This window comes from Rattus rattus, chromosome 8, assembly GCF_011064425.1.
Source record: "Rattus rattus isolate New Zealand chromosome 8, Rrattus_CSIRO_v1, whole genome shotgun sequence".
Classification (NCBI taxonomy): domain Eukaryota; kingdom Metazoa; phylum Chordata; class Mammalia; order Rodentia; family Muridae; genus Rattus; species Rattus rattus.
The window spans coordinates 93223069-93785924 of NC_046161.1; the positions used below are offsets into that span (position 1 = coordinate 93223069).

The following is a 562856-nucleotide window of genomic DNA, read 5'->3' on the forward strand; positions in this document are numbered from 1 at the left end:
GGGATGTTGAGACAAGATCTCATACAGCCCAGGCTGGCCTCAAACTCCTGGAACTGAAGGTGTCCTTGAATTCCCGCTCTTCCCAGACCTTCTTCCCAAGGACTAGGATTATAGACAAGGCCACCACACTTGGACATCTCCATTTTTTAACCTAGCAATTCCCTGTCCGTGGTGGTTTGAATGAAAATGACTCCGTGGGCTCATAGTGAATGGCACCATTAGGAGGTGTGACCTTGTTGGAGTAGATGCAGCCTTGTTGGGGAAAGTGTGTCACTGGGTGTGGGCTTTAGGGTTTTAGAAGATGGAGCCAGGCCCCAGTGTTGCTCTCTCTTCCTGCTTCCTGCTGCTGCAGATGCAGAACTGTCAGCTACGTCTCTAACACCACAGTAGCCTGCGTGTCACCCTGTTTTCTGCCATGATGATATTGAACTAGACCTCAGAAAAGCCAGCCTCGATTAATGCTTTCCTTTTTCAGAGTAGCTGTGGTCACGGCATCTTCTCACAGCAATGTAACCCTAAGACACTGTTCTGTTCGACTGTGAGCTTCGTTAGAGAAAGATGGCTGGGAGGTCCCAGAGATTCTGCAGTCATTTATGGCGGATGAGTGAACAAAGAGAAGAATAAATACTTGGACTCTCTGGAGACTCCCCTCAAGCCTTTAATTGTTGGCACACTCTCCTCAACCTCCCCAGCTCTCACTGGTCCTCCAGACAGGAGATGCGATTTTCAGAGATGGACTTCATGGTACCAGCGGTTTCTTTTCCTGGTGCCCAGTTCAGCGCCACTCGCTGTCCTTTAAGCACCGACAAGAGACCTTCTACTTTTGGAACATTCAGAAAGTGTCCCAGGGGCTTGCTTTATTTCTGCTTCTCTGTGATATCAAGCTATGTTAGAATACAGTGCAAATATCTATAACTCACTTTCAAGTAAGAATTGCCTGACAAGGGTGGTTAGAACTGGGATCCAGATTTAGCCGATGAGATTTTTTTCTAGCAATAGTTTCATTTCCTGTTTTTGCCACCTCTCTGACTCCCAACATGCCCCTTTAGGCCACCATTTATAGATCATGCCCAAGTTGACCTTCTAGATCAAGAGTTCTGACCAATAAGTGAGACCAAAATTCATCAGTGACTACCCATAAAACTTAAATAACCCTCCACCTGCTTTGGTAAATAAAATTTTATTGAAACGTGGCCGTACCCATTAGTCCATTCAAATACTATCTGTGAATATTTTCACAGTACAATGGAGAAAGTTAAATTGTTGCCACAGAGACCACATGGTCTAAAATATTTAGCATCTTCTTTTTTACAGGAAAAAAAATAGTTTGTCATCCCCTGCTGCACTAAATCTATAAGAAATCCTTGGTCTTGTTCTTCTTTTCCACGCTGAGTTTCCCGCTAGCCGTAGAACTCAGGACCACAAACGGTTAACTAACTCTCAGCGCCATCTGACAGTTTGCAAATAAGACCAAAGGAATGATGTTCACTCCTATGAAATCAGCTGTACAGTAATGCCCCCTGGGCCAGCCAAGTTAATGCTTGGCAAACTGCCCCTGTCTCTGAAACATCCCAGCAGGAGCTAAACCTCATGGTGGGGATAAGAACAATAAAAAACAAAACCAAAAAAAACACCACCCCTTGTTAATTGTTAAATTGGATGTCAGAGAGAATATCTTTCAAAGCCGCAGTAGACGTTGCGTTTGAAAAACATCAGATTGTGATTAAGACTGGAGGTCGCCTTGAAGCAGAGAAGCCCGTTCCCACGGGGGAAAGTGAATGCAAAGTTGGTGCCACCTGCTGCACCCTTTGGGGAGACCCCTCACCAGGTGCCGGGCTCAGCCGCAGTCATCATTGCTCTCAGTAGATGGAATCATGTGACTGAGATGGCGGTCCAGGAGGCCTAGAAAGCTGTAGTAAGCGTGACTCAATCTTGACCCTGGGAGGTGTCACACCGAATCATGGTGGACTGGGGACATAGCTCCCTGGTAGAGGGCTTGCCCAGCATGCACAACAAAGAAATAAAAAGAAAAAGGATAATGGTGACCACTGGGTAGGAATGATCCTTTGTTTCTTCAGTAGGTGGTGAATGAAGGCAAAGTTACCTGGATTCAATGATTAAGTCAATTGCAGGATTCGGGGATTCCTTTGGGTGGAGCTGAGAGGCTAAAGATGTCCAAGGAGAAGACAAGACACAGTTTTACTGGAATTCCTTATTTCAAAAGAATTCTTCGAAATTTCTGCTAGAATAGTGCATAGTTTTTACATTAGACATATTTTTCTTAAATACAACTCACAATAAATGCGCAACAATTTTAAAGAGTTTGGACACATACGTCCTAAAAAATATTCTGCCATTTGACAGTTTACTCAACACACCATGGAAACCCATCAAGCAAGTTGACCCCTGAGGATGGCACTTCAGTCAAAGGAAGTCTGTGGACAGTTATTTAGCTAAAGAAAACTCTTCATGTTGACTGACAGGCCCAGAAATTGGACTTTAATCAAAGGATTTCATTTAGTACCAGGAAGAGAGGTCACTGGCCTGTTTGAATGAGCAAGCCACATGTCGGTGCAACATTCTGGAAAAAAAAAAAGTCTCAAATTCAGCCATGGGTCCAATCCTGGACAGGCAGCCTGGGGAGTCACCCAAGGTAAGGTTTAAATGTAGCCTCTGCGCCCATGCAAAGTAGGGTGTAGCAATGGTTCCAATGACACTTACATGCAACAGTGAACTTTGCAAAACCCCCAAGTCTGCAAAGATTAAGGGTTGACCTTTATCAGAAAGTGGGGGAGACTTGTACAACAAACCCCGGGCCTGATTCATTTATTTTTATTTTTAGGTTTTATTCCAAAATTTGTAGACTTGGAAAAAGATAACTCACACTGGCTGTCAACTTTTGAACATGCTCCAAAAACCAAGAGCTGAGTTATGTGACCTTATGTTATTAATATGTAGTTTATATGTGGCCCCTCATTTCACCCTGGCACATAAATCCATCCCCGTTTCCAGACATATCACCTCACAGTGTGCTTAAATCACCGTGTTTCACGGTAGACATGTGAAATGCGTAAAGTACTCTTAGAAGGCATCAAGCTTGGGTAATGGAATTACTCAATGACTCAAAGACCACACACACACTTCAGATAAATAATCAGAATTCAAATCCACCTCTTCAGCATGATCTAGATTTGATCAAGCTGCCTGAGCATCTCCGAGCTGTTTCGCAAATTCCTTCCCAAAATGGGCATCGGAATACCGGAGTAATCAGTTTGCCTAGCTTTGTAGTAAGCATGCTAAAAAAAAAAAAATTACAATTGCTATCATTAAGTCTATTATTGAATTTGTGATTATTATTTTGAAGAACTTCTCAAGTGGTTGTAATTTCAGTACCCACCCCAGGAGCACCTTCTCTAATTAGCTGCTGGAAAGTCTTACTTTAAATTCTAAATGTAGAACACGTGTAGCTGACACTCCCATACCTAAGCCTGCTACCCTAATCAGCCCATCCTTCTCTGAACATCTCTGACTGTGGTCAGAAATCCCTGAGATGTTTGTGATCAAAGAGGACAATTCCTCCTGAGCTTTAGAGACAGGTGCTTGGATGCTCAGCTTCCTGCATCCAGACTTTTCCTAGCCAGGCAGAGAAAGAGGCATGCCATCTTAGGGAGTCAACAGAGAACCACGGTGATTCATCAAAAGGTAAACCCCTTCCTCATGTGCCCAAGAGCCCTGTCTGTCCCTACAGGTAGATCCAGGGCAGTGTCTAAGGCCTTCATTTCCTGTGGAGGCACCTGATGTGGGCAGGTAAGTCCCAAACTGACTTTCATGCCCGCTCCTGCACACTTGAACATTCTGCAAATTCCTCAGTATCTGGTCAGGTAGCTTGTGGTACCCACCTGGGGCTCTTGCAACCCAGCATTCCAATTGCATTTGGCTTAGCATTTTCTTCTGTGAATACGGGGAAGACAGTTTCAAGGAGACCGGTAACCTGTCCAATCATACACCGCGCTTGCTTGGAAAAGCAATTTCTCTCTGTTTTCCTGAGCTATCTGTTAGCGAGCCATGCTGTTTCCTTGTCAGTTTTCACTTTGGCGTACCACAGTCAGAGGCCAAGCTGGCTAACGCTACCCTGGGCTGAAGACTTGACCTCTAAGCAGGCTTAGACTTGCCCTGACGGGCTGTGGCTTTACTTGGAGGGCAACACTGAATTAATGCTATGTCATTTTGATTTTTCCATTAATTTATGCATTCACTTTACAACCAGATCACAGCCCTCCCTCTCCTCCAACCCCCCCCTCTCCTCTCAGCCCTTCCTCAAAAAGTTCCTCTCTGGCGCCCCCTCCTCTTCTCCTCTTATTAAGGGGGAGCTCCCCCCCCCCGTACTAACCCACCTGGGCAGGGATTCTTTGAGGGTGACTCTAGCTGAGACTCCCAGCAGTGGGGAATATGGAGACTAAAGTGGTCACCTCCTGTAGCCAGGCAGGACTCCAAGTGGAGGGCTAAAAATTCCCACACAATCTTCAAGAAGTGCAGGGACAAAGATAGAGCAGAGACTGGAGGAATGACCAACCAATGGCTGGCCATTATGATGTACACCCAGCATGCTACAAACCCCTGGGAGCTCAGAAATAGCCCCATGAATGTCCTTTGAAGCCCTGATTTCCTCTGGTCAGGGTCCATTTTCTATCTCCCAACCCAAGTTCCTGGGATACTAGGGGCTGTGGGGAAGGGAGGGGGGTCCAGTGTGAAGGATAAGACTCTAATCCTGATGAATAGATGGCCCAATCCCACTGACTGCCCCAGTTGATCCTATTGTCAGGCCTTTGCATTATTCAATAGGATGACTCAAAATTTCCCTTTTATTGTCCAGTGTTTACCATTCCACATAGAGATTTAGATCTCTCACTCTTATCTCTATGGGGGCCTCTGAGCACACCTGCCATCATATGTATCTGGGGTTCTCTCCAATCCTAGTCCTAGGAGACTACCAATGTTCCAGGTCACTCTGTCATTTGGGTTTGAGTCTTTCTTGACCTGACTATGCCATCTCTTCTATAAACATCTATGTGTTTGGGTACAAAAGGTTTTTTTTTTAAAGTGAATATGGTCCTATCCCTGCCACCCAGAAGCCAACGGGCTAGGTAAGCCAACTAAGTCGAGTTGTAAAAGAAGAAAGAATGGCCGTGTAGAAGGCAGAGACAAAGATGACTGGCCACAGACAGGGTCACCTTCACAAGACACACTGGAACTGGCACTACGCCCTTTTATGCTGGGGATTGGAAGGAACTCTAGTTCTAGAGAAGTGTCCCGAGAGAGCAGTCACTGGGCTTGAAATGGGCTGGGCCAAACTGCTGGGATTGCCTTATTGGAGATCAGGCTGGGAAGGTGGCATTGGACCTCCAGTGCATGGCGAGGAATTTGGATTTCATCTCACTGGTGACGTGTAGCCAAGTGGGGTTCTGAGCAGGACAGGAGTCTGTGATGACATCTCATTCTTCCTCAGTGGCTTTTCTCCCTGTCTACTTACCTAGTCCATCCTCGGCAGTGTGCCTGCCTTGTCATTTCAGCAGGGCTGCATCGGGGAGGCCTGTGAGTTCAATCATGGTGCTTCCACACAGGAGGCCTCAAGAGCTAAGTGATTAGATTGTGAAGAAATTGGAAGGTGAGCTTGAGTTCTGCTAGGAACGCGAGTCAGTTCTCGTTCCATTCGTCTTCCAGACCAAATTAGAATCGCTTCTGCTTGGAGCAGCGCATCCTTCCCACCTGCCCTCCCAGCTTTCGAGGGGCCTGACCCTCTCAATTAGCTTCCCTCTCTGCTGCTCTCCACACGCATTCTCTTTCATTAGCTTTTAAACATGCCCAAGCCCTTCCCATTAAGAAGTAGCAAAATAGCAACAAGCAAAAGGAGCCTCCTCCGGCTGTCTTTGTGTATTTCTTCTCCACTCTCAGCCAGTGAATTTGAAAGTTTATGGTCTTCCTTCCCCTCTGTTCAGCCTTTATCTTCTGCTACCTGTCTGGTTAACTTGCCCTAAATAAGGTCAGTCCTACCTTCCCAGACATAAACTCACAGGCGGAATCCTTTCCATCTCTCTCTTGGACAAGGCCTCTATGTAGCCCAGGTTGGCATAGGACTCATAGCCACCCTCCTGCCTCTGCTTCCTAATGCTGGGATTATGGGAGCGTGCCACAACAGTTGGTTCCATGTATCCTGGACAATTTGATCTCATATAATCCAAGGTGACCCAAGCTCACCTTGAAGTCTTCATCCTCCTGCCTCTGCCTCCCAAGTCCTGGGATCACAGGTGTTTGACAACATGGCTGCCTCCATTGGCTCCTTTTCAATGCTCACTTTGCATCAGTCCTCTCGGAAACATTGGACCTTGAGATAATGGTTCCTTCTCTAACGTGTGTTCCTCTGTGTGAGCACCGCAAGCTCCTGATGTTCCCTTCCCCCTGTGGAAGCTCTCTTCGCCCTCTTCTGTGAACCTTCATTTGTCCAGATGGCTGATAAATAGGCTGTGTATCAAAGTTGTGTGCAAGCTCACTTCTCTCTCCACCTTCACATACCAGAACTTCTTCACATGCAAGAACTTCTGCTTCTGTGACTTGATTTATATCAGGCGGAGGATGCCTCCTCAGAGTACATTACCAGCCCCAATTTCTTGTCTTGACTTTTGTACCCATGGGCAACTCACATATCATGTCTTCTTTCTCTGTGTTTCTTCCTTCCTTACTATTCCTGATCTCAGCTGATGTATCAGAACACACCCAGGTACTTAAACAAAATATGACTGAGGGGTATCATTTTGGCCTTTTCCTTGCTGACTCCTGACAGACAATCCACTTCCTCCTCTGCTGAGACCTGTCTGCTTCATCCCTCCTGCTCCTTCTACAAATATACCCCCCAAACCACGGCTTTCTGTCTTAATTACCAACCTCTGGATTAGTCTTTCTTTCTTTCTTTTATTTCAGAGCTGGGGACCGAACCCGGGGCCTTGTGCTTGCTAGGCAAGTGCTCTACCGCTGAGCTAAATCCCCAACCCCTGGATTAGTCTTTCAAAGTTGGGTTTAATACCTACCTTTCCAGTCTCTATCTGGTGGCTATCATCTTATATAAAGTGGACATTTCTTGCTTTAATCCATTTTCCAGGCTCATCTTCAGACTAATATCCGGGTCCCTTATGCTGTCATATAAGGTCATTCATGGTACAGGCTCTGCCTACCCCTCCAGCTACCCACAGCTAGTCCTTTATTCTTTGGCCGCAAAGAACAACCTATGATCCCACAGATATGACATTTGACTTCTGAAGCTTGAACAAACACAAGCTGTTCCCTCCACTGCTCATCCAAGACCTCAGCTTGGTAACTCCTTCCACTCTAGTTCCAGCTGAGCAGAGCCTAGGGAATCACGGTCTTTGACTGCTCAGGACAATGGTGGGTCTCCCAAGACACTACTCATTTATCCATCAAGTCACTTACGAAGTCAATGCCTGGAACTCGTCTTTACATTCATGGCCGAAGGTTGTTTTCAGAGCTTGGCCATTGTTCACATACAGTCAACTATGAGCTTCAGTTAGGCCAGAAGAGGCAACCTAAATGTTCTTGAGTACTTGGCGGCTTCTCTTCCAGGAGAACAGAATGGTACGGGCTCAGGAGCTTAGAGGAAGCTTGTTTGCCCATACATTTGCTTTGTTTGAGTGTTTTAAGTTTTATTCCCTCTGGTGAACAGGAGGCAGAATTCTGAGTGAGGGTGTCTTCCGGGAGATTAAATAAATCTTGGAAGCAGAAGAAATTGTTAGTGTAGAAGCGCTGTTAAAATATAGATGTAGGCCTGGTGTTGTGGCTCAGTTGGGAGAGGGCTTGCATGCATGGGATCCCAATCTCAACAAAACATACAATAGGCATGGTGGTACACACCTTAACTCTCAGTTCTGGGAGGTAGAGGCAAGAGGATTACGACAGCTGTCTTAAGTTTATAACCAGTTGGAGGCCAGACTGGGCAACACAGACCTCTGCCTCTAGGTCCCCCCAAAAGAGAAAATATGATGTACCAGTCAAATTTCCCTGTCAGAAGAGGCCCCAGCAGTCCCCACAGCTTGACAAGTCTCCTTGGTGTTATAGAGTCTCCAGGTTCAGGGGGTCAGGATACAGTCTGAGTTCTTCAGATAGGCCTGCTGCCCTCTGCACTTCAGATTTTCCTTTGTTGTACCAGGAACAAGTCAAGTTGCCTCTTGGGGCCTTTGTGTCATGACTAACACACAGTGGGAAATGGCTGTGCCTTGGTTGCAGCTCTACAGAAGACTCTGACATTTTGTTAAAGATTCCGACAGGGTTGAAAGGGAGCGTTTTAAACATCACAAATCTAAAATTAGGGTAGACTAGAACTGATAGCAGTTAAGAGTAATTATTGAAGATCCCAGCGAAATACCTGGGGATTAACTTATTTTAAAGCATGCTGTCTGAGGTCACAGATGTCTAGAGGTGAAACAATAACTCAGTTTAAACTTTTTTCCGGCACCAAAAATCTTAGTACCTTCTACCAGCCAGGCAATGTACTGACGTGAGCGCAGAGGCCAGGAAGACATATTCTGTGTCCTCTTTCACTTGAGAATTACCAGGAATTGTGACGTACTAAGTTGTGACTCTCAACAGCTTAGATCCCCACCCCAGCCCCACTTTCAGGGCCCTTGATAACAAGGCAAGCCCAGAGAGGTGCTGGGGAGTGACTGATCCCTTCCCCAGAAGTGCAGTGGAGGCTCATTCCCCACCATTCATCTGCACTGTCTCTGGGGCCTGTGCTCTGCCAAGGACTGGGTTTGTCCTTGTATCTCTTCCTGGTCTCCCAAGACTTGGTAATAGCGAACACGGTCACCATTTGTCTCAATCTTCCAACCTGACCCACACTCTCTTTCCACCTCTTGACCACCTTTCTGTGACCCTGGGGGTTGTAGCACTTTCTGGAGCACACTGACTTCTGGGAAGACACAAATCTGTTTCTGAAAGTGACCCTGTGACTTCTCTGTGTAGGGTATGGCATGGCGACTGCAGAGGTCAGTCTGCTGAATCTTTGGACCTCTTTGGGTATTGGGACCAATGTGCTGCAGGACACCATTGCAGCCTTCCCTTTTGCAAGGGACTTAATTTATCCTCAGCCAGTTGGTGACAGAACATTATTTTTAAACAATGATGAAATCCCCAGGTTACTTCACAAAGATCCTCAGAGCTATCAGGATTTTGCAATTCTTATTCAACAATGTAGTTTGGCCCTCTTGTTTGCTGCCTCACTGAACTCCACCCCAGTATTCCCAGAATCCTGTCTAAATAGATACTGCTCTCCGTGTCCTCTTCACAAGTCTTCATTCTTCCCTGCGAGTGTTGGAGTGGTAGAGAGAGAATAGGAGGAGAAGGATATCTTTAAGGTTTCCCTACATAAACTGTCTCCATTCTTATAAACCCTGGCCTGCCTGCCAATCAGACCACACCCACTGACTCTTAGTGGTCTCCTTTGTGTGAACCACATCCTGCATGGCACTGCAAGTTTGTGGCCTGCAGCCTGTTAGTTTGGTTTGTTAGCCCACAAGCTACTACATATATTTTAAGTTCTGGATGTGACATGGGATTTTCTTATGTCCCCAGGAGCTGTGGCTACCTTGATAGGACCAAGTCAGTCAACCCCTAGCACAATTGAGGGAGGGCCTTGCAAGCCCCACCCACAGCTGGGGAACTACTGGCAGATGATGGCTGCTAGGAGACTTGTTTTTCTTCAAGGATGTGACCACTGGTAAGTTGCCTAAGGACCAGTGGATGACTCAATATCTCTGTACTTATAAGTGGCACTACCTGACTCAATGGGTTACAAAAATAAAGAAAACAAAATCTGGGAGGGGGATGTGGAAGGTCCCAGGGGGAGTTGGAAAGTGGGGGATAGCTATTCACAAAATACATTACGTACATGTATGAGATCTCAAATAGTAAATTATATTTACAAAGTAAAGCTCTTAACCAAGAATGTGGCTCAGTTGGGAGAGTGCTTGTCCTGAGTTCCACCACCAATAATCCCCCACACACAAATGTCTAAGTTGGAGAATGGTGGAGCAGCACAAGCAACTGAAATCAAGAGGGAAAGGCTGCAGTGTGAGGGAGCATCCTCCCAAGGGAACTCTTAGAAAGTAGAGAAGGAAGTCCCCTCAACCCCAATGAACAGGGTCACCTCTCTGCAGCAGACTCTGCATGCCAGTGTCTCTTATCACTTCATGCACAAAAATGTAAGGGTCCATGCCTCTATATGAGGGAACCCCAGCAATACCACTTTCTGAGCCGGTGTGTTCACACGGAACAGCCTAAGTTCTCAGCAGGGAAAGTTAATGTAGTGCAGAGGTTTCCACAGTGTGGTCCCTGGGCCAGCAGCATCAGCACCATCTGTAAGTTCTAGGTTCCCTCCAGGCCTAGCAAATTAGAAACCCAAAAGTGGGTCCTGTGACCTGTGTTCACAACCTCCCCAGGTGATGTCAAGCCACACTTTGGTATAACATCCCACTAGGGCAATGGTGAGGAGTAAGGGCCAAATGCCCATCTTAAATGCTCAGTCCACTGTGTGACCTAGGAAGGCTCTTTGTTCCTGAGATTCTGAGTCTGAGAGTGGGAACGAGGCAGGAGCTACTGTGTCTTCTCAGGTTTATAGTGAGAAAAAGAACTCAGCTATGTAACATATGCAAAAAACTAAATGCCTGTCTTGTTAGTGATACTCCATAGTCCTCTTCCTATGGCTTGCACTCTGATGATCTATGGGTGAATCTGGGCAGCTTAGACTGGAACACCAGGTCCTGCTGGGCAGGCCTGAGGTCGTTGAGCATTTGTTTATGCCAATGTCACCGAGAACTATGTCTACTTCCTGGGCTTGGCTGCTATCTCCTGTTTTCTTCTGTGTGGTTTGTGTTCTCTGTCCTTTCTGGTACCTCATGGAAACACCAAACTGAAGGAGGTAGCATGAACTACAGCAAGAAGGCAGGGCGTGGGGGTTGATATTGGTAGTGCTACAGAGAAGACTTCAGGTAAGAGACGCTGTCTAAAGAACATGGCGATAAATCAAAACTCATTCCTGGGAAAACTAGCAATAGATTGATCATATGTCTTAGGCTTGGCAGACATTCATGGACTAGGTCTTTGAGTATAATTAGTAAAATGTGCATGTAATTGTTAATCAACTAAATGGAGATTTTGTCTTCCATCCTCCTGGCTGAGCTGGAGTCCTCTGCAGACCGCATGGGAATTTGCTGAAGGGTGCTCTCTCTCTCTCCCCAACCTCTCTCACCCTCCAGGGTCAGTTTTATAGTCATGCTTTGAAGTGTGCTCACCTGGGATATAGCGTCATTTCCACGCTTCCAGCTATGGAAGTCTGGGGCTGGTAACTCAAGGTCAGAACTCCTCTGTAATAGTTATTTTAACTGTGAGCTTGGAACAACCTAGAATCCCCAGGGATGAGAGTCTCAAAAGTGTTTACAAAGATCAGGTTTGCGGGGAGAATTGTCTTGATTACTTTAATTGACATGGGAAGGCTCAGCCCACTGTGGGCAGCACCATTCCCCCCCTTCGCTTTGATTGTAGAGAGCAGAAAGGGTGCTGAGCACAAGTGAGCATACATGCACTCCTTCTCTCTCTGCTCTCAACAGTGGAGGAAATGTGGCTAGATGCTTCGAGTTCCTGATGTGTTGTCTTGTTTGCCATAATGGACTATGACCTGGAACCGTGAGTCAAGGAAACCTCTTCCCTCTTGGGCTGCTTTTGCCACAGTAATTTGATCACAAACCGCAGAGACGAAACTAAGATACTCCCAAATCAGTTACCCAGGCCTAGAGGAAAAGGCTCGCACTGCCTTAAGTTATGTGTCAAGTCTGGAGCCAAGGTTCCTGCTCAGACCTCTTCTCTCTCTCACAGATGTAACAAGAGAGGGCAGTCGAAAGCTTGGGCGTAAACTTCTTAGTGTGTGAGCTAAGACCAGGGTCCAGGGACACACTCTGACAACATCTTACGTAAACCCAGACATGCTTCTTCTCTTTTTAATCAGACAGATAAAATTAGCAAGGAGATTAAGGTCAAAGGAGAAATTAAAAAATATTTAAATGTTAGGTGGAATTTACAAAAGCGAATCAAACAATGAACAATGAGGTACAGGAAGGAATGCGAAGAGAAACGCAGACATGACAGAAACATTCCTCCATGCCACGCGGCTTCAGCCAGTCCACGGGCCGGGCAAGAGAGAGCTCTCCCTCGCCGCCTCTCAAATCGCTGGTTCCGGGGATGTGGAAGAACATTCTCCAGAAATCCTTTCCATCTCCTCTTCTTCAGATCTTATCAAAGAGTAACTCTTCAGTCAGCATCATTCTAGAACGGCCCACACTGCATCCAATTCAAACCACTCACCTGTTTCCTGTCTTAATTTGCAAACTCTTCAGAGACTATCTTTTTTTTTTTTCTTTCCTTTACGTTCCCTCCCCCTTTTCTCTTCCCAGTGGCCCAAGCAGAAAGCCAGGCCAACAGCATATTCCAGCCCCTTGAGACCTCCCAGGGCCAAAACCTTCCCCAATTCTTTTTTCTTGTTTGCATCTGTCACGAACAAGCACGGTCATTTTATAACGCAGACACACATACGTGTGCGTTCGCACACGGAAACAGGTTTTTCTATTTGTGTTTCTTTTTTTTCTCCAATTTGTGGTTTCTTTTTTTTTTTCCTTTTTGCAGAAAATGCAAACAAAAGAAAAACAAGGTTTTCAATTGAAGGTACATCTCTTCTTCAATATGAAGACATTAATTGAATCGGTTGGATCCCCATGCAGTAGTGGTCAGCAAAGTCCTTTGGCAACTGACAGACGACGTCTGGAGACGCAGGAGCTGGGTTTTATTTTGAAGAAACTTCCCTACATGAGTCATGAGCAAGGGAAATGGAGGTGGGGGAGGGAGGAGGGGCTCTGAGGGAGGAGTACGAATGGAGGAAAGAAAAGAATGTCATTGGCGAGGGAGAGCATGGCACAGCCCAGGGCTCCTGTCTCTTCCCTCCACCTCCTTCCTTTCTTCCTGCAGACGGGTAACTCCAGACCCTCTCGGACGGGAACTGAGTTCTCCTTGGTTCCCAACGCATACGGTTTCAGCTTCGCTTCTGTTTAGCGTCACCTTTCTCTGTCTTTATCGTTAATCATTACGCGTTTGGTTTCCCACGGCTTCTACACACTTCCGTGGCCGAGAAATGGCGGTTGCCCATGGGCAGCAGGTCCAGTTCATTCTTCACAGGTGGGAAGCTGTTTCTCAGCCAAGAAGCCGATCTTTCTGGCACATTCCACCGTGGTCAACCTCTGCTTCCCCTTTGACCCTGGTCCTTTTCATTCCTCTCCTCCCCTAGGAACATCGAGTTCTCATGCCATTACCGATGGTGACTGGTTCATCTGGACCCTCATCGAGTGGATGCTGCTGAGAATCTTCTTCTGATGGCCTGCCAAGGTGACCCCTATTCTCAGGAGGTCTCTAGAAGGGAAAACGAAGGCAACGTAAGAGTTAGGGCAGCTTTTCACAGCTCTGACTTATCACCAAAGAGCATGATCCTGGAAAAAGGTAGGGTAGGGAAAAAAACCACACTAAAAATCCCAGAACCTTAAGTTAAATTAGCCCAAGTATGTATGAATAGTGTTGATACATATTGTCATTTAATTTGTATATGTTTGAATGTGTGTCTCTAGTGAGCGTGTCGTGTACACGCATTCATGCTTGTATATGGAGGCCAGTTGCCAGAGGCCAGCTTTGAGTGTTATTACTTAGTTATCATACGCTTTGTATTTTGTATGGTTTTATGATATTGTCTCTCAGTGACCTGGGGCATGCCAATTATGACAGTCTGGCCACTGAGCCCAAGGGGTCAACCTGTCTCTACCTCCCCAGTATTAGGATTATAATTCAATGCCACCTCAATCAGCATCTTTTTTAAAAAAAAAGAATTATTTATATTATGTATATGAATACCCTGTCACTGTCTTCAGACAGCAGAAGAGGGCATCAGATCCCATTGCAGATGGTTGTGAGCTACCATGTGGCTGCTGGGAATTGAACTCAGCACCTCTGGAAGAACAGTCAGTGTTCTTAACCACTGAGCTATCTCTCCAGTCCCTCACCCAGCATCTTTCACAATGATCTGGAGAAAAGCTCGGGTCCTCATGCTTGCACAGCGAGCACGGTTCTATTGCCCCCACACTCGCTTATGATATGACCTTGCTCAAACTCATCTTTCTCTGTGCAGTAGCCCTCACCCCTCCTGCTCACCACCATCTACTTGAGCTATTATTCCTCACCCGTGGATCCAGAAGCAGCCCCTTCCTAGTGGCCACGACCCTTGGGTGGACTGGGATTTTCCTCTCCTCCGTGTCTGACTCTCCAAGTGCACACTCTGTGCTTTGGTTATTCTGCTGAGCTTTCTGCCTAAATTAGTGAACACCCACTGAGGTTGAAAAGCTGTGGGGCTTGCCTGGCCTTCTGATGTTTCCCTCTGAGCTTCCAATCTCTGACTCTGTTTGAATTTTAATGCCATGCATTTTTTAAGAAGGGTGATCTTAAAATAACTTTATCTGCTCAAGTAGGAAGCCCAAGAATGTGGCTGGGATAGAGGTTCGGATCGGATTCATCTGCGAGCTGTGCGAATTAATCTGAACAAGTTCATGGCTTAAATTTGACCTCAAGGGGACCTGTGCATCTTTCCTTAGCTGATAACAGTATAGAGCACTGGGCTATATACTATCCTACAGGGATGTGTTTCTTAATCACCGAGAGAATACTGCAGTCACAAATATTAAGTTTAACAGCAATCAGTTTTCCTATGGATAGGTGATGGGCCAAACACATGCTATAGAGCACACTATTCCTTTTGTCTCTCTACAAACCAAGGACACATGCACTACTTTTGCATGTGCATTCTCAGACAAGTGTCAAAGAAGCAATGCACTGGATATTACAGAGCAGGTGAGCAGAGAGAAGTGGGATTTAAATGCAAGAGCCCCTGGTTCCCAGCCACCCTAATGGGCCTCCTCTCACACTCTTCTACGGTCTCGTTTATCTCTTCCAAGCTCCCTGGTCCTTTGTACACTGCACACCCTCACAGACCCTGGGCTGGGTCTGTATGAACTACGCCTTGGCCCTCACGCCCACTCCCCCACCCCGCTTTAGCTGTAGTCAATCTCTCCAAGGCTGCAGCTGCTTGAGATAGGCAAAGTGCCCGTGTCTTTTATAGCAAATGCTTTGGGAAAGCATGCGTGAATTTTGAATTCACAAATTGCCCCGCCATCTATTTTATCAAGTTGCTCATTTTCTTTCTTGTCCCATCTCTCATCTCTCAAGAAACAAATTGAATTGCTCCAGTCCTGTGTGGCCGTGTTTTACTTTGAACTAAATCCCTTAATTTTCAGTTTAACTTTCCTTTTAATCTTCTCCTGGTTCCTTTTTCTGTGACTTTTCCCAGTCTGGAGGAATGACTTTATTTGACTCAGTTATGGAGGAAAGGGGGAGAAATATGCTAAAAATAAATAAATAAAAAGACTCTGACCGATGAGAGTGAACAGACTAGAGAGGTCCTGACTCCATAAACACATACTTAGGCTCTCTGATCACCCAGAGGCATCCTTCTGGGCTCTGCAGGATGGGGAGGCCAGTTCATTTCAAACTTTATTTCTTTAAGTTCTGTGCTGTACATTTGGCAACCATTCAAAATGTGTAGGGCTGTCGTTTTTACGGATCACCAGCAAATGGGCCTTGATAAAGGCATGTACTGCTATTCAGTGGATTCTAATCTCGATGCACACTCAAGCACCGCCCTGGAGAAAAACCCAGATTCCATCATTTATGATAAGAGTAAATCTCACAGCAATGGAGCATGACTTCAGGCATGGGCTGGAAGCAGTCAGTGTCTGGAATCTGTCTGTCCGCACTGCGGTGAGAAGCTAAGAGTGGGTCTCCAGCCTTTTCTCCTGGATACAGCAACTGACCTGACTGTCAACAAACTCCAAAGTCTAGTACTGTGCCTGAGATATAACAGGTGATCAGCTAACGTTTGTCAGCTGCCTGCTGGGCTGACGGGTCCTCTGTCATAGGCCACCAGAATCCCATTATGATCCTGTCAGCACACACTGTAACTTGTATGCTGTGTGTGTGTGTGTGTGTGTGTGTGTGTGTGTGTGTGTGTGTGTGTGTGTAAAAGGAAGCTTTGATTTCCTGGCTTGGATTATTTGAACTTCTTTGAGTACAGAAGGCAAAAGCGAAATCTGAACCTCGTCTTTCCTGCGTTTCTTCATTTCTGTCACACATCAGAATCGCCTGAGGAATACGGAAATCCCCTAAGGCCTGGTTTTCTGACTCATCGTAATTAACCAGAATCCTGCAGGTGGCATCAGTACTTAGGGATTTTGTAGCCCAGGCTGGCCTTGAACTGGATATGGTAACTGATGATAACCTTGAATTTCCTATCTCCCTACCTCCCAAGTACACACATGCGCCAGCATCTCCAGTTTACACAATGCTGGAAGATGAACCCAGGCTTGACTCGGGTCAGGCAAGCACTCTACTGGCCCCAGGCTAAGGTTTCGTTACTTCTCAAAAGTTCCCAGACTATTCCAGTGACCAGCAAAGGCTGGGCCCCCTTTTGGCCCTGAGGTAGATGTAAATTGAACCAGCAGCCAGAAAAGCAGTTTTGTGTCCCATCTTGCCCCGTGTGTCCTACTATTTTAGAATCCGCTGAATAGAAAGATTGGAACTAGATAAATATTTCCCAAACCACAGTTCCATAAAAACCTGTCCCTCAAAACTATGGTTCTATGGTCTTTAATAATTTGAAATGGGATTCTTTATTTCGGGATTTCTCATGGCCTTTATAATGCTAATATGAACAGTGAATCTCCACAAGGGTGATAGAGTGTGCAGTATTTCCCAAATTTATTTGACCGTGGGACCTTTTTTCCAAGGAGAACCTATTAACATTTCCCACAGCTGATGCTGCTTGGAACATTCTAGGGGAAATAATGGACCACGAGGATCTTTAGGAAACTGCCTAGCTCTCCTCTTATTTGAATAATTTTACTTTGTATATTCCTCAACACTCCTGCGGGGAGGAGCAGACTGGTAAATAATTCAAGGGGGGATGGAAATGTGTGTCTGTTTACAAGGGTTGTCCGAGCGTGAGGACGACGCTCCACATAGCTCTGAGTCAGTGCAGTACCCTGTTTGCAACTCGGTCTCAAGTGCAGGCTTCTGAGTTCTTCCTTCCCATCTGGATGCTCTCTTTGATGCGCTGAGTCTATAACCTTAGGTGGGGGAGAGCCTCCATTATTAGACAAATCACATACGGCTATGACTATTAGGAAGCTCACCTGGGGTCCAGAATAGAGCTCTGCCGGCACCCTCAGTCTGCCTCTATGTCCCAACTTCATCTTACCAAAGTACAGCCCCATAAGGCTGGTTCTACTCAGAGAGGACTCGTTCACCCGCATCATCTTAGGTCGCAGGGAAAGGGCCTTAACCCCTAGCTCTGGGCTGGATGAAGGAGAGTCTCATCACTTACTCTGATGTCATCTGGGTGACCAGCTGGAGGGAGGTGAAGCCAGCGGTGAGGAAGCTGTCCCTGTACTGGACCATTTTGATGGCACTTAGCCAGTCATCCACGGTGGTAAAGGCCGTGAAGTCTGGGATAGAGCGGTCAAGCAGGGGTTGGGAAGGCCTGGTGAGACAGAAGAACAGGTGACTCCACAGCTGCAGAGAGGTGACACTCCAGGCTGACCTTTCCCTCCCCTCCTGGCACCATCTCCAAAGCTGAGGGGCCGGTCATTTATTTCTGGGTATTGTCACAGGTCAGTCAACAACACAAACTGATTAATACTGGTATTCAGTTGAAGGAGATGGGGAAACAAGACTCCTTTATCAACTGAAATCATGGTGACTCCCCGCCCAAAGATGTGGTCCTGTAAAAGATACATACGATTCACCACAACCTTGCCAAATCTACTGGCAACCGTCTTCCTTTCCCTGCTGTTTGAAAAGCATGGAGTGGAATAGCCAGCCAGCAACAACTGTCCTTTTCTGAACAGACTCAAGGTAGATACGTAGATAACTGAGCCAGTCATATTCACACCAGCTATCTCGATGCCACTCCATCTTCACATCCGATTTCCCTCTAGGCCATGAGAGTTTACGGCCTGTATCTCTGCACACCCATGCTTTAAGACACTCTCTTTTCTTTGGTGATTCTTGTGTTCTCCTTCACAAGGCCCACCCTGCAGTCAGGTCCAATTATCATACCCCCAGCTCTCTCTTCAACCCTAACACACGGCAAGCCCTTCCACAGGTGCTCATTGTTTGGAAAAATAAAGATATTGCCGGATGCCCAGAGGATGCTGAGTGGCCTTGCTTTTTCCCGCCTAAGCAGCTTCCACAACTTCATGCTTAGCAACTGGCTGGTCCTAAGCCTCTGACTCTTCACAGGCTCAGGACCTGCTCTTTGCCCCCATCTCCATGGGTGTCTAGTCAACACACTCTGGCCCTTCCTGTCTCCTCTGCAATAGAACCACCAGATACCTCTCTGCTGAAAATGGAGGTATGGACTCTGGGTGTTCTGCACAGGACTCTGCCACATCAGCCATTAACATCTCAATCTTACTTTTTAAAAACTGATCAACCGATCTAATGATGATCATCATCTGTTTCTAAATTATTTTAAACCACAAAATGGCAAGAACTACATCCTACCAGTACCAACACTGGGTATGGAGACCGATCTGGCCTCACCTACTCCATTTTGGTTGAAAAGAGAAGTTAAGAAATGAAATAATGCAAATGTATCTAAGGAAATCACAGCAGATGTACCTGACAGCTATTTTGTGCATCCATTCATATCAAATGAATCTGCATTGTATTTCTTTGTCCCACAGGAATCATAGCCATAGCCTATCTAACTGTTGGCCCAAACTCCAAGCCTAGATAAACTAATGCAGTTAACAAAAAGATGCCTCTTTAGGAACAAGATCACCTAGAAATAGTGCTTCACTGATCATATCAGATACAGTCCACTAATATAGAGCCCAGTGCTGAGTCCGCTGTCTGCCAATAGCTGGTGGAACCCAGACCAGATCTCTGCCTATCTGTCCACAATGGAATGTATTTTACAGATGGGGAAGATATGAAGAAGGGAATCTGGGAATGTCTTCCATTGGTGAACAATCTGTGCTATTCCGACTTGGTCCAGGGCAGAACAAAGGCTGCCAGCCATGCCCCTGGCCGTGAGAACCACCACATCGAGGCATTGCCCTGCTCCACTAGACTCACACAGCGGTGATGGTTGCCACAGTCTTGAGACTAGCTGGGTTCCGGATCATCTTGTCCAGGGTGTTGACGATCTCTGCAAAACGGGGCCGGCTATTGCGATCCTTCTGCCAACAGTCCAGCATGAGCTGGTGCAGGGCAGCTGGGCAGTCCATAGGAGGGGGCAGCCGGTAGTCCTGCTCAATGGCATTGATGACCTGTATCGGTACAAAAGGATCACTGTAACTAGGAACTGTCCTACTAGCTAGTCATTAGAATACTCGCCCCAGAGATGGGGTGTTCACCAGCCAGGCTGACCCAGATGCTCTCACTGCTCACCACATATTTCCTGTCATAGGATCTTCTGAGATCTTGGATTCCCTACCTAGGAAGTAAAGAGCAGATTTTGTCCCTTTGGGTCTCCTGTACTTGGTGCAGGGCCTGATACAACTGGGTCTCTGTAAATATTTATTAAGAATAAGAGGGTCAGCAGGCTGGAGAGATGGCTCATTGGTTAAGAGCACTTGCTGCTCTTGCAGAAGATCCAGGATTGGTTGCCAGTGCCCACATCACAACCTTTTCCAATTCCAGTCCAATGGGATCTGACCCCCTCTTCTAGACTCGTCTGCTACTGCCCGCCCTGTGGTGCACATACAGACAAGCAGACAAGCCGACAAACATACATAAACACAAATAAAAACGTAAATAGGTTTTGAAAATGAGTGGGTAGAGCTAGAGATGGTAAAGAGTGTATACTGCAACCAACTCCAACATTGTGCAGTTCATAGGGGCCTATAGTCCCAGGACTCCAGCTCTAGAGAGATTCAATGTTTCTGGCCTCTGAGGGTAGCAGCACTGCCGGTTGCGTGCACACACACATATATGCACGCACACAACATAGGAGCTAAGCATGGTATGCAGACTAAACCTAGCACTTTAAAGGCCAAGGGAGGAGGATTCTGAGTTCTGGGCTAGCCTGGGCTATTTTAAAAGACTGTCTACAAACCAAAGAAAACAGAGGGCATGGAGATCAAATCACAACAGGGGCAGATGTTAGGTGGAAACCTGGCTATTTATAAAGGATGCTCCAAAAGCCTGAGATGGCCTCTTTCTCTCAGTCCTGAAGGGAAAGGAAGAGAGAAGAGGAATCAGCAAGCCCCAGTTCATGCCTGGACCCCTCAGATGCTTCCAGTGTGAGGCTGACCTAAGCCTCCTGAGATGCACCCTGACAAGGACTGGAGGTCAAGGTCAAGAAACTCCTCAGTGCAGCCACAACAGCCCACAGACCAAGGTGGGCTCACCGAGTGAGTGAACACCTCTAATCCAGTATGGGTGGTTTTCACTACCTCTGCTGAAAAAGAACTTTGTAAATGTTTTGGAACCTTTTGGTGGCTTACTTTTCAGATTTATGTGTACTTTTACATTGCACTTTTAACATTTTTTTATTTATTTAATGTACGAGTGCGCTGCTGCATATACATCCACATGTCAGAAGAGAGCAACAGATCACCTTGTAGATGGTTGTGAGCCACCATGTGGTTGCTGGGAATTGAACTCAGGACCTCTGGCAGAGCAGCCAGTGCTCTTAACCACTGAGCCACCTCTCCAGCCCCCAACACTGCATGATTCTCAAATCATGTAAGTCAATTGTGCCTGCTCTTCACTTTTCATATTAGAGAAAAATCATATATGACCCAAGTTCTAAGCATTTGACTGTATAGGGGCACGCTCAAAGAACAACAGAAAGCTGGACTCTAACCAGCCTGTAAAGTGGTGTAGCATTGAAGTGGAAATGAGCTACGCAGGCAAGCTCAAAGGTGAGATGTGTAACTGTACAAGACAGTCATGCTTTCATAAAAAATGTCATAGCAAAACAGCCCAGCAGACACACACACACACACACACACACACACACACACACACACACACACACACACATACATAGAGGCCGTGGTTGGATATACACTATGGAACAAATTACGGTCACCTCTGAGCGGGGAGGACCATGGACGCTCTTTATGTTTTTTCTTCTTGCTTGTTTGTATTTTATTGTCTGTAATAATTGTGAATTGATTTTATATTAAACAGGTGAAGCACCTCAAACAACAAAGAAAATTATTTGAAGTTGTGTAATTTTCTGGTAATTTTACCTCAACTTAACAAAAAAAAATCAGATTCATTTCAACCGATTATTCTTTTCTTTCTAACCTTGTAAATTGGTCAAAAAGTGAGCATCTTCAATCAGCTTATATTTTTGCAATTTGTGTGGACAGTCCATAGGATATGAGATAATATTAAGTGAGGTTACTGGAGATAATAAGTGTATTATGTTTTCCATTCATATGGTGAAAATGAACATACCCTTCACATCAGTATCACTACTATATAAAATAATGAGTGACTAGAAACGGTCTCTTTTGAAGAGTATATTGCACTGACTAATTTTTTTCTCCTTCAGAGTGCTGTCAGTCAAATTCCCTTCTATCCTCTTTGGAGGACATTGTGGCCATATTTTCCCCATGAGGAAAGTGGAGAGATAATCAATGAAATATTGTGCGTGCAACATATGGTGATAGGCTGCAGCTAAAACACGTAGGATACCCACCTTTAAGGTGTGTGGGGGCAGCGCTGTGGTCTAACCCTGGAGGCCACAGCACTCAGTTAGAGCCCTGGAGGTATCACGGGCTGAAGCAGGGTGGAGCTAAGCTAAGGAATCCATGAGAACCAGCAACTGGGTATTGTCCCCATTAACCTGGCTCATTGACATCTGCCCGTTTCTAACTCCTTCCAAGAAACCAGACTGAGGGGCATGGAGTCTCCAAACATGGTGGAGACAAGCAGGATTGTCCATTGAGGGCTCAGAGGAGCTCTGTTAGGTCACTTAAGGCCAAGCTCAATAAGGCCAGCAGGAGGGGCTAGAGTCCAGGTCCCCAATCTCATGGGGTTTGGGGATTCCAAAGTCCTCTATGCAAGGCAGCAGAAGGCATTAGTGTTCTCCCTAAACTCCTGAAAGTGCTTTACAAACCAATTTTTCCCACAAGCAAATCAACTCCCCTCCCCATCTCAGAGGAACGGTGATGAGCAACACTAGAGCAAGAGCAATGCACTTACACTGGGGACCCAGGCACCCCAGAAAGGGCATCAAGAGGATGGGGGCCACTCACATATGTGCCAACTCTTCTACCCATGAGCTTTACACCTAAGCCATGCCACCTTGCTGATAACTGCCCTCGTGTTTGCTTTGGCATTTCTTCTATTTGCTTGGCATGCAGATCTTCTTTTGAGGAAGATATCAAAATGTCACTAGCTCTTAGAGCTCCTTACAAAAGTCATCCAGGAGCAGAGTGGTGACAGTAGTACATAGGGACTGGAGGTGTTGGCAAGTGGATCTGGGTGCAAGGTCTACTTGTTTTTAATCTATGAACTCTAAGGATGATCAATGGATTGGAACCTGCACAGTGCGTTGTTTGAAAAGCCAGATGACACAGTGAATGGGGTACATGCTAATTCTACACAGATGGCTGACAGAAAAGTCCTCATTGTACGGAGGGAGTTATCACTACACCTTTTCTCTAGTGGATATCTTCTCTGCAAGCAAGAAGAGGCTCCTGCCATTTGAGAAGAGTAGGAAGATAGTGTTTGAGATCATCGAGCACACAGTAAGGACACGTTGTGACCATATCCATGTCTCATCTGTTTCTAAAAAGGACAACCATGGGAACTCTTCCCATATTCATATTTATGAAGTAGCGGTGACTTTACTCCATCAGATATTTCCTGTAGATGATCCTGCTGCTACTATTCAAGCTGATACCCAAGCACTGATACTTCTAAAGACTTTATCCTGTGTACGAGATCCATTTCTTATAGCTAAGAGCAGACAGAAGCTACTTAAGGCAAGGAAGAACTATTTTGACTCACAGGTTCATGGAGTTATGGTCTACTGCTTTGGAAGGCACGGTAGAGGTCAAGGTCAGTTATTACTTGTTATACAGTGCCACCTAGGAAGCAGATAGCTTGGGCCAGAAGGGAGGTTGCCTATAATCCTCAAGGCCTGTTTGCCAGTGAGCTAGGCCTCAGCTCGTAAAGGTTCCACATTCTCCAAAACCAGCATCTCTAGCTGGAAACCAGGTATGAAGACACATGAACCTATGATGGGGATTTCACACTCAAAGTGTAACACTCTTGTGATTTAGATGTCTTCAAAGGCCATGTGTTCAAGGCTTGTTCAGTAGCCTATGGTGCTAGAAGGAGGTTATGTAACTTTCAGGAAGTGTGAGATGGCTTGAGAAAGAGAACATCGCTGAAGCCATGCTCTTGAATGTGGTATTGGCAGCCTGCCTTCTTTTCCTCTTCCGTTTTGTTTCCTGACTCTGCTAGTTGATGAACATCTTCCTCTGCCACAGGCCCTGATGTCCTGTCTCACAGAGTCCTGGAAGCCACGAAGTCAGCCAACTGGGAATGACATCTTTAAAAATATAAAACAAAACAAAACAAAAAACAAAGCCCTTTTTCTCTTTTAAAATAGTTGTCCTCGGGTGTTTTGTTATAGAAAGGGAAAGAAAGCTGATTAATACAACTCTCAACCTCAGAGGAAAAAAAGCCTTGGTCATCCACTGGGGTTTGGGAAGCACTTACCTGCCGGTCCTCATTTTTGACATGATTTCACTTGGGAGATGTTTATTCTCTTTTAAGGATTTAGAGCTGTTCTCAGTTTTGGAGTGCATAATACGCATGGCTATTATTAAAATATCGTTAAATCAAAGACAATGTTACAACTCTATTAAGACTTTGATAACATTCTCTGTCACACCTACCTCACAGATGTGGAGAGTGGGGAGGAGAAGGTATGGAGAAACACTTTTAGTCAACACATCTGACTATAGTAACAGTGACCACATTTGGATTTTATGGGAAGACTTAGCCTAAGGCCAGGGCCCAGGGTATCCTGCCTCACAGGAGTGAATATCAGTTGGGAGAAGTTCTACGTCCCTTCCTGGGTTCACAGCAGGGTGAGGTTTATGAATATTAAGAAGAGTGGCATTTGAGGTCAGCCTGGTCTACAAAGCCAGTTCCAGGATAGCCAGGCCTACACAGAGAAACCCTGCCTCTAAAAAAAGGAAAGAGAGAGAGAGAGAGAGAGAGAGAGAGAGAGAGAGAGAGAGAGAGAGAGAGAGAGAGAGAAAGGAAGGAAAGAACAAATGAATGAACAAACAAACAAACAAGGGAAATGAAGCAAGGTATCAGAAGTAATCCAGGCAACTTAATCTGAGTTTGCTGCATAGGCTGCTATAACTCCTTTGAATACCGCCCCCCAAATCCAGTATAAGTAAACATCCTAGGGCCAAACCAAAATGCTGAGATAGGCGAGTATCTCCTGTGTTCACATGAGCCCCCAGAGATGGTAGTGGGGGTGGTTGGATTGGACCCAGGAGCCTGGAGAAAATTCCGAGTATTTTCAGGTATTTTAGGAAGTAGCTGCAGCATCTCTGGAAAGTAAGCAAAGTCCCTCCCTCAAATTCTGGGCTGAGTTCTTGGCTGTCCCTGAACGCAAGCGCATTTCCCATTAGCGAGCTGGAGGCAGGTGGTACCTACTCGACCCTGGACTGGGGAGAGTGAAGTGGAGGAGCTCAGAGCACTGGAAGAACCAGGGCAGAGTGGGTTAAGTTGAGCTCTGATGTTTCAATGAAGCCGCAGCTCCTCTCCACAGACATTGCCACTCTCATTATCTCTGTCAATCAGATCCAAGCAGCAGAAGTTCCAAGTTGCTCTCTCTGGCTGACAAACTCTCTGTACATGTTCAAAGACCTTCCTGAGCTCCAGAAGCCCAATTACCAGCACTCCGACTTGCCTGTGCAATTCTCTTCCTTAAAGCCTTTTCAATTGTCATCTGTAAAATCCTTCACAGCCACCACCTCTATGCTTTCTGATGAGTGTGACTGCAGCCCGGCTGCTGGGAGCCCCTCCTGTCTCTCTCCCAGGCCAGGTCCCAGGGGATTTCTAAATGAGCATGATGTCACCTCCTGTTCCCATTAGGAAGAGAATTACACTTGGGACAAGGCTTGGGGATTTTGTTTTGGAAAAAATACCACAAAAATGAGAATTTTCGACTATTGTGCAGATGTTCACGTTTCCTCTGAGTCTCCATTCAAACCTCAAACATCCAGGAAGCCTCCTCCCCACCCCTAAATGCTCCCCAAACCCTCAGTATATGCCACTGGACTGTAAACCCCTCAAGAATGAAATCAGCAAGTGCAAGGCTTAGTCACCATTAGCACAAGTTGACTGTGTTGAATGAATGTTTTGGGAATTCTTGAAACCCGGTGTCAGAAATTCTATTTGTTCTCAGCACAAGTGAAAGCCTTGCCCACAAATATCTTAAGTGTCAAATCTCGCCTGTCTGTTTTGTAATCCATTCTATGTGAGCTGAATTGTTCTTTATCGGATTAGGGTCTCTGGGTGGGGACAAGATGGGTCTGCATTGTCTGGCTAGCATTTCTCACTTAGACACTATAGATGGAAGATGTGTGCAGCCAATTTCATAAAGGCAGCCGAGTTACTGTCAGCTCCATTGCTTACTGATTGGACACACTACAGGAGCAGAGGCGAGGTGTGGCTAATCACAGATAATAGAGGACCTGGATGCCACATGGTTACCATCAGGACCTGGTTATGGGTGCAGTCATCTCATCTGCTCTGAACTAGAGCACTGCCACCTTTCTCAGTCTTCAGAGAAAATCCATAAAGACTGGCTGAGGGCAGTTTTCACAAGCTGGGGAATGCCTCCAAGGCCATCCAGGCATGGATTCCCTCACAGTGTGACTGTAGGAGCTGAGTAAATTGAGCTACACTGGGGATAGCCCTGTCCCTTCCAGCTAAGAACCTTGGATAGATAAGGACTGTTCCCGTAAAGGTGGGAAGAGGAAACAAGAGACACATGGATGTGGGTTTTGCAAGTTGCAAGCCTCTGAGCACCAAGGGGGGGACAGTAGGCACTCAAAACACAGAAGAGGAGTGGTCTGGAAGGACAGCCCAGGCCAAAGGTGATATTGAAATCCAGGCATCTTATCAGACCCACATCACCCCAAAGCTTTTGTTACTCTTTACTATGAAGCAAACTTCCCATCCGGAAAAAAACATCTCCAAAAATATGCCTCTACTTGTAGCATCTTTCTTTAATGGCCTCTTCCTTCCCATTCTCACCCTCTTGAGGGAGGGCAGCCTGGAGGGAGATTGATGAACTCCACACCTCCCATAGACAGGGCCCTACTTCTGCAGCCAGCCTGCAGTTGACCTGCTTTGGGAAGCTTTCTTAGTGCCCTCTTTGCTGATATTACCACAGGTTCACCATTGCTCTGTTCTTGGGGAACAACGGCTCCTTATACCTCCTCTCTTTATGCCTATAGCAATGCTTCAGGAACTGGAACTGCTTAGAGCAGTACAACTCTCACAGGTAGCACAGGATGTAGACTCAGTCTAGAACTTTCAGACCAGTGTCCCCCCTCCCTCCCAATCCCTATCATGAGAAAGAAACATTGGCTAGGAATTGCTGTAGAGTTTCTTGCTTAGTTTAGGTAGGGTCTAGTTATGACTCATGGCTAATCAGAAAAGTCCTGCTGCCCTTATAGACTTTGTGGTTGGTGAACCTAGTGTGTTCCACACATGACTCTCTGGTCACTTCAGACTTCAGTCTCTGCGTTCCTGACTGAATTCAAGTTTAGGGTCATGAGGTTGCTATCCCAAGTTAGAACAGAGGAGGCCTTGGCACTCATGGCATGAGGTATACTTGGATGGGTGTTCACATCCATTAGATGTGGCTGATACTTACATCTTGATTGGACATATCCCAGTAAGGTCTCTCTCCAAATGACATTACTTCCCACATGACAATCCCGTAGCTCCAGACATCGCTGGCTGACGTAAACTTGCGGTAGGCGATGGCCTCTGGAGCTGTCCATCTAACAGGTATCTTCCCTCCCTAGAAGAAGATGAAACCAAACCAAGTCAGTTCGTAAAAGTAAAAAGAAACAGACATGCGTCTTATTCTACACCATACCCTGTGCTGCCCCAGCCTGTAAACTAGGACAGCCAAGAAACTCCTTGACCTGGAAGCAATAAATGTTGACAGTAGTCTACTTAGAGGAGCTATAGGGGACCAGCAAGGACTCTACTAGCCTCATGGAGATTTCACACATGAAGGGGATGGCAGTGTTGAGATTTCATCATCCCACCCTGATATCCTGCATTGATTTTGCCATCAGTGCTGGTAAGGTGGTGGGAGGAGAGAGCACAACCATCCTAAACTTACTGGAACCACAACCGATTGGCTACTGGAGATGCAAGCTATGGTTGTCATTGTTTCATGTCTATGCAAACAACACAGGTTTGGTGTTAGATGTGTTTGAGTTAAACAGAAGCCTTGGCATTCATGGCATGATGTATACTTGGATGGGCATTCACATCTATTAGAGGTGATTGCTACCTACATCTTGATTGGACATATCCCACTATGGTCTCTCTCCAAATGACACGATTTCCCATAGAAATGTAATGAGCCCTAAGGATCCACAGGGCATACTCTCTGGGGACGCTGAAAAGTCACACCAGTTGCCCCTCTGCCACTGCTCATGTTGCGCTCCATTTCTGAAGAAAGGTTTTCCCAGCTCCATGTTCTTGCCCTACTTACAGCCATGGGTTGCACTGGGTATGAGGAGCCCTTGGCCTGTTTGTATGGTGGTCACCCCAGCTGCCTTACAGAAGAGGTCAGGATCTAGGAGATTAGAGATCCTGTTTCCAAAGGGCTGATCTGGTTTTATTTGGTTGTTTATTGCTTTGTTTTTGTTTTCTTCTTTTTTGTCTTGAGTGCCATATTGGATGTGTCTAACTTAATTCTCTGGCCTTTACATTGCTTCTAGACCTGGGCAGCATTGTTAGCCTAAGAGCTAAAATCATCTTCACTGTTAGTCAATGAATGAGCAAACCACACCTGCATTTGCTGGGCCTTGTTAGAGGAGGATTTGGGGCCTCAGAGAAGAGCCCACCCAGTGAGGCTACAAACTGCTATCAATGTTTATGGGGCAATGGGGAGGCAGACGAGGAAACAAACTCAAAATGTAGTTAATGCCCTTGAAAAAGGAGGGGGTGTGGACAGAGGTTAGCTGTGGGGGATCTGAAAATCAGGGCACTAGCTTCAACACAAGTGCTGGCCTTTTCTACCTATGTGGTCAGGGAAAGCAGTCAACCCCTCGGGGATCCTGGTCATTAGCTGGACAGCCTGGTTATCCTGTGTAGTAAGGGACTACTGTCCATGGACATCTGATGGTGAACTGCCTGCGTATTAACTACTGTTCTCACTGTGTGCTAACTACTGTTTCTACTGTGCTCAGCTCTAGAGAGCAAGTCATTGGCCCGACAAACTTGCTGCCAAAGGGAAATCCAGGCAGAATGAAGTAAAGGGCTAAAGCAGTCCAGCCTAGTGAGGCCAGTGATTTGTCAGAAGGAAACAGAGACTGGTAAGGGTGAGATAGAAAGTAAGGCAGTATGGGTTATCACACACACACACACACACACACACACACACACACACACACACACACCCCTACACTGACTTTATGTGTTAATGTAATCTGTGTCAAAGCTGTCACTCAAGCACATCACTCCTTAGGACATGTGTGACCTTTTTTTCCTACCCATTATACTAAATAGCATGTCTTACTACATAGAACTGTTCTGTGCCTAGACAGGGATCACTCCATAATCCCTGAAACTAAGGGAACCAGATAATGGAAGCTATACCAAGGGGCAGACCTACAGACCCTACCCCACCTTCTCTTATCCTAGGACTCGTGCTTCAACTGTAGGAGGCTAACTTTTATATTGAACACTCTTAAAATCCATTCAAATCATCTATACTGGAGTTCAGCAAAAGTGCCTGTTAAGTATATAAATGGTTAATCTACAGGATGCGGGAGAAGCAACAGTAAGTGTATTTTTGTCTGGCTTACTCTCCAGGGCTGGGAGAAATAAAGGCCACCTGGCCCAGACCTCCCCCGGCACATGTCCAACTTTCTGCAAGGAAGACAGTCCTGATTTCCCCTGCGGATTCTGGCAGGTTTTTGTGGTGGGAGATGTCCTCAGCTCAAATGCCAAAAACATGACAAATACCTGGAGGCTTAGGCTGCCCTGCAAGGAATGCTCTGTCCTCACTATACCCCAGAACACAGATGCAGTCACTGGCTTTAGCAATATGGTACCCGTGTCAGAGAAGAGAGGTGGAATCATCTGATGGACCAGTAACTGCCAAACACATAAATGTCAGTGGGTGGTAGCTCAGAGAGCCTTGTTCTGTGTTGTCCTTGAAAGAGAGATTGTTGTCACATCTTGAGATAGACCAACTTCTCCACAGGGAAAGGGGCTTTTGCTTTCAAAATACTTGAGTTGGATCAGGGATATAGCTCAGTCGGTAAAGTGCTTGCCTCGAAGCCATGAGGACCCAAGCTTGATTCCCAGAACCAATATAAAGAAGGCCAGATGTGGTGGCCTGCACTTAAAATCTCAATGCTGGACACAGGCATATAATATGCCTGGGGCTCGTGGTGAGCCAGCCTAGTCTACTTGGTAGGCTCCAGGCTAGTAACAGACCCTGCCTCAAAACACAGTGTGGATAACACCTGAGTTGAGACCAGGAGGTGTGAGTGTGTGAGTGTGTGTGTGTGTGTGTGTGTGTGTGTGTGTGTGAAAGAGAGAGAGAGAGAGAGAGAGATGTGTGTGTGTGTGTATGACAGAGAGAGAGATGTGTGTGTGTGTGTGTGACAGAGAGAGAGACAGAGAGAGAGAGAGAGAGAGAGAGAGAGAGAGAGAGAGATTCATGTGAGTGAGAACTTATCAGCAAGACTAAGAGACATAGGAGACTAAGTAGAGAAAGTCCGTAAGTAAAGGGACTTGGGGCTTGCTTATCTTTTGTGTGTGTTTATTGCAAAAAGGAGAGGGATGAAGGTGTAGTTGTGAATTTCAAAGAGATGATTTGGGAGTCTGGAAGTGTCCTCCTCTGCCAAGTCTGGAGCAGACCCCAGGGGCTGTCAGCGACAGCTGTTGAGCTGCTCCCTCTTGCATGTAAAGTGGCAGTGCCAGGCCCACTGGCGGGCAGCCTTGAGCCCTTCTGCCACCTTGTACTGTTGGGCCTCACTGAACATGGAGCTTGGCCTGTCACCACCACTCCCTCCATCTCAGCAGGTGGCTGGGCCTTCCAGAAGAGCCACCCTGGGCAAGGAAGTGACAACTTGTCATGGCTAGCTCTTCTTGGTTGAGAAGACAGGGGCGCACCGACCTCTGGAGCAGAGCAAAGGGAAACACAGAGTCAGGGGGGCAGGGGGTGGGCGCCTTCCCTCCCAAGGATTTTAAATTTCTCTTCCGTTTTGTTGTACCACACAGACGGTGTTGTCTTCTCATGCTCACTGGTAATTACAGTGACGGTCATGATTACTTAACTTGTCTCCAATTTTATGACAGAAAATCTATTAGGTTAGAGGATGCTGACCAGCCTCATAAGGGGACTGAAGAACAGGAAGTGGATAACATTGCAGTAGGCAGGGCTTCCACAAGCCAGGAAGGTCTTGCTGCTTGAAGAGAAAACGTGAACCAGAAGCCAAGGCCAGTCCATCCACATGGCTGGATTACTTTCCAATGTACGCACTAAGAAGAGGGACAGAGAAGCAGTGACTTGCTCTATTGGGTGGTAGGGAACATAAAAGAAAAATTCTTGGTGTGCTGAAGAATGAGGAGGTTCAGTAGGAAGGAATCAACATCCTTGTGGACAGAGAAAGGCTGAGGAGACCTTGCTTCTGGACCAGTCTTCACACAGCACCCTGTATTGCCTTCCCCAGAGATGCTGAGGGCACAGGTCTGTACTCTGCAGGCAGTGATATATTACTCCCGCTCATCCTTGCTGTGATCAAGTGCCTGACAGAAACAAGTTCCCAGAGGAATCCTTTATTTTGGCTTGCAGTTTCAGAGGTGGTAATCCATCTTGGTGGCAAGAGGTGGAGCTGAACAACTCATATCATGACCGGCAGGAAACAGAGAGGAACACAGGAAGGGGCCAGGGTAAGACACTACTTCCAGGGACCAAGTTCTTCCAACTAGGCCCCATAGAAATAGTCCTCGATGCAGGGCCCATTCTGTCCTCAGCAGGGTCTTGGGGACATAGCAGCAATGAGACTCAACTCCTACCTCAAGAAGAAAAGTTTATCTCTGCAGCCACCCGGTCAGTACATTGTCTTGTCATGGTGAGGATGGATACAAGGCACACTCTTCTGCTCTAATCCACCCTATAGGAAGGATGGCTTTCCTAGACCAAGTACTAGCCTCAGGACACAACCCTCTGCTGAATACTCATCTTAGAGGAGCTTTCTCATGACGGGCATGGTCATGATGTCTCTCTCCACCATATTCTATGAGACAATGTCTCTGTGGGATTATGTAGGAATACAGGCACTAACGAATACTGACTTTGGTGACTATAGACTTCTTCAAAAAAAAAAAATACCCAAGTCATGGTGCAGGCATTTCTGAAAGTTTGGAAGTGGTAGGTTTATGACTAAGAGTATCACACAGTGGATCTGAATTTCATAAACCCACTGCTCCAGAAGGTTTATAATATAGAAAATATGTTGGAATTTTCATGGGCCAAGCATATAACTCATCAAGCATGCTATTGTTATCATCAAAGAAAGATCTGCTAAGAGTGATGAGTTGGACTATGTTACCCACAAGAAGATACACCCATTTTCTAACCTGTTATTGTGCCAACTGGATTCTGGAGGATATAATCAAGTGAAGATGAGGTAATCCTGTATTGGAAAATGACCCTAAATATAAGGCTGGCTTCCTTATAAGAAGGTCATGTTCAGCTACGGCATCACAAAGGGATAACCATCCTCCCAAGACCTGAGGCGGAGAACCAAGTGATGAATCTACACTAGGTAGGTGGCTACTAGGAAGGAGAAACCAAAGAGATTCTGCTCTATGGCCTTAAAGTGAAGTGTGGCCTTAACTAAAGAAGAAACTCTGGCTCATAGCCTCCAGAATTGAGAAACTGAATTTCTGTTGTTTAAAGCCAGATTACAGTCCACAAAATCAATGGAGAGGGACTCGTGGGAACTCGCAGAGATTGGGGAGGCCTAGGTCCTCTACATATAGGTTATGAGTGAGTCGTTTGGTATTCTTGAGGGAATCCTCACAGTGGGAGCAGAGGCTATCCCTGACTCTTTGGCCTATTTGTGGAACCCTTTTCCTCCTACTGGGTTCCCTTCTTCAGCCTTGATGTGATGCGCGCCTGGTCTTATTTATTGTAGTGTGTTAGGCCATGTTTGGTGTATGTTCCTGGGTGGCCTGCTCTCTTCTAAGGACAGGTAAAATGGGGTTGGGTCTAGGGGAGAGCGGAAGTGGGAAGGAGAGGCTGGGGTGAGGGGAGGGAGGAAAATCTACTGTTGGGATGTAATATATGAGATGATGATGACAATAACAACAACGACAACAACAATAATAAAGCTGAATTGTTTTACTTATTTTACTTTCTGAACAGCAACTGCAGGAGGCTACTGCATGGACTACACACAGCAGTTTTAAGCAGCTACTTAAAATCATTGCTCCGAGCTCTTAGGTAGCCAACCAACTCTTATGAGACGTTGCTATTAGAGAGTGGTCCGACTTGGGGATGAGTGGTGCTGCCAACATCTTATATCAAAGCCTCTTAATTAATCTTGGGCACCAGTAACATTCATACTGTGCTGTTTATCAGATCTCAGCCACAACCCACGCCACGGAGAGCTCTCTTTCCTATCATGCAGCAGAGTCCTCAGATCTAGGTGGCAACTTCAGCCAAGACAGCCACACTCGATGTACCCAACACAAAAGGCAAGGTGGACTCTGCATACCCGGGTGGCCCAGCCCAATTGTGCTCAAGCTTGTCTGCCCACTGCAATCACTCAGGGGACATCTTTATTGTACCATCTGTCTCACTTACGTAGAGTTTCTGGGAATGATGCTCAAGGTAGGTTTAACAGGAATCTGAGTTGGATTAGAATCACTAGTATGTGGTTCTAATACATCGACATGAGTTGCCCCTGAGACCGCAGAAGGGGGTGTGAGCCCTGGTGAGCAATGTCTGCAGTAGGTGAATCGGCTGTGCACGCATGGCAAGTATCTGCCAATATCCTGCTAAGTCTAACAAGATCTTAAGTTACTCAGAAGGGAACAGAGGGCAAGTTTGCCTTGCATGGCAAGAGTCACTCTGGAGTGGGCAGATTGGACACACCCCTCGAGGCAGTGAGCATTCTGACTGTAGTTGACCAGCCTGGGTGAGGCGGTCACCCATGAAAGCAGCTCTGTTGCAGTGCTGGGTAGACAAGTTGGCATGCAGATGGGCCCTGTCTCCAGAGCTTCCCCCCTTCCACTTCCCGCGCCATGTTCCTCAGTCACTGTCTGCTACTTTGGACCAAAAAAGTCGGAAGTGAGTGAAAGTGCTAAATGGGAAGAGTATTTCAGAATGAGTGGCTGACATCAAGGGTTCTGGCAAGCACACCAGTCCATTTTCCTCAAACTAATAGGTAAAGTGATTTTTTTCCCCCTAGGTAAGACTAGAATCGGTCAAGTTTCTGCTTGCGCCCTCCCGGCTCCTGACAGCCAGTGGAAAAGGCTCCTTCTGGCTGCAGAATTGCAACTGAGCCTATGTAACAAAGAGGTGCTTTCTAGGATGCCAGGAAATTGCAGGAAAATCTTCTTTCCGCCTTTGGAAAGAGTTCATCTGGCCCTGCTGCTGCCTTCCTTCCAGAGGCAAGCTCTTGTTAGAGACACTGCAATTTCTTCCCTTGCTAAGGATTCGGATGCACCAAACAGAGGACTCCGAGCATTTATTGGCTGCTGGGACAGGTGAGCTTCTGAGAGGGTGATCTCATTTGTCTTGCAAATAACACACACAAGCTACCCAGGAGAGGACTAGGAGACCAGACAGCCAGAGAAAAGACACCCAGCCTTGGTGACTGCAGACGAAATTGTTTCTAAACAGAATGTTTTTCCAAGGGTTTTCTTGAAGCATTAGCGGCGCCTACAAAATGAATGACACAATGTATTTCATACAAGTAATAAAATATGTGATTTGAATAACTACAAATGAAAAGATTTACAGTCAGTGGGCTCCTGGTTGCCTCTCCCCTGAGCTTTGTGTATGCCGAAACCCTTCTGCAAGATGCTGCAAAAGGTAATTGCAGCCCAAATATCATTTTCCAGCAGCTAGAGAAAGGCCTATTTGGACATAAATTAACTAAAAATATGCGGGTGATAGTGTGTATTTCATGTGTGAAGAACAGAAAGGCCACTTGGTGACGTTTCCGATGGGGGGGTGGAAAAATCCCAGTTCTGAACCAAACAGATGAAACAGAAGTCGTTTCTCTGTACTACACTGACAGGAAAACAGCTGGCTTTTACTACCCACACCCAAAACAGCCCCCGCTGCTCGATCATTATTATCTGCCGTCGTCGTCGTTCACTTCTGGAGTTTACAATTAGAAAGACAGAACAGCTAGATGGGGTAAATGATTCCAGAGCTGCCTTCATTCATTTGACAAGTACCTGGGAGGTAACCTTCCTGCTGGCCTGGATCAGTACAGCAGAAGGAGCTAACAGGGTTTCTGCCCTGAAGAAGGCACTCTCCAGGGAAGCCAGCAGTGTAGACCCAGTCACTGAGGTGTAGGCAGGTTCTCTCCTGCATGGATCCCCAAAGCTAAACCCTGCTAGCAATGTTCCTGAAGAGCCATCTTGGAAAGGAATGGATAAAATGGAGGAACGGGAGGAACAGAATCTCTGTGCATTTTGCCTTAGCAGACTGACTGACTACTGATAACCCAGGGAGGGGTCCAGTCATCCATCAGGGATCTAGTGAACAGGTCTGCGTTCCTTTGCTATGGAACAAAATTCCCTTATTTATGGCTCAGGGTCCATGAGTCTCTAGGGCCTCTAGATGACAGGTGGGCATGGAGGATTGGGGAGCGGGGAATAGGCAAGGTTGAAAAGAGGTTCAAGGCTTACCCAGATGCCACTCTTCCTTTCTGGGACCACAGACACTGTGTCATCGTCTGCTTCCCAGACCCCTGCATGAACTAAGCTTTCTCTTGGAACTCATTTATCCCCTTTGCTTCCTCACCCTCCTCAGCCCCAGCCCACTCTAAGCAACTACAGCCCATACCCCTGCCCCAGCCCCATCTCTAGACAGTTCAGTTGCTACATCTCAGTGCTTCAACTTGTCCACAATCCTTGGATGCTCTTGCCTTCCTCCTCCTACCTCCATCCCTGTGCTTCCCCTGCCCCGTCACACCTGCCACACCTCCCATTCTATTCTATTTCTACTTGCGTGCATGCAGGGCACTGGGTCTTTCTGCTGCCTATCACAGGAGTGGCCCTCCTACAGCCATGCCCAAGGCAGGGCTCTGACAGTGAGCAGAGGAGGTTTCTCTGCTCTAGATCAGTGTTTCCTAACCTGTGGGTTGCGGTCCCTTGTGAAAGTGGGGGTGGTGGTGGGTGTCTCATATAAAATATCCTGCATATCAGATATTTGCATTATGGTTCACAACAGTAGCAAATTATGGTTATGGAGTAACAGAGAAAATAATTTGGTGGTTTGGGGTCACCACAACATGAGGAACTGTGAATTAAAGGGTCACAGTGTTAGGAAGATTAAGAACCACTGCTCTAGAGAAAACAGGGGATCTCAGAAAGACACTGGCCTCTGCTCTGTCATCCTGGAGATTTTAGTCCAGCCTTGAAAAAAAAACTGTGGCATTTGATCTGACAGCCTCGCCAGGGTCACTATGGTCTCTAGTATTTTTCCTCCTATTAGTGGAATATAAGCATCTGAGGGTCACTGATAATAACTTACAGGTTTATTCTCACTCACCCCGTATTCTCTGATGCTTTACCAATGTCCGCTGACCACACCTCGAATCTCCTTTCTTATCCCCACCTCTAAAAGCTACTCTAAAACAATCGCTCCCGCTCACATTAAATAGCTCAAGCTCCCCTGGCCTCCTGAACAGCACTCCCTTCTTGGCACGGCTTCTCCCTCAAACAAACCCAGCAGTTATAACCAAGTCACTTAACCACTCTGTCTTACTGTCTCCACCTGCCAATGGGGATAATAATGCTTAATTATCTCAGAGGGGTGCATGAGGAGCTGTTAGCTAATGCTGGCGGAGTGTGCAAGTGTGCACCAGTAAGGCTGCTCCACCTGCCACCCAGCAGGACCCCTGTTCTCAGACGCTCCTGTCTTCCTCTAGAGGCAGTGAGCAATGGCTAGGGAGAAAAGGTTGGAGACATGCCCAAAGGCCGCCTAGAGGGGCCAGCTTCTTCCTGGATGTCTTCCACACCAGTAGTGTGAATGGATCCGGTATTTTGAATCTTGATTTATAGACCCTGGGAATGAAGCTACCCAGGGTACATACCTGATGAAAGGTGGTGGGGCTACTAAAAAAACCCCAGCTTACACTATGTTCCCCTCCCATTGGAGAAAGGAAAAGAAGGGAAGATAAATGGAGAAGTGTGTTCCCATGCATGGAAGGCAAGTGGCACCTTTCCCCATACAAGCAAAGAAACAGGGAGGGTTCTGCATTCTATTCTCATATGCTGAGCTCCTCGAATCATCGTGATCTTTCTCTCACACCCTCCCTCCCCACCCCTCCTTCATAAAGCTTTAGCAAGCTCAGTGTGCAGGCTGGGGATAAGTGAAGGGGATCAGTGGTACTCTGTGTGAGGAAGGGGAGTCAGAAATGGGCTTATCCCAACCGCTGCCAACCACTTCCATCCCCAGTACCAGAGGGGAAAAAAGAAGATAAGGATGCATGGGGAAAGAGTGCTTTACAAAACTGGAATGGGAATGTAAATAATAGCATAGAATCATTCAAGACGGATGACATGTTCCCCTCTGGGAGTCTTTGAGGGACATGTTTTACTGCCCGGTTCAAAGGATGGTCAACATGAGGGCAGAAAGGGGACAGGGCAGCCCAGCTTTGGATGGTGCAACTTAAAAAACGGAGAAATTGGAAGTGAGGAACAGCAGTTTGTGGCACAGAGAAGCACGCCTGAGCCCACCTCATTTCTTATTTTCATCCCCAGGTAAGCCACCAATGGTAGACATTTATGCTCAAACCATACTTCAGACCAAGGATCAGCAGCATGAGAACATGTGAGAATCTTTATGTTCCTGACCAAGAGTGTTTTCAAGGCTTCCCAAGCAAAACACAAGACTACGACCTTCAGAATCTCGCTAGGTTGAATTTCCAAAGAGCGAAAGGGAACACTGGTATACTGAACTATCCAAATGTCCTCTTGTAATGACAAATCCTGACTGGTTCTATGGAGAGTGTTTTGTTGTTGTTGTTGTTGTTATTGTTGCTTGTTTTGTTTTGTTTTCTAAATAATGCTCAGTCACAATACTAAAGATTGGTTCTGATGAGACTCATTAATGGATTCTAAAACTGGGGGAGAACTTTTGATGAGAGGCAAGAAACTGGTGTGACCTAATATTTTCTCACAGGGGGAATGTAGTATGAGCAGTATGGAACTGAGCACTAGAGAATTAGAATCTTGAATAGGTGATCAAAATTAATAACATTGATGAAGGTCAGATGGATATCACATGGCTCCAGATACAGCAGTAGAGGAAGGATACAACATTAATGAATAGAATTGTGGCCAAGAACATACAATCTGAATGGAATCATGAGAGATGTCAGAAAACCCCGAAGGACATTGTTTTTTTTTTTAAAAAAAAATGAGTGTGCACTTTAAAAAAAAAAAGTCAATGTCACCAAAGACAAAGAAACACAGAGGAAACATTTCAGATTAGAAAGGCTAAAGAGACATGAAAAGTAAGAGCAACCCCTGTAGACAGCAGGCTTAGGGGCTACTTACTTCTAGTAGAGGGGTTCCATAAAAAATTAAAGACCTGTCCATGACATACACTTCCTAGTCAAAACAAATTGGATCCAAACAAGTTTTCTAAAAATTCCCTTGCTAACTGGTGAGGCATCTTAAGGAATTATTTCACCAAACAGTGACATTTCCTTTCGAGTTGTGTTTGTAAAGAAGCCAAGGAGGATATCCCCAAGACAATTCTATGACTTCAGAAGTAGACGATATATAATATGTTGTATAGGGCGTCTTCTTTGAAGCTCCAAAAGTTAAGGGGGAAAGTGCTCCCAGGACTCAGCTTTAAAAACAAGCTAACACTGAACACTGTCTGTGGAGCCTCTTCTAAGCCCAGTGAAAACGTGACAGGGGACAGAAATGTCAACCTCATAAAGGGACTCACTACAGCAGCAAAAGCCTTGTTTGGAAGACACCTACAGTGAAGACAAGTTAACAACAGCAGGTAGGGGGCTTCTTGGGTTGGGGAGCAGGGAGAGGGGGCACTGTTACTCTCAGGTTAGGTCTTGGCACCACCAGCACTACCCTGACCTATTCTGTAAAATGCTAACACGTGGAGAGAACATTGGCCACAGCCCACAGGGGACAGACTCAAATATAGGGGAGAGCCATGTTTCCTGTGCTTTTCACTCAGATGTTTGAACATAATCATTTAGTTTCAGTCTTACTGAAAGCTAAGTTTTTCCTGCTTCAGATGGCCATGTTGATGGTGCAACTATAATGTCCTGAGACAGACTGCAAGCTTTCTGAAGCTAATTTCCTGCTATAGCCATTTCTGTTAGACTGTCGTGCACACATTTCCCATAAACCCCATTTTCCGCAAAACTGTACGGTGAGAAAATGGAAGCTATGGGGAGGAAGTACATTTGGAAGAGAACACTCAAGGTCTAATGAAGACTCCCAATCTCACTGCAGCAGCACAGGGGAAATTGCCAGTTTCCTGTGCACCCAGCACATCAGTCCTGAGAGTCTTTGTAACCTTCAGCTCCTCAGTTTTGTGCCCCTCCTTGGAAATAGAGGCCTCGTGGATATGAACATCTCATAGGCATTGGTTTGGTCCAAAGTCAAAATCCAACCAAGGTCATGGGCTCTTTAAGTAACACAAATGGATATGTGCTTGGTTTCCTCTGCCTCACCAGAAGAAGCAATGACATGACTGGTACCCAAGAACCTTGCCACTCTTTGCCCTAATAAAGGTCTTTCAGTCTCTAGCTCTATTCTTTTCTTCCTTTTTTAAATTTTTTTTAAATTTATGTATTATATTTAAGTACACTATAGCTGTCTTCACACACACCAGAAGAGGGCATCGGATCCCATTACAGATGGTTATGAGGCACCATGTGGTTGCTGGGATTTGAACTCAGGACCTCTGGAAGAGCAGTCAGTGCTCTTAACCGCTGAGCCATCTCTCCGGCTCCTCTAGCTCTTTTCTTTAGGTTTTAACATTATGCTGGGACATATTCTTTGATGGTAAGAAAGCTTGGGTCTGTGTGCTTCAGGACACAAACACTGGAAAAAGACAACATGAAAACCTGACACTGTCCTGGCAACCTGCCCTCATTTACTCAGCAAATCTACACTGAGGACAGGCATGGAGAACAGGACAAGGCACACCACAGGAGGTGAGTGCTCATGGTCTGAGATCCAGTATCTACCATGCACCAACTTCCCTGGGGGTACTTTACATATTTAATATTCACATTTTACAAATTCATGTGCTCTTCACGGTAATAAGTGGTCTCTATTACCATTTTACAGATTAAGAAGCTGAGGCTCTAGGAGTAGATACCCCACCTGGTTTATGACATAATATGTTAGTAGCAGAGCTGAGGTTTACCGTCTTGCTGCAACACAATTTTGTGAGAATCTGTGTAGGAACCCTCACTACGTGCATGATAAGCTGAAAGGAAAAAAAAATCACGTGTTGATAATTGTATTTTGTGTGTCAGATATTCTCCGAGTTGATTTTGTTTCCAAATCAGGTGGAAGTTTTTAACTGAGACAAGAAGTCCTTTACTAATGATCCTGGTTCACCTGCTTTGATAAACACTTCTTAAAACGTTTTTAGAGAACTTTAGAGGGTCATGAAAGCATCCTGCTTCTCCTCTGGTCTTTACCATGATTGTGTGATACACACCAGGCGTAATATATTCTTTCCTTTTGACAGATAATGGAGAGGAGTCTCAGATGTAGTGGAACCTTCACCCCAGTTACCAGTGAGAGGGCCTGGCACCCAGACCACATTTCCTGGCTCAGTATCCGGTTTTGCTTTTAGAACTTCCGTGGGACCCCTATATCCCTCTCAGAGTTACATATTCTTAGATTCACAGTGGATTGTCTCTTTTTATCAGTGTGGAGATTTGCTACACCACATGACTTGAAATGTTATTAAAAAACAAAATAAAAAAATGAGCTTAGGTCTTCATTATTGAAGGTAATGTTCAGGGTAACAAGTATCAAAAGCTAATACAAAACAAAACAAAACAAATAGCAAAGACAAAGACTGAATGATATGTTTTAAACGACTGAGTCTATTCTTTTACTAAAATAACTTTAGGACTGTGATAATTATTATAGACTAAGGACATCACAAGTAACTATTACTTAAAGTTAATAGAATTGTAGCATGTAAAACAGCCAAACTAGGCTACCAGTTCCAGCTAAGGTGTGGGTCAGAACCCTGTGGTTTATATCCCAGACAGGCAACTTTCCTATTCTTTTTTTTTTCTTTTTCTTTTTTTCGGAGCTGGGGACCGAACCCAGGGCCTTGAGCTTGCTAGGCAAGCGCTCTAGCACTGAGCTAAATCCCCAACCTGACAGGCAACTTTCCTAGATATTCCTAGGAATATCTCTGAGGACTGAGGAAGGTATCATTGTTCCAGCAGGGAACAGCAGTGTGTGGGCTTGGTATTTTATGACAAAACACCCAGATAGTTCATGACTAGGTCACCTGGCCCTTGTCACTTGGGTCCTCTCTCCCTCACTTCCTTCTCTGTACTCCTTGGCTCCTTGCCACAAAAGCATAGAGTGCTTTTACAGAGTACTTTGAAAACCTAGCTGTTGCTAACTGTGTAAAAAGCTGGGGGTAAAGTCTGCCGCTGCCAACAAAGAAGTGAGGCCACTCTGAGCAGCTTGCCCAGGCAACAGTTTTAAACCCAAGCTTCTCTCCATGCCTTCTTTTCCCCGTTTTCATGGAATACCCAGAGGATATGTCTTCTGTAAGTGAGCAGAATTAGTAGAAGTCTATGCGGATGCTTTCGCCTGAGACTCCTTTCTGTTTCATGGTCTCTTCTCACAGGAAAGGCTTTACCCCAGTGCTTTGTGGGAGGATTAAGATGAAGTCTTCACCTCTAAAATCCTTTTGCATATCCCGCTGCAGCTGGAGCACCAGCAATGTTTGCACAGCAGCCTTTGATCAGGTCTCCTGCTTTTTCCGCCCCCCTCCTCGGTCTCCCCTAGCTTTTACCCAGACTCCCTCTTTTTACCTCAGCAGCTGTTAACCCCACCGGTGGAGAATATCTACTCTCTGTCTTCGGGTATTTGAATTCTGCTTTCCCAGAGGAAGGGAATGATGCTCAGCCTGGATACTGCTAGCTTTGAACTACCAAACAGTTAGAAAAAAAAAAAAAAAACAGTCTTGACTGTGAATTCAAAATACTCAGTCTATCCAAGGACCTAGTCTCCTTCTCTTGGATAAACACTGTGCCTAAAGACCCAAGGGACCCACAAGGTTTCCTTGATGAAGGGGCTCTGCTCTGGGAAGGTCTGTAGGCCAAGCTCTGGCTGGTCCTGGAAGCCCTTCCTAGGCTGGATGCTTAAGACAATGAACCTATCTTCTACATTAACACCAGTAATAATGCTCAAACCTGCTCCTGTGCAAGATAGGGTTGTTTCCCCAGTCTCCAGGCTGGGCAGAGCTTTCCAAATATGAGAAGTCCTCTATTTACTATCTATACTGGAACATAGCACTTTAAAGACCATGCTCTGCAAGGATACCTTTAGATACAGATACAAACACACACACACACACACACACACACACACACACCTTTAAATCTGAAGCTATAAAGGGTGCTCAGTGCCCCTGTGATGTTTAGTTTAAATTACCAATTTGACACAACCCAGAATCCCTTGGGAAGAGAATTTCAATGAGGAATTATCTACATTGGGTTGGCCTGTAGGCATGTCTGTAAGCCATTGTTTTAATTGAGTTTGTTGATATGATAAGACCTAGCCCATTGTGGGCAACACCATTCCCTAGGCAAGGAGTGGTCTAAGCTTTTATTTAAGAGTGGAGAAATTGAGCTGAGAACTCAAGCAACTGATCATGAATGTATGCTCTTGACGGTCGGTATGATGTGACCAGCTCTTTGAAGTTCCTGCCTTGACTCCCCTGTAACATGGACTGTAACTCGCAATCATGAGCTGAAATAAACTTTTTCTCCTAAGTTGTTTTTCCCCCAGGGTGTTCTATCACAGCAACAGAAGGGACAGTAACATATTGCTCACTTTCCTGGATAAATTCCAGATGGCATTCCAAGAACCCCCTCATAGAGTACTCCATCCCCCACCCTTTACAGTCTGACCACTCACTGCACACCTGTCTGGGAATAGAGTTCTTCTCTTAGGCCTCTATTGATTTAACCCGGCTGTTCTAACACAGTTCTCCAAACTGGGTGGCTCAAAACAGGAGAATTTATTTTCTCATAGTCTTGAAGCTGGAAGTCTGAAATGAAAGCGTCCGTTGGGTCTTCTCCTGAAATGGTACCTCTTCTAGTTTCCAGTGGAACCGGCAATGCCTGATACTCCTTGGTTTATAGACACGTCATTCCACTCTCTGCTCCTTTGTCACACAGTCATCCTCTCTCCCTGTATGTCTCTAAATATCTCCTTGGCTGCCAGACCCCAACTTGATTTCGCCATCACTTGACTGTATCTATAAAAATCCAATTTCTAAATGAGGATGAAGTCTAGGTATATGTGTAGGTGTTGGGGTAAGGACTCTCCTATTTTTTCTGGAAGGGACACAGTTCTGATAAAGCAGCCCCTAGGCTGAGAGGCTAATTCAGTTTCACTCAGACTCCACGACTTCAGTTGAATTAGCCACTCCCCACCCAGTGAGCACACAGAGGCATTTCTATCTTTTCTGAGCAGACTGTCTTCCCTTTCTGCAAAAACCTTCAGTCCCTCAACCATTATCAGCTTGTCCATATTTCCAGCCATCTGCTGAGACACGTGAAAAATGTCTTTCATGTGCTCATTTCTACTCTAGGATCCACTTTCTGATTCTCTTTTTGCAGCTAAATGTGAGCTCTCTTTTGTATGCTCAGGGCTCCAAACTCCTATTAAACATCCAACTGGGAAAAGAAATGGTAGAGTCATACTATGGTCGATCGACATGCTAAATATAATATTTAAGCATCTTCTTTAATAAAGGTCCTCACTCCTTTTGAGGAATAAATGATTCTTGATTGATTGGTTCATTGACTTATTGACTGACTCTCTGTGGGACAGCCACTGAGAAGATGAAATAAGGTCCCTCCTCTGGGAGTGACACCTCATCCTCCATTTATTTCCCCCAGACCAGTCCCTTTAGATTGGCCTTTGGGGATTTATATCTGGCTGGTCATGGCTTAGCATGACTTCAGAGTCCAGTGGCTCACTTTGGGCTGTCCATACAGTGTTCCCAGATCCATACTGATTCATCTGCATGCATTTCTCCCAGTGTTCTCTTCAGCTCATTCCATGGGGCAGCTGTTTCTTCCCATTGGTACTTGCACACAGGCTCCTTACAGCCTCACTCCCACATATACCAGCTGAACAAGACGAATGCCCACTTCTAGATGGTACCCTACTTTCTCCTACCTTTGGGTTTCAGCCCAGGGATTCCTCTTTTAGGATTGAGTGATACATGCTCGATAGTCTCCCTGATCATAATCTGTCATAATTACAACATAATCAAACAGTCATAATTACAGTATGGATTATATAATTATTTTATATCTGTTTTGTATGCAGATGAGTATGTGTGAATGTGTGTGTGTGTGTGTGTGTGTGTGTGTGTGTGTGTGTGTGCATTTTATGCTGGTTCATATGTACTGACACATGTGCCTGCCTGTGTAGGCCAGGGAACAACTTCGAGTGCCAATTCTCAAGAACACCATCCATCTATTTTGACATAAATTGCACAAGAATGGCAGGAAATTGAGCCCGGGAGATCTTCCTGTTTCTCCCTCCCCAGAAATGGTATTACAGATATGTGTCAGCATGTGTAGCCTCTTTACATGGGTTTGGGAATTGAACACAGGTCCTCACACGTGTGAGGCAAGTGCTCTCTGCCTGAACCATCCGCCAGCCCCTCCTTTGACTTAGAATGGTACTTGAGGGCCTGGGCCAGAACTGTGTCACCTCTTAGGCTTGAATGTGTTAGTGGATGCACCTGCCTTCACTGGAGAGTGATTAGGAAAGGCTGCACTCCCATATGATCACATGCACGTGAGGTCCTAGCTCTGCACTCCAGGTTTTGCATACTATATATGCACTGGCCCAGAGCAGGGGGCTCTGGATGAGAAACCTTACTAGCCCCTGGGCACTGCGTGGCTCAGGCTCTGAAATTCCATACTGATCCTGCCCCGGCTAATAATATACAGGGCCTGCTAAGAATAATTATGCTGAGTATTTCTCAAAAGGGCACTCCAGTCGGGCCCTGCTGTCCCTATCTGAGCATCTGCTGACAGAGTGACCCAGGGAGAGAGCTGAGGAAGGAAGAGGCAAGAACTGCCCAGGGAAGAATGATTTGAGTGACAGAGCATGGGGCAGAATGACATTTGAATTATTCTTCTCTCCGATTAATTAATGCTAGAGGAGAACTTCCAGGGGACCAGGACTCGGGTTGATTCCGCCTGCAATTAAAGGGTCTCCTCATTGTTTCTTTGCTTGTCATCCTTCCTCTCCATTTTCCCACCTACCCAAGAGACGGAGCTTGTTCCCAAGCCAAGTGATTGAAAGGAGAGCTAGAAATTACTCAGAATGGGGCCTCGTGGGGGAAGCCACAGATCAGAAGGGAGGAGGAGTGTGATTTAGATGTAAAACCGTCAGAAACGGAGAGAAAAGGCTGTGACAGGACCACTGGACACAAAGCCACACACATTGCTCTTCCTCAAGGATGCAGGTCACAGCCTGGGTTCCGTAAGCCTCCTCTGTAACCCGGGGTGGCCTTGGACCTGTGCTCTGCTTGCTTCAGTCTCTGCAGTGTCCCCAGTGTTGGGATTAAAGGTATGTGACACTATTCTGGGCCAGAAACAACTTCATTAAGAACTGCAATAAAGTGCAAACAGATGGAGAGCTCTCCTGAAAAGCTTGCAGGAACAATTGTCTTTGAGATGATTTTCTGGTTATTTTCGGTGCCTTTTCAGTATTAAATATATTATGGGGGGGGCACTACTTAAGACCAACTACTAGAGTAAGCAAACTTAGTTCTTGGAAGTAATAAAAAAATATTATGTTTTAGCTTTAACTTGTATTTGTTTGTATATTGTGTGTGTGTGTGTGTGTGTGTGTGTGTGTGTGTTCATGTGTATGTGCACAATAGAAATCAGGGCACAGCTTGTGAAAGCTGGTTCTTTCTGCCACATAGGCTCCAGGGATTCGATTCAGGTCTTAAGATAATCACCCACTCACTGATCCATCTTGCCAGCCCGGGTCTCAGTTACGTTGACACAACAACTAACACAACTACAAAGATGAAGGTGGCAGCTAAGGCAATAATTCATAGGGATCATGGATAATGCAAGGGAAATAGTGAGCTGCACTGCTGCTGCTGCCGCTGCTGCTGCTGCCCACACCGTAACTGGACGACCAGTTCATCACAGAGGAGCAATGGCATCTACAGAGCATGTTTGGGTTGTGCTATGACAGCAAATGTCCTTGGTTCCATGGGGAAGATGGACTCTTGTGCTTCACGCCCATTGAGTTCAGGGCATGAGTCTGATGCAGATGGGACTACTCTGGAGCAGGTATAATGTGTGAGCAGTGTAGGCAGTCAGTCAGTACAGGAAAAGAGGGGCAGCCACAGGGCAAGGGGGTACCGGAGAAAGCACCAAAGAGACACAGGGATCATGGAAGGATAAGAGCAGTGGGAAGACCGTGCAGTAGACAGCTCATGCCTCCTGCCCAGAGGAACAGATGCCCTGGGAACAGCTCCTCTTGACGTTCACAGATGGAGACAGAGACAGGGCAGGCGCCAGCCGACATCAGAAGAGAAGTCAAGGATCAGGAGAAGGAAGGCACAGGCTTGGAAGGAGGCAAGCTTTAGATGTGACAGGAACATAGAGTGTGGGAGGAGCAGCTGCTGGAGACCAGAGGAAGGAGAGCAAAGGCGAAGGGCTGAGGGAGCTCAGAAGCACTTTGAAGACTTTGTGCAATTCACGATGAAACAGGAGAGCCCTGAGGGAGTGGGACCTGCAGAAGGCAGGAGCATGACTGGAGACTTCTGAGAGAGGCAGCCCAGGAGGAGTGCTGTAGGACAGGAACATTGACACTACTTTAGCAGAAGAAACCCGCCTGAATACCAAGGAGGAAGACTGCGGTCATTATGGGATAGGTGGGGCCTTTTCCAACACATCGGAAGAGAAGAAATCATGCCGAATGGGACACAACTTTTGGCTCCCTTGGCATAAAGCCCTACTGAGGAGTCCCTAGGATCCTGTTGGAATTCTACACACCAATGTCAGCTGCTAAAGGGCGGAAATCAGATTTGGGAGAGTATTGAAACTCGAAACTCAAAACACTTGTCACAGGCATGGCACCTTTCCTGCGATGTGTGGGCTGTTTTCTACTGTGGTGACATTAGACAGAACAGGTATCATGAGCCCATAATCTGTGAGGTTAGGCACTGAGAACTGGTCTTCCACAGTGCATAGGGGTATTTGTTGGGACACACATCACAGAACACAGACATAAACCTGCCAAGAAATTGCGTGTGTAGCCCATACAGGCGTTCAGAGCCCAGCCTATCTTGTTTTTCTTTTCGTCATAACAGGCAGAAATATCAGTAGCTGCTCGAAACTCTCTCCTAGGTTAGTGAATTTATTGCAATAAGGAAGCACAAAGGAACAAATTTTATCTGTTCATTATTGTGGGAGCCTGTTGGGAAGAAAATGCTCCTGGGGCTAGAAATAGCAATTTAAAGTGGAGAACAAACACCCAGAGAAAAGGAGTAGGGTGGAGAAGTATGTCAGAGAGCCAGATGAAGGATGAGGGCCTAGGAGGAAAGACTAGAGAACTCTAATAGCTATTAATGAGGTCTTCACTTACAAAGGAACACCAGGTGAATTAGAAGATGATGATGCTAACGGGGGCTTGGAAGGGCAGTGGGGGGGGGGTTAGCTTTGAGAATACTGTCTTGCAAAACCGAAATTAGGGGCACGAAGCTGTAAGCTCCACTTTTGATATGGGGTGGATATGCTTCTAATAAGTAAACCCTCCAAGAAATAATAACGAGTATAACTGAAGACAGACACAAATAGGGAAGATGGAAGAAGGAAGGAAGAAAAGGAGAGAGGGAAGGAGGAGGAAAAGAAGGGAGGGAGGGAGAATGGGAGTAGAGGGGATAAGAGGGAAAGGAGGGGAAGGAAGGAAAGACTCCCCGAACTTTCTGGAAACTGAACTGCATAAAGCTATACGTTTTGCAGTTTTGCCTATGGGTAACCTCAGTCTCTGCAGTCTGCTCAATGCTAAAATTCTAATGGGAAAAAACATTCCCTATTTCTAGTTGGAAGAACCAATAGAGGGCAAGAGGGTAGTGGTCTTCAGAACTGGAGAGGAAGAGGCCTGATTCTCTAGCTGACCCTAAGTGCTACCTGTATAAGACAGACTAAAACTTTCAGGAACTGAGAGCTGAGATGCAGGTACAATTTGCAGTCCAACTATAACCAGTTATTGTTTTCCTACTCAATTAAATCTCTTGACTCTCCAGATTGTGTAATAGGAACTAGTCTCGATGGCATGAAATTCACAATGTTTATCACCCCAAATTTCTAGGTGTACAGAGCGCCAGGGAAATGCGGCTCATTTACAAAGAAAAAGGCAATGAAGAGACAATCTAAAGACAGAGTGTTAGGAAAAGAGAGACTTCAAAGGAACTATTGTAGCCATGCTCAGTGATGTAAAGGAAAATGCCTTTAGTGAATCAAAAGATGAAACACCTTAACCAGTAATTACAAAGCACAGAAACAAATTAATTAGGCGCCATAGCACTAACGTTTACAGAATCTGAAGTCTGGCTTTAGCAGAGGGAAAAGGAAATAGATTTTTTTTTTTGGCAGAAATATGATAAAATTTTCCTGAATATGTGAAAAGCACAGATATACAGATTCAAGAAACTTAGAAAACCTTAATTGGGATAAATTTTGGAGGGATGAAGCTTTCCTAGGTACATCTTAGTGAGGGTTAGGAAACCAAGCATGGGGCGTGCTTGGACACCAGAGAAATACAATACACAATCTCTCTCTCTCTCTCTCTCTCTCTCTCTCTCTCTCTCTCTCTCTCTCTCTCTCTCTCTCCCTCTCCCCTCTCCCTCCCCTTCCCTCTCCCTTTCCTCTTCCTCTTTCTCCCTCCCCCCCTCTCTCTGAATTCAGATTACAGACCAGTCACTTAATTATATGTACCCAGTATCTTCTCATGAGGTAACTCATAGTATACAATCTTGTCACCAAGCATCGGTTACATGCTTCCTAACCTTCTCTACTTAGCTTCTTTGTTGCTTTTCTATTGAGTGAGGACTGGGTTTCCGTGTGTCTGCCTGTATGCACAATCATATGCACAGCATGTGAGGTCAGAGGCTGACTGTAAGCATCTTCCTCAGTCATTCTCTCTGCCTTAGTTTTTTATTCTTACAAGGACCTCTGATTCTGCAGCCTGGCTTCCAGAAGGCTCTGGTTGGTCACTCTTTCCTGGCACTGGGGTTTGAGTGTGCACAGACACACACAGCTTTTACGTGAGTGCTGGTGAGCAGACCCAGGTCTTTCTGCGTGCTCAGTAAGTCCTTTAGCAACACAGCCATCTCCCCAGCCCCTAAACCAGTATTTGGAAAGAGACAATCTGAAGCTAGGTAAAAATTCTACTCCTCTCTCCAGGTTCTCGGATTTTAGTATCCGATGATGCTTTCCATCAGAAATAACCATTAATTGATAGTTGCCAATTAGTAGTTCTTTAATAATACTCCAATAACGCTTTCTTCCCTGGGATAAAGAACCATTCTCTTGTTCTATTAGTGTGAACTCAATAGGCCTATCCTATTTATCTTCTTAGACAGGTTGTAATCTGTTGCTGTCATTTTGTATTGTGTATTTTAAGGTTCAAATCACCTCAGATTTAGACATTAGAAGGTGCTTCAAGCTGAGTATTTTGAATTTTTTTATAGCCTCATCATGACTTGAGTGCTTTCTCTCTTTTTGACACACACGGGGAAAGGTGTGCTGACTCGTCTCATTTTCCCTGCTGAGGCTCTGGAAGGAGCCATGTCTCTAGCGAGTCCTGGTTGCTTGAATTGGGGTAGATAAAAATAATCAAGATCGGAGAGCCAGGTGTCCTCTTGCTACAGGCATGCGGCTGCGTCCATGCAGCCCCACCCTGTTTACTTGTCTGTCTCCCAGTTCACACAGATATGACGGCTCAAGCTCAACACTGCCACAGTGCATCCAGCTCTCATCCTTTCCTCTCCCGATAGCTTTGGAATCACCCACTGGGGCAGTAAAGCCCTCATTTTTGGGTGTTGACCTCCACTAGCTTCTGATAGCTACCTTTGCTGGACCTGTTGAGGGGTGTTCTGGTAAAAGAATGTAAAAAGGAAGTTTGAAATTTGTTTTTTTAATACATGAAAAGAGAGGAATGGAAGAAATCCACAGGAAAAGGCAAGTGGAGGAGGGGAGCCAGGTTAGTTTTCTCAAAGGCAAATCTATCACCTTTGGACCATGGTGATAGAACATGGTGATAGGTTGTGAACACATACATTGGGCATGCATGTGTGCACAAACACAAACACGTGCACACACACACACACACACACACACACACACACACCCTTCTACCCCTTGAATGGTGTTCCATCATCCCAATACTGTGAATTCTATCACAGAGGTCTGAGAGAGCCTACCACTATTTGAGCTCTTAGGCGGTTTCCTCATTTTCCATGACCAGGAATGGAGGTTTCTTCTCTAACATAATTAATTGTCCCTCTTGCCACAGTGCTTTGGAAACACTGCTCCTCTGCTTGTGTGGAGCACAATGAGACATGGTCCTTTGGGAGAGAAGAATGCTAAACTCTGTGTGCTTCCAAAGTAACATGTTGACGTCCTAATCTCCAGTGGGAGGATACTTAGAAGCAGGCTTTTTGAAGATACATATGTTTAGAATGAGACTATGAGGAAGGAGGCAGACCCCAGGGTGGATTAAAACCCTTACGAACTGTGAGACGTCTGATGAGGACTCTCTATTTCCCAAATGCACAAACAATTAATAGGAGGGTCGTTACCAAGAGCGCCAGCAGAATATTATCTTGACCTCAGACAGTCTAGCTTTTTCTAGAACCAGGAGGAATGAGTGTTCGCTGTTTAAGCTATCTGGCTGGGAGCATTTTATCTCAGCAGCCTATGTTGACTAAAGCTGACTGATTTCTTCAGATCTGTTGAGACACCATCTCCTCCTCCCTGGATTAATCCCCCTAGATTATATCAGAGCACATTGTTTTGTTTATTGATTTCTGTTGCAGCAGGTAGCTGTGCCATCATTGAGAATATGTCTGATGAATGCCCATGCTGTCACTAAATTCTGTGCATTGCGAAGCAGTATCATCTATTTTGATCCTGATTATATGCTTATGTGCCACGGTATTGACACATTGAAGATGTTTAATAAATGTTTATCATTTGGATAAATTCTTTGTATTTCCAAGGCATAATCTATTTAATCAGCAAATATGGTCATTTTTTTTCTATTTCTAGGAAAAGGTAAAGAGAAGAAATGGCATGTGAAATTTGAAGGGTCACGTGACTGTACAACCGATGTCCCTGAAGACTCTGAGGTCCACAGTCAACAGGATCATCATGTAGAGGAAGCATTTATAAAATCACAGCAGACAATATAAGCAATATGTACAGCAAAATGATGTGGGACGGGTTCCCTAAGAAACTTACTGTAAGGTACACTGTAAGGTATATGCATTTTTTATATTTGACTCCATCGCTACTTAAGTGACCCTGGACCATTGAAGTGTTAATCCTTCCAAAGGACTAATCTACTCAAAGGACCAGCTGTGAATACAAATGTGTGTGTGTGTGTGTGTGTGTGTGTGTGTGTGTGTGTATGTGTATGTGTGTGTGTTTGGACCTAGACACAAAGGGATTCTAAATTTTACTTAAAAAGGAAAAAGATCTAAGACTAGTCAAGAAAATGTTTTGAAGAAAAGAATGGAAGATAACTTGTTCCTCCTGAATAGTACGACTGTCATTAAAACGTTGTTCTATGATATTTGCTCAAGTCTATATGACTATATCAATATGAAGAGACGCTGCATAAACAAATCAACAGTCAAACAGTTGATAGAAAGAATTCAATGTCAAGGATGTTGTAATATTTTGGAAATAAAGTATATATTGAACGAGTCGGCATAATTGTTTACCTTGATAAAACTAAGTAAGATATGACCTTCCGATCTATATTTAAAAAATATGTTCCAGAATATTCCTAGCACCTGTCAAGATAATGGAAAACTAAACAATTGGCTCAATAGAATAAAGTCCTAGTGCACACAGCAAGAAGAGTGACTCTCTCAAGCACGATACAAGGAAAGACAACCAGTTCTATGAGGACCTAGATTGACTGCAAAATCCCGATAAAAGTATATGCATAAATGCACAAAAATACGAACATTCAAAAACCCAGAGTGGTGATTATACCCGAGTGTGTCTGGTATGTGGGGACTGATTAGAGGAGAGAGTCACTCGGAGAAGCCTCCTGGGGCAATGACTAGATTCTTTATCTTGCCGGAAGTTTGAGTGATACAGCCCTACACATCTGTTGAAATTCCAAATTTGCACTTCATATGAGCACACAACCATGTGCAGAAACAAAAGGAATGTGTAACCAAAAATGACACCCAGAAAGAGGAATAGGCCAGAGTTAGATGGTGATGCACACAAAGCAAGCTACTCCTTCTGGGGTCTGCCGGAAGTATATATGGATATTCTTGGCCAAAGTCTATAAAGTACTAAGTTACATCTGAATTTTTTTTCTGAAATAAACTTGTGGCAAAGTAATTTCAGGTGTATGAAGGATTTACATATTGGGTAAACATCTACATAATGCACTAATAGTTAAGAATCCAAGAAACTTTTCATAACTTTGTGTGAGGAGAACTTTAAAAGCAAATCAGAATCCCAGGAAGATGTAGGTGAAACAATAGACGTTGTTGACTGAATCTCAACGATGTTACAAGCCAAAGAGCTCTGCCATCGGTTAGATCTACAACAGGTGGGCACCCAACTCTATCATAGACCATCAGGGGGTAACATTCCCAACATAAACACCAACCAGCAACCCAATGGGGAAAAATTGGGTAAAGACACAATGGATGAGAGAAAAAATAAGTTCTGGCAACTATATAAAAATGCAAATTTAGATAATGTGAGGTGCCCATATTTTGCTATTGAATTAGCATAATTTCAAAGATTGGTGACCTCCATTGCTGATGCTGATGCTAAGTGTCAGACACACTCCCAGGAGAGTATGAATATTCACTAAGCGTTAGAAAGTCAAACTGGAAAAAAAAATCCCATGGGGAGCACAAGAACTCAGAGAAATGAGTATAGTGTGGTCAAGGAGAAATGTGAAAGGAGACACATCTAATTCAACAAGGATGATTCCAGGCAGAGGCTGGACACTTTGGCCCGAGTGTCAAATCCAGTTGGTCTTGTGTTTGTAGCCTAGGAGATCACAACAATTTCTATCACTTTTCAAAGGGCCATACTGCAGATGGTTACATAATTCTTTACATAATTCTTCATTTTACCTCTTGGCCAACAAAACCTAAACTACTAGCCAGATGACTCTTTAATGAAAAGTTTACAGACTCCTACCCTGGGGGGAGCTGACATTTACCAAATATTTTATGCACTTGCTTCTCTGTATTATTTTAATTTGTACATTTCAATTTATTGAAGTTTAAAGCAGATGGGGAGGCAGTCAAAGATACTGTTGGGCCAAGAATGTAAATGAAAAATGAAGATGTTTGCTAGACAGCCACTATAGCAGTCTAGGACAAAGAGAATGCAGCCTAATAGGATTGAGGGGCAGTGGAGGAAGAGTGGGGATAGGTTTCCTAGGAGTAACCAAGTATCGCCAAGGATGGGATGTTGAGGCACAGGGAGAAATCAATGGTGACTCTCCTATTTCCGTCTCTTGTTAAATGGTGCCAGCTATGGAGATGGTGAGATGGGGCAGCTACCCTGGAGAGGAAAGCCGGAACTCTATTTTGAACATATTATGGTTCCAAGAGGGATTGTGTGAAGGAAGCAGTGGGCTAGAGATTAGATCTGCTCAGGATGTGGAGGGGGAGGCTGACAGAAGATCAGGTTTCAGCACTCAGAATGGAAGTGCTACTTAAAGCCCCCTGGAAGCAAGGTAGGAAACCGCCAAACCAGATTCTGATGATGCAATGCCCAGTTCAACTGGGGACCGGAAGCCCCAGCTTTGCCTGGAGCTCCGTCCTTATGAAAGACATTGCTGCTGTCACTTTCCCCATTTGGATTCTCCCAATTTATCTGTTCCAAACTGTTTGTGCTACTGGCTGAGGAACACAGTGGCTTCCAAGTAGACAGCAGCTCCTTCTGATAAGCTGTGGTCAAATCTTTACCTGGACACTGACCACTGTTACTCCTACTGCACGGATGGGGTGCCCAGTATGACTCCCTAGGTAGGGAAAAAGCTCAGCTACAGGTCCAAAGATATCTTCGGCCATCATGGACTCAAGCCATGATTTTCCTGAGTGGACCAAAGACTCACCAAGGAGCTGGTGTAGGTGGGGTCTGAGGTGTCATCCTGGAGGTAGCGAGAGAGGCCAAAGTCAGATACTTTGCACACCAGGTTGCTGTTGACCAGAATGTTCCTAGCAGCCAGGTCCCGGTGCACATAATTCATCTCAGATAGGTACTTCATGCCAGCAGCGATGCCCCTCAGCATCCCCACAAGCTGGATCACGGTGAACTGTCCGTCATTTTGCTGCGATAAGACAAAAAGGAGATCAGGATCAAGATGGGCTTCAGTGGCTAATCGGGAGCCTAGACAGCATGGCGGACGGCTTGTCAGCCCTCTGTCAGCACCCAGTATTCGGCTCTCCGCTGCCTCTTCCTGCTCCTCCCTCCTCCTCATCTCTTCCCTTGAATGCTCTGCTCTCTCCTTGCCAAGCCCTGTCGATTTCATCTCCAAATTACATCTCAAAGCCGTCCACTCCTTTCCCTTTCCACTGCCACCATTCCAAACAAGTCATCGTCATCCATCACCTGTAACGGCCTCCTGCACCTGCACCCCTCCAATCCATTCTCTCCATGGCAGCCAGGGCCATCTCTTCAAGACATAAATCAGGCCATGTCACTCCCCGGCTTAAACTCTCTAATAGCTTCCCGATGCATTAAGGAAAATCTCCCAACTCCTCAGTACAGCTCAGGAGACCCAAAGGACCAGCCTTGCCTTAGGCTCTGGAGTCACTCACTCATGCTAAACAAAGCCACTGGGACTACAGAGCTCTATGTCCTTTCCACGGCAAGTCCAACATGCCCCAAAGTTTCTTAAGTACCATTTCTTCTGTTCCTTTCTCTCTAAGCCCACACTTATGCATGTGCCCTTTGTTTTCTGCTTAAATTCCCTTCCTCAAAGGTGATGTCCTTATGACCTTCCCTCCCTCTGATGTAATTAGCATTCTCTGAATTCAAATGTATTACCATATGGCTTTATACATCACAACTTTGAACTTTGTGGCTGTGTGTATAGTATAGCCTTCTGACTCTGCTATTTGACTCTGGTTCCAAGCACAAGACACCCCCCCCAATCTCTAGAGGTTCCCCTAATATTTAAGTAATGAAAACTTTAACAGTGGGGAGCATTAACACCTCAAAAATCAGAGCTGAATGACCAGCATATTCTGCTATCTCCCAAACTCTCAGGCGCCTTTGTGTTTTCTGAGCTGTCAAGCTTTGCTCTGTGTGTTACCATGTTCTCCTCATAGGGGTCAGTGGGGGTTAAAGTTCACACACAGTATCTGGCACCAGGAAGCCTGCTAGTGACCCTCACCGTGCCAGGCTACATTATTGCTCTCTCCTGCCACTGTAGACTCAGTTCCAAGCACAGATGTGCTTCCCATTAGATTTTCATCAGATAGAATAAGCCTTCTTTTTACAGCGTACGACCTCAGCATCTTGCCTCTGCAGACAGTTCAATCAGTGGGCCCTGAGCCATGCTGCCAGGAGCTTACTGTCCATACAGTTCTGTCTTAGTGCTTCCCCAAAGGGTATTGAGTTGTATTCTATATGAATTAGAGCACGCCCTAAACACTGAAATGTCGCGACTGGAGGAAAGGTGAAAGGTGGCAGAGTACCTGAGGTCTGGGCTAGTTATTGCCCGAGCATAGGTACTGGCAAGCCACATTCTCTGCCTCAGAAGTCCACATGTGAAATACACAGAGCTTCAGCACTATGAGGAGCTCCCCTTTTAATTGAGCATCTACTGAATAGATTACACAATACACCCACATCTGTTATCTCCTTTCAATATGGATGGGTACGCCATTTTTGCATGTGCTCAGAATCCATCAATAGCCAGTGATGCCAGGGAGGAGCACTGATTGGTGCTGTCAACTTGCTACAAACCTAGGCACAGGAGGGAATCTCAACTGACGGATTGCCTCCATCAGACTGATCTGTGGGCATGACCGGGAGACATTTTCTTGATTAATGATTAATGTGGGAGGGCCCAGCCCTCTGTGGGTTGTGTCACCACTGGAGAGGTGGTCCTGGGTAGGAGAAGAAAAAATGCTGGGGAATCCATGGGGAGAGCAAGCCAAGAAGCATTATTCCTCCATGAGTCCTGCTTCTGCTCCTGCCTCAATTCATGCCTGAGTTCCCTCTATGAAGGACTGTAGGGTTTTGAATGTAACAAGCCCTTCCTCCCCGTGTTGCTTGTGGTCAGTGTGTTAGCACAGCGGCAGAGAAGCAAAGTAGGACACACCCCACGGGCCAGGCTGCTCCTGACTCCATTTCTAACCACCTCCCAACCTGCCAAGAATGTTTTTCCCCCCCTATGGCATTTTCTTCTAAACACCTAAAATAAAAGCACCACATTGGTTTGTGGAGAGACTGACTGATCTGCCCATCTGTGAAGGATGAATGTACTGGGGATGATTCAAATCCTCCTCTGGAGTGAAGTTCCATCAGCACCTTCTACAGAAGCCAGCCTGCCTCTCAGGAGTAACCAGCCCTTTCTCCAAGCATTTCTCTGGGAGACTTGCCTCCTCAGAATGTCCCCATGCAACTTCTGTACAGTCTAAAGCTGCACCCCAGCTTCAAGTCACTTGGGCTGGATTTTTATTCAGATCCTATTTTTTATTTCTTATTCATAAGTGTAGGTAACGTTAAAATGAAAACATGGTGTCTCGCTAAAGATTTCACTCTGGAGAGGGACCGTGTGCTAACCAACAATGAGAAGAAGGGTGTGGGCAGGCATTCACTGCCATATTCATGGTTTTGCCTCGTGTTTAGCATTTAGATCAGGTATTACTACAGTTTCTGGGGTGAACAGAGGCCAGACATGGTTAAACATTTGGTGTCTGGATCCAAAGAGACACAGCTTGGACCCAGCCTCTGCCATTCATTGGCCTGGGCAAGTGATTTAGTCTTTCAGAATGGTGATCCCGCCAGCTAAATCTTAAGAGCCCAGTGTCCTCCCTTCATGGACTCTGCGGGGATTCAATGAGGTCACAGGTCACAAAGTCTTCACTTGGGGTCTTGTGCTATCCTGGTTGCAAGAGTGATCATGGTACCCAAGAGCCAGGATGTCCTTTCTTCCCAGTCACCTCCTCCAAGGACCACAAATGCTCCTGATGAGGGAGTCCGGGGTCCAGTTCTGGGTTCCTCATGTTTTTCTGAGTGTGTGAGAGTCACTCTATGGTCATTGCTGCCAGAAAGCCCAGCCCAATGAGCATTCTGAGTTCAACATAGAATGGGTCAATATGGTAAAGGTACCCAGCTGCCTACCAACCGGTATTAGTGAATGGCGAAGACTAGATGACAGACGCTCGAAATGGGACTCAACCCACAAATACCAGTGCCTGCAATTACTTGACTTTCAAATGGAAAATAATACTTCCCAGAATATGATCAGAGCCTTCAAACTGTCCCTGGGCAGAAGAAAAGGCAGACAATATTGTATTGTTTTCACAGTGAAGATAAAGAGAGTCCAGAGGATCTACGTGATCAGCCTTAAATCACTCTGTGTGGGTTTGAGTTATAACACAAGTCTAAATCCAGAGTGGCAAATTACTTCTCTGCTGACATTCCATCTCTGATCCTCTGGTAATGGCTGCCTTCGGTGGTGTGTGGGGAGACAGCCGCAGAAGCTTCACAGGGAGAAAAGCCACCTGTGACTAATGCTGCTGCTGTTATCTGGTCTTTGAACTCCTGTCCTGTGCCTCTCGTCCCCTGGAATATGCTGACTCTGCAATGGGCAACAGTTTCCTGGGGCGCTCGCTGCAGGGTAAGCACATCTCTTCAGGAAGGGTCCGTAGTGCTGAATTGACTATCTTGGTGGAAACCTAAAGATATAAACATGCTACATGTCCCCTGACGTGTTCAACTGCTTCTTGCTCAATTCTCTAGTACGGTGCCTGTGTGGAGGTCAAAGGACAACTTGATTCTCTCCACTGTGTGGTTTACAGCGCTTGAACTCAAGTGGTCAGGCCGGTGGCAAGCCTCGTTACCCACTGAGCCATCTCCCGGGCCCTAGAAATTGTTTTGAGAGACAAGCATTATCCCTTAAATTATATAGGATGGCTGTCCACAGGCTTTGTAATTGCAGAGTTAAGAACCCCAGCATAGAAAATCAGCAAAACAGAGCAGCCACCACCTGCTTTCTCTCGGCGACTTGGAGAAGCCACTGGGCTCCACGCTGAGCCCGTGGGAGCCCACATGGTCCAGTGAGGAGACGCAGACCTGGATGGAGTGATTTAAAACTTTCTTCTCGTTCTGAAGTGCTTTCTACTGAAATTGCTTTCCAGCAAATACATGGAGGCACTTGGCGGCCCTCACATCAGACAGGGAGGATTTAGGTATTTCCACTTTCATTGACAAATCCACTTCAGGAAATGAAACCCTTATTTGATTTGTTTGAAGAGAATGAATCATAGATTTTTTTTTAACTAAAAGAGAACTTTCCAGCTCATCCAGCTCAATGCCTTTAGTTTATAGATTGGAAAATTGAGTTAACGGGACTCACTCCAGGCCACCGGGTGACTCATAGCCGGAGCCAAGGTAGGGACTTAGTCTCAGGGCTCCCAATTTGATATTCTTTCCCTAGCTGCTTCCTTCTAGTTTAGAGCCATGGGTGAGCTCCACTGATGAAAACTGTCCCACTTGACACCAATCATCAACTTCCAAGAGTCCTACTGAAATGACCATCTATGAATGAACCCACAGTGACCACGAGAAACTTTTGCCCATACATGGATCTGAACTTCAGGAATGGTTTTGAGAACTTCAGGAATGGTAGGGAAGAGCCACCCATGGGTGCCATGAGATCTTGGTACCAAGAAGAAAATATTCAATAATTAACTAGTCGATCCAAAACTCTTCCATGCAAAACAATTAGCAACAAGGAACCACCTCCTGGGTGTTTCCAATCCTTCCAAAGGACAGGAATTCCAAGTCCTGCAAAGACAGGAATGGAGAGTGGATGAGAGGAGATGTGGATCTGTGAGGCCCTGACCCAAGGCCAGAGCGAGCGGAGTGCCCTCTTGATGCTGCTAAGTACAGGTTTGTCAGGACTTAGGGACATGGTTGTACAGTTTAAGAACTAACTCTTTTCCTTTCTTTTTTTCAATGGTGGTCCTAAAATTATCCTCCTTCCCAGAAGATGGACCCTGTAGAACTGAACTGATGACCTATTTTTTCAATTTTATCAAGCAGCAGATACATCAATTAATGTTGCTATGCTCCAGGGTTCAGTAGTAAGGGTGAAATTAGATTTATAGATTACCTGCCTTCATGAGGTGCAAGCAGTCAGAAACGCTTCACTTCCCTGCTGCTCTTGGCTCTGCCCGCTCTTGCCATCCTCTCTAGCTGTGCCCTCAACTCTGTTTTCCTGTGCCCCTCTCTTGCCCCTAGGTTTCTTCCCACTGCACATACCTATAGCCTCATTATCATGAATGAACCCCAAGTCTATGTGTCCTAGGCCCCAGGTGGAAAATGTTCTGTCTGGGAGGAGTAACAGGGTGGGTCTTTAATTCTCATGGTCTCCTGGAGGATGAATCTCCCTGTCCTATAGGTGACCTGGGACAGTCTCTGATTACATTCTTCCAACCATGTAGTGACTTTCTCTGAGGTGGAATCAAGCAACACAAAGGAAATGGGTCCAGAAAGGGTCATGAGGCTGTCCCAGATGATGCTTGCCTTTCAGATGCCTTCATTTCTTTCACAAGATCTCTGATGCTTGCCCCTGGGACTGCACAGTGTTTGCCTTGCTTTCCATTGTCTACAAAGACACTGAATGAGATGTCATGGTCACATAGCATTCCCTGAACTCTCTGCCACTCTCTAGAAATAATTGTGCATGGTTTTCACTCAGCCAACATCTAACATGGGCTCACTGTGGCATGTGCTAGAGTTTCAAAACAGAGCTACAACCATTCCCTCAAGGAGACATGGGTCTGAACCCCCAATCTATAGCAACTTTTCCATCCCCACTTCTTCAAACACCTCCCAAACCACATAGCTTAGGCAACAAGCATGTACTGCTATACAAAGGTGCCTTGGTAGTGTGAAAGTGCAGCTTCCAATCAAATCCCACGGCCAGGCCCTCTCCGCTCCTGGGGCTGGGAGGAACCTTGCAGCTGCTGTAGACTGTGAAATAGCCCGTGCTTACTTTAACTTCTGCACAGACCAAGCTGTCCAACAGCTTACCACTCACCTCCCCACTGTCTGCCAAATTCCCCTCAGACGTGGGAATTCCCACCTCTCTCTCTCTCTCTCTCTCTCTCTCTCTCTCTCTCTCTCTCTCTCTCCTCCCTCCCCTCTCCCTCCCTCCCTCCTCTAGCTTCCCCAGGAAGATTCAAGTATGACTCTGAGATATTTCTCTTCTTCATTCATAGAAACTATACACAGGCAGGTAACTGGCAGATTTGAACATTCAGGCTCAAGGCAGGGATTGTACCTGTCTGTGGTGGGTTGTATTCTGTAAGATGGTTATAGCAGGATCTCCCCATGTGTGTGTGTGTGTGTGTGTGTGTGTGTGTGTGTGTGTGTCCCTCAAGCCCAGTACTGTTGTTACAGATATGTGCCAAGGTATCTGTTTATATGGGTCCTGGGGATCTGAACTCAGGCCCTTATCCTCAGCCATGTCCCTAGCCCCTTGAGACTAGAAGTAAAGTCATTGTCATCCCTAAAACATGGACCCTTCTCTGCGGTTAAAGTGACATTATATGATTACTCAGACACACAAATGGTCCAGATTTCACAATCTCCTTGAAGCATGTTTGTTTTTGGACCCAGCTTGTTCTAAAGATGCTCAAAGAGGCCACTGGAAAAGGTACAGCTGATAGCACATTTAAACTCCATGATAACATGAGAGTGAAGAAGGCCAGACACTTTCAAGCCTTGCCCTGAGCTGTTTCATGTAATTCTGCAAGAAACTGGATGCTCCGTCCCATACATACCCTTGCCTCAGTTGCAGACTCATGAGCATTATAAACCTTGCTGCTATGCTAAGTAAGTAGGGTCTCGGGGTGATTAGTTATAAAGCATTAGAGCTATATTTCTTCTACTGCACAAGCCCAGTGCTCAGTGCATGCTTTGCCAGAGCAGTCAATCAATTAACGTTTCGGAGTGAACGGATGGTCCTTTGATCAGCAACCACAGCTGTTGACTGAGTGTAGGGACATGCATAGTCTGCTCGCCCAATGTCCTAATTCAGAAGGCTAAGGCCATTCTTTGACGCTGTTCTCAGATCCTCTGCTCTCAGAATCACTAGATGTCGTCCCCTGAGACTCTTGGTCAGGTCCAACTCCCAGCGTAGGTTTGGCTGCCATCCATTCTCCATATGCATCTGTGATCTCCTGGAGGGAAGTGGCTCCATTGTGAGTGCAGCCTCATAAGCATGGGTTCTGACATGAATTGTTCATAGTTCTCTCAACTAGAACGAATCGAGGTACATCCACGTCTGAGGCAGGTTGGACTGGGAGCCGTAGCTCTGCACAGATGTCAGGAAAGATTTCTTGGGGCCCGTGGGAGTCTTTCAGATGCCTCTTTAAATGGCAGGGGGATCAGGGATTTTTCTAGAAGATGGCAACCTGTTTTCTTCCTGATTAGCCAACTGAAGAGAACTGGCTTGGAGGTTGGCTCTGCTGGTGAAAGGTGGCAATGGCCACAGTCTCTTCAGTCCCAGTAAGTCATGGGGATATCTGTGACCACTCTTTGCTTCTGCCATCTTACTCAACCTATATGCGTTTACTGAGGCGCTCCCCCGTAGTATCACCCCTACTCTGAGGAGACCTCAGACTATGCTTCGCTCTTCTCTTTCTTTAAAAGTATATTTTAAAATCTTAAATATGCTAAATTACAATATAAGCATATCACCTCTCCACCCCATTTCTTATTCTTCCTCCAGCTCTTGGATCTATGGCTCCAAGAACATCTTGGAAGAACGGATGGACACAAAGAGCGTATGACCCTGAATACCAGGAAATCTGCCATGAGGCTGCCTCTCTTAGAAATGACCGATAAATAAGATACGCGCGCGCGCGCGCGCACACACACACACACACACACACCCCAATATCAAGAGATGTGCTAACAAAGAAGAGGGAACGTTTCATGGTGGCAGGGAGGGAGTTCCATTCCTACACAGAGATCTATAGGCAGCTAATGATAGCTAAGAGAAGGAAGATCGAGGATTGGCCTCTCCCAGGGATGAGGCCTCCTGATTGGTTACCCAGTACAGCTGTTCTCTCCTTTAACAACAAACCCCTGCTAACCTTGCCAAGGTTAAAACCTGCCCACATGTGACCAGCCAGTCCTGACGGCAGATTATCCTCACAGGAGACTTCTACCCAGGCCCTTTCCCCTCCATCCAGTATTAACCCTCCCCAAGCCACCCCCGACCCTGGTGGCTCTTACCCGGAGGAAAGAGTCTAAAGCGCCATTCTCCATGAACTCCGTAATGATCATGACAGGTCGGCTCTTGGTGACGACACCCTCTAGGCGAATGATGTTGGGATGGTCAAACTGGCCCATGATGCTCGCCTCGCTCAGAAAATCCCGACGCTGTTTCTCTGAGTACCCAGCTTTCAGGGTCTTGATGGCCACATAGATTTCCCTCTTGCCTGGCAGCTTCAATCGGCCCTTGTACACTTCTCCAAACTCCCCTGAAACAGTAAGCATGAAATTAGGTTCCTCATCCTTCTCAATCTGTGGAACCACAAGGGGAGGCATCTTACCAAGAGCAATGACACTCAAGGTAGGGTTGCGATTTGAGTGAAGACATGGAAATTGGATTTGTTCTATGCAACTGTGATGTCTAGGCTGTAATCAGTTCATAGAAAACACAGAAGGAATTAACACTCCTCACGTCAGTCCTTGGAAATAGTTTGAGTAGTTGAAGTAGAATTTCAGAACATATCCAAGTTTGGGTTTTGTCCCACACTTAATATTTTGTGGGTGTGCACCACCTGAATAACTGAAATGTCCAGCTTCACTTTGACAGAATTGTGGTTCATTTTTAGCAAAGCCTGGTGCACAAGTATCTGGGGGTGGAGGCTATGTGGGTACTTTAGTTGATGCTCCCACATTAAAGTGAACGTATCAGTGGCTAGCTTGTCCTCCAGAAAGCAGACTCTGAAAAGTTAGGAAAGGAACAGGTTTATCCCTGAAAGATAAAAGGGGAAGGAAGCAGGATCAGAATGGAGAGCCCCAGATCACAGCAAACACATCCCAAACAGACCTGGCAAAGCCTCAGCAAGCCTTGGAGGGAATAAAGAGTTCCTGTCCTCAGAAAAGCTAGCCCTGATATTCCCCACCAGGTTCAGCCACTGGCTGGGGGCTACCTGGAGGAGCTCGGCCTCTGCAGGAAAATGGAGTCAGATTCAGGGACTGCTACCGCTTGAAGCCTGACAGCTGAACTGTAACATATTTCTCCAAGTAGGAGCAGGCTGAACATCTCCACGGGTGTACAGCAGGATTTCAACATCTTTTATTTTTTATTTTTTATTTTTTTGCAGTAAAATCACCAAGAGTAAAAACAATTTTGATGACACCATTTCACAGCTGTCTAAAAGAAAAAGTCTGTTGAGTCCTGCTTAATGTGCTTTCAAAAGTTATTTGATGATTTCTCTTGGCTTTTGTTACTTCTAGTTTTTTTTTTTTCATGGGAGGTAGTTAAGTGTCTCCTTACGAGGGCTTCACTGAAAGGCATGTCAAAGGCCTCTCGGGAGAAACAGGGGCTTCTGATGGGCAAACCTTCGTTTTGTTTTTTTGTTTTTGTTTTTGTTTTTTCTTCACCTTAAGCTTCTAAAAGAAAATGATGGAGCAAAGTGTGAACGATCAAATGAACCACTAGCCCCATTGGAAAGACTTTTCTAGCAGGCTTCCGTGCTCTAGTCTGGACTTCCTTTTGCTTTCTGCTACAGAGGGCACTGGAAGAGAGCTACGCAAAAGGACTTTTATGCAAAACTGCCCTGAATTCTACTGAACAGGACAGAATGTGGAGCTGGAGGAGAGGCTGGCCTTAAGCACCGTTAAGAAGATTTCACCCCAGCCCTAGTACTCAGAGAGGTATCATGTGTAGCATTGGCTTTGGCGTTGAATCACAGGCTGCTTTGATGAATTGCTTGAGGTCAGACTGAGGCTCTCTCAGGTCTGGAGCTTGGACACCTGGCTGGAGTACCTGGCGTGTGGCTGGCATGCGGCTGGCATGCCAATCAACGTCAGTGTGCCATATGTATCATTGTCCATTTGGACTTTGCCTTGCCCATACTTACCTCATAAAGTATCAAGACCCCGTCACCATGCCACCCAAAGGCAGCTAAAGTTCTGACACTTAAAGTTGTAGCTTGTGGGGGCTAACGGGATGGCTCAGCTGGTAAAGAGCCTGCGTCTCAAGCTTGAGAATCTTAGCTCAGATCACTAGCACATACATAGAAAAATGCCATGTTTGGTAGCGCATGCCTACAGGAGTGCTGGGGCACTCCCTGTAGTTCACCAGCCACCTACTCTTTTTGAATAGGTGAACTACAGGTTCACAGGGACCCTGCCTCAAAATGACAACAGTCAATAAAGATATTCAGCCTCAATCTCTGATCTCCAGATACGTACATAAAAGTGAACAACCATGCCAACACATACACATATGTACACATACACATATGTACCCCCACTCACACATAAGAATGCTCGCTATAGATGAAACTGAATGCCTATGTCAAGAGAAGCTTGGCAAACCTCATCTCCATCTCAGGGACTGCCTAGAAATATTGAAAGTCATAGATGAGTGACAGAGGTTGACTGAAAGATGTTCACGTACATTAAGCGAAGGAGAGAAGGGGGGCGAGTCACAGAACACCACTGGCTGTGTGTGCCCATGTGGGATGCGTGTCGATACAAAAGGAAAGTGATGAAAATTACATGTCGAATGTATTTTTAACATCAACTTACTTTTTAAAATGGTTCTAAGAGAAGGATGGAGATGGGACTTGGGAGTAGAGATTAGTAAACCGAGTTAAGTTCATTTTAAATGGAGTTGCTATAATAAGCACAACTTGAGCAATTAAAATGCCAAAAATTTAAAGCCAAGGGCTAAACAGAACCTGCCACATATATGTGACTATCTATCCATATATGTATATGTGTAAATGTATGCATATAGATGCATGCATGTGTGACATACATATATAGTAGAATCCATCCTTCTGATAATCTAATGTTTAATAACTATGAATACAAATGATATCTTTGATAAATATGCTAATTGAATAATATTGGCCAGTGTATCTTCTTGTTGCTATAACGAGGTTTTGTTTTTTTTTTTTTTTAATTTTCCTTTAGGAGAAAGATACAGCTGGGAGTTTAGGGGAAGGGTATACAACTATTTCTTCTGGATGGAGATAGCCCACAAATATGTATCTGTTGGCCATCAACTGTGGAATGCTTCATTCCGTCAAATCACCACGACATTCCTGCAAATAAAATATCCATTCTGCCTATAAGCAAATTAGCAAGGAGACACCAAAAGCTGAATGTCAGTCGTGGCTCTGACCACACCCACTTCACTTCTTACCATTTGCCACTGGACACAAAGTTGCCATTCAGAAAGCACTCTGTCGGGTCTTACAGCCTCAAGCGGTTCTATTCTGGGCAGCGACTAGCCTAGCAAGTCTGTATCCGGGTAAGGACTTAGAAGTGGAGTTTCTTCCTTGTCTTCCTTCCTTTCTTGAACTCCCCTCACTAACTTCCTTTCTGAGACATGGTCATCCTCACGTTGGCAGTAATCCTCCTGCCCTGGCCTCCTGAGTACTAGTATTACAAGCACGTGCCACCACCCGTCTCAGAATAATTCCATAAGTGGATGCCATTCATCCAAGACTCTTGCCTGGGAGACAGAACTGGAATATTTATCAGTCTGTGTGTGTAATTTGGAAAAATGCACTAGATAAACCTAATGTGTCCCCCCACATACACATCAACACCCCAGTTCAGAAATTCTGTTCCGTGTTAGCTGGCCCTGCAATTAGATCACAAAGACTTGGGTTTCATCTCAAGATTCTGAGTAATCAGTCTGGGTGCAGCCTGGGAATTTCTATATTTAATAGCTGCCTACAGGATTGGCTATATAATTCTAGTGCCTGGCAGAAAATGAAAATATAGGATTCCTCGCTCAAAAATTATGAAGGATTTCAAGATGGTGACAGGGGAGCATAAAACTGAAGTGGAAACCTCTCTGAATATGGGTCTCTGCTTAACGGAACTGTCGCAGTCCTGGCTGCCCAGGTGCTCCTATGTGTGTGGCGAGAAAGAAGAAACAGAGGAAGGAAAACGAGAAAGCATGGTATTGAGAAGCTGTCTCCCCTGGGACTTCGTAGATGAGATTACTTCTCTGATTGACAAGCGTCACCTCACTGTTTGATCTTCATGGCTAACTGCTCCACAAATCAGTGACTCTAAGACTGACGTTTCAGATTATATCTTCTGTGGGGTCTCATCTCATTCTCCGAGAGTCAGAAAATAAAAGCGCGTTCTCCTCCGTAAGGAGAGGAGGGTGGTGCTGCTTGGTGACTTCAGTGCTCGGAAATCTGTTCTGCGGTGACATTAAGAATGGGGACTCTGGGAAATCAGTTCCTTTCCTTTCCAGTTTGAGAGAGGGAGGGAGAAAGGGAGAGGAAGGCAGTGAGGGAGAGAGAGAGAGGAAAAATGAAGGTAAGGAGGGAGGGAGAGGGACAGGAAGATATTGAGGGTGGAGAGAGAGAGAGAGAGAGAGAGAGAGAGAGAGAGAGAGAGAGAGAGAGAGAGAGAGAGAGAGAGAGAAGACTTACTAGTCTCTGAGCCAGGAGGTTTTCAAAACACCAACTGCAAAAATAAGTCACTCAGTATCAAGACCCTCCTCAGAGGTGTCCCACAATGAAGTGTGCCCTAAGTACAATGAGGCAGGTGGGGGAGGGAGCTTCAAGTCCACTCAAGGCTGGCCTGAAAGCAGTGAATGCTAGTTTGGTGTCTCCAGTATTCAACATTGTCAGCACTACATAACAGAAAGAAGTAGAAGGCTGCCTTACCTTCCTCCCTGGGAATTGAGAGAGGGGTCTCTAGATGTCAGACAGGTAAGGATACATGTGGGTGGTGGGTGAAAAACAAAGAGATAGGAGTAAGAGAGTGGGGGATGCAAAGGTCAAGAAATGGGGGACACATGGGTCTCTGTAGCTTTGCAAGACCTATAGGTGCCGACAAGGGCCAGAGGCCATGGGAAGTTGCCAGGAACTCCAGCAACTCCTGCCAAGCCTAGGATGGCAAAATCCAGGTCTCTGGCTATTTAGCATCCCCATAGTCTCAGGGAGGTGGAAACCAATGACCTCATAGCCATTACTTATTAATAACAAGAAAAACCTAGGACTTGTTTACAGTCTAAGAAAGCACTGTGTGCACGTATTCTTTAACCTTTGATCCATGTACTAATTTTGAAAACTGCATTTGCCTGGGTGTTGTGGTACGCAGAAGACAGGGAAACATAGGTTATGACCAGACTGGACTGTACAGTGAGACTCGTTCTCAAAAACAACCAAGCCCAAGTGAGTAAACCAAGCGACACATTGCATCCATCCATTTTTTGGCTTTCAGACGCTTTTCCTGCCATTGGAACAGAACTCGATGGCGCCTTGTGTGAAGATCTGAAATCTTCAAGATTTTCCTGTCCCATGTGCTCCACATCAGAATCATACTTTTTTCATTTCTTAATAAAATTATTTCACATCAAGGCGTGAATAGAAACTGGTTCAGCTCCATAGTGTCTGTGGTTGGTTATTTTTTGAGAAGACTTACCTACAGTGAGTGCGGCTAGTCTAATCTTAGTCAGGGTAGACTTCAATCAGCACACATCTCTACTAAAGCCCTGGGTCCTCTCCCAGAGCCTCACATCTATTTACTTGGGGCCCAGCTCCTGCATCAAGTCAGCATGGAGGCCAAGGACAGTCAATGGCTCTCAGTGTCTCTTATCCAGCATCTGTATCTGGAACTTATTAGAAGATACAGATTCCCAGAGACCCAGCAGAACTAATAGATCAGAGACGTGGTGGATGGAACCCTGGAATCTGGAAGTTAGTTCACGTCCAGTGATTTGGATGCCTGACTTCCCTCTGGGAAGTACGTTCCTTAAGGCTGTCAGTGCATGCCTTCTAGCCGGTGCTTCTGACAGTCCTCCCAGACAGCTGGGAAAACTATTCCTTACAAGTTGCAGTCTTGCCAAAGCCTCTTTCCTACCTTCCTTGACAAAATGAGCAAGAGAGAAACAGTGTTTCAGCAGCGTCAAATACCTCAACTATTATATATAAAATCAGAAGGGGAGAATTTTCAATTTTTGAAAATGAAACATTCCAGCCTGCCAGCAGGTATTTCAAGCAGCAGCTATTGGCTGTGTGCAGCAGGAATCTACACCCACAATTGCACCCTCCCCCCTTCCAGCAGCATTTTAAAGTCTCAAATTGCCTTGGGGGAGAAACGGGAAGCAGAAATCCTAGTTACTAATTCAGGCATGCATTCGATACGGAACTTTTAAAGAATAAGTTTAAGCTAGGTTTGAAAGAATGGTTTCAAGCAAGTCTCAACACAATAGCCTGTGCAAGGTAAGTAGGTTATAACTAAACACAAGAGTGATAAGGCTCGAGTCTGACCATCTCCTGACCATGCACAGAGGACAGACATTACTAATTGAGTGCAGCCTCTTTATCCTTTCGGCAGAGTTCCTCTGATGTCCATTACCCTGGCTGCTACATACTGTAAGTGTATGAGACAGCCTGGCTTCATGGTCATAGCATTCACAGAATGTAATAATGATATGGTTTACGTGCACTTCTCTTTCTCCGTAATTCTTTGTGGTTGTTAAACAACATGCTTCTGTGTTTATGCATATTTATGTATGTTTATATGTTTATGCACATATGTATTCATGCATGAGATTACATATACATGCATCTACATAATTTTCATGACATAATTAAGCCTATATAAGTATAAACTAAAAATGTTTGGGCCCCTATTGTCCTTCTTAGGGCATACTTAGAATGAGAACAGAGATAGGAACAGAAAAAGGACATTTTTTTTTCCAGGGACCATTGGACAGTCTTCATTGCACTACCATATGGGATAATGAATTGGAAGGCAGTATTGTAATTCCCAGCAAAAAGGGCCTGGGTACTCCAACCGCTAAGCAGAGTTTACCATCAGAAGCAATGACTATGGATTTAGCTGCCTTTTTTCACAGCATCGGAAGTGGCAGCAAGTGCAGGGGTTTCATTTACCAGCTCCGGATCAGCTGCATCTGAGTTTAAATTGTAGCTGCATCATTAACTCAAGGGCAGCCCAGCCTGCAGCAAGCCACCCTCTGCATGTTGATTTCCTCGCCGGTCTAGAAAACCCATACACACGTAAACATCATCTCTGACTCACGAGCTGTTACCAGGATTAAGTGCACAGCACTTGTGAAGCATGCAGGGTAGTGCCAGGCTCACCGCGCATGCTCGGACTGTGCCGCACACTTTATAGTTCCTGGAGACGTTTCCTTGGGCTCCTCTTCTAGAACCATCCCTGCAACCCCGACATTGCCTTCCTCATGCTCAGTGATGCCGAGAGAGTGTCAGGTTAGCAGGGAGCCTTTCTCTACAGGAATTCATCCAAAGATGACAACCCCACACAGTGAGCACACATTCATCTGAATAGAGCACCCATTCTCTTACCCAGCGCACCCCTCCCTGCAAGAGCTCTATTAGTAGCTGCTAGCAATGGGTGTTCGTTCACTAAAATACAGTCTGTGTGCTTTCCCCTGGATATCACCTCTAATGACAGCCCTACCTACAGTATCACGAACTTGGCAGCCATATGCTCAGCCTGCTGCATAGTTGCACAGGTTGCGAACTGAGCACAGGAGGGTTTTGCACTCTGTTAAGAATGTATATGGTGGCCCTGATTGACTCTCTAGATAAGTCCTACTGATCCAAATTAACCAAAGACCTGAAACTGACCACTGAGGTGACTCCTATTAGTCTCACCTATAGTAACCATAAGCTAATAGTCTCCATGGAGACCAGAGGGGTGCAGTCCCTCCTCCACAGAGATGTCAGCTGACCCCATTGTCCACATGGGGAAGGTAATAGATTGGCTTCCCCTCACACCAGTGAGCCAGCCATCTTCAGGGGGCCTAATATGCACCGACTATATTTCATCTCTCCATATTCTCTCTCTCTCTCTCTCTCTCTCTCTCTCTCTCTCTCTCTCTCTCTCTCTCTCTCTTTTATTCCCTCAAATTGTTTAGCTCTCAAAATTTTTAGCCCTGCCATGTGTTTACCTCCAAAACTGTCACCGGCTGTCATCATCACATATGAGGAACGTTTAGTTGCACAACAAAATGCCACATACTGGGTCAAGTCCCAGGTTAGTGAAAGAACATGTGTTTTGTCCCTTTAATATAACTTTGAGCCCCCGTGAGGAAAGGCTGACATAAAACAACTAAGGATTAATGATGTATTAATCTTCTTGAATGGTGTGATACCTGGCTCTATTATGGTTATTTTTAATTTCTTTGTTCAGCATCCTAAACAGCTTTAGAAGACACTTTGAAGTTACTGTGATGTGTCTATTTCATAGTTTCCAGATTCTACTCCACTGACCTCTTCCCTCAGATAACCAACCCTGCCACATCCTAGGTACCAAGAAGCCTTACTCTGCCTTCATGGTACTTAATGGTCTTCATTTCTGGGCCCAACCTCCAATGCCAACTGTCCCCATCAACTCCAGTCCCTCAACATCCTAGTAGATCCACTTGCCACACTGCTCTAGTTTGAATATCTAGTTGTTTCAATAGCATCTCCCATCCTGCCCTTGATCCCAGCATCAGCCCTCTCAGGGGTTCTTCCCACAGCTAGACAAAGCCCTGTAGCTTGTCTCTACGGTTCAGAAGGCTTCCCCTCCCATCAGACCTACAGCAGTGACCATAGTCCACTCTCAATACCCTCCTATTGCTCGACCTGCCCAGAATCCCACTTGTCCCTTGTGGGGGGAGGTCTCTATTACGGTTGTTTCATCTCTAGGCTACCCTGATGGTCTGGACCAAACTACAGAAGAAGCTTTCCCAGTGCTGCCTCTGTTCTTGTTCCTTTTAAGCTGATTGTCCACCTAGTGGTCACTCAGCTGTCTCTTCCCTGAGTCCTCCCTGACCACAAGCCTCTCTGCATATCTACAAGACTATACCCTCCCTATGCTCCTCGCTTCTCATCACACAACCTCTTCTTTCCTTTCATGGAGAGTGGTACTGTGTTTTGGGCTGGAAAATAATCTTCCATGGCAGGGACCTTTAAGCATTAAGTAAGTCTCCCAGCATCTATTACAGTTGCAGACTTAATTGATAAAGGGTTTTTTTCTCTGAACACTAAAACAGACTCTCTTGTAGGAAGCACAACTCTCTTCTCTGGCTCCCTACTGGGAAAGGCTTCAGAACCCTATGTAAGATAACCTGCATAGGCTATGGGTCAGCATTCCTTATATACTCCAAGATGTAGGGTGGTATGTGTCTAATTACTAGCTCTCTCAAAAACCGAGCAGCAGAGAGAAACAAATGCGCATGGCCAACAGTGTCTGCTAATTCCCAAGGTGTAAATATACCCACAAAGGCCGGCGGCGAGCACCATGATACTGTGTATAGGACTGGGAAGTTGGCTCCTGTGAGCTACTGCAAGCAGACTCCGGCATGGTTGCACTGGAACGTAATGGTCATTTTTCTCCTCGAATCACATGGCATCCTTTTCTGTCACTGTCTCTCTTTAACACAGTTGTTCTCAACCTCCCTAACCCTACATCCCTTTTATACAGTTCCTCATATTTCAGTGACCCACCAACTGAAATTTTTTCTCATTGCTTCTTCATAACTGTAATTCTACCACTGTTTTATGAGTTGTAATATTATTATTTTTGCTTTCCAATGGTGTTAGGTGACCCCTGTGGAAAGGTCATTTTACCCCCAAAGTGGGTGTGACCTGTAGGTTGAGAACTACTGCTCTGATGCGTTTCACAAAACTGTACCCTTTTCCTAATAGTTTCCTAACAGCTTTGAAGGTTACTTCTTTGGTGGAGTTGTTGTGGTTAGAAATGTAAACTGCCCCTCTAGCTTCATTTACTCGAATACTTGGTCTCCAGCTTGTGATGCCACTTTAGGAGTTTGGGGTAAGGGGCTGCTGAGAGGGCTTAGTGGTTAAGAGTTTCTCTTATAGAGGACCCACATTCGATTCCCAGTACCATATGGTACTTCACAGTCATCCACAGCTCAACTTCTAGGAGATCATATGCTGTTCTTCTGACTTCTGTGGACACGAAGCATATCCATTGTGCCCATATGAGTAAGCAAAATACTCACACGGAAAATAAAACGAATACATTTTGAAGGGGGAATAATAGTTGTGGTACCTTTAAGAGGCGGAGCCTTGCTGCAGGAGTGGGTCTCTAGAGGCAAGCCGTGAGGTTTGCTTCCCATCTGCCTTTTGCATTCTAACCAGGTGCTTCAGGCTCCTGCTGCCATCCCTCGTGATGAACTGTATCCCCTTCCTGCCTTTAGATGCTTTTAGTCAAGTATTTGGTCACAGAGAGAAAAATAAGGAATAGAGGAATCCTCCTAATCCCAACAGCCCTAGCCCATGGAATTATCCAGGTCCAAGGAAGGGCCCTGCAGCTTCTCTGTGCCTGCACTATAATGGTATATATAAAGTAGCTGACTGTGAATACTGCTCACTTCCACTATGTCTGTCAGACTTTAGAGCAGAGGAGACATTTATTCTTCTTAGGAAATCCACTTCAGTGTATAGAAAGTTTCCATTAAAAGCTTTTTGATGGAAGGAGACAAAGAAGAGGAGGAAAGAAGAAAGGGAGGGAGTACTGAAAGGAAAGAGAAAGGAAGTGAGGAGGGAGGGAGGGGGAGAGAGGGAGGAAAGAAAGAGATTGAGTATTTTTCCTGCCTGGTTTTCACTCCTGCATCCCCAATATTGCAAACTAGTTGCAAACCAGTTTTTCCCTTCTGCCCTAATTCCTCTGGGTGGCTAAGAGAAACACTGTCAATTACATTGTGTAATTGTTACTTTTCCCCTCCTTTTGTTTGGCTACCAAGCGATCTCTTGATTAGCACAAGGGGGAGCTAGTCTCAGTGAGGCATGGTGTGGGGAAAATGAATGTGTTGGTAGTGTCTTGTATTAAAACCACATCCTGTTGTGAATAGCGAGTTAATACCCACAGGGATCAGCCCTTGGATATTTCTGAATCACAGGGAGATGGGCCTGGGTAGAGGGTGGTCAGCAGGGACCAGACAAAATTCTTAATGCCAAGCTGTGGAACATCATGTAATCTGTTAAGTGCATCCCTCTCAATACGAGGCAAGCCAGATGAAAACCACTGAGCCTCTTCTGAGCAGAATGCACATACACAGCAGCACTGGAAAAATGCTACACACAAATGGAAGGCGAAGGATAGAGTGGGACCATCAATTGTCCCTTTATGGGCATCCGGCAGTTGGTGAGCTCACCCCAAATTGTAGCTCCCTGGCAGGATCATAAAGCGAGAAGGCTCTTTACTCGTCCCTTGACAAAGGCAGGAGGGATGTTGATGTGTACTGTCTTGGATGAAATGCAGTCCAGAACACATCACTCTAAGCACATGACATAAATAACAACATTAAAATCACTAGCACCATTACCGAGAGCCATAACAACAATTAATAATGCGGGCAAACAGAGTGCAGGACAGCAGGCCCGCCTCCTCAACACTCTTAAGTTTCCTGGAGAAATCAAAGCCCGTAAGAGCAGTCCAATTTATCTGGTACCCCACCTTCCAACGCATGATCCTTAAATATGTCAGTGTCTAAAGAGGGAGGGAAAATTATCGACACAGAACTGAGAGTCGTGGTTCAGTAAAATATTTAATGACAGTCAATGTGAAATGTGTAGAGACCCTGATGGGTAAGATTCTAATCAGCCATCTGGAACTCCTGAGGGGTTGGAGGTGGGTGGCAGTGTGTTGGGAAGGGGAGAGTTCCAGGGCCTTCCACAGTGTGGCCAGAGGAGGGGCAAGGAGGCAGGACTTAAGAAGAACCCAAGCGTAGAGATGGTGACCTAATGGGGTGTGCTTCCCCATGTGGCTCCCAATTTCATATGTGGCTCGTTGACCCCCTCAGTGTATAGAGAGAAGCTATGAGTGGAAGGATTGTGACATGTTCTTTCAAGATAACAAATGAAGTGGCTGCCTGCAGGACTCCGCTTAAACATGCTTCACGGAGTTAGAATGTCATTGGGAGGTGCAGCTCCATACCTGTCTGGTGACACGAATCAAGCACTCTGGTGCCAGGAACAGAGATGAAGAGAGCCTGAGCAACGGCTCATAAGAACTGAAGAAGCAAAGACAAAGAGACCGTAGAAGAAAATGAGGTCTGGAAGGAGAGCCAAACCGAAGATGTGAAGAGGTCACTTAAAAACGAATGATGTCCAGGATGTTTTGGGTTTTGTTTTGTTTTGTTTTGTGTTGTGTTGTTTTGTGGTTTTGTTTTTGTTTTTGTTTTGTTTTGTTTTGTTTTGCTTTTTGTTTTGTTTTGTTTTAATCTCACACTGAGACGTCTCACCCACTCTATATTAATTAGGCCAGGTCTACAGACAGATTGACTGCACTCTGTTAAAGAAAGTTGAATTTGCTAGATCAGTCTTTTGTTGTGATTCCCTGGGGGGCCCTCGGGAGTGAGTTCTAATCTACACTGGGATTCTATCCTGATGCCTGGTCTGGGTGCAGGTATATAAATACAGGGAAAGGGAAAGGGACAGTACTGGGGAGAAGTACTGTCCCAAAGTCACTGAGACACCAGCAAGGAAGACACTAGATCGGCTTTGTAAATGGGTTCTCTCTATCTTCATGAGTAAGTATCCTACACTCTCTCCTTATCTGGGTTTTGTGGTCTGTTTCCTGGGCTACTCCAGAATCTTTGAAAACTGGGGCCAATGTGTAGTCTGCTTTCCCAAACAAGCTTAGCCACTGTGCCCAAGGTCCCCAAGGACTGAGCAATGCTCTTGCTCTGACCTAGATGCACATTCTATGTGGTCCATACTCATCTTCTGAGGAGAATAGAAGGCATTGAGAGTGGTCGGAAGGTGGCGTGTGGACAACAAGAAGACAGAGACAAGGGGAGGGAAGAGCCATACCTGCTCCGATGACCTCTTCAATTTTCACAAAAGACACATCAATCTCCTTGGCAAACTCCCGGACAGCTTCATTAGGGTCCTCATAAGTGAAAGGGTCAATGTAGATCTTCATCCCTGGGGAGCCTTATTGGATAAGATAAGCAGGTTAACATCCCAGAGAGGATACTGTCCCTGCTACCACAGATGCCCCCAGCACCAAGGATATTCCTGGGAGGGACCCTTCTCTTTACCGGGTGGCTGCCCCATCTCTCTTCCCCCAGACCACTCCAGTTCTCTGCCCTCTGTGTCTCTTCCATATTTTCCCCTTTTCTCTGCTCTTGATGCAATGCGGAACAGATTACTTATAAGTGACAGATCGGGACCAGTTCCCACACCAGGCACTCAACAGAAGGCAAAGAAGCTGATTGATGCCAACCAAATGCATTAGCGGAAAAGTGGTGGTCAAATGGTAGGGTAGATATCAATATTTATCACCTTGACAACTCTCCTGAGTGGAGGCCACTGTTAAGGTTATAACTGACGGCTGTGGTCCATGGCCACAAGAGGGATGAGGACGGAGTTTGTTTGTCAAATAAGGAAGAAATCGCTATTAGAAAACCCTCAAGACAGAAGTGCCAACACAGTACGCCAGAAGAGAAAATGTAAGGCGAAAGCTTAGGAAATATTAATACAAGAAAGAACAACGTCTACACAGAAAAAATGGGGTGGGATGAAAGAAAAATGGTAATTGAAGCCCCCATGCCTTCAGACACACTGAAGTATGAAAAAAAACGAATGAAATGGTAGATGAGAAATACATAAAAGAATATAGACCTTGTCACTGATGTATACGGTGCAAGATAGATAGGTGTGCTTGGGGACAAAATAGAGAATCGTCACTGCAGAAAAACTACTTTCGAAAAGTAGAGGACAGGGAACTAAAAAAGCAACCAGAACCCAAGAACAAATGGATCCATCTGAGAAGCAATTTTTCAACTTGTTCCATGTGTCATTAAGTGAAGTGTAGGAATTGTTTCCACAGTTCTGGGATGGTGAAAGGTGGGGCCTCCAAGTGACGGGCTATCTGGTCTACCACCATATCCCTGCTGCCGAGTGCCTATGAAGGGGTCAGATCAGCAGGAGCAGGTCATCTGGGAATCCAGGTCCAGGCTGGGCTTCAGGTTTTAAAAACCTCATCCCAGTACCTCATCCATGCTTTATTTCCTACTGCCTCTGAGCCTTCCAGCCATGCTCCAGTTCTGTCATTTTCCATCAGAAAAACATCCAATGCCTCTCTGAATGTCTTGATCACCTTCTTCAGGAGAGGACTGGAAATCCTAGCACACAATCCAAAGAAGTGAGAAAAATGCACTGCAGTACGGGGGTGGAGGAGGGGATAAGCCAAAGAAAGCTAAGTAATGGGAGAAATAGAGTTTCCTAAAAGATAGGCTCTTTTGTCCTTTAGCCATACTGCTCCTGGTATTCCAGGATGCTTGTTTGGAAGTAGGCAAACACACTCTTGAAGGCTTCTATTGGTGGGATTGAGAGGTTAGGGAGATCCCTTAGTAAAGTGCTTATCCTTGAAAGCCTGAGGGCCTGAGATCGATCGCTAATATCCATATAAAATGTTGAATGTGCAGCATAGACTTGTAGCCCCAATTCTAGGGAGGTAGAGACAAACAGATCTCCAGGGCTTGCCACCCAGCCAGCCTAAAAAGGTTCCAATGAAAGACCTTGTCTCAAAATAAATAAATAAATAAAAAAGGTTGGTCAACACGTGAGGAACAACAAATAAGGTTAACCTTGGCCACTGTTCATCCAATAAATGTGCATGCATGCATGTGCTCATACACTTGCCGCCCCCTGACACACACACATGTACATGTACATACATGAAAAACTCCACAAAACCTGATGATGACTTTGGCTTTGGAACCCACGCAATAACTAAAATCTGGACAAAGCAAGTAGAGATTCTCACCCCTGCCTATGCCTAGTCAGCTGACATCATGAATCATTTGCCACAAACTTCGTGCTTGAGAACCATGCAGTCGAGTTAAAGAAAGTAACTGTAAAAACAAAACAATCTCAGAGTGGTTTAAATAAGTGTATGATTTTTGTCTAGGGCCATTTTTAGAGCCACTCTCAGATGGAGGAGGCCTGTTGTACACTGGAAACGTTTCACTTCCCAGGGGATAGCAGTATGTATGCGCATGTGCAAGAGTGAGAGAGCTCCTTTGTAGCGATGGACTCAAGGCAAAGCAGAGATGAGGTATCACCAATTTCCCACCTGCTGTGCAGAACACATGAAGAGAAAATGCAATTGGGCAGACTGTGAGCTTATGAGATGACCAGGGCAGCAACCCCAGGATGTCTCAACTCTGCTTAGGGTTCCCCTAGAACCTGCCCTAAAGGCCACATTATAAAAATAAATGGCTTATCTGGGGTATGCCAAGAAGTACATAAAAGAAAAAAGAAATTAAGTAGGGAACAGAAGGTGGGAGGTATAAGGTACGCCCATAAGTCGTTGACTACTGTGGGTTATTACAACTGGCTTCATCTTCACTCTGTGAGCATAGATGGGTGACCACAGTTTTAGAATGGACCCTCCCCAGAAAAGAGAGCTGAGGTATTTTCATAGTGATTGGCAGAGTCAAAATGTCAGTAACATAGGCATAGGAGAGGCTCTAAGGTCAGAGAAAGCAGTCAGGCAAAAGAACACAGATGCTGCTGACAGAGTTCAGACATCACGCATGGGAGGATGAAGGAGACAGATAAAAGAACACAGAAACACCCGAGACAAGAAAAGAAGAGGGTAAAAGGGCACCAGGGTAGTGTCAATAAGCTGTGACTTCCCCTCCTAATTCTGTACATCCCCTGGTGCTGATATCTTTAGATGACATTAGGAACCCCAAACACTTTATTAATCCTGCCTAATACAACAAGTTCAGACTTATCTCTTATAACAGCTTCTCCACCAATCAGGGAAATGTGACTTTCCCTTCAGCTTGCCTGTGAGAATAAAGTCCCTGTGACAAGTGGCAGGTCCAGCACAGTGGTCCATGTACCGTGAAGCCTCCCAGACTAATAAACTCATTAATGTTATCAACCTCTTTTTTCTCGGACGTGTTCAGGGAGGTAAAAACTGAAGTGAGGTGTGGTGGGTAGTGGGGGGCTATGAGCCATTTAGGGTTATATTAGTTACTTTCAAAATAACTACCTTGTTATTTTAGATCAAGGGCTTTTAAAGATGTATGCTAAGCTGTCCTAAAGGAGTTCTTCCATGGAAACTAATTAAACAATCGAGAATGGGCTGCAATGAATGGTTTGTAAGTAACGACATATATGAGGATGAATGGGGAAGGATTCTGAGATAATGAGCATTACAGATATTGGCCCCAGCCAGTTTGGGGAAGAAGCTATTCCCAGAAGGCAGAAGGCTCGTCACTTGACAGAGCCTCTATTCTTTAGGCCAGTAATGTGTCACAAAGTGCACTCAGATGAGGAAGTGTCTGCCCTGTGATGATACATGCCCTTAACTTCCCAAGAGAGATCTGAGGAATTGAGAATGTGGATTCACATGTGCGTGCGTTTGCACACACGTGAACGTACGAGTAACACCATAGCTGCTGTGCTGTGTCCAAGGGCTTTGGCCATCGCTGGGGCATTTCCCAGGAGCCAAAAACGCTGCCTGAAGTCCGGGACTGTGATCTGTTGAGATGTCTAAGCTAAATGAATGTCCTAAATCCTGCATCTAATGCTTCCATAGGAATCACTCCCCAATTTGTTGATATGGAATGAAAGAATTGTTATATGGAGAAAGGGCTCAGTCAAGGTCTTAGAAATGGCTCAAACTCAGAGACTTTCCTCTAGTCACAGCCTGTTAAGTGTTCAATGGGGCAGGAGGAGAAGATGTCCCTGACCCAGGGCCTCCTGCTGCAGGCAGGGGTCTATGTGTTCTAAATTAACAGAGTGATTTGGCTAAGCACATGAACACGAGGGGTTGCAAACACCTCCTCAGAGATGACAGATCTCCCCAGAGATCTCTCCACGCACCCAAGCTCTAGCCAGCCTTTCTCAAATCCCAGAAGATGAGGAGGGGGAAACATGCCTTTCGCTGGGCGGAACAGGTCATTTGTCTTTCGGCTCATTTTGTGTTTCTGCATAAATCCCGCGTCAGCCTGCTCCTGCTCCCACTTGCCAGTGAGCAGTTTTTAATTATCAGGAAAATGGTATTTAGTGCAATGAATCACCAGACAGTGAACAGGGAATCAAGTCAGCAACAGAGTCAGGCATAGCCAAACACTGGGAGACTGGGCTCAGAAGATGGTCTCTGATGGTGAATGTTGGGAAATATTTTTAGAGGCGATGACGGCAATATTAGATTAATAGACCCACACGAGACATGGCATTTTATAGTGATTGGTGTGGCTTTCACACCGTTGTTATTAATAGGAATACTTTTAACGTGTTGGCCATTTTTGAGTTTCCATTTTTCATAGGCTGCATATCTTTGGCATAAAGGGGGCATGTGCGGACTTAAATGTCTGATTGTTAGTGCTTTATTAGTAAGCATACCCCCAGCTTTCTCATCCCACCAGTTCACAAATCTCCAATAAAGGTCTAATTTGTTAGTGTGGTCTGGTGCCTTTTTGTGTGACACCAAATATTTCCGAAAGCACAAGACATACTTTCCTACTGTCAGAGGCTCTGTACCAGAAGACCAACCGGAAGTGGCTGAAGTGAGCTCGGGGATACTGGAAGTCTTACGTGGGGGTATCTGTAAGGTTATGGAGACGTTTACCAGTGCTAGGAGTGCAGGGCAAAACAGAGGACTCAGAGTTGTAAATAGCAGGTGACATGCCTGGACTAAGAGCTAGAGGAGAAACCCGCTACCCTTATCCAGGCATGGTGAATATTCTGAGTTTAGAACTAACAGTAGTAGCAGGCACATCTGAAGGCCAGTTGTGACAACTGGTCCTAGAGCTTCAGAGGTTCCAGCAGAAGCCAGCTGGCCTGTAGCTGAGAGAGGACTTAGAGTCCCACAGGGTACAGTCAGAGAATGAATGAATTCAGTCCAGCAGGCTTTGATGGTGTCATAAGGAGATGAGGAAGTTTGCCTGCTTGCAGCTCATTCTGGATCCAAGAGAGATTTTGTCACCTCTGTGACTCATCCAACTTCGCCCAGGTATTTGAGCATAAAAGGGGAGCTGCTTAGAAACATGTGCGGTCCTTAAGGGACCATCTCTGATACTGTGCGTTGGAACGCAAAGCGAGCATCCTTTGTTTTCTTCAACACTGCTAGACATCCAACCGACACTGTGGGATCTACAGAAAAGCCAAGCTCTTGGAGTTCTTCACATGGTTGAGGAGTGAACGAGGACACGAAAGAGGTCAAAGCTGGGCAGTGTGGAGTCAGGAGACCACACTTGGGGAATGTGCTGTAAACACGACAGAGACCAGAGTAGGTGAAGGTCATGGATGCTACTCTTCAAGGTCAGACTCCGAGAAGCTCCAGAACTGGAATAAGTGGGAGGGCAACAGGATGCTACTCCAAAGGAGAAGTTTGGAGTATTTAGAGGGAGGCATGGCACTGGGTGTGGAGGAAGTGGGGAGACAGACCAGCTTGAAATGGGCAGCAATGTTGACAGACAAACCCTGATGTGAATGCCACTGGGCACACAAAGCTGACTGCTGTGGAGAGGGACACCGAGAGCAGGGCACTGGGGAGCTTATTTTGCTAAGGAAGGGACTGCAGGCTGGGAAAATGGTCGTGAAGTGGTCTCAGTAATTACTTAAGGTGGAAGATAGCACCATTTGCAGTGGACGGTGAAAAACAGAAGAGGAAATAGCAAATACTCCTGGGAAGTTGCATAACACCTCCATGCCTGGTGGCTATCTATGACCAGGACAGACAAGTTCTCTCGGGCAAGGATCGTTGCTCCTGGATCGCTCAGAAGTCCAACTGGGAACCTAAGGGCAATGGCTAATGATCTTGGAACTACTGCAGTTAACAGGTGTGGAGACTCTGGCTAGGAGCCAACAGCATACACATGGGTGACTCTAGATCGTTCGATTTATTTGACATTTAATAAACGCTGACTGTAAACTCAGCCTCCTTTTGTACCAAGGAGCCTCTCCTTGTATGCCCTCAGGCCTTTACTTATGTCTGAAGCACTCCTAATACCCTAGTAAGTCTCTTTCTTCCAGGGTCCTCCTGTCCTGCGTATTGGGTCTCAGGTGATTCCTCAGGGGCTGGGTTAGGTATCCTTGACATTCTGAATACATCAACCATGCAGAATGCAGTAGCTTAGACATACTGCCAAGTGGAACTTCACCTCATCTCTCACCCAAAGCTGGAATTTTTTTTTTTTCGAAACATTCACTGCTACAAAGTTCTCAAGCCCTAGCCTCAAGATAGAGGAACCTCTTTGATGGACAGCTCCTGTGACTCTGGAAACATTCTATCAGTCAGACACTTGCCACACCCAACCAGGCAGGCTGCTCTCCTCTGCACAGGTGCTTTGCCGAATGTGACCTTGAGACCAGGTCTCTAGGACAGAGTCCATGACTCTGAGTGGGTTCTTACCGGCCGCACAAAGAGTAGAGTTGATGTAAACATTTAATACAGCAAGTGATCAAAATGAGTGTTATTAATATTCTTCATCAGTCGTGCCACTGAGAGTAAGCACGTGATCAGCTATTTTTTTTTCCACACAAATAAATAGTAAGTGGGATGTCTCCCTATTTGTACTGCTTCCGTTCTGTTTTAACCTAAAACACTAGGTTCCAGATTTATCCTGCTAACATTTTGTCTTGCAGATTTCAAATTAGCATTCAAAGCTGTTGGGTAGCTCTGAATTTTGATTCTGTCTTTTATGGTGTTAGTTCTGCTTTCCAACTGTTACCTACAAACTCGATCAGCATCCCCACGCTTGTGTCTGACTCGTGAAGTTTAAAAAGCAATCAAACAGGCATAGACTGAGTAGGACAAGTATTAGAATAACATCAGGGACCTCTCTCCTAAGGGAATGACAGTCACTAACTCACGTTCTCTCTATATGAACACGGTCTGTATCTAGTTAACCATGCCTTCTGTTAGGGGACCATAAGATATTTTTGCCAAAATAAACATTCACCACCCATAATTCTCAAATTTACTAAATGCATGGTCTAATTAAAAAGAGACAAGGTCCCATAATTATTTTCTTAATCACCTCTTGTCTGTTCCTAACGATGACAGAATTCAAGTTTCATATTCCCAAACCCATGTGATTCACAGTGTCTTCGGGCCATCTCTCTGGGGCTGGCTTCTTGCCTACGCCCTCTCTCTGCCCCTTTGCTTTGTCAGAAGATTAGGGTGTTTTCTACTCTGAAGTATTATAGTTAGTTTTAGTGTCTACTTGCAACATATCAGAATCGCCTGACCAAGGAGCCTCACTTGGACAGCATCCTGGTTTCTTTGATTGATATGGGGGATGGGTGTTACATTTTGGTATTTGCGCAGATTTTAAAAAAGGGGGAGGTGTAGCAGAGAAAATGTATCTCACCTGCCTTTTGCTTGCCTGGCTTCCCTCTTGCCATTGAGTTAATCTGCCCCATGGCTGCTACTGCTGATTCCTATGCTAATGGAAGAACCAATGTGCCCAGGTTTTCTTTGGGATGAGGGACCAACAATTCTCCTTCAGAGCTTCTGGTGCCAGATTGAGACTGCTAAGGGTTCCAGCCTCAGGACAGAGTAGTTACCGGGTTCTTGGCTTCCAGGTATGATTCTGTTGTCATCTGTCTGTCTGTCTGTCTGTCTGTGTAAGAGTGTGTGTCTCTGTATGTATGTTTGTATCTCTGTGTGTGCACATTTATGTGTGTGTGCGTGTGTGCGTGTGTGTGTGTGCGTGTGTGTGTGTGCGCATGTGTGCGTGTGTGTGTGTGTGTGTGTGTGCCTATGTGTGATTATTCATCCCACTGGTTCTGTTCCTCTGGAGAACCCTGACAAATACAGGTCCATGCCTCATTTATGCTTTTTCAAAACATGAAATCAGAGACTCCATATCTTCTACTTAGAGGTAGTTTTCTTAGAGCTGACCCCCTAAAGCCCTTAATCCATTCACAAGCCCCAAACCCCCTTTATCTCCATCCTTTTGGCCCTCACCCAGCTCAGAAATTAGGAATGACTCAAGTTCCCGGGAGACCTGTTTGCATTTCCCAAAAATGCAAACTCTTCTCCTCTGTGCATAACTATTCTCTTTTAATCCAACCCCTGACACCTACACTACATCCTGAAGTTAGATTCCTAAGCCTCTGTGCTCTACGTGGATCAAACTGCCCAAGTCATCTGTAATCAGCCAACAATTTATGAGAATTGGACCAAGAACCATGACAATGCTGTCGACCCATTCCTGAGTATGAGAAGCCTGTGCTCCTTTCTACCTACCCTTGAACGTGAATCCCTGGCTCAATAACTCTTCATCAGACTGACTGACAACACACGCAGCACAGTCTCCTGCCAGACTATCCTCCAGCAAGTGTCTTGCCACCAATCCAAATTCCCCTTTCCATCTCTGATCACTAATTTCTCACGCAGTGGTTCTCAACTTGTGTGTTTCAACCCCTTTGTGTGTGGGGGGGTCCCATATCAGGTATCCTGCACATCATATGTTTACATTACAATTCATAACAGCAGCAAATTTACAGCTATGAAGTAGCAACAGAAATAATTTTATGGGTGGGAGGTCGCCACAACACGAGGCACTGTCTGAAAGAGTCACGGCATCCAAGGTTGAGAACCACCGATCTAGGGTCAGAGACGAAATAGACCCAGTGCCCCAATGTAAAAGGATGTTTTGTTTTCAGTAACCAAATCTGCCATCCTTTGACTCCTGAGGGAAGATGAGACTGTTGCAAAAGCTTCCTTTCTGTCTCTTTTTGCCTCTGCATCACTTTAAAAGGGAGAGTCTGGAAGACAAGACCCACCAAAAGACTCTTTTGTAGTATTCCCCTGAGAAGCCAAGGGAGGCACTGTCTCCACTGACGGAAGACACTGTCCTTCCTGGACTAGCAGTTGTCTCCTTGAGTCAAGGCAAGCTACTAGACTAAGGTTTCCTGTATAGACACAAAGGAAACCTTCTGTAGCCATTCCTCCCACCTCTACCTATCTGCCTCTCTTCCCAGCCAGGCTCCTCCTTCACCAGAGTTGTTTCTTCTGCTTTTGGTGAGCTAGGCTTTCCTCTAGCTGCATGGCCCTTTGATCATGATCCTCCAGTAGCAATGGCTTCAAAAATGCACAGATGAAACTCAGTGCATGTGAGTGTGAGCTTAGAGGACTCAGGTGTGTGTGTGTGTGTGTGTGTGTGTGTGTGTGTGTAACTTGGCAGAGCCACCATTCAACAGAAGGACAGCCAAGTGTCAGGCTGATGCTAACAAAAAAAGCATTGCCAGTCTACCCGGGATGCCTGGAGGTCCTGTGCCCTACCCGAGGGTTGGCACACCTTGAGAAAGAGAATTCATGGCTGACTCACCCTGGGTCACTGTCAGAAATCTCTAGACTTCAAAACAGGATTGCATGTTTTGAACCCAAACATATGTACACCTGTGGTCCAAGTCTTCTATTGGTCCAATATGACCACCGATAAATGTTTTATCCTACAGAGTTCAGGCACCGGATCTGAAATGGACATCTAGTGGCTTATCACAGCGAGGATCTGCCTGGAGCAGATGAGGAGACAATGCCAGAAGTCCAAGATGGAGGAGGGAAGCCGAGCATGGGATTTGAGGCAATTCTGAGGCACAAGGGCAGTACACATCATCGAAAAGTCAGATACCAAACTATGGCTTCAAGAGTGGGCCCTGGGAAGTCCTGATGACATCCGGTGGCTGCTTCTTGCAATATCTACGCTGTACACATCCTAGTGCCAAAGGTTTGATTGTATATAACGCTTCAGGTATCTCTTAATCTTGGTTGAAAAGCCAAGTCTGTGGTGTGACCTCTGAGCAGCCCAAGTTCGGACCATCCATGTTAGAACACGGTATTCCTTCACAGCACGATTGCCTCGCTTTCTGTGTCAGGTGACCTCAGAGAAAGAAAGCAGGCTTGTCCGTGTGAATTTTAGTCTTGGAAGCCATTTTTACTTAGAGAACAAACCCAGTAAACACGAGTCCATGCTTCATGGTATGCACGTGTGTGGTGTCTGCTCAGGACAAAAGTGGCTTAGGACACAAGCAGAGGACTGAGGTGTGGTGTGGCTTAAAGGGGACAGCCCAGGAGGCTGGGACAGATTTCTTGGGTCATGCGTGGACTTCAAAAAGAGTCATTTAGAAACAGTATCTTCTGGAAGCAGGGAAGTGAAGCAGGGAAGTGGTCCACCTATCCCTCCAGGGAACTGGTTTTGGACTGCAGTGCTGGAATCATTCAGAGGAAGGAGCCATAATTCTGATATAGAATTATATGTGTTTTGGTAAGGGAAACTTGATATACAAAAATATTTATACATAGGCTTAAGCGAGGCAGAGTTAAGATAATGAATGAGAAAAACTTTTCAAGGTACTGTTTGAAAGAAAACGCTTGGGAGATTCCCCGGCACTTCAGCCTTCTGGGCTCTGTTATCTCCTTAATTCCCTGCATTCGTGTTCTATAGCTTATCTGTGAATTTGGTTAACACATTCCCCAGCCGCTCAATTGGATAAGATAAGGTAGAAGATGTTAATAGAGAACTCTCCATCTTTCCCCACCGAGAGCGATTTCAGGATTCATTGACTTGCTAAACCCTGTCTTCCCCTGTCTCGAATATGGCTTATCAGTACAGAAGGTAATCTCCCACCAGGGGTCCAGTGACGCCCACAAAGGGCATGCAGTGGACAGCCTGTGGTCTCCAGGGACTTGCAGAGAGAGGGACCACTTGGGTACCGAGGGCTTGTCAGACATTTGCTGTTACGTTTGACCCCTCACTATCTGGCTCTAAGGACCCAGGTCACACAGTGGGGTGTGTTTTCTACTCACCTCGGCCTGTGCTGTAATGCTGGAGTTTATCACTGTACACAGCCTCTTTGCTGTAAGCTCGTTTCCTGCAGACACAGAGAAGAGGGACTTCCTTAGCAGGGACATATGGAGGCTTCATGCCCAGACATAGAACTCACCCTGGATGTAACCTGGGACTGAGAACTGGGAGACTCCCACTTGAAGGTTTCATTTCTGCCTTGCCTTACCCTCTGCTTGACCAACACACATTCCCTTGGGCAGGGAGTTTAGCTCTCAAGGCAAAGACTTACAGGTACCAGGAAAGGCTGTGGGCATCTCCCAAGAGGGCAGTGGTGATGAGGACTGACCCCCCCACCCCCGCCCCATCTGCAGAAGTGAACAGCAGGACTGCTCAGTGGGAACCAACAACAGGGCTTTGCCGGCAATATCTGGGCTAACCACCCAAGGCAGCAGCAAACAGTATTAAAAATTCACAAGGCCTTCAGGCCAGTCGGTGTGCAGAGCTAAGTTTCCCCTGCCTCTTCCTCACCCTTCTTCTGCCCGCCCGCCTTTTGCCGGCTGCCCAGGGCCTGAGCTCTCTGAGCAGAAGACTGCCTGTGCACAGCCGTGATGCTCCAATGGGTCAAATGCAATTTTGTAACTGTCACTCTGAAAAGTCCTCGTGCATGAGGGGCTAAAAGTCTTGGCTGAAATGAGGATTGTGGACGGAGGCTGTTTACTTATAGTCTTGCCCAGTTCCCATAGCAAGTTTTTATCCTAGGCACAGAGAAAAATCAATAATCTTGAGATTTCTAGGTTGCTGGTTAAAGGACTTGCCCAGGCTGCCCAGTGTGGGAAGGGCCAGCACGGGATAACGGTACAAAGTGAGGGGCTTCCTGGAGTTGGGGAAAACAGAGTAGAGGACCTACCTGCTGCAGACAATGGAGATGGCCACCAGAGACACAACAAATACAACCCCAGCTGCTGCAGAGCCAGCGATCAGGGGTAGCTGCTCTCTCAGCTCCGACTTGTAATCATCTAGGAGAGAAAGGAAAGCATTAGAATCCTCCCCGTGTGTCCCAGGGGGCCTAGCTGGACTCCATGCATGACACCAAGGACATCAGATACACGCGTACGTGTGGACCGGCTTCCGGTGCTTCAGAGTGGGAAACAGTAATAGAAACAGAACATCAGGGGCAACTCTGGGAACTTGGGGGTGATGACGACTGTCTCCTAAGAGAAGGTGACTCCGAACCCCCACCGACCTGGCTGGCGCTGAAGGTTTTTCTAAGTCCTGTCTGACGTGTTAAGGGTAAGTCCACTGGAGGGGAAATGAAAGCCATTGCTGAAACAGCTTAAGCTGTTGAATTGCGGCTTGTCAACGGATTCATTGAGCAGATTTCTACAGTTTATCTGTAGTCAGCCAGCTCTGCAGCAGGAGCTATGGAGGATGAAGAGGGATCGCCAAGCATCCTGAGCTCCCCCTTGACAAGTAAAGGACTGAGGTGTATGCCAAGTGTTAAAGCCATGCTGCGTTACGGGTCGGGCAGAACACCCAAGGGTCACCGTGGTGGACAGAGGTGCTGCGAACTCTGTGGTTGCCTGTGTACTGTTTGTGACATTGGAGGAATTATTTCACCCCTAGGATTCTCAGCCCTCTTGCCCGTTGATGAAAGGTCAAAGCACGCAAATCATTCATAGCATTTCACCTGCATCACAGATGTACCCAAATGCTACCGCTCTTTTCTTGAACGCACACCAGCCACACAGCTCAGCTTGCTAACCCTTTTGTGGGGGCAGTGCGTTCATCCCTGGAGGGTGCTAAGAAGTCATTCTCTACAGCTCCAGACCCAGATACACAGGTCAAACTGGTTATATTTTATTGTGATTACGGTTCTCAGATATAGCAAACAAAAGCACAACCTGCACTTCAGATAAATCATGAATGATATTTTAGAATTCATGTGCATCGAATATTGCATAAGAGGTATTTATCCTTAAACATGATTTATATCCGGAATTCAAATTAAATGGATCTCCCTGTATTTCACCTGGCAACCCCAATGACAGAGACCACCACAATAAGGTCCCCCCTATAAACCCTGCCAGGATCTCCTGAGCACAGATGTTAAGCACTGCTATCTCCGAACCCCTCCTCAAATCTACTGGTGAAGATTGGGGTGTCTGTGTGTTTCACCAATACTTAACAGCTTTCGTCTATTTGGGCAAAAAGAGCAAAGCAGATTCTAGGAACAAAGCTATTGGCTCTTAGTGTGTAGTGTGTAGGAGCATGAGAGTTGAGACCAGAATACAACTTTGGATATTATTTCCGAGAGAGAGAGAGAGAGAGAGAGAGAGAGAGAGAGAGAGAGAGAGAGAGAGAGAGAGAGAGAGAGAGAGAGAGAGAGAGAGAGAGAGAGTGGTGTGTAAGTTTGTGCTGAACATCAAGTTCTAAGATCTACCCGTTTTTGTCTCCCTAACACTGGGATCACAGACACAAACTGCTCTAACTGGCTTATCGCTAGAAATCTGAACTCAGGCCCCCACATGTGGACAGCAAAGACTTTACTGACTGTAAAGTCTTTGGAGACAAGATCTCTCACTGAGACCTAGGACTCACTAATTCGGCTAAATTGGCTAGCCACCTAGCTTTGGGGATGCACCCATTTCTATCTCCCCAGCACTGGGATTACAAACCTTGCCATTTCTTTTAAACGTAGGCTGTGATACTGGAACTTGGTCCTTCATGCTTGTATGGCAAGCACCTTACAGCTCAGCTATCCACCCAGACTGCTGTCGGCTCTTAAAACCCCATTCTGTAGACTAGACAAGGCAACTAAATAGACTGAAGGTGGAGATTTGGTTTCTGTCAGCTGACGGTTTTGTTTGTTAATCTTCATATGTGTATTGGTGTGTTCCCAAACACGGGTTTGTGCAATGCAAGTGCAGGTGCCCATCCAGAGAGGATGCTGGATCTCCTGGAACTGGAGTTATAGTGATTGCAAGTGAATCCTGGAAACTGAGCTCGGGAAGAACAGTATTCTTAATACAGAGCCAACTCTCTAGCTCCACCAGGGAGTATTTTTTTTTAATATATTTAGAAGGGAACGTTGGCAGGAAATAAAATACAGGAAACCACAATGAAGAGTCTTTGACAAAGTCTTTATAAACCAAGTCTTCACAGAACATAGAATCCAAAAGTAATGATGATGATGGTGGTGGTGGCGGTGATGATGATGATAGAAAGACCCTAAGTCAATGGTTAACACATAGTACCTAAGTGTAGCCAGGGATCCATGCCCAAGATAGCCACTCACCTACAAGGACCCCACAGGTCCTCCTGCCTCGATGGCCCTACCTGTGATCAATCCTCCACCTCACTCTGCTGGAGACCAGCCTGCAGCTTCAGTGAGCATCATCGCCAATAAACAAGCCCCGTCGTTAAGATAAATTCTCTCAAATTTGGCCACTTACCAGAACTCTCGTACATCTCCCCTCTCTTGGGTCTGCAAAACTTAACTGCCAAATGTAAAAAGAATGGCCTTCTTGGGGGAAATTCGTTACTTCTTGATTTGTCTAGCGGAATTGCCAAGAGACTAGTGCTCAGAGCATTTGGAGTTTGGGGCTTTTAATCCTGTGTACCTCCTGATGCCAAAGTGCCTATAAATCTAGATGGTAAGTGAGGTGCAAAACGGGGTAGCAGAGCCCTTAAGGGAGAAGCAGATGGCTTGCGTTCTTCCCATCCCAGCAGTGTTATTAATCTCAATGAACGGCCTCACCTTTCTATCCCCATCTCAACAATCCTGAAACATGAGAGAAAATTCACCTGGCACAAACTCAACACAGGCTCCACTCTAGTCTCCTAGGGACCAGACAGCTCATGCAAAGCATCCAGCTGTGTCGCTTCGAAGTGGGGGATGGGGGGCACCATCTGGGGTGACTGTTACTCCCCTTAATCTCTCTCCTCACATGAGAGAACACCCAGCCCTGGCTTCTCATAATTTTTTTTCCACAAGAAATTTTTAGATAAAATAATTGGAATTTTAAATATTTCTAATTAGTGTAGAAATTGCTTTAAAATATGTGTGTCAAAAGGGAAAAAAAAAGAAAGTTAAGTCTTATCAAGCACCCAGCCTGAGAGCATCAGCCTAAAATAGCACGCTTCATGGGATATATGTTAACTAGCAAAGAAAACATGAAGGGCTTTCAGTTGATGGGTTGTAGACTAGGCTGACACTTGGAAAGGTTTATGGAAACCACTCACGGATGAGCCAATACAGACAGGCAGAAAGACACATGAATGCACAAGCTCTGGTAGATGGCTGGCTAGCGGAAAGAGTGTGAGTAGTGAGACGGTCCTGTTCCTGCACAAGGCCAAGGCTGTAGGGAAGTCAGGCCATCTAAACTAGTGATGGAGGTGTTGCCCAAGGACTAGAACACAAAGTTACAAGAGGGGACAAAGAAGTTCCTGAATAAACTAGCAACCAGGAAAGATCTAGAATATCCCAGGAGACAAGCCTCTGAGCACATCAATGGGGTTGTTTCTATCTTGGGCTAATTGAGAGGGGAAGACACACCCTAAGTAGCACCGGTCCATGGGCTGGAGTCCTGGATTGGATAAAAAGGAGAAAAGGGCTGGGTACCACGGTCTATCTCTGTGCTTCCTGTGGAAACTGAGCAGCTGCCTCAGATTCCTGCCTCTATGACTTCCCACCATGTGCCCCTCAAACTGTGAGCCAAATGAAATCTTCTTTCTTTCTGTTGCTTCTCTCAGATATCTTGTCACAGTTGGAAAAGTTATTCAGAATGATGGGTTTTCTGGTACTGAACCTCCGCTCCCTCTCCCTTCCTCCCCCTCCCCATTCCCTCCCCTTCTCCCTCTCTCTCTTCCTCTCTCCCTCTCTCTCTGAAAATACCTGAGCAGCTCACAGTTGAAGCTACTGCAGTATTCTGAGATCCTGGGTACATGGCCAGAACATTGTCTCCTCTGTTTTTGTTTGGTTGGTTTCCTCCTCTGGTGGGAAGCTCAGATCCAGAGCCCAAGCACAGAGATGTAAGATGGGTGAGGAGGGGATAGCACAGGCCACTGCACTGGACCCTCTTAAAGAGACCAGGAGTCACCTGTGAGACGTATGGGAGTCTCACTATTGTACAAATGCAGATTCACACAGGGTGGATAGCCATGGGGGGTGCCCTTCCAAGGTAAATAATCCAGTCAGATGTTGGGAGAGATAGGTAGACAGGTAGATAGATAGATAGATAGATAGATAGATAGATAGATAGATAGATAGATAGATAGATAGATAGATAAGCAGGAAGGAAGGCAGGCAGACAGACAGACAAGACAAGACTAGACTAGACTAGACTAGACTAGACTAGACTTCAGCGACTTGGCACATGACAAGAGTCCACATGTCCCTACTGGGAGGCAAGTCCTTCTGAAGGAAGACCACTATTCTAGTGAGCCCCCGGTATCACTGACGTTTCTGTAGCATTTCTTTCAGTATTGCCTATTCTATGCCTGTGTCATTTTCACCCAAAACACTCATTATCCCCACCACACACACACACACACACACACACACACACACACACACACACACACACAACACATACCCCTGCCCCCTGCCTTACCATCTGTCAGAGTCTGGAAGCACATCTTGCCACTGAACTTGCCATAGCCAGCCACGGTTCGAGCTCGTACCTGGACCACATACACCATGCCGGGCCGTAGCCCATCGATACGTGCCGTGTTGGTCTGGCTCCTGGCCATGGAAGAGTTGAACTCATTGTGCTCCTACAGAAGAGACAAGAGAAGGGAAAAGGGCCGTCAGCCAGCTCCTGCACACTGTAACCCCAGGCGGCTCTGTGGAGGTACTCAGTCCCATCTGTTCTTGGTCTTACACCCTTGGTGGGAGTCGTCTTTCTCTGAATGAAGACGGTGAGCCTGGACCAAGGGAATGAAGAGCCAACTTGGGGCCACAGGGTGGCGGCACTTTGAAAAGGGAATCTGAGGAAATGATTGAGCTCTCAGCCTGACTGGGAGTTCATAGACATTTTCTGCCTGTGTGCCAGCCCTCCTCAGAGTTCAGAGGTAAAAACCCTAGCTGCCATCATCTGCCATCATCTTTGCAAATCCCATCATATCTCTGACCTCAACATGGCAAGCTCTGCGGCCTCCATGGGCTGCTTCTCTGCCTCTCCTTACTTCTGCTGAGGTGCAGTGCACTCTCTCCCTGCTGAGATCTGCTGGCCACACATGCGGCACAATTGCTATTCTAGAGGACCTTTGACGTTCCTCCCAGTGCTCAGTGAAGGGCTTTGCCTCCATTCCGCTGAAGTGGCTGAGGTCTTTGCAGACTGCCTCTGTCTGCCTTCCCTTGGCTTTATCTGGGTGTCCATGTTCCAACTCCCCACCATCAACTCCTGGGCCAGCATGTCCCTCCTCCCTGGGTCCTTATCCCTTCCACCAACTCCAGGAATCAACCCGTCTTCCTGTGTCTCTCTCTGATACCTGCCACCTTGTCCTCTCCAGTCTCATCTGTCTGCCCCATCTCTGATGTGCAGAGACTTGGCTTGTAGTAATGTTTTTTCATTACTCTTTCGTGGCTCTTCTCCCCATGGTTACTTTTAAAACATCGCTTCATCTTCTTGCTGCTGACCTTGTTTAATATCAGATTGGGGGCTGGACTTTTGTAATCTCCTATCCCTTCATGATGCTTCCCATTCATCCGATGTTTGTCCACTGCCACTGTTCTTGTCTTAAATGGCCCCTGCTTTAAACTGTCATCAGATGGACACTGAACTTCTTAAGTTAGACAACCACACCCTTCACAACAAAATCAGTTCTTATTATTTCTCTTATTTCCTGGGTAGTCTCCCTGTTCCTCTGGGAACTACATCCACCAGTGTTTGTTCAAGGCTAGTCCCGCAGAACTGAAGGGATCCTGCTTCCTTCAGGTTATTTGAGCTCACAGCCCCCAGAGCCTCCTCCCTAGGGAGTCCTATTTCACTTTCCCAACACATAGGCTCTTTATTGCTGTCCTTGCAGTTTACGGCTCACTCCTAGCACCCTATACATCAGCCTGGTCTCTATTTCCATGTGAACATATCTTTTCTCTGCAAGGATTCAGAGCTACCTCCAAGTGTACAGGAACTAAAGCTTAGAGTCTGTGCCTTCCTCTCTATGCACAGTGAATCCTGAAGCAAGAGGACTTCACGGAAAACAAAGAGGCTGGGTCACTAAAAAGAGATTAATCCCCAACCTCCTGTACAGATCTGGGAAACTCTTGAGTTCTAGGCACAGTGGTTCAAGAGGCAAGGAAACAAAGGAGAAAGGGTACTTGAGGAACTTCTACAACTCACAACTCGCATGCTCTGCCAAATCCCAGAGGGAAAACGTGGAAAAGCAAACTGAAACACAGCAGAAGATAGTCCAGCTTTCTGAAACTACGTATAACTCTGCTGGATTCTCTCATCTAGTCGCTCAATCAGTATGTATACGTGTGTGTGTGTGTGTGTGTGTGTGTGTGTGTGTGTGTGTGTGTGTGTTTGTGTGTGTGCTATATATGTGATATTTATATATATGACATATATGTGATATTTATATATATATGACATATATGTGATATTTATATATGATCTGTGTTGTAGGTTGTAGGTCCAAAGTGTGGCTGATCTCTTTCTTCTGGAGAGACAACACCTTGTGTAATGAATTGGAAAACACACAGATGCTTGTGATGTAGCAGAGGGAAGCTAGTGGTGGGAGAGGGGCTGTGGGGATGTATCCCAGGGAAACAAGCCCACATTTGGGAAAACAAGACCCATTCAGAGGGAATCGGGAAGCCTAGCATAAATACAGTCATAAAGATGGAAGAAATTAGCCACACTGCATTGGTAACCAGAGACCAAGAACAGAATAAGGCCCAGAGAGGGTGAGAAGCACACAAAGTGTACAGGATAGTTTTGCATCAACTTGACGTAAGCTAGAGTCATCTGAGAGGAAGGAGCGTCAATGAAGAAAATGCCTCCACAGTTGGGGCTGTAGGCAGGCCAGTAGGATGCTTTCTTGATTAGTGACTGATGGGTGATGCCATCCCTGGGCTGACAGTTGTGGGTTCTATAAGAAAGCAGACTATACAAGCCATAGGGAGCAAGTCAGTGAGCAGCATCCCTCTATGGCCTCTGCATTAGCTCCTGTCTCCAGGTTTCTGCCTTGTCTGTGATCCTGCCCCAACTTCCTTTGATGACAGCCAGGGATATGGAAGTATAAGTCAAATAAACCCTTTCATCCACAACTTGCTCTTTGGTTGTAGTATTTCACTGCAGCAATAGAGACCTCAATAAAGAAACAAGGGACAGAGTAGAGTGCAGGTGGCACATGGATAACAATGAAAAGATTTGGCTCAAGAAGTTGTGGGTTCAAGGCTAACTCCAACTGACAAATTACAAAAAGACCCTCATGGAAGGGTTGTCCATTGAGCCCTGGGGAAGTTGCATGGAAAGGGATTTCTTTTTTTTCTCTGTCTTTATTAAATTGGGTATTTCTTATTTACATTTCAATTGTTATTCCCTTTCCCTGTTTCCAGGTCAACATCCCCCAATCCCTTCCCCTCCTGGAAAGGGATTTCTTACTGTCCACTGCATCTACTTAGACAGTAGGGAGGTTTTCCTTGACACCCTAGTGAGGGACTGGGCAGATGGAACTCTGTTCTCTGTAGAAGGGATGCATGCCTTCTGGAACTTATTAATAACTATTTTGACACACTGGGACCAGAAACTAGGAGCATCACCTCATGTGTTGCAAATAAGAAGTAAACAAAATGCAGGCAGCTGCTGGACTCCCCCAGGTTGTCTGGAATCAGACGGAATCACACACGGCTTGAGGTAAGTGAAACACTGATTGGCAGATCTTACTGGGGTAAAAAAAAAAAAAAAAAGTGTTTTGATATATTGGCATTTGGATGGTGAGGACCAAACGTTAGCCCATAATCACTTTCCAGTCCACACACTCTTGAAGCGGTTCAGTGATTAAAATGGGCATCGGTTCTTGTTCTTTGCCAAGTCATTAATCAACCCCAGACAAATGAGCGGGAGCGATGAGCAAGGCTGCTTACGACTGCTTTGATTATAAGTATGTGAAGACGGAGGGCACGGCTACAGAGGCTGGTGGTTGTGTTTCCGTTATCTCTCCACCCCCAGGATCCCAACCCCCTCACTGCCTGGGCTTGCCACAACTCAGTGCTAAGGAGCTGATCAAGCTGCCCGTTTACCATCAGCTGAGCACGATATTGCTAAGGTCTGGGAGTGTTTCTCTGAGATCTTGAAATCTGAAGAGTAGAAATCCCCCCACCCCAACCTAAACCAACTGGCCCGAGCTTAGACAGTTATTATGAAGTGCTGGAGAGATGTAAACATTTCATCATTGAGACAGCTGAGGGCAGATGTGGCCGCTCCTCCCATGGTTTGCCTACATGTGGGGACACCAGGAGTGAAACGTGCTACAAGACAGTAAACAAGAGAGAATGATGAATGGGGATATATTGAGATGGGGAAGGAGATGAACGTGGCAAAGGCTCTGGGAACGTCCTTAGTTCTCTGGTCTGAGCTCTCTATTAACGAGCTGTTGGGGGAAAGCAGAGTCCCACTGATTCTATCCACAAAAAAATGATGTCGAAAAGTGTCCCCAGCACAAACTGAGAGTCCTGTTGGGCAGGAGACCCACAGGGGAGCTGCCAGAGGTTGCAAGACTACCAAAGGGCCAGCCACTTGCCTTATAAATAAAGTGCTATTACACACAGCCACACCCATCTCCTGTTATACTGCCTATGGCTCTAATGACTCTTGGTTCAGATGAAGGGGTGGTACAGGATGGGGAATGGGAAATTTTGTTTCTTTTGGACTGAATCCAAGACATCTACTAGGCTGGATTCCATTTGTGTTGGTGAAGCAGACAGGAAGACCGTTCATTTTGCTTATGCGTCTTTGGATTTAATATTAAAACCCAGTATCTTATTTCAGGAGTCACTCTGACGCAGGGACCCTGAGCAGAGCTGATGATTTCATACAATCCCAGAAATTTCCAGCATTGAAACATAATAAAAATGTCTGTAATTTGGTTCTGTGACTCCCTGTATGTGACCTGTGTGGTCAGGGCTGTCCTTATCTTAGCCTTTATGTGATTTAGTTCCATCATCTATAACTGATTATAAGTGGCTTATGAGTGTATTTCTTTCAAGGATCAGAACTAATATATCTGTGTGTATTTGGAACGTAATAGGCATTCAATATATGATGAATTACCATTTTGGTTATTATTTCAAAATGCTCTCATGGCTAATGTCTTTTTCTTTAGTCAGATTGGAAATGGTCAAGGCAAGATAATGGATTTCACAGCGGAGCACTTTGAAAGCAACGGAGAGGTCTACTCTCATATGCTCAAGAGTGGCCAGTGACTAGGCAAAGAAATCCTCTGTCTTCCCAAGAAAAGCATCCCATCCTCTCTCGGAAGGACAATAATATGCTCCACTGAGGTGTGCAAGCTGCCTCGGGCACTGAGTGCTATGTGCACGTGCATGTTAATAATTAGTATGAATTAATGAGAAGCAAGGGGACGGCCTGAAAGGGGAGACTAACGTCCTTCACAGCCCAAGAAGCTAAGGTTAATTACAGCACTGCAAGGCAGGAGGTTTGAATGGAAACGCAAAGACAGTGGCAGAGGTTGAGCTGAGCTGGGCTGAGAGCTGGGGAAAGGGAAGCCAAGGCACACAGGCACGAGCCACATGGCTGGGCTGCCAGGTCATGTCAAGCACATGCCCCTCGTCACAGCTGCCCACTGAAGTGACTGCCGTGGCCACCACAGGTGAGGCCGAGGCCGAGCAGATGGCACCAAAACACTCGGCCCCTGGCCAACACTGCAGGGTAAAAGAGCCGAGTTCTCACGTGTGATTGACCTGCGCAAGTGTTTTCGTTTACTTTTTACTATGCTCCTTTGTCCAGAGCAGTTAACTCTGTTGATACTGGAGTATGGAAGGAAGCTTACGTCTTATTAAGTCCAGACTCCAAATTGACACACCTTATGAAAATTGCTCTTCCCACGTGAAATATATAATCTCAACAATGCTGCAAGATCACCAGTGTGGTCAAAGGGGTTGGGTAGACCCTAGTGAATGACTCGGTGCTGCCATGATGCTAAAGGGCGCCTCTCCCCACAGGCAAGACTGGTGACCTGTCTGCACCTCTCCTTTCGGGAATGTAAAACTGCTACCATTTCGCCAGTGTGCACGCTGTGTGCTACAGTGGTTAAGTCCACTGTACAGGTCCACGGCAATTTGTCAGGGTGCTGGAAATTGGAGCTTCCTTTCTAATGCACTACTGCTTGGCCATTTATCTGGCCTCTCTCCAGGGCTGTGATCTTTATCCGTGATTTTCTCCAGCCCACCCACCCAGCAGATGACCTTGCTTAGGCAAAGGATTTTATACTGTGTACATCCCAACGACCCACACATGGGCATCTTCAACCCATCCTCTCTCCTAATTCCAAATTAGGAATTATCTGCTGGCTGAGGTCATGGGATTTTTTATTCCACGCAGAGACCTGGCTTTCCTACAGGCATTTTAGCCAGAGCTACACTGCTTCCCTTCTTCTACTCCAATATCCATTACCCATCAAGACCTCTTCCTCGGTTGATGATGCCCACATCAGTCTAGGGGGTCTCTCTAAAACTCATCCACATCCCATCCAACTTCGACATCCTGTTAGCTTTACCTGTAGTGTGCACTGTAGACATAGGAGCCAGCTAATTTCAACAGCTCATAGTTGATGCTCCAATTCAAATATCTATCTTCCTGACAGATGACTATGGATCTAGCAGGGCTATTTACAGCCTGAATGATGTTCAGAATATAAGTCACATCCTGTCTCTCGTCTGCTCTTAGACCTGTGGTGGCTTCCTGCCTTACTCGTAGTAAAACCTGATTCATTACAACTCAACCTGGGGACTTCCCTGGTTATGAGCTCTCTCACACATGGACTGTTCCCCTGCTGCTCGCTTCAGTCCAGGTGTTCTCGTCTGCTTCCTGCTCCTGTGCAGGAATGGCTGCAGCTGCATGGCTTTGCAGGATCTACCGTTCTCTCCTTGCTGAGATAACGGCTTCATAACTTTACTTTCTTCAGATACTGAAAGAGGTCTCATCTTCGCCAAGAGGCTGACTATGACCATTTTATTTAAGTCTGTGGCTTACCCCTGACTGGCTTTTATGAATCCATTTATCTGTTCTGTTTTTGTTTTTCTTTCAATTTTTAAGAGTTTATTTTGTGTGGGTGTGTGTGCCTCTCTCTGTGTATATATGATGCGGGGGTGTTTGTGTGCCACTAAGCATATGTGGAGATCAGAGAACAAACTTGTGGCAGTTGGTTCTTTCTTCTGACCTTTATTTGGTTTTGAGATATCAAAGGTTATCAGGTTTGCTCACAAAACACCCCTGCCCTCTGAGGATCTTGCCAGCTCCTCTTCTTTTTCTATGCTATTATTTTTAACATTCTAATCATTTCCATAATTTCACTGTTCACTGTTCAATTTTTCTCCCTCTTTGGGGAAGCAAGACTCCCGATGGCAGAACTCTTTTGTTCCCTAATACATCCTAGAATAGAGCCTACCAAGCAGTAGAGTGGTCAAGCTCTTCAACAAATAAATAAATGCATATGGTGCTTTTCCAAACAGCGTGTCGGAAGCACACTGCTCTTTAAAGATTTTTGCTAATGTTGCAGTTCACCTCTGTGGAGGATGTCCTGTTTCCCTGGATGATGAACTGGTCTGGGACCAAACCCCACAGGACACTGTTTCTCTTTTCTTGGCAACACATGCCCTGTATAGCCCTAAGCAGCAGCAGCTGACTCCTCAGGGAATGCGACACTTGGATTTCTATTTCAATTCATTTTTTTATCTCACCCTTAGAAGCATCCAATTACATGTTCCTCAACCTCCACATTGGTGTCATGACACATGCATATATTTATAAATAAATCAGCTTGAGTTGGAGGCATAGGATCAAAAACTTTGAGAACCACTCATTTATAAGACTCTAAAATCCGCTGGAGGCTCACGGGCATCAGGAGGTTTCATTGTGTCCTCCTTGAGACAGCACTTGCATGGCTGTAGGAAGGGGAGTGGTTTGAACAGTCCAGTCCATCGAACTTTCCAGACCATCAGGTGATGAATCTGAAGGCTCTAACCCAAATCATTGCAGAGGGAGCCTAGGACGGGCAGACCTGGCTTTCTCCCCAGAGAGCCCCTGGCCTCCAATATCCAATTCTTTCTCCTTGTTGGCTTCCTCCAGCCCATCTCCTTGTGTCCTCCACTGGCCACACTCATTGAACAGTGTTGGCCTGGCCTCAGAAGCCTGAGGTCACAGTGGGCTCACCTTCTCATAGTACCGGATCTCATAGTCCAGGATGATGCCATTGGGCTGCTCCGGCTGAGGCCATGACAAGGTGATGCTCCTCATGGTGGCACTGACCTGGTGCATGATAGGAACAGTGGAGGGGGCTGTGGAGAGAGGAAGAGACAGACTAGCTGAAGAGATGTTCGATATAAGATTTTCAGAGATAAACCAGGAGAGACTTCTGTGCTTTCTCAATAGCCGAACTGGGTCTGCATAACTCTCACTGGGTTTTGTAGGCTGAATGGAGTTGAGATGACAGAGGAGGCAGAAGGTAATAATTTAGCAGAGGACACACATGTGGGCAGGGCTGAGATAGATGTGGTATATTCGTGGTGCAAGAGAAAAAAATTCATAGAATGGCTGGTAGATGGTTCAGCAGGTAAAGGTGCTTGCTGTGAAAGTCTGGCCACTTGAATCCAAACCCTGAAACTGGCATAAAAATAGAACAAGGGAACTGACTCCCATGGATTTGGACTTTGGCTTTCACCTGTGTACTGTAGCAAACACACACACACACACACACACACACACACACACGCACACACACGCACACACACGCACACACACACACTTACTTTTTTTCTAAAACGCAGTCTAAAATCAGAGAGAACTAGAAGAACAGGAGGGAGAGAGAGATGCTGCACTTATGGGTTATTGGGTTGAGCTGCGACGGGTAAGAGAGTATCAAGAGTAGAACTAATCAGTGCAAAGTAACCGTGCCATAGAGAGGAACATTCCAGCAAATATTCCTTTCTGGTACTGCGTGTACGGTTTTAATGTACTTCCAAAAGCAAGGAGGTAGCATCCCTCATGAAGACAAGAACACAGAGCCATAACGGAGGCCCCGTCAGAAATCTCCAAATGAGAACATTTGCTATGAGGAACTCATAAGCACAAACGAAGAAATGATACACAAAGCAAACGTTTGGGAAGAGGGTAATAATTCCTAGATCAGCAAAGACGATTATGAAATTTCTGTTTGGAAATAATATTTATTTCCCAATTCAACGGGTTTTTTTTCCACACCATGTAAGTAAAATGAAAACAGTCTGGAAATAATAAATGAGGCTGTCTTCCTGAGGGAAGAGGCAGGTAATGGATGAGGCTCCGTCTGTGCCCAGCTCAGGGGCTGCTTTCCTGGTGCTTGTGCAGTGATGAAGGTCGTTTCCTCACTCGAACTCCACTTTACAAGGGTTTCTCTGGGGACCATGGCTGAGTGACATTTACTATCCTCAACTTAAGGTATTAGATTCCTTCCAAGACCCAGAATTACAGAATCATAGCTAACAGGTCACAGGAGGGGGAAGGCATTGACTTGCCCACACTTCATTGGAATATAGCACCTACTAACCTCAGCCTGTGCCAGGCGGCGGTGGTGGGTGGGGCGGGGGGAGCAGAGTATGCATTCTACAGATGCTCCCAGTTTTCTCACAAGAGGGAGAAGGGCGAGAAATTTTACCATACACCTTAGCATCAGTGTCCTCTGGGACTGTGGAGATCAGTATGCACAAAGCCTACTGGAGACCACGTGTTGGCAATGACAGTGCATCTCTCACGGAGGCTTGCCTCCTTCTGGATTCCAGCTGATCACTGAATAGTCAGCCCCTCCCTGCAAAACACGGGTTCCTCCGATAGGAACTTCCAATCAAAGATTCAGCAATGATCTTTCCAAAGTTTCATGGTAATAGTACAGCTGTGTAAAATTCTTCCAACCCGTTATTTTCCTTCCTTCCTTCCTTCCTTCCTTCCTTCCTTCCTTCCTTCCCTCCCACTTTCCTTGGGATGGGATGACCACTGTGGTCTGGCTCCCCCTCCAATGTCCCTACCAAATACTTACTACCAAGTTCCTGTTTCGTATGAGACCCTGTACTGTGCTTCTGTAACTCCCACTACTTATGAATCTTCCTTATCCATATCTCAAATTTGCCTTCTTCTCTTTGGTCTTACCTCTCCCAACTAAAGTAATCTAGAACATTTCTTGTTGCACAGAACAGAGATCTAAAGAAACAAGTCAGATTGTGCTTGAGTTTTCTTTGCTATAAAGAATGGCCAACTGCATACTTTGGGCTTTTTAATGTGAAGGTTAACACTGTGTGTTTATTAAGAATATACTTAGTAGCATGCAGGAGCTAGACCTAGGCCGATAGCAGGCATGCAGCTTGATGTTCATGTAGGTCCCCTGACAATTGGAGCAGGGGGAGGGTGTTGTCTCTGACTCTGTTGCCTGCCATTGGATCCCCTTCCCTTAACTGGACTGACTGGTTTGGCCTCAGTGTGAGGGTGCTCTTGGTTCAGCTGAAACTGGAAGTCTCATGGTAGATTGGTATCCATGGTAGGCTTCTCCTTCTCTCAGAAGGAGAGTGGGTAATGGAGGGAGGGATTTGTAAAGGTGGGACTGGAGGGGGGGCTGTGATCAGGATGGAAAGAAAGAAAGAAAGAAAGAAAGAAAGAAAGAAAGAAAGAAAGAAAGAAAGAAAGAAAGAAAGGAAGAAAGGAAGAAAGGAAGAAAGGAAGAAAGAAAGAAAGAAAGAAAGAAAGAAAGAAAAGAAGAAAGAAAGAAAGAAAGGAAGAAAGAAAGAAAGAAAGGAAGGAAGAAAGGAAGAAAGAAAGAAAGGAAGAAAGGAAGAAAGGAAGAAAGGAAGAAAGGAAGATAGGTCAAATGCTACCTATTTCTGCCCTTAGTAATTTCTTACCCTTAGTAATTGGGCCCATGTTGTTCCAATCTCTGTAGGCATGAGCTAGAAGTACCAGTCCAATTCTCCTCCACTGTTTGTACTATGGGTTAAATTTAAGCCTAGTATCTCCCATGTTTTGCTTAGTCTCCATTCTATTAAGGAGACTGTTAGTCTTTCAATCAAAAGCATGCCTTTGCTGTTTAATCCTTAAGTTAGAGTCACATATACCATCGAGATTTCCCTGAGGTACATTCTGTCTCACCATGTCTGTAGAGTTAGATTTCTCACCATGTCTGTAGAGTTAGATTTCTCACCATGTCTGTAGAGTTAGATTTCTGCTGTGGAGATTCATAATCCCTCTTTGCTTTTATGATGTCAAATTTGATCTACTAAACTAATAAGTTGAAAGAACGTTTCATCTTCATTCAACTGTCTAATGCATTTTTCTCTCTCCTACCTTGGTCTTATAGGCTAGCGTTGTTAACTAATTAAACAGGTATCGCGCATGTGCCATAGAGTTGCTCTTCTAGGTTCCCATGAGTAAAGTAAAGTTTCTTGTCCTCAAGGAACCTACTCCTTACTGGAGGGATTCGGAGTCTAGACACGATAAACAAATAACAGGATATATAAAAGACAGTGAGCCCAATGGGAGAAACTAAGTAGGAAAAGCGGAGGTAGTCGCCAGTGTAGGAGGTGTGGCTGTGGTCAGCAAAGGCTTCCCTGAGTTGCAGGTACAGGAGAATAAGCTGAAGAATAGCTGGGGAAGCATTAGAGAAGAGACAATTGGAGCAAAGGGTCTGACTTGGAAGAATCATAGTCAAGGGGGAGGGCCCTGAGCTTCTACTCCCCAGTGAGCAGGGGAATGAAAGGGCAGATGACAACCAAACAATGACACGCTGACTTGTGTGCTGACCGTGTCACTGCAAATAGAAGGTGTGGGCCAGCAAAAGCACAAGGTCCTATCCTAAAGCCACTCTTGTGAGGTCAGGCTCCAATGACAGAGTGGTCTGAGTCTATACAGAAAACAGTCATTGTTACGATGCTTTGACCTTGCTTCTTCAATTCCACCATGTTCAAAAAGCGATTCGTATCCTGTAGCACCAATGAGCCACATTATAAACATACAGAGACCCCAGCCCATCATCCACAGTTATTATATCACTTGTGTGTGTGTGTGTGTGTGTGTGTGTGTGTGTGCGCGCGCGCGTGCCTGTGGAATCCAGATAAGGGCACTGATTCTCCTACGTGTGTATATGTATGCGTGATGTATGGTTTGGGACAAAGCTGTTTTTAAGTTATATGAGATATTTGATATATTATTATAAACTGGGCCCTACATTAAGTAATTCTTCCCGACTGTAGACTACTTTGTGAGCACATTTAAGTTAGGTTAGCCTAAACTTGTTGTTAGGTGCAGTGAGTGCTGTGGTGTAACTATTTCTTCCCAATAAGATCATTCTCTCCTGGAGAGAAGAGGGAGATTCATAAGGCTCAGGAAGCTCATAAAACTTAAAAGCCCCAGGATGCTCAGAAAATGACAAGATTCACAAGGCCCTTTCCCAAGTTTATACAAGCAATAACAATTTCTGGAGCAATGAGACTCTCTGGTGGAGCTGCCTGTGGACTGTGCATTAGGACATCAGAGATGGTAGCTTGCATCTCAATTGTCACAGATGTTGGGGTTGGCTTCTCAGTGACGCAGCTAGTTTTGAGTCCCCCATGCTCCCATTAGTAACCTCAGCAGAGTCACTGCTGCAGGAAACTAGACTTGAGTGTGATTACTCCTCTGATCTGTTGTGGGTAGCCGATCTAGGGTGATTTGAGAGTTGTCTCTCCTGTAAAAGCCATGCACAATGTAATTTTGATTTCCAACTCGGTGACGGTTTCTAGGGAATGTAGCCCTTTACAAATCAAGGAATGGTGGCATTGGGGATGTCTCCACGGATGTGGAATATAAAAGAAAAAGAATTTAAAATGACTGCAATGCTTTTGTTTGGAACAGCCAAAGGGCAAGGCTGCCATTGAATGAGATGAGAGACGACATCAACAGTAGCCATCTGGAAAGGGAGGCCAAGTGTTCCACTTTGAAGACTACTCTTCAGGTGCCTAAGATGGGATAGGGACACACGTGCGTAAAGTTGGAGCTATTAGCAATTCAATAAATCAGAAAGGCATGGAACTGACAGATCCTGAAGATACCAAATAGAGTGCATGTTTTAAGATGTTGGAAATGAGGAGGAAACAGCAAAGGGACCCAAGAAAGCAAAGTTGATGGAGTAGGAGGAAAGCTTGAAGAGCATGATTGGCCAGAAACCAAGTGGAAGGAAGCACTCAGGGGACCAAATACGTTAAATCCAACTGCTAGGGTGGGGAAAATGAAACTGGGAACTGGGCCCCTGATTTAGCCACAGCCTCTGTGGTTAGCCATTTGGATGGCATATGTTCACTTTGCTCAGGACCCTGCATGGGTGGCACACGTTGGTTTTGCTAAGGACCCTGCATGCTTTGGAGGGAAATCAAGGTAGTTCAAAAGGTGACACAGTCTCTCAGAATTGTCTCATATTTGGGGGTCCCAGTGTAACCCAAGATGGGGATGACAGAAGGGCTCCAGATAACAGTGCTCTCTTACTACCTCTTGTCACTCAGACTACCCTTGTAGGCCATGTGGAAGCACAGTCTACATGATGTTGATTTGCAAATGCCACAGGTTTTCAGGCTCCCTCTGCCTCAAGAAGTAAAACGTCACCTGTTAATACTGGAAAATTCGGAGCTGGGAATGTAGGTCAGCTGCTAGAGTCCTCACTGAGTATGCACTGAGCTCTGGGGCCAATCCCTTGCACCACAGGAAAAATGTAAGCATGATCATGCACATCTCTAACACCAGTTTTGGGAAGGTAGAGATGCAAGGGTCAAAAGTTAAAGGTCATCCTTGGTTATATAGTGAGGTCAGACCAGACTACACTGTATGAGACTGTGTCTCAACAAATTAAACAAGTAAACAAAGAAACGAAAGGGGACCCCACGCTGACAGTTAAAAGCACACAGCAAGAGCCATCATCCCTAGGGAATCAAAGGCAGAAGAGCAGCTACTTCTTGAGGTGGGGGAATCACAAAAAGCACTGAAGTTTATCTATAAGTGGACTTTAAGATAACTCAGTGACTTTGGAGAGCAGAACAGAGGGTGAGAAAGAATGTCCTGGCACCAAGGTTGATAGCTATATGTAGAGGACAGAGGGGAAGAAAGAACTTCCCCCTCACTGAGGCTGGTATCTGTGTGCAGGTGACAGAAACCAAGGTGAAAGAAAGATGAGGAAATTGAGGAGACACAATGTCACAGGCCTGGCACCATTGCAGAGGTCCAGCAGAGCAGGCGGGGCAACCAGGACCCATACAGAAGAAAGGCACATGGGGGAGCTTTCTTGGCTCCACAACGCATAGTTGTTGAAAAGTCATTTTGATAGGTTTTGCCTTGGCTTACAGCTGGGAGAGTCAAAGGTTCCTTCATTTTCCCATGTCTGGGAATGAAGCCATGAGCTGATACAAGTGCTGGCCGCAGAGTCAGTCTGGCAACCATAGAAAAGATTCTGATCCAAACATTCAAAGAGTCAGGCATGATGCCTCACATTTGAAGTACCAACCCTCAAGAAATTGAAACAGGAGGACTGCTGCAAGTTCTAACCTAGCCTGGGTGGGTTTCAAATCAGTCAGATCTTTGCAGTGGAATCTTCAAAAACTAATAGCAATAATTAAATTAAATAAGAGTAACAACAACAACAACAATAGAGAAAAGTAAGAGCTCCTTGAAGTAGAAAGCCATAACAGGCTGAGACCAAAGTGGGGGGAAGGTAAAGGGGGGGAAGGGGGCAGGGAGGGAGCAGGGGGTAGAGGGTAGGACAAAACCAGTTTGGATCATTAATATGAGTGGGATGGTGCAAGCACTGAGGTGATGAGGTGAGGCTGTGCCTATGAAAACTGCCTATAGGAGCTGTTTCAGAACACCAGAGCTAAGGGGGGGGGCACCAGATCTATGTGGCTTAGTTTATGGAAAGACAGTACAAACTAAAATAACTCAGAAAGAGGGACATTCAATTGGGGGATTCTATTGGATTTGCTTCTGAGCATGTCTGTGGGACATTTTATTTATAAATGATTGATGTGGGAGGGCCCAGTCTTCTGCAAGTAGTGACAACCCATGGCAGGTGGTCCTGGGCTCTACAAAAGAGCAAGCTAAGCAAGATACGGAGAGAAAGCCAGGGAGCACACACACACACACACACACACACACACACACACACACACACACACACACGGTAGTCTTTGTTTTAGTTCCTGTCTCTAGGTTCCTGCCTTGAGCTCCTACATTGACTTCTCTCAGTCATGAACAACATGTTGCCTGGAAATGTAGGCTAAAGTGAACCCGTTTTCAAGTTGGTTTCGGTTAGTGCTTTATCACAGTGATGGAAACCAGATTAGGACAGGATCCACAGCTGTCCCTGCTTCAGAGCTGATGGTTGCAACTCCATCCTGCCATCCAAACATGGACCAGAATCTGGATCTGCAACAGCAGCCAGTGACTGGCCAGCCATTAGAATGCATGTAGAACGTGAAACCTGTGTGAATCTGGAGAGCAAGCATCCCTGTCACCAGGAGCTACCAGTGGTTTGGTCCCCAAACCATTCCTTCTTGTTGGTTGAACAGAAGAGAAATAGAGAAAGGCAGACAGGACAGTCTATGCTTTCTCCAAAGCCTGCACAGAACTTTCCCTTCTGCCTCCACAGACACAAAAAGGAAAAGGTTTGTTTGTTTGTTTGCTTTTGATTAAAACTTTGTTGTCATTCCTGCTTAGATTGAAATTTACATGTGCATCACCCTGCCCCCTTTTATAGTTTAATTCTTAAGCTATACTGTATCTCAATTGGTATAGTTCTCACCTACCATATTCTCCAGAATAGCATAAAACTAGATATGATGGTACAACTCTGCAATTCTGACTCAGGAGGAAGAGGCAGAAAGACCAGGAGTCCCAGGCTATCTTGTTTACCTTCCCTTATCTAGTGAATTCAAGGCTAGTCTAAACTACAGACCCTGCTCTGAGAGAGAGAGAGAAGAAAGAAAAGAGAGAGAGAGAGAGAGAGAGAAGAAAAATAGAAAATTAATTCTTAACCCTTTTGCATTTGCTCATCTACTCTTTTAAAGAAAAAATTCACTAGAATATTTTTTCATTTTCCCGTTTTCCATTTTAAAATTTTTGATTTGATTTCCCCTCTCATTTGTTGTTCCTTTTATCATGTTTCATCTTTTCTTTTTCAGCATTCAGAACAGAAGGAGAAATAAAGACATTCAAGCTAAACATGAACTAAAGCAATTCATGACATTATGTCAACACTACAGGAGATATTTAAAAGTCCTCTACACAGAAAAGGAAGATAAACACAGCCAAAATAACATAGGGAAGAATAAATATACTAAGATGTGGGAGGGAATCAAACCTTAGGAAAAAGAACACTATGGCAGGAAGTAGAACATGCTTTTTACTAGTAATCCTTACTGTAAATGGTTATAATTCTCCAGTTAAAAGGCAAAGAAGTCTGGCTTCTTAGATGACAAACAAGATCCAACTACTTGTTGCCTGCAAGAAACTCACCACAGTGGCAAAGAAATACATGATCTGAAAGGGAATGGATAAAAAGTTATATTCCGGGGTTGGGGATTTAGCTCAGTGGCAGAGCACTTGCCTAGGAAGCGCAAGGCCCTGGGTTCGGTCCCCAGCTCCGAAAAAAAGAACCAAAAAAAAAAAAAAAAAGTTATATTCCCAGCAAACAGAATGTGAAAGCAAGTAAAGGGGCTATCCTATATCCAACAAAGCAGACCTCAACCTAAAACTATGAGATAAATGTGATATGAATCGATAAAAGAAACATTGTATTAAGAAGATAAGATGACTGTGAATATATTTACACACTGATATCAGTATGACAATTCATGGTAGAAATACATAAAATGTATTCATAAAGATACATATACTATACATAAACTTATACATATACATATACATAAAGAATCAATACTATATTAATGTGTGCTGTTATTTGTCTTATTAAATTTCCCTTAAAGGCTGGTATATTTGAAGCTTTGTTCCAGGCTAGTGGTGCTACTGAGATGTGGGAAACCATCAAGGCTCTTATGTCATCAACAGGTTAGCCCACTGATGGAGCCATAACCTGATGGCGCTATTGGCATGTGATGGAAACTAGGAGGTGGGGCCTAGTCAGAGGAGAACAGTGGGGGAATATATTGTCTGTGGCTCCTTCCTGTCACTCTACTTCTTGGTCACCTGAAGGTGAACAGCTTTGTTCTACCATGCCTTCCTGTTGCCCTGTATTCTACTTCACCACAGGCTCAGCTAGGAAGGAAATCAAGCATGGATTGAAACCTGTAAAAGTATGTGTAGAAATAAACCTTTCTTCCTTTGATTTTTTTGGAGACATCTTTATGGTGGCTAAAAGACTGGTTAACATAGTAAGTGACTTTACTATTCTATTCTCCCCAGTGGATAGGCTATTGAAATCAAAGATCAACAGTGAAACACCAGAGCTCAACTGCACTGTGAATCAAGTGGAATCAGCACACATCTATAGAATTCTCTATCCAAAGGATGCAGAATGCACTCATCTCAGAAGCTCATGGAACTGCCCCCCCCAAACCTGTCATTTTAAAGATATGCAGCAAGGTGTGGCAAATGTAAAAATAATGAAATGTTTGTTTAGATCTTACCAGTTTACCACAGAGAAAAAACTAGAAATAACTGACAAGAGAAACTACAGATATTTCACAAATACAGAGATAGTGAAAAATATATCATTGAAGAAATCAGGGGAGACATTGGGAGAAAAAAAAAAGAAGTCAAAGTCTCTAAGAGACTCCACAGCAAGATTATAAATTTGATTTAAAAATTTAGGAGAGCGGCAGGAGACAAAATCGGCACTTGAAAATCAGTAGATTCTCTAAACACCAGAAACGAACTCACTAAAAAAGAAATCCGGAAAACAATGGCATTAATAGTAACAACAACAGAATCTATAAATAAGCCTAAGCGAGGAGATGAAAGTCTTTTGTAATGAAAACTCTGAAACCCAAAAGAAACACAGGACACTGGAGGATGGAAAGAGCCTCAGTTCCCTGAGTGAACTGATAACTAGGGAACAGCCATATTGCAGAACGTGATTCATAGATTCAGTACAATCCTTACCACGATTCTAATGATCTTCTTCACAGAACTAGAAGGAAAGAAAATCCCTGAAGTTCATAAGGAAGTATAAGAGACCCCCAAGTAGCCAAGGCAATCCCGAGCAAAACAGAAACACTGGAGGCATCAGACACTCCATTTCATATTACACCACAGAGCCATAGTAATAAAACAGCAAGGAATGGGCACGAAATAGAGCTGAGACAATGAGATGGAAGAAATAACCAGAAATAAACCCAAGGCTACAGAATCAGACTTTTCGACAAAGACGGGAAAATATAAAAGTTAGGGAAAAGGCACCATGCTTAACAAATGCTGTTGGGGAAATGGGACAACCATACATAGATGGCTGATATTAGAGACCAGCCTCTCACTCTGCACAAAAACACCTCAAAATTATATGAATTTAAGACCTAAAATTTGAACCATCTAGAGGAAAACGTAGCAGAAACCTTTATGATGCAGGCATAGGCAATGCTTCCAGAATAAGGACTTCTATAGCTCAGAAGAGAAAGCAAGAGTTGGCAAGTGAGGTTCATCCAATTGTAAAGCTTCTGTACATCAACAGAAACAACAGCAGAATAAAGAGGCAGCTACAGAACGGTAGAAAATCCTTGTCAGCCATCCACCTGATGGGTGATAACCACTAAAAGGAAAAAGTTCCGCACTGAATGAACAAATAATCCAGCCAATAAATGGGCAACTGAACTCAACAAATACTTTTCAAAAGTCAATGCACAGATGACCAATAGATATATGAAAACTGTTTGACTTCCTTGGCTATGAGGGAAATGCTAATCAAATGTACATTGAGATTGCAATTCTCACTCTAGTCAGAATGGCTATGGTGGTCTACAAAACCAACAACAATTCAGAAGTATGAAGGGGAGAAGAAGGTTTGCACACTGTTGGTGGGAATGTGCAGATACTTTACAAATTCCCCAAAAATACTACAATAAAACTATATAACCCATATTATCACTCATGAGTACATGAGTCTATACTTAAAGGCATCAAGCTAATTCTGTGTCTCTGTCTCTGTCTCTCTCTCTTATTAGCGCATGGTGGAGTACTATTCAGCCACAAAGAAGATCAGAATCATATCATTTGCAGGGAAATAGATTGAAATTGAACGGGTGGTTGTCATGCAAAGAAAACAAGGCTTTTCTGGAGAAAACAAGGGGATGGAGAGATGGCTCAGTGGTTAAGAGCACTGGTCGCTCTTCCAAAGGTCCTGAGTTCAAGTCCCAGCAACCACATGGTAGCTCACGGCCATCTGTAAAGTGACCCAATGCCCTCTTCTGACCTGCAGGTGTGCATGCAGATAAAGCGCTCAATACATTAAAAAATAAAATAATTTTTTTAAAGGCCAGATTTGAAAAGACAATTTCACAAATTTGCTTCACATGTGTGGTACTGGGATCAAGGACAGTTGAGAAAATAGAAGAAAGAACTGTAGAAGAAGAACAGGACCAGGGGGGAAAGGAAATAGAATTCATGAGGGATAATTGGGGAATAAATGTGATCAAAGTATCTTATATACATGCATAAATATATAACAATAAGTGCCATTGTTTTTGCAAAATTCTCAGAACTAAACTTTGCAAAGATCAACCCTAGTAGCCTGAGGCTAACCCTGGGCCTGATTTCTCTTTACCTCTAATCTTCAGAAAACTTTCATTCAAAACTCCATCAGTCAAACACTGTGGCATGCCTGCTCTGGTCACTGGGGTTGGAGATAAGAGATCACAACCTTGCCATTGAGGTTCTCAGAGTTCAGTCCCCATTAAACTCAGACCACGAAGACAATCACAAGGCACGACAGAGAGACCCAGAAACAAGCACCATCCCATAGCATAAATGCCCTTGTTTCTGGAGATGGCATAGGCCACCCCAGCAGCCACCTAGCAGCTCACAGATCCAGAAGGACGGGGCTGTGCTGATGATCCCCACCAACATTCCTTAGATTGGTAGTGATGTCCTGAGAGTCGCAAGCCCTTTGGTAAACTGTGTCCCCCACAAGGAACTCCAGATGTGTTATAGTTTAATCATGATGGGCTTAGCACATAGGAGGAAGCAACAGAGTATTTCTTAGGCCCTTGCATGGGAGGCAGGGGCAGCTGACAGCTTTGCTCTGCATCAGCAGCACTTACAATGATGGACTTGGTCTCCCCATTTCAAGGACAAGCATTACCCCTAAATCTGATCTTTTATGTGCTGTGAAACCATCAGACAAGTGGGAAAGAAAAAGAAACCTGGGTGTCCATCCAAACTCAGAATGCTAGAAAATCTAAGGCAGATAGGCAGATTAATTCCACCAGGCAACCCCTGTGACCCTTCCACCCCCAAAACATTGATTTCAGCCGTCAGTCCTGGCTGGTGTTTTCTATGTAATCCTCACAGGAAGAAATGGTTTTGCTGAATGCTTCAAAGAGTCTGTTTTGCAAGGGCGCACAAAGCTTTTAAGTAAATTAAACATTCTGCCGAGAGAAATAATGAAAATGAAGAGTTCACAAGATTATTCAAATTTAGGAGAGAGAGAGAGAGAGAGAGAGAGAGAGAGAGAGAGAGAGAGAGAGAGATTTTAAAGAAGAATTCAGTTTAGGGGTTATTTTGAAAGAAAATACTGAAATGTCAGTAAAGATCTGTGGCCTTAAAAGGAGGTGCTCAGAAAAAATTCTAAACAAGAACAAAACTGCCCCCAAAACACAGATGCTACCCCAACAGGTTCATAAAGAGAGCAAAAAACAGAGGTCCCTCCTGTCCCCAATACAAAATCTAACCATGGTTCAAACAAAGTTAGAGTCAAAAGTATGTGCTAGGGGAGCCTATCATGAGTATCAAGCGTACCTTTAAGGAAAAGAACTTAAAAGCAGTTTCAAGTGACTCCAGGATGGAGGGAAAAACAAGGTCAGGCCAAGGGAGAGGCATCCTTTGTCTCAGTTTGTGCCACAGAAAACTTTTGGGAGACCTTTCTCCCCAGTTGCTTTAGTAGCAGATAAATCCAAGTGAGAATATCGCATGCAAAATAGCAGGTGCACAGAATGTTCTTGTCTGTTCTAATAGGCAGGCTGTGGATACGTTGTAGATAAGATGGCCCTAAGACAAGCTGGAAAGGGTGGCAGTCACAACGTAGGACAAGTGCCAGCCCAACACTGGTCACTGGTCACTGGTCACAGCCAACAGTACGAGAGATGGGCGTCAAACAAGCAATAGCCAGGCTTCTGTTTTTACAAAAGGCTCCAAAGAGGGCAGTAAGGCTTATGACTCCATGGAGGCTGAGATGGTGCTGTGACTCTCTCCCTCTCAAAAGACCGTCCTTCCATATGCAGGCCCTGGAGTACACTGGGATGGCATGTGCCTGGACCTCCTAATTTAGCTACAAATTCGACCACATTCAAGTTTCTTTTCTTACTCATTCTGTTTCCCTTATTCAATAGGGATGTTTCCTCCCCAGTAGATAATCATTTCCAATTCCAAAATATAAGAAAAAAATAATATGCTTTTTTCTATGATAATTATTAAGTTTGAAACATTATCCTTGCTTATTAGAAATTATTTCATAATCTCTTAATTGATTTTTGGGTCAAAATAATTCCTTCAAGAGGTTTATCCATAATCCACTTTGGGATCTTAACAACTGATGCAAGTTTACTATTTTAATATATTTTTTTAAAAGACATCCAAAATACATGTAGTTTTAAAGAAAATTCACAGCAAACTGCAAATGCACTCTGAATTAAGTTGTTCTGTCTAAGGACAATGTTGGAAGAAACTATGAAATTAAGGCATTTGGAATGTTTGGAGGTCATCGAACCTCTTCTAAGAAGAAAACAGCTTTGCTTGAGTAGCTGGGAGTCCTACCAGGGACGATCTGTTTCCCTCTCTCAGCTCTGATTCTGCAGGTCATTGATGAACTCCCTGTAACTTACTCAGCTGAGGAAGAAGGTCTCAAAGTCTCCTGAAGGGTGCATGATCTCTTCAGTCTGAAGGAATTCATATTAGAAAACTCTTAAGGAGAGGATCCTAATCTCACGATAACCCATGGTGGACATAGTAGGTATAGTTTTGTGTCAACTTGACAGAAGCTGGAGTTATCACAGAGAAAGAAGCCTCAGTTGCAGAAATGCCTCCATGACATCCAGTTGTAAGGCGTTTTCTCAATTAATGATGGATAGGCCCCATTGTGGGTGGGGCCATCCCTGGGTTGGTAGTCTTGGGTTCTATAAGAGAGCAAGCTGAGCAAGCCAGAGGAAGCAAGCCAGTAAGTAACATCCATCCATGGCCTCTGCATCGGCTCCTGCTTCCTGACCTGCTTGAGTTCCAGTCCTGACTTCCTTTAGTGATGAACAGCAATGTGGAAGTGTAAGCTGAATAAACCCTTTCCTCCCCAGCTTGCTTCTTGGTCATGATGTTTGTGCAGGAGTAGAAACCCTGACTAAGACAGTAGGGTCATTGTCCTTGGTCCTTACATAGGAGCCGGTCCTCACAGTGATCATTTCCCCCTAGACATATTTCTGTCTCAGCATGAACTATGTAAACTCAAGACCTGCTAATCATGTTTAACATAAGCATTCTTGTTGAATGGCTTCCACACGGGTGGTGTTTAGATAATGCTGGCAATGAGCTGTCAGCATCCTTCCTGCTGGCTGAAGCCCATAGCACCAGAAGGTGCTGAAAGGAGAGAAAGGTCACCAATTGTCTTTCTCAGCTGTGGATCCTTTGTACTATGGTTCTGGACAGACAGGCAAGAAAGGTACAGTGCTGCTGTAACAGGGACAAGAATATTTGGAGGCAGAGGTAGCAAACCACTTTCCAATTGGAATCGAAGGCCATTCTACAGGTGGGACCATACGCCTGCTGCCAAAGCCTATGGACAGGGAGGCCACAGGCCCTGGGGAGAATGTTCTGCTAATATTTTGCTAAATTTGTGTGTAGCCAGAACCGACTTCTAAGTATTTATGTTTATACCCATAGACTAGTGCGGTTCTCAGCCTGGTCAGGGAAGCTTCTTTTTGGCAGGGTGACAGTTAACTCAGAGACTCACAAGTGGTCAAAATACTAAAATGGTGAATGTTGACTGTTCAGCTCTAAGTGGGACTAGAACAACACCACCCAAGGCCCAGGGCAACTATAAAGGAGGTCAGAAAAAATTTGTAAGAGCTAGAAGGAGACTAATGCTATGAAATACTGCCATATTGATGTGGAATGGCCACGTATACAGAATATGCAGAAGGTATAGCTACCTGCAGAAGACCTACACACACACACACACACACACACACACACACACACACACACACACCACACACCACCACCACCACCACCACACCAGGGTCAGGGAAATAGCTCCATCAATAAAGAGCTTGCCTTATTGCTGGTATAGATTTGCAATCCCAATGCTAGGAAGGCAGACACAGGTGACTTGCTAGACAGCCACTTTGGTTATTTCACAAGTTCCAGGCCAGGGAGAGACTCTGTCTCAAAAAAAAAATCAGAGTGGAAAAATCCTGAGGAAGACAGCTAAAGTCATCTTCTGACCTCCACATACTGCTGTACATCACACATGTACACGAACGCATGCATACACACACACACACACACAGACAGAATCATGATTCTGTGGGCATTCATATGCCACTTTCTGTGTGGCTGTGGCATGTGCTTGCATTTCTCTTGAGGGTAAACCTAGGATTGAATTGCTGGAGGATACAGAAATACCAGCCTCCTGTCCTCTGTCTAGAAAAACATCTACCAGCCCAAGGAGGAGAATATTTGGGAGGCGAAGGGACTCCCAGCCCAACGGTCCTCAGACTCATAGCTTGCCTTGTATACCATAGACCACAGCTATGAAGACGGGGGAAATGAGGAATAAGAAGCAGCCGGGGGTGGGGCAGCCCAGTGCAGCTGGAATTAGCAGGAGTGAAGGAGGGCTGTACACAGGGCCCTGTGAGGCTAAGGAGAGACAAGCTCCTAGTCTAACTTGGCCTTCTGCTTATGATGCAATCTTGAATTACCCTGAGGCCTTAGCAACTCTGAAGCTTATATTTCTCAGCCGTACCAACAGGAATGTTAATCCTCACATTATGAATTTCCCAAATGTTCTGAGGCTGTGCCATGTGTGGTCTACCACTCCTGTCAGGCTGGGCATTTGGCATCCACCTACAACTCTCCTCCTGGGACAACTGCTGCTCACACATCCAAATCAATCCCTGGGCATAGCTCCCCGAGATAAATGGGAGTCGCGCAATCCGATGGTGGCCTTGGCATTTATTTCATGAATACCTTTGAGACAATAAATAAACATGTCACCCGTGTCAGGGTGGAGGTGCTAGGCAAGGAGAGACTTGGAGCCAGGGGAGGAAAAAAAAATACTGAGTCTTTCGGAGCTGGAAGAGACGCATTCAGGAAGAGGAATGATTTCCCTGTGAAACCTGGAGTCAGCCTGTCCTCCTCACCCCCAGGAAGTAATTTAGGAAGAGAGACTGCCTGGCTCCCAAGAATAAGACAACCTGTAACTCTGGGAAGAGAGCCACACCCAATTCATCCAGCGACAAGACCCAAGTGTCCCCAAGGCTCTACCATGGCCTTTCCACAGACCTTGCTACTCTCCTTATGCCTTACCACACTGTCCCAGCATTCGTATCTACCTCTGAACCTTTTTACTTCAAGCTGCACTATAGCAAGACGAGCCTTCCTGAAGCTTGACTTTATCTATTACCCCCCAAACCTTCAGTACCTCCCCATTGGAAAAAGTCCTAACTCCCTATCATTCACAGTTGTGGTAGGGACTGATCACTGCAGGCTCAGAAAGCTGCTTCTCGTATCTAATGTGACCTGTCTTCATTATACTACTTGTCTTTAAAGGCACTGCCCTGTGTAGCTTCACCCATTTCAAAGACCTCTCTGTTCATTAAGTTATTGGGAATGAGCTAGGCCTGGGTATAAGCTCATCATTACTTAACTTCCCTGTCCTCCATCACTGAAGTAAGGTCTTTGGGGCAGGACGTGTGGTTTTAGCCACTTTACACTTAACCAGTATCATTAGCCATATTTTAGACACCCAACAAACCTTGCTCTTACTGTAATGGTTAGGGATCTTCTCCAAAGTCCTCAGAGGAAAAGGGTGTGTGTGTGTGTGTGTGTGTGTGTGTGTGTGTGTGTGTGTGTGTACAATGGCTTAGTTCTACGGAACATAAGTATTAGCATTTAGAAGAAGGTAGATGAGGGGAATCAGAGCTGTGAACCCTGGGAAGGGGGACACAGACCAGCTATAAATATGGGGTTCCAAGAAAGTAGGGACAGGACTGCTGCATTGCATAGATGAAGAAACTCAAGGGGCTGAGTCAGGCCTCATCTCAGTCCTCATCTAAGCTGCTGGAAACCACTGAGAGTCTCTTGGGTTTAGGTATGTGAGTTCCTAGACAGATAGGAATGACTGAGTGAGGAGAGGCCCATTGGGAGGGGCTGGCTGCCCTTTCCCTGTGTTTTCCCTCCTGTGAAAAACACATCCACAGGAGGGAAAAAAGCCCAAACTGTATTGAAACGTCAGCTAAGGATCCAGACCCCTTGGTACTGACAACAAAGAATGGTTTGCACCCTGATGGCTTGTGTTTCCGGTGACATTTCCATTCTAGGAAGGAACGCAGCTCAGAAGACCCTGTCTAGAGAGCAGGCTCTCCCTCCGTTGATGAAAACTCATCCCACTGCACAAATATGCTTGAATTTTACATTAGGAAGCCTGACTCATTAAATACTTTTGGTGCAGTAACACTTCTGGTCAAAGTAGATTAAACAAATAAGCAATTAGTTTGGAGCCTGGGTATGCATACAAAAGCAGAATTAATTATTTCTCTCATTGTTTTCTCCTATTGTGAACATTGGCTTCCTGTTTTATTCTGGGAGTTAACCCTGACACTTCTTTTGAATTCCCTCTCTAACCTGGAATTACCTTGTGTCAGAGGATGGCCAGGGTGTGCAGCCTTCTTTCCTTATTGGCCGAGTCAGTGGGTAGGCAGGACTCCATGAGGAAAAGTAAGTGCTTCAAAGTTTAACGAGCTGAGTGAACTTCATACCCACACACAGAGTGAGAGGCTCTTCCTTCCATTACAGGTTTGGTCCTAAGCCAAAATTGTGTGTGTGTGTGTGTGTGTGTGTGTGTGTGTGTGTGTGTGTGTGTGTACTCTCAAGTGCATCTGGGACCTGTGGTTGGAGTCTTTTTGTAAAAGAAGGGTTAACTGCAGGTACCTCATTTCTTCTTCTCTGTCTCATGCATATGACAGATATTTTCACTGAAACCATCCACCTAACTCTCTGAGTTCTCAGACTGCGGTCCCAGGTCAGCATCACCTGGGATCTGGTAATAACTGCAGACATTTGATTCCCACCCTGGCTGAGGCAGGACCCAGTAATCTGGGCTTAAGGACCCGTCCAGACCTTCACACGAATCCGATGCGTGCTCAGGTTTGGAAACTGCTTATCTACAAATCTGGAAATCAGAAATGTTAAGCTCTAGGAGGACATCCAGGTCATTCAATTTTCTGTCAACTCTTAGAATTTACAGATTAGCTGGCTGAAGGCAGGAGAGAGACAGCGACTTCCTTAAGTCCCCAGCAAGTTAATGCAGATCCAGAAATAGCCCGGCCTCCTTTTCAGGAGATGCTAGCTGGCCCTCTCTCTTGTCCCCACACTTAGGAACTCAGCAGTTCCACTATCCCTAGAGGACTCCTTGCCCCGGGGTAGGAGGCAGCTAGGTTCATATTACCCACTGTCTCCAGGAACCCTTATGTTCTCAGAGAGAGCTGGGCTCCCTGCAACCCCTTCCATCCTGGTATGGAGAACATCGCTTCTGAAAGCAGGGATCAATAGCCCAGCCATTCAATCTGCTCCTGGTGCCCCCGGATTAGCATTTCTCCACATCTCTTTCTCTCTACCAAGGGAGCCAGCAGGTACCTCAGAAAATGAGAATTTTCTGTAGAAATGACAGCAAGCCTGAGCTGTGTGACCCTCGAGGTGTGGGAGGCGGTGGAGTTGTGTGTGTCAGGGTCAGAGTGGGGACTTGCTTGTCCTCATCAGGCATCAGGATCACTGCGAAAGCACACGGGGATCATCAGGACCTAAGGTTAGCTGACATGCTCTGTTCAGCTGACTCCTGGGGGCCTGCCTGCCTTTTCTGGTATAGGATGAGTGCTGAAAGTTCCCAGAAAGTTTCACCAGGAAGTCCACCACCCACCCGGTGGGCTTTGCTGGCCCTGAAGGGAGCAAAGGATTCATTATAATGGGTTGTATGTCCTGGTTACTCTCTAGCTCTCACCCAGACACATTCAGCAGAGCCCCCACACAGTGGCTGGGACCCCTCTGCCACCAACACTGCCTTTCCTCATCAGAGCGGCTCACTGCAGCTGGCTGCCCTCCTGCAGCAAACACCATCAGCCCCTCCTTGTGTTCCACCATCCCCATGAAGTCCCAGTCTCTTTTCCCTCAATCCCGGCTTTACCATCCCACCAAGGATCACATTCCCATCGGACCTTCCAAAGGGGCTGCTCAGAAATCAGGAAGGTCTCCAGCCCCCATTACCTCCTCTGACAACATTCTTCCTATACCCATGTTAAGGCAAAGTTCTCAGAGGCACCTCTCCCCCGCAGCTCTCTCAGTCTTAGTACTTGGTGATTTTACCACTTAGGGGCAGGACATGGGCTGCATCCTTCCTGCATCTCTTTTATACTTCTCAGCATCCCCTGCATCCTCCGCAGAAGCGCCACATGTCTGGACCACCACTGTCCAGGTCTTGAGATAATCATGCACTCTATCCCTCCCCTCCATCATGTCCCCATTCACAGCCATTTCTGTCTTCCACTCCACCTTGCTCGCCAATCATCCTAATGCCCTCTTGAGTAACTGGGTCTTCATTCCCTCATCTCCACACCTCTCCCACGCCTGCTCAGTCCACAGTCCGCACTCGGACTTCATTTCACCCGAAGTTATTCCATTTTCAAAATTATATACTAAGTATCGGACTTCCTCAGCACCACCCCTGATGATTCATTGTAACTCTTCCTGGCTTCATCTGCCCTGTCCGTCCCATTTCCACCCACGAAGTCCGTCCCCTTCTGATTCATATAGCTTATTATTCTGCTTGGCTTCTGTCTTTCCAGTAATGAGAGTTGAGGTACTCATGCCCTCTTTCTCTCTTCAGACCAGGCAACTGTCAACACTCAACCAGACATAGATACATGGTCTCCTCGTAGGGTCTGATATCCAGGAAGTGTGCTGCCGGGAAGGCCATTCAAAAGGGCAAGGTGGGCAGGGGTAGGTAGCGGAGCATCTTTGGAAATATGTGATTATCAACTTCAACTGAATTCTCACCACGTTCTGGGAAACCCAGCATTTTCGGGTTGTTTCATCCTCCCATTCTCTGTAATTGTTCATCAGATTGTTCTACTCCCCTCAACCCTTCAACCTCAATGCTATCCCCTGCGCTCTTGGCAGTCAAACTTATTTCCTACTTGAGAGAGAAAACGGAAGCCTGGATATCCAACTGCATAAACAACACTTTGAACAGGTGCTCAAATCCTCTACGATTTGCTATGTGTAGGACTGAACCTATCTTCTCTAGACGCTGTCCCCAAAGGCTTTTGGAAACCCCTGGGATATCTTCTAGGTAGTTTCCAGTCACTGTCTCATTCTCCAGCTTTCCTTTCTTTGTTCTCAGTGTCAGCTGTCTGCGAGACCCCTCACGGAAAGCTGCTCATTAAGTCAGATTATATTCCCCACCCAAGGACCCGCAGCCCTGTGAACACACCGTTTGAGGGGCTTCTGCAGGCAGTGCTGAGCTCGGTGTAACCCCTGAGAGCTCCGATCTCCCCATTACCGGTGGCACTTCATCACAAAGCCTCCAGCCTACCACAGACCTCACAGCATTCCTCACACGCAGACACTGACTTCCCTCGCTTTAGTCTCAGCACTTGTTCCCACCTACCAGATGGGGGAACAGACACCAAGAGAACTTTCCTGTCCCCCTGTCTCCGCCCAGCTCTGTGCATGACTGCTTCCTTACAAGCACTCCTCCCTGTACACTTCCTGTAAAGAACAGTGCCACTGGCTTATGAGGGGCAGTGTCTGCGGATAGGATCGAAGGCCACCTAGGAGACTGAAGCTGAAGACACTGTGCTGAGGTATGGGAGTTGCCTGTGGGGATGAGACATGGTCCCTTTCCTATAGGACCCACCAGGAGAATATTAACATAGTGTGTGTGTGTGTGTGTGTGTGTGTGTGTGTGTGTGTGTGTGTGTGTGAACCACACACACACACACACACACACACACACACACACACACACACACACACACACACACACCACACACACATATATCTTTTATTACTCATCCAAGGACTCACTATGCTATCCATGTGGCTAGCAATGTTTAAGGAAGGACAAAGTCACACTAGGATTTTTCTATGGGGCAGATACATCACAGGGAGTATGACTAGAACCCTTCCTCTGTCCTTATGTCCTGGAAGAAAAGAAAAAAAGAAGAAAAAGGGAGAGAAGGAAACGCATGCTTAAAAATCTTAGAATTCAATGCTATAGCTACCATCCTCCAGTTAAGCAGACACTGATCTCATAGCCTGGGGGGTGCTGACAGATCCCCGATTTCCCTACCAAACATTTGTGGTCCAGCTTTTGCCTTTATTTACCCAGAACACTTGCTGTGCCTTTTCCCCTGTCTTTCACATCCGCTCTGAGAAGATGTTAATTTTCTGAAATTAAACACTTAGCTTGATTACTGTTTTGTTAATTGCTGTATTCAAAAGCCCCTCGTGCTCCTGCCTGTTCAACATGGATGGTGCTGTGAAAATGACAGGCAGGGAGCGGGGGATGCAGGTGGACAGACAGCAGCCCTGGAATGCTAGCCCAGCTAGCTACCAATGTGCCTGCCAGTGGGTCCCTGCTAATGGGGAGCAGGGTAAGCAGGCCAGGTTACTGTAAAGTGGCTCCCACAGGGTCAGTTTGGGGGAGTGCTACAGTACATAAGAAGTCCCACACCTCATCAGAACTTGGAGGACTTATGGGCTTAATTCTAATCTAGCCCAGAATGAAATACTTTAGAAAGAAAACCCTGAAAGAGCTGAAGCTAAGGCATTGGGTGATGCCAGAGAGTGATGTCAGAGGACTAAAATGTTCGTTGTTGTTTATTAACATTTCTGGAATGCTTTCCATGTTTTAAGCATCTAGCTAGACAAGGGTTCAGGAGTCAATATGATAGATGGGGGAGGGTGTGCTCTTCCGGAAAGTTAACTCATGGAGGGGCCTCCCACTGGAATGGTGTGGTGTTTTGGATAAGAATGCTCCGTCCCCCCACCCCCAGAGGTGCATCTATTTGAACTCTTGGTCACTGGTTGGTGAAAATGTTGAGAAGGATTAGGGGGCATAGCCTCGTTGGAGGAGGTGAGGTCACTGGAGGACGGGCTTGGAGGTTTTAACAGTCCATCACATCCCCAGTTAGTTCTGCCTCATACTTGTAGATCAGGATATTATCTCTCAGCCACTACTCCAGTGCCATTCCTGCCTGCTGCCATGTTCCCCGCCATGATGGTCATGAGCACCAACCTTCTGGGATTCTAAGACCTCAATAAACTCTTCTGTAAGTTGCCTCAGTCATGGTATCTCTTCAAGCAATTGGAAAGTTAGGCAGAAGTTAGGTGGACATGTACAAGGACCCCTCTCCAGGATTCTACCCTCCTTTGCCAAGATCCCAGTGCCAATAGTAGCTGTTTTATTAACCATCCTGTATTCCTTCTGTGGCTGAGGATTGTAACAAGCTCATGTGGACTTCGTACTACTACGCTGTCAACAGCACCCCTGTCCCCACCCAAGCTGTGTATTCATAGCACTTGACTCAAAATGAAGAAAGATGAACAAACAAGTCCCCAGGCTCCCCGTGACACTCCAGTCATTGAGCAGTGATCCATGGTGGAACCACTCTCAGCTATCAGCATCACTGGCTACAACACAGTGCCGGAAATGAAGATTTCTGACACCCAGCCTTTGTGGGGTCTACCCAGCATGGAGATCAAACTATTCCAGTAAGCAAACAGTAAAATATCCCATTCAGCATGGTCACTGAAGAGCTACTGTAACCAGAAACTGAAGTGCTCTCTGGAATTTGCATGTTTTTACCTCCTAAGTCTCAAGCACAGAGCAAGAACTCAGTTCAGGGACCAAGAGCCCAGTTGAAGAGCTCAGACCCTCAAGTTACAGCAGAATCACCAATCTACTTGTGGCTGTCCTGGGCCTCTCAGACTGGTCTTAGTTTGTGATGTGGATTCCTTCAAGCTCCATGAAGACATGTATCTTTGCCTGTTTACTTTCTTGCTATGATCCTCGTGGGTGGGCGATGTATGATTGACAGAGGGTATCAGTGTATTTGCTGAGAAACTGAATAATGGGGAATGGGTAAGACTTGGGTGAGCATTGAGCCAACACCAGGTAACTGTCACAAAGACTGTGCTAAGTGATTGTATTTCCAAAGGTCACGTACGTGTTCAAATAGACCAACCAGCCCCCTTGTACAGCATGCTGAATCTCCTGTCCTTCTGTCCGTCTCCCCCAGCAATACCCTAAGCATCAATTCTCTAAATCCTTTTAGGTGCCACAGTAGAGGAAGATACCTGGTCGTTTGGATGATCTGGACTTCCAGGACACACATCCAGTTGCTCCCCTCCCCCACTCCAGCTTATAACACATGTATGAATTGGTATCTGTGGGGACTAAAGCTCTCTAGTGCATATTTGCCAAAGCTCACGGTGCCTGGTACTCTGTGGCTGTTTTCCAAGGAAGCTGGTAGTAGGTGAGACTACCCCAAAGCTGCAGAGGGTGGACGCCCACAACCTGGGTCAACGGCAGTGCTGCCTGCTGACCTCAGCCCCCTCCCCCAAGAATAATGCCAGTGTCTGCAAATGGCCTTTCTGAGGTCACCCTCTTTCTCAGGCCACCTGCAAGTTTTTACTCAACGGCAGGGCTTACGAAACAATCTGAACCTTCCTGGAGTCAGCAACACAAAAAACCTGCAATAAAATGAACTAGGAAATTGAATTAAGAACAGTGAAAATTTCATTTCGGTTAAGTTAAAAAAAAAAACTTTTCCTTTATTTACTTCTTTCCAGGTTTTCTTTAAAGTCATTCCAGTGTTTTTAAAGCCCTGACTCAATCTTTTCTCTACTCTAGAGCAATTCTCATCCGCTCTTTTCCAATGAGGCCAGCCTTTAAAAATGAACCGGTTCCAGCATATGGGATCTTAGCACTCTACATTTTCACAGGCAGCGTGTAATATTGTTTTAATATTTAATTTTGAGATTTACATAATATCTTTCCTCCAAAGAGCTCGATATATTGCAATATCATAAATTCCTTTTCATATTCAAAGATTATTCTTTATGCATGCAAATACTATATTTAACCAAGGAATAATGCAAATTGGGTGATGGATTCAGAGGCATTGATGTTCTAGGTAATTCTTTTGTAGGAAAAGTGGTGCTTCTGAGTGATTTTAATTGCCCAAGAACTTCAAAAATGCCTTGAAAATGGACAGACTGTAGGGGCTTATGGCTGTTACCAGAAACAGCACAGTTATTTCACCCAGCTCTAAATAATAGATAGTGTCTGTGTTGTGGACGTGACGGATAGAATTTCACATGCGGGGTCTCGGCAGACCATACATGAATCGTATGCAACAGACATGTCACCTACAAGCCCAGCTGATAGAATCATCTGAGTAAGGGAGGCAGTGGCTCTTCTCCATATGCACGTTTTAAAAAACAAGGTGGAGGGTGCCTCTGAGAGGCCGGTCCATCCTGAGCTCAGTACTGGACACTGATGAGCCCCCCCTCATCCCATTATCAGTTTACTGATGTAGACTTGGTCCCTTCCTTTCTGATGCTTATCTCAATCAAGGCACCATGGACAAAAGGATACAGGTAGCATCAATCCCAAACAAAGAAACTCAGAAGCCTCAGAAAGCAGCAGTTTGATCAGGATCTATTCCTAGAAATGATGCTAATCTCCTCGCCCACAGAGGGACTTAGAGTGGGTTTCTGTCTTCTGTCTCATTTGTTTGTCACTACAGCACTAGGAAGCAGGTTATCCTGGCTTTCATTTCACAGGTGAGAACTGAGGGGTGTTGACAGTTAAATGAATTTGCATGAATCATGTGAGGAGCACAGAGGGAATCCAATCCGGGACACACCCCCTCCCAACCATGAACCCAGAAGATGAGGAAGATGCTTGCCCCAAGTGAAATGGGACTCAACAACATAGCTCATGTCAAGGCTTGGGTAAATCAGATTTGCCTTCAGAATGAGATTCTAGCCATAGCCAATAGGACCAAATCCAGAATTGGATTTGCTTTCTAATCAGTTGTAAACATTTTAGATCCATATTTTGGGCTCAGACAGGGACAGGAAAGTCAACACTTGCTGGACAGGGTGCTGGCTTTATCATCTGTGTCCTGTAGTTCCCTGAAGTCTCCACCAGTCCCTACTGCCCTTCACCTACCCCAACTGGTTTCTCGCCTCTATTCTCTGACCTTCAGGCTTTAGAGTTTGTTTCCTCAAGCTTGGACAATCTCAAATCAGGCCTTGGTGAGAGTCATCTCCCCACTTCCAAGATCTCTGAGACTTCTTTCCCTGATTCTGATGCTCTGAGTCCAGCCAACAGGAGGAGACCTGGAGTTTAGGATTCACTTAATTCTCAATGGCAGACAGATGATCCAGCCATCAGAATAATCTGAGGCCAGGGACCAGAAAGTGACTGTGGGGGCTTGTGGTGATAACAGCCTCACTGCAGATTGTTTGGCCATGAGAACAGAGAGAGTTTTGCCTGCCCCAGTCTGCTTTACAGTCACTGCAGCTATATTCAGTGAGAGGGGTACATCCCTCCAGACCTCACGTAAATCTGAGCTTGCATAATTCATGACCAACCCTGACCAAAGATGATGGACATTTTTTGACAGCTAAAGTGGCTCAGTCACATGGCAATAGCTTAGAGAGAGTTTATAGGTTATGTGTCCCACCATAATGTGATTTTTGATAGGTTTGAGGATAAAATGGTCACAAACCTGAGTTTGAAATTCATGAACATTATTTTCTGGTGGATAGATGTTGAGAAAATTCAAACACACTCCAAACCCGGTTTCTTCCTCTGAGCCACACCTCTGCAAAGAGCTTGCTAAGGGTGGACCACAAAGGGGCTCACAGGTAGCAGAACATGTTTGCCTCTGACTGCATCCTGGGTGACAGTCATTTCATGATCTTAGTCAAGGGAAACAAGGGCCTGGAATGTCATGACTAGGGCTTTAATGGAAGACAAAGACTCTGAATTGTGGTTGGCCCCATGTCTACGTGAAGAAATATAGGTCCTACGCTCAACGGGACATAGGATGACTACATAATTTCATCCCTTGGAAATCACAAAAGTCTACTGTTATGAAATGGGAAGACCAGAGGAACCTTTTAGGATAAGATGTGGGAAAGTTGAAACCAAGAGGTAAGATCTTGGTACGTCTCTATGTGCCTTTCTATCTTTAATTTTCCAAATCCCAAAAATGTTCTACTTCCTTATCTGAAAGATGGGTCATTATTGGGTAATTATGAGGATTAAATGGGGCTATCCATTCCTCAATTCTTTGTGAATGTGAAAAAATACACACATGGGGTGTCCATGGTAACCTTTACTTTGTTTCTCCATGAGAACTCAGCCAATAGTAGACAAAGAGTCGACAGTTCAAGTAATTGTTGATTCAGGTAATACTTATAGATTAACTTAGTGATTGATTTCAGGACTTCTCTTGGTCAGACAGAGTTTTGGCCTGTTATCCGCTTAGGACAGGGGTGGCCACAGACACATGAATGACACTGTGAAGTCAGGGGAGGAAGGCTAACACTGGATGAGCTCAATGATGCCCTGCGAAATGTAGACATGCCATGACTTTTGGTTACACACTGGTCTCCACACTTCATTCCTGACATTGACTTTTCAGAATGCCTACTGTTTTGTTTCCTAACTATGCTAAAATGCATAGCTTTTGTTCGAATTTCTAAATTGTTTTTACAGAGGCATGGGCTCAAGTGTTTTGTGTGTTTGTTTGTTTGTTTTTTGTCATTCCCATATTAAAAAATAACAAAACAAAACAAAACGCAATGTTGTTGACTGACGATGATGTGTACTCGTGTATGTAATCACTAACTTAGTGATATAGACACTGTTATTCAGTGTTCCACAGACCACAGATTAGGTACCACTAGCCAACTTGATATTTATTTTATAAGAAAGACTACCAAGAAGCTATTGTATTGCTCTCCGGCTGATGATAAACGTTGTGATATCAAAGCTTCAGAATTATCAAAGAATTATACATTGGAAGGTTATCATGGAGTATAAAACAGGGCAAGGGTAGGGATAAAGGATCTGTTAGAGAACAAAGGGCGTGAGAAATGTGTTTGCACAGGTGCACATGAGTGGGGGTAAAAATAAATATTTTGAATGTTGGGAATACAGGGCCGCTTTGAGGAGCCCTGGTCCCTCTGCTCACTGAAGCCCTGGAAGGTGCAGATGGCAAGACAAGCAGATGGGCAGGTTCGGGAATAGCAGAGTAAGGGAAGGGAGGGGAAGAAATGAAAGCAAACTGATATAAGTGGCAGGTTTATTCGCACACGCTTAGAGAGGGAGGAAAGACAGCCAAACCCAGAGTAACATGACAGCCTGGCAGAATTGTTATTCCCAGAAGCTGGGACACTAAAATATTTCAGCCAGTTTTCTGCCTTAACTCTCCAAGGGAAACACTTGCTAACAAAGACTGCCCATGTTACATGCTCAACAGAATGCAAAAATTGCCATTCCATTTTCTTTGGGTTAGACAGACGCTTCACAACCTTCATCTCCATGGCACCAGGCTGTGGTCACCAGCTGGAGGCTTCTACACTTCCACTCTTATTTTCTCACTGTACAAGGATGCATGTAAACACGTGACCAGGCACATACATACAAACACACCACATGAACACACACAGACGTGTGCACACGCACACACACACACACACACACACACACACACACATACACATACAGTGACAGCACAGCCATCTGGACAGACACACTTTCCCATAACACTTTTTTTTTCCTTCTCAGTTCTGACAGCTTTAACCCAAGAATCATCTGCCATCAAAAATGCCTGATATTAAAAGAGGCGGAACAAGTCTAAGGATGGAATGTTTAGAGTAGGAAAGAATAGAGTAAGAAAAAGGTCGAGAGGGGGAAACAGAACAGGAAAGCAAGCAAAGGAAGATACTCAGTTTCTGCTACTCTGTTAACGAGTCATCCTAATAGGATATTTTATTAAAAGACCTATAATTACAAATAAGATTACAGTCCACTCTGGTGACTCTCATCACCTGTGGAAGTGGCATTTCCTCCCTCTGAGTCTTTCCCACTCACACAGAAGAAAAGTGTATCTTTCTCTTTAATTACTTATTATTTACTGCCAGTGTACAGCACACTATGCTTAGAGCTCAGCACCTTGCAATTCTGTGCTTTAGGTCTGTGCCTTGTAGATGCTTCCATTAATGAGTTTCATGGGAGGAACAATTGTAGCCAAGTATCACTGTATATCTCGTAGCATCCAATCCACAGTCTGGTATAGAGTGGCTACTAAATAACTGTCTCCTAATAATGAATGAGTAAATAAATGAGTTCGTGCGTGAATGGACTGGTTAAACGGATATAAAAGAAAATGGATTGCTCGGAGAGGTATAAAAGGCAGTAATGGGGAAAGCTGGGAAGTGTGAGAAATGAACACAGAGACAGAAAGGTGTGTTCTGATCTATGTGCGCTGCAGAGATACTCAGGGTCCTAGGTGTCTTCCGTTATTGTCTGTCCTAGGACTCTGTGGCACTGCACCATGCATCTGGGAAGGCTAAAATCTTGAGAAACAGAGCTTAATTGAAAATGAAATTTGTTTCATTGGGTTTTCTATGAAATCACCATTGGTATTCCTGTTCTCAAAGATTTGTAACACTTTCACCGCTCATCCCTCTCTCTACCCACCCCCCCCATCTCTTTATCTGTTCATGCATTTAACTCACCCATCCATTCATTCTCTTTCCACCCATGTATCTACACACCTATCTATCTAATCAGCATCCCATGGTCCATTTCTCGAGGAGCACTTATGGAAGCCTGTCTGGATGCAGAGTACCAGTTCCTGCTCCAGCTTAGATACACATATTGCTTTGATGCTGGACATAAGAACTCCCCTAGTTTCCAGCTCGCTTACAAAATTGAAAGATGACATAAGTTTCTTCAGCAGCCATAACCATCCATCATCTGACACCTTTACTCCTATAAGAAGGCCTAAAGGCAGGTCGGCAGGATGGGTGTGGCTTTGGCTATGACCCTATATAGAGATGGATGAAAAGCCAGCCACAGATACAGACAGACACATAAAAACCTCCAGACTCACCAGCTTGGTTTGTGGTGATGTTGACAGAGACATGCTGTGGGGGAAAGGGACTCTTGCTAGAGACTCCATTGATGGCCTGGATATCAAAAGTGTACGGGGTGTGGGCCCATAGGCTACTGATAGAGACACGACACTCAGTCAAGCCCAGCTGTCTGGGTACAAACTCCACATTGTCATCGCAGCGGGAGCAACTCCGGCGGTCTGCTCTGCACTTCTTGCAGATGATATTGTAGGTCACATCATCTCGCCCACCAGTCTCTCTGGGAGGGTGCCACTCTAGAATGATAGATGTCTCATTCACAATGGAGATGACATTTCGAGGGCCTGATGGGACACCTGCAGAGAGACAAAAAACAGTCCAGTGAGTCTGAGAGAGCTTCTTGATCAGCAACTCTCTAGGCTACCTTCGGTGCCTACTCAACCTCAACACACATACTCTGTTCCTCAAGCATAATGTTCCATGTTCAAATCCATCATGGAGGTAATACAAGGTAGAACAAGATAGCAACATGTACCCAACTCCCCTTCCCTTTATTTCTACTCGGACTTGCTTTGTTTTGATTGGGCATGCCAAAGGAGGGAAACATTTAGACATGTGAGTTCAGGTACTTTTGCTCTTAGGACCAAGCACTGGCTTCCATGAACATTTATGGTTAATGTGTATATCTAAGACAGCTACTGAATTTCTTACCTTTTCTTCTTTGGGATAGAGTTTAATGATAAATGATTAAATTCCTACAAATTAATTTCCCCAAATTCCTACAGATCATGGAATCCTATACAAAATTCCATACATCTTAGTACTCATATGTATGTGGTTAGGACAGACTGCCAGAGCAGCTACAGAGATGAGTAGTCACACTGCACCAAATTGGTAACCATGGACAAGAGGGAGCCCTGGGTAGGAGAGGTTCATAGAGCTGCCATCTTTGACCCAATGACCGAAGAAAGCATAAGGTGTGTTTTGGAGCAGTTAGCTAGCTGCTTTACACATGCCACTTTATTACCTGCCTCTGTCTCCAAGGAACCTAGCAGGATGATGCAATCATCATCTCAAATGCTGAGGGAAACTAACGCTGACCGAGAAGTTAGCCATTGGCTATGTGGTCTACAGGAACCGAAGTCAGAGTGGAGGCCCAGACCTGCCTATTTCCAAAGATCATGTTACTAAGCAGAGCCATGCACTTAGCACCTGATTCCCCCAAACCAAGCAGCCTCAGTGGGCTGGCCATGGCTATTCATGATTCAAAACACGGAAATGCCTTGCTATATAACTCTGAAAAACCTGTGCCTTGTAAGAAAGCAAAATGTTGCTGAATTAATGGTCAAAGTGCCAGCATTTTTGGATTATTTTAGAGAACCTCCTTCTCACCAACAGGATTGATCATAGCCTCAAGTTCCCAAGCCTGAGCCTTGCACATTCTCAATGTTTAACGGATGGAAATGAATCCTGCCCGGAAGCCCCCCTTCTGAAGAAACAGGTCGGCTGCAGCAGCCGCACCCGACAGTAATGCATTCTGAATCCACACACGTGACCATCACCAGCTGAACGAAGACATGTGTAGAGTGGCTCATGCTAGAGACAGGAATCAATTGCCAACACACAAAATGAGGGAATAACAACAAGGTCGGAGAGCACTAGGGAAGGATTCTGTGTTGAATCAGTCAACAGCAAGCAGCTAGAGCAGAAAGCAAATATTAAACCAGATTCTATTAAAACATGAAAGAAAATCAGTACTGTACTATATAAAGCCCATTAGGCCTGAGCTAAAGCATGGAGTTCATGCACATTTGTGACAGGGTGGAATTCATGAAACCTTTTTACTGAAGCCTTGCAAATGGTGTTCAAGAATTCTCCACCCATCTCTCCAGGGATACACATTCATTCTCTATGAGCCGGCCCACAGCTAGAACAGGTAGAGCAGCCGGTCCTGTCTCAGATGTGCTCTTACTGAGCCAATGCAGCCTTGCTGCAGTATACGATCTGTTAAAGCCCATTCTGTTCCATGCACGTCTTGAACATCTTTGTTTGCTTCAGGCCAGGGAGACTCAGCCCACAAGCTCCCATCGATCAATGCCACTATTGCTTGCCCCACTTTTAGAGCAAGCAGACTTGCCTCAGCCACAACAAGCCACTCTCTCACTCTTGATAAATACATCCTGTGAATGGGTGCTCTGTGCTAAGGGTGGAGTAAATCTTTTAAAAAGATGATATGCTGGAGCATCCCAGGGGGGTTCCAAGGCTATCTTCCAGAAAGCAGCCTCAGGTAAAAAGTCCAAGGCTTGATCAAGAGAGCAACCGTCTAGCCTTCACACTTTTTAGAATCACTCTCATCTAGAGATAGTGCTTCTGTTTGAACTTTAGTTTCATCCTGTCTTCTAACTCTACCTTCTGAATGTCTTCGTTATTTGCAAGCCAAACCCTATACCCTGTTATCACTCCATATTGCTCTAGCCAAGCTTTCCCAAAGTGCACTTCTTTTTCTGAGCTCAGTCACCTGCTCTCCAGCTACTTCTCTATCCCTTCTATGACTGAGCTCCCTTTGTCCTTTGCTTAACAAATTCTGGGACTACAACTCAGCCCTAGTGTTCCCTGACATGCTGATTAGTCACCAGCCAAGCCCTAGGAATCACATCTTTGGAGTTCTCCCTTATTGGAGCCAGTCAGGGAGGGCCACTTCCTTATTTCTATTCTCTGTCTCCCCATAGCTTCAGAATGGCTCCAGGCCTTATCACTTTACCTGGCTCACTGCAAGGGCTTCTCAATTCTCAAACATTTCTTCTGCACCTCTCTTATCTACTTCTACCAGAGTGTAAAGTCTAAAATGCGCACCGGGTCATAGTGTTCCTCGCTCAAAGCACACTGCCTTCTAGTTGCCCAAAATGGTCACTCTGCTTTCCATGTCACATAAGCCTATTCCTGGAGGCCGCCTTCTGAGTATCCCTTCTCCTCAGACAAATTTACCCTCACCTCTCACAGCAGAGCCTTTTGGAATGTTACTACAATTTCCTGTAATTCTTTGCCCTCCTAGACTGTATGAGGTATCCTTTGTTCTGGGAGTTCTCTCCCCTCCTATCTACTTTGGAAACTCCAGCTCATCTGTAGGGCCCCAGAGTCTTTTCCTTAAACCTTCCCAATGTCTGTCCATCATGCAGTCCCTACCTGGTCTCTCATGGATTCTTTTAAAGCACCTAACCCAGACTGTACCATGACACAATGACAGTTGCTCTGCGCCATCCTCACCATACTGCAGCCTCCTGATGAGAAGGTTCCTGGCTTTTGTGGAATAGCCAAGACCACATAGCAATTTAGCTTTCCTGAGTATCCAGTAGCCATGCACGCTCTTCTCATCTGGTTTGCCTTTCTGTTTTCCATGTGACTGACTGAAGGTCTCACCTGTCCAGTTTCCTTCTAGTGCACTAGAGCTGCATATCAGATGTTTACACTCCGATTCATAACAGTAGCAAAATTAGCTATGAATTAACAACAGGATAATTTTATAGTGGGGGTGGGTCACCACAACCTGAGGAACTGTATTAAAGGGTTGCAGCATTAGGAAGCCTGAGAACTTCTACTCTAGACAAATACCTTTTTGTGGCAGACAACAGGACCTCAGGCAGTCAAGATCCCCATACAAATAGCCATAAAGTAGGGAGTGAAGGGATGGCTTGAACAGTCCTGCCTCATCTTGGGCAGCTCAGGAGACTCACCTTAGTGGACACTACTCCTCACTGTTCCTAGCTGCTCAGAAAGGATACTCTCAAGAAAGATTTTTCCCACATTTATTTAGGAATAATTTTCACTGCCCCATTCTGAGTCACATGTGCTTTTCACAGTGATCATCCCAGTGGGGCACAAATACAGCAGGAAGAAGCCATGGTTATTGAGTTCAGAACTGAATAAACCTGATTATTTTCTCTAAGTAACCTTTACCAGACACCCAGGGTCTTTCCTGAGAGTGGAGCATGGAGATCCAGGAGAAGCCAGCATGTCTGATGTAAATCCTTCCCCAGCCTGCACTAGTGGAGTATGTCTCCTTTATTTCACAGAGTGCATTCTTATGGAGATGGATCAAGTTTGGGCCACAAGAGTGACTGGAAATCCATTCATGATTCATTCACCCATTCATTCTTTCACTATTGTAGCAAAAAAAAAGTCTCTGGGCTCTTCCAGCCACTTAGGAGGCCTGAGAAAAGTAAGAAACAAAGCAGGCCGACTTCTGCTGTGACGGAGCTGGTCTTTATCTCTGGAGAGGGAAATCTGACAGGCTAGAAGTAAACCTGGGGATAAATGGGATGGCTTCAGATAAGAATAAGTCCTGTGAGATGAAACAGCCTGGGGCTCAGATCCCCAGGACAACGCTGAGCTGTGTCCCTTATTCCCATGAGGGTGAGGTCTGCTCTGTGGTGGGGTCTGGCAAGCTAATGCTTTCAGGGCTTGGTGGTAAAAGAAGAGCAAAGGCAGGTGTCTGAGCTCCGGTATCTTAAGGAGACAAGCACATTCCTGAAGACAGGCTGCCCAGGCTCTCATGCCTGAACGAAAAGATCAGCCAGAGCAGATCTAGACCCATGGAAAAAATCTCGCTGGAGAAATTACCAGGACCACTTGGTAACTATTTAGGTGTTTCTCCTGGATTGGGGGAGAGGGGGGTGTTATTTTTTGCCAGGACTAGTTACTCAGAATTTAAGCTTCCCAGGAAGGAATATACCCAGGAAGGAGACCTAAATCTTGTAAAGGGGAACAGAAAGGGAGGTCAAAAGAGAAGAAGAAAATCTGCTGTCTCTATCAGGAAGATCCCCCCATCAACTGCCGGGCCAGGCTCAGCAACACAGTCTCCCCGTCTGAGTTCCCTGCTCTCACGGCTGCTCCCTCGTTTTTCTTAATTACATACAGATAGGCTTTCTGAAGCCTGTCTGATCTGTTGTCACGGTTACTACTGATGAACATATTCTGTTTAAAAGGCTAGGGGAATTCAGTCATTGGAAAGAATAGGAAAAGTGTTGAGCTGTGATTTTTCTACTTGGATGAGGAGAGAGCATGGTGCGTCCTGAGTTATGAAGTTGGGTCTCCAATGTCTTACAGGATGTGCCCAAGGAGTTGGCTCAGTCACATGGAATGCAGGTGTCACAGGGGTCCGAAAGAGTTAAACTGAATCCTTCTAGAGTCACTGGGCCAGTCAAAGTGTTGTAATCTTCAGATAAAAATCTCCCAGCTTCTTATTGTGATTTTGGTCTTTATTTGTTTAAGAATGAAAAGCCAATGTGGGTGGCAGAAAGCAAGTGAGTTTATTTGTAACCATCAGGCTGGAAATGAGAGTACGTGTGAGTAATCAAAGGGAAAATGTGTTGAAGACAGGTAAGCCCCCAAAAGCCAGTTCCTTTATCGGGAATCTTAATAACCTCCTAGTCTCAGAACTTCGGAATGAATTCCAGGATCATACAAGGAATGCAGAAGCCAGATCTCGCTAATCTACACTGCTGTCGTAGGTCTGCATCCTTACACGTCTCCCCACGGGGTTTCCTTGGGATGCAAGCAGTGAGATGAGGCTGTCCTAGAGAGCCCACATGCAGCCTAGAATGATATTCCCTGTGTCGGGCCAGAAAGGGTCCCATCACTCAGTGCATGCCTCCTGGTAGACTCTGCTAAGGCAACTGGGTTTCCCTGCAGAAGAGTGAGCATGTACTCAGTACACAACCATTCACACGGGGAGCGGGCTCCCAGTCCTCTTAATCCGACCATGAATCCCCTGGACATTTGTACCGAGCACCTTGGACAGTCATGAAAAACAAGCCTTGATGTTCTCAGCTGAGAGATGTGACTGTGGCACTGAGGCTGGTACATGGAAGAACTGAGTACAGCAGTGGCTAGGGTTGCTATCATGTGTCATTATTGGGTTATCAGAAAGCCTGACCCATTCATCTAACTATGACTCATCCCATATAACCATTCTCTCCAGGGGCACAGCCTCTGCTGCCAGGACAATGCTAAGCACTGTTCTAGACCTAAAGAGCTGGAGTTTTGTTGGGGAATTCAGGTGCAGAAACCCCACAAGTGGGAGTTGTGAGTCCACATAGTTAAAAGTAAAGGAAATGGGTTGAAACGCACTGCAGATGACATAGACCCATATTTTCAGATTTGATGGAGAGGTTCTGTCCTCGAGATTGGGTCTCCTCTTAGGAAGAAATACTTTGGAGATTGCTTCTGTCCAGCTCTGTATATTCCAGGTTACTTGGCTCCACAAAGTGCACCCAAGAAGAACTCCTCTTAAACATGGGAGTGCATATCCAGAGAAGTCTAGATCTTGACACTGTAGTCTCTGCTTGTACTTTTACCTATGTTTCCTGGTCTCCTGAAAGTTGGTCTTCATAGTCCTCTTTGACATACAGACAAGGAAAGCCCTTCTTATTCATGCAGGAAGTTATGTCCTCTCCTCAGTTTCTCGTTAGAAGAGAGGGTTGAGGTAGGGTTTGGGAATGAGCCAAAGGGACATTTAATGCTTAAGACCCCTGAGCACTGTCAGTCAAGAAAATCTAAAATATAATGTTCTCATGGCTGAAAGGAGTCAAGGTTGGATAAAATGACTACATGCCTAAGTATTCACTAAAGGGTGAGAGGCAGTGGAGAGGAGGAAGGGAAAATAACACTGGGGTCAAGATGAGAGAGAGTGAGGTGCAAGTACCTGGGTACTGAATACGTTGGGTGCACTTAGTGTAGATCCAACATTAGACCTCCAAAATGAGGGTTCTGTCAGAGCATCTCCATCCTTATTACTCACCGTGGCAGAGCTAATTAAAGAAGCTACAACTGAGTGATTGGGAGGCTTCTGAGAGAAGGTGGAAAAGTCCTTGAGTGTCTATAGAAAAATCGGTATCATCCAGGAGGCAGTAGCAGATGGGAAATACGGAGGTAGACATTTTCTACGGGTGCAAAGTATGTCGAAAATGTAATCAGCCTGATTGGTATGCCTTGCAGTAAATACAGAACACAGGGATGAAAGCAAGCTTGGCTGGAAGGTGACATAACCTGGCAGAGGACGTGCCCACAACTGTCAGAGATGTATGGCAGCAATCAAATAAACATGAACACCGTCCTACATTCCCTTGCGTTTCCTTCTTTGGTAACCGCTTATTCTAAAGCAAAGTCAAAAGGAAATGAAACAAGACAAGACAAACACTTTCTTCACTCAGTCTAGCTGCCATGTGTCACTGTGACACTTTCCAACCTGAGCTCAGCTTTTCTCCCCTGACCTCCTCACAAAGATGACCCTGACTCCTCTCCCATGGTGAACACACCAGGAATAGAAGTCAAAGAAGAGCTCAGGCAGGAACCATACATGTCTTTTAAGAAAGAGTCTGAGGAGTGGCAATGTGTGGCTTTAGGACTTTGAAGAGGTAATTGAGTCCCATTGTGTCAAATGAGCCTGTATTGGGCACTGTGACAACTGGGGTCCAGGACAGCGGAAGTTATCAGATTTTGTCCATAGAGTGAAGGGGGCTGTTGAAGTCATATTGGGAAGTTGAGAATAAGTTACTGAGCACGTGCTGAAGAAGGACATGAAAAGGAAAGAAAGGGGAGTCATTATAGGATGCCAGATACTTCCTGTCAACAACTGAAACTTGGAAGAGCCTAGGGTCACAGGAGAAAAAAAAACAGACCAAGGATGCCTGAAATTTGTGGGTGTTAAACACCAGATGCAGTGCTCTGCCTGTGTAGAGGAAGAAGCGGCTCTGGGGTGGCCTTCCAGAGGTAGAGTTATACCAAAAGTCTGCATCAGAAAATGACTGGAGTTCATCCTTTTTGCAATATTGAACATCCTTTGAGAATCTTCTACTCAATATGTTGGCTGGTACCCTGGAGTAAGGAGGAGAGGGCATTGAAACCTAGGATCAATATGTAGGATCTTAACATCCATGTGAGATGACCCCTCCCAGAGACAATCTCTTGTCCTTTGGAATCAGCCTCAAATGAAACCTCGGACCAACTCACTGCTGATAGGAGGTCTGGCTTCTTCAGATTACAATAAACCAAATCATATATATCAAACAGGTAAAACCAAAAGATTGCAACTGATGAGAAGAGCTTTATGAGACTTTCAGTAAGGGAAGGATTAGGTTCTTGTTTCTCCCTTCCTGCTCCCGATCTCTCCCCAGTCCCTCCCTCCCTCTCTCCACTTGCTCATGGCCAGTCTCTACTTCTCTTCTCCTCTCCTCTCCTCTCCTCTCCTCTCCTCTCCTCTCTTCTCTTCTCTTCTCTTTCTTCCCTTCCCTTCCCTTCCCTTCCCTTCCCTTTCTCACCCCCTCTCTGCCGTTCTCTGCCTCTACTACACTCTTGACACCCCTCCCCTTGCCCTAAATAAACTCTATTCTCTATTATTAAAAGAAGTGAAGGATTTGAAGGACACCTGTCAGTTTCAATAGTTTCTTTCCAGCTTTGCTTTCTAGTGCTGTAATAAAGACCATGACCAAAAGAGAAGAAAGAGTTTACTTGACTTATAAATCCCAACTATAGCAGAGGCCAAGGCAGGAATTCAAGCAGGACAAGAAGGTGGAGGTAGGAATTGACTGAAGGACTATGGAGAAACACTGCTCATGGTTGATCTTCAGATTCATGTTCAATGACCTTTTTCATATATCCCAGGACCACCTGCCCATGGATAGCACCACCTACAGTAGTGGACCCTTGAACACCAATCATCAATGAAGAAAATGCCCCATTCATTGGCCTGCAGGCCATTCTGATGAAGGCATTTTCTCAGTCATGTTTCCCTCTTCCCAGATGACTTTAGCTTGTATTGGGTTGGCAAGCTAACAAGCAGCTTCTCTAATGACAGCTATCCATCTTATTCATTGTGTTGTAATGATTGCTTCAAATGCAGCAACGCAAGTGGAACTCTGTTCTCATGGAGTTTATATTCTAGTGGAGGAGTCAGTGTTTTGAAGGGTAGATAAATGGGTGATGTCATTGCTGACAATGCTCTAGTAACGAAGAACAGGAGGAAGGGAGTCAGTGTGCTGGGGGGGCGGGGAGTACAGTGAAGAGAGCCTTCTCCTGGATAAGGTCATTTGGACACACACTAGATTTGGGTAAGTCAGACGCCACTAACTAGACCGTAGAGGGAATATTCCCCAGGCAAGTGCCAGTCCTTGAAATGATCCTGAGGAGAAAGTGTGGTTGGCTGGTTAAGAAAAATCAAGGGCGCGAATGTTGCTATAAGAAAATCAACTGAGTGGAAGAAAGGGATAAAGGATGGAGAGAGAAAGGTCCCAGCAGAGGCAGACGACCAGATTATGTAAATCCTGGGCACAGCTGGCAGGGATTTTATTCTCAGTAATATTTTACTCTAAGGAAGGTTATAAGGAAGGACCTGCTCAGCGTGTGCGTGTGCGTGTGCGTGTGCGTGTGCGTGTGCGTGTGCGTGTGCGTGTGCGTGTGCGTGTGTGTGTGCGTGCGCGTGCACCACAGGAGCCATCCAGATGAGGAACAGAATGGCCTGGGCCAGGATAAAGGACCAACAGAGAAAGAGTCTCAAATTGTTGTAATATTCTTTCTACAGATGTTATCACCAGTTTTTATTCACAAATGTTTACTATCCCTATCTTCATGATGAAAATAAACTTGAGGTTCAGAGAGGCAATATGGCTTGTCTGTGATCAAAAATGTGTCAGGGTCAAGGTGGGTCTGCTACATGGATGTGTACACCTGGCCCCTCTTTCCTCCCAGTGAGTGGCTACATGGTGATGAGAAGAATTGCTTGTCCACTGGTTATTTCTCCACCTGGCACTGATTTGATATAACACTAATATTGTTTGTTCCCTAGAATAGATTTCTACAGAGACTAGTTAAAAGAACAGAGAGATGGTTTTGGTCAAGACTCAGTAAAGTTCTGTATTGAACTCAGAATTTTCTCTCAATAAATACTTTATATAAAGAACAATATTTAGCATTTTGTGCACAACTTAGCAAAATTGATCTTCCTAACATCCTGGAAGGTAGGCACTATTATCCTCAGCATAAATATGAGGTAAAAAACCACTTGAGTCAAGTTATGAGGCTGTTTGAGGGGTGCCAGCACAGAGACTTGGCTACAGTCCTGGTCCCTAAGTGTACAAGGGACAGATAAAATACAGGAGCATCTGGGGAGTATGGGGGACAGAGCTCACAAGCTGATTGGAAACTCCTGTTCACAATCATCTCAGTCCCTCCTCTTTAGAGGACAGAGAACCCACTGTGGTTCCAGGGTTATGTGAACAAGTCTGCATACACTGCTCATTAGCGAGTCTGACATACTGGGCCCATACACAGGCAATTCTCCTAACATAACAGTTAGTAATAGGAAAGAAATGATTAGTCAAAACAACGAGAGACCCTGCTGAGAAAGATTTCAGGAGCATCAAGTAGCCTGGTGTCACGTACCTCACCACGTACCAGTGTTTGTACAGAGAAGTTCTTGTTTTCCAGACAACTTTAGTAGAGCTAATTGCCAGAAAGAGGAGGATGGGTTCCACTTCCCCGGGAAAAGAGACAGTTCCTCTCTCAAGCCTCAAGTCTGAGCTGGGTGACTGGAGGGCTGCAGAAACCTATGGAGGATTGATGAAGGCCTTTAGCCAGGGGACAACAGACCTCAAAGGAGTTCTCTCACTATCCATTCAAGGGAAGTGCTGAAAACACAGATGAGGTAGAGAGGGGAAGCTTTGATGCTGTAACACTCAGAATCCCCAAAGACAATCCAAACCAAAGGGAGAGATATATCAGGTCATTTTTAAAAGACATGAGCTTCAGAAGTCCTTTGCTAGATGCCTTGAAAACTGAGGCAGGCTAGGTCATGGCATCTTAGGCCAAGGTCCTGTCAGGGAACATTATTTCTTCTTCTTCATGGTCTTCTGCTATGCAGACAACGTCTTAGACCATGCCCTGCTTGATGCAGGCTCCAAGGAGTTCTCTATCCTGGGGAGCAGCTGGTTTATCTTGTCTGAGTCTTGAACTGTCAGAAGACTTTGTAAACACTTCATTTCTTGGATTATAGGAAGCTGGATCTTACTTGGGTAAGATCTCCATGGACCTTGCCTTCTGGCTGTCATTCCTAATGGATGCACTTGGGACCTGAACCCCTTGGAATTATTCAATTGCTTTAAAATGAGCTGGCTCCATTCAGAGCTCAGTGATTGTCATTATGCTGGTACAAATGTGGAGACCAAAGTGGTTTGGAAACTGGATCAATGGCAATGGTACTATGAATCTTAAGACGCGACAGCTCTGATCCATGACATGATAGGATCATGAATGAATGGCAACTTGGCTCCTCTAGAAGCACTTTCCCAGAGTGCAGCACCAAGGAGGGCTTTCATGGTACCCAGTGCACTGTGAAGTCTCAGGGATAGGGCACCAATGAAGCAAAAGTGTGAACTGACCAAAGTATATGTTATTTCATTCTATTCTGTTCTGTCCTGTCCCGTCCTGTCTTACATATTTCATTTTGAAATAAGATCTCATGGGGTGCATGCCGGCCTCAAACTCACTATGTAGATGACCCAGCTCCAGTAAATGAACTCCTCTAGCTACCACCTAACCCATACAAAACCATAAAGAATTGGAAAATTGTAGGCAGGAATCTCAGGAAGCCATAGAGCATTCGAGGTCAAGTCCTGATTCTGACACTTCCTTCATACTCTAGATCTTAGAGTGGAAAGTAATCTTAGAAGTTAGTGTGTCCCAGGTGGCAAATGCCCCTCTTCTGTCCCACCCTGGCGGTCAGCCTCTGTTGTATTCTGCCAGTAGAGGGAGACTCACTGCTCTCCAAGTTACCAAAGCATCTATTACCAGTGATTGCTTGTTTTAAAAAATAATGAAAAGGGCATCTATTCGCAGTAAGTCGCAGAACCAATAAAATACCTAGGATCAAATCTCACAAGGCCTTGGTAATACAACCATAAAACCTTACTGAAGGGCATAAAAGGAAACTTGACTGCCATATCCTCAGATGAAAAGGCTCGACATCATAGAGAAGACAGTCACTTCCAAGTGATCTGTATACCCAGTGCAATTCCCATTAAACAGGATTGCATAATGAAATGTACCCAACTAGCTCTAAGGCCTATCTTCAAAGGGAACATCTTTTAGTAAGTGACAGGATGTTTTAGAAATGAATGCTATTCAGAGGGTTGGTTCGTCAGCCATTAAAATATGTCAGAAGGCTACCATCTTTAAAACTGGTATCTGAACAGACCAGGCAATCAAAGCCAAAGAGTACAGACACCTTGGCACGTGTGTTCACTCTATAGTGAAGGGAGTTCCTCACTAAGATGTATACAGTTCTGCTGGGGCCGATGGCCTGTTGCATTTTAATAATATAAACACAAATGTCAATATTGCATACTATACAAGGATAAATTCCAAATACAAGGATAAGTTAAACACAAACACTTTCCCAGATAGTATTTTTATGCCAGACACAAAGTCATCAGGCAAAACCCCAATGCCAGAAAGAAATAGATGGTCAGATCTGAGTTCAAAAATACTTAGATATGACAGAAAATGTCCCCACAATAGAGTTACAGATAAGCGGAGACTAGAGAGGAAGGTGCCACAAGTAATTAGTGGGTTTTTAAGAGTCAGCTTAAAAATAGAAAAAGCAAGGGCTATACACAGACAGAATAAACTGACCAACAGATATATTAAATAACACCCACTCACATATCCATAAAACAACGAGGAGGTTAGTTAAACCAGCACAGATTAAAAGTCTCACTAACATCCTGGGCCACATGGGGAAAATGAGATGATTAAAAGTCTCACTAACATATCCACTGACCTGCTAAGTACCTATAATCCAGCAATTCTGCCTTGAGGTAAATATGTGCTCCCTAAGGCTTGCTTGTGCATGTGTGCCACAGGGGCACTGTTTATATTAACAAGAACAATGGGATGGACCTGTACCCACTCACAGGGGGATGAGCATACCCGGCATACATTGATTCTAGTGGATTTTAAGTTCGTATGTTAGGATAGTCTTTGAGACGAGTAATGATGGTAGCTTGAGTCTGAGACATGGACACAACCAGTCTAACAGAATTAAGGGTAGATTCTGAATCTGGATCCCTGGCAGGGGCAGCAGTCAACAACAGGGTACAGTGAACCAATACCAGTCTGAGTAGCAGTGGTGACCCAGAAAAGTTCCTAGCAGTAGACATTGGCCTCAGGCCCAGCAATAGCTCAGTCTCGTACTTCACACTGAAACATGGGTTTGGCCTTTGGCTGATTTGGTCCAGAATCTTGTACTGAGCCAACCTGCATGGGGATCTCAGAAGTCAGCTGGGGGATGCTTCAGTGTCACAATCGGTTAGCGTGCGGTACTTATAAAAGTCAGCTGGGATCCCCTTAAAGAGCTGGAGATGAAGATGATTCAGGGAGATTCAGAAGGGCAAGATGACATCAGCATCTAGCCGAGCTAGAAGGGCTCTCCTGAATCATTAGATCCAAACTTCCCTGGTACTCTCTATTCACTTATTATTGTGTCTTGTGTTGCATAATGTAGGGGTTCAAAGCTCGCTTCTTGTTTTTCATCAAAAACAAAGCAAAGACAATTGACTGGGCACTTGGAATATGTCCAACACTAAAGGGGTGTCTTGCATGCATTCTTTTAGTAAGCATGATTAAAAAAAATATGCTCATTACTTTTATAAAAGAACAAAACTCTTGAGCAGTTGGGTAGCCTACCCAAGACCTCTCAACCAGGGAAGAAGATGGAATCTGGAGTTAACCGTGGTGGTCTGCATCACATCAACAGCAGGAATCTTACCAATAAGCGGGGATGAGCATTTACTATATCAGATTCAGAGTGAGAGAAAATGAGATCTGTGTCTCAAGAGTTTCTAGCCCAGCAGAAAGGTTAGAGTAGGCTGGGCGACTGCTACAGGATATTCCGTGTGAGAAGAGAAGCATCCTCTTCTCAAGGGAAGCAGAGCCTGGCCCAGGACAGATGCCGAGATGCACACTCTTGACTGACAGTCCTCTCCTCTGGGATGAAGTGAAGCAGACATCTAAGAACCCCTGGTTTTAGCTGTCACCAAGTCCCAACAAACTTCCCTCATCCTTCTGGAGATAGAACCCAAAATGTCCCATGAGAGCCACTGTCCAAGATTGCAGAGGAACGTTCTTGTAAAGAAAGGGCCCACAATTGCTAGGAAGGACTGCTTTAGGCTGATTTTTAAAACAGGGGGGAAAGGGAAATTAGATAATTTTACACCAATCCCCTCCTATCTCTGGAACTTTACACTTAAATCAGTGCCTGAGTCTCAAAGAAAGAGTAAGGGTTGGCAGAACAGTATAAGCCCGGGCAGCTATCTCTGTTTCTCTTATGGCCTCTGGAAACGGGTCATGATGACCACGTAGATTTCCACAGAGGTAACTACAGAAGGGACCCAAATACATGTGTCCTGAAACAGTTACATTGCTCCAGACCCTGTCTCAAGAATAAGGTGGAGAAGTTGGGGACATAGCACAGTGGTAAGAGTGCTTGTTAAATAACTGGGACCCCCTAAATTTGAATCACCAGAACCCACATAAAAAAGCCAGGTATGGTTGTCCATGCTTATAAACAAGCATTTAGGAGTGAGGGCAGAGACAAACAGATGCTAACACTTCGCTGGTTAGTCTAGATGGAAAGCAAGTGTCCCGGATCTCAAGGCAATAAAGCAGAGAGTGACAGAGGATGACACCCAGTGTCTGTCCTTCTCTAGACTGTACAGACATGCAGAGGCATTCACACTCACACACTCGTGTGCATATACCACACACACACACGCACACGTACAAACTACCACCCAACATGCTATATCATACATATACATATGTGTGTGAGTGTATATATATATATGCACAAAACACTAGCATATATACATCACATATACACAAACCACACACATATACATACATCACACAGACACAAACCACCACACATATAACACATCATATACCCACACATTTATATGCACAGAACATACATATCACACACACACACACACACACACACACACACACACACACACACACACACACAGGAGGTGATAGAAGAAGAAGCCTGAAGTTATCCTCTGACCTTCACACAATACTGAAACAAAAAGCAAAAAAAAAAAAAGAAACAACAACTAAACAATCACAAAAAAGAAGCTGTGAGACATTAGGTGTCAGAAGAGTGACAGGGACTTGAGGTTTGCAGGAAATGCTTTGTGTGAGGAACTAGATAAAATAATATTTAGCTAGTGGAGGTGATTATGGAAAAAAATTTCCTTAAACATGGAATTCACTAAACATAAACATTGGTCCTCGGTGATCAACCAAAGGTCAGCACAACGTCAAAGTGTGAGAGGAGGTTCCAACCCAAGGCCTGGGAGTCTTCTTTTCCAATGATGAGTAACGAGGGCTTGCGGCAGAACAGGCCATCTAGCACCATGTCTGAGCTGTCCGTCAACACAGATATTTTTTAAAAATTACAGAGGGAGAATCCTTTCTCAGGGTTGCCAGAGGAAGAAAGCATGCAGGGAGAAGTTCGGGAGGCAGGCCCTGTTGTTGCTGTTCCAGATGTTAGCAATCTGCTACCCTGAGTGCTCTGACCACAAAACACCGAGGCACTGTCAGCAAAGAGTGTTTGGCAATTAGCTTAGAAGTTCACGCAGTACAGGGCTTCCTAGGGGTTACACCCACTGCGGACAAGCCCCTGTGAAAAAGAAATGTCAGACTATAGGAGTGTAAAAGCACATTTACACTGGCGATGCTGACCCTTCTCAAAACAGAGTGACAGTTATAAATAGCTTGCAGCTTGCAGCCCCCTTCTTCCCTTTCTGCATCCATATATACAAACCATCTACCAAGCTGATACCGGGTGTGAGGCCAGACCCAGGGTTCAGAAAGCATCTTGCCCTGGCTCTTGATGGCTTACGGCCTTTGCTTAGATTTTCCTCAAGAAACAAACAGAAAGCAGACTGTCTCCTAGTCAGAGACAAAAATGGAGGCTAAGAGATGGCTCCGTGGGTGAAGAGTTTTCTGTGCAAGCAAAAGGAACTCAGTTCATTTTCCCAGCATGCATTGTAAAATCAGGCACAGCAGTGCACACCAGTGCTGGTGGAGACCGGTGAGTCCCTAGCCAGTCAAGTCAAATGGGTGAGCACCAGGTACCGTGAATCGTATCTCAAAACCTAAGGTGGAAGATACTGATGCTGACCTCTGGCCTCCATGTGAACATACATACATATGTATATGCATGTAAGCACATGCACATACACTGAAAACCAAATGATTTTTCAAATGTACAACACAAAAACATGCATCAGTGTGACATCAAACCTCTCTCTCTCTTGCAGCACACTGAGGCATATGGAGATCCCTTCACTAAAGCTCTGGTCAGCAAAAAGTGAGCTAATTTTGAAGAGAACAGCCTCCTCTGAGTTTGCTGACAACCCTATCTTGACAGACAAATGCGTAAGAAAACATTGACTTTCAGAAATATTTAAAAGCATCTCCAATGCGTAGCATCCAAACAGCAAGAAGCTCCCAACTGATATCTCTGTCCTAGGTGAAGAGTCTTGATAGCACGGGGAGCTTTCCTGCCTACCTGCTCCAAGAGTCCCTCCCTGTAGGCAGCCTCAGTGTGCTGGGGGCCTGAGGGGTGAGGCCCGTCACCAACCCTCTGAACCCTCCATATATGCTCCAGGCTCTACTGACACGTGTACTCCAGACTTCCCATCCTGTTCTCTGCCGCGGTTCACTCTCACCCCCAGCTAACGCTGTGCATTGTGGGACTGCACACTGCTCTGACCATCTCAGTAAACACTGCATGAAAAGACATGCCGGAGAAGGTTTGGTTACTCTGAGGACCAGTGAGACCTGGGACTACCCCAGCACACAGACTCATTCAAACATTCACCCACACTCTCAGACAAATCTGCTCCCACACAGACACTCATACCTACACACAGGTACACTCACATACTCTCAACACAAGTCTATTCACACACTCAAGTGCTCTCATGCAATTTCACTTTCACACATACACACACACACACACACACACACACACACACTCCCCTCCCCAACACTCTATCCTCCCCCACACTCTATACTATTACATAGGCACATGTACACACTTGCATATAGTCACACACACACATGCATGCACGCACACATACACACATATAGTCATAGGTATACAGGCACACATGGTACTCATGCACACATTCACACAAACTCTCACACAGGAACACTCAAACAATCAAACTCACACAACCACACACTTACAGACATACTTTCATCAACAAACAGGCATACTTTCATTAGCACACACATATATAATCACACATTTACACAGGCATACACATACATAATTACATACAAGTTATACTTTCATGCACACTCATACACAGCATACACATATACATTCACATACTCACACAGGCACATCCCTCCATGAATATACACACAGGTATACACAGACATTTGCACATGTGTGGCCATTACACAATCAGGCACACTCCACGCATGTGCACTCCCACACACAGATACACATATGCACAATCACAATCACATAAAAAGTACACACACAGAAGCACACTTACACTCACACATAGGTGGGCAAAGGTATATGCAGGCTCACTCAGACAGACAGACAGACAGACAGACACACACACACACACACACACACACACACACACACACACACATGAACACTAGCCCCTTAAAAGATTAAACATAAACCAAGAGAAAAGATAGAGGGGTGCTTCTTAACCCTTCAAGAGGGAACACAGCAGCAGATTGCCACCACCCTCCCTGTGAGTTTTCCCAGCATTGCTCTCAGAGCCCCGCCCCCAGCTCGCCTGGACAGGGCCGCATTAGCTAAGTGAGACCTGAGTTTTCATCCTATGGTGTGAGTTCTAGCCTAGCTAGTTTTTCCAATGAGGAAGTGCCATATCCCAGAAGGCACCAGAACCTACCTCATTCTCACAGCACTGGAGCCAGACTCACAGCCCCTAACTCCTGCCACTCAGCTTCCCTGCCTCTCTACAGGTCAAAAGGTAGATCAGGGACAGCCTCCAGGGAGACTTACAGGGTTGGGCGCCCTTGTACCTTCTCTTCCGAGTCACCTTGAGGCCCCCTGTTCATTCTATTTCTCCATCCAAAGCTGCCAAGGGACACCTCAGTGCACTTGAAGAAGGAATAAAAGGAACAGGACAAGCTCCGGCTTGCCTCTGTGATCCATCAAAATTTCTCCCGTGTGGGTGACAGAAAAAAGGGTTTTTGCGGTCAGAAATGTAACAAGGTAATTATTTTCACACCAGTCCTTCTGCACAGTTTTTCACAGACAGCAATTTTATAAGGCATAATTATCTATTTTCGTTTGCTTCATAAATTCCTCCTTTCCATTCCATCCCCTGGTAAACTAGAAATTATTTAAAATGAAGCTGTGCAACCCGATGCCTGGTTTCGCTTGGCTGTGCCCTTCCTCCTCTCTTCCCGTCTGCTCCCTCTGGCTGCCTCTGCCGTGGTCCCCTTACCATCTTGACCTTCTCTTGTCATTTGATGGAGGCAGGTGGCTCACACCTGCAATCTCGCCAGTTGGGAGGCAGCAGCAATAGGACCGAGAGCTGAAGGTCGTCCCTAGCTACATAGGGAGTTCAAGGCCAGCCTAGGTAACACGAGATCCTCGTCTTTACAGAAGAACTGAAATCCAGCTTTGTGGGCCATCGCTCCTGCTGAGCTTCTGGCTCCAACAGCCTTTAGTGACATAGCTGCACAGGGACTCGGGGGCTTTACCTATGACCTTCCCTCCCCACAGCATACCTAAGTATAGGAGGTCAACTGCTCCCTTGTCACCAGGGGTCTTCAGGTCACGGTTATGGGCGGCCAGTGGGTTCTTCTCAGGACTGAACCGAAACGTACCACTACCACCCCCACTCCAAACACATCATTTTTACTTCCAGATCTCCAACATCCTCTTTTGCTGCAAACTGCACTGTCTTCTTCACACTTTCCAGGGATATAACCAAAGCAAGTTCTAACGTCGATGGAGAGTTTACTATGAACAGGCACAGGGCCAAAGATGCTATGATATGATTTTTCTTAATCCTCATAACAACTTAGAGAGGCACAGAGAATAGAATGAGAGTATGAGAAGAAACGGGTGATGGGGGACAGTGAGGAAATGAGGCCAAGTCATGGAGAAGGCAGGAGAAGGTCAAGATGTCAATGAAGCACCCAAGTCCACCTTTGAAACACAGTGAGTAAAGGCTTCGTCTGTGTGCTTCCTCAAGACCTTCTCAAGATAAGGGCATCTCAGACACTCCAGGACTTCTAGGGTTCTGGGGCCTCTGGGCAATGCACCAGGTGAACAGCAGGAGAAAACAGATGCTATGAAGATGTGTTTAGTCTTTGTTCTCTACATCTTTTCTAGTATACAGCTCCTAAAGTCCTTAGCATCCCCACAGTTATCAGACATCTAAATGCGAGAAGTTTCAGGATGGGAACTGATTACTAAGGCAGTATTAGGAGGGGAGATTTGTCTAAGCCCCCGATCTTGGGGAAGAGAAAGGGGATGATGATTAAATTGATCGCCAATGGCCAAGAAAGTAAACAATCAGGGGTGGGTAATAGATTTCCATAACCATAAAATCCCCAAAACACTGGGTTGAGAGAACTTCTAGCACCTCTATGGGCTTCTTTCGGTCCAGGCTTCACTTCGTCTGTGCATTCATGTACCCATCCCCTTTGTAAAATTCTTTATGATGAGCTGCGAATGCTGTCTTTCACGGTCTTGTGAACGGCTTGGGTACATTAGTCAAATTAAAGTTGGGGTTTATGGGAACCTCAATTTATATAGTTGACTGTTCAGGAGCACAGGCTCAAGCACCAGGGGTTTCTGATTAGTATCCAAAGCTGAGGAGTAGCCTTGTAGGACCAGGCATTGGCTGTGTGTAGATGGGTAGATGCTTGAGACCACAGATGGATTGAAGAATCTGTAGTTGGTTCCCACTGAGGCAGGCTTACTTGTTCGTTGGTGGGGAGAAATGCCCAAACCTTTAAGGGCCCTAGAAATCTTCAGTGTTGAGTGTATTGTAGAGGCAGGAAAAAATATGGTTGTTGGCATCTCCTAGAGTCATGATGGCAATGCAGAAACCATATTTACTGAATCACAGCAAGCTCAAACCTTAGAACTGGCTCCTCGGCACCTTCCTAGACCTCCCTCCATGCTGCTATGACAACACTGTCCCTGATGCTTCCTTAGTCTCCCCTTCTGTCTCAGGTCCCTACAGAAAATGATCCTTTGGGACCCCCTCACCAATGGTGAAGTACAAGGGCCCAGATCACCAGACTTCCTCTGAAGTTTCACTGCCAGGAAGGGAAAAGGGGTCAGTTGAAGCCCACCTTTAACTGTTCCCCCAAACTCCACCTCATCCTGTGCATGGCTTAAGTTAAGAGGATGAACTCATCTGGGAGTGTATGGGAAAGTATTGGGCCAGAGTTTGCCAAGGATCCTTTGGCCAGGCCCTCTGATGCCAGAGATATAACCCTGTAGCCCTGGGCAAAGGAAGATAGAGACAAGTGGGAGGAAAAGGAAGGAAGAAAGGAAGGAAGGAAGGAAGGAAGGAAGGAAGGAAGGAAGGAGGGAGGGAGGGAAAGAAGGAAGGGGGCATTTGGTATCTGCAGGCCAATAGAAGTCATACGAATTCAGACTCTGTAGGAATGAACAGCCTCTTCTGCCTATGTCCCTGAGGTCAGTAGACTCCACACTGCCCCTTTAATCCAGCCTTGGGATTCACCCATATCCCACTGAATTTGTTGATGAGCCTCAAAGACAGGCAGGATAGACAAGGCTTCCAGAGCCTCTCAGACACCCAGAGAATTTCTAGGTCTCCTAGTAGATTCACCCCACTAGTAGAATACACCCCACTCCCACACATACATAGCAGATGTGCAGCTTTGTCTTCATGCAGGTCCCTCAACAACTGGAGCAGAGGCTGTCCCTAAATTTGTTGTGTGCCTGCCGATCCTGTTCCCCTAACTGGGTCACCTTGTTTAGCCCCAGTGAGAGAGGATGAGTCTGGTCCTGAAGAGACTGGTGTGAGGAGCGGGGGAGAATGGGTGGAGAAATTTCGAGGGGGGAGAACTGAGAGGAGATGGGGAGGGAGAGGGAGCTGACACTGGGATGTAAGTGTATGCATAAATTAACTAATTTAAAAACCAAAAGGAAAAGAAAATAAGAAAAAGCCTGAACAGGGCTACAGAATTTCCCACTGTCAATGTTTAGGTGGGATTAATGAAAACTTTTATGTGCCTATGTGCATGTGTGCACGGGTGTTCATACACATTCCTTTGTGAGAGCAATTAATCACACACATGCATGTGTGTGTGTATGTATGTGGGTGGGTGGGTATGTATGTGTGTGAATGTGTGTGGGTGGGTATGTATGTATGTGTGTGAGTGTGTGTGTGAGTGTGAGTGTGTGTATGTGTGTGTATGTGTGTGTATGTGTGTGTGTGTATGTGTGTGTGAGTGTGTGTATGTGTGTGTGTGTGAGTGTGTGTGTGTGTGTGTGAGTGTGTGTGAGAGTGTGTGTGTGTGTGTATGTGTGTGTGTGAGTGTGTGTGTAGTGTGTGTGTGTGTGTGTGAATGTGTGAATGTGTGTGTGAGTATGTGTGTATATAAGTGTGTGTGTATGTGAGTGAGTGAGTGTGTGTGTGTGTGTGTGTGTGTGTGTGTGTGTGTGTGTGTGTGTGTGTGTGTGCTAAAAACTCACCAAGTAGGTCAAGCTGTCTAGTCACTGAGCCTTGGCTCTGACTGTCCCCAGCCCTGGGACTGTGAGCATGCAGTACCATATCCAGTTCCATTCTGTGGGTTCTAGGATTAGACTCACATCCTCCATGTTTTACCAACCAAGGTCTCATTCCAGGTCTGCAGAAACATTTCAACATTACAAATAGACAGCATATACGTGATGTCCCCAAAGATCGACAGGATTCATTAGAAATATTTGCTCTTCCCAGGCCCAGTGAGCAGGGCTGTGATCCGGGCTACTAAGAAGGCTGAGGCAAACATGTTACCACAGGCTTCCTTTGACAACTTAAGGAGACATAAGCTTAAAAAAATAATAATAAAATAAAGTCAAAAGGCAGATCAGGAAGCATGGTCTGAGATGTTAGTTTAGAGGGAATATGTTTGTTTAGTAAGGAGAAGACCAGAGGCTCCATCCTCAGTACTGAACACTTGTTCATAATCCTTAGCGTAGCAGAAGTGCTGCAACCATGCACAGGCATGTTTTATATTTATAAAGTTTTTTTATAAATATATCTATAAAATGTTTTATAGAAAAGAGTAGACTGCTGACATAATCTCACTTGAACACAGCACAATGGCCAGAAGCTAGACTCAAGGCCCTCCAAAGGTCTAGCTGGCTCTTGGGCTCTCCTGTCTGCTCTGTCCTCTTGTTCACGGCACCGGGGCAGACAGATGCTCACCGTCCCCATACATTTATAAATATAGATCTTCTTCGCCTTCTGTACCCAGGCGGCCTACAGCTGCTTCCTGACGGGACAGACGAAGCCTTCGTTTTGCAAGGTGAACCAGTCCTCCTGGCTCCAGGCCTCCTCCAGCCCCTGCAGCTGGGCTCGCACTCCTGCACACTCGTCTCACTAGACTTGCTGGGCTCAGTTAGGAGCCCGGAGGCCACAGTGCAGGGCTGTGCCTTCCCTCAACCGCTCTACATATTCTCCTTGAATCTTAAAAATTATTTACTCTGGTGATGTGCCGTGCCTTTTTAAGAGAACAGATGGCACCTCCAATTAGAATGCTTTTAAAGGAAACCCTAATGAGAATATAAAAGCCAACAAATTGACTTTTTCATACAGTACTTCCCTGGCACACAATAAATCAAATATATAATGAGGCTCAGGGAAATAGTAGCTTTATTTATGCATGTTTTGCCTAGCATTGTGTTGTACCCATGTCCTGCTCCCTGAGTCTCCTCACCGAGTGCTTGCCCCACTCCAGGATAAGAGGCAAGGAGTCCAGAGATGGTCTTGTGCTTTGATTGTCCAAGTGTGCTTTGATTTAGCAGTTTGTAGTCTGACGCTTCCCTCTCTAATCTAGAGGCACAAGGAAAGGGGTGTGTGTAAAGGTGCACTCGCCACAGTGACACACTCCCTCCCCATAAAGATTAGAAGGGGACAGTACAGTGGAATCCCATTGGTGAGTATTCCAGAGTTAGCTGGACCAGAGGTGGGAGGGGAAGGCCTGCATGGTCTAATTTAAAGCTGGTTTCAGGATCTGGGTGGTGTGGAGTGAGGAGTTTCCATGCTCAAATCAGAGGCATTGGAATATTCGTATTTCCCCCAACAACTGATATTATAGTTCTATCAGGTAGGAGGCCTAGAAGATAAACATTGATAAATAAATGTCAGAAGATAAACACACATGAGCATTCTGGGCTTCTGGCTATATGGACTGACTTCTTCCAGGTAACCTTATCACGAGGCTGGTTGAGTTGACGATTTGCCCCCTGAAGTGGGAAGCTAAGGGCCTGTATATGGATGAGTTGTTGTACAGGCTGGTGTTTGGTCTGGGCACCCAGGTAGTGATTTAGCATCTTTAATGGAATCTAAAGTGTATTCAATACTGCTTTTTAGGCAATATTGGCTCATGGAAGACTGCCATCCAAGAGGCCCTTAGAAATCATAAGAGGAGACAACACCACAGAAAGACAGGGACTCTGGGCAGCAGGAGAGGAATCATTTCTGTCAATCTCTGCCCACCTGAAAAGGAAGGCCGGGGAAATCAGTTTACAAGACGATGAGCTTTTCCTCAGCTCAAATCTATAAGCATCGATTGAGCGCAGGACCTTGATCTAGAAGATGCTTTCACTTCTCCTCTGCACCCAGCAAAGGTTATATATGCTACAAGGCCAGGACTGAGAAATTCCTCTACCCAGATGAGTTTTCTTTTCTGTCTATCAAATTGTGTGTATGAAATATATCTCTGTGGCCCTCTTCCCCAGACTGAGAGGGAACTGGCTCTGGGATGGGGCATGCTCACAGTGAGCCACCCCAGAACATCTAGTGGGGAAGAAAGTTGTAGTCTGGTTACAGTCTGACCTGCAGTATTGATCCTAGAATGCAATGGGAATACTGAGAGGAGAGAACATCTCTGCTCCGGGGCTTTAACATTTAGAGGAGGAAAAGTTGTATAAAGTGCTGCTCGGGGAGAACCATGGTCTCTGCCTTCCGTTCTTATGGGAAAGAAGACCAGGAGGAAATTACGCTCTCCCTTCCTAGAGAGTACAACCGTTCCTCTGCTTTCAGAAGAATGGCTGCTTTTCTTTCTACCTCAGATGATGGAAGAGTAAAGATAGCTGACACATTAACCCTCAGACTCTAGAATTTGGGACACTAGATGGACACTGTAGTCCGGCTTCTGGTCTTGTCATTTGGCAGGAGATCAGGTGTTGGACAGGACAAGGGACACAGGCGATAAACACAGAGATTTGATACACAAGGACTTTCCTTTAGTAGCTAAATGAATAGACAGTAGCTAAAACTATGAGAATTCAAGGGAAACAAACATAGGGGAGATGTTCTGAAGAGTGATTTTCAACTGCAGGGACCAGAAGAGAGGGGCATCTTAGAGGAGAGAAATGCAAGAGTTACTAGTTATTACAGTGCATGGGTAGATTTGGTTTTACACATCAACAACACTTTAGGTGGGCAGTGTTAAAATCTGGTGGGCAGAAGTTGCCCTGGATGTGTATGAGAGGAGAATTCTTTCTTCTGGAAAGAGGACTGTGAAAGAAGTCAATCTTAGCCAACAGTTTGAGGCTGAGACCAGAAAGCCCTTTCTTTCAGCACCATGGCCAGCACCCCCACTTAGCAATTCCGGGGAGGATGTGATCTGGTCTCTCCCACTGCTACATGGTCAACATCATTTGCACAAAGCAGCGGACTGCCCAGCCCACAGCCCTTACTAGACACTTACTAGTGCACGCCACTTCTGGGGGATCAAAGTCTGCTCGGTAATAGCCAGTCCGGCAGGTGCAGATGGGAGACGCCTCTGAAGGGGAGCGGCTGTTGGAGGGGCAGTGGGAGCAGCCTTCAGCTTCCTGGCTGGCCTTGAAGGTCCCCGCAGGACAGGCTACAACACAAAGATCATGTGAGAGTTAATAGAAGAACGGTAACCAGACACCCTTCCCTGGAAACAGAAAATGAAGGTTGTCACCCTAAAACAAAAGGACGTTGAGTTCCCTCCTCACAGAGTGAGCAGCTCAGAAGGAGAGGATCCTGATTAATATTTCAGTTCTTCAACCATCTTGACAGTGGCCCTTCTCATCTGAACAATGTGAAAGTGATTTTTCCACTCTCAGGCTTGTCAACAGATTTTATTGGTAAGGTGAGCCTAATTGTTTAGCTGGGCACTTGCTACACAAATGTCTATTCCTTCCTCCTACCTTAACAATCATGGCCTTTCTCTGAGCCCTTGATGAAGGAACGTAGCCTGTAGTCTCGGATAAAAAGGGGTCTTTGTTGCCAATGACCAGATTCTTAAATGTCATAATGCAACAAACACAAGGAGCACTGCGGTGTGCTCATTAGCACTCGCTATGAATGATGGTTAAAGCACAAGAATTTACAGCAAACCTTTACCAAAAAAATTCAAGTGATTTCAAGGTCACTGCCTTGAAAGCACCGTTCTACCTTAATTGCATTTTGATATGCTTTCGAGAGTGGGGCAAGAAAAAGATGGGGTTCTCTAGGCAGCTTGTGTCACCTTTCATTCACACAAAAAAATAGGAAAGTCTGTGAAGAGCTGGTATAACCTGGTGCTTACTCAGGGTGTGCTCACTTATGGGTACCTCTTCTAATGTCTTGGAGAGTCAGTCTATCGGGAACCATGTCCTAAAATGCTTGTCTCCATAGTGTTCCACGTGGTGGTGGCCATGACTCGTCTACTGAGACCTGAGACATGTGATGTCATCCTTGCATACCACCAGAACTATAATCCCATCCTCCCTACTTTCCCCAAGGGCTGACCTTACCACACCATTCCCTGCTTCTTCTCATTCCCCTAAAACCGGCTCTGATTAGGAATCCTTGAGATTGGGTAAAACTTACAGCCTAGTCAACTTGTTTGGATTCCCTACAAACGTCAGTAATTCATTCAACAAATATTCCCGGTGCATCTTTTGAGACCCTGCCACAAGGGTTACAAACTGCCATTGAGGAGTCTTGGTTCTATGGTGGCCACACTATTTGTCTTGGTTAGGATTACTATTACTGTGCTAAAACACCATGACCAAAAGCAATCTGAGATGGAAAGTGTTTCTTTCCCTCTCGGTTCTATGTAACAGTGTATCATTGAAAGCAGTGAACTCATACTGGACAGACACCTGGAGGCCGGAGCTGATGCAATGATCAGTGATCCTGGAGGAGAGCTTCTTTTTGGCTTGTTCTCCATGGCTTGCTCAATCTGCATTCTTACAGAACAGAGGACCACCAGCTCGGGGGTAGCCCCTCCCACACTAGGCTAGGCCCTCCCCCATTGATCACTAATTAAGAAAATGCTGGTCTGCTTTCTAATAGAACCCAGCCCCATCTACAGCCCCATCTTATAAAGACAGTTTCTCCGTTGAAGTTCCCTCCTCTCTGATGACTCTAGCTTGTGTCAAGTTGACATAAAACTAGCCGGGACACTATTATAGTATGGTGTGATTGTCGCCTGAACGGAGCTGTTGTAAAGGCTTCCACTTAGAGGAAGCTCATCTTCTCAAATCCATTGTTTCTTCCTGAAAAGTGTGGTGGGTTCTTTAATAACAGCAGTAGCCACCATCTGTTACCTCGCCTTAAGTGTTTTACGTACATTACTCTATGGGGTGGCTATTATTAGCTCCATTTTGCTAATGAGGAAATTGGGACATGGAGAGGTTAAAAACATTCTCAGGATCACTTAGTGGGAGAGATGATGGTGACGGTGCATGTGGAAGCTATTTTCAAAACATCTATGGCTTCCCTGCCAAGACAAGGAGAGAGAACGTCTCCATCCGCTGCTCACTTTAGTGAGGAGACAGTCTAAAGTTACACCGGATGTGCCCTGGATGGGAGCCCACTGCAGATGGGAGGGAAACTCTGTAACGTGGAAAATTCTGGAATGGTGTAACCCAATCGCATTCCATGGAATACAAATTCTTTGAGTCTTCTATGCCCATTGCTTACAGAAAAGATGGGTCTAAAAATAAAGAACGTAGTTCATTGTTGACTGCAGAACGTCTCGGAACTTCAGAAAGCAAGGTCTTGAATGCTAGTATTGTTTTTGCCCCACCCCCCCCCGGTTTTGTTTTCTTTTCCCCAAGAAGGCCTCCTCTGCAGTGCCTCCCCTGAGACTCACATTCCCTGAAACACACTGGGTACACTGTTGCTTCAACACAATAATTGCCGTTGTAACACACGTCAGAAACAGGCCACTCGCTGACCCGCGTTAACACACTCAGAAGAAAACAAAATGAAATCTCCGAGGCAAGGAAAAGAATAAGTTTGAATTTTCAAACAAAAGCATCAATCAATAAGACCCTAAGCAGAAAGCATCAACTGTCATATGTGAGGCAGTCTAAAACCCAGCTCCCTAATCTGCCTTTCTGAGTCCATTCAGTCAGGGCTCTCTCCCTCTGTCTTGCCACTCCTCTCTCTCTATCTTGGTCTTCTCGTTTGGATAGGACTTCACCCCTTTGCACTGAGTCTCTAGTACTCCTACCCTGCCAGTTCCGCTGCCTCCAGACAGCAGGGTACCCTCCTGGAAAAGGGAAGGAAGCTGGTGACTACTCATGCATTCATATTCAGTCCCTGCCACGCTGTAATTTTCTTAATGTACTGGTCCAAGAAGAACAAAGCGTTTTCACTTCCTTCCCAGCACTTAAAAGCCACCTCACATTACATTTAATAAGTTAACAGCATAAACAGTCATCCTGATAGCCACAAGTGGAAGTGGGGTTTGCAAACGCCTTTCTCTGAGATTTCTGATGAAGGAATGGGAGGTCTCTGTTCTGGGTAGCTGGGTCTCCAAGGAGAGGGACTAGAAGCTAAACTATTTATTTATTATGGTTATATATATATATATATATATATATATATATTCTCTATGTGTGTGTGTGTGTGTGTGTGTGTGTGTGTGTATCGGAAGTCAAAATTGGTTATCTTCCTCGAAACCTTGTTTTTTTGACACAGGTTGCTGAACATGGAGCTCTCCAATTCTGCCTGGCTGGTTAGCCTATGAGCTCTAGTGATCCTCCTATCTCTTCATGTGCCCATGTCACCGAGGCTATAGACATATACCACTGCACCCTGCTTTTTTAATTATTAGGCAGGTTCTAGGGATCTGAGCTCAGACATTCATGCTTACAGAGCAAGCACTTTTCTTACTATCTCCCCAGAAGCCCACAAGCTGGACCTTCGAGACAGGCCCAGAAATGGTTGGGAGAGAGTTCTGACTCCATAGTCCCCAAGGAAATGAGAACTGGACCATGGCTGAAGCATCCTTGCTCTGACTTCTACATTTGCCGATTCCCACCAAGGTGAGTATCTGTGAATGCCAGCACCACTCAGAGGCTCTGTTTGTTCATTATATAAAATATCTACCTATCCTTTTCACAACTTACAGGTCAGCAGTATTTAAGAAACCCAAATATGCCCTCATGTACCACACCAGGATAGCTCCCCTCAACCCAGTCTGCACACCCTTTTTGAAAGTTGAGTTTTCTTTGAAATGACTTTACAATTCAAAGTCGGAATAGACATTTGGAGCCCTAAAGAAGGCATTAAAGTCTTAGAAACAAATGGGAAAATGTGTTTCTGCTTAGACTGTTTCTGTCTAGATGGATGGTGAACCATTGTGTTTATAAGATACATTTTACCTATAATTGCAACATAGTCGCATTCCATATGTTAATATTTTAATGAGATCTGTGTCCAGACGGTCTGTAACTTGTAAGGACTGCCTTTCTAAATCCGTGCACTGAACTTGGAGACAGTAATGTGTAATCACGCCAGCGTGATGTTTTCTTATATAGTTTATGTTTTAAATAACAGTTAAAGTGACAGGCTAGTTTGCAAAACCTTTTAAACTCATCTTGTATCAGATTCCACTAATCAGAAATAAATGCTGACACTGTTGTTTCTTACTAAGAAAACTTAGTAAAGGCACACTACCCTTGAGAAAAAATCGCTTTAATTAGAAGTGATAAGTGCGCATTTAAGTCAATTCTGGCAAAGAAGATATAGACCCGTGGATAAAAGAAATGACTGTGAAGGACTCCTTGTGCAAGTGTGAGGACCTAAGCTTGAGACCCCAGGACAGAATTGCAGTGCTCCTATAGTGGGATGAAAGGCAGACCCAGGAGAATTCCCAGGATCCCACAGGCCAGATAGCCTGCCATGTGCAGTGGGGAAACAGTAAGAAACTGCCTTGAGTGAAGTAGAAGATGAGGACTAATAGTCTAGGTTACCCCGTGACCCTCTGACTTCCACAGGAGTACCATAGCATGTGTGAGGCCCTCACATGAACATGTGCATACACACTCACATACACACACACACACAGAGAGAGAGAGAGAGAGAGAGAGAGAGAGAGAGAGAGAGAGAGAGATGACTGATTTACAGAAAAAGTAACAGTTAAATATTGTTAGCCACATGCAAACACTTTTGACGTAGATAACCGTTCTTTGACTTAATATTTCAAAAGGTAGTTTTCTTTCCTTATAGAGAATTACAGTCCAATCGCCACTATTGTGATGAGCATCTCCATCTGGCCACTGTTTGCTGAGGACCTACAGGAAGCCAGGAGACATGCTAAGAGGAACAGCACTGTGTGTGCCGAAAGAGTTTCGGGCTTTTGGGGCTCCCTTTCTGACGGGTGAAGTAGAATAGAACACTGCTTCTAAAGCAGAACTGTGTTTATCAGGGACCAGTCAGCCAGACAGGGTCATTTTGGGAATCCAGCCTTCTACGACGAGGACCTCATGAAGCATCTTCCTAGGACACAAGATTCAGAAAGGGAGCCTTAGTGATGAGACTCAGCCCTGTACAAGCCAGACAGAGTGGGACCTGTCTGTACTCTCAACACTTGGAAGGTCAAGGCAGGAGGACTAGAAGTTCAAAGTCATCCTCAGCTCAGAGATAGCCCGGACTACAGAGACAGTTTCCAATAACGACAATAATAAAAGATTCAGACGTAGAGATGATGACAGAGCAGGAATTAAAGAGGTGGGAGCCTTGGGGAGAAGACGTGGGCAAGGATCATTTGAGCAGGATTATAAGGGTGGATGGGAAGCTGCTCGCACTTCCTCACGTATTCCTGGAATATAATAAGACAGCACGGCATAAGGCTGCATTTCTGACACAGGAAGGGACCACAATTGTCTTTATGTCTTTCAAAGGGGGGAGAGGGGTCCCTCTCCTTCATTGTAAGTGACCAGGTTCAGACAAAGGGTAAGATGGTACAACAGAGGTGGGGGTGGGCATACACTCTCCATCCTCTCTCCCTCTTCCTGCTCCAGCAGAGGGAGGGGATGGGACCCGAGTGTTCCGTTCCTAAACACACACAAGTACTTCCCATCCTCCAAGCAAAACACACATTTCCCTCCCCTTTAAGCAACACGAGGAGGCTGGCATGTGTCATCTCTAGCAGAAGGTCACCTTGGAATGCTACCCCCACCCCCAGTTCTCGGCACCTCAAAGCTGTGACAAATTGCCTGCGCTTACAATGCTCTCGAGAACGCCCCTCTCCTCCCGTCCCTGCACGAAGCCTTCCCAGTGACACAGAATCCATCACCTACAGTACTATTACTTTATAAAGAAACAGATTAAGTGTCTCATAAACAGCGCGGTGATTGAGATAATGGAAAGCGCCTCTCGTCCCCTGTCTGCAGCATCAGGTTATGAAGCTTCTCCAAGCAGCCAGGAAGGGGAAATTAATAGAAGCAAGAGGGAATAACCACTTTTATGCAATTTCCTCAGGAGATAGTGGACCATCTAATCTTTATTGGAGCCCTTTAACCTGTCACTCACCACTCACCAGAGCCTCTTTAGCTCGCACAATTTTTCCTGATATCTAAGGAAGATAAGACGGAAACCTCAAAATATTATTTGATAATTTTTTTTCAAAGGTGGAGGGTGCCCACTGCCTCTATCCCCTCCTTTCTCAATGGAGGCCTCAGAAAACATTTTTATGCAGCAGAAGTGGGGGAGAGCTTAACTATTCTCAGTGCATAGTCCAGGAGGTCAGCGCCGCTCTGCAGGAAGAGACTCTCTCTTTGCATTTTAAATGCGGTTTTTTCTCTCCACCACTGCCTTCTGTCCTTGCACTCTCTTTTTAATAATCTGATTACTTCTCTTGATCTAATTTTTTTTCCCCAAATGAGTTTGCAAAGGTTCATGCCCATGAATATTCATCTCCTGCTTAAGATCAGCACCTCTTTCTCAAGGCAGGTCTAACTCAGCAGCTGGTTCAGGGAGGTCTGCCTGCCTCGTGGGGTGACAAAGAAGGGGCTGAGTGCACCGCTGCTCAGGAAGGAGGAGGCTCAAGGCACATCACCCCAGCCCCTCCCCCATTACTTCTGTGGCTTTGCAGCTGCTCAGAACTGCTAGGTAGTTATGGAAGTGAGGGACAGGCATGGCTCTGCATGGTTCCTCCCACGGTCACCATGAATGCTGACTCCACCTACCAATCTACTCACCACCTATCTACTGTTCATCCATGAATCGGTAAGCTCACTCACACATACGTCAAACTACCCACTCATTCATCAATAATTCTACTCATCCAGTCCACCCACACATCCATAACCCTACCCACAATCTAGCTCCCTACCTACCCATCTACTCATCCACCTACCTACTTATCCATCCATCCATCTACCCTCCCATCCTTCCTTCGTCCATCCATCCATCCATCCATCCATCCATCCATCTACACATCTATCCATCCATCCACCCATGAAACCATCTACCTACCAATCCATCCATTCACTACCCACTCATCCATCAAATCATACACCCAAGCAATGACTCATTTACCCACTCATCCCATCTATCCAGGGCAGTAGTTTGAATGTTCTCTGAAATCTGACTCTAAGTCTTTTCGTGTTCGTGCTTTCCTTTCTTCTATGCATGACACAGGCCATGCACATGTTATGGCTGGTTAAAATGGATGCTCACGGAAGGCCTACTGCAGCAATGCCCCAAGATCAAAGCTATGATGGTGACAACTGTAGCAGGTGATCCTGCATTGGAGGTGAGGAGGGGACGAAAACACCGCACAGAGGGGATTCTCCCAGATTTTCTGGAGGGTTATTTAGACAAAGATTTCAAAATATTCAAACCCTTTCTTCAAAGGTAAAGACTTCCAAAGAAAAAGCAGGAAAATGGGGTAAAGACTTGCTCATGGACCCTTGCTATGGTGTTATTTCTAAGGCAAGAGAAAGAAGTGAAGATGGGGGAAGGGAAGGAAAGAGGGGAGGAGGGAAAGGAAGAGGAAAGGAAGAAAGGGAGGAAGGGAAGACAAAAGGGAGAAGGGAAAGAAGGAAAAAGGAAAGGAAGGAAGGGAGGAGGGAAGAAAGACTTAAAATTCTAATAGGAAAATATTGACTAAGTAAATAGGGACATTCACGTAGTGGAATACAACACAGTCATTATTGTTGTATTTTAGAAAATACTTTAGAAATAAAACTATATAAAGACTATGAACTTCATTATACATATATAGGTGTATTTTATATATATATATATATGTATGTATGTACAATACATATAATACTAACTAACTAAAACAGGAGTCTGCATTGTTTAGTAATTATTACCTTGGATATTTTATCACTATTTTGTGATATACACATACTTTGGCAATACAAGGACATTTATTCATTACATTTAATTCTCCCCCCAAGTCCCCAGAGGACACTGAAGTATGGATACAGGCTCTGATCCCGAGGAGAGCTGGGGAAGGCAGGATAAAGCGAGCTGGAAAAGGCTCTCTCATGGAGGTGGAGGTGGCCTGTTCTCTCCGTAGGAAGTAGGGGGTGAACGGGAGCTGAGGGTGTTGCTCAGAGGAGTCAGCGCTTGTGCGGACCTTTAGAGGAGGGGTTAAAGCAGATGCAGAGATGAGAGGGTGGGGCAGAGAGAAGAGACTGTACCAGGATTCACAGAGCAGGAACCAGCTTGCCCGGGGAAAGCTTAGAGAGGCTGGCAGAAGTAGCCAGGGCTGTGGACCGCTTAAGGGTGCTCTCTGGAGGAAGTAGGCCAGGGAATACTACATTACCCAGCGCCTGTGAAGCCAAACAGATCTTCTAGGTCTTCCCTCCCTAGGCCCAGTGCCAGCTGTAATAGCCTGTGCAGTTGGGGTACTTAGTTGTGTCATACACTCGTGTCACTCACGATGACACTTGCTGAAATTGATGTGTTCTGCAGGCATCTTGACACAGACTGTAAGTCACGGTGCCATTAAGCTACTAACACAGCTGCTGGGGTAGCAAGCCAGGGACCTCGTTAGCATGGAAGATGCTGAAGAGGTGGTATGGAGTGGGTGGGGGTGGAAGGCTTTGCCTCAAAGGAGGAACTACAAGTCAGGGCCAAAGCGGGATTCGGACCTGATAAGGTCTCAAGGAGGAGGGACAGGGCCCTGGGGCAGTCGGGCACATTCAACCCTGTGAGAAGCAAATATGAGACTGAGCTGAAAGCCAGGTCACCGGGATGTTTTCTAATGCTCTGTGTTAATGCAGCAGACTGGAGGCCCGCATCCCCCTAAAATCAACATTGGCGTTTAGAGCTGGAGCCTCAGAGAACTGATTAGATCCTGGGGATGGAGCCTCTTTGTGCTCTTACAAGAGAGCAGGGAGGCAGCCTGTTTTCTCTCTGCCATGTGAACACACAAGAAAGCACCATCTGCAAAGCAGGAAGCTGGCCCCCACCAGATGCTGCGCACAGGCAACTTGATCTCTGGACAGCCCAGCTTCCAGGACAGTGAGAAAGAAATGTCTGTTGCCTAAGCGGCTCACTTTCTGCGACGACAGGCAGTAGGAGAATTACCAGCACCTGGAATTGCAGACACAAACGATCTTAGGCCCTGATCCAGACTAAGTACCTCAGGGGTCCATGCCAAGTCCTCCTCGTGCCCATGCTGACAAAGTGTGGGAGAACAAAACCACTGAGCCGTGGGTCATGAAAAGCGGCTGGTTGCTGGAGTGTGCGCTTGAGCAAGTCACTTCCCTTCTCCTAACTCTCCAACCTCCGTCTGCAACAAAGGGCACAGAATTACCCCCCTCCCTCCAGCTAGTGGAGAGATTCGTGTGATGTTTCTAGAAGTCCTAGAACAAAGGATTGCCTTAAGAAATATCAACAGGCTGTTCTCTGCAAGGAGCCTGCTGAATGCTTTCCTGACCATCGTTCACACACCTGGAGATGGACATGGTACTGGGAGATCTCAGCACGTAAGATTAGAAGCCGTTCTTCTGGGCCACAAATACCCTATGAAATGTCACTAGTGATCAAATCAGAGGCTCACTATCCCTGTGGTTCTGACAGGGACAGAGGTCATGGTAGGATCCAGAGCAGGAAAGTGAGAGTGGGATTCACTTGGAAGCCAGGACTGAACTGGCTTCTCTTGTGGCTAACTGTGTCTTTATCCCAGACCTATATCCCCTAACCAGCAGACTGAACTAAAGGGGCCATTCTTGAGACTCACACATCCTCAGAGTGGCATTGAGACCTTAAGGACTCTGGGATGTTGTCTTACTCAGAGTTCCTATTCTTGTACAAATATCACGACCAAGAAGCAAGTTGGGGAGGAAAGAGTTTATTCAGCTTACATTTCCACATTGCTATTCATCACCAAAGGAAGTCAGGACTGTAACTCAATTAGGTCAGGAAGCAGGAGCTGATGCAGAGACCATGGAGGGATGTTACTTACTGGCTTGCTTAGCTTGCTCTCTTGTAGAACCCAAGACCAACAGCCCAGGGATGGCACCACCCAGAATGGGCTGGATCCTCCCCACTTGATGAGTAGTTGAAAAAATGCCTTACAGCTGGGTCTCGTGGAGGCATTTCCTCAACTGAGGCTTCTTTCTCTGTGATAACTATAGCTTGTGTCAAGTTGACACACAAAACCAGCCAGTGCAGATGTCACAGGGAAAAAGCTCTGGAGAGGAATCTCACTGTCCCCACATATGCAGCACTAGTAGACCTTCCCCCAAAGCCTCAAGGGACAGATTGGCTCTATCCCAGTACAGGTGAAGGGGTGGGGGTGGGAGTGGGGTGGGTCTGGAGAACCCAGGAAGACAAATACAGTATGGAAAAGAGAGATTAGGGACATAGGGGGGCTGAGCTAGGAAGGGCTATACACTCTTTGATAGGGGAGAGCTAAGACCTTTCGCAGGCTAGTCAGTGAGTGAGATTGAAATTATTTATTTCTGCAGTCTACCTCTGGATGTAAGGGAAAGGTAGAATGCTGGAAGGAATGGTAGGACTTCTTGGGGACAACTATGCCCATCTCAGACCTCCGAGGAGCAGTGCAAGCATCTGACTGGTTCCCATGGAGACATCCTGGAGTCTGCACACAGGACATTGGTACCCATGCACGGGACGAGAGACAATAACAGTCAACAGGAGAGTGGCTTCCAGGCAAACACTTGGCAGACAGAGAGCCTGGATGTTCTCAGAAGATGGGGTATGGCAGAGCAGGGTCTGTCTTACCCTGTGGGGTGGCCTGCTTATTCCCAGGGCCTTTAATAGTAAGTGGTCATCAATGTGGGAAGTTGGGACTCAGAGAGGCAAACAGCCTAGAAATGTTTAAGCCCCTCTTCCTATAGAATTCATCCTAAAGAGATAATCACATGTGGCTTGGTGATCTGAATAAATACTAGTTATTTATTGATGACTGAGAAAATAACCACGTATAATGGGAACAAACAGTATTGTGCTGTACTAGTAATAACAATTTTATAACTTTTTAAATATACAACAGTGAGATGAGGGGGATGGGGTTCATATTTTCTGATTTATATTTCCCCATTTTCTGCAGTAAACTTATATTACTTTTTTATAGAGACAAATATTTCCCTCAGATAGCAGAATGTCAGAAAGCCCCTCTAATCGAGGGCAGAGTGGGCAGCGCAAGGCAGATGCATTGGGAAGTGGGGTGTGTGGTGGGAAATGCAGACTCCAACCACAGTTGTTTTTTCCTTATGGCCTCCCAAAAGCCATCCTGAGCCCCCACTGTATCAGCAAGGACAAGGGGATCACTAGACATACCCTCCTTAGCCCTGTGCACACCAAGCCCCTCCCCAGCAGAGCCCAGCTGTCAATGTTCTAAAACTGCCACCAGTCTGGTGGCTCTGTGCCCACCATGGACAAGTAGGACATATGCTGGCCATCAGGTAGCTTCCTATGTTTTCACACTGCAGTGTTTACCCTCGGAGGGGGGAGCCTTGTTTTTAAGCACTTCCCCTGACAAACACCTTAATGGATTCAAACAATGTCTAAACAAGTTCTGATGAATGAAGATGAATTCTCGTTGTGTCTCTATGGGTTGGACATGGCTGCTTGCTCCTGCCCAAGCCTCTCGCACAGCAGGTTAGCCTGTGGTGAGTCCTCCCAAGAATGGTACCACCTTAACTTTCCACAGAGTGAACTCAAATGCAAAAAATCACAACACCACACACACACACACACACATACACACACATACACACACACACGCATGCACGCACACACACACACACATGCATGCACACCACACAGCACATAGCACATAACACATAGCCATGCACCAAAAGAAAAGAAATGAGGGAAGAAAGAAAGGAAGGGCAGAAGAAAGCAGAGAGAAGAGAAAAGAAAAAAAGCAACTACACTTGGATGTATCACACAAATCTCATTTTCTCTCCAAATTCTGACAAGGCAAATAAGGCTTTCTCTTAGGAAGGTTGTTGTGAGCCCTGGATTCTTCCCCCTGAGGCTTCAGTGAGCTCACAATACCCTAGATTGGGTTAACCAACATGCAGCAAAGAGACTGCTTCTGCCCCTGACAGCCAAAGCAGACATCACTACATTCCTGAGCAATGTAGAGTAGAACTCTGGATCTTTTTTATTTTTATTTCTTGATTTATTTTATTTATTTGTTTTTGAAACAGGTTCTCACTATGTGGACGAGGCTGGCCTTGAACTCACGGAGATGCTGGAATCGATGGCATATACCACCATCCTCAGCTAAGCTCTGGAACTTTTAACACAAGGCCAAAGTGAGGCAAGCCACTGTTCCTCAAAGACATTTGCTACATCCCAGACCTGGGACAGGCAAAAGAGGGCAGTGGCTTGGTCTGAGGTAGGTAGACGGAAGAGCATCAGAACATGCTGGTACGTCAGGTCCTGACTACAGGGCTCTATTATTGGGATGGATCTAACACAGCTCCCAGGGCCTAACCCATGCCTCCACCCTACTTCGCTCTACCCTTTCTCTCTCTCCTCTATGAGGTCATCCCCATGACAGAGTCTCCTTTCCAACTGAGAAGCCAGGCACCTAATTATGCTCTCGGTGTGCACTGGTGAGAGAGGCATCACGGAAAAGTGAGTGTGCTAAGAGGAGCCGTTCTCCAGAGAAGGTCGAGTGCTGCATAAGTAAAATGGAAGATTAAGATTCCCCCCTTCTGTGGTGTACTTGATAAAATAATTTTGCTGTGACCTTTACAGAAACCCAGGAGTAAAAACGGGCACCGTGGAGTCTGCAGCTTCTCCCCAGGTCACCAAGCCACAAACATATAAATCTGCCAATAATATTATGCAGTATTCAGGGGGGGGACAGGCAGACAAAATAAATGACTTTTACTTTGTGGTAATGGTAGAGCAAAAGCTTTAAAGCTGAAATACTCGCGCTAAGTCGTCAAAGCTGTCCGGACAGATAAGGGACAAGAGATCAGGCTTGCCCTGTTCCGTGCTGACCTTGCTTGTGAGGCAGAGCAGACATGGCTGTGGACCCACTTAACAGAATGCCAGAGGAGAAGAGTTTGGCAGGGCAAGCAGGCGAGACTGGGCAGGCACGGAAGTCAAGTCCAGCTGGCTCAGGGCCAAACACCTCAGACGGGTGTCTATGTGGTGGTGTCTCGGGTCCTCAAACACGGGGATGGTAAGTGGAGTTCATTGGAGATCTCAAAGTCACTCTGAGAAAGTGGAATGGCCCATGCGCCAGACTGGTACTGAGATAATAAGATAATACACACCCAAGTACAGCAGTGCTCAGCTTCAACTGCAGAGAGCACGTCCCACTAGCCTGGGTTCCATCCAGAGGCGGAAGGCAGGGGACCCATGAGGGTTACTCTCAACATTGTCAATCCAAAGGGTTGTTACCACCTGCTGCCTCCAAGGGGCACTACTCACGCGTTATTAAGGGAGGCACCTACAGCTAAGATCTAAAGTGTTACGGGTGCACTTGGAAGTTTAGACATGAGCCTGCCCTTAGGGAAGCAAAAGCCATTCAACACCACCACAGAGCTTGCACAGGGCCTGTGAGCGAAAAGAAATGACACTTACAGCTGTTGGATGGAGACCACGCCCTCATTCTGAGTAGTGCTGGGAGGCCAACTCTTAGCTTATCAGCTCTGAGGGCCGTAAAGGAGGGATGGTGATCTCAGACCATGACAGCCTGAGTGGGTTGATCGAGACAGGGAGAGCTGGGTAGCTATGCTCTCAGGCTGACCATTTATCCCCAAGTGCTGAGAGGTCATTTCCAGGGAGCCCATGGCCTCCCGGTCTGCAGCTTCCTGGATAAACATGTCATCACCTACTGCCTTCAGGGGCACTAGCTAAGTGTTACACCAAAGATCGAAAGCAGTGTCAGGACGCACCTGCAGGCTTTGACCTGGAGTGCACTTCGGGAAGCAAAAGCCATTCAACTCCATGGGGCCTGTTCAGGGAGGCTGAGAAGGAGAGAGAGGAAGGACAGTGGCCCTGTGGGAGTGGAAGATAGAGAGCAGGCCTTGAGCAGCTATGAATTCAGAAAGGACTTAGCTGACGCAAACAAGGGTCACAAGATCAGAGCTAAAAGAGTGACTGATACCCAGCCAGACTGGTAGATTCAAAGCTGGTCCCTCTGTTTTGAGGAAAGAGCCTGTTTTCCCTTGGACAGCTTTTGGAGCCAGTTCACCAATAGAAAACTGACATCTAGGAAGAAGGACAACATCAACCAACCAGACCCCTCCAGAGCTCCCAGGGACCAAACCACCAACCAAAGAGTACACATGGAGCAACCCATGGCTCCAACCACATATGTAGCAAGGATGGCCCTGTCTGGCATCAACAGGAGGAGAGGCCCTTGGTCCTGTAAAGGCTAGATGCCCCAGTGTAGAGGAATGCTAGGGTAGGGAGGCGGGAGTGAGTCAGTGGGTGGATGGGGGAGCACCCTCATAGAAGCAGGGGAAGGGGGGATAAGATAGGGGGTTCCCAGAAGGAAAACCAGGAAAGGAGATGACATTTGAAATGTAAATAAAGAAAATATCCAAGAAAAGAAAAAAGAAAAAGAAAAAGAAAACTGACATTTTTTACAACTGAAGAATAGGGTGGGACTCTTGGGTGCAAATCCTGTCCTAAGCTAGTCAACACCTCTGGGAATCTGCTCTAAAACTGCCCTGATACTAGCGCAAGTTGTTTTATTCACTGTAGCAACATGCTGGGGAGATGGTCTTGTCAGCGAGGTGCCTGCCTGCACGCGAGTACAGACGCTTAGCATCCACATAAGAAGTCAGGCGTGGTGGAGGCATGTTTGTCACCTCAGTGCTGGGAGGCTGAAGACGGGCATAGGTGGATACCCTGAGGCCAAGCAAGAAGCCAGCCTAGCAGAATCAATGAGCGCTGGGTTCAGTGAGAGAGCCTAAAATACTAAAGATGGCGGTCTGGGAAGACGGCACAATGGGTGACACACACGGGAATGAAGACTTGCACGAAGAGGTCAGACACCATAGACCACGTGGTTGATCATCTGCATCCTCAATCAGGAATTGGGGAGGGGAGTGGTGGAGGCTGGTGCTCTGCTTGCTCACCCCTTGTCTCTCTCTGTCTCTCTGTCTCTATGCCTCTTTCTCTGTCTCTCTCTCTCTCTCTGTCTCTCTCTCTCTCTCTCTCCCTCTCTCCCTCTCTCTCAGTCTGGTGTTCTAGTCTATGGGCTGGAACCATGCACATTCCTGCTCCATCCCCTCTTCCCATGTCAGTCAGTCCTCCCTGGAGACAGTCCCCAGGCAATGACCAGTGGTTTGTCTCCTAGGTGACTCTTAGCCTCGTTGGGAATTGAGCGTTGACAAGATCATCCATCGGAGTATCAGCATTCCAAAGCCAAGTCTGCCCAAACTCATGGCCTTTCCAATTATTTTCTGTGGAAAGTCATCTGTAGGGTCCGTGGGCTCTCTTTATTCACGCAGATGTGGATAAAGACTTGGAAAATGCCCCAGTTCAAGGGCATCTAGGTCCACATGAGAGGCTTGGGCACAGAGGCTTCTCCTTCTGATCACCAAGGGCATCTTGCCCTCCTTTCTCTCTGCCTTGAGAAGGAAAGACACACACACACACACACACACACACACACACACACACACACAGATCCCATAACCTATGTCATATGTTGTTCCTGCTCCGTCCCCTCTGAGGCCTGTTGGCTTGGATTCCTGACCAGGTATGAAATCATGATTCATGGATGTAGTCACCAGGAAGTCTGTAGAGGCCTGCTCTGGAATGGAAATTCATTTCCCCACTGGCTTCTGGGACAAAGGAAGAGGGAAGGGCAAGAAACGCAAGACGCACAAGAAGTGAAGGAGGAAGCCGACATCACCAAGGAATGTTTGCACAACCAGGCAGGGAAAAGGTTGGAGTGTTCACAGAGCCAGCCGGGCCTACCTCAAATGGGTGCCCGCTGAGAATGTGGCATGGCTGTTTGTGTAATATATGATGCACCCAGTTATTATCCAAAACCCCCATCCGGGTACCCAGATCAATCATGTCTCAGTTCATGCCCTCCCAGATACCTCCAAGACAGGACGGCGGACATTGAAGTAGTAGTCAGCCTGCTGTCTGTCCATGAGAGGACGCTAACGGAATGCCAAGTACGCTGTGTGCCTTTGACCACAGACGTCACCACAACCAGCCTAATGATCACTGTAGCTCTATGAAACACCATGACTGAATCCTCCTCCTGCCATTGCTACACACAATGCTCATTTGTTAATGGCCAGGATAAAGGGCCATGAAACAATATTGCTCCCGTGTAACAGGGCTGTATCTCCATTCTCAATAAGGATCCAGAGTTTCATCAGGGGAACAAAGGCAACCCACCAAGACGTGTCAATTATTTCATAATGACAGCTATTCAACTCCTGAATTCATCAGCAGGGGCTTGAAATGCACCCGTTCATCAAGCTGGGCACATTTCTGGGCCGGCTCTCGCCGTTTGGGAATTGGGTCATAGCTGCAGTATCAACACCTTGAATTTACAGAGAATTTCTCAAGGAGACAAGGGGTATTGACACATCCCTTTCCCACAAAGCTCTCAGCCTCTTCGTGGGCTCTGAAATAAGACCACCCTCCCCTCCCCCTGACTCTTGCCACCAACCAGGACACAGGAGAGTCCTGAGACAGGATGAAGGCAAGCTTGAGTCCAACGTGGGTTCTCTGGGTTCTGGCAGAAGAACCAACTCAAAGCTAAGATGGCTAACAGCTGCTAGAAGCCTATGTAGAGGTGGAGGATGAACAAGTGTTTAATTGGGAGAGGAGGGCTTCCTGGAGGAGGTGTTAGGTGATGTGGGTTGTGAAACATGAATGGGGATTTAGTTGGCAAATAAAATAAAATAAAAACCTTCCAAGCAAAGGAAATGTCAAGGACAGTGTGCCAAGACAGTGAAATGGCTCAAGGATACATGGCAGCTGGCCAGTGCTCTCACTGATGGCCCACCATCCACCAGTGTGCAGACTGATGCCCGGTATCCCAGATAGGCTGAAAAGTCTTGAACAGAGAAGAATCCTGAACAGAACCTGGAGATAAGCAAGGTTCTGGAGGGTCAGGACACGCCCACACCAGCCCCCGACTGTCTGGTATAACCCTTTTCCACTCCTCTGCTCCCTACTGCACAGACGTCATGCAAAGACCCTGTGGGACTGTTTGGCTCTGGGATCACTGAAGGCTCAGGCCTGTCCGGGGTTGCCCAGTCTTCCTAGCCCTGCGATGGGGCCTCTCCCATAGCTCCCTCAGTCTCTGCATCTCCTCAGTCCAGAGCAGAACCAGCCAACTACAAGGGGCCCAACTCCCAGGTACCACCTCCCTTCTGCAAAGAAGGCCAAGGAGCTCTATTCTCTCCGAGGCTGGTCTTCTCCCGTGCTCAGGAGATGCCTTCTTTCTGGAAAGAGCTGCTCTCTGCTCTTAATCAGGGCTACACTTCAGACCTTCACAGGGCCCACTGTGGATTTATGATTTAATTTGTGTGTATGGCTCTAAGAAATGATTTCAGGGCTGGTCACTTAAGAAATGATTAAAGACCATCATTTCCAACCCACAGCACTCCCTGGGGGAAGGGAAGTGGTTTGAGACAGAGGGAAGTGTTAATAATACACGGAGATGGACGCGTGGCAAGAGACGCCAGTCACCTGGGAAGACGGAGGCGGGGCCGGATGCTGGAGGCTGCAGGCTATGTGTGTGCCCATCCACACCTGCCGATGCTGACACACTGGATCTTAGAGTGAGTAGCCACCCACACAGGACCTCACCGATGCTATCTTTGCAAGGCTGCGAGCCTGAATGTGGGTGATCTCAATGGAGAAGAAGGAGACGGCTCATAAAGGCGCCCGCCCACTCGTAGCTTTCCACATGTTGACACAGACCGGAAATTCACGCGCTGGAGTTCTAAATCACCCCTGACATCTCCTCAGTGCACAGCCAAATGTCACACTGTACCAATTTATGAGGTGTGGCTATAAAGTTCCGAGACCAGTAATGAGCTTGCAAAGACGAACTCAGCCTCCCTCCAGGAATTCCTCAATGTCGGTGGCGGCGGCGCGCACTGTTCCCAATACCTCCTGATGTTCAACAACTGACTCAGACAGGAGCGAGCACGGAGGAGCCAGAACCAAGCCTGCCTATGAATGCGTAGATGCAGGAGGGCCATGCTGAAAGCAGGAAGTGTCAGAATGTCACAGGAGGCAACAGGGGGACCACTGACTTGACCTTCGGCATCATCTGAAGACCTGGTGTGTTGGTCTTCTGAGCCACTTGTAAGCCTTGCAATCTAGGAGGCTTTGATATAGCCAAGCTGAACTTGGGCTTGTCGGGGAAATGGGACAAAAGTGGGCAAGAACAGTTCCCCAGCTTGTTGCGTACTAAGCTGGTACAAAGCGCAACTCTGTTGTTAATTACAGTTCCCCAGGCTGCCTGTGCAAGACCCCCCAGCATCCATCATCAGAAAGATGATGAGATTTTTTTTTTGCAAGGTTTTCCTGTAAGTAGCAAGGCTGCAGATTCTCAATTATCTTCTGTAACACCTCTCAAGGAAGGGGACAGGGTGGCCAGGTAGAACCAGGGGGAGGTCCCTGGAAATGACAGAGTAGAACCACAGGCGAGGACTGCGGTACCCGGGTGCGATTTGCATCCTCTGGGCTACTCTTGTTTCTAAGGTGGGGTGAGTACTTAGACTAGGCTCATCGATCCGATGCTCCCTGAACACACGGTTTGCTCTCTGTCGATCACCAATCCTGGAGTCAATGCCACAGAGGCCAGCTAATGCAGTTCGGGCCACAAAGGAATCTATCCCTTCTGCTGTGACTATCACTGAGATAGGAACACCATCTTCTTCCGGGCCAGGTGAGTCCAGGTTCCCAGGAATCCAAGGGTAGACCCGACCCAGGACGGTAAAGGCAAATAGAGACTTAGCTCATCATCCAGAGTCAGGCCTCCCAGAGAGATTTTCCCATTAGTCTGCAGGGCTTCTCCATCAATAATGAGAGCAAGCGTAATGAAGATAAATATTTTGCAATGAATGGCCGCTTTTTCACGCGGGAAAAAAGCCATTCAAACTAAAAACAATTTGGTCTCTCCCATCCCTTACATTTATTTCATTTTCTTGGCATATCTCTGAGCTGAAAGAAAAATCCCCCCCCCCAAAAAAAATCAGGCGGAGGGAGAAACAGCCATTAGCAAGAGCAGCTTGTCTTGAATGTTGCCACAAGGGCACCCATGGTGCTGCCTCTGCACCTGCTGTGGGGAAAGAAAGATCCCAGGACAGATCAACCATGGGCTCTCCGTGCACCAGCGGATGGAGTGGGCGAGGGACAGCACTCGAGGGATTCATTTGCCTGTATTATTATTGTTTTTAATGTGTAGGCTTTTAATTAACCTGACACTGACTCCTGCCTACGACACACCTAATTAAGTCCCTAGTTGGAAATGTATGAGAGCAGCATGTGGGAGCACCATTACCTTCACCTGTCTGTCCTCCCAGCCACAGGAGAGGTGCTCCTCCGGATGAGACTGACTCTGCTCTCTGGCCTAGCATTTCTGTCTTGTTGTTTGCAACCTCCTTCCTGTCTGGTCTTACTTCGCTCCTCTCTCTTCCTTTCCTGGTTTTCAGAAGAGGGTTTCGAATAATCCCGACTGGCCTCTGCACTTCCTACGTGGTCAAGGATAAACTTGATCTCCTGACTCCCCTAATGCCACCTCCTGCATTGCATGCTGGGACTGTAGGCATTCAGCACCATGTCAGGCTCTCTTGTGTTTTCAACCTCTGTCCTCTGGATGGCTCACAAGACCTGCCCCAAAGCCTGCAACCTCTCCAAACGTCTCTCCTTCCAATCCAACCACCATCACCCTGCCTTTTGGGCCGTAGTCCAATTTCCCCACTTGCCACCCCAGCCTTGGTCAGAAATTCATCTTTGCATTAGCTCTCTCCTTTTCCCAGCCGTAGCTTAGCCCCTCTGGGCCTGCCAGAGAGATTGCACACTGAGGTCCTCTCCAGTCTAAACACTTTTGTGGCCCCTCCCAACAGTAGAGCCCAGAGCCCTGACTTGGACTTTTGCTGTCCCTCAATATGAAGGAAGGGCCCCATTCATCTCCACAGCTCCTCAGTCTCCCTGTTTCCTCGGCACTGCCAAAAGCTCACTGTAGAGGGGGTACCGCATCCCTGGGGATGTGCTTGGACAGGCTTTCTGCTTCCTCTTCCCACACATCAGGTAACCCAAGGAATGGAAACTGCCCAGGGCTCTCTCCCTTGAAACACATTCTGCTCTGTGTCAGCCACAGGCATCTGCACGCCTCAACTGGGTTTCACTGCCTGCTTTCCTGCCAGCTCCCCCTCCCCCTCCCCCACCAGTCTGCTGAGAATACCATGTGCATCTTTTTCTGTCAGTCCCTAAGCAGTGTTTGTAGACTCCTGTGCAATGAAAAGACAACCGGGCACTCGCGACATTTTAAGAGCTGACATGTTTCGGGGGCGGGGCAGTTGTTTAGTTGTTTGTTTTGTTTTGTTTTTAACTTTCCCTGCTATGTGACTCTTAGGATCTAAGTTGTTTTTTCCTTCACACACAGCCTACTATCTAGAGCCTTCATTGCCATCCATAACCCTGAAATGTTTCCTGCTCACTATAGCTTCCCTCCAACCCCACCCTTCCCACGAATGTATCCCCGTCTCCCACCTGGCAAGAACGTCTTCCAGAATGCTCCCTCAGAGTCATGTAGAGTGTGGAGTTGGGGGAACGGGGGATGGCTGTGGGAAAGTCCTCCACCTTTGGAAGTGTCAGGCTCCCCACCTTTAAATACCAAATAAATAGAGGTGCCAATTTCATGTGGCTGCTGAATATGGACTGTGATAATTCAAGTGACCAGTTCAAGTCATATTCCAGTTCCACCATCACCATCATCACCATCAACATCATCAACATCAACATCATCAACATCACACCCATCATCACCACCACTACCACCATTATCACCACCACCATCATCATCACCATCACCACTATCACTACCTCATCATCATCATCATCACCACCACCACCACCACCATCAGCAGCAGCATTGCATCATTTTGGCATTTTTGGCTGAACTCCAGTGAGAGACTTCACCTAAGTCAACTCTGTATACTACTTTGCTCAAGGTCCCACCCAGCTCAGGTGACTGTCTTGGGTACTTGTTAACTGTTGAACTGTCCTTTAATCTTGCTCCTCATACCTGAAAACAATGGCCTTACTGAACCCACAGGGTTTCTTCCTTGCTCCTAGCTTCCTCTGCTTTTCCTTTCTCTGCAGCCGTCTTTTGAGGTAATGAAGGATTTTCTTGTAGCCTCTGAGTCCCTCCTCCTCTACCAATCACCCATGCAGGGGAGAGCCTGCATGGCTCTCTCTTCTTCAGCCTGGGCCTTCTGCGTGGATCTCCCCACGCCTGCTGCAGTTCCATCCACCTTATGAAGGGGCATGCATGGACATCCTCTGCCTTGCTCCAGGAGCTGTGCACCTCTGAGCTCCCTGCATGCAGTAAAACCATCCTCCTCCTCCTCCTCTTCCTCCTCCTCCTCTTCCTCCTCTTCCTCCTCTTCCTCCTCCTCTTCCTCTTCCTCCTCCTCCTCCTCTTCCTCTTCCTCCTCCTCTTCCTCCTCCTCCTCTTCCTCCTCCTCTTCCTCCTCCTCCTCCTCCTCCTCTCCTCCTCTTCCTCCTCCTCCTCTCTCCTCCTCCTCCTCCTCCTCCTCCTCTTCCTCTTCCTCCTCCTCCTCCTCCTCCTCCTCTCCTCTTCCTCCTCCTCTTCTCCTCCTTCTCCCTCCTCCTCCTCCTCCTCCTCTTCCTCCCCCTCCTCCTCCCCCCCCCCCTCCTCCTTCCTCCTTCCCCTTCCTCCTCCTCTTCCTCCTCCTCCTCCTCTTCCTCCCTCCTCCTCCTCCTCCTCCTCCTCCTCCTCTTCCTCCCCCTCTTCCTCTTCCTCCTCCTCTCCCTCTCTTCCTCCTCCTCTCCCTCCTCCTCCTCCTCCTCCTCTCTCCTCCTCCTCCTCCTCCTCCTCCTCCTCCTCCTCTTCCTCCTCCTCCTCTTCCTCCTCCTCCTCCTCCTCCTCCTCTTCCTCCTCCTCTTCCTCCTCCTCTTCCTCCTCCTCTTCCTCCTCCTCCTCCTCCTCCTCCATCCTTCTTGTCTCCTGCCTCCTGGTGCTGCCTTGATTCCACACACATAGCCACTGCCTTGTGAGTCTGAGATTTGTATCTTCAACCTGAAGTATCTCTTGCAAAAGTATTTCCCATTACAGTCTAAAGTCCTTCTCAGGTTCACCACCTGGAAACTGAGAACTACATTTCCCAGAATGCCAGGTTGAAAGGCATGGATTAGAGTTAGCCAATGAAAATGTTCCTGCCAGAAACAGAGGGTAGGTTGCGGTGTGCGGTTATCTGGAAAATTTTTCTGAGAATACCAGGAGGTTCAGTAGTAGAGTGGCTATGACCATCACTGATAGGGGCTTTTGATTACTGACCCTTGAAAGTTAGTGACTAACCTTAGCAAACCTAGTAGGCTAGCCTGAGCTCTGGCTCTCTGCTCTTAGTGTTGAGCCTGAGGATGTAGCTCAGTGGTAAGCATCATTGCATTACCTGGGATATTTTTAATTACTTATTTTTATGTGTGCTGCCTGCATGCGATCTGCACATCACGGTGCATGCCAGGTGCCTACAGAAGCCATAAGAGGGCACTGGTGTCCGTAGGACTAGAATTATAGACAGTTGTAAGCCACCAACTGAGTGCTGGAAATAGAATCCAAGTCCTCAGGAAGAGCAGCCAGCACTCTTAACTGCTGAGCCCATCTTGGCCATCTCTCTAGTCCCATGGCTAGCCTTTTTTGAACCCTCTGGGTCTGATCCCATCTAAATTCTCTCTCTCTCTCTCTCTCTCTCTCTCTCTCTCTCTCTCTCTCTCTCTCACACACACACACACACACACAATCCAGTTCAACTTGAAATAACCTGGAATATTTTATTAAAATACCTTTTGCTCTCTCCCCCCACCCCCAGAGACGTAACAAACAGGTTTTCTTCTAAAAATAGAACTTTAAACATTTCCCCAGACTCGTGCCTCACTTTCTGAGAGTTTAGAAGCAGTACCGATCGCAAAAACGTTGCAAAGACTCCATTGTTCTGGTGAGGATAGGGGAGGGAGTACAGAGGAGCCCCCTTTCTCCCTCCCCTCCATCACAGGTTCCACCCCTTGGTCTGCAGGTAGAGCTGGCTGGAGGTTTGGAATAAAAGAAACCTGTCTGAACTGGAGGAGACTGGATAAAGTGACAGTGGGTGCTGAACAGGCAGAGATGATACGTCAGATACTGTGTAGAAATCACAGCACTTGGTCTTCAAGAAAACACACTGACCTCTCAGAGCAACAGCAACATAGCATATTGCTGTCAGGGGCAGGACTCGCTCAGGGAGAGCATTATGCTCAAGGCCAGCTACACTGTTGTGGTGCATCTCTTACCAGCCTCTGAGGCAGTGCTGTCACCTTATGACGGATGTGGAAGCCAACGTACAGAGAGGGTGGAATACCCCAGACCTGGTTTAAGTTTCAGGACTGCATCATTGACGTCTCTAACTATAACCTCCCACCTGCCACTTCTGTTTGTCCTGCCACCAGCAGCCTGCTCTCTGGAGCCTTTTCACATCCCGATTCTCCCCTTCCTCAAAACCATACTCTCCTGAGACTGTCCAGACCAGAGCTCCTACATCCTCTGCCTCAATCCCACCCCAACTATGTCCAGAGATGATGTCATTAAACCGACTCGCCTTCAATTATCAGGCCAGCTTAGCTTGCCCCAGAAAGCATTCCTCTCACACAAGTCTGACTAACCTTGCAGGAAGCTGCGGGAGTTTTGTTTTGATCAGGACAGAAGATGCTATGCTTTTACCTTCCTGCTTCCTCCATCTTACCCAGAGTTCCCAGCTCTTGGGACCCCTGGTATTCCGCCACTCTGCCTTCTCCTGAACAACATCTCTGAGCCCAAGATTTCACCCTGATCACAATACCACATCTCCAGCAGGCTTTCCCCGTACACCCCAACCCCCACACTTCCAATCAATCCATCTCTCTCTCTCTCTCTCTCTCTCTCTCTCTCTCTCTCTCTCCCTCACTCCCTACCCCCCCTTTCCCCATTTTATAAGGAATTCTGTAAGTCTGGAGAAGGACTAAGCCAGGCAGGTAAAGTTGCCAGTTTGAGGACACTCATGGGACATGAGGTGACCTGAGCCCACCACTCAGCTCAGCAGCATACGAAAGTCACTCCCAATGGACAGGAGCTCAGTTACAACACTGTCCTCATTTCAGAGTTTCCACATTGACTCTTCCTCTTGGACCACTTCTATATCCTCTTTGTGTCCTACATAAGTGGATGGACTTGGTGGGGCCATTTCTGCTCAGGCACCATGGACTCTCCCCACAGCTTGGAGAGAGGACACATCTGTGTGACAGGAAATAGGACAAGGGTTTGGGAGAAGGAAGGCAAGTCCTCAGTGACAGGTGCATTACATCCAGATCCCTCAGTACCTCGCAGTACCTCAGAACAGGCACACGGGAACAGTAATTAGCGTCCTCATAGCCACACAAGCACAAATTGCAGAACCATTATTCTGTAATTTCCATAACGAGGCCTTTGGAATAATAATGAGGCTGAGGGGAAGGGAAGAGGCACAGCCTTCCCCACAGGGAGCTCCGAACTGTACTGCTGGGTCCCAGGACCAGTAAGCCAGGACCCCATGGAAGAGAACAGCAGGTCTCCGAGAGGCAGAACCCTGACTGAGCTCTTCTCTCCCGTGGAGCTTCTGAGCAGAGCCACTCAGATGGCGTGAGGGAATCTGTGGCAGCAGAGACACATAAAAGTCTTCACTCAGCACCAATTCCATGTAGGCATGGTCCTGGGGATGGTGGCATGGGATCTTCATTGGATGGAAATATGGTCCTTTTAGATGGAGGCATGGATTTTCTATGATGGGGTTACAGGTCCCACTTGGGTAGAGGCCAGAGTCTTCCTTCAAAAACACTCAGAGGTGTCATTCACGTGGAAGCACAGGACCAGAAGGTACAATGGTTCTGCAGGCTCAGAGCTCTACAGTCAACGCAGTGGCCAGCCTTCTGAGCACAGAGTCTCTAACAAGACTCTATGGTGGCAGCTCACTGGCACTCTCGGTCGCTTTGACTTCAGTCTCATTCCTAACCCTGCCACTACCTGCAGTTTGGCACTGAGACAATGAATGTTATATTCTAGAGCAACATGGCTTCTGATTACAAGCCCTCTGACCACACGGATGTTCTCTGTGCCTGTAGGAACTAGATAAAAGGAGGGAGGATACAGAGAAGAGGGGATGCTCCCCATAATCTACAGGAAGCCTCTGTATGAGACCAGAGTGAAGGTTAAATTGAATTAGTGTTTTATTTGTTTGGTCACACTATATACCTCTGGCTGGCCCTTAACTAGTAATGTAGACCAGGCTTGTCTTGAACTGTCAGCAATCCCCATGCCTCTGGTTCCTGAGTACTGGGATTACAGACGTGGATTATCTTTGAAGCCACACCAAAAAGGAAAATTTCTTTGCTTTTCGGGAGCTTTCCTTCACCGGACCCATGTATTGTTACTGCAAGTGCCTTGCCCATGTGTATGGCCAGCTTTTCTAGGGGGCAGCTCAAGCCAGCCCCTACCTTGCTCTGCCTCCCTCACACAGGTAAGACCTTCTTCCGTCTTCAAAAGTCTCTACTTGGTTATGGTGGAAGGAGGTATTAGCTTGGTAGGGCTCAGGACAGAGGGGCCCAGACCTGACGGCTGGACTCAGTTGTCTACTACTGCACATCAAAGACATAGGATTAGGTCTAGAAGACAGGCAGCTTCAGAGCTGTGAGAACACACAGCCATAGAGCATGCCCGTGTCTCTTACTTTTTCCATTTCCTTCTCTGGTCGGGCACAGTGGCTGAGTCTGTTGTGCAGACTCACGCTAAGCCATTCAAATGAACTCTTAGAAGGAAGAGTGAGTGCTCAGAGCTAATTGCTTTCCAGGCCCTGGATATGTGGCTTTACCCTCTGGGCCTCAGTTCCATCGTCTGCAAAATGGAGAGGCAATAATAGTGCCTACTTCAAAGACTTTGTAAGGATTAAAGGAATTGACACCACAGCATGCTTCCTATACAGCCCACCACATAAAAAGACTCCAAAATTGGTTTCAGGGTTCTGAGGGAATGGTCAATACTCAGAAGCAGATGACTAACCAGACGGCAAGGGTCGGCCTTCGGACGAATGCAGCAGTGTCTCTATTCTCAAAATCCACCAAATCAAATGCAAAAGGCCTGTACTTCTCCGAAGCCTCCTCCTGTAGTTATCGGTACAGCCCTCAGATGGGGCCCCACAATCTGCCAAGGTCCCTCCATAGGGTACCAGGAATGTGTCACTTTCCAATGTCTCAATGGCTACCCCATCTCACATCCGTCTTGTCTCTTCATCACACAATCTGCCTGTCAGCTTCTCTTAGCTCTCTCACTCTGAAGCTATTTCTCAACCAGCCCCACCACACCATGGCCTAGAGGTGTATTAGATGGCATTCCTATCTCTGGAAACAGGTTCCTAAACCACGAAGGAGGAAGCTAACATGAAAGCTGAGAGTGAGAACATGAACGCTGGGACAGAAGCTGGTTCACAGTGGCTGAAGGGGACAGTGAGGGGGGGCACCTCTGCTGTGTGAGTGACAGGGGTAGAAGAAGCCTGGGAAGGATGCTGTGGTAAGGCTGACAGGTGAACCTGGAAGCAGATCTGGTTGCCATTCCTGTAGAGATGGAGTGGTAGGTCCCCACACTCATCTCTGGTTTTACCCTGGAGAAGAAGCCACCGGTGTTTCCAGGAGGCTGAGATTTGCCCTAAAGGGTTCTGGGCTATTTTCCCTATTTCTTTCATTCCATCTTTCTTAAAGAGCGTTACGGAGGAATTATTAGCATATCATAAAATTTAATGTAAATGTATAGTGTGAAGGGTTTTAGTAACTTTCTGGTGCTGTACAACTATTGTGATATCATTTTAGAAAACTTCAATCACCCCAAAAAGGTGGCTTTGCCATCTGAAACATAAACTTCAGGCACCCTTAACCTACTTTCCATTTCCAAAGATTTACTTTTTCTGGATTTCTTTTTTTTATAAATTAATGCTTTTTACTGTTGTTTCTCCCACACTTCAATGTAGTTAAGGTTTCTCCATAACATAGTTCTGTTTTACTGATGCGTGATATTCCTGTGAATGGATATACCACAATCTCCTTATCCGTTCATTACTTGGTGAACAGCTGTATTAGCCCCGCTTTCTTGCCTATTATAAATATCGCTCCTGCGAACATTTCGCATACAAGCCACTGTTTGGAAAAGTGTTTTGATATCTTGAGTAGCAAGAGGAGGCAGAATTGCTGGGTTCTGTAGTAAATTTATGTTTAAGAGACTGCCAAACTATCTTCCCAAAGAGGCTGTTCAGCCCTACATTCACGCCAGCTTATCCAAGGCTACGGATTTTTGGAATTGAGAAGATGCGTGCACTCCAGTGGAGGGGCGTGCTGTTGTACCGACTCCATTTCCCTGCAGACTAGTGATGTTTAGCACTTTTCCATGGCTGTATTAATCATCTGTCTTCGCAGAAATGTCTCTGGCTCATTTTAAAATTGAGTTGTTTGATTTCTTGTTCTTGGATTTAAGTGTCTTTGTCTATCTTAACACATGTTCCATATCAGACATATTCTGTGCAAATAGATTCTCTCATGTCTGGGCACTGTCTCCTAATTTTCTTAATGGTGTTTTTGGAAAAACCCGAATTTCCCTCTGATGGAATCTAATTTATCAAGTTTTTCTTATGCATTGCACGTTTGGAGTCATGGCTAAGGAGTTATAATTTCCAATGTTACAAATTTTTCACAGAGCTTTTAAATGTATATTGTTGTTGTTATTATTATTATTATTATTATTATTATTATTATTATTATTACCATCACTATTATTATTGCTGGAGAAATAAGTTAAGATCATGTATTTCTCTTGTAGAGAATCCAGTATTGGAGTGTGTGTGTGTGTGTGTGTGTGTGTGTGTGTGCTTCTATGGTTCAGAGGACAATTTCTTAGACTTTCTTTTCCCTCTCCCCCTTTATGCGTGAGATAGGAATAAAACTCTGGTTGTCAGACTTACATTGCAGTTACTTTTTCGCTGAGTCACCTCAATGGCCCTCGCAGAAGCTTAAAGCTTTCCTGATTCTGTTTGGCTCTGATCCTTTTGTTTGAATATTTGTATACAGTGTGAGGTAGAGGTCTCAGGCTGTTTCTCTTGCATATGGATAACCACTCCACCCCATATTTTCCCTTCTCCACGAGGGGTCTGCCTCTCAGGATTATTTCCAACCATTTACATGACTAATTTCTTAGCCATCCCCAGCTGCCTCAAAGGAGAGAGAGCACCTACAGGTTCCAAAGAGAACAATCTGGGGGCTCTTTGCCATGTGAGGGCCTTGCAGATACAGAACACCCCCCATCCCCAACCCCTTACTGGCCTCCGTGTGGCCTGCCCCATCGTTCATTCTCATCAAGAATGAAGAGCCCAGTGGAAGTGTGGGAAGATGGGAGGTTGATGAGAAAGCAGCAGGACAGCAGCTTCCTGCTAAGCTGCATCTCTCTTCCAACCTCAGGTCTGAGAGGAGTGGATAAAGTCCTATAAACCACCACACTGCATTGGTGTCTCCCTCTGCTCTAGCCACTGGAAGGGGAGAAGCAGGGACAGGGAAAAAGCCACTCTCTCCCCTCAGAACCTCATCAGGTTTGCGGAAAGCATCAGATAAACGGGTTTTCTCCCCAGGGACTGGAGCCACATGCTGACAGAAATGGGGAAATCAGGGCTATGAAACTGGAGGGCAGAGCGCAGACAAGCGCTCAGTGGCAAGCCTGCTCATCGGGAGGCTCACCGGATGCTGGTATCCATTCCCAGGCAATCTAACCCTGGCGGACAAAAGGAAAATGCCAGCAGGGTCTGGCAGTCTAGATGTCTGAATTCTCAGACTCTCATGCTGCCAGGGCACTGACAAAGCTGCCCCGGCCCCCAGGGAGGGCGGTGGTGGCAGGTGGGCGGTGACTGAAGGGGTTACAGTCCTAAGGGGATTGACTCCCTGGCCCCATGGAGAGTGGTACAGGCTGTGAGCCCAGACTTCCAAACAACTTTCTATACCCAACTCCTAGACCAGGAGACACCCCTATAAATCTTTCCTAATCTAGTGGGCCACTTCAGTTGCCCCTGAAGCCCAGGAGTACATTAGGGAAAACACATAGAGAATTGCAAGCATTTTCTCCCTGGCTCCTTTGAGTCTGGAATTATGTGGTGGGTCATCTTGAGGGTATCATTCCATCTTCCTTTCGCATACCTTGCTTCTCTCTCTTGCTTGAGCCTTCAACCTTGCCCATGTAACCTTTGCAGGTAACACGTAGCAGGAAGGAAGAAGACACCGGACTCCAACGTGCAAAGTTCAGAAAGGACCTGATATGACCTAGTGCCATCTCGTCCCATTCACGTGGGGGAACAGTTCAGAGAGGGGAGGAGAGTAGCCCAGAGCCGCAGCACAAACCTGACACCACAGCTCCCATTTATAACCCCAGTTCTTGGAAGGATGCTGGGGCACATGATTGATTGCCAGGAGGAGGGCAGCTTGGGCTCACAGTAAGTTCCAACCAGTATTGGCTCCAGGATGAGACTGTCTCAAAACCAAACCAAAACAAAACAAAACCAACAACAACAACAAAACCTAAAAACCAGGATTCAGACAATAGTCCAGGTGGTAAAGTGTTGCCTCCCAGCACTCACATGAAAGCAAAGAGCTCGGTACATATCTGTACACCAGGGCTAGGGAAGTGGCAAAAACAGGAACATTCCTGGGGCTTCTTGGCAGGCTGTTTGGTCAAATCAAACCAGTGAGCTCTTGTTTGAGGAAGAGAAAGTCTCAGAAAGTAAGGTAGACCCTGGTTAAGGAAGACGTTCACTGTCTTCCTCTGGCCTCCACACATCCGGCCTGTGCCTGCCACACCAACACACACGCCAACACACACACACACACACACACACACACACACTCACATCATAAAAGGAAAATACAAGAAAGAACACAGTAGAGGATTCTGGGCCACCGAGGTCAGCAGGACTGACCCTGAACTGGTGACCAGTGTCTCCCCGGGAGAGAGCCCCATCAGTTGCTTCCAGTAATGAAATAAGTCAAGATCTAACTGCAACTGTTGTGTTCTGTAGCAGATGGGTGAGAGTATTTCTAACAGCAGGGACTGGGTTGTTTTTACTCAATAAAACCCCAGAGTACTAAGGAAATATTTAAGGAATAGAATTAACCCTAAAACAAAAATCACTCGAGGGTTTTGCATGTAAAAATCTGGAGAAAAGAAAAGACTGGCAGTCTGTGGAAAGTTGCATGTGTTCACTTCTTCATTCTTCTTTTAAAAAAATATTCCAGTTCAGGGCTGGGGAGATGTCTCAGTGGATAAGGTGCTGCCAGGCAAGTTAGGATCCTAGCTGGGCTCCCTGGCACTCACGAATGCTTCTGCTCTCCCTGCTTTGGGAAAGAAGAGACAGGAGAGCCCATGGACCTTGCTGGGCAGTTAATAGAAACAAACTGGGGGGCTCTTGGTTGTCTCAAAAAAAAAGTCATCGAGAAGATATCCAATCTTGGCCTCTGACCTCCATGAATCCATGTTCATATGTACGCACGAATATGTGTGCACACACATACAAAAGACACACATGATAAATACCCGAATAAGTTTGAAAGTGAAGTTATTCCAGTTACTACATAAGGAAGGAACGTCAGGCAACAAGGAACATTCACACTTTGCAAACACTGCTGGAATCCTGGATGCTGGGCCAGGAGAATCAGGTCCTCAGCATCTCAGACAGACAGACAGACAGAGAGATGCATTGTGGCTCCATGAAAGAAAACAAGGTTCAAGGGTTGCTTCCAAAGAAACAGCCCGGACCCCTTCAGGCCCAAGACTTCCTCTTTACAGGAGACAGGGAGCCCAACAAACACACTAGACAACACTGCTGCTGGCCACCCAGGCAGAAGGTGCTTCCTGGGGCAGAGAGCCTGGTTTCTTCAAGGGACAGATGTCAAGAAAGTCTAATGGAGTCATAGTAAGAATACGGATTAAAAGATACTCAAAAGGTACAACAAGCCAATTTCAATTTAAGGACCTTTTTAGGTATCAGTCGCAAGCACATGAAAATGGAAAGATGTGGTATTTAGGGAATTCTGAAGGCTCCCCGAATATCTGATGGCAGCCGGTGATGCTTGTAAATTTTCTTAGATATGATAATGGCCTGGTGGTGATTTTCTCTAAAGAGCCCTTATCTTTTAGAGATACACTCTGAAATATTTACTGATAAAATGATATATTGGATGTGCTTCTGCATAAGGACAAGATAGAAATGGATTGGCCTTGGGTTAATAATTGCTGAGGGTGAATGATGGGAGGGAAGTGGGTTCTCTGCTTTTGTACGCGTTTTAAATTTTCCATTATGACTGCATTCAAACGTTATCTGACTGGATGAGAGGTAATGAGGACGCCCTACAAAACCAGGTGGTGGGAGAGGAAGGACCAGCCCTCTCGTGGAGTTTCCACTGCTGTGAGGGATAAGAAGAAAGAAGACGACCAATGACTGAATAAGCAAGCAAGAAAATTTCATAAGGTGATTTTTCTCTATTGAAAATAGAATAGAGCTGAGCTGGAGATGACTCTTGTCACTTGTCACCAAGCCGGATAACCCAAGTTGAATCCTTGTAACCCATATGGTGGAAGGAGAGATGCCCCTCCCATCTGCTGACCTCTGACCTCCAGACACATACACGACAGGTATATGTGCACAAACTCCACCCCTATACACACACATACACTAATAATAATAGTAATAATAATAGTGCAATAAGTACATTATTTTTAAAGGAAACAGGGCTAACTGAGGTAAGAAGGAGCGCCAGAAAGGATGGTCCTTTAGACTGTAAGGTCAGGGAAGGTCAGAAGCAATCACACAAAGGACCTACCCAGGAGGGAGGCATTAGCTGAGAGGGTGAGCGAGCTTGCTTACTGTTCAAATCCCTAGAGCCTACATAGAAAACCAGGCCTGGTCTCCTGAGCCTGTGAGGTAAGAGGGCAAGATTGCTGGGGCTTGCTGACCTGGGTCGTGCTCCAGGTTTGATGAAGAACTTTGTCTCAAAAGAATGAGACAGAACGTGACAGAGTGGGACAATCAATGCCCTCCTCTGGCGTCTACTCATGGCGTACCCACACATGTATGTACACACACACACACACACACACACACACACACACACACACAGAGAGAGAGAGAGAGAGAGAGAGAGAGAGAGAGAGAGAGAGAGAGAGACTTGTTTAGTGGAAGCTGTGGCAAGTGCAAAGGTCCTAGGTGGACATGGCTAGGGAACGCTCCAGAGCAGCAGGGAGGCTGGAGTGATAGTAGGTTGGGGGCAGGGGCAGGGCATGGTCAGAATCAGTCAGAAGACAGAGTATGGGAGAAGACTGCTTTACAGGTCAGAGTAGTCGAACTCATTGGTTTTCTGAGGCCAGCATCTGATGGCTGTGAGCAGTGGACCTTAGCAGAGACAGGGGGAGAGGGGAAGCAAGAGGTGGAGGTAGGTTCAGATTGCTTATATATCACTCTGGCGATGGGGCCCTGGAGTTTGCAGTTTATTTAGAAACAGGGTAAGGAAGCTGTTGAAGAAAGGAATCAAAAATGACCTAACACTCCCTGGACCTGTGGTAGGTAGTACCATGCACTGAGGCAGTGAACTCTGGAGATCAGGTAAGAGTAAGGATGAGGAGGAGAAAAGCCCAGAGTTCTGTGTGGTCCACCCACCTGAGTGTGAGATGCCTATCGGCCATCACGGGAGCTGTCAGGTCCACAGGTGGATGGATATATATGACTCTGGGCTGGGCTGGAGATGCAAATTATCGAGACATTAGCATACAGATGGCATTTAGAGCTAGGAGCTTTCCCACTCATTTCCAAACTAAAGCACTAAGAGGAGGTCTCCAGAACCCCCAAGGAAATGGTGTTGGAAGGGAAGGCAGTATCAAACTGCTTTCAATTCTCGAACCCCAAAGCCCAGAGTATAGAACTCATCCAAAGGTCTAACATCACAGCTCACCCCGGAACTGTAGCTTCCCTTTATGAACGCTGGGAAGAAGCCACATAAATTCTTTCTTCCACTTAGCGTATTCAAATCTTACCTTCTTTAAGAGTCATTTTATTCTTGTGAGCCTTCACATGTCTCAGCCTAGTCATAAATGACCCTTCCCTCCTCTGGGTTCCCACACTGAATCTGAGATTCATGTCGTAGGGCCCCTCAGCGAATACTGCGGTTTCCTGGACCTAGTCACCCCAGAAAGATTGCAGATGGAAATGACCTCATCTTTGCATTCAGCTGAAGAAAACAAGTGCTTGGAGCCTGGGCTTCCTTGTAGTTCTGTCAGAAATCCTTCTGAACTGCTGAAGACCATGCCAAAGCCAAACCACAGCAGTGAAGGGGGGATGGTAGAGTGACCTCCTTGGTTCTTGAGGAGGATGACCCTCAAAGGTGTTTGCTCATCCTCCCAGAAGCCTCCAGACACAGTCCCCAACCCTAACCCTTGGATAGCTCCTATTGGTCACTACTTTGCTAGAACTCCTCTTCCAAACCCCCTTTTCTTGGTTCTGAGGGACCCCTCACTCTTTGGCAAGGCCAGCAGCCTGAGAGAACATCATCAACTGGAAACCCTGCTCTGAGCTTGCGCAAGCAGTGACCCAAGGAAGTGTTTGCAATGGCCCGATTCTGAGGTCCTTTCTGTTTTTAATTGAATTGATTACCATATAAGAGCGCACCACAAAGATTGATTCAGAATGGATGAAAGACCCAAATTTAAAAAGCTAAAACTGCAAAAATTCTTTGAAGAAAAACATAGGCATAAATCTTCATGTCCTTGGGTTGGGTAATGAGTTTCTCCGCTACGACACCAAAGCACGGCAACAAAAAGAAATAATAGGTAAATTGGATTTCATCGAAATCAAAAACTTTCATGCTTCAAAGGACACTATCAAGAAAGTAAAAAAAGACAAACCACAGAATGGGAAAAAAATTGTAAATTATATATCTGATAAGATTGTACCAATAGGGGTACGTAAAGACCTCTTACAATTCAACAATAAAAAGAAAAACAGCCCAATTTAAAAATGGGCAAAAGCATAGCCTAAACATCTCTGAAGTCATCTCAATGGTCCCAATAAATACATGAAAGAACATGCAGCATCATCAGGCAGATGCGAATCAACGCCACAATGAGATAGTACTCTGCATCCAGGACGGTGGCTATAGTAAGAGAGACAGGCAACAGAAGCGTCAAGGATGTGGAGAAACTTACATTGTTGGTGGGGAGGCTATGACACTGAAAAGGAGTTTATCAGTTCTAGGAGCCAAGAATAGACTGAGAGCGTGACCCAGACTCTCTGATCCCAGACATATCCCCCAAGAAAGCAGAAAAGTTACAGCCTCACAAAACCTTGCACTCTGATGTCAACATCAGCATTATTTGGAGCAGTCAAAAAAATAGAAATAAATTAAATATTAATCTGCCAATACACAGATAAGCAAGACGTGGGCTGTCTCTACGATGGGATATAGTTCAGTCATGGAAGAATGAAGTCCCTTGCTGTAGATTCAGGCTATCACCTGGAGAGCTTTAAAACTGCACTAAGTGAGCAAAGCCAGTCCCAAAACGCCATGCCTGTGTGCTTCATTTCTGCAAAATCAGTGTGGGCAAATCCACAAACACAGACGATGGGTCTTGGCTGCCAGGGGTTAAGAGTACTGAGGACCATGAATGGCAGGTGGATGTATGTGGGCTTCTTTGGGGTGGTGAAATGTTTTAAAATAAAACAGAGGAGATGACTGCATGACTTGCTGAAAACCCTTTAAAGGGTGAAGCAAACTTCACCCTGGAAGTCTTGCGAACATGTATGAAGAACACACTGGCATTCCTACCCCTGACCCTCTAATGGTTCAGCACTTCTTGTTGACTGTTCCTTGTACAATTGCACTCAGATGAGTGCTTGATCTGGGGTGAACCATGGGTGTATCTTCTCTCACAGTCCCTTAGTGAAGAAGTCAACCGGGGCTATGTTCTAGAACACCTATATGTGTCCTTGTACCCTGGGCTTCCATACTGTGGTGGCCAGGATCTCAGGAGACAGAAATCGAAAACAGATCATTTCTGAAGGCCTTGACCCAGCAAATAGCCTATGGGCACTGCATCTGACATACATGGACATACTAATGCCGCAGAGATGTGAGCAAGGTCACATGGTGACAGAGGCGGGCACAGAGTATACAGTTTAGCAACTCTAGTGACGTAAGACCCTGGCCTGCCGTTTTATGACTTTATGTCACTACCTTCATCAAACCCATTACAAAGCACATATCTGCCACACTTAAAGCAGGTACAGCCCCACCTCTCCCACCCCCAACACATGCACTGGACACACTCTGACAGGCTACGTAATGACCACACCTAAGTCCCAGCAGGCATGAGGGGCTGCCTGCCTCACTCTCCTGTTTCTTGTCACCGTTGTCACCACCACCATCCTTCCCTTCCTCTCCTTCCTGCTCTCTCTGCTCTTGCGGGTTTTTTTTTTCTAAGTTGTTACAAGCAGGAAGAGTTCACTCCTCAGGTAGTGGCTAATTGGAAGACCTGCTTGTAATAGTGCGTGCTGCCAGGGAGCAGTCCTGCAGGAGAAAATTGACCCATGTCACAATATCCTGGGAAATGTGGTACTCAGGTACTCTCAGTGACACCGGAATTCTAAATGTCAGCCTAGCAGCCGTGGAGCAGTAAATGATTGGGTTCCACTCAGAGGCGACTCCTTCAGTAATGAAAATTTTCCAACCTCCAGTGTAAACTTGCTGGAGAAGCTGGGCATGCGTTTCCTTGTTTCTTATCACAGAACAGAGTTAGGAAAGAAGAAGCTACTGAACACAGAATCAGCCTGATGGACAGGGTGCATGAGGAATGCTGGCGGGCGCAACCAGTTTCGTAGGATCCACATGGTTTGACTGTCGTGGACTTGAACAGGGAGGATAACGGCCTGTCCTACCTGCTTCCTTTCAACTGTATTCTGTTCAGGCATCGCTGGGTATTCTTGAAGAAAGGCTGCCTGAAACCAAACAAGTCCTGGGAAAATGTCATACTGAATCGTGTTGAAAGCCAGCTTGGCTGGCCACTGTCCCCAGTGTCTCTCCACTAAACTGTACTGGAAGCTAAAAAGCACACTAGACTATGCAAGTTCTGAGGAATTGTGCAGGGGATATCCTGCATCCTGCATCCTGCACCCTGCACCCTGCAGAGTCAGACCGATCAGAGTGCCCCTCAGAAAAGCCCATACACCTATGAGGAGCCTGAGCTCCGGGGAGCCTCAGATGCTGTGACAGGACGCCAAGTATAAGAGGAAGGTGGGTGGGGTGAGACAGTGAAGCCAATCCCGAGGAAGTCTGCTTAGCCTCTGATACTGGGGCCCAGTGAGCAGCAGACCCAAGTGAAATGTTCCTGGAGTCTCTGGCTTTACCCAGGATGGCAAGATGTGCAGACTAGGAGGGAGAACCTTCACAGAGATAGAATGATACCTAACCTCAAAAGATTAACATTGGAAAAGACCAAGAGATGCTTTCCAGATGGCATAAATACCCTCCAGGATGGAGAGCCCAGGATATCCCCTCAAGATCTGCAATGGTGGCAAAAGAAATAAAAATAAGCTAGCAAGAGAGCCCCGAGTGGGACCTGGCCCTCCTGTAGAGGGCATGAAGAGTCTCACAGGAATCAAGGGAGAGACAGAAGAAAGGTGAGCAGAACCCAGTGTCTACCAGGAAGGCCACCAGACCACCATTCCCATCCCCACACTCAGTACAGCTCAGTCAGTACAGGGGTCAGACATCAGCGTTGTGATGAGGGCTCTTCATTCACCTTCTGCCACATCCATCAAGTGAAATTAAGAGCAGAGGGCGGAGGAAGACAGAGGCATCAGCCCCAACCCAGAAGCTCAGGCTCCAGTGCCCAGCACTACCTGGCTTTCTGCAGATCCATTCCTCTGTCTCTCAGTCTGTCTGTCTGTGGTCCAGCTAACATTTCTCACTTGGCCTACCCCTCTACCAACCCCACAGGTCTGGTCTCATACCAGAGAACCAGAGTGCCTTTGGAGGGGGCACATTGTGGGCAAAATCCAATATTTCAGTATGTGATTGCTCTCTACAGCTGATCAAATGTGATTTTCCAGTTGAGAGAGAAAAATAAATTCACTTAAAAAAAGTTAAATGGAAGCCTATAACCTAAAAGACAAAGGATTCCTACCATGGCCCGGGCAGGGAGGAGCCCCATTTTCTGGGGTATCACACAAAAGGACATGCTTTTGTACACATGAAACACATGAAAGGGGCATGCTTTGTATACCTGTGATACATACAATACATGTGTAGACATACGAAGCATAACTTAGTACACACATGTCAGGGCGTTTGACTGTGACATTGTACAAGGTAGTCACCACACTCAACCTGTGAGGAAAAGTGACGGAAGTCCTAGGAAGGTAAAATGTGGACTCTCTGAATAGAGGGACAGGGGAACCAACTCCAAGAGGGCCTAGTCCTTTGAGGAGGGAAGGAGGCCAGATAGGAGGGAATTAGTGAGCACTCCAGAGTGAGGGACACAAGAAGCGACAAGACAGGGGATGGATTAAGAGCAGGGGACAGAGGTTCTGGGGAGGTGGCTATGTCTGGAAAGTGCTTACTGCACAAGCATAAAGACTTGTGCCCCATTCCTAGAACTTATGTTAAAAATAAGTGGGCCATGAGGCATAAAACTATAATCCCAGCACTGGGGAGGCAGAGGTGGGTAGATTTCTGGAACTTTCTGGCCAGCCACTCTGGCATAACAGAATTCCATGTCTCAAAAACGTAAGAGAAAGAATGACTTAGGAAGGCACTTGGTATCAGTCTCTGTGCTACACACATGTGTTCTCTCTCTCTCTCTCTCTCTCTCTCTCTCTCTCTCTCTCTCTCTCTCTCTCTCTCTTTCTCTCTCTCGAGGGAGAGGAAGAAGAAGAAGAGGAGATGTGACCACAGACATTATGTCACCCTTTCACTGGGTTATCAGAGGGCTCTAAGGAGCATGTGGAACTAGGAGTTCAGGCATTGGAGACCTGGGGACTTGATAACTGGAACTAATTATTGAGATATAACCAGAAACTGCTCAAAGGAGAAAAATCATAAAGATGGAAGGAGGAAAAGGACAACGGAGAAATGAGATTTTCGTGTTGTGTAGAGTGGGGTGTGCCCTGAGCCAGGAGGGCCTCAGAGCTAGGTGCCAGAGGCTCCAGACCATCCTCTGCCTCCCATGAAGGTTCCTCCCACAGCGTTCATCTATCCTCTGGCTTCTGTTCTGCTTCCTTTGGTCCCTTTCCTATAAACAGCCCTCACGCAGGGTCTTCCGCTGAGACGGACACTTTGCCAAGTCAGCCTGAGCAGCACAGGCACCTGGAGCCCAGCTTTGCACCTGTCTAGAAACTGTGCTAGCCCCTCCTCTGCCCTGCCCCCTCCTCCTCTGCCCCGCCCCCTCCTCCTCTGCCCCCCCCTCCTCCTCTGCCCCCGCCCCCCTCCTCCTCCGCCCCTCCCCCCCCTCCTCTCTCCCCTGCCCCCTCCTCCTCTGCCCCTGCCCCCTCCTCCTCTGCCCTGCCCCCCTCCTCCTCTGCCCTGCTTCCTCCTCTCTCCAAGCCCCGTCCTTTGCTCTGTCTCCCTCCTCTTCCCACACTTCATTTACTCCGAGTATCAGGATACTTCTGGTATGACATGTGAGAGTCTAAGCACAGGTCCAGACTTATCAGGAGAGACGGGCATCACTACTCAGGCCTAGGGGGCATTTCCACTCCCTCTGCTTGGAAAAACCAGACGTTCCCCACTCAGTCCACAGAAATGGATACTGAGCAGAGTGGGGAAATAGCTGGTGACCCTGAATAACATACACTTTTCCAGGATCTTCTTCCAGAGCAGCAGGCCTTGGGGCTCGCACCCTACTTTGCCTCCTCTATGCCCAAGGCTCTGTGCTGGCAATTATCCCTGACTTCCGAGCCAAGCCTCCTACCTTGTATCCACTTCCCACTGCCCACCTGCCTCATTTGTGCCTGTGAGGGCTCTAAGAAACCCCAAGCATCTTTGTGTGGAAAATGCATTAGGAAGCATGAAATCTATTGGAAATCTAATGAGACCAGAATAGAAAAAGAAAGACAAATTCAACTTCTTTCTCGTGTAGTGTTGGCTTTGATGCTGCTCCCGGGAGCCTGAGAGTGGGCAGGGCTCTTTGTGCTCAAAAGTGCCCTGGATGAAAGTCAGCAGACCTGAGTTCACCTTCATGCCAGCTCTGGCCCTTTGGTGGTGGCAGACAAACCTAGCTTTGGGAGTAAAACAGAAAGTGTTTCATACCCTCTGCCTGTAATGGGTTCTCCCTGATTTCAAACGCCCACAGGGGAGGGTGACTGGGTCCCCTGCTGCAGAGGGAGCCTTACCTTCTTCATGCCCAATAGATGGTGCTAGACCCTTGAGCCACTGAATCTGCTGAGGGACTCGAGGCTCCTCTCATGTTTGAGCCCATTGGCACAATGGTTACAACTAGCAGCCTGAGAGTACATCCTATGATTGGATGGCTACCAGAGTGAAAATTTTCAAGCCAGACCAGAGAGTGGGGAGGAGAACCCTAGAAAGAGAGAGACACGGAGAAGCACTGTGATATTGCCTACTCTCCTGTCCTCTGGGCTTCAGAAAGGAGTTTAAAGATAGAGAAGAAAAGTTTCCCTGGATGCAGGATAGAAGACAGGCCTCTCCAGGACCTGCCCGCAGTGGATCCCTGCACCAACACCCCCCTTCTTCAGACCTGTGCAGAGGAACCTCACATATGGACCCAAAGACAGACGTCTGAGCCGTAGGTGTCTGTCTGCACCATAAACATGAGGGCAAGCATCCTCTATGGGTATGCCAGGCTTGCGTTGGGCCTTTACCTACATGGCCCATGGGCAAACAAGGACACAGAAAGATAGGCCTGCACAGGGCAGAAAATTCTCAGTTTTACAAAGCAACGGGGTAGTCTCCATGAGAAGCCATGGAAGATACCCAGGCCTTCTGCCAGCAGGGCAGATGGATGACTGTGTTGGGAAGAGACTGGCTCTACTGAAGCTCGGTCACTCACGGGGGCGGGGCTTGGTGGATAGGTCTGTGCCTCACCGCGCTCACGTGAAGAAAATGAGCATAGTGGTATCAACTCCATGAGGTCCCGGCCAGAAGCAACTCATGCAGATGCTGAGAAAGGTGATGCCCCTCCTCGGGGAGCACTCCCTCCTCAAGGAGCACTTGTCCCCCTCCTCAGGGAGCACTCTCTCCTCAAGGAGCACTTGTCCCCCTCCTCAGGGAGCACTCCCTCCTCAAGGAGCACTTGCCCCTTTCCTCGGGGAGCACTTGCCCCCTTCCTCAGGGAGCACTTGTACCCCCTCCTCAGGGAGCACTTGGTAGTTGTGAGCCAGTGCTGTGACTGACAGGCTCCCCAAATATACAACCCAAAAGGCAAGCTGAAATGTAGGTACAATATGTTCTTGGAAGTATTATGTGTGATCATTTTGGGAAAAACAGATACAAACCAAATGTCCAACGTTAGAGAAATTGTTCAGCAAATGGTATAATAATACCCAAAGGTAGGCAGCCAAATGGGCAGCCATTAAAAAGAAGGTTCTGGATTCAGCTTTTCATATCACCATTTTTAAAAGAGAATGTTAGGTCCAAATTAACATCACCGAGATAAAGAGTGTACACGTGAGCACAAATAGACCAGAATACTGACAGAATTATGGACTCTTTTTTTTTTTTTTTTGCCCATTTCTTTATTACATTTAACTTCTCAAATTTTGGGCAGTAGACAACTCTTAATTTCAGGCTAACATTTTAATGTATTTGAGCCAAAATGAAAGCAGAGAGGGAAAACTCCAGGCAAATACGGGGCCTTCAGAAACAGCACCTCCACGGATGGGATGAAACCCATGCAGAGAGGAAAATCCAGTCCTGTGATAAACCTGAGCTTATGAGGAATGAATAATACGCAGTGCTGGTGAAAATTGTGTTGTATGTGGAAAAAAAGAACGATAAATATGTATATGATGTAAATCACATAATAAATCTGTGAAAATCTTCTGAGCTAGCATCCATGCAAGCTCACACCAAGAGGTCTGTCTGAGCTGTCCCCAGGTGAGCAGGGCCATCCAACAACGAGGGGCTCCAGGCAGCTGCCCTCCCTCCTCCGCCGGGGTGCAATGTCTTTTGAAGCCCTGGCGGGCACAGTGAAATGCCGGCAGCATGCAGCCCCCTTCCTGGTGGGGACTCGGCACGCAGCACCCCTTCCTGGTGGGGACTCGGCATGCAGCACCCCTTCCTGGCACGTCCCCGCGCATTCTCAATTTTTCCTCCCTGTGCCTGGCTCTCCAGCTCTCTAGGAGGCTGCAGCTCATCCTTTGTCCCATCCCGTTCTGCTCCAGTTCCATGTCAAGCCCCATCCCTCCGCGACGAATCCAGAATTAAGCCCCAGGATTAGGGCTCAAACAAGAAAAGAAATGGTCACTGAACAGGAACAAATTGCTTGCTACACCTTGTTCAGGGGCCTGGCGCCCAGCAGTGAGAGTTGTCTCTCTGAGCTCAGGGAACCGTGTGTCAGGCCATAGCCAGTGTAGACGCCCTGTGATGAGTGGGATCACTCTAAAATTAGTTTATAGAATTGAATTGCTCAAAGAGAGTTTTAGAAAAACAGCCCATCTGCCCTTCTCCTTCCTCTTCTCCCCGACCCCCACTGCAGTTGAAGGCTATTTCAAAGTCTATGAGAAAGTCCTGCAGGCCAAATACTCAGAAAGAGCTGAAGCTTAAGAAAGTCACTGGTGGCCGAATTCCTTTGTCTTTGTGGGGAAATCAGTCATGTGAGTGTGTGCTTGTACATGTGTATATGAATGCATATTCATGTGGTTACATGTGTCTCTCCAGTCCAGAGACAATCTTCTGTGTCATGTCTCAGGATGCTGGTTTTTTTAATTCTACTTTTTTTTGAGACAGGGTCTTTCATTGGCCTGCAATTTGCCAATTGAGCTGTCCAGTAGCCCCAGGTTTCTACCTGTCCTTGCCCTCCCTATGCACCGCCATGACCAATCTCCCAATCTCTCTCTCTCTCTCTCTCTCTCTCTCTCTCTCTCTCTCTCTCTCTCTCTCTCTGTGCATGTGTGCACGTGTGTGTGTGTGCACGTGTGTGCGTGTGTGTACGTGTGTGCATGTGTGTATGTGTAGGTATGTTCACATGCCAGCATGTGTGCATGTGTCTGCACAGAGCATGTATGGCTACATGCATGTGCATGTGTGTATGTATGTGCAAATGTCAGTGTGTGTGCATATGTGTGTATGCCTGCATGTGTGCATGTGTATGGATATGCATGCATGTGTGGATGTGTGTGTGTGTATTGTGAATGCATGTGTGGATATGTGTATTTGTGATGTGTGTGCACAGATGTGTGTGTGCATGTGTGTATGTGTACATGTGTACACGTGCCAGGATGTGTGTGTGTGCATGCATGTGCATGTGTGTATGTGTGTGCAAATGTCAGTGTGTGCATCATATGTGTGCATGCCTGCATGTATGCATGTGTATGGATATGCATGTATGTGTGGATGTGTATGTGTGTGTATTGTGAATGCATGTGTGTATATGTGTATGTAGATATGAAACTTGAGTCTTCATGCTTACAAAATGATCACTTTACCACTGAGTCATCTCTCTAGCCTAGTTTCTTGCTTTTATAAAATTGATACTTACAAGTGATTAGGTTCCTCCCACATTCTGGGAAATTTCTTGCTTCTATCCAAGTCTACTGATTTACACGTTATTCTCTCAAAAAAAATATTTTCATGAAAACATCCAGAATAGTGTTTGACCAGAATATCTGGACACTGCATCTAACCATACTGACACAAAAGTTAGCCAGCACCTCACTATTATATTTTTATAAGGTTTCTTTATGAAAAAGAGAGAAGATCTTCAGTAATCCCTTATTTTGGCCTAGAGCTGGCAAAGCCTACACTCAAATTCAAGCCCTGTGATTGAACGCCATTATCTTTCCACTCTTCTCCCTTTAAATCAGAAGCAAGCAAATGTTGTTCTTGGTTCCTTGTTCTCTTTTACTCAGCCCTAGAAGTTTCCAGAGCACAGCCCAGGTCAGAGACCATATTGAAAAAGACATCCATCACGATGCCCAGCTCTACAGAGTTCCTGGAAACACTCTTTCCACACACACGGGGGAAGCGAGCCTGTCCCAGCACACTTGCCCACTTGGCTCACTTCACATTCTGACCTTTACACACAAGAACATTCTGAGCTCCTCTGTGCCTGGGTCTGAATATTGTTCAGCTCTCTCTACAACGATCTGGAGTTTTCCTTCTAGATGCACAAATAGAACCAACCCTCCCTTCCTAAGACAGATCAACACAGTCCTGGCGAACGGCATGTGCTCGCCCCTGAGGATAGCCCATATGAAACCATTCATATATAATCTATAGACACCACATGATCACATGGCTAAAGAAAGAAATTGGTTTACCTCTTCTTGGCCAGACCTCCCCTCTATTGGTGTTCTGTCCTCCACAACAGAGACTTTCCTCCCTCTCCATGGATGAGAGTGAAAGATGGCCTTATTATAAACATTCAGAAGTGATTTGAGAAAGTGACAGCATCTTTTAGAGCAATGAGGTGATGCATCCAGACTGCCTTCTCTGCCGTTTAACTTCCTGACAGGAGGCTCAGAACGTGGGGAGATTGATTGTCCTGCACGAAGTCAAGTAAATAAATAGCAATGCTCAATGCAATCGTTTTCCATATTGCCTCATCAAAGCCCACACAGTTAAAGCCATTTATGAATTCCGTAGGTCCTTCCTCTTGTCATCTTTCCAGCATGCTGCTCTCAAAGATGCCTTTAGGTGGGGAGAAATGGGAGAAGAGGTGCTAATCAATCTTGAAGCTAGGATCGGAAACAATTTGGAAGGCAGACAGCTCACTGGAGCCATTCCTAAATTCAGGTCAGAAACCTCCCAGGCACTAAGTCATTAAGAGAATCATAGGTGGATGGATGGGGGGATTTATCACGGGGAAATAGCATCTTTGGGTCCTTTGTGTTGCACTGGATTTATAAAAGAATAAAATAAAATGAACAGGTTTTAGAAGGTGGCTAGGACCCCAACTCAGCGTAAGCATAAGCCACACTGAAATGTTCCTGCTCCTAGAGCTTGGTGGGTTTCTTGCTTCCCTTCCTTTCAGCCATTCTCAAAATGAAGATTGCAGAGCCCCCAGAAGATCAAGGACAGACGGATTCTTAGGTAGGACTGAATGACAGACATCTGAATTAGTCTATCTGAACTTAAAATGTTGCCTGAGAGGATGGCTCATTTGAAAAAGTGTTGGCCAGACAAGTGTGAGGACCTAAGTTTAGATTCTGAGAATCCACATAAGGCCACCTTCAATGACATACGTCTGTGACCCTAGTGCCCTACCTCAAGATGAGTCAGACGCAGAGGAACTTCAGAAGTCACAGCTAGTTTGGTGTACATAGTAGCTAAGCGGGATACCCTGTCTCAAACATGGTGTAGACCTTGAAAAACAACAGCTGAGGTTATCCTCTGACCACATGTGTGAAGACACACACACACACACACACACACACTGTACACCTATACACAGAGAGGAAAACATTAAAGATGCACTATGATTTTAATAAATACAAGTTGATTTTTAAATTCCTTTGTTCATTATTTCCTTGGTACCTGGAGCTAGAGTTAAGTAACTTTCCTTACAGATTAACATGGCTGTCTGCACACAGTCTTGATATTTTCTGTACTCTCACAAGTGAGTCATTCTTAACTCTAGGTTAGGCTCTCAAATCAGTAAACCAGGAAAAAGCATGTCTGGAAAACTCGTTACCATGCATCCATGATGGCTTGCTTGTCTCTCTGTATTTTCTTCTCTGAGTTGCTATCTGATAATGATTCATATCAAAGTGGATACAAGCAATGGCAACCCAGCTGCCTCTGAACTTTCACTTCAAAGGCACTGACTATAACAGTAAAAGGGAGGAGGGAGGAGGGAGGCAGGCTTCACTCTTAGGGTGAGACTCCTTGGGGTCCTATCCTGGGGTTACACTGGAAGCTCACAGGAGAGCCGTATCATGAACAAGACAGTTCAAGCCCTCCCGTCAAGTTATCAAGCAGAAAGAGCACTCAGAACACAGAATTCAAAGACTTGAAAGTTAGTTCATGAACTGTGATTTCCTAATGGGTAGGAAGCCCGGTTTAGTCACCTCTATGCTCAAGTGGAGCCTAAGTCAAAGTCAGTGCTCAGGACAATCTGACGGACAGACAGATACCCACACCTTTATGAACATAGTTTAGGGTATAGGGGTTCCAAAGCATGGCTCCCCATAAGTACCTGCTATTCTTAGGATGAAGAAATGGAGTGTAGGTCTCCCCTAGCATTTAGACACCGAGACTGTTGAAACAATTTTATATGATAGCCTCTGTCTTAAACCATTTGCTGGGCCAAGGCCTTCAGAATCCATCTGCTTTCAATTACTGTCTCCTGAGATTCAACCACCACAGTGTAGAAGCCCAGGGCATGAGAACATGTCCTAAAACACAGCCCCAGTTGACTTCTTTGCTAACAGCCAGAAAACCTTCCAGCCCCATGAGGGAAAACATGCCCACAATTACCCCAGCTCAAGCAATCATCTGAGTGCAACTATACGAGGGACAGTCACTAAGAAGGGCTGAGCTGAACCCAGCAAACTATGGTGAAGAATCGTGGCACTACTCTCGTTCCCACTAATGCCTGTGTCTCATAATAGGTCATCAAAACAGACTAAGTGTCTAAAACTATAACGTGAGTCAAAGGTTTAGACAAGCCAATGCTTTTTACGATATCAATAATAAAGTCTGGTTTTACCCCATCTAACTTAGCTGTTGAGTCCAGGAGCTGTCCACTGGTAGGCAATATGAGAAGCATAGATAGAGTTATAAACAGGGTCCTACTCCACTTGGACCCTAAAGGTCCCAGGGACCACAGAGACCAGAAGTGCCTCCTTTAGAGTCATAATAGAGAGTTGGCTTCAGCGTCCCCATGGAAACAAAGGGCTAGATTGCTGAGCTCCATGGGTCCATAGCTGCTAGAAACGTGCGCTGGGTGATAAAGTTTGCATAGAAAGCAAGTCAACATGAACCAAGCAGTGGCTGGGCATGTGAGCTGTTCCTAAGACATACACTCCAATGATGAGGCACAAAGCCAGAAGAAACGGAAGCTGCTGGGACCCATGACAGACAGTGTGACACTTCATACCACACAGGACTGGATCCCCACATATTGGAGCAGAGTGGCAGATGTGGTGACAAGGTGGTCATTCTGCCCCTTTATACTCGACTGCACCCATCTGGGGGGAATTAACTCTGCCACTGTTGATGTTTGGACCTGAGTGCCTTGTTTGGGGAAGGGATGCCCTTGCTCTGTGGAGTATGAACAGCATTGTATCCGCCCATCATTACTCAATGCACCCTCTTGTTGTGTGTGTTTGTGTGGTGGCACTCATATTTACACGAATGTGTGCAGGTACACCTGAATGTGTGTGTGTGTGTGTGTGTGTGTTTGTGTGTGTGTGTGTGTATGCCAAAGATGAACACTGTCTTCCTCAATCACTATTCACCTTCTTTCTTGAGACGGGGTCTCTCTCTGACCCTAGAGAGCACTGATTCCGCTAAATTGCCTGGCCAGTAAGCCCCAGAGATCTTCTCTCTTCTACCTCTTCAGACTGGGGATTAGAAACATGTCCTGAGGTGCCTGAAGTTTTGACTTAGATACTGGCAATCAAACTCAGATTCTTACGTTTGTGTGACAGGCAGTTTCCTGGTTAAGCTACCTCCCAACCCCCTACCTTCCAGTTTTGATCATCGAAACATTTCCAGAAATAAATGTTTGTTAAGGGAAGTTAAAAAGAGAGTGAATAGGGGTTGGGGATTTAGCTCAGTGGTAGGCGCTTGCCTAGGAAGCGCAAGGCCCTGGGTTCGATCCCCAGCTCGAAAAAAAACCAAAAAAAAAAAAAAAAGTGAATAAATGAATGACCACACTGGAGATGCGCTCTGGGTGCTCAGGGCAGGAAGAACCAGTTAATGGGTCAGCCAGTCCTCCAAAGGCCCTGAATCTTCAATGGCTCTTGCTGGCTGTGCAATTTGACGCTTTTCCAATTAGCGAGAAGATTTGCCGATGCCAGTGGACCTTTAATAGGGTCACCGGAATGGGTCCGCTGATAAGCCAGGCCTGTGAGGGTGACACCAGGAAGCTCAAGCACCTGTCTGCCAAGACGCTGATTCGGTCTCTTTGTCAAAGGCTCAATGTGGAATGACAGGATCTCAACTTCTGTCTCCTCAGCTGACATCTGCAAAGGTCACTGGCTCTCATTTGCCTGGCATTCTTCCTCTCTTGACCCTTCTCAAAACTGTCACTTCATTTCTTCCTGCTCCAACCCCATCAAGCCCTCCCCCCCAGGCTCACCCCGGAGTTCACTGGGCTGTTGTGCCCTGTTGCACACTAAGACGGTTTCAGTGCTTCTTCAGAGATAAAGGTCAACAGACTTCCACAAAGGGGGGAAGAGGAAATGAGACGCCTTGGGGACCTGGGTACACACTGTCCTTCCACAATCTCGTGTGGCTTTCTACCCCTTCTAATTCAGTCACGCTCATTATCTTGAGCTTAAAGCCACAGAGCATGGGTAAAGGTTATGCACGTAGGCAGGAGAGAGAATTGGGTGAGACAAGTAGACAGAACGTAACCAAATCTCCCTCCATTTAAAATGAGGGACACACTGCTTCCTAAGTGTTTAAGCCTCACTACCAAGCATTGGAGAGCCGTCTTACATGACCTGTCAGTAGCCCATGCACTCTGAGTGACAGTCTCCGTGTTAGAGGAGAACAAAGGGAAGTCCAATGACCTTGAACTTTGGGGACTCCAGGTCTTCCGGAGGGCTTGTCAAGACACAGATTGTTGGGTCTACACCAAAGTTTCAGACTCTGAAGGTCTAGCCTGGTGTCAGGAAAATCAGCACCGCTCACCTAGATTATGAGTGCCTTAGACCAGAAAGCAAGACTTCACCAGATGATGGACACCAGGAGGCAGACCAGGAGCTACACACCTCTGGTATCAGAATCTAGGATCTGAACCTGTAAGTCAGAAGACCTCAATTTATATAGACAGAAGGACAATCTAACATCCAATTCATTAAATATGCATTAAGCAAGCCCCACCTGCCCAGCCACATCCTTGTTCATGAAGACACTAAAGGGAGAAGCCACCTTTAAGGACCACATATGGCTAGCTAGAGAAGAATCACATAAATATTGTGATACATAATGGCAACAAAGTACCAAAGGATGTATGGTTTAGATAGAATGGTGGTCTGTTCATAGAGAAGTAGGCCAGTAGCTCTCAAACAATTGTAGTTCCATGGCTACTTTTGACTCTTGAAATTTCTGAGGACACTAATAGTTGATTCATCACATAGGAACACACACACACACACACACACACACACACACACACACAAATAGTTTTAATGAGCATAATTTTGTCTTTAAAAGCAAACACGTAGTATGTTGTGTCTATATCAACAGAAGGCAGCTGGATCTCCACTGCCTTTGCACTCAAACTGACCATATATGAATTATATGACTGAATTATATGAAGAAAGGTTACTTCAGATGTGCAGATAGCAAACATGAGGTGCTAGGAAGCCACCTAAGGTCACCCTGGGTATTCTTTGATGTTGCCACAAAACTTGGTGAGCTAAGTTGAAATAGGGAGTCTTAAGCCTAACAGAGTAAATCTTTGCATTGTCACATTTCTAACAACCTCCACCCATTTTGAACTTTGAAGGAATTCTTACTCGTGTTTGATTTGGTCACATTATATATAAGTCAGTCCATAAATACAAGAACTCGGAGTTATGCAGATCTTCTGAATGCCTGATGCATAACATTGTAAAACTGAGCTGGGAGTGTGGCTCAGTTGGTAAAGTGCCTGCCTAGCACACACTGGGTCAAGGGTTTGATTCTTAGCACTACATAAACTGGGTACACCTCTAATCCTGGCACTTGAGAAGTAGGGCCCTGAGGATCAGAAATTCAAGGCCATGCTTAGCTATGTAGAGTTATAGGTCAGCATGGCTACATAAGACTCAGTCACAAAAAGTGACAGTACTTGTTAGGTTTACTGAAACACAAACTTATATTTTAAGCCTCAAAATTAATCGGTGGCAGCTCTCGTAATGAAGAGTCCTTTCTTCAATTTTCAAGAAAAGATCTATAAATCAGGATAGTTTGTGTTTTGTTATTCCTTTAAGTAAAGGTAGTGTTCTGGGGGTAGGGAGATAGCTCAGTGGGTAAGAACTGGTACAACCAGGAGAACATGAGTTCAGACCCCCAGTACCCATGAAAAGGGCCGATGTGGCTACAAGTCCACCTATAATCCCAGAGCTATAGGGAGCAGAGACAGGGGGCTTGCTGCCACCAACATAGCTTCAGGTTCGGTGAGAAATCCTATCTCAGAGAAATAACTGGAGAAAGATAGAGTTAGACACCTAAAATCCTCCTCTTGCCTCCACACATGCATGCAGGCATAGGTATACACACACACACACACACACACACACACACAGAGACACACACACACTCTCACACACACTCATACACACACACTCACACGCACACAGAAACACAAACACACAGGCACACACAGACACACACACAGACACACACACACACAACACACAGACAAATACAGACAAACAAACACACACAGGAAAACACATACACACAAAAAAGGAAGCACAGACACAGAGAAACGACACACACACACACACACCAGAGAGACACACACAAAGAGAGACACACACAGACACATACACAGACATACAGACACATACAGACACACACAGAGACAGACACACAAGGACACAGACATACACAAAGGCAAACACACAACACACAAACACACACACACACACACACACACACAGGACACAGATATACACAAAGACACACACAGACACAGACAGACACACAGACACACACACAGACACACACACACACACACACAGACACACCGACACAGACACACACACACAGACACACAGACACACACACACAGACACACACATACACAAAGACAAACACACACAAAGACACACACACAAAGACAAACACAGACACAGACACACAGATACACACACACACACACACGCACACACACACACACACACACACGTACACAAAGAGACGTATTCACCTTGCAATTCAAGTGCTCAGCTTTAGGCAGCCTGGACACTCTAATATGCAGTGGAGGCCCTTATCAGCACCCAGCGTTTTATCATAAAGAAAATTAAAAGGCTTCAGGATGGGGATTTCATCAAATCGCCAACTCTGAGCAGTTCATTAAAGTAATTCTTAAGTGATTGTGCCTTTTATTGTATCTTATTTTATTTTAGTTGAGTGGCAGGAGGCAGAGGACATGATGGCCGCCAGGTCACTTTGATGCCACTGGAGACTAGATCCTAGTCAGTCAGCAGCAAGCTTTCTCTCAGTGCTTTCTGCACCATCCACACAAATATGAGCACAGAGGGCTCAGCAAAGGCATCTCCAAGTGTCCTTAGGAGCTCCTGAAAGTTCTCCAGTGCTTCCGTGGGTCTGTCTTTCATACCCACTACGCTATCAAAGCGTTACATTCCTCTGCATTCCTCGGGCAGCACTAACAACCACTTAGCTTGTTTAATGCCTCAAAATATTAAAAGCACAAAGGTCAGAGTGGGGGAGAAAAAATACATTTAGGGAAAACCCATTTCTGTATTGTAATGCATGAGCTAAGAATATAGTCGAATTAAACAGGGAGCTTAATTTAGCTTAAATGGCATCACTTTAAAAACAGCCAAATGTGTTCAGACATTACAGACCTAATTAATATGTTTTCTAGTAATAATCAGTACCATTTATCAAACATTCACGAAGGGCTAGGCATTGTGCAGAAGACCTTTGCCTACATTATCTTGTTTGATCTTTTCAACAACCCCAGGTAACAAGCGCAATTACCTGAATTTCCAAATACTCAGAGGCGGCGGGAGTGAGGAAAAGCAACCCATACTAATCAAGAGGGATACAGAAGCAGATCGCAGATTGAAACCTGGGTTCTACCCAACCAGAAAATCATGTGTTTACCTGCATTCGTATGTGTATGCATGTGTGTGTGTGTGTGTGTGTGTGTGTGTGTGTGTGTGTGTGTGCGCGCAGCTGAGTGTGCATATGGGCAAATACGAGGATATCTGTTGAGGCCAGAGGAAAGCATATGGTGGAACTCATCAGCTACGGCAACTTCCATGAGAATGCGCTCCCACACCATAGGCTCATATATGAATACTCATTCTGCAGTTGGTAGAACTGTTTGGGGAGGATTAGGGGGTGTGGCCTTGTGGGAAGAGGCTTTGAGATTTTAAAAGCCCATAGTTCTCTCTTTCTCTGTGTCTCTGTCTATCTGCTTACCTGTACCTCTACTCTCCTCCGTTTCCTCTCCTTTCCCCCTCCCCCCTCTCTGCCTTGTGCTTCATCAGATAAAAGCTCTCACAGCTACTCCAGTGCCATGTTTGCATCTCCCTGCTTGCTGCTGTGCTCCCCAACATAATGGTCGTGGACTCTCTGCTCCCCTCTGGAATCATGAGCCCCAAATTAAATGCTTTCATCAGTTGCCTAGGGTACACCTATCTACCTGCCACCCTATTCCCCACCATGATGGTCATGGACTCACCCTCTGAAACTATGAGCAAACTCCCAATTAAATGCTTTTTCTTATAGGTTGTTTTGGTCACGGTGTCTCTTCAGAGCCATAGAAAGATAAATACATTTTTTTTAGTTTGGTTTCTACTGCTGTGATAAAATACCGTAACCAAAACCAGCACGGAGAATAAATTGTTTATCTCAGCTTACTGTTGGTAGTCCATTCCGAACAGTAAGCAAGGCAGGCACTCAATGCAGGAACCAAAGGCAGGAAGTGAAGCAGAAGCCGCAGAGGGGTGCTATTACTGGTTTGATTCTTTTAGCTTGCTAGGTTTCCTTTTGTATACACCTCTGGACCACCTCCAGGGGACAGCACTGTCCATAGTGGCCAGGGCCCCTTCACATCAATTAATAAAATGCACTGCACCTTGCCTACAGGCCAATCTGAAGAGGCATTTTTTTTCACCTAAGGTTCCCTCTTCTCTGAAGATTCCAGTATGTGTCAAGTGGAATAAAACTGACCAGCACACCCTCATCCACGCTTCTCTTTGAGAGAGTCTCACTTTTTGAGAGAGGCCAGCAAGCCCTAGAGGTCTGCCTGTCTCCACCTCCCCAGCTGGGGGACTGCAAGCTTACCATTATGAAGAACTTTATTGAGGGAGGCTCTACGGACTGAATTCAGATCCGATTCAAGCCCGTTATCAACTGACTAGCTCGGTGGCCCTGAAACTGTGCTCTTGACCTCCGCTCTGCTGCACAAGCCCTGCTCACACCTCATACTGAGATAGCTCGCTCTGTGAGTCAAGACTCGATACCAATACCATCTTTATCCTTAGGGCCTGGTACTTGGTGGATGCAGGTAGAGCTGCTCATCTCTAAGAAAGCACAGCTTGGTCACACGTGCACACCATTCAGGAGATGCTCCATCTTCCTTTTGTTTGTTACACTGATAATGGTGGCAACAGACGCCCCACAAACCATGCTTGTGACATAAGTAGAAAGTCCTGCCCCTTGACATCCTGGGGAGCTACATAAACAGATCTCTCCTCTCTCTCTCTCTCTCTCTCTCTCTCTCTCTCTCTCTCTCTCTCTCTTCTTTATCTCTCTCTCCCTCCTCCTCCCAACCTCCCTTTCCCCTCCCTCCTACCTCCCTACCTCCTCCTCCCTTCCTCTAGTCATTTGAAAGTGAGCCAAATTCCATTTTAATTAGAGTCAGTTTCTTGATGAATTCTCTGCTTGGACATGCATTATATAAACTCTACCTGTCAATCAGTTCCTATGCTACTTGCTCTCATGAGCCCAGCCTTGATGGTTAAACCATGGCTGAGTGAAGAGCTCAGAAGACACCATGAACAGGAGTGGCGTGGGAATCACTGAGAAGCCACCATAGCCTGACCTGCAACCTCTACCACACCGTCTGCTGCATCATGCGGAATAGATACCCCTGCTTCTTCCTGCTTCTTCATTCCCAAGCACTAGCTCAAGAAAGGACTTGTAGGGCAGTCTCAGGTATGACATTCTTGCTAGCACGAAGGCATGATCCAGCCAGGGAAAGATAAAGTTCTATGAATACAAAGACTTCCCTCCAAAGAAGCCATGCAAAGAATGCCCTTGCAGAATGGAGCTGGGATGGGACCTTCTATGGGAGGAGGAAGGGGCAGTCAAAACAAGGAGTTCTCAGGCCACCCACAAAGCAGACACCGAGAGAGGCACCTCCCCATACAGGGTGATTAGGGAGGACTCCTGTAGGAGGGGTAAATCAGGAGATGGTGTGTGAGAGTCTAGGGAGGAAGGAGAGCTGTAGATGGTGGGTCTTCATGCAAGCCTCAGCCTCAGGGGCATCATGCATCCTGAGGGGAGCTTCTCACCCTAAGAGAGGTCACTGGCACTGCGGGGAGCCCTACTCTAGCCTCAGCTTACTCTTATGTACGAACTTGCAAAAGACATGAGAGAAAATTACCAAACTCTCATTAGGGGATCAAATATCCCATACTCCTCTTGGAATAAATAGAGGTCATAAGCAAGAGGATGTGACCCTGCAAGCAGGCAGTGGGCTTTCACGAGTGTAATGTAGAAGTCTAGCATTTGCTTGCTGTGGGAAGCTGTCCAAACGATTAAAGAAGAAACCTTGGGGCATAGGTCATGAGGCTTCTCTCCATCATTTGGGGGATGCACTAACTACTTGGGTGATCAAGAAAAAAAGAAAACAAGAGGCACCTGGCCCACCTAGGTGCAAGGACTTGCTCCTGAGTAAACAGTCACCCCAGAGAAGGCAAAGTCAGTAAATGCTGCTCAGTGACCAAGACCCTGAACCAGCACAGCAAACAAAGAAGCCATCAGCAGAGATGAAGGACTTGCCTAGCAAACACACAGGACACGTAGCCCAATGGAGATTTCAGACTCACCGTACAGAGCCCTCTTTGTATGTGTGCTCCAAATATTGCATGGGATACATACGAAAATGTATCCCTTGTGTGAAACCCACTTGGCACTGCACCCCCAAATCCTGAGTTGGCTACTCAATCCCTAATGCAAGTGTCCAGAGGAGTTTGAAGGGAGATGGCTCAGCCTCGAGGGACTCTATCCTCCGGGTCAGATTTATGGTATTATTGTGGGAGTTAGACTCTTTAAAAAGGAAACATCGGCTCTCCCTCTTGCTCCCATGTAAGCCACTAAACACAATCAGGAAGGACCAGATGTAGCTACTCCCTCTATGCCTCTATGCAAGATGTCCCAGCTTCTAGATCTCTGAGCCAATAAACTTCTATTCATTATAGCTGGTCCCATCTCTGCTGTTCTGTTAGGGCAGCATGAAGCAGACCAAGAGTCAGGGACAGACATACTCCCAAGTATCAATGGAACCAGACATCCTGGATTTGATCTGAAAACCTCTCCTTGGCATCTCAAATCTGATGCTTCAGGTGTTCGGATTCTTGCCTGCAGAACCTGACAGTCCGGACCCTCCTCATCCTCTTCCTAGAGCCTGCTCAGGGATAGTGGGGGAAAGGGAACATCTTGAGGTTCTTTATAAAAGAGTCAGGATGGGCTATTCACATCTGAGGAAATGACTTCAGAAAAGACCATGAACCCCAGTACCACAACCTATTTCTCCACCGGCCATATAAAACATACCCAGCACTTCAAAACACTGAGTGTGCGCGCCCCACCCCCACCCTGCTTATTTGTCTAAACCCCAGAAGCCCTAGGAAGGGGCCTCAGGCAGTGGAGCCCATCTCTTAGCAGCAGCCCCCCTTTTCTGTCACAAAAGAAAATCCCCTAGGAAGGTATTCATTAAGTAAAGTCCTGCCTGAGCCTTTCCTAAGGGGCTCTGGCATTCTGCAGCTGGCCACTGCTAATCCCCATCAAATTCCAATGCTATAGGAAGAGGAAGGAATTATAGATGTAAAATTGTTATCATGAGGATTCAGGCGGATTTCTCCTCGTCATGCTACTAAGAAGAATGCCTTTGGAATACAGATAGAGTGCCTTGCAGTTTAGAAAGGGCCCTCCTTTGCATTGTCTTCGGGGCTGGGCAGAGCAGTGACCTGTTAGGACAGTGACATTCTTCTCTGAGCCCTTGTAGCTCCTGCCTCAGGATTACTTATCACCGTGGCTTGGCCAGTCTATGTCACCCAAGTAGTGATTAGTCACTAAGGTCGCAAATGGCTACCTCAGAGCTCGTACCTTAGTTCAGGGAGGACCGGAAGAGGAGCAGGACTGTAGGAGGCGACATATGAGAGGTCTATGACAAGCTCAAACAAAGACCGCCGTCTAAAGCGGGGTGAAGACTGACTAGGAGGACATCGAACGAACTGTTCTAACCTTAACGTCAGAATTCCTGGGACTCAGGGTTAGGAAGGTGGCTCTGTCAGTGAAGGGTTCAAGCATGAGAACCTGAGTTTGGATCCCCGGGACCTACATAAAATCTGAGGACAGCTAAGCATGTCTGTCAACCAAGTACCTGGGGTGTGGAGACAGGACAGCCCCTGGGGATTGCTAGGCAGCTGGTTGAATAAGTGAGCACAAAGTTGAGTGAGAAGCCTTGTCTCAAATAACAACTGGGAAGAATGACTGGGGAAGACACCAGAGGCTGACCTCTGGCCTTCACAAATGCATCTGTACACATAGGAGCACATGCATCCATGTACACATACATACACACACAGGAACACATACATTCATGTATGTAATACACACACATACACATAGGAGCACATGCATTCATGTACACACACACAGGAGCACATGCATTTATGTATGTAATACACACACATACACATAGGAGCACATGCATTCATGTATGCATCACACACATATACACACATACACATAGAGAATACAAACATTCATGTAATCAATACACACACACACACATACACACACACACACACCTCAGATAGTATGAAATTCATATTTTACCTGTGTTCCTCATGCGTGTTCATAACAATACAGTAAGCCCATGGGTGCCACAGACACAATGCAGCATTCTGATTTGTTCAACCACCCCTTTCTACCAAGTTTGGGGAACACCCACCAACAGAAAGATCTAGATGGTCCAGGAATGCATAAGGACTGATCACACACACTGTCTGGACTGCCATTTCCCTGTTAATAAACAGCTTGGATCTACATGATTTCTAAATCCTTGGTGTTGGAAAGTAACACCAATGACCTTTAAAAGCCAAATCCATGCAAAAGCAGCCATCTTCTCTCTTACACACCTAAAGGGAGTATTTTTTTTTCCCTACAAAACATCTGTCCCTGTGGGACAGCTCCCTGCTGGCTGGAACTGTTCCCAAGTTTTGAGGCCAAGACCATGGAGTATTCTATCAAATCCTCCCCTGAGGCCAGAGTCTGATCCCAGCGTCCCTCCTGCCTTGTGGAGATTTGAAACATGGAATAAATGTCTCATTCCCTGTGCATCTGGAGTAAGGAGATTGAGTCTTGCACCAATTTGCTGCGCTGAAAATCTTTGTTTTGCTTCCAGGCCTCGGCTCTTGTTCTAGCCCCTCGGCACATGCAATATTTTTTTATTGCTGAACCTGGCCTGAGGGTGGCTGCATCCTGTGACAGGATGTTCCCATCCCCTTCCTGCCTCTCCCATCTTGAGAAGGTCCAACTACAGAGTAATAATCCATACTCTTGTCTGTGGTCTACTTTCCACTCTCAGCTCTGTCCCTGACCAGTTGGCCTGGATTCATCTGTCTGAATGGCTCAGTGTGGGAAACGGAAAGCTACCCTAACGGCCATACCCTGACTGAACATTTAAGCCCCACTGGTATGCAAACCTGTATTCTCCCAAATCCCACCTATGACTTCCCTGTTGGGTATCTCAACTTGGCTCCATGATGCCAGCAGCACAGCCCACAATTCTATAGTTTCCTAAGTCAGTATAGAACTCTACTGATCAGAGGGGTGGGAAGACCTACTTCGAGTCTAAGCAGCAATGCTGAGAAAAAGAGGGACCAAGAAACCAACTGTGTATGAGCCGAGTCGGGAGAACCTACACGTGTAGTGACCTGGTCCGTGTAGGAGACAGGAGCACTTAAGCTATGCACTCCTGAGGAAGCCCATCCAGGGCCATTTCAGGGCACAGTAACCTGCAAACCTCAGAGTGCCTGCAAACTGCTGAACATGGTGATAAGCACCCCCAAAAAACGGCCATCAGGATCTGCACCCCCCATCCTGACCAGTCTGGACAAGTGTGTACTGGTTCTTCTTCTTCCTCGATCATGTATCCCTATGTCAAGTTCAACTGATTGCAGAGTATCAACGTCGACTAAGGTGTCCTGAGACTGTTGCTCTCTGTGTCTCTCTCCCGTTCTTCTTTGCAGCTGGGTGGCACTGGGCTGCTCTCCCTGACGTCACCCACCCACCAGTAGCTACAGTGCGAACAGGAGGCTCCAGTCCTCCTCAGAGAGTGTTCCCTCAGCTTCACCGTGCTACCCACGCCAATGATCTCCAGGGCCTTCTTCACCCAAAGGTGTTCTCCTGGGGTGTCAGGAGTAGCTTCTCTTCTTGGCTCTGTCTTCAATAGTTACGCTAAATGCGGGCAGCTATTAGGAAGTACTTGGTAAACATCTACGAAATCAGTGAATAAATGGAAAAGTGAGAGGAACAGAAAGAGGGAAAGCAGGGAGGGAGGACTATAATGGAGATACAGAAATGTAAATAAATGCATTTTTAGCACACAAAGGACTTGTACCTGGATATACTCTTTCCCTCAGAGTTTTCAATCTAGCCAGACTAGATACTTCGGCAGGTCACGGCAGGTCACAGGAACCAGCTGCTTCTGCTGCCAGACTTCTCCAGTTGGTGGACAAGCAGAATGCTGGTCTCTTATACACAGAGCTCCCCACCCCCACCCCTGCCATGGGCTGGTTGCCTGGCCCCTGCATGGGCTCAGGGGCTTTGGGGGATGGCTGAAGATTATCCACTAATGGAAAGACGTCTACTGTGGCAGAAAGTACAGGCCAGTGGACAGCAGGTCTCTCGCTGCTGGCCTTTCCCAGCTGGAGGATCCAGATCCCTTGGGAGTAGTCATGAGATGGGCTGTGTTGGTGAACGGGATCCTAGTGGGGTTCCAGGCTGAAGCACACAGCACACTGGGTTTCAGCTTGCTTCTCTAATTAGCCAAGGACGCACTTCCTAGGGTGTACTTTAAGAATAAAGGACCCCCTGATTAAAGGTAATTCACTTTTCCCAGTTCCATTCGCCATCACATGTAATTACTGTAAATACTGGCTTAGAATAAGGAGCATTTTCCTATTCCCCTCTACAAGCCTGGCTTCCCTTTCTATGGCACGAGGCAATGAACTTCGAGCTCTGCAGGTGAAAAGCCAGTTCCTCTCAGGGGAAAGGGACAGCAGACAAAGCCCTCTGGACAAAGGACACCTCAGAGCCTGGAGCAGGGATGATGGCGGGTTGCCACACATCCTCTCTGAGGAGAGAGAAAAAAATGCAGAAGGCAGGAGGATTGTTTGGAACAACCCGTTCCTACTCCAGGTGGGCTGCAGACCCCCCTCCCCCCACGAGCCGAAAGCCACATGGCTCCAAACCATAATGGGGTGAGAAGAATGAACTCAGAATACAGAAGCAGAGAATGCAAGTCCAGAACTGGCTCTAGGAATATCCGGGGTTGGCTAGCAGCAGGAACAGGGTGAGCCCAGGGGCGACTCGCTCCAGCCCTAGTTGCTGCTGAGCACTGGGGCTTTAAGCTGGATTATCACGGAGAAACCGCATCCTTCACCTCTACCCTCCTTCCTTCTGGTCATATTGTCCTACTCAAGCCTACAGATAAGGGCCTTACCTGAGAGACAGTCCCCAAAGCTCCCAGGTGACATGATGTCATACCAGCAAGTCAGCTACATGGGGGTGCCCCCTTCCCATCTGCTCCCATATTTACAACCCCCATTCGGGGACCTCAGAAAACACCTGCTGCCAGGAGGAGTCACAACAGGTGCTGTGGTGGATTCTCTGTCTAGGGTTGCTACTGCGACTTGAGATCTTATCTGGTCAGTAGAGTCCAAGATGACTTGACTATCAGTTCCCCCAGGATCCATCTGCCCAGATTGCTGCATGCGTTCAAGCAGGGGTTTCAGCCTCTGGTCGCCCACCCTTAGCTGACAGCACATGTCTCTCACAGCACTCAGAAACTGTTTATAGAGATACACAGTCCAGAGGCTGCAGCCTCACGCAGCAGCCTGATCCAGCCTCAGAGGCACACAGGCGCCTCCCCTCCGAGAGCCTCTTGATAAACCTGGCTAGACTTTTAAGCCCGCTGCCCCTTGCCCTCCCCGGACGGGAGGTGCATATTTTATGTCCAGCGGAGCATGAAGGTCTGAAGGAGGCAGGCTGACTTATCAGAGATATAAATATACAGCTGAAATTGTGTCAATATTTCTCTGTATAGTGGATTCCGAAAGATGCCCCCCTATTTCTCTAGTAAATCATATACATTTAAAGTCCCCAAATACCTAAATATATATTTATCCAATAAATCAGCTCAGCTTTGAAGTGGCTCATTTCTTTTCCGGCAGAAATTCAGGATACAGGATATGGTTGCTAGCCCTGTTTTTCTTTCGCGGAGGGGTGGGGGGGAAGGAGAGAGAGAGAGAGAGAGAGAGAGAGAGAGAGAGAGAGAGAGAGAGAGAGAGAGAGAGATCTGAATAATGAATGTTTAAATATTGACGAAGGTTTGACACTAATGCTGCGAGGGATGTCTGGGCACAGTAGCTCCTCCACGGCAGGATGTGCAGGGAGGGGGCAAAGGTGGGGAGCTGGACTGGAACCTCTGGGGCCCCTTCCGGTGACAACATTCCCTGAGTCTGTGACACATTATTGAGTGCGTGGGGAGCTGGAGCAGACAGGCACTGGACCTGGATGGAGTCGTCTCGATGCCACAGGAAATTGTTGATTTATTGGTCTTCATTTCCTGATTCTTCCTCTCAACCCATTTGCAAACAATGTATTCAGAAACTGCAATTTCTCTCTCTCTCTCTTTTTTAAAGCATATTTCCCTAGATATCCTCAAGGATGGTTCACCGCCTCCGTCTTCCTTAGGAGGATATTAAAATCCACGGTGAAGGATGGACTGGTGCCGCATGCCTAATGCTGTGCTCCGTGCACAGTAGGTTCTCAGGCAATGATGATTCCTTTCCTGGAGCCTCCCCTCCCCAAAGCTCGTGTTGATTGTTTTTCTCAGACATGGATCCCAGGAGGCTGAAAACCTTGTCTCTAGAGTCAGGAGGATGACGAACTAATGAATGGGCACACGAACTTGAACAGCTGCCTAGTGTGACTCACGCAGGGCTTTACTGACAGGCAGTGGGGGGCTCCCGTGGCTCTAAGAATGGAAGACCTGGGCTTCCAAGGGAAGGTGACCTTTCTCAGGGGCCTATGCTACCCAATCTGCAAGGTGAGGTTGGCTTTGAGTTCTTAGTCTTCCCCTCCGCCTTCAAGTCAATCTCAGAGTATATGATCCCTGACCACCATATTAGAAGAGAAACACCATATCCCAAGCATGTCAGCTCTCATTCTTTGTGTGGGGTTAGGGAAGGATTCCCTTCCCTGCCTCATTGGGTCAGCCTCCATCTTGCAGAAGACGAAAATTAGCCATTAGTGTCAGCTACAGCCACATCTCTGATTCGAACGCACTTCCTGTTGCTGGACCCTCACACCAAAATGATAGTAGAGTTGAAAGGATTTAAATTCTTCCCAGGCTAAAAGAAGTAGGAGACTCAGCACATGGAAGAGTAGACAGAGACTTTGAAGAACACGGTGGGTGCCCTGTGCTCCGGGAGAGCTTGAGACATTCCATCATTGAAGCACCACTCACCAAATCTCAAGTGACTAGAGAAATCAGAGAAGCAGCAAACATCTGAGGGAAGATTCTAGATGCTCTAACTGGCCCAGTGAATGGCTCATGGGTCATCTGGTCACCCTACCACCCAGCAGCAACAGTGGCATCCAGACATAGGTTCCAATCCCTCACGTAGACCTACAATCACCTTGCAGTGCCTCATGCTGCAACCAGCAGCCTGGATGCTCACATAGGCTTGTTGAAGCCTGCCTTCAGACATAGGCAATTCTGCAGGTGGGAGAGAGATCTAGACGGAAAATATCCAATCAGGTAACTGAAGGATATGCCTTAAATTGAGATAACGACGCCCCTGAACGGTAGGGTGACGGTACAGAGTTCTGTGAAAGCAAATAGATAATAGTCAGTACAAAACATAGCAGCCCCACAGTTGTAGGGCAGAGCTGAAGATGGGCAAACAGCCTATAAATCCCAGCAGTCCCCTGAATCATGCTGCTCGCCTGCACTCTCTGAGATTCAGGCAAGAGAATTAGGAATTCATAGTAATTCTCAGCTGGCTACATTGTCCAAAGACCGGGCTATATGAGATCCTGTCTCAAAATAATGATGATGATGATGATGATGATGATGATGATGATGATGATGATGATGATGATGATGATGATGATGATGATGATGATGATGATGATGGTGAGGATGATGATAAAAAAGTAAAATAAATCAAAAATTTAAAAAAACAGAGAGATATTTTAAATTAGTCTATCCAAGTATTTTCATACCTACTTAAGAAACAAAAGGAAGAACTGATAAAATAAATCAAAGTTTCCCCAAAAGTGTTACAATGAATTCTATCATGATTTAGCACTAGGCTAAACTATCCATTCAGTACCTGGGTACATTTTTAAAAGTATTTCTAGATCAAGGAGAATCAAAATTTTCCAAAGAAGAAAATCAAGCCAAATCGAACATAAAATCAGATTTTTCCCGGACACCCCAACAGCAGCACTAACACAGCTGTGCCTTCAAATTTCAGAGGAATGGGATTTTTTTTTTAGCTTAGAATTCGTTCCTAGACATTTGGAGTCCAAGAGCAGAGTAATGGTCTCTTCAGACAGGTGAACGTACAGACTGTACCTTCCAAGAACACTTAAAAATAAAAGATCTCTGAAGGATGCACTCAAGTTAAGAGAGGAACGAGCCATTACAGATGAAGACGTAGACTCAGGAGAAAAGGAAAGGCAGATATGACCGTGCACTCCCCCAGATCTTTAACCCACATTATAATATGCAGCAAGACAGGAAATGAGATGGGAGCCGAAGTGTGAATGTGGGTGGGGATGGGTCACCTGGGGTGACTCTTCTGAACCATCCAGGCACTTGTAAGATGGCATTGGTTATTCCTAAACCAATTGAGTTTGTATATAATTAATAATAATAATAATAATAATAATAGGTAGAAAATTACATGAATAAAAACAGGAAATGATTAACTCAGTTTTTATGGAAGTATACATCAAGGCAAATAACCACATAACTCTACATGGCTCGGTAATGAAAAATAGTTGCATGAATATGATAATCTTAATATAATTATGGATTTAACCACAAAGTTAATTACATATATCTATAAATATACATTTATACACATTTGACAAACAAAATGAATATACATTCTGCACTACACATGTCAGAAACTCATATGTAAAAATCAAAATATTGTAGATAAATAGCAGAACAAATGCAAATAATAGATACAGGGATAGATAGTTGGAGAAGGGAAAGCACACGGAGAGCGCAAAATAAGGGACTCACACCCTACTCAGCCATCACCAAGGGACTCACACCCTACTCAGCCACCACCAAGGGACTCACACCCTACTCAGCCACCACCAAGGGACTCATACCCTACTCAGCCACCACCAAGGGACTCACACCCTTCTCAGCCACCACCAAGGGACTCACACCCTACTCAGCCACCACCAAGGGACTCACACCTACTCAGCCACCACCAAGGGACTCACACCCTACCCAGCCACCACCAAGGGACTCACACCCAACTAGGCCACCACCAAGGGACTAACACCTACTCAGCCACCACCAAGGGACTCACACCCTACTCAGTCACCACCAAGGGACTCACACCCTACTCAGCCACCACCAAGGGACTCACACCCTACTCAGCCACCACCAAGGGACTCACACCCTACTCAGCCACCACCAAGGGACTCACACCCTACTCAGCTACCACCAAGGGAGTCAGAAGCCGCCAGCATTTAAACTGATGCCCATTATATTTGCACAATTTAGAAGCTTCCAGACACAAGGACCAGATAAAGGTTGAGGAACCGGATGGGCTGGGAAAGTCAACGAGAAGCTGATTCGTTGTTATTGTTGGTTTTCTCATTAAAACAAAACAAACTCACTGAATTCTCTTAATCCATTCTAGGACAAAAATAAAAAGTAATTTAATGAAGAAAAAGCGTCTCTTCCTACAAGCAGGCCCACTGCAGCATGAAGGAGGAGAGTGCTAGACAGCCCCTTGGCATGGGGTGAGGAAGGGTTAAAGGGAGTGCCAAACACCTGCTTCGCTCTGGCTGGGGACCAGCGTCTGCCCTGGGCAGGGGTGATGGCTGTCTGTTTCCTTTTCTACAGAACGGAGTGGGAAAGGTATCAAAGATGGCAGTTATCCTGGGTTAATTAGAAAATCCCTGTTTGGGGCTAAAATAGAAGAAAAAGCTGGTACAACCACAGCTACGTTAGGGCCCTTTTCATAGAAATACACAGCCATGGGAAGGAATCATTTTGATATTTTCCCCAAGTCTCTCAGATGAATTTGAACAAAGTGACCACTGCAACCATGGGGCGTTCCCACCAGGCCACCCAGTGGGATCTGTTTTGCATTTTGTGCTTCCAGAGGATTTGCAGTTAGGTTCTGGAGTAGACTAGGTGCAGGCCAGAGCCTAAGGGCTCCGCTGACCTTGCTGCAAGCTGAGAGCATGGGTCTGGCAGGCCTTGGTAACCGAAAAAGCTGACCATGTGAACTGAGGGCTGCAGAGAGGCCCTATCACGGGGCAGCCCACAACAAACCACGTCATTGGGCATTCTGAGTTATGGCCTATGCCTGGGAGAATGACCAGAAACACCAACAGATACATTAAAAAATAGTTCCTGAAAGAAACGGGAATTCTCGTTTAAAGAGCGAGTATGAAAGGGCGCAGGGTGAGAAAATTCACAACAAAGAAGAATGATAGCAAACGGTGGTTATACAGTAAGGCCTGATGCTGTGTCTCCCAGATTCCCGCTAACACATCAGTAAAAACTGGAAATAAAAATGCAAAAGCTACTACAAAGACTATAGCTTGACACAGGCTGAAACCTTGAGGGACTTTTGCCAGTTATAAAGCCACAGGAGTGGAACCCCAAACCACAGGGAACAGTTTTCCTAAAACCCTCCTCCTCCTCCTCTTCCTCCTCTTCCTCCTCCTCTTCCTCCTCTTCTTCCTCTTCTTCCTCCTCCTCTTCTTCCTCCTTCTCCTCTTCCTCCTCCTCCTCTTCTTCCTCCTCCTCCTCCTCCTCCTCCATTTTCCTCCTTCCTTTCTCCTTGGCCCCAAACATAAAATAAAGCAGGTGTTGTCTCAGCTGTATATAAAAAAGGCTTCTTCAAACCTTGTTCCCATTGTTGAGTTTCAAAAAAGGATCATTCGGGCAAAACTCCTCCAATCCCACCCCACCCTGGAAATACTTGACAATGAATGTCTGGAGATGATTTGTCCCTTGTCTGAGGGCACAGAGGTTAGTGTCATCTAGTGGGCAGAGGTCTGAGACACAGTTAGACATCTTAGAATGTACGGGGCATTAACTAGAGCAGACTTCTCCAGACCAAAGCCCAGGAGTGCTGAGGATAGGAAAACCCAGTCTACAGCTCAGGACCCAGTTTCTATTTAAACAATATGAATGTGTTTCTCCATCAAATTGCATAACCAAATATACGAGTGCCTCTGCCTTCCCTAACACACACACACACACACACACACACACACACACACACACACACACACACACACACAGGAGGAAAAGAGGGTATGAGGAGGAGGGGAAGAGAGAAAACAAAATGTAATGTACTGAGTTTGAACGCTGTTATACTGTTTTGTTTTAAGGACTTACAAACCAGTGAGTATCTACATAAGAGGGGGAAAGGAGGCTGGAAAATGGTTCAGTAGGCAAAGTATTTGACACGGGAGCCTAAGGACCTGGGTTCAGACCCCTAGTGCCTATGTATGTTCAAACCATGGTCTGCACATCCATGATCAGGAATGTACATCATGTATGTAGCCAAGGATGGGCATCAGCAATCACATGTGCACATCTGTAATTGGCTATGCACATCTGTAATCCAGTATGCGCGTCAGTAATCGAATACACACATCTGTAATCAGCACTTGGGAAGTAGAGACAGGGGGGTCCCAGGGGCTATTGGCCTGCCCCTGCTCTAACCAAATCAGTGAACTCCAGAGAGAGACCTTGGCTCAACAGCTCTGTTTTGATTTGGCATTTTTGTTCTTTATTGTTTGGATTTGCATGTTTTGTTTTGACTGGGGGTGAGGGGACGTTAACAACCAGAGACAGACTTCCTTCACATCGTGGAGGAGCACAAAGGTACAAAGAGCAGAGTCTGGACAGTGCAGAAGAATGGTGCCCAGGCATTTATACTCAACCAACACACTGTCAAATGTAGAGCAACAAAGACATTTCAAAAGATGCATGGACCCTGAAACCACAGCAGGCAGCGCTGGAAGGAACCCTGCACCCCATGCAGTGATGGATCTTCCTGAGGAGCATGAGCAGAGGCCGGCTGGAGGTGGGAGGTGGGACCCATGTAAATGCAGCATTCTTTATATTATTACTGTAACCAGGGGAGGGCAACCAGAAACATCTCTCTCTCTCTCTCTCTCTCTCTCTCTCTCTCTCTCTCTCTCTCTCTCTCTCTCTCTCTCTCTCTCTCGTTTAAAGATATCTCTGCATAGCCTGTACTAATAGTGAGAAAAATCTCAACCACATCAACAACTTTTCTGGGTAAATGAAAAATGCCAAAGTGTGACGCAGAAAAAATGAAAACCTTAAGAGGTCTTTTCCGAGGGCAAAACAAGGTCTACCAAACTATATATATATATATATATATATATATATATATATCAGAGAAACAGCCCAAGGCTGGCTGGCTTTACAAGTGAGATTTTTCAAACATTTAAATAACAGATAACGCCATACTATATTAACTACTGGATACACTAAAGAATATAAATTTTTCTCTAGCTCATTTTCTGGTTAATACATAATCCTATACCACAATGTGTCAGCATGACTAAAGAAGGACCGGCGTTTACATATGAGTATATATGTGTTCATCTAAACACAAGTGTGGTGGGCCAAACACGGTGCACAAAATGATCAACTCTAACGAGTTAAAGCAGCTCTAAACTTGAAGTTATAGCTCCACAAATATAAATACTTATATTCTTGTCACTTGGTCAACAAGAAGCTAATGTGTTTACCTCAAAACAACAATAATATGATTTTCTTCCCTATTTGTCCGAGTAGTGTATATGTTTCACCCAGTTTTCTGTTTTAGACATATACTATTATTAATGGAGGGACATTGGAAGGCAGTTTCATTAAAATCAGAGAGAAAATGAGCTTTTTCCCCTCTCACCGATGCCTTTCCCTCTTTGGGAAGAACAGGCCAAAGCGATCCAAAATGGAACAGAAATGAGAGACAGAACCATTAGAAAGGAAGTAAGGAATCATCATCGCTTCAGAGAGTATGATTAGAGACACAGAAACTGCAAGGAACCTTCCTGGAAATACCTTATAATTAGAAAACAGAGTTCAGAAAAGTGAGCCATTATCGGGGAGAGGGGACTTTCTGTAAGACCAGAAATAACTAGTTTTTTAAAATCCACTCACAATAGCAATAAAAGACATCAGGAGCAATCAGAGGCATCAGCGTCGCCCCGCACGGTGGTGCAGAAATGAAAAAAAAAAAGTTAAGAACATAATAAAACCCAGAAAATGAGGTTTGGTAAAAATGAGACACGTGTTTACTGGAAGACGGAATGAAATCGTCTCAAGAATGAACATACAATTTTAAAGCACACGGTGGAATTACTATCAGCTACGTGCTACTAGAGGAAAGGTGTTTAAAAATAAATAAATAAATAAATAAATAAATAAATAAATAAATAAATAAATAAGGGAGAAAGGGCAAAAGATGCCTAAGATCCGGTGGAAAGAATGACCAAAGGCAGAAACAGAAGAAGGGGTGCGGGTGAGGGGAGCCTCAGCTTCACTTCCCTACCTTACAGCTGTTACAATTCAAAGCTTGGCCCAGTGTGGATCACTGATAACAAAGTACTGGAACAGAAGTCTCCAAAGGAACCCAGGCACATTTAAGGACTTAATAAATTACAAAGGAGGCGGTAGAAGCAAATGGGCCAGGACAATTGGCTCCGGGGAATAAATAGAATCGGTTTCTCACCCTACTACTGTTTACTACCCATGCCAGGTGGGCAGAGCGAAGGCTAAAGCCGTTTGAAATAGGACTGTATCCATGCCTGGCTTTGTGACTTAATTATTATAATGCTTTAACAAAGCATTAGGCTTTTCTTTTATAGCACGGCAGAAAATAGAGTTGCAAATTTAACTGAAGGACACACTGAGCACTGAAAGCCCAGGGGATGGGTAGATTACAAAAGGAATGCTCAAAACAGCCAGGACCTAAAAAGTCAAAACTTCTGCTCTCGATAATCGCAGGAGGGACTATGAGATGGCTCAGTGGGTGAAGGGCTTGTCTTGCAAGCCTGACATTCTAAGTTCAAATCTCCAGAACCCACCCAAAGGCTGCATGAGGTACTGCATGCATCTTTAGTCTGAGCACTTTTATGGGGAGACATGGGAGGACGATTCTGGGCCCATTGTCATAGTGTATGCAGCAGAAGCAGCAGCAGAGAGAAAAGTGGAAAGCATATACTTGACCACACTCATGCATACATGCACACATACCCCCGAATCTCACACACACACACACACACACACACACACACACACACACACACACACACACACACACACTGGAAAATATTAATAGGCAGATTAAAGTTCTGAGGTATGAGATGACTTGAAATAAAACAAACCAGTTAAAAAGACCCTAAATTCCCTAATTCTACTTATATGCATTGCCCAGAGTAGGGAAATTCATACAGTCAGAAAGGAGATTGGCAGTGGCTTAGGGATGGGGTGGGGCGGGGGAGGGGTCAATGGGAGGGGAATGAGGAGTGGCTATTAATGGGTATGGGTTTATTCTGGGTAGGATGAAACTGCTTTAAAGTACAGTGTAATGATGATTGTATGGCCCTGCACATATATTAAACAGCACTGAATTGTACACTTTGATGGTTGAATTATAAGTTACATGAATTATTTTTCAATAAAGTTATAAAAAATTTAATGGCAAGTGACCAACTGGAAGAAATACGGATATGTCGTTGAACATTTAGGAAAAAGTCAATGGGCGGACAGTAAACTACCAAAAAACGAAAACCTGACTAGCAGGGGCTCATTCTATTGAGTGAGCAGAGGCTTAAGACACAGTAGTGTCGATGTAAGTGTGGGGACAGGGACACTCGCATATCCTGAAGCGACAAAGTCTTCATTTGTGCGCCCTAGAAAGCAACTTGTCAGTTGTTGCTCTCAAACACTTTCCAGTTCACGTCTAGAATTCAAAGTTCTACCGAGGAGAGAGCACAAGTACCCATCGACCTGTGAGGATGCTCGCACGATCTTCGAAAGTATCCGTAATGCCCACAAATTAGAAAGAAATGGAGTGCTCGAAAAGGGGGAAATGACTAAATAAATTATGGATCAGCCACAAAGATTGAATATTACACATCCATTAAAAATGATGTTTTCAAATAAATTTAATGACAGGGAAAATGATGGCAGTGTAATGCTCAGTGAATGAGGGATGTAAAATTGCTGACAATATGATCCCATGCACACACAGTGCTGAAATGAAATATACCAAGGGGCTGGCAGGCATTGTTCAGGGGGTGGCACTTCTGGGCAGTTTTCATGCTTTATATCCCCCATGTTCTCCATGTTTCTTACAGAAGGCTTGCTTTCTTTCTATATTAGAAAAATAGTATTTCCTTGAAATATTCATCAACAGAGAAGATGAATATAGGCCAGAAAAGGTGAATAGTGACAACACAGTTCTTTGAAAGGCTGGTATCTGGCTTGCCCCGTGTCCTCATGGGGAAGCATTTTCAAAGGTCCCCAATTCCTGTGGGAACCTCTCACTAGTTCAAGTGCCCTACCAAGGACTTCAATTGTGATTTTTCTATTGTTGTGCTAAGCCACCATCCATGATCAAGGCAGCTTATAGAGTAAGGAGTTTACAGGTTCATAGTTTCAGAGAGTGAGTCCATGACTGTTGGTCGTGGTGGGAACATGCCAGCCAGGAGACACGTATGGTGCTGGAGCAGCCACTGAAAGTTTATGTGTTGAGACTATGGTGGGGAGAGAGAGAGAAAGAGAGAGAAAGAGAGAGAGAGAGAGAGAGAGAGAGAGAGAGAGAGAGAGAGAGAGAAACACAGAAACAGAGATAGATTGGGCCCAGTATGAGCTTTTGAAACCTCAAAGTGACACACCTCCTTCAACAAAACCATTCCTCATAATCCTTCCCAAAAAGTTCTACCCTGGGGCCCAAATAGTCAAATATATGAGCGTATGCATGCCATCCTCATTCAGTCATCCACAGCTGCCTAAAGGCTGCAGCTTCTCATGCCCAGGAAGACTACTAAAGCCAATAACACAGATGAGTTGAAGGTCTTTCTGTACGATGTGGTAATTATATTAACAAGGAAACCCTGAAGACTAAAGGCTGCCCACCTGCTGTCATACTTCCTACCACGATAGTCATGGGTTTACTGTCTGAAACTACAAGCCCATAAACTCTTCTATAAATTGCCTTGAATCCAATGGGAAGAAAAGCTAGGTGTGACTTCTTGTTTCCAGAGGCCACACTCACCTGGGACACCTCCTATGCTGGAGAGAAGTGACACAAGGAGCCCACTTATTGTCTGTGCTGGTGAAGCCACTGACAGGGAGGCCACTATGAATGCACATAGCATACAGACCTCCCACTGTGGCCTCCATTCCTATCACTTCTTCCTGTTACCTCTCGTCAGCCTATAATTCTTGACCCTGTATTCCCATCATCTGATAAGACCCATTCCCATCCAGCCACGAGGAGCAAATGAGACCAGCACACATTGGCTTTGGTCAGTTGTGTCACAAAGGTCAGTAAACTGGGTTGTAGAGAACATGGTCCCTATATCCATTCAACAGCTACAAAGCCAGGCTGTTTGTCGCCAAGAGAATACGGTGCTGGCCATGTCCCATGATGCTTGTGGATTGGAAAAGGTGTATGAAGAAGAACGTTGGCATGGGATCATGGCTACTGGTTTAAACAGGCAATCAGAGTCTACTGGATATGTTGGGGGAGTTTGAGGTCTTCATGAAGCTAGGAAGATATCACAGAAGTTGGGGGTCCTTCAGGAAGTGGAGTTGGGCATGGTTAATGCTTTGCAATCCCATCCTTTGGGAGACAGAGGCAAAAGCATCACCACACCTTCAAGGCCAGCTTAGCCTGTATGGTAACTTTCAGGTCAGCTGATGAGAAAGAGGGAGAAACAACAATAAACAAAGAGTGGGAATGCTGTGAGACCAGAAGAGGAAGAAGGTAAGATGAGAGCTTATTCTTCAAAGGGGAAGGCAACGATGGGGAGAGGCCAAATATGAATGATGTCACAGCATCAGCAAGGTCCCAGAGGAGGAGGAGCAGCAGCAGTAGGCCACCCTGAGCATCCTGCCCAGGAAAAACACCCGGAGGCTAACCCTTGCTCAATATCCCCAGGAAGGTACAAAATGCTTCCCTGGGCACTCAGCAGAACTGTACCTTGAAAGAGCTGTGCTGCTGTGGGTCTAAAAGAGCCAGAGTATGGAAGGATGGTGTGATAGTTAGCTCCTCTTGAAAGCTAAACCCCTGGGGACCTGCTTAAGAGGTAGGCATTCACCCTTACATCAACCAACTGCCCATGCTCATGGCTCAGGCTGAGCACTGTCTCCTACCTCACTGCTTCTCATGCCTTCCCATTCTCTCTGGGGCTCTCAAGACACCTGCCTTAAAGCCTAGGCTTTAGGTCTATGGTAAATGTACCTGCGTCCTTCATATTAACATCAATGGTAGTGACAGAGCCCAGTAACGGTCCTAAATGCATATGGACGTATAACAGAGTCTCCTGGGCTCCTCCCTCCATCTCTCTGTTTTCAATCTCCTCTACCATTTCATCTAATAAACATCGATGAAATGACACAGCAGATGAGGCAAACATCCGGAAATGTCACAACAAGGATACTGTCCTTGACCTTAGCGTATTCAGCTTCCAATGGATGGGACAGCAAATAAAAAAGACCAATGAGTATCCAGGTGCGAGAGCCTTGCCAATGCTACCGAGACCACGCTGAATCGGGGCTAGGGGTTCTTCAGGAAGGAGAGAGTGGACAGAAAGTGATGTGGAATTCTACCAGTCTCATCAGGGAGTGGCCTCGCCTGTTCCCCTGTCCCACAGCACTTAAGTGAGGGCTTCCAAAACAGGTGCTAAGCTGGGAGCACAGAGCCAACAAACCCAGCCAAACAAAGCTCCCTATGGTTCCCCTGCCTACTCTGCCACAGAAGCGCCTGGATTTAAGATTCACCAGAGAGCTCTGGCTGCCTGGGAAATAGATTTATTCTGTTTCAGTGTACACACACATGTGCGCATGCACACACACACACACACACACACACACACACACACACAATTTGTAATCTTTTGTTCTTACACATTTAATTACCTTAGAATAAATCTGATTTTGCCACTTTGGAACAAAGCATCTCTCTTTTGTTTTCCTTTAATTTCCCTTTCTCTCACGTTGCACTTGACAAAGTTGGGAGAGACAACCAAGACAGATGAGCACAGAGGGGTGGGAAGTCGAGAAGCTGCCTGACCGGTGCAGGCGAGCGGGATGACGCAGGCCCTCTGCACCCACACTGGGTTATAAATTAGGAGAAGTGCCCCGTACTTATATTTAATTCAATAACAAATACTGACTCACATAAAAATAACTTGTTTTCATTCTGGGAGGGTGAGGCCTAAATTTAAACAATCTTTCCCATTCTGCCTGAGGAAGGTGGCTGCCAATTCTGTCTCCTCCTCTCCTGTTAATTTCCAGATGATGCTTAGAGACAGAATGGGTGCTGTACGGGGGTGAGGGTGGGGGCTGACGCAAAGGCCTGTGGGAAGGCAGTATGGGAATCTCTGGAGGAAGACAATCCTCCTGGCCAGCATCCTAAGGAATGAGTCTGTCAGGCATCTATAAGGGAAGCATCCAACCAGTGAATAGAGGCTTTGCTGAGGGGTAGTAGGAGAAATACAATCTTCCTGAGAAGTGGGAGGCTATGGAACCTGGGCCTTGGTAGCCATGACAGTGCGACTGTTTGAACCGACCGGCTTGGGCCATCGCAAAGCAATCTGCAGCTGGCTCGATCTTGCTTCTTCAGGCCCTGGGTATCACAAGAGAGATGGTAGATTTCCTCGGCCTTGGTCCCTTTCTAGCTGAATCTTTTGCCCATTGCATTGAGCATGCATCAGTCAGAGCAGTGATGGGTGTTATCCATGTGTACCCTCCCTTCATTTAAGCCACTGATGCCCCTGGTCCATGAGTAAACCTCAGCCCACGCTGGGTTTTCTAAAATGCCTGTTTAATCATCCAGGAGGAGTCCGCACCCGACCCACCCACTTCCCCATCCGGAGTTCAGGCTTTTATTGCTCATATCTGCATTTTACTGAAAATGGACTCTTAGCCAAGGGCATTTCAAAGTGACCAGGTCAGGCGTCGCCTCTTCGGAAAGCTCTTCCTTGATCATTCTCTAAAGCACCTCTAGTCCACGGAAGTCTCTTTGCTATCATTCTTTATGAGGAGAGGGGTAGGGAGGAAAGGGCAAAGTGTGTGTGGGGGGCTGAGAATGGCCAAAGAATATGATATACTTATATGAAAATGTCATTACGAGGCCAGACTCTTAGAAAAGAATCAATATATGCTAATAAAATACGAAGGCTCTGGGCTATTCTCAACTTCCTTCAGGATGAAAGATCACAGCTTTGGAAATATGCACCCCTTCCCATGACTGCTTCCTGCCTTTCGGGGTAGATGTCAAAGCCATTGGGTCATCAGTGAGCTCCAGGGAATCTTGGGGCTCCCAGGGGACCAAGATGGTCAACGATATGAAGGTACGGTGCCGGCACCCTACCACAGCAGGTTTAGCATGGAAACTGGAAGCCAGAGCTGCTGTCAACCCAAAGAAAGGCACCACTGGGCTCTGTAAGCAAAATGCAATGGGGCAGGCATGGAGGACCATGCTCAAAAGGAAAGGGGCTGGAGGGGGAACTCCTAACTCACTCCATCCCCACTCCCACATACACCCGCAGCAGCCCGGGTCTGTTGGTCCCTGAAGACAAAGATGTAAACCCAGTGATTGACTGTGACCAGCAATTCCCTCTCTCCTGAGGACTATTAAATAAAAAGAAAGGAAAATAAAACCAGAAAGCAAAACCTGGAAGAAATAGTTATAATAACCTATAAAAGAATGGGTGATTTACACCCATGTGAAACCCAGGCCCTGCACAGGCTGTCGCTGTGGAGTGTGTCAGGACATTTCTCAGTCCACCCAGGGTGTGAGGCTTTCTTACCAGAAGCAGCTTTTCCCTCAGGAGCGTTCAACACTAGCCTTGTGTGTGTCAGCATCCCTGGTTAGACTAAGGACAGCACAGGTAGAGTGCCTTTCGGGACGCCTCAGAGTTCTCCAAAGTTCCAGGCAGGCTGGGCTGTAGACCTAAGCCATTCCCCAAGGTCATGTGACCCACGTTATCCATCCCCAGTGGCTTCTTTATGGCCCCTTATTTATAATCACTGGACCCAGCTACATCTCATGGGGCTCACGCTGCCACAACAGCTCACTCTTCCCCTCGGACCACACAGTTGAGGCTTAAGCAGGTGCCTTCAAGAGATGGAACTGAGGTCAGAGGTCAGGCCATGGCAGAAGAGAGAGAGGACGATCTCCGGATCTTCCCAATTCTCTCCTGTGGTAGAGTTCACTCCTTTACACTACCTCCATCTCCTCTTTGACCTCTATCCTCAACCAGGGAGGGGACCCTGGTTCTGGGTATCCTCTCCCCTACCCAGTGGACATTTGTCCCTGAAACACACCCCATCCTCAACTCCCAGACCATTCACCAGACCACTGAAAAGGAGCAGAATTTCGAGCTCGGTGGCTAGGAGTCCATGCTGTGCAAGCATGAGGACCTGAGTTCAAATTCCCAGCATTGTATAAAAAAGCAGGCATGGCCACATGAATGCCTGTAATCATAGCACTATGAAGAGTGGATATGGGAGAATATCTAGGTCTTGCTGTCTACCAGCCTAGCTCCAGGTTCACTGAGAGACCCTCTTTCAAAGGAGTAAGGCTGACAGAGCAGGAAAGTGACAGAACAGGACACCCAAAGTCCTCCTCTGACATCTGTGCATATTCAAGGTACACATATATACAACACACACACACACACACACACACACACACACACACACACACACACCCCACACGGGTGATGATGGCAGAAATAAACTCTCCTGCCTGATATGCTGTTGAGTCAATGTTAACTTCTAGTGTTTACAATGTGCTAAACCCACACCCAAGAAGAAATACTGCTGCCAACGTAAGTTTAGCTCCTGGTTACCAAGGAAGCTGGGGGCAGTTTCTAGGGAGAGGAAGATGTTTGGAAATGAGATAGGCTCCCTTCCAAAGCTAAACAAATCTGAGCCATGTAGCTGAGTGCTCAGGAGGGTAATGACCATAGAGGTGGAGGATGAAGGCCAGGCAAAGAGTGCCCTGTTTACTAACACGCCTTGGCCCTGGGATGAGAATCTCAGGGCTTGACTACTCTTCCTGCTCCTTACTCTCTTTTTAGAGTGTCTGTCCAAATCTCCCAGCTCTCTCAGACCTGTCCTGTGACATACGGACTCTTGGGCATGCAGCTGAGACACAGTGACTGGGCTGCCACAGTCTGATCACATTCTATCCTCTAGAGGGTACACTGATTCCACACTGTCCCAATAAACATGTTAACACCATCCATCAACCCCAAGGCAAGCACTGTTGGCAGAGTTCACACACTGACCCTGCACTATGGCCAAGCTCTGCCCCTCCCACAAGCCCTTGATACTCCTTAAAGGATGATGTCACTGAAACAGTCATTCTGGTTTGGAAGTGAAGCAAGGTGAGCAGTGACCATGCTCCATGCATCCAGCTTACCAACAAAACCATACACACACACACACACACACACACACACACACACACACACACACACAAACAGAGAGAGAGAGAAAGAGAGAGAGAGAGAGAGAGACAGACAGACAGAGACAGAGACAGAGACAGAGACAGAGACAGACAGACAGACACATACGCACACACACAGACACACACACACAGACACACACACACACACACACACACACACTGTTCTGTTCAAACATAAATGAGGCAAAAGTAAGGACTATTTGGAAGGACCTGCTGAGGAAAATCTTTCATTTTCAAATGAACAAGTGTAAAGTCTATCTTGACATCATGGCTTGTCAGTGTATTGAGAAGGGGGATTGTGGTCACTTTGAAACATTTCCAGCCCACAGTACCAGATGCTGTGGTAAAATACAGTGACAAATGCAACTTAAGGGAGAAAGGATTTATTCTAGCTCACGGTTTGGGGCATAATCCATCATGGCAGGGAGTCACGATGGCAGGAGCTTGAAGCAGCTGCTCACATGGACTCCACAATCAGAAAGAGAAGAGTAAACACGTGCGTGCTTGGCCTCTGCTCACTTCCTGGTTTATAAATCCAGAATTTCCTATTCAGGGTTTAGTCCCATCTACTATCATAATAAGTCTTCTCATATCAACTAACCTAACATAGTCCCTCACAGAGAGTCAAGAGGTCCATGTCTCCCCACCCCTCTGACTCTAAAGCTCATCAAGGTGACAACAAAAATCAACTTTCACAAACCACACAGCAGAACATATAGCTAAATATGGGAGAGCCCTGAATGCTTTATAAACCTCCTCAGACTATGGATAAGGCCAGGTTTTTGAAGAGACCAGTGTAGCCTACTGAACTTGTGTCAAAAGGACACAATCTGTGGGAGAGTGAGGGGGAATTCTCAGTTCTGATCTATCCCTAGTTCCCCTTAGAAACGAATACAAATTTAAGAAGAGCTGTGAAGGAGGCAGAGAAATAGCCTCAGTAGGAGAGGACTCTCAGAGTCATTCAACATAAGGCTGTCTCGTATGCATGACAAGACACATGCGTCAGTACATGGAGAAGAGACCACCTGAAGCATACCAGAGCCTTCAGAGACAAATGAAAGATGGGTTTCTTGATTCCAGGGCTGGAAAATGCCCCAGGGAAAGTTAAACGACATCTCTAGACACATCCTGGAGAAATTTACTAAACACCAAGAGAAAAGGAGGAATCCCAGGACACCCAGGTGGGAAAAGGCAAATGACTTGAAAAGAATAAAAACAGAGCTTTCTCCATACCACACACAGCAACATCTGATGGCCTGTGCTTGGTACCCTGCAGAGATACCAACTCCATGTCCACAGAATCTGAGCCAAGACACTGGTGTGACGTGTGACGTGTGACGCTTGTGTGCGTGCGCGCGCATGCGCATGTACGCCTGCTGAACCCAGGCAGGCTTCCGCCTTACTATGTGCCCTAATAGGGAAGGAGTGAAACGTCAGAGACTCAGCGCAGCAGGCTGTGGGAGGGTGAAGAGGAGGGAATTGAGAATGAATGGCCTACTTTACTTCCTATTGCTGTGATAAACACTGTAACCAAAATCAATTCGGCGACCAGGGGCTTCCTGCAGCTTAGAGTTTATAGTCTAGCATCCAGGGATGTCTGAATGGAAGCTGGAGGCCAAAACCTGGAGGCAGGAGACTCCTGACGGCAGAAGCCATGGAGGGATGCTGCTTTCTGACTTGCTCCCCGTGACTTGCTCAGCCCATTTTCTTAGGCTACTCAAACCACTGACTCAGGAGTAGAACTGGACCCCGTCAGGTGGGCATGGGCTCTCCCACATCAATCATTCATCAAGAAAGTGGCTCTACAAACTTGCTGACAGGCAATCTGGCAGACGCATTTCCTCAACGGACGTTCCTCCTCTCAGATAACTTGAGCTATGTCATGCGGATGAAAAAATAACCAGTTTCACCATACCACAAGGACACTTGGTCAGCTATGCTCATAACAGCTTTATTGGTAGTAGCCAGAAACTGGAAACAACCCAGATGTTCCTCTACCAAAGAATGGATAAAGAAAATGTGGCACATTTATTTACAATGAAATATTACTTAGCAATTAAGAAAAAAAGACATCATGAAATTTGAAGGCATAATGAAATTTGAAGGCAAATGGATGGAGCTAGAAGATGTCCTGAGTGAGGTAACCCAGGCCCAGAGAGACACACATGGTAAGTACTCACTTATATGTGGTTATTAACCATAAACTACAGGATAACCATTCTATAATCCACATACCCAAAGAAGCTAAGTAACAAGGACCCAAGGCAAGATGCTTGAATCTCACTCAGGAGGAATGAAATAGACAGCAGAATCCCCTTCAGGATTGTGGGCCCCGAAGGGGATAGGAACTCTACAAGAAGACCAACAGAGTCAACTAACCTGGACCTTCGGGGTTCTCGGAAACTGAACCACCAACAAAAAAGCACACAGGGGCAGACCTAGGCCTGTGCGTATTAGCAGATGTGCAGCGTCGTTTTCATGTGGGTCCTAACAAATGGAGCAGGGGCTATCCTAAAAGCTGTTGCCTGACTGTGGGATGTATTATTCTAGCTGCTCTGCCTTGTCTGGCCTCAGTGGGAGAGGATATGGATAGCCCCACAGAGAATTGATATGCCAGGGTGGGTGATATCCAGGGGGGACTCCCACCCTCTCAGAGAAGAAGGGGAGGGGAAATGGAAAGAAGGATTGTGGGAGGGAGTGACTGGGAAGGAAGGCAGCGATCAGGATGTAAATTAAATAAATAAAAAATTAATTAATGGAAAAAAAGAGAGATCAGAAGTGGATGGAGGATGGGAACTGGGTGAGAGAGGGGATGGAGAGGGAGAAAAGGGTGAGGAGCAGGGATGGGGAGACCTGGAGGTGGTCTGGAGGGCAGGAAAGGGCTGGGAGAGAAAACAGTAATTGGTTGGGGGTGCATCTCTGTTGGGGGACTTGGGATGAGGGAAGCTTCTGGGAGTCTATGGGGGTGACCCTAGCTGACATTCCTAGCACCTAGGGATATGGAGTCTCAAGTGGCCATCTCCTGTAGACAGAGAGGACTTCCAGTGGAGAAAAGGGAACACCAACCCATCCACAAAATCTTCAACCCAAAATTTGTCCCGCCTACAAGATGTGCAGGGACAAAGATGGAGCAGAGACTGAAGGAGTGGCCAGCCAATGAGTGCACCAACTTGAGACCCATCCATAGGCGAGAGCCAACCCCTGACTAATGATACTCTGCTATGCTTGCAGACAGGAGACTAGGGTAAATGTCTCCTGAGAGGCTTCATCCAGCAGCAGATGGAAACAGATGCAGAGACCCACAGCCGAACACTAGGCAGAGCTCGAGGAGTCTTGTGACAGAGTGGGAGTCCCTACTGAGGGAGCCGTAGATGTCAAAGACGCCACAAGAAGACCTAGAGTCAACTAACCTGGGCCCATGGGGTTCACAGTGACTGAATCACCAACCAAAGGGCAAGCATGGGCTAAACCTAAACCCCCGTACACATTTGTTGCAGATGTGCAACTTGATCTTCATGTGGGTCCCTAGCAATTGGGATGGGTGTTGTCTGACTCTGTTGCCTGCCTTTGGATTCCCTTCCATTAGCTGGGCTGCCTCGTCTGGCCTCAGCAGGAGAGGATGTGCTTAGTCCTGTAACTTGATGTTACCACCAGGGTAAACTGGTACCCAAGGTGGGCTTGTGTTCTCTGAGAAGGGAAGGGGCTTATGAGGGTGGGACTGGAAGGGAAGGGCAGAAATTGGGATGTAGAGTGAATAAATTATAGGGGGAAAAATCTAACAGGAATTGTAACAGATGGAACCAGATTAACTGAATATAGCAATTCTCCATCCAAGAGCAGAGGCAATGACATCACAGGGAACTTTCTAGAACCATAGACCCCTGAGGTTCACTTCAGACCCAACATACTAGAATCCTCACGTCAAGAAACTATCCAGTGGATACATATACACACACGTACACACGCGCACACACACACACACACACACACACACACACACACACCACACTACGCACACGCACACTTTAAACTGAACAGAACCATTCTCTGTAATAGATAAAGTGCAGAGGAAGGGCAGCCAGTGGTCACCGAGTGGGTAGCAGCAAAAGCATTGAGGCAGGGCTCAGAAGGCAGCAATACCTAACCTCGTTAACCCCCACAGTAACAGGAGATACAGGGGTTGGCGGGGGGAGCTCAAGAAGCTGCAAAACCCCCAAAACAGGAGTGGGTTTGCGTGTCTGCCTGTTAAAGAAGAAATTTTGCTGAATTTTTTTAGTTTTTTATTTTGGCGGGTGTGGGGGGCTTTTAATCAAGGAAGACATCTCGTGAAATTCGGCATATTTCTGCAGTATTGTTTTAATGCTTGTCTATTAGATTCTAATCAAACTCAACATACTTCCCTCAAGTTAAAATGTATATAGTATGGTTCCGTTTCTTGCAAGACTGTTTGAATTGATGTAATTAGCTATCATTCTATCAGAAAGCTATGGACCAAATGGTAATGATCTCTTCTAGAGAGTCGAAATTAATTTTGCCTGTGTGTGTGTGTGTGTGTGTATGTGTGTGTGTGTGTGTGTGTGTGCATGTGTTTATTTTGTCTAGTACTTAATTTTTAGAAAACAAATAGCATATATTATTATCACCAAAATCCTTAAATGCATAATCAGAAATGCCCATTTCTAATAACAGATTTAAATAATGCTCTAAATAGTAATTATAGCCATAAATCTGGAAAACAAAACCATTTAAATAAAGATATGAGAAGCCAAACTAAGGGATAAATTGGAAACAATGTAATCATTCTCCTCACTAAATACTTTTCCATCAGGATGGGAGGCGGGTCTAGCAATGCTCAGGTCTAGCAACGCTCCTCAGCCTCCCTCAGGAGGAGCTTCTCTCAGGCTTAGGGCATGGCTCAGTCTGCAAAGTACCCCTTATGCAAGTTTGGTGACCTGAGCTCTGTGCCCTGTACTCTTTAGCAACTCATGGTTGATTTGGAAAGGGCTGAATCAGACTTTGGACTTGAACAAGGTGTCAGAGGACCAGGTGACATAATTGCAGCTTCCAGATCACAGCCCCCTCCTCTCCTATCTGCTTCTGAGACAGGTATCTTCAGCCAAGGAAAGGTATGACTATGCTGCCCCTCTCCCAGCAGGCAATCCACTCCCTGCGACCCAGCAGCAGAGTAAGATGGGAAAGACAAGCCAATGTCACATGATTACACCTGTCCAGGAAATGGCCCACAGGCATGGGGCGCACCTAACATACAGAAACCCAGGCACACCTATCTTAAGGGACCTTCTCCAGCAAAATAACTTCACTCGAGCTGCTTTTAAATCAGCTTTCATAGATAAAATAACTGAGGGGCACTAGGCCAGGTACTGGCTTGTACCTTCCTAGATCGGGTCTCTCTCTGCTGGCTCCCTGGCCATTCCCACGCCTCTAGGAAATGTTATGCACTCATTCAGAATCTCAAAAGACACTTTTCCAGGTGAATTCTTCATCAGCTTCTCATAGTGGAAGTCATCTCCCTGACTCTGCTGAGAGGAAATTACTCAAGGGCTATTGGTCGCGGAGACACAGCTGCAGTATCTTGGATCCCTGGCATTTTCCAACTCCACTTTTGAAGCATGTTCCAGCTGTGTAGAGCAGTGGTCTTTGGAAGCTGCACTGGGGAAGTATGGGGAAATGCATCAGATCTAGAGGTAGCCTGCCTGGGCCTAATATGGTACAAGTCATGGAGAGTTATTTCCCCTTTCTCTTACCTTGCTTTTCTCATCCGAGGACAATCACCATGGCTCCCTCACAGAGATGGGCGATGTCTACATGAGTTTATGCTGTAGGTGTGCAGAGGCAATGGGCGGTTTCTAACACAGAGGACTTGTATGCTAACACTTTCAAATCTGACCACCTGTTTGAATGCATCTAGCTTCTCTCCTCTTTCCATTCCACATCCAAGGTCACACTTTCTCCAGTGTCTTCCCTATTGCCACTCTGCCCCCTGGTTCCTCCTCAGGCAGCACTCAGACTCTAACTGCTCCTTCCTTGTTTTGTCCTTGAGCTCACCCCACAGCCCCCATCACCCCGCTCTCAACAAAACCTCCCGATCCCTGATGATTTTGTCATGGATACGAAGGCTGGCCAAATCCCCAGCCATCCCATTAGCAATAATTCTGTTAAATAACTATCCTGTCGTCTTGAGAAATGGGGTGGCATCACCTGGCGCTGCCCTTAGTCCTGACCCAATCAACTTTTTAATCCATAAAACGGAGGTGAACTACATAATGGGATGTATATCAAATCGGGATATGACAGAGAGCTTGAAGAAATGACTAAAGTGCTAGGGGGAGAGTTCATACCCAGACTGATCTCTGGGGACTGGAATTCTGGACCGGGGCCAAGGGAAGATGGTCTCTACACAGGACAGCCGTAAATTTCCAGTGTGGGAGGCAGTGCTGGCTCTACGGCGCACTATAGGGAGCGGGACAAGGCATGAAGGTGACCCTAAGCCTTTTAAATTAATCCATGGTGGGAAAGGAGCTGCCCCCCAGAAGGACCTGCTCACTGTCCTCTGAATTTAGAAGGGATTCCTTTGAAAGAATTTGGATTCTTTAAATTAAAAAATATAATTATTATCTCACAGTTTCATAAATGTGCCTATTTGCATCATTTTTACCCCCTCGTTCCCCTCCCACTTCTGCAGAACCCCCTACCCCACACCCCGACACACAAGCTCTCTCCTGTTTTTGTGCCCTTTGTCTTTATTTGTTAGCCACTAAATTGAATTAGGGTTGCTTGCATGAGTATATGTGATTGGTAAAAAGGTAAGACATGAGGAAAAGGTTTATTGTAGACAAAAGGGAAGACATAGCCAGTGCAGGGACATCTGGGAGAGTCCAGAATGAACATGACCTTGAGCTAGCCTGTGTGAGGACAGGGTAGAGCAGATGGGGGAAGGGGAGAGGGAGGAGGAGGGCAGGAGACCAGGAAACCAGGAGAGTAAAGGGTAGACAAAGGGAGCTAGGTCACCAAAATGGCTGGATTATATAGGAAGAGCAGCTTGGGAAAGGGCTTGGAGATGTTTAGGGTAGGGGGTGGGGTATACCAGTCATAGCCTGAAACAAGTAGGGACTGAGGGATGCTGGGAGAACCTGGAGACCAGGTCTACTTTAGCATGTTAAATAGAAACCTGTTAGTTCTTTATCCAGGGTTTGAGACCTAACAATATGTGGGACGTTGTCTCAGGAGCAAGAACAGCTTACAAACGACTCTATCACTCAGGAAAGTGACTCCCCACTCTCAGCACACAGTGAATGCCAAAAGCTCATTAAGAAGGGGTGTGGCCTTATGAGTCCCTCCCCTAGCCTCGATGCAATGCTGATGACCCCCACCTGGTCCAGTACCCACAGCTGCTTTGAGGTCACAAGTGCAAAAGGCCAAATCCTATCCTGAAGACAATTCTGAGCACTCCTCCATCTTGCAGCTCTTAACCTTCTAAAAAGAACCTTTTCTGGGAAGTAAGAATGTCAGGGATTAGCATTCATAGGTCTCAGGTTCTCTCCTGGGTTCAGGGACCCACTTACCCTTTTCCTCGAGCATTACCTTTGCAAGTCACTGGCCTAAGCACTGCTGACAGAGGACGACATTTCCTCTGCTGCTTCAGAAGCTTTCAAATGAGGGATTAGAATACACCAAGGGAGTAAATTAACAGAGTACACCCTTTGCAAGAAACAGGAAGAAGTGGCCTCTTGTCACTTAGCTCAGGCCTGAATGTGTATAGGGCCCTGCTGTGGTACTGAGCAGCTGGAGCTCGAAGGCCTCTTTCAAGCAGCCTTCTGTAATTCTACAGCAGCCATGATGAGTTGGAAAGGAAGGCAAAGGGGGGACGGGAGCAGGGAGACTGAATCAGAGATCCTCTCAACCCCAGCCGGCCAGCCTCCCTTTTGCCTGTAGACTCATTCGTATTTGTTCCTAGCGTGACTTGAGACCAAAGTAACTCTGGTCTATAGAGTCTCTACTCAAATGTGCACAGCATAAGCACATAAAGAATTGTACAGTGAGCCTATGGAGACATCCCGTTATAGTTTTCAAGATGGTAAACATCAATGATCGGGGTCTGGGAAGATAGGTCACTTGGTAAAGTACCTGCTGTGCAAGCCTGAGAACCTAAGTTTAGGGTCCCCAGCTCCCACATAAAAGCTGGGCACACTTCAGTCCCTCTGTAATCCCAGAACTGTAGATGAGAGAAAGCAGAGACACAGGCAGATTCCCTCAAGCTCATGGACAGCCTAGTAATTCGGTCCAGGGTCAATGAGAAACCACAGCTTTAACGATGTGGTGGGGAAGCTACTGAGGAAAACACCAATGACTCCCAGGATCTGCACACCCACATGTGCACATATATATCCCACGTAAGCACGCACACACGCACACACACACACACACACACACACACACACACACACACACACACATTGATACAGTCACCCTTCAATCCTCATGGAGCACAGCATTATATAGCACAGGCATTTAGAGGGAAATTCAGTGACCGTATCAAAAGATACAGTGTGCACCCTCTCCCCACCCCACACCCCCATTTCTAAAAATGCCAGCTATATCTACATTCACATGGGATGTTTCATTGAACTACACCATACATTTTACTCTGTGTTTCAGCAGTATATTCCTGTCTTGTATTGTCATTTTGTCATAGTAAAATGTACATAATATTTCGCATTTTAACTACTAGTAAGTATGTAATTTAGTGGCATGAAATCTATTCACACTATGGAACAGTTATTACCATTATCTTTATACTCAAATATTTTCATCATCGCCAATATGAAAATCCATCTCTATAAACAATAACTCCCGTGCCTCTCTCCTCTTTGTCCTTGGCAGCATGAATGCCACTGTCACACTGAATTTGCTTGTTCTTCATAAAATCTGGATCATGCAATATTACCCCACCATGATTGGCTTCTTTTACTTAGCGTTGTCTTTTCAAGGGCTACCTCTGTTACAGAACACAGTAATAGTTCACTCCTTGTTATGGTTCGATAATGTTTCAGTGAATTTGCATACCACATTTTGTTTATGTGTTCCTCTCTTGATGGGCTCTTGGTGGGGTTCTTTCGGCTACTGTGCATAATGCCACTTTAAGTGCAAAGACCAACATCTGAATTTCTGCTGTCAATTTGTGTGTGCAGAATTCTTTCGGAGGTAAAAAGATTAGAAACAGTCGCACTAACCATCAGTGGGAAACTAAATAAATAAGTCGCCGTGTTCACACATTAGAAGAATGTGTCTCCCTTTAGAATATGTTGCTTTTGGAGTCTTAGCATAGGGTCATTTATAAATCATGGTATCATGAAAGGAGTAAGATGAAGAGGAGAGAGATAGTGGCCGCTGTAGCATGTGGGCATGTCTGATGCCCACACTGTCTGTGGAAGGCTGTGTGGTACCCTGGAAGGTCACCAGGGTGTGGGTTCAGCAGTGATAGATGCTTTGCTATATGCTTTTTGTACGGATGAAAATATTCAAATGAACTGAACTATTTGCCCTTTTAAAATTAATAAATACCTTACAGTGCCATGTGATCTCTCAAGATCCTGAATGTAGATTCTGGGGAGATATCGAAGTTGGTGAAGCACTTGTCACACGAGCATGAAGTCCTTAGCTCAATCCCCAGCACCCGTGTTAAAAAAAAACATAGTATGGTAGTGTATACTTAGTCCCAGTGATGGGGAGGAAGAGAGCCACATGTCCTACTGAGAAACCCTGTCTCAACAAGCAAGTAAATAAATAAATACAGAGTGAACAGCTCCTCGGAATTAACACTAGAGGTTGACCCTGGCCTCTAAACTTGCATGCACAACACATGTACCTACATGTGAAAGCACGCACGTTCAAACACATGTGCACACACACAAAGATTGCTAATGTGTCATGAGTTCGGCAAAAGGTGCAGGGGTGTGTGGTAGCAGCCTTGGGAGGTAGAAGCTGAAGACTTCTGCCACTGTAAGCCCTAAAATGTAATTGCCTCCAGCAGCCACTTCAAGCACAGCTTGCCACCAACAGCCTCCTTGATGGTGCCAAGTTTCTCTACCTCAATGCTCCCTTCTCTTCTTCTTCCTCCATTGAGGGGAAACCCCATATGAAGAGGTGGAAGGTGAGGGGAGTGTGGGAACTAGGCCTCTTGGCGCCTAGCCTGCTGGAGAGGAGGGCTGTTGAGTGTTGCGTAGCTTCAAAGCTACAGTGTCGTCCTGCCCTAATGCAGGTCAACACTCTACCTGAGGAGCAGCCTCTGCTGTCCTCTTTCAGGCTGGGTATGTTCGAAAGGTGTCTGCTGGGAGCCACACAGAAAGACATCTCGGGATGATAATCGAATCATATGTGAAAATGAGCTGACGAGGGGAGAAGCAATAAAAGCCAGAGGGGAGAGAAGGAAGGTGTGAGTTGCTGAAATAGTCACTCTATATTCCAAGGCCCTCCTGGTTCCTAGCAGGGTTGGAGATTAGCGTTGATAATAGCTTCACCATAGGACCCCCCCCAAAAAAAATAAATCAATGGAGTTGGGATCGAGGCAAGATCCATTTGTCTTCTTGGGGTGAAATAGAAGGTGTGATTTTTAAAGAGACAAATTATGCCAAATGTGGATAATTGATGTGCATATATAGAGCCACGCAAGGAGGGCCAGCTCACACAATTGCACAGCATCCAGCATTATTCTCCTCAAAAGCTTCCTGTAACAATGCCAACCCCGGGGCATGGTTCAAGTACTCTGGAGAGTAGTAACAGGAATTGAGTTCTAGAATGTGCCACATTGATGTCGCATGCTTAATTATTTGTGTGAAAAGGCAAATAGGAATATTGAAAAGGGAAAGACAATGGGTAGGTCTTGCTTTCCAATGACAGTGCTTGCCCAGGAAGGGTTCCAGAGGCCACTTAATCTATTCCTCCGCCTCTCATTTTAATGGACTGTTAGACCCTTGAATGAAACTTTTCTTCCTTAAAGGACTTTATGTGAGTTCCCTCATTGATCAGCAGGTACACTTCTCATCAGCCAGGACGATCCCATCACCTCAACAGGGTCAATATCTGACACCCCGGAGGCTGGCGAAAGGTGCTGTATCGAATTTGTTAATTAAGTGACACTTTGGTCTCAAACATGAGGTACGCATCGTAAGCTGAAGTTTTGGAGGTGGAACTTCCACACGCAGCTCTCTTACCCAGCTCAAGTGGGTCCCCAGATTTCAGTAAGAGGTAGGTATAGATTCAAAAGCACTATGCCAGTTTTAGGGGAGTACCTATCTGGGGATTAGGGACCCTGGACAAGGGCAATTTTTACAGTTTACTGGGCATCAGCAGCCTGGATACTTAACATGTGGAGAGAGCAGGATAAAGTGATCCCTGACCAGATGCGCTAGGGAAGAGTGGGTGGGCTGTAGGATAGCTTCACTCTGGGCTTAATCGAGGCCATGGTTTAACAAATGTTTTATCTATTTAGTGCCTGTGCATGCGCTTGTGTGTGTGTGTGTGCATGCGCTTGTGTGTGTGTGTGTGTGTGTGTGTGTGTGTGTGTGTGTGTGTGTAAGCTGGTACCCATATGCCCAGAAGATTGTCAAGTGTCCCATTCTATCACTCACCTTCTTGTTCCTTTGAGACAGGTTGGTAGCCAGCCAGCAGCAGTTTTCCTCCTGTCCCCACTATGCCCTCTCCCCCAGCACTTACGTCATATGTGCATTTGACCACACTTTTTTATGTGGACTCTTGGCATCCCAGTCCAGGCTTTATGTCTGTACAGGAAGCTCGTGTCTGCTGAGCCATCTTCTCAGCCCAAGGCCACGTTCCCCTAGTCCTCACTGGCCACTGACTGTCTGAGCAGGCTGCAGACCGCCTGAAGCAAAAGTGCTTTGGGGCAGCTGCCCAGTGCCTTGTGGAGAAAATTCTTATACTCTAGGCTGGGTTAGGGGTGTCAGGACCCTCCCTTCATCCTTCCCTTACCTCTTCAGTTGTGGGCCCAGGTTTTGCCATCCCCTTACCTGCATCTGGTCCTTCCACTTCAACTAAGCCACAAGATCCCAGAGAGTGATTCGTCCCCAGATCTCTAGACACTCCATGAATACATCCATCCCTCTCCCAATCGAACAAGGCCCTGCCCCTCTTTTGCCCAACAACATGGCTGGTCACAATCAGTGGTGGCCTGGAGCCTGGAGGTTGCCCCTCCTTCCAGCATACCTGATCTCATCCTGTGCTGGCCAGACCCATCCTCCACTTCAGAGAGACCTGAGTTCTTGCAGTAATGCCTCCCCTCCCTTGGAGCACAGAGCTGACTAAACCTTCCCTTTTTAACACTAGCAAGAGAGCAACCAAAACAACAGCAAACAAGCAAAAGCTTCCCAAGCCTCCTCACCCCCGCTCTCCCCTCCTGTACCCCCCAATGCTGCTTCCAGGACATTGCTTCCCCTCCAGCACCCCCCTCCTCCAGAGCACAGCTCCTCTTCCAGCACCTGACTGATTCCACCCACCTCCCTTCCTTTCTTCTTGAATCCACTCCTTCCCGCTTGCCCTTCTCCACCCGGCTCAGCCTGCTAACTCAGGAGACGATTTTCTCAGCTGTGCTTCTAAAACTAAGGGTCACCAGAGATGAACCCGGCATCAGAGTCACTTGACTTTTTACCCTCACGGTCACAGCTCACATTGTCGGGCCAGCCTACTTCCTCCGCCAGCTCGATCTGCCCCAAATTCCCTCCTCTGCTCTCCTCTCCTTCATTTCCATTGATCAACACTGGCTCCCCTTCCTCCTATTGTTGGCAAGTGCCTCAGAGCTCAGGAGGCACTGTCTGCCTGTCTGTCTGTCTGTCTGTCTACCTATCTTTCCTCTCTCCTTTTCCTCCTCCCTCACCCTTTCTACAGTAACATACCACATACCAACTCAAAATTATTAAAAGAAGTGTCAGTTAAGCACCATGACTCTAATACTGAGTCCGATGGTTAATAGCATTGTTATTGTTGTTGTTGTTGTTGTTATTATTATTATTATTATTATTATTATTATTATAACGATAGTTAATAACAGTTCTTTCCAAAAGCTCAAAGGTAAGCGGGGAAGGAGAGAGAGATGCAGGACTCAACACAATACATGAAGAAAATCTGGGCCCAAAAATAGGGATCACAAGACCCAAAGTACTCACGGTATCAGAAAAAAAATGTTAAATATTTACAACCATCCCCTTTTAAACCAATACTGACAACTTACCCAGTGACAGGACAGGGCCAGATGACTGTCGCATCAGAGATGAGTTGAGAAACTGCCAGGTGGTAAGACACAAACGCCCCTGTGATTCTATGCCAACAACAAAAACATATTGAAAAGCAGCCAAGAAAGACAACATATGTCCGTGCACTACCACATCCCGGCCCTAGAGAACGAGGGCTCCTACTGAAGGGCAACTTGGTCACGTGGCGAGTCCAGAAAGCATCCCTGCCACCCTTATCCTCACACGCCTTTCTAGAAAATGTTCAGAGCGAGCACGGGTGCCACAAGGCGGGAGAGGAGTGATGTGTTCTGAGAACCTCTAGTCTCCAGGGACCATCGGTGTGGGGACACAGAGAACAGTACTGAGGCAGTGGCTTCCGCCAGGAGCTGGATTTTTCACACCTTGCATCGAGCTAGAGAAACCAGAGAAGCAGATGCTGTAGGTCAGATGAATACATGACCTGAGCAGAACAGAGATGCATCAAGTGAGAAACCATCCAGATAGGAGAAATTGGCCTGGCACCTGAACACATCCATCTCCCTGGCTGGTTCAAAAGGACAGTGACGGAATTAAAGCGCCCTCCGAGTGGGCAGAAATGGAGTCCCAGGGCGTGCTGCTCACCTCGGTGGGTCTCGGCAAAGCCCATCCCACTCAGAGCAAAGGGGAAGATGCCGACCGTAACAGGAATGGGGTCATCGCTACTGAAGAAAAAAAAATCAACTCGCTGTTTACTATTTTAGAAGTGTACAGAACCGCCATGGCCTCTGAGTCAGAGGAGCAAAGGAGTAACAAGAAAGGGAGATCAACAGGCTGAGATGAGAGGGAAGACAGATTCAAAATGGATGGATGGACCGCCAGGCAAGTGACATTGAACACGGAGACACAGCCATTTCTCCTACAGGAAAGAGCCGCCCTGAAGTTCAGAGCCACAAGTTGGCTATGGGGCCGGAGGTGGGAGATGTGGAAATGAGAGGATGTAAGACCACACGGAGCTAATGAGAGTCCCTAAAATATCAGCCACAAATCAAGCAGAGGAAAGACGGAAGAGAGAACGCAATAAAACACTATGGAGCTGAAGATAGAGACTTGGTGTGCAGACAGATGGGCTCACCAGGCAGCCAGGCGAAGAGAGCCAAGACAAGATATACATCGGAAAATAAGAACAATAATGTCAGGAAGGGGGAAGGGCAGGGAGGGGAGAGGAGGGGAGGGGAGGGGAGGGGAGGACAGGGGAGGACAGGGGAGAGGATGAATGAGTGAGTGAGTGAGTGAATGAATGAATGTACTTGAACATGAGATAAGGTGCCTTCAGATGTCTCAGGGACACAGAGCCACCTGACCGCTGATGAAGGAAGGGAACATTGTTAATGAAGGCAGGACCTCCCAGGGAGGGTAAAGGGAGCGCTGTCAGGGAAGGAGGCAGAGACACAACTTTGCTCCTGAAAAAGTAAGCAGGAATGTATTCTGTACTGAATGTCCAAGTGAAGTCCCCCACTGTGAAGGATTGTGGAATGGACTGACAGACACGGGGGTGGGGGTGGGGTTAAACGTTTAGGTAACTTCAGAAAGTTAAGACCCTGGAAAGAAGGGACAGAGGGCAAAAACCACACAAGATGAAACAGAGGATTAGGATACTCAGCAACATCAATTGTTACGCTTCGGGTTTCAAATTAGGAAAACTTAAATCAATACAACGGCAGTCTACAACAGGAGTCAATTAGCAAAATACGTAAATAATGTGTATATAAGAATATAACAATATATTTGTTTATGTAACAGCCATTTACAACCCATGAAAACTTTTTTAGTCCTACTTTCCTAAGTTTCAGGGTGGGTGAGATAGCCCAGTGCTTGTAAGTGCTTGCCAAGAAGCCTAATGACCTGGGTTTGAGCCCCCGGACCCATACTGTAGTAAAAGAAAAGACGTCCACAGTCTACAATGGAAACACACACTCCACCACACCACATGCATATACTCACACACATAAAATAGAAAATATATGATAAAGGTTTAGAATTTTTACATAATAGGGACTGAGGGATGAGAAGATGATTTGGTTGGCAAACGCGGCTCCTGCAAGTTTGAGGACCTGAGCTCAGTCCCCAGAATCTATTTTCAAATGTTGGATGTGGTGACACATGCTCGAAACAGCAGTGTTGGGAGAGGCAGAGACAGGTGGATCCCTGGAGCATGCAAGCCAGCCAGCTTACACAATGTGGTGAGTTCCTGACCAATGATAGACCCTGTCTCAAAAATCATGGTAGATGACAGGAGGAAGGACATCTGTGGCTGGCCTGTGGCCTCCACAGAGATGCATATACACGGATACAGTATGCATGTAAACACATATGTACTGATATAGTCATAGCATTTCAAATGAATAATATGATTTAGCATGTTCAATTATTAGACTAAGAAATTATTAGAAACTAAGAAACTATTAGACTAAGAACAATTCCAATGACCACAGTCAGTTGGAAACACTAAGGAACAACAGCCTGCCATTCTCACAGGTGTCTGGGATACAGGGCAAGAACAACACATCACTTCTGAATGGCCCGTCACCATGTTTTATCAAAAGCCTTAAATATGGAGGAAACTTTAACCTCCCAAATCAAACCTCTTGAATTTATCTTGAGAAGACCGTAGGCTAAATTACTAAAAATACATGGAGACTTCACTAGATATGATTTATTACAAGATATGAAAATTGAAATGGTATACGTGACTGGTTGGCACCAGTCAGCAATGTGTGGGGGAGAGGCAGCAGGTTGTGTAGAAATACACCAAACATATGGTACCGTTTCTGATAAAGAGACACACATGCCAAGTAAGGCATAAATTCATAAATTCACTTATTTGTGTGGTGGGGTGTGGTGTGGCGTGGTGTGTCTCTGTGTGTGTGTGTGTGTGTGTGTGTGTGTGTGTGTGTGTGCTCATTCATGCATGTGTGTCGACAACTTTTGGAAGTCATTTCTTCTATCCGTCTTGTGGGTCCTAGGGATCACACTTAGGTCGTCTGGCTGAATGGTACACACCCTTTCCCACAGAAGCACTTCCTGGTCCATGGTTAAACTTTTAAAATATAATTTAAATGCTCAGTAGTGCAACTGGTGAGTCGCCGGAGAAGCAGGGCGGCTGTGTGAGCCGCGGTGCTGCCTGTGGCAGAGTGGCTGCCCTGATCTTTTGTTCCCACCAGCACCTCATTTCTCTGCCTCCCCATTAGTGTTTCTCCTTATTCTCCTTTACGTCACGTTCTCAGCAGTGGGACCTGATCCCTCATTTTGCTCTTAATCGGCATTTTCCTAGTGACTGATGATTTTGGACATCGTTCTCCGTGCTTATTGGACATATATCAAAAGTGAAAACGCAGTCATAAAAAAATGTGCACATAAATGTCCACAGGACTTTATTTATAACTTCTCCCAAACTATAAATAAGTCAAATGTCCTTAAAACGTCCTTAAAAGTTGAATGAATGATTAAACAAACTTTAGTACATCCATATAATGGAATACTACTGAGCAATAAAAAGGAAAAAACTATTAATGCACACAGCATGTATACCCATTCCTTTATGTGCATCACTAGGGAATAATATTGTGTAAAACCAAAGGAAGAAGCCAATCCCTGAAAGCCACATTCGGTGTGGTTCCATTCATATAGCACTTTGAAATAACACAACTCTAGAGATGGGCAAATAACTGGCTGATGGGCTATGGGGGAGAAAGAAGGATAGAATTTGGCACAGCGATATAGAAAGCATCACTGAGGATGCTTAAGGTTCTGATCTGTGGTGGACATACAGTTCAACACTGCTGACAAATCCAGGGCTGAGGAAACGGCTTAGTCTGTGTAGAGTGTGCACTGAGCAAGTGTGAGGGCCTAACTCCCAAAACCCACATAAAAAGAGAAGAAAAGAGTGATCCCGGTGTAGTGGCACATACTTGATCCCAGCACTGAGGAAGCAGGTCCTTCAGGCTCACTGGCCACCTGGACTAGCCTAATCATGGAGCCCCAGCCCTGTGGAGGCCCTGTCCACAAAACAAGATGAACAGCTTCACGGAGCAAGACCCAAGGCGGATCTCTGATCTCTACATCCATGTACGTATATATGTGTACAGACACACACCCACACGTGAACACACCCACAGGAAGTGATTGATACACACACACCCCACACACACAAACACACACAGACCACCCACACACACACACACACACACACACACACACACACACACACACACACCACACACACACACACACACACACACACACACACACACACACCCCACACACACACAAGGTTGGTGATATCTAATGACAGACAATCCATTTTGTCAATGTCATCAATGTCATTACCAGGTGTGAAATTCTGACTAAATTAGGCAAGATGTTACCACTGGTATAAACCAGATGAGGAGTTCATGAGTCTGTATTATTTCTTTACAAAACTATTCTATTGTATTTCAGTTATGCATGTGAGGTCTGGCAAGGTATGAGCAAAGAATCACTGGAGCTGCGGGAAGTTGTGAGCTGCCCTGTTCTGGGATCCGAACTTGGGTCCTCTGGAAGAACACTATGCCTTCTCAACCACTGAGTTTTCTCTCCGGCAGCTTCGGAAGACTATACAGAAGTTTTACAATGAAGACTACACGTAAAGCTTTAAATTGATGGAGGACATAATGAAAAGGTAACAAGCACACAGAGAGAAGGCTAAGATCACACTTGAGTGTAGAGGACAACACGGTCAGCATTTTTGTGTTAGCATTTTTTGCCCCTCCAGCGGGTGAGTAGCCCTTCCTTCTTGAGGAACAAGTGTACAAAGACAGGAGATACCTGGTGCAAACTGAAACCCCAAAGATGGGCATTCTGGAGCCCCAGAAGCTCCCTCCTCAGCAGGGGTAAGAAGAGGTAGAGTAGGAACATCTGACTCCACCCTTAGCCCAGCGTCATTTATTCATCCAATCATGTATTCATTCATTGTCTCTTATATCAGACTTCTATTGGTTGCAGCGCAGTCCCCAGGCTAACAAGGATAAAAAGCAAGTCTTCCTACTCCAACCAGGAAGAGGCTTCAAGGCAAGAGGAAGCAAGAGCTGACCAAGGAGCCAGAGGCAGGGATGACATCATGGTCCTAGAATATCAGGACTTTACCACAGATGAAACACAGAGTCAGAAAATGAGTGAGGTGTGAGAGAAGGGAGATGCTTATCAAGCCTGGCATCCAAGCCCTCAGCATCATGCTAAGAAAATAGGCAATTCTAATACATAACTGGTAAGGCGAGCCCCCAAAGCCACTCTGCGGGGAAAGACGACATCCAAACCAACTACAGGCAAATCACAGGGAGGGTAGTGAGGGCTGTGAACAGAGGAGGAGCAGGGAAATCCTACTCCACTGTCCTCTAGGCCAAGGCTGCCCAGTCTCTGAACCCTTGTTTCCTGGGCTTCAGTGGGAACCTCTCCTTGGGGAAGCACAGAGCTGCGATGGTTTATGGAGTTCTGAGCTCTTGGGCCAAACACTTGCCCATTCCTGATCAATGGCTCCCTGTCCAAAGCTCATCTGGTTCCAGTTCTTTACTTTCGGGATCATAAAGTTGTCCTCTGCGTGACTTAGGAGGCTCTCCAGTGCCAGGCATTTATAACCCACAGATACTGCACAGCCCCAAGCCCCCAAGAGTGCGTTGCCTGCTGATTCAGCGGTCCCCTCTGAGGTACCAGAGATCTGTTTCCCCACATCTTGATGGCTGGGCATCAGAATGAGGCTGAAGTTTCCAGAGCTGTGCTGCTTCAGTAGAAGGGGAGGAGGAGACCTCTTCAACCTAGCGGGAAATTCTTCTTACATGTCGAGAGGCAGTCCCGTCAGACAGTCCTCCCACTCCAAATCACCCAGGGCCATGGGAAGAAGCAGGGGGTCTGCCAGGCAACTCCAAGCACAACTGGAAATGAAAGAACTAGAGCCACACCTTGTCATCACAGGCCTGGGGACCAGCATGGCAAAACCAGGATGGTCTGGTCATGAGACCCAGCATTCCTGAGGTACAAATTTAAAAATCTGAGTTTTGTCCTCAGATCACCTCCATGGTTTAGACATGACTGTGAACGGGTGAGGCCTTATCACAATGTTACCCTTCTGTAGCATACTGACTCAGTTTCCCTCAGGATGCTACTCCCATAGCAGCCTTGACAGGGAACGTGAATGCAAATTCCTAGGACAGATCCCTCCAGGGCGCAGGGATCATTTTGTGATGTCTGGATGCTCAGGGCAGCCCCTGGCATGCACGAGTTGCTCTGTGAATATCTACGGAACCACAACTTGTCTAAACCTGTTTTCTCATGAAGTAAGAGCACAGACAAGCTTTCTTTCCCCGCACTGAATGGAAGCTTGGCAACACTGTCTTAGAGCCAGTCGGCATCTGTCCTTTGCCCAGAGACGGCTAGAACCCTGGCATGCAGAGGCAAGGCCAAGTCTCCACGGTATACAGCTTGATGAACCACATTCTGGAAGAACCAGGCCCTAAAAAGCAGATTCCAGCCTTACAATCACCCCCCCCCAGAAGCCCTGAGCACCCTCCTCCCATGTTTGAACAAGGTCCCTGGGGCCATATAGCATCACTTCTATGGTCCTATGGCACTTTCTAGATTTCAACATCGAACTCATTTACAGAGTGACCTTTAAAGAAATAAAATGGGAAATCCTGTTTGTCCTCACAGGTGACCTGAGATTAAAGTTTCTAAAATGTGGCTGGAAAAGGTGGCGGCTGCGTCAGAAAAAGAAGATCACCGAAACAAGCTACCCTGGAAACGGAGGGCTTGTTAACTTTGCCACTACCTGTCCTTAAAAGCGGGAGAAAGGGCCCGATGTGGAGCAGAGCAGTGCATAGCAAATAACAAATTCAGGGCCTGGTCCACGCTGGAGAAGTCAGTGGCGCTCCCCAGAGACTTGGCATTTGAGGCGAGATCTGCCTTAGGGAAGGAAGGAAAGAAAGGAGGAAGGACCTAGCTAGAGAGATCGATACTAGAAAGGCCTCCAACTGAAGGAAGAACTGAGGCAGGCAAGGACCACAAAGTCGGTGGGCAGCAGGGGAGCCCAGCAGAAGGAAGAGGGCTGTGGGAGGAGGCACCATTCAGATCTAAGGGCCCCTAGCAGAGCAGGTGAGCCAGGGTCCTGAGAGTTCCCTGAGGACCCTCTCGTCTGCAGGCTGGAGGAAGTATAAACTGTGGGTCTCTCCGGCTGGCACTAGGAAAACCATTAAAATACAAAGGCTTTATTCCAACCCATCCCAAACCATAGAAAGCCGAGCTCTGTTACGGAGCATTCTGAAACCTCCAAGGGACTGAGACCGACAGACAGACACGCAGACAGGCAAGCAGACAGACAGGCGCGCACGTGCGCGCGCACAGATACACTTGTAGATGGGAGGCGGTGGGAAGAGGAGCCCAACAGTATCAAAGACCGTGCACACCAGCTTCGCCTCCTGGACCCCCTTCCCAAGTAGAGAAAGGTGTGTGTGCCCAGGGTAATGAAGCTGTGGCTGACGCGTGAGGACACCTGGGCCCTGGGTAACGTGGGTGGACAGGGAGAAGGGGCCACAACAGCTCACCGGAGTCTGTGCAGTGCCGGCCTTGTTAAGTGTGCGCGGTAGGGGAATAACCACCAGGCCAATGAGGCCAGCTCCATTATCCCGTGTGTGAAAGTCAGAGAGAAACATGAACACGTAGCATGAAAGGGACAGAAAAAGACCACAGGCTAGAGAAAAATACAGCACCCAAAATAGAGAAAAAAATTATCCATAAGGGCGTATTTTCAAAATGCAATAGTACAAAGGCTTAAAAACTAGACAATAAGACAGCCGAATAAAATTTAGAAGGGAGATTTCAGAGTTAAGGAAACAAATTATAGATCAAGTGGGCAATATTCTAAAAACTAATAAGGTAGGAATGACTATAGGATTGAATTACTGACATAGAGGAAATAAGCGAAAGGTGAGGAGTCCCCAGTAAAGGAAAGGTGAGTGGCGGCCAACTGCTGGCCCTGGAGGAGAGGCCAGCCCTAGCAAGCTAAAGGAAGAGGGGTCATCCGGGACCAGGCTCAGTACAGTGCCTTCCACACAAGTGTGAGTCAGAGCCCCGGCACCCATGTGGGTCAGGCATGGGGACACAGGCGACAGGCTCCTATAATCCCAGCACTGGGAAGGAGGAGGAGACAAGAGCATCCTTCAGGACTTGATCCTCAAATTGGGGGATATCAGTGAGGTGGCACCCTGTTTCAAAAAATACCGTGAGGACCAATTAAGAAGGATGTTTGATGTCTGTGTCGGCCTCTGGCCTCATGCACATTAATCTCATATATAAAACATGCATGCATATATACATACATACACACAGAGAGAGATAAATTAATAAGTGCAATGACATGAAAAAGAAGGGAAGAACCAGGGCCCAAGACAAAGCCTGGTCAATAGTCGAGCTTTAATTATAACGAATTAAATGGCTAACAAGGAGGACGAGAGTCACCTTCTTGGGAACACACAGGCTAGCCTTGGGTCTCCCATTAGCCATACTCCTGGGCAGGTCCTCCTGGGAGTGAATGAATGCAGGACCTGGGGTAACCAAGTGTTTTTAAGTGTTCTTGTTTATTTAACTATTTTAGGTGTGGATGAGGGGGATTATTGAGGAATGAAATTCGGTCAACTAAGAGAAAGTCAAATTAATGAATACAATGAGCATAGAGAAAATGTGCTAAAGCTATGGGAGCAATCACAGTATTTTAAATGTGGGAATAAAAATAAGCACATCAAAGTTGGTAGAAACTGTAAGACAAATATACCTTTTTCCCCCTTTAAATTAGCAAGGACTAGGAATGGGAAGCGAAGAAACAGACACGGACCGTTGTCCTCACCTTTGCTAGCTAGGACTTGAATGGTATTACTGAAATATGAAGCTTAGGTCAAGCGTGTGATGCAGGCGTGTAATCCCAGCTCTCTGACAATGAAGGAAGGAGGAGCTGAAGTTCAAAGCCAGCTTGAGCCACTTAGAGAGACCTTAGGGAAGCAGGGTGAGAATTGACAGAGAAAGGGAGGGAGGGAAGGAAGGAGAGGAAAGGGAGGAGGGGAGGGAAACCACGGCAAAATAATAGGCTTAATATTTTTAGAATATTCTTATTTATGAAGTGGAGCATGTATGGGAATAAATGCTTGAATTCCCAGAATTTAGGCTGTAGACACAGGAAGACAGGATTGTGAGTTTCATAATCTTAGCTATCTGGAAGGACGTCATTGCAAAATTTAAAAATATCCCTACAGTGTGTATGTATACACACACAAACATGTACACACACACACACACACACACACACACACACACACACATATACATATACAAAAAAAGGCCATCACATTCTAAAGTTCTTTAGACTTCTATTTTTCTATAATGAAGACTAATAGATTATAGGTAAATATAAACATTGATGATGACTTAAAACTTAACATTGACAATTTCCTCATTCTCTTGTATCTTTTTATACACTCTCCCATTTTACACATATTATATACACACGCATCTCCCTTTCTGAAATGTTGATAGAAGTGTCTGATTTTAATAAAAACAGAAGTCACCATTCTGGAATAGGAACGTCACACACACACGAGGAGCTTCAATAGCATTTTAAATATATTAGTACAATAATTATGATCTCCACGTTAGTAACTCCCACCTGCTGGTCTCCCTTTGCTAGTGTGTTCTCAGAATCTCAGAACGAGTTCCATAGCTATTTATAATCCTCTTCCTCTGGCGTAGTCGATGGCCACACAGACTATCATGTCCTCCAATCAAATCTTCACAGCCTTTCAGACATTTCCCACTCTAGACTATGCCTCTCTGCTTCCTTCTACCAAGGTGCCAGGGACACAGCATAGTTGGGAACTTTGATACAATTGCTAGGATCATTAGCATATCTTAGAAGAGTAAAGGGGGTGCCTAAGTGCTCAGCCCCCTTAAAACCCAGCACAGCCTGTGCTTGGACTTGGATGGCAGACCTCACACATCTCAGCCCCCTCTCTACAATCAGCAAGGAGAGAGAAAGGCACTCCTAGGTCTTCCTCCAAGTCTGCTTGTAAGGCATCTGCCTCAGTTTCTCCATCTCTAAATTATCCCCTAAAGCAGTGACTCCAAACCAGAAGGTCCCACAACAGAAGCTCACCAAACTTATAGAAAATAAATCCAAGGACACCAGAATTTCATATAAAGAGAATCTGTTGTTGGGAGGGATGGCGGTACCACAAATCACTGAGAGTGATGTGTGTAAAAGCCTCGTTGATATGGTACCCAAAGGCTTGCATCGTGTTTCACCACGGCCACTCCAGCTTTAATGAGCAAGGAGGAGGAAGAATAGGCATCTTTTGGTACTGGTGGCCCTGCTTCAATCTAATGGCGCATCATTTACAGCGAATGCTCTTATTAAGGTGGTTAACACTTCAAGGCACAATTTATAGAGCAGAACGAAGATTGGTCCTGCCCATGTTTACTCATTTGATTAGTCTTCATTCCCTTCTTTGAAAAAATAAGAGTGGACCACAACTACAGACGATGGCAAAAATCGTGATGCCAAGGCCAGTACTATGCATTAATTTTTTTCAGCGGAGTTCATTTGCAACACCCCAGCTTCCCAGCTCTCAGCCCAAGACACCATATTTACCGTCAATCCTACAGCCCCAGTGTGCTGGTAGGAATCCCACAAGACACAGCCAGGTACAGTGGCTTCGAGAAATGGAGCTACTAGCTCCAGCTGAAGGGCAAGGACTTGATGTCCCTTTCCTCGAAATGTCAAGGAACACTGACTGAATCTCTGGAAGACAGCTAACCTGTGTGATTGCTACCCAACCTCAGACAAGCTAGTTACAACTCTGTGATTCAAGGTCTTCCCAGCGCGACAGAGCTGGTGAAGGTACACAGCCTGTTAAGTTATAGTAGTTTGCTCAAGCTGCTTTAACAAAACAACCACATGAGTAGCTAAACCAACAGAAACTTCTCTCAAAGTAACGGAGGCTATAATCCTAGATCAAGGTAACAGTGAGGTTGGTTGCTGGCGAGGTGACTCTCACGGCTTACAGACAGCATCTTGCTTTGACCTCACATCATCTTTTGTCTATGTGATTTCAGAGTGCAAGCTCTGGGGTCTCTTTTTTGGAAGAAGATATCAAGCCGTTGGCTGAGGGTCTGACCCTTTTGATCTAATTTAGTCTTTATCTTTTCTAAGGCCCTACCTTGAAATATCATTATTTCGCAGGTTAGACCCTCGACAAAGGACCTTTGGGAAACCATAAGTCAGCCCATGACACCTGTCATGGTTAGATAATTTAATGTATGAAGTGTCCTTAAGACAGAGTCTGTCAATCGCATGTCCAATAAACGTTATCAATTCTGTTTACAGCTAGTGTCAGACTCACCCAGGCCTGACAAGCTGCTACCACTAAAGAATGGTGAGTGCCCAGAATCTCATGCATGAAGTACAGGGATGAGTGCACTCCCCTGGATAAGTACCTCAGTGAGTGTGTGGGAAAGGATGAGAAGGCCCTTCATCCTGAGGTCAGTCCCACAGATAGATTTACCAGAGGTGGAAAGGCCATGGACACACAAGAGTTAAATGTAATGAGTTAGGTTCCTCACAGCAACTAAACACCCATAATTCTCACAAAGACTTCATTCTGGGAGTATGTTGTTTATTCTCTCTCTCTCTCTCTCTCTCTCTCTCTCTCTCTCTCTCTCTGTGTGTGTGTGTGTGTGTGTGTGTGATAAACTGATCTTCCTTTAAGAAATGATGCATCCATCATAGAAAGCAGCTCTCTTGTGTGCACGTGTGTGTGTCCATGTGTATGCGGATGTGTGTGCTATGTGTTATTATTCTTAAGTGGAAACTTAACAATATCACAGTGATATTAGGGACCAATTTGAGTCTGTGGGCTTAACTGAATTCTAAAAGGATTTGGAACATTTGGGTCCTCTCCTAGACCTCTGCTGGTTTCTCCAAGTGCACTGGCTGTTATAGTCTGCCTTCAGACTAACACCAGGAACCGTCCTCTTCCACACTGCTGCTGTGTACACACACACACACACACACACACACACACACACACACACACACATCACATCACATATATTGACTCATATGCTTGCTGGAAAGGATGGACAATTAAGAAAGCCTCATTTAGGCTGCATTCCATTTGACAGGGATGACTTAAGAGGCATCATCTAATAAGAGGCAAAACACAGAACCGGCCCAGTGCTGATTGATTTACTGAATATACTTTTTTGATTTCTGAATCAAAAGAATGGCTCCACGGGAGTATCATGAAAAATCCTTCCTGAGACTCAAATGATCTAAGCCTGGGGGACAGTCTCTCCTTGTGAATGTGGAATAAGGTTGACGACTTGGCCTCTGAATTATCACACCCTGATGTGTGTTCACCCTAAATTTATACCTTAAGACAATAAATGACACGCAGGCCTCATGCACTTTACCCCTGAATTGTTAAGAGTGTAATGTGTGTCTGACGGTCGTTCTCTCACAGGCCTTCTGCTAGGCTGACACATGTGATCCTGAGGAGGGGCTTCCTAGGCCTCAAAGCCCTTTGCAATCACGAACAAGGCAGTAGTTCCAGCTCGAGCTAATTCATCTGAGCATTAGGGCGTCCTTGTATACAGGCCCTACAGGAAACAGTGAACACTGAGCAAGTCAGCCTGTGTAAGAGACGGGTGTTTGTGGGAGAGACACACTTCAGTAAAATAAAAACAAGAAAAAAAAAAACCAGTGCAAAGCCAGGCATGGTGGGGCATGCCTGCAGTCTTCATCCCTGGGAGGCAGAAGGTAGAGCCGAGACCAGCATGGACCGCATAGAAAGATCTTGTTTCAAACATTAATCAGTAATAAAAATATAAGAGTCACTCGGTAAATACTTAGGGTTGGGCTCTGTCTCAACTGATGGATATGAGGTTTGATTCATCTCTGTCCTTGCTACAGCCTATGGGATAGGATTATGGGTAAGAAATCCGAGGCATGAGTAGCAGGACATGGAATATCTCGCATACTATAGTGAATCTTCCCTACCGTAAGTGAAATGGTAGTGATGCTAACAGAAGAAAACATCAAGGGGCAGACAGAAGGCCTCGGTGACAAGTCAAACAATGTAGGATGAGCTACCAAAGGGGGCCAGAGTTAAAACCTAGGAATTCAATACTGTAATTAGAATGAATTGACCAAAACTGTTCCACCAGCATGGTGGTTCCCACTGCCTAAACTTCTGCCCATCCACTGTTCCCTGTTGAGGACACCTAAGCTCATTCCGAGAATGCACACTAACTCTAGCCATGAGGTCAAGTGTGACCTAACCTAGCTCAGTTCTTCACCTCTGAGCCCCATGCTCAGGTTTCCTCTGCTGTAAACTGCAGCATCTCCCCAACGCCACGCCCACTCCCATCCTACGCCCCACCCCCACCCTCCACCACCCCCACATCTACCTGGCCCCTCCCACTCAGTTTAGGAAGCTTTCTCTTTTGAAGTTTTGCTCCTCACCCCACTTCTCAACTCTCCATTTCCCAGAAGTGTAGCGGTAAATAATAAAAAAAGAAAAAACCCCATCCCACGCTATTGCGGGCTCTGATGGGACACATGGCATCTTCGGAGTATTTTCATCTTAATCAACAAAGCATCTCACCCAGACTCACAAAGTTCCTAATTTCCACCCCACACTGCCGCTGGCTACTCTCTGGGCCCTGTAGCGATCTCGCTGCCATGGCTAGCCCCACACTGTCGCGGGCTACTCTTTGGCCCCAGCAGCAGCCCCCCTCTCAGAAGTACATGCTTGAATCTACACTCATCTTCAGTGCGGTAAGTCTGGCCCATTGCAAGCTGGGGCTCTGAGAACTGTGGGCGGGTGAGGTTCCTTCCCTTTCTGGGACCTAGAAGTACTGAGTTCCTCAGCTCTTCTGGAGAGGCTGCTTGGAAAGAATAATATTCTACCTCATTGCCTGCAGATCACCATACACTGCCCCAGCCATGTATGCACACTGGCCTTCACTCTTCCCTTGGGTCCTACCCTACACTCATCCTCTCGCCCTCCCCTTCCGGAGGCCCATTAAAGCTCCTACTGTGGATAAGGCTCAAGCAAGCTCGTCAAGGTCACTGTTCACACTGTTTACCTGGATATTGTAGCTTGGTGGGAAGAAAGGAGGACCAGGCTAGAAGGAAGATCACCTCTGGGGGCAACTGGCCACCTAGAAGAAGGAGGGTCACCCCAGGGTGTTCCCAGGCTTTCAACTGACACTCGTATGGAAAAAAAAGGCTCATGTATGGAAAGTAAACGTCAGAGTCAAAAGTCACCTCCTTGCTCCTTTTTGCAACCTTTGGGTTGTTTTCTGTTCTTTTGTTTTGTTTTGTTTTTTGTTTTGTTTGTTTTGTTAATTTCTGTGCTGTAGGAATGACAGGGAAGACTCTCTATGTCACCCAAGTGTCACTGTGATCACTCACATGACACGGAATTTGTTTGATCTTCTCCAGGCAAGTCCCCAACTGAGGTCACATCTATCAAGCCCTCAGGGAAGCCAAGGGATTTCAGGAGAGAGGCAAGATGCACACACACACACACACACACACACACACACACACACACACACACATACACACATGGGGGGGAGGAGGGAGAGAGAGAGAGAGAGAGAGAGAGAGAGAGAGAGAGAGAGAGAGAGATCACAGACAAATTGCTGAAATCAAAGTTATAGAGCTTTCATGGTGGGTGTGGCTCTCGTCTCAGCAGAGGGAGCCCAAACTTCCTGAATGGCATCCATTGAGCACCTTCGTCTATGAGATTTTGGGTCACTACTGAAGTAGTCCTAGGGCAGAGGCTTACTTTCAGGGCTAGGGCCCCATCAGCGGCTTCCCATGAGATGTCAGGCCCTGATGGGAGTTCAAAGACCTAGCTAGCGTTCTGTCACATGAGGCAGCCTGGTAGGGAAGAACCACTCCAGCTAAGCTCTGACTTCCTGCAGTCTCTCTGGAACATAGCCCTGTTCCCTTTCACCTCTGCTTCCCCTTTTGCTCAGAAAGAGTATACCTCTGCCCCCCATGCTCATGGATGCTCTCCCGAGAGCCACTCTGGGCAGCTGATGAGTCTAACCGCAGATGGTGCAGGAGAATTAGCATTGAGCCCCACCGAGCCATGAAGGGAACTGAAGAGGCGACTACTTTACACCTGCAATTAGTCACACATGCAGAGTCGTGCTCACAACCAGTCACACCTGCAAGTGGTTAATTACTAAATAGCAAATGCAATTAGGCACTTACACACGATCTCCAGGACCAAAGTTGCCAACCCAGGAGTCACCAGGGAACGCATGGCCATGCGCACATGCGTTTGCACAAGTACACAAGGAACGCACGCATGCTCGACAAAACAGCGAACATAGAACAAAACCATCCGACCCCCGAGATTACAGACTGAAGACGCTGAGGCGTTCAGGAACCTCCTTGTTAGAACTGAGATGCCGCATTAGAAAAATCTAGGCTACACCAAGCTTTATGTCAACACACAGGACAACATCCGAGGCTCAAGCACAGATAAGAACAGCACAAGATTGCAGATGGTCCTTTTGATAGAGACCGAGCAACAGTGGAAAACAAATTGGCCCTGGGCACACAAGGCCAGCCTGCAGAAAAGGCCTGTGCTTTCAGACCTGGTCGTCTGTTATTGATCCATTGTAAACCGTTATTCGGCTGCGCAGGACAGAGGCTCACTGTAATTGGTATATTCACAGTTTATTTTTTAATCTCAAGACATTGCTTTGGAAAGTCACACGCGACATCAGAGAGTGACCTTTAAGAATTCTCCCCAGCTCTTCCACTGTAGGCCTTCCTTGCCCCCTCCAGCTTCTCGGAGCTGTGATACCAAGTTTTCATGTTTCTTTTCTCTCTTTTTTTTTTCAAAAATACTTCCTTTGCAGCACGCGAGTGAGGAGGAATACATCTGCGTGTTTAATTGTCGTCTATTCAGATGTGGTAGACTGAAGAGCCTCTTCGGCAGTCATGAGACCTGTTGAGGCGCACACTGGTAGACGGAGGAAGGGGTGATGAGTGGTTAGAGCAGTTGAGGGTTCAACAGACACCCTACGTAGGAGGTGAGCACTTGCCTGCCCTCTCCCGAGAACCACACCAGCAAGCTGTGACACTTGCTTTCTGAGGTGAGATCTCCACCTCCTTCATTCCTTACTCTTCAGTTTCTCCTTCCTTCCTTCCTTCCTTCCTTCCTTCCTTCCCTTCCTTCCTTCCCCTTCCTTCCTTTCCTTCCTTCCTTCCTTCTTTCCTTACTTTCTTCCTTCCTTCCTGCATTCCTACCTTCCTTCCTTTCTTCCTTCCTTCCTTCTTTCCTTCCTCCCTTCCTTCCTTCTTTCCTTCCTTCCTTCCTTCCTTCTTTCCTTCTTTCCTTCCTTCCTTCTTTCCTTTCTTTCCTTCCTTCCTTCCTTCCTTCTTTCCTTCTTTCCTTCCTTTCTTCCTTCCTTCCTTCTTTCCTTCCTTCCTTCCTTCCTTCTTTCCTTCCTTCTTTCCTTCCTTCCTTCCTTCCTTCCTTCCTTCTTTTTTCCTTCCTTCCTTCCTTCTTTCCTTCCTCCCTTTTTCCTTTCTTCCTTTCTTCCTTCCTTCCTTCCTTCCTCCCTTCCCTCCCTTCCCTTCCCTCCTTTTCTTCTCTCCTTCCTTCCTTCTTTCCTCCCTTCCTTCCTTCCTTCTTTCCTTCCTTCCTTCCTTTTTCCTTCCTTCTTTCCTTCCTTCTTTCCTTCCTTCCTTCTTTTCCTTCTTTCCTTCCTTCCTTCTTCTTTCCTTCCTTCCTTCCTTCTTTCCTTCCTTCCTTCTTTCCTTCCTTTCCTTCCTTCCTTCCTTCTTTCCTTCCTTCCTTCCTTCCTTCCTTCTTTCCTCCCTCCATTCCTTTCTTCCTTTGCTTGTCCCTTCTCCATCCCTCCGATTTATTCATTATAAAGAATTATAGACTAAGAAATCTCTATGTCGTCCCTGCCTGCTAAGCACTTGGCGAACTACAGAGAAGTCATCTTGGTCTGTTTATTGCTCCAAGGTCTGTGTGTTGGGGATGAAATTGCTGAGCCCGGCGGCTCCTACGTATAATCCTAGCACCCAGGAAGCAAAGGCAGGAGGATCAGGAGTTTGAGGCCAGCCTGGGCTCTGTCCGGAAACAAAATAAGCGAAACACAACACCACAGTGCCTTTAAAGAATGAAGACTTAGACTCAACATTAATTTTGAATTTCACTCAGCAGCTTGGTAGCTGTATGACCTCAGACAAGTAACCTAACTACTGGTAAGACTAAAACCTACTCATTCATGAATAACAACACATAGCCTGCCATTTTGAGCCTGGGCACTGCCATGTCCCTGCCTTGATGATAATGGACTGAACCTCTGAACCTGTAAGCCAGCCCCAATTAAATGTTGTCCTTATAAGAGTTGCCTTGGTCATGGTAACTCAGTGGTAAAATCCTAACTAAGACAGTCAGGTTTGTGTGTGTGCAAGTGTACAAGTGTGTATATTCCCCTGTGGCAGTCAGAGGACAGCACTAATAGTGTTCCTCCTCCAGCACTGTCCACCAAGGTTTTGAGGCAGGGTCATTCACCGGCTCAGAACTCTCCAGGGTGCCTAGCCTGTCTGTGAACATCAGGAATCTGTCTGTTGCCCCAGTGCACCATGTCTTACCTTTTATCTTCTAATGTGGGTTCCAGAGGTGGGATTTATGTTTTCATGCTTACAAGACACTTAACCAGCCAAGTCATAGCCTCAACCTCTATGGATTGGGATTTTAAAATGTCCCCTAGAGGGCACCCTCTAGAGGCTTGGTCTCTGGGCTGTGGCACTGCAGGACAGTGGTAGAACCTTTAAGAAGTGGAACTTAATTGAAGACAATTAGACTGTTAAGGGTGTGCCCTCAGAGGGGACATTAAAGTCATGGTCTTGTCCCCTCTCTCTTGCTTCCTGGCCACATGAGATACATAGCTTTGCTCCACCATATACTCTCCCTGTGATGTACTGACATGAGCCTGAGAACTGTCACCAACCAGCCATGGACTGAAACCTTGAAACTGTGAGCTGGAATAAACTTTTCCTTCTTATAAGCTATCTTGGGGGTGTTGTCAGCCACCCAAGGTTGACTGATACACATATAACAGAAGCAAGGTGTATCGCTTAAAACTAGTGCTTGTGATATCGAATGCAACAGCCTCCAGGCTCCCTCTCCCTCTCCCAGAGGACTCTCAACCAAGAACTGACTCTGAAGATAGGAGATGAGGGTAAACAAACCCGCTATGTTTTAAAGTGCTACAATCTGAAATGATGTTTGTTGCTGCAGCAAGTCTTCACCTATGCTGACTGATAAACCAACAATGGCTGGGTAAAACCTAATAAAAATCTAGCATAGGCTGGAGTTATGGTGAGAGAAGTACTATGTAGGAAATGAAGTAGGAGCCATTTGATTATCAGCAAGGAAATCTCTGTCAGCAAATGTTTCAGAAGATCCCAGCACATTTGAAATAGGACAGTACAACAAGGAAGGCCTTCACAGTTTGACACACTATTTGACCTGTGCTCATCCTTCTGGTGCTGCCTTCAAGGAAGGGAACTACCTTAGTTAGGGAGAAAAGGGTTTATTCAGCTTAGACTTCCTCATTACTATTACCAAAGGAAGTCAGGACAGGAACTCACACAGGGCAGGAACCTGGAGGCAGGAACTGTTGAATAAGCCATGGAGGAGTGTTGTCTATTGCATTGCTTCCCCTCGCTCATTCTGCCTGCTTTCTTATAGAACCCAGGACCAGTAGCCCAGGGATGGCACCACTTACAGTGAGTGGTGGCAGGGCTGGGGTCCTTCCCCGTTGATTACTAATTGAGAGAATGTCTTACAGCTGAATCTTATGAAGGCATTTCCTCAACTGGGGCTGCTTCCTCTCTGGTGACTCTAGTTTGTGCCAAGTTGATATAAAACCAGCCAGTGAAGGACCTCTTGGAGATTGAAAACAAAGTGGTTTGAAGCCCCAGGAAGCAGGCTTGGTGGCTATCCTCTGGAGATTCTCGTTCTAGGATCACGCCTGATGACAGAGTGTTTATCACTTATAAGAGATAAAGCTTATAAGGATTACGCAGAGAATCCTCAAACCCTATGAGCTGGGGGTAAGCAGCCCATTGGTTCTGCTAAGTATTGTCTTCTGGTCATCCCACGTAAGAAACATCTAGAAGATTCTATCCCCTGTCCACTCTAACCTTACAGCTGATGTCTCAAATAATGGAGCAGAGGCAATGTCTGGATACACCTGTCCAACTTCCTGATGCAGAGAAGCAGCATGCATAAGAGAGGCAGCTGCTGCCTTATACAACCGCTGATGCCCTTGCTATTCAGCCACTGTAGCCACAGGTAAGGAAAGTACAATTCTACCAGGTAAGGCCTCCAACAGGACAACATGGTGGTAACCCGAACCGGTCTCACTGGGACCTCAAGAGGTCAACAAATACCTGAAGGTTCAAATGCCACCTGCTAGCCAGGGGTTCCTGTGTTGGTCACTCTCTGTTTCCATTTTTTCCTTCTAAAAACGCAAGGGTACGAATCCCCACAGCATTAACTCCTTCAAAAGACTATTGTAGTGACAATGGGAGCATGTGGCTTGCTAAGCCTGGCATGAACACTCATTTGTACTGTCAGTACAGTGAAAGGAGCCCCTTCCAAACGCTTTCATGAAGAACATGAGCTATTTATGAGGAAGGGAGAGAGTTACACACACACACACAGAGAGAGAGAGAGAGAGAGAGAGAGAGAGAGAGAGAGAGAGTGTTACCTCTTTCTGAAAACAAAGGATTCATCTGGAACAAAAGTCTAAAGTTGCAGGAAGAACTGAAACATATCAATCTGGTTGGCTCCCCCTCCCCCCTCCTTTTAAACACACTTCCCTTACCAAAGTTATAAAATTGCACACAATAGCTTCCAAAGATCTAATCACTGGATTTCTTCTTAAGATTTCTAGGTTAAAAATAGCTTAAATATACTTCTCCTGTCAGTCAAATCACAGGGTAGAAGATACTGTATACCATTCTAAATATAAGTTAAGGATATAGCTTTCCCCTAAGAAAAATACTCCAAGATAATGATTTTTATTTCCCAGAGACCCTGGCAAGCCATGTCATGAAGCCAGCAGTTGCTGGCTTCTAGATGCCAGGACCAAACCCATGAAGCCACCCACTGTGAGGACAGCAAGGGGGAGAACAAACAGGAAATCAGGTTCTATTTTACTCTTTTGAGGCCAGATGGCAGCAGTGGTGGCCTCTTTTGTCCTTTCTGGATGTCTCTTAGACTGATCCCTTCCTCCCTCCTTCGTTCTTTAAACATCTCTTCTGGGTGCCTGGCAATACCTCCACCTGGATCTCGCACTGGAGTCATCTGAGGCTATTCTGTCCCTGTAGACCTGAGGTGGTACCAGATGAAGGAAAACATGAAGGAAATGCAGGGGTTGGTGCCTCTGGGGCAAGAAGGTATGAGAGGCCAGACTTTGTTCTGAGATTCCCTTAGCGCTTTGTAGCAAGAACATAGGATGTTCAGACATGATCAAAAGGGTGACAGGAGACCATAGATGGTCAGGACCAGATGTGCTTGGACAAAGCAACCAGGAACAGTTGTGGAAAACATTCTGGTGCCAGGACAAGAGCCAAGGAGATCAGAGGTCTACCCACAGCCTTAGAGTAATCCAGGGAGAGAAGTAGGAGCCTCCAGGGTTCTTCCACAGTGGAATCTGCAGACTTGTTACACTGACAGATTGGGGACGAGGGGCAAGTTCTATAATAAGGAAAGCTTTGTACATATACCCCTAGTTCTGAAACTTCACAAATAGTATCTGCCGCCCTCTGTGAGATGATTGAGGCAGAGGCTGATGAGTGAGTTGGTTGGAAAATGCCAGGCATCTTTGACATGGATTCTATTGCCTGGACTCCTATAAATGTGCCTGGACACAAGAGACAAGGAACAAGACAAGAGAGGGTAAGGGTCTCTTACATAGGTCGGTGCAGGGCCACACCAGTGAAAGACTGTCTTTATGGCTGGAATAGAGGCCAGAGGACAATCTCTGTTGCTCCTCAGGTCTGTCATCTTGTTTTGGAGAGGGTCTTTCATTGGCCTGGAGCTCAACAATTAAGACAGGGAAGTGCACCCCCACAAGCTAGGATTACAGTATCCACCCATGGCCATTACTGTTGGTTGGTTGTTCCTTTGTTTCATTATGGGTTTTCTTGTGGGTTCTGGGAACCAAGCACACACACGTATTTGTAGTTACGAGGCATGCATTTCACTAACTGAGCTATCTCACCAGTGCCCAGCGTCTACTCTTATGCCTGTATCTCTGTGGATAGCTGGGGTTGGGGCTCAATAGACATCGTAGGGGAAGAGAAAAATTCACCTTTCTGATGGTGAGAGGAGAAAGAAGACAGGGAGGGGGAGAAGGCTTTCTAGGGAAATCACAGAGGTACCACATAATAATGAATTTCCCAAACCAGGGTAAAGTGGGAGCTCCAGGATGCAGTATGACTCTGGGAAGAAAGACTGAAATGCTATTAAGATGGCAGGAAGATGGGTAGACAAAGTGAAGGGGGAAAACAGAAGAGCGTGTCTTGCTCTCTCTCACTGGAGGTGCTCTGCAAGCAATGTTCAAGGACTTGCCTGCCCAAGAAACAAGAAAATGAGGGAATGGGTACTCAAGGAAGTCTGCCGAAGAGGAGGGCAGAAGAAGCTGTGTTTTCTGAGGGTCCTTCCTTCCTCCACACCCATCTGCAGGAAGAACCGGGCTGGGAGCTGGGATTTTCTGAAGCTTCCTTCTTCGCTGCATCACAGCCCGCTAGCTGCTTCAGCAACAGCCACCAGGGCTTATCAAGCATGAAGCACACGCTGAAATTCTGCCCAAGGGCCTCCTCCAGTGTAAATTGTAGCTGGGATAGTAGCTTCAAGGACCTCTAGTCTTCCACTCTGATGAGCTACAAAGGTGGGGACGCGGATGAAGAAGCTCCAGCAACATCCATCCCTCCCGGTAGCCAAGTACTCGCAAGGGAGTTTCAGGAGCCTTGCCTCAGCTTTACTGCAGTGTACATAACAGACGATTTTAAACGGTTTGATTTTGAATTTTGATAAAAGTAAATCTCCATGAGAAGTAAAGGATGACCGGGTTTGTGTTTCTCAGGAGAAGGCAGCACACGGAAGTCAGAGCCACGAGACTGACCGGGTGCGTAGGTAAATGGTGGAACGAGGTTTCTCCAACTGGGCTGCCCTGTCACGAGGATCTTATAGCTCTTGGGCTTTGGTTGCAAAATCAGGCAGGTGCCGAATGACAAGCCTTGCCTCCTCCGCCCACCTCCGGTGCTGCTGTGCTAGAGCAGTATTGTATAAAGGGCCGTTTGTGGAGATGTGTGTGTTGTTTCTAGAAGAAATGGCTGAGCCATGATGGGTGTTACAAAAGCACAGGAGAAGAGATGGGGGGTCTTCTGGATAAGCAACTCCTTAATAAATGGAGACCCGCTACGTGAAACGCAACACACACATTTAAGTCACCCAAGAGAAATTGTTCTGCAGCAAAACCAGATTTATCTTTGAGCATGTTAGAAAGTTGGCAAGGTGGCCACAGTCCCTGTCATCCTTCCTCACCTTTCTGGCCCCACCCAGAGCTGCTTTAATTGGACCAGGAGAGGAGCTGATCTCCCACAAAGCTGGGGACTGCCAGGCTGCAGTGCCCAGGGGAGCCTCTTAGTTCATCTAGCTGCACCTTGGCTCTTCCCCTAGGCTCTTGTCCAGGACCCAGAATCAGAGGAGCCCTGGGATTGCCGTTCCCCTGCCTAACCCCAGGAAAGCAGGAGCTGCTCCTGTTTATGGCTGTAGTAAAGATGGACAGAGACTTGAGAGAAGGTCAGACTCATTGACAGCCAACTGGCCCACATAGGTCACCTCTAACCATGACATGAGTACTTTCTGCCATACCTCATCGTATTTCCCTGCCTTGACTTCCCCCTTCTTCCAACAACCCCATCTAGTCACATGACCCTCTTGGATCATTTGTGCATACTTATACTCAAAGGAGTTCAGAGGGACTGCAGACAGGCACACATGGACACCTTACAGTAGATAAAATGTCTTCTGCCCACTTTGTCCAATTTGGAGTTTCCAGTATTTTCTCGTTACCAATCGTCCTCCTTTTAAAGAGAATGTCCTTTGCTAACTCTATCCCAACCTCGTGCATGCCCACAGTGACAACCTCCTGGGGTTATTGGGACAATTAAATAAGATAGGGAAAACACATCAGGCGTTGGACTGAGAAGGGCCACATGGAAGAATATGGGGACATCCCTGCCCATTCTCCTGGCCGAGCCCACCCTCCACCCCTAGGAAGCGTGTGCTTCCTCTGCGCATGCTCTCATGAGTCTTATCTTCACAGCCAGGCCCGCAGGACAAGGCCTGCTCCTACCCAAAATGCTCCGCCACCACACTCAGGACTATGGAAGGGAGGATCGTTCTGACCCCAGCTCATTAGATGTGGCATCCAAGGTCCCTGAGCTCTCCAAGTCTCCAGAAAAGAGTTTCCAGCATCGACTCCCTAACTCAATAGAACAAAGCCAACAGCTTTGGAAACAGCTTTCTTCCTACATTTAAAAAAATAAGATCATGAAAAGTCTCCCAGAAAAAAAAAATCAATGCCGGCTTTTTTAAAACTCCAAATCAATATGATGTGTGAAAGTTCTCATTAAGAGAGAGGTGGAGGAGGTCAAAGAAACAGGGAGAATCAAAGGGAAGAGGTGGAGAAAGGGGAGCAAACAGAAGCAGAGCTGGAACTCTGGTGGCCAGCGGAGGAGAGGAGAAGGGAAACGGTAAGTAGGAAGGTCGAGCGGAGAGCACAGGGCTGGCAGCCATGGTAGAAAGGCTCCTCCCAGGAGAAAGGGGACACTGGCTGGGTCTGAGAGTGAGGTCTGAGGACTACCCACTCCCTCCAGAAGCCATCCTCCAGCCTTAGGAATTTGAGGGCAGAAGGACAAAGAGGACACCAGATGACAGATAAGACACTATACTGGGAGGCCGGCACTAACAGAAAATCCAATTATTATGTCCAGCTGCTATTGGAGGAAAAAAAAAATCAAAAGTTATTTTAGAAAAAAACAAAATTGTGGGGTGTGGAGATGACAGAGTTTCATGTATCTTAGCCTGGCATCTGAATCTCTGGGTAGCAGGGGATGGCCTTGAACTCCTGATCCTTCTGTCTCCGTGCCCCTGAAAACTGCTTTAAAAGATGTATAAGGGTTCAGGTAGGCCTTGAAGGGTTGATGAAATCTAAAATTTGGACTTGCTGCTGCAGGAGTGGGGAGGGCATCAGAGATGGAAAGGTAGCATGGCCTGCATGAGAGCTGCCAATCAGAGCAGTGGCTGCACAGTAAACTCACGCTGGGGCCAGCAGTGCACAAAGCACTCTGCAAGCATTCATTACTCAGGGCTCACGACTATTCTGGTAAGCATACTATACAATTACACTCATTGTGCAATTGGGGAAAACGAGGCACAGATAGGGGTCATAGTCTACTAGGGGTCACACAGATGGTAAGGAATGGCTCTGGACCCTGAGTTCACACTATAAATCAAACTGGGTTTTGTGTCTGTAATAGGTGTGTGTGTGTGTGTGTGTGTGTGTGTGTGTGTTTCACCCCCACTTATCTGAAAATGTGCCCAATTTTAGACAGAGGGAGTAAGGAATTTGGAGAGATTCCGGCCTAGGGTGTGATTGGCTCGTTCTAGGACTTGGGAAGATAAATTCGGAGACAGATGGACAAGGGTTTGGTTAGGCCACTGCCACTGGCAGCAGGATGACACACATCGCTGGAACCAGAAGCCCATCTAAGCCACCATACAGCACTCTGAAGGCTGTCCCTCCAGCAGAGTCACTGGCTCCACTGACCTTGGGTCATCCCTCTCTAAGACACGCTCCCCTCCCTGTGGCAGGTCAGAGGAGACTTCTCAGCGTCTCTCTCTGAAGTGATAAAGCACTGTCCTAGCTCAGCCCTAGGAGCCTGGAGCTGTAGTTAGACCCTGGGCTTGAACAGTCTCTAATTTTTTTTTCCTACCCAGGCTCTTTGAAAAACCCCAGGGGATCCTGCCCCTGCCACCCCTGGACATTTTAATTCTGCTCAGATGACTCTTTTGAAAGCAGAATACAGACAAGGAAAGATTCTACTCCTTTGTCCTCCCACTGCCAAACCTACAGTTGGCTCCTCCATAATAAAAAAGCAAAGAGCCTTTTAAAATATCTTTGAAAGTGCTGGGGACAGAGCCCAGGGCTTTGGCAAGAAGTCTGCCACTGAGCCACACCCCAGGCATTAGGAAGACGCCCCCAGCCCTAGCCAGGATGATCAAGGAATTCACCTTAGACCTTCCCTTCACCAACTGTCTCACTCCCAGGAAGACACGGGATGCAGTGTGGGGGAAAATGTCGGTCCTTCTGTGTGTACCTGTTCATCCGATCAGCTGCAGACTCGGATATCTAGTCACCCAGATGTCCCCCATGCACCCTTAGACCACAGGTCTATTAAAGCTGGGCCTCTGATATTTGTCCCAACCCAAAGAAGAAAAACAACGGCCAACCCTCAGCTCGGTGAATATCAGCTCTGTCGGTTGTTTGTGAATAGCATGAGTGCCCACACTCGAGGCCAAGGCTCTCAGATAAGAAGGGACATTTGATTGCCTCCCATCTAGGGAAGACCTCAGAGTCACGCCCAGGAGAGTCTCCCTCGCAGACCTCAACGAGAAAACCGCAGCCACAACACCGCCCTGTGTCCCATTATCCACCTAGATGGCAAAAACATTTTACAAATCCTCCAAGCCTGCTCTTGTAACATAAAACAGAATATTGCAGTTATTATGCTACAAGCATATATTTGCTGAATGCGAACCTTTGAAACGTGTAGTAATTTCTGTGACCCCCCCATTTCGATATTATCTCTGAAAATACATATGCAGAGTCTCAGAGGGAGACCCAAAGATGCACACACTCCGTTCAGCCAGGGAGCCTGCACGCAGGGCTGGTGCAGAGAGAGCACGGATGCTCTGAAAGAGACTGCAAGGGAGAAGAGGGAGGGCCAGGTAGATGAGAAGAGGAAGCTTTCCCCAGGCCGGATCAGTGCTGCAGGAGCAAGCCTGCCCGCTCCACACCAGGGCAAGGCCATGCTAGACTGCAAGTTCCTATTTCTGATTTGTGTTTAAAAGGCCTCTGTTTCAGCTGGTCACACCTTTCAGTAACCAATAGGGGAAGACATTTAACAGCTTTGCCTGCGTTTTTCTTTTATCTTTTTCCTTTTTTTTTTCTTTTGGAATCACTTCGAGTGTTCACAAAGGAAGTCCATGGAAGTATAATTTAGGAAATATTACAAAGTTGGCTTCACCTCATCTCTGTGGGGTCTCAGTAGCTCCTCCCACTGAACTGAAACACATTCATCAAAAAGAAAGTTAGCCGACTTGGTCCATTCAGTAGTGGGGAAAAAAAAAGACAGAAATGGGATATGGGAAGAAACAGACCACGAGTCTTGGCAAATTGTTGGTGGACAAAGTGAAGGATAGTTTGTCAGAACTCATTAGATTTATAAAGCAGTACTTTGGGGGCCAGGACTAGGGGAAGAGGAGAGAAGAACTGGTGAGTTCTCACCAGCCAGGGTCAGTACAGTACAGTCGCTGCCTCTACTCTATACTGGCCTCCTAGTCCATCCCTGCCTTCCCTGAGAACCTATCCTTTAAGAACACTGGGCTTACCTCAGAGAGCCCGTGGGCAGCACCCCGCGAATGAACATGAGCCTCGGGACCACAGGTAAGACCAACTTTTCTGCTGCAAGTGACCTGCCTGGTGAACTCAAGACACAGGCCCACAGGAACAGCTGAAGACCTGTAGAGGGACAAAACTACACACACGAAAACAGAACACTCTGTCCCCATAACTGGCTGAAAGAAAACAGGAAAACAGGTCTACAGCACTCCTGACACACAGGCTTATAGGACAGTCTAGCCACTGTCAGAATTAGCAGAACAAAGTAACACTAGAGATAATCTGATGGCGAGAGGCAAGCGCAGGAACACAAGCAACAGAAACCAAGACTACATGGCATCATCGGAGCCCAATTCTCCCACCAAAACAAACATGGAATATCCAAACACACCAGAAAAGCAAGATCTAGTTTCAAAATCAGATTTGATCATGATGCTGGAGGACTTCAAGAAAGACGTGAAGAACTCCCTTAGAGAACAAGTAGAAGCCTACAGAAAGGAATCGCAAAAATCCCTGAAAGAATTCCAGGAAAACACAAACAAACAGTTGAAGGAATTAAAAATGGAAATAGAAGCAATCAAGAAAGAACACATGGAAATAACCCTGGATATAGAAAACCAAAAGAAGAGACAAGGAGCTGTAGATACAAGCTTTACCAACAGAATACAAGAGATGGAAGAGAGAATCTCAGGAGCAGAAGATTCCATAGAAATCATTGACTCAACTGTCAAAGATAATGTAAAGCGGAAAAAGCTACTGGTCCAAAACATACAGGAAATCCAGGACTCAATGAGAAGATCAAACCTAAGGATAATAGGTATAGAAGAGAGTGAAGACTCCCAGCTCAAAGGACCAGTACATATCTTCAACAAAATCATAGAAAACTTCCCTAACCTAAAGAAAGAGATGCCCATAAACATACAAGAAGCCTACAGAACTCCAAATAGATTGGACCAGAAAAGAAACTCCACCTATCACATAATAGTCAAAACACTAAATGCTCAAAATAAAGAAAGAATATTAAAAGCAGTAAGGGAAAAAGGTCAAGTAACATATAAAGGCAGACCTATCAGAATCACACCAGACTTCTCGCCAGAAACTATGAAGGCCAGAAGATCCTGGACTGATGTCATACAGACCCTAAGAAACACAAATGCCAGCCCAGGCTACTGTATCCTGCAAAACTCTCAATTAACATAGATGGAGAAACCAAGATATTCCATGACAAAACCAAATTTACACAATATCTTTCTACAAATCAGCACTACAAAGGATAATAAATGGTAAAGCCCAACATAAGGAGGCAAGCTATACCCAAGAAGAGGCAAAACTAATCGTCTTGGCAACAAAACAAAAGAGAGAAAAAGCACACAAACACAACCTCACATCCAAATATGAATATAACAGGAAGCAATAATCACTATTCCTTAATATCTCTCAACATCAATGGCCTCAACTCCCCAATAAAAAAGACATAGATTAACAAACTGGATACATACGAGGACCCTGCATTCTGCTGCCTACAGGAAACACACCTCAGAGACAAAGACAGACACTACCTCAGAGTGAAAGGCTGGGAAACAACTTTCAAGCAAATGGTCTGAAGAAGCAAGCTGGAGTAGCCATTCTAATATCAAATAAAATCAATTTCCAACTAAAAGTCATCAAAAAAGATAAGGAAGGACACTTTATATTCATCAAAGGAAAAATCCACAAGATGAACTCTCAATCCTAAATATCTATGCCCCAAATACAAGGGCACCTACATAAATAAAAGAAACCTTACTAAAGCTCAAAACACACATTACCTCACACAATAATAGTAGGAGATTTCAACACCCCACTCTCATCAATGGACAGATCATGAAACAGAAATTAAACAGAGGCGTGAACAGACTAAGAAAGTCATGAGCCAAATGGACTTAACGGATATTTATAGAGCGTTCTACCCTAAAGCAAAAGGATATACCTTCTTCTCAGCTCCTCATGGTACTTTCTCCAAAATTGACCATATAATTGGTCAAAAACAGGCCTCAACAGATACAGAAAGATAGAAATAATCCCATGCGTGCTATCGGACCACCACAGCCTAAAGCTGGTCTTCAATAACAATAAGGGAAGAATGCCCACATATACGTGGAAACTGAACAATGCTCTACTCAATGATAACCTGGTCAAGGAAGAAATAAAGAAAGAAATTAAAAACTTTTTAGAATTTAATGAAAATGAAGGTACAACATACCCAAACTTATAGGACACAATGAAAGCTGTGCAAAGAGGAAAACTCATAGCGCTGAGTGCCTGCAGAAAGAAACAGGAAAGAGCATATGTCAGCAGCTTGACAGCACACCTAAAAGCTCTAGAACAAAAAGAAGCAAATACACCCAGGAGGAGTAGAAGGCAGGAAATAATCAAACTCAGAGCTGAAATCAACCAAGTAGAAACAAAAAAGGACCATAGAAAGAATCAACAGAACCAAAAGTTGGTTCTTTGAGAAAATCAACAAGATAGATAAACCCCTAGCCAGACTAACGAGAGGACACAGAGAGTGTGTCCAAATTAACAAAATCAGAAATGAAAAGGGAGACATAACTACAGATTCAGAGGAAATTCAAAAAATCATTAGATCTTACTATAAAAGCCTATATTCAACAAAACTTGAAAATCTACAGGAAATGGACAATTTCCTAGACAGATACCAGGTACCGAAGTTAAATCAGGAACAGATAAACCAGTTAAACAACCCCATAACTCCTAAGGAAATAGAAGCAGTCATTAAAGGTCTCCCAACCAAAAAGAGCCCAGGTCCAGACGGGTTTAGTGCAGAAATTCTATCAGACCTTCATAGAAGACCTCATACCAATATTATCAAACTATTCCACAAAAATTGAAACAGATGAAGCACAACCGAATTCCTTCTATGAAGCCACAATTACTCTTATACCTAAACCACACAAAGACCCAATAAAGAAAGAGAATTTCAGACCAATTTCCCTTATGAACATTGGCCTTAAAAATACTCAACAAAATTCTGGCAAACCGAATCCAAGAGCACATCAAAACAATCATCCACCATGATCAAGTAGGCTTCATCCCAGGCATGCAGGGATGGTTTAATATCTGGGAAAACCATCAACGTGATCCATTATATAAACAAACTGAAAGAACAAAACCACATGATCATTTCATTAGATGCTGAAAAGCATTTGACAAAATTCAACACCCTTCATGATAAAAGTCCTGGAAAGAATAGGAATACAAGGCCCATACCTAAACATAGTAAAAAGCCATATACAGCAAACCAGTTGCTAACATTAAACTAAATGGAAGAAACTTGAAGCAATCCCACTAAAATCAGGGACTAGACAAGGCTGCCCTCTCTCCCTACTTATTCAATATAGTTCTTGAAGTTCTAGCCAGAGCAATCAGACAACAAAAAGGAGATCAAGGGATACAGATCGGAAAAGAAGAAGTCAAAATATCACTATTTGCAGATGATATGATAGTATATTTAAGTGATCCCAAAAGTTCCACAGAGAACTACTAAAAAGCTGATAAACAACTTCAGCAAAGTGGCTGGGTATAAAATTAACTCAAATAAATCAGTAGCCTTCCTCTACACAAAAAAGAGAAACAAGCCGAGAAAGAAATTAGGAAACGACACCCTTCATAATAGACCCAAATAATATAAAAATACCTCGGTGTGACTTTAACCAAGCAAGTAAAAGATCTGTACAATAAGAACTTCAAGACACTGAAGAAAGAAATTGAAGAAGACCTCAGAAGGTGGAAAGATCTCCCATGCTCATGGATTGGCAGGATTAATATAGTAAAATGGCCATTTTACAAAAGCGATCTACAGATTCAATGCAATCCCCATCAAAATACCAATCAATTCTTCAAAGAGTTAGACAGAACAATTTGCAAATTCATCTGGAATAACAAAAAACCCAGGATAGCTAAAACTATCCTCAACAATAAAAAAAGGACTTCAGGGGAATCACTATCCCTGAACTCAAGCAGTAATACAGAGCAATAGTGATAAAAACTGCATGGTATTGGTACAGAGACAGACAGATAGACCAATGGAACAGAATTGAAGACCAGAAATGAATCCACACACTATGGTCACTTGATTTTTTGACAAAGGAGCCAAATCCATCCAATGGAAAAAAATAGCATTTTCAGCAAATGGTGCTGGTTCAACTGGAGGTCAACATGTAAGAAGAATGCAGATCGATCCATGCTTATCACCCTGTACAAAGCTTAAGTCCAAGTGGATCAGGACCTCCACATCAAACCAGACACACTCAAACTAATAGAAGAAAAAACTAGGGAAGCATCTGGAACACATGGGCACTGGAAAAAATTTCCTGAACAAAACACCAATGGCTTATGCTCTAAGATCAAGAATCGACAAATGGGATCTCATAAAACTGCAAAGCTTCTGTAAGGCAAAGGACACTGTGGTTAGGACAAAACGGCAACCAACAGATTGGGAAAAGATCTTTACCAATCCTACAACAGATAGAGGGCTTATATCCAAAATATACAAAGAACTGAAGAAGTTAGACAGCAAGGAGACAAATAACCCTATTAAAAAATGGGGTTCAGAGCTAAACAGAGAATTCACAGCTGAGGAATGCCGAATGGCTGAGAAACACCTAAAGAAATGTTCAACATCGTTAGTCATAAGGGAAATGCAAATCAAAACAACCCTGAGATTTCACCTCACACCAGTGAGAATGGCTAGATCAAAAACTCAGGTGACAGCAAATGCTGGCGAGGATGTGGAAAAGGGAACACTCCTCCATTGTTGGTGGGTTGCAGACTGCTACAACCATTCTGGAAATCAGTCTGGAGGTTCCTCAGAAAATTGGACATTGAACTGCCTGAGGATCCAGCTATACCTCTCTGGGCATATACCCAAAAGATGCCCCAACATATAAAAAAGACACGTGCTCCACTATGTTCATCGCAGCCTTATTTATAATAGCCAGAAGCTGGAAAGAACCCAGATGCCCTTCAACAGAGGAATGGATACAGAAAATGTGGTACATCTACACAATGGAATATTACTCAGCTATCAAAAACAATGACTTTATGAAATTAAGTAGGCAAATGGTTGGAACTGGAAAATATCATCCTGAGTGAAATAACCCAATCACAGAAAGACATACATGGTATGTACTCATTGATAAGTGGCTATTAGCCCAAATGCTTGAGTTACCCTAGATGCCTAGAACAAATGAAACTCAAGATGGATGATCAAAATGTGAGTGCAGATCGCTCATGAGAACACAGCCAGAATACAGCAAATACAGAGGCGTATGCCAGCAGGAAACCACTGAACTGAGAACAGGACCCCTGTTGAAGGAATCAGAGAAAGAACTGGAAGAGCTTGAAGGGGCTCGAGACCCCATATGTACAGCAATGCCAACCAACCAGAGCTTCAGGGACTAAGCCACTACCCAAAGACTATACATGGACTGACCCTGGACTCTGACCTCATGGAAGTTGCAATGAATATCCTAATGGAAACACCAGTGGAAGGGGAAGCCCTGGGTCCTGCTAAGACTGAACCCCTAGTGAACTAGACTGTTGGGAGAGGGCAGCAATGGGGGAGGGTTGGGAGGGGAACACCCATAAGGAAGGGGAGGGGGGGAGGGGGATGTTTGCCCGGAAACAGGGAAAGGGAATAAAATTCGAAATGTAAATAAGAAATACTCAAGTTAATAAAAAAAAAAAAAAAAAAAAAAAATAAAAAAAAAAAAGAACACTGGGCTTGCTGCTCCATCCCTACCTAGGCCACAGACAAACGCCCCTGATCCCCCCACATAAACTCCAGGGGGGACATTTTCTGGCATCCACTTCACACGCAACTGAAAACATCTTGGGCAGAGTCATGTCACCTATGAGAAAAGCCCCCACCCCCGTTCCCCAAAATAGGGAACAGGAAGCAACCAAGCCCCTACTCCAGCTTGCTTAACCATCCTGATTTTCTCCCTGCCTCTCTTCGGTTCGCATCTCAGATTGCCTGGGCCTCCCTCTTGATAAGTTAAGCCCTCTCCCTGGCACCAAAGTGCTACTGGGCCAGGTGAAAGCTTCCATTCTAACTGGCTTTGCCTGCTGCGCAACTGCCCCCCTCGGCCTTGCCTCTGCCCCGCCCTGCCACAACCTCCTCATCTCCAAGTCCCCCTAACACCCGGGATGGAGGGCTGATTAGAATGTGAGATACTTTTCCCAGGGCATTACAGCACTTTCTTTCAAGGGGCATAAGAGAGGAGGGAGGAGGATAAAGCTTAAATTTCAAGGAGCAAATACTTTGAAGACTGAAAGGGAAAATTGTTTAATTGCTTAAGTTCTTATTAGGCCCTGACAATATGGTGGGCGGTGGGTCGAGAAAAGAATGGGGGAGACTTTAGCCTAGGCAAACCTGTTTTGCCTGATGGGTTTGTGAGGCAGGAGGCCAGGCTCACATCCGATGGCTAGCCTTGTAACGATTATCATTGGTTGCTGCTGGGCCTTCTCTCTCTGCAGCTAGGTCTCAGAAACCCACTCTTTGCTCTTCCAATAGTTATTCAAAGATACATCCAGGATACATCAAGTTAACAAGCAGAGCCCTTCTCTGCAAAGTTAGTCAATTCTGACTGCCACCGAGGCTTGCAGTGCTAGCCCAACTGAGTGAAGCATTGGGGAAACATCCAGTCAGTCATCTTTGCTCTGGGATGAGTGGGTGAGAGCAAGGCCTGTCCTCACACTGGCTGCTGCTTCCAAGGTTGCACGCTAGCTAGCCAACACTCCACCATGCAGCATGGTTGCTCTGGGTAAACTTGGTGACCTAGCACAAATGGGGAGCCCCACCCAGAACCAATCATGAGATAGGGCCAGTCAGGGCCTGTGTTCGAAAAGAACATCTTGATTTTTCCAGAGGCATTTCCCAAGTTGAATCTCCCTGGCGCCCCAGCTGCTCCTGTTGGGGGAGTGCAGCCTGGGAAGATGGGGCTCTGACCGTTCACTCTCCAGCAGCCAGAACAACCGTTATCAAAAAAAGAAAAAAAAAAGATACACTTAGCTGTCCACCAAAGGGAGGCTATTGTTAACTGGGAGATTGTGAGACTAAGAAAAGATGAGAAGACCTGGGGTTGGGGGTGAGACTGCAGAGGGGAGGGGTGGTCACAAAAAACTGTCACTTCTGGTTTTCTCCTCTCTTATGAGAGGAAAGTAAGACAAAGCCCTCTTTGCCATTCTGAAGAAGCTTTGCTGTTTATTTTGTCAAAATATCCCTCCCCGGTCCCTTCAGGGGCCGTCCCTCCTCCTGCCCTTGCTACACTGGCTCTAAAGAACAGAGTGATTTGCACGGGGTGGGGGGGACGGTGTCTCTTTCCAGGCTCACATTCCCTGGCTCTAATTAGCAACTGCTTTTCTTTAATTTTTGTATGTGTGCTCAAAGACCAAGAGAATGAAAGGGGAAAGCAGAGGTCTGTGTGAAAGGGGAGAGCAGACAGCCTCTCCCTCGCCCTTCTGTGTGCCCAGGCACCCATGTTGGCAAACAGCACACAATGTCTGTCTATAGAGCCTTTTGTGGCTTAGGAGGAGGGACCAGCATGCAGTTACAGGCAGGAAAGGAGACTGGGAGAGGGGAAGGCTTAAGGAGACCTGATACTGGAAAAAACAAAGGACTTAGAGACAGATGCCTCCATCCCCATCGTCTCCCTCTCCAAGGTCAGGAGAGAGTGGGTGTATGTAGGATGTCCATGTTAGTGCCCCTGACATGAGGACAGTTGCTATCAACTCCCTTGTGTGGCAACCCTGTCAGCTCTAAGTCTATAACAAGTCAGAGGTGGGAGTACTGCTCTGTTGGGCTGGTAGGCAAGAAGGACCACTCAGTTACCCCAGTTGTCAGGAGGCTGAGGCAGGAGGATAGAAAACTTGAAGTCACCCTGGGCTACATAGTAGACTTTGTCTTGTGATTATAAAAAAGGGATCAGAGGAAATCAGCATGTATTGATGAAAACAGAGAGGGAGAAACCAAGGAGGAAGGCCACAGACAAAACATTCCCAAACCATGACTTTCATCAGGGACAACTCTTAGGGAAGCAGGAAAACTGGGTTGGCAGGCAGAAATGCTAAGGAAGAAGGGCAGCATTAACAGGAGATAAATCAGTGACTCCCAACCATGTATATTAAATACAACAGCCCACAGCTTGGCTACTGGTTCTGAACTTGTGGCTAAATGATTTGAAAGAAGCAATAGAGAAACGAATTCTTATCAATCAAGACAAATCAGGGATGGTGTTAGAGAAGCCGAATGAAACAACGTAACAGTCAAAAAAATAAATCAGAACAGAGTACCAGGATATTCTAGAGAGATGCTTTTCAAAGCTAAAAAAAAAAGTCGCCAATTTAATTAATGATATTATTATGAACATGTATGTTATATATTAATTATTTTGATGACAAAATAATTCCTGTAATACTCGCAATTGATTTCGATGATAGACATTGATTTCCTATATTTCACTATGTTAAGGAATTAATTTTGTAAATGGAAATTCAAATCTGAACAGTGTCCCAGAGGGAGGAATAATAAAAACAAGGAACAGAGATAGAAATTGGTTTATGAAGACTCTACCAATGAGACGCTTCCTCTGTTCTCTCTTTGGAATCAATCTACAAGGAAGACAGGCGAGAGATCAGAATAAAGAAAAGAAATGGAAAGAAAGCTGGGCAAACAGATTTGGCTGCAGTTAGCAAGGGGAAAGGCGAACAGAGCCAATGAGGAGCACAAAAGCTCCAAGTCACAGGGGCCTCCACACTGACAGGAGTGTAGGCATGTGTGTGACAGACCCGGAAACCAAATGCAGGCCCCCAAATTGCCTAACTCCCAGAACGGGCAAATTTTGCCAAGCTCATGATTTGGCAGAGTCCCCACGTATTCCACACAACTTCCACACAACGCCCCATCCGTCCCGCGCGGAGAGCAGACTGTCATTTTCCACTTGAAATGCACACATTACACTGACCTTATGTCCTCTGTCAGACTGATACGTTATCGCCAGCTTCTAGGGAAGGGCTTTCATAACGGATGTGCTCGCGGCCGTTCTGCTGCGTTTGTTCTGCGTGTTTGTGCACAACGTGTCACTGTATTGGACAACAGACAGACAAGGCCTCTGCCATCACTGGTAACTGTCTCCATCTGCCTCTGCCATCTCCACTTCAAAAATGCCTGCCTCGGGCTCTGTTTTTGGTTCTTCCGAGTCCCCACTGCTCACTGAGGCTGAGACACTTTCTTAAGCATTCTCTCAATGAAGGTCCCTGCCCCCTCTTGAGCCTGCACCCTCCGTTTACACATTTCGCTTTGGATGTGTTTTGCTTTCACTTGACAGATGGTCATTGCCCATTGGAGCTTTCAAGGACGGGGCAAAACTGTGAGTCCGGTATAGGTTTACAGCAGTTCACTCTGAGTAGTGAAAGTGGCCACTCTGTCGACCTCCTGGCCCATTTCTGGCCCACAGGAAAGAAACATTATCCAGGAAATGCCCAGGTACAGATCAGACTCTGGGCACCTCAGTGGAGGCTTCTAGCTGAAGTCACCTCCCATAACAAATTGAGAAAACTCTGGTTAAGCGAATCTTATCTCTTCTCCAGCTAGAAGGAGTTACAAGCAACAGACAGCGGTGCCTAGAGTCCTGGGCTATACGAATATGACCTTGGAGAAGCTACTGAGCTCTGACGCCCAGTGTCACTCCCACATGCATCCCACAGAACAACTAAGGATTTACGAGATGAAGTCAAAAGAGAATGCGGCAATGGACCCAGCTCACTGTCCTGGGTCCACAACACAGCCACACCCACCGTGGTAGCACTTCAGCAGAGTCAACCCAAAACAGCATGCTTCATACCAAAGTCAGAGCCACCAGAATCAAAATGGAAGGCAGTGCTGAGGCTGAGTTTATACACTGGCTCTTCTAAGTCAGGGCAACTAGATAGGCAGCCCGCCTTCCAAGCACAGACCATTAATGCATTAATCTTTATCTCATTTATTTTTATTGTGTGTGAGTGCCAGAGTGTGCATGCCACAGTGCATGTGTGAAGGTCAAGAGCAAGTTTCTGAAGTCTCTCTCTCTCTCTCTCTCTCTCTCTCTCTCTCTCTCTCTCTCTCTCTCTCTCCCCCTCTCTCTCTCTCTCTCTTTTGCTGGCCCTATGCTGCAGCATTGTTTTATTATTTTCATCTATTCTTCCTCTGTACAACAATAATGTGTTTACTTTAAAACCTAAGTATATTTACTTTTTAAAAAGGTGTGTTGAGAAAGAGAGCAGGAAAGAGGTGGGGGGGCGGGGAGAGACAATAGAAGTGAGAATGAGGGGAAGCGGGAGAAGATCCTGCGAGGCAGAGAAGTCCATGGTGCAGAAAGATACCACAGAGCTGGAGGAGAAAGTCCAAAAGATGCTCGAGGGAGCTTTGAGCAGTATCCCGGGGCCAGGACAGAAGCAAGACCAGGACTTCAGGGCAGTGAGAAGATGAATGCTAAGCCTAGGGTAGAGAGCTTGTCGGAGGGGAAGGGAGTGTGATTCCAAGTTACCAGGGAAGGGAAGGGAGAAGAGAAGGGAGAAGGGAAGGGGGACGGGAACTGGGAAGGGAGGAGGGAAGGGAAGGGAGGAGAGAAGGGAAGGGAAAAGGGAAAGGGGGAAGGGAAAAGGGACGGGAAGTGTAAAGTCTAGAAAGGATAGATTGGAGAAATGGGAGGGAGCCTGAAGGAGGACAAGGCTGAAAGCTAATTTACAAAGTGTGTGTCCCCAGGGTGAGCCAAGACTGAAGCCCCCTGAGGTAAGTTACAAGGTTAAAGGAAGTAGGGTGGAGGAGGGGCTGGGCCAGGCGAGTCAGAGCTGGAAGATCCACAGAGAAGAGTAGAAAATCTCTAACCTAGTTCAAAGACAGGAGGGGAAGGAAGGGAAAAGCAAAAGGTGTCCATCTCAGACTGGGCATTGGCTTTCTTGAAACTACACCACAAGAATGACACAGTCCTCCAGCATCAGGCACCTTTGCCCTGTCCCTTCTTCAGACATCCACTGTCCAGGAGATGCCAAAATTGGAGTGTGTGTGTGTGTGTGTGTGTGTGTGTGTGTGTGTGTGTGTGTGTGTGTGTGTGTGTGATGTGTCAAATGAAAGGGACCCAGAAGACAGGCAGTGAGCACATTCAGGAAGACATACAGAACAAGACACCAGGAGGGAGCAGACTCCAGACTGTGTATCATCCAAGCACACCCAATTCCTTGCTGTGTTCTAGCAGCAAAGCCAGGGCCTTGAGAACTTACAGAACTTCCCAAGGTTCGACAGCCCCCTCACTCAGAGACATGCAAATGCAAATTGTCACTGGAGTGGGATACTGTTGTTCTACCTACCAGATTGGCAAAGATAAAAATGATATTTTATTATCTTGGCAGAGGTATAGGGAACAAGAACTAAATCATTGCCGTGGGTACAAAAGAGAAAAGGTTCTGGTAGAATATGTGTTTTTGAGGGAACGCAGTTTGGTAATATCTATCAAAATTAAAAATGTATATGCTCTGACTCAGCAACTTTTACTTCAGAGAATTTGTTGCATTCTTAGCTCCTAGAAAAGTGCTTGGCACAAAGAAAGGCCTCGATAAATATTCATTGAGCAAATTAATTAATGAATTTATCTTGCCGATGTACTCACATATTAGTTCGAAGATTAATACGCAAGGATATCCATTCCGGGGTTGTTCAGAAATACCAAGAGATAGGGGAAAACTAAATGCATATAAATGAACCAGTTGAACAAATGAAATGCCATGAAATAATAACGATCGGAATAAACCATTTCCAACTTTCACTGGGAAGCAGGAAGTGAACTGGGGAGACCGGGTACAAGGGTCTCTGTCAAGTCCCCTGTCATGGGGAGTCAAGGGTTTATCCCGAGTGAGCAAATCTCAGGTCTCTTCTGCAAGAGAAGTGTCAAACTTTAATAATAAAGGAGGGCTGCAGGGATGCAGCGTAAAAGGAAATTTATGTATCTTGAGTGTTTTCTAATAACTCAAAACAGGTATTCTGGAGAAGAAGAGATCTGCATGAAAGTTCTAACACAAGAAAATCAAAGATCAAAGATGAACCAGGCTGTCCTGGAGTTGGTGAGAGTTCTATTCCCAGAGGAAATGAGATGGAATGGGTGGGATCTGTTAAGGTGGGAGCCCGGATCTAGTCAAAGATTCCTGTCTACATATTTCTCCAGACCAACACTCCACCCGGGGCCACAGGATCCCCTGGCCCCTGAGGCTCTAGAATTATTTCTGCTAAATTAGAGGGGATAAGCATCAAAGAGGGGCCCAGCCACTACCAGCAGGCAGTGAGTTTCTGAAAACAGTATGGTCATGAAGATGACCCAGCCCCTTTGACTTCAAAACTCCAACAAGGAACAGGAAGCCCAGAACCCCCTAGGTCTGCAGATGACCTGAAGAGGGTCTGACTCAGCCCAGACCAGGAGCACACACTGTTGCTGGAAGCCCTGGGTCAGTGAGCTACCCCTACCAGATCAGGATCAACTAGAAACCAGAAGTTTCCTGTCCACCTTCTAATGAAAGCCTCAGTGCTATACCAGGTCCTGAATTTCTGTCATTCCAAGAAGCTCTGGGGGTGATCTATAGACTCTCCAACTTCCGGAGCCAGCCACCCGTGACCTCATTTCCTCCCTCCCCAGCTCTGCAGAGGTGAGTCTTGACCACTTGCAGGTACAAGAGCAAACACAACCTTCATCGGGCTGATTAAGTACCTAGGAAGCCAAAGGTTCTCTGGTAACTGGATGGCTTCTAGGACCCAGAGCAAACCCTGCCATGTCCTTCCGAATCAAATTACGTCTCCAAAGGAACTATCTGCCCCATATCATCACGTAGTTGTTAAAGTGTGGAGTGCCAGCCTCTTTCTCACTAGTAGATACTCTGGCTATTATTTCAGCTAGCAGGGAGAATATACACAGGTCACCCGAAGGTCAACGGCTGTCCCTAGGGAAAGGTCAAGCTTACTCTTCTCAATGTTCATTTCAAAGGCCTAACAGCACAGTGGGGTTTGCTCTGGATGGCTTGCCAGTGTCCTTTTGCCAATACCCTACTATGGCTTTTCAATTGTCTCCATCCCACCACAATGAGGAAGATCTAGGAGCATCAGGGTTCAGTCAACACACTGTCCGTGGTAACAGGAAGTAGAACAAAATATAGACTAACTGAGCTCCCCGGGGCCCAGAACCCAAGACACGGGTAGGCTTGGATTCAGAGTGAGTTCCCTCCCAGTGACTCCCCATACAGTCAAGGAAGTTTGTGCTCAGCACCTGCAGAAAGAGACTTAACCAGCACCAGAGAGCTGTCGAACTGAACCCGCCCAAGACTTGGACTGGGGGCTTCCTTACCTCCAAAACTGTAGACACTGAGTGTCAGGCCATTATGAAGCACCACTTCTGCTGTGGCATTCTGTTATAGATGACCCAGCGAATGAGGGAATTAGTGTGTGAGAGCTAGGACACAGCCCTAGAGGAGGCCTTGATGCTGACTCCATCTACTCTTCCCCCTTTCTCTGAAACAAAGTCTTAGATGAGGGAGCTGAGGTTACGCGCGCGCACACACACACACACACACACACACACACACACACACACACACACACACACACCAACCTATGGGCTACTTAAACAGTTTGCAAAGAGGTCTCATGTTCTCTGGAAAAAGAGGCCGAGTTCTGCCCGATAATGGCAACATGGTATAAAATTCTGTAAGGACCTCTAAGAACCAAAAGCAACACCAAGGTCAGTTGAAAGGCTCAATACTCCAGAAAATATATATTCTAAAGAATGGTTAACTTCAGTCTTGTCTAGTCTCAGAGCCAGAGGCAGATGGGAGCACCTCGAGATCTAAGTTTGAATGGGCAAGTCCTCTCTGTGGACAAGTCCCACCCATCCACTCATTCACTCAGCTCCAGACCTCATAGGTTTTCGTGACCAAATGGCAGTGCAGTCACGGCCACGTTCAGGCTTCTGCTGGCTTCTCAGCCCAGAGATATTTCCACTACTCACAACACAATGCATATTTAAAGTCACAGATGACCAGCCTTAAAGCAAAATACAGACTTCTTCCTAGACGGCTATCCTGCCAGAAGTGTGTTATCATGCAGTGGTGTGGGATTACCCTGAGACCATCATGACTGTTTGGTCAACTACAGTGGGTGTGGGGCTTTCTCAAGGCAGAAGTGTAGAGCCTTAGGGGAGTTGGACCCTGACATCTGCCTCCTGTGCCGTTTTTGGAGCCCAACATGTTGGAGGCTGTGTAGCAAAAGGGCATCCTTCCAGTCCTACTTACTGCTGTTCATAGTGTCACAGCCCATTACATCCAGCCAATTACTTACGACTCCTCTCTGGAGGCCACTGGGCAGGCCCCTGCAGGAAGCAGAGGAGACCCCGGGTGGTTTCTCAATGAAGTCCCCTATTGGGAAATCCTATTACAAAGCTCATCTTACAGGGCTGTGGTGTTAATGACCTTGGCCTCCCTTGGCCCTGAGAATAGCTGGTCTCCCTGGGGCTTGAGGAAAGGCCATCTGGGCTGTGGACTTCCTTTCACCAGCTGACTGCTGCCAGGACAGGGGGAGTGGTAGTGCTCCTCAGTGGCTTTGAATTCAGCGACCTTAGATGTGGCTGTCAGCATAGTAGCCTGAAGCATGTGCACAAACATGGGAACCCATATGCACATGAACGTGCTCCCCGGGGCCAGCCTTCTGCAGTACCTCAGCAGGAACTGGCAGAAAGCCCAAAGCTGAGGCCAACAACCCTAAGTGGGAGGGGAATAGGCCCTGGAAAGCTCTCTTGAACTAAATTAGAAACATTTTTCTCCACCTTCAAATCCTGCAGATTTTTTTTTTCAACTCAACTCCCCTAGGCTTATAAAGTGGCTCATCTTAGCTGTGCAAGTTGACAAAGGCATCGAAACTGTTGAAAGGTTCAAAGTGTCCCTTGGGTCTCCATGCATGATATGTGGGTAGGAAATTACAAAAAAAAAAAAAAAGTTCTCACTTGTTTCAAGCGGTGGGGGTAAAGATGCAACCAACCTAGGAGAGGAGAGCCTTTGGGAGATGTCAGGCAAGTGGCAGCACAGGTAGGCTTGCCAACTCCAAGGCACAGCTTCCACAGGGAAGTGGGGAGCTAGAGAGGCACGGAACAGAGAATTGCTCTGTTCTCCAAAACACCAAGACATTCAAAAGCCCTGTCAGCATCCATGTCTGGAATGGTGAAGGTTGGACTTGAGCGTTCCCTGCAAAAGCTACAACGCTTCCCGGGTACTCAGCCTCAAGACTGGTTTTAAGCCTGAGAAAGAAATGCAGGTTCTAAAGGTGTGGCCCGGTCTGCTACCAAGAGTGGTGCCAGCCAGTCCCTAGTATTCATGGGGGTTCTAGTACCAAGTAGCTGGCGCTAGCCATCTGCAGAAACATTTATTATTTTCTGTAACATCTGGGCACTCATCTTCCTGCCCCTCCCTCACCTACTTAGAACTCCTCTGGGGCCAATCAATTAGCCTCTGGCCCATCTACTAAGGTTAGAATCCTTCTCTGGGTACCATAGCTCACTGCCTTTTGCCTTACGTCAAGGCACCTGGGACAGACAGGAACGTAGGCAAAAAGAAACGATAGGCAAAAATAGGCTGTGTGCCTTATTTTTTGAGCCACACTCCACCACCACCACCTAATGCCCCATGCCTGGGAAGAAGCATGAGGCAGATCTTTCTGGAAGCTTTAGGGAATGTTTGCAAAGTCAATCCTTCAGAGGACTTCTCTAGGGTGGAACACAGCGCCCAACTAGGGCCTGCTCTGGAAACCATTGGCACCCAGAAAGCTTTGACCAAAAATAAGGAGTCTGCTCCTAGTAGGCCTTTAAGAAAGAGTGTCAGTTCCAGCCCTGTGCTGGTTAGTTTTTGTTGTTGTTGTTGTTGTTGTTGTTTTTTGTTTGTTTGTTTGTTTGTTTGCCAACTTGATACAAACCTGGTCACATTTGAGAAGGCAGAATCTCAGTTGAGGAACTGCCTCCATCAGACTACCCTGTAGGCAAGTCTGTAGGGGATTTTTCTTGATTAATGATTGATGGGGGAGGTCCTAGCTCACTGAGGGATGAGCCACCCCTGACTAGGTAGGTGGCCTAAGAATACAGGCTGAGTGAGTTGGGGAAGGAAGCCAGTAAGCAACATTCCACCGTGGCCTCTGCTTTGGTTTTTGCCTCCACATTTCTGCCCTGTTTAAGTTCCTACCTTGACTTCCTCCCGGTGATGCGCTATAATTAGGAGTTGTAAGCTCAGACACAATGCCCGCAAGTTGATTTTGGTCATGGTGTTCTATCACAGCCTCAAGAACCCTAACTAAGAAAGACACAGGCCTTCCATCTTCCCACCAGGCTAACCTTAGCCAGTATAGCATTTTAAGGGTTTGCTTAGCACCAGCTCATGGCTTGCCTGGCATAGGAAGAGCTGGTCTGCATGGGGCCCACACAGAGACTCCCTTCACCACCAACTTTAGCAGAAGGAATGTGACACAAAGAGAGAAAGCTATGCTTTCTTGTCAGATCCCTAAGCTATGAGCACATGACCTAAAGTTGAAATAGCAAGCCATCTTCCAAGTCATTAATTTCTATTGACTGACACGTGTTGAAGTCAGAGCCCATGGGGGATCAACACGCCCATGCACTTCAGCATGATAGGCTTAGCCTGTGTATGTGTACAGAAAGGATGAGTCAGAGGCAGGCCTTCAGCCACAGAACCTTCTAGAGACCCTTTAATATAGTTTCTCAAGTTGTGATGACCCCCCCCATGGCCATAAAATTATTTTTGTTGCTATTTCATAACTGTAATTTTGCTACTGTGATGAACAGCACTGTAAATATCTGTTTTTCCATGGTCTGAGGTGGCCCTGGTGAAAGGGTCATTCAACCCCCAGGTTGAGAACCGCCGCACTGGAAAGCGTGGGAATCACATGCTAACATACAAGTTCTACCACCCCGCCTCTGCCTGCTGCCCTCACTGTCCTGCTCTCACATTCTCTCTCTGCACAACAGGGAGAGCTCCGGGACAGGTCTGCTCTGGCTAGGCTACCTAATTGGTCTCCAGATGCCTCTGCACAACTGGTCACCAAGACTTTGACAGATACATGGCTTTAGCTGATGGAAAGTGAAAGCAAGAGAATATGGTTCCTTGCCCATTATAACTCCTTTAAAAAAAAAAAAGGTTGGAGATTTAGCTCAGTGGTAGAGCACTTAAGGCCCTGGGTTCAGTCCTCAGCTCTGGAAGAAAAAAAAAGAGAAAAGAAGACAACCCCCCACCCCACCCCACCCCAAAAAGGAAAAAAAAAAGTAACCAGAAAGCAAAAAGATGTTTCCACAGACACAATCGATTCTACATATTCAAAGTCTCAGACGCATATATAGGGAGGATGGTACATGGTGAGGACCACAGTGCTCCACCTCCCAGTGAGATTCAAGCAACAAGAATGCCCAGGCTATGTCAGGTCAGAGCGGCTGTTGGGCCTGCGTTGCTTTTCACCTACAGACTTTGCCATTTACCATTCTACCCATCCTGTTCTCATGAGTACTGGGAGTTTGAGGTCGCCAACCCTAGACTTGAGATGAAGGACCCCAGTGTCTACCTGGCAACAGAGTATGCTCACATAAAGTGGCTGGAAACTTTTTTGTGAAAACACAAAACAGGGACCAACCTCAAGCCTCTACACACACTTCCTATCCCAAGAGTACAGCATTCTTTCCAAAATCTCCATCTACACGGGGCGGGGGGGGGGGTTTGGGTCCCCTCATTTCCTAGGCAGCCCTCTGTGAATCCTGGACAGACGGATTTGGCTCAGCCATCAGAGTTCTGATACCAGCAATTGAGAGGATGCAAATTTCCAGCTCCTGAGGCGGGTGAAGGGTTTCTCTTCATCTCCAAGGCTTAGCCAGGCTGTGGAGCCAAAGAACCCATCACTCTACACTTTCAGAGATGTTGCCACAATGTAGCCGCCTGTGCAGTGAGGATGCCCGCTCCCCCCCACCCTTTCCTCCATCCTCCAATGAGTTTACAATAAGTGGTTACATGTAAAATCTAGCCATGTTCACAACAGTCAGAGATTAGCAACATTCAGGGAAGCCCACAAGGGCGGTTTGGGCCAGGCAGGAAGAATGAAAAGAAACGACTTGCATTTACATATTTGTCCCCGTGGGCCCTCGCAGAACAACCATGAGAGGTGACTGACAAGCAGTGTGGACAGTAGAACCCCCCAAAAGAGTAACGTTCCAATTAGTCCAAAGAAACGAGAGCCTGTTTCCCAGAGTCCCAATTAAATCAGAACCAATCAATGCTCGTTCCCATCCTTGCCATTCTGCTCAGGAAATAATGAGAAAAATGAGAGGGGCCCAGCCAGCAACTTTGGTGTGGCAGCCCTTTGAAGCCAGAGAAACACACTCAGCATGGTTTGTGAGCAGGCCCAGTTGCTGCTGCACCTGTGCCTTTAAGACAGTCCAGTGTCTTGGTCACCACTCAGATCCTGAGGAATGCTGGCGAGGGTGCCCCCGCCCCACCCCCAACCTGTGGGACACAGAGGAGCTCTGTGGGACCAGACCCTGCTGGTCCTAAAACTGTCTGCGTTGATTCATCACTGGATCTGGCGTGCTCTCGCCTCTGTTTCCACGCCATCCATCATGGGTCCCAGAACCAAGAAATCCAATAAAGACACAAAGGCACAGCTCTGTGTTCCCAGCAGGCCCCAGAAAGGCTGTGTGAAGGCCCCAGCCCAGGCAATTAGCTGAATCCATGGGATCGCGTGTGGGTAGGCTTTCAAAACTCCCTTGCCAGGCATTTCACAGGCAGGTGTTTAGGGAGGGAAGGAAGGAAGGAAACAGACAGGGGCTGGCTGGGTCCTCCAGCCGTGCCAGGGGACAACCAGGAAAGAGGGAGCCTTCGGGAGACTTGTGATAGAAAAGGAGCTAATTTTTCTCCCAAACTACAAAAGAGAGGGGGCAACCCTTGAGTTTTGTTACAATAAAAATCACTTCCAGTCATTCTTTAAACAATCCAAACTTCTGAAGGCCATAAGCAAGATTTAATAACGGAATTCACCTTTGCTTCCCGATCAGCCTATATTGAGCTCCAGTATAGGCTTAGGCAAGACAGAAGTATAAAGCTTCCAGAGCCTTCCATTCATTTCCAGACCAAACCGGAGCCAGTCTAGCATATTTGCTACCACATATAGAACAAAGGAAATGTAGAGCTCAGAGATCTGCTGTGAACGTATGAAACTCTAAGCCTGCAATCTGCAAAGTTTGCATCAGTTTGTCCCACTCAGAAACAAAGGTTTCTCCACACATGGAACTTTCCCATTCCTGTCCCAGTAGCTTCCTCTCCTTCCAGGGCCTGGCATCAAGCCCCTGGAGAAAGACAGCCAAGCCAGAGGGCTTTGAGTTAATGAGCTACATGGCTTCAGTACCAAGCTCAGTGCTGTGGGAGCTGGACTGAAATGAACTAAAATATTTTCCAAATTCAGTCACTTCTCAATTACACTTGAGTGAACCGTCCATGACAACCCAAATACTCCATGCCCCCCAGAGCTTGAAGCCAATGAAAGATGCATAGTGTGTGGGGTGTGTGTGTGTGTGGGGTGTGTGTGTGTGTGTGTGTGTGTGTGTGTGTGTAAGAAAGAGAGAGAATGTGTTCTCAAAGTAAATATAAACAAGTGATTATTGAATAATTTGTCACTGTTCACAATTTTTCCCATCGCTTTCTCCACACATGCATACAGACAGTTGGTCATAATTGGAAAATCATCAGGTATAGGGGATGTTGGGGTCAGAGGTTCTTCTGAGATTTATAAGCCAGTGTGCACTCTCTTTTCCTGAGTGACCCGAACTAGAAGTAGGAAAGTTATGAAGGTGGATCTCCCCCAGTGGTTGGAAGCAGATACTCAAGGAGCCCCAGGCTTACCCTTGCAGGCCACGCTGTTCTCAGGTTCATAGCCAGCCTTACAGGTGCAGCGCCCAATGGGCACCATCCACTCTCCATCTCCATTGCAGTAGAGTTTTATGGGCACATCCACTTCTTCTGCATTAGGGATGCATGTGCCCCGAGCAATCACCAGAGATGTGCTCTCTGCTCCTGTCATGGTTTCTGGGAACACTGCAAAATTTTGCACAATGCTGGGACACTTTTTGAAGAAGACACGGACAGAAAGTAGAGACATACAGGCTCCATAATCCTGGAAAGCGAGGTAAAAACCATTCCTAGTAAGAGGCCCAAAGCTCCTGACTTCTGTGTTGACCTTCATCAACCTTCCCCCAAAATCCACCTGGGAGAAGCTCTCATCTGCAGCAATGGTGTCAACTTTGAGGTAGGGGGCTTCAGACCAGAAGGCTGACTTCTTGGTGGCAATGACAGAGTCAGTCTCATAGTAGTATAAGTTGAAGGTCTCTTTGCAGGAGCCTGGGACATTTGGAAGGCTGCTGCAGTCCCTCACAGTGAAGCGCATCTCTGTATAGATGCGATGGGCGCCCCGTCTGTTGATAAAGGTGGTAAGCAGCCAGTTGTTCTGGTTGGGTTCAAAGACGTTGCACACTTGGTAAGTACGGATGGTGTTCAGGTTTTCATCGTAGCCACTGACTTCTTCCCACTGTCCCAAGTAGGTCACATGCAAAGTCAGAAAGGAGAAAGTGATAAGACAATAATCAATACAGAAGAGACTCTCAGCACCTTGGAGGGGCTTTAAGAGCTCACCAGCTCCACTGCTTCCACTTAACAAATGAGCTCATATAATCATGTCTGCACTTCAAAGATTTCCTAATATTAAGAGTCTTCTCTACTATACACCAAATACAATACATTTAATTACATAAACCATTCCCTTGTCAAACTTGGAAATTTAATGTTGTAGCTATCCTTCATTGTACCTCATTGATGGCATACACCATACTCTTCACTGCCGACAGCTTCTTCTACTCAATGAATTAGAGATCCAGTTATAAAAGGACTCTAAAACAGACATCCCATCTGTGAGCGTAATTTCTTTTTTGTGACAAAAACTCATTTATATACCTCTGTAAAGTACGTGAAGAGAAATGTTTATTTTGTTTGGTTTGGTTTTTTGTTTCTCAATAAATTTAGATTCTCGGAACCTTTTGTTTTAGAACAGAAATCTCTTTGAAAGCATTAGACTGTAAAACTGTATGGAGGCTGCTAAGAGATACTCTTAATGAAGTTAATTCAGCTCATTATTATGAAAAATTCAAGCTGAGATGCAATGCAGGAGCAAGGTTAGAAGCAATGTTACTTAGAAAGGAAGGGCCATTGCTTACTCCAGGAAAGACAGTTGTGATTCGTATTAGAAGAGAGAATTCTATTTCAGAATCTTTATGCATCAGAGGAAGAGTAGGGAACAGCAGTTTACTTAATTCTGTTCAGTTATCTCCAATTCTTGGCTAATAAGACATCATGCAATTCCTCCATGTACATGACTATAGGAGGAGGTGTATGGGAAGGATAGTGCTTTGGAAAGCTACACCTTCTAGAAGGCAGTTTTTGTAACAAGGAAGTTGATTAACAAAGGAGTCTTTTTCCCCTTAGGCTACAAAAGAATACATAGTGTCAAGGGTGAAGGGGACAAACAGAACATATCTAGAAAGCTGACCTACACATCCAGGTTCATTGGGTTCTCTTTTCTCTTAGCCCTCCCCCAGAGTACCAATTGGTGCCCCAGTTAGAGTCTCTGGTGAGTTCCTTCCAGAAGCCCTTGAAGACCAAAGGTCCATCTTGATTTACTGCCTAAATAAAGGCTCAGCCCTCCCATAAGGAAACCAGCATCCTATCTGTTATGTGATTACACCTCCCCCCCCCTCTCTCTCTCTCTCTCCTCCTCCCTCCCTCCTTCCTCCCTCCCTCCCTCCCTCCCCCAGTGTTTAGACTCATCTTGAACATACTATGCACTTACTCTTGCTGCTACCTCCCCAAAGGTATCACAGGACTACCACCAAGGTTTATGTAGTGCTGGAGGTCATACTCTGGCCTTTCTGCCTGCTAGGCAAGCACTCAGTTAACTGAGCCACATCCCCAACTTGTTGCAATCACTCTTGCAGCCCCCATCACCTCTTATTGCTCTCCATTTTTAATGCCAAAACTTTAACACTGCCAAAGTTGCAAGTGGCTTCTACCTCCAAGCTCCGCCCCTATGCTATGCGTTTGACCTAGGATGCCTTTCTGGTCTTTGCTGGAGTAAGTGCAACTCTGAAAAACCTCACAGCTTCCAGCTCATACTACCCAGACTGGATAGAATACACCATCCTGGCACTTGCTGTCTTTCTCCATCTATGTGAATTTAGACACAGGGACACTGAAGCATCTAACACCACCAGTGGTTGGTGGGCCCCTAAAGAACCATGGCGTGTAAGGGACACTTAGCCTCTGGACACAGACAGCATCAGAACAGACATTGTGCACATCCGAGGATATATGCCTGTTCTCATGTCCAGTGTCAGGGCCACCAGCTGAGCAAAAGCTCTGTTCCATAGCTCATGAGCAGTATAAATCCATCCTGTCAAACCTCACCTGGGCTTTGCTTAATTTCTTATTGATCTCTAGATGTAGAGGAACCCTCGTTTTTTTTTTTCCTTCTTAAAGACTGTTATGTTCTATTTAAATGTGTTTGTGGAAGGTTGGTTCTGCTTGACTGGGTTTTGGAAACCAGAAAACAAATAGATGAGGGAGAAGTTGCTGACTGCCTTTCAGATGGCTTTCAGGCCTCTCTGCCTTCCCAGGGCCATTCTGAAACATTTCCCCTGCTGTCCTGACATGACTTTGGAAGAAAGGATGGCTTTCTTTTAGTGTTCTGCAATTGTTTAAACCCAGCAGGTCTCATGATACATTGTTCTAGCACAGTCTCAGTATAAATGCTGGGGCCCTGTGTTTGATGCCCAGGTGAAGCACAGGACCCCATTCAGAGCAGAGATCTGTTCATATTCGGACCCTCTGGCCACCCAACACTAATGAAGCTCTGACTGGAAAAGGAAATCCAACCAACCAGGCTCACTTAAGCGCCAAGGCCATTGCCACTGAATGTCCTGTGATAGACAGAATGAGGATTTCACTCAGCAGAGCTGGGATATTGAGAACATTCATCTTCCCAAATGACACTGATTAGCATTGTAAGGCACAACAGAGGTAATCGTTTCAGACATTAACCTCTCTGGGCCTCAGTTTTCTCATCTGTAAAATGAGGAATCATACTGGGTGACCTCAAGTTGTAAAATTCTACAGATCTAATTGATTCCATGACAGCTCCTGAGGGAGCAATCAAATCAAATTAGAGAGGATAGAGCTATATATTCAAAAGGAGAAGAGTAGAAAGAAATGGAGAGAAAGGAAAATAGCTCCCTGTGGTTTGGGGGGAAAGGAGACTACAACTACAGAGCCAGGCATTAATTTCCATTCTTCTCCTGTCAGCTACTGCTGTGGGGGTGGGGAACGGAAGAGAGAAGACAGGGCTAGAAGAGAGACAAATGCCTTCCAGAGAATAAGTAGCAATTATGATGGGGAGGGCCTGAAAGAAAGAGAAGATTTTGGTTCATGGAGACAGACTAGGATGGGCTGGCATTCCCAGCAGGGAGGGACAAACATTGTTATTTGTTGATGATACATGGTATCAGTCTCATAGCTTTATTGCAAAACCTTACTCATTCATCAGTAGAAACTGTTTCTAAACGCCAGCTTTATGCCAAGAATTCCATTAGCCACCAGGGATCTAGCACTGAGAAGCTTAGGACCGAGAAACAGGAACAGAAATGAGCCTGTTATGAAAATAACTAAATATGTACAATTGTGCTAATTAATGGGAGGTTATGAGGTGCCAAGAAAGGGGATATATATGAATGCAAGAAAGTCTCCCCAAATGGTCTTCAAGTGGATGGCCTGGAGCAGTGTGTATATCCTAGGGACAGAAATGGGCAGGGTATCTGTGCCCTCAGGGATGCTAAGACAAAAGCTCTAAGGTGGGAAAAAGCAAGCTGGTGTCATCCAGGGGTGAAGTTCATGGAAACAGTAGAAGTGGCAGAGATAAAACAAAAGGAAGTCAGACAGGGTGAGAAGTTTGGGTTTCAACCTGACTCCCAAAAACATAGGTGAGTTCTAGAGAGGAAACACAACAGGGAACCAAAGCTCAATGTTTAGGAGCTACCTCAAAGTAGGGAATAGGCTGGAGGGAGGTTTAAGTGCACAGAAGGAACAATTGGAGATCACAGATGAAAGAAGATGGGATCAGAGGAGGAGACCTGCAGAGTCTGGAGAGATATTTTGCGGAGACTCTCGCTGGCAGTGAATGGACCAGACCCAAGGGTCCATGGGCCCGGTGAACATCTTTTCACACTATTTTTGAGAATCTTGGGTCTTTAGAAATGCTGGTTTCCCTTTCTTTGTCTTCCCTTAAAAAAGCCTAAGGTTTCTATAGATCTTGGGTCATCTGCCTGAAGAGATACTCAATTTCTCTTTCTGGACCAGTTTTTGTTACCATGAACCTGTACTGCCCAAGAACAGATTTACAAAACTTCTCTATTCAGTGGCTACTTTCCATCCTCCACTTCTGAGCCCCTCCTGTGTTTGTCCCTGTTTTTCTCTCTTCCCACTAAAGAGCAGCCAAGTACTATGGTTGGCTCACCAGATTGGCATTAAAAAGATACAGTGCCAAGTCTTGGTTAGAAAGTAGCTGAGAAGATACCAGGAAGCAGAAACTGACAACATCTTATTTAATTTGATGCAGTTGCTTCTCTTACACTGACAATGTTAACCTAAACTCAAATCGATGCAAAGAGGGTAAATTAAGGTTTGTTTTTTTTTTTTTCAAAATTTTGGATAACTACATAACCATCTGGAAAAAAACCTAGCACACCCCATCCTCCATCATTACTCCAGAATAAAATTCTCAATAAATGAGAATTAACATTAAAAGCAAAAAAAAATATATGAAAAAGAACACAGAGAAAATTTCTCTACACTAATCGTGACACAAAACTCATGAGACCAGATAAATTTAATTTCACCAATTTTCTCACTTTTTAAATTTTCTCACTTAGTTAAATGGGCAAGGCAGAAACCACTATATGCAAATAGAAAAGAAAAAAAAAACCTTGATGAAAAACCCTCAAAACTATTCATGATGTGTCACAGTAACACATTAATTACCCCTAATACATGGAAAACTTACATATCCGTAAAAGAAACTAGACACGCAGGCAAAGAACATCAGCAAGCAGATCACTGAGATGCAGAGACACCTCTCAATCATGACAGGATGTGGCCTGTCAGTCAACATTACCTAAATGGTCTAGGCCATGTGTTGACCCTTTCGTTCATTGTTGCTGGTTAAAGAATATTGTTTGAAGATGCTACACTTGCAATGATACTGGAGATAAAATTTATGGTCCTCAGGCAGGAGAGATTGCTCAACAGTTAAGAGCCCTTACTACTCTGGCAGAAAACCAGGACTCGATTCCCACAACCAACATGGCCGCTCACAAACCATCCATGACTCCGGTTCTAGGAAATTTGATGCCCTCTTCTGGCCCCCCTCCACACTGTCACATATGTGGTGCACATACATATATGTAGGCAAACACATAAACTAAAAATAAATCTTTAAGAAAAAATTCTGATATACAACTAGACGGAGGGCAAATTGGTATTATTTCAAATAAAACCTCGGTTTTACTTACCAGCAATCTTAGCCACTCGCAGCCTTTGACTTGGCAATTCTACTTGGAGGACCATTCCTAAATAGATTTTTGTCACATGTGAAATCAGACATGGGGGGGGGGTGGACTGGAGAGATGGCTCAGCGGTTCAGAGCCCTGACTGCTCTTCCAGAGATCCTGAGTTCAATTCCCAGCAACCACATGGTGGCTCACAACCATCTGTAATGGGATCCAACGCCCTTTTCTGATGTGCAAGAAGACAGTGACAGTGTACTCATTCATATACATTAAAAATATTTTCAAAAAAATCATAAATGTACATAGTCACTCAAGCCTATCACCACCTTCAGAGGTAACCATGCCTCTGAGGAGAACATTTAGTAAGCCTTCCCCAGATCTTCTGACAGGGACCTCAGGGAGCTTTGCACAGCCAAGACAGAATGAAGAGCTATTCATCGAGATCAAATTTCTCACTAACGATTATTATAAATAATGCTTCTCTTTGTGGATCACACTTCCTATTTCACTGCATGTCAACTTCTTTATTCCCACCCATCTTCTTGGATCTCTCAATTTAATTCTTTAATGTGACTGAAGACCTTTGCTAATATCCATCAAGTGGCAAATGCATAAACAAAGTACTATGTTTCCATACAATGGAATATAATTCTGAACAGAAGGGGAGTAAAGAACTGATACATATTAGAACAGGGGTGAATCCCAAAACACTATGTCAAGTGAAGGCAGCTATGTGCCTCAAAAAACCACATATTATAGACTCTAAGAGCCAAGTAAACAAACAAACAAACAAACAAACAAACCAAAAGTATTTTTGCCTGGGCCTGGGCAGTCAACTTATGAATAACTACAAATGAGTGTTCAGAATCTTCTTTTGGGGGTTGATGGGAATGTTCCAAGATGGGACTATAATGATCAAAAACTCAGAATTTGCTAAAGTAATTTAATTATATGCCTCATATGAGTCCATCTATAGGATATAAATAAACACATCGCTACTGCTAAAAACAAACTTCATCCTCTTGTGCAATAGATACCTTAACTCCTAAACAATATGGACTTGGTCTGTCATTCACAGATACCATAACCATAGTTCTCCCTGTACCCAGAATGCCCTTACCACTTCTTTACTCTTCTATAGTTCAGCTTCTTAAACACTGTCACCACCCTGTACACAATGACTCTCTCTCTCTCCCTCTCTCTCTCTCTCTCTCTCTCTCTCCCTCCTCCCCCTCCCCCTCCCTCTCTCTCTCTCTCTCCCTCTCCCTCCCTCTCCCTCTCTCTCTCTCCCTCCCTCCGTCCCCCCCCCCTCCCCCCCCCCTCCTCTCACACACACACACACACACACACACACACACACACACACACACACATGCATGCATGCACAAATTATAGTTAAAGTTTCTAGGTATACAGGGACCAAAAATTAACACAAAATCAACACGTAATGAATCCAAATGTCTCTGGCAATGCTCACCATACCACAGCACATGGCTTCTCAGCTGCTTTGATTTTGTACACACAATATGCACACTTCATTCTGCACATGTCACACCACCCGAGGCCAACGAATTGAAACACCTCGGCTCAGATTTGAGCCAATCATATTCTCTAAACACTGTTTTTATTGTACGTGAGAGTGTTATGCACTGTATTAATTAAAGCATGATGGTTTAATTACAGAAAACAAAGACTTAATATTTTCCTACTGTCACTCCTCAGCATGCACTGGTTATCTTTGGGTTCTATTGCACTAGGATTTTAATTTTTAAAACTGCTATTTGAGTTGCTGACTCGAGTTTCATTTAAAAAGAAATCATTAGGTAAACTTGAAATTGTGACTGGAGCAGAATTTCCTACAACTTCCGAAATGGCCCTAAACATACATCTGCAATATGGTACTCTGAATTTAAGCAAACTAGTGTTCTGGGCATTGATGCAATCATAAATGAAAAATATTGATAACCTTGAAATATTGAAAATGCTGCATGACCTGCAGTATCCAATATTTAGTCAAGAGTTAATTCTTTATCTATAAAATATGCAATTATACCCATCTCATTAATGTACAAATTTGTCTTTAGTAAATAGTATATATTTATCTTAAATAAATGCTAAAATGGTAAAAATGACAGAGTTACTTTAAATAAGTTTTTTGTGACTCACTATTAGTAAGTTTGGTTTGCAAAACTAATTTTTAGGCCTTTGGACCCAGGATTATGTAAACTTTTCTAGGGCAAATCGTGTTGTAAGCTGAAGTCCAAGAAACTCTATTCTGATCCAAGTGGCAACTATTCCTCCAGTCAATCTTGTTTCTGGATGGACAGAAGATGCTAAAATGGAACCAAAGGCCGCATCTACAGAGGATGCAGGTGAAAGAAAACATCCCTGTCATTGACGCTAAAGACCTGAGAGTCCTTAAAAGTGCTCCAAGACGGGGTGAGACTCTTGGCTCCAGAACCTCATCCCAAGATTGGATTTCCACCCTGGAGGCCAGTGAGGCTATTAGCAGCCCAGCCATGTTCACCAAATCCAAGCACAGTTGGCCATTCTTGAAGAATGCTATCTCTCCCAAGTGGCCTTGCTCTTGTGTTCTCAGAGCTATCATGCTAGGTAAGGGGCTTCCATGGCCTGCCTTGTTTCTGTTTAATTTATCATCACTACTGCTGTCATTCTGTCAGAAAACAGTGCCAACAGATAAGACAAGGCCTGATCCAAGAGCACTTACGTTCATACCGAGGCCCAGAAGTCATGCCTGCTTCTTGGTATTATAGGCCTATGTACCCAGGGTTGTGTAAACTTTTCTAAGGCAACTGGTGTTACAAGCAGAAATCTGAAGAACTCTATTCTGAACCAAGTGGCAACTATTCCTTCAGTCTACCTTGTTTCTGGATGGGCAAATGATGGTAAAATGGAGGCAAAAGCAGCATCTAGGGAGGATGGAGGTGTTGCTGAAGTTCTGACAGACCCTAAGCCTTTGCCTATTCTGCCATCTTCAAAACCATCTTATCTCAACTGCACAAAGCCACAAAAATAAATAAATAAATAAATAAATAAATAAATAAATAAATAAATAAAAATAAAAAAATTAAAAAAAAAATGGCAGACCTGGCTGGACACCATTCAAGAGGGACAAGATCTTTTAACAAGTGGACAGACTAAGGATATTCTGTAACAGCTGCACACAAGTCAGATGCACGCTGGGACTGAACAAGGAGTCTCAGGCCTCACTTGCTCCATGATGATGTCCCCAGCTTAAATCTGGATGGTGATCAGTTTTTAGAATACTTCCCGCATGGGTGAGTTTATTCCACACAATTTAACATTCCGTAATACCCTCTTTGCGACGACTCTTTAATTGCTTTGTGTATGTGACTTTGGAGTCTGCCACTAAGCTGTGAGTTCCTTGAGGACGAGATTATGCTCGGACTAATTAGTTAGTTGATTTTGACAAGTAACCACTGCTGCCATGCAACAGCGTTTTATCCAGGAATATCTAGGATGCTCGTCTCATTTCCTATCCTAGATGACCCACATGCAAGGATTCAGTTGCCATGGAGTACATCCCCAAGTTTACAGCTCCCTAGTGCTCCAACTTGTGTAACAGGGCTGTTGGCTGGACGTTACCTGCAGATACCTGGAACTCGCCTTGCTCTCTTCAACACCATGTCCACACAGTGACCAATTCTATAAACTTAGGAAGAACTTGATGCTCTTCTTTCTGAATTAGTGTCATTTCTGCTAATCACAGGGGACTAGCTACCAAATCTTTCTTCTATTCTCTCCTTTGCGATGCCTCTATCCAGTGCTCTCTTCCTTTCCCCTTTCCATCACTGACTCTTCTCTCCCCTCCCAATGACTCTCCCAACCACTCTTTAAACTCTTCTAACCCTGTGATCTTCTAAAACGCAAATCCATCTCCTCCATGATCATACCTGTGAATGGTTGGAACAGTGTCGAGCGCATCTCTGTATTCCTAGTGCCTAGCTCTCAAAAACAAACAACAACAACAACAACAACAACAAAAATACTAGATTTCCTGGTACCTGGAAGTGCTATAAAAGCTACCAAAGCAAGGGAGCAACCGACAGTCTTATACATGTATAAAATATAGGAATCACAGCAATGGCCAGCATGGCATGATAGCCCTAAGGGTTCAACAGTAGCGTCCATATCTTCGCAGAAACCATGAGCTTTCTAATCGAACTGACGGCCCAGCTCAGCAAGAGGAAAACAAGCCTGGTACGAGAAACCTAGCCAACTACCCAGGGCAAATGAAGTCATGGATCTTGGAGGAGAGCCTGCAACTACCACTTTACTATACCAGCGTAACCCCTAACTACCCTCTAAATATTTATCTTTATACCCACAGATAAGTGTAGTCCTCACCCTTCATTAAGAAGACTTCTTTTACAACAGAGGGAGACCATTACAGAAAACCACAATCAATGAGAATGCAGCGTTGTGGAGCCCAGTCCCAACTGACATATTTACAACACAACTCCTGCATCCAACACTCAGTGATCACTGTGGAAGAGGAAAGAACCGGAAGAACAGGAAGTTTCTTTGGATAACTGTGTCTCCTAGAAATGCCAGAAATTACAACAGGACTCACCACCGTGTTCGCCTAAACTTGAACTTGGAAGACACCAATAGTGACACTACCGTGGAAAAGAGAAAGTTTGTGAAGCCTCAACCCTACACAAAGAACTACAGTCAACTAAGGAAGGCTGAAGACCAGGGAAATAGTCTCCTCCCCGTGGAAAAGCATACCAATTAGTCAGACAATACCTAAGGTCAGGCCTGAAAAAAACACCTACATACAAGTTACATTGTGTATCTGAAGGACTGAGCAGATCAACAATTCAAGAAAAGAGGACACACATTTGAAAGAGAACAGGAGGGTTCTAGGAGGGAAATAACGTGATCTTATTATAATCTCAAACAATGAAAGAATTATGTGAAAAGATTCTGGAAGCCAGAGGCAATGTGTGAGGCCCTACTGTGTTCTGCCTCCCTGACCACTGGTCCTTACTGTGAAAGACCACAAGTGCTAAATAGGGAGAAGAAGCAATCCACCTCGCACAGCAGGCAGACTAGTAATCGTCTTTCAAAGGGCACTATTATTGATGCAAATGGCCCGTCTGTCCTTGAGATAAGCATAATAAAGAAAACAATGACACCCATTAGAAAATACTGGCTCAGGCTTTCAGAAGAGGACTTTGATGAATGGGAATGACACCCCTTAGGTGCCTGCAAGTTCCGGGTTCCCTGGACCTGCTTACTGGAACTCAGAGCTGGTCTGTTGCTCTGGAAGGGCTCCCAGGTGTCTACAGATACTTGAACAATGAATATTGATTGTTTGCTAGTAGGCTGGTGTGTGTGTGTGTGGGTGTGTGTGTGCAGTCATACACTCGTGCATGTGTAGGAACCTCTCCCCTTTCAAGGCCACTGCCGTGAGTTCTTCCCACCATTCCTCCTCCATTTCCTTCTAGAACGTAGTCAGTTTTAATAAGTGAGGTTGATGGCCAGACTAAGCAGTACTAATTTTTAGTCAAAAATGAAGTTACTAGACCTGGGTCATTTCCACTCTGCCTGTGAAGACAACCTCAAACGGAACGCATGAGGAGTTCAGAACTTGATAGTTAGCCCTTCTTTGAAGTATTATGATGCCCTTCTCCACTCCCAGAATTCTCACTAACCTCCAGGATGCCACGACCTCGCAGCTCTACAAACCACGGTTACTAGGCTTGTAGGGAAGGCTCGCCTCCTCTGAACACTGAAGATAGGGAGAAGAAACGACTGAAATTTGGGCAGAAGGCTCAGTCGTTAAAGCGCTTGCTGCACAGCCTGAGCACCTGAGCTTGGATCCTCTGCATTCATAGAAAAAAGCCAGATATGCCTAACCCAGAGCTAGGGAGGCAGAGACACGCAGATCCCTGGGTTCACTGGCCAGCCAGTCTACATAAAAAGATGAGTTCCCAGCTTTAATGAGAGACCCTGTCTCAAAACACCTGATATTGGCCCCGGGCTTCCACACACCTGCATACACACGCACCCATGGACACCTGCATGCTTATATATTCACGTGACCACTTACTCACATGTACACACGCACAGCCAATTCTTAAAATCAGCTTTTCTCTCTGTTAACCTGGCAGGATTCTAGCTGTTCTAACCACTACCCTGCCCAGCTCGGTGAACTCATTTCTTAAGTCAGGATTGGATAAGACAAGAGAATCCACTCATTCTCCAAACAATGTTTGAGGTATTGGTGACCCAGCAGAAAATAGACAAATCTGCAACCCCCGTGGACCTTATAATGTAACACAGTGAACCAGTCAGTGAGCAAAGGAGACAAATAGGAAGGTACCCGTGTAGCTGCTTCTTCTGAATTGAAACGCTCCCTCCTGGAGGGAAGAGAGGTTCATAAGACCCAGGATGCTAAGGAAGCTTAGAACTCAGGAAGCGCAGAAAGTTACAAGACTCATGAGGCCCCTTCCTGATGTTACATAAGCAGTAACCAACTGCTAGAGGAAGAGGAGACTCTCAAGTGGAACTGCCTGCAAGCTGGATGGAGCTCCAGGGGTCTGGCTTTGGTGAGTCACCATCCACGGTGATGTGGGCTTTTAATGGCACAGCTGCTATGGGATCACTCATTCTCCTAGAACTTCGAGTTCGTTTTCTTAAGTGACCTTTGCAAATGTATTAGTTCACCAAGCAGGAATAGACTGGGTGAAATTGTTTTTTAGGTCTGTTATTGGTATCCTACAATAGAGTTTGTTTGGATTTTGTTTGTTTGTTTGTTTGTTGTTTTGTTTTGTTTTTAATCTTTCTGTGGGAACAAAAGTATGCCACAAAATAACACAGTGTTACTTTGGAAAGGGCTTCTGAAATTTAAAGATACCTACCAGCCAGGCTGGAAGTCCATTCCAGATACAAGAACAACAAATCCCATGAATTAATAGCCTGGTATATGCCAAGAAAACCAGGACACCAGTGTGGCCATAAAAACACAGAGTCAGGAAGACTGGGAAGTGGCCAAGAGCAGGAGGCCTCACCTCTGCTAACTATAGTCTTGTGACCACAGACAACTTTTGAGTTTCAGTCTCTCCACATGCAAAATACTATTTTCCTTGCAGGGTGTGGTGAGGCCTCAAAGGTGGTGGTAGTAACTCTTGTAGAGTGTTCAGCAACTACCACTTGCTGACTACCGGCAATTACTGTTACTACTACGATGGCCATCTTTACTGTCTTAACCTCAAGACCTGCCCCTAGCTGAGTCAATGGGGTGTGGAAGCCATCTTGATTCTAGATAAGTTATCCTACCCTGTGCTCAGCAGAATGTAAGGACTTATCGTCCAAATTCCCTCTCCGTACAAACCCAGCAAAATAAGCAACAGCCCTTCTCTTTGCTGACAATTTCCCAGGCTTCCTCTGAGCCTACATCAGTGCAGACCATCTTCTTTCAAACAGGCTTTCAGTGGGACACTATCTTCCACGAGCCCACAGGAAACAAAACCAAATCCAGCTCAGAGGCTCTGGGTCCACTCTGCAGTCTGTAATTGGACATCACCTGCTGTCAAGGGAAGCTGTGATGTCAGTAGAAATGGTTGCCACTGTGCTCTGTGGGACAATAATGGGAATATGATGGCCTTGCCCAATCAGGGGAGACGGTTGCCTCTCTAAACATGCCTCCAGCAGTATTCAACTTCATCAAGCATAGAGGAACCCACAGATTCATTAGGGCAGCAGATAGGTCAGAGACACCACCATCTAGCCTCTCACCAATCAGTGTGGACTCCGAGAAAGAAGCTCCGGTATAGACAGTAGGTTAAGCCTGAAAGAGCTGCGAGATTAGACAAACTAGAGGGCTAATGAAAAGGTAAAATTCGGTCCTTGGGGCATAAACTCCTACATGCCCAGAGGGACCTGTCATTTAGCACAGCAACCAACCAAGACAACATTTCCTCAATGGCTCCCAAGAGGGCCTGAGCTTCCAGCTCACCTCCCAATATGCTTAATTTACCTCCCAGATGTGCTGGGCTGGGAGAATATGAATGGCCCCCTCACGCATCACCAAAGTCTACGAGGTATACTGAAGAGAAGGGTGGCTCATGGAACATTGTTTCTTTCCGGCTAGCATCTTGAAAGGGCTTCATATTGCCTGTTGTATGACACAAAACAGAGTTCTCCAGACTCCAGAGTCGGAGCATAGATACACTCTTCGGAGAGCACAAGAGTAAAGGAGTGAAGAGACCTAATTAGAATATGGAGAGTGTGTACACCTGATACCCACCGCAGCCTCTAAAAGCAAAAGTCCCCGAGATCCACCTGAAGCAGCCACCCAGCCTCCGCTCCCAGCTGCCACGACCTCTGTCTCCTCACGTCCTCTCTAATAGCATTCAGTGCTGTATGACCTTGCCTTATGACTTTTCCAGCGGGAGATATGAACAAATGTCTCTTCACCATAGATGGGACACTAATCATGGATCAAAGAAACGATTCTACCCAAGGCCAGCTTGGTGGACCAATGAGGGGACTTACAGGGTGTAGGAGGAATGGGGGAGTGCTAGCAGGTATCTGTGTCACCCCACTGCTGGATGGTAGGGATATGAGCAAGCGAAGGAGAAGGTCCCAAGTGAGTACACCAGATACTGAGAGGGAGCATTTGTGCTTCACAAACAAACTTAGAGTTCAGAGGCTCTGCCCAAAAGGGAATCCCCCACAGCAAGGACCTGGTACTTTGTGATACCCAGAAAACCAAGATACCAGCTTGACTACAAGAGCAAAGAGTCAGAAAGACTGGAAAGAGATGAGGCTGGGAGATGACCAGGGTCAAGGGAGACCTTCTTCTGCAGTCCTGCCCAACCCAGAACCAGATCATGGTGTGATTAGCATGGGAAAAAATCACCAGCTCTGGGCTCAGCCAGACCCAGCTGGTTGACCAGAAGTACCTCTTTAAACCTCTCCAAATCAGTTTTCCCCTTTGCAACACAGATATGCTAAAAATACGTAGTCTGTGAGATGGACATGAGGATTAGACAGAATGTATACCTGATGTGCCTAAAAACTCAAGTCATACTCTTTGGGGAGTTTCAGAATGGATGGATACAAGCCCTCTGGTGAGACAGGCTTGGTGGGCTTGGTGCTCCCTCAACAACGTGTACCCTCTGAAGCTCTCTCCTGTCTGCCTGGTGGTCTATCCTTGTGTTTCCAGCTTCTTCACCACCATATGTGTGGTATGTGTGGGAAACTTAGGTGCACATACAGTTGGGAGTGCTAGTCACGGTCCTCTCTCAAGTACGCTCCCTTCTTCAAGGCAAATGAGACTTGACTCCTCAATACTCTGGGAGAAAGAGAACTTCCCTCACTCCTCAGGGACCCCATGCCATGGAGCCACCACATTACCAGAAGGCCCGAGGTCCAGCAAACAGGCATCTTTACGAAGCCTGACACATTTCAGATCCCAGTATCCACCGCCACATCAGGAAGAGCTCAGACACCCGCAGGCCTGTGCCTCAAAACGAGCATCTGGTCCACACACCCCCAAGCCACTGGCAGCCCCACCAGGCAGCAACATGGAGTACCAGGCCCTGCCTGGAGTGGGGTCTCTAACCATTATGACAGCTGCTGCTGCTGTTGACACTGCAACAGTGACAAATTCATCCTTCTGACAGGATCCTTTTAAATAATTCACAGGGAGCTGGGGATTAAGACACTGTTTCTCTCTGTCTCTGTTGAGATTTAAAATACCTCCAGCTGAGGGATTTAAAGAGAATATAATGGCCTGGCCCTCTAGGGTCTACCCTCCCCCTTTCCTCCTCTTTCCCATTTCCCAAACTCACCCCCACCCCACCAGCCAGCCCTATAACGAGAAGGTCCAGAAAACAAGAAAGAAAGGGGTGGGGGGAAAGAGGGGAGCCAGTGCTTGGCTGGTCACTATGGCAACGGTGGCAGGGTATTCAGCTACTATTATCCCAGTACCTCACACATGTGATTATCTTAAGCTGTCTATTGAATGTGGCTCGCACTGCTGCCCAACACGGCCTTGTTCGACAAGGCAGGGGCGGGAGCTGCAGGCCCCAGCTGCCTAATAGAGCTTGGCTGAGCCCTTAGTGCTCCCGACGAAGGGCACAGAGTTAGCCCCAGAGAGACTACTGGCATTTTCATTCGGTTTGGAAGGACTGCTGCTCCGAATGTCTAGCACAGGCCAGTCTGAAGCTGGTCCATCGCACTGGGTCACAGGCTGCAAAAACGGGCTTCTCATTCTGGGAGCTCATAACACATGGGCCATGCTGGCTAGAGCCAGCTGGAACTCTCCTAGAGACCAGGGAGCCAGCCCTGCAAGGAAGGAGGGGCTCTTGGCTTCGTTACCATCCTCTGAGTACAAGTGAACTAAATCTGGTCTGAGAAGAAGGATGCTTCTCCTCCAGTCTGCTGTCCCCCCCTCCCACAACTGGAGGGAAACATGGTCAGAGCCTACAACCTGCTTTGGGGGACTGACTATCTTTTTCCTAGGACTGCTAGAGCTTACTGCCAGGATGCCTGTGGAGGAGTCTGATGCCCACTGAGGAAAATGATCTCACTCCTTTGCTTCTTGGACCTGGCTTTGGATTATTTCTACACCGAGGTGCCTTGATCCATGAGCATTCCTTAAATGACAAGATCAGTCATTCATCAGTACCTACTAAACGCATTCTACCTTTTCCAGAGTCTCTCTCAAAATTCAATTCTCGAGTTGAACGCATTAGCTGAGATACTCTCGGGTGGCAGCGGGACACCAGCATCTTCATCAGTGGCTTGCACTTAGCCCCCTCTAAATGTCTACCATCAGCCTGGCCTTGTCCCCACCTGCAGCTCTATGCAGATAGCCACAAACAGGTCCCAATAACCTCCAAGTGTGTCACGGCTGGCTCACCTTTGCATAATGAATTAATTGTCTGTACCCACGTGCAAACACAATCCATTATCAGCTGGCATGCAGTAGTCAAAGCAGAGATCTCAGCAAGATAAGTCTGAATGCTTACTCTGACATCACATTGACTGTTCTGTCCTTGTGACACCTGGACATGGCTCAGACTTGCTCTTCAATCATGATGAATCAGGACCAAGTGCACGGAGGTGAAGATGCAGTGCATCTCACACACACACATACACACACACACACACACACACACACACGCACGCACACGCACACGCACACACACACACACACACACACGTGCGCGCACGCACACATGCATAACACACATATACACGTACTCGAGCAGGCACGCATGCATGTATACACACAATTCAATTGCAGGAGGAATTCCGAGACCACCTGATAGAACAAAGCGACTCACTAAAGTCCCCTCACAACTCCCCCTTCTGAAGTGTCCTCACTTCTGTGTGATTACTAAGGCTTTGGGGATGGGAACTGGCTCTACCATCATCAGATATCACTGTCTCTTCTGGATTTCTGACCAGGGTTCATGTGATCTGTGAGTAAGACTTCACACTTCATGTCTACTTCGACTTCTTATCTTCTGCCCCTAAACCTTCAGATCTTAGATTACCTGCTCCAGCTGTCCCTTTCAAATATGCTTTTACATAAGAAAAGACTGACTCCTCAGGCACTCCCTACAAGCACCACTCTGGACTATGGTGCGAATCTCATGTTTCCTATGGTAGAGTATTGGGAGACACTGCCCTCTGCTCATTGCCTTCCTGCCTTCTTGTTCCTCCAGCATCTATGGCCCCTTGAGTCCCTCTTCACACTCCTCCACAGCCAGTGGGACAAGAATGAACTTTGTGGTCAGACAGGCCTGGGGTCAGTCTCTGTGCTGTGACTTTGAGTAACAGCCCTGAGATTTAAGGACACCACTGAAAAATGGAAGAAATGTCACCTACTGCGGGTGTCCTGGTGAGAGTCAGTGAGGTGATACGTACCATCCTGGAACCTGGTACACCAGGTCAGTGTTTAACTGATGGTGACCAGTAGTGGCAGCAGTTAATAAAAATCCTGCTATCAATAACAGGGTGTATTCTCTGGCCTTCGTTTGGGAAAAACAATCTAATGGAAATGCTCAAATGTTTATTTTGTTCCCACAACCCGCCCCTCTAACAAGAGCTGGTGTGCAGTGCTGTCACAGTACTAGTCAAAGCAAGCAGCATTGCCCTGAACTAAAAAAAAAAAAACAAAAAAAAAAAACAAGGTAAACAAAATTAAATCCTCACTGTCACTCCTCAAATAAATGCTTACATTGATGCAAAATATGGGCCCCAGCAAGTTAAAGACCTTAGCAGGAAATGGAAATAATCCCAGAACATCAGCTTCTAAATCCTAGGCTTGCTCCCTTAGAAATACAGTGGTTGATAAGGAAAGAAAAACTTCATCAGGGAGCTGCCCTGTTTCCGCAGGAGTTCATCCTTCCTAGGGTCAGACACAGAGTCTTCATCTTTTATCTGATGACTCTTCCATTCCCTCCATTCCATTCCTTTCCTCCTCTCTCTCTCTCTCTCTCTCTCTCTCTCTCTCTCTCTCTCTCTCTCTCTCTGTGTGTGTGTGTGTGTGTGTGTGTATGCATGCCTGTGTATACACATGCATATGTGAATGTATGTGCATATGTGTAGAAGCCAGAGGTTGATACTACTACCTGCCTTACTCAATTGTTCTCCACCTTATCTGTTGAGACAAGATCCCTCTCAGAGTCCAGAGCTCACTGATTAGTTGGATTAGTTGGTCAGCAAGTCCTGTGGGTATCTCTTGTCTCTGCCTTCTTGCACTGGGATTGCAGGCGCATGTCAAGTCCAACTTTCTGCAAGGGTGTTAGAGATCCAAACTCATACCTTCATGCTTGTGCTTCTGGAACTGTCAATTGAGCCATCTCGTCGACCCCTTCTGACTTCCTAATTCAACATAACCTTGCTTCTGACGCTCTGCCCTTCACTCAGGTTTCTTATCTGAGTAGAGCTGAGTTCAGGCTAGAATAGCTGATCTGTTCCTCTCCATTCAAGAACTCTGCTCTCTTAAGGTCCCAAAAGCCCCTTATCTTTCAAGTCAGGAAGAGCTGTCATTCAGTCCTCAGGTTAACATAACTTTTGCAGAAGAGTTTCAGTGCTGAAACAACCTTCCCATAGAGGGCTTCTGAGATGACAGGGGACACCTATCTGTCCCAGTCAAGTTGAGTTAAGCCTATTAGAGTGCAAATAAGCCATGTCTGGCCTAGGAAAAGGACCCATCCACCCCCACCTGCCTGTGTGCTTCCAGCTGAGTTAGAACCTGCAATGGATCAGCCACTAAGGCAACTGATTCTTCCTGGGGCCACATCCCAAAAGGGGAGAAGTTGGTATAGATAAGCTCTGTGGATTTTGGACAGACCTAATAAGTGGATGAATGCATGTGGGGCATTTCTAAGGGCAAGAAAGGAAATTAGTGTGACATTAGATGCTAGAAAGCCACAACTCCCAAAGTGCCTTAATCCAGTAAACTAGAAATAAAAACACCCTCACCCCCATTTTTTTAACTTGCATGCATGCACACATGTACAAACATATGTACACACACACACACACACACACACACACACACAGAGAGAGAGAGAGAGAGAGAGAGAGAGAGAGAGAGAGAGTCCTTAGCCCAACTCTCCTCCCCTAGTGCCCACCCACCCTCCTACCTCACCAGGCAGGCCTGTTGGCCAATTCCTTCTGAGAGCAGATTCTGAACCTTCTGGACCACCCTCCATCTCCTGGAGGAGGCCCCACCTCCCAGCTCTAGTCCTGAACCCCCCCTTGCCTTTGTCTATCACTGTCTTTGTCAGGCAGGTGATTTTAAACTTCCATTCCTAAAAGACGCATAGTATATAAAAAATGTTTTAAGTGCCTCGGGTGTTTTGCTCCTCATTGCTTCATAAAAGTGACATTAATAGCCAGGGAAGAGCTCAGCTGAGTGCAATTAGGGAGGATGTTTCAGGTATGAAAGCTGTTTTGAGCCTGCTAATGTTTCCTAATTACAGGCCTTTTGGTAGAGAGAGAAAAAGATAAAGAGTGGGTGGGAGACACAGGGTGGGGAGGCCTGACTTAGCTCAGTGGTTTACCTGAAGAGGGAAGGAGAGGAGAGAGGGGGAGGGAAAGATCAGGGGGCCAGGGGTCAGCAGCAGGGGGCTGGCCACTCTCATCTGAGAAAGCTAAACTAATTCCTGAGTAACAGCTAAGGCAAGGATTCCATTCATGTCTGGAACTGTGAGAAAAAGCCAACCTTTTACACAGTGTGCCTGAATTCCTGGACCTCAGGGGCGTCTCGGCTTGAGTCTTCCACAATTCACAGCTGTGGTTTGTCCTAAGCAGGAATCTCATTAGTTGTGCCCTAGTAGAGGATCAGCCTACCAGGGGTTAAAGGGCAACAGGGACACTATTGAGCCATGGGATCTAAGGTGAAGATTTATCTGCTGGCTGTTCCTCATTTTTGTTTCCATAGCAGTAAGACAGAGCTTGGGAAAGCCCTGTGGTTGGTTCACATAGGCCTCTTCTCTTGTGTTAGGTTTGTTTGCTGTTATTTTTTAATCTTTCTTATTCGCTAAGAACTTTGTGGAATCTATACCCTGAGAGAGTTACAGTATGTCCCCCTTCCCTACAGTCCCTAAAGTTTTCACTGGGCCTAGCTCAACACTGAACGTGAGCAACAAGTCCTCTATTTGAGGGTGAGTATAGAATCCAAGACAAGCCACTTAGGCCTGAGTAGAACAAATACCAAGGCTTCTGCTGGACGGAGGGGCCAGCAACAGCTGTTTCTTCTTTTCCAGCATAAAAATGGAAGAGCCTAAAGGGCAGAAGCTGCTGTGGACATGTCGTGACACAGAGGAGCTGTAGCGTCCCACCAATACCCAATGCTGTGGGAGATGAACAAGAAGAAGGAGCGAGAAGAGACAAAAAATAAAAGAGACAAGTGTGGGACAGGGTATAGAGTGGGAGTCAGCTCACCCCCATGGCTAGACTGGCCCAAGCCACAGCCCAGGCTACTTGGACCATCTGTGCGTGAGCTCAGCTCTGTCCTCACAGACTGCTTTGCACTTCTGTCCCTGGCCACCAAAAGCCCTGACTGAAGGCTTGTTGATGGGAGGTGCCAGGACTTAGCCACCAAACCATATGATCTCAGACCAACACACAGTATGGAAAAGCACTACCTGGGTGCACCCTCTGCCCTCCTGCTGTTGGCACGCCTCCAAAGTCAAATAGGGGACATTCCATTGACAAAGCCCTTTCTCTCATCCACAGCTAAATTTCACTTGGATCTGCCCCTAACCCAGCTCAGGCGTTTCTAGCCTAATTAGCAGGATTGAGTCATCAAAGGCAGAGGAGAAGAAAATCAGCCCTCCAGAGGGCTGATAATGGCCTAGTGTTTCCTAAGTAAGTGCCAAAGAAAACTACTTTACCTACCCTTGTCCTGGGTGGGGCTGCTACCTAACAGAACAGAGGAGGTGAGGGAGTCTAAAAGGCAGGCCCTGATCACGTAGGCAGGGATCTGCCAATGGGGATGTGAGCAGAGATTTGATGTCACGACCTGGGGCTTAGGCTGCTGCTCTATACCTGTGTCACTTACCAGCCCAGAAAAATAGGAATTGATTTTGTTGGCCTTGGAAGAGACAGGCAGTTGCTGGAGTGGCTTTCTCTCCTGAGTGTAATTTCCTCACTCCCATGAGAGCCAGCTGGCAAGAGCACCTCAAGCACTTGAGGATGGAGGGCAGAGCCAGGGATGCCAAGAGACCCAGACAGGCCACACACCTGGATAGCCAGATAGTGGGTATGGGGGAAGCCCTGCAGAAGCCTTCAGCGTGTACTGGGAGTTAATGGCCAGCCATAGACTTTCAAATGGGAAAGTAGAGCTTAGCTTAGTCAGTTCAATAATCCTTCCACCACAACACAGAACTGCCTAGAGAGGCCTTGGTAAAACTCCTTTAATGTCATCTGTCTATACACAGACATGTATGCACACATGCACATTTATCTACACAGGCATAGACATACACACAAATATACATGTGCACTCAGATACACACACACCACATATATACGCAGAAATATAAATGTATACAAATGTTTATAACATTACACATACACATAAATATGCACATATACATAGATATACACACAAAGATATATTCACACACATATATAAACATATAATACACACATATATACATATACATATAATTATATGCCCAACACAGGCACATATAGGCGCATATACATAGACAAACACACATATATAAATATGTGCACATACATATATATGCATATACAAATACACACACATACACATGTCTACACACACACACACACACGCTGATTACACACAGAGAGTGCACAGGAGCCCAGTTTACTCAACTCAAATACACACACATACACATGTCTACACACACACACACACACACACACACACACACACACACACGCTGATTACACACAGAGAGTGCACAGGAGCTCGCTGTGGGCTCGCCGAGCTTGACTCTGGATCCCTTTTGCAGTTTTCCTCTATCAAGCCTTGGTGAAGAATGGCTACTATTAAAATAGTCAACCCCACATGCCACTGGCTGTGAAGGTGATTCCGAGGCAGCACAGAGACACGTGGAATCTGGAAGCCCACAGAGAAGTCTTTGAAGATAGGAACTTACATAGATATTCACTTAGAGACTCACATCATAGACACAGGAACTGACACAAAAGAAGGCCGTCTATGGCCCAGGTACAATAGTAGGTGAGCTCTGCCCAAGCTCTTTGAGAGCAAAGGGACTTTGGGCTTGGGTTTCCAATGAGGAAATTGAATACACCAGATTCTCAGGGGACACACAGACTTGCCTCTAACCCATTATAGTCAGGGTTTGAAAAAGAAAGGCGCCTCCAGGGCATCCATTCTCTTTGGTCAGGCTCATCTCACAGGTAGTGCTATTTGCATTGCTAACTAACTCTTTATTGACAGTTGGATATTGCTAGGCCTCTAACTCTTTGTTGGGCTACAATGAACCTGTCCTGGGCATCTCTTAGTGTAGAGCCCTGGGTTACAGATGCAAAGAAGTACCACTTACTCAACTGACAAACATTCCTGGTGACCTGGCCCTGCTAGGCTGGCACCAGGGACACAGACCTAGAGCAGACCCACCCTCTGGGCCTTGAAAACATGGCCACATCGTTTCCAGATGGTAGTCTGTGAGAGACCAGTGCTGTGATCACTGAGCCGTAGATGGAGGAGCACCCAGGAAGGTCCCAAAGGGGATAGAATAGAGCTGACACATTCGGGGCACCAGGTCAGTAAGGAGGGCAATAATAGAAGAGGCCAGGCAGCATCTAGAAACAGGACTGACTATGGAGGACCATGTAGTCATGAAAGCCACTATTTACTGTTTACTCACTACCCAGAGGTCTTCTACTGCGGAGAGCTGAGAAAACAAGGGTCTCTCCAGCCTAGGAAGGGGTTCTGGAGAACCTCGCTGGGGTGTCTTCAAATAACCACAGTCCTTTAGAGGGAACCCAATACCCCCTGGCATTGTCCACCTATAATAGGAATTTTGCTTTTTCCCTCTGTTTACCAGGTAGCATGTGACTTTGATTAAACCAAGAGACTTACATTAAAGGTGGGCTGCTTAATTACCAAGCAGTATTTTGAATTCAGGCATAAGTAAGTTCTGACTTTGACATGCAATGTTACAGTCAGCTTTCTAACAACAGGACTGCAAATGGCTCATGAGCTAGGTGTGGGTGTTGAGCCAAGCCCAGATCAGGCAGTTCTCAAGCACGAGAGCAGAGAAACACAGATAGCCACATAAACCAAAGGTCTCTTAGGCTCCTCCTCTGTGGAGGTCAGCATCTACTGCAGTGTCCGCTGCCTCCCCTCTTTGGAAGGACAAAGAGATCCCTTCTCAGGGCAAGACAAACTTAACCCAAAGCTCTCTCCAGGCTCATGACACCACCCAGTTGCCTTCTCCAGCCTGATTCACTAATGACTTACTGACTGCAGAAAGATAATTCAAGTGGCCTAGATCTATAACTTTTCCGCTGGTCCAAAGTAGATATGAATTACCCAGTATAGCTTTTTAGCGTCTCATATGGCCTAAACTCCTCAGGGTCTGAAGTTTATCATCTGTCCCAGCCCTAAACTGGACTTCTCTTCACCTAGACAGGTTGCACCTCAAATCTTACCCCTGACATAAGGCCACAGCTTCCTCTTCTCCTCTCGCCTCAGGTGTGCCTGCATACCTGACCACAGCCTCACGAGAGCTCCCTTCACCCCAACAGTCAGTCCATAAGATGCCAACATATGCATGGGCAGCCTTCACTTACAACTTGATCATAGCTTCAGCCATATTCCTTCTGGTCTTATCTGGCCTCTCTCCAGTAGTGAAGCTGGTGTAAATGTCCTCCACCTCCTAAAGTTGCATGCCTCAAGACTCCCCAACCTCATCCCTATCTCAGACAGAAGGTCTGAAGTTAGGATAGATTCCATTTCATGGCTTCCTTCACCGATCTAGATCATACTGATCTTTCCAGATACCTTGATTTCTGTCCTTGGCAAATGTGTCCCCAGTATCCCCAGTCCTCCATGTCCTACACTGTCTTCATCCCACTTCACTGCCACGAACTCTCTCACTTTACCTCTTACTGACTGGGACTATGTAATCACGGCTTCCAGCCCCTACCCTGGTGCCCTCTGAAAGCATCCATGAAGGTTACCAACAGGGACCTTGGGGCTAGACATAGTGGTAAGTCCATACCCAGCAGCCTTTGGCACTCTTGCCTCCTCTCCTTCCTTGACACGCTCTCCACTTGGTGTCAATAAAAGGGTCCTCTTAGCTTCCTCCCACCAAGGCCATTCCTCTGTCTCATCCTTCTGTGTCTGACCCTTTAGTACAGAGACATACAGCCAAGCCAACAACGTGATTTGTAGAGGGGAACAACCTTTGTGTATGCAGGGATCCTAGACTGGTCATCTCGTCGGCTTTGCATGAAGTCTCGGTTCAAGTGGACTGCTTCCCCTGGTTGCCCACAGTACTTCTAGCAGTATTTGGCCCTGTCCAGGAAGAGAAGCCTTTGCTAGGTTCTAACTCATTGATCTGGGGACTGCTAGCTTCATCATGGCTCAAGGCATGGCACTTATGCCTGGTAGTGCCACCTGCAAATGCAGGAGTCGGGGGTGGGATCTGAAAATGAGAGCCCTGGGGAGTGGACACTGAGAGCACCACTGGTGTGCTGACCACCTGAGGAACTCTTAGGATACAGTGAGGCCCTGTTGCACTGAAAGTCCCCTGTGGATGCTACTTTACCAAACACAGGAAGTCAAGGACAGGTGAAGAAGCCTAGGGCTACCTTGCTCTACCTGACTTCTCTTCTTGTATGGAAAGAACCTACTCATCCCTCTGTACTCTCCTTTTATGTCAAGACCCAGAGCCAACCAACCACTGTGAGGACATGAGATCATCTTCTCTATCTCCTCCATCCCACTGTAGTCCAGCATTTCTGACCCCCCCCCCTTCACTCCTCTCAATGGGCTCTGGGAATCGAGCATTTTAATCTGATGCTTTGGATACACCTAAGGCACCTGAAGGAGCCTCTTCCAGGCCTTTCTCCCAGCAGTTCTATCAGCAGGGTGTCCCTTTTACTCTGCTGCCCAGATCTCTCCATCTCCTGGAAGATTAATAACCAAGGACCCTCTGACTGAGCTGAGTTCTAATACGCCCCAGCTCATCCTGACACTCTCTACTCTGCCATGTTCAATGCATAGACTTGTGCTTCATGTCTTTTCATGACCAACCCTTTATGGGACCAGATGTCTCTTCCACCTGGAGCACCTTCCCAAGCCCCCCATGCCATACCTAGCAAACTTCTGTTCGCTCCCCTAAATCCAGCTCACATGAACCTTCTTCATTTAGATTTCTTGTCCCCTCCAGTTCCTCATTCATAGCTCTGTATCACATGAGTCTATTGGTCTCTCCAGTGTCACAGAGAAAAGACACACTCTAATTCATCCATGAACATGGTTGGTTTTCACAGCAGACCGCAAGCATCGCAAAGCTGTTCATCATAGCTACAGGGTCTATCCAGGTACGTGTACACAGACCAAACGAATGAAGAATGTGTTTCTATGGAAAGTTCCAGGTGAAAGACAGCCTCGGCCCTTCTGACTGCCAGTCCCTTCTTCATGCCCATGGCCTCTTTGCAGCCTGTGGGCACTGCTGATCTCTGATGTGCTATAAAGGCATTAATTTTAATGTCTCTTTTCTGACACATCTATGGCTCGTGTTGCCTGGGAGCTAGCTGTCTGGATGGACTGGGTCAAGAGATGCTCTACACCACACATAAGGGAGCATCTCAGGTCTAAGACCCTGTGGTGCTGCTTTCTGGATAGGCAGTGTACCCCATATTCACTCTGTGCACTGCTATCCACATGTATGCTTCTAGGAAAGCCCTGTACCTCCCAGCCACCTTGTGGAAGCTGGACATCTTCTGCAGGACTGAGGGATGCTGGTGCGATACTCACCCCAGAGGCAGGGTTGGCCGTCCATCCCAACTCTGCAGTGGCAGTCCTTGTGTCCATCAATGTTTCTGCAAATCAGAAAGAGAACAGAGTGTGAAGCTATGTGTGATAGTAGCTGGTACCAGAAATAGTCTTGGGTAACTTCACATTCAGATTCCTTTGTGACGACCAAGACACAGTGAGGGGACAAAATCTGCTGAGACCCATGGCAGATCTCATGTTCTTCTCTCCAGGACACCCCGGTTGCCTATGCCTTAACCCATCTTGACACTCACATCCTATTGCCCATATCCAGCATCTACCCACATTGTATTGCTCAACCCAAGGGCTTTCTTGGGGCCATGCTGACCCAGTAACCAAACTACAAGCCTTTCTCTAGCCTTACTGAGCTCTCTGTGTGTTCTCTTCCTCTGTTCCTAACTGCTTCTCTAGCCTCAGTTTTCTCCCCACAAATTCCCCTGCCTTCTCCAAGGTGTCCATGTCCCTGTTGATGTCCTTAAAAGTTCTCAGACACCAACTGCTCACCTAAATAGTGACATTCCCACAAGTCTCTTTGCCCCTGGGCCAGACATATGCCCAACCTCTCCCCCAGTACCTTGACAGAGACTTAGAAAATTTGACAAAGGGCAAATCCAAAACAAGAATGTAGTTTCAACCCTAGCATCAGTCCAGACAAACATTTCTTTATCTCCTGTTGGTCTTCTAAACCTACTGCTCCTAGCTCATTCTGTCCCTGCCCCCAGATAATGGTTGATCCATTGTCATCAAAAGTAAAAACTATTGTCTTTAATTATATAGGACTGCTTTTTCTGGCTGTTTCGAAGATCAGAGTTTTAAGAAAAACTCATATTTTGAGACTATTATAGTTTTTCCTTGGTTATTATTTGGGGGTAGGAGACTTTTTTGAGCTAGGGTCTTGTGCTGTTGTCCAAGTTGGCCTTGAACTCACAATCCTCCCTGCTCCAGCTCTCAAGTGCTGGTAGAGCATGCTTGTATCACCAAAGCCAGCTTCATTCTTTCTCACTGCTAAGCACAATGCTGTTTTATGAATGCACTTGAATTTTTACATACGTTTATTCTCTTCCATATTGGGGCTATTGCATGAGAGTAGGAGAATTCTGCTCATTCCAAACCTTCAACATTGCATACTTTGCAGACTGTGTCTTCTTCATGACTCAATAGTGTTCCATCCTCCCTCTCCCTCTCCCTCTCCCTCTCCCTCTCCCTGTCCTCCCCTCCCCTTCTGTGTCACACTTTTCAACTCCATTAATCTATCAGTGAGTATGTTGATTAATCCTATATTTTAACTATTGTGAACAATGCTGGAATAAACATAGCATGCATGCTTCTCTTTGACGAAATGATTCCATCCCTCTTTTAATACATACTCAGACATGGGATTGCTAAACAGTATGGTAATCATCATTTGGTTGTTTTGAGAGCCACCCCTTCTATTTCCCAGAGTGATCTTACTCAATTACATTTCCACCAGCAGAAACAAAGAATGCTGCTTTTCTTTCCTTTCTCACCAGTGTCTGCTGTTTGTCTTCGCCGTGGCAGCCATTCTAAATGCAATGATAATTCAGTGTGGTTTTGATCTGCATTTTCCTGAGGATCAATGAAGCTGAGCACATGTGTGTATGAGTTATGAGTCTCCACATGTATGTGGATGCATTGTGTACACATGTGTGCATGTGTGTGCTATGTGTATGTATGCGTGCATATGTGTGTATCTGTGCATGTGTGTTTGTTTGTGTGTGTGTGTGTGTGTGTGTGTGTGTGTGTGAGAGAGAGAGAGAGAGAGAGAGAGAGAGAGAGAGAGAGAGAGAGAGAGAGAGATTCAAACTCCTCCTCATGCTTGTGTGGTAAATGATTTACCCACTGAGCCATCTCTCCAACTGCCATACTTTTCACATGTGCTGTTGTTAATTTTGGTATCTTGATGTGAGATATGTTTATTCATACGTGAGATATATTTATTCTGCTTATTATTAACTAGACTTTGTTGGGGGTGAGTTGGTTGAGTTCCTTAGACATTTTGGATATCAAGCATCCATTAAAGAATAATTTGTGAGTATTTTCCCCACTCTGTAAGTTCTTTCTCTCTACTCTAGTTTCCCTTGCTGTGTGGAGACATCTTCATTGGACAGAATTCCATTTGTCTATTTTTGCCTTTGTTTCCTCTACTTTTGGTTCTTTCTTCTCATATATAAAAATATCTTTGGCTATGTCAAGGCACTGAAATATTTCCTCCAGGAGTTTCACGGTTTCAGGGCTTTTATATTAATTTCAATTGGTTTTCATACACTCTGAGATGTGGGGATATAACTTCATTCTTCTGCATATATATGCCCAGCTTCATCAGATCCACTTATTGAAGACACTGTCCTTTCTTCAACAGGTGCTCTTGAAGCATTTGTCAAAGGATAGCTGGCTTAATAAATGGTTTACTCTTTCAGGGTTTTCCTTTCTATTCCATTGGTCTGCATCTGTCTTATACTATGCTGTTTTGATCACAATAGCTTTGTGGTATGTTTTAAAGGCAATCATTGTTGAGAACAAAAAGGCAGATACATGTAGTTAGTATGATAAAAGTTGTATTTTATTATGCTGAGGGTCCCCACACAAGGTTCACACTCTAAATTCCTAACTACTATCCTAAGCCTGTCTCCTCAAGGCTGCTCACTTGTTCAGTGTATCTGGGATGAAGGTGAGGCCCAGTCTCTAACAGGAGTCTTTGAGGATCTCCAGTTACAGGGCAGATTAAGGTGGTGTGTCTCTAGACATGCATAGTACAGCACTGTACTTGGTCTCTGCTTATATACTATCCAGTGGGCATCATAAGGTTCTAGGACTGTGTCTGGTTATCTTGAGTGAATGATGTCCCTGAGTCCTGGTTATCAGGCACAGCCTTGGGTGTAGTGGGGAATCCCAATGAAACTATTTTCACATGTCTAGAGGCCGCTTTTACTATGCTCATTAGATGCATTAGGAGGCCACCCACTTCGCTCTTTTTGTACAACATTGCTTTAGGTGTCCTGAATCTTGTGTCTTTCCGTATGAATTTTGCAATTGTCTTTTCTAGCTCTGTAAAGAACGTCACTGATATTTTGAGGAAAACTAACTACACTGAGTTTGTGAATTGCTTTGAGTAGAATGGGCGTTTTGACGAAGGCGTTATATTCCCCCAATCTCTGAACAGGAGTTGTCTTCCTGTTCCATGTGATGCCAAGATTTCTATAATGCTTTTGGGAACAGCAGTCTAGTGATGCTGTGAATGTCATCAGTTTTGCTTGGCTGGCGACATCTTTTTTTTCCTTTCCTTTACTTCCAAAGGTTAGTATTGCTGGGTATAATATTCTTGGGCGGCAGACCTTTCATCTTTCTGAACATTGAATGTACCATATCATTTCCTCTTAGCCTATAAGGTTTCTGCAAAGGGAACTCTGCTGTCCATCTGCCACAGCAAGTGGGGAGAGGTCCTCTTAAATGTGATCTGGAACTTCTCACTGTTTTTAGAATTCTGTCCTGTAATTTTTGTAGTTTGAGTCAGAGCACCATGGAGAAGACCTTTGTAGCTCAAATCTATTTGGGATCTTTTGGGCTTCCTGGATCTGGATGTCCATATCTCTCCCAGGGTTAAGGACATTTCCTACTGTAATCGAACACCTTCCCTGTGTCTTTTCCATCCCTTCACTTTCTTGAACACTGATAATTCCAAAAATAACTAGACAATGGGGCTCAAAAAGTCCTAACTCTCAAGGCACCCCTAACTCCCTTTTTTCTGACATGGGATGCTTCAAAAGACTCTGCTTCCAGTTCAGAAATCCTTCTTCTTCTTCTTCTTCTTCTTCTTCTTCTTCTTCTTCTTCTTCTTCTTCTTCTTCTTCTTCTTCTTCTTCTTCTTCTTCTCCCTTCCTCCTCCTCCTCCTCCTCCTCCTCCCTCCTCCCCTCCTCCTCCTCCTCCTCTTCTTCTTCTTCTTTTTTGAAATTCCTTCTTCTTACTGACGTAGTTTATTGGTGGGGCTCTTAACTCTGTCTTATATTCGATTTGCCAAGTTCTTCTGCTTCAGCCTTTGTTTGATTCTTCCCCCACAGTCTCTGTCCCTCCACTGTATTCCTCATTCACATTGTGAGTTGATTTCTTAAAATTCCACTGACTTATCTGTTAGTATTCTCTTATATCTCAGTGAGGGTCCCTGGAATCATTACTCTGAATCGCACGTCAGCATCTTATCCCTTTCCTTTTCTTCAGGGTCTTTTGCTAGAGAGTAGTGTACTCCTTGGGAGGCATTGTATTGCTGTGCTTCTTGATATTTACCGCATCTCCGCATCGATGTTTGCACATCCCAAAGATTATGTGTCTCCTTCAATTGAAGGGCAACCTTCATAGGAACATCTTTCAGCTGAAGATGTTTCTTAGTGCAGTCGTCTGGTAGACTGAGTTGGATTTACTTCCAGGTAAGTGCCACAATACAGTCTCTATATAGATTCTTTGGCTAGGATCAATAGCTTTTAAAATGGTGTATGTGACAATGGGGCCCATCTGATTTCAGAGGGTGTGGGAGCAGGGACACTCTAGCAGCCACGTGGAGGTAGTGATTGGTGCATAGAGCAGTCAACAACTACACAGGTACTCTGGGGATGAGAATGGTAATCCCAGGCGTGCAAAATTAAGTGATTGATTCCTTAGGCCCTGCTGGGATGAACATCTCTGTCACTGGTATTCTCCTATAATGGCATTGGTATCTAGGAACACAGAAACGATGGGGAAATGTGTCCCTAAACACTATTGCGTCATTAGCATTGGTAGCAGAGCTCCATTGAGAGGCATGTCCTCAGACAACCACAAGAGGCAATAGTGGTGTATGCTGGTAACAGTAGTGAATGGGCAGGCTGGGAGGCATGAGGTAGACAGACCCAGTTCCCAGAAAGCAAGGGCTTTGGTTCCTGGGGTCTTAGGACTGGCACCACATGCTGTGTTGAACCACATGTCCTTGTTGTGAAGGGCACTGCATGGTTTTGGGTCCTGGAGACACAGTTGTACTGCTGGGTCTAGTTGGGGTCGTGAAGCTCTCATGCTTGTGCGAATTTGGAAGGATGTTTGTGGGGCACTCGGGATGAGCATAGGCAGAAGTTTATGCCCCCCATGGGGAAAGGCAGGCGAGTCCCTCTATTCTGAATCACTTGAATCACTCTAGTAGCCAATGGAGAGGGGGAGGGGGAGGGGCGAGAAGGGGGAGGACGAGGATAACGTAGACTCCTTCTCTGAGAAGCACTGTGATGCAAACTCCAGGCAGCAACCTCTACTTGGCCCATCCTCCCATGACTATGGAACACCCTTGCCCCTAAATTTCAGCTATCTCTGAAAATGGGGTTCTGTTGGGGCTGTTCTATTGACCATTCCCCCCACCCAACAGTCATCTTCCTAACAGGGGTGGAGGGTCCTGGTTCCTGCTGTCCCTTGCCCCTCTCTGGGCAGTTATCCCAGATCCCTCTGTCTCTCAAGGCTTCTTCTATCTCCTCAGCTTCCACTTCTCTGTGGTTCCTGGTAGGGGAGGCAAGCGCTCTCCACTCCTCTCCAGCCACTCTGTGGTCTCCTCAGAGTTCTTTCTATGTCCCAGAATTGGGTCCTTTTTCAGGTACATACTTTGTAAATATTTACTCACGTTTGGGCGCTTGCCTTCTGTCTTCTCAAGAGCACAGGTTTTTGGTTTTGACAAAGCCCAACTCATCAAGCTTCTCTTTCATACTCCACTACCCTATTTGAGGATTCATTGCCCAGCCCAAAGGTTCAAAGCTTTTTCACCAAATACTTTGATTCCTTTTGAGTTAAAGCTTTTGATATATTATAGAAGTGATGAATCAATGGAGATATATATACATACATACATATATATGTATATATACATATATATATATTTCCCTATTTGTTACTCAGGCTGGCCCAGAAGGAGGAGCTCAAGTAATCCTCCTGCCTCAGCCTTCTGAGTAGCTGAGATGATAGGTGTGTGGCCTAGCACCCCACTTTAATGATGTCTTTGACAATCCACACATTGCTGGTGGAGGTGTCTTCCACATCCAGATTCCCCAGGGTACATACATATCAACAGAACATCACAGCACAACCCAGCTACAGAGATACAGAGCTCAGAGGGGTGGGTAGATACAGATGATACTTTTATTCCTGCTGGTCTCCCAGTGCCTCCCCTACCCCACATGAACAACCATTTCATACTCACTGCTTTGGGGAAAAGATATGAAGGCAGAAACTAAAGGTTTAAGGAGAAACTGGAGGTGAAGTAGGGAAATGAAACAGAGAGAGTCGATGATGACTGTCTCATCACGGAGAGGCTGCAGTGGGCAAAGGGCTTACTACGCAAGCAAGAAGGCTGAGATCAGATTCTCAACAACTATGTAAAAGCAGGTCACACGTCTGTAACCTCGGCATTGGGGAGGCATCAATTGGAGGATCCTGGTGACTTGCTGGCCAGCCTGTCTAGCCAAAAGGGTAAAGCCCATGATCAGTAAGAAACGATGTCTCAATAAGGTGAACAGCAGTAGAAGACACAGAGCATAGACCTCTGGCCTTCACACATGTGTCCACGTTCTACACACACACACACACACACACACACACACACACACACACACACACACACACACACACACACATATATATATATATATATATATATATATATATATAAAGAGAAGAGAGAGAGAGAGAGAGAGAGAGAGAAGTCATTGATATACTCTCCTCATTGGTCAGTGCTACTCCAGAAAGCTGCCTACCCCAGATCCCAAGACAGAGTTCCTGACACAGGGCCCTGGGCATCCTTGATCCCTGCATATAAACACCACAAACAGTGGCCTTGACTGCTAATGGCCACTAGAGGAGCCTTCAAGAAGAAACTGGAAGGCCTGAGCAACTCTAATGAAGGACCATCAAAATCTTCGTGGACCATAAAGAAGGGCCGAGACAGTCACTAGGAGCCTGTGCAGAACACATGCCATAGGGATTTCTGTAGGACCAGGACCCACAGACCTACAGAGAGCCTCCCCTGCAACTTGTATCATGCCTGGAGCACAGCTGGCCTCTCTGCCCACGGTGGATTTGAGGACGCACCTTTGGAAGCTGCCTGGGAGAGGGAAAAGCTGCATTTTCTCACCCTCTTTGGGCTTTAGTTAGGGTTGAGCCTGGTGCTATCACAAGCAAGACCGCCAGAGCATCTTGAGTTTGTTTTCCCTGCCGACTGCCGACAGCTGGGGTCCTTGCGAGGAGCAAGCTTCCCCTTTCTCCTCATCTCCACTTCACAGCACTAATAACGCTCATAATGACACACCGCATTTACATAATACACTTCTCAGAAGGTACTCCAGGAGCCCCTGTAGAAGCTCATCTCCATGATCATTAAAATATCTCTGCCAGGTGGGGTCTGAGGCAGGAACAAACGTACCCATGCAACAGAACAGGAAACCATGGCGTAGAGAGGGATGCTGCTTTCTGAAAAGTCACACAGCTTCCCAGCCTGACTTGGATGTCCGCAAATCTCAGCTCAAGTCCCATCAGGGAGATCTGGAAGCTTCCTGATTGAGCAGCTCTGGGACTGAGGGAGGAGTCGGGTGGTGCTTTCTCTTGGGGTCACGAAGCCACAAAAGCCCCAAGAATGCACATCGGTACCAACGACAGAATTTCACTGAAGAAGTGCTGAGCTGGCTGGGAACAATGGTGGCAGAGGAAATGGACTCCAGAATCAAAACTAAGAACTGGGGTTTCATTTCCAAATCTTCCAGGGTCTCCTTTGTTCTGTTAATTCCATAAATACAACCTCTGTCTCCATAACGGTCATAGGCACCCGCTTTAGACTGTAATTGATTCTGCTTATAAATTGTGTTTTCCGTGCAGTCTATTGGACAGAAGTTGTAGCGAGTGACATCCATCTCCTCACATCCCGTCCAGCATGGAGAAAGAAGACCGCTGCCACAGGAACCACCCCCTCCCTCTGTGTGATTAAGATTAGTTGCTCTTCTGGACTGGGGAGCTCCTGATTACAGCTTTCTGCTTTGGTGTTGGGGGCTGGGGAGGGGGGTTGCTGAATAAAAGTGATTTGGGGAGGTTTACATCTCCCTGGAGAGGAAGCGAGCATTCATTTGCATTTACAAAGCATATTGAGAGTTCTGGCAGAAAGTTATGGTGGAAGCACAATTAAATATTTACCGTCACTTCTGCTCTCAAACAGTGGCACGGGGACCAGACCAGCTGGAAGGGCATGTGTTGCTGTCAGATCCAAAGATGCCTGCAGGGGACAGGGCTCTGGGACCCATGCCCGTCACCTAGGCTCCGCCCCTCTGGGAGCTCATTATAATGTGGAAAAAAAATACTGGGTTTGGGAAGACAGGTCCAGGGCCCAGCTTTCACCCACCACCATCTTCTCTGAAAGATGGGATCTCAGAGGTAAGATAATAGGTAAAGGGGAGGCAAAGCAAGCGTCATCACTGCTGTGGTAACTTGACCACTCCCAGCTTATGTTCCTGGTCTGTGGGGACAATCCGAAGCACTGGTACCTACAGGTAATGTAATTCTAAGAAGGTAAAGACACATTTCCATCCTGACCCCACCCCCACCCCCACTGCCTCTTTCCTTGCACTATTGAAAGAGGAGGAGTCAGTGATGGACGTTGAGGATACAGGGCTGGATGAGGATGTGTGTGCTGGATGAGTTCATGGACAGGAAGTAGTGACACCCGGCTCCCTGTTCTGACTGCACACTAGAGAGCCCAAGGCAATGTGCAAGGGTTTTCTGCACAGGGGCATGAGTGTGTCTGTCTCAGTGAGCACAGCTGACCTCCTTGACTAGGGAAAGGCAGCTTTGGAGAAGGGAAAATAAAGTGACCATTTGCTATCCCAGCAGCCCTTTCAGCAGGAACTGGGGAGTGTGGCTTTCAGAGCAACACTGGGAGAGCCGAAGGCAGGCTGAAGGAAACCAAGTGGGATTCTCCTCAAAGGACAGCAGACCAAGGTGGGAGGCAGAAGGGGAGCTCTGGCAAGAGCGAGACTGACCAGCAGGAAGGAAGACGAAAGACACGATGAGGAGCCTGGCAAAATGAACCCTTTACCTCAGGGGACATTTTCCTTTAAGGATTTCAGAACAGGAACCTCATGGCCCACCCAGCAACCAGTGGGCCGTGCATGAGGGTCTAGGTGGTGAGACCATATCTAGGCTGCCTCTGTGTGGAGAAAAGGGCAGCTGCTGCCTGGCTCTGCCAGCAGTTTCTCTTTCTGTCTCCATTGGCATCTGTGGATATATTGATATTTGAAGGGGAATTAGATACCTGTCGTGATAAAAGAGAGATAAATAAGCTCTCTTTGTTCAGGCCAGCCATTCTTTTTTGGAGAGACAGAGATTAGACATTCAGTTGATTTACAATGTCCTTCCATGGTGGTAACAATACACACAGGCATAGAAGAATGGGGGAACAGTAGCTTCCGGTTGTTTCGGAGGCAATGCCTGATGTGTATTTGACAAGACAAGCTCACCAAGCACGAAGCAGTGCTACCATGCAGTCCTTTCCTGACAGTCCACGAAAGTCCTGAACCTGAGAGGCAGCGCTTGGTGTGTTTCAGGAAACAGGGTCCTGTCCCCTGGACTCAAGAACCTGAAAGTCTTGCCCTATGGCAGACATGGCTTAAGCAGCCCTAATTCTCCTTTGCAATGAGTCATAGGAGGAGAATGTGCAACGGTGGCAAAGTGGGGTTCCAGGATCCTTGTACAAAAGTTTTTGAGGAACATGTGGGGGTGGGGCCAAGTGCAGACTCCAGAAATAAAGTAAGAGCAGCCAGACAAGGCAGCCCCTAGGGAGCTTGCAGCCAATCAGGAAACAGAAACTAACCCAAAATTCATGCAAGTAAATCTTTAATTCTATCCTCCGTGAATGACAGGAAGGTGGTATGCAGGGACACTTGTGAACAATGAATTAAAAAAGGATAGAGTCGCGGGTAAGCACACCAAAGCCGTCGCAGGCAGCTGGCATTTGTGCCTTTCCATTCCCAGCTCTTGGCTCTAGAAAGCACAGGGACATAGACGATGACAAGGACAACAATACCAGCCCCCCCCCCTGTCACACACACACCACACAACACACACACACACACACACACACACACAGGGAGGGAGAGAGAGAGGCAGGCAGGCAGACAGACAGACAGACAGACACACACACACACACACACACACACACACACACACACATGCGTGCATGGTGCCCGCACAGGTGCACATGCTCTCATCCATAGCCCTAAGGCTAACCTGTGCTGTCAGTTATGAGGGGGCTCTGCAACTCCAGTGTGTGCTAGGGGTCATGAGTGAGCACAGCTAAGCTTTCTGCCTTTCCCAGGGTCTCCATGCTACCCCAGGCCCAGGCCTGCACACTGGGCATGCTAGCCTCAACCCTACACACTGGGCAAGCCAGACTTGTTAGCTCCTGGATGGCACGTGCCCTCCAGATGTTCTGTAGTCCCCTGGATCCTCAGCTCCTGAAACAGGGTCTCATCACCAAAGGTAACCAAACCTGACTTCCTAGCGTGTTCAAGCCTCCCTGCGGTAGTACAGACTAGCCCTGTTTCTCCGTATTGTCTCAAAATGAACCAGGGAAGAGGCTTTGTTAGATCTGAGTTTGGGGATAGGGTTGGGTGATGGTCAACTGTTAAGTGTACCTCACCAGCCAGGAACTTAACAGGGGCTGTATTCTGGCTGGTCTGGAGCCTGGGTCCAGTACAGCTGCAGAAGGCTGGAGTAAGAACATTCTCCAAGTAACTTTCCGTGTCCCACCTCCACCCATGGCCCATCCCATCTAAATCTCTGCGTTCGTTCTCCTTGTCTTGCTCCTCTTCCTCCACACTAAGTCCCTCCACACTTTCCTATCACCCTTCCGTAGCACCTGTGTTTTTGATAGCTCAGAGGTATTTGTATATGTATAATATATATGTACATGTTTGTGAGGGTGGGGGGAGTGTACACACCCATGTGTGCAGGTACATGTACAGGTCAAAGATGTCTTATTGAGCCAGGAGCTCAGCGACTTAGCTAGGGTAGCTGACCATCGAGCTTCAGAGATCCACTTGTCTCTGATTTCCGAGTAATAATTACAAATACATCCCACCACGGGGTCTGGGTTTTTATGTGGGTGCCCAAGATCTTGGTTCTTGTACACCACGCAACTTGTCTACGATTGAGACTATGACATAATACACCAGCCCAGTGTTGTACGTGTGAATGTAAACCCCCAAACATATATCAGGAAACTGCTAGTGTACCCCAAAGGTGCAGTACAAGGGATGCTTCAACCAGCAGGCATACTGGTGCAGGGACAGGGTGACAAGAAGCACGCTCTGCTGGGATAGGCACACTCTTTACACTTAGGACCCCAGTGTCGTTGTGTTGTCTTGCAATACTAAAATTCAGAAACACGGACTTCACATTATCTTCTAGAAACACCTCTTTCACTGCACCTTCCCTCCCTACTTTGTGAATTTCAGACTCTCAGTTGATTGGACATTGTTACTAATGTCTGTCCTTCCAAGACCCCTCTGATCCAGAGACACCTTCCTCCAAATGGATCCCCCAAAGCAAACCCTTGCCCCACTTCCTGTTATTCCTGGGATGGCCTCTTGGTTCTCGCCAGCCACTGAAATAGTGGGTCTTGAAGTTTGTCCTGGCTCTGCCCATGGAGGTCCACTTTTCCCTGAGTAACTCTCACTTCCTCAACGGCCGGTTTGAGTCACTGTGTTTGAGCACCAAGAGAGGAGGGTAGGGCTGTGACATTGGCTCTGAGTTTCATGTCGTGCCTGCTTCCTCCACCATAAGCAGTCAATAAACCCTACAGACACAGGTTCAATTCCCAGCAGTGAGCAGACCACAACCCAGCGAGGTGCCAAGGCCTCCTCTCTAACAGAGCACGGCACCCCTTCCCCTCAGGCCAATAGGACCATGCCCAGAAAGAAGGTATCAAGTGCACTCATTTGGCTAACACTTATTAGCTAGCTTTGCCAAGTGTAAACCTTAGGCAAATGGAGGCTATTATTATGTATGTCTCCATTGATTGATGGGCCGCAATGGCCAGCAAGGAAGAGAAACAAGCTTGAGTAAACTGAAAGAGCCAATCCAACCCATCTGTTGAATGACTGACACACTGAATGAGTCTGAACAGGCATTCAAATTGGAAATACAAACTGTGAAATTTGCTCTTTTAAAGGACATACAGATCTGCACAGTCCTCCCCACAACGCCTTTCTCCTTCTGTCTCTTTTATGTTCCAAGGTACAATTCATTATGGTAAATAAAAGAAGCCACGACTTACATGGGTCACAGCACAGTGACTCAAGGGTTGGGGTAAGCTCCAGATCTAGCACTGGTTCACACAGAGGCTCAGGAATAAGCAGGGCCTTGGTATAGTCCTGATGTTCCTCCCACCAAGAGCCCTTCCAACCAGGAACCTAGAGAAACGGACTCATGCCAGGGCACAAGGTTGAGGTAGGATTCTAGAGAGTGCCAAAATGCCTTGGAAGGGCTCTGTACTCTGCCCAGCCCACCCTTGGACATGACGTGTGACTTACAAGGATCTGCTTCCACTCTGGCTCAGAGGGTCTCTTATGGTTCCAAGTTCTGGTATGTAAGAAACATAGCAGGCAATTAAAGGGACCTCTGCCCCAGGGTGACCTCTGCATCCAAAGTCACATGTATGACTGGACCCCATGGGGGGGTGTGAGGGTGTGCAAACTAGTGATGAAGCAGGAGCTTCACTAGTAAGTTGCGGAGCTGACTAGAAAAGGTTTGCTAGAAATAGCATTTCTAACAACACACCACTACCCAAGTGATTTAAAACAACAAAAAGGGATCATCTCCCAGTTCTGGAGACCAGAATTCTTGCAGTAAACTGTACAGAGAGCCACACTTCCTCTAAAACTTATAAGGCAGAGGCATTCCTTGCCCTCTCTGGTGCTTCCTGGTACCCTTGGTTGACTACATAACTCCAGACCGCCTTCAGCCTGGCCAACTCTCCTTTTGTTTAAGATGGACATTTTATAAGAACACGCCAGTCAGGACATAGAGGAATGCACCCAACACTGCTATGAATCGATCCTAACGAAAAGCCGCCAAAACCCAACAAACACCCTGTTCCTCGCTGAACTGCCACACTGCCAGGAACAGGAGGTTAGGATTTTAACATCTCTCCTTTCCCCCCTGGGAAACATAAATCAACTCTTAACTAGAGGGGTAATATGAAAATATGATTGTTAGGTGTCTCTCATCCAATACTTGGTTCCCATGCAGATGTAAATGAGGCTAGGTATCTCCTTCAAAGTCTTCCATACTAGCAAGCAAAGAATACTTGCTCTCCGTCTGTTCCATCAGGCCCTTTCCATCTCGCTCTATCCTTGGGAATAACTTTTTAGGCTGCATCAAGGGGGCACTCCCTCACCAGGGAAGTATGGGGGATTGACAGTCCACGTGTGCATCCCCAGCTCCTCTTCCATAACTGCTTCGAGTAGTGACCCTCTCCAGCAGCTGTGCTCCGGTAACATGGCTCCCTGGCCTTGCTCATTAAGCCTTCAGATGGGGAAAGCCCAGGACTGTTGCTAACATCCATGGGGCACACCATCTTTGTTGTCTTTAACTCGAAGCCAACCCTTATAAAAATTTGTTATGCGATTTTATACAGGGAAGAGATGAACAAATATCTATTCCCCAGATAGATCGTAAGCGATGATAGACCAAAGTCTAGTTTGTTGAAGCAATGACTGCACTGGGGTTTATTACAGGAGTTTGGGTGAGGGGTTACTTATGGAAACACAATGGAACCAAAGACAGTTGCATCTCTGAAAAGCAGACCTGGGGAGCTCCTGAGTCGGGTAAGCTGCATGGCTACCACTACCCCCAAGAGGGAAAATGCCTACACAACATCACCATTACTATCCCCTCAGTCACCTCTTTAGACTTTAATATTTATTTCTTCCAACCACTTGGGACTTCAATAGGTAGCCCCTGTTAGGTAGTAACCACGTCTTGGGTCCCCTCTTCATCTAGTCCTTCAGCTCTCTATGCAAGAGGACAGCCACATGAGAGCATCTTGACCATATGAGATTCAAAGCCAATAGAGCTTTGAGCCTTAGTGCTAACATTATCTACTTGTATCACCTCAAGTAAGTTACTCAGTGCCCTAAAATCATGTTTAATCACCTACTCAGTGAAGATCACACTACAACAATATCTGCTTCACAATTGAAGAGAGTCAAGGAAAAGGATACCAAGAACTTGGACAGTTCTCTGGAAAGTTCTAGATGGTCTACAAAGAGCAGTTGTGTTAGAGAGCGTGACTTGGAACAAGGAGCAAAGTCTCTCCATGGCCCACATTTTTTTTAGCTTAACTAGGGAGACCTGACCATTTTCTGAGTCTCTGACTCAAGTGCTCATTCTAAAGGGTAGGCATGGGCTCTACCTATCCCTGTCTCCAAACCCACTTCAGTAGGCATAGTTGGTTGAGAAAGTACATTCAGTCATTCAGTCACACTTTTACATCCTCAGCCACTCTAATTCAGACATAATGTTTGTTGTGGCCTTCACCACCCCCATACACTGCACATAGCAGGTTCTGGGATGAGGTTACAGCCATGCAACAGCCGTTCCTGATAGCTACTCTCAAAACCAAGGTAACCCTGTATAGCCTCACATGGGTCTGAAGCAGTGCAGAAGTCCACCAAGAAGGGGTCCAAAAGGCCGTATAATCTATACTCCAACCTATGACATCCAGTGAGGCTTAGGAAGAGCACTGGGTCTTTCGGGTTCCAGACACTGTTTGCAATCTAAGAGAATGGCCATACTACAATCATAGCAGCCCCAACATTGCCCTGCTCTGCACCCTACCTCTTCATCCTCTTCTTGAAGGGGGCTCCTTAGGCAAGCAAGCAGGAGCTATCTGTGGCCTCCCACAGCCAGACCTAAGAGACCACAGTCCCTTTCCAGGGCTGGAGGAAGAGGCGTGCTGAACTAGCTGGAAGTGAAGATCAATGTAAGGGCCCAGGACTGTGATGAGTGGCATGTGTGTTTCATGGATGCAGAAGGTAATAGATCTCCACATTATACAGAACCCACAACCTACTTTGTGCACTGAGCAGCAAGGCCAGCAGCCATGGCTAAGAATAGCATGGTTCCTGTGGTCTGATGTTTCATGCTGGAAAAAGATGATTGGAGAATCAGTAGTTTGGGAACAAAAGAGTCTGGGGAGCGGGTTCCTCTCTTGCCTACTGTTTGCTGTGTCCATACTGTTTCCAAATAGCGACTGAGAATCAAGACGGTCCCTACATTCACAGCTTCTGGGAAGAGGTTAAGAAAGCAGCTGAATAGTTCCTCAGAATTTTCTAAGAGGCCTAAGTCAGGACAAGGATTCAGAACAAAGCAGCCTGGCACCTGGAGGTGTCTTCCCAGGTACAAGCAAACAATCTTCCTGCAGCTTGAGGCCATCAATGCTATCCTCAAGGAAATCAGTGCCAGAGTCCTCTTAGGTAGAGTCCCAGTGCAGGGCGAAGCCATAGAAGACTGTTCTCTTGAAAGGCTGTAACCCAGGATTCTATGCAGCCTTCCACACCCAGGCAGAGCCTGCTCATCAGGTGTTTCCTCCTTCACAGAAGGTGTCTGGCTCTCCCTCCTGTGGCCTGCTCACCCATAGCACAACTTCCCACCTCCATGAGATTTGTAGATGCAGGAGGGACAGCCCTGTGAATGCAAGAATTGATAGTTTCTCTCCTGCAAAGGGTGCCAGAGTGAGCTCAAGAAAAAGAAGATGGAAAGGCAGCTCTTTGGGGCACAAATATCTCCAAGGTCCATGGTCCTCCGGTCTTTTTTTATTTCTACCTTAGCTCCCTTCCCAACTTGTTCTCTGTATTCTCTTCTCTAAGAGGATCAGACACCCTCTCAAATTCAGGTGCATCTTTCTAGTTCAAGTGTTGCAGCCGGCGAACCACACAATGGGTCTTTAGGCCTTTCTAGCATCAAACACCTGGCCATCGCATGTCATTAGGCACAGGCATGGCAGGCCTTGGAAGCCTGGATACCCACATACAGTCCCAGACATCGGGTGCATTGAACCAGCTTTACAGCCAAGCTTCTTTCCAGACGCCTCTCAGGTTGCTTCAGGTCGTACCCCTCTGCCCAATCCAGTCACCATGGGTATAAAGAGAAAACAGAGCCCTAGGGATTTGAGGCCAGGGGACATTATCCAAATGAATATCCAGCAAGTTGATTGAGTAGACTTGGCCAAAAGCCCACTGCTGTTTGTTTACCTGCTGACATTTCTGTGAGGGGTGTCAAAAATCCATTAAAACGTAGGAGCCTGGTATTTTCCAGTCTTCTGGTCCCGTGAATTCAAAAGAGAGATGGACTCTGTTTACCCCAGCCACCCTGACAGACCCGTGAGTTTGTTCTAGAAGACTATGCATAATCAGTTTGCTGTTGCTGCCCCTCCTGTGTTCAGTAGGGGAACGGCTCTCACTCCACTCAGGATGTAGTCACGCAGTAGGGATCCATCACCTCAGGGAAGACTGGGAAGGAGAGTCCGCATGCACATGCAAAATAATTCTCCAAGGCCCTAATGAAGGCAGCGATGGATGGTGGCCTGGACTCGTTAATCAGCAGCAACACACTGCTGCTGTCTGCCTTTCCCTGCCCTCAGCCCTGAGTGATCTGTGGTTCGGTAGCCCTCAGATGGTACTGACTCTGGGCTGCATCCTGGAGCCCCTGTTCACGCTAGCAGCAGCAGTTGTGGGGGGGGGGGGACAGGGGGGAGCCTTAAGCTGGAGTCTTGTGAGTGAGGTAGCTGAATGACATTCAGTCAGAAGGAAACACAGGCGGGACATATCCCACCACCACTGTGGAGATCCCAGGGGCCATGAGAGTTAAGACAGCCACTCAGAGCTGTTCTTGCCAGATGGCTGACACTGGCCCTTGATCCTCCCTTAGTGCTTACTGTTACCAGCACTCCCACTCCACCCCTGTTACCCCACAGTACTCTCCTCGAAGACAGTATGACCTGTTTGTTTCACTGTCCCCTCCACTTCAAAGCCTCAACCAGCCCATCTTCAGACTCTCAGGCTGGCCCAACTGATCCCTCTAAAGCCCAATCATTGCCTCTTTCTTACTCTGGGAAGCCTGCCTGAATACTTAGCCTTAACCTTCTCGGCTCTGGAGATATAGCCCACGCCACTATAGCTGTGTCCCACATCATGCTCTGCATGGTCTCCTGCTCAAGTTGCAGAAAGACTTGAAGATGATGTCAGGGTCTGTAAGCACTTCCCCCACACACATACACTGGCCCTCTACACCTTCATACCCTTGTACCCTCCAGTAATGACCAGTCTAGCAATAGATCCCTGATGCAGGAACCACACCCACGGGCTCAAAAGCCCCAGGGTTTCCAGAGTCATCATTGTTCAAGGAGCTCTCCACGCGTCTCGAGCCATGATGGCATCCCATTTCAAACCTCTGTAGTCTTGCTGTGCAGTCTACGTGCCCGTCACTCTGCTGCTCCTCACAGTTCCCTGGTCCGTAGGGTTAGATCTGAAAGGCTTGTAATGACCTAAGTGTCCAAGTTCTAGCCCTGTCTTTTGTATATCCCACGCAATCATTGTCACCAATATAGGAGTTTGAGGGGAAGTGGTGATAGGATTAAAGGGCTGCCATTAGCAAAACCCTGGGCAAAAGCAATGGAGCAGGGCCCAACTTTGGCTATGAGATTATGGTTCTGGCTTGCTATGTATTCTAGGAGCTCATAAAAGCAGGTCCCCAGGGATTCCCACAACTGTCCTTTGCGAGTCTGCAGTGCCTCAACTTCAGGAAGGGACCTTTGGCCAATCTGCCCCTCCTTGTCATGGAAAGCATGTCTAGTCCTTCCTGTCAATCACACTCCCAAAGCCTTTCTATTATCACCAAGATCTCTGGCAAAAAGGACTGGAAAGACTTCTGTTTGTGTTTCCTGATTGATGTCATTGACCGGCTCCTGGCATCCGGCATTTCCTGAGCTCCCACATGGTCGCAGTGCCATAAACGTCCTTCCCACGAGGCTCACAAATCTCTAACAGTGCTCACCTTTGTACAAAAATGTCCCCAGAGGAATTTAAAGGTCCCGGAAAAACACTCTAACTAGCCTTGGGGTATCCTACAGATTTCCACAGCTGGGCACAGGCAGGCCACAGAGTCCTCTTGCCCTCTTGCTCTAGTCTAGCTGGGGACATTAGGTGTGCCCCCTGGAGGAGCAAGAGGGCGTCAGGTGAAGTCCCAGCCTACAGCCCAGAGCCTGCTGTAGTAGTCCCCACAGTGGCTTGCAGCTAGGGCATGAACAAATCCCATTTCTATGTCACAATCAGGACGCCCTGGAGTTAGTATTGCACTCTTAAGTCCACTAGATATCGTGTGAAATCGTCATTGAGCAAGTAGATAAAGAAAAATTGGGGAGGCTCTCTGCATCTTGATTTGTCAGAGGAATGGAATGAGAAATCACTTGGCCATGCTCAACATCCTTCTGCCCGATATCCTCAAGGGCTGACAGGTGGGGTTGCCCTTCTGTGCTGGGATCGGCAATTTACACCTGAAAGGCAGCTCCTGGGCTCCCGACAGTAGATGAGAAGGGCCACCAGGTTGGCTCTTTCACACCGCAGACTTGAGAGAAGTGTTTGCCCATGAAGGCCAGGCTTTGGGAAGAAAAACATCTACAAGCCTGTGTGTCCTAAACAGAAAAAAAAAGAGACAAAAACCAAAAAACAAACAAACAAACAAAAAAACATGAAGTTCAGTGGATCTGTGTATCTTCCGGAAGGCAGGGCTCCTCTCCCATTTCTGCTTGTTTTCTGTCACTTCAGGCCCTAGCTTTCGTACTCCAGAATGTCCCACAGTATAAGGGCCCTCAGTGGCCCAGCTGGCCCCTCTGCCCTAAGCTTGAACCCCGTAACGCACCTTCAATAGCTCATCCCTCCACCGTCGCTTGTATAAGATGACCCTCCCAGCAAACACTATCTGGCTGGTTGGCCCCAGATGCCTAAAGTCTGCTTTCATGGGATTCCCTTTCCTTGGACCCGAGAAAGAGCCTACTCCATACCCTCCATTCCATGACAACCTTTGGATCAAAGGGGCCAGTAGCTCTTGAAATCTCTTCCTGCCCTTCACCACCCTGTGGCTCCCACTACTGTCTTCTGATGGAGCGGAACCCCCTGTGAGCTCAACAAGCTATCCGTGGTCCCAGCAGCTGGAGGAGGGAGCCTGCCACTTTCCTGATGGGCACATTCTACTTCTGTTGACGAATCTCAGGGCAACTGTAACTACTTAGGGATGCCCATGGCACAAGTGCCTTTTATCTCCCTGTGTGGTGCCTTACGGATTTCACTGTGTGTCCCACTCTCTCTCCAGGTCAAACACCTATCCCAAGAACTAGTCCACAGGACATGGAAGTCTTCCCAAGTCTGTCCTCTCGGTGCTGTTGGTCCCAGTATCTTCCCTCAGACCTTTGTCTCCTCCTCCCTTTCCTTCCCCACTCCTTTTTTCCCACTCCTCCCTCTTTTCTCTTTATCCCGCCTTTGCTGCATAACAGGGTGCTTCTGAGATGAATGGTGTTTTCAGGCCTGGCCAGAAATACATCCGGCCTTTCCCAGCCCCGCCCCTATCCTCATGGTACTGGGGGCGGTCTGTGGAAAGCCTGGTCAGACAATGGGCCAATGGGTTCACTTCAGAGCTCACAAAAGCCCCATTGCCCCCTGAGCAGCTCAGAATGACAGGCATAGGGAACAAATCCCCTTCCTGTCAGGCTGCCTGCGTGGGATCTTACAGAGCCATGGGGCCTCTAGGCAGCTAGGCTGGATCCCTGGGCACTGAGCCCAAGGCAGCCAAGAGAAAGAGGCAACCCTCCTGTCAGCCAAAGCCCCAGGGTGGTGGGGGTGGGTGGGGGATGCAGCATAGACAGCAGAAGCTTGGAAAAGCCCACCCTGTGCACTCACCATGGATGGTAGGGCCATCATGGCCAAGACCTTGACTCCACATACAGAAGGCCCCACACTAAGACTCTGAGAGAACAGGTTTACTGACAGGAGGATGGGGCTCGCAGCTCACTGTTGCACAGGTTTTCAAGTCCAGGCACTAGATCCAGACAAGAGTCTGTTTCTAGATGACGACATCAGAGATGGAGTGAAGAAATCAAAGAAGAGGGCCCTCCCCAGGCCAGAGCTTCTCAACCACCAGTGTCCCACTACTTACTTCGAAAACTGTTGGCTGCTAGCTACCAAGAGACCTTGGGTTTAAGGGCAGTGGTAACATGTCAGAAGCATGGAGAAGACAGGCCACGTTCTAGCAGGCTGGAGGGTACTGTGCAGATGCAGAAAAGACTTGTTCAATTAGACCTCTTTCCTGGTCTAGTCAACTGGTGACGTCTACCACAGACATGTCCTGGGATTTGCATGAATTTTTAAATCGGTTTAGACAAACAAGCCTTCCCCTGTCTTGTAAGATGTCTGGTCTCTTTTCTTTTACTTAATTTCTCTCAGCAGTACTAGCAGGCCTTCCTGGGAAGGAAGGGCTCTCCTTCCCCATACTTTCCAGAGAACCACTCCGCTGTATGCATTGTCAAGCAATCTTGACGAGGCAGAAGACGGTGAAGTGACTGTGTCCCCCCGTCCTGACCCGTGGCAGGTGCCTGTGAGTTAGGTTCACACCTCAGCAAAAATGACATGTACTCTCTCTCCGCAACACACAAAGCTTTGGTGCTACATCTCGGAATTGCCAGCGACAACTGAGCTATGTTTTCTTTATGCTTCACCAAACACCTTCTGCTGCCCAGCCTTCCTTTAGAAGAAAAAAGACAATAAAAAGTTGTATGCACCAGCAGAAGCAAACACGCACACCTGCTTCTTCTATCCGCACCCCCTGCTTAGCCAGCCATGGTACAGCTAAGATAGAGCTCTGGGGTAGGATGTAACAAACACAAGCTCTCATGTCGGCTGTGAGATTCTGGACTGCTTACACAACCTCCCTGAACCCGGAGCTTCTCATCTGTAACATGGATACAATGCAGTGTGCTTCTCAAGGTTCTGTGTGGAGGGAATGAGACACTTTGGGGGAAGTGTTTCTAGGGCATTCCACCACCGTTTGTCAATACGATCTATTTTGTTTACATAGTTGAATAAAAATTATGGTGTGCTTTTTTTTTTTTTTGAAGAGGCCCCTATCTAGCCCTTAGCGTATGCAACATCTGTACAAGCAACAGTGTGTCTTCAGAAGACTGTTAAGAGATAACCAGTGGTCTTACTACTAGAGATCCCACCATACAAAGGAGACAGAATAGTAATTTATTGAATGGGGACACATCTAGACTGCTGGGAAATAATGCCAGTTCTAGATGAGTTCATCAACCCAGCCCAGTGACACACACACACACACACACACACACACACACACGGCCCCACTGAACCACTGGATGCTATAAAGCATGCTTATAGGGTCTACACTGTGGCTGACAAACTTTGTATCTTGGGCTTTACGAATTGTAACATCTCCCCTGTAACTAACTGAACTCTCTTACTGCTGTTGCAGCCAGTACGCAGGACAGCCTATGGCACTGGCTTAGATAAATGTGCTAAAAGAATATGATTGATGGTATTTCATTTTTTCCTTGTAAATTTTTGATTAACTAATTCATTATTTTGTTGTACAATAACCCAATACCCTTAGAGCTATCATCGTACTCATAAACTTCCACAGAAGTCTTTGTGACCTCCAGAAAGTCCCCAACCAGGACCCTAGGGATACTCAATGAATAAAAACAGAATTAAACACATTTCATATTCACAAGCCATCTGAGCAAAGTGTGCCCACAGAAGATGACTGGCCTAATTTTGGCCTATAATGTTGGCCTCTTGGGCTAACTGATTTCAGCTAGGTTCAAAAGGAGCTTGAGTCCTTCCTGATGGGTATAAAGGACAACGAGAGAAACACGCCAAATACAAGCCTCATTTGCCACTAATGAACTTGCAGAGGAATGCGTGTAATTAGCGTGGGTATCAGCTGGGGGTCTGTAGACTTGACACATCAATGGAAACGCATCACTGTGGGAGAGCTCAGAAGGGCCAGGAGCCCTGGGCTCTGATGTGATGGGAACCACCAATCAGAGGCCTGATGAAGGATATCTGTGAAGAGAGAATGCACCATAGGAAAACCAGGTGGCTGAGGAGGGATCAGTGAACGGACAACACAGACTTCAGAAGGGAAGCAGGTGACAAGATGCTTAGTCAAGACAGGTCAAGGACTGCCTGGGAGTCACAGGGGAAATGGTAAGGATCTGACTGGCTGGTGTAGTCCAGAAACCCTGGAGAACAGTTAGAGGTGGGGTGGGGGGTGCTGAATCATCAGCCCATATAACACATGCTAAAGCATGGCCAAGATTGAAGGTAGTAGTGGGGGGAGGGGGCGGACGGAACTTCTGAATGAAACTATAATTACATGTATTTCCAATGCTGGGGAGGAGCAAGGACCAATGAAAGGAGTTGAGTTTTGCCTACAGAAGAATACTTCCAAGATCTCATTTCCCGTACTTATGAATGTGACTTTATTCAGGAACAGGTTTTTGATATCTAATTAGTGGTCTTGAGAGATATAATGAAAGATTTTGAGAGGTCATCTTAAGATTCAGGGTAGACACACATTTCAATCCCTGGAGAGAGAGCTTTGATTCAGAGGGAAGACATGAGTGGACAAGGGCAGATATAATAGTGAATGGTCATTGTCGACCTGACCTACAGTCACTGGGGAAACACATCTCTGAGTGTGTCCATGACAGCATTTCCGGAAAGGTTTAACCAGACTGAATAAAAAGGACCCTGCAAGTTGACCACCACCATGGATCACTGACTGTTGATGCCACTGTGCCTTCCCTGCCATGACAGGTTATGCTCTTAAACAGTGGTCCAAACAAACCCCTCCTCAAAAAAAAAAAAAAAAAAAAAAAAAAAAAAAAAGGTGACTATGTACCATATGTGTGTGTAATGCTCATGGGGACCAGAAGAGGGCATCAGATCCCCTTGGCCTGGAGTTACAGACAATTGTGAACTGCCATGTGGACACTGGAGATTGAACCCAGCTTCTGAAAAAAAAATCACCAATGTTCTTAACCACTGAGCCATCTTTCCAGCCCTCAGCCCTTCCTTTTTAAAGTTGGGTTTTCAGGTGTTTTGTCATAGAAGAAATAAAATGAATAAATGAATATACCTGGGATTGGAGTTACACATTCCCAGGGTCGCAAAAGAAAGAAAGAAAAGACAGACAGAAAGAAAGAAAGAAAGACAGACAGACAGACAGACAGACAGACAGACAAACCCCACCCTGGCAACACCTTCATTTTCACTTTTTACTTTTGGCTACCAGAATAGTGACATAACAAAATTGTGCTGTTTTAAGCTCACAGATCTGTGAACATTTTCTTTCTTTGTAAAGAGCATCTCTTGGGACATCTTACATTGGGAACAACACTCCCTTGCTATGGTCACAGACCAACCACTGCATTCCCCACCCCTAATCAAACTATGTTCTCTACTTGCTCTGTGGCTGAATTGGCACAAATGGTTTGAAGCATCTGAGGTGGTTTCTGGCATGGCGATGCACTCAGGGACAGGCAGGTAAATGTCTAAGCCACTGCGTCTGAAGGCTGTAGTGTTTGCTGGCTGGGCATGCCAGATGCTGATTTCAGGAGCGCCAGGGCAGAGGAATGAGGAAGTTCAGTGAGGACTAAGTCCAGCTGTCAACATTCTGGAAAGGTTCTGGGAAAACCATAACCCCAGGGTTTCTATGTGCCCTGAAAAAGTGTTTCATCACCTTAGACTTCACAGGACTCTTCGAAGCTAACTAGTACAGCCCGCCAAGACCCTGCAGAGAAGAACAGAATGGGAAAGCCTGAGGTAGCCACAGAAGGAAGGTTTGCAATGCCTTAAATTATAGGAGGGACTTGGGAGTGGCAAGGGTTGGGTGGGGAGTGGGGGAGGGAGGAGAGGAATGGGAGGCCTGAGGGTATGTCTCCCTAACAGTGATCTGTAGGAAAAGAATGTGTTTAAGGGAATAACATTTGTGTGGTCCAATTAGTTAAGAGCTAATTAACACAAGTAAACCAGTGTTTTAATGCACAGTTCTTCAGAGAGGAGGGGGGAGAGAGGCGGGACAGAGAAGCTGAAATGTGAAGTTTCTGAGACCAAGAACAATTTTCAAGAGCTTTCACCAGCCAAATGTCCTGGCTGTCAAGGAAAGGGTCAGGCTGCAGACAGTGTTCAGTGTGGTCACAGCATGACCAGACTGCTGGGGGCTAGTAGGATGAATCCAGCCTTGGACCATTCTGATTTGTTCCCATGTTGTTTAGAAAATGGCTATGAGAGAAAAGGCTGGTATGTCCTCCTGCCACTCTATCGCCCATGAAGCCACCCGAGCTGCTGCAGCCTTTGATCCTCCCGTTTCATTAGCCTTCCAGACCTCTGTCCCTATGCACACAACTTTATCCAGCAGGCATTCTCCACAGATGTGCCTGACTGATGGATGAATCTTGTCATCTTCTAATATACCTGGGGGCGGAGGAGGTCGAGTGTGGAGGTAAGAGGCAAGTGGTGGCTGCAGCGGACAGAATCCACCATCAGCCAGGAAGCTGGGGGGCCTGTGCCCTCATGGGTATGAGATCTCAGCTTTGTGGAATCTCCCGGGGCTCCTTCATCCAGTACTCCCGATGCCCCTGATGGCTGTCAGCCTTCCTCCACCTGCAACCTAGGAGATCAGAAATAAAAAGGCTCTCCACTGTGACAGAGGGAGGTACTGATGCAGCCATTGAAGGGAGGCTGGCTCTTGTAAGAGCTAAGTACCACCCAGCTGGCTGCAATCTCCTTGTAGCCTGAGAGGCTGTGGTAAACAATGCTGGGGGTGGCAGATATGCCCCCTGCTTCTATTTTTCAGATTCTCCTTCCGAAGAGATCCTTTGTCTCTCAAGATGCAGCCCGACCTGGGACCCAGCACTCTGCCATCTGTGCAAGAACTCTTTCCCCCATAGGCCTCTGGTTAAGAGAAAGAGTTAGGCTAGACTGACCCAAACAAGAACATATTTGCCAAACCCAGACCTCTTTCACTAAAGGAGCTCGAACAAATTTCATAAACACTGTAGTTAGCTGCTTTGACGCAACCTGAAAAGTTTGTTTTGCCTACATCACAGTCAGACTTTCTTCCCTAACTCTGGAGTCAGCTGCAGAATGGACTTCCTCCCTCATTCATACTTTGAATCGTAAGGCACTGCCCTCGGTTTGGTTGCAAAGTCTCCTTACCGACATCCTCATAGAGTATCTCCCTCACTTGTGAACTTTCTCCCACTCAGAGACACCCAGCCCTAGCTCAGCAGGTACAAAGGCCTAATAACTGCAGGCCTTCCTCCTCCCGCCCCGGAGTTCACCTGCCGCAGCCCCTCCCAGCCTGTGGGCCACAGCAGCTCTGGCCCAGGCTGACCTCCGCCCACAGCAGCCCCCAGTACAGGCACTGAGCTAGCAGCGGCTTTCTTTCACGAGCTGCCTCTGTGAGATGAAAGGGCCTGTGTCCCTTAAACAGAAGAGAATATTTTAAACAGGGAATTAACAGCAAATTAAACTGGTTTCATTGTGCTCATTCATGCGCAAAATGAGTGTGGGAGTTAAATGGAGAAAAACCAAACAGACCATGAGTTGCGATAATCAGAGGGCAGAATCCAGTTCCCAAAAGAAAATGATCCCTCAGAGGAGGAAAGTGCTGCATGGAGCGGGCTCTCTGTGTGTCAAGAGCACTCCTGTCTTGCCCACCCAAAGCCAGCACCCTTGCTGGGCTGGATGGTGCAAAGGGCCAGGGCTATTACCTACTGTAAAAACTGCCGCTGTGTTCGGGAATAGCTGTGCACTGCCATCCCATGTTCAGACAAAACCATTAGAGCAACAACCAATGAGGTCCACGACCCTCATAGACCTTTCCCTTCCCAAGCACAGTCGGCTACAGTGGGATCTCCATAAAACTGCCCAGCCCATGAAGTCAAAGGGTACCCATCGGTTCCTAGTTCATCTGGTCCTGGGCTTAGCAGCCACAAAATAAAAATTGGATTAGAGCACTGAGCAACTTGTAAGAAGTTCAGAAGCCTCTTTCCTTCCAACTCTACCTGCTTCATTTATTAGCTGATTCCCATCTCTGCAGGATGCTTGAGCACCTAGTGCTACAGAACACAAACTAGCTGGATGTGAGGGGGCTCTAACGTTGTTTGTTGCAAAAGGCAGGAAGGCTCCCATGCTAACTCGTTTGCATGTGCGTGCGTGCGTGGTGCGTGCGTGGTGCCTGCGTGGTGCGTGCGTGCATCATGCGTTCCCATTTACATCGTCTCCATCTCTTCCTTTCCTACTTCAACATTCCTTCTCCCAAACTCCTCAGATCCTTGACCTCTCCTTCTATATCTATTAGTTATACATATCTGCAACCTCCCAAGTCTCTTTAGTCTTGCTCGCAGGAACATGTGTTTAGATCTGACCACCTATGATTGGATACCAGTTAGGGTGATTAGCCCTGGAGAAGAGTAATCCCCCTCCCATCCCCAGGAGCCACTGGCTAACTGCAGTCCTTCTGGGGTCTTGTGGCATTTTCTCCCTCTAAGCTGGCTTGTAAACTGGGGTGCTCATTGTGTACGTGTCGTTTAGGCAGCCATATTGTTGAGATTTAGCAGAAGCATCAACCCTGTCATGTCTTACCATCTTTCTACCCACTGTTCCACGATGCTTCCAGGACCCTGGGTGCAGGAGTTGTGTTGTAAATGTGTTCATTGGGGCAGGACACCACTGTCACTTCTGGTCTGCGTTTAGACGATTGGGGGTCTCTACAGTAGCTTCCATATGCTACGAGAAGAAGTTTCTTTATTAGGGGTTGGGGATTTAGCTCAGTGGTAGGGCACTTGCCTAGGAAGCGGAAGGCCCTGGGTTCGGTCCCCAGCTCCGAGAAAAAAAAAAAAGGTGAGAAGAAGTTTCTTTATTGAAGAAAAGAGCTACACACCTGTGGCCCTAAGAATAGGTGTTAGGAATAGCTAGAATCGATACTGATTTAAGAAAATGGTGGTTGTAGCCTTCACCTAAAAGTCTATGACCTCTCAAGCCATGGGTAGTTATCTAGGTTACCGTTCCTGGCATGAGTTCCCTCATAGTGCCCCGGCCTGAGGTTCTATTAGACAGCTGTTCATTATTGCCAAGATAGAAGTGGCACTATTATACCCTGGGGATACCTTGCTAAGTCAGTCATTGTTGTGGCTCGCAGGCTTAACAGCTGGGTAGCGCTAGTGCCTCCTTTTCTCCCTTAACAGCTTGCATCACGCCTTCAGATATTATGAAAGCTAGTCCTCAGGAAGATGGCTTCCAGGTCCATTTTAGTTTATTCCCCCAAGTCTGTGTCTACTGTGTGCAGTGTCTTCAATAAAAGGCTCTTACCTTTGAGTCTGGGGGTGGGCAACTAACACAAGGGCAATAACCTATATTATTTTGGTGGTCTATTGAACCCTCTGACCAAAACTTCAAAAGAAGGTTTCCCATGACTGTCACTATGGTATGTGTTGGATAGTCTATGGCTCCTTAGGGGTGCGGGAGGGGGTATTACCAACCTGCATTACACAATTCCATTTTATACACACATGCACATTTAAGACTGTCACTGAACCTGGGCTCATCAACCCTGCTAGACTTAGCTGGCCAAAAAGCCCCAGGACTTCTGACTCCCCAGGACAGAGATTGAAAATGTAGCAGTCACATCTAGTTCTTACACAGGTGCTGGGGATCAAACTGAGGAACGAGAGCTTTACCAACTGAACCACCCCCTTATCACTTCATGCTAATTCATCTTTAATATAAGGAAGCAGCTAAATGTGTCCATGTGCGCTATGTACGCCACCACAGCCCAAGGGTTGGGGCAGGCTGGGGCTTCTTTCTGAAGCCAGGGAGTCCTCTAGGGTTAATGGAAAGAGTCAGCTCTCCCTTGTTCCTTACACACACACACACACACACACACACACACACACACACACACACGCTGAATCACAGAAGTATGTAGAGTGCAGGAGCCTGGTAGCTTCGCTCTGGCTGGCTCTAGCTAAAGCTCTCTGTGGAATGCCTATGCCCCTGTCTCTACTTCTTTTTTTAAAGATTTATATTTTTTTTCAAATTTTTGTTTATGTGCACATGTATGTGTGCGTGTGTGCATACAGGTGTCTGTAGAGGCCAGAAGAGAGTGTCAGATCTCCAGGAGTAACAAATGTTCATAAGCCACACTATGTAGACGGTGAGAACCGAATGGTGGGCCTGTACAAAAGCAGCAAGCTCTCTTAACCACGGAGCCATCTTGCCAGCTATGAAAGAAAAAATTGAGCTATTAGGAGCACTAAACATTCTGAAGATGTAAATGGGCCCTGCGCCCTCACCTCAGGCTGTGAACAAGGTGTGCTGAGAGAAGCCTGTGAGGAACACCCATGAACTCTGGCAGGATGACCTAAGAGCTCACTGTCAGAGGGACATACTGAAGACGGCAAATACCTAGTAAAGAGCGCATGGAAGCTCTTAGAACATGGAGGAAAGGGGACGCGGCTGTACCTCAGCAGAGCTCCTCCCTGACATGCTCAGTCCCTGGATTCAGTCTTCAGCAATGCCCCTCCCCAACACAAATATTTTTAATTGAATAAACAACTTCCAGAAACTCCCAGGAAAGATGTGTGAGTTAAATGACTCAAATACCACAAGCATTAAGTAAAACTTCTAAGTCCAAGGCTGCTGACACTTGCCCTGCCTCGGGTAATAACTCTTCATCAGCCACACAAAGAGCTAAAGCCAGGAGAGCCTAATCATATATGACAGGAAATTGGCAAAAAAAATATATCAAATAATCAAGAAGATTATTTGAAATATGGGTATACATACACTGTCGTTAATGAGGAGCCTCTCCCTAAGCATGTATTTTGCTTCGCCATGCCAGCTAATGAAATTAAGAAGCCATTTTAATCACAGCAAGATATTTAAAAATATTGTTTATTTCATCTTTATCTGATTTTTAATTTTGTTTTACTGCACATATGGAAATGCACAGGATATATTATAATATTTAACACGTGCAAATATTCACTAAGTACGTGAGTAGCAGGCAGGTATTGAAGCTCATGCTTGGTTTGAGTTCCTGGAGGTAGAGACTTGTCCCTGCCTCTATGAGTAACACCATTCTCATGCTGACCTCTCCCTCCTCCCTGTCCCAAAACCCTATGAACACTTCTAGACTCCATTATCCCCTTTATTGGCCTCTCTGTGATTCTCCTAGTCTGTCCTTTTATCTGTGTGCTCACGACTCCATGCTCTCTCCTGATGCACGCTTTCCGCAGCTCTACCTGTTGCCCCTCCCCCATTCTCACATCTTCCAAACCCTTTCTCCATCTAACAAATATGCCAGGCTTCCTAAGAGGAAAATAGGATCAAATCTGTCTCTCACACAAAGGCTTTTGAAAGCTTCCCCTGGGTCTGGGACAGGGGAAGGGAGTGCAGAGCTCCCTTACGTTCCCTCCCGGTGCTCACCAGTGTCAACATTACCAGCAACATCTATTGCTCTACTCATATTGGATAGACTCTACTGCTAAATATGTCACACCCACTCTTTCCATCTCCTTGATCCCTTTAAGAGGAAAAGACAAAGGCTGTGTCACTTTACAGATAGACTCTGCACCTTGCCCAAGTTCCCACAGTGCTGTCTCACTTCTGCCTCTGCTTTCCCAGAAGCCTTTGCTGACCGAAGCAGTCAGCTTCTCCAAGCTGTCCTCAGTTCCCACCCATCCCCTCTCACATCCAAATTTCACCTTGTAGCACGGCTCCCTTTACCTGAGGTATCACCTTTACCCTCCCGCTTTGCCCTTTGCCCTTTCCTCCTCCTGAGTGGCTTTAGCTTAAGGTACCACAATCAATACAAGGTGATTGCTATGCAGGCCACTGATGGCTGCCAATCTAGCAGGTAAGAGCCTGTGGGGAAAACGAACCAAGCCAAACCTGTTCAGGCCTCCAAGTCTAATTCACCATGGGCAAGACATCCACCTCTCATGCCACCCTGCTGATATGCCAGCACCAGGGACTTCTCCCTTAACCACTACTTTCCTCCCACCTTTTCTTGGCTCCAAGTCCATCCTAAGGCATCATCTCTACTCAACTCTTGTAAGAATTGAGAAGCTAATAAGCACCTGAACTGGGCTAGACCCTGTGGGGGGCTCACAACTGTCTCCCTCAACTTCCCAAGCAGAATGGCATCCCTTCCAGCCACCATGTCTAAAAGTCGGGCAGAGCAGCAAAGCCAGACCCACGTTCTGAACTCCCTGAACACTCCAGATGCCAGGGTATCTGTAGGTTTTGTCTTCACTCTCTCATGTGATTCCCACAGCACCCTGTGAGGGTTTCTACAGAAGGGAAAATAGAGGCCCAAGAAAATAAAGCCACAGACTACATCACAACAAGATCCTGATTCCAACCATGGTCCTGCCTACAGCCAAAGTTCATTCTCCTAGCTCAGATACCAACAGCCTCTGTGTCCTCCTTGGTCTAGAACAAACGAAGACCCAGGTCCATCAGTCTCCCATCACCTCTGAAACTCAGCAAGCACAGACATGACTCTGGAACATCTTCTGCTGCCTCCCACATGGAGGGGCCATTTCCTCAAAAAATTTCTACATCCAAGAGCATGATCTGGGTGGTTAGAAATAGGGAAGGGGCCAATGAGCTGGTTTAGCCGGCAAAGAGTCGCTTTGGCCAAGCTTGACATCCTGAGTTTGATTCTCGGGACCCCTGAGGTAGAACTGATTCACGCAGGTTGTGCTCTGACCTCTACACGTTCATCATAGCATGTGTACCCGCACGCATGCATACATACATAAATTATATAATGAGTAAACAAGTGTATGTACATGTATGTGTGGCTACATCCTTTAATGGGAATGAAATCACTCTTAGGGTGTAACAAACGCTATCCTTCAAAAGGTATTTATCCCACCATGTGGGAAGGAGAGAAGAGATGGGGCAGCTTAAGTAGGGTTTAATACACGTGCCAGTCACATAAACACAGAAGGGCATTCCAGGTTGAAAGGACAGTAACAGCGAATGACTCAAAGCTTGATGGTGAGCAAGCTGCCCAGGGTAAGACTTGGAAAGACTGACAGAGATGGAGGACCATATCAAGGTAGCCACAGCTGGACCAGCTCACACAGCCTAGAATACTCACTAAAAGAGAAATATTTCCATGATCCCTGGGCCTCTGGCTAAGGAAGATAAAGACGAACTTCAAGAGTTACAAATTTAAGATAATGCATTCCTCCTCCTAACCCTAGGAAGTGCCCTGTGAACCCCTTCGGTACCGTGAAGAGTTTCTGAGCCCTCTTCAATTCCTGTTATTCTTACAGACTAACATATGAGGCATTTTTAAAAAGCTGGACTGGTGAATGAGAGTGTCTTCCTTAACTGTGAGGCATTCTAGAGTTGGATCTCGGCCTTGTCTAGACCATGTTGTCCATACGGAGTCTTCCCCTTACTCCCTGCCCACGTGCTGCCGGTACCAGGAGCATCCAGGACTGTGCCCACTAGCCCCAAGCAGTATGCTCACACATGGCCCAGCTGGTGTGCCACACAGCTTCCTCCCAACAAAGAAGAAGGACATCAACGTGTTTCTGAAACTGTAAAGGTTGGCTTAATGTCCCGAGAAGCCCTGAAATTTCTGAAAACAGACTGACAACCCCAAGAGGGCGTCTCCACTCAAGCAAATGTGTTTTCTCCCATAAGCAATGGAGCCTGCACAGAGACCTCTCTCCTCTCACAGATGGGTGCCTGGAAAACACAAGCCTGATTCCAAAACTACAGGTCGTGCCATGGCCCACATCACCTGCTCATGGGCAGACTCTAAAGTTGTTTGCCAAGGAAAAGGAGTGGTATTCAGGACTGGCTATCCACCAAGCACAGAGAGATTCTGAGTCCTGTCATTATATGGGGCTCAGATTTTAGATAACATGGGTCAGTAGAAAGAGGATCTGTGGAAACTGACTAGAGTACTCACAGCCTAGTCCAGCACACCCTGCTATCAGCACTCAGCACCTTTGTGGTCAGGTGATTCTTCTCATCTGAAGCTGTGTGTGTTCACAAAGCCCATTTCCAGGACGGCACCTGGATCGGTGGGATGCTAAGAGCACAAAGACTGGGCACGAGGTTCATTAGCTGGGATTGCATACCACTCTGCACACGTCTGGCCACTCTGCTCACTCTTGGGCACATCCAGCCACTCAGTTATGATAGCCTTCAACCCCAATCCGTCCCACCTGGCAGAAGAGAAACAGCAATTTGCCTTTTCAGGATCCGCTGTGTCCCTAAGTCATGACTACTCAAGGCAGAGTTAGTGACTAACGGTGAAGCACAAAGAGGGTCCAGCCTTGGCTGTCTTGTTCAATCCATGCTGTCTTGGCAGATGATGAGAAAAGAAAGTTCCACTGCCAGGGCTTTGGAGACCTTCCATTGATCATGGCATGGATAGCTCTGGCTATCTAAGCAGAAAATTATTCTTTCCCAGTGAGGGACTATAGACACAGTACCTCAAATCAGCCCCAATCTTCCCTTTGTAGTCTGTCCCAGAGTTCCCAAGCCAAGATGAAGGAGGGCCTGTGATGAGGAACAAAGGTTCCCAAAGAAAGAACAACATTTATCCATTCAAGGTGTCAACCAACACTGCAATAGAAATGTTGGGGACTAGCTACTTTACAGCAGGGTGGTCAGGGGAAGCTGCACATAGGAAAAATCAGTCTAACCTCTGCATGAGCTACAGAGAAAGCATCCCAGGTCTGGAGATCCAGTCCCTCTTAAATGACCTGGGTGACCCTGCTTCTGGGAAACAAAACAAACAAGAAAACCTTCCAAGGTGCAGTTGTCTCACTGAGGGACCCGTGCCTTTCTTCCCTCACCCTCTGGCTTCTACGCTGGCATAGCCCTGCTGCTAACTGTACAGACACCACACACTGTCTCGTCTCCAGGCTGCCGCAGGCCCTTAGCCCCTCTGTGCATTCGGTAATCGTCAGCTCAGGGACTTGGAACTGGACTAGACTTGGGCTCACACTTCCGGTTGCTGACCTTGCCATTCCATTGTTGGCTCCTCACTTTGCTCCTTCTCCTAGCACTTTGTGGACTAGAGACACAGAGGGAGCGATCGCAGGCCCTTCTTTTTGGGATTCCTGAGGCTCCCAACATGACACCAGATGGTACCATCGACAAGAGTAGACCTCATGATGGTGGGGGGGGGTATGGTGACTATCACTGTTTCCACCCTCCCACCCTCACTGCTGTGTCACTGATCACCTGTCTTCCTTCAGGATGATGTAATAGTTTCCTGGTGGCCAACCAAGCTTTAGATCTTCACCTTGGCTGTCCATGAGCTGGAGCTCCGCCAGCTCATCTCCTATTCCCTAAAGACTGTGCTCCCCAGTTCCTGAAGTGAGAGAGTAAACCCAGCTGGGCAGACTTTCTAGAAACTACCGAAGGTTTGGTGATATGAAGGTAGTGATATGAAGGCCTAGTTTTAGGCCCAGTCGTCTCCAGGCCCTGGTCCTGGGGACCCCTACAAGATTCTGCTCAGTCCTAGACTCCCAGAGCTGAAGTCAGTGAAGGAATAACTAGGGTTTTAGTCCCCAGTGGGAAAGCCATGTGCATGGCATTTCTTAGCACATAGAGAGAGAGAGAGAGAGAGAGAGAGAGAGAGAGAGAGAGAGAGAGAGAGAGGGCAGGCATAATGGGTACCTGAGCACACATAAGCATATATGCCTGTAGAAGCCAGAAAAAGTGTTGGAGCCCCTGGAGCTGGACTTAAAATATGTTGTGAGCAGCCCAACATGGGTGTGGGGAACAGAACTCAGGTCCTTTGCAAAAGGGGTATGTGCTCTTAACCGCTGAGCTCTCTCCAAACCCTGGGATGTGATTTTAGGACTACAAGAGGTTTACAATAGGACTCGCTCTTCTCTACTTAGGTTCCAATTAGACCTAATTCTCCATCCCTTGTAAGTGCTGACGCCCTCCATGCCCCTCTATTATCAGCCTACCTTCTCTGGCAATTTTAACTTGAATGGAAACTTGGGCTGCCCTGCTTAACATTCAAGGCCTTTCCTCTTGGAGCACGTGAATGGAGGCTTCACTCTTGCTTACATGAGAACCAGGGAAACCTTTGAGCACGTTTAATGGAGAAAGTACCTGTTTCCAGGTCTTGTGTCTCCACACAAAAGGTCGTCGCATCGCACGTTTTACCTTTCAGCTCCATCCAAGCCTGGAAAATTTCCATTTCAGAGCTGGGGCAATCTCCTTTTCATTGTGGAAAAAATGCATTGGTAACAGTTTGAGCTTTTTCTCCCCCAAGCTAGGCTCTCTCCAGTGATGTTAGAAAGACGGGCACATGCTCTCCTACACTCTCTCGCACTGAGAGCCCTTATGTGTCTCTGGACCTTAAGGTCCTCTAAGCCTGGGCAAGATGTTCCACTCATGGGGCATCCAGTCATCCAGGACATGGGGAAGAAGCACAGCAAGTTGGACTGGGAAAAGCTGTAGCCATCAACCTCTGGTGTGACAAGGAGGAGGTGAAGGGGAGGGCTGGTACTCTCCCAAGTCAGACTTACTTTGCATTTGCAGGGTCTCCCTGTGGAGCCCTGGCTGACTGACCTGGAACTTGCTATGTAGACCACTTGGGCCTTGAATTCACCTGCTTCTGCTTCCCTAATTCTGGGATTAAAGGTATGCACTACCACACCCAGTTCTGCATTAATTTCATTTAAATAGCACCTTTTATACATTCATAATATAAAACAGGTTTCATTATGTTGTTTTTTGATTCTGTGTGTGGGTACATATGTGTGTGTTACATGCACAAACATATGAGCACATATGTGCCCCTGTGGTTGCACACATAGACCAGAAGAGGACATTGGGTTTCATACTCTAGCTACTCTCTAGCTTATTCCTTTGATAACAATTTCTCACTAAACCTGGAGCCAGGCTGGCAGCCAGCAGACCCCAGCAATCCTCCTGTCTCTGCTCCCCACAGTGTCAGAGTTAGAAGTATGCACAACCTTGCCCAGAATTTTATATTGGTTCCTGGGATTTGAACTCTGAACCTTATGCTTGCACAGCAAGTGTTCTTATTTGCTGAGCCATCTTCCAGCCTCACTGTGACATGTTTATATATGTACATAAGGATTTAATCATATTCACTTCCTGCTACTCTTATTTTTACCCTGTTTCTGCACCCCACCCCCACCCCCAGTGAGCCCTTATTCTCCATTCTGTTGTCATGGCTCAGTGAGCAATTTTACAGTTGCTTACAGGAGCACTGGCTATACTGCTAAGAAAATGTCTTCCCCTCCCCCAGCATCCTTTAGACTACAGCCTCCCAGAGATTGGGGATGATTATCAACAGGGAAGACTTGGCTGAGCACAGAGAGACAAGAGCCTTTTCCCTGCACAAACTGGAGGCTGGACACAGCCATCCACCTTCAGATGCCAAAGATTTAGTGAACTCAGAGAAGAAGAGATGAGGTCCGAGTGTAATAGTCGTCATTCTTCCTTCCCAGGGATGAAAAGAAAATGAGAAACCAGAGAGAGAAATGCCAGCTGGGAGAAGAAAGCCATCAAAAGGAGACATTTTCCAGGAACAAAGGCAGCCAGCTCTTCACTGTACCGCTACAAATCAGAGGTGACCACCGTGGGATGCAGAGAAAACCCTACTCTCGGTCACTGTGGTAGTCATGACGCACTGGACCAAGGATGGAGCGTTGAAAAGCCTACTGCAGAGAGTTTGGGAACAGTCAACAGCTGGTGTTCCACACCAGAGGCCGTGCTCCAAGCAGAGCTCTCGATTATTCTCCCCGAACACTCTGTTCATTTGCAAGAAAGAACCAAGCCCACATCCAGGCAATATAAACAACCATTAGCGACAAAAAACAGTAAGGCAAAGGATGCATGCATCCAGAGAGGTGCACACAGCAGTGCACACATGCATCCAGAGAGGTGCACACAGCAGTGCACACATGCATCCAGAGAGGTGCACACAGAGGTGCACATCTTAGGCGGTAGAGAAGATGACCTTTTGGAAGTCTCTAAGCTAGGAAGTTTCAGCCTTTGTTCTTCAGTTGTAGCACCTTCAAAGCATATTATTAGAAGGGACTTCAAATGAGGAAAGGGGGGCCCAAGAGGAGAATAGCATCTCGAGATTCTAAAGCTTTAGGGGCTGGTTCAACTTCTCTTCGAAAGCTGTGCCTTTTGGGAACACTGCAGTGCAAACGTGGGGAATCCCAGGCAGGGGTCTCTGGGTGGCCAAGGCACTTCAGGATGGAGCCACCCACTCAGTACATTGAATGTCCAGGAGATCCCTTGTGCATTGCGCTAAGGGAATCCCAATCTGAAAGAAATACAGCCCCTGTCCCCACGGCTCCTGCTCGGGTGGGAAGAAACCATCAGGTCCTGCCTAATTAGCTACTCAAAGAGAAAGAAGGGGGAGGTGAATCGTGTGTACGAGAATGAGGGGGCTATGCAACAAAGATGGGAGAGAGGAAGCAAAGTAAAGAGTTCTCCTCTCTACGCCTCACTGAAGAAAGACTGCTGCCGTCTGCATTCCTTCCTTCCCTCTCTCACACCCCACGGAGTGTGCTAGTCTGTGAGGTTCTATGTCAGGACCGCACATAGAAGTCTAGAATTTAGTAGGTAGCAGTTCACACCTCCCTCATCCCACAGTCTGGAGGGGCCGATGGGCATCCCGCTAGGAGAGGTCCAGACTCATCCCGGCCACAGAGAAGTCCATCAGCACGTGAGCGAAGGGTGGTATGGAGAGGTGTTGCTAGACACGGGGAAGGACCCGATGGAGAATAGCTCTAAGGCTGGGACTGGAGGGAGAAGTTGAAAGGCGCTCATGTAGGAAAGGGGTTGATGCAGAAAGAAGCGAAGGGTAGCTCCAAAAGTCCACGCGGCCCCAGGGACTGCACACTTCCCAGCAAGAGTGGTGCTCTGGGGATAGGGACTTGAGGGAGACGAGGGTAGGGAGTCTCTGCTTGCACTGAGGAGACTAACATGCACAGCCTTTAAGGCCACTGTAGGTGGTTCTTCATTTGGGCCAGTGGCACATTGGCGTGTCTTCCTACTTTCTTCTCAGCGTTTCGGAAATGTGTCTGAGGCAGAAAAGGAGGAAAGCCAGGCCTGTTCATGCCGTTAACACAGTCTAGGTTTACATTCATCCTGCACATCCTGGATGCAAACACAAAACAAGGTTTTAGTGGTCTGCATTCGCTAATTATATACAACTAATTAAGTCTGTAATCAAGGCAATCTCCATGCTCCTGAGACCATCAGCCCCCAGGCCTGCACTATGGGGAGGTGGTCAGCTCTTCCTATGTTGTTCTTATAGCTTAATTGGTTCTCAGATGGATGGCATGAGATTTTTCATTATATTTGGCTGGAAGATGCAGGAGGCTGATAGCGTGTGCGTGAGCAAGTGCTTCTGTGCCGGCTACTCATGTCTTCTGTTTGCAAGGGGCCTGACCCAGTCTGAGCAAATGGTGTTGAACTAGCGAGGGCTTGGCAAAGCAATCCATTTATTATAATTCTGCAGAGAAGAGGTCCAGTAAATCAAAAAGACAACCTGACTGCAAACAAATTACACACCAAGAGATAGCACAGACGGAGGGAGGGGGAAAGAGGGGAGAAAAGAAGAAGGGGACAGAAAGGCAAAGAATAGAGACTCACAGAGATGCCAAGAGCTGGAAAGGGGGGGGGGCTTAATTTGTCCATCAGGAAGAAAAAGAAAAAGAAAAGCCTCCTACCAAGAGAGATCCTGTGTACTGAAAAATCAGGAACTTACAAACCCTGGACTTAAAAAACCAACTTCCCTTTGTTCTCCAGAGAGGTCACCTAGGGAGTGATTGATGGGCAGTTACTTTCTCCTGTGCAAATGTTCTTGCCTCTCTTTTTTTCATGCAAATAGCCCTGGGACCTCTTCTCGACACAAAGTTAACCTGTTATTGGCGCCCCTTGTACAAATACGTGGCCGATGAAGGATCCCAGGGACAGCTGCCCTTTTGCTGAGCCAAGGTCAGCCAAGATGGGTTTCTGGGAAGGAACTCAAGCAATGGCAGCTGGCGGGTGGCTGTGAGGAGCTCTGACACTTCCAGGGCTCTGATAAGGACCCTAAGCCACACTTAGCTTTCAAGGACGGGGCGAGGAATCGTTCAGCTACCTCTGAAGTTCCCCTTTGTCTGGAAAAGCAGGTTCAGAGATTGGAATATCTCCTTTACAAAATCAACTCTGGAAAGAACCTGCTCGGAAACAAGAAAGAAGCTGAAGGAGCCAGCTGAGAACTGCAGGGAGGGGACCCCGTGAGAGGCTGAAAAGTCAAGCCATGGCTCTTCAAGGCACACTTGTCCCACTCAGGGAAGCCTGGCTAAAGGGAAGACGGAATGAGCTACAGCAGGAGGCCTTGGTCACACTCATTCCCAAAGACTCTGAACAGACTACCCGAGATGGCATAATACTTTGTGACAAGACTGTGAAGTAATGTGTCTCAGTGTATACAATAGAGCTGTAAGGGTGAATGTGGACCCAGTTCGGATGTTTTTGTAAGCATGAATACAAAAGTCCTAAATAACCAATGGCAAAATAATAATATAACAATATAATCATGTATATTATATATAATAATATAATATAAATAAAATCAATATAGTAATATATAACATTGGCAACACATTACATATATAAATAATAATAATAAAAATGATAGTAATAATCCTACAACACTCTGAAAGACAAAATGGGGTTTGTTTTAAGGCAAGGATGGTTCAATATTCATGAGCCATGCATACTAACAAAGCAAACTATTATGCCTGTATAGATACTGGAAGGCAGTCAGTGGGCTACTGATAGGTCTTAGCAGGTAACTTACTGTAAACATTGGGACCTGGAACTCACTTCACAGAAGAGTGGAGGGAGAGAGCCAATCAACTAAGGTGCCCTCTAGCATCTTCATACGGACGTCTGAACGTGCACGAGCACACATTCGTACACGTACAACATGCACGCATTTTTAAAATAGAGAAGGCTACTAACAATGTTAAAATCTCTGCTTTATAAAAAGAATTTACAATAAAAGAAAAATAGTCGCATACATTCTGCCTTGGTGAAATACATCTTTTTCTATTAAAAAAAAAAATGCACAAGGGGGAAGACACTAGAACATATCCCATAAAAATCAGGAGCAAACCCATCACATTTACTTCCGTTCCTGAACATCGTGGAAGGGCAGCAGGCAAAACGATTAGCCTCAGAAATTAGGCATATGGGTTGGAAAGGAGGAAGCAAACACAGTCAACATTAGTAGCTAATATAATCATACACCTGGCAAACCCAAGATAATCAACTGGCAATCTGCTCTAAACAGTGAAAGGACAGGTTATTAAAGTAACACATAGCACACAATGCTTTCTATAATTACAAAAGAGATAAACGATTAGAAGATGCAAAAGAGGGAAGTGCCGTTCATAACAACACAACAAAAGGCAGAACACTTGAGGGTGTTCCTCGAAAGAGAAGAATGAGATGCAGGGTCTCAGCAAAGAACTCTGAGCACCACAAACACCATAATTCTTTCTTAGTGATTCTTAGATTGAACGCACCAGAAATAGGAAACAGAAAAGCTAGTGGGCACTTTTGTAGCACTGATGGGCTCTAGCGAGGGGTCTGTGCCAGCACATATCTGATGGACTGGTAATTCTGTTTCTACGAACAAGCCCAAGAGACCCAGAGGAATCCCAGACAGCTCTGCTCAAAAGGGGACACATATAAGAATGTCTGTCAATGGGAGTGTTTTTCATAATGGTGGGAATTTGGGTACAAGCTAAATGCTTATCGACAGGAGAATTAACAAATTGCGATGTTTTTATTCAACAAATGCCACACAGCTGTGGCAATAATGGACTAGCGGAGCATAGCTCAACCTGGATGAGTCTCTCATGAATAATCCTGGGGGCAGGGAGCGGAGAGGGGTAAGCACAAATCAGAAGAACACACAAAATATGATACCACGTCCAGAGACATTTAGAAACACTTGGCTTTGTCTGATCCACATACAAAAGCCTTAGATGGGAATACTATGGAAATACAAAACGCAAAGTCCTGTGGCTATCCCTGAACAGGATAGAACAGGGCTGAACAGAGTTGATGGAGCTCCCCTTTTCGGTAGAGAGCATTTGGGGGGATTTGGGGGAGCTGGTAGGGGAGGGGGCGCTGATAGGTCAGTGTTTGCAACTCATTTTCATCTTCATTTAAATGCTGTTACTTACATTTTTAAAAGTCTAAGATATAATTAAATCATTTTAGCAAAAAGAAAAATCAAATAAGCAGGAAGAAAAAGAAAAAGAAGCATCTTTTTTTTTTTTTTCCGGAGCTGGGGACCGAACCCAGGACCTTGCGCTCGCTAGGCAAGCGCTCTACCACTGAGCTAAATCCCCAACCCCAAGAAGCGTCTTGTTACAGGAACCACATGTTATGGGCTGGGGAGATTGCTCAGTGGGTAAAGCACTTGTCATGGAAACATAAAGACTGGGGTTCAGATCTTCAGAACCCACCTAAAAGCTGGGTGCATGTGGAAGCCTGCCTATCATCCCAGTGGTGAGGGGGTCAGAGCAGAGCATCACTGGAGAATGCTGGCTGAGCTCATGACCTCTGCAGGAGTGTTACTTTAAGAAAGTGTCCTGAGGGCAGCAGTGACATTGTATCACTCCTAAGCTGACTTGAGGAGGTGAGCCATTCTGAAAACCACCTTCTACTTGCTGTGTCTGGGATGAAGGACAGCCAGAAAGACCATGGAATCTGTACAGTAAGAGCGGGGTGTATAATTGAAGGCAACTTGTTGCGAATTTTGCATGATGGAAAGGAGTTGTGTTGGGGAACGGTGATGAAGGAAACTCCAGCTTTTGCGGCTTTAACTCTGCAGGGTGATGCATTTGGTAAGTTCATAAAAAGCTGAAGATTAATGAGCCCAAAGCCATGAAGTATTTAAAGCTCCTCCAGAGGAAAGAATGCTGTCAATATTAGAGTACTCACCAAACAGAAACTCAAGTGCCTGTAAGAAAAAAACAGGTCGTGGGCTCGCCCCATCTGGAAGAATGACATCCTGATTTTCAGGGCATTCTCGATGTGAAGTCCAGCAAGCATCTACTAGGACAGGAGAGGCCACATGGAGAGGAGCCAAGACCCGCCCAGCACAGCTGTCAGATAAGAAGCAGGTCAACAGAGCCTCAATCCTCCAGTGACATGCAACATGTACCTGACCCAGGCAGTGTCAGAAAAGGACTTGGCCGAATTATGGTTATAAATGGTAGCAAACCAGGGTACTGTACTGCATCCGTTTTTGTTTTTTAGTGAAAGGGTCCTGGAATTCACTGCATAGAGCAGGCTGGCCTCAAACTCACAAAGACCCTCCTGCCTCTGCCTCCCACATGCTGGGATTAAAGGCTTTAAACTCTCCCACTTGGGGTGGGGGGTTGCCGTGCAGCAGTAGGTGGTCACTGGGCCTTGAGTGTTCTGTGCCTTTCGGTATCTGTACTGTGTAGTGTTTCCCAATACCTTCCCTGGCAAGAAACCTCACTTTTTGGAAAGAATAAAACTTGCCTTAAGTTGCTTTTGTCAAGATATTTTGTTGCAGCAGTGAGAAAAGAACTAATCCATTAAGTTTCTCCTTGGGCTCCTCCACCTATTAGCTGTATCACTTTGGGTAGTAGCACATAGCTCCCCTGAAAAAAAGCAGATCATTGCAGTGACACCCAGAAATTGTACTGATAAAACGTGTAAAAGGAGGGCTGCGAAGATGACTCCAACAGTGAAGTGTTTGCCTTGCAAGCCTGGGTGAGGACCTGGATTCATGCCCTAGCACCACACAAAAAGTATCCACTTACAAGCTCAGAGTTCAGGAGGCAGAGGCAGGAGGACCAGTAAGATCCCCTGGCCAGACAACCTAATGTGAGTACCAGGCCAAAGAGAGACCCTGTCTTGGTGGAAGAGTTTGGCTCTGAGGAATACCATTTGAGACTGACTTCTGGGCTTCACATTCGTGCACACATATGCTTGCAGGCTCACTCACATACAGAGGCGTGCGCGCATGTGCACTCGCAAGCGCGCGCGCACACACACACACACACACACACACACACACACACACCTACATGTACACACAAAGAAGTACAAAAGTTTTTGCCTATCCCCCAGGATATATAAAACGCTCAAGAAATATTGGTTGCTATTAAGACCGTAAAGTATTTATTCGAGAAATATCTGTATTTGTTATTATTTAGAGGAAGGAAAACTGCTTAAAACTTTAATTGATGCCCTTGGACTTTTTTTTTTTTTTAATCTTTTCAATGTGGCAAGTGGGCATGACATAAAATAGCTTTTTACTCTTAGTTTGCCACTTATGGGCTGTGTGGCCTGGGGTAAATGGCTTCACCTCTCTGTGCTTCCCTTTTGTCAACCGTGAGATAGGAAGAGAAAATGTACACTTGCTTTCTGCGATTGTTTCGAGACATAAACTAGCTAATTCCTCTCAAGCCTAGGGAGCTACCTAATAAACGCTGAGCAACATAAATAAATGTTGGTGACAGCGTCTAGTCCCCAGGGTCAGATACTCCTGCTTGGAATTTGAACTGGACCACACAGGTAATAAACCAAGGAGTTTCCTAATCCAACGCCTTCTGCACTCAAGGGAATGGACCCCCAAGCCTTCCTGTTTCTCCTGAACCCCAGGGGCAGATCCTACTCCTCCAGGATTCGTTCTTTATTTTCCTCTAAGTTAACAGCTACTGAGTCACCTCCTCCCCGGGGCTCCTTTAGTTTTAATTAACTAACTCTTTAACCATGCTGAGCCCCCAGGCTAGTCCACTGCCCAGCCAACTTAACCTCCCAGCATTACCCATGGGCCGGCCGTCCTCAGCCCCAGCTCAGCAGGCGTGGCCAGGCTTCCCTCAACTTCCCTCAGCAGTAAACCGAAGGTAACACCCCCCACAGGTTCACCGGCAGCGGTAGGGAGGAACACACCCTTGGGGAGTCATTCTGCTTGGCTTTTCTGCACCAGAATGAGATCTGACAATAGCATCAATAACAAACCCCACCTGGTTTCCCTGTCCCCAAGAGTTCTCAGAACTTTAGGGACACGGGACCCAATCCCCAGAGCTAAGGACTACAGAAAATTATCTGAGGTCCTGGGCTCCTAGGGAGCTGCCTCTGCATCTGAGCTGTGGGCTGCCTCTCACAGCAGGAGCTATTAGTTCTTAAACAGGAAAGGCAAAAGGTGGCACCCAGGGAGGGGGCGCGCTGGGAGTGGGGAGAATGTGAACACAGACCCAGAAAGGTGACCTTGCTGCAGTGCTCTCAGTCTGGAATTCCCGATATTATTCTCCAACTGCTTCTGCTGTTACTTTTTAACGTCAACATGTCGTCTGCTGTTTGAATGTCCTTATTATCACACTCAAGCCGGTTTATTGCTAATTTTGGTGCCCGCGGTTCACTAATGCTCCGTCCACTGTTCTGACACCTTCACTGTACCTTTGTTTTCTTTTGGGGTTGTTTTGGTGTCTGGCCGCCTTACCTGGAGCTCTGTTTTCTGTGATGTGTCTTCAAGTTCTATCAGACTAGGATGTTTCTCATGTCCGTGTCTAGATCTTGTTTAGACATTGTGGATCTGCTGTCTCTCCTTCAGCAGAAATAACTCTTGACACCATCAGAATTCAAAACTTTATGTTCCGATTACCTAAGAACTCCAAGCAATGCCACCCTCTGGGACTCACAGTGAAGCAAGGGAGTCACTGTGTGCTCCCTCCTTGTTCCCTCTCGGGGAGGTTGATGCTGGCTCCATCATGCCTACGTTCCCTTAAGGCTTCCATAATTGCTTGCTGATTGGCTGACCATAGGCGTTCAGACTGAGTCTCACCGGGTAAATTGCTCAATTTCGGTTGATTAGTGGGGTGCCTCCCTGTGTGAATAGAGAAAAGGCTCAACCCATGAAATAGAGCAAACAGAAGTTTTCCCTCAGCCTTTTCACTGTGCTGTGAACCTTAGCCTTTTTAAATGCAAGCATTCAGATTAGCCCAAGGAAATATGACCTGGACCGTTAAGCGCTCTTGAAAGAAAAGGGAATTATTAAATCATATTCTGTTGCTTGTTTATGCTTATTTTTTGATATTTTGTTGAACTAACAGAACCAGGCCTGATGCTCCTCAGTCTTTGAACCTCAACTAATTAGAGCCCAGCGTACTCTCCAACAAGAGCCGACTACCTTCTGATCAAATGAACTCCTCAATCCAGGGAATGATAGTTGGGTAGCTTTGGCTTCAAGCAGATATTTTCAAAGAGTTAAAAGAAAATTTGAGCTCATTTGTGTATAATAAGCATATGAACATAAAAAGGCTTCTTGGAGGCTTAATGAAGTAATGAAATTGTGACCCTTCACGGGCTCAGAATTCTCCCAGCTGTTAGCTTCCCAACAGGGAATTTGGCAATCCCCACCTCTCTCCACAACATGGCGGCTCTCTGAACATACTGCTAAGTGGTTGGTGCCACAGCCCATACTAGAATTGGGCCCTGAAGTGTTAGCATCTCCACCTGGCAGTCTGCCTGAAGGATGACCAAGGCACTACGACTAGCTTTCGAATGATGAGGGCTGTATTCACATAACATGAGCCCTGAGCGTCCACCATGGTAGGATGTTGCATTTCCAAACAACCTGAATTGGAAGGCTGAGACCCAGTCCAAACTGCTTTGAACTTGAAAACACTCCTCCTCCTCCTCCTCCTCCTCCTCTTCCTCCTCCTCCTCCTCTTCCTCCTCCTCTTCCTCCTCCTCTTCCTCCTCCTCTTCCTCTCTCTCTCTTTCTCTTTCTCTCTCTTTATGAGAATCACACCTGCCTCAAGACAATATTTCTCAACCTGTGGTTTGGGAGATCAAATGATCTTTTCACAGGTCACATATCAGATATCCCGCATATCAGATATTTACAGTACAATTCATAACAGTAGCAAAATTACAGTTATGAAGCAGCAACAAAAATAGTTTTATGGTTGAGGACCACCACAGTATGAGAAGCTGTATTAAAGGGTCGCTGCATTAGGAAGGTTGCTAGTCTCTGCTCTAAGATCTCAGGTCTACAGCCTGACTTCATTTCTTCAGCTGTGTTCCTGGACGCTCTTCCAGTTCTTCTGATAAGAGTGTGGCTCATCTCCTCTCCTTGAAGGTGCAGTGCCAGCACACTGTGCCAAGTGAAGCAGGGGACATTGCATGATCCCTTCCCATCCCTTAGAGCCCTGGTTTAGGAGAGCAGATAAGGATCCTTAGGGCATGAGGCTCTGTCCCTGTCATTTCACAGTATACCCCACCCCCATCCCAAGTTGATTCTCCAGGGCAAAACTGTGGTATAGCCATTTGAACTCTGGTGTTTTATAATTGGGAGGTTCTTTTATAGCTTTAATTATTTCCTATGTTCTCATCTCTCTCTCTCTCTTTTTTTCTCTTTTTGTTATATACAATGAATCATTCTAGTCCTGAGAGAAGAAAATATAAAATTTTGTTTTGAAAATTATGACTGTAATTTCAACAGGAAGCGATAGGGCTTTTGTGTGCTGTTTGTTATATTTTCCGAGTGTATTTTTCATCCCCACTGGTTAATGAAAATGTTATTTCTATCTTACATTCTGGGTGTTAATTTCTGACAAGTGTTTTGGCTTTGTTAGCCGTGGCTGGTTATTGCCTCTGGGTCCCTCCCTCCTCTGTATACTTTGAGAAATAGTCAACTCTTGGTGGGATGAGGTCTGATTCACCCCTGGCTGTGATTAACTATGTCAGTATTTGGGGATCTAATTTATGTTTGCCTGATTCCTCTAGTGTTTCCATTTTCTTTTCTAATTACCCATTTTTCTCCATCTTTTTTCCTGGAATGAGGACTGAATTAGCTTGACACTGATTGCAGTCTTGGATACATCCCAAAGAATATTGTTGGACATCTCCCCGTTATCATTTCATTCCATGAATTCTTTGTTTGGTTTTCGCAATAAAGCTTTATTAACCCTCCGTGAACCCTTATTTCCATTTGCTCAGCCATCTCTGATTGGAAACCACGCCAAGTCATGGTCCAATGTGGCATCAGTCACTCACACATTTTCTCCTGCTGCCTGCCAAGCCGAACTCTCTTTACAAAGTCAGAATTCAACAAACTGAAAGTAAGAGTCATGTTGTGCTGAGAGAATGAATGTCTTTGCAAGTTATTTCCTACTTTCAATAATACATTTGTTTGCCACACTGCTGAGGATGTCAGCTGAAGCAAGCTAGACAGCTTTACTGTAGGACATGAGCCACTGAAGAGCTCTTTGGCCATCAGGACCTTCTCTCTCACAGGTTTTACCCTTTCATAAATAAGGTCCCTTCAGAACAGAGACTTTCCTGACTCAGCTCCGCACATAATCAAGCATGAGTCTTTGCTTCTGGATCAGCCTGAGCCCAGGTGAGGCACCAGGAAAGCTTCTCTCTAATAAGGTTCAGCTCCTCTGGAATCAGCTTAGACACCTATACTGTTTACTTTTCTCGTGGCTCTGACAAAAGTCCCCGATGCAAGCAGTCCATAATCCATTGGATGGTCTTCCCACGTTCAAGTAGACTTCTCGATAAACAGCCCTGAACATATAAATCCCGCAAAGTGTGTCTCCTCAAGGATTGCAAATCCAGCCTCATGACAGTGAAGTTAAGCAACACAGTACTTTTGGACCGAGTGACTCTAAGGATGACTTCTGGGTAAATTCTCATTTCGGTTAGTCTCCTGACTCTGTGTGCATACATGTTTCAGGCCCATCCCACCAACCATATACCTCCTGTAGCTTTCTGTTCCAGATATCCTCTACACTGGTGGTAAAATCCCTTACAGCTTCCTTCCTGCTGAACCTTTGACTCCACGGCCATGCTGGGAGACGATCCTTCCTGATTTTGCAACATCAATACAAAGGCTGGGGGTCATTACTTACGGAAGGTTTTTACTATGGGCAGGAAGGCTTGGCTACCCAGAGTTCCTCACTAGAACAGAGGCTCGATGATCTTGAACAAGGGCCCTCCAGTATCCTTGATCTACCAGAATAAGTGGAAGTGATACTGCTACCCCTGAGAAGAAACATGGTTCACTTTAACTGCATATAGGTCCCAGAATGCTTGGCCATGTAATTTGCACACCACACCTTTCTCTTGCAGCTTATGCACCACTAATCCCTTCCTCTTGAAAGGAGGATCCAGAAGCAAACTACAGGCTACCTAGCTTCCTGTAAGCACAGTGCTTTGATTCTTATCAGCATCCATCTAGCCAAACCTAGAGAGGTTTCAGACCCTCAGCACAGTTCTCTGCAGCCAATGTGCCCATCCACAGAAGTCCCATTCAGCCTGAGCATTGGGACTGAGCTGCTTCCAAGAGTAGCCTTGAAGATGAATCTTGGCTCTGTAGTGATACGGACCTGTCTATTCCCCTGTCTCTGGCTTGAGTGCCATGCCTTTTAGAACCAGCCGAAGATATCTCTGGACTTTATGGGAATGATAACCATCTCAAGGAAGGGGCTCTTTGTGAAAAGAGCCCAAGTCACCACCATCAAGCCTGTCCTACAGAACTTCTCAGCCCAGTGACAAGGGGCCTGAGGAAGAAAGTCCCTCCTGTGAACAGCATCTGCAGGGGGTGGGGTCATGCCAGTCTTGATGCCATCCTACCACAGTTCCCAGAAGCTCTGGAGGCATAAGAAGTATCAAGATTGAAGTAACACCATGCCACAAAAGAGTGTTGGGGAGAAGCAGATGTCCCTCTCAACTCCTTTTTCATGCTCTGGTTACCTCAAGGTGGAGAGGCTTGGATTTGGGTGTGGAATTTCTCTAACATCTCTAAGAAGGATTTAGATGGTATTAAGCTTAGCTGAAACCATTTTCATCATTGTCTTAGCTCAACAATTGTTCTCTATCACATACTTCTGGTTCTCTGCAAACTACTGTGACAAACTTTGCTTTTACAGTGAAACACATTTTAAAATATCAAAATGAATGAACACTAGTACAGACAGTAAAGCCACGTGGCAAAAACATTCATCCAAGTGGTTGGCATGCAAACCATGGAAGTTCAGAAAACACTGGGTTCTGTGACCTGAAGGCCCCTTTGGTTCTAAGTATCTGGATTCTTGATGAGAAAAATGATTGTTACTATAATTTAAGCTGTAACAAACAGACCAACTCTTCCCACCCCACCAGCTCCATAGAATCCATGGGAAGCCACAGTACAGGGACTTCCTCTCAGGAGGAAGCAGGCAGACTCACCCGGTGCTCAGTATGGAGCCTGTCTCCCTCCAGCAGAGAAACAGGCAGCCAGCCAGCCTCTGTGCCCAGTTCTCCTCAGCCACATAGTGAGTAAGAGGTACCATTTATTCCTAGGGTTTACAGCCTCATCTTGCTCTTTAAAAGCTTTAGTCCACTTTTGCCATCTACCCCTGCCCCACAGCCTGCTCCTCCGTTAAGGGAAGGGAAATTTTTAAGTTGAAAAAAGGCAATTGGATTGTTCAGATTAGTACTTTTTTTTTTTTATAATGAACCATTTTCATAAGAAGTTTATTTTCTAAATAACCAGAAGACATTTCAATATATATATATATTGAAATATATATACATATATATACATATATACATGTATATACATATATACATATATATACATATATATATGTATATATATATATATATATATATTCCTATTGAAATCTTAGTTAAGACTAGAACCAAGAGTTCTTCAAGGAAGTTCCACACTGGCCACCCAAAACTGAAACCAGATTCATCTGGGATGAACTTGTACATGGAGCATTTGCCACTGTCTGACAAAAGGCAGTCCCAAAGAGGGAGCAGTCCCCCTTCTCAAGCCCCTCTCCTCAGGCTGCAGAAGATTCGCCCCAACTTCACCGGAAGCCAGATGGACAGCATTGTTGATGTTGAGGGTCCAGGGAGACTCGGATGGCTGGAGGCCAAAAGCAGTACAGTATGTCCCATCTGACCCTGCCTGGGTAAATGATGCAGATAAACTTGGTACAGCCTCTCCAGACAACAAGGCCACACTATGAGCATGAGAAGCTACTTGTAACAGCACAGACCTCAGCTTGCTACTTGAAGCTATCCTCATCCTACCCACAGAGAAAAACACAGATAAGTGACGAAAGGAGACATTGTTGCAAGGAGTAACTTTGAAACTTTATCGTTTGGGAAGACAGTCAAGCTATCCACAGCTGGTGTTCTATGCTAGCAGTAACAATCTTCTTAGACTCAGTCTTCCAGCTAGTGGAGACCTTGTTTCTGCAGCCTGGCTTTGTAATAGTTGGTGTTACCAGTATGTATGCTAGGTGGATGTATAAGGGTAGTGGGATGTTAGTTCAGTGTGGAGCCTGGGGGTCACAGGAAGGCAAGGCAAGGTGTTCAAAAAGGGGAAGAACACAGCTTTAGGGCTGGTCATACCACAAAGACCACCTGGCTGGCGACTGAGTTGTAACCAGTCTAAATTATACTGTCTGTCAAATATAATTTAAGCCGTAACAAGCAGATGAACTCTTTCTCACCCAGAGAAGCCATGGTAGGTAGGGATTCAGACGCAAGTGCATTAATAAAAATTCATTCTATTATACTACAAATATCAAGGCATGAGGGAATCATGCAACCTCCTTGGGATGGTAGGGAGACTGAAGAGGTAGTCTGGGATGTGCAGTGTCTTCCAACGGGGAATTGGTGGCCCCTTTATTTAGTAAGAACACCTTGACTCTGTTCTGGTAAAATACCACCCCACATTGAGCCTGCATGAATAAGTAGTCAGATGCATGATCCTCCCATCCTGCTCCAAATGCTTGGTCCCATACTACTCTGAGGCCCCAGCCACAACCATTGGTCATAACCCAAGACAATCTATGGACCTTCTGCCTGGAGCTTACCCAGTCCTGTTACAGGATATGTTAGTGGTCTGCCTGTCAAGTCTGAACCTCTCAGCGGGTATCTGAGCCACCATCATGTCTAAGAAGGAAGCTTAATGAAAAAAGTGCAGAAGCAAGAAATAAGAGAGCCTAGGGCCCTATGTTGCCCGAGAAGCCAGATCAAGTAGTATCAGAAAGTCTCTTTTCAGTTTTATGAATCAATAAATCCCCCCACTTTTCTTTAAGAAAAACACTTTTATTTGTGTGTCTGTGTCTGTGTGTGTGTGTGTGTGTGTGTGTGTGTGTGTGCGCGCGCGCGCGCGCGCGCGCGCGTACCCAAAGAAACCCTAAGTTAGTTGGTTCTCACTTCCCACCATGTAGGTGCCAAAGATCAAGCCCAGGTAGGCAGACTAGGTGCCAAGTGTCTTACCTGCTAAGCCATCTCGCCTGCCCAAATTCCTCTTTCCTAAAAGTTACTTTGAGTTGGCTTTTAAATTACTCACAACTTTACAAAGGCTGAGTCATAATGGCTGTGCATTAAGTTGGCAAATCAGGAGGGATGCAGGCAGACGAAAGGCCATTGATCATCCAGGAGCAGTGCAGGCAGAAAGGGCAAAGGAAGACCAGACAAAGACAGGCCAGGAGACTGGAAATTCTATACCTGTGGGACCCAGAAATGCCAAAGCCACATGCCTAAGAACAGGACCGTGCCTCCACCACTTTCTCAGAATTTTCCCAGAGCTGAAAGTCCATCTCCTCAGCAAAAGCTGAACCAGGATCAAGGTTCTAAAGCCAGACCAGGAGGAAGTTATGAAGTTTAGGAAACTCCCTCTGGAGACTGTGTAGAGAATGGTTGGGAGTGGGTTGTGCGGGAGTGAGGCAGAGGTCCTGTACAGGATATCAGAGGCTCAAAGGAGACCTGGCAACTACTTCCCTGGTTTGTTCCATTTGGCCTATCTTTTTAAAATTGGCTTTAAAAAAAACTGGAAGGAAAATAGATGCTTGAGAGGCAGAATAAGAATGGGCTAAACATAATCACCTCTTAGGTAGAGATCTACCCTGTTTCCAGCCTGCTCATAAACATTAGCTCATTGCTGCCTTGAGGGGTAGTTATTACTCACATTTCAGAGATGTGTAGACTACCACTGGAGGCACTGAGTGACTCTGGCCACTAATGTAGAGGCTAGAGGAAGTGCCTTTGCTGTCTCAGTTCCCTAAGTCCTAAAAGCTATCTGTCTCTCCCTCTTTCTCTGCAGTTCTGTAGATGCTCCTGCCGTCAGCAGGAGACCCTGGCTTCATCTTCTCCACACTGCCCGCATGTACCTGTCTCCACTGCCAACAGTGCCTCCATCTGCCTGAACTCTCCCTCCCAGCTGGTCTTTTCCTCCCTCTACTCGCCAACACAAAGCCCCGGTGAGAGACAGGCAGGCAGACAGGCAGGCGGGTCAGCTGTTCTTGGCTGATTCAAATGGAAAGAGATCAGAACAACACTTCACACACTGGAGATGACTTCCTAAGGATGCCAAGAGCCCATCTCTGGCCAGTGCCCCAGAAGTGTGAAAAAGCTTGCCTACTGTCTATCCACACCAACAACCATGAAGATGCACAGTCTGGCCTCAGACAGTACAGGGGACACCAACCCCCCTCAAGGGTGTGCATGGAAGGAGGCTACAGGTATCAGTGCGAGAGCCTACCACACAGACAAGGTGAGAAGCCCCAACCATGAAACCCGTATTATATGCAAGCCACCAGGCAGCTATTGTCATGAACCTAGTCCCCAGCCTAAAATTGGTTCTTCTGAAAACTCTCACATGAGAAACAAAAGAGGAGCGTATCTTAACAAAGAAAAGTGATTTCCACACCTTTGGATGACTAGTAGAAAATCAGCACATCCATGAGGCAGACCACACAAGAGTCTCCCTTAGGTTTATCCATGCCAGCCTGCTGCCTCCTGGACCTAACACCATCCATGGTTCTAATGCTTTTTTAAGAATACAGTACTAATATTTTAATTATTTATTGTTTATTCAGACTTTCACAGGAAAGTCGAGATCACCAAATCATATTAAAGAGTGACTATGACCTGGATATGCTTGTTCCTTAAGTCATTCTGGAAACACAGGCATGCCCATACTCCTTGGTCAAAGGACCCTAGACAACCAAGCTAATACCTGGGTTCTACGCAAGAGCCAACCCAAGGAAGTCTCTCCTATCAAGGTTCAGCAGCTGAGTGCAGTTCCCCACGCTCCTCTCTTCCTCCTCAGACTAGCCTGAATGGCAAGACCTTCTCAGGAGACTTACTCTACCAATTACTAGAGACTGTCTCCTTGTTCATATTGAGTTTTGCTCTTCAATCCACACGGACACAAGACATACACTTGCTGGCTCAGAACACATAGCTAGGGCCATCCAGTTAATTGCACCACTGTGCAAGTCTGGCTTCTCCAGAAGGACAGCAACTGGGGTTTGGGGATAAATCAAATTAAAGGGAAGATCATCTCTGAGGAACAAAACACACAGCTCAGAGCAACAGTTCATAAATGAACAGCAGCATGCATCGAGTCCCCACAGCCGTATTTCTTCAATAAATACCTACACCATTATTGCTGAGATGTGGACTCCCTAAGAAGATTGTTGCTGGGTATTAGAAATCAAATCAATTCAGGATGAATCTCCAAACCTTCTGGGTGCCTCAAATGTGTCCATTATTCTCTAGAAGAGTCTTCTTTTGCTTGTGGTAAGGATGTAAATTTGCCCCTAAGCCCGTCTAAATTACAATTGTATTAGGAAAACTAAGGGTTTGGGGTTGTGGAGGCCACAGAGGAATCAATAAAAGAATTTGGTACCCATCCTACCCTGGAGCATGCTTTCTCTCCCACTTCCTTTCCCTTCCCCTTCCTCCTCCTTTTCCTTTCCCCTGTCTTTATACTTTGTGCACAATCTTTTCAATCTCTATCACAGCATGGGCAGCATTGGGTAGCAATTTTCTCAGAAACAAACATTCCATCATGGTTGCAAGCTCCTTTAGATGCAGGATGTTCAAGGGGTAGGGGAAATACCCCTACAGGGAAAGCTTGTTAAAACGAGGAAGTAAACAACACAACTTCAGGAAGTCCCTGAAGCTGACCAGATGCACTAGGCTTTCCCTTTCCCCAAGCTTGTATTAGTAGAAAGGCCCACTGAGAGACACATTCTAGAACCAGCTGAACTTCCCTGGAAGAGGCAGATCAGCCAAGCTGACCAGCAAAGCTGCCTGAAAGAAGCAGAAGCCAGCCCAGCTGCCTAAAAGAGGCTCAGCTGACCTGCCTGGAAGAGATACTCTCCAGCCTATTGAACTGCCTGCTGGCTGTGCAGTGAGTTCCAGGTTCCAATTCTCATGAGCTATCTCCTATGTTGGCATGGGCTTCTGGAGATGCAGCTGACTCCTGTGCATAACCACTCACCCATATTCCTATAAATGACTCCAATTAATCTCTGGCTCACCAAGTTTGCCTTTAGTGTTGTGCTGGTTGGACAAAATGGCTTCCACAGACTCATATGGAGGGACACTGTTAGGAGGTATGGCCTTGTTGGAAGAAGCGTATCACTGGAAGTGGATTTTAAGGTTTCAGAAGTTCAAGCTAGGCCCTGCATCACTCTCTCTTCATGCTTCCTGCCAACCTGAGTTCTTTCTCCAACGTTTTGTCTGCCTGGGTGCTTCGTGCTTCCCACCATGACAATAATGAACTAAATCTCTGAATTGTAAGCCAGCCCAACGAAATAGTTTACTTGTAAGAGTTACTAGGGTCATGGTGTCCCTTCATAGCAATAGAACCCTAACTAAGACAGGTGGTATCCTTACGTTGATCTGTTGTCAGTTCCCTACCTGGGGTGAGCAGGCATTTCTTCACATCTCCTCAGAAACAGTGGTACACAGCAGATAAGGAAAGCAGCACAACTGTACATTAGTGGCTGGCTTTGCTTTGAGAGTTTGTGCTGAGAAGAAAGCCCTAGGTTGTGTGTCAAATATCTAGCAACGTCCACCGGTGAGCTGTGGCTAAAACAGGAGCCATGTGAGATTTATGAGCTCTCTCCAGCCAGTTCACCCTTTCTTACCACAGGGTCTCAACCTTGATCATGCAGTCACTCATTCTAGCACTGCTGCATACGCTCGGGGTACCAGACCCTGTGCTAAACAAGGGATAAACGGATGTGGTCCCTGCCACACAGGATGCCCAGTATAGTACAGAAGTAATGTTCTTTTACTGTGCCCTGTGATGAGGACTTGATGGTAGGTGAGGCATCAAGTACTCACTCTTTATTTTAATTTATGGAAAGGTGTTGAAGGAGCTTAAGCAGAGAGTGACATGATTACTCATGTAATTGAGTAAATTAGGTGTCAAGAAAGCACTGTTCTGGCCACGATACTGTTACTTGGATTGTCACGCGGCTGGCAGCACCCAGTCTAGCTTTGCTTTATTTATTGGGAATCTGTGGTGTGTAATGTGATAGGTTGGCCATAAAAATGTCTAATGGCTGCCCGTGAAATGGTCATGTCTTTCAGCTTTGCATGAAAATGGCAAATTCTGCTTAATGTTCCCAGACTCTTGTGCAGTCTGATTAATTGTACTAGATCCAAATTATAAGAAATAGAAGCAGCCATGGAAGAAAGGGCTGAGACACTGTTAGTCAAAGGCTTTTCCCTCACTTGGAAATTCACTTTCAGAGGTTCTTAGGGGAAGTCTGGAGTTCTATTCTAAGTTACTCTGAAGATACCCCAGGAACCTCTGAGTGTGTGATCACTAGTTCACTGATGGATAGGCAGATCTGTTTTACTGAACCCAACCCTGACCCCATTGACTTGGGATAGACCAACCTTCAGTCACAGGCATCAGGGGAGGCCCTGAACAGAGTGGACACTAGCAAAAATAAAGAAGTGTAATAAGACCAGGAAATCATAGATGTTATGTGAAAAGGGGTCCCCTCCACAGAAAACATGCAGGAAACAAGAAGACAGGAAAGGTAGTTTGGCCACTCCATTATACCACTCAATCCCTCCAGACTTTTCTGCTATCAAACAGCAAACATTGCCCTGGGAGGCATTAAATATTGATGAATTAACTCCCCTAAGTGAGTCAGCTGCTCATCACCACAGTCACACCAACATGCCCTGGTCTCTGTGAAAATAAGCTAGGCTCCAGGCCGGCCTTATCTGGTTACCCACAACCCCACTCCCCGCCCTCAACAACCCCTGGTCTCCCTACCTGCAACACCTGATATGGTGACGATCATGATTACTGCACACACACACACACACACACACACACACACACACACACCCCCAGTCTATACACAATGACTTTAGGGAAGAATGACCCTGAGCCAATTAAGTAGACTTTCCCCCAAAGGACCCTCTAACTCAGCTTTTAGGGATAGCATCCAGTGAGCCTGTCTTGAGAAAGCAGCATAAGTGGGGACCAAGGAGTTGTAGAACCAGATAAAAGTGAGCTTGAGCTTGAGCTCCACTGCACACAAACTTGGATGACCTTAGGTAAGATCCTGAGGCTTTTAAACCTCAGGCCTGGACAAAAGGCAGGTAGCTCCTACTTGATCTCTTACTGTTAGGTGAGGGGGTAAAAGCGACCATGAATTCACTCACTCAGTATTTGCTGGGTGCATACTATGTCCCAGGCATAGCTTTTGGACCTAGTTAGAGCAGAAGCCAATGAAGCTATCCCTCAGTGCATGTAGACAGTAGATTGAAGGGGGACTAAGGGGAGGAAGACAGCCAACAGGATTTATCACAAATGTGAGCTATAAAGAACAAAGCAAGGCAAAAGGATGGAGAGCACGAGGGGTCTCACCCCCAACTACAGGGCAGTAAGGACATCTCTGTTTAAGTGGTATTAGCAGGGTCTGACTGATGAGGACCCCATACCAATGAAAAGAGCAACTCTAAGCACAGGAGCAATGATTGCCACAGAAGAATACAGCAAGGAGCCACTAAAGCATCCACCATGGCCTGGAGAGCAAAGGATGTGGTGCCTGAGGTTGCAGAGGGAGCAAGGGTCAAAGCCCATGGGGCCTGAGGGCATAGAGCACACTGGGGAAGTGCCAGGAATGTGAGAAATGAAGGGAAGATCTGATTTCAGCCCAACGTGGCTGAAGAGGAGCCCAGAGATGAGATACCTATGAGTTACACCATCTTGACAAAAGATGCTGTGGTCTGGGACCAGGAAGATGCAGTAAGAAGTGAACAGGTGCAAGCTAGTGTCTGTAGGTGGACTAGACGAGAGCCTGAGAGAAAAGGATGTGGTAAAGATGCCCTGTGTTTCAGGGGTAGGATGATGGGGTGGGTGGTACTCCTAGGTAGTGTGAAGGCTGAAGAAGCAACAGATCCAGCTTCCGCATGATTTGTCTAAAGGGGATAGCTAATGGGTCTTGCCAGTAACCACACCAAACCCAGGCAGAAACGTCAGCCTACGTGAAATCCCAGTTCTCAGATGATGGGACACAGCCCCGGGGCAAGCTTGCTGGCTATACTAACTGACAAGCTCTGAGTTCAGTAAGAGGCACCACCTTAACAAATAAAGTGGTTAGCCACCAAATACGATGCCCAACCAGCTTCCTGCCTCAGCGTGCCCATGCATAAGCACATGCAGCTATACGCAAGTGCACCCACGTACAGACATGCACACGTGCACACATTTAAAAGAAGGGAGGAAATAAAGGCCCTAGTACTCATCACAAACAATAACAACCATGGCCATCAATGTATATGACATCATTATAATGGCATGTAACAGGCTAGCATCCAGCATTGACTTGATGGGCCCTTCAGATCCGGATCCACTCTGACAAAGGGTTCTGAGAGCCTCGGAGGTTGCTACCTCTTTCCCAGCTCAATTACCAGCTTCTGGGGCCACACCTGCCTAACTCCCCACTCCCTAATCCCAGTCACTCCCCCAGCCATAGAATCAGCCCGATTCACTCATTTCCTGCTCATCTTATGGAAGGTACCCACCTGCCTAGACACAGTGGCACACGTGCAATATAGGAAAGACAGCAGCAACGTTATAAATAATTGATACCCTCCTCGTTAGGCCCCGAACTGTAATCATTACCCAGCTCCAAACAGCTTCCCTGGGCTGCAGCTGGTTTAAAAGGTCATTAACTGATATTGTTTTAGCAACTAGGTGTTTCCGCGGCCTCCCTCTGGCCTGCACTTTTCTAATCTCTGCTACGATATTAAACAGAGGCCTTTTCTCACTGTACGGTAACCCATGGTGAAGAGCTCACCAGATGCCCATCCCAGGATTCCCAAGCTATTAGAGGAACCAGCAAGGCTGTCTGGTATAATGGACCAAGCTGGAGTCCGGAAAAAAGGAGGAAGTGTGGGGTCTCTGCTCTGCCACTCCTGTGCTCTATAAACAAGGCAAGCTACTTAATCCCTGGGAGTCTCCACTTCTGCCACTGAATGTTAGGAAGACACAGGTATGCGGGTGCCGATATGAGATATTTACTCCAGAGATCAACGTTCCGTACCTTGTTTTCTGCTTACAACTTCATATGTGTTGGAGAGCTCTGACCTGGTTTGACTGCCTCTTTTGGCTCCTAGTCAGTCTTGCCTGGAGCTTTCTGAAGCTACATTGGCCTAGTGCATTGCCACAGATGGGACAGCATTTAGTAATGCCAGACTCAGTCCAAGATCCAGGAGTTACAACATTGTGTCTTCCTGGATCCCTGAGAAAGGGGGTCAGTGTCCTTCTAGGCTTTCTGATACACAGACCTTTCAGAATACTCCTTGGTTAACCCCAGGGGGATTATTCCCTGCTTTGCCTACCACCTGGGGCCAGATGATGACCTCCTCTCCCACCTCTATCCTAATGAAATACACTTTGAGTGGGCAAGCAAGGGGCAGTGTTTTCCCATATCTCTACACTGACACATGGACTCTGCCCTGAGTATCTTCCTTTCCCACACCAGTTGTCTACAGATTCTGCTCATCTAGTCTGGATATGGACTACACCTTACACCTCTTTGCACTCCTATTTCCCCCAAGAGAGGCCAGAGCCCCCTGTTTTCCCATCCATACAGACTCAGCTCACTCCCGACATCTACTGCAATTCCCCAGCTATTAAGAAGCAGTGGAAAAAATTCTCTTAAGTGAATGTGGCTGATGGATATACTTTATTGTTCTAACACAATCTATAGAACGTTCAGAGCCTAGGTCATGGCCCCAGAATCCCTTGCATTTGTGCGCTATCAGATAGGAGGGACGCTCACCCAGAGTGAGCTGTGTTCTTGTTCACACCTGTTTGCCAGCTGTGTTTATTAGACATGCTTAGTTAGATATTAATAAGCCGTAGGAGTATGCACGAGAAAAGCAACAGCTATTGTTTCCATTACGATGAGATGAATGCTTTCAAGAGATACCATATTTGAAAATTGCTAATAACAAAATCAGTGACCCTCTTTGGAAAGGGTGAGACAAAGCTAAGAGAACATGAACAAATGTCATTAAAAGCCAGCATATTTTTTTTTCCATTCAAACAGCTTTAGAGTCTTCAAGTCTTGCTCTATTATATGCAGCAGTAGTGGGTGTTTTTGATGCCAGAGTAGCATCTCTTCAAGCTCTTGGAAAAACAAGGTGACACATCCATTGGACCCCAGACAGTGGCTTGGGGTTGGGCCTAAGCTTCACCCTCCCTGGAACTATCTAAAGGTTGTCCTTGAGTGTACAGAAACAAAATTTGCTCTTGTTTTCTATTCAATATCACTGGAGAGTTGTGGTTCCAGGAGACACAGGCTGCCATCTTGGCGGGGTCACATGGAATGTCTTTGAAGAGTGGCATCAGCCCAGAAATCCCAGCAGAGGAGAGAGAAACATGGCACTGTCTTGTCTTCTGATCTATCGTCAATAATTCTGCTATTTAACTCAGGCTGGATCTGACTGTCCATCACCCGCCTGACTTTCTTACCTCTAAGAGCGCCCTCTCAGTTAAGCTTTTCAGATGATTATCTCTTCCTCCTCATCATTTCCTCCTGCTCCTCCTCCTCTTCTTCCTGCACCTCTTCCTCCTCCTCTTCTTCCTGCACCTCTTCCTCCTCCTGCTCCTCCTCCTCCTCTTCCTCCATACCCCTCCTGCTTCCCTCTTCTTCATTCCCCTTTATAATCACCACCACCACCACCACTACCACCACCACCACCACCAACACCACCACCACCCCCACCACCACCACCACCACCACCATCATCACAGCTGACACATACTGTCTAACCCTTTGAGGCAAGTTCCACTGTGAGAAAGCCCAGTAACCAGGAACAGATGCAGAAGTATTAGGTGGCTTGCTGAAAGCCACCCAATTTATAAGAGGCAGAGTTGGATCTGAATCTCGCTTCTTATCTCTGGAGGAAGCATTTATCGCACCATGCAGGCCCCTACCTCCAAGTACACAGAGAGGCTTCTCAGTAGCACAAGACACCTGTGGGCTCCACATGACAGCGAGGCATACTCCGTGGAGTCATTATTCTCCCACCAGGAAGTCCCTTTTGTGCCTTGCACAAACATCAACTATTATATAAGCCACTGGTGTATCACATCCAAGCATTTACCAGCCCGGGTTTGGAGCTATTTAGAAAACAACACAAAACTAGAGCTGTGTTTTGCTGCCATTTGTAGTGCCAGAAACTGACACACAGCACGTGCTCAATAAAGAGCTATAGAGCAGAACAAAGCAAGTCAGACCCCACACTAGGTCTCTCAGAATGTTCCGTTTCTTGTTACTCTCCCTGAAGTGATTGGAGAATGAGGGACCTCGGCATAAACACTAGACCTCTTCCTCATCTCTCACTTACTTCAGCTTTCCCCAGTAGCCTTCCTTGTATGTTAACAGCTACAGCACTAGGAGGCAGTAACTTCCCAACTACTCCATCAGTGGATAAGGGGGCACTGTCCCTTTGATGGGCATGATTGCCTCCGCCTTAGGATCCAAACAGCTGAGCCCCAAGCACTGGCAATTAACCAATGAAAGAGGGTAAGTCGCCTCTCTGTTATACTCCTTAAGTTAAGTTAAAACATAACTCTTTGTTAAAGCCGCCAAGACTGAGATCCTAAGTGGAATTAATCATGTCCACATTCAAAAATCTGATACATAATTTAAGAACAAGAGGCAAAAGAAAGATAAGAACTTAAGGACAATTGGGTATCTTTTCATTAAACCTTAACTCATCCATCAACGGCTCATCTAATCTTCGTCTCCTGCCCTGACTGCAGCCCAATCTGCCTCCAAATTCCCCAGATCTCTACCTCAAAGACAATGGCTGTGCTCGGGGTCTGAAAAACACATTCTCTGCAGGCTGTGATTCTTGCCTGTTTCCCTTTCCAGAACAAGCTAAAGTCACTCTTGGTGACAGAACCCAAGAGGAGAGTGCTTCAACCCTCAGAAGCCAGGGAGACAAGCCTGCCCTCCCCACATCCTCAGCAGTGAACATCCCTGGAAGAGCTGGACCTTCACACCAACACCCTCAGCTCTCTCATTCTCTCGGTAGAATGGGTCTATTTATTCATTCACTCTAGTGACTCATCATGATTCACCTATGAAATTTAAATCTTGAATTGCAAAGTCTTGAAGTCAGAGCCAAGCTTAACGTTTAACTTCTGGGGAGGTGAGGTAGGGGGACAGAGGTCTAAAGGAGACAGACGAGTCACCATGATGGTCGATGAGTCAGACGTGAATGAGCTATCTCATTAGGCAGGTTCGCTGAGAATCCTTCCACCATACTTCCAGAGGGTTGAAGCTTCTGGCTGGAATAAGTAAATGCATAACTCCAGCAGACATTAATCAGCAAGAAGTATTTGGGGAAAGAAATTAAGATCTGTGGTCACTAATTAAAGGTTGTTTGTTTAGAAGGAATGTGTTCAACAGAAGGTCAAGCCCAAACCTAAAGAATACGAAGCCTCTCAGAGGTGCATGGCCATGTCCCCTCTCCACAATGTTCCTAATTCAACAGGCATCCCCCATTCTCCATGGAAAGAGTTAGTCTAGGAAACTAGTGATACGGTGGAGCTGGGGGTGGCTGCCACAGGCTGACCAGCTAGGAGTGGAACTTGGGAGTAGGTTAGGGATAGAGGTGGCTCAGGTAATGTTCATACCCGTTCTCAGATTCCTGTTTGTTAAAGGCATTCCGAAACTGTCATCCCATCCTTCCACTCTCATGGGGTTGACTGAACGACAGAAGCTGCATTCAGAAGACTTGGGCCTCTGGTTCTTTGGGCCATTCTCTTCCTAATGTAGGAACAAATATGGCTGAGACTATCACTGATCCTTTGTCTAAAGGGTCAGATAGGTCTATCCTCTATACACTGATACACAGAAGTCTCCTAGGCTGTGCCATTAACACTGGTAGAGTGCCCAGAAAATGCCATCCTTTGAGGTCCTTGCCAGCTGTTTATAACATACTCTGTGTCGTTAAGAAGCTTGAAAAAAATTAGCACATGCATTAATGTGGATGGATCAGACCTCACCTCTATCCCCAACTCATCCCCTACCCCCACCTTTACCCAGTGACTTCTTGAAACATTTTCTCAGAGGATCTAGAGCCCTAGGAACCACACAGATTTTGAGCATCATATGTGGGCAGCAGACAGCAGCAAGTACGGGACAAGGAAGAAGTGGGCCCTGGCTGTGAGCAGTTTTCTCAGACCATGCATTCCCTTAAGAGACTCAAGACATTCATAATGCCACCTGGAGCAGCTACAGCAGTCAATGCCCCTCCAACAATGCTTTCTTTGTTTGCCACAAGCAACTGCAGATGAAATCTAGCAGGTCTGAAAACAGTTAATCGAATAGACATTGTCAGGTTATTCATACGACATCTAGAAAAAGAGACAAGCAAAGCAGACAGAGGCAGATTCTAACTACTGTTCTATCATGGTCCAGCCTCTTAGCCATCCCTGAAACTTGGGCACGAGGGCATGAGCACACGTGCCCTGTTCATCCTGCATGCTGACTTGACGCTGTCCTTGGATCTGTCACCTCAGGCTATACCCCAATCCTCTCCCATATGCCACCTGCTCAGAGACAGGTCTCCCTAAGAAGTACCTCCTCACCCTTTTCCAGATAACCTGGCTAAGCTCACTACCCTGATTTAATTGAAAGATGTCCTGTTGATTGTTAAAGCACACCTCTGGGTGTGGCTATGATACTGTTTTCAAAGAGGATTAGGTTGTAAGGGCTCTGACCTGATGGAAGAATTAAGCCCTGGATGGACTCCTAATCGGTTGGCATGATAAGTAGGTGGAAAAGCTAAAAACATGGAGTGTGTTGGAAGAATTGGTTTCTGCAGGCATGCCCTTCAGAGGCTGTTTCTTTCCTTGGCCCCTTCCTATAGTCAGTCCCCTTTTCCTGACTCATGGCCACCACCTATCAGTACACTCTCCACACCACGAAGGACTGGCATCTCTGAAACTGAGTCAAAACAAACCACCTGGTTTTACACTGTGTTAACCATTCCACCACAGCAATGAGGAGAGCCGCTAAGATGGCTGCCTTTACACATTCAGCAGTGGGACTGTCCACAGTCAACCATTCTGACCTTCAAAATGAGTAACTTTCTATGGCTGAACCCGAAACAAGAAAATACAAGTCCCGAGTCTAATTTCTCCCCTGAAGTATCCAAAGGGGCGTGTAGTTAAGACTCTGTTCTGCATCTTACTTGTCTGGCTCCCTGTATCTTGGCAATCTTTCCAAATCAGGTCACTAAGACCTTCCTTTATTTCTTCAACAGCCCCAGAGCATTCTTCACTGTGCTGATGTTCCATTGACCACTAAGCCGGATTCATATGGACAGACTTGAGCTCTTGCCAATCTTTTGCCATTATAAACAGTGCTGGGAAGAACTGTCTTGGGTGCCATTTTTGCAAAGGTGTTAGAACATTTGTAAGATAAATTCCTACAAACGGAACATCAGAGCTCAATGGGCAGATTTTTTTTTTAATCTGGCTGATTTTATTTTGCCAAAAAGTTCTCATTAAGAGCTGGGCTAATTTACACTCCTGCTGGTGACAGATGAGAATCCCCACCATGGTGGTTTGTATGTGTTCCTCCAGATCCACACTTTCCAAAGTAGTGAGTCATGACTGGCCATGGAATCAAAGTTGTGGGTTGCAATTAGTATTTTTAATGAAATAGGAAAACTTATATGAAAATAAAAGCAGAATAAAAATTTAAAAGATCACACTGATCTGCATATAAAAGCATAAGTATTATTTGGAGAACTTGTTTTAGAAGTTTGAACTCTCTCATACACACACATATGTACACACATACACACACAGATACACACTCACACATGTCTAGTATTCATTACATTGTATGAACTATTCACTTACTACAAAATGGCCTTAGAGTGAGGTGATTTGCCAAGTGTAGCTCATGTAAGTGCTTTAAGGCCACCAGAGGCAGCCTGAGAGAGACGGGGATGCCCAGTGGTCAGGTGTATTAAAGGCAGGTGTTCCCTGCCTGGTATTGTTTGTTGAATTGTTTGTTTGTCAGGTAAGGTTTGGGCTGGACTCAAATTCATTGTGGAGTCTAGGCTAAGGATTCCTTATCCTCCTGTCTCGGGTTTGTGCATACTGAGATGAGAGGTGTGCCCATGCCAAGGGTTAAATGCGTTTTTAATCAGTATTTACAAGCTTATCATAGGCTCTCTGGGACACAGCCCAGTATAAGTGGAAGAGCATCTGTGTGCTTTACTATAGGCTCCCAGTCAACAATTTCTGTGTATGTATGTACACAGTGTATATACGTGTACAGGCCAGGGGACAACCTGACAGTCTTCAGAATTGTCTGCCTTGAGCTTTGAAGTACATCTCTCATTGGGACGTTTGACACATTAGTCTAGGCAGGCTGGCCGATGAGCCTGGGATTATAGGCATGACCAAGCCCAGCCTGTATATGGGTTCTAAGGATCGAACTCAGTTACTTAATGCTTGCAATGCAAGCTGTATCCCAAAGTCATGATCAAAGAATTGTGCACCGCGGTCTTAGCTCTTAAGTCCCTTGGAGAATCTGAGGAAAGCTATGGAAACCCCAGAGTTCTCTCACATCTTAGATCTCTGACCTCGCAGAGATCCATCCAGAGGTTCCTGGTTTGAGGTGAAAATGCTGAGCGCCTGGGAGACATATCCGTGGGCTCGTTTCCAGTCCTCTTGACCAAGAAACTGGCAGAGAGTTGATATTCAAAAGACATCCATGGTGCCAAAGAAAGAAAGAAGCAGGCCACGTTTGCTCCTGTCACATCATCTGCTGCTTTCTGCAGCCCTGGGAGTCTGAATCCTGCTGATACTGCAGGTACGAGAGCAGGGAAAGGCTTTACAGAGAGAAAAGAACCCTTTCCTTCTAGTTCATTGATCTAGCTTTTTTTTTAACTTTAACTCTGTGATTTAGCAGAGGAATGAAATTGAAAGAGAGGGAAAGGGGGCGAGGAAAGGAGCAGAGAGAGAGAATGGGGGAAAGAAATAGAAAAGAGAAGACAGATAGAACAGAGAGGAAGGAGAAAGGGAGAAAAGAGGAGGGTGGGGAGGAGGAGGAGGAAAAAGAAAGAGGAAGGAGGAGAAGGAAAAGGAAGAGGAGGAGGGGGGAGGAGGAGGAAGAAGAGGAGGAGGGGGAGGAGGAGGAGAGGGAGGAGGAAGAGGAAGAGGAGGGGGAGAAAGCGGAGGGGGAGGAAGGGGAGGAGGACAAGGAGGAGGGGGAGGGAGAGGAGGAGGATGAGGAGGAGGGGGAGGAGGAGGAGAAGTGGTAGTAGAGGGATAGAGAAGAATGACAGACAAAAGAAGGGAGGGGGGAAAGAGAGAGGGAGGGGGAGGGAGTAAAGGAGGGAAGGAGAGGGGAGGGCGCCTCCCAGACGTTATCTCCAGCACCTAACAGTGACAGCCTGCCCCTCTGCAGGAACCGCTGCAAAGCAGTCTGTTAAGTCTCTAAAGTCCCGGGAGCAATTTCTCTTTTCCCTCCTTTCTTTCTCAGTCTGTTCCCAGCAGTGTTTGCAGCTGCTTAAAAGCCCCAAGTTTAGAACACAAAGGTGGGCACAGACCTGGTGATTTTCTCCTAAGAACTCAGTTTATACAGTAAGCTCAATCCAGGCAAGGAAGCCCTGGCCCCAGCCTCCCTGGGTAGAGATACCTAACAGGCCACAGCAGGGGATCTTCCACACACTGACCCTTTTGCTGGTCAAGACCGAATTCATCCCTAGGAAAGTGAAATGTATCATTTTAAAGTTGATGAGCCGATGGTTAGTTTTGGAAATGTTTTGAGGTCAGTGTAGAAAGAAGGAAACGTCAATTGCTACCCTTAAAAACAGGGCATTTATAAAGAGACGTAGCTGGTAATCAGTCCTGCCTATTAACTAAAATCCTCCTGGGTCCACAGAAACAGAGGTGGCTGTGTAGGTATGTAAGTACATACATCTCCCCCCACCACCACCAGCTGAGAACCGAACCCAGGGCCTTAAGCGCTCTCCCACTGAGCTAAATCCCCAACCCAAATACATACATTCTTGCTTGAGGCAAGCTAGCTGAGGCCATCAGACAGACAAGAGAGAAGACAGAACACTGACCTAAAGGGGCCTTGGATAGAGGAATGGCAAGAGGCAAGTTGAAAGTAACATATTTTTTTTTGTATTTCCTGCAGTGTAAGTTAGCTGGGAGACAGATGGACAGAACAGAGTGGTGTACACAAAGGCAAGCTGGGAGATGAGGGAAGATGGGTGGATGGCCGGGGCAGCATGAGGCTTTGAATGCCAGGCCAAAGGATCTTAGTGTCCAGCTAGGGGTCCCAGGAGCTAAACCACACCTGGAATGCTCCAGTATTAAACTACATCACCAATAGCAGCCCCAAACTCTCTCAGGCCAAGGGTAAAGAAAACAGCATCCACAAACACTCATGTGGCTTTGAGTCAAGGGGACTCTGTGAAGAAGACACAAGTGGGATCTACTACAGGGCACCCCACCTATCCCACCAGGACAGTATCTGTCACTCACCCGCTGACTGCAGGCTCCTTTTGGTGCCAAAATTATGAGCCTCAACTGTGCCAAGAGGGTAAAGACACAGCAAGAGGCTTGCCCCGTTCCCCAGCTGAGGGGCAGCTTCCAGTCTCAATCATTAAGCCCTCATAGTAAGGGTAGCATATCCCACCGGTGTGCCAAGCCACCCTATGACCAAGGCTGGTGCCTCTAGTCCCCGGGCCATATTGGCTGCAGCTTGTTGGGAGCACTTTAATTAGTGCTTTATTTTAATTGATGATATATTTTAATTGGTGTTTCGATTTAATTAAAGTTTTATTCTAATTGAGTGGGGTTTTTTTTTCCTTGCAAGGTTTGAAGAAACGGAAGAATAATAGCTTTGTCCAAAACTAAATCTATGACCAAACTGACCAGAAACCCCAGGGATGCAGAGAAAAACCGTGGTTGAAACTGACTGCAGTCTAATCCAGGGTCTTGTGAAAGACAAAGGAGAGCTCTGGAGCACCCCTGACCTCCTCAGGTACAAGTCAAATGGACTCTTCTGAGGCTCCAACCCTGCAGTATCGCTTCTGTTGACATGAAGCCAGAGTGGGCTTCTCTAGCCCCTTGTCTGGTGCTGGAGGCCAAGGGTTTCATACATGGACGTCCCCCTCCATCCTCAGTGCTGGGCCACATGCTCCCCAGGAGAGGGGAAGGCCAAGACCAGGTTCTATGGTTTTGTGATTTATACACAGTCTCCTGTTCTCAACTACGCTTCAGCAGGAGGGTTCAAAAGGTACCTGCAATCAGGAACATGGTGAGGTTTAAGAGAGAGATTCCTGCAAAGTGGAAACCAGAGCCAGGCCTCCCTGGGGGCTGCTAAACCATGTGTCCATCCTCCCAACATGACTACCAAGGTTAGACTCAGGACGCAAGTCCAAGGAGGGATTAACAGGTGGGCTCTCCTTACATCCCTGTTGTGCTAGACAGGCCCCACCCTGTCGCCCCATCTCTCTTCCCTCTGCCACCCTAGTCTTCCCCCAACCCCCACCCCCACCCCCACCCCACGTCAACCTCCTTTCCTAGAAGCTCCATTGCTCTCATTCTGAGATCCATTTGCCTCTGCTGACAAGTGCTATAACTGGAGTGACTGAATGTCTGGGCCAAGTGGTCCTGACTCAGAGGCTCTGGGTCTCTCCACCCAATCCCTAGTCTAAGTGGGAATTCCACCCCACGTTGTGTCTAAGTACCCAGCATTTCCCTTTCTGTCCTTGGTTGTTTTAGGCAAGGCAGCTGCACCCAGTTGCTCTCTCCTATTACGTGCTGACTCTGGATTGTGTCGAGAGTGATTTTAGCATCTTTCTGGTCAACTACTTCATTTTTCCTGACCCTAGGCTTGCCCTCGCTCTCCAGGCCTTTAAGGCCACTTTCCTTCCATCTATACTCCCTGGCATCTGGAGACCCAGCCCCACCCTCTCTCTGGCCTGACTCCACCCACTGCCCCTACGTCTCTGAGCACTCCTTCCCTTGAAGGATCTTCCATCACCAGGTAAATATCAAAGGCTTCACAGGGAAATGCATGTGGCCATGTAAGCCCCATCAAGCGCATTCGAATGAAACAGGAAGCCTTGAGACACCACCTTTCACCTATGGAATCTGGGTGTGAGCCTGGATGTCCGGGAGGAGCAATGACAGGCAAGAATAATGGTGCCAAACAGCCTTTTTGGAAAGTGGGAAGACGGGGGATCTTGTCTTCTGACAGAGTGAGCTGAAGATTCACGCAGTCAAAATGTCCCTTGAAATCCTGAAGAAGGGACCATGCTGAAGACCAACATGCCATCCTCCCATGTGTCTGACCAGCCTGGGAACAGATGGCCTCTTTCTTTGGCTGGGGACCAATGGAGCAGTTGGTGAATGCCAAGGTGACAGAGAATACAAAACCACGCATCTTTAACACCAGTGTGGATCACACTGGATGTGGTGAAAGGCTCCCAAAATGGGAGAGGGAGTCCCGTGAGAGAAAGGCTGGCTGAGCGGTTGACATCCTCCTGCCCGCCCCCCTCCCCGTGTGTGTGTGTGTGTACACATGTGTGTGTGTTGGTAGAGAATTCTGGTCACTTAAATAATGATTATTTTCAACAGCTATAAGGTTTTCCTAAAAATTTCATTTCTTCAGAGTTTACAACAGTAAAATCAGTATACTTTCTAAACAGTTAACTAGACAATAGCCATATTTTCCAGTTTCAAAAAAACAGGGGAATCGTTAAATATTGTACAGCTACTCGGTGGACTATTACGAAGCCATCAAAAATGGAATTTATAGAGATTGTGTAAAGCGAGGAAATATTAGCAGTAAAATGATGAAGAGGAAAACTATACACAAGCCTAAATTCCTCCAAAGGCAGATCTGAAGAGCAGGGGAATTTATGCAGTTATGGAGGGAAGTCACAAAAGGTGAATATAGTGATTGCATAACCAAAACCATTACTTTAAAAATGGAAAAGAATTAGAAAATAAACGCTTGTTAATTGGATGAATGATTGCCCTTAGGCAGCGGGAATTCTAAGCCTTAACGGTGCAGCTGGCAGGCTCATCGGGACAGAAGGCAAGGTCTCCAGGCTCCACGGGAAGATGCTATTTATGTCATCCTACGACTGACCATGGCAGGCTCCAACAGAAGGCTCAGCGAGTCTCAGCCAGAGTCTGGAGATAGCAGGCTCTATAATGCAGGACTCTGGGGCAGACCTCCCAGGCGGCCCAAGTCCAGATCTACTGAACTTGCATCAGGGTCCAGATGTGCCACACAGTTTTGACCAGGCTAGGAAAATGTCACCCCCTCCCAAGGCAGGGTCCCTGAAGACATCAAGTTAGCACCACCCCAAAGCTGTGTTAGAGAAGAACCCCTCCCTGCTGGTCGGTGACTATCGCATATGGAGACCTAAGAGGGAGCAATCAGTGAAGCCATTGTGCCACAAGACCCCAGGTCAAAGTCTAAGACAGCCAGCTAGCAGCGACTGCCAACTGCTGGTAAGAAGAGGGGCAATGAGCCATGGGAAAGAAGACCAGGGTTTCTCAACCTTCTCCAAGGTGGTAGGACAAGCAGAAGGCCTTCCACACCAGAGGAGACAGCTCACTAATTCCCCTTGCCCGTCATGTGTCTCAGCTCACATCGGTCACGGTGTAGGAAACGACACCATTGTCTGAGAAGAACTCTCCTAAAGGGCTGTGGTACAGAAGCAAATGGAGTCCCGCCATAGGGGCTCCTGTCACCTGAGGGAAAGGTGCTTACAAGACTCTGACACAGCAGTTCCAGCCTTGAGAAACAGCTACATGACTGCCCTGGCTGCTAGCATCTGCCCCCACTGACCCTGCCTCCACTCTGTGGTCACCGCCTCTCCCGGATATGCCTCAGTTTCCTCTGAAGCAAGTGAGTTGATCAGAGAAATTCTCTGGGGCTCCTGCTGCTTGACAGACTCTCACTTCAGGCTGCTCTTCCAGGGCAGAGAGGCTCTCTGCACCTCTTCCTGGAAGTGGCTTTTGGTTCCTGCTACATCTGCTCCATGCTATTTCATCTACCTGAGGACCTCACTGTGGGCTGCTGATAGAAACAGATTTTAAATCATCCCTTGCCATGTCGAGTGCAAACATACCATCGCTTCCGTGCCTAACAGCGTCCGCCATCAATGAAAGGCCATATTTAGCAGATGTTCAGCAGTAATTACCTGGACATCAGACACTTTCTCCCACTTTAATTACTCGGTGGTGGCAGCCTCGCACACCCTCCCACGTGCCACCTCCAGCTCTCAAACGCGCGCGGGCACACATACACACACACACACACACACACACACACACACGAGTACCACGAACCACTTTCACCAGACTCGAGCAGAGACACACTGAGAATCTGAGTAGGTTGGATTTCTGGAGTGCGGTCACCCTGAAGGTGACAGTCACCTGGTAATACTGAAAGGGTCACATGGTTTGTCATGGCTTGCAGGAAAGTGCCGTGGTAGTACCCTTCATGAAACTGTCTCAGGTCTGGTCAGACCCACAATTTGACCCACGTTAACATCCTTCAGAAAGGGTGATGTATAAAACAAGTTGCCAGCATTGCTTATAATGGAGATGCTGGATTGTGAGCATGTTCCTAATCCTAGCAGACCAGCAGCACACAGACTCCCCCTATCTAACTGGTCCAAGGCAATGGTGGAATTGCAATCAGATCCTCTTGGGCTCTGTTGTCACCTTCTCCCTGGGGATGCAACAGCTTTCAGGTAGGTATGTGTACAGACAGTGGCTCCCCATGTGGGGCTGGAGTGGACATTGTAAGCCTTTGCTTCCACCCCAGGGCTAGCCAACCCCACTCCTGATCATAGACAGAGGCGCACCAAACGGGAAACTTCACAAGGTAGCCACTGGGTAGACAGAACTAGTCAGTCACGGTGGCCTGACATCCTCGGCCGGTCCGTGACCCATGTGTAACCTGGAGTGAGATGGTGACTCAGACCAAGCAGAATCCCTGCACATACTTCCTGAGAGTATGTGGCCACTAACAGGACCTCAGGCAGTGAGGGAGACACACTGAGAAGAACCAGGACCCTGGGGGAAGAAAGAGCTACTGAGACAAGAAATAGAGCTACCTGGAGGAGCAGGCTCAGAGAGATGAACATGGATGGAAACTCTGCAGGGCTGCGGGCTGCAGCGCCTGCCTTGTAGATTCCAAGCAGGATGCTTCCAAGCCCACCCGGGCAAGAAAGGCTTCCCTCTGCCGTCTGGAGAGGCCTCACTCAGATTTCCCTGGCTACCTGCTAGCCAATCCTACCTATAGCTACCCTGGCCCAGTCACGTGAGAGGGTCTCAATCCCCAGGATAGAAAGAAGCCGCCTGAATGACAGCTCCAGAGGACCCATTCCTTCAATGCGTGTTTTTATAGAGATTCTCATCCTTTTAGTGAGGAGCGAAGAAAAGCACAGCTTCTCTTCTCAGTTTTCACAACCCGAAAACACTGCTGTCCCACACAGTACCAGGCAAGCCACGTGAGTAATTAAAGTCTTTAGCCACTCCCTGACTCCAGGTTTGGGTTTCACTTTCTTCCTGTTCGTGCTGTTGTTGTTGTTGTTGTTGTTGTTGTTGCTGTTGCTGCTTTGCTTTGGTTTTCTTCCAGAGACAACATCTCACTATGTAAACCTGGCTAGCCTAGAACTCTCTATGTAGACCAGGCTGGCCTCCACTTTCCTCTAACTCCAGAGCGCTGAGGTGACAAAAGGTGATCATGATTTTTTTTTAGGTGAAGATAATTGAAAATGATGTATTTCCTTTATCACAGTATGCTAAAGTCTCACGGCTTCAGCATGTGATCCATATCACGTTGATAGGATGTTTTATTCTTTCTCCATTCGAAATCACCAGTGGATTTTCCACAGGCCTCTCCCGGCACACTCACTGTGTTTCAAGTGCGGGATGACCGTGTGTGGCGGGAGGCTGAAGTGCTCGATAAAGCAGGCCTCTTTCACATCAGCCTCTGGTAGCCTATTGATAGCGGACAAAAACAACTCGCGGAGTTAAGGGCAATTTCATTTCTTCCAGTTTACAGGGAGCTCTTTTGCAGATTTACTCGGGCTCATCGTCTCCCTTCATCAGTCCTGAGGCGAAGCCAGGGTGCCACAAAGACTGAGCCACCTACTGGTGGGGGGACATGAGGACATGAGATGGTCTGTTTTTATTCTAACCCTTATGGGGGATGGGGGCCTACCCAAGGAAGGTTGTCTGGTCCAGCCAGAGGGGCTGTGTCAGATTCCAGTGCCCGCCCTCTACCCCACACCCATCGCTGATACAGTCTCCTCCAGACCAGTCCCTGTGCGGGTGCTTTCCAAGCATCCATATTTGCAGCCTGTCCAATGTGTCAAAGCCCATCGCACCCCTCCCCTTGTCCAAAGGAGTGGGACACAGCCAGAATGCCTGTATTAAGAGAGAACAGGGGCTGGGATTTAGCTCAGTGGTAGAGCGCTTACCTAGGAAGCGCAAGGCCCTGGGTTCGGTCCCCAGCTCCGAAAAAAAGAACCAACAAAAAAAAAAAAAAAGAGAACCGCTTCCTGTCCTGGCGGCCATCGGAGAGCAGCAGTCATGCCCCTGTGTTACGCTCTGGCCGTGGGCCTCAACAGGGCCACAAGGTGATGAAGAACGTCAGTAAGCCGAGACATAGCCGGCGCCTCGGGCACCTCACCAAGCACGCCAAGTTCGTGGGGCGCGTGATCCGGGAGGTGTGCTGCTTCGCGCCCCACGAGTGGCGCGCCTTGGAATTGCTCAAAGTGTCTAAAGACAAGCAGGCACTCAAGTTCATCAAGAGGAGGGTGGGCGTGCACATCCGTGCCAAGAGAAAGTGGGCGGAGCTGAGCATCCTGCTGGCAGCCATGAGGAAGACGGTGGCCAAGAAATATTAATGAACCCTCCCCCCAATAAAAGATCATTCTTCGGGAAAAAACCGAAGATTGGGAACCATTTCTTCAAGTACAAAACTTTCCAGTACCTGAGTTGCAAGGAGCATGCATGACAAATCCTGGACAAGCCAAGGGCAGGGAACACTCTGAGAGGAGGGAAAACAGCCATGCGAACCTGCAAAGCCTCAGGAAATCCCACAGGGAAGTGAAGTATAGGAAGAAGGTGAGCGCCTTGGATCTTGATTCATACATCGCTCTTCTGAAGCTTCAGCATGAGTCAGCCGTTGTTCCTCCCTCACCTTCCCTCCTGCCTTTGGCTGTCCTTTAGGAATTAGAAGAGCTTCCATAATAGGTTCTTAGAAGGGTCTCAGTGCCCTGTGAGATTAGGGTGCTGTCTACAGACAGGCCAGTGTCTCGGGAGCCTGATTTTCTGCCATTAGTAGCTGTATAACCTGAATAACTCACCAGACTTGTTTTCTTCCTCCATTTCACCACCTGGGAAATGGGCACACGAATATTACAATCCCACAGGGTTACTTTAGGGGTACTTGGTATAGAGTGGAGCTCGAAAATAAACCTTCCCTGGGGAAGCAGTCACATCTCTAATTCCTTGTTTCTGCTGTTCCTACTCAGCAGAGGCAATATACGCCATCTTCCCCCACAGTGGTACCCTTGGTGAGAGGGCCACAGGGAAAGAAACCAACAGAGATAGAAGGAAATATGGGAGACAGTCTGTAAGGTACCTACTATTACACCTAGTGTGTTCACTCCAGCTCCAGCCCCATTTGTCGCCCAGGACTATCCCGTTGCATCAAGGTGACTTCTGATATCTCTGTGTGGAGGAATGGTGAGGACCCAAGGCCCGCACAGTCGTGCCACCGCCATGTAGCTATGCAAGCATTCTTCTACAGGCTCAGTGGGCAAGTCCCCGCCAGGCTACCTGAGAGAAGTCCAGTGTGTCTGAAATCTCTTCACAGATGTGGAAGGAGCTATCCTAAGGAAAGTTCTATCACCTCATTCTAGAACTTCGGTGTCAATGCTAAATGCTGCCACAGGAGTTGCCCCAATCTGTGTTCCCAGTGTTCCTGGCTGGAAACCTCTGCTTTAAACCTCACATTTTATTTATAATCCAGTCTATTCTAAAAGGTTCAAGGTGGCTTATAAGGTTTATGAAAAATACTATATGTCATATCAAGTAAACAGATAAAATTATACATTGTATACTGCTAAATTTGAAAAAAGTCATTGACTACTTTGTATAATGTTCGATTTTTCTGAATATGTGTATTTTCACACATACACGGGCGTGCCCATGGGCATGCGCCGAACACTCATGTATTATAGGAGGGACAAGCTGTACAAAATTTAGCAGGTTGTCCCAAGAAACAGGTGGGGAATTATAATTGACTTCATTTTTTTCCTTTGCATTTTTCTGTATTCTGTTACCTTTTTATAGAGAATCTATATATGTTTTATAATAAGGGGGGGGAAAGGCAGTGAAAATATCTCCAAAGAAAAATAGTTGAGACCGAAAAAGCTCAACCCAGAGTAAAGACATAAATTGTAAGCCCATGGTGAACCTAAAACAGCTCATTTTCCATGGCCAAACCACACACTTGGAGCTCGGTTTTCTAGCAGTCAATAGATAAAGAAAATCTGATCAGTTGCATGGGTCACTGGGTGCACAGGATATAAACGGAATGATTGCTCAGAAAAGCCTGGCTGTTCCTAGTATCAAAGCCTAATGCAACACCTCCCCTGGGTCCCCACTGAGAGCTCGCTGTGTAATACAGTGAACACTGTCAGCTACACCTCACAGCCAACAGCATCAGGAGCCTTGTGGGGCTGCTCTCCAGCTGTTCTTCAGCGCGAGGTGAGGGCATCGCATGCAGGAGCAGTGTAGGGAAAAGTGATCTGTCCTCCCTCTCCTCTGTTTTCCTTTCTGTTCTGTCTCTGTCCTGTGTTCTAGTTTGCGTCCTATTGCTGTCATGAACACCATGATCAAGGGCAACCAAAAGGTTCATTTCAGCCTATGCTTTTTCACTGAGGAAACCCAGGGCAGGAGCTCAAGGCACAAACCTAGAGGCAGGGACTGAAGCACAGACTACAGAGGAACACTTCTTACAGGTGTGTTCTCGTGACTTTCTCGGCTCGCTTTCTTATACAACCCGGGATCACGTGTGCAGGGGTGACGTCACCCACAGAGGGATGCACCCTCCCATGGCAATCATTAATCAAGAAAGTGTTCTGCAGACTTGCCTACAGGGCAATCTGATGGGGGCATTCTTCTAGAGTTTCCCAGATGACTCTAGCTTGTATCAATTCAACATAAAATCAGCCAGCAACTTCTCTTTGGCTTGTGTTCTCTCTCTCTCTCTCTCTCTCTCTCTCTCTCTCTCTCTCTCTCTCTCTCTCTCTCTCCCCTCTCCCTCTCTCCCCCTCTCTCCCTGTCTCACCTCTCTCTCCCTCCCTCTCCCTCCCTCTCTCTCTCTCCCCTCTCTCTCTCCCCCCCTCTCCTTCCCCCCCCCCCCCTCTCCCCCTCTCTCCCTCTCTCTCCTCCTCTCTTCTCTCATTGTGTACCTCCCTCCCCTCTCTCCTCCCCTCCTCAGCCCAGTCCCACTTTCTTCTTCCTCAGAGGTGGCAATCAAAGACCTGCAGCAGTGACAGAGCCCTCACCTGACCTCACCTGTGCAGATGATAAGTGTGACGACTGACCAGCTAAAAGCAACTCAGAGCAGCTGACATCAGGATCAGGCCTTGGTTCCAGGTCCTAGACCAGCACCCTCCTCCATTCACGGTTCTTTGTTTCCCCCACTTTTCCTTGCCCTCGTGACAGTGGCCCTCTGTTAGCTAAAGACAGGGACAGTCATTCTTTGTGTCTGCCCATAAATAGAGTGACTGGGTATGCATCTGCCTGGAGGAGACTCTCCCTGTCTCTCTCTCTTCCTGCCTCTGTTTATCTCTGTCAATGTTTCCATCTCTTCCTGTTCCTATCACTCTTTCCCTTTTCTCTGCCTTTGCCCCCCACCTCTCTCCCCCACCACACCCCTTCTCCTCTCCTCTCCTCTCCTCTCCTCTCCTCTTTTCTCCCCTCAAATATACACAAATGGCCACATACATTGGCACCTGTCCTCGGTGTCTTAGAGCGAGCAAAACTTGTCAAGAAGAGGCTTCCTGGTGCTTCCAGGATGGACGTCTCACCTGCACAGAGGAAGATGGGGCCTGGAAGCATGGGTGGAGGCTGCAACAGGAAGAACCCTTGGCCATGAGGCTTCACTTTCTCCAGATGTTACTTCTGGGGCCCCAGGTCCCATCTTAGTGAGACAGATGTTCCTGCCTTAGCTAAACATGTCTACCAAACTCCTCTTCTTGGCCCTCGCCTCTCCCTCCAATGCACTCACCAAAATACCATGCAGAAGATCTCAAATGAAACAGGGGCGGGCAGGAGGGAGCGGCTGACCCTCTGCCCTCCTCTCCTGCAACCCCATATGGTCTTGGCATAAGAGGGCTGTAGAAATCCAATAACATCTTCGGAGCCCGTCCAGATTTAACAGAGCCATCTGTGAAAACATAGCTTGCCAGGGTGGGAGTGGCAGGGTGTGCTGTGACTACAGATTGAGGGTCAGGGCTCCATGCCAGAAGGCAGAACAGTAGAAAGGAGGGTACCTTTGAGGTGGACAGAGGCATGAGGACCAGCTAGTGAGTTAACACTGCAATGGCACTGTCTTTCCTGTGGTGGCCACTTAAAACATGGAGGAATAAGCTCCCAGTGTAGGTCAAGTTCACAGTGACTGCCAAGAGGGAGGCGGGGACACATAAACTGAACTTGGACAGACTTTGTGGCCCTAGGGTCCTGCTGCTGATCCATTTGGGGGCAGAGATTCAAGATAGACCTGGAGCAAAAGATGTTTTAGGATCTGAGGCTCACCTGAAGGTCCAAGGAAGCCCATGACGCCTCTAACGTCTAGTAAATGACCTCAGTGCAGCTCTGAGCATCGACAGGGATACCGGAAGGTAAGCATCAGGCAGGGGAAGCCAGGGAGAGGGGACGGGAAGAGGAAGGGAAGAAGCTAAAGGGCAGCCGACAGAAGCCACAGAGAGGAAATAATAGAAGAGGATTGAAGGTGGGGCAGAACACAGGACTTGGGATCATGGGAGGAAAATCACAGGAGGACTTGGCAGTGGAGGAAACCACAGAGGAAATCCACAGAATGAGACCTAACCACCTGGGACACTTGTCCCCAAGGAGGATCGCAAGAGGCAAACAAGCAGTCACCCTGCTGTTCTACGCCTCCCTGCAGCCTAAATTCATTCTCTCCTCTAGACATGGTCTACAGGCCTCGGGGGACCCCAAGCCTCCTTTCTCTCCCCTGATGGGCTGAGACACTGGAAGGACCCAGAACTTACATTCTCTGCTCCCCAAAACATACTCAGATCTTCAAGCCTGAAGGAAACAAGGCAATGGCTTAACAGGGAAGAGGGGGAAGGCTGCTCCTGGTCCAGGCTGATGGCCAAGGCCCATCCTCCCATTGTGATGCTGTTTCCCTTCCAGCTGCCTCTGTGGTGCTAGCCCCAGGGTAAGCTGACACACACTCTCCTGGCCCAGAACCAACAGGCAGAGGATCTGCTGCAGCTGACTCTGCTCTTTGGGGACCCTGACTGCACTCCCTTGTGCCCTCTGCACAGCCACTGGGAGTGAGGATGCAGTGGGTGTGACAAGAGTCAACAACCAGTGTGAGAGAGGCACAGTTGCTGTTCCCCGTTCTTCCAGCACAAAAGCTCTCTAGGGGTCTCGGAGGAAACGTTCAGGGAGGCTGGCATCTCTGTCTACACCAGGGATTTCCAAGTCACTCCTTGAGTCCAAATGCCTGGGACACTTTTCCTGCCCAAACTCCCTATCTCCACCCATAGTTAAGTGTACAGAGTTCTGGACACAAGCCCCATCCCTGAGCCCTCTCAGCCTCTAATTACAAGTGGAGCCCATCTCCCCAGGGGCAAAGTTGGTGGTCAACTTCAGTTCCCAGAGGTGGCAAGCCAACAGCGCCCTCAGGCTAGCTCACAAAGAGGTTCAGCTCCTCCCGGGAGCTCCCAGCTGTTTTGATGTGGAACACAGATGACAATGTCACTGAGTGGTGGGGAGAGGAGCTTTGCGCTCATGTTTTAAATGACAGCCATTGTTCCTTGGCAATTTTATGATCAAAGAGAAGAAAGGGGCCTTTTTAAGAAATCAAGTGGCACATTTATGGGGTCCCAGAGGATTGGGGAAGAGGCTCCAAAAGAGGAGGAAGGGAGAATAAAGGGTAAAACTGCAACAAAGAAGATCCAGGCTGGAGTCTGCAACCCTGGCTCTCCCCAGAGTCACAATGGAGGAAGCAGCTTCAAGGAAGAGCCAGGCAGCCTCTGGAGCTCTGCTGCTAAGTGAGCCCCAAAGTAGGTCAGCAGAAGTAGTAAGGAATGAGCAATGATGGCCTTTTCTCCCATAACAGATGCTTCTCAAGCCAGACCCAGAGGACACACATCCATGTCTCCCCCTTCCTTCCCTTCCATGGCTTACCTCCTACCCTACTCTCCCCATCAAAGACAATAATACAAACAATTAATCCCAAGGGCAAGGATGGACAGACAGACCCAAGAGTGGGTCTTTACAGTGTCCAGGCTGAGCTGTATCTCAGGGCAGCCCCATGTGAGCCTCTGACCCAAGACCCTGTAGCCATGCATCTGGCTCAAGATTCTCACTATACCAGCAGCAGCTCTCCCTGAGCCAATAACTCTCCTCAGAGATAGCACTAAGAGCCATGCATCCAACTGCTGGCTCCAGGTGGCAGAAACTACTCTCAAGCCAAACACCTCTCTGTCCATAGCTAGCCACACTTCCTTTTCTCATCCTGTCCCCACCCACTTCTGGGTCCCATGTTCTCCTGTGCAGGTGAGATCCTCTCCTGGAAGGACCAGCAGCTTCTTCCCTGTAAGTCTGGCCTTGCTGTCAGCAGCCTTCCTTGACTGAACTCACAGTGTAGTCTCTGCACAGGTGGCAGCAGGATCTGAGGATCTGGGGACTTTCTCCAAATGCTGTCCTTTTGGCTTCACCCAACAGCAGCTACAGTCCAGCAGCTCATGTCATCCGGCCCTTCAGGTAGTTTGAGAATCACTTGTGAAGGGCAGAGACTCTCAACCACCCATGCTATGTCTGCTGACACTGTGGGTCGGGCTTGACACTCTGAGGCCCTGCTCTAAAGTTCTGGTATGTTGTGGTCGCTACAGTTCCCTTGGAACTAACACACCACACCTCATGCACACATATGGCTTCCACAGCACACGTGGATCTCACCACTGTCAGCATCCGCACAGTACCTTATGGATGGATATCCAATCTATATCCTAGAAATAGAGGCTCATAAACCCCGAACAATGGTCCATCATTGAAGAAACAATTTCAAGCCACCAACAGCATTCTACATGAAGGCTGGGAAGATGACTTAGGAGGTGTTTGCTGTGCAAGCATGAGTAACTGTGTTTGGATCTCCAGCACATACACAAAGAGCTGACTGTGTCAGTGTTTTCCTGTAATCCCAGCACTGAGCTGTAAAGACAGATGGATTGCTGGAGCTTCCTGGCTAGCCAGTCTAGGCAAACCATTGAGCTCCCAGTTCAGCAAGAGATGTGTGTCCAAAAAAAAAAAAAAAAATAGGTCAGGAAAAAAAAATCTAGGAAGATATGTGATGTCAACCTCTGGCCATTATATGCATAGGTGCACACATGTGCACACATATGTATATCATACAACACAGACATATGCAGGCACACAAAGAACCATGTATCATTGTTTGAGATGTCACAGAGAAGCCTGACAGAGTGGGTAGCTGGAGGACTGGACCCACCGCAGCAAGAAGCAAGTTTGCTGGCTCAATGGCTTCCTACAGCTCTGTAGAACCGTTACCGTACCAGCACCACAATGGCAAGAGAAGTCATTTCTAGTTTAAATTGTCAATATTAATCTAATGCCTGCGATGAATGGAGTAGTGATGATAAACGGGGTGTTGAATAAAGATGAAGGCTCCAGAAGCCAAGGAGAAAACTCCCTCTGACTTAAGTTACCGTCTTGATTAAAATTTCCATTTTATTATCGTAATCAGCAATCTTTGTTCGGTGTGCTACAATTTCTATTTTCCCCACTTAGAGAGATAATTAACAACACTATAAACATATTAAAAGTAAAATGTTTATTAAAATTGCTCTGTTATCGGTATTTAACTTCTTTTTCAGAGATATGGTGCTTCAGTAAGACACACCCATGCCTCCAGAAAGGCTTCCTCATTCTCAAATGAACCGAGCCCTCCCTGCTGGGAGCTTCGTCCTGGCCCCAAAGTCCCTGGAAGCAGACAACCCTGTTCCTGGTTACACGCTTGTGTATTCTGTCGACTCAGTCCTGCTAAACTGCATTTCATGTGACTGAAAGCATCTTTGAGCATAAAAGATTCATTTCACCCAATACTAATGAGTGGCTGGGCTAGAAAAGACACAGTTAGGAAACTGAGGCACGGGAGAACACCAAAAAGGCCTCCAAACGAGGCATATTCACAACTCTCTGGAATAGGAAAATTTATCCCATGAATAAACAGTCATTATAAGCCTGGTCTATGCTAGACTTGGGGTATACACCATGCTACCACACCCCCAGAAGCTGACTCTAGGCAGGACACCAGGTGCATGTTTTAAGCCAAGGTGAGAAAACTGTCTGAGTCTGGCTTTTTTTTTTTTAAACAGAACACTGATCCTTATTCAAACATGAAATCTGACCCCACCCACCCATATGAGATGCCTGTCCACGAAAGCCTGGACCCAAGTGGACAGGGTCCTCACTGGTCCCAAAGCAGCATCCTAAGATCTTCTGGTCTCTGTTTCTAGCTTCCTTCCCAAACTACACAACTTAGGGTAGACCAGTACTCCATTGTCGCTAGGTTCCAAAATGAGATAAGACTGGCAGAGCTAAGTCAGTAAAGGACCTGCCTTATCAGCATAAGGACCTGAACCTGCATAAGAAAGCCAGGACTGATGTCATGTGCATGTAATTTCTGTGCTGGGGAGGTGGAAACAGGCAGATACCTGAGTCACTAGCCTACCCTCTTCATGAGTTCCAAGCTAGTGAGGGATCTGATCTCAAAAGTGATGGACAGTAGCTGAGGGGCAAAACCCAAGGTTGCCTCCGGTCTCCACATGCATATTTTCATAGGTACATGTGTACCTCCCTCCCCACATACTCTCACATACAAACATACAAACATACATACATACATACATACATACATACATACATACATACATACATATGGGTAATGCATGCACACAAAAACAAGGTTGACAGAGCACCAGACACTGTCCTCCCTATGACTACCAGGACTCTAGAGGAGGTCATAGGACTGCCGCCATTCCTAAAGAAAGCTTGGCTTAAAGGTCTTCGGTGCAAAGTCTCATGCATTAGGCAGACTCTCAGCATTCACAGACTGGGAAACTGAAGTTTAGTGCAAGTAAGGACCCTGAGTAAGTCACCAGGCCAAGAGCCTGGTGGCAGCCCTAACAACAGCTGCCTCCTACACCAGCCCTGGCTCGGGCCACAAGTAAGGGCCTTTTTCTAAAGCAGGAAGCCCAGCCAGGCCTCTCCGCTGCTGTTGCCAGCCCCAGAGACCCCATATCAGCCTGTCTGTGTGGGATGTTTTTTTCCATGGTCTGTGCTTTAACCTGGAGCATATCCACAGGTATCCCAGAGCCTCCACAGGGAAGATCACATTTTGTTAGTCGGTGTGAACCGGAGCCCACCTTCTGACCCCACTGGAAGGAACTGGCATTGAAGCTGACCACACTTGGGGAAATGGAGGAAGCAGTTCAGGCCCAGGGGTGAGGGCCATTCATCTCACGCCACCGAAGGAAATGAAATCATTATGTCTGCAGCTACAGAGTCCAAAGAACAAATTTCCTGCCAGGATAATAAATGGATTCTTTTGTTTTTGCCTTGGCTCCCATCACATGACCCTTCTTCCTTATTCAGGTGACTTTGTGGGATAAATACCCAGAGGTTTCAGTTTCAACCTGGGAAATTGACTGGGGCTGGGGTGGAGCTCCCAAGCAGCCACCCTTGTCCTGCTCTTTCCCTTCATCTTTCCTTCCTCAAACACTTCCTGTGCAAAGGTGAGTGCCCCCCTCCTTGCCCTCACAGATTTTCATAAAAAGCACCCCTCTCCACCACCGCCAGCTAAGAGGTTTTGTGGTAACTGTGGAGAAGGGTGGAAAGAAGCCATTTTACCACTGAAGAGGTGTCACACAGGATGTACTTTGGAAACAATAATGAATAGTAACTATGAGCTATAAAGTTCCCAGGGCTGGCAGAGGAGCACCAGGGATATGCTCCAGTTGATGTGCACGGAGGGAGCAATGTGGGGCTGGGGAGGTATGGCGAAGGCAGCATTATGGGCAACCTGGGTTCCACTGGGCTGCACTAACGGTCTCCCAAATGGGGCCTCAGAGCCCTGCCCTGGCAGATGGTGATGTGAAGCAATGAACCACTTCATAACGAGCTTCTGTTCAGCCACAACCCAGAGCACTCAACTTCTGAATTTGCAAAGAAAAATTGCTCATGGCTTAACAAACCCAGAAGCAGCCTGGTGCATGGTAAACTAGACTAGGAGAAGCTATGGCTACCCCTTGCTCTTCTGTCTCTTGGCCTCTAGGAAGGGGTAACAGCCAAAAAAATTGCACACTACTCTGATGGGGTAAAAAGGTAACTCCAAAGGACAGGGTTGTAGTGAGAATATTGGTTTCTATAAAAAACACTGGAATAAAGAATGTGTTTTCCTTTTAATCCCAGGTATGGGATATAGGACTACTTCAGATTGTACACCGCAACCGACTGTGATTTGCCTAGTGCTCTAGCAGGGGGATGATCTTACTAGCTGCAGGTAGATTCTGAGATTTTGTGACATTTGGAATTCTGGGGACTTTGCAGAGGGTTAGTAAATGCTGGGGCCCATGAGGGGTGTGGTTGCTTGGTGTGGGTTGTTATTGGTCTCAATTGGTTAAGTAGTTGTGTGAGAAGAGAAGGAGGAGGAGGAAAAGGAAGAGGAAGAGGAAGAGGAAGGAGGAGGAAGAGGAGGAAGAGGAGGAGGACAAGGAGGAGTATAGTAGTAGTAATTGGAAATTACATATTCTGATGGGCGAAGATCAAACTTGCCCCAAGGAAGTCAACACCCCAACGAACAAGAAGTAGTCTAAGAATAACATCATCTCACCCTCTTTCCTTTCTATCATATTTCCTCTTCTATGTGGTGTTAAGGATGGAAAAGGGTGGAAGAAAGAAGAACACACAAAGTAACAAATGATGGCTATACAGGGTAACATCCCTTTTCTTGAGGGTGTAAGGATACATTAGGAGATCCTCTGCAAAACAGAAATAAGCATAGAAGGACCTTTTCTCTTAGCCTGGACACAAATTCTCTACCACCATGGAGGGAGTAGGGTATGGAGAGAGTAGGTTTAATTACCCAACAGAGGAGAGAGTGCTTCCTTTGTGAAAAACATAATGGGATTCTGCCTGGTAATCCCCCACTGCACTGAAAACTGTGACCTGTGAGCACTTGCAGGCAAACAGTGAATAAAAGGTGGTCTGGTCTTGATGGGAACAATTTAATTGTCCTAGGAAGATAGTGTGACCTTCTGTATGACTTCTGGCATCTGAGGTCAACTGCACAGTCACCCGACAATAAGTCCAGCCTTTGGGAGGTGAGAAAATGGCTCTGTGGCTTATGTTCCACTAACCCTGTCTCTATCCTTTACTAAAGAATCCCAAGGCTACAGCAGAGAATCACAGATGTCAGATCTCCAACCTCCAACAATTACCACACCCTCCAACCTCTTTCTGCACCTGCACCTCTTCATTCGTGCCTGTTAACTTTTAAACTATTGCTTGTGGCTGTGTCTTTCCTACTAAGCACATTTCTCCTGAGCATCTAACCAGCTTGTCTCAGTTAGCTTCTTTAGCAAGATGGATGGATGGATGGATGGATGGATGGATGGATGGATGGATGGATGGATGGATGGATGAATCGGTGGATGGGCCAGTTTGCCCAAAGTATATTACCTTGATCAACAACACATTGTATGAAAGAGATAAAATTAAACATAACAAAAGACTGTTCCACACTGGGTATGGTTCTAGATATTCCTACACTCTATTTAGCTCACACAGGCTACTACGAAGAGTCTTACTTGGGTATTTAACAAAAGGGAAAGCCCTGTGTTCTCACCCCAAGCCCAGGTCTTCGGACGACTCCACATCTAGTACTTGGGAGGCTCACACTATCCATCTTCAAGTCATGAGTACAGCAAATGTTTGTTGGGCACCCACCAGGTGCCAGGAGTGATGCCACAACATGGAAGATTTAAAGCAGCGAGATCAGACAGCACAGCTCCTCACTGTGTAATTAGGGAAGGACCACAGGTTCTTCAGCGACCACACACAGGAAAAAGATAGTTACATCACACCACAGACAAACTGGGAGAGATGACAGCTAGGGTAGAGGAAGGAGGCAGAAAGACCATCCTCTTTTTAAAACATCAACAACCACAAAGCTATACAAAAGTAGCAGAATCACTTCTCAGCATCCTGGGAACAGACCAAGACACCCAATAGCCTGAGAAGCATGTGTGTTTCAAAGACTGGACTCTGTATGAAAATAGGATGTCCCTCCCCATTGATCCTTGTGCTATTGGAAGGTGACGAACCATTACAAGATGGCCTAGTGGAAGATCATCCTTGCCTAGGGCTGAACTACACCCCACCCCCAGCTCTGCTAACATAGGAAGAGCAATGTCAAATGTGACTCATCGGATGAGGAATGACTGGGATGCTTGTTCCAGCATCATCAGTAGATGTGGCAATCTCACCAGGGGACACACTGGCATGGCCAGAGCAAACATCTTCTCATCTAACAGATGAAGGCTAGAGAGGACCAAGGTGCCCACCTCATCCTCATAGCTTTTAGCATGCACTTCCTCATAAGAGATCTTCACGGTCCTCCTGGAAACTCATAACCAGAGTAGATCCCGAAGAAGCCTGTCTTTGGATGTGCATACACCCACCACCCCCTAAAAAAGGCTCCAAACAGACAGACAGAAGGCTACGTGGCTTGATAAGCATGAGTGAAGTCTTTGCCAAATCATAGGCAGACCTCCAGCCCATACACTGAAGGGGCTGCAGAGAGGAAGCAAGATCACTGTAGTGTGTCCACAGGATGTCCCCTCCCCATTGGTCCTTGTGCTAAAGGCAGTCAGCATGGTGCTATTGGAAGGTGACGAACCATTTAAAGATGGCCTAGTGGAAGATCTTCCAGTCACTAGAGATGACTTTGAAAGGGAAAGCTGGATGTCATCTCCTTCGTCTCCGTCTCTGTCAATCCCAGCCACAGGGTGAGCATTTTTTCTATGCCATACACTCCTACCATAATATGCTACCCTACGCTACAGGCCAGGCCAATAAAGTCAACCAATCATGGGCTGAAACCTCCAATACTATAAGACAAAATAAAGTCCCCTTTTTCCCCCTCATAAATTAACATGCTAGCATTCCAGCACATACCCATGATAACACAGAGTTAAATGTAGAAACACTGATGAAAATATTAGAAAACACAAACCTCTGGGCAGCTGTGTATCACTAATTTGCCCAGGTAAGTTACCACACAAAAGAACAGTGAAATCCTTTGGGGACAGGAAAGTAAGAACTTCTTGCAACTGGGGAGTTGGTTTAGTAGGTAAGTGCTTACTACACAAGCATGAGGACCTGAGTCTGGATCTCTGTGTCTATTTAAAAGCCAGATGCAGTGGCAGCAGCATATATCTGTAACTCCAGCATTGGCATGGAATAGATTCATGGCTCCAGACCACTAGCTTAGCCAATCAATGAGCTCAGAGAACAATCCTGGGACTGGGTGGACACCAGCCATACTAAATTGGTGAGAACTGGGTTTAGTTAGAGATGCTATCTTAAAAGCTAAGGTGGGGTGATTAAGGAAGACACACGACACATAGAATCAACATCTGGCTTCCACCAGCACACTTGCATGTGTGCCTGTGCATGTATACACACACACACACACACACACACACACACACACACACACACACACACACACACCTACCTATTCTCCACAACATGCTGACTCCAAAAAACTTATCTTCTGACAACATGCACGCCATTACACACACATCAACATATATGCAAGTGAAAAGAAGACTCCAGAGGTGATACACTATATAAGGTATCTCACTTTCAACACCAAAAAATATGATACAGCCAAAGAAACAAGAAAGTCTGACCTATGCTCAAGACAAATAGCAGTCAGTAGAAACTGCCTCTGACTCTCTCACTGCTGGATTCCACGTTCCTCAAAGCAGTACTGTGAATATATTGAAAATGTGCAGGAAACCATGTAGACATAATCAAGGAAAATACAGCAATAAACAAACAGATCGGAGCTAGTTGTTATCCTTCACCCAAAACGGAAATTCTAGAGTGGCAAAATAAACAGTGGAAATGAGACCCTCGATGGAGGAGCTCAACAGATAGGTTGCCACAGGAAAAGAAGGAAGGATCGGCTAACTTGAAGACAGAGTAATAATGGAAATTATTACGGCTGACAAACAGAGTCAAAAATGCCAAAGAAACACAGAAATCCATCTGCTGGCATCAAGCTGATTCATATAAATGTGACCAAAAAAAAAAAAAAAACTATTAAAGGAGAAAGGAAAACAGAACAACATTTAAAAAAAAAAATCAAGGTTCAAGTTTAATGGGAAACAACAATCTCTCTACACTGAAAAACCTCAACAAACGCTGTGAGATAAACATAAAAAGAGTCACACCTACACATAGCAGAGCCAAGCCAGAACGTTTGAATGAGGCCAGAAAAATAGTGAACACACACAGAAGAACATGGGATGTGGTGAACATCTGGCTTCGAAGCAAGGGACACCTGAAGGCAACAGAGTGGTATCCTAAGAATAAAAGAAAAATCTACATCAGCAAAGTACTCTACAAATGTGAGGACAAAATAACACAGACGTTCCTGGATGACCCAGGACCAAGAGACTCCATTGCTACCAAGCTTGCTTCCAACATAAAAATACTGGGAACAAAATGGCATTTAGGATGAAAAAAAAAAAAAGAGCGCCAGGAAGCATAAGAGGAAATTAAAGATTTAGAAGTGGTAAATATAGGAGTTATTCATGAGAATAACATTGTCTCTTAACTTCATTAAAAGGATTAAAAATAAAATAACAACCCTGACCCTGTCGGTGAGTTTATGGCACCGAACACGGGGAAGGGATCCGGGGACCTCATAGAAGTGAAGCCGCTTTAACCCGGTCACGAAGGATATGTTCAGAGACAGAGATGGGGACAAAGGCACTCCAGGAAGAAAGGAAGATTCCACTGAAGGTGCAGACACAGGGAGGGCTTGAGGAATAGCAGGTATGAGAGGTAAGCACTTGGGCTTAGGGGTGGAAGTGGCAGCCGGGGGCAAATGAAGAAGCTCAAGGAAAAGGGACCTGAGGAGACAGGACCACTCTGTCCAATCAGAGAGAACAAGAGGGTATGCAGGCAACAGAACTGGGCTTAGTAATAATGGAAGTCTAAGATCAAGGCTGCAATGGGTTCAGGGTCTGGTAAGCACCTGCCTTCTGGCTTACCAGATGCTACCTTTTCACTCACATGATGGACAAAGCAAAGGAGCTCTTTGGAGTCTCTTTTGTAAGCCTCTGCCCCCAGAGCCAAGTCCCCTCTGCTACAAGTATCTCTTTTTGGGGTTAAGATATCTATTTATTGACTCAGATGGACCACCAATAGTCAGCTCACAGTACAACCCTAATGCAGTGATGTCCATAAAGATGTCTTCTCTTCTGTGCAGCTCGCAAAGTCACTGTGGATGAACTCACACAGGTATAAAGCACCAAGCGAAACCGTAAGTGGGGGAGAGCTCAGAGATGGAGAAATATAATCTGAATAAAGTCACATAATGCCAGCTACCTTGATGTGTCTGCATGTCAAGACGGCTAACTTAAGCTGGGGAACAAATTACGCAAAAGTGCAGAGCAAGGTTCTCAAGCTCCCAGTTGGATTGGATTGCACATCCCTACTCATGTCACAGCATTAGCTACCAGTTTAGGATATGAGGTTGCCCACACGAGAATGAGAGGAGACAGCAACAGAACAAGAAAGTAAACAGAGCCCATCCCACCTCCTGTCAAGAGCTGCCACCCCACTGTTCCAGACCCACAAAGATTCCCTTGAAGGAAAAGTACCAGATCTCCTCAGTGGTAACCAGTCTACCATCTCCTGTCCTGCCATGACGCATCTCAGAGACAAATCTGGGTGGGTGGAACAGGCTCTTGGTACCCAGAAGCCCTGCTCCTCCATAGCCGAGCAGACAGAGCCTCTAACGTGAAAGGGTCTCAGCCACTGTCCGAATGCTCACAGCAGAACCCCCTAGAAACCATGAAAGTCCATGACAGGGGAAGGACATAAGCTGCCAGCCACACAGCTACACGGTCACCTCAAGGCTTCTTAAAGGAGGAGGATGCAGGGAGACAGTGCCAGAAAAGGGAAGCTTTGAGATGGGGCAGGCTCTGGAAGGAGTCCATGGTTTGAAGGAGCCCCAAGATAGGACAGCACCTCTCGGTGCAAAAGTCACCTTTCTTAAGATCATCTGCGTTAACGGGAGTTTTGGGAGCACAAGTATGTGTGTATTCCCTGCACCTGAGGGGCAGAAGCATGAGTTCAAGGCCAGCCTTATCTACAAATGGAGACCCTTTCTATAAATAAACAAACAAACCACAAATGGACTTTTGTATTGCGAAATGAGAAACAATGGGTAGCTGATTGCCACAAGAGTAGCAAACATTCTGGAAGTCAGCCATTGGCAATTTTCAGTCAGGGTCACTAAATCTTACCCTATGCTGCAAGCTGCATAGGGGCCCTTAAAGGCTGCCACATCTGTCACTGAAGGACAGGCCGAGTGGCAGTCAGGGACCTTGCATTTATGGCATGCACCACTGCCGCACGCTGTAAAACGCCACCCAGATTGCAGCGTCCTCACCAACTTCATAAAATACATTTTATTGGTATTGTTATGGTTCTGACTCAAACAACTTCATAAAATTTTCTGTCCTATGAAGTGGGTGCTCATATTCCCCCACTCCTTGGAAAGTTAGGAGCTTAACTGCTAAGGTCTATTTAACTTGGAATGTGCTTAGAGATACTATTTACGTGGTGTGTGTGTGTGTGTGTGTGTGTGTGTGTGTGTGTGTGTGTGTGTGTGTGTGTGTGTGCATGAATGTGTGTGTGCATATGCATGTGTTCATGTGTGTGCATGGATATGTGTGTGTTCATGGGCTTGTGTGCGTATGTGTGTGTTTGTGTACACACAGGTGCACATGTGTGTGTGTGCACATATGTGCATGCATGTAGATACATGTGTGTAGTGGCTCTGCAAGCCAGCCAAGTATCCTTTGGCTTCATTATCTTCAACAACTTCAAGTATCCGTCCTAAGAAACCATCAACCTTCCTCCCAAGACAGGTTCTCTCAGTGGCCTGCAGCTCTACAAGAAGGTTAGCCCCTGTGTATCCTCACCTGCCTACCTCCTCAGTACTGGGATTACAAGGCTACACCACCACGCCCAGATTTTTTTTTTGCATGAGTATTGAACATCAACCTCAGATCCTCTGAAAACACTTTACCAACAGAGCCATCTACTCAGCCCCACTGAAAAATGTCTTGAAGATTAGAGCCCAGACAGGCTATTTGGCATGCTTTTCAAGTGTTTATTGCCTACGAGAACCAGCATCATTTTATCTGGCCAGTACATCAAGGCAAAAAGAAAAATAATTGTGAGTTTTATCAATATTTAAAAATTGAGGTTTTTTTAAATGCAGGAAAAAATCACAACATTAGCCAATGCCTGTGTAGCTAAATGGGTCTGGGACACCTGCTTTAGATCAACCACAGATGCTGACACAGTCTGCTACAGACGACACTGCGCTGGGCTCTAAGAGAAGATGGGTGAGGTCTAATGCTTGTGCCTCAGTAACACATGCTTCCTGGGAAAATCAAAGACAGCAATTTTGACATTAAAGAGGATGCCAGTATTAGACAGTGGAGAAAGAGATTTCTTACAGAGAGGTGGGAAAGTTTGTAGCCTCACAACAAAAGGTTACCTCCGTGCTCCTGCCCCAGGATAGTGGGATATCCCAGAGGTCCAGTCCTTGTCCATCCTGTGCACATTGAATCAGTAACTTGTTATATCCCAAGACTTACAGCAGAACCTCATTAATTTCCACATATCCAACAGGTCACCATACCTGACTCCTTTTGGGGTAATGACTAGGGGTGGGACTTGGAACAAGTGTGGCTGAGTTCTGTTCCTCAAAGCTTGCCAACCCTGCCCTGTGCCAGCCCCTCACCCAGGACACTGCCACTCTCTCTTCCTACTCTGAAACAGTGTGGTGGAAGGTGACCAGGTTGGATGCTCTGGGCCTTAAGATGAATCCTGGTATAGTAGAATCTTCTGGAAGCCCCAGGGCAGTGATAGTTATTGACAGCTCCAACCCCTGTGCTTGTATCCAAGAGCCACTCTTCCTATCAGTAACACAATCAGAGTCAAAGACAACAAAGGAACCAGCTAGAAAACCAGGTGATGCATGATATGAGTATCATAGAGCTAGGCACTGTCCAATGACAAGCATGATAAGCTCAGGGGTGCGTTTGCACAGCATTGGTACCACAGCCAGAAACAGAAATCACTGTGGCAAGAGAGTCAAGTCAGTTTTACATCCTAGCTCTAGGTTGGCCTATTAGCCTCCCTGCATCTGTAAACAGAAATGATAGTGTTGAGTTGTACCCTGAAAGCCAAATGAAATAACACATCCAAGAGATTTAATGCACAACCCTTGGCACAAGGTAGGTGCTACACAAAGTAATAGTGTTCTTCTTCCCTACTGTTATGAATAAATATGTATAGATCACCCCATAGTAGAAAGGAAGTCATTTAGCTTGGCACATCCTGGATCACTCCTACCTGTTTTGCTCCTGGTGACTCTATTCGAATCTTCCTAGGAGTAGAGAGTACGCCTTTGTTTCTAGCTTACAAGTTTCACAAAGTCACTCTTTCCAGGTGTCTGCCATTAAGCTGCCTCCACATGGCCGTGGCTGCTTTGGGCTCGTCATCAAACCGGGAGGCATGATTTGTCTTAGATCCAGCCACAACCGTGAATTTTCCAGATATTAATTTTCAGAGAGTAAGAAAGGCTCCGTGTGATTGATTTTATAGTTCTATTAAGTGAAGGATCTTCGAGAGGAGGGCGCTGAGCAATTACTCTCTGTGACTTCTGAACATAGCACAAGGGGCTGAGGGTTTAAATTTGTGCATCACAGATGACAGACACTAGGAAGAACTGATTCACCGACAGGCTGACAAAACTTCAGTATAAACTGCTAAGAGGCTGTAAAGAAGATATTTGGGAGGTGCCCCCCAAAAGTCAACAGCTTGGAGGGTCACACAACTAGGAAGTCAGGGGTCCCTCTTGATCCTGCCCCTGACGCAACAGGAGACTCTACTAGATCAGATTAGTTTCCAGGACTCAGATTTACCATCGCTAAAGGAGAGGAGGGACTAAGATATCCTTTAATCTGGAGGAAGAAAGGGGGAACAGGAAATGATGTAATTACATTGTAATCTCAAAAAGAAAAGAAAATGAGTTCTTAGGGCCTGAAAACTCACGGTTTAGCCAGTAAAGGGCCCTGCCTCCACCTGAAAACCTGAGTTCAATCTTCAGGACCCACCTGGGAGAGGAGAAAAACTGATACCCAAAATTATCCTCTGACCACCACACATGCACCACGTCAGAAGACCCCCACACATGCAAAAACCAAATAGATAAATAGATGTAAATCAAAAATTAATAGTTTTTAATTAAGTCCATTTACCAAATATCAAAGTGATATTTTTAACCAAATATAAACTATTCCTTTTGACCATGGGGTATTTGAGTGAAGGTTCTGTTTCTGTTGTACCCCAGAGCTCGGCCGGGGCCTGCCTTTCACTGCAGGGGCCAGACATCTCAAAACCAGCCATACCAATACCCAACCGTCTTCCCTTTATAGTATCAATTCTGCCTGTCAAAGTTTCCAGTGAACACATTAGAGACAGATATTTGCTGACATGTAATTTTCAATATATCATCCAAGCCAATTAAAGTCACTTATTCAAACTATCAGAATGGTAAAATGGTCACCCAGACCCTCAATGATAGTGGCCTTTTCTGTGGGTAGAGAAACAATGTCTTCTTGCTTATTGACAAACTCCTTCCAGGTTAATCACCTGAGACCTGGAAAAGCCAGAGAGCTTCTATATTGTTACTGCCCAATGAATTAATGAAAGAAGGTGGTAACTATGAGTCTGCACCATGAACAACCTTATGTTTCTTACCTTGATTAAACTCATGCTGTTTTATATTAGTTGGTTTTGAAAGCCAGGAGTCATATTTATAACTGAAATGCTAATGGCGGTGCATGTACTGGCTCTTGAACATGAGGACTAACGATACATAAATTTGTAGTTTTGCTGAAAGGAGTCTGAATGTCTCTTTCTGTTATACTTTATTTGCCTAATAGAATAGTTTTTTAAAAACTTCTGCCAAATTCTCTATCACGAATTTGTTAGTCTGGAGATGGTTTACCTCTTAATTTGCACGTATCTACTTCAATTTGTATTAATAACTGAAGTTCCTAAAGGGTTGTTATTTTTTAGATGTAAAATTAAAACAAGGTAAATGAGATAATTCTTTTAAATGCACCTTTTAAAACCCAATGCATATCTGATTTATGAAAAACAAGGTGATAAAAACCATTATTAAAATTTACTCTTTAATTGAGAAAGCTGAGCATAATGGGTGCTTAAATCATACCTTGCATCCACTATTGTGTCAAATCAACCTGAGAGGAAAGGACTCTTACTGGGTCTTAGATATCTGCTTAGTATGTCCCATAAAGCACAGGAGACTGGAAGGCTGTGGTACCCAGGGACAGCTCCCCAAGACAAGGGCTCAATCCTTTCTATGTCCAGATGCCCTTTGTTGACATGTTTCTTCAAACCAAGTGTCCACAGAAGGTTCAAACTGCTGGCTGGAACAGTCTTTTACAAAAAGCCTCATTATGAAGAACCTTGCTGCTGTGGTTGGTAGAGCTCATAGTGTGTCTGTTTGAACCAAAATAGCATTCATGACCAGAATCTCCAAACCTCCAACTTGTGGCCAAAAGAGTCCAGAGGTAATAGAAATGGTTGCCTCTGAGTTCCAGTGTAGGGGTGATGTTGTGGTGCTCTGGAGAATCCAGGAAATCTTCATTCCCATTTCCTACTTCCCCTCTCTTCCCTTCTTTAATCAGAACCTTCCCTTCACAGCACCCTCAAGGCACAGAACGGGGGGTTGTCACCTCACACTAACCCATATCTGTCCCACCTGGCTTAATGAAGCAGGTGCTGGAAGAGAAAAGAACGCAGGCTTTGATTCCTGGTTGATGTGGGTACCACCTTGGCTCCTGCCATTTCCACTGACCTTGGGCAATTCATCTGGCCTCTCTGGGCTTCAGGGACTTAATCTGTAAACTGGTGAGTGGGTTCATGGTTCTGATTGTAGACTGTGTAGATAAAGATACTAGCAAAGTAACTGACTGAAATATGAGCAGCAATAAAGGCCATGGTCACTGAGGCATGAGTGTATTACTCTATTCTACACTCTCTCTCGAGCTGAAGAGTGACTATTACACAGGCCAGAGTCCAGAATACACCACCACTATGTGTATGACACTGAGGAAGGGATAGACTCGCCCAAGTCTTCACCCCAATCAAACTAGGGTGAACCACATTCCTCTAGAGTATCCCTCTAGAGTGACAGGGCAGCCTCTCTTACCCCAGGCCACCGGTCAACTTAGAGGCTCCCATCAGGAACGGCACACTTCCTCCAGTGCTAACATGGCCTCTCCTACCTGTCTGCTGACAGCACTGGGAACCTAAATCCGAGAATCCCTGTGGAATCCAAGAAAGAAAGGCTGACAACCCATGGTACCACAGGGCAGTCAACCGTGATAGCATGCTTCTAAATTACCCCCTGTTCACTTCACTGGGGAAGTAGCATTTGTTTTTATTTTCCAGGACAGACAGTCAATCATTTGTATGTGACAGAAATAAAGATAAATACCACCCGTTGAACTTTAAATCAAAATGCTAATCCCAGGCTGACTTCTCTGTCAAGGCCTGACACTGAAATAATTCAGCACACTTTGATTATGCCTGAAATTAAGGCTGTGGTGGAGATTATGTCTATTAATCACAGATTTGATAGGATAGTTGCACATGTTCCTCCACAAGGGACATCCAGGGGTGCTCTGATGTCCAGGAGACCTGTGTCTTGGTCTCCTCATCTCACACATCACAGGGTATTTCTGTAGTGACAAGGTTCACAGGGTCACTCCTGAGAAGCATTTTTTAGGTGATGTGTTCTGAATATTGGCAAAAAGCAAAGTGCCATCATGTCTTGGCAAAGGACCAAGCAAGAAGTTGAACTAGCCAACAAAAGGTATCAGAGAAGACCTGAGTGACCCTTCCTCCAAGAATGACATCCCAGGTCCAAACAACCAACAGTCACATTCCAAAAGACCACTGGGAGTCAAGATTTTGTTTTCAGAGTTAAGGGGTAGGGAAGGCAGGTGGTTCTTTGCTCTGGAGTTTACTAGAAAAGACTGGCTAAAAAAGTAAATATGCATTTCACTCCTACAAGACTCAACTCCACCCCTCCATCTGCACTCCTATGCAACGAACAACTTCTCAGAGTTACCAAGGTCTATCCTAGGCATTTGAGATGTGTCTCCCTGTTGTCAATTGGGCTTGTGTTCTAGAGACTTTAGTGAGCTCTCGAGTCTAAGTCTTCTCATCCTATGCCTCTGGAATAACTCAAAAGCCTTTTACTTGACCTTCTTCCCCATCCTGGGGACTGTTAAGATGTGGACGTGGTTTGTCTCTGTCAAAACTGATGTTGAAATGTCACTTCTAGTGTGAACCACTGGGAGGTGGTTCAAACTTGAGAAGCACAATCAGGACATAGAAGTCACCCTGTCCCCATCATAGAGCAACTTATTGAGTTCTTATGAGACTGAGTTAATTATCACAAGACTGGGTTGTTATAAAGAAAGTAGGCTCTTTGGTTCCCTCTCCCCTCCAGAAGTCTGCATTGTGCTTCTACCATGAGAACAAAGCAAAAGTGATATCAATACCACTCTCAAAGTCCAAAACTGTGAGCTATATAAGCCTCTTTGTCTATTTCCCGACCTCAGTCATTTTTATACAATAGCAAGAAACAGTCTGAGATATTAGCCTTCTGGTCACCACCCACAAAGTGCCACTGACGCTTTCTTTTTGCTGCTGTTGATGGTGGTGGAATATCTGTCATTATGTGCATACATACTGTACATTATGCATTCAGGAACACACTCGTGTGGACGAAGGCCAGATGTCAATGTCAAGTGTCTTTCCTCAATCACTCTCCATCTTCATTGTTTGTAACGGGGATCCTCACTAAGCCTGAAGCTCGCTGATTCAGCAAGGCTGGCTGGCCAATGAACTTCAGAAACTTGCCTGTGTCTTCTTCCCCAGCGCTAGGTTTACAGATTCAATCCACCACACCCAGATTTATATATGTTCTGAAGCTCTAAACTAAAGTACTCCTGCTTAGCCACTGAACCATCTCCCTAGCACCGCAATAATTTCCTTCCAAGTAAATTAGACTAAAACCCTCCAGCAGATACCAACCGAAACTTGAAAGCTCACCTTCTTACAATATTTCCCTTCCCTGGCCCACCACCCTTACCCCCTTTAGAGCGCAGGATACTTTAGCAGAAAAAATGGTCAACAGAATCTCAGTACATTCATCAAGGGCCAGCACTCCATGCCTTCGTTGGTCATGCATAGGTCATGTCTAGACTAGAGCAGATGTTCTCAACCTGTGGATTGAGGCCCTAGTGGAGGTGGGGGTGGTCAAATGATCTTTTCACAGGGGTCACTAAAGATCATTAAAAGTATAGATATTTAAATTCAGATATTTGCATTGTGATTCATAACAGTGTCAAAGTTACAATTATGAAGTAGCAACAAAAATCATTTTATGGTTGGGGGGTCATCACAGCATGAGGAACTGTATTAAAGGGTCACAGCATGAGGAAGGGTGAGAACCACTCCTAGATTTTCCTTTTTCTCTTGATAAATCTCTCCTCATAACTCAACACTCAACTTTCTAGACAGTCGCTCCAGAGATACTGGCTGTGCTCCTTAGCTGGACCCCCTAGGATTCTGTCTCCTTCTGTCCTACCAACCTTTTCAGCAGTCATGCCCTCTCTGTCTACCTCTCTCATGAGAATGAACTTGATTTAGCCTGAAATAGTGCTTTACGCATCTCTTACTCCCAGCACAATCTTTGAACATATTAGGTGTTCAATGAAAGTTTACTACCCTGAACCAATCATGCTGTAAAAATCTAACCATCCTTTAGTGCACTGTTTCCATGGGGGAAAATGTGGTCCAAGTTCTTCCTAGTCCACCGGAAACACAGCTCACCTGAGTCACTGTCACAATGACAGGAAAGTCATTTCATCTAACATGTTCTTTTATAGGCAGGTGTTCTCATGAATTAGAGGGCTTGTGGGGTCCCAGGTCAGTGTGAGGGCCTGGGCAGTTAAAGAAAAGAAAGTCCAGGTGGGTTTGCCTCTGTGCTCACTCATGGGGTAGGGGGAGGGTGAGAGTCCAATAAGACCCCAAGATGGCTTGTAGAATGCAGCTAAGGGTTCAATCTATGGGGCTATGGAAGTAGGCTAGGCATGCACTATATGTAATACCACAGATACTGGGTGGCTAAGCCACAAACCACAGTCGTGATTCTCCGATGACTGAAACTAGAACAAAGAAGTGGGTCCCTTTTCAACAAATCTGAGGAGTGCCATGACAAGAGATGAAGACTTGGGCATGGTATTGGTTCAAGGTCTGTCCCAGCTTTCTTCCTTACTTCTCTCTCCAGCCAAGCTTTGGCCCTTGAACATTTAGTTGGTCTCATCACTGCCCTTGTTCAGCTCTGATGAACATCTCTGCAGCAAACCTAACCCTACCTTGCGCGTTGTCATTGGATCATAGGGATCGGCAAAGTGACAGATATAACATTGAGCTACGCCTGAATTCCTGATAAACAATACACAGTACTTGCAGCCTACGTCTGTGCTGAACATCACATGCACAGTTTGTCAGGGTGCGCGTGCCTCCTGAGGGATTTTGGGAAGTCTTTATGGAAGGACAGGCACCTGGTGAGAACCATCACTAAGATAGTACACGAGAGAGCGGAGGCTTCAGAGGCATGTCCGGGGTGAAAGCAAGCTTCTGATGTTCATTTTCTTTCAAACAGGGGATGAAAGAACGTGAACTTGTGAACTTGGGGAAAGGAAGCTAGGGAAAGTGGGGATAAGAAGGAGTGGAAGGTACTAACTCCAAGTCCACCCAGCTACGGGGTCAAGGAGATGGCCTATAACAGGGGGATCAGGAGGATTCAGTCACCCTAGTCATCTCTTAGGGAGATATGAGGGCCCCTACAAATGTCCTTGGAGTCCTGGAGAGCCATGTCCCTAGGAAAGATAGTGGACTCTAATCTAATGGACAAGCTTGATTTTACTCAAGTCTAGAAAACTGTTGTCTACTTCAGGAAAAGAGGCAAAGGTAAGGTGAGAGCCCCTTCTTCTGAAGGACTTACTGCCTTCCCCCACCGGACTCCCAGAATATCTATCCTGTCTTCACCTGGTCTATAGCACTTGCCCTAAGCAGGACACCCTTGCTCACAGGAGGTCTCAGCAGCTTAATGGAAAAGACATTCTAGACCCCTGTGGCTCACTGGCTATCTGCTCAGAGGGAAGGGGTGTGTCAGGGGCCCAAAGTCAGGCAAGGAGGAGGACCTACGCATGCTCATTCCTACCAAGGGCTCTCAGAACTCTTCCTTACACATTGCCTTATTGATGAAGGAACAGAAAGCACCTAACCAGATAGGCACATTACATTCATTGCCTGTTCTAGTGGCATCAGCCAGGCTGCCTTTATTCCTGCTCTTAGCCCGTCCACCTCTTCCCTGTCTCTGAATCCCATCCCACTCCAGACAGGCCAAACTCTCTCAAAGCCTTGTGTAAAGCTGTCCCTCTATCCTCAGGATAGTGTGCATTTAGGTTGATAATAATTTAAACTGGGGGCTAGGGATGTACCAAAGTTGGTAGAGTGCTTGCCTCCCATGCACAACAGCCTTGGGTTCAATATCCAGCCCTATGTAAACCAAGTGAGTTGGCCCACACCTGTGATCCTGCACCTAGGGGGTAGAAACAGGAGGAACAGAGGTTTAAGATCACCCTTGACTCCATATTGAGTTCAAGGCCAGTATGGAATGCAGGAAGAGCAGACAGAGAGACAGACAGACAGACAGATGAATGGATGGATGGACAGACAGGCGGACAGACAGACAGATAGATGATAGATGGATGGATGGATAGATAGATAGATAGATAGATAGATAGATAGATAGATAAGGTAAATAAAATTTCCCTTAGAAGTATTTTTAAAAGAGGAAAGGGATAGGAAAGATGCCCTTCTACACTAGAAGAGAATAGTAAAGAAATTAGCAAAGATGGGAAGCTAGACTGGATAAGAAACTGCAATAGTACTGAATCCATGCACAGTAGGCAAAGTCCATCATCATGGTGTTGGGACCATGGGTTTCCTCTGAGGCTGGCTGACATACTGCTCTGGGTCTCACTCTTCTTGTTTCTGGTGGTTTTCTGGCAATCCCAGGTGTATTTTGGCAGAGAATGACCCAGATCTCTGTCTTCATGCCCACATGCTATGCTCATGGAATAAGTGCCTATGTCTAAATTTTTCTTGTTCATAAGGACACCAGTCGTTTAGGATTGAGGGCCCACCCTACTCTGATGTGATCTCATCTCCATGTCACCAATTACACTCACGAAGAATCTATTTCTCAACAGGGACCCATGCAGAGGTTCCCAATATGAGAACTTGTAGCTCTTTTCTGAGGAGCCATAATCCAGCCCCTATCAAGGTGTTGTATAATATAGTAATTCACTATAAATGTAAAATTATTTCAGGATTAAGACATTAATTTTTAAGGTAATAACATGAAGGTTCAGGAAGAACCGAGAGAGTGGTGTGCGGGGTGGGGGGGAGATCCCTCTTGGGGTTCTACCACCAAGCATCTTTTGGTAGGTATTTGAGAGAGGTAACCTTCCCCAAGTGCTTATGTCCCCAGTACAAACAGAGCCCCTTAGCCCAGTGCTTTCTCTGGGGGGACTTTCCTTAGCGGGAAGACACTCATGATCTTGCTTGAGGGTATGAACATTTTTCCTTCTCAGACAAGCTTGTAGCAGGCCGTACTTGCCCAGCATCTCAATAGATGCTCGCGGTGGTTAATTAGAAGAATGTTGCTAAACAAAGACAGCTAAATAATTGTGTGCTTCACAGAATTTTATTTCTTAACTAGTATCTCTTAAAAATAGCACGCTCCATATGAGAGTTTTCCTTTTATTCGAATCCTGTTTGGGAAATTGTGTGTTTCGACAGAAGTTCTTCCATTCACAGGAAGAAGGGGCCCCGGGGGTTAGCAAATGCCCCCCAAAGAGAGCAAACAGAAGGTCCTAACAGCCCTGGTTCCACACAACTCTGACTTTTCTGAAGTCTCGGAGGTGGGACCGTAAGGACACAGGAATGTGGGCGGCATCTTCCTAGTTGGAATTTTTCTGTATCTAGGACAATCTAGGCAAGGCAATCCATGCGCCCATGTCCTGATTCAGTACTCATTGGGTCCTGGACTGTGCTGGACACCCCAAAAAGCATTGCCAGACCCCTTCTATGGCCCTTGGCTTCCCTTGGGCCAAAGACACTTTTTATCCCTCATATCTTGCATGGAGTAATTCTCCGCCCAGTCTGGGCCTCCTGGACAAGCACAGAAAGTGGAAATAGCAGTGGATAGGATGCAGGGTCATGTCTGCTGCTGGCTACACCGCTAACCCACACAGATCCCTTTGGGAAGTAAGTCCTTTAGGTTTTCTCTTTCCTCATCTGTAATATGACTAAATTGAGTTGGACCTTGGACATTAACACAGGGTTTTAAGTACAGTAGCCAAATCCAGAAACTAGGATCTAGAAAGTTTCTAGCAAAACAGGAACAGAACCAGAGGACACCTCGGCCTAAAATGATCCATTTATTTTAATCCCACTCAGGCAACTGTTAGGGCCATGGCACTGTATTCAGAGTCAGGGTTATCACTGGTCTGTTAAGACCCGGGAATGTTTTCTGTTCCCTCAGATGTGGTTGGCTTTATCTCCTTTGCTGCAACGATTTTCACTGACCCTTCACCAGAATCCCCACATTCTCCAAAATGTGATTTCCTCGTTCATTCCAACGTGAACATAAGCTCTTTTCCTGGAAGTTGCCCTGTATGCCAAGCAGATGCCTTTTCTCCATGGCGGCCTCCCAGAAGGGAAAACAGGGATCCGTTCCACGGGATCTTGAGAAAGAAAGGTTTTCTTTCTTGATCCCCTTGGTTTTGAAGGAGACCAGATGGTACGAGTGAGGATCCAGATGGAAACTGTGAACACCGAGCACAGGGGAAAGAAACACAATCAGGGAGACACCGGGACAGAAGTCTACCCAACAGAGCAGAAGTCAGTGTGAGAGGGGATGCTGGTCTGGGTACAGATGAAGGGCTGTGAAGATGGCTGCTTTCTACCGGCCAGAACCCTCTCAGCCCTGCTACACAGACGATGCTTGTGGTCTGTGTCTCAATTCATTCACCTTCACCTACTCTCAGTCTCTGTCTTTAAAGATGCCTAATCTGAACCCAGGAAGAAGAAATCTAGGCCAATCAGTGAACCCAGGAAGACGATGAGTTCAAATGGCCTAGCGACCAATCAGAATGAGCTCCAGGCCTAGCGACCAATCAGAATGAGCTCCAGGACCATTAGAAACTACCGGAGGGAATATCCTTGTTTCTGTTGTCATCAGATGAAAGGGCCTGGTGAAGCAATGGGGCCAAGATGATATTCAGCAGGTAGGACTGCAAGTCCAAGAAACTGAATCCCTAAGAGCATACTGATGCCAGCCATGTATGGAGTCAGAGTTACATTAACAGTTGAGCTACACGGGGCCAACAATGTAGGTCTGTGGGGGAAGGAGAGAGAGAGAGAGAGAGAGAGAGAGAGAGAGAGAGAGAGAGGGAGGGAGGGAGGGAGGGAGGGAGGGAGAGAGAGAGAGAGAGAGAGAGAGAGAGAGAGAGAGAGAGAGAGAGAGAGAGAGAGAGTTTTGTTTATCATCACTCAAAACCAAATACTAACAGTCAGTGCAGGTTGGAGAAGAGAAAGCACTCCGATGAAACCATCTCAGCTCCTGGCTCACTCACTCACACCTATGTGAGCTTGGTGAAGCCACTTATCTTCCACAACCTCTGTTCCCTCCTCATCAAACGTACATAAGAATTCGTGGGCTGAAGTCTATGGACAAACATTCAGGCTCTTTCAATCCTGGCGGGATCTGCTGACTGGTATTGGCCACAGTGGGAGACGGCAGCATCCCAGGCAGAAAATTCACACCAATGTAAGCATGGTCCATACTCTCTCCCAGGCCTTACATGGGGCCAGACAGCACTCTGTGCCCTGCCCAGGGATCCACCGAAGTGTGCTTTCCAGGGAGAAAAGAGGTGTCATACTTATGGGCCCAGCATCAGAGGAGTAGAAACTGAGGACTTTCACACTGGAGACTCAGCTGTGTTCACAGAGATGGAGAAAAAGGGAAGTCACCTAGACCTCATGGCCTTTTGTGCCTGTTACACAAATGGATGACCCCCACCTTCTCCCACCAGGATTGGGAGGAGAATTAACTCTCGGTTCTGTGAGCTACTTTGCACTTCCAGCAGGAAAAGTGCTGTATAGCTATAAGGGGGAGGGGTGATTAATTTTATCTCTCTAAATGCCTCCGTATCATTGGCCAAAATGATGACTTATTATTTAGACAACCTTTATATTTCCAAGGGGGCTTTCACATCATTTATAGTGAATGAAATAAAACTGATGAGGACTTTGAAAGCTAGGCATGGTGAAGAGACATATAAGAAACTGGGGTTATTTATCTACCACCAAAGAAGGTGGATAAAGGGCATAATTATATGCAGAGCCATCCATTCTATGCAGACCAGCACCACAGAGGGGCCATCCTTCCTCCATACAGTTAGGGGAGGAAGAACTGGGAGAGGGTGCTGAGAGAGGGGCATTTTCTTCAGTGGTGTATCCACTGATAAATTCTCTGTGCTCCTATAAGTGACTCTAACTCATTGCTTCCCCCCACAAAAAGAAAACATGAAAGTGGAAGGAGAATTAGTTGGGAAAAAGAAAGAAATCAGTAAGAATGGGGGGCATCATGGTCTGAATATGATCGAAGTACACTGTATATGTGTGCAGATAATAGAAATGAGACCTGTTATATATAATTAATGTATGCTAAGAAAGCATTTTTTTTTTCAAAATAATGGGGATAGGTGACATTGCAACTAGGCCATGTAGGCTGGACATGTGGTCAATGACAGAAAGCATTACTTGAGCATATGTTGGTTCTTAGTACAACACCTAAAGGCTGATATCACCCTTTAGGGGTTGGGGATTTAGCTCAGTGGTAGAGCACTTGCCTAGCATGCACGAGGCCCTGGGTTCAGTCCCCAGCTCTGAAAAAAAAGAAAAGAAAACTGCCTAAAAAAAACTGATATCACCCTTTATGCAGTAGCACAGTGTAAGTAGTTAAAGAAAAGCATCTCCGGGAAGGATAGAGGATGACTGAGGGACACACATGGTCTTTCAGAAGGAAAAGCGTATTACTACAATAAACACTCTCTACCACGAGCCAAGCCACGGTGAGAACTGGAGTCTGGCGTGTAGAGAGACTCTCTTATAAGCATCACCTGTCCCAAAGAAAAAAAAAAAGAAAAAATGATATGGCCAATGAGCCCAGACAGGAAATAGGAAGTGGGACATTGGCAGGAAGAGAGGATTCTGGGAAATAGCGAGAGGCGCGAAAGTTTCACGTGGGAAGATGCAACATGGCTGAACACAGATAACCAGCCACGTGGCAGAATATAGGTTAAAATAAATGGGTTATTTTAAATTACAATCCAGTCAGAGAAGAGCCTAGTTATATGGCCAAAGTGTTTGTAAACATATTTTGAGTCCGAGTCTTATTTCTGGGAGCATGAGGCTGGGAGGAAAGCAGAGCAAATTTCTACACTGGGGCAGTGTATTAGCATGCAGAGGAAGCAGGTCCAAGGACTCTTGAGTAGAGGAGGGATAAACCTGGCCAAACCCAGTACCTCTGCTTCTTGAAAAATCTCCCCTGGGTCTCTAGATCGTGTTACATCTGGAGTGCAGAGAAGCACTTGACGGGACGACAGCCCAGATGGAGATCTGTGGGCCTGGACAAATACAAATTGATGGATTCATAGCTGGCAGAATAGTGGTGCCCAAAGAGGGGCCACCAGAAGCAGCATCCCCCGTGGGATATTACAAGCTCTGCCTTTTTGGCATCAGCAGCAAGGCTTAAATAAAACCATGCGCGCAATGCTTATCCAATCTCAACTACTAGGATGCTTGGCCAAAACCAGCTGAAGTGGACGGTTTTGCACGCTTAGGTTCAAAGCCTTCCCATCAGAGCTACAGTAGATCTGTCGACTGGCAACTCTGCCAGGCTGCGCACCAGCAGCCAAGCATTTGGGCATGATGGGCACTCGTTCCTAACGTCACCAGTCTGCCTTCATTTGAGGCAGACTCCCAACCGGCAGACCCGTCCTGGACATCTCTTCCTGGTTATGTCGACCCTCATATGTCACATGCCAGAACTGTGGCCACCGATGTCGCACCTGTCCAGTCCCGTCTTATATGACAAATTCACTTGATTGCTTGTATAACCTCTGTTTATTGAGTGTAACAAATCGGCCCCCCAAATGTAGTGGCTCAGGACAATAATGTTTTATTATCTCCGAAAATTCTGCAGGTTGAATGGACTCAGCTGGGCCGTTCTCACTTGGGCAACTCAGGAGGTGGCAGTCAGATCTTGGCAGGGCTTGTGGTTATCTGAAGCCTCCACTAAGCTCAAAGCCAACATGGCCCACTCACACGGCTGGCAATGACTGAACTCCCAGCTAGGCTATCACCTGGGGCTGTCAGCTGAAGCATCTACAGACGTCGCTCTATGTGGCTTGGGCAGCTTACAGGTGGTAACCCGGTTTCCACATCATGCTCAAACTAGAGTCTCCAGAGACGAAAGTGAAAACCGAGTGATGAACATGCTCTAACTTTAGAAGTTATCGATAGCTTTGCCACACGTCACCCAGCAGGACGGTCATCGGGACAGTCCTGATGCAAAATGAAGGAAACTGGACTCCGCTCTGCCTAGGTCGCATTACCTAGAGCACGCTGCGTGGGCATGGTGCGTGGGGATACCACTTTCGCTTTCTTTGAGGGACCTGACAGACCGCAGATTTAATAACACGGAACGACGATGACGAGAGAGATTCCAAGGGGACAGAGCACCATCGTCGGCGTCAACTGCAATGCATCACCTCCCAGAGTCTTCAGACCTAGGTCCTTTAAACTCTGTACACCAAAGGCCACCGTCCCCAGACGATGTCCCCACCTGCCTTCTGCCCTACACTCTCCTTCCAGAAACTCACTCCCACATCTCCCAGAATTTTGACTCTCAACTGGCCCTGCCTCTTTCTCACCTCCATTCTGATGTTCTTTTGAGTCAACAGGAATTAACTGCCCCACACTATTGGGCACACAGGAAGCCACCCAGCACTTACTCACTTGCGAGAGAGAGCCAGGATTTAAAAAGATAGAAGTGTGAACCCTCCTGCAAATATTCAAAGAAAACTCACGGGGAAATCATATTTGTTTTTATTGTCTGCAAAGGGCAGTCGTTCACAAAGCCCGCTGTTCCGGAGGACAGTGTGCTCTCCTCTGCGGCCTGCAGAAGATGGGCAGGGAGAAGCCAACTGGAGACCTTCACCATCTGATAGAGAGATCACATTTTAAATGCCCCCCCCATGGTTCTCCGTGTCTCTCCCTCTTGTCACTCTGTCATTGCAGGCATCTCTTTATAATGCCATGGCCTTTTGCGGTGGAAATGGGAGCTATCGAAGACACCTGACTCTGATCGGTGAAATGTCCTCGTATTAACAGAGGACGTCAGCCTGGATCCTCATGTGTATGAAGCTCAGTGAGAGTCACACTGAATGTCTCTTGAGTTGCCTGTCATAAACTGTCTCATGGGAAGAACAGACTGACTTGGGTCCAGAAGAGTCCTGACATGACTTGGCCAAGCCGGACCTTAGCTTTGCCATATGCAAGATGGAGATGATAAGGTTAGCTCTTAATGTTCTTACGAGGGGCACACAAATATTTCCTCTGTGGGAGAGCCTGAGACAAGACCCATGCTCAACAGGCCGTCCTCCCTCCTCCTGGACTCCCAGAACCTAAAGAGATTGTGTGGCCCATTCCAGTAAGCAGGAAACTCCAGGGGCATTTAGGGATGGCAAGGAGAGCTGGAAATTCTGGGCTACTAAGAGGACCTTGATGGCATCGGTCCTGCCACACATTGATGTCCCCTTCTTTCTCATTCTCATCCCCCACATCTGGGATCCACCATGTAGCTCTGCCTAGGGAGAGCTCTCTGAACTGACTCTTCTTCCACAGAGACAAGCACATCTCTGCTGTAATCAAAACACTCTTCATAACAACTTTTAATCCAAAACAATTGTCTGAGGAGCTACAGGTCCAGGGGGAAGCAGGGGGTGGGGTGGGGTAAGAGATGGGGGAAGGGCAAGGGTGCTTTAACCCCAGTGCCTGGGGAGGGAATCAGGAGGTGAGCGATCCTACTTCAGTTGCCTAAGGCTGCTTCCCTGGAGCCTAGATCTGAGGCAAGGGTGCAGGTGTTGATGGGAAATCGGCAGAGTGACCCCTGCAGGGCTTTCCTATGCTTCAGTTCATCAATAGCAACAATTGCTACTCCAAGACCTGTGAGCCACCCCAGCACGTCTGAGAAGGACACAAACCTCCTGCCAGGTAACTGGGCATAAATTCCTTAAGAGCAAAAGCAGGCTATTTTGAAATTGAAAGGTCTCTGATATAACTTAGATCTGTGTCTCTGCTGAATGAGGCGAGACAGAAACAGCATTTTGGAGAGAGCAAAGCTCTCAAAGGAGAGGCTGGAGCGGTCCTGCTCACAAATGGCCTAGGATTATTCTCTGCCACTTTAAATGTCACACTGAATAAAATCACAGGCATTCCTGGAGAGTGTACAGGCCATGTCCTGGCCTTAGGGAGCAAACCCTTTTGCAAATGAAATGAAGGAGAAATGTGTATATATTGTTTAGCACGCACCACTGCTCCGTACACTCCACCAACTTTAGTCAGCTCACCATACCAACAATAGTTGGTCACGGAAACTAGAAGAGACCAGGGACTCAGGCATCATGGATGTGAGGAGTCTGACCTATGCCTGTACTATACCTACTATTCCTTATGCATAGAATCACAGAGAAGAGCCTGGAACCTACAGTATAGTAGTGTGGTTTATAGGGACTCGGGCTGAGTTACTATTCATTCACAGCAACGCAGAGGGCAACCCGAGCCTACAACGTAGATGGTACACGGTAGGCAAAGATAAAAAACCACAGGCCAGAAATGCTGGCTTCCATGCAAGAGGGTAAAGCCAAAGTGGGGTGTTTGCTAGCTGAGGTAAGGGGGTTCCCCACCTCACTCCCACCATCCCCTATTTCAACAGTGCCATCTACTTTCCATATTTAGCCAATGTTCTGGACACAACAATCTAGGAACAGCCTCTCTGCTGCTGACCTGCTTGGTGGGTAGGCACAAGCACTAACTTCCCCTCTTGCTTTTGCCTACCACTGTACCAAACCCAGGTTAGAAAAAGGAAAGTGGAGAAAGGCTGGGTCCTGGTTTGTGGCAATCAGCTGGCCCAGACTCCCAGGGCTTCCATTCCCAGTCACGCTATTGGCAGGGGAACTTTTCCCACCCAAGAATCCACAGAGAACAAAATACTGTGATCCTCGGGCATCAAACCCAGACCTCCACCCCCACAGCACAGAAGGAATCCACCTTACACAATCTTACACAGGAAAGATCCACTTCCGGATTCTCTCCAGGTCTTCAGCCTGCTGGATGAGGGTAATGCATGGAGCTGACCTTTCAGGCCTTCTCCCCAGACCTCCAGGAGCAACCTGGACGGCATCTTCAGCTCTCCTGAGTTTCCAGTTCCACAATCCATCCTGAAGATCTCGAGACCTTTCCTGCCACTGTCGATCCATCCCAGTAAACTTTCTAACGAGGAAATGAATGAACTCATGGTCTCTCTGGGACAACCTGCTCAGTACAAATTTTCTCTTAGTTCATCTGATTTCTGATGTTGTTGTTGTCATCGTCATCGTCGTCATCATTGTCGTCAAGCCAAAGTAGGAATGGAGGTGTACATTCTCTGAGTCAGGAGAAGGCTCCAAACTTTCCAGGCAAAGAGGAAGCAGCTGAGGCTGACAGGGACACACTCCGGCATCTCAGATAAACGTAAATGAACCACGGCAGTGGCGAGCTTGCTGTTACAGAGTCACGTGGGCACCAGCTTTTCTGGCTGCTTGTCTTTGTGTGGACCAATCTGAATGTATATTTTGCCTGTGATTAAAGAGCCCAGCTTCCATCCCTGAATTGTAACCTCTAAACATATTTTGTCCTATTCTTTGCATAAAAGTAGTTAGTTTCTGGTCCAAAAAACATTCTTTAAATGCTAGAAGGAAAAGGAAGAAGGGAGGAGGGAGGGGAGGAGAGAGGGGAGGAGGGAGGGGAGGAGGGAGGGGAGGGAGAGAGAGAGACAAAGAGAAGAAGAGAAAAATAAGGGAGGGAGGGACAGATAGAGTGCTTCACATATGTATGCACTAAATTAATTGATGGTGAAATGCCAATCTAAGAAAAGAAATCCTATCCAACCAAAGTATCCTATCCATAGACAGAGGAAAGATCTAGGACCAACCTTCCTAGAAGAGGCAGCTGGAGCTCTGCCCAACATGAAAAGCAATACACAAAAGAAATGACAGTCATAGCAGTCAGCAGGAGGGTAAACTGAGGCACTAACTGACCACTAAGCAGTTTGTATGAGGCCCTCAGGGACCTGAACTCAGGCCTTCCTGACTCCCACACCCTGCCAAAGTATGTGAGAAGAGGCATCCTGTCCCACCCAATGAGGAAGCAAGACAGGAAAATCTTGGAGGCAGGAGCAGGACTCAGGGGCAGGAGCACAGGCTGCGACTCCGTCATTTACCTTCTGCACCTACATAACCTTCCTGTGTCTCCATTTCCACCTCGCCCCCTGTGTGCTGATGAATGGATATGACCCCAGCCCCAGCGGTGGGCTATGCCACTCACTCTACTACACCACAGACAGGATTTTTAACTTTGGGAAATATTCATAAAAAATTGGGAAACAGCAAAATGTCCCGAGGTCAAAGCTGATGTATGACCCCATCAAAAAAAGTAAAGAAAAAAAAAATCCCTGGCATCAAAATAGCAGAATAAAAATAGCTACATCAAACAGCTGTGCCAACCTTCTCATCGTGTCGGGGGAATATAAATTGGTTTAGCCTTTTTGGAGGGCATCTGGCAACATCCATCAGACTTTTAAACAAGCCAAGTTTTCCCTTAAACTTTCTATTTTAAAATGATATCGATCACACAGGAAAGTTAACAAGGCCCATTCTCCCAAATACCTTCTACCCTTATTCCACCAATTTCCGAACCTTTTCCCACATTTGTCTGCCCATTCTTCCTCCCTCCACCTATTTGAAGAAAGATAACATATATATGGCTTTTGCATTGTGCACAGTGTATTATAAACACATTAGTTTTCACTGATGACTCCTCCAAGAGAACATCCAAGAGCTTGAGAACATCGTGGTCCTTTGCTGATTAATTCTTGAATATAACTTTCTTAAGAAAAAGGATATCCTCATATCTGGCCACGATGCTATTATCAAATTTTGGGAATTGGACTTCTTTTGTTATATTTAAGTCATTTGTTCAGATACTCGAGTTCTAGAAGCTCAGATTCCAAATCATCAATTGTCCAAGTCCGCACTAGAACCATTTTTTTCTATCTTAGGTTTACTTATTTGTAATATACTAACTTGTCATATCTCTTTGGTCCTCTTTAGAGCCATTTCTCTTTTAACAAATAATGGTAAATTTTTAAAGTGTGACCTGGGCTCGCTCAATTGTTAAAAGCTTTTCTCTGGTCTTTGCCCTGGTGCGCCAAAGGATATGAGGTGAGAGGAGCCCGAGTCTGAATCTCTAACATACTCCCAAGAGATCCCCACGCTCTGCTTTGCTGGTAAACACTTAGGGGGTGGCCAAGAAGGACTCTGTAAAAAGCAGCCTCTTGCTTTCCTTCGGATAAAAACCATGAGCCATGGCACCTGGGACTCAGGATACATCAGGGATGCTGAGCTGAACCTCACAAGGACACCTCTCAGACTCTCCATAGCCAGAAGTCCAAGACTGAGGGACACTTGTCATTGAAGGGGCTTCGCTGCCCACTCCACCTCCCAGATGACATCTACCTCAGCCAGCAAAGCCCTTCAAGGAGGAGGTTTCTGTGTCCTGCCTCTTCTATTAGCCCAAAGCCACTGTTTCCCCCAAGAAGCCATTCTGATTATCCTCACCCACTCCGATGTCTCTGTCCTCAAATATCCAGCATGGCTAAGCACCAGGCCTTACCACCCGGAGCTCACTTGAACCACTGTGATTCTAAGCAGTTGCCACTCTCTGTACCACTCCTCATACACATAGGCTCCCCCATACAAGAGATCCCTTCAATGGTAGGGCCCTGATCCGATCCATCTCTAGGTTTTTCACACTTGGTCCCATGGCTGTCAGTCTAATCTCTACAGCTAGTTCTTCAAGGTCCCTTGCTGCCCCTGTTTTTGACTGCTATGAGTTCCTAGTTTTTGATGGATCTGAGTTCCCATAGAAGCAGCACTGGCCTTCCCCTGTGTGATCCTGGGCACTGTGACACCACCCAATCCACTCACCCATGTTTCACCAGACATCTGCCTATGTCAAGACCTCAGTTTGACTTTGGTGAACACAGCAAATGTCAGATACTGGGGGCTAGGCAAGATGGCTTAGTAGCTAAAGTATTGCCAGGTAAACAAGGGTACCAGAGTTCAGATTCCCAATGTAAATGCCAGATAGGCATGGCAGCTAGCCTGCACTTCTACTGTCTTACAGAGAGGAAAATGGATTCCTAGAATAAACTGTCTAGTGAGACTAGCAGCTGCCCGTAAGCTCTGGGTTCAACTGAGGACCTCACTCTCCATGAATAGGTGGAGAGCAATCAAGATTCTAGACATCCATTGGGCCTCCACACATCCATGTGGGTGTGCATGACTAACTGTATGATACACATATGAAAATAAGAAATAAGTCACTTTCAGACAGCAGAGGCGTCCATTGCACTCAGAGCCAGAGTTAATGTAGCCTCAGCTACATTGGTTTGTGTGTGGTGACAAATGGCCCCGGTAGCCATGCAGTCTTTGATACTATCACAGAATACCTATGCAACCCTACTATGTGTCCCCTCCTCTATGACTGCCATGATCACCAACTATCATGCAAGTAACAGCAGACATGAGTGAAGCCTCTGTTCTGCTGGAGAGTGGAGAACCCTGGGTCCATCTTGTAAAGCTCAGAAGCAAGACATAGTTGAAACCATAGCTCAGATGCACTGCAAGCCAGAACAGCTGGAAGTACCCAGAATTCCAAGAGGCCAAGAGAAAGGTGTTGAGCAGCCTAGAACATTCAATGCCCTGTCAAGTGGGCCCACTGGTGAGAGAGTCTAAGGGTGCACTTGGGGATGCTTCCCATGCAGCTACTGACCTCCCTTCCATAGGACACTCTGTGAAGAATAATCACACCTTTCTCCATTAAAAGAAAACTTCGAGGGTCAGGGACCATGGTTCAGTCAACAAAGTGTCTGCAGCACAAACATGAACAGCTGAGTCTAGATCCTTGACACTTATGTAAAGATTCTGGGGTGGTCACACATGTCTTTAACTCTTGCACTGGGAGTAGAGATAGGGAGACGGTCAGATTAACCACAGGGTTCATTGGCCAGCTAGTCTAGGCATTTGGTGGAATCTGGGTTCAAGGAGAGACCCTGCTTGAAAATGTAAGGTGGAGAGTGATAGCGGGAGATTCCTAATGTCAACTTCCAACCTCCATACATATCTGCATGTGCATGCACACATGCACACATATTACACACACACACACAGAGAGAGAGAGAGAGAGAGACAGACAGACAGACACAGACAGACACGCACATGCAGGTGCTGCACACATGGAAGGAAGGAAGGAAGGAAGGAAGGAAGGAAGGAAGGAAGGAAGGAAGGAAGGAAGGCCCTTCAGTGGAAACAAGAAGACCTAGAGAAGAAATTTGTGAAGCTTTCCAGCCACCTTCTGCACCCACCACCAGGCAAGTGGAGCAAATGCTGCAGTGTGCCTGTCTCACATACCCAGGCACACAATAGAGGAGTGGGTGGAAGTGGAGGTGATGTGTGACACATGGGCATAAGCAGAGAAACACGATCCCAGGTGATCTGTACTACTGCTGAGGATCCCACAGTCCCAGGACAGAAGCCCACTTCCTAAATCTACATATGTGCATCTTCCAACTGCCAACCTGCCTTTGTAGAGAAGACGGCCCAGCCCGTCCTCACTCCCAGGAATGAGACCCAGCATTACAGCGTATGGTCTTATATAGAGACAATAGATGTTCTCCTGAGTACACGGAGCAATGCAGCTTGTCGGGCAACAGGAGGGTGACGTCATTCTGATGCTTCCAAACAGTCATCCATGTTGAAAAGGTTCTCATATCATGATCTAAAGAGCAGGGGTAAAAGATCTGAATGTCTACTTCATCCAGCAATGTCTGTGAATAGTGAGAAGCGCACAGAAACCCCTTCATCAGCCATTAGGTAAATGAGAGTGGAACTCAACAATGTCACACCGTCATACGCCCACCGGAACGACTCCATTTAAAAAGACTGACAATACCGATTGTTTGGGAGGATGAGGAGCAACCACCAGTGTGTGCACAATGACACAGTGACGGTGTGACACACACTGACAGTCTCTTACGAAGGTAAACACACATGTGTCGCAGTAAGCATCGTTTCTACCTTTCAGTATTTATCCGAGAGAAATGAATACACATTTTTTCATTCTGTATCTCATAAACATGTACTAGTTTACTGCAGCTTTGCTAATGAACAGCTAAAAGCTAGAAACTAGAAACAAAAGCCTATCCACTGATAAGTGGATAAGGAGGTTTAGATGTACTTCTGCAGTGGAATAGTACTCGGCAATAAGAAGGGTATATTTGCTCAGAGAAAAAAGCCACATGAAGACGAAGAGAGTAGCAGGTTAAATGAGCATCTGGAAAAAGCAAAACAACAGAGAAGGGGCTGGAGAGATGGCTCAGTGGTTAAGAGCATGAACTGCTCTTCCAGAGGTCCTGAGTTCAAATCCCAGCAACCACATGGTGGCTCACAACCATCTGTAATGGGATCTGATGTCCTCTTCTGGTGTGTCTGAAGACAGCTACAGTGTACTTATATGTAATAAATAAAATCTTAAAAAAAAAAAAAAAAAAAAACAGAAACCAGACCAGAGGTTGCCAGAGGCCACAGATAAAGAGAGGAAAGTGGTAACAAAGGGGGAAAAAAGGGACCGCTGTGGGCATATTCTAAGTAGTGTTTGTGAGGTGGTGACATATCGGCCTCCGTGCGTTGAGTCCTGTGGACTCAAAGGGTGCAGTCAAAAGTTCACTGTCTGGGAATTGTATCTCAAGAAAGCCTGTGTTTTCAAAGGCTAGGCCTGGACTCAAGAAGCTACCCTCACTTGCTTGGAGTCAGGGCTGATGTTCTGCATGAAGCTACTCCCATATCCTTAGAGGCAGGGATGTTCTGCATGCTCATGCCAGCATGAGTGAGTATGTTAGAACACAACACCACTTCCGCCCTGACCGTCAGTTCTCACAGCCTGGCCTCTGAGTTAGCCCCATGTCCCAGCTCTTCTCTGGGCTTTGGTACCTCTCCAACAGCTAAAGGACTAATTAATACCTGTCTGGCAGAGACCTTGCGAGACAGTTACACTTGGCTCCACACCAAGTGATAGGAAAAGAAGTGGTTTACAACCTCCTCTAACTCAGTTGAAGACCTAAGCTACCACCAGGCCCACTTCTTTAGACAGCACGTTCTCCACAGGGAAGGAGCACAAATTCTCCATCAGGAAGGGAAGCTAAAACAACTTACATTATAGAAAGGTTCTTGGCCTGCCAAAGGCCTCAGTGTGGGGACGGGTATCCTGACTCTCTGTGGCCTGACATCCCACAGCAGGCAACGTAAGGAAAACAGCTTCAAGGGCTCACAAGGGAGGGAATGAAACGATCAGCCAGAACAAGGCTGAGTTTACGTGCAGGAATCACAGAATAACAACAGTGACTCACAGTCCCCGCCCACATGGTAGGCATTCCCACGTGGGGTATCCACTGAGACAACGGGTCACCAGGGTCCACGTCATGACACGGGAGCTGGAAACACAGTGCGATGTGAAAGAGTGCAGACTCCTGAGCGTCTCCCTCACAGGTGGTAGCCCTCAAGTAGAAAGCCAGCCCCTCACTCTCCCTCGAGTTAGCACTGACATGAGTTTATCTGGTCTCATGGCTACTGAGGGACCCAGACCCACCTGAGGGATAGACCTCTGGGCGCTCCCACAGGGGCTATCTGTGGCACCATTCCTGGTTGGGATGGCGGACTTTATAAGGGAAGAGAGCTGAGCAGCTGTATGTGTTCAGTGCTCTCTACTTTTAACTGAGGACACCTCTCGACCAGATGCTTCAAGCTTCCACCTGCCCTGACTTCCACATCACGACGAACCATACCTTCAACTGCAAGCCAAAAGACATCCTCCGTTCCGTGGGTTCCTTTTGTAAGAGTGTTTTCCCCCCAGCAACAGAAGTGTAGCTAAGACATCGGGCATCAGTACCTTACTAAGCCAGGACTGCATTTGTACACCGAAGGCTTCAACCGGGCCGGCACACTGGTGTCCACAGAGGGACTAACGGAAGCCCTTCCAAGCTGTCACCTCCCCTCCCCAGCGCGGTATCCCTCTGTCCTTGTCTGGAACCTGTGGTGGCAGAGGCATACACAGCAGATCTGCTCGATGTTTCCAGCGGGCGTTAAGTAACGAAGACAAGTTCCAAATGAGAAGAAATTAAGCGCTGGAGCCCAGTCCCTGTACTGTCAGGCTCAGCCGAGCCAGCGCCTCCTCAGAACACTCGCTTTGTGCCTGATACATTATGACAAAGCCGTAATTGTTCTTTCAGTCTTTCCCCGATATTTCATAACAACGTGAAGTGGGAGTCACGAAGGTCAGCCGCGCTGTAGAATGAGCGTTGTTCTTATTGTCCCTTTCTGAATGGTGGCTTCCAGTTGCCAGGCTGCTTCATGCCCGTGCGTCTCAGCAGCCAGGCCCGGTGTTGTTTAAGAGAAGCTGCACCACCTACTCAGGGCAGAACGTCCTAATTTGCTAAATGGTCTTGGACCACTGTCTAGCCACATCAGCTGCAGAAATATCCTCATAGGCAAGCACATGAGCGCACGCATAGGAATGTACAAGAGCATAGGCAGACACACAGGCATAGGTACCGGTGCACAGGCACATGTATACATATGTGCATATATATGCATGCACATGTTTGCAGGTACACACACACACACACACACATACACACACACACACACACACACACACACACACACACACACACACACACAGAGTTTTCTCACAAGCGACTCACTCCAAACCTGTGAACAGAAACAACAGCAACTGTCAAGTCCACAAGAATCAGGTAACAGATGCTTCTGTCTTCTCCCAGGGACAATAGTACTCCTGGTAGGTGACAAAGAAAGCTCAGGACTTTCCAAGAAGAGGGTCTCAAACCTAGGCTAAAACCTGACTCTGGGAGATAGGGAGATGAACTAGTAGGTCGAAGTGCTTGCTTTGCAAGTATGAGGGCCCAAGTCCAAATCCCCAGCATAGATGTAAAAAAATCTTAGCATAGTTGTTTATGCAACATTAACCCCAATGCTTAGGGGTAAGGTATGGAAACAGAAAAATTGTTGGGGCAGGGTAACCGGCCGAGCTGCAGGATCATGAGAGACCCCCAAGGTGAAGAATGATAGAGTAGGAGACCCCACATCATTCTCTGACCTCCTCTATACATGCACAGATTCATGCACCTGCACAAACACAAATACACACACACAGTACCTCTCAACCCCCACCCTACCTCCATTCCTCACTACTCCCCCAACACACATACATGGACTCTATTTTGAATTTATTCTGATAGGACTCCATAGTTGGCAAGTAGAATATCTCTGAGTGGAAAGTAAGAGCTTGGTAATATCATCGAAAACCCAAGGAGAGTCTCTCAGGCATGTTCCAGAACATACCACATCTCTTGAGCCTCAGTTGACAAATCTGTATAATGGACTCAATTCCTGTCTACTCAATGACAGTATTCTCTTCCTGTAGACATACTTCTTGGAGAACCAGTAGATTATCTGGGCATATCTGGATGCACACGTTGTAAAGGACCTTTGGTGTTCAGCTAAGGCTTAGGGTGAAACCCAGAAGATACTGTGGGGAAATGCTCTTGGAGTCTGATCAGGGATCTGTTTGGAGAACTTGAGTACCTTGAAGAGAGCAACAGAGCCCTAGGCTGACTGTGTCAGAGAGCAGCTTCGTACCTGATTCCCTAAGTCGACAAAGTTGCTAAGAATCCACTGAAATGCAAATAAGTTGGTAAATACTTAGCAGTAAGGTCCCAGAATGGGGTGGGGGAGTGAGGGGATCCGGGAGGATTGATGCTCTCAACTAGTCAGGTGACTGAAAGGACAAGTAGAAAGGTATTTTCTCCTGACTGGGGAAAGAATCGCTGGTTTTCCTGTGGAGCTGCAGCATTGTGCTACAGAGTTAAAACAAAAACCAACCAAACAACAACAAAACAAAACAAAAAAAACCCTGTTCTTTTCCACTCGGCTGGGAGTGGAGGGGAGTTAGAACCTAGAGCAGGGGGCCTGGAAAGTACAGTCTCCCCTGATGAGCTCTAGGCAGACTTTAAATACTTTCCTTTCCATTGAGAAAGTGTTACTTAAAGTGTGAAAGACGTGGTCTGAACTGTGCTACAAGCACTTTCTGTTCAAGCACGAGGGCCTGAGCTCCAGCCCCCAGCACCCATGTTTTTTAAAAGGCTTGGCTATGTGCATACAGACCGGAGGGATGCCGGAGCTTGAACCTGGATCCAGATTAGGCTGGGGATCCTGTCTCAAGGGAATAAGGTGAACCGTAATAGAGTACGACACCCAGTATCCTCAACTGGCCTCTGAGTGCACACAGTCACCACCACGCACACACACAGACACACACATTCAGACACACACAGACATACACACACATTCACACACACATACACATACAACACAGACACAGATGCACACATTCAGACACACACACAACACAGACACACAGTCACAGGCACACACACATACACACACACCACACACACAGACACACAGACACAGACATACACACACAACACACAGACACACACAACATACACACAGACATGCACACACACACACAACACACAGACATGCACACACACAATACACACACCACACACACACAGACACACAGACATACACACACAACACACAGACACACACAACACACACACACAGACAGAGAAAGACACACACACAACACCCACACCACCAAAAAACACACAACACCACAAACAAACACACACACCGACCCACACACACACACACACACACAACACACAGACACACACACACAATACACACAGACACACACAACACAGACACACACACAGACATACACACTCAAAAACAACAGAGAGGCATACACACACAACACACCACACCACACACACACACACACACACATACACACACACGGGGGTGGACAGGTATTCCACCATCTTGTACAAGTTTCAAAACCTAGAGAAAAGAAATGAGGACGTATGTTGAAAACTATGACTCAGTACTTTGCTGGTGGGAGACAGAAGCCTGGCTATAGCTAAACCAGGATTGGCAGTGGCCAGAAAGAGGAGAAGGACCACCTCACTGACCCACATGGGTGCCTCTCCTTCATCCTTGCTTTCCACTGAGCATTTTGGTTAAGTGTAGGTGCACCAGTGTCTACACAGGGACCCAGAGGGTCGCAGAATGAAGGAAGCCAAGGCTCCAGGCCACTGCTGTGACAAAGAGCCCCACTGTAACTCTTCCCTCTGACACAGGGGAATCACCAGAGCCTTAAAACCACTTTGCCTTTAGCCCGATGCCAACGCGCTCCATCTACTCACCCCTGAGTTTGATCATGTCCAGGAATAGAGGAAGCATGCTCACCAGGACAGAAGCTGCCCGCCCAGCCACCTCTAGCCTTCCATTCCTGGGTCTTTACATTCCTGTCAATTTCTACTTCCTTAGCTTTCACCCTGTCTCCAACAAGGCTATCTGAGTCCAAGCCTCCACTTTCTGGCCTGGCCTCCATAGCACATCCTTTTCCTTCCTGTGCATATGATGGTTCCTGCTCCATTATCCAGTCAACCAGAAGCACGGAAGTAGTGTGGTAAATGGCTACCAGTCCTACACTCATATCTGCTTCTATCAGCAACTGCATGCTGACATTTTTGTGAGGAACTTGACCTTTCGCACCTCGAGCTAAGCAACTGAGGTGAACCGGAGATAATTTCCCCACCCTAACTAGCTCTGGGTCATGTGACATAAGCCTAGCCAATGATAGTGTTCCATCCTCCTACGGCAAAGCCTGGGTCACTGAGAGGCTCAGGACTTATGGCAGCCAAGGGGACAAAAATCAGGGTGTTTCAGGAGGCAGGAGGTTAAGAATTTATATTTCTATTGATAGTTCAAGAGTCCATGAGTTTAAGACTGTCAATAGTCATGTGACCACCTCACAGGACAGAGGATGGAGTCAACAGAATGACTGCATTTTTTTTTCTCTGTTAGCTCCACCATGTCCACTCTACACTTCTCTATGCCTTAGAGGACCAACCTCCATGGACTGAGTCAACCAGATCCCAATGTCCTCTGTCTTAGGGAACGCACACATTCATGCCTGTGTGCTGTGTATGCCAGAGAACACTGGGTGCCTTACTAAACAGCTCTCCTCTTTAATCTTTGAGATAGGATCTCTCACTGAACCTGGAGCTCACTGATCGGCTAGGTGACCAGGCCAGCAAGACTCATGGGTCCATCTGTCTTCACCCCTCCAGCACGGGATACAGATGTGCAGCAGGACCTGTCTTTCACACAGCACTGGGGATCTGAACTCAGGTCCTTACAATTGTGCCGCAAGCACTTTACCAAGTGAGACGTCTCCCCATAGAGCTCCTGCCTTCTTGATGAGTTCATCCAATATGAGGTTCTGGCAAGAGACTTGAAAGAAGACAGTCTCAGCCCTACTCTGTGCAGTCCGGGCAACAGCTACATTCCTACCTGTGTCTGTCCCTTCTCAGGAAGCTCCCCCATGGAAGGCTCTGGCCAGGTCCTGATAACCCTGGGGTACACCCTGACCCGGCACTGCTGTGTTCTGGCTCCAACCTCAGCCTCACTGGTTCCCTAACTCTTTGCATATTTCTGTAAAGAGTTTCCTAACTCAGCCCTTCAACACCGCTGTCTGTTTTATGTCAGGACCCTGGCTGATACAGATGGGAACTAAGGAATAAAGGCAGGCGTAAGGAATAAAGGGTCCAGAGACAGCATGTTGTCCCCGAGAATAGTCATGATTTCAATCTCAAATGAGCTAGCAATAACGGGCGTCCCTAGTCTGTTTTCTTCTCCAGCCTGAGTTGAGCATCTGCCACTACAAACAAAACATATGGCTGCTAGGTAAAGCCTAAAGCCTTTGGTGGAAAATTCTGGCTGTCCACCTTCATGAGAAAAAGGATGAGAACCACCTGGACCTCTCGTTCTACCCACCCCCACCTCTGACAATGCCCTGTCCCTCCTCCAAGAAAACCCATTCCCCCAACACACTCGGCTGGTCTTTATCTCACACACATATGCAGGTTTCCCCTCTCTCTCTTACACCCATACACACACACACATGCAGTCTCTCTCTCTCTCTCTCTCTCTCTCTCTCTCTCTCTACACACACACACACACACACACACACACACACACACACACACACACACACTTTTCCTCAACCCGTTCTGGTTCAAGCATGGCCCTATCTCCCAGTGACAGGTGTGGAACCATCCACACATCCACCTGCATCCCTCCAATGTCCTTTCAAGAGCAGCCTGTAGTTTCCGAGGCTCTGTCTCCCCCACCAGTCTGCTATTTAGTGAGCGCCTCAAAGGAAAGGCTGTGTTCTTTATCTCAGTGGTTTTGGTTCTCAGTAGAGCCTTTCTCACACTGCTACTCAACAAAAGTGCTCTAGGTGAGCACGGACTGCGGGGCAAATGCTCGCCCTGTATTTCATAACTGAGTTGCCCCTTCCAGAACCTGGACCCTCTGATCTGGGAGTGGCTCAGCCCTTAGGTGATACTGCTGTGATGAGGCTGCTTCACCTGCTGTGTAAAGCATCTTCCATTTTGGTTCAGTCGGACCAGACAGAATTCCAGTCAAATCAAAACTTATCCCTCATTCATAGCATGCCGGCTTGCTATGGCTGCCCTTCAAACAGAGAGAAGGCCTCCTGCCTCCAACCTTAAGTTGCCCGACCCTGTTCTCAGCACTCACAGTTACATCCCATCTGTTCCCTTTATCTCTGTCCGTGTTATTTATCTTCCCGGTGACCAGCTATGCTCCAGTAGCCAGCCGACTCTTGAAGATGCAGCACCCCAACTCTGCACACGGTGGGAGGTTAGCAGATGTTTGGGAAATATTACATAAAGAAAACACAGTATCTCCCCCACAGCCCCAGTCTTCTCCTGCATGGCTTTCTAATTCTCTCTGCCATTTTTCTTCTAGGGTTTCTAGGAACATCCAGTTATCAATTGTCACATGGTCAATCCAAGCCCAGTGTCTTTAAGTAATGGTGGCATTTACTTTGTTCTTGAATCCGCAGTTCAGACAAAGCTCTTGAAGAAGGCCTGCCCCTTCCCACTCAGGGAAAGCAGTGGTGGCTCAAAACCTGAAGGCTCATTTGTGTCCAGTATCGGAAACTGGCCATGGACTGGACATGAGCTGGGATGTGCACAGGATACCCCTGAGATTTCCCCTGCTACCTGAGTTTCTTTGACAATGTGGCAACTCAGATAAGAGAGAGGAGGGAGGGGGAGAGGGGGAGAGAGAGGGGGAAGAGGGAGAAAGAGAGAGAAAGAGAGAGAGAGAGAGAGAGAGAGTGTTCTTTATGGTCTTTTATGACCACAGCAGATGGATACAATATTCATGATTCAGCTTTAAACATTCCCTTTCGTTCTGTGATCAGACCCTGAAGCAAGGAATGCTCACAAGTAGAGGGGTCCACTAGGGTGAACCCCGAACTTAGCTTGGAGCTGAAAAAGATCAGGGTGAAACTCAACAAATCCATCTGAAACCCCAGAGGTAACACTACAGCACAGGTCCAGACAATCTCTCAAGAAATAAAGAGCAGCAGATATTCAAGGCCTGTCAGACATGTGTATCCATGTTTGACTGTATGGAGATGGAGAGGACAGTACTGGGGGACAGTGAGGCATAAGGAAAGGGAGAGTAAAGATGGAGAAGGCTCTTTCTTGGGTCCTGAAAGTACCAGGGAACCAGCAAGGAACTCACACACATAGTATGAATATGAGGATTCCACGTACCAAGTCATGGCCTCACACCCAAAGTATATTCTCAGTAGTGGTTTCTCGGTACTTCCCCCAAATTTAATGAATTTTCTGGTGATACTAACACCCCATTCTTTCCCTCCAAGCTTATTGATCATCCCTATTTCTGTAGTGCACTCAGAGGGGTGGAGACACCCCGGAGGGGCTTCCAGTCCTGTGAAGACCAGAGCAGACATCCAGGGGCAGAAGCAGAGTTCAGGGGCAGAAATGGGTGTGAGAACACATGGGACCTATTCCCTCCCCTCTAGCTCACCTTCCAGCTCCAGATGCTCCTGGCATCAATGAGAGACAGAGCAAGGGTATACTGTGCTGCTGTGGGAAATGCAGCACAAGGGAAAGCAAAGGGCAGTCAACCACAGGGTCCAGCTGTGGCTCTCAGATAAGGCCAACTGTCTGCTACCACTGCCCAACTTCCTGCTGGGTCCTGTCCACAGCCATGGCCCTCAGAGGGCAAGCCATTGCCCAGAGACTGAGAAGCCAAAAGACTTCCCTTATCCAGTACCGAGGTTCAGCCCAGTGTCTTCCTTTGAAGCTGGCCAGTCTGCAGCAGGCCAGAAGAAAGGAAGTAGTTGGTCAATCACAAAACAGCAGGGCCCAGACTGAAACAGGTAGGGCAGGGCCTCAGGGAAGAAACAGGGGCACCTTATTTGCTTCTAACCCTGTTTCTAGCAGGTAAGACCAGGGACAGAGACCTAGAACTGCGGGGTACCCTGATCTCCCCACCTTACCCTTCATACACACACACACACACACACACACACACACACAAACATACACCACTCCTGACAACTTCGTCATCATGGAGAATAGGCACAGATTCAGATTCTTTCTATTGCTTCTATGAGCAAATATTTGAGCTCTGAACCCAACAAGTACAAGGCCCAGAGGACATATGGTGAAAGGGCAATCTATGACCCCAGAAGCAAGGGGAGGCTCTTAGAAGGAGTGTGCAAATGGTAGACCACACACCCTGAGGTTGCCCTCTAGTTTGCAGAACAGCTGAGCCAGCTCTACACAGTAAGAGACCCAAGATCAGACACAGAAAGAATGACCACTGGAACCTTCAATGTCATCAGGTGGGACAAGGGGTAAGGTTCATAGTCTAGAAGTAAAAGCTCCCATAAGCAATGATTAGTAGCAAAGGTGCTGAGCTGAGAGTTTGGCAAACCATTTTGGATCTTAGCTGCAGGGCAGTTAAGGCCCATACGGCCTCAGCTCCCTCACCTTTATCCCAGAACAGACGCCCAGCAAGCCACTGAAGGCATGTGCATTCCTGCATGGGGTGAACCTTCCACGAGTGAATGGGAAGCACAGTCCAGTTCTGATGCTAGCAGTCCCAGGGTGGTTCCTAGACAGCCTATCCCTGCCTAAATCTTGTCTCTTGTTCTGTTCCAACGTGTTGAGACGGCAGAGGAGACACACCTGCTGCATGCTCCCTGGAGCTTCTTCAGCCCCTTAAGCAGACCATGTAGTGCCTGATTTTGCAGTGCAGAGAACCTATAAGCTAGAGTTAGGGCCCCTCTCCCCTTGCCCACTCCCCTCCTGACCACCTACCTCTGCCCATTTCTCTGCTCATTATCACCTCCACTGGGAGGTGAAGAAGCAGAGCAAGGAGGTTAAATTCAAATCAGTCATTTTGTCACTTGCTGCCAGAAAGCAGGAGGGGAGAGATGAGAGACACAGGGCCTCAGGTGCTGTCTGTGGGCAGAAATGAGTCCTGGTAATTCTCAGAAAATTTCCTAGATGTTTTCACGTTGGCCCAGTTCTGCCATAGAGAACGCTGGGGGAGCCTTCAATGAGCGGCCTCCTTAAGCAGCTGATAATGGTGTCCTCTGCAGCTGCAAAGAATTCACCTGACCTAGGGAAACATCTGTACTGGTGACAGAGAGGCAGGGCCTGCTCCTCCACCCCTTGCTCCCTTTAGCGGGTGTGTCATCCAGTTGCACTAGTTGCCTGCCAGCAGGGTTATTAAGAGTGTGGTGAAGGTCCCCTGATCTTTAGCATGGAGCATCTTTCCGGAGTTAACACCCCATCCACACTTGCTAGAAAGTAAGAGGGCAGGCAGGTGAGGGAGACGCTTTTGGAGCTGACCGCTGTGGCAGAATGAAGAGTACCTATGAGAGTGAGTGAACGCCAATGGTAACTTGATTAGCTCTACTATGGGATTCGTGAGACGCAGTGGAGTGTGTCTGTTTCTCCAGAGAATATGAACTGAGGGGACACCCACCCTGACCGTGGGTGGCACTATGGACTGAGGGCACTGACTGGGAGGAGAAGAGAAGGGAGAGGAGAGAGGGAGGCTAGCCCAGTGTCAGAGTTCTCCCTCTCTCTGCTTTCTCTTCCTCCATCATGTTGTGGACTGCTCCACAAGTCTTCCTCTAAAGGGGACTGAGTCCTCCCAAACCATGAGACAAATAAATGTCTCCTGCTCTGAGTTGTCTGTGCCAGCTGGTTTTTGTCGTCGCATCACAGAAAGTAACACAGGACCCATTTGCTAGGCTGGAGTGGAGATGAAACTCATTAAAGAATTCAGACAAAGACATCTAATGTCCCTGAGAGGTACCTGACACACAATTCTACATGGTGCCAGTGGGGACCATGATATATCACACTACCTGCACTGCCTACATATGCCCAAACTTGCTACTAGCCGGTGGGCCTTCCTGCAGCATCGTCTGCCCCTTAAGAGTGCTAGGCCAAGGCCCTTCTTGATGTTCACCAAGTCTTCCTCCTCCTTAGTCTAGGACAACTGGACATTGAATGCCTGAGAGGCCCTCAAAAGAATCTTCAAATACCAGTGAGAACCTATTGTGAGGATCTATGTGCTAGCATCAACCTCCAGGGGAAGGGCCACCTTACCCCTCATAGGACTTTAACTGTAATTATCCATTTGCCCACCATTTTAACCCTAGAATATACCCAGCTCCAAGTTTCTGCTATTCTCTCTGCATGGTCCTCTCTCTGAGTGTAACTCAACATTGAGGAAACTGAGTCACGGGAAGGGGGAGTGTGATTGTGCCTTTGACTGACCCCTGTGCACTGGTTCCAATGAAAAGTAAATTCCCATACACAAAGGATCCATCCATCCATTGTCCTCTTGGTCTCCTTGGGATATTCATCCTTCACAGTTTAACCTTCAGAGGTGTGGCCAACAAGCCAGCATGAGGGTCCTAAAACATCAGGGGTTTTTTTGATGGCGCAGATGTCCTGAGCCAGCCACTTAGTCAGTATCCCCTTTCAGCGCGAGTGTGGTTGAACACTCCAACCCAGGGGCTCCACCTATAGCTGCAACCGAAATGGAATCTGCAGACAGAGCCGAGGCATTTCGCATGCAAAATTTTTCTTTTAAATATGAAATCTCTCCCAAGGCATTACTTTATTATTATAGTAATTTCCTCAGAAGGGCAGACATCCAATGCTCTGTTTCTCCACCATCTTCAGAGACAGGGAAATTTAGTAGAAATATTCAGGTTCCTTAAGTGGCTGGTGCAGAAGAGGACGAAATAGAGGGATCTTCTCCAAGGAGCAGACTCCCGGCATCCAGGTGAAAGGTGTGCTCCAGACCTGTGGTGGTAGGTAAGGGCCTGGGCCACCTCCTTTGAGACATCGGTCTCGGTGTGTCCAGGGGAGAGGCAGGAGGGAGAAACCTAGGGGAGTTTTGTGGGAAGTGACTTTTTATTGTCAATGTGGAGTCATTTCTTTTCTCCAAGACCATGGATACCTAGAAGCTCGACTGGTCAGTGAAGACCCCAACAGCCACTATCAGAGCTGGCTCTTTCCACCTGTGAATGGAGGCCAACCAGCTACAGGTAAAGCCTATGCTGGAGGCGGAATGAGGAAGTGTGGGTAAGAACACAGACTCTACATCCTGACTGCCCGAGTTCAAACTCTGGCTCAACCACAGGTATATTTATTAAATATTAAGCATGACTGGCTTCTCGTCTGAAAAGTGGGACAGGGCTTGATAGTTTATATGTTGTAAAGAATGATGGAGAGCTATTTGTGTGTGTGTGCATGTGTGAGCACATGTGTGTGTGCATGTGTGTATGTGCATCAGAATACTTCTCCCCAGCAGTTTCAAAATCTACTGGTACTAGGCTGCCTGTCCCTCAATCATCAAGGACTTTGCTAAAACTGTGGATGTCCAAGTCCTTCCAACTCAGTCAGTGCAGACTGAAGTGAAACCTCCCCACAATTTGGACTGCAGTCTAACGTGGACCTATTCTCCTGACAGTGTTTCCAGGGGGCACCAGCATCGGAATCTTCTAGGAAACCAAAACTTTCTTCTAGAAAGTGCACTTGCTGAACTTGGAGCCAAGAGCCCACAGCAAGCACAGGCACACACAGGCTTCCAGTTCTCAGAACTCCTGGCCACGGTGGCTGTCCCCTCTATGGGGTATCAGAATAGTCTCTCCCTCTTTCCCATGCTACAATTTGAGTCTTCATGTTCCACAGAACTCTCTCAGAGTAGATTTTTTTTTCTCAACTTAAAAATTATACAAGTGTCTCTTTAAACGCAGTCCTATCTTCCTTTAACATAGTACAATGCATGCTCTTAGAGTTCCTACCACTGGTTCCAGCATCTAAGGCTGGAATGGGTGGGCCCTAAATCCACCAGCTAGGGAAGATATTGAGGGTGGGTGGTCTGGTTGACAGTCTCCAAGTGACAGTGTTAGAGATAAAAAAAGCCAGAGGCCATGCTCTGGCTTCGTGGTCCTGAGAGGAGTGAAAACACAAAGGTGTGGAGAAGTAGGTGTCCACGGGGAGACCTTGTGTCCCAGAGCCCCAAGGACATCAGCAGCTTTCACCATCTATCTTGATCCCCTCTGAAAGTTAACCCTTTCCCCTGCACTGTTCCTGTTCTCCTTACACCTCACAGAGCCTACTGGCTAAAAGAGAGACAGGAGGAGGGAAGGGAAGAGGTGCTCTCCTTCAGTCTGGTTTTCCCCACATAAAGACCAACCAGCTTCCTGTCTGATGGCATGTGAATTAAAGTCCCTCCCAGCCTCTGCCCTCAGTTAGACCAGGTAGTGTAGAGCCAGGAACACACCCGCTATTTCCCCTCCCTCCCTTCCTCCCTTCCTCCCTGCCTCCCTTCCTCCCTTCCTCCCTTCCCCCCTCTCCCCTCCCTCCCTCCCTCCTCTCTTTTATACCTTCCTTCCTCCATCCAGGCCCAGGGCACATAAGCACCTGTCTTCCTTCACCCCCATCCCCCCATCTGGACCATGAGAGGCAGACGCTGCCGTTTTTTGTACCTGCCCCAGCTTAAACTGAGGGCCTGCCTGAAATCCACCCCAGAGATCCTGGAAAGAAGACAAGGCACACGAGAGTGGCTGAAACCACAGAGAACACTGCCTCCCCCAGAGCTGAGTTTGGGGAGGGCCCTGCTGTCTGTGTAGGCGGCTCATTGATCCACTCCTCTGAGAATTATTCTGTACTCATCACAAACCAAATGAGGCTGGCCCCAGCCCAGCCAGGCAGGCGGGAAGACGGCTGTGTGTGTGGAGAGGAGAAAATGAACCTGCCTGTTGTCATTCTAGAAAAGGAGGGAGTGAATGGTGTGCTCTGCCCCTGCGTGCTGAGCAGGGACAAGACGCTGCTTTCAGATTCTGCTGAATGTGGTATTTCTCTTAACCCTTTCAGAGATTTTTCAATTCACAGAATAAGGCTGTCCTGCCAAGCAAGGGGTAAAGCCCCCCACCCCAACACTGAGAGAAGGGCCACAGGTCTGAGGTAGACCCTGCCAGCAGGCCTAGGCGATATGGCCCTGTACACCAGACTGACTGTAGTACACAATGGCACCCATGAACAGCTCCACTAGGAAGGCAAGAGGCTAGCCAGGGGGGAAAACAAGTGTTTCAGGAGGAGTGCGTCCTAGTGCCAGATTTGCTCCCACGAATCGCTCTGCAAACTAGTTCACCTATACACATGTTCCCTCCTTCATCTACTGAGACTCGAAATCAAAAGCACACTTCCTAAAGTGAACATCAGAGCCAATCTCAGACTCTCTGAGACCGAATCCCTGACCCTTCAGAGGTGTTAAGAGCAGTAGACCAGACCAGACCAGCCCCGGGCTGAGGACTTGAAGGCACCCCCAGCTCACGGTCCAGTCCTGTAGGCTACAGCAACCCCACCTTACGACTGTGTTCACCCTGCTTTGTTGAGGGTGGTATCTAGTCTTTTCTATTCCGATTGCTTCTACACGTGTCTCCGGATGAATCAACCTCAAGCCTATGCTGGGGTGCTGACCACACTCTATGCTAGTCTAAACCCGGCACATTCCAAAAGTCACACACACACACACACACACACACACACACACACACACACACACACACACACACTCCCAGGAAGACCAGCAGCCTGGCAGGGCAGCAGGAGGTCAAAAGCAAACAAAAAGCCACCTTCAGGAAACAAGCTAGGGCTTTCTGTGCGGTAATTGCTACTTCCTCGCTTCACCATCTCCACAGAGACTGGGCAGCGGTAGTCTTTGCCATGGCTAAGACATCTTCCCTGCTATGACCGGGTGGAGCATGGGGGGTATGCCAGTTTGTCTTGGAAATGGGCAGTGCTTTCTAGAAGGGTTAGAGACGCTGGACCAAGGTTGGTCTGGAGTTTCCAGTGAGCAAGTCAGTTTCCCCTGGAACCTGCCATCCAGCCGAGCAAGCTCTCAGATGGGAACACAGCGGGGAAACCGGAGAGCTGCGACCCTTCCACGAGGAATGTCCGTCCGGGTGGAGTCCACCTGGCTAGAGACAGCATCCATCTGGAAGTGAAGCTTCCAGCAAGGGTGGCGTGGCGGTGGCGCCTCACCCCAGAGTTGCTCTGTTCAAGATAACTCTTAACTGCTCCACTACTGAGATGCGTCCCTGGAGGTGGCGGCGGCCGCGGCTCCGCAGGGAAGGTTGGGGGCGGGGAAGGGGGCGGGAGGCGGGGAGGCGAGCAGGGATTTCCCACGGGATTCGCGGGAGCCCTGAGCGCCCGAGCTCCCGGGTGCGCCGAGTAAGGGGTCTGCTGAGCGGGCTTGGCTGGCCACCAGCGGGAGGCACAGCCACGCTGAACCAGCAGGGATGGTGTCCTGGCTTGTGGGCTCGCAGCCACGCAGTCTCTACTAACCGCCGGACGAGTTTAAGCACCGCCAGCACTCACCCAAGCCCACCCCTGCTCCAAAGCTAAGAAGGCGAGAAAGACGTCCACCTCGCTTTTGCTGTCCCTGGAAGATTGCAACCCGGCAGCTTCTAGGACTGATCCCCCCAGGGTGCGGTCAATGGATTTGGCCCCTCTCGCTAGGCAGCCACTTGCTGGGGTACCAGTAGAAGCTTCTGTGATTTCCCCGAGGCAGCTTTTGCCTGCCGAGCCCAGAGTCCGGAAACCTCAGACTGGGAAAGAGAGACAGCAAGCTACCGCTCGACAGCCAGCGCGTCCAGGCCCGGGATAGAAAGAGCCGAAGGTACCGACTCCAGGAGCCCAAGGGCCGGAGGTGTCGCTTCCCAGACCAGCTTCGCCCAGAGCTAAGAAGCTTGCACTGCAATGCAGCGGGATCCAGGCTCTCTAAGCCGGAGATGTCCGGGGATCGGGCTGTCTGAGAGCACCGGAGCGCAGGAGCCTGGAGAGTCTGCGTGCGAACCTGCTGTGGGAGCCCAGGGTCGGCACGGGGCATGCCTGTGGGTACCGCCCCAGCCCAATGCCCCATCTGCGCCCAGACTCGGGGATATCCTCGCCCTTCGGCACCAGGATGCCAGGCTACGCCGAACAGCCAAAGGAGCCCGGCGAAGCGCGCGGCACCCAGGAACTGGCAGCCGGCAGCCACCAAGTTGCTCCGCGAAGGGTACGTTACCTTCCATCGCGGCCACTGCAGATGCCAGGAGGAACAGCAGCAGGCAATCCAGGGCCATCGCCGGCCAGCGGCCCCCAGGCCGAGCCCCAGCGGAGACGCGCCGCGTCCCAGGGCGCCGCTGCGCTCCCGGCGGGTGGCTTCTCCGTGTCCTTTCGCGCTCTGGCCGGGACCGGACTCCCCGGAGCGCGGCGTGGGCGTGGGCGGGAGTGTGCGCGCGTGGGGCGGTGCGGGCGCGCGTGGATGTGGGTGTGCATGTGTGTGTGTGTGTTTATGGGAGAGGTGGGTGTGTACGTGCGTGTGTGAGAGAGGGTGAGGGAGAGCGAGCCTGGGAGAGCGCGCGAGAGCGTTTGCGTCCTGGTGTCACATTGCGAGCTACAGCGGAGCCTACGGGAGGACAGAGCCGGCCAGACTGACGGGGGAGGGAGCGGGATCCCCCACCATCAGCTCTCTCTCCACCCCTAACACCTCCTGTCCAATCAAGGAATCAAACCTGCAAAATTCCCTCATCCAATCAGGCGCGAGCACCTCCTTACACTGGCATTGTTAGTTTAAGAAAAACTTTTGCTTGCAAGGCTGTGTGGGAGGGTAGAGAAGGCGCTAGGAGGGGATCGCGCTCCCTCTCGTGGTGATTTCGGAGAACTGCAGCCTCGCACGCTAGCTTCGCCGAGGTGGAAAGGAGGGGGCTCAGTCTAGAAGTCAATTGAGGTCCCTTATGCTTAACAGACACCCCACAGCTACTCCTGACTATTCCTATGCAGTATGCCTCCTTCCTATAGCATTTTACTAATCGGTTTTGTTTATTTTTGAGTCTTGTCTAATTTCCTTCACTCAGGCTCCCTGGAACCCTAACAGAGTCTCATTCTTGGAACGCATCTGTGGCCCGCTGCTGTTCAGGGGTAGTTAGGGCACCTGGTGAGCTTCCTGTCATACCCTCAGTTGCATATCTCCAGAATCTCTTCCCAGAAGGGTCTCTGAGCATCCACTGTAGGGCCTGCCCTCTGAAGACAGTCACGGTGGGAAGACCTGGAGTTACAGGGCTAGCTGTGAAGAAACAGCAGAAAGTCTGACAACCTGGGCATACCGGGTACGGGGCCACACTAAGACATTGTTTTGAACCAGGCCTGGAGGTGGGTGGGAAGGACTGAGTTCTGCAACCACAGGAAAACTGGGCTCCAGAAATAGCGGTTTCCCACAATCAGCTCTGATGATAAGGTTCCATCGTGCTGTCTGTTGAGTGTGCCAGGCTGTTTCAGATCAGGCACTGGCCTTGAGGCTTGTCAGAAGTTGTGTGGCAGAAGTTCCTCACCTCCTCCCTCATCAGACTTCCCACCCACAGGCTTGGGGATGCTCCTGGATGACTCATGTGGGAGGGGCTTCAGCCCTCTCCCCCCAAACCTTTTCCAGGAATTGTAAAGAGGTTAGAATCTGGCAACTCCCCTTGTGGGACTCAGTTACACGGATTCCCCACCCTGCGTATTTACTCCATCTTTCACAGCACTTCCTCCCCCTTCTCAACCCCAGCCACATCCATGACCCTGATCCTGACAGGTCTTTGTTTCCCAGACTTTGACATGGTCTGTTTCTGTCTTTCCCCTACCATCCATCCACCCAGCCTCAGAATCTGAAAGGATGGGGCCACCAACCTCCACTGCATCTTCCCTAATGCCTTCTCAGCTGCTCTTTTGAAGTCTCCTGAGCGAGGGATGCCCTGCTCTGACATGGGTGACTACTGGGTCTTCTGTAGCTTTGGCAACACTTTCCACAGTCCGGCTTCGCTGCCTACCTGTCTTGCTACTTCTTGCTCTTCCTCCCTCATCCCTTTAGCCCCTTTCCTCTCCCTGCGCTCGTGACCAACTGCTTAGCAGCCCCCTCTACCACCTGCAGGTATCCCTATGGATAGATTATGGATAGATGGATGGATGGATGGATGGATGGATGGATGGATGGATGGATGGATGGATGATGGGTGGATGGAGGATGGATGGATGGATGGGTGGATGGAGGATGGATGGAGGATGGATGGATGGATGGATGGATGGAGGATGGATGGAGGATGGATGATGGATGGATGGAGGATGGATGGATGGATGGATGTGTAGGTGGATGGATGGATGGATGGGTGGGTGGATGGAAGATGGATGGAGGATGGATGGATGGAGGATGGATGGATGGAGGATGGATGGATGGAGGATGGATGGATGGATGTGTTGGTGGGTGGATGGATGGACGGACGGATGGACAGATGGATGACAGGCAGATGAATGGATGTGCAAGCAGGTAGATGAGAGCAAATGGATATTGGGTACATGCATGACTGGTTTGCGGGCTCTTTCCTTCCCTCCTCTCCACCAAGCAGCAAAAGCCCTTCTCCCACTTCCTCTTCTCTATGCCTTTGCCTCGGGTCCATACATCTGTCTCAGCTCTGTGTCACCCCGCCTTCCTCTGGATGACTGAAGAATCTCTGACCGGCCACCCAGTTTCTGTCCTCTGTCACCCTGCTGAGTGCTGCCGCCAACTTAATCTTTCCTGAGCTAATCTTGGTCTTATCTCTTCGTAGCATTGCAACCCAGCGGCTCCTCGCTGTCTCCTGAAGAAAGACAGGCCACTGTGGCACGGCCTCCAGATTACAGTACAGGATTCCCAGAACTGTATTCTTATCCCAGTTTTTGCTAGGCCTTCCCTCGGCCTGCCACGCCTGGCTCCTCGGTGCCCCCATGCCCCACCTCAGCCAGTCCTGCATTCAGCCACCGATTCGGGAAAGGTTTACTGGATGCTTCTGATGCACCAGGCACACCGTGGAGCAGACAGGGGACATGATAGACAGGAAACTGATTACATGACAGAAGAATGGCTGTAAGGAAGTAGGTGGTGGTGTGCTGGGCTGTCAGAGGACTTGAGAACAACAGAACAGGGAAGCTGCTATGGGGTGGGCAGGACAGAAACAGAGTTGGTCTGTTGAGCCCCATGTATAAGGTGCTTTATTTACAAGACCAAAATGAAGTGAGGCGAATTTCCCGAGTTCTCTTTCTACCTAATCCCATCAAGGAGCCTTTCGTGCCGTCCTTCTGGCCCACCTCTTCTAGGCGCATCTCTGTGTGTACTCTGCTCCTCTCCCTGATCTGACTGCAGCTAGACCTGGACAGGATCCACCTCTGAAAAGTCACACCTTGGAGGTTCCTTGGAGCACACCAGGTACAGACATCCAGAAAGAACCCCCCGCTGGGTCGTCCATCTTGTTGCAGAATCACCAGCTGAGCTCCTCAAAAACACCAGTCTCCCATTCTCACCCCTGTTGAGTTTAAATCAGTGGGGAACTGGGGGAAAGCCACAGACCCTCCAGTGTGGTCTTGATAGCCCTGCCTCCCTTACTTAGTAAAGCTTGGTCTAACTGTTTCAAATTGCTCCAGCGCTTCCTCTAGGGAGAGCTTGGAGGTGATACATCATAGTAGCCCAAGGCTCCCATCTTCATCTCTTGTGATTGTTTCATGTGGTGACTGCACTGGGAATTGTCTTCCCATGAGAAGGGAAGAGTCTACATCCAACATGGAAGGAGGATGGCGGGGGACAGGTAATTGCTGGCTGGATTTCCAGGGGTGGCGATATCCACTCGAGGACAATGGCGACAGCCTCTGTGATTTCTACAACGTGCTGATGCTTTCAGTGAGAACTTCAGTTTGGGGGCTGCCTCATAGTTTCTCTTATAACTGAAGAAACTAAATTTTCCTGAACACATTAATCACTGTTGTTGGGTTTTCTTGTGGGGGTTAGGGGTGGGTTGGGTTTGTGGTTGTTTCTTTGGTTTTTAGATGTTAGTTTTTCTTGTTTTGTTTTCCTGTAGAATGTATTGATCTTTCTCCTGCAATGAGTTGTACCCCAAATACCTCAAACACTGTGACTGGTGTGAGACAAGTTCAGGGACATATCTTACCCCACCACCACACCTTCCTTAGCTATTTTTTTCCTTCTCTGATGTCAAATGCTCAGTTGTTCTCTTGATTAATCCCTGCGCTATTTGATATCACTAAATCACTCCTTCAGAGTGACAGATGTGCATTGCAAAGGCCAGCAGCTGAGGGCTCTCGGGCACCCAAGAAGGGACTGAACCCTTTCCTTAAGACTCCAAGGCCCTTCTGGCTAAAAGGCTTGGAGGTCAACAGTTCATTGCCTACAATCAAACAGGTGGACGTCTCTCGTGGTCATAAAGTGTTTCTGGTGAAAGCAATTGCAAATTTTTTTCATCTCAAAGTTACCTGGTTAGAAAGTTCTCGATCTGCCCCCAATTGACACACTTTTCATTGTATACTGAACACGGGCCTTCATTCTCTCTACAAACTTAACAACCTGGAGGGAGACCTCCTGTGCCCTTGTATGTGAGAAGACAGTGTTGCCTCCACATCCTGCCTTTCCTTTTAAAGTATATTCTCCTCATAAAGCACTGCTTTTGTTACACTTTGTGATTGGGGCTACCTTTAGTTAGATTCTTCAGCTGCAAGACACGTTCTTCATCAATTCTTTTCTGAGACGAATGTGGACTCTTAAGATTCGTTCAAGTGAATGATAGTCAGTGAAAAACTTCCTCTACCCTTTTTGTTCTTTCCTGCATTCCCTCAGCAGCAATTCTTTGCCAGTTTCTTGTGGAGTTTGAGGAGATCCTGTGATGTCTGTAATCTAGTCTCTTTCTTCAGGATTTCTCCCATGGCCATCTTCCTAGGTATAGAGATAAAGGACCAAAATGTACCTTCACACTTGCTATCCACAGAGGCCTCTGGACAGGGGCTTTCAATGAGCTGCGACTTCTGTCTCAGGGAAAATTTCCCAGCAGATGCAGATGCATATGAAGATTTACATAACAAGGTAGCAAACACTGACAGGCACCCTCATTGCCTGGATATGAAAGGAGCTGACAACACTTTCAAGGTAGATGAAGTAAGATTGAGGGGAAAAAACCATCAAGCACGCATATGCCATATGCCAAATTCTCTTCCTTAAAGCAAGCTGCTTTAAAGGGGTGTGTGTGTGTGTGTGTGTGTGTGTGTGTGTGTGTGTGTGTGTGTGTGTTCTTTGAGAATTTCATACAATGTGTTTTGATCATGTATACCTCTCCCCTCTCTCCTCCCCTACCCACACAATTTTGTGTCATTTATTTGTTTGTTTGATTGTTTGTTTATTTTGCTCATCCCATCAATCAATGTTTTTTTAACCCATCAAGTCCAATTTGTGCTACCCATAGATTCCCAGATGTGACTGTCAACTGGGGCATGGCCAAGTAATTGAGGGCTGCATGCTCCAAGAGAACTGACTCCCCTTCTCTCAGCAGCTGTTAAACCGTCAATAACTCTTCAGCTACAGTGAAACTTTGTGCTCACCTCCCTTCCCCATCTGGTTCGAGCTTGCTCAGGTCTCAAGCACGCTGTCCTAAATGCTATGATCCCATGTGTGCAGCTGCTTTGTTGTGTCCAGAAAACATTGTTTACTTCTGGTCATTCACCAACCCACTGGTGTGGTGGAGTCACAAGCATCATGGGTGCAACCAACAGCTCTCCTTCTGTGAAACCCACACTCAGCATCAATGAAGAACGCCTAACTAGCCAGGCCATATGCCCTAGGAGAGAACCTATTCTCATGATTTTCATAATGGGCATAGTATTTAAACTTACCCCTTATAGCATTGTTATAGCCATCGTATCTTTTTTTTTTAAAGATTTATTTATTTATTATATACAAGTACACTGTAGCTGTCTTCAGATACACCAGAAGAGGGCATTGGATCTCTTTACAGATGGTTGTGAGCCACCATGTGGTTGCTGGGAATTGAACTCAGGACCTCTGGAAGAGCAGTCGGGTGCTCTTAACCGCTGAGCCATCTCTCCAGCCCGCCATCGTATCTTTTTATTCCAGGAAAAAACTAAAAAAACTAAGAGAGAAAACCAGGCAGGTGGACTAGCCCAGGAAGACACAGCTCGCTTCAGTACTGAAGAACAATCAACTGACTGGAGTGGTCACAGTAGTAATGACTGTGCATCTTACGAACTGGCTTTATCCTGTTACAGGTTAGGTCAGAGTACCATAGAGGTGGGATGCTGGGTGGAGGAAGCTCAGTAGAGCATACTCCTCTCTGTCAGCATGTGAAGTAGCTGACACATGACCACTGTTGGCCCTCCAACCATAGGCCTACGTCAAGGGAGTAGGTAAATCAACCAAGGAATGGAGGCCAACCCACTCACAAAATCCATTCCGAAGTGGTGAGTCTCTCTTCAAAGATAGAAAGAGGAGTGAGGATGGCCCAAGAAAGAATGAGAACACAAGGGCAGAGCCTTAAAACCCAGGTAGGAGCATCCACTGAAATAGATGCTCTACAAACTCTAGAGAAACTTCCAGGGAACTTAACACTCTGAAGACGTGTGCTCCAAAGGCAAGAGACGGACATGATCAAGAAAGGCAACAGAGTCAGGGAGGGAGCTCCTCTGATCAAGAAATAGATCAAGAGATGGAAACGGTTTTAAGGAAATAGAATTTAACTGATGGCATTCATTTCTGCATGGGTGTGTCAGTCAGAGTATGTGAGCCATTGCTTAGCATTGGCTGGACGATGTTGAAGAGTCTTCCCAAGAATACCTACCAAAAACAAACATGGGAAGGGGCAATGGTAAGAGAGACTATGAGGGCTGGAGAGATGGCTCAGCCGTTAAAGGCTTGGCTCACAACCAAAAATATAAGAGAGAATACAAAACACACAGAGAACAGAAAATGGAGAACCAACGTAGGCAAAGTAGCAATAGCTGCTCTCAAGGAAAGGGAGAACTTCCAGGATCCCGGAACAATTCCTGAACAACTGAGTTCCCGCAAGAGGCTCCCATGCAAAAGCCATGAAAAATGACAAAGCTATAAAAGAATATGACTTTTCTCTGCTGAGTAACAATTGACAGTCATATCTAGATAATGTTTTTGAGACATGTAGGTACTTAATAAAAATTTTTATTTATTTGCATGCTTACTTATTTAGGGGAAGGAAGACATGTCATAGCCTGTGTGTGGAGGTCAAAGAACAGTTCGCCTTGACCAACTCTCTTCTCCCACCATGTAGGTCCTGGAGACAGAACTCAGGACAGTATCTTTATTCTCTGAACTAGCATTCCAGATTTATAGCTATTATAGAGAACATCTACCCAAGAACACACACACGCACACACACACACACATGCACATGCACACACAAACACATGCACACATACACACATACATATGCACACACACATACATATGCATACACACATACACACGCACACATACACACGCACACATACACACGCACACATACACACGCACACATACACACACATACACACATGCACATGCACACACAAACACATGCACACATACACATACATATGCACACACACATGCACATGCACACATACACACCCATACATATGCACACACACACACCAATCAGATTGTTTAGAAGATGTAGAAAAGCACACCCATTACCTACAGTAGCATAAATACTAATTTCAAACCAGTAAATTCAAAGACAGTTGAGCACTTGGGTGGGTGGGGTTGTGTTGTTTTGTTCAGTGTAGAGTTTTAGGGGTGAAGACCAGACTCAGCAAGCTAAAAGCAACGGACACTTTTTAGTTAAGTTTCAGGTGTCAGGAAAATGTGTAACTGCTTAGAAAAAAGTTGGAAGATTTATTTCAGTTGATAGAGATAATTTTTTGTATTGTACATTAAAATCATTAGAAATGTGCTCATAAACTCAATTTTCCATTCATTCTATAGAACTGCGATATTCTACCCTTTGACCCAAATCTCTCTCCCTCTCCTCCCTCGTTTCCACTGTTCCCATGTATTTTTTTTTAAAGTTTCTATTCCATATAAAAGCGAGATCATGCATTATTCTTGTTCCCTGACTGTTTTCTTTTTTTTGCACTTAATGTGCTCTGGGTTTATATATTCTGAAACAAAACCTTCTTCAAGACTGAATACTAATCCATTATATACTTGTATTTATGAAATGATGTGACTTCATTATCCATCAGGTAATGGGCATGAGTTGTTTTAATACCATTGATTGTGACTAACGCTGCATGAACACTGGAGTACAAACATCTCTGTAAGTTGTAGCTGTCATATCTCCCCCACCCCACCCCCGAGTATGAAACCAGAAGAGGGATTCTGGCTGCTATGGTGATTTGATTTTTAGACATCTGAGGAACCTCCTTTGTGCTGTCCTTGCAAGCAGTTCCTGTGACCCATCCTTCTTTTGGATGGCACCCATTCCAGTGTGAGACAACATCACTTTCTCTCACTGTGAATTTGATTCCCATCTTCCTGCTGCTAACGCGAGCATCCTTTCAACACTCGCTGGCCACTGGGGGGCTGGGGTCGTGTTCGTAGGGATGCATGTGCAATCATGTGCACCTGTCGGTATTCTCCATCTTTCCCTTTTGCGTATATGAGAGAGACAGGGTTTCCCATTGGACCCAGAGCTCACGGAATCATTTTTACTGACTGCCCAGGAAACCCCAAGGATCCTCTTTTCTCTGCTTGTCTCTCCATGCTGGGATTTCAGGTACATGCTACTGGACCCTGGGTTGTTGTTGTAGCTCAAACTCGCCATACTCTTAAAACAAACATTTCACCAATTGAACCATCTTCCCCGGCCTCACCGTCCATTCTTACGTCTTCTTTGAAGAGACAACTATTCGAGTCATGCACCCACTCTTCACTTGGGGTGTTTCTTTTTGTTCTGTTTGCTGCCGAGTTGGGTAAGCCCCTTACGTATTTTGGATGGATAATAACCATCTAAGTAACACTCAGTTTGTGAATGTTTTCTTCCACTTCCCGAGCCACCTTTTCATTCTGTTATTTCCTTTTCTGAGCAAAAAATTCTCTAATTTATGCTCATTCCAGACATTTGCTTTTGCTTCAGTTGACTGAGGAATGTGTTGCCAAGATTGTCACTGCCGAGGAGTCTTTGACCCTGTTTTCTTTAGAGTTCCAGGTCTACATTTGGGACATTTAATTCGTTTCGAGTTGAATTTTATGTGGTGTAAAAGAAAGTTCCCGATTCGTGTAGCTGCATGGGTAGGACCCATTTTCCCAGTACCGCTTATTGAAGAGGTGCTTGTCACATAGAAGAGGTGCTTTCTTAGTGTCCTTGTCAACACTGACTGGCCCACACTCCCAGGGACTTACGTACAGACGTCCTGTTTTGTCGGTCTCTGCGCATGCGTTAATGCCCTAAAGCGCAAGCTAGTCCTATACGGCACTGTTTCAATCACTATAAATTGCCAGGCAATTTGAAACCAGGAAATGTGGTGCTCCCGATTTCCTTCTAAAGACTACTTCAGATATTTGGGGTCTTTTGTAGTTCCATACACATGTAAGAATCTCTTTTTTGCCCCCCTCTGTTCCCGTGATGGATTTGGAGAGGAATCTTGACAGAGCGTATGCTCCGGCTATATATTACTTTGGGTATTATGTATATTACGGCATTATTCATTCTCTCAATCTGTGAATATGGGCTATTTCCCATATATTTGTGTCTTCTTCAGTTTCTTTTATTGGCATTTTATAGTCTTTAGTGTAGAGATCTTTCATCTCTAGAGTTGAATTTATTCCCAAGAGTTTTTAGTCTTCTTAGAATTGTTAATGGGAGTCTTTCCTTGATTTATTTTCCAGGTTGGTTGCTATTGGTATGAAGAAAAGCCAGTTGATTGTTTTGTTGATTCTGTGTCCTCTAAAACTGAAATAAAATGTCTCAAAGAAAAAAAATACACATGTTCTTAAAATTCTAATTACTGAAGCCTAATTCTGTGAGTTTGGATTTCATGAATCAAGACCAGAGCTGGACCAAGCAACCTGAGGACCCAGGAGGACTCAAATGCGTCTACCTGAAGCAAACACTGAAATTCTTTAAAAAATAGATAGACAAGGTTTAAAATTTAAACATGGTTTTCAAAGGGTTTCTACAAATACACCTTAAAGAAATATAGAAACACTTTTGAAAATATTGGAGATGATAAAAATCAAAGCACCATCCTTACGTTAAAAGAAGAATTGAACAAAAGCATAAATAAACCAAGAGAAAGTTTCCATTCGAGCAATAAAATTTTATAAGAAATTCAGAAACACTTCCAATAACAAATGTGAATGAATCAAATTTTGACTAAAAGATATGCAGAAATGACAGGCTTCCGGCAGCAAAATGTAAATGTAGGCAGAAAATAAAATTATATATATATATATATATATACATATATATATATATGAAATTTTACACTTTAATACATATGCCCTAAAATCCTAGATCTATCTGAATTTTGATTTCCAACTAAGAGTGAAAAGAAGACTTTTCAAGCAAGATTAATGAAACTTACCACCAAGATACTGTCTGGAAGAGATCTAGTATTAAAGAATAAGAAAACAAATGAAGAACTGAAGGGATGGCTCACTGGTTAAGGGCACTGGCTGCTCTTCCAGAGGACCCAGGTTCAACTACCAGCACCCACATGGTGGCTCACAGCTGTCTGTAACTCCAGTCCCAGGGGATCCGATGCCTCCTTCTGGCCTCTATGGGCACCACATACACACGGTACACGGACATACATGTAGTCAAAACATCCACACAAATAAATAATAAATCATGATTTTTTAAGAGAAAATAAATAAAGAATGCCTAAGTCAGAGGAAAAAGAAAAATGAGCAAAGGAACCATTGAATGGATGAAGGATTGGGATTGGTAATGGTGAGGCATCTTTAAAATGCAGGGGGAAAATAATAAACCAATTTGATATGAGAGTTAAAGAGCCAGAGTTTGCACACAGTAGGTCCATTCTGAAACCATGCAGAAATATTGAATAGTGTTATATGTTGCAAATCAGCCATGCCTAAGTATAAATGGTGTCCCCTTCCAAATGAACAGTAGGAGGAAAGGGAATAATGACAGCTAATCAATAGTGTGGGAAGGAGGGAGGTGGGGGTGGGGTAGACAGATATAAAGTGTGAGAGAAGACAACGGAATTCAGTCTGGACACACTAGCAGTGTGAACAAACACGGCATGCTGAACTCATTCTTCTAGAGGACGAACATCAGATGGGCTTCAATGAAATCCATTACCTACCATTTAAAAGGAATCACGCCCAGAGCCATAATGATTCACGTGCGTTCAAAGTAAATGGATAAGAGAAATATACAATAGGCAAATATTTCTTTAAAGCTTGGGCCACTAGATTAATACTAAACCGATTAAATATTAAGGAAAAGGCATCATGAATAGTAATGAAGGTCACTACATAATAATAAAGAAATAACTGTTGGAGAAAGACACAGGAATCGGAATCTTGATGTAGCTAAGTTATAGACTCAAAAAGACAAAAATAAAGGCAGGTTTTCAAGGAGGAGCTGATAGATCGATCAATAGCGAGGGTAATTTGAATATGCACCTTTCGTTATTGATACATCGTGAAGACTGGCTGCTTATGAGATCACAAAGTGCAACCGAGACCAAAGAACTCGCCACGTGATTAACATCACGTGACCTCCAAACCATCCAACTAGAAATCAGTAACAGATGAAGAGAAAGAGGAGTCGTGGTGGGAATGGAAAAGACGGGGTAAACTTAGACGGTGATGGACACGGATATCTCAAACCAACAGCATCCATCTAAAGAGGCAACTACAGGCCAGCATCATGGGTGTGCTGGGATATGAGGAACCAACCAGGACGTGTACGCAGCTCCCTAGAGGAACTTGGTAAAAGCAAGAAGGCTGCTATTAACTCCATAGGAACAAAAGGAACGCAAGGGTAAATACACAAAATTCCGGGAATAGGGAATGAATAATTAACGAGACCCTCATGTTTCAAAGTTCACTCTAAAGAAGAGAAACCTTTTTTTTTTTTTAAGTCTTCTGAGCTGCGTCCTGCGTGTGGGCACCACTGCCAGCTTCAATCCCAGCACTCAGGGTAGAGAATAGAGGACTGGGGGTTCAAGGCCATACAAGTTTACACAGCAAAACTCTGTTTCTCATAGCCAACGGCCTTCATTTATTTTATTTCATTTGTCTTATTTTTGAGACAGGACTTTCCAACAAGATTGATCTGGTTTGCCAGGAGTAAGGCATGCAATGAGACACAACAAAAGTAAATATTAGGGATGAAAAGGGGATACGCATGCAAAGTAAACTTTGAAAATACTACGAGCCACTTGAATGAAATAGTAATGTTTCTTGAGAAGAAAATACGGCATACCAAATATGATTCACATACCAAAAAAAAAGAAAAAAAAAAGAAAAAAGAAAATAGTTGAGGACTGGTTTACCATGAAAGAATTTGAATCAGCAATTTAAATCTACCAGGCTCCAAAAAAGGAAACAACATTAAGTCTAAGGGTTTTGCTAGCGAATCCCACTCGGAACACTGAACGGTGTGACTCCCACACCTTGCAGGAGGCTGAGGTGTAATGCTGGTTGGGCTTGTCCTGGGACAGAGAGAATGGTCCGATTTTAGAGGAATATACACACTTCGTTGACTGACTAAAAGACAAAACACATATGGCCATCTTGAGAGCTTGAGACCAAACTTGGATAAAGATGCAGAATGCACTTTAAAAATATTGAACAAAAGAGCTGGGGACAGAACTCAGTAGTAGGGCGTTTGCTTAGCACCGGTGAGGCCCTGGGTTCAATCTATAGCACCTTGATAAAGGAAAGGAGAAAGCTAAAAAGTTCCTCAGTATAGAACACAGGGGAAACTGCAGACCAAATGTCGCATTAAGTCACCAGTGTGCCCTCTATAGGTAGGAAGGAAAAGAATGGCTCCCTGTCTTAAGTACTGCTCAGTATGCTACTGTAGGCCCTCACCAGCCACTAGACCATTTGGAAGAGAAGCAGATGACATGGGGAGTGGGTGGTGGGGAGGAGGGGGGAGGACCACCATGAGTGGCAGCAAGGTGATTCGTAAACTCACCAGGCTGGAGGACAGACAGATAAACAGTCAGACCACACAAGACGTCGGCAAGGTTGCTGGTTGCATAATCAATATGTAAAAAAACCAATTGCTTCTTTCAGGATGAAAACAGCATTATTTTAGCGGTATAGCATTTTAATGTAAATTTCCAAAGCTTTGGCATACCTTGAAACAAATCTAAAGTATCTTTGGAACAATGCTTCATTTATTGTTATTATTTATTTATTTATTTATTTATTCACTCGTTTTACATCCCGATCGCAACTCCTACTCTCCTCCCAGTGCCCCTCACATAAGCCCTTGCCCCATCCCCCCTCCTCTTCTCCTCTGATAAGGGGAGGCCCCCACAGGTACCGACCTACCCTGGCACATCATGTCCCTGAAGGACTAGGCACATCCTCTCCCACTGAGGCCAGACAAGGCAGCCCAGTCAGGGGAACAGTATCTACAGCAGGCGACAGAGCCAGGGACAGCCCCCACTCCAGTCATTGGGGGCCACATGAAAACCAAGCTGCACATCTGCTACAAATGTGTAGCAGGGTCCAGGTCCAGCCTGTGTATGTTCTTTGCTTGGGGAACAATGTTTTCTTTTGAAAGCTTCAGAAGACCTATGTGGACAAGTCATAAAAACTTTATTAAAATGTTTTAAGTAAACCGAGGAGACAAACCAGTCTCAGAAGACAGAGTTCATAGCCACTCTTCACAATTCTACCTGGAAACTCAGTTCACATGTGGAATATACTCATTGTATTGTTTTTGAGGAATTTGGCAATTTAATCATAAAATTCACAGGCAAAAGCAGGGCAAACTGAGATAGACCTGGATGGAAGTCTGCTCCCAGTTTTCAAGACTTACAGTGTCCGTAATTATAAAAACACGGAATTCACATGGCGATCTAACACCAATGCACGCGTAGAAAACTCATCACCAAGGGAACCACTACAAGCATCATGGCCAGATAAGCCACCAATAAATTTTGCCGAGGGCATTCAGAAACTGGGCTTGAGTTTCCCTCTCACACCAAATGTAATCAACTTCAGGTATATTGAAAACAAATGCTTAAAATGTGAAATGTTGAAATACTTTTGAAGTAAATATTCTATAATATATTTAATGAGGTAAGGATGTAGGGGCCGGGACGGATTTCCTAAAACCAAAAGCAGAGACCGTGAAGGAGAGTACAGTTATGTTTATCTAGGAAAGGGGGGAAATGGGTGAAAAACATCGGAAACAGACAAGTCTCACAGCAGGAGAAAATACTTTGAAAACAGAAAAAACAAATGTACTATCACCCACAATATATAAAGAATGTCTATGGACCAATAAACGAATATCAGTTTAAAACCGTCCAGGTGTTTGTTTGGCAGCTCGCCCACTAAAATTCGAACCGTGTAGAGATTAGCATGGCTCCTGTCCTTAAGATAGCATGCAAATGTCCCCAGCTCCAAAAAAAACAAACAAACAAACAAACAAACAAACAAAGATAGCATGCAAATTTGTGAAACCTTACATATTTTTAAGCCACATCCAAAAGAAGAAAATATTGTTGTATGATTCCACAGATACGAACTATTTCAAGTTGGCAAACTCAGAAACACGGATGAGAGCTTGCCAGGGGCTGAGGGGAGGGGCTATCGGGAGGTAGAGCTTAGAGAGTGAGTACATCGTGTCTGTGTGGGGTGACAAAAGAGTTTTGGAAATAGGCGGTGCTGACGGCTGCATAACACCGTGCATGTCATTAATGGTGATGAATTCTACACCTAAAACGACTTCGATTCAGAGTCTGTATGATTATAAGATGTGACCACAACAAAAGAAGATATTAAAAGGGGGAGCGAGAGATTCAGATGAGACGCTCCAGATAAAATACAAATGTCCTAGCAGTATCCGGAGAGGTGTCTGTAAACGAAAACAATACCACAATGATACTTCTCACCTACCGCTAGGCAGAAATAACCAGCCGAGGAGTAACGGGAGCTGGTAGGACGCGCGGCAATGGGAGCTGTCACAAAGCACGCGTGGGAGTGTTAGTCAGTTCAAATGCTTTGGAAAGGAGGAGGCCATCACTCCCTGAAGCTTTGGAAACACGTGCTTTCCACTGCCTTAATTACAGCAAGGCAGGCGCTGGCTACCATTGCAAGAATAAGAATAAAACATGGCCTCGAGGTAAAGAAGTTTCTTTTTCTCACACGCCCCACTTCTGATGCCCACTATCCGGATTGCCCGGGTAACTCTGATCCTTGCATCTTCCAGGGAGGCAGTTCCTTTGGAGGTTTTTCTGCAACGCTGGGGACGGACCGCTGAGCACATCTGGGTTTTAAGTAACGAGGAGAGAGCATGAAGTGCACTCCCTGTCTTGGGCTCTGATTGAGAGGAGCAGAATGGGAACCTGTTACCGGTCGTCAGCCAAAACGGAGCCTGAGAAATGTGGGGAAAGGCAGGAAGATATTCCGATGGGTAAATGGGAGTCTGCTGTGCCCTGATGACACTTTGGTAGGCACCAGGAACTCTCTGCTCTATACCAAGACTCTGCAATCTCATGGCTGTGTTTACCTTGCAGCTCTCCTGGGCACTGACAAAGAGACATAGGCGAGAGAGGTTGTAGACCATCACGTTATGAGAAAAGGAGAAACTACCCAAATGCTCATCACTGTGGAACAGAAAAATGAATCATGGACTATTCACTTGCCGGAGTAAAACTGACCAAACACGGGGACACAGTGGGGAAAGGCCACAGACAGTGTTCACAAGAGACTATTCATATACAACTGGGTGCTAGGTACTGGGGAATTGTTTTATCATTAGTATTCAAATTATGTCTATAGACGTATAGAATATTCATTATGTTGTATATATTTACAATAATAAATTATCGTGTTTACCTCTCCAAAATAAAATAAATATAATTTCCACCCAATAGGCTGATAAAAGCAAACGTTTGTTATCATCCCATGTAGGCAAGGATATGGACAGATGGGAAGTAAAGTATGAATTGTGGCTTTACTCTATAAAGCCTCTTGGCAGTGTTTCAGAAAACTTAAATTGGACATTTCTATGAGCTGCAAACTCAAGGCTCACCATCGGACTAGAGAAATAGCGGCGAAAGTTCTTGCAGCTACAGGCATGGGAGTTCTTTGCAGCACATCCAGAACAGCTAAACAGACCTATATAGCACGAAGGCACCTAAGCCCCATAACGACCCCAACCTCAGCACCAGGACACAAGAGCACAAAAGGGTGATGTGGATGATATGAACCTGAGTAAATCTCTAAAATTTACAGAGACAGTGGCAGAAGAGGTGTGTGTGTGTGTGTGTGTGTGTGTGTGTGTGTGTGTGTGTGTGTGCGTGAGAGAGAGAGAGAGAGAGAGAGAGAGAGAGAGAGAGAGAGAGAGAGAGAATTGATTCTGAATTGTCTCCAAAATATCTTGCTGTTTTGGAATGCCTAAAATGAGAAACTTTTTGGTTTTTTATTAATATTAAGCTTAAAAAACATTTCTAACCCCCCAAAGCAATTTCACATCTAAATAAAATTAAAGGATAAGATGATACAATGTATCCATTCTTTCAAAAGTAGTTCTAGGTCTAGGAATGTTGCTCAGTGGTAGAGCGCTTGCCTGTGTGTGCAAGGCCCTAGGTTTAATAATGAAGGGGAAGATTAACAGTGAGGATACTGGAAGTAGTGACAATAGTGGGTCTGAGTGCCATGACACTTACTCTTTATTACTAACTTCACGGGTTTGGGAAGGAAGTGCATTTATGGGTAAGTCTGTGGAGGGGAGGTCTACAAAGACTCACTAATGGGGGGAAGACAGGCCCTAGGTGTGGCAGTGCCGTTCTGAGGGCTGAGGGTCCAGAAGGAATGAAAAGGGAGAAAAGGAGAGAGTGAGCTTAAGTGGGCATTCTGTCTGTCTGTCTGTCTGTCTGTCTGTTTCCTCTCTCTGTCTCACTCCACTGTTCTCTCTCTCTCTCTCTCTCTCTCTCTCTCTCTCTCTCTCTCTCTCCCTCCTCCTCCTCCCTCTCCTCCTCCCTCTCTCTCCCCCCCTCCCCCTTCTCTCTCCACCATGATACCCTCTTTGCCTTACTGTGGGTCCAGAAGCAACAGAAGCAAAGACTATGGAGCGAACCCTCTGAGATAGTGAGCCAGATGAATAATTCTCCTTTCTGTTGTTGTAGCAGGCATTGTCCTAGCAATGAAAATCGGAATGTAAGTACACGTAGCCTGTCAGTGTACAGGATATACAGTATATACATATCCATATATGATATACACAGAATATGGCTGAGACTTAACTACAAAGCAGATCCTTACAGAGTTTGCTCATTTCATAGACTTAATCCCATCCCAAACGAACTTTAACAACCACAGCACTCGGTACAACCGTATGTTTTCATTTAAAGAATTTCCTCCTTTTATTGAAGCTGGACAAGCTCAGTAATTGTTCGAGACTTTAGTTTACCCGTCTGAGAAGCAAGTGAGTAATGACATTTTGATCAAAATCGAGGTAATAGGCATCTGTCAGTGAAAACTCTGAAAGTTTCCTTTGCAGGGCCTGTGTAGCTGATCAACAGGAAGAAATAGAGGTAATTTGTCTCACTTTTCACAAAGAGTCTAAGGTATGAAATGCTTGTCATTAAAACCAAAAATACAGTCTGGATCAAAACACTGTTAGGTGATCACATAGCTAATTGGAGTGTGAGAAGCAAAGGGGACTAAGACACGAAATCCACAAGTCCTCTTCAAAGAGGTCGCCGGGAAACGGGCGCCTTTCTTCACACCTTCGCTGAGGACTCAGTAGCTCGAGAGGAGGCATGCTGCAGAAGTCATGCTTGTCACTTCTTAACTTGTAAAATTTTCATGTTCGGAAGTTGGAATTGAAACTAGTTAACTTCTCTAATCATTAAGCAGTGAGCCGCAGATGGGCGTGTGATAGTTCCCCAGAGAACTCCAGCCTGAGCCTCACATCTTATCCATCCCTGCCAGTATCCAAGATGGCTTCAAAGACGTTAAAAACACTCTTCAATCAGGACCTCCATGGCTTCCAACATCCTCACACATCTTTACCCCTCAGCTTCATCAGAAACCTTTGTTCTCAGCCCCCAAACCAACTGCCCCACACCACCAAGAATAGCAGGTACTCTTGGATTTCCTTGGTTCTGAACAAAACCTGGATTTCACAGTCAAACCATTGCAACGAAACAAGGTTTACTACAGAGACTCTAGAACTGAGCTTCCCAGTATGGTAGCCATCAACCACATGCGGCTACCAACCACAGAACATGTCATATACCATTAGTGTAGAACACACACCAGCTTTAGAGCACTTAATAAAACCCAAACCATAACATACAGTCAGCATTAGCAATATGGAAACCTCTGAAGTATATACTTAGCTGATTTCATCACTGCAGAAAATCAGAGAGTGTACTTAACGCAAACTAACATGGCCGTGATGTCATTAACTGGGCCATTTTGTCTGGCCTCAGTGGGACAGCATGCACCTAGTCCTGCAGTGACTCAATGTGATGGGGTTGGGTAACACCCAGTGGGCTCTCCAGTGGATGGGGAAGATGGGACCAACTGTGTGAGGAGAGGGACTTGGAGGGGAGCTAATACTGAGATGTAAAGTGCATTAAAACAAATTAACCAAAAAAAAATATAATTTTATGAGACCAGCATCATACGTATGAATTCCCTTCCACCATTTCACTTTGCCACATCCGTCCATAGATTACTGGTTATTTTTATGTTGACTTAGTGTTGAAATGACAACTTTGGAATATATGGAGTTAAAGGATATTGTGAAAAAGAATCCTTCCCCCCCTTCTCTCACCATTTCACTGTGGTTGCTAAGATGCTTTGCCTTGTATTTCTATTGAACAAGAAGTGCCACAGGAATCAGCTACAGAGACAATGGGCTGAGGGCAAGAAGTGGCAAGAATTCGGCGTGCATTGTGGCCCCACACTACTGAATTATGGCACAAGCCTCCCAGAAGAAGAGATGAATTAACACCCTATGCTATTGCAATTGTCTGCCTAGAGTTAAGAATCAGGTTTCACAACCCACAGATGAACTAACCAGGGCTCTCAGGGACTCACAGAGATGGACCACTATCCAGGAGCCTCTCTGGGACTGAACTAGCTTCTCTGCGTGTATGTTGCAGTTGTATGTATGGCTTGGTGTTCTTGTGGAACACCTAACAGTCAGAGCACGGGATGTCTCTGATTCTTGTCTGCTTTAGGGACTCTTTTTCTCCTACTGGGTTGCCTCGTCCAGCCTTAATGTGAGGGGAGGTGCCTAATCTTATTGCAACTTGATATGCCTTGTTTGGTTGATACCCCTTGGAGGCCTTCCCTTTTCTGAAGGGAAACAGAGGAAGAATGAAGGGGGGAGGGGTGGAGGACTGGGGAAAAATGGAGGGAGGTGAAACTGTGATCAGGCAAAATATATAAGAGAAGAATTTTTTTAAAAACCAGGTTTTAGGCCTATGTGCTACACTGGAGAGCAAATTGCTTCTTGGCTGTGCCTCCATTCGAGGGACAGAGCGTGAATGAAGCCATCAGAACTCAGAAGGGTGCTGCGGAGGGAACAAGATCCAATTGACAATATCCTCATCAAGAAGGGGTCCACTAAACGATGCCCGGAAGCATGTCAATAAGAACTGTTACCTTGCCTTTCACTGAGAAAGACCTGCTTATCATCCTTAGCAAAACCTTCACAGGTGAACCAAGGCTGTCGCCGCCGTTCACACAGATTTCTCCAGCATATGTTTATTGAGTATCTGTCGCATGCTGGACACTGGGGAAATAGTGTCAAGCTAAACAGACAGGTTTTCTGTTCTTGTGGTGTTAGATTCTAGTGGAAGAGACAGCCTGTCCCTGAGAAAACTAAGCAAACAAAGACAGATCATTTCAGAGCAACCAAGGCTATAACAAAAGAATGGCTGTTGGTGAGGTGGGACCCAACCTTACCTACACTTGGAAAAGTTAGCATTCCATTGGGGTTTGTAAAAGTAAGTGTCAATGCCAGAAAAGAGTAGGGGAGCTGAAGACGAAGTGAAATGAAAATACAAGACATGGGTTGGAGAAATGATAGGACTCAGTACGTGAAATTCTCCTTAATTGGAATTCTGATTCTAAGTATCATGTTCATGGAGATTGTCCACTCTGAGCGACATACCTAGGACAGACCTACAAGGCAGCGTGCACTTGATCCTTCTCCTATGGCCAGGCAACCTCAGTATCTGGTACTTAATAGTCCAAAGAGACTTGACCTCTCTGGCTATCAGTTTGCCTGAGCTCTGGGCTTGGTTTTAGTGACTGTCCAAGGTCCTTACCAAACATGGTTTTAGCATGAGCTCAGCCTTCTGAGAGGGATTACTTCTCCAAGATGGGAGCCCATAGGGTGTACACGTGCCAGTGAGCTCCAGCCCTAGGTTCAAGCAAACTCCTGGTAACAAATGGAAGCAGTCTCTTGCAGCCTCAGGAGAGCCAGGAAGAAGCTGTAAGTTATTCCTTGCCCAACCGGTTTATAATTCCTTCCCACACTGCTGCCTCTGTGAGTACATGGGCAACTGATGTGGGGCTGGGGCTGGCCAGCAGACTTGCAGGAATAGACAAGATATTGTAACCTCCCTGCTTTAGATTCGGTAGTAACCTCCCAGGAGGCACTAACAAAGTACCTTGTAAAAGCAGCCTGGAGGCCTGCTCTACCTACAAAAATCCGAATTCTCTGCCCCTCACCCAAAAAGGCTACACTTCCACTCCTGTGTTAACCAAGCTCTCTGCTTTCTCTTGGAAGTAGACAAACTCTTCTAGGAAAGTCTCGTGGCCTTCTTTAAATCACCTCGGGAGGTAACTAGAGAAATACTGGACCTCTCTGGATATCAGTTTGCCTGAGCTCTGGGCTTGGTTTTAGTGACTGTCCAAGGTCCTTACCAGACATGGTTTTAGCATGAGCTCAGCCTTCCCCCACCCCACCCCCACCTCTGCAGAGGCTCAGTTCCTGTGCACCACTGACAGAGTCAGCAGAGAGCGCCTCAAGAGAGTGTCCTACATCAAAACCCAGGAAGCTCTGCACAGAACATCCTAGAGCAAGAGAAAAGTAATTAAGGCTAGAAAATGGAGGGTAGAGGGATGGAGATAAGGGAGGAGACAAAAAAAAAGTGAAGCATGTTCTTAATTATTGATTGATTAAGAACTTTGCCTGCCTGCATTGCCCCAGCCACTGCCACCCACACAAGGTGTCCACAAGCCAAGTCTCTCTCCCTTGTAGCCATTCTAGTCTCCCATCACGGCCAGCTAAGAGAAATTGATCTTGTTGATGCTGTTGCAGTCAGAGCAGGAGACCATTCAAGTCTGGGAGCATAATCCGGTCCTACATCATTGTGCTGGGTGTCTGGCATTAAAGGTCAGGTTTCTCCCATCCACCACCTCTCCTAAAAACAAGAGAGGTGGACAAGGCCCACAGTGTCTCCAGGGGGAAAGGATAGTGAAGCATCTAAGGCTGGTGTTTCAGACAGGCTTGGCTGGGACACTTCCTGCTCAGGGTGCCTGTGTCAATTTGAAACCCCCTCCACCCTACAAGGCTGGATCCACTGTCCGGCATGAAGATCTGCCTGCAGCTTGAACATACCAGCATGTTGGCAGGTAACATCACACCAGGCAATGTGCCCTTTAAGTCCAAGCTTTGGAATGCGTGAAGCATTACAAATCCCCTTTAAGAATATTCTAGCATTTCTCGAGGATCAATAAACCGCAGCTAGAAGTCTCCTGGAGGGGTGAGTGCTTTCTTTGGGTAGAGAAGGGCATGGATTTCTTTTTACTAGTCCTCTGTCTGATCCTCCATGCTGGAGAAGGGACAGAAAACGCTCTTAGTTGATTGAATGGAAGCAGAAGGGTAGGTTGTCCTGCCCTGAGGACTTTACCCTAGAGAGCATCTCAGTGCCAGGAATGGAAGAGAGGATGTTGTCTGGCTTTGTTAGCATCTGTTCAAATGGATTCTTCAAGTTTACCTTCTGCCCAAAGTGGAAGGAAATTTGGGATCAGATTTGGAGATGGTTGCTAAGGGAATTGGGGAGAGGGGGGGGGCAGTATTTGGTGTGTAAATTTTATCATTGTTTTCCAAATTAGTATCAACAGAAGCTGTAACTCTGAGAGACTGGGAAGCTAATTAGCATATGGAGTGGTGAGTTAAGCAAAACAGGCAGGAGAGGAAGACTCAGAAACCAGCCTGTTGCCATCACCTTACTCGTGTTTGTTTATAGTATTCCTCCACTGCTTGACAGCACTAGAGGAGGAATAGAGAACGTCCTGAAAAACGGAGATTGGTTTGCAATGAGTCACCCCTCATGAACTGGGGTGCAGTCAACTGATGGCTGTAACTAGGAGCTAGAGAGAAAAAAAGAAGCAGTTCGAATAGCACGTGGTAACAAGCTAGATGAAAAGTCTCAAAACCACAAGAGCAAAGGAGGTGAATTATGAAATCAGTGGCTGAAGGTATCAGAAACAGCGGAAATTTGAGAATGGATTCAAGTTAGTAGGAGCGAGAATAGGTTTGTAACTGTTGCAAACTGTGTTTCTTTTTTACTCTCGGTAATGCAGCGTTGTTGACATGGTCTTGTTGCTAACGCTAGCTAGTGTCTAACAACTTCCAGACAAGTTTCTTCAAGGAATAGCATCACCTATGAAAGCGGAATGTTGGGGTACAGTGGCTTCCGCAGACCTGTGGACTGGCTCCGCTTGTGAACATCCAGTTAGCGACTTGGAAACTCCAGTGGAGTAAATTGTCCCTTCCAGAGCATCTCAGTGGGTATCTGGATCTGAGAATTGCCTCCTGGGTCTTTGTAGAAGTCAGAAAAGAGGTGAACAAGAACAGCAGTTTTGATGGAAAGGAACTGGCACAAAAGTACCCTTTAGAACAAGCTTTGTTAGGAGAGAGACCTCTGATCATGGGAACAGGGTCGTGATCAGGAGTGAGAGAGCAGTTGTGGGAAATAGAACATTTGTCCTACTTAAAGTTACTATTACTGGGATAAAAAACACCACGACCAAAAGGAACTGGGGAGGAAAAGGCTTGTCTTATACTTCCACATCACTGTTCATCGTTGAAGGAAGTTAGGACAGGAATTCAAACAGGGAAGAAACCTGGAAGCAGGAGCTGGTGCAGAAGCCGTGGAGGGTTACTGCTTATTGGCTTGCTCAGCCGGCTTTCATATAGAACCCAGGACCCTCAGCCCTGAGGATGACGCCATTCACAATGGGCTGGGCCTTCCTAATCAATCAATAATTAAGAACATCTTCACAGTGTTGCCTGCAGCCCAATCTTACGGAGGCAATTTCCCAGTTGAGGTTCCTTCCTCTTAGATAACTTTAGCTTGGGTCAACTTGACATAAAACTAGCCAGCACAACTGACCCCACGCACACACACACACACACACACACACACACACACACACATCACTGGCAAGCCACAACCTTCCTTTGTTGTTCATCCCCAAGATCACACCTTAATAAAAACATCATTGGGTGTAGATCCTGGTGGGAGAGGAGGTAGGAGGAACTAGGAGGAGTAGATGAAGGGGAAACTGTAATCAGGATATATAGTAGGAGTATGAAATCTATTTTCAATTTAAAAGAAGGAAGGATAAAGACATCACAATATGAAACATTTTGTGAATTAAAAAAAAATCCCATACAAATTCATACACTTTAAAAGTTGTCTCTTTATAAATATCCGATATCTTTTAAAATCCAAAAATCTCATTTTTAAACGTTTAAAGGCTCTCAACTGCGGGCTCCCGTAAAATCAAAAATAAATACTTTCTTACTTCAAGAAGGAATAGCTAGGATCCAGTCACAGCCTGAACTAACCAATCTGGAGCAGAAGAAAACCCCAGCTTGTAAATAACTCAGTGTCCAGCATCTGGGACACAATCATGGTCTTCTGGGCTCCTCCAAGGGGCTGGGTCACTTTAGTCTGTCACATACAGCTTGTCGTCTAAGCTCAAGCCAGCTCCACTCCACCATTGCTACTGTTCTTGGTCATCCCATGGTACTGGCATCTCTAAATGCTGGGCTCCTCTACTGCCACTAGGCTGAACTTTAATCACTAGCCTCTCTTGGGCTCTCTCCATGGTATCAAGCCTCAACTTCTCTACACCACCCATTAATCCTGGACCTTCAAGTGCCCCTGAGCCTGTACCTTCACCAGTGGCCTCCTCTGGCCTCTCACAGTACCAAGCCTAGCTGTTCTCCATGATCACTTTATGCCTTCAAAACCAATACTACCTGGGCAACTCTTATACTGCCATGTTCGACTGCCAGTGTGAGGTACAACCTCGCTGCCTCTGGAACACAGCTTGCATATGCTGATTCTGAGAAAACACTTCCCAGTGGATTTCGCCTCAAGGATGCTTGTCCCTTATTAACCACTGCTAATTTCTCAGCTGAACAGCATCAATCAATTGTCCCAGGAACACGGAGGTTTCACTTCAGTGGTGCTGGTCTCTTATTAATTGTGGCTCCGGCTGGCCAGACACCACAGATTCTTCACATAGATGGCCTGGTAGAGTCTTCGCTTCCCTTTGAAACTCACAAACCAGGCCTTCATCTCCAGCATTTCTCCCAACATCCTTTCCTTCCAAGTTCCCACAGAATAGCTCATCAGGCCTTCTGTAAGCCCTTCCTGGCTTTTCTAATGCAAAGTTTCAAAGTCTTCCACAATCCTCCCAAAAGTACATCGTGATCAGGTCTTTCCGAGTAAGGCTCCACTCCTGCTATCAGCTTCTGTCCTGGTCAGGGTCACTGTGGCTGTGATGAAACATCATGACCAAAAGGAAGTTGGGAGGAAAGGGTTTACTCCCCTTACACTTCCACATCACAGTCCCTCACTGGAGGAGGTCAGGGCAGAAACTCAAGCAGCACTGGAACCTGGAGGCAGGAGCTGATGCAGAGGCCATGGAGGGGTGCTGCTTACTGGCTTGCTCCTCGTGGCTTGCTCAGCCTGCTTTCTTAGAGAACCCAGGATCATCATCCCAGGGGCGGCTCCACCCACAGTGGGCTGGACCCTCCCCATCCATCACTAATTAAGAAAATGTCCTACAGGCTTGCCTGCAGCCCGATCTTACGAGGCATTTCCTCAAACCCAGGCTCCCTGCTTTCAGATGGCTTTAGCTTGTGTCAAACTGACATAAAATTAGCTAGCACATCATGCCAGAGACGGCAGCAGGAGAGAGCCTTGAAAGGGGAGAGAGAAAAGCGGGGGAGGGGTGCAGGGAGAATACCTTCCTTTCAAAACACAAGGCTTCTTTTCAAAACACGAGAGGAGTTGCATTGTGACAGATGCAAGTGGAGAGAACGGGGAGAGACAGCAGCCATGTGCAACGTGCCTGGGATCCTGAAGGTAGAGGCAGGTCCGTCAGCTCCTGGGACTCCAAGGACATCCCATCCTCACACAGGATTTCAGAGGCTGGTGGCAAGGTCCGCACCATGTGATTTAGTCTGGCCTGGTCCGCATGCCAAGAGGCACAGAGCATAAACCTCTCTTGAAGCTGCAAGGGGGACGCACCAGGTCTGCTGGCTTCCTTTTCCCTTGGAGACCCCTGTGCTCTGACAAGCCTGTCTGTCGCTTAATGAGAGGCTGGGGGAGGGGACATGGCCTGATGTGGGGGCAGAGCCGCTGAAAGTTTTGATCTAACGTGTCTGTTATTCATCTCATGAGGAAGCCTGGCTGCTTGTAGTGAAAAAGCAAAGACCCACCCTGCGGTGGCTGTCAGCTTACCTGAACGCAGAAAGCATCACTAAGAGGAGAAAAGTAGCCTGGATGGTGGGCCAGCTGTGCCCAGCCCTGGAATGATGGGGAGAGAGTTAGGCAGTGGGATAAAGGTGATGTCATTCATCCCCATATCTCAGAAAGGATCCCCTTCCCTTCCATAGGCTGGGGCTGGAAGCAGGAACGTTAGAGAAGACGGCAGTCATTACTAATGTGCATCCCGTCTCTTGGATTTCGTCTCTGTCCCTTTCCAAGAACCATATATAGGCCAGATTAGAGACGTCTGTTTTAAACGGTCTTGGACCAAAACTGACATCCCTCAAAAGTCAGCAAGCCATCTGGGGAGCTGGCCCAGCTGGTGAACTACTTGCCATAGAGGCACCAGGACCTGAGTCCTGATTTGAGCACCCACGTTAAAAGCCGGGTGTGGCAATGTGTGTCTCAGTCCTTGGGAGGGAGAAACAGATCTCTAAAGCTTACACATCCAGACACACTACCCAAATCAGTGACCTCCAAGTTCCGTGAGAGACCCTGTCTCAAATAAATAAAAAAAGTTGCAAAGCAAATGAGAAAACGTTATTGTGCCCACGTCGTACAGTCTCAATACCCTGTTACTCCCCCCCAACACACAGGGAATACTCTGAAGCCTTACAGGGCCAGGTTTGAGGGTTACTGTGATAGGATTCTTGTGGAGGTGCTAATGGCCATCCTTCCAGTTAGGCATTGCTTGCCAAGCACCTATATTCCAGGCACAGAGAACACTAAATACTGCTAAATTCCCCGAAACGCTGAGTGAATTGGTTACACATTCGATTTTGACAGCTACAACTTTTAGAGCTTCCTGGGTGCTCCTGAAGTTGAACTCACCATGACAGAGGTCCACCAGTGGCCTCCAAAGATGACTGGGCATCAGAATCACTTAGGGGGCTTGGGAAAACATAGCTTCTACCTCCCCTGACGCCCACCTTCATTACTCTCTAATTTCGAAGGTCTGAGGTGGGGCTCCAGGACTCACTTTGCGATCCATTCCAAGGTGCCGCCCAGGACCACACTCAGAACCACTGAGTGACTGAAGCTTGCCTCTCAGGAAACCACCTGCCAGTTGGAAAGAGGTTCTTGCTTATCTCTTAGCGGGCATCAGTGCTCCTTCAAGCCATTCTTCCCTCATAAGCAGCAAAGGCACTCTATTTTGTAAGCTCTGGTGCCTGGGCCTCAGGCCAGCTTTGACACGAGGTAGAGAGGGGGGACAGATAGGGGAAGGACAGAAGGCTTTGTTTTCTTTGGGGACTCTGAATGAAGAACTGTACCCACGATTTTTCAGGCTATTGTCAGACTCTTAATTCCTTTAGGGCCGTGCGGCTGAGGTTCTGATATTCTTACTAAGAGCTGGGGTGCTCTTGACTTCTGGAAGCTTCTCCTTGGTCCTTGTTTGTGGCTCGTAGAAGCACATCATCAAACTTGTCTGCATGCCGTTCTCCTGCCCCTGCCTTTCCCCGAACATTTGCCCCACCTGGACAACCCAGACTCATCTCCCTAGCTAGGAGCCAGCTAATTAGCAATTTTAATTACATCTCCAGAGTACCCTCACAGCAGTGCCTTGATGAACCTTTGATTGAATAACTAGGGGACAGAGCTTTGAGGGCCATCATTAGATATCCACCTAACATTACTCTCCTCCCTGTTAACAGCACTCCCTAGAAGCAGCCATTTAGAGAAGGTACTGATGTCAGCCGCAGGCATCTGGACATCTGTAATCTCAGATCTTCCCATACCTGGGCCAGCCAGGCATTAGGAAGAGGTGCCAATACTGGCTGGAAGAGAGAAAGGTCCTCGAGGTCTTTCAGCCCTGTGGATCTGGAGAAAACAAGCACCTCTGATCACCTGTTAAAACCTTTTGTTGTCTTAATTAGAGCTCCAGGAATTACCCTTAATTAGAACTTCTACCTTGTAGCCCAGAGTGGCCCTGACTTGACTACAGGGAAGCAAACTCACTGAAAACCCATGCAGTGGTTAGGGAGGGTGACACTGAGTGGAGCGGAGGGGGGAGGGAGTACGGGGGGAGTTTGCCTGCTTTCCCTTTAAGGAATGGCAGCTCAGATGTTTAGTCAATAAATAACTTTAGGAGGCTGAACAGGCCTGTGATTGGCGGCCAAAAGCACGGCGTGAGAAATCCAAGACAGCGAGCAAAGCATGTAGACTATTTCTCTGTTGCAAGTAAGTTCTATCCCTCAGCTGACCGTAATGTGCAACAATGGGTCTTGTTGCCAGTAGTGTGCAGACTGCCTGCCCCTAATCCATTGCCTACAGCCACCACCCAAAGAAAATGCAGATCTCATGACATCCTTATTTCTGAGGCTTCAGGAGCTCCCCCATCTGATGCCTGTGTTAGTTACACTTCCCTATTTGCTATGCCAAAATGCCTGGCAAGTGCAACTTAAGGAAGGAGAGGGTTGTTTGGACACATCATTTAAGGGCACCGGGAAGGCAAGTGTGGAGGCAGGAGCATGAGACAGTGGTCCCATTGCATGTGCAGTCAGTAAGCAGAAAGAGAGGAAAGAATGCTGGTGGTCAGCTCCCTGTCTCCTTTTTGTGTAGTCCAGGGCCTCAGATCAAGTGCATTCCACTCAGGGTGGACTGAATGTTAGACCCTTCTGGAAACACCCTCATAGACATGACCAGAGCTGTGTCTCCTAGACGGTCCTAAGTCTAAAACACAGAACAATCAAGATGAACTACTAGTATCTAAGATCCTTCTTCTCTTGAATATAGAAAGAACTAATGGTCCAAACTCCATGGTCCCTCCAGCCTCATCTTCACCCACTCTAGCCTCTTACATCCTCCCCAAGTGTCTGGAGCTCCCTGAACACGTGGTGGCATTCAGTGACCTCAGTTCTTACCTCTGGCTCTCCTCAGCAGAGAATACTTTGTCTCGACTTACCCTGGCCAATTTGTCATGATTTGCCACGCCCCTCAGGTGTCCCCCTTAGGTGGCCCCTCAGGAAAGCTCTTCTCCATGGTTAGTCCTGAGTAGGCACCTCTGCATGTGGAGGAGTGAGTTCTATACCTGTCTTTCCTCTCCTTGCTGAAGAGCCTTCTGAACTCATGGCATGGATGCTCAGAACATTCACTTACAAATAACAATTTCTTGGTCAAGAAATTCTACTGACAGAAAGAACCAAAAGTGTAGATTAAAAGCAAGCAGAACATTCCAGCTTCTCTGGGACGCCCAATCAAAACATCCAGAAACCATCTTCTCAGCAAAGTCGGTGACCAAAGAAATGTACTGAAATGTCTGTTGGATAGACAGAGATGGAGATGCTCAAAGATGCTGGTTATTGGCACAGAAGGCGGAGAAAGGATACCAAGCCAACACCAGCTTCATGGTGTAGCAGGGGGGTGGGCTAAGAGGGGAAGAGAGAGAGACACAGCTGAGAAAGTTGGCACTGAAATATATAGAACAAAGGTGACCCAGACTGCTTAGCTTATGACCCATTTGTGCTTGCAAGGGACTGTGCATCTCTCAGTGCAAGAACCTGGAGTTATGACAAGGAACCTTCTTGACAGTATACTGTCAGCAGGATTGAAGAGCAAGCAAAGGGCATACATCTACTCCACCATCTACTAAGTATCTGCCTGATTCCCTAGAAATACCCCATTCTTGTGACACCTGCAGAGAATGAAAGACTCCCAGGCTTCAACACAGGATGCACTGTGACTGTGTCCAGATTCACAAATTACCATCAATGAAACAACAGGAAAACTTAAAGACAAAACCCTACAGGAACGTATTCAATACTTCCTAACAACCTGACAGCCCAAAACCCATTGACAAGAAAAGGCTGGTTCCTAAACAGCTCAGACATAACAGTGGGAAACCTATGCATCCAAACAGATGCTCAAATCTCAATATAGAAACACAGGTCGTATGAAAGAACAAAGCAATGTGACTCCTCCCAAAGTTTGAGATGCTCAATAACTAACCTTGGGCATATGGAATGGGTAAGACACCAAACAGCTCAAGAGACTGCCTTCAGAGAGATGAATTACAAGACAAAACCAAAAAAAAAAAAAACAACAAATAAACAAATAATAAAGGCTGAGCTAAAGGGAGTTTTTGATTTCTGGGCTTCAATATTTTGAAAGCTGGACCTTGGTAGTCAGCCTAGAGGGAGGAAAAGTTCAATGAAGAAGTAAACTTTTTGAAAAAGAATCACAGAACTCTTGGAAGTGAAAAATAAGTCAAATGAAGAAGAAGAAGAAGAAGAAGAAGAAGAAGAAGAAGAAAGAAGAAGAAGAAGAAGAAGAAGAAGAAGAAGAAGAAGAAGAAGAAGAGGAGGAGGAGGGGAGGAGGAAGAGGAGGAGGAAGAGGAGGAGGAGGAGGAGGAGGAGAAGCAGCCTCAGTTGAAAGTATCTGAGGCTTGAATATAAGGTTCATTAATTAAAACATCCATAAAATAGTAAAAATAAGAAATTGTGTACAGAATATGTGACTCTCTGAGACAGACATTTATTTTTGACACAGAAGGTATCAAAGCCCAAATTAAAAATATATTCAGTGAAATAACAACAGGATACTCCCCAAATCTTGAAGCAATGTTGGAAACCCAAGTGCAAGAGGCATTTAGAATCCCAAACAGGCATGCCCAGAAATTCACATCAAATTTAGTTAAAATGCCGAAAAGACAGAACAAAGGAATCCATTGGGAACTGCAAAAGAGAAGTGCCAACTCGCTTCTAATGGCAAATCCATTAAAATAATAGATTTCTCAACAGAGGCTCTGGAAGCAGGGAGGTCAAGAAACGATGTATTTCTCTTCCTGGAAGAAAACAGCAGTCGACTGAAATTATAGCAGTTATCCTTCAGAACTGAAGGAAAAGCAACGAACTTCCAAGAAAAGCATAGATGGGGGTATTTTCTAACCATCAAGACAGTAATACCAATGCTGCAGAAAGAGACACTGCGTGTAGCAAGGGAAGGTGAGCAAGACCATGAGAACATACGTGAGAGTCCATTGCAGAAGAGCGAACGAGAATCGGTAAAGACACTAACATCAGTATAACAAAATGAATTCATATGTTTCCATTGTGGCCTTGAGTGTAAATAGCCTAATTCTCTAGTTAAAAGGTGCAGGCTGGAGAGATGACTCAGAGGTTAAGAGCACTGATTGCTCTTCCAGAGATCCAGAGTTCAATTCCCAGCAACCACATGGTGGCTCACAACCATTTGTAGTGAGATCTGATGCCCTCTTCTGGTGTGTCTGAAGACAGCTACGGTGTACTTATATACAATAAATAAATAAATAAATAAATAAATCTTTTAAAAACAAACAAACAAAGGTGCAGGCTGACAGATTGATTTAAATGCGATGTCTAACAGTTTGCTGCCTGCAAGAAACACAGCTCTCAGGCAAAGATACACAAACTGAAGGCGAAGTGAGTTTAAAAGCCGGTCCTAAGCAAGCAGAATCCAGAAGCAAACATCAGTAGCCATACAGATATCTGACAAAGCAGAAGAGACAATTCCCAAGGCTTGGTACTCTATAGGTGACCGGTGAATATTTGTTGAATGAATGAAAAACATGAACGTAATTGTCGATTTAATGGAATGGTGGCCTACATTCAGATTAGGCAGACTATTAATATTCTTAATGTTGTCACACCGATTCTAAAAATGTGATTCTTGGGCCAGCAGCATCAGCACCACCTACAACATTCCCAGAAATACAAGGTCTCCTACTTGGGCCCATACTATTGAGTCAGAAACTCTAGGAGTGGAAACAGCAGCCCAGTTTTAACAAACCTTCCAGGTAGTTCTGTTGTCCCTGGATGTTTGAGAACCACTGCACAGCCAAACAATGCATCTCTGCAAAATGAAAATTATGGGAGATTCTGGAAACGACAGGGCTCTCCAGTGTTGGCGGAGCCAAAAGTCTGTGAGCACCGAGTGCTGATTGGAGACTCAGGGATGATGGATCTTCCTGGGGACCTGAGGCCTCAGAGTAGCTCAGCAAAGTTGGTTCTCCAAACTATTATATACATACAGCTGCAGCCTTGGGGATGGAGGTGTTGCTGCCTTGGTAGAAGACAATGACTCTGCCCGATGAATAATTTGAAGGCCAAGTTGAAAAGCTACAGAGTCCATTTGCAGACTTGGGTTGCAGGGGAGATTCTGAGCTCTGAAGCTCACTGAAACACAGCTCATCCCGATTCCTTGGACTGCCCCTTTGTGGGAAAGTGATCTGAGAGCAAGAGCAGAAAGTCAGTGCAGGGATCTCGGGTTTGCATAGGAGGGGCTGACACAGGAGTGCAACAGGGGGAGTTGGGCAGTGGGGCAAGGAGAAGTTAACTGTTGCCAGGACAAAAGCAGCGGTACCTGGTACCCAGGTTAGAGAAAGCAAGAACTCCCACTGGGCTTTTAGAGAGATCAAATCCAACTTGAACTTTGGGGTTAGCTCTGATATTCCAACAAGAAGGAGTTAATAGAGATAGGATTCCTGGCACTTGCTGACAACCCAGCCAAGCTGAATCAGTGAGCAACAGGGTCAGTGAGGAATCGTGTGTCCAAAAATAAGGTGAAGAGTGATTGGGGTAGACACCCAACAGGTCCACAACTGTGACCTCCACATGCATGTGCACATACATGTGTACAAAAATACAAACATGTATGTACACATAAGCACATAAACACCATCAATATCCACAACTTTAAAAGGCATCTATTGGGTAGGTTTTAGAGAATTAGAGAAAATAAGCTATTGTAGGTTGATGTCATTAGGTAGGTGAGGGCGGGCACAAGTTAGATGAAGGCCATGATTGGATAGTAAAAGAATAAGGCAGGGACATAGTTTTTGTCAGGGGGGGTGGCGGGGGGGAGGGAGGGAAAGGAAGGAGAATCAAAATGGAGACTGAGAAGGATGACCCAGATCTGGGTGGTCCTGAATTGCCAAGGCAGCAGGAATGGATTTCTTATCTTATCTGGGTGGGCAGTTTATATCATTATCAATTGGCTGTAAGTTTATAGTGTAGATGTATTGTACATTGAGTATTTAACATATGAATCTGGTTGTTGGATTACAGTTTGTTGGGTCTCATTATTACCAGGTAGCTGGGACCAGAGTTCCCAGCTGGCCAGGGCTGGCCAGAGTGACTAGCTATGGGAGTGGAGAGACTGCTAGGGCCAGAAGACAGCTAGGCTAACATGGCATGGTGCCTCACTGAAGCCAGCCACCGCCGAGATAAATTAAGATTAGTTCTATATAGCCCTACAGTGCCAGAACTAACACCAGGGAGTGACCGCGTGGGTCTGAGTGTACCAGGGACCCACCGTGGAGCGGTGACTCATGGGAACCAGTCACGCACCTTTTAAACTATACCGCAACAGGTTATCGTTCACAGATGTGTTATGTGGGTACTGGGTTTTCTTGCCTTGTGGATTTTGCAGTCTTCGCCTGTCTGAATCCTCCCTTCCATCAGGAAGGCAGGCATGGGACTCCAGAAGATATCCCCAAACTATAGGCATGACACAGTTTTTAATGAGCCTTGGAGATTACTTTTAAAAATTAATGAAGAACCCGTCCTTGTCTTCTAATTGAGTTTGGCAAACTATCTTTGCTATCTGCAAGCAAAGAAAGGTTAGTGAGAAAGGTCACCGGCATGGACCTAAGCAGCTTCACAGTGCTTTCTGGAAAGTCTTATTTAATTCTCCAAGGTCTGAAATTTTAGCTAGTCACAGCATTTTTGCATGCTAGCCGGGAACCGTGGGGGCGGCGATGGTGTTCCGTTTCCTCTTTTGGTTTGGTTTGATTTGGTTTGGTTCACTTTGTGTTGTTTGTGGGATTATTTTGTTCCACCTTAAGAAATCCTATTAGTTTGCAAGAATGGGGTCTCGAATTATGTGTTTGTTAGGGTCACTACTGTTGTGATAAAACACCATAACCAACTGGGTAGGAAAAGGTTTATTTTAGCTCACAGGTTACAGTCCATCACTGAGGAAAAGCAGAGTAGGAACTCAATCAGGGCAGGACCCCAGAGTCAGGAACTGAAACAGGAGCTGTGGAAGGGTGCTATTTACTGGCTTGCTCAGTCTGCTTTCTTATACATCCCAGGACCAGCAACCCAGGGGTGGCACCATCCACAGTGTGGATGGATGCTCCCACATAAATCATTAACCAAGAAAATTGACCAAAATGCATCACCGGCTTGCTCAAAGTCCAATCTGGTGGGGGATTTCCTCTGTTGACATTTCCCTCCGCTCAAATGACTCTGACCTGTGTTAGCTTGACAAAACTCTAACCACAGCATCATCTCGGAGTGGGGGCCAGCTGGTTTCTCCTGGGGGCAATGAGGAAGGAGTCTGCCTTGCTATGGCTGACAGTCCCTGCTTCTCCGTGTGTGTGTGTGTGTGTGTGTGTGTGTGTGTGTGTGTGTGTGTGAGAGAGAGAGAGAGAGAGAGAGAGAGAGAGAGAGAACAGGTATGTGCACGTGCATCAGAGTGCACGAGGAAGCCAGAGATCAACCTAAATGTCACCCTTGGGTGCTGCCTGCACTGTTTTGTGAGTACGGCTCTTACTCTGCCTGAAATATACTGGTTAGTGTGGGCAGGCTAGCCAGCAAGCCCCAAGGTCTTCCTGTCTCTGCCAGGAAGTGCTAGGATGATAGGCACGTGCAATCATTTCCGGCTTTTCACGTGGATTCTGGGGCTTGAAATCGTGTCCTGGTGCTTTTAAGACAAGTACACTATTGACCGAGCCCTTTCCCTGGTCTCACATGTACACCAGCCATCTTGAACTAGTGCCCTCTCTAATAACATCACTTTAACTTGATTACTTTTGCAAAGACCCTATCTGCGGATATGGTCATATTCTAGATTGCTGGGAGGTAGAGCTTTAGCATGTGAATTGTGAGGGTGGGCACAATTCAACCCCTAACATCTCTCAACCACACACACACACACACACACACACATACAATCTTGCAAAGTAGGGGTGAGAAAGTAAGATCCACTTGTCATGCCTCTGCCAGAAAATGGCCCATTTCTACCTAGGATGTAAGAAGTTTCCCTGTCTTCATATGGTATCCACACTTGGTGAAACCTACCCCAGGGAGTTTCCCTGAAAAGGTATGTGTTTCTTCTCTCAGACTGTTGTTTTTCAGTTGCCAATGTTTTAAAGATCTGGGCCCACAGACAGGCCTGTCTTCATAAACTTACTACCTATCAGGTCTGTTCTCTGTGCCGATGGTGACACTGGTGTGTCCCCTTTCACAGTACACACTATATATAGCCCAAGGATCGATGGTAAGGTTTCTCACCTCTCAATTGTGCCCAGCTAGCTACAAAACATTCTCAGAACTGTTCAGTTTCAGGCTAAGAACTGCTGGAAGGCTTTGCTCAGGATGGGAGGACAAACAGCAGGTGGAGAGTTAAACAAAGTTCAGGGCTTTGAGTCAACGCAAAGAGAAAATCCCCCCAGGCTCCTCTTGCCTTGGAGTTAGATACCTGGGGCTTTACAGAGCCCTCCCAGCAGCTTCCTTACCTCAGAGACAGGTAGAGAAGTGAGGGGCTCTCCTTCTTGGAGATCAAATGGAGGAGAGACAGAGGCATCTCTTTGTCAGTTCTGTTCTGAATATCTTTATGCATGCTCTTTGGAGCTGGTCGCTGGCGCTGCATGGGTGTCATACCAAAGAGCTTCTGTATCCTCACTACTCATTGCCCAGAGCAGACAAGATGCTTGCTACGGTGCCTGCTTCAAAGCAAAAGGTCACACTTGTTGTGTGGTTTGGTCTTTTGGATAAAATAAGTTTTTCTTAGCTCAATTTTAAAATCCACTGGGGGACTCCTTCTCAGGTCACTCTCTGATAGCTCAACCCAAGAGTCATGTAAGGCCATGAATCCCAGAGCTGTGTGCCTTCGCCTTGGAGGAAGTCCAAAGTCTAACCTTCCCTTCTAGCTACAGCTGGTCCTCTCCCAGCCTTCTTCATGTTTCGGTCCATGTTTGTGTTAATTAAAGACCCTGAAGATTTAATTAGAAAACCGTGTTGAGAGAACCAATGGACAGTGCTTGGTAGCTGGCCAAGGGAGGCTTGTGGGCTGGAAATGAGGTGTCTGCGTGGGGAAGTGGAGAACATCCGTGTTTACAAGAGTCACCTAGGAATGACAGAAGCTGTTCCAGGCCTTCCACAGACAGAGCAGAAGCACATTTTCACTAGACCTGTCTTCTAACTGCAAAATGGAATCTTGGTATTTTGTTGTTGATGATGATGATGACGATGACAACAAGGAAACAATGATGTTTCAACAGCTCTTTGAGAATTTAGTTGATTTACTCTAGAAAATTAAAACCTCCAATACCTGGGGTGTCAGGGGTGGTTCCTGGCAGGAGAATTCAGGGGCGGTGCAGAGCAAGTGTCCTCCAGACACTGGGCACTAAGCAGAGGGGCCCTCCAAACCAGAGGTCCTAGAGCAGTTCTACCTCATGAACATCTACAGAGAGTGGCAAGGAAGCCATGTGCAGTAAACTCTGAGACTCTCTCGGGCCTAGAATAGGAACCACTCTTGCCCTATCATGGCTGTCCATTCTTACAAGCTGTGGTACCTGAAACGAGTCCCTTAGCCTCTCCAGTGTCACCTCATGTCATTGTTAATGAGTAAGCAATGATCACCCATTAACATCACGAACACCCTCCTTGGAGGGTGTGTAGTCACCGTTCTGTAGAAGCCATCCCTCTGTCACACCTCATTCACTCTCCCATAATGCCAGGCTAGGGCTGTGCCTGCAGTTACATCATGCCTGGGCATTGAACAGGGACATCTGGCTTTTTCTTGGCTCTACTGATTGTATCGTCCTCACCTGAGCCATGGAAGTAAGAGGTACTCCCAGCAGCTATCTATAATAGCATGTATCAAAAACGCTTATAGTTGAGTCTAGAGTATACCCCCATGTCAGCCTTGTCTGATCCCAGGTTCTAATTCTGCATTTCAAACAATTCCTTTAACTCCTTGCATTCCCCAACAGGTATCGAGCAAAGCAGACACCTTCCAGGCTCTTGTGAAGATTTAAACGTGTGTGCAAAATGCTAGAGTGTGAGGCACGTTGCCAACACAACAGGCATGATCCGATGTCCTCCCTTAATTAGTCCAGTCACTGTTGCCAATACTACCAACAACCGCGCACGTGGCGACTCCTCCCAGTTCTGTCAGGCAAGCTAAAATCCAGGTGCCACAGGCCTGTCTCTTTCCTGTTCAGTGAGTTTTCGTATTCCATTGAGAAAACAAGTTGAGGGTATTGTTTCCCTTGCCAGGAAATTCCAGTGAAATGGTGCCAAAGAAAAAGGCATGAGCCCTGCATAGGACTTGTTCATGTAGCGGCTCTGGTGAGTTGGGTTTGAAGGAATTTAGTAAGAAGATACAGGCCCCAGCCTTAAAGTCACTCTTAAGCAAAGAGACTGTTCAATTTAGTTTCCCATCACTGCACCAATAGATTGCCATAGACGTAGCTAGCAAAACAACATAGATATAACATATCCTCTTATTTGAGTGAGAAACATTTCCCCCCCCCAACCCCCAGAGGCTCATGTATTTGAATACTTGGTTTCTAGCTGGTAGGTCATACTGCTTAGTTTTACGTCGACTTGATACAAGCAAGATTGAGAAGATGGGTTCTCAGTTAAGAAAAAATGCCTCCATAAGCCTGGTCTGTAGGCCGGTCTGTTGTGCATTTTCTTAATTAGTGATTGATGGGGAAGGACTTAGTACATTGTGGGTGATGTCCTGAGTTCTTTAATAAAGCGAACCGAGCAAGTCAGTAAACATGGCGTCTGCATCATCAGTTCTTGCCTCTGGGTTCCTGCATTAGCTCCTGCCCTGCCTTCCTTACAGTGATGAACCGAGGATGCGAAACTATGAGCTGAAACAGACTTCTTTCTTTCTCTCCAAGTTACTTCTGGTTATGGTGTTTTATTACAGCAATAAAACCCCCCTAAGACCGTGGTGCTGTTTGGGAAGGTTATGGATTCTTTAGGATATGGGGCTCTGATGGTTTGTATATGCTTGACCCAGGGAGTGGCACTATTAGAAGGTGTGGCTCTGTTGGAGTGGGTATGTCACTGTGGATATGAGCTATAAAGCCCTCATCCTAGCCGCCTGGAAGTCAGTCTTCCACTAGCAGCCTTCAGATGAAGATGTAGAGCTCTCAGCTCTGCCTGCACCGTGCCTGCCTGGATGCTGCCATGTTCCCACCTTGATGATATGGACTGAACCTCTGAACCTGTAAGCCAGCTCCAGTTGAATGTTGTCCTTTGTGAGACTTGCCTTGGTCATGGTATCTGTTCACAGCAGTAAAACCCTAACTAAGACAGGGGCCTTGCTGAAGGAAGTCCATCAGTGGGGAAGACCTTTGATTTTTACGGCCTAGACTCACTTCCTCTTTGCTCTCTCCACTTCCTCGTGCAGTGAAATGTGACAGCCTGCTTTCTGACTGTCAGGCTGAGCTCCAGACACCATGCCGCCCCTGCCACAATGGACAGTAAGCCAGGACAAACCCTCTCTTCCTTAATTTGAGAGGGTACTTTATCATAGCAACAGCAAAGTAATTAATACAGAAGCCTGGTGTCAGGATAAAGACAAGTCCACACTCCTCATGGAGTTTCTTAAGAAAGAATTGTGTCTTTACCACTTCTAGCTTCTAAGGGCCACCTGACCCACCTTGAGTTTGACCTCTTCTTGCACTTTCAAAGCCGACATCTGACTTTCTTACATTTCTTTCCTAAGACCCCTGTTGTCACAGTGAACTAACCGGAATAGTCTACTATGACCTCCCCCATTTCAAGATCGTTATTATCACATCTGCAAAGTCCCTTTTAACCAGGACATTCATGCAAGCATCAGGATTCAATGTCTTAAAGGAGCCATTAGTCAGTCTACCATATGGACTAACTCTAGATGCTCACAGACTTCATCCAAAATTGCCTCGGACAATCTGTGAACATCAAGGTGGGATCCTGATACGACACTTTGAAATGCTGTGTACTTGTATCAGAGCCAACACGTGGGAGTTTGAAAAATGTCCCTGAACTCAAGATTCAGGAGCCCCAGAACAGGGTATACATACTCAGTAACTATTTTTAAACCCCAGAACAGGATACACCCAGTAAATATTGTAAAACCCTAAATTGGCTAATGACCTGACTTCCCCACTTGAGTCTTACTTGGTTTTTTTTTTTTATTAGTTGGTTTCCTCATTGCTATAATGAAATGCCCAACAGAAAGCCATTTCATGGAGCAGGGATTTATTTTTGGCTCACGTGTTAAAGGCACACAGTCCGTCAAAGCAAGGAAGGTTTGGCAACAGGAGCATGAGGCTGCTTGTTCACATCCAGGTAGATAGGAAAGCAGGAGAAATGGATGCTAGAGCTTCAGGTGGTGCACTTTTTCCAGGTTTCTATTCAGTCCTAACCCTCATGTTGCTGAGGGTCTTACCCCCTCAGGTAACATCTCTGGAAACATCCTCACGGACATACCCAACAATGTGCCTCAATGTCCTGATCCGGTCAAGCTGATGATTGAAGTTAACCATCGTGGATCTCACTTGTGCGAACTGGAGACCTCTACTCCCCATATACCTTCCTGGGTTTTCAGAACTGTCTTGTGAGGTGAACACAGAGACAGCACTGTGCAAATTACAACTCTCTCATCCAAATCCAGCTCCTGCTGCTTCCGAAATCAGAACAGTGCATCAGAGTGCCTAGCGGAGTTAATAACCAACATCATGTCTGTCAAATGCCTCTGTCGCTTTTGCAGCAGACTTGACACAAGGCTTGTAAAGGCCATGATCATAGACCACTAACCTAACCACCATGATCACATCAACTCTAGTTGTAGGCACTAGTTAAGCCAGGAGCCTGGTCTGTCTTGCTCAGTCCCTACCGCATATGGGGAATGTGCCAGGAAATCTTTATTGAACAGAGGGAATGGCTCGTCTTGGAGTAATCTGTCAGCTCTGAACTTCTCTGTGGCAGAGACATCTTGATTCAGCATCACTGGTACAATGCCTAACACAAGGGCAGCCCTCGGGGAGTTGTACTCACTTCCTGTGGCTGTCATAGTTAACTACCACAGACTTAGTTGGGAAAGAAAGTGTTCTCTCACAGTTCTTCAGTCTAGAAGTCTGAACCCAAGGGGCAAACAGGGCTAGACTTCTTCCACACAATCTGAAGAGAGAGAATTCTTCCTTTACCATTTCCAGCTGTGGAGGCGGTGAGCCTTTGCCCATAGCAATAGACCTCCAGCCTCTGCTTCCCTCTCCCTGTAGCTTTCTCAGCTCCTTCCTGGGACTTACCCTTGTCTCAGAGTCCTTGAGGGGAACAGCCGGGAAGATGGCTCAGGAGGCAAGCACACTTGCCACACAAGCATGAGGACCCAAGTTTGGATTCCCAGCACACACATGAAAAGAAGCCAGGCCTGGCTGCCCACACCTATGACCCTGGAACTGGGGAAGAGGAGTCTCTAGATGGATCCTGGGTGCTGGGGGTCTAGCTGGCTCAGTGAGAGACTCTGTCCCAAGGAAGTAAGTCAGAGAAAGATGGAGGAAAACAGCCAGCTTCATTCTCCAGCCTCTGGGCATGAGTGTACTTAGGTATCCCCCTCCACACTCTCACGTGCATGCATCACACACACACACACACACACACACACACGTATGTGTGTGTGTGTACAATACACAATATAAATATTCAATATTATTAACATGGATACTTCTGGAAAATAAAGCAACCTTTATATTAAACAAGGTAGCATTAATAGGTAGAACCTGGATTTGTGGGGGCCACCTTCCAACTCACTACTGAAGTTCATGTTCAGCATTCCTAATGCTAAAATACAAAATTCAAATGCTCTGAAATCTGAAACAGTCTAAAAGCTAATATGGTACTCAAAACTTTGCAAGTTTTGGAACACTGCAGACTTCTAGCCCTCTTATGCAGGAGGCCCCAGCAATAAAATCTGGGCAATTATTCCAAAACATGAGACAGTCTGGAATTTGTAACTCTTTTGATCCCAGACATTCCAGACAATGGATATTCAGTATACAGGTGCTGAATAAACAGGTTAGTAAAACAGACATTCCCCTGGCTTCTGAGGCACAACATATAGCCTTGGCCTTGTCACCTAGAAGCTCCTGAGTCCTGCAGCTGACCTAAGGCCCATCAGAAGGAACAATTCTCAGACATCCAGACAGCATGCATCCCAGTGGTCTCTGGGTTTGGGTGTAGGTGATTCAGTCAGGGAAATGGAGCTGCCTGTCTTTGATTAGGAAAGCCCACGGTTGGAGAGACACAGAACAAAGTGAAAATATTCATACATACATTGGAAGGACAAGATGCCCGGCAATGGCAGAAGGCCCCAGTAGAGCTGTATGTGTGAAACAATGGCATGGTTACAAAGGAATTGTCTAGGCAGGGTCACTTGGAATAAGTAAGACCTGGATACGATCCTCTGCTTGGTTAATGAAGCTCATTCAGCTCCTGGGTTCCAATAGCCAGGCTCCTCAGCATGGATCCAGCCTCTCCAGGCTCACTAACCAAGCTCACCTTAAAGACGAGGCATTTAAGGCCCATAAAGGAAGTCCCACCCCTCCCACAGTGTACAGCTGGCCAATGGGACATTCATGGCTGCAGACCTGCTCCTTCTCCCGGTCCACTTTTTCATGCTTTTTTTTTGTGCTTTTCCTCTGCACAAGACATATTGCCATCGCGTCTGTGTGGGCACCACAATCACGTGACCGTGTGACCCAAAGTTACCCAGACCCCACGAGTGGTAGAGAAGGTGGCAGATGTGATCAGAGTTCAGTGCAGAGCTCTAGCACTGCTTAAAATAAAGCTAACCCGGGGCATGAATAATAAGTGGTTGCTGGAAAATTGATTCAGTGAAATTCTTCTGGTAGAACATGCTATCCTTTTTTGGAAGAAATTTTTGATACATGTCAGCGGGAGCCATGACTTCATGGGAAGGGGGAACCTGCCCAGGAGACTCAGTGAGATACCAAGAGGAGGTGGGGGGAGCGGAGAGAGGGGGTAAGCTGGGGAGGAGGCAGAGGTGGCGAAGGCCAGGAAATGTTGAGCAGAGAATGGATTTAAAAAAAAAAAAAGGCTACAAGAGAGCCCTAGAGTCCATGGCTTTGTCTCTGTCAACACTCCTGCCCTAGCCTTCGGCTTCTGTACCCCAAACTCCACCCTCCCATTCTCCCCGAAGGCTCTCCATTCTGTTGTGTTCTCCTTGGTCCTGCGGAGTGGTCCTTCCAACCTTCACGAGGCCGTCCTTCCATTCACTGTCCCAGAAGGCACTTTTATGTCAGCGCACCCTCCCATGTCACAGCACAGACTGCTAATGGTGTCCTGCAGAGCCACCTCCCCTCAAGAGGGCGACAGCGGCTTAGGGTTACCCCTGTGCCTTGCCCTTCTGCCTGGCTGGGAACCTGTTGGGCTTTGCTGATACACTTTGCATGGACGTTTCCTTTGTTTCAGGAATTGTCCCGCTGTCCTGAGTCCCATCTGTCTTCCTTCCTTGCTGCTCCCCTGCTCTGTGTCTTCTCACTCCCATAGAGGCTCACAGAAGGCTTAGCACTCGTCCCAGTTTCTCTCCAGCTCTGTGCTCTACAGACCTAGTGACTCCTATGGCACCAGAATTACTGTCCTCCACTGAGCCCTAAGGCTGTGTCCTGTGAGTGTTCATGTGTTAGGCTGCAGATCTCCTTGGACCACTTTCGGGTCCCTTGTCCCCACATCCCCAGCATGTCTTCCCATAATCTACAACACACACACACAGAGAGAGAGAGAGAGAGAGAGAGAGAGAGAGAGAGAGAGAGAGAGAGAGGGGAAGAGAAGAGGAGGAGAGAGAGAGAGAGAGAGAGAGAGAGAGAGAGAGAGAACAGACAGACAGACAGACAGAGACAGAGGCACACATGCTTACACAGAGGCATTCATGCACACAGAGAGGGGGAGTTATATACACACATGCACACATACGCATATGCACACACACAGTTTAAACTTCGTTACCACTCGGTTCTTCACTAACACATCCTTCTTTCCTTTAGGACTGAAAACCTCACAATGATCCTTGATTCTTCCTTCTTAACTCCCTTCTACTGTTCTGGCAGACATCAGGTCCTATGCAGAACCCACAAATACTCCTGACATATTCCTCTTAAAATACACCTGGAACCAAGAGTCCAGTCCTGGGTTCTAGCCTTGAGCTCAGCATTGCTTGGCTGAGTAGCTCAGTACAGAGCTGTTCGCTCAGCTGTGAGGTGGGGCTTTGACACAGGTGAGCTGTACCCGGCAAACCCTGCCAGCTCCTACCACTCCCCAACCTTCTTTTATTCCTTCACAAAACCCTGAATGCGTTACTGCTCCACATGGCTGTATGTTCAACCGTAAAGCCCATTACTTCTAGATAGCTCTACCCTAAGATTGACACCGTTGTATCCAACAAGATGTTAGCTGCCTTGGGTACCCAGACATTCCTCCATTCAGGAGATGTGAGAGAAAAGCTCGAGTGGCCCGGACTCAGAGCTCAGCATGGAGAAGACAGACCCAGATGCTCACTGGGTCCTAATTCTTGTGTAATTCACACAGGGACAGCGCAGGCCTGCGAAGTGCTGTACACGATCTAATGCTGTGAAGCAGTGCATGGTACCTCCCTCCTGCCCTGGGCTCCCCCCATTTCCCCCACCAGAACTGGAAGGTCAAGGTATGGGACAGGCCTTCAGAGACACATGTGCCCTCTTCCCCAGGTGTTTCCTTTTCTGACCCAGCTAGCCCATCAGCTGTCAGGACAGAAGTGGTTTTCCAGTCCCCAAACTGGCCCCTCAAATGCATCATGGACACAGCCCTCCATCCCTGCACACAGAAAACCTGCCCCCTCCCAATACCCAATAAACACTCAGATGAAGATACACTCTTCCCACATGTTCAGGGTCCCTCTGGGCCTTTGACAAGGCTTGGTGCTAGAATGAGAGAGTCCCTTAGCTGTCTGTGTGTCTGCATCTCACGGGGATGCTTTCCTGACCTCCTCGGTCCTGAAGCTGAGTTCAGGGAGACTGGAATACAGAGGTTAAGAGGCACAGGCCAGGAGAAATGGCTCAGCTGACCAGGACCTGCCTTTGGATCCCCAGCCCAAAGTGTAAACGCTGTCATAGTGTTGTATGTCCGTAATCCCAGCAGAGAGAAGTGGGTCAGAGGCAGGCAGGCTTCTGAAGTTCATTGGCCAGCCAGTCTAGCTGAATTGTTGAGTTCCAAGTTTAGCGAGAGACTCTCAAAAAATAAATAAATAAATAAATAAATAAATAAATATTAAAAAAATAAAGAGGAAGACAACTGAGAAACTCTCTCTGAATCTCTCTCTCTCTCTCCTCTCTCTCTCTCACACAAACATGTGCTGCCATCCAAACAAAATATACTTGAAACTGCCAATGAAGTGTTAAGCAGAGAACCTCCCATTGGGGTTGGACAGTTTCCCAAAAGTGCCCGGTTAGTGGCTATCGCAAGCTCCCCTGCCCGCCCTGACTAATTGTCACACTGGCTCATGCTTCCCAGCAAGCGCTGACCCCGGATGGGGCACAGATCACCCCCAGAGCCAAAGGTGGGATCCTTTCTCCGACCTAGGGCCAAGTCCTTTATGCACCGTCCAGCACTCAGACTACCGTTGAGGACACTGAGTATTCAGCTCAAACCCGGAGTCGGGTATCCTTGGCGAAGCTGCAAAGCCGTGGCTTCCCTCGGAGTCTTCTCCCCACGTAACATCCAGGCTGAAAGAGGGCCGGAGAAAGGATGCAGAAACTGAGTCACCGCCAGAACAGAGGAATCCGCAGAGGACTGTGGAAATGGGTGCTGTGCAGGGACACCCTGGCCCCAGGCAGCTAGCAGAGAAGCCCAGATTGAGCAGGAGCCAATTCCATTCAGAGGTCAAGTTGCCCACGGTGTAGTCTCAGCCAAATGCCACCCCGGTCTTCAGCAAGGGCAAAGTGCAGACCACCTGAAGATGGGATGCCATTCACAGATACTCCACTAGAGGTCAGCCTTGAGAGAGGGCAGGGCTCAGCCTGTCCTCCTGGGAGCATCACAGAGGCTAAGTGTGGAGACTTGGTGATCCAGAGTGAGCAGTGGGGGATGACATCCTTCCACCCCTCTGTGCTTTTGTTGCCTGCTGGGTCCTCCATAACGAGCTCTCAGAAGCGATGTGACCCACCTAGCACCCTTCCTTTGAGGTCAGAAGCAGCTGACTTTACACCTTTACACTCTTGTCTTGGCTAAGAAGAGGGAGCCCAGGAGGCAGCTAAGACCTCAAAGTCATCTGAGAGTTGCTCACATGTCCTTGAACACCTCTCCCAGCCCTCTCAGGAGAAGTATTGGAGGGGCTGGACGTTTGCCCATCCCCAGCCAAGGGTCCCGATGACAGCGTGGCAGAAGACTGGGCCAACTCAAGGAACAAAGTGCAAGACATATTGTTACTTGTCTCATCACCGTGACCAGATATCTGATGGAAGCTGCTTAAAGGAGATGATGTTATTTTGGCTCACGGTTTCCGGGGAGTCAAGTCCATCGTAGTACAGCAGGCACAGCTTCAGACTTACAGTAACAGCATTGCTTATCTCAGTGAACCAAGCAGAAGGCTCTGGCAAGAACTAGAAGCAAATCTCCATTTCAATGTCACCACCAATGAGCCTCTCTGCTAGCTAGGCCATGCACCCCAAAGTTCCACAGCCTTTCAAGACAGTGCCACTGGCTGTGGACTAAGTGGTCAAACACCTGAGCCTATGAGACGTTTTGCATTCACACCATAGTACAGCCAAGTCAGCATGTGAGCATAACCAAGCTTTGGTGTATAGAGCACATCAAATCAGAGGAGGGACAACAGATCTTCAACCTCTAAGGCTCCCGTACCCGCTCACCTTCTCCTCCTCCAGGGATAGTAACTGAGGTCCCTAGAAATTTTAAAATCTCCAAGACAACATTTGGAAGACGTAGGTCTCAGCGTCCTATGGCCTCGATCACCTCAAAGCCTGGGCTGCCTCCACCAACACACATGAGGAAGCAAGCTCCACTGAGAGATGGCAGGGCTGTAAAGACAGAGGCATTCCTCACATCAAGGCCATTCTGTAACAACATAAGAACTAACAAAGAAGACTAACCCACCCCACAGCAATTTGGGATAGAGGGCGCAGCCGTAAACCTCTGGGCGCAAGAGGACAAGAAAGGAAGTTCAGGGGTCAAGACCTAATCAGATTCCTGCCTTGAGTTTACTTCTTTTGTCCTGGCCGGATGTCAAATTCCCACCAAGTGTCTAGAAGCAAGTGGCCCCAAAAGGCTCTCCATACTAAAGGAATTCCCTCAAAAGGAAAGCGAGATCTTAACATAGCAACACACATGCCTTGACAACCCCCCCAACACTTATACCCACACCTATACACACACAAGCCTCACAGATACCCACAAGATGCACATCCACACCAACGTGTGGCTTGCACTATTCCTGTCCCATAGAACAGTGCCCTAAGACAGCCTTGCATTGCGACAGAGCCAGAAATGCCAAGCAAAGCATGCACATGTTACCAAGCCCTGTGTCCTCCGGAAATTACTCTCGCTCTCTGAGCCTTTATTTGCCCATTTATAAAAGTCTGGGCGCAAAAACTATTCATACCCAGGATATGAGGAGGACTGAGAAAGACCCATTTTGTCCTAGTCCAAGATCTGTGTCTGACCCTTGACCACCACTGCAAAGTAGATCCCCAGGAAGATCTGGGTGGCAAGGTATGCTAGGAACCAAGAGGCACTGGCTCAGGCCCTCAGTGATAGGCCCTGACCCTGGCTGCTATTGATGTCTTTAAAGTACTTTTCCAACTCCATGGCTCCATGTGAAGTGAGGGTCCTTAGCCCAACGACTGTCAAGGAACGGAAGCATATGGACTCTCAGAGGGACACTCTAGGCATTACAAGCCTGTCTGCTGCTTACTCAAGAAGGGCCAAGAGTCAATGATGACAGATTGATTCCAGTGGAGGCAGACACTGACCGCGTCAGACAACGAGAGGGAGAGAGCCGGGATAAACAAAGAGAAAGAAAACTCTAAATAAAGTGGTGAGAGATAGAGAGCGAGCACGGAGATGGTTCTGTACATAGCCAACTTAGCAAGACCATGGGGGCCAGCCAGGCAGAGAGCTGCACGGAGGGCAGGCAGGCAGGAGGGCAGGGGCTGGCAAGTGGGCGGGGGCTGGCGGGTGGGCGGGGGCTGGCAAGTGGGCGGGGACTGGCGGGTGGGCGGGGGCTGGCAGGCCTGAACGCAGAGAGTAACCCTTCTCCCAGGATAGAGGCCTTGACTGTATGCAGACACCCACAGCTGAGGACAGAGGTAAGAGAGTGCAGACAGAAACGCCTGTCTGCCTATGACCTTTGCGCCCACTACGTGCCTGGACTCTGCAAGGCCCTTCCCTCCAAGCAGCTGCACTTCTGCCAGGCTGCGGGTCACAGCAGCGACAGAGCATGAGTGGATGGGAGTGGCAAAGCAGGTCAGCAAGCGGCAGAGGCAGGAAGAGGGAACGTGGTTACTTCAAAGCCTGGTTTCCCGGCACAGCCACAGTCAATTACCAAGCAGCCTTCACTTGTCAGCCCTGAATCTTAATGGTATTAATGAGGCCTCAAGTAATTTTCTCCCTGGATAAAGTGTTTTCCTTCTATAACTCCTGTGCTCAGGGAACCTGGACCTCTCTGTGGTCCTGGTTATGCCCAATCTGTTGAAGTGGGGGCGGGTGCTTGAAATTCTCCTGTCTTTAGGTGGGTGTAATTAATTCTTTCTAAAGGGAATGCATGAGGGTGCTGTCTTCATGGACAATCACGCACATCCCTGGCCTTGCACCTGCAGAAGAAATGGCTGCCGTCCATCACTGTGGTACACGGATGGAGGAAGGGAGAGGTGATGAAGCCGGACTCAGGCGAGGAGATGCCCAGCCCCATCGGCCCTTTGGCCAGCTCCCCTCCTGGATAGGAAACCATTACGCCTCACCCACACAGTTTGTATGCGCTGCATGAACGCAGCCCCCAGGCACGGTCTGGCAGAAGTGACGACACATCTGATATGGCCTCTGCCACCACATGGACTTCCACCCAAATGCCCACATTCAGGGCTGCTGACATCTCTGAAAGGACTTCCTCTTGACTCTCTGACCTCCTGACTTCTCTGGGCATCTCTCTTGGTGTTTGCATTATCACTCTTTAAACGTCAGGACCCCTTAGTTGTCACCCTTGTCTGATGTCTCTGCTAACCCTAAAGCAGTAGCTAAAGAAAGTCACTCTGGGCACACACTAAACACGAACCCCAGCCCTCACGGAGAGATGAGGAGTAGGGTCCCCTGGGAACACATCTGGACACAAAGGGATGCCAACCGATCATGAGCCCCATGTCTGGAAAACCCTTGACGTTCCAAAGAAGCCTGGAGCCTCCTTTGTGAGGTTGTGTAGTCGTGGGAATGATTCGACAATGGAATTTGCTGGAAACGAGGCCTGGGGTACCTTCAGTACTTTAAGATCCAAGTGACAGGTAGCCGAGGCCCTCCTTGGTCTCCGTCCCAGGCCTTTCCTGTAGTCTCAAACAATCAGAGCCAACCCTTCCCAGCCATGTGGGTATATAACGGGCACCTCAAATCCAACAGATGCACCCCTGACCACAGCAACTGCACTACCATTTGTCCCTTCTCCATAACCCAGAGCCATCTGTCGCCCACGCTTAAACAGTTATGGTATCCTGAGTACCCAGCAGATCATGCAGAGGTCTAAAAACCCCAGGAAAAGGTCCCTCAAAAAGCTAAACCGCTAATGAGCATATGGCCTGGTGCTCACAGCCTATGGGTGTTGACATGGCCTGTTGGACAGGATGTAGGGAAAGAACTTCTGGGTGTGCCTGTGAGGGATCCCCTTGGCTGTGCAACTTAAGATGGACTCAGCCTAAATGTGGGCCTACCATTTCACGGGTGGTTTGTGAACTGAATGAAAAAAGAGACAAGAGACCGAAGAGTAACATTTATCTCCATCAACTTCCTGCTGCGGATACAACGTGATCAACTGCTCCTGATGCCCTGATTTCCCTGACACGATGGACTACGCCATGGAACCAGGAGCCAAAGTGAAGCCTTTCTTACTGGTGTTACTTTCGGAAGGCATTTTTTTTTTAATGATAGCAAAAGAAAAGCAACAAAGGTATACACCCCAAATAATTCATGGGTACTCAAAAAAGTTCGCATGCAAATACTCCAACAGTAACAGTCACACTAGCAGAAAGGTGGTAAATGTCCATGAGTGGACAAATGAATATCTTGTGTACATACATGCATACATACACACATACATGAATACATACATACACACACATAGATATACATACATGCATACATACACACATACATACACACATTCATACATACACATGCACATACATACATACACATACATTCACACATACATATGTCAGAATATTATTTATCCATAAAAGGAACAGAATGAATGTTATACCCTGTAGCTTGAAATCATCACACTGAAAGGAATCTGAACAAAAATGTCACATATGATGTATTGCATTTATATGAACTATCCAAAGTCGGGAACTGCTTCTGAAAATATGTTGATGGCGGTCGTGCAGTGGGGAGAGGTAAGGATGAGAAGGGACCATGAATGGACACTGAATTCTATTTTATAGCCACGGGAGTGTTTCAGAGTTCAGAAGAGGTGGTGATGGCACAAGATTATGGAGGGATAAATGCACAATTGTTTGAATTTAAGGAGCTCATTCTCCGGGGACCTGTCCATCTCAAATGCGGAACCCTTTGTGTTACCAGCTTTGAAGCACTCAGTACATCTAAGCAGAGACACACACAGTGTGGAGTTGTATGGACCACAGAGAGTGAGTGTACACCGTGTAGGATCCCCTCATTCCCTCAGGCCCTTCTGCAGAGAAGCTGGCCCCTCCCCCTCCATGGGGAGGCTTCAGTCCCTCTAGCGTGGGCTTGGGTCCCTGTAAGGCATCCAAGCACCAGCGCTGAGGTGGACCTAGCTACCCAGAGACTCAGAGCAGATGTGATCACAGCCAATTCGAAAAGCCAGAGGCAGCTTTGGCCTATCCTGTGAACTGCTGAGAAAGTCCAGGAATATTGCTGTGCTAGGCTGGGTTCATCCACACCAGTGGTTCTCAACCTTCCTAATGCTGCAACCTCATGTTCCTCGTGTTGTGGCGATCCCCCAACCATAAAATTATTTCATTGCTACTTCACAACTGTAAGTTCGCTACTGCTATGAATTTTAATATAAATATCTGATATGAAGGATGTCCAGCATGTGATCCCCATGGTAGTCTCGACCCACAGGTTGAGAACTGCTGTTTCCGTTGTCTTCTGAAGCAAGCTTGCTCCTGGGTGAGGAGCTGAAGATGACCTCTGTGGGGCCACTCCTCCAGAAAGTGCCTGCAGGGACACTGGTCAGCAGGCAATGAGCCCAGTGAGAGACTCCTTCCCATTACAGCTGACATCTCTATTCAGTATCCGGCCTGGTCTTAGATAAAACTCCTGTCTGAAGGAAGCAGGTCCTGAAGACTTCACCCTGAGGATGCTGGTAAGGGGATGCTATGGTGACTCAGCCCAGAGTGCTACAGGCTGAGGTGCTGTAGGATGTGGGAAAGGGGATGCAGGGGATTGTGGGATGCAGGGGATTGTGGGATGCAGGGGATTGTGGGATGCAGGGGATTGTGGAATGCAGGAAGCTGTGGGATGCAGGGCCCTGTGGGATGCAGGGCCCTGTGGGATGCAGGGGGTTATGGGATGCAGAAGTTGTGAGATGCAGGAAGCTGTGGGGTGAGGGGGAGCTGTGGGATGCAGGAAATTGTGGGATACAGGGGGTGTGGGATGCAGGGCCCTGTGGGATGCAGGAGGTTGTGGGATGCAGAGCCCTGTGGGATGCAGGGGTTGTGGGATGCAGGGCCTGTGGGATGCAGGGGGGGGATGCAGGAGGCGGGGGAGGTGCAGAAGGTTGTGGGATGGGGGGCTGTGGTGTGTAGGGGGGCTGTGGGATGCAGGGGCTATGGATTGCCCAGGGTAAGAGCCATTCAGCTCAGGGAGCCAGCCCTGGCTTATAAGTATCCCCTCTCTCTAACACCAGCCTCAAGTTCTGAGGGTGCTGGTAGAAAAACGTATGAGTAACACAAGAAGACAGACCTTACCACAATTATGTCAATCACGAGGGCCATGGGGCTCCCTTCCCACCAGCACAGTAACTGGTGCAGGAAGCTCTGGTCCTTAGTGTCTCTCTCTAAGAGACCATCTTCCTGATGGGTGAGCTCTGCTCACCTCTTATTCTTCCTTCATTCTACTCTGTGCTCCTTGTAACACCCCCGCCCCACCCCCATGCGTGTATGGCTCCATTTTCCACTGCTTTCTCAATTCCTTAATGTCAGTCCTTAACACCCAGCACCTAAATCTTAGCTACAGGTTTCCCACAATTCAGTCCCCCGACAGTTATCAAAACAGTCCCTTTGCCTTTGCTTTTTAAATTTGATCCTGCTCAGGAGACTGGGGTAGGAAGATCACGAATCCGGGGTCTGCCTGGGCTGTAGAGTGAGTTAAAAGCTAGCCTGGGCCACTTACTGAGACCTTAAATAAAAAGCAAAGGTCTGGAGACAGAGCTCTGACACAGTGTTTGCTTAGCATTTGTGGGGTCATGGGTTCAGTCCCATCGTGTCATGTCACGTGACAGTAGTATCTGTGACAACAACAGTAATAATAATAGTGTTAGGGTGCTGGGGACCTATGTCCTGCAACTTGCTTTTACACAGCCTAACGTTCGGAGTATTGTTCCTGTTGATATGTGTAACTAGTCCATCTGGTCTTATCATCTCTCAGTTAATATCGACATTAAAAACTATGTGCACTGTCAATAATGCCACTGCAAATGTTTCTAACCTCCCACGATGACAAGGGCTTCAGGAATGCTCTGTGTTTTTTAATAGACCGGTCACAGCGTTCCTACCGCTCTGACGTAGGCACGCCTGTCAAAGTGTCTAGAGCAAGCCACACCCACAGCGACTCCGTTTAAGGTTCCACGAGTCCATGGCATTCCTGGTGTCCTTTTTAATTTTTGCCAACCTGAGGGGTATGAAATTTCATCATAGTGTCACACTCCATTTCTCCTATGTGTTACACTGTTAACTTGGTGTCCTTCAGTGACACACATGTCAGCACTGTGGCCTTTCTATCAACTCCTCCTCCTGAATCTGGACCGTCCCTGTGACCTACGTTTGCCCAACAGAGTGCAGCCACCGGGAAGCAGGGCCAGAGCTGGCCAGAAACCTCAAAATCCTTCAATGGTACTTGGGAGCCTGGAGTCAGCGTGCACAGTTTCCACATACAATGCTAGAGAGTACATGCAGAGAGACATCGAGAGGTCACGTGGAGAAAGAGTGGCCCTAAGAACGGAGGGGTCAAGCCCAAAGAATTGCATGACCTCCAAGTTACTTCGCTGGCAGCCCACTGCTAACCATTGGGCCAAAGGCCAGCGTGGGGACCAAGGAAACCATACTGCACCTCCAGTTCCAACAGACACCGTGTGAGACCAGGATAAGCTGTCCTCACTGGGTCCCTTCCAACTTTCTAAGCTACGGAGCATTGGGAAACATTTTAGTATTTTAGCATCTGTTTTTGAAGCCATCAAGTTTCATGAACTCTATTAGGCAACGAGGTAGCTGGATGACTTAATTAGTAAGGCTTAACATCTTCCAGAGGCTCACTGACAATTCGATTTTCTCCCGGGGAAATTATTTATACCTTTTACTTTTTTTTTTTAATCTTATTGTCTTATTGTCTTCTGATTTCGGTCTACCAAAGTTATTTATACAGTACAGACATGAATCCATTCTTGGTCGAATGTATCATAATTTATCATCTGTGGCTTCCCATTCAACTTTGTATATCTTGTGATAGCTGCAAGATTTTAATTATGATACAGATGAACTCGCCAATATTTCCCGTTGCGTGATTTTTTTTTTTTTTGTGCTTCTTACGTTTTGTTTCAGAAATCCCTCCCTGTCCCAAGGCCACAAGCATTTATCTCTGTCTTCCTCTGGAATATTTAATGGTGAGCTTTTTCATTTTTATTTTAAATCCATCTGAAATAGTCTTTGCTTATGCTAACAGGCAGGAATTCAATTTTGTTTTGTTTCCATGTAAACAACAGTTGGCCTAGGATTATAATTGAATAGTCTCTCCTTCTCCATTTGTAATAAGCTCGCCTCTGTCATAAAGCAAGCCTCATACATATGTAAATATAGTACTTCTGTATACATATATCGTATAAACACACATGTATGGGTCTCCTTCTGGGCCCTGGGCCCCACTGGTTTCTTTCCTCAGTTCTGTGCAGGCGACACACTATTTCTATTATTATACCATTTCCAGAAAGGTTGTTGTCCAATAATGTGGGTCATCATTGCTTGTTCTTTTAAAAAAAAATTATTCTACTTCAGCTTACTCTTAATTTATCATCTGGGATAAATATTCTTCCATGTAAATTTTAGAATCAGGTTGGCAAATTCCAGAATAAACCCCATAAAGAATTTGATTGATAGAATTGCTGTAGAGAAAATTCATATTTATAGTACTGAGCTGTCCTGTCCATGGATGTGATATATCTCTCCATTTGTTTATGACCCTCTCCATGTCTCTGAGGGGGGTTTAATAATTTCTTTGGAAAGGTCATGAGCATTTGGTCTTAGATTTATTCTTTTGTGCCTTACATCTTTGTTGATGCTAATGCAAATAGTATTTTTAACTGTATTTTCTGGCTGTTCGCTGGTGGTTAATAGGGATGCGTTTCATTTTCGTATATTGCCCTTATATCTAAGAACCATACCATCCATCACACTGATTTCAGTGTTTCTAGGTAGATGACCACATCGCTGCCAGATGGTAACGGCCCTTTATTCCTTTGCAATCATTTTCTCCTTTGTTTCTTTTCCTGGGCCTTGCTGTGTGAACCAAGAATTTCTGTAAGAGGCTGAATGAAAGTGGTATCCAAGAGGCTTGCTCCTTTCTCTCCCCTAATTTTAAATGTATCGCTTCTAAAACTCCAACCAAAAGACACGGCGTCTCCAATAGGTACTACGAGCATCCGCACACATTCTTTGATCTCTGTGGGTTTTAAAAGTACATTCACGATGAGAAGACACTTTCCTCCCTTTATCTGTAACCACAGTGTGTTTCAGTTTTATTCCACGGCCAGCCATGCAGTGCGGGACAAAGTTAATTTGATCGTGTTGTATTCTGTTTTCTCCCTGCTCTTACATTCAAAGCTCTAGTGTTTTGGTTAAAATTTTTAAATTGATTTACAGGGTGTTTTTTTTTTTTCTTTTCTTGCATTCTCCTCATCTCGCCTAGTATCAAAGAAATACCAATCTTGCCGAATGTGATGGAGTGTGTCCTTGCTGGTCTCTGATGCAGCTGATACTATTCAAAAGCCTGACAACGTATACAGCCGCACAAGCTTGGTTCCGCTCTTTGATTCTTAGAGTTTTTGGTCGACAGAATCCAAATTCCTGACTCAATGACAATCGAACCTCATAATTTATGAATTCTGTCTCTGCAGATTTGCCTACTCATGGAAAAGATGAAAAAAATCCCCCAGTCAAACACCTGTGACTCTCGTGTGGCTGTGTGTGGATATGCGTCCAATGTGAAAAGCCTCTGTCACTCAGCACGCATGTCCTATGTCACACAAGGCGATGCTCTGCCTTCTCACTTTGACGTGCATGCTGGGAACTGTGACCTTTCTCATGACCTATTGAGTGCCACATCTTTCACATTTGGGGGCTCCTGGTGGTGAGTTTTCTGCTTAAAATGCTCCAAGCGTAGAGGGCTACGTAGAGCTCCCGTGTGTAGCCCTGAGTTGCCTTTGTGTTTCCTGAGGAAACGTGTCCATCAGATCCACTTAATTCAGGCTTGAGTTATATTGAGACTGTCTGTTAATGAATCAATAATTCAGTACCTTCAGGAAAAAAAGAAGAGTTCACTGACCTGGAGATGAAACTTCTCTGGAAAATGCTGAAGTGTGTCTGCCACGAAAGATGAGCTTACAGAAAAGACCGAAAGCTGCTGAATTTGTGGGGTTGCGAGGTGATGAGGTAGGGTAGGGGGGTTTGTTAAAGGTATAGCTGACAGCATTGGTAGGGGTCTGAAAGCCGAAGAAGATTTTCATTTCATGCAGGACAGAAGAATATTAAACCCCTTTTCAGCCAGAACTCCTTGGAAATGTTAAGGTCAGAATAGTCTGCGTTTGGAGTTCTAGGCAAACGAGGGCAACAGAAGGAGATCCTGTCTCAAAAAAAAAATCATAAATGGAGGCTGAAGACATGACTCAATGGTTAAGATCACCTGGTGCGCCTCCAGAGGACCGGGGTTCGGTTCCCAGCACTCTCGCGGCACCTCACAACCAGCTGTACACTCCGGTTCCAGAGGATCTGGCGCCCTCTTGTGGGCTCCACAGGCACTGCACACATGTGATACAGACATGCTGGCAGGCACAACACTCATACATAAAATAAATGAATAAATCTAAAGGATAAATAAATAAGCTAATGAATGCACACATATTAATTGCACAGTATATGACATCTCAAAATGGATTTTCCTACTGAAAAAATTACAATGCATGTCGTTTAACATTATGGTACCAATAGCCTGGTTTTGTTGTGAAGAGAAGGCATTGAGCTATGGAAGTATGTCTTGGTATACTTCGGGGTATTATAAATAATATAAATATATCTTATATATACCTAGGGGTATTGTAAACAATGCTGCCATTAACATCAGCTGCAGGGTTGTGAATAAGTTGACATTTCTCTGACTTCCAGTTATGGGATTGTGGGTCTTAGGATAAATGTATGGGTTACTTAAGTCCTGTGATTTTTTTTCCCCCTACTTAACTCTTCTGGCTCTAGATGCCCATCCATATCTAATTACACTGGCCAGGACATCAAGAATAATGCTTAGTCATATTAAAGACAGTGGCACCTTTGGCTTGGTGGGAAGACCTCCAAAATTTCCCTATCCAAGTGAGATTCTGGCCTTTGGGTTTGAGGTTTGCAAACGTGGTTTACATGGTCATGTTTGAGGGTCTGTCTATCTTGATTAGTCTCCTAAGGCCAGCCTAAATACCACAAACTGTAGCTTCAAGAAATAGAATATTCCTAAAGGCTGGAAGCAGGGAACCAGGGTGCAGGCATAGCCATTCTCCTGGAAGCCTGTGGGGGAGAGGCACCACCTCTCCCTACCTCAGGGTGTCTCTTGTAGGTGATCCTTAACATCGCTTAGTTAACTACCTCACTTTTTAGGTTCAGTATCCGTGGCCACATGCTATCCTTGCCTCATGTCCTATTTTGCTAGCTGTTGCAAATACTAATCAAAAACAACTTAGGGAGGAAAGCGTTTACTGCCACTTACAGACCAGTGTTTATGGAGGACAGCAGGAGAGCTGAAGCAGAGGCCTTGGGTGAATGCTACTCACTAGCCTGTCCTCTGTGGCTTCTCAGCCTGCTTTCTTTTACAACCCAGAACCACCTGCCCGGGCGTGGCACCACCCACAGTGAGCAGGGCTCTCTCACATCAACCCTCAGTCAAGAAAGTGCCCCCTCAGACGAGCGAGCCTGCAGGCTCACGCTGTGAGATTTCTCAGTTGAGGTTCCTCTCCCCAGGTGTGTCAAGGTGGCAGCTGAAGCTAACTGAGACATTTCCTGTGTCTCTTTTCCTCTCAGCACACTGGTCATCTTGGATTAAGGACTCAGCCTGCTCCAGAATGACCTCATATCTGCAGTGATCCATTATTAAATGAAGCCGTTCCTTCGCTTCAGTCCTTTCCGTCTTTTTCTACGGGAGACTGGCGAAAGCTTAATTTCTTAACTGTTACTATTTGATAGTTTTGCCTGGAAGCCCTGAGGATTTTTTTTTCTTTGTCTGTAATGCCTGCAGTTTTATTAATATAGATTTCACATTTGAGATTTAATCATTCTGGAACAATCTTCTAAGTACATGTGTAAGGAGACAGCTCTCCGTGGGCTGCTCGTGTCTCCCTACATATTGCAAGGAGGGACCAGAATACTTTTCCATCAACCAGCCCCTAAGGGAGTCTGTCTGCGTCTCCTTCTAGAGCAAGGGCAAGACATGCTTGCTGCCCTCTATGACAGAGAGAAAGAAGGGGAGGGAGGGGGGGGGAGGGGGAGGGAGGGAGGAGAGGAGAGAGAGAGAGAGAGAGAGAGAGAGAGGCATATTCCTATCTATTATAAAAGAGCCAAGTCCCCAAAGCACAAGTTTGTTTTCTGTAATGCTCTGTGCATAGACATCACCTGACCGTCCTTACATCACCCTGTGATTATTGGGGTTCAAAGAAGCAGCATAAAATAGCACGGCTTTGGGCACTGCTTTTGCTCTACCCAATAATACTGCTCCCTGTCCTTCATGCTGGCATCTGTGAAACTAGAGTGAGCTAAGTGGGTGACCTGTAAGTGGGAAAGCACGTAAGGTCCTTCGCAGTTCTTGACGTGACGGTCCCTTTTAATGTCATTGATTTCTACGTACATATGGGATGCTTTCTTGGATAGAGTTTTAAATATTTATTGTTGTGAATTTTTTTTCCTTTTATTTCCCTCATATGTGGCAGAAACGTCTTGGCTCGTCTTTCATGGCAACGTTTTCTCTTAGAACAATTTTAGTTCCTTACTTTACTTTTGTTATTTTGGCTGTCTTTTGTTTTGTTTCATTTTGGTTTGGTTTTGATTTCGTTTCTGGTGGTGGAGGTGGAGGTGGTGGTAGTGATGGTGGTCATTTTCTGGCTTTCTTCAGCTTCTGTTTAAAATTCTATTTCAGTGTATTCTTCTTCAGCATCTTGTAATGCCAGCTTCATTTCTGAAATCCCGTTGCTTCTTCCTGTCTTTTCCTGAGTTTCCTCAGCTCTCACTGCATTTGTTTCCCATTTTATTTATTTACATAAATATATAAATATACATATATATGTCTAGTTGTTTTTTTCATTTGTTTCTAAACTCCAGATGGTTGTTGATGGGGATCAGACCATTGCATTGTAAGTTTCTTGTCCTTTGAGTGTTGGTTAGAGGACAATTGTCACAGCTAACAGTGTATGGACTTTGCTGAGCCTGCTCACACCCTTCCCCTAGTCCTGGTGTGCAGAGGACTGTGGTTGGTGACTTCCTTCTTCTGTCTTCTGTCATGCGCTTTCTCTGTGGACAGTAATAAGGGGCCTGGGAATTGCTGGTCTATCTTAACTCTTTCTTACCCTAGGTCAGTGTCTTTCCTCTCTTATTTGCACCTTTGCCTCCACATCCATAAGGGATGTTATTTATTCCTGCCCTGGTTAGACTTTCTCTCAACTTGAGACCAGCCAGGGTCATTTTGAAAGGGGGACCCTCAATGGAGAACATGTGCTAACCAGATTGGCCTGTAGGGAGGCCCACGGGGCACTTTTTGGTTAGTGATTGATGCAGGGGCGGGTGTCCAGCTCGATGTGATTTGTGTCACCCCAAGGCAGGTGATTCTCACTTGTAAAAAACAATCAAGGTGAGCAAGCCAGTGAGCAGTGCTCTGCTGTGGTCTCTGCTTCAGTTCCTGCCTCCAGGTTCCTGCCTCCAGTTCCTGTCTAAATTCCCTTCTCGATGAACCACAAGCTATGAAATGTAATAAACCCTTTCCTCCCCAAGTTCTCTTTGGCTGCAGCGTTTTATCACAACAGTGGAGAGCAAACTAAGACAATGGCAATCTGTCTTGCTGTCCCCCTGGAGTCTGTGTGTCTCTCTGAAGCTGACGGTGGATCCTATTGCTTTGGAGCCATTTTGCCAACATCTGGAGCTGAAGTGAACTCCAGAGACACGGACCCTCTGTGCGTACGGTACTTTGACATTTCCCATCGGACCTTCTTTTCTGGGAGGGAGAGTGCTTGGTTCACTCTCTCACAGATCCTCTGAAGCTCCTCCCCACCACAGCTCAGCAGCAGCAGGCGCTCTGCCGAGTCTGCGCAGTCTTCGCTCTGCCGAGTCTGGTCCCTACCAGTTTACGCTTAGGTACAGCGATGGTGCTCGTCCCCTGGTGAATGCGAACATGCGGGTTGGGGGCAGTTTTCTTTCCTCTCCCATTGGACTTAATTGGTTTTTAGAAATAAGGTACAGAACGGAACAGCTTCAAACCGCTCTCACAATCCCCCAGATATGTTAGCCCTCCTCCATTCTGAGAATCTGATATAGCCATTTTGATTTTGTCTCTGACCAGAGAGTTACTTAGGGGTATGTTTTAAAGTGTCAAAATGCAGGGGTTTTTTAAGGTTTGTTTTCTAGTTTCTCACTGGCTGCACGGGGATTAGATGTGCAACCTCCAAGTCTCTGATTGTCTTAGAGTTTCTACGGCTGTGTTGAAACACCATGACCCAAAACAACTTGGGGAGGAAGGGGTTTATTTCATCTTAAGCTTAGAGTTCATCACCGACGGAAGGCAAGGAAAGAACTTATGTAGACAAGGAACCTAGAGGCGGGAACTGAAGCAGAGGCCTGTGGAGGAATGATGCTTACTGCCTCTGCCCTCACAACTTGCTCTGCCTGCGTTCTTACAGCACCTGGGAGCAGCAGCCCAGCAGTGGCCCCTCCCACAGCGAGCTGGGCCCTCTTAGGTCAATGATCAATCCAGACAGTGTACCACAAGATCTCTCACAGGCCAGTCTGGTGGGGATACTTTCTCGATTCAGGTTTCCTCTTCCCAAGTGGCTCTAGCTTGTGTCAAATTGATAAGAAACTAGTCAGCACACTGATTCTGCAAGGAGAGCTCATCAACGGCCATACTGAAGAATTTCCATACCTGATCCTCGTGTGCCTTTGAAGAATGGCTGTGCTCCAGTTCTTGATACAGGATTCTACACAGGGATGCGTTGGGATCCACTGTGTTTTATTATTGAAATGTCCTGCGGAACTTGTCTGCTCGAGATTTTGATTACTGAACGTTTATTAAAAGCCTCCCGGTGTGAATTTGCAGCTTACACTTGTGTGACTGTGACATTTGGTTTTATATGTTTTCAGAGTCTGTTATCAGGTCCATTGAAGTTCATGGTGACGCTCTTCATCCTCGTAAATTAAAGGCTTCGTTATCACGTCTTGACCTTCATTTTTAAATGCTAGGACCCCATAGCATTCCTACACTAGTTTATTTTGGTTAGTCTATAAATACCTTTTTCTATCATTTTACTTTCAGTCTCGCAATGTGCTTTGGTTTTATTTACTATGTTTCTTGCAAGTACCGTATGGATTGCCCTCAAAACTGTGTTAAGACGTTGTTGGCCAATAGTGTAGTCTTCAATTTAACCTGCTAGTTCTGTATCTCTAGAACCAAGCAAAAGCTTAGCATGTTTCTATTACATCCTACATGTATTTCTATAGAATAATTTCCCATGCTATTGTGTGCTTTTTAAAGAAAACAATCTGATCTCACTGTGTTTTTTTAAAGGTTGAATTTTTTTAAAGAAATTGATTTATTAAGGCTAGAAAGATGATGGCTCAAAGGTTAAGATCACTTGTAACTCCTGCAGAGACCTGGGTTTGATTCCCAGCACCCACACGGCAGCTCGCAATCACTCAGGACTCCAGTCCCAGGGGGTCGGATGCTCTCTTATGATTTCTTCGGGTACCATGTACTCACGTGCTGCTCAAAGATTCATCCAGACAAAATATTCATGCACATAAAATAAAATAAGTAAATCTTTAAAAAACAAACAAACAAATAAAAACAAGAAACTTTTCATCAATTTCTCTCATTTTGATCAGCAACGTCTGTCTGCCGTCTGGTAGCCTCCTCAGTTACACAGCAGTATTTTCTCTGTCGAAACCAAGTGAATTCAAATGTATTATTACGTCTTTATGTGCATAGCACACACGTACACGGACACACACTTTTTATAATGAATATGTTTGACTTTTACAATCCAAAAGTTATTTGGAGATAGGTTGTTTAATGTACAGGTGGATACATAGATAAGATTCATGTAGGTTTTGTGTCATTACAACTGGGGAGACACCCATAGCCATATAATAGGGTAATCAGGAGCCTGTCAGGACCCACCTCTATCTTCCTGAAATATTTTCACCTGTGCTGAATAGTTACAGTAAAAGAATTCATGCTGGCAGAGATGTCTGTTCCCAGCCCCTCTGGTAAGCCTTGTTTAGCAAATTAAAACACTGCATGATACACTAAAGTCTCTATGTAAGCCTCAGGTGTGACCGAGTGGCCATACATTGTCTGTGAGCCCTGTCTGGTGGGTCAGCCTCACACATCCATCATGGTGGGAAGGGGTACGATCTTCTAAGCTCCTGACCGCTCTCCTGAACCTGAGGTGTTGTCAAACAGGCTTCACCTGAACATACTCCACATCTCCACAACTTCATCTAAAGGACTCCTTTGCGTTTGTTACAGAGACTCAGGCCACCACTTCAGTATGGCTTGCAGGCGAATAGAACCAACATCCCGACACTCCCCCAAACCCTTGCCAGCAACTCCAGTGCAACTCATCCCTACCTTACCAAATGTTTTACCAAGGTGAGACCTCACAAGCTGAATTGGACTAGAAAAACTCCCATAGAAGGATCATGGGAAGGCGCTACCTTTCCCCTAAGAAAAACGATGCTAACTGCTTCAAATTCCTGACGCCCACGGATGTGGATCAAGGCTGAGGTCCCCTGGGTCTTTGATCATACCGTCCCCTGTCTAATCCTCAGCCATGAATCTTCCTGCTTACAATTATCCCGGACTCTCTGTTGCTTCCTCTTCAATCTCAGATTAATTATAACAAGCTAACAATTCCCAGTGTTGAGCAAATCCTAAATTCTTTGTCCATGCTTCATTAAGTCTGAGATGCTTATCTCCCCTACAGCCCTAATGGAAGAAGAATGGCCAGGCCCTTGTCACACTTGGCTTTGAGATCTAGATCTACTCTTCATGAGCTGTGTGGCACTGGCCGGTTTCGAATCTCTCTGAGATCTCTTTCCTTCGTTTGCAAAACAGGATGAATATTCTAGTAGGAGTCATGTCAGCTAGTGTGGGAAATTTTTCCAGGTGCATATTTGATGCAGACCTTATCTTTTTAGAACACAATAGATTTGCAGAATGAAAAAGAAAGAAAGAAAACACATCGCAAACCTCATCTACACCAGGATTAAATCATGGCACCTGTATCCAGTAGAATATCAAGTGGGTATTAAAAATGAGCAGGCACTTTAATCCACAAACTATGAGGGACAGAGTCTATTTTGGCAAGAAAAGAAGGTATTAAAAAGTAAGTGTACGGTCTTGGTTTTGGCACACACACAAAAGAGCTGTAAGACTATGTTTAGTTTGTGTATCTTAAATCTTGTGTGAGGATGCACAAAGGTGGTGGACGAGCACAGAGGTTCAGGGCAGAGGTGGAGGCAGGATCTTTCATCACATACCTTTTAGATTGTTTGAATTTCAGCACCACTTGAAGCCGTGACTTCGTAAAAATAAAAATTAAAAGCTGAACATGTTTTTCAAAGTAAATATGAAGCCAGGCATGGTGGACCATGCCTTTCATGCTAGCACTCCAGAGGTAGAGGCAAGCAGATCTCTGTGAGTTTGAGGTCATCCTGGTCTTTCTCTGTGAGTTGCAGGCCAGCCAGGATCCAGAGAGAGAGACCCTATCTCAAATTAAAAAAATAAAATAGGAGGCAGAGGCAGGAGGATCTCTGAACTTAAAACTAGTCTGGACAGCCGGGGCTGCAAAGAAAAACACTGTCTCAAAACACACACAAACACACACACACACACACACAATATTAATATTAATAATAATAATAATAATAATAATAATAAAGAATTAACTGTAGTCTTTTCTTATGCTGTTGTGAGATAAATAAGAAGCCTGTGTGTGTAGTTTGTGTGTCGTGTGTGTTGATTTGAGCATCTGTAATAACAAGTGTCCATGAAATTTATAATAAGCGCTGATTAAATGAAACCTAGTTTTCTTTTTATGGTTATCTTTTCTAATTATGAAATTATGTCCTTTGATTAGAGAGAATTTCGGAGTAAGAGAGAAACCCTCAAGAGATCATGGTCACTTGTACGCCATCAATCAGAGATGTCTACGCATATTTTTCATTTTGTTTCTTAATCACTCATGTTCTTACGCATTCGTTTTAGAGGAGGTAATATGTCCAATGTTCTACTCTATACACACTTTAAAGCAAAGCGCCCCTTCCAGCTGCTGTCTGTAACCTCTGCATTATAGGCCATCATATAAATAGCTTTTGTCACCTGTGATCTGCCCATGTCCCCACACCCTGCCAACTTGTTGGAGTTTGGGACATTGTCTGATGCATCTCTATGTCCCCTGTGTCTGGTACACAGAGGGATCTTGACAGATGACTATGGAATGGGCACACTAATTATCTGAATGTTACATAACTAGTTGCCTTCAGTTGGCATTTTGGGTCATCTCCATTGGCTCGGTCCTCTAAACAGTGTCAGCAAAGTCATTGTCCACATAAATCACCAATTGCTGAGCCCGTCTTCACTGGTTTTCTTAGGCAAAATTTCTAGATGTGGAATCGCTGGCTCCCTGGATAGGAAAAAAAAAAAAAAAAACTCTGGCTTGTTGAAATCACGTTGCTAATTTGCCTTCCAAAACGTTGTCCTTGTCTGCACTCTTAGCAACTGACCAGAAGACCTAGGGGCCAACGGTCCCTTCTAGAAACTTCTGGTTTTCATTCCTCGACTGAGAAAATGACAGGGCCCAATAAACCAGACATGGGAAGACAAGTGTGACTTGATCTCACTCATGTGCATCACCCAAACTAGTTGATCTCATTCCAACTGAAGAGAGAATGGTAGTCACCAGAGACCAGGAAAGGAGGGGAAGAAATGGGGAGAAGCCCCTCAACAGGTAGCAAATTGTAGTTACGTAGGAGAGATAAAGTTCTAGACAGAAAATATCTACCATATGTTCAAAAAGCCAAGGGAAAGGGATTTTGAATGTTTTGTCGTTTTTACCACAAAGAAATGATTGGCATTTGAGGAGACATGTTTAAACCTCCAGCCACATATACAAATATTAAATATCGTGTAGCACCCAATAAATATGTATAAATGACTGGTTCTTTTTTTTTTTTTTTTTTTTTTTAGGAAAGGGGACTGAAAATCCAATTGCTTTCCCTTAATTACTTTGAAAAGATTCAAGATGTTTTGGGTCTTAATAAACGTGTGGGTCTCTCTCTCTCTCTCTCTCTCTCTCTCTCTCTCTCTCTCTTACTAGAAACTTAATTATACCTTTGCCTGTTTCCTGGGGTTCATGTTTTTCTTCTGAAATACTGTCCTATCCCGAGTCTCATGATTGGCTCTCCCTTTTACTTGATTTTCATTGTGGAACTGTTTTAAGTTGTGGGGTAAAAAAAAAAATTATATTGTGGAATTTTTTCAACACGCTCAACAGAAGGCAACCTCTGTCGCCCAACTTTGACAGTTCTAACCATTAGTGATCCAACTGTGGTTTTGTCACGATGGTTTTGCTGTGGTGGGGGTGGCAGCCACACAGTGGGGTCCCTGCCCATCTTAGGTAAGCATATTACCATTAAGCTCTATCCCCACCCCTTTTGTTACAGAGTCTTGCCAAGTTGCCTAACCTGACCATGGACTCCCTGTGTCCCCCAAGCAGAAGTCCTCTCTATTTCCTTGTATCCTGGATTACTTGTTTCTTCTTTACCACACACACACACACACAGACAGTATTTGTCTTTGAGTTCCCTTTTGTTTTGCTTTGTTGCTAAAATAGTTTAGAAAATTCTTAGACACTGTAGCACTTAAGGAACAGCGGAGGTGCACTGAAGTTGTTCCCTAAACCTGTCCATAAGAAACTGTGTAACATCACAACCTCCGGCTTCTTGACAGCTTCTCAGAGCCCTCCCTCCCCTTCATCACGTCTGCACGTTTCATTTCATCTTTGTCGATCTAAAATGTGGTTTTGTCCTTTTTTCGGTCCGCCAGCATGCACTCCCTGGCTGACTCGTAAAATATTGCAGCCATGTACTTGGGACATTGACTGGCCAAGGCCTTGTCAAAGTCACCCAGATCCGTGGGAGAGAAGAATAGTCAGTTTGCATTTGCTGAGCTCGTAAACAATGAGCCTCCGAGGCCCGTGTTTGCTAAATGATCGGCCACTTTAATCAAACCCATAATTCAACAGCATTAGCACTGTTAAATCTTAATTCGTCTTCATTACAGGGTAGCTCGAATCTCCTGTTGAGGGTGGAAAGGAGGTTTTCACGCTCTTCCTCTCTCTCACTCAGTGGGACTTTTTTGTCATCCAGAGGCCGCAGATCCTTCCGCCCCTCCTTTTGCTGCTCCGGTTCACCAATATGGTGGCAATGCCTTTATTTCTTCAAAGCTTGGTAGAAGACTGCTCTTGGCGCGTGCAGACTGCTGGCAGGCAGAGCAGAAAAACAGGGGCAGGGAGGGAGAGGCAGGAGCAAGGCATGTCTGCAAGACAGCAAGAGTAGTTTTTAAAAAGCAAGTGCTTGCAAAGACATAACCGCAGCCAGGCTGGAAGAGGAGAAGGCCACTCCAGCCCACTGCTCCGGCAGGCCGGTCTCTGTGCTAATCCCAGTGAGAGCAATAGGAGACACAGGAATCTGAGCCGCCGGCCTGACTTCAGCATCTGGCTTGGTAGCCGGGCTGTGGATGTGGAGAAGCTCCCTGTCCTGTGGGTGAAGAAATACCGCTTTGTCAAGGAGCAGGACCAGCAGTGATCCCGATCCTAAGCTTTCCCCAAAAATGTTCAATGTCCTTTACTAACCAGTATTTGCATTTAGCTCAAGCTTTTACTCTCTGCCATTGCTTCAGTACCTCCTGACCTGGGGTTATGAGAATAGGAGAGGGAAAGTGGGGTTGGGGGCGGGGGTTATAGTGCAGCATTCGCCCAATAATATCAGGGTATATTCTGGCTGCACGTACATACATACACACATGCGCACGTTAGTTCATCTATATCAAGCTGCAAGTTATAGAGGGCCTTGTTCCAAAATGAAACCAGCTGTCAAGTGGTAAACAAAGAGGATTCTGGGGGATTAAAATGCTGAGGCCGACCCAAAGCTGGGCCTTCGCTAATGTGCACAGTGGCCAGGTGGTGCCCGGAAAGGTTTTGAAAGGCTCGAGGCCGGCACGAGGTGTGTGAAACCAGAGCTCTGCCTTTCCGTGGAAAAAGCCAGGGGAGAACAAGAAGGAGACAGGCTCTCTAGCCATGAAACGTGTTTCCAGAAGAATCTTTTGAATTAAAATAGATGCGCTCCCAAAATAATCTTGTTTTGAAACATCAGAAATCTTAGGAAGAGGAAAAGGCCACCAACAAGCTTACCCTTAGACTCTGGTGTGGCCTTTGCTATTTATAATATATTTTTCCCTCGCACATCTTAAAATAATCAACAGATATTATCACATTAACTCTTGCAATCCCCCTTGTCCTTCCTCAGACTCCTGCCTTCAGGGCCACAGAGGACACAGTCTGGGCACTGGTGGCTACACCCTCTGAGGCTCTTTCCCCTCTGAGTCCCCAGGACTGTCTTGGCCTGGGACAGCCTTCTAACAAAAGTTCAGCCTTTGGTCATCTGCACCAATGCCCAGGGAGGGGGAATCCTGCAGGAGGGAGCTGCTGGAACGCGAAGCCGCCAAGACCCCAGCAGCTTCCCTGATCTGCATTTCTGCTGCAGGGTCTCAGCTGACCAGAGTCACCATGTGGGCCAAGGCAGGGAACTGACTTCTTGACTACTTAGTGCCTCACCAAGGATCCCTACGAGCCAACTTTTAAAGCTTAGGAGTAAAAGTCGACAGGTCGCTTTAATTAAAAATCCAGTAACCGGGCTCAGAGCAAAGTGACTTGCCTTGAAGTACAAACACCTGAGTTGGATCTCCAGAAACCACATTTACAAAACCAAACAAAAAACCCAAAAGGTTGTGATCAGATGCTCTGTGCAATCCCAGAGCTCAGCAGGCAGAGAGAGACAGGGAGATTTCAGGGGCTCACTGACCAGCCTTCTTAGCTGCATAAGACCTGAACTGAAACAACCAGTGTGGCCTGGGTTCCCCAAGGTTACCCTCTGACCTCCACGTGAATGCTCACCTGCCCTCACAGGCCCATCTGCGCACTCATGAACACATACGTGCAGTCTCTCTCTGTGTGTCTCTGTCTGTCTGTCTGTCTGTCTGTCTGTCTGTCTCTCTCTCTCTCTCATAATCTGAAAACCCAGGACTGGTACCCACCTGCTATCTCTCAATGAGAGCTAAGTGGGCCTGTCCTAACATCCAGAAGGCTCTCAGGATGACATTGGGAGGTCCCTGGGGAAGATACTACCTGTCCCCCAGACTAGCTCTAAAATTTATGCAATTGGGCAGGGGCACACATACAAATATTTCTACATAGATTAATACCTACATGTGCAAAGTGCCTTAGTTTGTTTGCTGTAATGGAATATCCTAGACCAGGCCATTTATTTTTTAAAGAAATTTGCTTTTTATACTTTTGCAGGCTGAGAGGCCAAATCCAATGAACATGCTCTTTCTGAAAGCCCTGAAGGATGTCACAGGGTAAGTGGTTACAGAGGATCTGAGCCAAACTGGCTGCTGCAACAACCTCCCTCTCAAGATGATCAAGTCACCTCTGATTCCAGAAATACATAAGGAGATTAATATGTTGATAGAAGCAAGACATCAGTGACCTAACTGTCTCTTAAAGGCCCCGTTCCCTAACTTCTCCATGGCAATGAGACGTCAGGGTGAGCTCTGGTGAAGATATTAAATCAAAGCAGCACGTTAGGAGCGAAACAAATATTGATTTACAAGGAAAAAAAGGCTACAGCAAAACTGGAGCTGGGGAGATGGCTGAGCAGGGCAAAGCAGCGCTTCGCAAGCCCAGTGAGTTGGGCTCGGTTCCATGAATCCACAAAAAACTCTGAGTGTTGTGGTGCTGTGTCTGTAATCTCGGCACGCTTACAGTGAGATGGGAGGCAAAGACAGGAGAGTCACCTGGGCAGCATGACAGGAACAGTGAAAGAGCACAACAAGGTAGGCAGAACTGACTCACAGAAGTTACCACACACACACACACACACACACACACACACACACACAGACACACAGATACACACACACACACAGATACACACACACACACACACACACACACACACACACACACACACACAGACACACACACACACACACACACACACACACACACACACACACACAGACACACACACACACACAGACACACACACACAGACACACACACACACAGAGACACATACACACACACACACACACACAGACACAGACACACACAGACACACACACACAGACACACACACAGACACACACACAGACACACACACACACACACACACACACACACACACACACACACACACACACACACACACACACACACACACAGACACACACACACACAACACACATTTTTTGGAAGACACTTTAGAAAATGACAACCTCGTGAACAGAGTCCCAGAGAGAGTAGGACTAGAGGGGACATACTTCAACATAATAAAGGCTATGTATGACAAACCCACATCCAACACCATCCTAAATGTAGAAAACTTGAAGCAACCCCATTGAAATCAAAACCATGATAGGGCTAGCCACTCTCTCCACTCCTTTTCAATATTGTGCTTGAGTACTCCCTGGATCAATAAGACAAGAGAAGGACGCCATGTACTTTAGACACAGGACTTAGAGGATTAGAGCTGATCTGAGAGCTTCTTCTCCGAGGTATATGCAAATTGCCCAAGGTATATGCAAATTGCTCAAGGAAGGGAGGCAGCCAGTAGACCTACCCAGCCCTGACTTCTGTGAAGCAGTGACCAGCAGGGCGGGATATCCTGAGGGTACAACAGCAGCACACATGCTTGGTTGATAACCAACAGTTGTCTAATTGGACTTAAGGCCTACTCGACAGGAGAGACACCAAGCCTCTGGAAACCTAGACAAGAGCCTATTGGCCATGGATTTTTGGAAGAGACCCCATTCTGCCACTTTACTAAACCTGCACAATTTCTACCTGGAATCTAAACACTTATCCTATACCCACAGTGTAGCTCTCATTCATCATGAAAGAAACTTCCTGTTGCAGCATACAGAGACCATTACAGAAACCACAGCTGGTCAAAATGCAAAGAAGAACTGATCTCGTCATGCTCTGCCCCAGTTGAGCCAGCTACAACACAACCCTTGCACCTACGGCTCAGGGAACATCACAAAAAAATGAGGTGGGAGGACTAGTGGAAGGACTGTAGGAACCAGAGGACCAGAAAAGCTGCTGTGAGATTGTTTCTGAGAAATGACAGGGAAGCTTCCTCCGTGATACCTCAATAACATGGCAACCCGAACAGGGTCTGAACAACTACCACACCAATAGACAAAGATAACATGATAGGAGGGTCTCTCACAGGGCCCCACCCCTACACAAAGAACAATAGTAACCAAGAGATGCTGGCAACAGATAGCCGTCCTCCATAAAGGGCCCCTCACTGGTTACCCAATACTAAATGGTCAGCCCTGAAACCAGTTATATACATGTAACAGCAAATGAACTGAGTAGGCTGTGTGTGTGTGTGTGTGTGTGTGTGTGTGTGTACGCGCGCGCGTGCGCGCATAATGATAAAGAAAAGAAGACCACAGATTTAAGAGTGGGCAAGGGAAGGGGGACATGGGAACATGTGGATGGAGGAAAATAAAAGGAGAGCTGATATAATTATATTTTAATTTCAAAAATTAAAAACGAATTTACAATTTGAATGACAAATATCAATGATATTACAAATTGCAATAAGATAAATCCATGCACATCTCCAGGTCCAAAATGCTAACATCATTTGGGAAAGTGATGCCTCACTACACAACATGCTTCTTAATGGTTTTTTTCTCTATATTTGGGGGCCATATTTGATTAAGCCTCCATAGGCAAATGATTTTATAATATGTTCTCTGGAGAAATAGATGAAAACTCATTTTCCCTTCTAGATTGTCTGGTTGGAGTTGGTTTTAAATTATTGACAGTTTAGAAAAGTTTCTTTTAGCTTCACTGCTCGTTATTGGCAACATCGTTTCATTTGTAGCATTATTTGTCAGATTTAGAGACATGATTAGCAAATTTCCTTCATGTCTTAGCAGTTGCAGCTGTACCTGTGGTCTGAAGTGTTGCCGGGGCCATGCCTGCAGGATTAGTATTCGTCAACTCTGCTTGTCCATTCACCCCACCAAAAAAAAGAAAAAGAGGGTCCTGTGCCCCAATTACACCAGCACATTCTGTGTAACTGAGAATACCCCTGTGTGAATGAATTCTGTTTTGATGAAGCACTCCTGAGAACAGAATCCATCACTATGGTTTATCTCACAGAATACCTCAGGCCCTGAACCTTCTGGAGCTGGGACCATGACTGTGTTCATGTTGTGAGTCTGCAGAAATCATAGCAATAGTATGTCTGGAAACCATCCCTATACCATCAAGACCAGCAATGGCTTGTACTGGAGAGTGATGGATCACAGGAATATATACCACTAGCTGCAAACTACACACATCCCAGCTAGGACCCCTTTGCTAGATACCAGGAAAAGCCTTGGTTTCCCAACATTGACCCAAACAGCAGCTGGACATGGCCAGGCAGTGGCTAAGGCCCCACAATGAGAGTTAGCCACTCACCTTTGCCTGACTTGTAAGCAAGCAGAGCACTGAGACCCTCCCTAACATCTCAAAAATAATCTAGCAAGCCTGAAGGTCATGCTCCTCTGGTCTCTCGGTTGTCTCTGTGTGTGGAAAAAAAGCCCTCCCTGGCTTTCTTAAATGAAAAATAAAGAGGCCAAGGACATACAAGATCCTGGTTTGTCACATTCAAATGACCCTTGGGACCTGGGCCAGCCTGTTGGAGTGCCCTTCATGGCAGAGCCACTGACCAGTTGGGTTAGTGATACTGCCTGGTACTTGAAAATTATCTCTTGTGTCTTATTTGTCCAACTGCCTTGCTCGTCCAAGGTAATCTTTTGAAATTATGCCTGTGTGAAAAACTTTAGAAACCTAAAAGAGTCAAAACGGCCTTTTAAAATAAGAAATTTCACATTCTTGGTTTCAAATGTTTCTACATTGACAAAATTTAAAAGGAAGGGCAGGTTGCAGAGCTCTGAGGGCAGAACTGAGAACCCAGGATTACACCTCTCCGTTTATGGTCGGCCATATTTGGCAGAGGTGCCATGCATGTCCTTCGATGAAAGGGCACCAATGCTTTTCAAATAATATTGGGACAACTGTACTTCCACCAGAAAAAGAAGAAGGAGGAGTAGGAGGAAGAGGAGGGGGGGAGGAAGTAGAAAAGGAGAAGGAAGGAAGAAAGGAAGAAAGGAAGCAAGGAATGGGGAATCTTGTTTTTAATTAATGGAAAAAAGCACAAGTATGCTGGACCAGTAGCCAGCGGGAAGGAGACAGTCATGTCTGTGAGGATGGTCTACCCAGGGAAGAGCTAGATGTCCCTCAGTCTGAATAGAATAGGAAACCCCAAAAATGCATAATAGGAAGGGCATATGAGCCTCCATGTAGCCCTTCTGAGAAATTAATACCCCCTCTGAAAACCTGACATCTGCTCCCTGGGGCATTCACTGGGAAACAAACGTACGCGGTAAAGGATCTGGAAAATCCGAAGCCGAGTGACATAGCTTCCGGCCCAGCGCCAGCCTAACCTAAAGACAGCACTCCCGTGGAAATATACAGCCTCGCAGGGAATGCGAAGGGAGCCACTGCTTCCGGGCACTGCAAGGAGCCAGACACAGTAATTAATGGAATCTTATAAAACAAATTCAGATTGATCACTCAGTAAATTAGAGGATTGCCACCCGGTTGGAAACCGATTTAAAGAACATAAATTGAGTCAATAATAAATGTGGAAAGAGATGGAATTTGGGAGAATGTGCAATGCAGCATTGCCGGAATTCATGTTATTTATTGTGGGGGATTAGAAGTAATAAAAAAGGCTCCCATGACAAAGCCTTTGAAAGAAACTACTTAGATCTATAAGAAAGATCTGGTTGTAGGAGCTTAATTGAAAATATTAAATAGAAGACAGCAATTTAATTAAATATAACGATGGTGATAAATTGGCGCGTCGTATCTAGTCGTGGGGAAGACAGCCCTTGAACAAAGGAGCTTGAGTGTGATCAGAGAACTCAAGAACCAACATCGTCATAAAAGGGGAGAGCATCATTTCAAGTTTGCTTCTGTCCCTCCTTTACTAGAAGACTCAGCCCAGCATGGTTCCCAGACTCTCAGGAGAATGCATCGGTGTTGTGATGCTCTACCTACTGTGAGGCTCCCGCTCTGTCCATCTGCCATTTCACCAGACGAAGAGAAAACCCCTTCTCTGGCTGCAAAGTCCTCCTGGACCAACTCTGACCTCACATCTTTGTCTGTACACTGCCATGCTTCCTGATCACAAAACGGGTTAGCTCAGAGTCACCCATAGTCACTTACATAGTCCAAGAGAAGAGCAATTTGTCACTCAGAGTAGTAAGTAGGTGAGGAAATTCAGGGGAGAGCTGTTCAGGTACTTAATGACAGCTCTACACAGTTCTCCCAAGCATATCTCAGCCATGTGTGCTCAATTCATGAAAGGTTGTGGCGAAGTATGATGGCTCTGTGTGGAGGGGAGATGAGCAGCTCTGTCTGGACAACCAGACACGAGGGATGTGTGAAGGTTACAAGAAGCCGCCGTGAACTAAAAAGAGTCAGGGTGACCCCAACAGCCAGAGACACAGGTCCCAGCAGCGAAGGGGGTAGGGACTTCCATAGATGTCCCCCTTCATCTGGGTTACAGCACCTTGGATGCGTTCCTATGACTCTAGATTACGCTTTCTCTGAGAAGCTAGCCTGTTGTCTTAGAGCAACAAGCTCACCAGCATGAGAGCCCACCGGAGTGTGTCCCATTCACCGCTACCTCCCTAGTACCCAACATGGCACTGGGCACCGTAGAGTTGACTGAATAAGTTAGCAGCCAGAAGACTGACTTCCTGAAGAGGAGTTAGTCTTCAGAGCCAGACACTATGACTGTTCAGCTGAGCAGCAGGCTAAGGGTAGCTAGATATTGACTACCTGGTGAGGGGAACAGTGTGTGAGGATGACAGATACACATCAGGAGTATCAATAAATGTCAACAATTATCCTGGTTGGTCACCTCGCCATACACCTGGACCTCAGTGAAGGATGACGTCTCTTTTGGTGCCCATGCTGTAGAGAGAGGACACACAGGTGTCAGGGACCAATGTGAGACGCTCTAATGGGATCTCACATCATTATGAAGAGATAAGAGGAAGTTTCACAGGTGGGGTTTAGCAGATCTTTTTAAATTAATTGATTAATATTAATTTTGTGTCAATATGGCGTATGCACATGAGTGTGCAGAGGGACACAACACCAGATACAGAGGACAAGCAACACTGAGGAACATTCTAAAAATGTAAAGTTGCAAGCCCACCCTGGCCTGTTGAATCAGAAAATTTGGGATGGGTGGGACCCAGGAAGCTCTGCTTTATGTGCACCCCCTCCCCAGGTGATGACACACCCACAAGTTGAGGGCTGTAGCCCAGTGTTCTGACCTACAATAGACTTCCAGAGGCTGGGGTGAATATCCAGTTTGTTGAAAATCCTCTCCTTACTTCCGATGGGAGAATGCTTTCTTTCTGATTGGCCTCTACTTGGCCTCGTCCTGGCTCTGGGACCCATCTGAAGAGATCAGAAGTTCAAGGAAGGGTTGTACATCAAATTCAAGGCCAGCTTGGACTCTATGGAACCTTGTCTCAAAAAATAAATGCTTAGACAAGAAGAAATATTTCAGACTCAAATAAAATACCATTTTTAGAAAGACGGTATTGGCTTTGAGGAATTTATAAAAATTCTAGGTTATAAAATAAAACGAAAATAGAAATTTTTTAAGCAGGTAAAAAAATAAAATTATCAGTTCTTGGGGGCAGTCTACAGTTGAACACCAGAAGCTTAAGAAACTATAAAGAAAAAGGAATGACCATCAAAGAAAGAATATGAGGATGTTTTAGGACCAAGAGTGAATTTTCAGATGGAAAGATGCATCTAGATCCCAATAAGGGGGTGGTACAAAACCTATGCAAACAACAACAGTAACAACAACAACCACATCTCAGCTAAAGTACACGATTATGAAGTTTACAACCCAGGTTATCAACACATAAAACACAGCCCTCAGCTCCCAAGAAATAAGAGCTTTTTCAGAGGGCAGGGACACAGACTCAGGTCACCCCAAATACCATGTTCCAACATGCTAACAGTTTCTGAAGATTTTACAATAACAGGACAAAAAAAGCTACCTGTAAATCAAGGCATTTACAAATTATACTGGAGGGTCGGCAGCTACAGAAGAGCCAGGAGTCTCTGCAGTAGGGCTAGGACATAATCTAGTGACAACCTTTGGTCCTTTGGGTTGATGGAATCTACAGGGCTGTACATTCAAAAGGGATGTTAAGTCCTGCACAGGCGAGCAGTAAATAGCGTCTCAGAGGTTTAAGGCGGCTTCAAATAATTTGACCTTAGCCTGAAGGGTTTGAACTCCCTACAGTCATCAAAGATCCAATCAGTCAATCAGCCTTGTAAGTTTAAAGTAAGTGCAGCTTTTTTGCAGAGGGGGTGGGGAGAGTATAGTTTGCATACACAGGATGTGTTTCTGGAGAGAAGCAAACAAAAGTAGCAACAGTCAGGAGTAAAAAGTAAGAAATATCACTGGACAGCTATGATTAGGAGCACCCAACATAAAAGAATGGCACAGGGCCCCCAGAGCGTCCTGCCCCTCTCCAAGGAAGCTCCAGTAAGTCCTGTCAGCAAACAAAGAAGTTACCGAAGAAAGAGGAGAGGATGCAAGATGGGAATGGGGACGCTAGGAGCACAGTGAAGGGAGGGTCAGCATCTGCGCCTAAGGCCTGGGCGAGTCCAGGGTGACATCCCAGGAGCACAGGAGCAGGACAGGTGGCCTGTGCATGAAGACCTAGGAGGACTAGGGACAGAGACGGGGAGTAAAAGCAAATGAAAAATGAGGCAGTCGTTCCCATTCCCCACCCACCAGAAACCATGTCAGAGGAAGGAAATATAATCAGAAAACAATAGGTTGCTCGATTGTCAATTACGTTTATTTATTGCCACTCTCCTATGAATACTGCATGTTTGTTTAATCAAATCTTGTGAGACCAACAGACTAAGAGGAGAGTAGAAATAGAGTCTCGTGTGTGTGTGTGTGTGTGTGTGTGTGTGCGTGTGTTTGTGTGTGTGTATATACATGTATGTGCATATGTGTATATACATGTATATGTATATGTGTATGTGTGTGTGTAAGTGGGGGTGGGGAGATTGTGTGTGTGTATATATACATGTATGTGTATATGTGTATGTGTGTGTAAGTGGGGGTGGGGAGACTGTGTGTGTGTGTGTGTGTGTGTGTGTGTGTGTGTGTGTGTGTGTGTGTAAAAGCTTAACCCGAACCATGAAATAAAACTTCAATAGATAATGTCTGAAAGTGGAAAATTAGGAAGTTGAAGTACAATTGTGTAATTAAGACATGGAGCAGGAGAAGCAGGTGACAGGCTCCCTAGGGAGTGGTACTAGGAGTGGGAGGGAGCGAGGTGGGGGCAGGGAGCAACTCCTGGCCATCATAAGCCCAAACAAAATTAGACTCTTTGAATTATTAAACCAAGTTCATTTTATTTTTGAAGATGGAAATTACTTCCACTTGGCCTGAGAGATCCTACTGCGAGCCTATGGATCTCCCTCCCCTTGGAAACAGTACCATGTCTCCCCTCAGCTGCTACCAAACTCATCGTTTCAACAAAGAGCACAACCAGAGCTTTGCAGGTCCTTGGGAGAGACCAGGGAGCCATTATCTTGGCTGGCCTCAAAGCTGCAATGTGACATCTGTATTCCTCTGAGACCAACAACCCCGGGCTCTCTGTTCTTCCTGGGGATAATCCTGGTACTTAGACTCAACACCCTCACCCTGGAACCACACTGGCCTTGAGAATGTCAGCCCAGACCAGGTGCGAGCCAGGCTTACTGGGGACTGAATCAAGGGCTCCCGCACCCTATCCAGCCCCAGACCCTCTCATAGCTCCTTGCCACAGTCATTTGCTAGTGGTCCCCGCTTCTTGCCCATCTCTCAGAACCACAGTGAGGCCAGCAGGGTTCAGGGGAGAAAAACTGAATTCCAAGGTTAGGGGTGTGGCTTAATTGGTAGAGGGCTTGGCTAATGTGCATGAGGTCCCTGGTTCAGTCCCCAGCACTGGATAAGTCAGGCATGGAGGCACATGTCAGTAATCCCAGCACTCAGGACGGAGACCCAAGAGGATCAGTGTCATCTTCAGCTACATAGCAGTTTGAGGCCAGCATGAAAAGCAAAATCAAACCAAACAAACAAACAAACGAACAACAAACAAAAAAACTGTATTAATACTAGAAGGGGCTTCCATTCCACCTCGTGCCCAGTGCTCACCAGCTGTAGACTCACAGATTATTAGTTTCTCGGCTGTCTTTTGATCTCTACATAGTCCAGTGATGCCAGATCCCTTCTCTTAATCAAGACATTAAGTGGTTCCATTTTAGCAGCATAGGTAATACCGCTAACTCAGCCCCGTGGGCCCGAAGTCTGGATTCTTTCCAGACCATCTCTCTAAATGTGGAAGGATGTATCTTATTCCCAGGAGGCTGCAAAGCTTCACTGGGAGGATATTTATGAATAAGTATGGCACCATACAAGGATTTACTTGTTAACTCAAGGTTTTATGCAGCACCTCCCCTGGGAGAAGTTCCTTAGCATCATAGAGGGTAGGTGGCATGTTGGGGGAGGACACCAGAGCAAGTCTCTATTGCTCTTAAAAGTGTGACTGAGCCTGCACCCTCACCCAGTCATTTCCCAGGGTCCTCGGGTTTCTCACGAGTATCTGTGAGCATGTCCCATGACTAGTCGTATAGTAGCTGTCATTAGCTGCCTCCTCTACTCCATCTTCCCAGATGCTGGAAGATGCTCTCTCCATAATCCCACTATTGGGTTTATCCATTCATACCACATATCACCTCCAGTCCCATAGCACTGCCCACTGCTCTGCAAAATGGAGTAATGGCCCCTGGGTCCCTAGTAGACAGAAGTCACACTGCTATGAACTTCATCTGCTCCCTCCCTCCTGTGAGATCTTGGTCACCTGCAGTCAAAGCAAGATTCCTCCTCTATCCAAGATCGTCAAGGGCTACACTGAAAACTCTCCTTGGTCTTAATGTGACCATGGGACATAACACTGGAGCAAATTCTAATAACCACCCCATGAAGACAAGGGTTTTACCCATGAACCTTCTATGTGACTACTGCCCCTGATACCCCATGAAACAAGCTCTCCCACCCCTGCCAATCTCTATAATACACACTGACATGGCTGACGCCACCCAACACATAGATGGGTGGGCACATGCAAAGAGAAGCACACACAGGGCACTCCACAGAGCACACACAGGGCACTCTGCACCCCCTCCTGAAGCATTCTGCCTGGCCTGCCTTCCATGATCAAGATGAGACACACTGAAAGCTTCTTGTCAGATGATCAAACAAGGCAGAAAGTCAGCCACCCCCGCCCCCACTGCTTCTCGTGTCTTAGAGAAAAGCCCTACAACTTCAAGAGGCATAACTATCTAACAATTGCTAACTGTGTAACAGAACGTGAACTGTGATAGCATGGACATGAGATAAATATGCAGAGCTGTGTGTGAGGAGGGAGAAAAGGGTTAAAAAATAAAAATAAAAATCTCCCTTCAACCAGTTAGATGTGCACAGAGGGAAAGTAGGTCAGCCATTCCCGGTCCAGAGAGACCAGAGGGACAGGCCCTCCATGACCGGTTCTGTCACACAGAGCCTGTAAATTTCCAAATTCTTCCTCCTTCCCTCAGTGACCCATCAAGATAATGAAACTCTCCCCACTCCACAGGCCAGTCCCTTGAGACTCTGGTCTCTGCCAGGCACAGTGTTATTGTTGTTAGAGATCCTTGACTAATCGGACAAATTAATCTCTGATAAAAGATTAATGTAAGGACGCCAAATGGATTTCATTCGGGCTTGCAACAGTGATTTATTGGTTGGGGCTGCCTAAAGTGCACATTTAGGAAAGACCGTGGCCAGAGCTTAGATCAGCAAGCAAGAGGGCCAAGATTGATTTGCAATGTCTGAACTCCAGGACTTTAGGGACGGTGGCCTCAAAAATGCTCTTAGGTTCACCTCTCTCCATCACTGGATGCATATTTGCGTTTTAGCATAGCCACATGCCAATCAACAAACCTTGAGCTCCTAAAGATACATATGGAGCCCATTCAAGAACAGCCCTTTCCTAGCACCAGGAAAACCGGACCTCAGTAGCAGCATAGCAGAGGGCACTTGGAGCTCCAGCTCAGAATGAGAGGAGGGCAGAGCAGTCATCAGTCCCAGGTCCCATCAAGTCGCATCTTCCCTCAAGAGAAGGGGAAGAACAGAAGAACACGGAGATGTCTTCCCGCCATGTTTATTCTGCTCTGTTACAGAGGAGGAGTGAATGCTGCTGGGTGCCACCTGAAGGTCCACTCCATACCTAAGTTGTGCAAACTTCATCCTCTCCCTGTGCAGGGAAGGGCAAGAGGAAATAGCAGTAGAGTAGACCTGAGAGGGAAGAGAAGTCAGCATGGAGAGGACACTCGAGGCCAAGAAGGACTGGCAGAAGTCCCTTAAGTCTGAGGTGTGCAGCTAGCTTTCTGGTCCCCAGGCCTTTGGGCTCTCCGTAGCTGTGGGGCCTTCCTGTTTGCCTGTGTTTACCCAGCCTGAACTCCCAAGCAAACCTCCACGTATCTCCACCATGGAAGTTACACTGTGGATACCATCAGTGCAGAAACTGAGTGAAACAGAGCCCACGTAGGTCCCGCTATACGGTAAGAAATCAAATTTGTTGTTTGGTGGTGGCGGTGGTGGTGGTGGTGGTGTGAGTAATGGAGTTTGGACTAAAATGTTTGGGCTACAACCCCGAAAGAACACATCTAAGTACTGACTTCTACCACCAATGTGGCTTCATTTGGAAATAGGGTCTCCGTAGGTATAAGGTAAAGTTCTCAGGGCAAGGTCATCTTAAACTAAGGTGAGCCCTAAATCCAGGGGTTTTATAAGAGAAAGGAAAGAGTTTAAAGAGAGCAGCTGTGCCCACCGACTTAGTGTGTTTCCAGCTGAGGCATGCCAAGGGTTGCTAGAGAAACCAGGAGTAGGGACAGTGAGGGGGCGGAGTCTCCCTCAGCATTTCTAGGACCCAATTCCACCACACTGCTATCTGAGTTCTCACCCGCAGGTCTGTGTGAGAATACATTCCTATTGTTTCAAGACAAGTCTGTGGCACTTTGTTATAGCAGGCTCAGGAAGTAAGACAGACTTGGAAATGGCTTCCCAGAGGTCTAGGAAGATGGCTCCCCACTGAGGTAAAGTACTTACTGCACAGCAGGGGAAGCCGTAGGCTGCATCTGTGACCCCAACACTCCTGCAGTGAGAGAGCAAGCAGGGACGGGGAATCCTTAGCAGCTTGAAGGCCCGTTTGCGTTTGCAGGGCACATGAAGTAGTGAACAAGAGACAGTCTCAAACAAGGCAGAAAGTGAGGACCAACACCTGAAGCTGTCCTCTGACCTCCTCCAGACATGCTGAGGTACATGTGTGTCTGTATTTATACACACATGCAAAGATACATTCTCTCTCTCTCTCTCTCTCTCTCTCTCTCACACACACACACACACACACACACACACACACACACAGTGCTCCCTCTTCTGGCCCCTTTGGGTACTGCCTGCTGATGGTGAACAGGCAAAAGCATGCACATAAAATAAGTAAATGTTCTTCAACTCAAGTTTCTCAGAGCTCCATTGCTGCTCCCAAACCACAGTGGAGTCCAAGCCCGCTTGGGAACATCCCTTCTCTGTAGCCTCATGGCTAAAGGACCTCTAAGCTCAAACTTACCCATTCTGTAAGGAGAAAAACTAAGGCCTGGGTACCTAAAATGACTTACCCTAAACAATAAAACCAGTTGAGTATTTGCAACTATAGGTTATTTTTGACTTATATTTCTAGAAAGGACCTCAAAGACCAAATGCTCTCCCTTGGTTCCTAATAAACCAACATTAGCTTGCCTAAGGCCTCCATGACCTTTTAAGATATGGTAGAAACAAACAGACTTAGAAAAGCCAGGAGACTTCTAGAAGGTTCTCTGAAATCCCTCTCAGTCCTAGTCACACTCATCCCTCTGCCCTGATCCCCTCACCTCCCTCGGCCTGCTATACTAAAAGCCCCGTGGGGTAATGGCAACCATCCACATGTGGCTGGAAAGAGCTGCTGATTGACCAGGTATAGGTGGCAGCCACCAGGATCTAACCAGGTGCTCACAAGCTGAAGAGAGGGGACATCAACCTTTAAGATGAGCTGAGGCTGTTTCGAGCTGCTGCACGTTTAGAGCTCAACGTAGACCTGAGAAGGCTCTGAGCAGCCCTGAGCCTCCTGCTGGTTATTCTGGTTTGACTTTGCTCTCCCAGGGCTGCCCATGTGCCTGCCGAAGCATCCTGGATGCAGGGTTCTAAATGGAAAGGCAGACGCTGCAGGCGGTGTTGGGAACTTGGATTCTGGATACGATACCTATGATGTCAAAGGCAGATGAGCTTATTCTATTATGCTTCAGGGAGTCTGGCAAGCTTGAAGCTGTCTCTCCCATTCCGCCTCGAGCTCATAAACCTCTGCCAGGCCCCGCCTCTCCAGCAAGGGCTGACCCTTCCATTCTGGGATCTGCACACTATTTGTAGAAGTTTCCAGAGCATGAGCAAGTCCACGCTTGCCCAGAATCCAAATAAAGTACCTGGGTGCCATGTGGGCTTGTTGGTTTACAGAGAACAGACACTGCCCTGTATCTGACACGGACTTCTTCTGCAAACAGCAAGCACAAGCTGGCCCTGGCTCCAGGAGAGAGACTGCTGTTACAGTGTCCTCACGGCCAACTTGGGGTTGGAACCATTCCTAGTCATACTCAGTCATGAATTTAAGCTCGATGCACATTAAAAATGGGCTTCCATCATTTTCTTCCTCTTTCTTTTTTCTTAGTGTAGGGATTTTGTATGTCTTCCCTCTTCTTGCTTTTGTCTTCTGTCAAGTATAGATCTCTACTGGGTATGGGTATCACCCTGGGTACTGGGGAAAGACATGAATAATGTCCACCGTCTCCTAAGGCTGTGAAAAGGGAGGATAGCATACATTTGTATCTTCGAGAGATGCAAGACGCGGCCTGGAGGTGGTGGTTCACGCCTTTAATCCCAGCACTTGGGAGGCAGAGGCAGGAGGATCTCTTGAGTTTGAGAGCAGCCTGATCTATAGACTGAGTTCCAGGACAGCGAGGGTACACAGAGAAACACTGCCTCAAAAAACTAAACAACAACAACAACAAAAGATAAGGCACACACACACACAAGCACACATGCACACATACACACACATACACATATACACATACACACACACAGCATATTAATTAATTAAAATCTTCTAAGATATAAAAATCAGCCAGATGTGGGAGAACATGCTGACTTTGGAGAGGTGACAATGACTGCCTTCTAGGCTGGGATGCAGGTGCTGAAGTGCAGTGAGTGAGAGAGCACCGCCGGAAGTCATGAGGGCGAGGATAGCTCAGTCCAGACAGGATGGAAAGCACTGTTTGAATAAGAGAGTAACTTTGACAAGATTTACTTCTGTGTCTGGGAAGGAACAGTAGAAGGTTGAAGCGGGCCAGTGCTTATGCTACAACCACTAGAAATGAAAGGGTAAATTGGAGAAGAGATGGGCTGAAGAGAATGGCTCAGCAGTTAAGAGCAGCTGCTCTTCTAGAGGACCCAGGTTCAATTCCCAGAAAGGAACCACAGGTTGGCTCACAGCTAACTATAACTCCAGTTCCAGTTGTGATCTCCACAGGCATCAGGCAGGTGGTGCTAACTTGCAGGTGTCTTTCTAAGACTCCCCCTTCCCTACTTGGTTGAGAGTGGTCACAAGGTAAGTTCGTGTGAGGCTTGGAAAATGCATTTAGGCAACAGTTACCGTATTGATCTATAGGGACCTCAGGCCTACCCAATAGATACCAGCACAGCAGGCTTCCACAGGTGTCCTCTCCACGCATGCAGGTGATCTAATTCCAGCCAATTTCCTTAGTCTTGATCAAGAGTTTTGATCGCCTGGTCCGATCTTGTCTGACACGACGAATGTCAATACGCTTCACGAGGAAAGGGTCAGGCCAATGCACTGATTTCTTCGATTGTCGATGTGATAGCGTCTAGAATCACCAAAGAGATAAACCTCAAGCTGCACCTGTGAGGGCTTATCTAGATTTTAGTCTCTGGGAATGCCTGTTGAAGGGGTCGTCTTGATTAGGTAAACTAAAGTGGAAAAACCCACCCTGAATCTCTGGGGCATCCTTCTCTGGGCATGGGTGCTGAGCTGCATAAAAAGTAGAGTGGAGCTCTAACGTCATTCTCTGCTTCCTGGTTGTGGCTACAATGTAACCAGCTGCCTCCTGGTCCTCCCACAGGCAGGACCCCTCCCTGCTGGACTCTCTCCTGGAGCTGTGGGCCAAAATAAAACTTTCCTCTATTAGGTTGCTTTTGTCAGGATATTTTTTTAATGTTTAAGTAAAATTTTAATGACATTTGTTTATTGTGTGCGTGTACACGTACAGGTTCGCCATAGCATTTGTGAGGCAAAGCGATGGGAGTTAGCCCTCTCCTTCTACCATGGGAGTCCCAGGAACTGAACTCAGGTCAGAAAGTTCCTGCTTAACCATCTTCTTGACCTCCAAGTACTTTATCACAGTGACAGGAAAAGGCAATAATTCTTTTAGGCTTTATAAATAAACAAGGAAAATAGAATATTATAAAGTAGCTTAACAAAAAGATAGAATGAATTCCCACAGGTATTTTATTTTGTACTAAATTTAAAATATGACATTAGTTATATTTTATTATTAGTTACATATATACATATATAGTGATGGAGAAAAAGCATTTGGGAACAAGACATTTTGAGTAATATGGATTCAGTTAGTACTTACTACTGAGAAATTGATTATGAATGTCCATTTGTCAAAACCATTCTTAACTATGAGTCATACAAGAAGCAGGCAATGGGAGTATTGTGCTGCCGTCGATACCTGAAGGATTAAGATGTTCAGAGCTGAGGAAAGAGAACCATCTGGGGCTCTTAAGCGAAACCTCAGGAAGATTCTGTCTAATGAACAAGGACCAACTGAAAGTGAATGGAGTCTTACTAGAGTCAACTCATCAGAGATTCCACCTCAGCTGGATTAAGTGGCATCTTTTACACTGCCTAATGTCGCCCAGGTTAGCTTTTCCTTGCACAGGCTCTCTACCTTCAAAAGCCTTCTAGTCACTGGGTTCCAGCTCGTAGGAAGTTCTTAGATTCAGCTCATCTTCATTGGGACAGTTCACCTTAAAGACAAACAGGCGCCTAAGGGCAGAGGTCGGTTTGGGCCAGAGAATTCCCATTCACAGGGGAGGCTCTATGTGATGGTCATTTGTTCAGCAACCTAGACCCTCATACAGTCGCCAGACACCATACTAGGCCCAAGAACACCTCAATAAACAAGATAGGTGAGGAACAGCATAGAGTGACAGCCCTCTAAAATAGCTCGGATGTCTGCAGGTTTATACATAACAAACACACATAAAAGAAAACATCCTTTTGAAGGAAGAACTGCAGTGACATCAAAGCAAGACAGTGTGACAGAAAACTAAAGATCTGCACTGTCATAGAGATGTCTGGAGCTGGTAACATTTAAACCAAGACCCAGGTAGCCATGCAGAAGCTGGAGACAGAGTATTTCAGGCAGAGGGAAGAGCTAGGCAAATATTCCAATCAGGAAACAAATTTAGGAGAAGGTTATGTGTCTGGGGCAGTGGGTGCTAGGAGATTGTGAGACAGCTGGTTGGGAGGGTGGGCAGAAGCCAGATTATGCAATTTCTCTCTTACACTATGGACTCACTCCTGTTTTTAGTGGCAGGCTCTTTCCCACTTTTGGGAGAAGACTCTTCAACAGGAGAACCACTCCCTCTGAGTCCAGGGCTCTGGCTGGGAGATGGCTTAGTCGGCCAAGTACTTGCTGTACAAGCTTGAAAATCTGAACTTAGATCCCGAGCACCATGTAAAGGCTGGGTGTCCTGACACACATCTGAGCTCTTGTGCTTAGAGGAAGGCCTGCAGATCATTAGCGCTCAGAGGCCAGCTGGTCTTGACAATCGTGAGCTCTGGATTTTGTGAGTGACCCAATCTCTCAAAATAAGGTGGAGAGGGATCAAGATAAAATCTCCATGTTGACTTCTCTCTCTCTCTCTCTCTCTCTCTCTCTCTCTCTCTCTCTCTCTCTCTCTCTCACACACACACACACACACACACACACACACACACACACACACAATAACTCAAAAATTCTATATCATAATGGGAAACTTGCATGATCTGGTTTATGTCCACCCTTCCGTCCTCTTGTCTACCAATCTCCCATCACACACTGCTCCAGACGCAGCAGCCTTGTGCTAAGCTTGTTCACTACTTGGGATAATTGCTCAGCTCTTCCCTCTGCCTGAAATGTTCTGCATCCAGATTGCTATCAGAAATTTTAACAGGAAGAAAATCCCTCTGTTTCTTGCCTCCTTTGACCTTGATTTCATGGCTTCTGTCTTAGTTAGGATTCTACTGCTGGGAAGAGACACTGTGAGCACAGCCACTCTTATAAAAGAAAACATTTAACTGGGGTTTTCAGAGGTTTAGTCCATTATTAGCATGGCAGGTAGCATGGCCGCATGCAGGCAGACGTGGTGCTGGAGAGAGAACTAAGAGTTCTACATCTGGATCCACAGGCAACAGGAAGTGGCAGTGACACACTGGCCAAGTTTGAGCTTCCCAGTGACACCCCTAGTGACACACCTCCTCCAATGAGGCCACACCTACTCCAACAAGGCCACACCTCCTAATAATGACATTCCTATGGGCCTACGGGGGCCATTTTTTTTAAAAATCCATCACACCATCCGTTTTGTGGATACTCATGAATCCTACTCATTCTTCTTCCAGCCTTTGCCAAACTTCCAAAACTTCCAGAGACTTTACTAAAACACTCAGGCCAAAACTATCGGGGCCACCCTAAATTCCTCTTATCCTCTTGCACCATTCTTGGGAACCTTGAGGAGATTCTCTGGGGTCTACCTTGTGTACATGTTCAGTGTCCAACCACTTTTCACCAACTCCGCTGCTGTCACTGTCATCTCACGTCTGTGATACTACTGTTGTCTGCTTCTCCCCTTGCCACCTGTAATCTGTTGGCGACCTGAAGAGAGCTCTCAGCTGATCACATCAGCCTCCATCAGTCGTCTGCTCACATCAGTCCTTCAAGCTCAACAGTTGGTGAAAACTCCAAGTTCCAACAAGAGTTTATAAGACCTTGAGGCACATGCCTCTAGAGACTTCTCTCCCAAGTCCATCTCCACAGCCGTGACTTCTCTCATACCATTGTGCTGCGCCGGGGTCCTCTCATGACTGATTTGTCCTTCCATGCAGCTCACAACTCTTTCTCCATCCTTTAGAACAGTGGTTCTCAACCTGTGGCTCATGACAACACTGGAGGTCGAAAGGCCCTTTTCATGGAGGTTGCCTAAGACCATTGGAAGACACAGGTATTTACATTAGGATTCAGAACAGTAGCAAAACTACAATTATGAAGTAGCAATGAAAATAATTGGGGGTCATCACAACATGAATTGAAGGGTTGCAGCATTAGAAAGGTTGAGAACCACTGCTTTATAGAGGGTCTCTACCCACGGACCACCTCCCAATGAAGCCTTCCCTATTTAACTGTCTCACCTCCTGACACTCTGGACCTTCCTTAACCTGCCTTACTTTTCATCTTTCATAAAATTATCAGCTTCTAACATGTTTTATAATTCACCATGCACTAGGACATTGTTTACCCAGCAAGAAGCACAGAGCCTCATGAAAGTTGGCATTTTGTGTACTTGGGTTCCCTTTATGTCAAATACCTACAGAAGTATTCAGCACGTAGTCCTTACTCAATTAACATGCTTGAATAGACAGTTTTAGATCTTTGACATTTTTCAAAATATATGCCATGATGTTTCACGGCTGGTAGACTACTGGCTTAGCGAGCACAGAACTCTAGGCTCAATGCCAGGGCCACACTAGGAAGGATACGGATGGTTCAGCGTATCTGCAGTCACAGTGATACAGCAGGATTGCCTTCTCTGTCACTGAGATGTGTCTCACCACTCTAGAGGAATGAAGCAGACGACACTGAAGGGTGACTGCAGCAGGAAGTCTTTTTGCATGGACGTGATTGCTTTGAGCTCTTGGTGGCCACTGGATGAAAACCAAGAGAGTACAATGGTGAAAGGGATGATTCTAAGTTCTCCTGGCCATAGGATGCCCACAAAGAGCTGGTCCATCAGTGAAGAACAGGAGTAAGTCACCTTCTAAAGAGTCCATCCTCAAAGGGCAAGAGAACCTTCTGCTGAAGACAGAGTCTTCCGAGGTTCTCTCCAAAGTCTTCCACGGAAAAGCAGGCGAATATAACAGATAATTTATCTTCTTCCTCCAAAGAGCACATCTCCCACTGATAACTAGGAGAGAACTTACTGGTGTAGAGTCTGCATCTAGACATCAGGGGCATCTGGAGAGCAGACCCCCCAAGAAAGAGTGAGTCTCAGGCCGACAGACAAAGGAGTTTTTAAAAAGGCTGTGTCCAGAGGTTTAATGTAGACTCAGGAAAACCCTGATTGTCTGTGTGTGTGTGAATGAAGGGAAGATTAAGGACCAAGCAGTAGATAAATACAAAGTCTGCCCAAACAGGGGCAGAGTCTCAATTAGACCAAGTGCCCCAGCTCTTCCTGAACCCTCCTTTGTTATTTCAACAGAAGCTGGAAAAGTGAACAAGAAGAGTGGGGTAACCCCCCCCACCCACACACACACAGTTTTAGCATTTGTTCCGAGCTGCAGGTACCAACTCCCATCCCATGCCAGGCCTTCTCCAGTTCCCATCACCTCCACCACTGCTCCACATCAGGGAAAAAGTCCTAACTACCATCAGGACAGGGGTGACAACCACTCTGACTGATTCAGTATGAACAGAGGTGTCATTAACAGGCAGAAGTCAGAGTTCCTCCAGAGGCTTATTGAGGGGTCCCTGGCAAAAACGTCAGGGCATGGGAGGACAGCTTCTATATACATCATCCATTCTATACATCATTCCATCTGCGTGACCTTCTGGAGTCTGAGCAATTCTAGCTGAGAAGAAACAAGTTTGTTAATAAATCCAGTAAACAATGCTCAAATAACAGGGCCCAGAAGAGCATTTGTAAAGACCCCGTAAAGGGAGACAACCAGGATGCCCAAGGCCACATTTCAGACCAAGAGCTCCATGCCTCTGCTACTTGGCAGATTTGAGAAGCATGCTCGGTTCGTACCTCTATTCTTGATTAGCTCTAACTATTCTTGACAAGTAGGTATGCAAACAACATTCCTTTTCTAGAAGGAGGCATAGTCTCTGCCCCATCTTTTAGCAGTTGGAAGATCAACTCCCCTTCAATTCTGGAAGGTCATGGCTGCCAAATAATCTATCTGGCCCTGGAGTGCAGCAATGTGTTGTGCAGTCTTGTCCAGGCTATCAGAAAGACCCCTCAGCCACACTCTGGTACTGGGAGAGGGAGGTAATAAATCCTCCCACACTAATACTTAACCCAGTGGGCACTCCCAATGCCAAGAAAGAGAAATGACTTGTATAGCCTCCATGGCTCTGATGTCTGTTGATGAAGGAGTCATCAGAGGTTGGCTACTGGGAGCTATGTGTAGTTTAAAGAATAGGTAAACGAGTACTTCGGTAGAAAGTAGTTCCACATAAGAGAAACTGTTCTTAACCATGAACAGGATAAATATATTACTGTTATTTCCCTGGTAAGTTTTGCCCTATCAGTACTATTCAGAAGGCAGGGACAGGAAAACCGGGAGTTCAAAGCTATATCACAGAGATAAAAATAAGCAAAGAAGATCACCGTGGATAAGATGCAACAAAGGTGATATAAGAAGTAGATAGACGAGGAGCAGCCATATTGGCAGACCAGCCAAAAATGACCGATGCATCTTTAAAGGGAGAGGACCCAGGAAGGAAGCCCAATTCTGCTGCAGAACCAGGGACCATAACAGGGTGGGGGGCTGTAGATGAAGGGGCAGGGCACAGTGCGGTAGGGGTAGGAGAAGGAGTGACAAAGAGATATAAAGATGTTCATGCCCTTCCTGGACCCACAGCTGTTGTATAACTTTTCCCTAGAAGATTTAAACAAACATATGTTCACCCCAGATAAGACACCAGCGGCAGACCAAAGAAATGATTCTACCTAAAACCAGCTTAGCACCCCAGTGAGTATATTGGGGGAAGCGACAGAGACATGTGCCAGAGCTTAGTTACAGGAGCGCACGTGAGTTCAAAGGCAGGTTCATCGTCAGAAGGCCCACCAAGCATAGAGGAGACTACTTACAGTATCTGCATACCTGAACAACTTCCAGGAAGCTAGACTGTCCCCCCTGCCCACGCCCCTACCCCCACCCCTGACCCTGACCCTGACACCCCACCCCCGCCCCTGCTGGCTGTTGTTACCTCTGACTCTAACCTTGAAGAAGAGTCTTGTAAATCATCAAACATACCCTTGTGAGTTTTTACTTCCCGAGTCTTAAACCTCCCTCCAGGAAAGATGTTTTCAGTTCCAAGTCCTCCCAACCCCAATGCCACACCAGCAAGCCACTGACCCAGAACTGGTGGGTCATCTGACTTTGGCATGACTGTATTGAAGAGATGTTCTCGGGAGACGTCAGGGCGGTGTGCCATAGTGACAAGAGAATACATCTCACCCCGTGGCTTCAATTCAGGAGAAAATAACTAAGAACCTAAAAATCAAATGTTAGCAGGGTAAGTAAGGATGGTGGGAATTGCCCAAGTGTTGAACGCGTTCACCTCCAGGAAGTGTGAATTGCGGGCTGAGGAGAGAGGGGACAGGAGCCCGCTGTTTTCATTATAAGCTGTATAGAACCATTTGTCTTTTTAAACTATGTCCGTGTGTTCCTTTCATAAAAAAATAAAAATTGAATTTCTGGCTGCTGTGTGGAGAATAGGTTGGAGACGGGCAAGAACGGTACTAGGGCAGCCCACTGAGTGGTCCAGGGGACAGGGGACAGAGGAATGGTAGTGGAGAGGAATGGATGTGTTTGCAAAGTTTTGGAGACAGATTCCACATGACTTCCTGAAGGACTGTATACAGGCTAGGGGAAAAAAAAGAGACAAAAATGTGCTTTTGAGGCAGATTGTTGGAGCAGCCTGGAAGGAAGGGTGAGGTAGACTATCCACTAGGGCATGGAGTCTGGGGAGATTAGCATTCTTGATGTCACACAGGTGCAGGGAGGGCATCTGCAAGTGAGGGCTATTATAGGTTAGGCCATCTTTCTACACGAAGCACTGGGGGCTGGCTCTCCATCTGTGGTGTCCTTGACAGCTCCTGACTCCTTTTGATTGTCAGCCTTGATCAGGCAGACTCGTGTGTCCTTTCCTGACATAGATAACAGTGGGGTAAAAAGAGACATCATGGATAGGACTAGAAGGGAAGGTGTTTTCTATTGGATAAGTCATGGTTGAATCATCTATTGGAAAGTCACAGGAAGTCACCAGCCTTGCAGATCAGCAGCTCATGGATACAGTCAAAATGGAGGTCAGAGATGTGCTCACAGGTCTCAAGCATAGAGCTGGTGCCTAGACCCACGGCTGAAGATGGGCTTGCTGTGAGAGAATGTTACTTCCCTAATCTGACTTCAATAAACTCATCTCTAGACATAAGTACATAGCTTTATGGCTTTAACAAATCTGCTAAGGCCACCAAGAGGAAGACACTGGGAAGTATGCCATCCCTGCTATGACATGTCAGATTAGTGGGGCATCTGCCCAAGTGCTCACAATTCCATCACACAGCCTGTGCAGGACAGCTCACCAATGCAGATAATACCCTGTGTCTGGATACCTGCATGTCAATACTGCCTATGTCAGCTCTGTAGCCCTACCCACCAGCCCTCAGGTGCTCTGATCTCAAACCAGCTAGCGTCATCAAGTGCTTCTCGCGAGTGTTTGAATAGCTAGGTTTGTTGTAGGACTCTATTCCTGCCTTGTGAAAACAATGAAGATGTGAGAAGAAAAATCGAATCACACTGGGAACTATTAGAGAGCTCATAAGCTCAACCCAGAAGCATGAATGTTGGGGTTCTATAAGCATTATTAAAAGACATAAATGGGAGTCTTTAAACTGAGGCTCATTCGACTTAGGTTCAGCTAGGTTTCTAGCATGACCTCTAGAAAATATATTTTCAAAGCAGGAATCTAATAACTATGCCATGTGATTAGCAGTCAAGGATATGCCTTTTTCCCCAGACCTTTAGCTTGATTGCTTTTTTATCACTGTGGATACATGTGTGGGGGTGTGTGCGTGTGTGAATGCATGTTCACACAGGTGGGAGCACACACACAAATGTGCATGCACGTGGAGGCCAGCAGTTGAGTGAGTGTCTTCTTCAATCTCTCCTCCCTCTATTTATTGAGGCAGGGTCTCCCACTCACCACAGATAGCCAGCTTCCCCGGGGCATCCGAAGATCTGAGTTATACACACTTGGGTGTTTTTGGTTTTGTTTTTGTTTTTTTCTCTTAATGTAAGAATTGCTGCCATCACACCTTCGTGGTAAATACTTTATCTACTGGTCCATCTCCTCAACCCTCCTTCTGATGTATGATTCTATCTTATAACCTATACACAGCCCAACTACATTCCTATTTCAGGAAAGCACATAGCTTTAAGCAATATGTTCTGTAAATACCATATATGACTTGCTATCAAAACAATTGAGAGTTTCATCATGAAATGTTGAGACAAGTTCTTTGTCCCACACTAAACTTTTCTACACACACACACACACACACACACACACACACACACACACACACACACTGTTCGTTATATTAGGTTAGATCCTAGTCAGATCAGCATTCGCGTCTCTCCCACTCGCCCAAGCGTTCTTTCACCGTATGGAAGATTCTGTTAAAATTCCACTTTCTTCCTCACAGGAGAGTTCTTCAAACGGGAAGACAGATGCTGCACTCACAGGTCCTCCTTTTCAGATGAAGTAGCTCCCACTCTCAACTTTCCTCGGGGAACTGTTCTCCGGACGCGCCACTCATGCTGGATGTGTACCATGGCGGCAAAGCCTCCTGAAGCTAGGCTGGTGTTTTAACGACGCATGTTGACGAGGTTAGTGGTGGCCCTGGCTTTTATTTCTAGAACTTGACTTCCAAACAACCACCTTAAGGAAATCATCACACAGTGGATCAATGTAATAGAAGGTCGGCAGGTAAAGTCTGTTAAATGCACATAAGATTTAGCCTTGTACAACTACCGAGCGCTGTTGTGTAGAGAACAAATGTCACACATTTCCCATGCGCAACACCCTCACATACACACTCACATGCATGCATATGCACATGCATACACTTGTATAAAAGAAACAAACACATCATCGGGGATACCATATGATAACTCCTTTATATTCTCTATGCATTTCGCAACTATTCTACACAAGACATGGAGTGCCCCTGATTCACAAAAAACATAGTAACTGGTATGATGGTGCATGCCAATAATCCCAGTTCGCAAGAGGCAGAGGCAAGAGGATCAGGCCTGTCTGTGTCTGCTGCAGAGTCTGGGGCCGGCTTGAGACCAAGACTCAAATTTTCAGTCTTTTTTTTTTCATTTAAGGATATCTAAAATAAAATGAAACAAAAACTATTTAAATAGAAGGAGGAGGCAAAGGAGGAGGAGAGGAGGAAGAAGAGGAGGAGGAGGAAGAGGAAGAAGAGGAGGGGGAGGGGGAAGAGGAGGAGGAAGCTAGGAACTGGACCCCCATGTGCTTATAGTCTGGAATAGCACAAGATGTTGGTCTTGTCCCAAGGCCTGACAGGTGTTAGAGTTTCTTATTATACTGACTTTCAACCAACAACCCTGAGAACACTACACTGTAGGAGCTGCCCTTCACCACTACGATGTACTGATGACACCATCACTGTGATTTCTTTTTACCCAAATCGGGAAAAAGCACAAGCAAGAGAACATGCCCAAGACTGAGGAAACCTGAAAGAGTGAATGAGACACTGCCCACAGCACTGAGTCCCTGTGTCCCCTTAGAGACGGACTTTCCCAGTCATCACCACACATTAAGGATGTCCAAGTGAACAAATGTCACCTACACCATGGGACCTCCTGGGCCTCTAAAACAGCCTATCCAGGTGGCTGCCTTAGACCAGATGTGTCCAACCCTTTGACATTGCCTTATGACTCATGTTTATAGCTCTCTTAGGAGGGGTGTAGCCTAGAAGCCACAGATCAGACAAGGCTAACACAGGTAGGAAGCTCTGGATGTCTTGCATAAGACGTGACAAAAAGCTTAGGACACTGACTGACCATGTCTTACCCACCATCTCTGAGCTTCAGTTTCTAACAGTGGAACAAGATGACTCTACGAGATCCATATCGCTAGGTCACTGTGAGGACTCTTAGAAACACTGCACACAAGTGTTAAAACTCTTGACTACCAACCACCAGTGGTCATAAATGACACGTGACATGTGACAGGTCACAAGGAGACCTGTACTGTCTGTCCCTTCCTAGAGTGTTCAAATGGTTGTCCCCATAGCCGAGGTTGTTCCTCTGTCTTCCAAGAAGTTTCCCATGTGTGTATCCTGTAGACACAGACGTGCTCATATCCTGACCTTGTGCTCTTTTCTAAGACAGATCCATAGCCCTTTCTTTCCCTCTGGAATTTTCTGTAAGACTTTGCTGTGCAATGCCTCCGCCGGCCTTCCTTCACACAGTCATACGATGGGATTAACACCAGTCAGGACCCACATTTACCTGCTCACAAAGACCAGGTGGGCCGCATGTTCTCTTATGAGCCAAGTGTCTGATCCAAGAATGTATGAAAGGTCATCACTGTGTACGGGCAGGTCCCTGTTTAGGCAAAGTCACCTCTCAGTAAACGATGAGCGTCGCCACCTCTCACTGGAGGAGTCAGAACAGTGTGTGCTCAATCTTTCCAGTCAGTTTTGTTTCCACAGACTTTGGCTTCGGTGGGGGGAACGTTTGGCTTAAAACGAAATGGGATTTCCCCTTCGATATTCTTCTTGGATGACAGGTCTGTGATTGGAATCAGGGCATGAAAAATCATGCCCTAGTGGCTATTTCCATTAGTGGCTTTTTGACTCTGCAGGGACACCTGGAGCACAGCGCCCGGTGCCTTCCACCTCCCACCCCTTACAGCTCAGGCAGGTCCCAGCAGGCTGACCCAGATCCTTTTGCTCTATCTGGGCCTGTGATCTCTGGCTGGCATCTTTGAAAGAGCCCACTGTACCATCCTTCCCTGTGTTCTTGTCCTGTATGTCTCTGCTCCCACCCAAACTCCTTCCTCGCTCTCGAATGTGCACATGAGCACACAAGTGTACATACATGTATATCCACTTGTGTACACACACCCACACAGCACATTCTTAGCTCTTTAAAAGTGATGAACCGGGGTTGGGGATTTAGCTCAGTGGTAGAGCGCTTGCCTAGAAAGCACAAGGCCCTGGGTTCGGTCCCCAGCTCCGAAAAAAAGAACCAAAAAAAAAAAAAGTGATGAACCTAGGAAGTATCATATATAATAAGAAAACTTTTGTTTTCTTTCAAATATTGCAGGGTACCAGAACTCAGTTAGGCCCTGGAGAGGAAAAACAAAAAACAAAAAACAGAAACAGGGGCTTAGATGTTCGAAAGGAGAACAAAAGAAAACCACACTCCAGGAGCTCTTAAAAGAAGTCTTTAAGAAAGAGCTGCAGGAGTAGCAGCCTCTTACCAGCTGACTCAAGACTATCTGGGCCCAGAGAACTGGAGAACAGCCACACATCTCCATGGCCCTAGTCTGTAGCATTTGTCCATGCATAGACAAGCACTCTGGGACTCTTGGTGATGGTAGACAAAGAGAAGAAACAAGAAGTGTGGGTACAGCCCCTGCTCAGAGATTCTAGGGTGCTGCTTCCCTACCTCAGGCCAGGGTTCAGAGATTAACAGCGAGTTTCCTAAGCAGGCTGTGATCTCAGAGAGCTTGCCCCAGCAGTCAGGATATTGTCGATAAGGAGATGCCTCCTTCCACACCCCCTCCCATCCCCACCATGGCAGCCACTTCTGTTCTTGTGTTCCTGGGGGAGAAGAATTCACCAGGCACAGGCAGAACAAGCAAGTGGTCAAGGTATCTTTTAGCAGGTGAGACTGTAGGTGCCAAGTACACCTCCAGATGGAGGGCTGACCAAGCCGCCTCTGGTGTCTAAACTTCAAGGACTCACTCTACCATTCTAGTGCCTTTGCCCACCCTTGGCCTCATCCTGTTCCTGGTATAGGCAGAGACTTTCTTGCAAGCCCTCTTTACCCACAATTATTCTGCTACTACTGGATACAATAGGTGCAAATATTTGTATAAAATTGTAACTACCTGTGGAGTTGACAAGTTTACTAAAGGGAAAGAATGCTTTGCTCCGGCTCTCCAAGAGCTTCCTGGGAGCCCACTCAGAGCCTGTGGAGACCGGTTTTATTGTTTACCAAGCGCTCTTTCTTCCTATCTAAACACCTTGGCTCGTGCATTCAAAGTTCAAAGCCCACGCACTTCCTTTCTCAGTGTTTCCAACCTCACTGTGTTAACATCAATGTAGTTTAAAGCCTAATATTTGTTCTCATTGTAGCAAAGAGGGAAGCTGACTAAGGACTTCAAGGGCAGGGCACCGGCAGAGCAGTCAACAGTAGGTTCCTGAGTCCGCCGGGCAGCATGTGGGTGTATCTTGGTGTCCAGGCATGACATCCTTGCCCATCTCTAAAGCTGTGATTAGTGACGTGAAGTCCCCACCATGAAAACTTGCAATGACAGAAGAACCCTCTCAGAGGCCCGGAGACTGGAAGGCTTACTTTCTGTAGTGGTCTAAGAAGACAGAGGGACCAGTAGGCAAGGCTAGCCTCTGAGTGAAGACAGCTGCCTATGTGCCAATAGATATGGTAACACTCCTGCCAAACACCCTTGCCCTCTACCCTAGAGCCTGAGCACTCTAGCGCTCTAGCCTGAGGTGTAACTACAGGCACACCCCCATAGTGAGTGGCAATCTATGGGGGCCACTTCCGACATGCTACTAAGAGCAAATGTGCTCTGACCTCACCACCTGACTCCTCCATGTCCGTCCAGGTATCTGGGCAAGAAGTAAAAATTCCCAGAAAGCATGTGGAAGACAGCTTTCTCTGCAGGCCTCTTGGGCTGTTTCTCTGAGTTCTTCCGTGATGACAGTTCTAAGAGTGTGGGCAGAACTGGGCAGTCACTTAATCCAGCCCGTGGTGAGAGAATCATTCCACTGCAGAGGTTCCTGCCTCCTGGGAATGTATGAGTCCTTAGTGCAGCTAGACAACAGCCATAAATGACTCCGTGTTTGTTTACAGCCTGTCATCTTCTCGACATAAACTTTCTACGCACTAAAGAAACACATCTTCCATTGATCGAGAGTGAAGTTTGCCAACAGAAATCTGGAAAGCAGCACACGATGGAGATTTTAAAATCTATTTCCATCTGTTTGCTGACAGAAGACATCTAGAAATAATTCACCGAAGGCTTTTTGGGCAGTCCTGCTAAGCCAGTGGGGAGCCAGTGCCCTTCTGGCTCTCAACCTTGTTTATTTCCCCTCCAGGCCTAGCCCTGGTCTTCACGTCTGTAGTATGTCTGAAAATCCATCTATCCCGAGGGTGGGCTCCAGATAGCAAGACAAAACAGAGCAAAGGGCAAAAGACCTGTGTGATGCGGATCCACTCTGGTTTGTTGGTTGGGCTCCTGAGGACTGAACCTGGGGCAGCGTACATGGTGTGCAGAAAGCACTTGACCTTCTTTGCCTGCGTGTGTGTGTGTGTGTGTGTGTGTGTGTGTGTGTGTGTGTGTGTGTGTGTGTATACACTGTGCAATCTCAGAGGCCCGGAAAAGGATGTAGATATCTTATGCCATCACCTTATGCCCTGTTTCCTTGGCACTAGAGTTTCATTGACCGTAGAATTAATCTGGTGGCCAGCGAGCTTCAGTGACCCTTCTGTCTATGCCCTCCACAGAACTGAGTTCAGGCACACACGGCTTTTTACATGGATGCTGGAAGCAGAACTGAGTCCTCGTTCTTGTACCATGCACTGTTACCCACTGAGCCTTCTCTCCAGCCTTTTGTAAATGAGTGGTCTTTAAAATTTCCACTCAAATTTCTTGAACATCTTACTGCTCAAAACTATGTTATATGACCAACTACGTACAAGGCCTAGGAATATTTCTTTTTTCCTGATCAGGTTTTTAACACAGAAGAGTGAGATTTCTGGTCCTTCGGATGAGGAGAAAAGACACAGTGGGCAGCTGGCTGTCTCTACCGGGCGCCTCCATAACAGCCTTTGCCTCCACCCACGTTTGTCAGAGGGTCTGGGAAATGGATGAAAGGGAAGAGGAGAACGAGGACCAGAGGTGCAGAGGAGAGGGGAAAGGTTAGCATCACGATGCTCAGCTCGGCTGAGAGCGTGTGCCTCTTGTGATGAGCAGCCGGCAGTTTACCGAGGATGCAGGGCTTTCGGTGTTAAAACTCAGACAGGAGCTGGGATGTAGCTCAATGGTAGAGAGCCTGGCGTGTGCGAGGCGCAAGGTCCAGTCCTCGGTACTGCAATAAAACCAAGCTGGTTCCAAACAAACTGGGGAGCGGGGCGAGGTAGTCACTCTAAATGTTTACAGCCCAGCACGAGGAGTTATTAAGCAAGCCGTCTTTGCCCAGTGCTCCTCAAAGCCCTTCACAGGTCCCCAAATCCTGTTTTAGAGGCTGTAAGGTCAGACTGTTTCTCGAATGACCTGACTTAGTCACGCGTTTCACACGTCTCTTGAAATGTTACACAAAGGAGTCCCCCAGAGACTCTAGAGCCTGCGAGCACTCAGCAGTCAGGGTCCGCAGATAGAAAGAGGATGGAGGGGCTGGGGATTTAGCTCAGCGGTAGAGCGCTTACCTAGGAAGCGCAAGGCCCTGGGTTCGGTCCCCAGCTCCGAAAAAAAGAACAAAACAAAAAAAAAAAAAAAAAAAAAAGAAAAAAAAAAAAAAAAAACAAAAAAAGAAAGAGGATGGAGCTGCCCTCTGCTCCTCAAGGGAAAGGAAGTGGAAGGCATAGCCTAAAGGAAGATGCCAAACGCCAGAGAGGTTTTTAATATATGTAAATATATGTAAAACAATCTTACTCTCCTTATTTGATCCTGACTTAGAAAATAGTTATTTTCATTAAAAATCAATTAACTCGTATTGATTTATTACAATGCTATTTTTAATGAAATTATAAGTCATTTTACAGTATTTCCTTGTCCTTCATCTCTAATATAATATAATATTAATAGCTATACATAGCATCTTTTTCATTTTATGTCTTGCCTGCTTGTTTGTCCGTACACCAAGTGCATGCAGTGCCTGTAGAGGCCGAAAGAAGGCACCAGATCTGACTGGAGTTGCAGACACTTATGAGCCATCGTGTACTGGTGGGGAAAATCAAACCCTGGTCCTCTGGAAGCCTAGGCACTGCTACAGTCCAATGAGCCACTTCTACAGTCCCTTCAGATCCAATGTTCTAAAGCCCTTTGGCACTATCAACAAATTGTAAATGTTTAAAAGGAAGTTGAGAACAGAGACCCATTGTCTGTCCTAAATTAGACTACGGATGAGAAGAGGTGGGTGTGGAGTTAAAGTATAGAATCTTCTGGAAATTAAAGAATAGGACTAAGACCAAGAGTAATACATAGATCCAGGCATCAGGAAGTAGCACTTTCAGGTCTCTCTGCAGCAGAGTGTGTGTGTGTGTGTGTGTGTGTGTGTGTGTGTGTGTGTGTGTGTGTGTGTGTGTTGGTACAGCAGCAGGGTGAGCTACACCTGTGTGTGTATCTGTGAGTTTTCAGTGTATGCCAGCCTCTTACTGCTGTACAGTTCAGAGTGTGGTTCACAAGCAAACTCCCACCAGGGAACTCTTCAACCTGAGTTATGGCAGACGAGAGTACAGAAATGAGGGCAGCTTTAGAAACTCCGACAGCAGCTGGACAAAGCAGCTGGGCATTTGTCAAGCTGAAGGCAAGAATTTAAGTCTATACATTGTTTGTATTTGCTGGATGCTTTTCCTCGAAAGTTCTCCTCACGAAAGTATTCCATGACGCTTTGAGAAGTTTAAAAATATGGTCGTTTCCTGCTTGAGATGATCCATAAAGGATAGGTACTAACAGTTCAGACAGAGAAGGGATATAGAATGCTGTCATGGAAAATGTGTGCTTTGGGGAAGACTCTGCATGGTCGATGACCTACCCCTCCTTATCACCTGATCCTAGCTTCTTATTGAGCTGGTTTATAGCCATATATAACATATATGGTTTATAATCATATAATATATAATCATATATATGGTTTATAATCATATATAATAACAGTGTGAAGTAATTTCTGCCCATACACGTGCAAAAACTCCGCCAAGCAACTAACTTCCTCGCTCTCTGTGGAGACGTCCAATTCCGCCTCCATCTGTTCATTATGTCAAAATGCCTGGTCTTGATATATATGAATTCTCTTCAGACCTAATAACAAAATCTTACAAGCTTCTCCAGCCATGTATTTTACTTAAAAGTCATTAATTTGCATTCACCAAAAACAATACATTATTTTTCCTTATTGAAAAATTGTTACTCGGTTTATGAAGCACTCCTTTTGGATCCTACCACTGTTGCTCTCTGAATTCTCTCTCTCTCTCTCTCCCTCTCTCTCTCTCTCTCTCTCTCCCCTCTCCTCTCTCTCCTTCTGTACACTGTACTCCATCCATTTTCTCCTTCTATCTTAGCATCTCTTACATTCTACTCTTGCTGTCCTTGTTATATTGGCTGTTGGAATAGACGAGAGAATTCAAGATGTCATAATAAGCCAAAGAAAAATTGCTTGAGGTTGGGAGGAGGAAGATAGAAGGAGGGCTAGAGAGGGATACAAAGAGAAAAAGAGTGAAAAGGGACTGGTACTGAATACAAGGGAACCAGGAGATCATTCTACGGAGACTCTTGTATGTGAACTACAGATCCCTGTGGTTCACAACTATCATCAAGCAACTTTTTGGTTTCAGCAAGATCTGTGAGCGCAATAGCTTGATACTCAGAAGTGAACTCTAATGTCCCAGTGCAGAAGACCTTTGCCATGAGCTATAGATGTCAGGAAGGTTGCTATGAAGCCTGAAACAGCTAGAGAAGATCATGACTCAGTAGCCAAGATAATGGCTTCACTACCTGTGAGACTACTGTCACCCATGGGTGGCTAAGGGATACACCTGATTTATGCAGTCATTGACAACCCTGAGTCTCAGAGATTCACAAGCCAGGCTTTCACACCCAGAAGCTTATGGTTCTAAGCCTAAACACTAGAGGCATATGGCTCTAAGATTCCCTAGCTATTTATTGTTCTAGGTGCTCAGGACAGGCTAATTGTACTGGGCTTAGAGTACTAATGGCCAGCAGCTAGAGTTACTGCTCTGAACTGTGGTTGTCAGCTCTTCAAGTCTTGGCAGCCTCTCAAGCTCTTCTTGTGTTCAGAGCTTTTCAGTCCTTGTAGTTTGGGCTCCCACCTTCAGCTCTTGACAGCCACTCATATTCTCCAATCCCAGTTTCTCTGCCATCCTTCATAGTCTTAGCACCTCAGGATCTGCCCTGAGTTGCTCTCTGGAACTCTTCGGCTACCTACTAATGTTACAGCTCAGAGCTCTGTGTATTAGGGCCCTTCACTTCAGTGAATGTTCAGAACTCTTAGCTACCTCACCACCACCACTGTCACTGCCAATGCCAAAAGACTCGGGGTCTTGTCTGCTTGGTGTAATGAGCCCAACCTTCTCTACCCATGACAAAGAATATAGCCAGGCAAAAGGCTCATTCAAGAAAAGCTTTTATTGGATCTTATTGTCATAACACTGGAGCATAGTACCCAGGAAATATATCTCAAAAAAAAAAAAAAAAGGTGGTAAACAGCTACCTCATATAGCCAGAAAGGGTATGAGGTATGCTTGTAACTGGATTATAATTCCACCAGTCTTAGCCTTTTATATATATGGCTTCCATGTTCATCAATTACAAGCTTTATTTATATAAGGAATAGTTACAAGTCAAGGACCAATCAGGCTTTTTGCTGGGTCATAGAAGAGGCACTCTTCTTCTTCTTCTTCTTCTTCTTCTTCTTCTTCTTCTTCTTCTTTCTTCTTCTTCCTTCTTCTTCTTCCTCCTCCTCCTTCTTCCTCCTCCTCCTTCTCCTCCTCCTCCTCCTCCTCCCCCTCCTCCCCCTCCTCCTCCTCCCCCTCCCCCCCCCCTTCCTCCTTTTCTTTTTCTTCTTCCTCCTCCTCCTCCTTCTTTTTGAGTATAGCTGCAAGGAAGCAGTGTCGTTTTGACTCCACAGACATGTATCCAAAGTGGAGTCTTCCAAAGCAAATGCAAGCTTCATGGACCTGTCAAGAGTGGAGAAAGGCCTCCTAGAGTAGGAGTCACAGTTTTAACAACAACTATAGTTCTGATAATCTACAATTGGAGTGCAGCTTTCCCAGATTAAATATGGCATGTTCAAAGTGCCAAAAGAGGTTTGCTTGTCTGACAGCTATCATTCAAGAAGCTTAACAGGCAGTCCTAACAGCTTAGCTTTTTGGGGGGATGGACATTAAAGATGCTTACAATAAAGGCCTATCACAGAATTCTCAACAGTGCCTAGCAGTGCTTAATATATAGCCATCTAGCCATGGACTCTTAAGGAGAGTTGGATTCACTCTTTCCTATCTCACTGTGGTTGGGATATCTAAGGCTCTGCCAATGACTATATGTTCTTCCTCTTACTCTCAATATCTACAACACCTTCCCCACAGCTGGTCTGTGTTCATTGTCTTATCAATACAGACTCTCTTTACTATCAGCCCACTTCTAAAACCTCTTCAACTCTTCTATAGCCTTCTTAGTCTGTGTATATTCCTGTAACTTACAAATATAGAGAGATATTTAATGCATGACATGAGAATTAATATTAATAATTAACGTTCAAATAGAAGACTTTACATTTGCCTCAACCAGATTACCAAGGTGCCCAGCAACGTGTTGCTACTGAAAATGCAGCACCTTGTGAATTTAATGTTACTCAATAAATTATGACCTTGTGGAAGGACATAAATGTGTTCATCTACGTTTCTGGCACAGTGTGCTCACTGCAGTTACTCTGTTACTACAAACTCATTCCGAAGCCCAGAGAAGCTGACACACATGCAGCGTCATGCTCTTTCAGAGACAGGCGCATGAGAAAAATCCTCCGGCAAGGAGGAAGATGACCACTCTTCAGACAGAGGGTAAAGTGTTAAATGCACGCAGGTGTCAGGTCACTTCTTGGCTTCCTGTAGTCTGAGCTGAGTTCAAATTAGAGTGAGTCCACATGTTTTCCAGAGAGTCACATAAAGTGGTTTTGAGAATTTTGGTGAATAAAGAGGCACATTTACAGAGTATCAGCAAGCGAGTTCCCCTGTGCCTTCTGAGAATTTATCCAGGATGCGTATTTTTCTGGGCCACTAAACTTGTACAATAGAAACACAAGGAGCTGTGTGACCTGGAGTAAATCATTTAACCTCTCTGAGCTATAGCTCACAGTGAATCATGACAGGATGGAAGGAAAATTCGAGAGGAGGCCCTTACCCTGAAATCAGAGACTTTTGCCAACAGAGAAGGAAGAGTCCACACAACAAATAACTGCTTACGGCCTTATCTCCACAACTGCACACCAGAAATAGTCTAAGAGTCTTACCAGAAAACTTGGTCACATGGAAAGGCATGTATTAAACCCTTTGTTCAACTGTAGTAGTTCCTGGTATAATTTACCAGATTATAATTCCATCTAAAGCACTTCTGGACCCAACAGATAACTGAACTTGTTCAAGGAGGAAGAAAAGTGAGGGGAAAGTTGCTCAGCAACTTTTTGAGATGTGACATTCGAGCCATCAGAAGGCATTTATAGCAACACTAAGGCAGCTACTGTTGCTTTCCTGTGAGGAGTCGGTGTCCAGGTGGTCAGCCTCGATTTCCATGATGCTCCCTTGAGGAAGACATTCTCATATCCACTCTCTGGGTTATGCCTACATTTCTTCTCAGCACCTCTTTTTCTCTTAACCCTCCTGTCTAAACCTATGCTAAGGTATCTTTAATAACGGGGTGGAGAGACGGCTCATTGGTTAGCAACATCTACAGTTTGCAGATGACCCAGGTTCAGCTCTCAGCATCCACATGGGGCCACACAACCATCTGTAACTCCAGTCCCGAGGGAGCATCTCATTGCTTCCTCTGGCCTCTGCATGCCCCTACATGCGTGTGATACACACATGCACAAAATAACGAAGGATCATCTTCAAAAGCATACCTTCAGTTAAATCCCCAACTCCTTCACTGTACTGTTTAGTTCTGAAATTCTTTTCCGCATCAAAGCCACAAATCCCAGTTTGGCCTGAATCGAGTTCCCTAAAAATATAGGGGACCTCTTTAAGCTGCTGTGGGTGGCAGTGTGGAGTTGTGTCTCGGTCCCCTCTTTGCTGGCAACAAGACTGTTACAAAGCTTGGAGGTAGGGAGAGGAACAACATGATGACCCCTTTCCCTCATGTGTCATTGTTCTCAAGTCTGCTGAAGAGAGGTTAGGTGACTTGCTTCTCCCTCCATCCTGACTCTGGGGGAAGCACTACGGCATCATGGCTACATGGACTGTGCACTTGAGCTGTGTTTATCACAAATCATACCGTGCTTGCTGCATGTGATCAGGTAAACTAACCATTTTCTTTCACCGCAATCCTAACGTGGCGTGTCTCTGGCACTGCTTCATCCCACAGGAGTGTGGTAAGGCTCACGGGAGATGGTGAGCAGAAAGGCGTCCCTATCCTGTACCTGAACAAAACCTTTAGTAACATCTGCAGTTAGATTCTCATAGCTACTACTGTTTGCTCAGACCAGAGTCTATCCTCACGGTTACTGCAGAGTCAGTGCTCAGTCTGGTGTGGGTATTGATGGAGTCAGAGTAAAATAAGGGAACCTTGAAGGCCCAGAACATACCCACATTCCCTGCCAGGTAGAAGCTCTTGGCAGATAAGACCATGCCTGCCAAGGACACTGCTGACCCCAGCCCAGGTCAGAAGTGTGCTCCTGCTTTGGCGCTTTCTAGCCTGTCTGGCACAGAACAACAGGTGTACATGTGCTCAGTAACTCGATCCTACCTTTGGAGGCTTCTGAAGTTGGGAGAGGACAGACAGCTCTTTCTTCAGACAACCACAAGACCCATAAACAAGTTTTCAGGGAGATCGGGGCCAACTCCAGACTCAGCAGAGCTGGCTGTCCTTTTTAGGGACTCTTGAACCTGTATTTTCAGTAGAGGACCATGGCAGCAATGCCACTGCCAGTCCTGGTTGGCCACTGAGCCAGGTCCTTCCCACTTACTGCTCTTACAGACCCAGAAGCAGAGTGGTTGCTCGAAGTTCCAACGGATGAATCCTGGCGGGAGCCTCAGCCCCACCACTGGCTGCTTGCTGACCTTGAGCAAGCTGGCTAACCTAAGACTTTGAGAAGTTAGTGGTAGAGCTACAGTGACCTTAGCAGCCCAGAGCTTGGCACACAGTGAGTCTCAGCGCCTGACCGAGCACTGTCCCTCCCTGACCCAAGAGGACACGGAAGCCCACTGTGGCCAAAACCATGCTTTAATCCATCACACAGTCACCAGCACAAGCCTGCCCTGTTAGCGTGCCGCTCTGTGGAAACCCTAGGGCAGTGGTTCTAAACCTTGCTAATGCTATGCCCCTTTAATACAGCTCCTCATGTGGTGGTGATACCCTCCCCCCTCCCCCAGCCATAAAATTATTTCATTGCTACCTCATAACTGTTATTTTACTACCGCTGTGAATTATAATGTAAATGTATGATAGTCAGGGTATCTGATTTGTGACATCTAAATGTCCAAAAGAGAGACATTTGTGTCCCTCTCTCTGCTCATCAGCCTTTCCAAACAATGTGCCTCAAAGAGTGAAAATTCCCTCAGGGTGGGAAGGGGACAAAGGGTGAAATCTTGCCATTTGCCTGCTAGGAAGAGATTTCACATCTTTCATGGTTAAATCACCATATGCACATCCCTTGGCTTTTGTTTTGTCTATTCTACAAAATTATAACACTGCTACCAAACCAAAAAAATAAATAAATAAATAAATAAAATAAAAAAGGGAAGGAAGCTGAAAGAAAACTAGATATCATGGTGCCCAGTTTAGCCAACCTGTGAATAGATCCATTTTCCTTTACTGACTTCTGACTTCCGTTCTCTAATGTCTATGCTACAGGTCTTCGAGCCTAAGTGCTCTGTAGCAGGAAAGTCTAGCAGAAACCAGAGAGTAACCCTCTGCTCCCAAGACCTAGCCAGGACACGGAAAGCACCAGCCAAGACAAGGCCACATCATCTATCATCCAGGCTCTTGCCCCTCGGCTCTACCAAACCAGAACATTCTCTCCGCATAACCAAGGATGACCTTGAATTTCTGATCCTCCTTCCTGTACCTCCATTGTGCTGGGATTACGGGACCATGCCACCAGACTTGTTTTTCACAGTGCCGTGATCAAACCAGCAAGTACTTTACCAACTGAGCAGCATCCTTAGCCCAGGAACATTCTTCAGAAAGGGCTAAGAGCTAAAGACAACCTCCAGGGATGCAGCCTCGTGTAATCTTCTTCCAAGCACAGATCAAAATCGATATTCAGAGCCAGAGACCACATGCCTGTGCCCAGACTCTGAGATAAAGGGTAAAGGTTAAAAATAGATGAGAATACACACATGTGCGTGCTCAGACACACACATGCACACACATGCACACATATTCACACACAGGCACACATATACACACATGTGCACACACACACACATATGCACACACATGCACACACAGGCACACATATACACATGAGCGCACACACATACACACACACATGCACACACACATGCACACATACTCACACACAGACACACATATACACACACGTGCACACACACACACAGCTATGAAAAACACCCCACAGAGGCTGCTCAGCAGGAAGTCGCTCTCTAGAATGCTATGGTGTTACCCACGGCTATACGTGTGTTCTGATGATCACAGTTCCCCAAACAAAACCTTAATGATATCAGTTGTTGCTTCTTCTTGGCATAGCTTAAATTGGTATAAACACATTTATAAATAGGCTGTTTGGCACGAAGCTATGAATTTTCTCCATTCGGGAGATTTTGTACGTAATATCTAAAGTACGATTTTTGACTCACAAAGGTCGACTTAACCCACAAGATGTTAGTCTGTCTTTTAGGGGAAAACATTTATATTCAAGCACATAAAACATGTACAACCCAATTAAACAGTCTAAGGTCTACCCAACATCTGATTTCTTCCCCCACCACTCAGACTGTTGACCTCAGGGACCAGCCCTAGACCCAGGGAAGGTCATGATTAGTAGACCCATAGTGATTAGCACATCTCTTGTTGGTGTCATGCTCAGGGATAATGTTGTCACCTGATGTTGCTCTGAACTCTTGAGGTCCATGGACAGAGGAGACCTGAGTTGGTTCACTTAGACTGAGGATCATCCCTTCCTCTGTGAGTACAAGAAAGTTCTCTTTAATGTTTTGCTGAAAACTAACATGGGTTCATGCTGTCACTGTTGCTGCCAGAGGTCGTCTTATATCCACAGCTGAGATATAAGTACTGCAAGGAATCAAAAGGCCAGGGAAACTGATTTTGGCTTCGATGAGCCACACCCAGCTCATATTGCCTCCAGGCTTCCTGTTTTACAAATCGTATGTTAAATTCAAGGACATTTTCTAACATTCTAGGAAGAAGGACTCAGTTTTGCAGGCAGGACCTAAGCCTGCCGATGAATGAAAGAGAAAGGACTCTTGAGATAACAGGCACTGTGGTGTGTAATCCCAGCACTGAACTGAGGCAGGGGGATGGTTAAGTTGGTGGCCAGCATGGACCTGCACAGTAAAATTTGATCTCAAAAACAGTTGATTAGGTACGAGAAGAAAAGAGTAAAGACAGATCCCATGCTTAAGCAATAAGGTCATTTCCCCATGTGACATGACGTGACCAGTGAATCCCAAAATCATAAAAAGGAAAGTCTGGTTTGGATACCTGAGAAAGAAGAGCTGTGGAGACAGTGTTCCTAGCTCCTGAACCACAAACTCAGCCCAGAGCCTCATGGTCCCTATTGGTCAGGAACAAAAGCAAAATGGGTCAAGACAAGACAGCTACAGGGGAGAAGATGCTCCAGGGACTACAGAGAGCTGACCATGATGACCGAGAGCTCATGATCTCCAAGATCTCTAGCGTGTGAAAGAACTGCTTGGGGTCCCTAGAAACGTGTCCTTTTTGGATCTACAGCCCTTGTAAGGCAGCTAGCTTGCTTCCTCCCCGCCCCCAGGAACTGCCTTCCAATCTCTGACACGGAGATCTATTGACTCTCTCCTCCAGCCAATAGATGTTCTTCACACTTCGTCCTGGACTCAGTTACCACAGAGCTCCTTCCGTGACAAAATCCAAACGAGAAGGGGAAATGCCAGACCCATCCGTAACCGTGAAACCTCATAGTCGTCTGCCTGCCACAGTCCGCTCTTGCTTCTGTCATCAGCACCCATCATGCCTGAGGCAATGTGGACTACAGGATCTGACAGGACCCCCAGTCCACAGATGAGCATATGGCTCGCTCGGGTCTAACCAGTGGATCTCCCTCATTGTTTTAGATATAGCCAGATGAACCCCAACCAGTAAGTGAATGAATTGGTGTTGGGAGGGAGACTGGATTCTTTATCTGCTAAACCCAGGAAGACATGAGGCGTTGGGCCATTACTGGGACCGTCTTGGTGATTTATGAGAAGAGCAAGGAAGCAAAGGTAGAAAGAGGCAGGCAGAGCAAGAGATAAACCGTGTCCTGGTTACGTCATTTGAGCCCGTATCTGAAGCTAGCATCCTACCTTTGCACTTAGATGAACTGGTGTGTGGTGTGTGTGCGTGTGTGTGTGTGTGTGTGATTTTGACATAACTGCTATGGTTGGCTTTTCTATCACAGGTAATTGATGGGGTCTGGGTTAATAACAATTCTCAACCTTAGCAAAGAACGGCAGGCATTTCCTCTCTTCCAATCCCTGGTTTTATGTAAGAGACCTAGGTTGTTCCTAATGGACAGAACTGCCTGACCTTGAACAAGTCACAACCAAGTGCTCTTGACAGCAAATGAGAGTGTTCAATCTCTCGGGTTTCCTTTTTTTCTTCTGTTCTGAAATTGTGTACAACCATGAATAGTTTCCTAGCAACCTTCACATCCACAGAATTAGATGCAAGACGACTTTCTTCAAGTATATGATTTAAAAACATTGAAGTATAATTATTAAAATACACTTTAATCGCATGCCAGATTTGTAAACTATCGGAGCCTCTCTGCTTTACCAAGGCACATATTAATGCCACATTCATGACCCACACGTGTCATCTCTAATTTCTTATTCTTTTAAAGGTTCTGTTTTTATTTTTGATTATGGAGAGGATCATGTCCATGAGGGTAGTACCCATGGAGACATCAGATTCCCAGGAACTGGAGTAACAGGCAGTTATGGGCCACCTAATGTGGGTGCTGGGAACCGAACTCATGTCCTCTGCAACGTGCGCTCTTCAACAGTGGAGCATCTCTCCTGGCCCTCTTCTCTCTTCCAGGACCTGAGAGCAGCCACCTCCCTTACCACTTCTGAGGCGGAACACCCAGTGTACCTTTGCTAACCTATCTTATGGTTAGCCTGCAAACGTTTACACAGCATAGGTTACATTGGTACCAGAAGGAGTCTCCCAGATAGAAAGTTAACAAGTCAGAAGAGACACACTTCAGGCTTAGCTCACCTTACTACGTCTCTCTCTGCTTCCTAGTCCAAAACGAACCTCTTCTTTCAAGAGGTCTTGCTGTTTAGCCAACAAGGCTGGATGTCCAGCTAAGATGACTTGCAGCTCCTCGTGTACATTTGCTCTTCCTGGCGTCTAATTTGATCTCCTCTCAGTCCCACCACAGGTTCATTTCTCAGTGCTCTGTGTTTTAGATGAAAAGCCCTTGGAACAGATCCAGTGACTCAGAACTCAATTCTCTGGGGGCATCAGAAGGCTGCAGAACTAGGGAACTGATTCTTCTGGCCTGCTATTAAGTGAAACCAACTGATGCCTTGACTGGCCCATTTATCAGGTGTAATGGGCTGGAGCATGCTCTGTGGCCTCGCTCGAAGGACTCGGTCGCAGAGGCTAAGCCACTTGACCCATGCTCTCGGAGCCCAGAATGCTCTCTGGTTGAAGAACGGGAGGAACAGGTCAGGTGAGCCTCTAAATTCCTTGAAGAATGTGACCGTGGCAGTTGTGAGCTCTGTCACAGCAGATCCTGGAAGATCTGTTTGTGCTGGTTGGCTCTAGACACCTTGCCAATTTCAAGTCTCAGTTTCTTCTAATATAAGGCGGGGCCGAGAAACCTGGAGTAACTGTGAGACCCGACTGAGGTAAGACATCTGCCACATAGAGAAATCATAGCAGCTCTACCAATTTGAGTGCCTTTTAGTCTTGAGAGAAACTGCTGTGCTGGCCAGAAACCACAACCATCCCAGTTTCCTTACTCTCCCCACCCTACCAATGGGATGCATGAACTCCAAGGAGTTATCACACTAGACTGTGATGCCTCCCACCACAGCCTTGTCACAATCCCATCTCTAAGACACTCATCAATCTCTCCTTGATTATTTTACCCCATGTTGGGGCTTCCTTGCATTGGGGTCAGACTTATCTGAGAATCTAATGACGGCTCCGTCTCTCAACCTCATAAGAGAGAGAGAGCCACACATTTCCTTACTGTTATTCATGGGGCTCATGGATTCTCTGGTTGCCTTAGTTAAGACGTCCTACCTTAGCTGACCTTCAGCAGTTCCTGGCCAACCCCCCGGGCCAGTGTTCCCGGGTCTCACATGTTTATGGATCACCTGAAGGTACAGGGTATCAGTCCCTCACTTCGCAGTTTACAAAGTGCCACAGAGCCAAGTGACAAGCTTTCTCTTCAGCAAAAGTGGAAGGAAGCCAGTTCCGTTCCCCCGCTGGCTCCCTTTCATGGCATCTCCTCAAAAGACATGCTTTCTTGGTTCCCTCAAAATTGGTGACCCTCACAGAACAGGAGGTCCTGAAGAGAGTCCACTCCCCAACCTCGGGTCCTTTCCAGTCCTTGAGACGTGTCCTGCTCCAGGCCCGCCCCTCCGTGTCCTGAGTGCCACCTGTCCCGTGACTTCACTAACAAGTGCCACTGTCCTGTGTAAAGCTCTTCTGGGCTCAACCTCCAGGGCAAGAGGGGAGAATTAGGACGCCAGAGTTGAAAGATGCTGGCTTCAGAAGAGAGCACTAAGCAGACCTGAGTAGCAGAGCGAGTGTATCAAAGGCACCCATGAGAGTCCGTGTAAAACCACAGCGTCTCCTCCATCCACTGCCAGCCCCTGGCCTTTCTGGATTCCTTTGAGCATTAGCTCTGAATTCTGAATCCTACAAATGCACCAGAGCCTTCTGCATTTCAATGGAAAAGGTTGGTGGCAGCCTTGGGCCTTCAAATCATACATTTGCCTCCCTAGATCCTGAAGCCAGAGATTCTCCTTGGGTAATGATAGCAGATTTGAGCTGGAAGACTTGAAGTCATGTGATGCTCAGGAAAGTGAGGTTTGGTAAAGTAGTCCACTTCTTTTCCCAGACCCCATGCAGGGGTGAAAGGCAAGCTGACTTACCCCAAAGACTCAGACAAACAGCCCCTTGCCGGAAATGCTCGGTCTGTCCATAGTTCTTCCTCCTCCGTATACCTTACAAGAGTACACACAGGTTGACAGCCCAAAGAGTGAATTCACTCCACAATGACACATCCAGTCCTCAATTACTATTTCTTGCATGGACAAAACAATGTAAATGGCCAACTCTGATGACCTCACATTGACTTAATATTATAAGGATTATTTCCAAATAAAGTCATATTCTGAGACACTAGAGGCTTAGGACTTCAAATATTAACTTAAAGGAGAATGTATTTGAGCCCCCAACAATATATATGTAGCAGTAAATATTAAAAAAAAGAATTCACCAACCCATGCTAGAACCAGCACCAGTGAGCCATGTGGCATCTGAGGGGAATTTTCATCTCAAATTAATAAAGTGTCTCAACCGCTAAACTCCCGATCTCCATCTCTCACGCCACCCGCAGCGTCTCTGAGTCCCGCAGCAGCCGCCTCTTGTAACTCCGTCATCTAGTTCCCAAGGCAGGTCGCCTTCAGGACAGTTCCATGCAGAGTCCGCCTACCTCACAGCCCTCTTGCTGCAGACTCTGCTCTCATTCCCAGCCACCGCCCCCCCGTGGTTAAAGTCACAACTCCCAGCGACCTGTTAAAATCAAAACTCATTAAGCCTATAATTCAGCAATTAGATTTATATCAGTAAAGTCAAACTCCACAAAACGTCTGCACAATAAACTCACAACCAACTGCTAGTGATATAAACTGCCCACCTAGATAACACAAACTGTCCTGTAAAAAAGCCATCCGTTTTGAAATATTCATAACTACCTGTGGTCGTTTAAGGCCACAGGGATCTTGGTCGTCCTTCTCTGCCTCCATCTTGGCTCTTCCCTCCCTCTCCTCTCTGCTGCCTTACAAAAACTCTGTCCCCATGTTACTTTTTCACTGCCCAGTCATATATATATATATGATATATACATGGATATATATCATATTCAATATATATTCATAAAAGAGAAAAGGCATAACTGTCTCGGTGAGATAGAACGGCAGTATGGCCTGTGAGGAATTTTGCTTAACTGTGTGGGAGCAGCCTGCCACACCATGGTTAGGACAGCAGTCCTGCTACAGAGGCTTCTCAGCAGAAAGCTGCTTCAGTTCCCCACCCACCCCTCCTCGGCTGGGTGAGGTTCTGCTAGGGTCTGTCTGTGACCACATGGTGTTTTAAACACACCAAGCCAATACAGGTAATCCGCAGACAAGCCTGGCTCCTAATGAGCTGTGGGGTAACTTCCTTCTGTCGACATTCAGTTTTCGCGTCTCTAAAATGAAGCTAGCCTGTTCCAAACACCTCACAGAGAAGGGGAAATAGGTTATAGGACAAATAGGCAGTACTATGTGAGTACAGTAATTACACCAAATACATGAAAGATGGTAAAACACCTCCTTTTCCTTTAACCAACTGTGCCCCCCATCTGCAGGCACACAATGCATAGAAATCCAAGCACACATACACACACAGCATGTATACATATACATACATATCATATATGTACACACAAACACATACAAACATGCATGCACACATAAACATGCATGTATGCACACATTAAACACAAGCATGTGTACATGCATGCACGCATGTACAAACACACACACACACACACACACACACACACACACCATTTCCACAGACAGGTGTATCAGTACTGGTATTTTAATAGTGGCCCACTAGATGTGAGTAAACCATTCAAGGTCGCTAACTCTGTTCAGTTGAGATCTGAATGGGCTTTGAAGACAAGACTCTTACTTCTGGTGAATGGTACTTGCTGCTGCCAGGAGGCTCTGTGGGTGTTGTTCACAGGAAGGGCCTGAGCAGTGGCTGGTCATTGGAAAAGGATGCTTGAACATGTGCCAGCCTTGGGCGTGGCAGATCTACAGAAGCACACTGCAGTGTGGTTGCTGTGCACCGGGCTTCTAGAGCTGGGCTTGAGTCCAGCTGCATAAACTCGAGCAAGTTACTTAGACCTCTGCCTCCGTGCCCTCGCCTGTGAATTAGAGCCAATTACGATGCTCACTTTATAAATGCTGTTGTGGGGCTTACGTGCGTTGATATCTGAAGAGGTCTTAGGATGCTGCTTTTATGTAGCAAGTGACCTGCTGCTGCTAACCACTGGGGCTCACCTGTTCATTCATGAGCAAGAACTGACCAGCTGGTATCTGATAAACGCCATGCTAGTCATACACACGGCCTTGCTCTCCCACCCAGGTGCACACCCAGCTTGCATAGCGCTTTAAGAAGAAGAGCCACAAAAAGCATCCCAAAAGACATGGAAAGCAGATGACTAGCACGTGACCTGACCTGGATAGAGACCATGGACATAGAACTGGATGGATGGAAAAGAACCCCAAGACCTGGAACAGTCTTAAGAAGAGATCTGTTTGGGGTAAAGATATGTAGTGCCTACAGAGACTCCATGGCAACCAGCAAGCCACCATGGCTTAGAGGAACGTGCATGAGCAAGGGGGATGGGAAATGTGTCTGAGAAGCAATTGGGAAAGAGTGCCTGGTGGCCTAGTGGTTTCTGCTAAGGACTTCAGCTGCATCCCTTATTGGTGTAATCGAGAGTGGCACACTCAAATCTGTGTTCCAAGCCCAAGTACAGTTACAGCTGTGAAGCAGGGACAGGGAGAACACGGGAGATGCGGTACTCGGCCATTAAGGAGACTGGCGCAGGTGGTGATCGTGAAAGAGACGCAGGGAGAAGTGATGTTGGAGGTACTGAAGAGAGGGGTCATCGTGCGACTATATGGCAAGATAACAGTGGAGGAGAGAGAGGTGCTGCAAACGTGAGTGGCTGTGTCCTTAGGGTACTTCTAAAAGAAAGGGGGCAGAGGGAATAACCTAAAGGCCAGTCTTAGAAACCAGGCTACAAGCCCAGGGTGAGGAAGTAGGGGAGATCAGGAGCAGAGTCTGAGGCCAGAAGACAGGGGTCCAGGGGCAACTAAAGCAAACAAGGCTCACTGGGAAGCCAAGGGACATCAAAGAGCGCAGTCACGTGGAGTTAGGATGTGGCCACCTGGAGCTAGGGATTGACCGGCTCCTACCTCAGAGGACCAGGAGCATGGAGCCCGTGGATGCAATCTGGATTTCACCACCAGAGGGCAATAGAGGGCCCAGGGAGCGTGGGGCAAGGACAGTAGAGGAGGGTTAGAAAGGAGAAGGGTGACTTGGAAGAGATAATAGGCAAAAGCAGGCATCCTGGGTCACGCTTTAGGAAACTGGAACAACAAGGGAAGCCAGTAGTTAGGGATGGAAAAGCAAGAGGTAACACTGCTGCCCACAGGGGTAACGATGTCCGTTCCTCTCCTCCCTGACCTAAGGCACTAACGTGCTGGGTTCCTTAACTGGGCTTTTTTTTTTTTTTTTTTTTTTAATGCAACCTGACTTTCCCCAGAACCGATATAGAGGCTCGGGAAGAAATAGAAGAGACTCCATCTCGTTCCACAAGTCCTTTTCTGATGGCCCACTGGGGACCTCGCTCTCAGAGAGCTTCAGCAGTGTTCGGTCTATTTTTAAAGCCTTATGTCTTTATCATCTTAATTACTGATATTTTTCAGTTTTAAGAAACTGTGTTTCCCAAGGTCATGCATGTACCACTACTAATTCACTAATTCAAAGTAATTTCATCGTCTCTCCAAAAAAGAAAACCAAAACGTGTGCGTATAAAGTCACACCCTCGTTTCTCTCTAGCCCCAAGCACTAATCTAACACTATCGACTTGATTCTGCACAACTTGAATATTTCCTACAAATGGAATTATGCTGTGTGTTTTGTGACTGGACTCTTCCCACTGAGACTGTGCTTGCGATGTCCATGCATGGCGTGGCGTCCTACGGGGATGATAACCCATTGTATGGATACGCTGAGTTCTGGTTACTCCTAAATTAATGGGCATTTGGGACCATTCTTAATCAAGACGACTGTGAATGATGCTGCTACTCATATGTGCATTTTCATGCAAAGATAAATCTTCAACTCGTTTGGAACTGCAGAGTCACGCGGTAGATGTATGTTTCACTTTTTGAAGAAAAAAATTTCGAAAAAATTATTCTCTCAAAGGATCCGCCCTTTTGCATTTCCACCTCCATGGGTAGGGTTTCAATTTCTTCACATCCTTGAAAGAAAATGTTATTGTGTGCTTTAATTACACACAATTATAGTTTCGGGATTGCCGTCCTCTAATGACCAATATTGCTGGGCGACCTTTAATTTATTGTTGGCCACTTTTGGAGACCTGAGTATTCAAATCCTTTGCCTATAGTTTATTTGGGCTGAGCTTTAAGTCTTGAGTTGTGTGAGTTCTTTCCATCGTCTACCCAGACATTTTTTTAATGAAATAGATGTTGTGAAGTATCTCACTTCACTCAGTGAGTTCTTTTCACGTTCCCGGCAGTGTCTTCAGCCGCACGGGTATTTTGACCTTGAAAAAGCCCAGCTTACACACTCTTCCTTGGTTGTTTGAGAAATAATGGCTCACCCTGGGTCCTGGAGACTCTATCTGTGTTTTCTTCTAGAGAGTTTTGTGGGTTGGTGCCTCACCTCTTTTATCCATTCGGTTAATGCTTCATTTACCTTGCGATACAAGAATTCAAACTTCTTTTTCTCCACATGGTTTTTGGGTGAGCCCAGGGCCATTTTTAGGAAATAACCTCTTTCGCTATCTCATGCTTGGTCCAAGTCCAAGTGACCACAGAAGGATGAGTTCCCGACACCCAGTTCCTCTCCACTGATCCCTGTGTCTCTCTATATCCCAGTCCACACAGTGTTGATAACCACAGCAGTGCTGTGAACTATTCCTTTGGAAAGTATGAGTTCTCCAACGTGTTTGCTTCTTCAAGATTATTTAGGCTTCCTGAAATTTTATATTACCATGCCAATTTTAGGCTTAGGTTATCAATTTCCACACACCCCCCCAAGAAGACAACTGGATTTTTTATGTAAATTGTGTTAAATGTGTAAAATGATTTGAGGATCTTAATATTAAATCCTCTATCCCCAGGGTGTCTTTCCATTTTAAGGCCTTTGACTTCTGCAATGTCTGTGGTCTTCATCGTCAAATTTACCCTTAATCATTTTGTTTGTCTTGACGCTGTTGTGGACAGGATTGTTTTCTGTAATTCATTCTTGGAACATTCACTGCAGAGCTACAGAAATCCAACTGACATTTATGCTTTGATCATTATTCTGTTACCTTACTAATTCATCTATCAGATTAAGATAGTTTGCCATGGATTCCTTAGGACTTTGCATACTTAAAGTCCTGTCACCTACCAACAGTTCTACCGGGGTTTTGTTTGTTTGGTTTTTTCTGTCTGGATGTTTCCTTTTCTTGGCCAGTTTTCATGAAGACGATTTCCATTACAGTGTCGGTGAGTGAGGAAGAATAGTCTTTTCTTGTTCTAAATCAGTGGTTCTTAACCTGTTGGCTGAGGCCCCTTTGGGGGTCGAATGAGCTTTTCATAGGGGTTACATATCAAATATCCTGCATATCAGATACTTACATTACAATTCATAATGGTATCAAAATTATAGTTATGATATAGCAACAACATCATTTTATGGTTGGGGTCATCATGATGTGAAAAACTTTTTAACAGGTCCCAATATTAGGAAGGTTGAGAAACATTGATCTAGACCTCAGGGTTAACTTTTGTCTTTAACCACTATGTTTACATTAGCTGTTGTGTTCCCATAGAGACACGAAAAGCTCCCTTGTGTTTATCATCTGCTGATTATTTCTTGTTATTTAGTGTTGGGCTTTTACCTTTTTTTTTTTTTAATCTATCAAGACCATCTTGGGTTTTTGTCCTTTCTCAGCAGGCCTTTGTCCTACTGATGTGATGTGCAACACTGGTTGCTTTCCTTGTACTGAACTAACCTTGCATTCCTACAGTAAATCCCACTTGATCATGGTGCATCATCTTTTCTCTATATTGCTAAATCTGATTTATCTGGTTTTGTTGTTTGTTTGTTTTAAGATAGACTTGCTACTTGATCTACAGCAAACAAGATTTTTTCCTATGAGAGAAAGAACTCCTCACTTGAACATTATAACGAAAGTCAGAACCTGACTCACATTGGCCCTAATAACATTTCTCACCATAAACCAATTACTAAAGCCAACAGAATGAGGTTTGCTGGTTAGTTTGGACCTGGATCTGAGCATAGGATCAGCACCCACAAAAGCTCGATCAGAGTGACAAGTGGAAGATCCACCCTGCACCCAGAAAAAACAAATGGTAGGGCTTTAGTTTCCTGAAATGACGACTGATGGACGGGAGGTGGTAGGTAGAAAGCAATTGGTTTCCACCACAAAATGAAACTAAGGAGTTGAAGGGACATCTTACAGGAGAAACAGAGCGCTGGCTCCACGCAAAAGTCTATGAGTGACAGACAAAAGAAATAGACAGGAGGTGAGGGGACCTGCTGGAGGGAGAATGGGGGCAAATTAAATGCAAAACATAAAAGAAAAGATGTAGATAAACACAAAAGGCCTCCGGAGATGTGATCTTAAAAACGTCCTGGACCTAAAGGTAGGAAATGGACAGTGCCTTGCTGTATCCCCCAGGCTGGCTGCAGTACTGGCTCACTTGCGTATGGTGAAAGAGGGTTTTCAAATGAATCCTGGGAGCTAGTAAAATAGCCATTCAAATAGGCCACCAGGACACTCTGCAGCCAGCAGGAAACAGCTGTCACACAGGGCTGATTGACAGGACAAAGGGTGGGATATTAGGAGCAGAAGTCTTGGGAAAGTCCAGGAGCATGTATGACATCAGAGGACAAATGTGGATGCTGAACTGTGCTGGAGATCTCAGAGGGAGGCCGTTCTAAGGAAGAATAAATGAAAACCATTGCAACTAACAGGGGCCAAGAATAGCATATTATACAATATATTAATAATGACTCCTCAATATTGCAGGCTTCAGATATGGGCAGGGCGGGGATCTTACTCCCAAACATCTCTTGAGGAGTTCGGGAGAGATGTGATCAGCCTCACTGAGTGGAGTTCAATCTGCACACTGTGCGGCCATGCCAAGGGTTAAAGCATCAGAGCTGCATTGCTCAAACACCCCTCGCTCCTAAGAGAATACACTGGGAAGGAAGCCGCTACATTGTCCTGGCAATAATCAGAGGGAGACTTGGGCCAGAACAAAGAATGAACTACAGCCACAGAGAGCATGAGTGGTGAGGAGCCAACACGGGAAAGAATACAGCAAGAGGAACCCTGAGAACCAGCACAGGAGGAGGAGGCCAGGGAACAGTGGTGCCATGACTTACATCGCTGTCAATATGATGAGATTTAGACTCATACAGAAAACACACCTCTAGCCGTGTCTGTGAGGGAATTTACAGAGAGGTTTAACTGAGGAGAGGTGATCTACCCTGAATATAGGCAGCGCCATCCCGTAGAATGAAGTGGGCTGAGCATCAACGTTCATCTCTCTGCTTCCTGACTGTGGACAGAATGTAACCAACTGCCTCATACTCCTCCCGCCGTGCCTCCCCCTCCATGATGGACTGTACCCTCCAACTGTG

General features: G+C 46.4%; 1 protein-coding gene across 1 annotated transcript; it reads right to left on the reverse strand.

The window, feature by feature from the left end:
• Positions 1 to 12045: 12045 nt before the first annotated feature.
• On the reverse strand, positions 12046 to 445627 carry Ephb1 (EPH receptor B1). Its single transcript, XM_032910279.1, has 16 exons — positions 445212 to 445627; positions 316614 to 316678; positions 290340 to 291021; positions 154341 to 154496; positions 129332 to 129667; positions 99876 to 100000; positions 92088 to 92250; positions 87383 to 87491; positions 86496 to 86560; positions 75524 to 75646; positions 62727 to 62974; positions 54355 to 54570; positions 27149 to 27298; positions 19345 to 19538; positions 17588 to 17743; positions 12046 to 13518 (listed from the first exon to the last, which is right to left on the reverse strand). The coding sequence occupies exons 1-16, from the start codon at positions 445267 to 445269 to the stop codon at positions 13410 to 13412; spliced, it is 2955 nt and encodes a 984-aa protein (XP_032766170.1). The 5' UTR covers positions 445270 to 445627; the 3' UTR covers positions 12046 to 13409.
• Between the last annotated feature and the right edge of the window lie 117229 nt (positions 445628 to 562856).

Excerpts from the sequence above, each read along its gene's own strand:
- Ephb1 (XM_032910279.1), bottom strand. The coding sequence starts at position 445,269 with ATGGCCCTGGATTGCCTGCTGCTGTTCCTCCTGGCATCTGCAGTGGCC. Across the intron at positions 100,001-129,331 it reads CATCACCACAAACCAAGCTG|CCCCCTCCACTGTTCCTATC; the intron begins GTGAGTCTGGAG and ends CTCTCTCCACAG. Across the intron at positions 54,571-62,726 it reads CTTTAGACTCTTTCCTCCGG|CAAAATGACGGACAGTTCAC; the intron begins GTAAGAGCCACC and ends GTCTTATCGCAG.